Source organism: Poecile atricapillus, chromosome 1 (genome assembly GCF_030490865.1).
Source record: "Poecile atricapillus isolate bPoeAtr1 chromosome 1, bPoeAtr1.hap1, whole genome shotgun sequence".
In the NCBI taxonomy this organism is placed as follows: Eukaryota; Metazoa; Chordata; class Aves; order Passeriformes; family Paridae; genus Poecile; species Poecile atricapillus.
This window is the reverse complement of record NC_081249.1, coordinates 38,827,665-39,287,158: the sequence shown is the minus strand read 5'-3', so window position 1 is coordinate 39,287,158 and position 459,494 is coordinate 38,827,665. Positions and strand designations below refer to the sequence as shown.

The 459,494-nt window shown below is 40.3% G+C and overlaps 5 protein-coding genes across 7 annotated transcripts; 2 read left to right on the top strand and 3 right to left on the bottom strand.

Annotated features, from left to right (window-relative positions):
* Positions 1 to 31,166: 31,166 nt before the first annotated feature.
* On the bottom strand, positions 31,167 to 37,451 carry ZIC5 (Zic family member 5). The gene is made up of 2 exons (XM_058858663.1): positions 36,158 to 37,451; positions 31,167 to 31,621 (listed from the first exon to the last, which is right to left on the bottom strand). The coding sequence occupies exons 1-2, from the start codon at positions 37,449 to 37,451 to the stop codon at positions 31,167 to 31,169; spliced, it is 1,749 nt and encodes a 582-aa protein (XP_058714646.1).
* Positions 37,452 to 46,755: 9,304 nt separating this feature from the next.
* ZIC2 (Zic family member 2) lies at positions 46,756 to 50,374 on the top strand. Its single transcript, XM_058850471.1, is given in 4 exon segments — positions 46,756 to 47,884; positions 49,655 to 49,818; positions 50,015 to 50,190; positions 50,192 to 50,374. Coding segments are annotated over 4 exon segments (1,428 nt in total). The 5' UTR covers positions 46,756 to 46,881; the 3' UTR covers positions 50,277 to 50,374.
* Positions 50,375 to 87,384: 37,010 nt separating this feature from the next.
* Positions 87,385 to 361,646, top strand: PCCA (propionyl-CoA carboxylase subunit alpha). Its single transcript, XM_058833148.1, has 24 exons — positions 87,385 to 87,530; positions 95,289 to 95,366; positions 98,474 to 98,521; positions 98,603 to 98,671; positions 127,197 to 127,310; positions 128,801 to 128,854; positions 163,581 to 163,712; positions 170,334 to 170,370; positions 176,259 to 176,337; positions 183,001 to 183,103; positions 188,027 to 188,121; positions 193,749 to 193,899; positions 203,557 to 203,700; positions 205,393 to 205,467; positions 210,607 to 210,675; positions 211,487 to 211,562; positions 222,127 to 222,237; positions 231,338 to 231,440; positions 254,362 to 254,464; positions 290,786 to 290,884; positions 302,696 to 302,749; positions 345,529 to 345,669; positions 357,912 to 357,989; positions 361,302 to 361,646. Exons 1-24 carry the CDS (start codon positions 87,477 to 87,479, stop codon positions 361,368 to 361,370), a joined length of 2,136 nt encoding a protein of 711 aa, XP_058689131.1. The 5' UTR covers positions 87,385 to 87,476; the 3' UTR covers positions 361,371 to 361,646.
* Positions 361,647 to 361,671: 25 nt separating this feature from the next.
* Positions 361,672 to 389,941, bottom strand: GGACT (gamma-glutamylamine cyclotransferase). 3 transcript variants are annotated; one of them, XM_058833163.1, is made up of 4 exons: positions 389,827 to 389,884; positions 388,002 to 388,154; positions 386,909 to 386,935; positions 361,672 to 364,651 (listed from the first exon to the last, which is right to left on the bottom strand). In XM_058833163.1, the coding sequence occupies exon 4, from the start codon at positions 364,632 to 364,634 to the stop codon at positions 364,161 to 364,163; it is 474 nt and encodes a 157-aa protein (XP_058689146.1). In that variant the 5' UTR covers positions 364,635 to 364,651; positions 386,909 to 386,935; positions 388,002 to 388,154; positions 389,827 to 389,884; the 3' UTR covers positions 361,672 to 364,160. The 3 variants fall into 3 exon arrangements, with proteins under 3 accessions (XP_058689146.1, XP_058689155.1, XP_058689139.1); XM_058833172.1 differs by lacking the exon at positions 388,002 to 388,154 and having other exon boundaries at positions 389,827 to 389,909; XM_058833156.1 differs by lacking the exons at positions 386,909 to 386,935; positions 388,002 to 388,154 and having other exon boundaries at positions 389,827 to 389,941.
* Positions 389,942 to 392,523: 2,582 nt separating this feature from the next.
* Positions 392,524 to 447,527, bottom strand: TMTC4 (transmembrane O-mannosyltransferase targeting cadherins 4). The gene is made up of 18 exons (XM_058829220.1): positions 447,446 to 447,527; positions 444,899 to 445,114; positions 440,265 to 440,380; positions 438,038 to 438,254; positions 433,976 to 434,063; positions 423,182 to 423,279; positions 421,910 to 422,002; positions 418,397 to 418,558; positions 417,423 to 417,625; positions 413,997 to 414,168; positions 413,778 to 413,909; positions 406,308 to 406,387; positions 406,028 to 406,135; positions 405,763 to 405,904; positions 404,890 to 405,004; positions 404,291 to 404,403; positions 397,995 to 398,064; positions 392,524 to 397,476 (listed from the first exon to the last, which is right to left on the bottom strand). The coding sequence occupies exons 2-18, from the start codon at positions 445,058 to 445,060 to the stop codon at positions 397,325 to 397,327; spliced, it is 2,223 nt and encodes a 740-aa protein (XP_058685203.1). The 5' UTR covers positions 445,061 to 445,114; positions 447,446 to 447,527; the 3' UTR covers positions 392,524 to 397,324.
* Between the last annotated feature and the right edge of the window lie 11,967 nt (positions 447,528 to 459,494).

Here is a 459,494-nt window from a genome sequence, read left to right as displayed (position 1 = left end):
AATAAACGGAGTATCGCTCCTCGGGCAGTAATTTCTGATTTTGAATTGGAGGAGGAGGGGGGATCGGGGGAGGGGGGAAATAACTTTGACTGCATTTCATCCATCCCATCCCTCCAACCCTCTTCTCCCACTTTCACCTCCCTCAGGTTCAGAGCATGGCAAAGCCCCGAGGCAGGGTTTGTTTATAACAACTGTTATAAAGATTAAAAGTGGAAGAAGGGAATAAAAGCTCGTGCGGGCAAGCCCATTATCTTCTATTTTTCCCACTGCTGCGGGTTGGGGGAGCCGCCGCACTCTGCGGAGGGGAGCCCTGGGGAGCAGCGCCTGGAGGAGGGGGGAGCACTGCGGGCGGCTTTGGGGTGCTGGCACTTGCACGAGGTGCCCCGCAGATGGGAGGGGTGGTCCTCCCCACCCGGAGCTGAGAAGCTGGCAGCGGTGCCCGGGTGCCAGCAGGAAAGTCCCTGAACACTCCGCACTGCCGAGGGACCGCCGGGCTGCAGCTGTGAGCCCGAGCGGGATGGATAGATGATGGGATGGATGGATGGATGGATGGATGGATGGATGGATGGATGGCAGGCAGCCCCTGGCCCGCAGGGATTGGGACCAGTCCCATGACTTCCACGGCTGCTGCCAGGAGCCCTGGATACAGAGGAGAAAGGGAAAGGGGAAAGGAAAGGGGAAGGAAGGCAGAAAGCAGAAGGAGGAAGAGGTCATTTAATCACATCATTACTCTGCCACAAAAACAGTCTCCTCCAGCCCACAGCATCCCTTCAGTCGGGACCAGGGTGCCCATGGAAAAGGCGACCTGCACACACACACACACACACACACACACACACACACACACACGGCAGCCTGGCGTGCAAGGGGACAGCACAGAAATTAGTTGCTCTCCATTTCATCACAATCTTCCCCTCACCATCCCCACTTGGTCTTGTCCTCATGGTGCTCCTCAAACCTCCCTTTGCCTTCCAGCACTGGGTGTCCCTCAGTGGGAACAGAATGGGGACCTTCCTCCTCACGCTGGGGTATAGGGAATGGGACGCACGATGGAAATGTCCTGTGTGTGCCCACAGTGCAAGCAGGGCAGAGATCAGATAGCCTCACTGTTGTTTAGGGTTGTTGCTTCCCCAATTAATTCGGAAGCTCCCAATATGTTGATATCAAAGCCACCACCGTAAGGTGATGCTCAGAATAATGTCTTCAGAAGTGCAAGAGGCCCTGTTTCTAAAGCTGTTGTATGTGCCCACTGCCTGCTGGCATCATTTGAAACTCATCATCCTGATGAGAATGAGGAGTGATAAATGCCTATGTTACCTTCTTGAGCCTCCGTAATTTAAAGTGTGACTCCATGTAGCTTTGGCTCTTATGTTTAGAATTTTATTCCTACTTCTTTTAGTGCTGCTAATGTTATTAAAGCCATGCTATCAAGCTCAAAGCAGTTAAGAATTTTCTAAACTGAAGCTTGCTGAAGGTAAAAGCCTTGTCTCTGCGTGACACATGCCTGTAATAACCTGGAATTTATGGCAGATGTTCATGCTGCTGGGAAGACCTAGTCTAGGCTTCCAAATACTTGACTTCCTTCCTGGCGTGCTTTTGCAGTAGTCCTTAATATATTAAGTAGTGTTTGTGCTTGTCTGTTACTCCATGGGATGCCACTGGAGATGCTTGATGTTAACTCTCCATGTCCTGCTCTTTCTGAAAATGTAGCTCAGATACAGTCAGCAGTGCATGTATCTCTGCAAATCTGACTGTCACGGACAGCTCTGCCTCCAGATTTGCCACCAAGAGGCCTCTGCTTGTACAATACAGAATTAAATACTTGCAAAATGAGAAGGAAACCAGTGGCAGTGGCCATGAAAGAGCTGTGGTTACATCATTGGTATTGCTGAGTGAGAGCACAGGCCTGTGGAAAAAATCTCTTCCACACTCTTCCATCACCAGCACTTGGGCCACCAGTGAAGAATTTGTGTTTTACTGTAAACTACTGGAAGAAGGTTCCCCAGGTCTGTGGTATTTGGTGGGAGTGCAGGGAAGAGCCGTGGTCTCTGCCCATGAGACGCCTCAAGAGGAGCTCACCCTGCAGAGGCTGCCCATCCCTGCCTGCCCTGGGTGACTTCTGGGGCACCTGTGAATGCTCATTTGAAAGCATTCAGGCACTTTCAACTCCACATTATGACTCTGCTCAGAGACCACTTAAAATATGTAGTAGGGAGAGACATCTGTTGCTTTCTTTCTTATTGCTTTCAAAACTATCAGTTTTGAAAAAAAAACAGTTCCTCCTGAAAAAAATGGACAGTCCTGTGCTAATGGCAAACCCTCTATTGGTACAGTTCTAAGAGTTACAAAATGCAGAGGCCAGCTGGGTTCACTTACTTCACCATATGGACTAGTTGGTGTCTAACATTTAGTTGAATATTAAGAATATGCCATAATTTACAGAAAAAGGCACACAGTAAGTTCAGTAATGAAAGGTAAATATGTCTCTAAATTGTGGCTATATTAGGCAATTCTTTCTTTAATGTTTAACAAGTATTCTTTAAAGTGGGTATGTGAGGGCAATGTGTACAGAACATATTTACATATTCCTAGGAATAATACATACTGACATACATGCTGACAAAGCCTAAGGAAATAAGTGTGTCTTTGTGCCCAGGTTTTCCTAAAGCATGCACGTTCCTGAGTATAGACAGACAGAGACTGGAAGGTTGTCCCATTTCACGTGGAGGGAAGATATAAAGACCGCTTGGTTCCTGGCCTTGCTCCCCCATCACTAACATCAGTTTGTGTCAAGTTTACCAAAAAACCCTGCTGCTGTAACACTCCATTTGAGAGGCAGGGGGGAAAGGATAATAAACTTTTTTTTAATTGCCTCCCTGGCTATAAATTAGCATGCATTGGGCTATTTTTTTTTTCCGTGAACAAAAGCACAATTGACAGCAAGGCTTAGGCAAAAGTAGGAAGGGAGTTCTGAGCCTCAAGGCTCCCTTACATATTGAACCTGAGCAGGGGGAGGTCTTGACTGTGCCCAGAAGTTGAAGAGCACAGAGAACTACGACAAAACAATAGGGATTTTTATGTTTCCCTGACTGTTTTTGCAGCTGCATCTTCCCCCTCCTCCTCTCCCCCATTATTTCATGTGAGAACCAAGTATGAAAATAGAAGCCATGGCTTTCCCTCTGGATACAGTCAGCTTGCATAAAATCGGAGCAGACATCAGCAGAGAGCTAAGGTGAGTTATAACTCAGTGTTATGGGCAAAAGGAGAAATTGGTTTTCGCATTTACAGCATATTTCATGTCTGTTACCAGAGAAGTAAACACAGGGCTGAAGCCCAACTGCATTGTGAGTTCAATGTGCTCCCCTTTGCATCACTGAGGCTCCTGATGGCATTTGAAGAGAAGCTGGCAAAACCCACCGAGTTCTGCCTTTACAGATCCCCTTCCATGCTTGCCTCCCATTCAGTGCTAGAATATCTGGCAAACCATCTTTGCCCATGGCAAAAGCTTATCTGAGGTGATTTTTGTCCAGAGCTGTCTGTGGAAGCCCTTATTCTACTTCTTCTCTGGTGCATCCAGTTAGCAGCCTGAACAAAGATCCAACTCCAAGTAAAAGTAGATGGGCATGTAAAACAACTTGCAAAGCAAATGTTAGCAGAGATGTGGCCAGAGGTAGGGGAATTACTGGTAGAGAGTGGCTGAGAAATGGCTGAGGAATGTAAGTAGAGAGGACAGATGCATACTATTCATTCATGCCCTGCAGTGGAGTCATTCCTTGTTCTCAGCATCCATGAGCATCTTCACTATTTGTAAAACAAGAAAGAATCTAATAGAAGACCTGTTGCACAATGAGATGTGTTGCTAAAGAAAAGGGATGAAGTTTCTCAAGAAAAGGCAGGTGAGGTAAGCGTTTGCCACAGGGCCTTAATAAGGGGGCAGACAAGGTGTCTACCTGAGGTCTTTCCTAGAAATTTTTATACTAGAGCAAATTTTTGATGCTATGAAATGTACAGGGATGGAACAAAAACAAGAGGATAAAGAGGAATCTTAAAAAATTGACAAGAATAGGAAATTTACTTTCTTACCCCTATGTTTTTTCAAGCATCTTAGTTTGCTTCCTATATAGCTACACTAATGAGCAGCTTCTTCTTTTGAAAAATTTGTTTTCTTTTCCCCTCCCCTCCCCTCCCCTCCCCTCCCCTCCCCTCCCCTCCCCTCCCCTCCCCTCCCCTCCCCTCCCCTCCCCTCCCCTTCCCTTCCCTTCCCTTCCCTTCCCTTCCCTTCCCTTCCCTTCCCTTCCCTTCCCTTCCCTTCCCTTCCCTTCCCTTCCCTTCCCTTCCCTTCCCTTCCCTTCCCTTCCCTTCCCTTCCCTTCCCTTCCCTTCCCTTCCCTTCCCTTCCCTTCCCTTCCCTTCCCTTCCCTTCCCTTCCCTTCCCTTCCCTTCCCTTCCCTTCCCTTCCCTTCCCTTCCCTTCCCTTCCCTTCCCTTCCCTTCCCTTCCCTTCCCTCCCCTCCCCTCCCCTCCCCTCCCCTTCCCCTTCCCCTTCCCCTTCCCCTTCCCCTTCCCCCTCCCCCTCCCCTTCCCCTTCCCCTTCCCCTTCCCCTTCCCCTTCCCCTTCCCTCTTCCCTCTTCCCTCTTCCCTCTTCCCTCTTCCCTCTTCCCTTCCACCCAGGGTGGGTTTTCTGTCAGGTACTGACTTAATTTCATGTATCAGTGGCACAGCCATGACTCCAGAGCACCAACTCTTTCAAGTTAAAGCACACTCCCACTGCTGGTCAGCTTCTGCTGATGATTATGTTCTTTAAAACGTGAGGTTTTTTAGCTTGCATCTTACTTTAAAACAAATTTACCCCAGAGGCAAATCATTCTTCTCTTGTTGTAGTATAGAATGGAACATTCTATAACACGGCAAAAGTCATTACAACCCTCATATTTGAATCAATTTCAGACTAATGATCTGTTTTCCAAAGTTGCCGGTTATTTTTTTGGCATTATTTTGGGTGTTTCTAAAACTGGTGTGTTCTTCACTGTTACCATTAGAATTATATAAAGCATATTGTTTACAGAGATGTGAAATGCCTTAAAAGCTGCAGTTGTCCAAATTGAAATTTATTTAATCCGGAACAATGTCCTGGACATCCAGGTGGTAATAAACATTTTTCAACTGCATACAAACTGTGAATTGCATTTGAAATTAAATCTCCACATTAAAATCTGCATTGCTGAACCTCCTGCTGGCAGCCACTGTTCTTCCGAAAAGTGACATGGTCCCTGGCACTGGTGGGGTGGGAGTTCTCGCACAGATGTTGCTGAATGCTTGCTTATCGCTCTTCCCATACTGGGACTTTGTGTCCACATATGCCGAAAAAGTACAAAGGATGCAAGGTGTGTGAGGAATACAGGAGGGGGCCACCTCAGATTAAGTAACTATAGATGTTTTTGTCCTAACACACAAGGGTGGAAACCGCTTTATAAACCCCTATTAAAGCAGCATATTGCTGATGTCACAAATTATGTCATTTTTCAGCAAGCTGTTAGGTAGCAGCAGGATACTTAGAGGTCCCAATCTGAGTGCACAGCTTGAAGCCTCATCATCCATTGACGTCTAGGAAATACTCCAGTCCCCTGGCCCTCTGTTTACAAATAATATATCAAGAATCAGGATGCCCACAAATGAACTTTCAGGCACTGAGCTAAAGGAAATGTGTTTGCGAGTCTATATTTCTAGACACATATACATGCATACTATACATTAGTCTATTTGTGTATGTGCATGTGTGCATTTGTGAGTAAAGTAACTGAAGTCTGCAGTCTGACATTAGATTTCTTTAAACCATCGTTTTTTCTTTATTCCTTGATATATAGAGTGGATTCTTCATGACCAGTTTCACCCACAGAATCTCCACCAAAGTTAGAGATATCCACATCAAAAAAGGGTATACCAAGTACTCCCATTTTTTCACATCTTCAAAACAGCGAGGGTATAAAAGTCCTCTGATTTAACAAAAGCTACATACGAAGAGATTTACCTGTAATGGAGTTGTGCAAAATAAAATCACAGAAATGTAAACACACTTACTCATTAGTACAGCAGAACAGCTTGTTGGAGGCTGTCCTCATCTCCTGAATAAACCATATTTACTCAAAAACATGTTTTCCCCCCCACTAGAGTGGAATCCATCATTGTGTTTTCCCAACAATTCACATGCACTTGGGAGACAACAGCCTACATTAGAAGACATAAAATACATAGTATGTGGCCTGAAGTTGCAAAACAGATGAAGAGAAGGAATTAAATTCAAAGCTAGCTGTGCCAAACTCATCAGTGGGTGCTTTAAACCCCCTCCCCATGTACTAGTGGGAGCCAAAGATGCAGTGTCAAGGCACAGCTTTGAATTGCCTGATTTTTGCCAGCGTGGTAGCATCACTCCCCTGGCAGAATGAGGGTCCTGGCAGGGAGATGGATTAGATGGCCAAACTTGGAATTTTAATCCCCACACCCTCTCTCTCCCTACACCAATTCCAGTATTTTGTTACCTATTTACTGACGTAGTTGGTGGTAACTTCCTCTACTGGAAATATTACAGGGTTGGATTTAGCTTCTCCTCTACAGCGTATCCCTGCTTTAACTACCACTGCAGCTATCCCCCACTATCTGCACCATAAATACTGTTGCTTACAGAAACATGATTACAGGATTAGAGTTATTGGGCCCCCGCCCAGACGAATGCAGTGACACAGCATAGCACTGGCACCTCTGAAAGCTACGCTGACCTCAGGCATCTCTACATCAAAGGCCATGGCCACAATCTGAGCTTCATTAGCTTTCAAGGCTGAAGTTACAGGAGCACTACTTCCTCAGCCGCTAATGGGAAACATTCTCCTCCATTTGCTGTTGAGGTGTTAAAAGTTCCTCTTAACATCAGTTACTGAGCTACAGCTTCACCGGTATCCCAGTAAAATAAAAATGAGTTGTGGAGTGGGAGCTGAGTTCAAATTGAAAAGTTATGTTGGACATCCCTTACTCAAGCAAAGGGCAGTCACTAGCACAGGGATACTTCGTTAGGAAGGACTACAGGGGGAGGTGCACCCCTAATCCCAGACAGGGAGCCATAGGGAAATTCCCACAGCTCCTGAAGGGTTTAATATGGTTGTAACCAACTGTTTAATGACGGAGGTATGTGAAGAAGGATGCTCTGGTTTTCATTTGTAGGATGTGATGCGGGTGATTATGCAGCTAGCTGCAACTCAGAGCGTCATCGGGTCCATATCCACCACGAGAGATCTGTGATCTGTGGTGGTAACTCCTCCAGCCCCCTGGGTTGATCTGAACCTGCAAAGAGCAAACCTGAGAGGCAACATTTAATTCCAGAGAAGAAAGCTACTCCTAGAGAGATCCACAAGGTGATAAAGCACTAAGCTGGACCAAACTGAATTTTTTCTCCTAGCATACATTTCCTATGTGGAAATTTCTCTGAAATTTCAGTATACATCAGTTCCTCTTTACACAGCTGGAACATTAGTGTTTCCTTTGTCTTGTCTATTTAGATGATGCATTCTGGCATACAGGTCACCTCTTACTGTGTTTGCACAGCTCTAGCAAAGTAGTTTGGGGGTTGCAGTCTCTACCCTAATTGAAGAAACCAGATAAATGTCTAGATGATATGAAAGAAACCCCAATGTTTCATGTCTCTCTATCCAGAAGGGGGATGAAGTATTTGTTCCATGAAAATACTTGAGAATGGTAGGACACAGTCCACCACAGTGAGCACAGAAAAGCAGGAACTGGCTTTGTATGAGAATTAAGAGGCTGAAATACATAATTTTCATTAAAAGACCTCAAGAAGAATAATTTTTAAAAAATACTTCTTAAAAAAGAAAAAGAGGAAAGTAGAATAGAGCTAGAGGATTTACACTGAAGGGCTTGCTTTTCCTTTTTCAGTCCAGCTAGCCTTCTCTGGTGCTTCGCCTATTATAATTTCTACTTTTTGAGCTGATGCTGAATAAAGTGACTTGCCCATGAGCCTCCCAGCTGGGCCTGCTGGATAAGGTGGGCTGGTAAGGTGCTGCCAGGGATAAGGCTATGGAATTACAGGCTGGCCTCTGGAGCTAAGCTGTTCCTTCTCCTCAGGAGGTAGGAGACTTCCCCAGGTCTGAGGAGCTCCTTGTGGCTGGAAGATTTAATGGAAGATATTAGCAGGCTCACATGCTGCCTTCAGAGTTTTCTCCAGCTTGTATGTTTGATAAAGCTTAGAAGCTTTCTTCAGCTGGAAAATTTAACTTAATCTCTTGTGTTTGTACTGCCCTAAGCATTCTGCTCATGTTATCAGAGCTCATTTCAGTTTCCCAAGCTTAGGGCTGGGTTAGGAGCTGAGGCATGTTTAGAAACCAGAGTAAGAAGAATTCTGCCGATTTTCAGCTAAGCACATTTTCACCACAGAGATTTACAAAAAGGCATTTATTTCCTAGGAAGTTGTCACTGGATTTCTTCTTAAATTAAATTACTATCATTCAAAGAAATAGGAAATTCCTCATTATGTGTACCTTTTTCCTGAAATACTGATTCTTTCCAGGCTTTCCCTTTGCAGAACAGTGACCCCCAGCTCAAACACTGCAACAGCTCTCTGACTAGTGATGGCATACTTAAGTATGGCAGCAGCAGCCACTGCTGTTACAGCAGAAATCCAAGCCCTTTTTTGCTTTGCAAACCTGATGATGCTAATTAGAAGCACTCACTCCCTTTACTGAGTAAGATCAGAGGGGGTGTGGAGGCATAGGTTGACCCAGGGAAAGTAAAGAGGGCTCTTCTCCCTGTCAGCACCAGGACCTGCAGCCTTTACTCTCATTGCACATGACACACATACAGCTCTGCAGTCATTTTCATTATTTCAATTACTTTCATTCATCATTTTTATAATTTTCATAATTTCTATTATTTTCTCAGTTTGGGACAAGGCAGCATGTGGAGTGTGGTACAGTTAAATGAACACAAAAAGGCTCAACAGTGGTAATGGGGTCCAGGCGAGAGAGTGGCTCTTTAGAGCCAGCACGTTCTTTAGAGGTGATGTATACCAGTTTTTGGTGTGTCACTAATGATTATTGCTGAAATGATTTTAAGGTGCTCAAAGCCCCGTGGAAGGGTCTAATCCAAGGCCTAGAAATGTGGACAGGAATTTTGTATTGAGAGGAGCCAAAAAAATGCGAAGTTTTAAAAATCCAGAAAAAAATTATTTCTAAAACTGTCTTTATATAAGAAAATAAAATGGGGGAAGAAAACAGTTTCTCTCTTCCTCTGGCTTGCCAGCATGCTTTGATGGAAAACAGGGAGGTGATTTCAAGAACACTTGCTCCAGCCTCCTGTTCATAAGTAGCAGGAAGGCCTGTCAAACCTGTCAAACTCCTTGAGCTCCTGGGGTTTACAGACTTCTCTAAGCTACCCCAAGCTAAACCACAATCCCATAAAGAAGCCTTTTCAGTAAAACCTTCTGCCATTTGCCTGAAGCCAACATATCACTCATTAAAAAAAAAAAAATAGTATTTCTCATTTGGAAACATCCCTTCCCCCTGTGCTCGCTCTCTCCTGGTGAAGCCACAAGCAATGGCCTTGCACCATCAGTTCTTTGCAGAAACCTGCCACCACAGGGTATGTCAGAGACCAGAATCTGCAGTCCTTACAGAGACCAAAGCCTTGCTGGTTCAAGGAAAATCTGGTTTGGGTAAGGACTGCAGAAATTACCTGGCTTCAATCAGAGCTCAAGGGCAGTGTCGGATGGCTTGCATTCATTTCAGTGCCTTGCCTCTTGGTGGACTTCTCTGAGGTCCTTGACTCCAGGTAGCTGCCAAGGTGCATGGCCTACACTCTTTGCTAGAGATCTAGAAGAGAGCTCCAGGCAGTCTGGCTTTTGCCCTTCCTTTTGCTCCCTATATTGCCTCATCCTTTCCCTGAAATTTGTTGTGAAAACAAAGGCTCGCAGATAATCGCCGCCGGTACCAGCCTTCGTCTTCATGCTACACCAATGGCTGTGGCTTCCCAAACTCCCCTATGTACCTGCCCTGCCAGCACATGGAAACCTGCAGTGCCACAGATCCAAGACACCAGCTGGCCATGGAACAAGTCTCTGCAATTCTCAGGACCACTGCTGTGTTATAGTGCCTAATCCAGTGATAGAAATAAATAGTAGCCCCAAAAGAAGAGGGCAGACGTGAAGCAGCAGTCACTTTGGAGGCATTTCTGGATTTATTTGAATGGAATTGCAGGGGCACATTCTGCCCTGAGTGACTATGGGTTTGTCAGCTATTTTCAAAAATCATTTTGGGCTTGTCCCAACGGGCATATGTCTTTGGCAATTATCTGACTAGTTTTATGTCAAGTCATATTATTTGATTTATAGGTGGCAGATCAGAGGACAAGACACCATACTTTTCTCATGTTTGAAAAACATGCTGTTTTTCATGTTATTTTTTCATGTTTTTCTACTTGCTGAGAGTAACAGAATCCCACTCAAAGTGCATGGCAGAACCATAGCAACATCATAATGAATGGAAGAGTGATTCCTCAATGGGAACAAAATGTGGAAACTTCAAGATGCAATTTATTCACAATATGTGAGACACTCTCTGGCAAGAGTTAAGCAGTCATCAGAACATGTATCATGAGGGCAGAGGTAGAGCAGAAGTAAATCTGTTGACAACACAGTAAACAATGATACCATAAAAACTAAAGCAAAATTTAAAACATACCCCAAAATACAGGTTTTGAAACCTGGCATTTAGTCTGTGCTATGAGCTGAAATCTTGTTTCATTTTACACCTGCTCCTATTCAGCAAACAGCTAAAAACTCTTCAGCAGAGGCTGAAATGTTCATACTGTATGAAAAAGGAACAGTACATGGACAATATTATAATTGTTGCTGTCCAGAGTGCAAAATATGAAAACAAAGTTAAAAGGAGAGAGGACCAGCCTAACATACTTCCTTAGGACCTAGAGCTACTGACTCCATCATTAAGCCTCCTAATAGACACAACCAGACATATGACAGAAAACATGAATCAATCTCCAGTTCATTGCCCAAGTTCCCATGGACTGAGACTTCTCCATGACAAAGGAACATACACGTATTTCTAGATAATACTCATCCACAACCATGGCATTTATCCAGAAGTGGTGCATAACCCTATATATTAACAAACACATACAACTACTATAGCTGTTTAATTTATAAATGTACTTGCAGGAAAGAACACAAATGTAGCAAGAACCACGGACAGAAAAATTTTAGATGCAAAAAAAACCCTGTTAAGATGACAAAAAAACCCTGCCCTGTCTTGAAGCTCTTTTCCCTTATGTTTCATGCTGTTGTTACTTAAGTATAACCACTGTAGTTCAGGCCAAATAATGGCCAGCAAGCCAGAAATCCTGTCTCCAAGGGTGTGTGCTGGGTTCCCAATGAAAAGGATGAGGGTATGCACAGACACTTCCAGTGCACTTCCACAGTCCACTCACCTCCTCCATCTGTACAGGACAGAGAGATACCCCAGCTCATTGCAGGGTCTCAGACCCTGCACCAACACTGATCTGTTTTGTAAAGGTCAGAGTCCTTACAAAAAGTTCACATAATGAGCAAATAGGACAAACAATACATTTATCTGCGACCTGAGCAGCTAAGATAGCCCAGTCTTGTGCTTTGTGTGTTAGGCCACATTGTTTAGTAATAGCCAAGCTTGAAAAGGTACAGGGAAAAATTGGAAAACGTTTCGTCGTTCTGATAAAAAAGCAGCATCCTCAAAACTGTATTTACAAGAAAAAAAAGTAGCCAGTACTTTGCCTAAGGTTTATGCATGATGTGCTAAAACTGAGGGTTGACACACCAGTGGGCTAGGTGGAAGCAGAACAGATCTCAGGACTGTTCACTTTGTCTGGGAAAGAGTTGACAGGATACACAAAACCAATGCATGCTCGAGGCAGCCATGCTGGCTTCTGCTCCACTGGAAAGAGAAACATTTGCCACATGGAATCAGAAAACGTTGGCAGGAAAATAACTTTAATTTCTGAACCTGAAAAAGAGTGTTGCAAGCATTAAAAAATAGGAAAAAAAAAAAAAAGCAGGGAAGGAGAACATTCACCTGGACTCTCTAATTTCACCTTCAGGCTCTGAGCCTATGATGAGTATGTTTGAACGAAATGAGTTTGTGAAAGAAATCTTAAAGGCAACTTCTGAATGCAAGATGGGGGAAAAGGATGTGTACTCATCCGCTGTGGGCTGGGACAAGGATAAACAATACTTCTTGGAGGAAGGCAAAGCAGCTCTCCCACACCAGTTACCAGCACAGACACGTGGCTGATGTTACAGATGTGTACATGTAGTTATATATACACACATACTGGAAAAGGCAGTGGAAGAAGTCACAGCTGTAACATCGACTCTGCAAACATTCAACCTTCTACATGTCTCCAGATTTCCACCTTGAATCAGCTTAGGACTCAGAAGAAAGACAAAAGGCATATTTGTTTCTAGCCAGCCATATCAGAGAGTGACAAAAACCTTATGAGACATTTTGTCTCATCTACAGCCTTCCATGCCTGTTGTCATTTGCCTCCTGAGCCTAATGGAAACCTGCCCTGGATGGTCTGTTCTTTGTTATTCTTTCAATTTCCTTGTCTTTTATTTATTTCCCTTGCCTCTCAAGAGCCGTTCAGAGGTCCCATTACTTCCTGCTGGCCAGGGAAGGCTGTGAGAACAAATAGTTATATTGGATTAAAATACACACACTACCACAAGAAAAACAGAGAGAAGGGGGCAAGGGACTTGCTTAGCAAAGGGTGGTGGAAGTCATGGGACAGAAAGCGGCCAGAAATATTGAAGCAGGGTTTTATGTCAAGACTTGTTTTAGACGTGATCTCTGCAAGGAACAGGGCATCTGAATTTTTACTGTGTCGATGCTGCCATTTGAACCTGAATATCTTGAATTCATTCAGACGTTCATTCAATATTCAGTGTTTCCTTTGGATTTTAAATGAAAGTGTGTTTGGAATAATGCAAATTCCAGTTCTTGGCAGCATGGATTCTCCTGGTAGCAGAGGAGCCGGTTGCTGCTACATCAGGAAGAGAGTTCAGTGTGCACAGTGTGCTCCCCCTCTGCAGCAAAGGGGCTAGACCCACCATCATCCTGGAGGGACACAACATAATTGCCAGAACCATGGACATCATTAGCCCCCCATCTCTAGGGCAAATGAACCCTGTGGTCCGTGCTTGACCCAGGCAACAGCAGATTGTATCTGCTGCATTTGGAAATTTTCCTTTCTGTCATCTGTTAAAAAAATTATTAGCAGGTGCTGAATATTGCGGCCTCCAACCTGGAGACCAAGAGCCAAAATACCAGAGGGGGAAAAGTCAGTTCTTGACAACCACCTGACTCCAGGGCTGGATGAGCCAGAGAGACAATCTGCTACTATGGGAGATGCCACATCAGAGGAGGGAAGTGGTAGCACCTCCTGCAATTAGTCTTTTTTTTTTTTTTTTTTTTTTTTTAAGCTACAAGTGGCAAGGGCCAATTCCTTGCCTCTGTGAAGTTTTAAACCCAGTGATCCTTTCTGGTGTCATAAAAGAGTTAGACCAGATCACATCTGATCAAAAAAGGTTAGGCTACCTGTGCACCACTCAGAATAACAAACTAGTCATTTAACATTAGCTGTGTAAATGGAACACTGCTATGCATGCACATCCCAGTGAACACAGGAGAATAAATTCTTATGTGCCATGTAATCATACACACACTGGTGTAAAAATGGGTTGATATAAAATAAATATGCATATAGCTATGCCATTGCCTCTTCCAGCCGCCGGGTTATAGCATTGCCAATGTGTTGACATAAAAATGCAGTTTTATGGATCACATCTCAATAGGAATGTGTGAAAAGGGATTTTGTTTTGGCTACAGCTCGGTCTCTTAATATAATTATAATTACTATTTTTACTACTACTGCTACTACCACTACCACAGTGAATTGGGAGCCCCCTTGCTTCTACCTATGGTACAAATAACAAGAACAAGCCTGACTTAAAATACAGGACAGCTGAAAGAGGGACAGACATAACACAATTAATTATCTCCAAGATGGAGTAAAAGGACAGGAGGTGAATGTAGGATTCAGCTCTCTAAAATTCCAGCCCCTGGTGTGGCCTGGGCCCTCTCTGACACAACCCACACATGGCTTTCTCAGGGAAGAAAAGAGGGGGGAAATTATTTTATTGGTGCAGTGGGGGGCGTGGCTTTTGTTACAATTGGTGTAGCCTAGCTAGGCACTCCCGGTGTTTTTGCAGCAGAGATGGAGTTAACTCTTAGTGAGGGTTGTACCACATGCCCAGGGCTGGTGGCTGGTGGCCTTGGCTGCACCTGGACAGTTTCCCCGTGACACTGTGGGCCACCACGGGGGCAGCTGTGCAGCAGAGGTAGCAGCTTGCTCAGGTATAAACAGACTGAAAAATACCTGGAGGCAAGAGCCAAGCAAGCCTTTCTTTCCTCCTTTCTTTTTTCACCTGCTTGCCTTTATTAGGGCCATACTGCGAGTCACTGTGCTTCGTTTCAGCCTGAAAATCAGAAATATCTCTCCTTGACGGTTTGTCAATATAGAAGAATTTTTTTAAAATCTCTCCAAGGACAAAAAAAAACATTTTGAGTGCCATTTTGGCATTTGCCAGATCTCTTGTTGTTTCATGCTGGGTTCTGCTGGGTGCTTTATGAAAAACCCTCTAAAAATGCCACTTTCTTTCTGACAGTGATCTGAACCACGGGCGCACAGCCCTTGCAGCCGGGAAGCATCCCCACCACATTGCTCTGTACCAGCCACCCTTGTTCTGAGGTAGCTGTTTTCTGCCAGCTCTGGGGCTCAAAAAAATTAAATAAAAGAGAATGAGAGCACACTCTCCCCTCCTCCCCTGCTGAAAAGGAACATTTTGAGAGAAAGGGGCAGAAAACGCAACATGAGCCTCTTCAGTAAGCAGCAGCGGGCTCACAAGGAGTAGGAAAGCTGTCTGCCAGGAGGCCAAATGGTTTGCCTGCAGCTCCAGAAAAAGAGACGTTATTTGGTTGAAATCATTTAAAGAAAACAAAGGATGACTGCTACATGCCTGCCCATGATCGTCTGGAGCACTGTGCTGTTGTGGGGTGTTTATGCCAACCAAATGGCAGCAAAATGCCAGTGTGTGGCACAGGGCTGTACACAGGCACGCCTGCGGGACCAGCCCCCGACAGCTCCGCACACGGCAGCCAACACATCCAACCCCAAGGAAGGGACGATATCCTGCTCATTATCTCCATTTTACAGGTGTTGGGAGGGAGGCTGGGGAGATTTGCCACCAAGGGGGTCTGTCAGAGCTGGGATTAGTGGTTGTGTGTCCCAGCTCTCAGCCCTGCGCACAGACCATGTCTCTTGGAGCAGATTCAGGGGGAAGATTTTTATTTCTCTCACACAAGAGAGAAAAGAAACATCTTCCAGCTTCCACTAAGGGAATTATTTCTTCCTGCCAATGCCAAATTGATTTGTCTTAAGGGCACTGTTAGTATTAGCTGAGTTAGAAATCCATATTGTCAATTAAAACTTTACATCATCCCAGAGAGACCCTAAAGAAGATAGGCTTTCAGAAGCAAGAATAACCAAGTTTGCATAATGATCATCAGCAACGAGAACCATCATTTAGGAAAACTTGTGAATGATCCTGCTCTGCTAGCTGTCCATGTAGTCACAAATACCAAATTATTTGCACATATGTCACTAAAAAAACCTACACTACCCCAAAATACTTCCCCCGTTTTGGACTTCCTCTTTCCAGCCATCCAGCATCAATCCTGCTCTGAAACCCTTCAGTGCCAAAAGGAGTGTGAAGATTTCCTACCTCATTACTGCCTTTCAAAGGCAGCCACAACCACAAAAAATAGACCTCAGGGAAGGGGGAGAAAATCTCTGCATGCTCAAACAGAGTCCCACCTGCCAGTTATCCCCTCTCCTTTGTGCTTTGAAGAAGTATCTCACCTCTTACAAGGGAAACAAGTTTGTCATAGAGGGAGATGTGGTTAGTAATTCTGTCTGTGTTTCCCCCGCCTCCTCTGAGCTGACAATTCCATCTCTCTCCTGTGCTACAAAAAGAAAGAGTTAGTCTTGAACCAGACTGACTCCCTGGCACCCCTGGTTCCTTCCAAGTCATGCATTTTCCAAACTGTCCTTTAAAAATGCAGTGCTGGTGGCTGAAGAGATGGTTAGCCAGCAGCAACTGGACCATGACAGAAATGTGAGTTTATAACCTGGCAACACAATTTTGGCTCTGAAATGTAATTGATCCCATTATGATCTCTGCACTCCAAGACCTGAGTTTTAAATAATCTTTCATTGAAAGATAATGTCCTGAGTGTATTTCAGCTTTAGTGAAGTTTAGTTTATGATCTGTTCCTGGCCCTTCTCAGCTATCAGTGATATTTTCCCAGTGCCCCTCTTGCTGCTTTAATGCTGCCTCAGTTAATAATACCTGCTGGAGAGGCAGCAGCATGTCTTGGCAAACTAAATGTGCACAGTCTCAAGAGTCAAAATCTGAATATGTATAGAGCACGTAAGTAATCATTAATGCATAGCACGTCCCCTCTGGTCATTCAAATAAATTATTGACATGAACATCAACAAGAAACAAACCAGGTGCCGCCCCAATGGTTGAGACCCCATAGGTAAGCATAAATTATCAGAGTGCTTCAAAATTTCTAAACCTTCTGAAAATGAAAGAATAATCATGCAGTGCTGATTGTAAAGATATGTGTGTGCACATACATGTCTGTGTTTGTGCTTGAGCATGTATCACACCTTAACATGTGCACGCCATCATGTTGTAGCCTTAATCATTTGTCTTAAATGGCTGGTGAGGGATCCCTATAGCATCTATATGTGCATAGCAAAGATTCACACTTGCCATGCCACTTCTTATTACCACACAGTCTACAAATTGCTTCTGGAAAAGTGTAATCCTGGTTTTACCTCTATATTTTAAAAATAATTTTCCCGTGTATTATCTCTTCACAGCTTTGTACATTTACGCTTTTACTCTCCAAATGCCTTGACTAGAATGCTATATCCCTGAACAGAAATATATTCCCCCCTGCTATTTTTCTGCAGGAGCCTTGTTCATTCAGAAACAAGGAAAAAAATACGAATGATTGTTTTTAAATTCCCCAACGTGCGGAGCTCAGACAAGCCACAGATGCAAATGTGGAAAGCAAATGTAGTGCTGGCATTAGGAAATGGCTGGGTTCACTGTGCTTGTAAGAAAGCACCTTTATTATTTAGGCATGATTGTAAGCTGCCATTTTGATAAAATCCCTGGGTTTCTGGACTGGGTACACAGAAGCTGGCACGACACATCTACTGTAGCCCCATAATACCCAGCCATCAATCAAGGACCTTCTGCCAGCACTGAGCTACACTCATTCCCAGAGCTGGCAGCCACAAACAAGCCTGCACATCCATGTCACCAGCAACTCACGTATTGTCACATTGCTCCCTTTTGTCATTGGGGAGCACCAGGCCCTGTGCTAGCGCAGCAAATGGTACTGCTGCGCTCCATGAGCCAGAAGCCCAGTGCTGCCATGGGGAATCCTGAGCTGAACGTTGTCCTGTTGTGTCAGAGCATGGGCACTGCGCTAGCAGGGGTACAGGTGCCATCCTTCCCCCAGGTGGTGAAGGCTGCCCTCCTCAAAGCAGCAGACAGCAAAATGTGCACAGTCCTCTCCCCTGGGGACCAGCCTGGGCTGGCTGCACATTCATTTCAGCATTACCCTTTCCAGTCCCGTATCTGGGCTGCCCAGCTGCCCAGACAGAGGATGTGGTACGTGTTCCTCCCCACCCCTCTCCCTGCTGGCTTGTCAGACCCTCAGGTTCTCTGAGGAGGGTGGAAGCTGCAAGTGATGCTTCTGGTAGGGCAGCAGGTAAGATGGACTTGACGATGATTTGGCCCCATGTTTTCCAGCAGTCAGAACAATTTTTTTAAATAAAATCCTCAGCCTTGACACTTTTAATTTGCTTTAGATACAATAAATGGGTTTTGTAAAATTCTTAGTTCTTCAACAGATAGACAGCTGAGAAAGGGAGAGAGCAATGCCTTAATCCCTAGGAAAGATGTGACTCTGCTTCTTAAGTGGCAAAGTAATAAAAATTAAGAAAACACTACAAAACAGGCCATTAATATAAGGCCACATCTTCCATTAAATGAGACCTTGCTGTCACTCTGTGCTCCATGCTCTGTACAGTGGTAAGGGGTTGGTAGTGTCCTTGGAGAGCTCAGAGGGGAAGGCAAGTGGATGCCAGCAGCATCATCTTCCTTTCAAGGTTGTTTTTCTTTCCCTTATATTCTGGGAAAATCCCTGTGGAATTTATTCTTCTAATCAACATGATCTGAGGGTATTTGTGTGAGACTGGTGCCTATGTGGAGGGAGGGCTGGGAACCAGGTGTAGGTATGTGCATGTGTAATCTGTGTCTAGAGAGATTTTCGCTGCAATTGCAGACATTGTCTCTTTTTGGGTAAAACACAAAGCAGAACTGGAGCAGCCAAGAGGCAGAGAGATTTATGCTTTATGGTACCTTACAACACACTGAATGTAGCCCCATTTACATAAAGTAAATATGTAAATATGCTATAAAATGTTGCTAAATCCTTATCTTGACAACTCATTACCATCTTAGGAAACTGGGACTATTGACCTCCCTGCTTCTCTACCCCACTGGAAGAGCCCAATGCCCACAGTTCATTTTTGTATTTGGGCCTAAGTTCTTCCCATTTTCTCTGCTTTCAATTTAAGAGCCACCTGGTGCAGAATTGCATGTACCCAGCTCAAAGTTCCCTCTCCAAAGGACTGCCTGACAGGTTCATACCCCTGAAAAGATCCCAGGTGCCAGCTGCAAGCATCAAACCCTATGGGTATGCTCCCAGGTAAATCTCATTCCTGGGTTATATTTCTCTAACCCTGGCAGGATGCACTAAATGGCAAATGCATCTGGCATATGAACATTGCCAGCTAGAGAACAGAAATAGAATAAGTACTGATGAAGTAAATGTTAATAAAATCCTGGGCAGATTGCCCTGGGTCAGGTGATGGCACAAAATAATTCAAGGTTTTCAGGCATTGCATGATGAACACTTTCAAGGGAGGGTTTTGGGGTTTTTTCTGTGCTAGAGAGCAGAGGTAAAAAGAATCCAAAGGCTGTGCCCAACAGTTAGGCACACTCGAGCACTTGGGTACAACTGTTGAAGCCAGCGCCTGGTGCTGCCCTGGCTCGCCACCAGCAAACTTGGAACCTAAAAGTCTGCTCTGGGCCAAGCCTGCTTCCCTGTCTTGCAAGAAATGAGAACAAAAATGTCAGAAGAGGCCCCCCACAATGAGGGTATCTGAGCTGGGATAGAATCAAAGCAGCAGACTCCTGTCTTTGGCCTGCCCTGGCCCTTGGCCCTTGGGATTGAGGCTGTGCCTAACCTTGGTCTGAGCTGGGCTGGTTTGTATTTTGCTATAGTTTCAAAAGCAAAGTCTTATGTCACTGTGGAGAGTCTGCATTTTTGTGGAATTAAAATATTCCTTAATTAGATGTTGTCTTTTAGTAGAATGAAAGAAAGGGTTTTATTTTGCTTTACTTTGCAATTTTAATTTACTCCCATTTGTGTCTAATAACTGGGTAGAACATTAAACAGCTGCTGTAAAATATTTGGTAGCTTGGCCCCAACTTTCAAACATGATCTGCCATCCAGGCTGGTGATGGTGGGTGTCTGGGAAGCTGCTTCCAGCTTTGGGATAGGGGAGAGCTGCCTGGATTTGTCCCGTTGGCCCTTCTCTCCTCAACCATTTCCTACAGGAAGCAGCTTCCCTCCTCCTTAGTACAGATGAAAGGGATGTACCCTGCGAGGGGGTACAGCCCCAAACAAATGTCCATGAGCTCCCTGCCAGCGATGAACAGCACCTAGGGCAGAGACTGAGGGTTGCTAGTCCAGGGGGTGTGGGCTGGGCAGGCAGGGACAGGCAGGAGAAGCAGAACCAAGCAGGACAGACAAGGAGGGTGGCACGGGCGGGCACAAGTGGGACAGGGCAGGCACGAGCAGGAACACTCGTGGCCGGGCAGGACGGGCCATGGGGCAGAAGGGACCGGAGCCAGAGGCCGGGGAGTGCTGAGCCGCCCCGCACAGACAGTGTCCCAGGCTGGGCCTCGGGACGGCACAGCGGCAGCGCCTCCACACCCCCAAACGGGGTTTAGACTATAAAATATACCCGGGCGGGGAACCTGCTCCCAGTTCCACACAACTCACGGACAAGGGCAGGACAGGGCAGGTGTCTCTGCAGCAGGTCGCCTCCGCTCTTTGGAGCCGCGCACAGCGGGAGCGCTGTCCGGCAAATTCAGGCTCCGGGTTGGACGGGGAGGATGGATGGCGTGGGGTCCTTCTTTCTTTCTCCCTCCTCCCACGAACAGCTCGTGTCACCCGCGGCTGACAAGCTGACTCGTCCGGTTACAGCCAGAGCTACCTTCCCCACCTGCAGCCCTCTTGCTCTGCAAAGCCTGGGGTCATCACTCCATTTCCAGCCCCACGCCCTTAAAGTAGCACCCTACAACATGTACCAGCTCCCGCGACTCTGTGGGAGCACTCCCCGTGGGCTAAGATGAGGGATTTGTAGATTCAGGAGGAGAGGGAGAGGATGGTACGGGTATTCTCCCCCACAGGAAACGCTTCCTTCTTTTCAATGTTTCGGGTTTCAGCTGTGTCCCAGGCTCGGTCTCCTGCCCGGCAAGAAGAGAGCCTGCCGTGCTGGGACCGCTGTCGGCCGCTGCTCAACCTCCGCATCCGCGCAGCCTCCCTCGCCACCTCCCCGCTGCCATCGCAGGGGAACTCCCATTTACCCCAACCCCGGCTGTCCCGCTCTGCTTCCCGGACCGTCGTTTTAGGACAGAAAAAATTGCGTATGTTCGACGTTTAAGCGATTTAATATTAAAAATATGTAGCAATCAAAATCACGCCGTGTCCCTATTGCTCCGCGCAAGTACAGCGCCTCTCTCCTCTCCGACTCCCAGATTACATTTACGGGGTTTTCTCCTGCTATTTGCTTGAATTTGGGAACCTCCGGCCCTTACACTAATGCCGAGTTGTGTTTTCGGGGCAGAGGGGAGAAAGGGTTTGTTTCCCCACCCCCTTCGCCCCGGCGTGTTTTATCACCCGTATGCGAACGGCCTCGCAGCCTCCACGGCAGTCCCGCACTGCCACCTCTGCCCTGCTAGCACCACCAGCTCCCCACTTCGGCCCCTGCAGCTGGGGGGCTCCGAGGCTCGCTCCCCCACCGCCCGGCCCGGGGGCGATGGAGACCCACCCCGCCCGACGAGATGCCCGGCGGTGAGGGGCGGCTCTGTCGCGGGTGGCATCTGCACCCTCCCCTGCACTTGTCTTGCCTCGGACCCGGGCTCTCGCCCCGCCGAGGATGGAAATTAGGGATCGCCCCATCCCCTCAGCCGGTAAGAGCCGACTCAGGCACGTACCGGCGGGGCTCTTCGTCCCGTTCACATCTTTCCGTGGGGAAGGACCGGGCCGGCAGCGGGGCGAGCGAGCCCCTCTGCAGGTGAACTGCCGAAATATGGGCAGCAACCTCTGAGTACCAGGGGTTGGAGCGTCGTCAGATCCGAACACGGTACTATTCCCGTACAGGGGGTACATACGGCCCGACCCACCCCCTTTTTCTTTTTCCCTTGGGTCGCTGCCTCGGTGCCCACCCGCGACTGGCTACGCGTGGGATGCATAAGCCCAGGAGCATGCGGATGTGCTGCAGCCTCTAAGGGGACACCAGGCAGACACCCCAAAACAGCCCCCGCTCCCCAAAGCCCTGCCTGCCTGGAGGGCGTCTTTCCGGGAGCCAGCCCAGCCCGAGGAGGGAGGGGGCTGCAAAGCCCTCCTCCCCCGGGCTGCCCGCGGTCCCTGTCCCTCACCGCGCCGGCGGGCCCGGCACAGGACGAACCGCGGGGCGCGGAGACGCGGCAGCCTCTGCGGTGGGAGAAAAGGGCTGGGGCTGTCGCCTGGGGGCAGCCGTGGGGCGGCCCACGCGTGGAGCCGCCTCCCCGTAGCGGGCAGCGATGGCAAGGCGCTAGCGGCGGAGAGAAGCGGAGGAGGCCTGGCTGGTTACGTGGGGGAGTTTATGCTCTTCTCCTCCCGCCCCCAACACAGTCACGTCCACCCCACGTCCGAGGCAGCTTTCCTCGCCCCTACCCGTCCCCCTTCCTGCCCCGAAGCCCCCACACTAAAGCGTCTTTGCTGCCCCCACCCTCAGCGCTGAGCCCCTCTGGTTTCCCTCCAACACGCACACCCACGCCCTGCCCGGCCGCGGGCAGCCGACTCGCAGCTGCAGCCCTTATTTCATGCCCTTCAAGGCACCGAGCCGCTCTCTTTTGTCCTGCCTGCGGATGACCCATTTCCTCCCTTTCCCCCCCCTTCGGCCTCCGTCCCACCCTCCCGTCCCTCCGCCCTCCTCCCCGCCGCACGGACCGGGAGCCGCACCGCGCCCGGCTGCGCGCAGCGGGGCCGGCGGCCCGAGGAGGGGGGGACACGGAGACGAGGAACCGGTGCCTCGTCCGCGCCGTGTTTGTTTTCCTTTCCCCCCTGAACGCTAGATTAAGACGTGAAGATTACACTTTTATTGTGGCGGCCGAATAATACCACGAGTCAACACACACAGCAAACAAAAGTGCTTGTAGTACATGGCCAACCCCGCTGGGAACCGGGCTGCGGGCTGCTGCAAAAATCAAGCTCTTCAGTGCTAATTACAAATAAATGATGATGTGCTCACTAAGTAATTGATTTAATGAAGTTCCTATGAAACTATTAAAACCGGGTAGAGGTCAGGCTGGAGACGCCCCAGAGCGCCCATTGTGGGCTGTTTAACTCCGCCAATCTCTTCGGAAAGACATCGGGGCTAATAGGTGAAGTCACAGCTGGGTCGGGCTGACTTTTGCAGCACCGGCTGCACTGGCCTCCCAAATCTCGCCTAGCGGCCCGCACCGCAAGTTCGGGGAAGCGAGTCCCCCGGCACACCCCCGGCCCGCTATTCCCACCCTCATCCTCCCCTCCCACACCACTCTCCGGGGGACGGCTGCTCGCTTCCTCCCCAGCCAGCGCGGAGCCCCCCGGCGAGGCTCCCCCGGCTTGCCCATGCCCGTCCCGTCGGGGCTGCGTTGGGTACTCACTCGCTCGGCCCGGCCGCCTCGCTTGCGCCTCAACCAGGCGCCTCCGCGGCTCTCCCCAGCCTAATTAAAGAGGGGAGAAGTGGAGCTCTGAACTTGTGTCTACCACTACAGGACGGCTGTAATTCCACCCCCCCTCGGCCCCGAACCCCCCCACTCCCCTCGCATACTCAGACACACACACACTTCTTGAAGAAACTTAAGCTAGGATGCCAGGTAGGGTGCTTGGGAGATTTTGGCAAGGTGCCTAGAAGGGGATGTGTGCCCATTTTTCCTTGAAGGGTTTTCTTGTTTGAAAGGCCATTTGGAGCGCTTTAGACGGACTTGCCGAGTGAAAGGAAGAGGAGGAGGAGGGGGGGAACATAGATATTGAAAAAAATAAAAGTAGAAGACGACGAACAGAATCTGGCTATTGGGTTCCCCAGTCTCACACTTGGCTTTCCCCTCCTCACCACTCGGGCAGGGCAGAGCTGAGGTGAACCATTCTCCCCCCCTCTCAATCCCCCCATCCAATTAAGGGGTCTCCTAACCCGACCTCAGCTCTGAGCGCACTTTGGGGCAGTGGGTCCCTGCTGACCCCGGGGGGGATGGGGACACACAGCCCCCCACACCTGCAAAGGATCCCTCTGCGCCCCCTCGCTTTTAACACCCGGTGCCTTTGGCAGGTTGAAAAGGAGTCGTAGAGAAAAGCAGAGCCGCCCCCCAATTTGCACCCCCGCTGTTGGTATTTGCTGAGCGCGGAGACGATGCCCCCCACGGGCAAAGCCCCTCTCGGCCTCCAGCGCTTTCAGAGAGGGAGGAACGAGGCTCCCCGTCGGGGTTCCAGGAGCCCCCACGACCGGGGAGGGGCGCAGGGATGGGGCCCGGGCAAGGCTTCTCCCCGAAATGCGGGGTGCTTCGGTGCTCGCCGTGGAGGGGAGAGCGGCGAGTCCCTAGATAAGAGAAGATAAATGCAGGGCGAGGCGTCCCGCCGGATGTCCCCAAGACTGTGTCCCCCCTACTCCCGTGGCTCGCCCACCCCGCCGGGGGCTGCCTGACACCGAGCGCCGGCCTCATTTTCGGGGCCCGCCAAGGGCAGCGCCAGCAGCTCCCTGCGTGCGGCCGGGGCACAAGCGGGACGGGGCACAGGCACACGCCGCGGCTCCCCACGCAGCCACGCGTGGGCTCCCGCACGGCACTGCCGCGGGACCTGAGGCAGCTCCTCTTCTTCCCTTGCAGGATTTTGGGGAGGGCTGTTTGACGCGTGGTTTTTGTTGGTTTGGGTTTTTTTTCTTTTTTTTCTTTCTTTCTTTCTTTTTTTCGTGGAAAACGATTAATTTGAAACAAATTAAGCTCGCCGGCCTCGTGTTTGCCAAACAGGCTGTTGGCAATGTGCAAACAGGCTTTCACCCCGGCGCCGTGCCCCCGGCTCCGCTCCCTGCTGCCCTGCTCCAGCCTTGGCCGCGCACCCTCCTCCTCCTGCCCCTGCCCCGCCGCGCCAGCCCCTCCCAACCCTACAACACCGCTTGATTACTATCTCCCTGTTGCCCTTAATGCACGATCCGGGTTTCTCTTCAGCCTCGAAATAAGAAGTGACACATGCACCACTAAACCAACGTGTGGGGAAAGCCCGGGGTTGAGAGGGGCTATTGATGGGAGCGCTGCAAAGAGACAAAGCTGGGGGCTAGTGGAATCAGATGCAGCCCTTAATTAACACCATCTTAAATAGTCCAACAAGCACTGAAGACAAAGTTGAAGAAAGACTTTAAGGCTGAGTGCCCCTCGACAAGTTCTTTTTTTTTCCTCGTGTCATTCAATATTTAATGCACTGTGCTTGTAATGCTACTACTGGTGCTCCTTTCTCAGCAAGTACATTATTTTTTCACGGTGCCCATGGCCAGGGAAAACCCTTTAGGCAAAGAAAATCAAAATGTTTGTTGTTTTGGATGACTTATAACTCTTGTTTAACACAAGCACTTTCAAGAAAGTATAACAGGCGCAGCCTCTAAAGCAAACAACGAAATCCTTGTGACAGAGTCGGACACAAAAAGCACATTGTGTTATGGACTATCCCTTTTCTCTCCTGCTAGATGGGTGCCTGTCTGAGGCTGAACACCACGATGCCATTTTACTTTTGAACTATTGTTTTTGAGTTATGCCATGTGGTCAAAAGGAGAAGAAGGGAGGTTGTTTCCAAGCTCATAAGACAAACGAGTTGCCTTTCATTGAACTACCCCAGAGCTCCTTTAAAACGAGGTTTAAGTGTCACCTCCATGTTTTAAATGGACACAGGGCTTCAGGGGCGACCCTTCAAAGCGCCTTCGTAATAAACGACCCTTATTAAATATGTCTCTGCCTGGGAAAATCACTTGGCAGAGGAGGAAAAAAGGGGGAGCGGGGGTGGGGGAAGGAGAGACACGGTGCTGCCGGAGGAGCTCCGCCGCCCCCCTGCTCCCTCCGGGGCCGGGACGGAGCGGAGGACGGTCCCGCTCCGGGTCCTGCCGCCGGGCGGGGCGGGCCGGGGGGGGCGGGGGCTGGGGGGTGTTGCTACACGGACACACTCGCCTCCCCCCTCGTCCCAAACCTCCTTCTCTCCCTCCGCCCCCCTCCACCCCCCAAAATAAGAGGCTGAGTGAAAGGTTGGGGTGTTTTCCTCCTGACTTCTTTTTGTCCTTAGAAGAGCGGCGTCTGCGAGTCTGAGCTGCGAAGTTACTGATTTGCAGGCTGCATGTTAAGGCAGCCCATGTAAGTAATTTCTGCGGGCATCCCGGCAAAGGAGAACAAATCGTTGACAAAGGCGAGCCCTTTCAATTCAGCAGCGTCGTTAGGGAAACCAAAAAGTATTCTTCCTATAATAAGTTCCACTTCAAAGGATTTCTCATTCAACGGTGACTGCTTCGCACTTTTATTAAGTCCGGGCTTTTTCACTTGGCGGAATCATCTGTTTGGTTATTTTTCATCGTGTTTATTTTTCACCATTCACACAGTACTTGTATTAAATAAACAAAGAACAATCGCTCTGCAAATAAAAGTACTTAGGTGGGGGGGGAAAAAAAGAGGGAGGCAGAAGAGGAGAAGAGCTGGAGACGGAGCTTCTTCCTCACTTATTTGTTTATCTGCTGAAGTTGGGGGGGGGGGTGTCCTAATAAAAAGGGGAGGGGAAGGGTCGTTGGGAGAGAGGCCAAAAAATATGAGACGTTCTGATGAAGTGAAAATTGACTGCGCTAACACGGCATGAAACTAAAGGTCAATGCAACTGTATCTTAATAGAGTGTCTCGAATCGAGGTGGACTATTTTAAATGCAGCTTGCTTTTGCTGCGCTCATTGCCATAGCAATCCTAACGCTCCATGTTGATGTACCATAAAAGCAGTAGTTTGAATTTCAAAGAACCTGCCTTTGAACTTCTCCCTGCCTGATTAGGCACTTGCGTGGTGTGTGTGTGAATGCGGGAGCGTGGTTGTGTGTGCTGACGCTACGCGGGATGCGGGGGGGGGCGCTGGCAGCGCCCCGCCCGCCTTTGGGTGTCCGAGCCAGGGGGGAGCGTGTCCGCGTGTGAGCGTGAGTGTGTATTCCAGCACACTCCATCACTCCCTGATCCCTCCTGACCCGCTCTACCTGAAAATATTTTTCCGGGGTGATGGCGGGGAAGGGGAGGGGGGGGGGGGGGGGGGGGGGGAGGAGGGAGGACGTGTGCGAAAGTCCGTCCTTGCCAGCACCTCACAACTCCCTGGCGACATCTCAAGAAGCACGAAACACGCGGAGAAAACCCCTGAAAATCCTTGGTTCTCCCCGCCACCCATCCTTTGAAAAACAAAGCAGCAGCCTATCCCGGCTGCCCTGCGTCCCACACCCTGCCCGTGGTGGGTGCCTTGGGGGGCGCAGCCCCTCCACTCTCCACCGAGAACTCCCCCTCTTATCCATATCCACAGCCCCCCTCCCCGCAATGCCATTTCCCACACTCCCGAAATTTCTTAGTCCCTTCAAACTTCGCTACCGCCGCTCTCGCCTTTAAAGGGCCGAGCGCCAGCAATAGTGTGTGGCGAGATGTCTCCCAGCCGCGACTACAAAGGTGGATGATTTAAACAGTGTTTGCTAGGACCACGTTTCGCCTAGGAAAAGATGAAGTCTTTGATGATGGCCAACTCGGTGTCAATAAGTGGCTTTCTTTGAGCCATATTCAGATGGGAACGTCTTGCTTGCCAATTGCCATAGAAATCCTAACACACCATGAAGATTGTCCAAGCGCCAAGCCTTCCGTTCTGGGCTAAATTACTTTGAAGTGGGGCAGGACGTGCACTGGTCAATGTTAACTCTATAGGGCGGGCAGGGAACACTAGGAGAGGGAGGCTGGAGGGGGGGGGAAGCAGAAAATAAGAAGGGGAAACTTGTTTTAGACACTCTATACAAGGTTCTGCTCATTGTCAGATATCTTTTATCTTTTATATTTCCCATGAATGATTCATGTCTCGGTGGCTTTGTGTCGCCCTCCTTTTCACAAGAAACTTCATTAGGGAGCTATAAGTTTTCCCATTGATTGGAGCCCTCATTTATGAGTGTTTTTCTGCTTCGTATGTTGGTTATTGTCATTCTGGTTGAAACAACTCTTTGCAACCTGTTTCACCTTTACCACATTTAACAAAACTGACTTAAAAAACACTCTAACCTTTTGGTGAAACTGTTCTTGACATTTTGACCAGTCATTTTCGAGCACTGGTCAATTACGGGGCGGGGGGCGCAATCACTCTAGGCTAGTTTTATTTATTTTATTAAAAAAGAAAATTGAAAGGGGAAATAATCCTGGAGGATGCTGACACACGATTATGTCCGGATTTTTTCACGGATTTTACTCAGTTTTCCTCTATCAAAACAAGAAACCCGTCCTCACTCAGCTTCTGAAAACTTCGGGGTTTTCCTTCTCCTTCATTCCAGTGATTTCCTGGCGTTATTTCTTGTCTGACCTCACTCTGTGTTTCAGAATCATCTTCTGGCACACGGTTTCGCTTCTGCAGCTACTACCGAGCAGTAGTGCTATTTAACTCACGAGTATCCTCAAGAGAATACTGCCAGGAAGATCTGCCCTCTTTAATTTTTTTTTTAATTTTTCTTTTTATTTATTTTTTCTCCCCAACAGAAATAAACATTTTGTTTGATTTGATTTGATATTCCGTTTAGCTGTCCTTGAGAGAGATGAAGAATGTCATGTGCCTAAATGTCTGACCTGTGCCCGTGTCCTCTCTGTGTCTGTCCGTCTCTCCCCCCTGTGCACGGGATGCCAGCAGCACAGCACCCAGCTGCTCCATCATAACCACGCACCCCAAAATCCTCTGCCCGCCCCCTGCCCTTAGCCCGGCTCACGGGCAAACACCCCCAGGAGCAAAGCTGCCTCTGCCCAGAGCATCCCTCCTCTGCCTGGCTGCAAAGCCAAAGGTAAATCCGAAGGAGAACCCTATTTACTCACACGTTTCGCTGGGCAAAGCCGGAATATCTCAGCCGCCCCCAACACCTCACGGTGCTGCTCCTGCCGAGCTGGGAGGCTATGGCTGGATCTGAATCTACCTGCTGACCCTCGGGGAGAAAAAGGGGGTGTTTCGGTCTGTCTCTGCCCCTTGTCTGTTAGTAAGGCACATGCAATACATAGGAATAATATTTTTATTCATTTGCATGATAATTTTTTGTTTTGTTTTTTATGGGGTTTACAGAGATGAAAAGTTTTAAATTAGCATTTTATTATTATTATTTAGGAGGTATCATGTGTCATAAAACTGTTGGGAAAGTGTGTGACTCTACGTGTAGCAAATACATAAAAATAGTGATATATCCCCCCCGAGCCATAGTTTATAAACCCTGCCATGTTGTAATGTATAGTGCAATCTGTTGTTGAAAAAATGCATAAATTAAAAAGTTCGTTTATAAATCAGCACCAATATATCTCTAATAAGATTACATTACATACATTATTTTTTTAAAAAGTTCATACCTTACTTTATTATTTTCTATTTATTCAAATGGGCTTTGAAAAACGAATAAAAAGCAAATCGAATGAACTTTAAAAAATTATTTTCTATTCAAGTTTTCTGTTTGTTTTCAAAGTAACGCCTGCTTCTTTAGATCCAACACAACAATATGAAGACAACGTTTAAAGGCTTCCAGAGTGACAGCACCATGCACTGTACTAATAATATAATATCTCTATGAACTATACATATATTTATATATTATCAGCACCAACACACCGCACGGAGGACATGCAGGAAGAGTCTGTTTCACATTACATCGTTCATTCAAGTAAGCTGAAAAATATAATGATTTTTTTTTTTTTTGTACAAACCACATCATCATAAACAACAATCTATCACCAAAATTAATAAGATAATTCTTTGGTGTGCTCTGTACTGTTCCAGGGGAGTCAAAAAAAAAAAAAAAAAAAAAAAAAAAGGGTGATGTCAGAAAATAAATTAATTTGACTGTACAAAATAATCGCGTTCACATACACGTTATTAACAATGACAAGACGACATCCACCATTCACGGCACACAAAACACATTTCCACAAGCCCTGGGGGAGGGGAGGGAGGCTGCCGCTTCTTCTCTCAGGGTCTCTGAGGAGGAATTAGTGCTCTTTACTTCATTTGTGCCCCGCTTCTGACTCAAGGGCTCTAGGCTGGGGCGTCCCCCGTGCCCCGCAGCCCCTCGGCTGCAGGGCTGGGCTGCTGGCAGGTTTGGGGAGGTTGGCACCCCGACCCCAGCCTGGGTCCCCACCCCTGGCTTCCTTCCCAGCAGCTCTGGTCCCCACCTCCCAGGTGACTCTGCCGGGGCACTTCAGGGGGATAGTGAAAAGCAGGAAGGCATCAGCTCTGTTGGAGAGATGAAATAATATACATAAAAATAGTAATAAAAAGATAATCCCTCTATGCCTGTCCCCTATTCCGGGACTCGTCAGGCCCAGGGGGCTGCTTGCCCTCCCAACCCCCCAGGAAGCTGGAGGGAGCATGAGGCAAAGTCTTCGTCTGAGAGATGAACTTTAAAAAAAAATAATAATCAGAGTAATAATAACACCAGCCCCAAGGAAAGGAAAATTTGCAGAGTTTTCGTGTGGGTTTTTTAGGGAAAAAAAAATCAAAAATGTATCACAGTATCACAGTTGTCAAATAGCAGCGTGTTTCCTTTATTCTCTGGCTACGTTTTAGAAGCCATACAAGTACAAACCGTGGAGGAGTGAAAAAGCAGACCTGCATCTTTTGTCTTTCCTTTCCTAAATCGTTTGCACAATGTTACGGCTAAGGGTGAAAGAAAGGCTGGAGAGAAAATGCCTGGTGCAGGTGGGACCCCCTGACTCGGGAGAGAAACCATCAATTACAAAGGAGCTGAACTGCAAAAGGGGTGGGGAAATGCATTTATTTAATTTTTATTTTAAGGGATGCGTAACCTGTCCTTGACTGGCCAGAGCTTCAGCAGGTGCTGCTTTACATCAGGAGGCTGCTGCTGACCTGGGGCTTTACCCAGGCCAAAGAGGAGGCGCTGAGGTGGCAGCGAAGGTACTTAAGAGCCATTCCAGAGATCGGCTGGGTTCTGCCTGCTCGAAGCCTTCGCCAGCTAATTCTTGTTAAGAGCAATGGGCATGGGCAGAGTGGAAGATGGACATCTCCCTTGGCACCGTCCCTCTGTAAAATTGTGCGGCTCGGGTGACTGGGACGACCCAGCCTGGCGTTATTAATGCTTTTATTTACCCAAAAAAAAAAAAAAAAAAAAAAAAAAAAAAAAAGTCCGAGTCTCTTTAATTAAATTAGTTACCGTACAAACACCATAGGGTTTCGTACACGGAATAAATAGCGCGAGTCAAACCTGATGGCACTTCCACGGCAGCCCCCCGTGCCAGGTGGCTGCCGCTGCGGCCCGGGCCAGTGCGGTGGGGCCGGGGCCACCGGCAGCTTGGCACGGCTCGGCACGGCCCTAGGGAGCAGTTCTGCCTCCCGAGGTCCTGTGGGGCTCGTCCTCCTCGGACGCCGGGGAGGTGTCTCGGCTGGAGGGGGTGCGGGGCCTGCGGGGAGCCCCCCCGGCCTGGCAGACGTACCACTCGCTGAGGTTGGTGACGGGCGGGGAGAGCGCGGCGGAGCGGCCGCGGGGCGGCTCGGCGGCCGGCTCGGCCTCGGGGGGCAGCGGGCCGTCGGGGGGCCCCGCCGCCGCGTAGCCCTGGGAGCCCGGCGGCGGGGAGGGCGGCGGGGACTTGCAGTGGATCTTCATGTGCTTCCGCAGGGAGCTGGGGTGGGTGTAGGATTTGTCGCAGCCGCGGATCTTGCAGTAGTAGGGCTTGTCCGAGGTGTGGACGTGGGAATGCTTCTTGCGGTCGCTGCTGTTGGCGAACTTCCTCTCGCAGCCGTCGAACTCGCACTTGAAGGGCTTCTCCCCTGCGGGGACACAGCAACGGCAGCGTTACCGGCGGGCGGGGCCCCGGCGCTGCCCGCAGCCCGCCCGCCGCACCGCGGCCTCCGGGGGCCGAGGGACGACCTTCCCCTTCCCTCCTTATCCTCCCCTTTCCCTTTTTTACTCCCCCTTCGCGACAGTCGTGGCGTGCCCGAGGTTTCCGACTTTTTCCCCGTGTTTTGCTGCCTGTCACACGTCGCTGGCAGCCCTCAGGCCCGGAGTCCCGGGCTGGCGGCGGCAGGGCCCCCCCGGCCTTGTTTGCCCTCTGCGGCGCTCCCCTCGCACACGAGAAACCTTCATTACCGCTCTAATGACCGAGCCCAAACAAAACCTCTCAATGTCTTTGCCTGCGAGGGCTGGCGTTTGCCGGCAGCCTGGCTCGCCTGGCACATCTCCTGCGTAATCCTTTCCCAATGGGCACTGCGCTGGGGGAATAATTAGTTTGGGGGAAATAAAAGTAACACCTGTTTAAGCATCCCGACACAAAGAGGGAGCACCCCGCAGCCAGAACTGGGAACCTGCAAGCTGGAGGGACCAACCCAGACACCGGAGATGAGGGCAACAGACTGCTGTTAGAGAGTAGCTGGTTGGCCTGGGCAAATTTGGGTCTAAATGTGTGCGGATGATCTACTTTTAAGAGTTTTTACACACTGCTTAACAGTTAAAGGGGTTGTGAAAAGCAGCCCGGGGTGGTTAGCCTGGTGTACCTTTCTCACACACACTCGTCTCCTGTAGCAGACCTTGCAGTACATATGTTCTGGTACCTACAATCGTGTCCTTCCCCATAGTTCCCGAACCGACCCTTCCTCACATCTCCCGAACAGGGCTGGCTGCCTATCGCTGACACACCAGAGGAAAAAGAAAAAACTGCCAGATCCCTGTACCAAAGCTTCTTACAGCAAGTTTTTATCATTCTACCATGCTACACGTGAGTCCAGCACAGACAGACCTGCACTGATAATTTTTGTCATGACTATTGCGACTCTTGAGTCGGTTTAGACATGGCTGATGCGTATTTTCAGATGTGTTTTGCTCTGAGGGCTTAGAAATAACAACCCAGCAGCTCTCTCAGTGGACATTTTCTCCTCACCACCAAGCGATTTTTACTGCTCCTCCCGTTTGTAAGATCGTATCGCGTTTATTATTTATCAAAATAATAACGGAAATAAGAAAACTATTTTTATTTTTAGAAGCAATTTCTTGGCTGTTACTATAGAAACATGCACCTCCACAGCCTATTTATGCATCAGTTTATTCAATTAAAATCGGTTCCCCTACCACCAAAGTGGTAGCACTAAAAAGTGCAAAGTTTATCTTAAAAAAAAAAAAAAAAAAAAAAAAAAAAAAAAAGACAGGGAAAAATTAAAATTAAAATTGTGCCTTGTGGGTTTTTAAGTGCATGAAAATCTCTGCACACCGCCAAGACAACTCTCCAGTCACTTCGTTTGTTCATTAATTACTGTTACTTCTTCTGGGAAAGCAAAGCAAATCTGCTGGAGGTTTTGGGCAGTATCTATCTGTGTTACCCCAAGGATGAAAGCTCATGCTATCTGCTGCTGGCCGTGACCCGCAGAGCCCGAAGCGCAGCCCCCTGAGAAATGCTCCAACCAGCTGGACCAAACCGCGTCCACTCCCTCAGGATTTTAGGGAAGTGTCTTTCCACTTGCGTTCACGCGTGGGCACCCTCGCCAGACTCCAGAACGCGACGATCAAATTCCCGGTAAGTACAGGACTGAGGAAGGTCCCGGTGTGTCCCCGTTACGCTGACGAGGGCATCACGTCAGAGTTTAACCATTTGTAGGTGGTTTCAACCCACGGAAGGGGGCGAGATGCCGGGCGCGGTCCCCTAACTCCTCTGGCAGTAGCAGTGCCGCCGGCGGGGAGGGGCACAGATAGGGCTTGGGGTCACTTTTTTTGGAGGGTCTGGGAATCGCTGGAAGGAAGCCTGACCATCCTGAGCATCGTCTTTGGCGAGGGGACAGCAAAATTGCAGGAAGGACGAGGTCTCCGTTCCCGCTAGGATGCACACGGTGTGGGAAAAGTGATTTGTCCCAAACATGGGGCAGTAGCTGCAGAGCGTGGTATGCAGCCCCCGGGGTGGTGCTTTTGAGGGGAAAAAAAAATAATAAAAAAGAAATGAAGAAAAAAAGTCCCAAACAACAAACGCCTCCTGAATTACTGAAATACTGTTCTTCCTGCAGGATTACCAGAAACATGCAAAATCGCCTAATGATACGATTATAGTGTTATTATTTCCCCCTCCGCCCCCGGACGCCAAGTGCCCATAATAAATGAATAGCTTGTAAATCTCTCCTGTTTCCAGGCTGCACATGACTAAGTTAAAGCTAAGGCGGCAAAACGACAGTAATTAATCCGAACGGGCATAAAGTTTGAAATATCTTGTCCACTCCAGGGCGTGGGGGAAAATTCGTAGGGAAAGACTCCTGTCCCCTTTGCCCTCCCACGGGCCGAGCTGTCATTCGAGGTGGGCTATTGCCCCCCACCCCGAGAGCTGCTTTGGTGCAACGACCCCTTCTGTGTGGACAGAGCCTTTTGCTGTGGGCTCATGCACAGACACCCTCCCGGGGACTACGGGTAGCCCCAAGCTAAAAACTTCTCCAAATTTCCCTTGCAAGGAGCCACGTCCCACGCGCTGCCTCGAGGCAATGCTCGACTTCATCTAAGAGCGGCGAACTGTGCCCGATAGGTATTTGGATTTTGGTGGGGGGCTCTTTTTCCAGCTGAATCTCTCTGCCTCCCCGCAAGCCTCTCCCGGACTCTTTCCCACCTCCCTCCCGCGGCCCCTTGGAGCTGAGATAGGTTAGGAGTTGAGGAGCCAACAAAAGCCCGCGATGAAGTTTTGTTTTTCAAATCAAGGCAGGTGGAGGAGGCTATAGATGACAGAACCGCGGGCCTCCAGCTAACTCATTCCACGGTGTCATTAACACAACAACAACAACAACAAGAAAAAGTGTCAGACCTTACCCCCTCCTCTCCCCCGGAGAAGTCTCCCCCCCTCACAACCTCCCCGGCTCTGGGCGTAGAGCACTGGGCACCCTCAGGGCTCCGCTGCTACATATGGGCTCATGCCTGACATATTCTGGAGATAAAAATCTATAATCCTTTCAGCCATGGGCCATTTGGTTTTACATCGGAACAACACGTTGTACGGTCGCCGCTTTTCTCTTCCCGAGCAGCAAACAATAAATCAAGAAAGCAATTACGGCAACTCCACTTCCTTAAGTATCCTCCAAGGAATAATATTTGTCTGCTACTATAAATCCCGGCTTCGTTCGTTTTCGGCAGAGTTTTACACCCAGATGGAAATGCGTATTTCGGGAGTAGTGAGAAATGAGGAGAAAGCGGGGGGAAAACCCAAACCAAACAAAAAACCTACCGAAACCAAACCCAGAAAAATAAAACACTAAAGGGCTCAAACACACCCCAAGCCCTTCCAGGATCCCCCGCCTGTTCCCCCAGGCATTCTCCGGGGTGCTGCTCCCTCCTCCCGTACCCCGCGGGGAAGCCGGGGCGACTTTGAAGTTTGCTTCTCAGATCCACAAAGGGAGGGAAGCGTCCTCTGGTGAGAGCCTTCCCCCGCCTCGCTCCCTGCTCCCCTACTCCGCGGGTACTGCTGCAGGCGGGAGCAGCCCAGGAAGCACCAGAAACCTCGGGACTTCTACCCAGTCCGGCGGCCCAGCGGCACGGGCAGCCCCGGCAGTGCCCTCGGCATCCCCGGTAGCTCCGCAATATCGGTAGCCCGGGCCGAGGGATACACCCGGCAGCATCGTTGGTCCCGGTAGTACAGGGACGGTCCCGGAACGGGGGTAGCCCCAGGAGCGCTGATCAGAGCGGCAGCCCGGTAGTCCCGGTGGTACCGGCAGACCCGAGCACAGCCACCGCCGCCCGCAGAGCAGGGGAACTGCGCCCCCAAGAGCCCCCGCGGCCCCATTTCCATCGGGCCAAGCGTCACCCGCCCGGCTCCGTGCCCACCGACAGAAGCGGCAGGAAGAGCAGAACCGCCGTCCTTCGGCGTGCCGGGGGGAAGTGGCAAAGCGCAGCGCTTCGCAGAGGCGGGGTGAGCCCCCAGGGTGCCCCGGACAAGGGCGGCGGGAGCAGGGACGGGCGAGCGCTCATCCTCTCCTCGCTCTTCCGCAGGGGCTGCTGCTCATCTTCCCCCGACTCTGCGTTATTTATTAATCGGTGTATTTATCCGGTGGTGCCGGGATGTGGGGAGGTGGGTAGCCGAGGGGGTGGGGGTGGGGAGGGAGCTGCCCAAAGTGAACGGGGGGGGTAAAGGGGGGGGGGGACGGGACACGTGTGTGCAGGGCAGAGGGGCCGGGTGCGTGTACGTAGCTGTGTGTGCGTGGCCCGTGTGCTGCCGAATTACTTATTCATGAAAAAGTCACATGTCCGGCGGTGCGTAGGAGAGGAGGAAAAGAGGAGGAAAGGGGAGGAAAAAAAAAAAAAAGGGAAGGAAACCCTGGAGGGGGGAGGTGGGGGGAGGAAGAACAACCCACCTGTATGAGTCCGCTTGTGGATCTTGAGGTTTTCGGAGCGAGCGAAGACCTTCCCGCAGCCAGGGAAGGGGCAAGGGAAGGGTTTCTCTCCCGTGTGTACTCGGATGTGGTTGATGAGTTTGTATTTCGCTTTGAAGGGCTTGCCTTCGCGGGGACACTCCTCCCAGTAGCACACGTGGCTGCTCTGCTCGGGCCCACCGACGTGCTCCACGGTGACATGGCTCACCAGCTCCTGCATCGTGCTGAAAGTTTTGGAGCAAGGCTTCCTACCGCCCGGTGGCGGCGGCGGAGGTGGAGGAGGCGGCTCCCGGTCGATCCACTTGCAGATCAGCTCTTGCTTGATGGGCTGTCGCATGTATCTCAGGAAGGCCCCAGCCGCCGCCGCCGCCGCGGCCCCGACGTGGCCATGGTGGTGGTGGTGGTGATGGTGGTGGTGATGGGGATGGGGGTGATGCGGGTGCCCGTGGCCGGCCGCCGCCAGGTTGAGGTTGACAGAGCCGTAGCCTTGCAACGCCGAGGAGGAGGAGGAGGCGGCGGCGGCCCCGTAGTTCGCCTCGGCTCGCCCGTAGAGCTCCCCGGCGGCGGCCGCCAGCCCCAGGCGCATCTGCCCGTTGAGCGGCGGGTGGCGGCCGGCGGGCGCGCCCTGCTCGCCGGGCGGCGGCGGCGGGAAGGCGGCGTGCGCCCCGTCGGTCGCGCCGTAGGTGCCGGCGGCCGAGATGAAGACGCCGTGCGGCGGCGGGTGCGGAAGGTGGGGGGAGCCGGCGGGCGGGTGCTGCTCGCCCAGCGCCCCGTGCACGGCAGCGGCGGCGGCGGGCAGCTCCCGCCGCAGGAGGAAGTCCCGGCCCGCCGCCCCCCCCGACGGGTATCCCGGGAGGGCGGCGGCGGGCGGCGCGTAGGCGGCGGCGGTGGTGGCGGCGGCGGCGGTGGCGGCGGCGGCGGCGGCGGTGGTGGTGGCGGCGGGCGCGGCGAAGGCGGCGGCGGTGAGCGCCTCGGGCGTGAGCTTGAGGGCGGCGGGCTGCGCCATGTGCTCGGGTCCGAGCGGCGTGAGGGCGCCGCCGGGGTCGCCGCCCGCGTCCCCGGGGTGGAGGTGGGCCGCGTGGTGGGGGTGGACGTGGTGGTTCCCCAGCCCCGGGAACCCTGTCATGTTCTGGTGAGGATGGGGCTGAGCCGCTGCCAAATCCGCTAATCTCAGTGTCGGGTTCCTCTTGCTCAAAGGGGGCTCCATAACGACACAGCCAAGCCCATCTACGCTCGCTGTTGTTATTTTTTTCCCTTTACCCGCCTTCAAAAACATGTATATATTAAGCGGCTCTTTAACTTCTTTTGTCTGCGCTCCGAGCCCCGCGCATCCCTGGCCCCGCTCTGCCCGCCCGCGATTGGCAGAGCCCTCACCACACTTCGGCGGCGCGCTGGGGAATACGGCTCGGACACCGCGCCGGAGGGATTGGACGGATGGCGATGATTGGCAGCGGCCGGGGCCGCGCGATTGGCTCCCTTTCAGGCCGCCGGCGCAGCGGGGATCCGCCCCCGCCGCCCCCCCGGGCCCCCCCGCGCCGCCCCCCGAAGTTGCACTTGCAAAACTTCGCGCGGGGCCCGACGGGGCGCACCCGGCGCCTCCCCCGCCGCCCCCCGCCGGCAGCACCGGGCAGCAGCTGCCTCTGCTCCCCAGGAGCTGGACGGGGCGCCCCGCTCAGGTGCTCCGCCGTGTTTACGTTTGCGAGGCCGTGGGGTTTCTCTTCTCGCCCGGCGGCAGCCCACGCGAGCCGCTGCTGCCCTGCTCTGCGCTCAGTTTCCTCTCCTTTTTTCTTTTTTTGGAGGGACACGTTCATTCATGGATGAGGCGGAAAAGCGCTCCATCATGTAACAGTGTGCGCAACCCCACACCCACGCGAGGCCCAGGCTGTGCGTACTCATGCCCAAGGCACCACTAGGGGAAGGCGGCCAAAGTTTCCCTAAAAAGAGGACGGCGGGGGTTGGGATTCCTTTCCTTTAGAAAACAAACGAGTAAGCGGGGAGGGGAGGAGGAGGGGGGCAAGTGGCACATGTTAGAGCGAGGTTTTGGAAGCCTGCTCTCTGCCGCTCTGGGGCTTCCTCCTCCCGCAGCAGCTTCCCGGGGCGTCCCGTGGGGAGAGCCACCCCACGCCCCTCGGCGGTCCGCCAGCCGTAGTCCAGGCAGCTGCATCCACTTCAGCCCTAATTCAGCAGCGGCGAAATAGAGATGAAACCCCCGCAGTGATACTGGCCCCGAGCATAAATGCTCCTCTGCTCTTTAGGATGTCGGGACGGGAGGGGGGAGGTAGGCTGGGAAATGGGGGAGTCTGCGGCTGGTGGGTGTCGGCCCTGAGCTGCTACCCTAGACGAAAAGGCAGGAAAAGTGGGAGCTCTCCTAAAAAGGGGCAGAGGTAGAGGACGGGCGGGGACAGCGATGGGACCGCCCCTGGGGTGCGGGGTGTGCTCATCCTCGAAAGTGAAGCTCTTTGTGGTGCGCCGAAACTGGCCCTTCGGCACAAAGGATGCTGCCCTTTGAGGGGGTTGACTAGGCAAGGCCGGGATTTCCCTGCGAGCCAAAAGGGGAAAGGAGCATTATCGTGACTTTTCTGTGGGAGGAGAAGTTGATTTTATTGATATGTCATCAGCTTTCCTTAGGCTGTTGGTCCTCCCAGGGAATGCCATGAGCTCCCGCCCTCCTGGAAAGTGCAGGCAAGCTGGCTGCCTTTCCCTGCCTGGGGGGCAGCCAGGGACTCTTCTCCGCCTCTCCAGGAGAGGAGACGGGACGGGGGACGCCAGTGGACCGACACACACCTCCGGCGCTCCCGGACCACCTAATTCCCTTGATGAAACTACATCTGTGCGTCTTGGCCGCTTCCCTGTGCCCAAGCCACCTTCAAAGGAAGCCCCGTGCTGGTCCGGCATTTCCTGGGCCAGCTCCAGGCTCCCCTTCCTCCCTCTCTCCCGCCGCTACTCGCGGGGGGAAAACTAGCAGGATTTGGCCCACGGCTGCCAAAAGGGGGGTGAGAGACTCTAGGGGGAGCTCAAGGGGGAGCTCCCAAGAAGAGCCGCCGGTTATCTCCCTTCTCTGCCCCCACCGGAGACGAGCCAGTGCTCCCGGCTCGCGTGGCCGCCGTGGGGGTTTCAGCGATGCTGCAAGGCAAGGAATGGGAATAAATGATCCCCGGGTTTTAAAAGCGGCTGCTCGATGGTTTTATTGCACAGTTAAAACTTCACGCAAAGTAGCCATACGCAAAGTCTATACGGGTGTTTATGTACGTGTATTTTCTCTACGTCCAACCAAATAATGCTCTCCCTCCCCCCCAAATTCTGGGTGCGTTGCTGGAGCAAGGTCCAGAGATGGAATGGTTTGATGGGAGACGCTGGGGAGGTGAACAAGTATCACAGCTCTGCAGAACCTTCCCTTGCCTCCTTGTCCCTTTCCTGTTAAACGCAGGTGATGTGCATCTGTCATCGATTTAATATGTCTTAATTCAAATATATACCCCGATCAATTTATTTTTATGAGAGGCTATAAAAAAATGAAAATATTTTATATCTGGCTAATAGGCAGCTGACCTGTGACTGTGGGGAGGGAGGGGTTGATGGAGACTCACGTGGAAATTCGCTCATTTTTAGGACCGGCTACAAACGCCGGAAAGATAAGGTGGCTGTCCTCGCAGGGACAATTTTGGACGCTGACAGCTCCAAAAGAGCCATGAAGAATTTAAAGCCCGTTAACTCACGGACACCAGCTCAGGCCCAGGCTGCCACTGCCCTCTGGGGCTACAGCAGAGGGGAGACGTGCTGTGTTACCCCCACAGCCCCCCCAGAGCCCCGACAGCACCCGTCGGGGGTCGGAACGCGCCTTGTTCCCGCGGCGGAGCCGGCTGCAGAGCTCTCCCGCAGTGCTCCGCTCGCCGGCAAACCTGCCAAGGGACATCGGGGGAGGCTGCAGAGGCGGGGTGAAAGCCTGCAAGCCTTCAAATTTATTTCGTAAAGCTTCCTCTATAAACTGAGCTCGGGCTAGGGGCTTTAGGAGGTGTTCAACTGTAAAACGCTGTGCTGTGAGCTGCATTATGTAAATGTATGCTAATGATCATGAACACCATTTACAAACAATCGTCTTTAATGCACGTCTTATTGATAGTTAGGGAGCGGGGAGCAATATTTTATAACGTGTAAAACATTCTTCTGGGGAACCATTAGAAAAGAAGCGCGACTGCCGCTTTCCTCGGGAAGACCTGCAAGACTCCCCAAATGTGCTAGAAAAGCCTACCCTCCTCCGAGCCATCGCGGGTGGCTTTCTACGCTCGTGGGGCTGCTTTGCGGCTCGGTTCTTCCCGCGAACATCCGCGACCCGATGTGGAGTCCGCCCGTAGCAGGAGGGAGAACCCCGAGTCCCAGCCCCGTGGAGACCCGCACGGGCAGGACGTACCCACGGTACCCTGCTCGCTGTCCCGTCAGAGGGACAGCACCGAGGCACCGGGACCTCGGCCGAGAGCGGGAGGCTGCCCAGGGGCACGAAAGGGAAAGAGAGGAGCGATATGGCAGTGAGACTCCCCACCCCTTCTTTATGGAGGGGCTCAGGGGATGGATAATTTATACCCTTAAAAATTAAACTTATCCCGTGCCAAATGTCGTCGCTCCGTGCATCCGAGCGGGAACCTGAGACTGACACAAGGATTCGACGTCGGAGCTAGGGGCTGTCGGGGCCGGGACCCGCCGCACCTTTGGGACAGGGATTTACGAGCATAAGTTTTGGAGCTGTCGTGTTCAGTGCGCGCCTTCTCAGGGAAAGAGGGGCCATCCCCTTTGGGGATTTCTCAAATAGGAGCAAAATAAGGAAAAAATCTTTATCTATCTATCTATCTATCTATCTATCTATCTATCTATCTATCTATCTATCTATCTATCTATCTATCCATATATAGAAAGAAAGAAAGAGATAAAGAGAGAGGCGGTCTCAGGAAACCCAGGCCAAATTTTGCTCTGCTCTCTCTCTCTCTTTCCCACTTCCCCTCTTTCTGAACGTCACCGTTGGAAGAAGCTGTTGAGATAAATCAAATAGTGACACTTTGACGGCTTTACTTGTATAAGCAATATGGTTACCATATGGCATTGTTATTTATGAATGACAGCATAAATTGTATTACAAAGTCCATCGCGCTTTATTGGGACGCTTCTCCCCTGCCTCTAACGTTTATATGGGCATCTCCAGATGGAAAAAGGTGCATCTAATAAAACTCGGCAGTGCTGCAGCAGACCCCATTTTGGGGGGCGTTGCGGCGGGTCTGTGCTGGCTGCAGAATGAGTGGCGCAGTGGGGCAGGGCGCGCAGAATACGCGGCGCTGCGCGTCCCTCAGCCGCTGCTGGGCAAGGCGGAGGCACCGGCTGCCTTTCTGCCGAGATTCCCGTCCTGGAAAAAAAGTGTTAACGCTGGTCTTGACCCCCGCCGTCTCATGGCATTACCGCTGAGAGCGGGGTTTTATACATATGTAAGTGCAACTGAAGGAACAATAAATATTAATGGCACGAAGGAGAGGTGGTTCTTCCTTCCGTCCCTGCTCTGCCTAGCGGGTTGTTTGGTTTTTTTCTGGTTTTTGTTTGTTTGTTTGTTTGTTTTTGTTTTGGATTTTTTTTTAATTTTAAAGAAGCATTTAAAAGTTACAGCTTTGGCTGAGATTTTCATTATTTCCCCTTTTTCTTTTACATAACTCTGCCGGTAGAGCCTGACAAAGAACTTTTGTCTCGAAGTGTGTGTTTTACAGAGGGAGGCTACAGCACAACACATGTGGTCTTCACGGGTCATAGGTCGAACGGCCTAGAAGTGGCTCGGATCGGCACCATCAAAGGTAACCTGCAACTTAATATCCTGTTGATGAGCTTGTTGAATTTATGAGTGTCTGTGATACAGACAACGGTGCAAGTGATGCAGCTCAACTGGCCTCTTCTCCCCAGGCTACTGGCCGGCCACACTCGCCCTCCTCGCCCCGCACCTCGTCCCCTTACTGCGTTGGAAGGCTGAATTTCGGGGGAAAGACACCCTCTTCCCCCTTTCCCTCTCTCTCTCACACGCACACACACCCGTCTCCAGTGAGTCCTTCCGCCTCTTTTTCCCGACGAGGCCATCGCCAGCCGCATCCTCCCATGGGCAGAGCCCCCGGCCCCACCGCAGCCTGCGCCCCCACTGCGGCACCCATGGCTGCCAGGGAGGGGGCGACGGAGAAAAGGGGCGCGGAGCCTCCCCAGAGGGCGGTGATACCTCTCGGGAAAAGGGTTAGAAGGAGAAGACGATATATACAGTCCAGGGGAGGCAAAAAATTGCTCTCTCCTCGTTCCACCTCTCCCCCTCCACACCCCTCTCCAGCTCCCTTCGCATCACTGACCGGTAAGAAAAAGAGAAGAGCAGTTTTTAAACGAATTTCGGAAAACTTACAAAGACCGGAAAGCTTTCCCGGGGAAGCTGACGTTTGCTGTGTAGGTCTGGCACCTCCAGAAACCTGTTGAAAAACTTCTTTCAATAAAGCAGTTTAGCACCGACTTTGGGTGACCGCTTGCTTTCCTCCCTCGAAAGCTGCCGTGAGCCGCAGGCTGTGTTCGTGGCGGTGGCCCGACGAGAGAGTGCGGGGCTGGCTGCCGGAGCCTCTGCCCCCCTCCCTTCCTCCCTTCCTCCCTCGCTCCCTTCCCTTGTTACCCTGTGACATGGGGGAAAGGGGTTTTGCGGTTCAGAGGCAAATAAAGCACTTCTTAGGAGGGACGGCGACGTGACTTTGAACTTGGATCAGCTCCTCTGTTTCCTGCAGAGAGAGTAGGGCTGGAGCCCTGAAAGAATAGCAGAGAGCGGCCAGCCTGCGGGGGCTCCGGCTGGAATTCACTGCATCCCCCCGAAAGAGCCCCGATGCCGGCACCGCTGAGCAGGCAGAGCCAGGGGCGAGGGAGGGGAGGCAGGAAATGCAGAAAAATAAGGTAAGGAGAAGAAAGAAAAAGGAGACAAAATAATAAAGGAAGAGAAAAATTAATAACAGAGAAAGGAGAAGGAAGGAAGGAAGGAAGGAAGGAAGGAAGGAAGGAAGGAAGGAAGGAAGGAAGGAAGGAAGGAAGGAAGGAAGGAAGGAAGGAAGGAAGGAAGGAAGGAAGGAAGGAAGGAAGGAAGGAAGGAAGGAAGGAAGGAAGGAAGGAAGGAAGGAAGGAAGGAAGGAAGGAAGGAAGGAAGGAAGGAAGGAAGGAAGGAAGGAAGGAAGGAAGGAAGGAAGGAAGGAAGGAAGGAAGGAAGGAAAAGAAAGGGAGAAAGGGAGAAAGAGAGAAAGAGAGAAAGAAAGGGAGAAAGAAAGAAAGAAAGGGAGAAAGGGAGAAAGAGAGAAAGAGAGAAAGAGAGAGAGAAAGAGAGAGAGAGAGAGAGAGAGAGAGAGAGAGAGAGAGAAAGAGAGAGAGAAAGAGAGAAAGAAAGAGAGAAAGAAAGAGAGAAAGAAAGAGAGAAAGAAAGAGAGAAAGAGAGAAAGAGAGAAAGAGAGAAAGAAAGAAAGAAAGAAAGAAAGAAAGAAAGAAAGAAAGAAAGAAAGAAAGAAAGAAAGAAAGAAAGAAAGAAAGAAAGAAAGAAAGAAAGAAAGAAAGAAAGAAAGAAAGAAAGAAAGAAAGAAAGAAAGAAAGAAAGAAAGAAAGAAAGAAAGAAAGAAAGAAAGATGATGGGGGGGGGGATCCAGAAGGTAGTTATTTCTATGATTATTCACCTTTGTTATTTTCTTTCCAAAACTGTTTTGAAACTGCCAATTTTCTTGCACATATTTGTTCTTTTTCTTATCTCAGATGTAGTAAATTCTTTTAAATCGGGGGGGGGGGGGGAGAGAAGTGTATTCAAACGTCTAGTTTTCTGTGTGATTTTTTTTTTTTTTTTTCACTAATCTGGAGGCAGACGATGCAGGAGACCAAGCTTTCCTCTTCAGCTTGGGCTCTCGAAATCCCCAGCAACGGTGGAGGACTTCTCTCAGACCTCCACCTCGAAATCTTTTCAGAGAAGGAAAATAGAATTTGTTCGCGGTCTGTTCCTGGGAGCCTGGGGGGTCAGGACAAGGACAGCATATGCTCCCAAGCTACAGCCTGGAAAGGCAAGATCTGGGGAGCAGACACTCCTGCCTACAAAGGCAGGACCGAATGACAGCGAGCAAAGAGAAAAAGGCTGTTGGCATCAGAGGTGCAGCTCTGCATTTATATTCAGTTTATCTCCTATTGCCCATTTCAGATTAGAAGGAATCCCACTTCTTCCCATTTTAAATCCTCTCCTTGTTCAAAGACTAATGTCCGGTACCGGCACATTTCAAACACTTTCGGACAATCTTGGAAATATTTTAACCATTTAGTGACAATGATGGGAAAGATCTTAGTTGGTAGGCAGTATTACCTTTGCCTGCTTTCCTTCCTGCCTTCCTACTTTCCATCCATCCATCCATCCATCCATCCATCCATCCATCCATCCATCCATCCATCCATCCATCCATCATCTCTCCTTGTAAAACTCGTGCTTGGATGCTGTGGGTTCAGGTTTGAGCCTGCCTGTGTCTGATGTGGGATTTAATATCGTGAGGAGTCATAGGGGGAATGTCGAAGGGAGAATTTCAAAAAGACCCCCCCCAAACCACACAAACCCCTATATTTTGGGTTGCTTCTCTATCAAGCACGGAACTGATGGGTATGGAGGCACAAGGTTTTGTGAAGGGTGGTTAAGATGGCAAATGTTATGCCAGGCTTTGATTTTTTCAAAGCCTTATTTATTGGTGAGCTGCTGGCCCCGAGATGATTATTTTTCAGCCACTACAAAACAAACCGAATCAGGGGCCAGACGTGTATTTACTGGAGGGGGAGGGGAAGGGGACTTGTTTGCTCTGTGTGTGTGCGGGTGCGTGTGTGTGTGTGCCGGCTTTATGCTTTTTTATTCCTGCCATGTAAGAATCCGGTTTCCAAATAACAATGGCAGGGTGGGGTTTTGGGTAGGGGTTTTTTTTCGGGTTTGTTTTTATTTCTTTTTCAAGAAAGGGGAAAGACAAGGAAAAGTCCTAAAGCATCTGCTCTCAGATACACATTCACAACACATGCAGATCGCAGATCGACTTCTCTGCTCCCACATAAGTGGTTTAAAAGCCCAAACAGCCAGGGCGACCGTTCCCTCTTATATTTTAATTTTTTTTTTTATTTTTTTTTTTTTGTCCCAGCCACCCTCGCCCCGTCAACGTGACTTTTATTTGATTCCCCCCTCGCTCCCTTTATCGATCAGGGGCTTCATCTGCTTTAACCGAAATGGGGAAAGGGGCTGCAGGGGTTATATTTTAAGCCCCTCGCTTTGTTTGTTTGCCTCCCGAGGCAGGATCACATGCCAAAGAGTACATCGATATTTTCCGAGATCGGCGCGCCTCTCCCCGCGCCACCCCTTCCCCTCGCCGCGGGGGAGGCGGGCGGGAGGGGGGTGTGTGACTCCCCCAAAAAATCAAGAAGCCACCGGCAGTGCGGGGCTGAAGGCGGCCACCGGGCCGCCGTGCGATGCGGGGCCGGGCGGGGGCCGGGCGGCCGCGGGGCGATCGGCGGTGGCGCGGCGGGGCGCGGGGCGGGCGGGGGGGCGGGCAGGGCTCGGGGCGGCCGCTCCGCCATTAGCCGGTGGCCGGGGACGCCCGGATGGACGGGGCGGCTCGGGCCAATGAGCGGGAGCCGGGAGAGCGGCCGGGCGGCGGGTGAAGGCGGCGTTGGGAGAGGAGCCGCCAGTGCGGGCGGGGAGAAGGAGAGAGGCCGGGGGAGGGAGGGAAGAAAAAGAGGGGGAGGGGGGGGAATAAAAAGCCGCCGCCTCAGCAGCGCCCACCGAAATAAACAGAAGAGCGAAAGGCAGCGAGGGCCCGGGCGGAGCGGGGCTGCAACTCCGCCGCCCCGGCCGCGGCGCTCCGGCACTCCCCGGCCCCTTCCCGCCCCCCGCCTCCCCTCCCCACCCCCACCGCCGCCCTTATTGTTTTTAATCCGCCTCCGGCACCCCCCTCCTCGCCCCCCTCCTCACGCCCCTCCGCCGCGGCGGGCGGGGGCGGCGCGGCGCGGGGCACCCCCCGGGTCCCTTCGCTCCGTGGGAACCCGCGGCTGCAAGTTTTTCTCCGTGAGAGACACCGCTAATGCCCGGCGGAGGATAAAACGAGAAGCGGAGGCCCGGCAGCGGCGGGGGGCTCGGGGCGGCGGGGAGGGCCGCGGCCCACGCGGGGAGCGGCGCGGGGCCGGGCGGGCGGGGGTCGGCGGCGCTGACATCCCGGTGGCGGCGGAGGAAGCGGGGGGGCGGCGGCGGCGTGTGCGCGGGTCTGTGTGTGTGAGTGTGTGTGTGCGTGCGTGTGTGTGTGCCGCAGGGAACGGCGAGGCGAGCCTTGCCCCCCCCCCTCCCCGTCCCCAGCCCCGTCCCTCCCCTGCTCCCCCTCCCCTCCCCTGCCCGCCCCCGCCTCAGCTCCTTTAATACACTTTGGTTCTCCGCTCGCCTTTGGACTCTGCTCTGCCTGGCTCCGGATACGACTCCGCCGGCGGCGGCAGCGGCGGCATCGGGCCGGTGCGGACGCGGGCGGCGGCGGCGGCGGCGGAGGGGGGACGCGGCGGCTGCCGGGGGGAAGCGGAGCGGAGCGGCGGCGGCCCCGCGCCCGGGCGGGCGGGCGGCGGCAGCCCGGAGGCGGTAGCGGGGAGGCGGCAGCGGCGGCAGCGGCTGCGTCCCCGGAGCGGCGAGGACCATGCTGCTGGACGCCGGCCCGCAGTTCCCGGCCCTCGGAGTGGGCACCTTCGCCCGGCACCACCACTCGGCCGCGGCGGAGATGCAGGACCGGGAGCTGAGCCTGGCGGCGCAGAACAGCTTCGTGGACTCGGCGGCGGCGCACATGGGCGCCTTCAAGCTCAACGCCGGCGCCCACGACCTCTCCCCCGGGCAGAGCTCGGCGTTCACCTCGCAGGCGCCCGGTTACCCTGCCGCCGCCCTGGGCCCCCACGCCGCTCATGTCGGCTCCTACTCCGGGGCGCCCTTCAACTCTACCCGGGACTTCTTGTTTCGCAGCCGGGGCTTCGGGGACTCGTCGCCGGCCGGCGGACAGCACGGCATCTTCGGCCCTGCGGCCGGCAGCCTGCACCACCCGCACACGGACGCTCAGAGCCACCTCCTCTTCCCGGGAATCCACGATCAGCATGGCCCCCACGCCTCCCAAAATGTTCTCAACGGGCAGATGCGACTGGGCTTGCCAGGGGAGGTATTCGCCCGGTCGGATCAGTACCGCCAGGTTTCCAGCCCCAGGACTGACCCTTACTCGGCGGCTCAGCTGCACAACCAGTACGGCCCCATGAATATGAATATGGGCATGAACATGGCAGCCCACCACCACCACCACCCAGGTGCCTTTTTCCGCTACATGCGGCAGCAGTGCATCAAGCAAGAGCTCATCTGCAAGTGGATCGATCCCGAACAGCTGAACAACCCCAAAAAAAGTTGCAATAAAACTTTCAGCACCATGCACGAGTTGGTCACCCATGTCTCGGTGGAGCACGTTGGGGGACCCGAGCAGAGCAACCATGTCTGCTACTGGGAGGAGTGTCCCCGCGAAGGCAAACCTTTCAAAGCGAAATACAAACTGGTCAATCATATCCGAGTGCACACGGGAGAGAAACCCTTCCCCTGCCCCTTCCCTGGCTGCGGAAAAGTTTTCGCCAGATCAGAAAATCTCAAAATTCACAAAAGGACGCACACAGGTAATTCGGGTTTCTTTCGGCAGATTTCCTCCCTCTGCCCGTGCCTATGTAAGTGTGTATATATGTATGTGAACTGATAGATACTCAGACAGAGTGATGTTAAATTAGAAGAGTGAGGAGAAGCTTGAAATAAGCTTCCAGTTTATTCTTTTTAACCCTCTCCATCACATGGCTGCGTTTGTTTTGGTTTCTTCCCCAGCAGCATACATCCCCCTCCATTCCAGATTTCGAAAGGATATTTCACTGATTTGTTTTAATTTGTGTGTGAGAGCTGTAGATTCGTACTAAGGGTCAGCGGAGTCTTTCCGCAGAAACGCGGAATACAGTGCGAACCAAATTTTGCCGTCTTGCTAAAATACGGGAAGACATCCGTCCGTCCATCCATTCATCCATCCATCCATCTGAAACGCCTTAGTCATTTGCTCTATGCAACGTATTTGCATACAACTTCAGCGCTTGTGAGCGTGGCTTTTATTTATGGATACCGAGAGAAACTATATAAATACGTGCAAAATCAATCATTAGTCCTAAATCCCGTTAGAAGTGGCAAAAAGTCCCTTTCTGGGAATGCTTTCCATTAAATTTAAATGGTGTGAGCAAGGCAATAAAATTTTCTCATTTAAAAAAAATTGTTTTGAAAGTCTCACTCGATGTGATTTAAGGTGTTTTTGCAGCAGTTTATTAAATTATGTAATAGGTAACAGAGGATTTGAGGTTCGGAAACTTCCACCCAAATCAGGTGGAAGAGGGTCGAGGGAGCCCAGGCTTTCCTGATGGAAAATCGCCTGAGCCGAAGGGTAACAAAAATAAACGCATCCTCCCGCCTCATCTATTATTCATTTACTACTCCTGCCGGCTCAAACCGTGCCAGACTATTTCATAAAAGACGGCCAAATATTTTAGCGACTTCCACTCCAAATATTTACCCGGAGAAAGGCTAAAAATCTCGAGGCCTATTGTTTTCTCAAGTGCTAAGCCCGATGCGAGGTGCGAGACGAGCTTTAACAAGGTTTAAAATTTGAGAAATGTATTTGCATGAGATGCCCGCACTGAAGTCATTGTGTCTGAGCGGATGTCTTTAAGAAACAATTTAGGTGCTAATGGAATCTAATGTTAAATGCTTCCCCCTCCAAAGGCGGGGGAATGTGGAGTTCTCACCTCCAAAGTACTCCCCGGCATTTGGAGTCCTGGCAGCCGGGCGAGAGGAATCCCTATGAAAATTAAATGAAGTATTTTACAGACGTTTAGTTTTCCCAGCGGATGTGCGTTTATCTCGAATATCCATACACGAAACAATATGCCCGGCCTTAAATCTGCCGGTAATGGTTTCCAGTTTAACAGGATAGCGGATTTGGTACCGAGGCGAAACGGCTCGATGATGATTGCTTTTTTTTTTTTTTTTTTTTTTTTTTTTTTTTTTTTTTTCCCCCCTTCAAATTGTCTTTCTTCTTCAATCTCTAACGGGGCTGGCTATGTGTGTTGGCAGCGGTCGAAATAAAGTCAGGCAAGATGCCGGGACGGGGATATCCCCGAGGTTTTGGTAGGAAGACCAGGCGGGGGACGGGGGTTGCCCCGCTTCAGGGCAACGCGTGAGCGCTGCGGCCCTCCGGCGCTGCGGGTACCGGGACGCGGCCGGCCCCTTGCTTTGGGAAACCGCTGGACGAAGGGACTGGGAGAGGAGGACGAGGGCGGGGAAACCAGGCGCGGGGCTGCGCGGGGTTTGCGCGGGGGCGGCCTCGCTCACCCCGCTGCTGCGCCGCTCTCTTGCAGGGGAGAAGCCCTTCCAGTGCGAGTTCGAAGGCTGCGACCGGCGCTTCGCCAACAGCAGCGACCGCAAGAAGCACATGCACGTCCACACCTCGGATAAGCCCTACCTGTGCAAGATGTGCGACAAGTCCTACACCCACCCCAGCTCCCTGCGGAAACACATGAAGGTACCCGGCCCCGCAGCCGGCGGCGGGAGGCGGGAGGGCGGCCGCCCCGCTCCGGGAGCCCCGACGGGGCGGCGGGCGGCGGGCGCTGGGCCCAGGGGCGGCGGAGGGCCGGGCCGGCGGCGGGGGGGGCGCCCGGGGGGCGGCCGCGGCCTCGCCATCCCCCCCTCCACCCGGCCGTGTTGCCTTTGCCCCCCAGGTGCACGAGTCGTCCCCGCAAGGCTCCGAATCCTCCCCGGCCGCCAGCTCCGGCTACGAGTCCTCCACCCCCCCGGGGCTGGTGTCCCCTAGCGCCGAGTCGCAGAGCACCAACAACCTCTCCCCTGCGGCGGCGGCGGCGGCGGCGGCAGCGGCGGCGGCCGTGTCCGCCGTTCACCGGGGGCGGCGGCGGCGGCGGCGGCGGCAGCGGCGGCGGCGGCCACAGCGGCCTTTCCTCCAACTTCAACGAGTGGTACGTGTAGGGCCCCGCCGGACTGCTCTGCACGGCCCCGCCGCGCCCTCCCCGCCCCGGCGGCGGCGGTGGCGGTGGCGGCGGGCAGGAGGGACCGAGCGAGCCCGCCGGAGACGCGCCGGGAGATGCCGCCGCACCCGCCGGCAGCGAAATGACGGCCGAGCAGGATGGGCACCGGGGGCCTTCATCTCCCCACACCCTCCCGCCTTCGCGTCTTTTTTTTTTTATTCTTTTTTTTTTTTCTTTTTTTGTATTTTTTCTTTTTGAGAACATTTTGAACCAGCAAAAAAAAAAAAATCCAAAAACTACGTGCTGAAAAAACATAAGAGAATGAGTAAATCAACGGAGGAACGGAAAGGGGAGAGAGAGAGGGTAATACAATCAACCCCAAGCCCTACCAACACATCACCCAACTAAAGGCTTCCCAAGCCGGCGGAAAGAAACTCTCCCTCCGGAGTCTTCAGACAAAAGATCAGAGACTCAAACTCCTCTGGTCCCCGCACCTCCCCGCCCGGAGCAGCCAGCGCCCTCCCGCCCCACGAACTGTGTATATAGCGGCCCTCTCCTTCCTCCGGCGAGGTGGGGAACGAGGTTTTCCTGGATTCTCGGTGTATAGAAGTTCGTCCCGTTTGTAAACCGCGGATTGGTCCCTTTCTCCTTCTTCTTCTTTTCTTTTTTTTTTTTTTTTTCCCCCTCTTTATTTTTTTCCTCCCTCTTTCTCCCTCCCCGAGAAAGTGATGGACTTGTTTTCTTTTCTCCTGCTCTCCCTCCCCATTTCCTTCTCTTCTCCTTTTTTAGTTCATCCCTTTAAAAAAAAGTAACGTGGAAGAAAAAAAAAATGGTTTCTTTTGTAATTGTGATATCTTGAATATTGTGTTCCTTTTTAAGAAGCAACTTGATTGTAAACTGCATTTCAACTATAGACTGGGGAAGAAATACCGTGCCAAAGTCTCCATTCTGTTACTCACAGACACACACACGAACAACAACGCTTGTGAATGTATTTTTCTGTTAGCTGGGTTTACATGTGATGTTTTAGTGCTTTTGCAAGTTCAATTTGTTAGTTCCTGTTCGGAAGATTGTGAGGAAAAATAAACGTCGTGCCGTTAGCTTTTCCGTAATAACGCCCTTCCTCCTGTAAATACCTGTTACCATATTTATCCATTTGTAATTAAATTATGGTATTAACTTGCTACAGAGGAAACAGTATTTATAAAGAATGTTTCTTAACTATAAATATGTACAATTGTGAGCATAAACTGTTTCAGATTTTTTATTTGAAGGTTTAAGTGGTTTCATCATTTCTTGTGATATGTTTTGAGAGTAATGCATACAGAAATATAATAAAACGTGTTGAAACTGCACGAGCTGCTTCCTTTTTATGACAAAGGCTCTCTAAAACCTGCTATAAGGTATGGGATTAGCTGAGAGGCGACTGCAAAACAAATGCTTTTAAAACGTCCGCTGGTTACTGCAACAGGAGGATTCCTTCCAGCTGGACTCTCCTTTCCAGAAGGGAAAAAAAAAAAAAAAAAAAAAAAGAAAGAAAAAAAAAAAAGCCACAAAAGCCCCTAAAACTTTGTGAAGCCTTTGAGCTGAAGGAAAAGGGTGAGGGAGGGTATGCATATTCTCGAAATTACTTGCAAGCCAAGATCTCCTTTAATAAGATATTTACAGGGCGATAGCACATCTTCCTCCGGCTCCTGCCTTTCTCTCCCGGGTGCGTGGCTGGCTGGGGAGCCCATTGCCCCATAGGCTGAGAAAGCGGGGCGTTTCGGGATGGAGGTGAAGGTGCAATGATGACAAGACTCTGAGCTCGGCTGCTTTGAGCCGTAGATAGTCCTTGCCTCCTGCCTTTTCATCCTTTTCGTAGCCTCCATGCAGCCCGGGAGAGAAAAAAGTTGTGGTGACCGAGAGCTCACATTTCCCCTTCGAGCTTTTTTTCTCTCTCTTCCTCTCTCTCTCTTTTATTTTCTTTCTTTCTTTCTTTATTTTTTTTTCTTTTTCTTTTTCTTTCAATTTTTATTTTTATTTTAGCCCAGAGAGCGGTTTGGGTTGTCAGATGTGTTCGGGGGGGACGGAGAGCCGCCGGGCGATGACATTCCCGGGATGCTGGCCCGGCCTCTGGCTCCACGCGCGCCGTCGGGGCCCGGCCGGCGGAGCCGCCCGTGCAGGGCAGCCGGACAGCAGCTCTCCGGGCACAGCCCGCCGCACCGGGACAGACAAGGAGAGTGTGACAGCGGCCGGGAAATCGTGGAAAAAGTTCGGCCTTGATAAGGCACCGAAATACGCCCTGCGAAGAGGCAGCGCTGTGAGCCGGGCTCCGAGCGCCCTGCGGTGGCTGCGCTGCCTTCATGGGCAGCTTGTGCAGCCCGGGAAAGCCCTGTGCTCCTCACACCCGGCCGAGCCCATCGCTCAAGCTCCCTCACGCCAGTCGTCGCTTTGGGTTTTTCGGGCTTTGTCGCGCGTGTTCAAATATCAGTAGAGCTGTCTGCAGCCGGTGTGAGGGAGTTAGGTGAGGAGAATAGGGCACACGGGGCCCTGCTCACTTCTGGGGTGAGATGAGGGTTACCTACACCCAGGGGAAGGGGAGGAGGGATGGAAAGACACCCCCTCCCCCCCGTCCCGCCGCTGACAAGGAAGTTAAATGGTGAGCGGATCCGGAGCTTCCTCGGCGGCCGCGCTCCTCCCAGAGCGCCCATCCCCGCGCACACGGCAGCTCCCCGTGTAATCAAACGGCTATTAAAACCTAATTTATGTTCGGTAATAATATTACGTAAAAAAAATATTTATTAAAATCATTGGCATATGCCGCCTGCCCCTTGGAGACATCCGTGGGAAATGCAGCTGAGAGGATCTCTCCTTGTCCTGTCGGCCTCCCTGCAGCTGAAAACCATACGGGGGTCCCTCTTCAGAGCCAGTCCCTGCCAGCCACCGCCTGCCCAAATCCCCTCCCGGGCCCAGGGGTGCACGAGCAGCCCTGCCCAAGGGCCACCAACCCGGCTCCGCCGTCCCCCGCCCCGGTGGGCTCAGCTCCGGCCGGAGAGAAGCGCTCGGAAGCTGGGCTTCCCTTCTCCCCCCACCCCCGGAGCCGATCTGGCTTCGGAAGAGCCCAGGGATGATCCTTGAGGGGAGCAAGCGGCCTCCCTCTGGTCAATTCGCAGGTCGTGTGGCAGCAGGGACAGCCCCAGTCCCTCCGGCAGGGATGCCTCTCCTCCGGCAGGCCCAGTGATGCGGCGGCGGCGGCTGTGGCAGTGAGTAAGCTCCCCCCCCTTCCCTGTCCTACCCAGGCTGGCCTTGAACTTGACCCTGGCCTTGGCTCATCCAGCCCGCAGCCCCTCTCCACCCGCCTCCCTCGTGTCCTGACCCCGGCCTGGCCCTGCCACGCTTAAGAGAGAGCGGTAAGTCATCGGGTTCAGGGCTTGGGGGTTTTTTAGGGGGGAGAGCAGCCAAGATCCTCCTCACAGCCTTGTGCAAGGGTGGCCCCCTGACCCCGAATTTCGCTCCTCTTCTTTGTCCACCTTGACACCCTCAACCCCGGACCCCTCCCTCCCCCCACCTTTTTCTCCTACACTGAACCTGAACTTGCCAAATCTTCCTGCCCTGGCCCTGAAGACAACTTGGGAACCAATCTGGAGGGAGGCCTGAGGCTTTCCCAGCAGTCCCGAGCCTGCCCTGGCATCCCACAATCCCCTCATGGCCAGCCACGGGCGGGTGCCCCGGCCGGGTGCCCTCACTCCCCGAGGACTCTGCCATGAGGGCTCCCGGCTGGCCTCGGCCCCACGGTCCCCACGGCCGGTGAGCAGTGGGAGGCCCCGCTGTTGGCATGCCGTGCCCAGCTGTGGCAGCCCCACTCGGGGGACTGTCCTGCAGCGGTGTGCTTTTTCCTTTATATCATGAAAAGCAGCATGGAGGGGTGGGTTTAATTTCTATCGTTAATAATGAAACGCTTTCCTAACTCTTCCTGCCGACCCCCTGAAAAGACGGATTGATTTCCCTGGGAATTACTCTCTCCTCTCAAGCCAAAATATTTGAGGGTCCGTCCATAGAACAGGCTGTGCTTTGCCCCCCCCACCCGCAATTGGAGGGCAGCTCAGGGCTCTGCGTTCACCTGCCCCCGCTCTGCTTCACCTGGCTTGGCTGCTCGAGGGGCTTTGGGTTGCGGCCGGTGGTGGCAGAAAAAAAACCGAGCCCAGACCCAAAGGTAAACCAACCTCCCAACCTCCCAACAAACAAACAAACAGACATGACAACAGCTCAGACCGAAATAGAATAAAATGCAGGAGCTCTCGCCCGAACCCGAGCGTGGAGCTCGGTGCTGAGGCTGCCGGTACCGGTGCCGGGGCTCCGCAGCGGGCAAAGGGCTGCCCCTGCACGGCCAAGCCCCCGCCGCCGGTGCCGGGGGGCAGCAGCCCGGGCTGCAGCCGCTCCGTTTGGCTCTGGCCAGACCTCCCCAAACCCGTATCAGCCTTTTAAGTTTCCCCTTTGTTTTCAGAAACTCGTACACGTTTCCTGCCCGCTATGAAGACATAGCAGACTCCCCCAAACCTCTCCCCAGCCGCAAGTGCACGCTAGGCGTGCTCCCGGGCACAGCGAGGTATGTATATTTTTCTATTTGTCATCTTCACGCATGGTTGTGAGGTTTTTGGTTTTTTTTTGGTGGTGTTTTTTAATTTAGTGTGTAGCTTTTTTCCTTCCTCTCCCCCTTCCTCCTTTTTTTCATTTCTCTTAGGTTTTGGGGTTTTTTCCCCAATTGTTTTTGGTTTTTTCCTCTTTTCCCCGAGACAGACTACCGGGGATAGAGCTGCATATTAGCAGCAGAGCAAGCAAGAACTATTGTCCCACCCTGCAGGGCACGATGCCCCCCTCTGTCCCAAAGTGCAAGTCTTCCCCAGTGCTTGGGGTTCCCTCATTTTTCTCTTTTCTTTTCTTTTCTTTTCTTTTCTTTTCTTTTCTTTTCTTTTCTTTTCTTTTCTTTTCTTTTCTTTTCTTTTCTTTTCTTTTCTTTTCTTTTCTTTTCTTTTCTTTTCTTTTCTTTTCTTTTCTTTTCTTTTCTTTCTTTTCTTTTCTTTTCTTTTCTTTTCTTTTCTTTTCTTTTCTTTTTTCTCTTCTCTTTTCTTTTTTCTCTTCTCTTCTCTTCTCTTCTCTTCTCTTCTCTTCTCTTCTCTTCTCTTCTCTTCTCTTCTCTTCTCTTCTCTTCTCTTCTCTTCTCTTCTCTTCTCTTCTCTTCTCTTCTCTTCTCTTCTCTTCTCTTCTCTTCTCTTCTCTTCTCTTCTCTTCTCTTCTCTTCTCTTCTCTTCTCTTCTCTTCTCTTCTCTTCTCTTTCTTCCTTCCATCCTTCCTTTCTTTATTTTCTTTCCTTTATTAAATTTTTTTCACTTTATTTATTTATTATTTTTTCTTTTTAAAATTTATTTTCTGGACGATTTCTGTTTTTAATACTTTTGGGGGAGAGAAAAGAAGAAAAGAGAAGAAGGAGAAGCACAGGACGACCGGGGGAGGGAAAGGAAGACCTTCGCTCGAGGTTTCATGTCTTTAATAAACACTTCAAAGTGGCTGTCTAACTGCTGTCCCGAGAAAAGGAAGCGCGGCACCAAACGGACCACGGTTCCCACTTCCTCACAGCGCAGGAAACACGAGCAGGTTCCCCCGCGTCCCTCGCCCGTGGTCCCAAGCTCTTTTCGATGAGGAGCTCGGGGAACTGGCAGGGACGAGCGGCGGAGCCCGGAGAGGAGCGAGGACTCCTCCAGCCGCGCCGGGGCCCCACGCGCGGGATCAGCTGTTGCATTCCGGAGGGGGAAGGACGCTCTTTTGGTGTTAAAAAGAAAATAATCGGCAACTAAAGCGGCGGAGGGGGGGGGTGGGGGTGTGGGGGGGAGTAATTCAAGCGCCAGTAAGTGATTGAGCGGGTGTTCTACACGCGCGGCATCGCACCTCGCAGGGGGCTGGGGGCGGCTGTGGGGTCCGCGGGGGGCACCCGGCGTGACCCAGCCCCAGGCGGGCAGGGTTGGTGGCCGCGGGACGGGATCTCCCCGACACCTGTCCGCGGCAGTCCGCCGGGCGCGGATGCTGGGGGCCCCGCACAGCGCCCCGGCCGCCGCACGCCCGTGGGTGGCCGCGGCCGGGCCGTCCCGGGGGCGGCAGGGACGGGGCTCGGGGCGATCCGCTGCCCGGCCCGCGTTCCTGACAGCGGAGCCCCCGCAGGAGACGGGGGCTGTGCGGGTGTGAGCGGGTTCGGGCTGGATCTCGGTGTACAGCAGTTTGCGGTGGGAAAAAAAAAAAAAAAAAAAAAAAAAAAGAGAGAGAGAAAAAAAAAAAAAGAGCAATTTTCATTCCAACTTTTTTCCCCCCTTTTTCTTCCTAGTCTGCTAATTCCTCTGTGTGGGCAAACACCCCTTCTCCTTTGATTCTTAGTCACAGAGCCTAGATTAAATACCGGTTTTAATGAGAGCCGTGGCTGTGGCCGCATTAGGTGATGATAGTTATGAAGACGAGCTGACCTGTTTTGATGAAGACGATCTGACCTGTAGGGAGAGAGGGAAAGGTCAGCCACATGCAGTGGCCAGATTTCTGCTTGTTCCCGGCACATGCTGCTACAATATTGATCCGCGGAGAAAGATAAACATAAAAGATAGATCGTATGTGCTGCATACTAATGAACGTGGTTTCCAGATTTTAATTGTTGTTGACTTCTTATTTCCACCGTAAACATTTCCTGACGCCCGTAGGGCATTTTCCCCAGTTTTGTTTTGTTTTGTTTTGAATTTGCTTTTATCTTATTTTTATCTTATTTTGTTTATTTTAATTTTTTTCCAATCCCTCAATTTGTCTCTTGATGGAAATCTTCCCAGCAAGTTACTTTCCCTATCAGCCGAGGTGCAACCACCGAAAGCCACAGCCAGCATCTCCTTTCCAGCGGAGGAAACTGCTCTTGGAAACGGGGAAAGCTCCTCTGAAAGGCAACATTTCGACTTGGGATGCTCCTTTCGGATTCCTGCTTCATTACTCGCTCCATTCCTTTGCAGCAAAACGCTGCAGATGACACCGGAGTTGAGGGTTATTTTTTTCCCCCCTGCTCTCCCGGATTGAACTGCTGCAGACCCAGAAGTTAAGCTGGAAGAGAGCTCTCCTTTCAAAGCCTCCCCAGTTTCCCAGACTAATACACCTACGTGAGGCAAAGAGAGAGAAACGCCGTGTCTCGGGGAGAGAGGCATGTCAGAGGCGCTCTCCCCTCGGCTGTGCAGAGGGAGGAGGCTCTTCCGAGGGTTTTCGCTGCGATACAAAATTGTTAAGGATCATTCACTGCCCTGACTGCCTCTTTAATTTATTTTTTCTTTTTTCTTCGAGATGTTCAAAATCAGCTGTAAACCGGGCAAAGCTGTCAATGAAACAGCTATCCCCAAACACGAGTTTCAAGTTTCTGTTCCTTTCGCGAACGACCGAGAGTAAGCACCATCGGCTATATAGTGGCAATTAACTATATCAGCCTCACATTTAAGAAAACGAGGGAGATATTAAACTCTTAATTCCAATCATTACAAATAATTTTCATGAAGGGAACTTCTAAAAGATTTTTTCCCCCTCCTTTACACTTTCCAGTCTATTTTTTAACCCCTGAGTGATTTACTACATAAGTAATTTTAGAGGATACAGTTTACAGCTTGAGTTATTAGACTGAACACCTCTGGCTGACACCACAACACCTTTTTTTCTGCCTGCAGCTGTGAGTCACAACCCCATTTTCATACCAAACTGCTGCACATTCCTTTACAATATAGGCTTCCTTTTTGCAAAGATCAAACACTCTGCAGCCAACGTGTTTATTTTAAAATACAGGAAAATTAAAACTAAACATAGACTTAAAAGAAAAAAAAAACAAAAAACAAACAAATTCATAATTTCTTTCCCTGCTGTCTCTCCTACAAAAATAAATTAAAATAAAATTAGGAGGGAACGGTGTAGACTGCTTCAATAAAATAATACAGTGATAGAGCCAAAACAGTTGTTTTCGACAGGAATGGTCCCTTCTGTTCGCTGTTATTTATTTATGTATTATTGTGGCTATGGTTTTAATTATATGTGGGAATATTAGGCCAAGATGCTGTAACTGTAGCCTCCCTTTAACACACTTTTCTTATTTGTTTAATACCAGCGCTACAAGGCAAGAACAGGCACCATAAGGAAAATGTTTTCAATATTCTGTTTAAGAGCTTACAACAGGGAATCCCGGAATTACAGGAAAACCTGCAGGCCTGCTCCGTGGAGGTGCCCGGCAGGACGAGGCAGATTTCGTGCTCCTCGGCAGGTTTCGGGGTGCGCGGAGGGGGAGGAATTGCGGGAGAGGTGCCCGGAGTAATTTTTACCTAGCAAAGCGGCGTTTTGAAAGCCTCCTTGCTGTTCAGCAGCACAGACACTAGGATGCTTCTTAATTTTGAGCATGGTAAAGGTAGACCTAATCTCTGCTCCTTCCGGTAACCTACTGCCTACTTCTCCCCTGGGGCTTGAGAGGGGGGGCTTTGCTGCAAGTCCTTTTTCTTCCATCCCCTATTTATGGGTTTTGTTGCTTGAGTAATTTTTCTTGTTTTGTTTTTTCTTTTGCGTGTTTTGTTTTGTTGTTTTTTTTCTTTTTGTGGAGAAGCATACTCGGTGGTATTTGCATTGCCAATAATTTCCTCCTGTTCCTTCGCGAGTCTCTCCCCACGTCACGGGAGTGATGGGTGAGGTGGGGGGAGCGGGACAAACCTGCCCACATTTATTTATCATTGGTACTCATATCGAAAAAGAGATTAGTTAAAAAAAAGAAAAAGAAAGAAAAAAAAAGAAGAAAGAAAGAAAGGAAAAAAAAAAGAGGAAAAATAAGAAAAAAAAGAAAAAGAAAAGGCAAAGCGAAGGATCATTCGCTTTATGAAACAGATAAAATAACTTTTCTCATCCCTCCAATCCACCCCGATCCAAGTGGCTCCGAAGAGCTCAGCGAAGCAAGCGACGAGCCCGCCCTGCGATCTGGGCTGTCCTTGCGCAGCGAGGTGAAGCAAGGACCAGCCCTTGCCGAGCGGGGCCGCGGCACGTCCCCCGCCACCCCAGGGGCGCTCCCCGGGCCGAGGCTCTCTGACCGCTCGCCGTCGCGGCCCCACGAGCGCCCAACAGCAAAGAGGAGCGGCAGGAGCTTTCCCCGCTGAAAGCCCTCCCGTGCCGCGGGGATGGTTGCTGCCGTTCCTGGGGCCTCGCCGTTCGCCGTCCGCACCTGCCCAAGCGCTCTCCGAGCCGCGCTCCCGCCGCCGCGGCCGCTTTCCTCTCGCTACCTGCGCGCTCGCTGCGCGCACCGCGGGGCCGGCAGCGCCGGGACGGGCAGCAGCGGGGAGCGGAGGCTTTCCCTTCTGGGACAAACGACACCCGCTAAGGCTGATGGCTGTGGCCACCAAGCCTCCTTTCCATCCTTCCACACCCCGCCACAAAAAAAAAAAAAAAAAAAAGAAAGAAAGAAAAGAGAGGCAGGAGCGTTTCTTGTTTCCAGCTCTTAAATGAAGTTCTGGGACTTGGCAAAGACAGCGCAGGTATCCACGGATGGACCGTTCCGCCGGCGGAGGCTGTCGGAGTCTCACGGGGGCGTTTGCCAGCGTGGTTCCCCCCGCGAGGTTTCCCCTCTAGTTCAGAGGGCGATGTCGCCGCGATTCCTGACGGGACGTGCGTCGTAGTTGCTTGGGGCAGGGGCCCACCTGGCCTCCCACACCCCGGCCCCTGTGAGTGCCTCCCCTGCTCTCCCGTCAGGGGTTTGCCCTGCACTCCTCTCCGTGCTTTCAGCACAGCAGCCGCGCGGGCGCCCCGAGTTATTTGGGGTGTCTACAGCAGGTGGACTGTTGGTCCCGGAGAGGGGTCCAGATCCTGCCCCTCGAGCCTTTCCTTTAATGGATTTGTAACAAACTGGCGCAACAGCCCCGGGTCTCTCCCTGTCAAGGTGCTTCGTGCACACAGAGCTGGCAGGGGCGCACTTAGCGACTGCCCCGCCCTGGTCGGACAGTCCGCTGCTCAGCGGCCAACACACGCCGTCTGCCTCCCGAGAAGTAGGAACCTAACCTTTCTTTGGGGTTTTAACAAAAAGGGGCTGTTGCGTTTAATTAAAAGCATCCACTGAGGCCAGGGGAAGCCGGGTTCAGGAGGAGTCCTTGCGGCTGAGGGGGATTAGACTCGCAAGTCCTTCGGGGTGCTCCCGCCCGCTGGAAAGGCGCGTGTTTCCGCGGCATTAGAGGGAATGAACGTAAAAGTCAGAGACACCTTTTGTCCCCAAACCCGATGAACGCAATTTTGCAAAGCGATGAGGAGTTTAATGTGGTTGGTTTTTGGTTTTTGGGTTTTTTTTTGGCCGGTTTGTCCTCTCCGGGGAAGCAATGAAAGCGACTCCCCTCGAAAGAATACAATGGGGATGTGCGTTCTGGCGCTTCCAGGCTTCGATCCCCGAGCCCGGCGACACGCAGTCCCGCAGGCACGGGCACAGCCCCTCTGGAGCGCCCAGGCTCTACAGCGGGACCGCCCGTCCTCTTCCCGCTGCTCCCGCGGCGAGAACAGCAGGATGCCTCCGCCCCTCTGGGGCCCTGCATCCTGATGCTCTGAATTTCACTGCCGGGCAAAACGCTAGACTCCCACCCGCGGGGCCACAGAGTGATGGGTCCCTGAGTACGCTCCGGTGCACCGGAGGGGTTTCAGGTCGCGTTTTCCCGTGCCCGTCATCTTGGCATTCCGGCATTTCGTGGCGACCTTTAGACGTCCGCCGCACTAGGTATGTAAGGTGCTCTCGGGCTTTTGGGGAGGCTGTCCCCGCCTCCGGGGAGACTAGGGCAACGAGGGGGGAAGTCCTCGTGCAATGTCCCAGCGTCAGCTCTCGGGAGGTACACGCGGGGCACACGCACACGCTGCGCCGTCACTTTGTCAAACGCGCCTGCCAGGCTCCGGAGCCTCCGAGTAACCTCCCACAGCTAATCCCGGCCCCTCGCCCCATCCAGCTCTTGCAGCAGGAGGGATGTGAACAAACAGGGCTGCGGCTCTCTCCCGGTTTCTGGCATCCCGCAGGGCCCTCTCCGCAGTGCCCCCGGTGCTGGGAGCTCCTGGGGCGCCTGCTTCTCCCCGCACCGCCGGGCGGGGTTCCGTACGCGCCGTCGGAAGAAGCAGCGGGCAAGAAACCTCAGGGAGGTTCGGGGCGGGCTCTGCGGGGCCGGTGCGGTGTTCCCTGCCTCGGTGCGTGTGTGTGTGTGTGTGTGTGTGTTTGTGTGTGTATGTGTGTTTGTGGGCGGTGTTAATTCTGGAGCACCGGCAGGTTGAGAGGCCGTGCCGGTGCCTGGAGCCCAGTACCAGAAACTAGACCATTGGAAACCAGACCATTGATGGCATGCCTCTGAAGCAGCGGGAGAAGGGAAGAAGCAGTCCTTGCTACACTGTTTCTTATTTTGGTGGGATACATCCACATTCATGAGCCCTTTCACACTGATGCCCTTTATTTTACACTTTATCTTACACTTTCAATGCTTTCGAAGGGCACCCATGCAGGAGCATCCCACACAGCTTCTCCACTGCCAGCTCAGCAGACAGCTGTGGCATCTCAGGCCCCTGGCTTGCTCGCCCTATCTGCCCTCAAACACCCATGGAAACACACAGCTGCTTGGAGACACAAATATGAAGGAAAAAAGGTGCTCCACGACACAAAAGGTAATGTAAAATGTAATGGTAATCGTACTGCAACAGTTACACGGGAAACCCCCCTCATTTCTTTTGTCTATACGGTGGCAATGTTTTCTTTCCAGAAAAGAGAATAACAAGCAGAAGGCACACATGGAGGTGCAAAAAACCAGCTTTGGGGTCAGGTTCTTGCTTCCCAAGCAAACCCAACCAACCACCACTACCAGCCAGAAGAAATCTCATATGTTTTATTTGCCTTCCATGGACTTGTATATTTAGCACATCTTTTATTGCCCCACTGTGCTTCCAGAAAGTTGCTATACCTCAGCCTGAAATCACAGGCTATGGCACAAGCTTTTGACAACTCCCTCCTGCTACAGCTGTGAAAGGAGATTTAGCCTCCAGCAGCATTCATTCATCCCACCACTCACACCAGATATTAAGTGACTAAATCAGCTGTTGGGGTGGTTCATTGTGCAGCCAAAATTATCAGCTCCCATGTGCAGCACACCAGAGATATCACCACCTAAGCCAGAGCGACACTAACATACAAAACTCCCCCAGCCAATGGTCGAGTTTTAGTAAACAATGATTACATCATACGCAGGTCTTACCAGTTTTGCTATTATCAAAGAACAGCAAAGCTATGTGAGAGAATGTAATAGCAAAAGTTCTTGGGTTAGCCCAAGTCAGGGGCTCGAGCACTGAAATTAATGGGTATATTAATCCTTCATCTTAATTTCTGCAGGAGATGAAGCAATAAGAAATCATGTAGGGATTTTTGTCTTTAAAATATGTTCCTTTAATACTCTCAAATAATAATCCCTAAATGCATGACTTCTTACCTTCGCAGGGTTTAAGTGGATTTTAAATAATTCCTAGACCTTGAACAGTCCTTTTATAGATAAATACCTTTTATCCTCTGCATGTATTTTGCTAAGCAAGTATCATGGTGGGGTGTATCAGAAATATCCAGATGGGCAATGCCATCATCTATGGTACTATCAGGAGTTGCTGAAGAGTTAATTGAGGTGTCAAGAGGCTGCAGTGAGGATTGTGTAGCAAGAATTTATGAACTTCAAGAGCAAACAGACCATTTTAATTCAATATTCTAGAATGGGAAAGACAAATAGAAACACCTGAGCAGAACTGTTTTCAAAGAATGTTTTCTATGAAATCTCAATGGTGTTATGGGCATATTCCATTTGCTTGAGAATATTTACTTTTCTGTTGGTTATTTGAGAGTCTTTGATGTTTACTCAGCTGACCCATCCTGATTTCTTGCCCTTTGCTGCCTCTAGGCACCTTTTGTCACTGCATGCCTACATGCTTTATATTCAGTTTCCATACGGATCAGAGTTGTCTCTTGGGCAAGCCAGACAAAATGAAACCTCCAGGTTTATTTCAGCTGATTTGAACTGCTGCCAAGGCAAGGGCCACACTGTCTCAGGGACTGAGTTTTAAAAATCTAGTAAAGAACAGAACACTCAATTACTGTTTATTTCCAGAAGGTATTTCTGCATCTTCTTACAGCTGAATTTTATGAAGACTCACCCCATCAAATTCTAGCCCCAAGCTGTGGTTAGGTTTTACACGTCACTGAGGCAGTTTTCCTTCTACAAAAAAAAAAAAAAAAGGCCCCTGATGGTTTTAAATCTAGCATGATTGAATGTTTGATTGTGATCATTGTGAAAGGGACTTGGAGTTTAATAAATAAGAAGACAATCAACTTTTTTTTTTCTTTTCAGGATAGGTGTTAGTGAAATGGAAATGCTTCTATAAAACAAGGACATTGCTACTCTATAAATCTATATAAAATACTGAATTTTATAAAACTGTGCAAAATTATTCTTTGTGACATAGTCTAATTCCTAGGATGCTAAAGAAAACTGAATTTTAGGCATCTTCATCTACAGAATTACCAGATTAGCAAACAAAAATTCTTCAACCAGTTCTTCCATGTAGATGCCCAAACCACACTGCATGCCCTGAGAAGTGGTCTTGCTTGCTAGTTTTGTGAGCAGTCTTCAGTGAAGTAGCCAGGTACCAGCAGGGGATGAAGAGTGACCATCTTCCTCTCCCCAGGAGGTGATTTCATCAGGTCAGGATTAAGGAAGATAGCAGGGCAGGTTGGAATATCTCACAGGACTGTCAATCTAAAATCTTCCAAGAACAGTACATTCCCACAAAACCATAAATAAGAAAAAATGTGTGCTAACTGCAGCATATGAGCAGAAAACCTATTATGAGCCTCTAGAAAAAGAAATCATCTGTCTGTTTGGGAAAAGTAAAAAGCATATGCTTGAAACTGTTATAATACAATCACATGCCCAGAACATGAGCTTTTCCAGCATACAAATAAATTGACTAGTCACTCAATGTAGTTTCTATATACTGAAATTTAAAGTAATTAGAGGGGTGTTGCTGGCTCCATTCACAAATATTTTATTTTAATAACACTCAGGATATTTTCTGTATTTCCAGAGGTACTAGATTTCAGTTTGCTACAGTTAATGTAATAGAAAATTCTATAGTCATTATTGACTGCAACTGCCAACATACAATTTGAGAATTAAAGTCCAATGTGGAAAACTGGTGATGGATATTGAAAACAGTTTCTGCTCATACTCCACTTTATAACTGACAGTTAGGAGGAGTTGGTTTTGAGCAGGTACAAGGGGATGTGGATGCTGGTTTCAGAGAAAACCTAACAGTTACAGACATAGCACTGTCTGCGATCAGTGGCTTGGTCTGTGAGCTCAGGCTGGTTTGGTTCGACAGGAACAGGTAACTGGAATCTGAAGTTGATGACAATGGATTTGATATTATGTGGTGATATTTGATATATCCCCCTGCATTAGCATGACTGCCCATTTCTCATTAGGGTCAGAATGTTCTCATTAGTAAACTGGCCCGCATGATCCAAAAGTGCTTTCCCTGTGGGCTGAAATGAAGTGCCGCCCTGGGGAGAAGGAGCATGTGGGTTACTAAGCCCCAGCCCTCTCTGCTTTTGGCCCTTCAGCATTGTGCCAAGCACAGGCTGGTGAGATCTGAAGCGCACCTCTGTCCCAGAGCCAGGCAGGTGTTTGGCCCTTCCACACAAAAACCCTTGGTGCTCTCTTTGCAGTTCAACATCCCTGTGATCTGTCTTTCTTTTATTTTCTGTACAACTCAAATTGTAGGGGACTTTAAAGAACTCTTGATGCAGGGGGAACCTGCCTGTTCCCGTCACGGATGGTATCACCTGGTCATGGGGCTTTGAAAGGGACATAAACATCTGTGTTCCCAGTGACACTGCGACTAGATCTTTTTGTCCTTGATTAAATTTTACCTAAAATTGTAATTGGAAAAACATTAAACTTTGTCTTGACAAGAAGGCGGAGGCAGTTTCTGGCTGTGTCCTGCTGGTAGCCAGAGATCAGAACCTTCCCCGTCCACTTCCCAGGGACCCCTTGGGTGACCTGGTTTGGGTGTCCACTGACTAGCAGGACATGATGAGCACTACTCACATATCAACATTTCACTGTTCTGATCCCTACAAATTGCTGTGGTGTGACAGTTGATGGAAAAATTGTGAGGTTTTAGAAACAGAGTCAGGGTTCCCAAGGATGTAGTGCCATGAGCCTGTTTTCCTGTGTGGGGCTTCCCTCTGGAAAATCAAAACCACGTATACTGGAAAGGCGCTCAGTCATCTCTCAGGAGGTGATCAGTCACTTAAAAGATGGAGATCCCCTTTAATGAATTAATACAGCCTTTCTCCTCTGACCTGAGCAGATTATCCCTGTGAAGGCACTGGACCCATGGAGTTGGGTTAAATCTTCCCCTTCCAATGATACAGTTAACTTCAAAGATATAATTTCTTTGGGAATATGTTTGAGCATTTTTTTCTCTCAACATTTCTAAGGATTTGAAGTATTTCCTTCTTGATATCTTAAATTTGACTGTCTTTAAGGTAAACAAAATCTGTTTTAATTTACAGAAATTTATTTTAAAATGAATGAGATGCTACCCTGAACAGAACCACCTACAGCTACACTCAGGGGTATGAGCAGAGAGCAAAAGCAGCAGTCAGGGACATAGATTGCCTTTCTTGCTGTGCTTTAAGGGGTAAGCACTGCAGATAATCCAGATGCCTAGTTCATGCAGAACAACTGTCAAACTTTGATAGAACTGACAAATAATATTTGAAGTATTGCAGTGATATCTTCTCATTCTGCTGCTTTGAGGTTGAATGAGAGACTGTAATATGAAGTCTGGGGCCTCATGGTTGTATGACACTTCCCATAGGATGTGAAATGATGAATAGGAAAGCAGGTTAGCTGCTTTATTGATGAAATAGTTGAGTTTTAAGGCCTGTAGTCTCAATCCTACAGTCTCCATACTCCACACACTTTTGGGACCATTGATGAGAAAACACACTTTTCTGGGAATCATAAGGCAATGAACACATAACCTGGCTCACACCTGAAATTTGACATATTGTATATACTTAGATTGTTCATGTGCAGCTTGTACAGTAAACACATCAGCAAATGATTACTGGTGTCTATTATACTTAAGGTTGCCAAATATTTTCAATTTAATCATCTCCTTTCCTGTTTTCATGTGACCAGTTTTCCTAAAAAATATTCTGTGGCTTTGAATTTCCTCTCTGTGGCTTTTGCCCCTAAATGATTTTCCTAAGTCTTTTTTTTACAGTGTTCTTTCATCCACTATTGAAGTGGTGATGGTTAAAAAAAAAAAAGAAAACAGAAAAAAATGGTTTCCACGTAGACTAAACCTCCCAAACTATGAGAGTCACAGCAAAGTTAATGTGGATATAACCTGCATTGAAGACCAGTGTCCTCCAGTCAGGTTTTGATTAATTTTCCACTAATTTTGACTGTTTTGTAGTAGGAACCTTTCATTTTGGGAAAGAAATTTAAGAGATTTGAGTAGAAAGGCAGATACTTCAACATAGGTTGTCCTCAGTCTGAAGCCTCCAGATATATTATGCTCATTAAGTGTCCCATTCCTCTGTCTGCATTTTTGTTTCTAAGAGGCAGAGCCTGTACCCTCTTTAGGATGAATAACTTGGAAAGAAAGAATTTACAAGCTCCACAAGTTTATTGGTTCCAGATTTCTTTCCTTTCCTTTTTTTCACCCTCCACACATAATTTGAGATGCCTTCTCCTTAAAAGTTTAGATAAATATGTTGAAAACATTAATACATCATAAAGGTCAAAAGATTAAGCATTCAAGAGTCAGCCAACCTCAAGAATAATTTTAGCGAGATTTACATGATCTATATCCATCTCAAAAAACACAGAGTGTAAAGGACAGTTACAAATTTCCTCCAGCATTTCAATCTGTTTTCTGAGCTGCCTGTAAGTTGATATCCTGTTTAATTCTTTGCTGAAACATGAACTAGAGAGAAAAGACATTACCAAAAATTAACATGAAGCTCCTCTGATCTTAGTAGGCAAGATGTACATAACATTGAATAAACATTGTCAATGCAACCCTGGCATTTTTCAGGTATCCTTTCAGTCATCTGGAGACTGAGCTCAGACAAAAAGTCTAACACTTTTTTCAGAGGCATAAATAATTTCAGGAAAATAAATAGACTGCTCTGTATACAGAAAACTAAATGAATTATGGAAAAACAAACAAACAAAACCAAAACTTAACAAACCAATAATGATGTTATTATAATAAAGTGCTGCTTATAACAGTGGCTGCTAGGTATCTCCATCCAGTTAACATTGTCTCTACAGATGAGTTCTGTTAATCTGAAACTCTGCACCAGTTATACAGACCAAGATAAACTAGGAGGGACTTTGCCATCTGTAGGCAAAGGATCCTGGAAGGATGGCTACTCTGCATTCTCCTCCTTTTAGGGACTTCAGGACAGCAATGTTGGGACAGTTGTGAGGAATTAATTAATTTTCCCTATTGCACTGCAACTGAGGAGCTGGGGCTGCAATATTGCTGTTTTAAAGTGCAATAAAGCTCCATTTTCTCTCTAATCATTATTTTCTAAGAAAGTGATGGTCAGTGATGATAAATGCTCAGTATGGCTGTGGGTAAACCTTAAATTTAAACTAAACTTTGTTTTTATGACCGGCATCACCTGGCAGTTGTCATGGTAGCATATGAGAGATAGGTATTGGGATGTGATGGTAAAAACCTTCCTTTCCCTATAAAAAAATTACCTGAACTTCTATTTTACTAGTTAAGGGGAAAGCTATTTACCTTTTCCAAGCACACCATAGAAGTTGGTGTTTCTGAACAAGCTTGTCTCAGATCATTTATAGGCACATTGGCCTAGGAAACTTGCCTTAACCAACTCTGAGTATAAAAAATAGCTTTTTGTCTTCTGTAGCACCTTTTGCTAGAATGCCCTGTTTTGAACAATGTAAAGCCAGTACAGCTTTTCAAGAGTTTTTGTATTCCCCCACTCCACAGCTGCAGTGCTCAGATATTATCCAACAGCAGCTTTTTGTTCTTTCTAATGTCATCATTTGGGTCTTCCAAGAACCATCTAACACTTTTTCCATGCCTATTAGGAAAACAACCACAGATCAGGGAACATTGCAGTATTTAGGTGTATTTTCCTAGACATTCACATTACCTATGAGTCAGGACTGAGAAAGAGGCATCTATCTCTCCCTCAATTCTGCTTATACCTGAATGAAATTACATTTCCTATTTGACTGTATGTTTTATTTCTTAATTACTTTTCCTCCTTCTCAACAATTATGAAAGGGTAAAGCTAAGATGGAACTGTTTATGTGAAGCAAAAGCCATGTAGCCTCTGTAGGAAAAAGACACATCTTTATATATAGCAGGTTTTAAAGAAAAGTTAATTTAATGAAATAATTTACAAAATAAAAAATGAAATATAATGCAGCTTGGACTATATCACTGTTAGAGAGGTCAACTATTCTCCCTCGCAAATTTTATCAACATCTTCATGCTACCTTAAAAGTGTTGAAACCCTTACATTCCACCCAAAAAACCTACTGAAAGATGTAGTGAGGATAACAAAAAAACCCCAAAAACCAACCACCAAAAAAACCAAGAGGTGAATAAAGAAAATCTATCCCTTGGGGGAATTTCTAAGGAGGCAAGAGCTTCTTTCCTGCCAAGAACCAGTGTCTTCAAGGATCATGCAGCACTCAGTGCCAAATGTTTTATGGCACCACACTCAGCTGGCAATGGGTTTTGGACCACAGCTTTGGCAGTGGGAGCAGGGTGAGCTGACTGCTGTGTTTCTGAATGCAGCATGGTTCTGATCTGACAACCCTGGTGTGATCCAGAAAGGCACCTTATTGCTTCCTGAGGAGGTTTCACAAGCAGATTAGTCACATGGAGTGAAATATTTAAAATTAAACACTTATATTCAAAAGACAATCTACCCAGCGCCCAGTATTGGTCAGGGAGCTCCTCAGAGCTGGGTAAGAAATGCTGTGCCTTAATCCTCACCCCTCCTTAGGCTTCAGCAGCCTGACTTGCCCCGGCTTGAGAGTCTGAGTTTGTTTTCAGAGACAGTCTGACTGATCAGGGAGAAGTTTTAAGTGAGGTGGGCTGAGAGTTGTTGGGGGGTCGAGAGGTACAGCATGACTTTCCTGGGGAGCCTGGTAAGTGGAGAGAGGCTGAGTGGGGGCCACATCCTCTACCCCTGGATTGCGGCAGAGACAGGAATGCAAGAGTTATGAGGCCAGGAGGAAGGCAGGCAAGAAGAAACATCAAATAAAAACCTAGGGGGTAGGGCAGCCAGCCAGAAGAGAGAAGACACCTAGCCAAATACATAAATAATCCTGGGAAGCCAGAGTAGAAGTCAGTAATTCCCAGTGCCTGCAAGCCATGCCCTGCAGAAGACTGCCTCCAGCCATCCTGACCGCCTTGCACAGGGATCCAGATGAAGACTAATTTTTTACTGAAATCACATTTTTGTGGCATTTTTACCCCCAGTGCAAGGGCACAGTAAATAATTCCAGTTTGCCTTATTGTGCAGCCTACCTGACAAGCAAAGGCAAACATATTTAAAGAAGCAGAGACAAAATAGTGTATTTAGTCTCCATACTGAGAGTGTCCCAGACTCAGCAAACTTGCTGCCTTTAGTTTAATTTGTTAATTTATTGTGTTAAATACAGAACCCACTCAGATAAGAACCTGGTGCATTAATATCAGAATCACTGTAAACCGTAGGTTGCATAGCTCTCAAAAAAGTCTTTTCATAGACACACCAAAGTTCTTAGTAGGAGGGGTAAGAATTCTGGAAATGAGGGTGAGGTTGATTAGTTCTTTTCTTTAAAGTAATGTGGATAAATGCCAATATTTCATATATAACTCTAGTAAGTGGGTGCACCTAAACAAAATTATTTCCAGAAGGTTTGAAAACTCCATAGCTTCTAACTCCAAAGAGTCAGTGGCTGTGGTCTTCATACCTTAGCCAGATATGTACTGAAAGACAACCAAATGTTTACTTTTGAGATATATTTCCACATATGCCAAGTTTCCTATCTCTTTCTGTGTTGACATTTGGTAAAAAGCCCAGAGAATAGAGGAAAAATAGAAGAAATACCAAAGAATGTCCACCTGAGATAAAAAGCTAAATGGCTGAAGTGGCAATGAACTAATTTATCTGCTGCTTATTACCTGAGAAGGTGATATATGTCTGAATATCTGTCCCAAAAAAGAAGTGGAGGCAAAAACATTAAAATGGCAAGCCAATGCTCTGTCTTTGGCAGGAAACTACTTTGTCACTGACTGTGACAGAGTTTGTAAAACCTATTAAGACATCAGATGTGTAAAGAACTAAGAAAAACACATTGTAAGTGTATTTTATGGAACAAAGCTCTTATTGCCATAATGCCTTTAAAAATTGTAATACTCTGAAAAGAACAAATGTTGTAGATGCATTAACTTAGACCTTTAAGCTTTGAAATTATTCAGACTATGGAAAAATCTGTGAAACAACAGTAATAAAAACAGAAAAGAAAAAAACAAAAAGCAAGCTGTAATTTTCTGCAAGAATACACTGTCTCATGTGGGACACACTCTCTGAAGTTAATGGGAATTAAGGTGGATTAACAGAAGGATGTGGCCTGAATTTGACCTACAGGGGGTCCTACAAGAGGAAAAGGCCATTTGTAAAGGAATCAGGTTTGAGACACACCTGCATAAAGCGCTGCATAGTATGCTTTTAAATTGATGTTTGCTAAACAATAACGTATTACAGCATATAAATCATGATCTAGTCCTGTGAGATGTTACAAAGAGATGTGGCCCTTCACTCATTTTCCAGCTGAGTCACAGAGCTCAGTGTTTCAGAGAAGCTCTCAGGCACACGCCCTGCTGCAGGGCAGGTAGCACAGCACTGCCCCATGGACCTGAGGCCCTCATCAGCGTGGTCCTCAGGAGACACAGCCATTCCCCATGCAGGAGAGATCTCTGGAAACCTGCCCTTTCTCAGTGCAGAGGAACAGCAACAGTTCCCTCTTCTGCACAAGGTACAGTTTTGGTGGGACAATCATATCTCAACCGACATTCTTTGGGTTATTCATAGATACTTTTTAATAAAGAAGTATTCTATCAAATGTTATCCTTTTAACTCCCAGCCCTTTATTGCATAGAACAGGATAAAAAACTGCTTGCAATTTTTGTAAAGAGAAAAAAGAAGAATATTTTGTACAGTCTTGAGACTTGAAGATTTCTGCATTGTCTTGATCAAAAATCCCATAAAATTTCCTTTGAGGAGACTGCAAGAAAGCAGATCTTTGAGAGGAATAGATCAGGAAGATGTATGGAATAAAAGATGGTGATAACATGGGCTACAGCTCAGCTACATCAGCTGTAATAACTTATTATTGACTTTTGGTCTTTGAAAACTTATTTTCTTCTCCACTGCAGGCTAGAAGAGTGGACTACAAACAATGTTTAATCAAAACTGGAGATAAAATACTATTTTTTAAGTAAAGCAAGTAAGTTGAGGAAATAAAATATCCAGGTTTAGAGAAAAGTGTGAACTCAATATTCTTTAAAATATATCCAACTGGTCAGGTGCTCAGACAGAAGTCCTCAAGCCATCAGAATCCATATAAAATTTAAGATTTAGGAACTGAAGCTAGGAGGGATGCAATCCTTTGCCCTTGTTAGGGCTTGATTCTCAGGTTATCGTGGTTTCAGATATAATGCAATGTGTATATCACACCAATATATGAAGTTTGGAGAAGAGAGTGAAAAAAAAAGGTGGAAAAGAAAACAGACATCAAAAGAAACTTCAGTTCCATGTAGTAGAAAACAATTTGGACACACAGAAACTGTATAGCCACATCCGTGAATATAAAAACAACAGTGGAAAGGACAAATTTTCTTTTTTTTTACAACCTCCCGACCAGAAGGTACAGTTTGCATGGGAAACTGCGGTTGTTCTGAGCTTGTTATGTTCAGGTGAGACTGATGGCTGCCATCCCTGCTCCTCATTTTAGGATGTTGCCAAAACCAGGTGTTCTGTGGGGTGCAGCAGGAGTGGGGCTGTCCCATGAGTGGGGTGGAGTGCTGCATGGAGCCCTGGGCTGGCCATGACCCCTGATGGATGTTGTCCTATGGGTGTCAAGAGCCCTTGACTGTTTTGGGAATCAGTGAACCCAGGAAAAAATCTCCCCATGCTGCTGGGCCCAGCCCTGGCCAGAGACAGTGGAGAGATGTGGCTGAGATGGGGCATGGCAGAGCCAAAAGAGAATCCTGTGCTCTGGGTGAAGATGGTGTGCATGGAGGTCACTGGGAAGACTCTCGAGGAGAGTAGGGGTTGAAGGTACTCTCAGGGACCTGCCACAGTAGTCACAAGTCAAACTAAAAACATTAGTCTGCTCAGGAATTTGAAGCATTTAAAGCAATGAATAAAGAGGTAAAACCTTTAACATATATTAACATTAAAAAAATGGTAAAGACAGTTTTATATGAGGTTACTTGAGCAGAAATGTGCTGTCTTCTCCACTCAAGCACTTGCTAGCACAGCCAAGGAGATTATTTTTCATTATTTATTATTTCCCATTATAAGGAAAGCAGGATCTCTTACATCATCTCAAAGTAACAAATGCACCATGGCACTGCTGGAATAATGCAGGCAAATATTTCCTCACCAGCACAGCAATGCAGGCAAGCTCCAGTTTTTTTGCCTGGTTGCTCTGGTTCCCAGTCAGAGGACAGTCCACTGCAGCTGTGCAACCCAACACCCAATTCTGTGTGCAGATTCCCACTTTCCGCTTTTGAAAACTCGGTCCAGATTTCCTTTCACTTGGGCTTCATGAGCTGTGGATGTGTTTTCGAATACCAAACACACTGACTGCATTTTGGAAGGGTCTCACTGTAAACACTCAATGAGTTTTTCCTGAAAACTTCATTGTTATAAAATTACAAATTACATGGAAATGAAAACGGGTCAAACCAAATTACAAACATGCATTTTCTGTTAAGAATCCATTTCTCAATGTATGAACTCATTTTTTGGGAAGTATGCCAAAGCATTGTTTTGAATTTATGTCTATCTCTACCAACATGGGATTAAAAATATGAAAAAGATGCCAGAATTTATTGTAGGCAGCAGAATGCGGAAATAAGGATAAACTTTTGCCTAAGTCTGCTATGCAATATTTTGTATCTGTGTCTATTACTGGTTGCATGGGATACTCTGGACATTTTTAATTCAAATCCCTATGGGGTGTGATAAAATGGCTGGTATTATAATATGCCAACAATCCAAGTAACACACTTCCAACAGGTAAGAAAGATACCCTTTAATGGCACAGTCATTAGCAAGGAGCCTTCACTAGAGACTGGTAATGTCCTGCTCCTTGTAGGCTCACATTCATCCTCTGATTCAGTGTTACACCATATGACTGTGAAGACCAAGGCCTGACTACTTCCTTTGCTTCCTAGATTTAAAGTTTCTGCTGTTCCATCTTCCAAACTGGACACTTAATGTTTCTCAGTGGAGCGGAAGTCCTTCATTGGCTCTGGACTATTTGTGAGTTCTAACTCCTCGTTATATATATACAGTCATTTATTCTGAAATGTCCCTATCCCCTAGAAAATATTTCACCTAAATATTATATGTTACCAGTAAAAGGACTAATATACTAAAAATATCAGTTTTCAGAAGCTGAAAACTACAAAAATACCTGCTGACACATTTTTCCTGGGGCTGCTTTAAGCAACTCAAGAGAAAATATAATTATGGTGTTGTAAAGTGGAATGACTCTATTGATAACGGTTGAGTTCTTGTTTCGGTGTAATTGGCATAAAAACCTTTTTCTGCCTTCCAAAGAATTTTTTGGAAAGTGGAAGTAACATGACTACAAAAACCACCAGAAGAAGTAGAGGAGCAGGTGGAGTAATCAGTCGAGACTATACATTATAAACTCCTGTGGAAGAAGAGGTTAGACTATAAGAGACTATTTGTGCGGTGACATTACTTGCAGAAGGCTGCTGTTGACACCATAACATTAAGCATGGCTGAAGTAGTCTTCCAAGTTTAATGTAGAAAGTGTCATTTCTTTTGAGATCTACTTCTGTAAGGGTGACACTGCAGGATGCCTTGGGGACAATATCATTGTCACAGTATCTCACTAGTATGTCACTAGCACCTTTCTCAGATAAAAAATGCCTGTCCCTGTTGTTCAGAAAACTGATACGAGCAATCAGTAAATCACCAAATAGTAAATTCATTTAAGCAAAGCAACTGCTGCTGTGGTTTGAGATGCAAAAGAGCTGTAAAACACATACCTGCCTCTTCTTACAACTGTAAAAGGGCTCTGTGCTGGACACAAACCTCTCAGAGGGCAATGGACAGATGGATTTGAACCATGCTGCAGCATAAAGGGATGGAGTGGTGGAGGCTGTGGTGGCAGGGTCATCATGACAAAGAGCTGTGTCCACTTCCAGGTGCATACCAAGGAGCTGTGCTGTCACCTGCCTCTGAGCTATTCCTGCAGTTTCCCTGTTGCTCAGGTCTTCAAGGTGTGTGGGATCCATCCTGCAGTCCTCAGCCTCAAGCAAGTCTGGGTGCAGGGCTCATAGGATCACAGCACCTGGTCCTCTAAGAGAGGACATTTTAAGGAGGGAGGTGTCCTCTTGTGTTTGGTGAAATACTATTCTGCAGCATTTATTACACAGCTCCATGCACTATATCAAGCAAAATAATGTAATAACTATTTTATATAATACATAACAAGTAGCAATTTGGTATTTCCTACAGACTTCCTTGTCAAAACCTCTAGCTGACTTGTACATTATGATTGATTTGTATTCCCTTCACAAAATAAAGCCATGGTATTGGCCTGAGCTGTTTCTTTTAAGGATAAAACAGCTAGCATTTATATTATACTTTTAAATGATACGTGGTCTTTTGGTTAATAAGTCATTATCTCTATTATTGAGGGCATGACGAAAACTAGCCAAACCTCTACTGTACAAGAGTATTGCACTGCACACCTGCTCAGCAAGCACCAAATATATTTTATGTACTTCACAAAAAGATAATATTTTTCTTTTTGCAACATTTTTTGCTTTGGCCACAGTGAGTTTTGATTTATTATTCTGATGGTATTTTAATATTCATAAACAAGTCTCAAAACAGTTTTAAAACCTGCTTTAAAGGAGTAGTTCAGCAGTAGAAAACAACAGAGCCTCTGTCTACATATATCTTCTGCAGCATTCAGCCTCTTCCCTGAGGTGTTGGACTTCAGACATGTTTTATTAACATTCTGGAGTTGTACCCTCCTGACTAACCAGCCATTAGCTGGCTCACTGATCCTTAACTGCAGATCACTTTCTCTCTTATATAGGCTGCATTTCCCTTAGGTTCCAAAATAATTAGTCTCCCGGCTATGGATGTGATTTCTGTTTAAAGGAAAGCAGAAGAAGCACCTCAGCCACTGCTGGCAAGCATCTTTATTCATGCTAAGCTCTTTCTCTGGTTTATATTTACAGAGTACGAGATTCTAATTCTACTTAATAATTAGACTAATACCAGACATACTTACATTTGCCTTCCAGAGCAATTTTCGACACAGTAAGCAAGGAGTTGCATGCACAGAGCTCCCATAGCAACATGTTATTGTTAACCAAAGTTGTGTGCACAGCTCCATGTGCTAAAAATTCACCAAGGACCAATTCAGCTGTCAGATACACAGGGGCAGCTCCCATGGGATGTGAGTGGAAGGCTCAGAGGGCAGAACAACCTTATAAAATATAGTACTGCGTTATGATAATAATCACCCAAAGCTCTGCTAGGTCAATACTGTGAGCTGACCTGTTTTGGATCACAGAGATAGATCCCGTGCTCTCTCTTCTGCCAGAGATGAATATAAGGGCATTGTCATTACAAAATATTTGAATACTGTTTGTTAAAATGTGCTCTAGGTGAGGTACCCGTATACTAAGGAAGTGTTGCTGCATCCTGATGAAATATGGGACTGCAAGCACTACTTTGGAGAACTGAAAAGGAAAAAGCCTGCTCTTTATCTCAGACTACTGAAAAAAATACCGCAAATGATGTCAGAAGGAGACAAGATAAGCTCATTGTAAAAATAATAAAAATATTTTCTTGCATTAGTATATACTGACCCCTTCATTTAGGAAAGGGGAAAAAAGGCAATAAAGTGCCTGAGGAGTCACTTTTGCATAGTCACAAAAATTCAGTGGACTTTCCCTAAGCATTTAAGAGTCCCTGTTTGTTTTGATTCACTTTTAATCATTTTATGCTTTTTGATTTGGCCTATTTACTGAATATATCAAAAGCAATCTGAGTTGTAATAGACTAAAGAAATTTTACAAAAAGGATAGATATCCAGTAAGTAACATTTTCTCCTCATAAACTTCATGCATTGCATAATTTTAGCAACTCTAGGAACATGTTTTAACTCAGGTTACTGGACATCATGAACCAACGAGAACAAACACAGTAAGTGGTAGGTCCCCATAGAAAGTACTGAGCGAATTCAGGTCCTCTGCATCCATACACAGAGCTATTAGAGTTACTCCCCTCCTCATGTTTGCATCTTCCTAAAGTAGGCAGGACTAGGCTCTCTCTGTCCCCTTGCCAAGAGTCCTCTGAGTGATGAGGCTCTGTGCTGTTGCAAGTCCAATTACATCTGCCATTTCTACGTGCCTTCTTGTATCACAGTCAATCACAGGGGTAAATGCTGAGATTCAGACACCTTACTTGCAAATACAGCAATGTAATGCATAATAGCAGCCTTACTTTCGCAAAAGTAACCTGGAAAATAACATTTTCTCTCAGAGACAGAATCAGTCCTCTGTCTTTCTCTATACATGTGCATATAATAGGTCTGACATATCTATTTCGTACAAGGATGACTGGTTTTTCAGTCAAGCACATGAAGCCAGGGAAGGAGTCTTCTTAATTCCCTGGGAGGGGAGTATTTGGGCAATCTGCATATTTACTTTCTTTCCCCCCTTATTTTATTGGATTCCATCTTCCTCAATAAGCCATTTTAAAAGGTACATTTCAGGCATTTACTTTGATCTTTTTTCCTGGTAATTAAATTGCCAGTCTTTAAATTGACAATTTAAAATAATCCTAATTAAGACAACTTCCCCAAACTTCAAATGCTGGTTTTGAATTCCAGTGTGAAGAGAATGAATAATGATTCTCTGAGTATTCACTTTAACACTGTGTACTTCTCCCACACAAGGAAATTGATTTTCTCACCTGTCATGTTAACTAAGGGCACAATCCTGCTAATTCTTACTTCTGCAAGTCGGTCTTAGTCAGACAGCAATCCGCTGGAACTAATTACAAGATTTGCTCACGTGAAGAAGGATGGCCTGGATAAGATAATTTGGATAGATATGCAAGTGTGTAAGTGCACTGACTAAGCCTGTGCAATGAGGATTTCATACATACTGATGCTTAAGAAGCTTTCCCTTGCAAAATAGTAACTGCAGCTTACATAGCCAGTGGAAATAAAGATTTTTACAGGTTGAAATAAAAAAAAATTATCATGGACACATAGATATATGCAGTGAATTGCTTTCAATCTGTATCTAAGTAATTTATGATCAGATGATCTGGCTGTAAAATATATAAAAAACCTGCAGGACTTTATTTTAACCAACTACAAACATCATTGTGTATTGTGCTATAATGACACAGAATACTAAGACAGACAAGAGCTTATGAGCAACTGTGACAGTCAGGAGAATATGAAAAATACGTAATCTGAATGCCCAACTGCTAATTGTCTACAGAGGCTGTGAAATAATTATCCATTGCTATGTTTACCTCAGCCTTTTATATTTACATATTGGAATGTATGTTGGAGGGTTTAATTGTGAGGTTGTCAAAAGTAAAAGCACTTTTAGAAAACCAAACCATGCAATATTATAGGGGGAAAAAAGATTCGAAAGTCTTTTGTTCAAATGGAAATACAGAAAACAACATGTTGTTTAAGCAGGATTTTATTTTCCTCTACTCAAGTGATGAAGAGGCTTTTGTAAAGAAAGGCTTTCATCTTACACATGCAGTACTCCATCACAACATAATTACCCTAATTTGTATTCCACTGTAGAAATAGGCTTTTTCAGCTTAAACAAATTAAGCAACAATCACTAAGTATACATGACCGGCATTCTTTCAAGTAACCTGTTATCAGCTCCAGCTCCAGCTTTATCTTGATAAAATGGAAATCCTTTTTTATTTTCCTACTTTCCCAGTCCCCCCAGGTTTATGCCAGTCAGATTGCCTAGAGAGGCACCATGATTTACTGGCTGGAGAAAGGGACGGTGCATCCAGAGATTATTTCCTACATCCTAGTACATTTTCTCACTAAATCATTATGTGATCTGGGTCAAATCCTGACTGCCTTTGGGCCCCTATTTAGGAGAGAGCCTAAGTACACACTTAATTCTGCACATGTGAATAACCCGGCCACACTCAGAAGGTCTTTTAAACAGCTACATGTGCTCCCCGCTGAATAGCAGCTGTTCTGCTGCTCTTTTCCTCTGGCCTTGGTTGATATCATGTGTCCTGAAGGATGACAGGACAAGCTCCATCTGTATTTATATTGCTTGTCCTTTAGCTGTGTAACTATGGATATCCCTGCTGTTTGTACACATTCTTCTAAATATTAATCTCACTCTGATAAGGTGGATCACTTGAGTGAGGTTTTGCCTTCATCACCTTCTCCTCCTCAGCTCGTCCAGGGATGACCAGGGTACCTTCCTCACTGCTGGAGCTGGATGAGATGAAGTCTCACAAGGTGCAGCTGTGGAAATGGCATCTGGCTTCATGTGGGCTTTTAAAGATACTTATATAAAAACCTCCAAAAAACAACATGAAAAAAAGAGAAATAAGGCCATTCCAGAGGTGTGGTAGGAGGATAGAGGTACCTGTCTGTTCATGAGGCAGTAGTTACCAGAATTTGGACATTTCCCCAGGGAATAAAATTATCTTCTTTCAACCCTAAAGGAGGCTGATCCACCACACAGAGATCTTTTCAAAGTAGGTAACTCTCAGCAGGAGTGAGATGAATGGGAAGAAAATGTACCTAGCTCCAAAGAGAGGGAACTATTGCTGCTTCTCCTGAAGTGCTGGAGGAGCAGAACATTTGTTGTGATCTCCTCTGACACAGATGAGATCAGCTGGCAATGGTGGCAGCTGGGTAATGCTATCTTCCCCAGAGTTCTCCCATCTCCCTCTCTTTCCCAGCCATCCCTTGCAGAATTCCCTTTCTCCTACAATCCTGACAGACTGCCAGAAAGGAGCAATCCCAAGGCTGCTTCACGAGGGAAGGTGAGGGGAGGCTGATCATAGCACAGATACAGCAGTACCCTCACTGTTGGGTGAGCAGAGTGACAGTTTTGAAGGCAACAGTTCTCAGCAGCAGTCCAGCAAGCTGAAATGTGGCTCCTGAACATGTGCAGAGGGTGCAGATTCATGAGGCTTCAGGGCAGGAGGCATGAAAAATAGGGTGAGTTTTCAGGGATCATTTAAGCCAGGAGCTGAGGGTGGACACAACTCAAGTGAGGCAGTCACACAGCAGCCCAGTGGGGTCATGACAGCAATAATCCCACTGACAGTCCAACCATCATCAGGCAGAGACAAGGTCATGAGTTGGGTCCAAGGTCAACCCAGAAAATCTGAACAATAATTCAGGAACAGGCAGCTCAGAGCAGGCCTAATGACCCAGACCTGAGCTGAAATGGGGTAATTGAGCTGATAACATGGATGCAGTGAGGCTGACCAGGACAATTAGGGCCCCATCCCAGCCTTGCCCAGTCACCAATCTGAATCATGAATTGAATGGAGAAGAACCCTCCTTTTCTTAGGAAACATAGGGAGCAAGTAGTGGTTGTAGCACTCCTCCCTCAGTGTTTAACATCTTATTTGTGCTCAGGAGTTCCTGACATTAATAACTCAAAATCTGCTCTTTGTTAACTCCACCACCCTTTGAACTACCAAAATCCAGCACTTCCTAGAATCTTATGGTGAATGCATTGTCCTCCCTTGTCATCACTGGATCCAAAGAGGAATATGAAACCATGGGCATTGGGGAATTCATACCAGAGAAAAGCTGTAAAGACTTAGGGGGCTTAAATAGCCTTCACAGGCAAAGTAAGGACCTGCCAGGAGTATCCTCATGCTTGATAGGAGGATTATTACCCATGTGTCATATGTTGCGCCACATAAAGAAGATACTAATCCTTCCAAGGAAAACGGGATGGGAAAATCCACACAGTAGACACCCCTTTGTGTCAGACAGCTGTGACTAAATGAATATGCTCCTTGACACAGAGATTCAGCCTTCTTGAACTCCTTTTTACAAGTTTGAAATTTCCAGTGTGTCCATCAGAAATTAGAAGAAATGGGTAAGAATATATGTCTTTGGTGCAATAGCAAGACAAGTTGTAACCCACTGGAGATTGTTTCAATTGCCAGTTCTGGCTGCCACTATCAGGAACAGAGCTGAACAAATACTTTCTCTCATGCCTGTTCCTTTTTCCTCTCTTGGTGTTTCATTTCCATCTCTGTAATCAGGGGTATGGTTGTACTATAAGAAGAAAGCTTCTTTTCCTTTCGATCAAACTAACCTGCCTCTCTTGCTCCAAGCTTTCATGCCATGGCTGGAATCCAAACAAATTATTTAGCCCTGTTGAATTTATTGCCTCTTTTAAGGAATTCCATCATCTCCTTTAGCCTGCCCATGCCCAGGAGTAGCAAAATCTAAAAGCAATCTTAAATTTAAATGTACCATTCTGTTTACTGAGCAGTGACCCTTCAGGCAATAAATACTACAGCAGGAATTCACCAGGACTCTGTTAGGGCTTGACAGCCCCGACAGCCGTTGCGCAAATCTTTGTTAGTCCTGACAACATGTGGGTTTTTTTCAACCAAATGAATTACAAATTTGTTTTTAATCTTTGGGGTTACTCCTAATGCCTTAGAAAGGATCCAAAGCTGTTTAAAACTGTATTCACATTACAAGCAGGCAGTAAATTTCAGACTACTAGGCAAGCCCATTGTCACTCAATGTGAACAGAGAAGCACAGAGAAGCAACTTGGCAAAACCTTTCTCCATGTACTAGAGTTCTTTAATGCATTTCATACACAAGTGTTCTGGACCTCTCTGGTTTTAAAAGTCACTTCCCTGGTTCCCAGACAGATGACCCACCCATCATACAGAATCCCTAAAGGCATCATGCAGGAGCTAAACACCAATCCTAGCAATCACATGATTGTGTTAACTTTTCCTTGGTCCTACAAGTGTGACAGCTCCAGGAGTTGTTCAGCAAGGTTCCAAGCCTAAGCTGATTTCTGTACAATGGGGTGAATAACACTGTGAGTTCATATTTGCTCAGACTTGTAGAGCCATCATGGTTATCATGGTTCTGTAACCACTAAGGCTCCTGAAGATGAAGACCTTTACACTGGCACAGTCTGAGTTCTCCCCAGACTATGAGTCTCTTTCAGTATTTCATGAAGGTGGCATTTACTTCCAGGCTACACTGGAATACATTTTTTGATTATTTTTGCCTCCTTTCTGTGAATTCCAGATTTTCATCCTCTTCCTCCTTAAAGAAGTCGCTGGATCTCTGCTACTTTGACGCAGTCTTGCAGAACCCTTCAGTCTGTGAAATCAAAGGAAAACCACAATTCCCACAGAGACATCACTTCCTGGTGCCAAAACAGTTGAGGTTCCTGTGCTAATCTCATAAGAAATATCATTAAGTGGTATCACTTCATCACATCCAAGTGCCACGACTTCCTGAAATGGGCCATTTAGTGCTGCACCTCATGAGCTGCTTGGAATTATCTGATAGGTGCTCTGCTTCCCAGGCTTTCCCTACCCTCCCTGCTGCAGGCTCTGTGCAGACTCCAGCCAGGCCTGAAGCAGACGGTGCTTAACTCCTAGTTTTTGCATCCTGCTTCTGTCAATGGGCTTCTAAAATCCTGAGGATGTGAAAAAGTTAAAAGTTGTGTTTGATCCAAATCATCAGAGTGGAGGAAGCCAGACATGGTCCCCAAGACAAAAGGACTCTCACTCTGCTAATGTGCGAGCTCCTTTTTGCATCTTTCCCCATCCAGCCCTGTGTTCCACATCCAGTGAACAACATTGACAGGGTGTTGGGGCACTGAATGTATCAATGGCCTTTAATGTCTCTGACCATCCTCATTTGAGACCTTCACCCACATCCTCTGCCCATATCCTGGGGCAACCATTTAAGCTCAGGCCTGAGCCTTCAGCCTTGCTTCAAGCAATATTGTTGGAAGTGTATTTGTTTCCAGTCTCTGTTCCTGTCTCCTGGCTGAACTTTGCTCTACTGTCACTGCTTTGTGTTCAGCCCTGCCTTTTGCTGCTCCACTTGACAGGAGTTCCAGGATAGACCTCCACCCAAGTCATCACCCTGCCTTCAGCAGTCTGGACCTGTTGATAGACCTCAATACCAGCTCCCAGCTCTGCCCACTCTGTTCAGATCCTACAGGACTGTGTCCTGTAGGTGAAGGCTCCCTGAGTCACCCTTGCATAGGCTTTGCAGCTCCTCTGGGGTGGCTAGGGCTGGTTCATGTTGCTCCCAAAGAGTTGTAGGGAATGGCTGGTGTGAGTGGAATAGATGTGGGGTTGTGTGACCAGCAGCAGGAAACTGGGATGCTGAAGCTGTCAGTGGGGTTGAGCAAGAGTTGGACAATCCAAATTTCCCTCAAGTCTCCTCTTAAACCATGTGGTTGCAGAGCTAAGGCTGTCTGTGGGGGCCAAGGGGATCACAGAACAAGGCAACCTGGTTTGGGGATTCACCATCCTCTAACTGGCTTTGGGACACCACCCGTGGAGCCAGGTAGAGGATGAGGTCAAGCCCCTCTAAGAATGGACTAATGGTGCTTGAGTTGCCTCTGAGACCAAGGAGGTTCAGGAGTTTCCTGAGGAGTCCTGAAGGCTGGGGAAGTTGAATGATGATGGTGGTTCGTGCTCCTGGAGAAAGAGAGACCACATGGCATACAAAGCTTCAAGCTACACCTGAGGCCAGGAGGCCAATTTAAGGATGGGGTCAGCTCTGAAGCATTTGTTTATGTGGTAGGGTCAACCCTGAGGAGCCTTAGAAAGGGAAGGGTATTCCTGCCACCTCCAAACAGCTACACCATACTCCAAAGCCTGGACAGCTGGGCATGGGCTTGAAATTAAGGTACCCCAGATGGGTAGGGAGCTGTCAGCTTGCACTCTCTCCTGACTTCCCAGTGTCTGTGGCTGGGCTATGGGGTTTCTCTGGGGTGCCTGAAAACCCCTCCAGCTCTTGACTCTCTTAGGTGAATCTGGCATGAGGGATCTTTCCTCACAACCAAGGTTTCTCTGTATGTAGGTACATAGCAGAGAGAGGTAGGGAGATATTGACTAGTCTGATTCTAAGGCTGAATTTCTGTCTCTTGCAGAGTGCTGAGCAGAATGCTGATAGAAGAAAAGGCTGTTTACAGAATATATAACAGATACTTCAAAGAGTTTTTCTAGCTTTGAGTTCTTCAGGCACAGGCTTTTGTGCATAAGGCATTTCATGTTCAGTAAACCCTATACAATATATTCCCTATTATATGAAGGATTGCAATTGCTCCAGTTTTCTCCCTGGGTACTCGCTTAAAATTTAGGTGATGATACAACAATTTATGATTTCTTTCTGTATTTGGAGTTATGTTAGAAGATGAAGGTAACTCTCTACTCTAATGAAAGGATCAAAGAAATTCTCAGTACTCAAAGATGCAGTTCTCTAGGACCCCCTCAAAATAATGAGAGAATAAGTTGCACAGTGTTCCAGTGTCTTATAAACCTGCTTAACTTTCTGCATGTTAACAGCTTCACTAACTGAGACAGGAGTGTATATTGAATTACGGCATTACAAATGTGCTTACAGGCATGCAGAACTAAGGTCTTTATTTTTATCCAAATTCATACATCCATTTACATACATATCCCATATTCATTATCCTTTATCTATTCTAGATATTTTAGTTTTGTAATTTAATTTTTGAATATCCACAATTTCTTTAGCAGTGGTGATGTCTGTTGTCTTTTTTCTTGAATATTCAATAGTAATTGTATATGATCTTGATCCATTACATAACTTCCTTTTCATACAGAAACAAAATTTTGTATTTTGTGCGTACTACCCATTTCAAAACAGAATAGGCGAAAAGACTGCTAGTAGAAATCTGTCAGTCAGAATCAAATAATACTGAAAGCAGAAAACTTAATGTGCACAGAGATTAGCTTTTTTTTTTCTTCGTTCCCCCCAGTCCCTTCAAGTGGTGTGGAGCTTTAGCTTCACTTGGAAACAGGCTTGCATTAGGCCATTTCTCATCAAGTTCTTTATGCACCCAGCTGGCGGTGTCTGCGTGTAATCCCAGACAGTTTCCCTTTGCAGCTGTGGGGGGCCTCCTTTGATGCGCCTCTGTAGGTGGCTGCCGATCCCTCAGCTGGGGCTGGCAAAGAGAATCTCCTCTGTAGAAGAAAAGAAAACACCCCGGTGATGCCATGTGACTGTTTGCTTTATGCGTGCAGGGGGAACTGACGTCAGGTGCCTCAGGATATTGTTCTAATGCGGTAACACGGTGTTGTGGTGTGTATCTCTGCGCATCTAATACACCTAACGCAGTGCCTGTGGTGAGTGTGGTCAGCCTACCTCCCTTCTGCATTTGGTCTCTTTTACTTTCAAGGCTCTCCACGTGTACTGAAAAAAAAGAATCTACAGGGTCTGCTTGTGACTATCAATTGAAAATACAGTGACCTCCTGTAGACATACTAAGAACAGTTTTCTTCCATTGTTCCTACCTGTGCGGTTGTAGGCATTGTTAATGCAGCAGAGCAAATGCATGAGCATGCAACAGGGGGGAACCAATGCTGATTTCATTTTTGCTTCTTGCTTGGGAGGAAAGGGAGAGAAGTTATTTCACAAATCTTTGGTATGCAGCCGAGTTCACAGAATGGTTAAGGTTAGAAGGCACCACTGGATGTCTTCTAGTCCAAACTCCTTGCTCAGGCAGGGACCCCTGCTGCATGTTACTCAGGATTGTTTCCAGATGGCTTTTGAGTAACTTCAGGGAAGGACACTCTGCAACCTCTCTGGGGATTCTCATCCAAAGTCCAGGCACCCTCACAGTAAAGAAGATCTTCCTCATGTCCAGGTGGAACTTGTTGTGTTTCAGTTTCTCTTCTTGCCTCTTGTCTTATTGACCAGCACCATGGAGAAGATCCTAGCTCCATCCTCTTGACACTCCCCTTTCAGATACTAACTAGTGGTGTTATATTTTTTTTTGTCACAGCTTTCATATATGTCAGTTTGAATGTAAATACTGATACAGGAGGTTTAAAAAGTGATGTCAAGCAATAAAACTAGGCCAAAATTTTTCAATTTTATGTGTAAATGCAAGTAGGGACTTGAGCTTTGCTAGGGGACCATGCAGCTAGTGTCCTATGCAAATATCCATGTTTGGGTGAACCCAGTGGACCAGGAGCTTCTGCCCTCCTCTGGTGTCTCCCTGCAGCATGGGAATATGCATATATAGTATATATAGCCTGAGAGAATTTACTGAGGACTATGAAAGTATAAAATGTAAGAGCTGTTATGCAATGACGTGTGAATTGAGGCGGCGTGAATTGATGTGATCTGGTAAAACCTGCACTTACATAATCATCTGGCTGTATAAGAAGTACCTTCTTACCTGCACAAGGACCTAGACTGTTCTAAAGTCTGAGGGGTTATTAATAATCTGAATGTGTGTATTGCTCATATACATTTTCCTTACGGATTTTTTTTTAAATTTTTTTTTTATTGTTCTGTCTTCCAACCCTATCAGGAGCTTGTTGTAAAGCATGTCTTGGGTGAACGGCAAGCTATGACCTACTCCTTTTTCTTAACTGAGGATAATTGTCTTTCAGCCTCAGAAAATGTAATCTTGATCTGCTACTGTGGTAAGGTTGAAGAGGAGGCTTGGGTCTACCCTCACTTCCCACATTACCATTGAAGGGGAAAAATGGTAGAAACAATGCTATTTAAAAGAAAAAAACTGTTATTCCTGTGCTTTGTGAGCACTCATTTAGACATCTTGGATTGTGCCTTTTCTATGCTTCAGTGCTGCGGGCAGTTTATGCCTCTTGTATTTTAACAGAGGTTCGAGATGATAACAGTGATACTTCTTATGCACTTTCATCATGGTAAAACCTTTACAGGGTTTCCTGAGATGACACTTTACTTGGGGCTCGGCACTACTCTGTCATGTCCATCATGACAGAGATGCAGCACACCCGCAGCAGAGAACCCGGACCCAGCTGCACACGTCATTTTGGAAGGAGCTTACTCGGGGTTCTCCGCGTGCAAAGAAGCCAATCTGCAAGTACTTGCTGCAGATAATGCGAAGCAGAGGACGATCAGTATCTCTCATGCCGACCGTGCTTGTGTTTCATAGGGCAGGAGCTTGGATCAGGCACAGCTGCGCTTCTCACCTTCTCCCCACGGAAGCCCAGGGGAGGGATGGATCCCCTGCCGGTGCTGCTGTGCCTTCTGGCAGGTGCACAGGAGCAGGCAGCCCCAGATGTTCAGGGTAACAGCACGAAGCTGTGCCAGGGGAGCTTTAGGCTGGATATTAAGAAAAGGTTTTTCACCCAGAGGGTGTTTGGGCCCTGGAACAAGCTCCCCAGGGCAGCGGTCACAGCGCCAGGCTGACAGAGTTCAAGAAGCCTTCGGACAACGCGCTCAGGCACACCCTGTGTCTCGGGGGCCGTCCTGTGCAGGGCCAGCACTTGGCCTTGGATGACCCTTGCGGGTCCCTTCCAGCCGGGGACGTTCCGTGGCTCCGTGCGCGCGCGCAGCCGCCGCAGCCGCGCCCGGAGCGGCACGCGCAAGCGCGGCCCCGAGGGGCACGTGCCGCGCGCGGCGGGCCCCTCGCGCCCCTCCCCGCCCCCGGCGGGCGGGCGCGCGCCGGGATTGGCTGCGCGCGGCCCGGCCCCGGCGGCGCGGGTGAAAGGGCGGCCGGGCAGCGGCGGCCGCGGACATGGCGGTGGTTGCGCTCCTGCGCTGGGGCGGCCGGCGGGCGCGGCTGCCGGGGGTGAGCGTCGCCTTCGGGGCCGACCCGAGAGTGGCGGCAGCCTGGGGGCACCGAGCCGCGGGGGGTGGAGGCTCCCCGTGGATGGGGCCGCCGGGCGGGGGCTGTTCTGTATGCGGGAGGGCGGTGGGTGGGTGGCGTCTCCCCCGAGGAGGTTCCCCGTGTGGCCGGCGGGGACCCCGGAATGGGCGAGAGGCTCCGGGGAGCTCTGTGTGTGCTGGGCCGCGGCCCCGGGTGGGCGCCGGGAGCGGCCGTGCGGCCGGGGGCGGTCGGCGAGTGGCGGCCGGGAGCAGGGGGGCTGTGGAACCTGTGTCCTGTATTCTGTGCCTGCGGGCTCCCAGCATCCGAGAGGCCGTTCCTTGCTGTGTCCCCTCGGTGTGTTGCCAGGGGACCGTGATTTTTTTTTTTTTTTAATTTTTTTTTTTTATTTTTAAAATTAATTTTCTGCTGGTGAGCCGGATTATGTGGTGGTTTAGGATGGCGGAGTCGGGGTCCCCGGCGGTGTTCATTGAAAGACTGGACGTGTCACTTAGTGCCGTGGTCTAGTTGACGTGGTGGTGTTTGGCCATAGGTTTGACTCGATGATCTCAGAGGTCTTTTTTGACCTGATTGATTCAGAGGTTCTGTGATTTCAGTTTCCTTCTCCTCTTTCCCTCTGTTAAACACAAGCTTATGAAAACCGTGGGGTAGAGGGTAGTTTTGTGCTATTTTTAGTTGAAAAATGTTAGCTAACAGAGGAACGAGTTGGCTCTTTCTCCCTATTCCCCTCACCTCCCCCTTTACCCCAGATAATTAGGCTGCTTTCAGCTGTTACTTAAAGCTTTACTGTGGTTTTCTGTTTTCCTTGCTTTTCATGGGAAGGCAATAAATTCATTGCAGAGCCATACTAGTGTTTTTGATGAAGATCTGCAATTATCTAGAAAACCTTATTCTGTAGTCTGTGGAGTAACTTCACTGAGGAGCCTGCTGTGTTTTCATCTGTTACTTCTACAGATTGTATTCAGAGAAAAGAGTATTTTAGATAAGAGCAAACAGAATTTGCACATTGTATTGTGGAACACTTGAATGACACTGCACTTTGTTTCATTATGGGAAAAGTATTGTAACATTGTTCTAATTGTCTGCTGTAGAACGAATTTACTGTTTGTTTGCTTGTTTATTTTTTCCTGAAAAAGAAAATTTGTGTAGCGTTCCAGTTGAGAAGAGTACATTGAATTGCAGAAACTGTTTGGCCCAGTGCACCCCTGAAGGTGTGGGATGGACTTCTCTCTAGAAATGTTGCCTAATAGCAATACTATAAAGAACTCCTCACCTGTTTCAAGGAATCATGTAAAAGAGGTGGTTTCTGTGGGCAGGGAATTTGGAAAAGGGATTAAAGAGGAAAACGGCATGCATTTTACCCAAGTGTTTTTCCTTAGGAAATATACGTGTAGTGAAGGTGTACACAAGAGAAGCTTTTCGAAAACCAAAGTTTTTTAGTTGGAGATGACTTCACATTAACAGAGCCCATCCTGTTTGAAGACTTCGTTTTTGGAAGCCATGAGTATGTGTATGTACATGTGGAAGGCTTCTGCTTATCCTACTAAGTAGTTGTAAGACTGATGTCAGTCCTTTGGAGCCTCCAGAAAGCCTGTGAAAGGCCTACTTTGTTTCCTTCTTTCTGGCATCTCAAGGACATTGTCTGACAGTGCCAGTGCATGCAGTATTGAAAGTGTTGCATTAGTGACACCTCTGTAAAACAAAATATTTTTATAGCTATTTAATAGGACTCATGAGTTATGCCACTGAAGTGATTTCTAGCCCTGAAGGTCACCATCAGGACAGCAGTATATTGGGAAACCTCTAATAAAACAAATCTGCATGGAAATTGCTTTCATAGGTTCTTTTATGTTTTGCTAACATAGACAAATAATAAAATGATGTCTTCAAACTTGACTGTGCTCAAAACTCCTACAATTTTTGCAAGGGCTAGTAGCTACTGAGATGCCCTTAACTTCTTGTGCTGCTTTCATGTGGAAATAAGTAAAGAACCCGAGAAAGGTGCAGAAACAGTGATCTGGGGATTTGACTCTTCACTGTGTTTCTAATGTAGCGCCTGTCACTTCTGTTTAGGTTTTATGCAGAACAGGTTCTGCTTGGAATATAACCAAAATTTCATTCTGAATGCTTTGCAGTTCTGTAGCTGTGAGAAAACCTGATGTTGAAAGAAGGCTGTAATCAGAGAATGAGGGTGAGACACAGCTTTTGGTATTTCAGTCATGAAACTCTTGGGAGAGCTGCTGGACTGTTTAAAATAACGTAGAACAAAGTGATTGATCCTACACATCATGACTTCCAAGAGTAAACTGCTGATACAGATTTTAAGTGTAGATGTTTTCTAATAATTGTATTAAATGCATGGAAAGTTTCTCTGCCATCTGTGCAGACCATGTGTCATGGAAGTTATCTGTACAGTGGAAGCTTCTTGCTCTCTTATGTTATTTTTAGCATGCTCTTAGTCCAGGGAAATATTTTCACCCTTGTTTGTAAGTGCAGAAATATTAGGCTGATGGGATAGCAAGGTTGGATATCATTTGCCACTAGGGAAGGGTGTTCTAATGATTGCCAATCTGTGGAGATGAATGTAGCCATAAAATTCTGGAGTTTAGTGATTGTGTCTAATATGTAAATTACAGATTTTACTACTGACAAGCACTCTTAAAGCATAATTCAGATAGAGATTTCTGGTTCGAGGAGTAACTTTTTGGAATTTGTAGGGAAGGTGTGCTGTGCTATGTACTGTGGGCAAAAAGTGCAAAAAGTTTTGAAAGGGAAAAATTGAGAGTTCATGAAATTCTATATTGGGTAAAGAGAATGTCATTCTTGTTCTGAGACACTCTTTGTTTTAATTTATTTTGTCTTACTTGCATTGGTTGTTACTGTACTGTGATCTATTTCACAGGTGCCAGCCAGCCTTACTGGACCTCTTAAGGCTGTTGCCATTAGAAACTGTTCCAACTTTCTGCAGCTGCTAGGTCTTGATCACAGGCTGCTCCTTTTGAGCTCCTGCCTCCCTGCAACTTTTGCCAGCACTATTGCATGAATGTCTTGGATAAGCTGGACTGAAATCTGGCTGAGAACATGTTTTTCCCACTCCCTGTGAGTAGCTTCTCAGCTGGTTGTATTCCCATGCTTGGTTCACTATACAAGCTTTAGGGCACAGTGGAGAAGCTACCTGGATATGGGAATGACTGAGCTTAAAAAAATAGCCTTAGGTGGATGAGTGTTTCCTTGTTTGCAGTTTGTATACTCTGTTGGCAAATATGAAAGATTTTCTGTTCTTAGAATCATGTGTGTTTGTCAGTCTGGTCAGAGAGAAGTGCAGTGTACATTACAGAACCTTGTACCACAGCTGTGTTTGCAGTTGGCTTCAGGAGAATCTGCTTACAGCTACAAGGGCTTGGCTGTTCAGTGCTCTGAGCATACAAAGGAAGGGAAAGTACTTCCTTAGAGAAAAGAAATATAGAAGCGTTATGTTTCCCTTCCCATTTATGAGCTTTGCACAGTATTGTATTATGAAGCTATGTTTTCAGCCTTATAGATTAAAAGTCTGGCACCTGAAGGTGTCTCCTTCCTATGTGCTTTAAACCTACTCCATCAGTAGAGTTCCACACACAAGAAATTATGTTGACAAATGAGTTGAAGTAAAGATTTGGGAGCAATTGCTGTGTAATCAAAATATGGAAAAAGAAATCATCATTTTAGTCAGTTTTATAGCTACTCAGGAATACTGATGGTTAATACTAGATACACCACAAGGATAAAGGGGTTATTCTCATGTTACCTTACACCCAAAACTCTGAAAGTGTAGGGGCAAAAATTCTGGGAGAGGTAGAATTTGTTTAGTGAAAAGAAATGTGTTAGTCTGGCTGTTACTATTGGGTGTTGCTTACTGTATTTTCTAGTAATGCTAAAATACACATACCTTCCCATACTAGACTTCTTACAGCAAATATTGATATATGATGCTTTTCCTGCCTGAATTCTGGAACTCTGAGTCTCTGTTTTGACACTGAGACCTTTTTCTGCCTGTAAAACTCAGTATCAATGAGTTATTTACAAGCTGACCAGCATGGCAGGGAGGTTTCCTTCCTCCATGAGGGCATGTAAACCTTTAAAAACACACATATAAACCATATCTAAATAACAAGTTAATTTTCTGTTTTGCTGTTGTATGCTATGTCCTTAAGCCACCTCAGGAGGTTTCTTAGGGTTGGGTGCCCAAGGGGAGGCATGCTGTCTATGAGGTGTCAAAAGTAAGTGGCAGTGGGCATACTGTTCTACAAGGGATTCTGTAGTTCGATTATTTTTTAAAATATGAAGTTATAAAGTAACTGTTACAGCTACTTTAATTTAGTTTGGCTATTCTGCAATTAATAATAGACAAAGCAGGATGCTTTTTTAAAGTACACCACTGATATGATCTGTTTTCCAAAAATTTGCTAGACATGGAGAACTCCAAGCTAAATGCAGAAGTCTAGAATTGAGTTTTCATAAATTAATAGCCTGCATTCTTGGGCTTTCAGGAGTCAAAAGCTTTATCAAATGGAAGCAAAAAATAATGAGAAAAATAGGTTGTACCAGATGAGTCTACTGCCCTCTCCTACTTTTACAAGATGCAAAGAAGTCTTCAGGTCAAGCTGAGCTCTCTGGGCTGTTCTGAGGAAATGTCTGTATAATGTATAATAGGGCATGTGTGGTTTGAGGGAGGCACCCAGTTAAGGATGCAGCTTGAGAGTTAGGTTGGCTTTGCTGGGTTGTTGGTTTGAAAGGTCTTTGGAGGTTTGATGTAGCTCTTAAAGAACCTACCTATGGCAAGAGCCTGAGAGCCTAAGGGTTGATGATGATACCTGTGTAGCTGTAGAGTTGGAGATGGCAGTTAAGTAGCGTTTCTTTGTGGCCTTAGATGTGCATTATTTACAAAATGCTTGTTTATTTTTAAGTAATTATTCAATTGCTCATAGTGGCTAGGAGCAGGCCTCTAAAGAGATTTTTCTTGAAGTGGATGCTAGATTAAGCAAACTCTTAAACCTTAGTGTATATTGGTACAGATACATACAGATCTCCTTCTTTTAAAAGCTGTGAACTAGAGTTGGAATTTCACATCTGAGTTGAGCAATATGCTTGATTTGTTCTAGGAAATTACCCAACAAGTACTTGATTCAGGGCTGAACCTGGTTTTCTAAGTGATTTGCCTGTGTGTGTGAAAGGAGGCAGTTAAATTTTTAAACATGGTACATAATTAGATTAGGCTATTACAAGATTTTTATGTGGAATTTGTCCAATTCTGTAGTGTAAAACCAGAGCTGAGTGTGGTATAAAGTTTTTCCAAGTTTTTTTAATTGCTTGGTAATTTTATTCTTTCTGTATAAAAAGCTTTAACAGGGCTTTTCCTTCTTTTTTTTCAAGATTGCTAAGATTCTGCAGCTTAATGCTAGCTAATTTCCCTCCATCATAACCTATGCTTCCAGTCTCCTATGCATAGCTCTTCTGGCTTCCAAAACTGGATGCTTTAGGCATCCAAAACTAGTTTTGTATGAAAGGTATTTACAAGAAAGTTCAGAAGCTTTTCCTTCCTTGCCTGGTTGTTGCCTTTTCCCTGCTTACTGCAAGCATTTAGATTAGCCCCACTGACCTTTAACAAGCACTTTCTCCAATGAATAATATTAACTCGGTGGAGAGTTTTTGTGTGTGTCCTGTATGACCTTCTTTAGACTATTTGTGGTTTCTCAAGCACTTCTGTCAATAGTGTTTTGAGGGGAGGGACTCAATCTGCCTAACTGCATATTCTGGAGCTGGAGAGCATACTCTGCTGCTTTTCTAGGTATCCTTCCTCTGCCCTCTGACAATATCTAGATCACAGTACAGTCACTGAAGGTGTAACAATTGTGCTGTAAACTTGGGATGATGACCAGCTGGCAGGTGTGATTATAGGTTGCAGAATTCTGTCCTTAACTCCATCTCTTTAATGCCTGAAACAGATTGTACTGTCACACCCTCAGATGAAGAATAATATACTTCTGCAAAAAAAACCTAAAAAACCTCTAGCGGATTTAATTCTAGCATGTCAAATGATTTGTGTTTCAGGTTGGTTTGGATTTTATCTTTGGGGAATGAAGTGAAAGAAATAAAAGAAGCAAAAACCCCCACCAAAACAAACAGTCAAAACTGAATGGGAAGCAACTCAGTGAAACAAAAGTGGAATGGTCGCTTTCCACTGACCCTTTTTTAGTTTCCGAAAAATTAAGCATATATGAATTGTTTGGAAGAATTAAGCATAGATGGATTATCTGGGAACAGTGTATGCTATGTCTGCCACTAGTGACTGGCAGCTAAACAGTTTGTGTAACTGTAGTAGCTTTCTGCTCCTGAAGCTTGGTTGTAGCAAGAGATGGTATGGCTCTAAGGCTTCCTTGTGTTGAAATATATTGTTTTTTGTTTATAACATTAAAAGATAAGCTGCATTGCAAATGTCATGGCCTTCTCAATCCTGGGCTGGTTTCTGCTTTCTGTGATGCAACGTGAGAAGTATTTTCAAACTTGATCAGGCTAGAAGGATAGGAACTATAGGGAGTATTCACATTCCAGTGACTGAGAGCCACTGTTATTTCAAAATCAATATGAGCTTACAGTAAACTTGAAATTTTGTCCATTTTTGAACTGTCTTAATTTCTCTACTCTTGTGGAACGTGCAACTGAATTCTCTAATTAAGCTCTTTATGTGTACATATGCTTCTTTATTTTTTTGATTTTTTCCTAATGTAGTCCATATTCATACCTTTTTACACAGTCTTTTCACAGGATGCTTTTACTTTCTACTACTTCCTCAGACTTCTGCAACTTTTGAAAACAGTTCTTTAAGACAGAATTGATGGATTCTGAGTTCTGGCTATTCCAATCACTGCTGTTTCCTACCGGACATATCTATTATTAAGGCTTTTTATAGTCTTTTTGATTCCAAGTGGGTGATTAAGTACGACTTTGCCAGAGCTGTCTGTACTGATGCATCTTTGGTGTGGTATCATTTTCTGTATGATTATCTTTGTTTATGGCTAACTGCCATTATGTTGTTAAATGACTTGCTTAAGTAATACCTATCTGAATCTCCTTTTTGATTCACTTACAAATCCGTGATATCATCTATTGTGTTTTCTTTGAAATAGCGTGTGTATACTGCTTTTTTCCTGTGTTGTGCAAAACTGTTGAACTATAGGAACTGTCTTTGTAGAAGTTGGTTCAGAGCAGAAGTCTAAGAGAAAAAGACCTCTTTTCTTCAGACTGCTGTCAGGAGGCTGTGATAGGGAAGACTGAGAGTTTAGCTAGCATCTAAAGTCTGTTCCACTTCTCCCCGCTGTATGGGCCCAGTCTGCTGCATGCCTAACAGTTCCCTAGCAGTGAAGGCCTCTCCCAATCACCACTGTGTACAGACATATGCATGCATGCTCTTCTGAGAATTTCTTGTAGGTATTTCTTGGAACAAGAAGGAAAGAAGATGGTATAGTAGAGTAATGCTTAAGTTAATGACCTCATATCTAGGGTTTCTGAATTGTTTCTGATTAATGTTTGTGGGTGTTTGCTTGGAGAAGGGCAGCTCTCTATGAGCTTTAATCCACTTGGTGAGGGAGTAAAAGGCTATGGAAGTTTCCTTAAGATGTCAGTGCATGAAATGTTTTTAATTTAATGGTGTACTGTAACAGGCTTAACTCCCTGTTTCTTCTCTAGTGGGAAACACTGTGTTCAAGATGGTGCCTTGTAACTTCACATAAACTCTATTCGTCCGTGTATGATCCAAATGAAAAGGTAAGTAGTATGGTGCATGTTTTGTTTTTGATGCTTTGCTGTAATACTGACATTAGGGTTTTTAAACTGCCCTCTTCTTTGTGCTGCTGTTAGCAATAGTAGTTCTCTTGATATACCCCATGGCTGGTTTAACAGCATGTTTTTCTTCTAAACCAAAAAGAAAGTTGCTTTTGCAGGATATGTGTCAAGCAAGATTGGATGTTACTTTTGAGTGTATACCCAAAGGCTTAGTAAGTGCTTGTGAGCTTGGGAAAGTTATATGGGGAAAGTGGCCTGAACATGTTATAATTATGAAACAACTGTTAATGTTTTTCATGGTGTGGGTGGTAACAGGCCTGTTAAAACATCTGGGAGCTAGACAAGCTAAAAGCTGTTTGTGGAAACAAAGCTATGTAACAGTGGCAGCATGATTGTTAGATCACCTGGCATAGGGGTGAGAACTTCAGACCTCAAAAAAAGATGGGCCTTTAAGGCCTGTGGAGAATAGCAAATCCTCATGTTGGGGCTTGTGCAGTAGTAATCTCAGTTAATGGTTGAGCCAAGAAAAACTCTCCTCATGGAAGATCGTTTTGGCATGGTCTCTGAAGTAAGACATGGGGAAAAATAACGGGACTGAAAGTGCACTAATATTCAAGAGCAAGGATGCCAGCAATTCAGGACTGTTAAGCCTGTCCTTATACACCAGTGTAGAAGCAATTAACTAGAAGTGAAACAGTATTAGGAAGTGGAGAAAACTGATGTGAACCTAGAACTGTGGCTTTACAGGTTCTTTTCAGAAGATAGCTTTTTCTTAAGGTTCTTGCTTAATTAAGGTCCCCTTGCTTTTCTAAATGCATAATTGTATTTAGACCATATAGGTGGGTATTTGGTTTCTCTCATTTAGGAGCTGTGTAAATCAATCAGTGACTACTGCAGACTGTGGAAGGGGCACTGAAAAAAAAACAAACCAGAAAAGAGCTTAAATTGTCTTTGTAATGATAACTTTCATGTGATGCCTTTTCAGCCTGATTAGTGGAACAATCATTAGTAACAAAATGTTACTCCAAAGCAGTAGGTGATTTAATTTCTTTTTATCATGTTGGACTTAAGTCTAGTCTCTGTGTCTTTAGACAGAGACCAGAATTGAAAAATTAAAATGAATGTCAAATATTCTTAAAATCTTGATATTGAAAATTTTGTCTTGTACTGTGACCACAGCTGATTAATAAAACAGCTTTTATATACCAAGAACTAGGTTGATGGTGAACTTGAATCATGACACTTTTCAATACCAGGTATTTGGGAATATTTTTTTTAATTCCTCCTCAAGTCTGTATGCCTAAAAATCTTTAGGTACCTAGAATGCTGAAATTTAGATTCAGGAACAATTTGTATGATTATATTGATAACCTTTTTAGACCAGATCCCTAGTGAAAAAAGCTCTTCCAAAAATTTGCTAGCTCCTGTGGTGTTCTTAAAATATTTGTATCTGATACTTGAACTTGTTTAAAGATGTTTAAGATCCATCTGAGTCAGGTGTGCCTGTGTACTGGGCAGTGGTATTCAGCAGATCTGGCTGATTCTAATGTATAAGCTTGCTGCAGCTCTTATCTGGAAGAGTTTCTTGTCACTTAATTTCCATATGGTGTTATCATGTGGTAGTATTTTTAAACTGGTTGTGTGATGTCAGCTCAGCCCTGACTTTGAAAAAATAAATTTGGTCAAGGGCACCTTGAGTTCCTCTGGAGTCTAGAGCAAATGATGTGTTCTAGTCTGTCAACAGCAGTTCCTGTTGGAGTTTTGCAGTGTTCCTTCCTCTCCTCTGGTGCCTGTCTTCTCCTCCTCAAATTAGCTAATGACTGTGAGACTAGTAAACCGTTGTAGTTGTTGTGGTGGCAATACCTTCTCTTCCCCTAGTCCGTATGAAACAAGCTGCTTGGTGTAGTGGAGGGAGAATAGCTGTCCAATGTCTTTGGGTATTGTCTGATAAACCTGATATGGTATGACTGCAGACTGCCCCTGAAGGAGAGAGTCCTGCTGATTCTCTATCCTGTGTCTTTCATTTGGAGCATGGGAGGCAGAGTAAGACTGTTCAATTACTGTATTAAACTTGTGATGTGTCCTGGAGCTGGGTCCCTGTGGTCTGGGGTGTGGAAAGCAGTGGGGTAAGTGTGTCACCTAGGATGGTTTCTTTCAGTGGCAGTCTGTATTTATAACTGAGTAGATGAAGTAACAAAATGCATCTGTGTGTTTAGTAGCAAGGCCCATGATAGCAATAACCCTTATCCCAGCAGTGGAATTTTCGTGCTGACGAACTGTGCTGTTCCACCCCTCTTTTCTGATTGGGAAGGGGTGTAAGGCTTATTGACTTCCAACAGCTTGTTATCCCCTTCTTACAGGCATGATATAGAAGTGTTGGAGGTACATTTGCAGTGTTAGTGCATTCCAGTGTGAAAGGTGACAGTGAATTTCAGGGGAGTTTTAAGTTTGATTTGCTGTTCTGTTGAATTGTTTGCTACTTAGTGTTGAGAGTGTCTTGATGGCCATGCAGAATTTTGCCAGGTTCTTCAGGTGAAGCTGAGATAGGAGAAGGGGTAAGGCTGGTACAACTCAGCAGGTGTGCCTGTACAGGGTCAAACTGTTGGTCTTTTACCCTCCATGACCTAGGCATGATGGAGCTACTCTTATGATTAGAATATCTTTTAAAGTAGAGATGCTCATAACAGATGAGAATTGTGTTACAGGTCATCTATACTGGTTGGGGGCAGTGACCACTGTACCTGCCAGCATTGTACCAGTATGTACCTGTGCTACTTCCAGGCAGCATAAAATCTACGTGCAACTCTTCCCTGGGCTTGGATGACTTCTAGAGCTGCTGTAGGGTTCTAGTTGGCAAAGAGATCTAAGGAATGCTGGTGTGAATAGTCAAACCCTTTTTCTTCTGAACCTGTGTGTGCTATGTAGATCTAGTATAGCATATGGTTTGTTATATCATCATTTAAGTCAGGAGAACCCTTTTAAAAGTAGGTTTTAGTGGAAGTGGAGGAGAAAAGAATGCATGTTTCTGGAGGGAGAAAGACTTGTGTTCTGTTTGTCTCTCAAGATTCTTATTGTTCTTTTCCCTTTAGACTTTTGAAAAACTCCTTATTGCCAACAGAGGAGAGATTGCATGCCGTGTAAGTATGTAACATTTTAATTTTTTAATTCTAAAGCTATTGGTATTTAAGTATTGGTAATTGTCACTTCTTATGTGGCAGGTCATCAAAACATGTAAGAAGATGGGGATTAAAACAGTTGCCATACACAGTGATGTCGACGCCAATGCTGTGAGTAGTGCTTAATTCAAGCGGTAGATGAGGATTTAGTAATTCAGCAAGATTTGCAGCTGTTATACAGTCTAGTTGATTATTGTTGTAGGCATGTTGGCAATTCTGAAGTCTCTTTGTATGTGTCCTTTTCTATGTGCTTGAAGTGAGTGGAGATACCAAGATGGAGGAAGGACTGGACAAGTATTTAGCATTTTCTGTGAATTCTTCTGTGTTTTCCTTGTGTAAATGCTACCTTCCTCTTTGTGTGGATTAAGCTAGATACATGTGCATATAAGTAGATATGGGCAAGAAGTGTGAAAGTGTCAGTGAAACCTAAATTTTGTTTTGCTAATATGCATAACAAGGCAGTGAAGAGTGGATCCTAGAAGAAGGTATAGAGCTCAGTATAATTTTTTCCTGTGCCTGGTAAATCTTTTTCATTACTTCCTACTTTCCAGAGAAATGTCCCCATCTACCAGGTATGCTAAACAGGTCTAATGGAGCTGTTGCATTTGTTGGGGATGTTGATGTGCCTTCAATATTCAGCAGCTTAGCAGGAAGGTGGTAAAATGGCTTTTTAGACAAGTAAGGTACCTTCTTGGCCATTTTCAGGTTTTGTAGTCTCTTGGTTATCATTCATGGCAGCAATAGCAGGATAATTTCTTGTGTGGTGTAACAGCAAGTGTAGTTATACTTGCATGTTTTTGACTAGAGAGAACAGTGTTATTCCTTGCCTGCAAGAATTGCTACAGGAGAACTGAAGGGGTACCCCCATATCCCAGGAGAGTTTGTTGAAATCTGGAAGGGAGTTAAACCCCTGTATTATGATTTAATAAGAAGTCGCTCAGACAAACTACCAGAAAAAATTGTGTACTTTATGCAGGACAGAACTTGTGAATATAGGTGGTGAGTTACTCAACATTAGAAAAATAGATATGGTCGGTGAAACTGGAAAGTAGTTAGAACTTAGGTGTTTTCAGAGTTAAATGAAAGGTGAGACCTGTTGGGAGTTTTGGATTTTGACACAGCTTTGTCCGAGTCCTTTTGTGGTTCTATTACTACATACCAGCTCAGCTCGTATGAATGGGCTGTAGATTGAGCAAGGGACTGAAGTGGGACTTTCTGAAATGCTCTGCTGATTGATTTTTATGCCAAGTATTTTTTTCTTTGAGGTGAATTGAAGGTACACTTGGTCTAGATTTCAACTGGTAGCCATAACTGGTAATGTAGTAGCTTGTGGGTGCTCAATGGGCTGTGAAATGAATTCTTAATGGGTGGATGTCAGACATCATGATAAATTCTAATTCTTTTGGAAGTCAAGGGTTATGTGAATATGAATACAAACTACTCTGTATGATCTATGATTCCTCTAGTAAAACTGAAGCATGCTGATGAGTACTTGAATTCCATCTTATGTATATAGTATCTGCTGTTAGGATAAATGGTTTCACTGTTTAGCAGCACTGCATAGCCTTGTTCACTGGCATGAATTCATCCTGAAAATGGACTTAAAAAGCTGTTTAAAAAAACTCCACATGTTCTTTCACCAGTCTGTAATAGACTTGAGAAAATGAATCTGTCTTCTCTCCGGTGTGTCTTTTTATTGTGTGGATTCTGCTATGAACTGGAGACTGTGGAAAAAATCTGAAAGCAGTAAGTAAAAACCAAGATTGAAGAACATAATGAGAGTGTAAGAATGGCATGAAAAAGTACAACTCATGACCTTAGGGGGAAGGGTGTACAAATAGTGCATTACAAAAAGAAAATTGAAAATATGTCTATGCTGCTTTGATCTACAGTGCTGTCTTAGCTTTTAAATACAAATAGGGTCTTTAATTTGTAATAGTTCCCAAGAGAAAGAAAATCCAAGCAGGTATTTCAGGAATGCATTAATATACTCATGGCAGTTCATAAAGATGACATTAAGTGTGTTAGAGGGGATGCTGACATTTTGAGTTTATGGATAAGATGTGTAAGGGTGATGTAGTGTCTTCTTAACTGTTTGAAGCCTTACCTAAAGACTGACCAAACTTACCTTTAGCTGGGTGTATTGAAGAAGCTCCAGGTATTTAAAGGAAAATGAGGAAGGCTACTTGAAAAATGATTCTATGCAGTTAAGGTAGTGGTATTAAGTCTATGCTAGTTTTTGGGGTCTAATTATAAATGTTGTTTATGTCTGCCATAAATCATTCAGGCACTACCTTGTGTGCTTGCACCGGGAAATAGTTAATAATGTCTGTTTTAATGACTTGGATACCAAGTTTATTCACTGTGGGAATGACCTGGCCCATTGCAGTGATGTGTGTGATTGCCATTTTGGATGACCTTGATAGATAAGTCCACAAGCCAAATTCTTTGGCTCTGCTGCTTACCATAAAGTAACCAACAATAATTGTCCATAATTCTGTCAATGTTTCATCAACACCATCCTTCTAGGACCAGCCATGTCAAAATCTTAAATGCTCTGAAGTCATACTCGGGAGCTGATGCAACGTGCCAAAGGAACCTCTGTCCTCATGGAGCTAGGAAAAATGTGTTTGCTTAGTGATGGTATGCCACAAGAGAGTTGTTAATATTCTTTTGATTTTGTGCTTGACAGGATATCTTACTCCTTCATGATTTATATTGCAAAAACAATGAGTACGATAGGCAGCTACCCTGATGATGATGGTCACAGAACCAAAGACAGAAATGGATGTAAAGGCATGCGGTTGGACTAGGTGCCGATCCCAGCACTGTTTGTCTTTACTAAAAATAGTGGGACCTGGTTTTAAGTAACTAAGGTAGGGATATCGTACAAAAATATTATTTATTAACATGTTTAGAAGTAACACTAACTACAGGAGATAAATTTTATGCTTAGAACTTGGAGTAGCCTTTGAGATGTAGTAAGAGCCCCTTATTACATTACATCTATATAGCTACTTACTGAAAAATAAGTATACTACAGATCAGGTAGCCTGATCTCTTAATATGAATTAATTGTAACCAGTATAACTGTGAAGGGAGGGCAGTCCAGACCATCTGTTACATCTCTGTGGTTTTGTCATTCTGTTTCAAAACACAGCTGAAACTGAACAGAAGCAAAGTTCTTCCAATGTGCTCACTAAATATTTAAGGTGAGAAAGAAAACAGGTATCACAAGGTATTTAGCAATTCAGGCTCTTCAGTGAGGTTCTAATTTATTCCTTATCTATGATATGGATAAATGTGATACGCATGAATGATTCAAGGCATTCTCACTAATGTTTGTATATGAATTGTACACACAGTCTTAAAATAATGGTCTTTGAATAAAAGGACTGTAAAGACTAGCAAGGGCGTTATCTTGTCCTAGAGCTTTATTTTAGATTTTTGGTTGAATATTAATTTCTCTTTTTTTTAAAAAACAAATTATTTATTTACTTTTTAAAATTTTCAGATTACCGGAATCCTTGTGGAATTTACAGTGCTGAATAGAGGTGGTGGGAATAGACAAAATGCATATAAGCTTCCCATGAAACAGCTTTTTCTTGTTCTTCACACTTATTTTCTGTGGAGCACCATGGCAAATGTCTTGAGTATGCTGTTAGAGCACTATCAATCTTGACATACTTACCATTAATAGACAAAACTAGTAACTAGACTATAAGAGCACAAAGGAATTTTCATTTCAAGGAATTTAAACTTTGCTGTTATGAGGAGGAAGCAGGAGAGAGGACTGTTAAAAACTGGGAACGTGGCAAAAATGGAACAACCTGATGAGAACCAAATAAAGCTTACCTGAAGGAGGAAAGAACAGAAAGCAAAATATACTGTTCTGTGCTAGTAATGTAAAAATTGACCAAAGATCTGAAAGATTTTTATAGGTGAAAATTATGGTGATAGGGAAGAGAACGTTAACAAAACTTAAAAGGAGATTGGTGACTTCTGAGACTTTTGGATGTTTCTGTATTAATGCAAATTTACAGATATCTGGAAATGGTATTAAATGGGATTGAATTGCACTTGGTTTTGTGGAGGTGGGGAGGGTGTGTGAGCTGGTGGGAAAAACAGCTTGACAAAATGGCTGCTGAGACCCCCATAGAGCATTACAGTTGCTCATGTGGTACTGAATAAAATAGGTCATAATAGATGCTTTCAGGTTCTTGAAAATAGTGGTAGTACTCTTTGACTGCATCTGTTATTTTGGAGAAAGCAGAGAAAAAAGTTGTATACTGTTCAAAATGCTGAGTTTTGTTGGTTTTTTTAACTTCAGTGTTCAGCTTTCAAAACACTGATTCTTTACATTTGAATAGGTAAAGTGGGGAAGGACCAGAAAAATTCAGATTTTTTTTTTTAATTAAAACATCTGGTGGAATTATTTTTGATATGAGAAAACAAGCAAAGAAGTTTTGTCTGAACAAGAGTAATCGTATGTACTTTTCCCCCTGAACTGATTGGAATAGAGGGTTAAGATGAAAGAGCCTCCTCAACCATAAATGTAACACTGATGGTGCAAACATTGTCAAGGAAAGCTAGAGAACTATTGTAATGCCTAATGTAATCAGCTAAAAGTATGATAAATGAAGAACAAGCTTTCACTAATTGGATCTGAACAAAAGAAGGTATAGCATAAAGCAGTGAATGAGATATAATTTTACTTGGCATTTTTTAACACAGCAGGGATTCTATAGCCATATGAAGCAATGAACTATAAATGACTGAAAAAATCCCATGGGAAAGTAATGTAAACTAACAAAACTTAACAGAGTAGTGAGCAGTGAGTTATACTTCTTTCATAAAAGGTTTTTCCTATCAGTCACTTAAGACTTCAGGTGTTATTGTATTAAACTGCCTGTTCTAAGTCTTGTTCTGCTGCATAATATAAAATGAAAAATAATGCAAATGCTTTTATTGATGTAAAAGTAATTGCACAGAATTGAGTTGTTCTCCAGAAACTAGTCTTTTGGGTGACAGAAAATTGAAAAAATAAACTAGAAATGGAAGAGCTGTATTCCTTTCCTAACTTTTTTTTTAAGCTTGGAGTTGAGACAGTATTTCAGGAGGAGGCTGGAGAAAAATCTGGTTTAGGGAAACTGCAAAGTTCATTAGGGTTATACGTTTCTATACCATGTCTTTATTGAGCTGAATTAATTTGAGTGAGTGTAAGGTGAGTTTTTTTAGAATTTTGTTGAAGACTTCTCTATAGTTCAATGGGATGCTGTCAGGTTCTTTTGTTCCTAAGAAATCTAGCTGGCAAAAATAAGTATTGGAGGGCAATTTGGCATTTAAGTTGTAATCTAAAAAAGTTAGTTTGAAAAGTGGAAGTTTATCTAAAACTGAGGGGTTTTATTTACTTGTAACTAACTTAGAGGTTTTAACATTTGTCCAAATCTCATTTGCTTTTTTTTTTTTCTGTTTTGTCTTTTAAAATATGCAAAGCTTTCTTCCATCATCTGCTACAAAACTAGAAATTCAGTCATTTTGACAGGTCAGTGTCTCCCAGTGGCATTTCTGGGATTTATACTCAGAAAATTTGGAGAGATCTGTTTTGAGTACCTATGTGAAAATGAAATTAATATTAATGCCTTTTTGAAATATGTGATTCATGGGCTGTTGTCCAGAGTGTGTAGAGTGGACTCTGCTTCCATGGACTCTCTGGAGAAATTCACTCTTCCTTAGTGGTGGTGTTTTCAAAGTGTGCAGAGCATGAGTTGGCCAGATTATACCAAGGAAACTATGGTCAGGTTTGCATTGCCCTTCTGCTCTTCCTTCAGTGTATTTGCCTTTTATTTCAAAAGCAAGACAGCATGTTGATCATCTTTACGAGAGGGGATGGAGATGTTACTATCCTGTCTTCATGTTTTATTGGGTGAACTCCTGGACAGTTTTGTAAAGCATGAGAAATGCACGTGGTGGTAATCCCATGAAGAGAAATACCTCTGTGGAAGGAGTGTGCTTTTGTTTGGAATTGTAGCTTGCTTGCCAAGTAATTTGCCTTTTTTTGTAAGTTTATCATTGCTTTGAAGCTGAGTGGGTTGGTGGAGGAAGTAATTTTTCAGTGGCTGTACTGAAAAATGCAAGCTTGAGCTAAAATTTTAAAAGTTGGGCTCATCAGAGCTCTAGAATCCTAAAGTTTCAGCCTTTTAGTGTGTTTTAATCAGTGACAGGATGATGTGAAATGCATATATGACCTCTGAAATGAATCAGACTCCTGTTGCATTGTTTGATGGTTGAGCTGGAATGTCACTTTTGTTTGATTCTTGTTGAAACTCTACTACTGAGTAGCAGAGGAAAGATGCAGAATAGAATGCCTTAAGCATCACACTGCAGCCCTACTGGGGACACTGCCTTGGAGGTAGAAAGTATATGTCGAAAAGAAGTTGATGCCAGATCTTTTGACCTTTGAAGGGGTGATTATTTAATTACCAGGCAGATTTATTTGAAGGATCAATGCATGGATTAAAAATAATTTCCTGTCTCAAAGCTCATTTAGGGAAAGTGGATGTTGTCAGAAATACTGATCTACCGTTGGAGGAGGAAAATGTGGGAGCCCAGTCAGCAAAGTTAATTGCAGCTTAACAGTGTAGGTCCTCAGTACTGTGGGGAGTCAAGTAGTGGCTCTGTGGTGCTATGGCTGTTTACATCAGTAGGTAGTGGGGAGTACCAAGAGTGTATCTGTGGAGTGAAATGGTTCATGCTGAAGACACGGTGTTCTTTCAGGATCTTTGTGCTTGGTCCTAGTCTGGTGCTGAGGGCTCGGTGTCTGCTTGTGGTGGTTTGCTGTGCCCAGCAGGTTATCTGGTTCTTGTGCTTTGAGACAGCTGAGTGTTAGAGACAAATTTGTTTTAAGTGGGGATGACTGAGAGATTTACTTAAAAATGAGAAAAAGCAGTCCTGATTTGAACTTAAATACTGATGTGTGCTGAAGTCACTCTAATTGCTTGGTTGGGGATGTCCTCCTGGTGCTCTCGCACTTCTCTGATCTTGTGCTGGGTTGTTTCCCTGCTCTGAACACACCTGACTGATTGACCAAGTTAGTTAAAACTTTTTTCTACTGACTTTGTCACACATTTAAATGAAATATTTTAATATAAAAGATGCTGTAGTCATAGAAACATAGTATAGAAACAAACTGAGTTTGGGTAAGTCAGTAAAAAGTGACTTTTGTAGCCTTGGTTGTCTGCAGGGCTCTGATGCTGTACCCAGAGCTGTGGGGTTTGGAGAGAAGTACAGGCATCTCAGTGATCAAGTCTTAAGCTTTAGGCTGAGCAGGGCTGAAGTCATTAGGCTTCACTTGTTCTAGAGATTTGCCTCTCTTGGGCAGCAGTGGCATAGATCAAGGCAGTTTCTTTGAAGCTACAGGTATGTGCTGAGAGCACTGCCATCAGCAGTTCTGGATCAATGTCTCCTGCTGCCATAAACCAAGTTGGTGTATGTCTATTATAGTCTATTTGCTTTGTGCTGATCTCTAGACATTTCCAGAGGTAGTGGAAAGTGCTGTATGTAGTAATTTTAATGCAATTGAACACTGTCAGTGTGACTAAAAAAAGATAGTTTTGCCATCTTCCTCTGTAAGAGGCAGCAGTATGGTTTCCTGCTGCCTCACCTCCTTGGATATAAAACATAAGGTCCCTTGGATTCCTCTTTTGAGGCTTTGAGTGTCCTGTCTTTTTCCTGACTTCGTCCTTCATCCATGTCCTCAGCAGCAATTACTTCATGCAGATTCATTGCTCCTGTGGTTCATACTGTCCCAGTTGTGGTATTTGTTATCAGCTGTGGTTGTGGTTATTCAAGGATGATCTGTTTTCAGGCACTATTAATGAACAATACTATTTGGTAATACTGTCTCTAATTTCTTGTGTCTGTGGGTATAAATACAGGTGAACGGGCCCTGGGCTGAATTTCTTTTTAGTATTTGGATGAGCTCTAGACTGAGAGGGCCCTAAGGAAGGTTTTCTATGAATAATGTTCACAACTACTTAGAACATTACAGCTGATATAAGAGGGTACTGTCTGCTAAGAGTAGTTCTCTTCCTTTCTATCTTTTGTGTACCTGCTACATGTGCAGCCTTTTCTAAAATGGATCCAGGCTGCTTATCTGTATGAGAACAATAGGAGAAAGAAAAGAAAGAAATGTTGATCAGCAAGCTCATGTGGCTCTTTGCATAGGTTAATGAATGCTAGAGCTGATGGTATCAGGACACATGGTTGGGGACAAGGAGAATGAATACCTGATTAACCTTTTGAAAGGCAGTGTAGATTTAGTGTCTTGAGTTAATGCTGTCACATGTCCTAATAGTGGAGAATGTGGGGAAGAGGGATCAGGGAAGGAAATGGGTATCAGAGATATTGCTCACACTATGTGAAGAGCTAGATTGGTGAGCAGAGCCATCTTAAAAGATCCCAGTAAGAAGCATTGTATTTGAAGCAACTTTCCTTGGTTGTTAGTTGTATTGCTCAAGAAACAGCTGCCAGGCAGTTGTGGGGTCTGGGGTTCCACAGATGCCAGTTTTTTAGGGTGGAGTGTTAAACCAGAAACTGAATTGCTTATGAGGTGTCTGGAAGATTGAAGAACTCAAGATGGGAGACAGGAAATGAAGACACAATTTGTGAGGTATAAGGTATAAATGCATATGTCCTTTTATGGGTGTTACGGTTTTAGGTTATATTCTTTTACCTTGTTCACAAAAAGCATCTGTCACTTATTTACTTTCAACAAAGAAACACTATATAAAGGATGCATGTGAGATACTGTTTTACTTATTACTGATGAATTGTCTGTAGGCAGCAACTAGCATCCTTTGATAGCTGTTTGAAACTAACCACCCCCCTAAACCCTTCATCTATCCTGTTTCTTATACAGGAAGAATGGTGATCAGTGTTTGACTAGTTAGTACAAGCTAATAGGTGTACTGTGTGGTGACTTGAATTTATAGAAATGCATGTATTCTGCTTAGAGATCACCTGGTTTCTGCCTCTGTCTTGCTATGCTAATTGGGCAGTACTTCAAGTTTCATTCCTGGACTTTAGCTGGATATATAACATTGCATGACTTTTCACAGTCCCTTTGTAGCTGGCATTTAATGTCATCTCACTTGTTGACCTGTGATGTTACTGGCCTTGTAAAGTAGGCTGCTGACTGTTCTGAAAGTGAAATTGTTTTTAATGTGGGTTTAACTGTTGACAAATTTCTGATGACCTATCATCTCCCTTGTCTGCTTTCTGTAGCAAAGGAGCATTCCTGTCCAGGAAGCATACCTTCTAGACTGATCTCTTGTACTTTTGTTTGGAGGGTATGTCATCCAAACAAAACTGGTATTCTATGCATTTAGGAAGAAGTCAGGGGAGCTAAGAACTTGTTTGTATAATGCAGTTTCTTTCTTAAAACTTTTTAATAGCTATTTGTCTGTTCACAATATTTCTAAAGGATGCTTTGAAAGTAACATTAGTCAAACATTGGGGTTTGTTTTCTTAAAATACTTCCTGCAAAAGTTTTCCCTGCTCTCATTAATTCCTTATTGTACCATGTTACAAGAGTAGAAGAAAAGCATCTTTGAGTAACTGAACGTGTGTTAATCATAAATCTCTCCAGCAGGTGTAAGTTGGTATTAAAAGGTTTGTGGAAGGAGTAGGGCTATGGTCTTTCATGTCTTGGAGTCTAGAAATTGCCTGGTGCTTGACTCTGAGACTGAGAGTAGGAGCCAGGGGCCCTTATAAATGTGAGTTGTGCTCTGGTCCAGACACTGTTGTAGGGGAAGGAGCTGCAGGGAGATGAGCTGACTTGCAGGATCAGGAAGGACAAATAGACTGACAGGCTCTTTGCAGAGAAGCTGCAGAGCTGACAGATTTGCTTGAGTAAGTGGAGGATAGAGAATTTCAGGGGAGGCTGTGACTCCTGCCACTAGGCCAGGTGGTATTGGATGCCATAGACCTGATCATGAATAAGAAATAAAGTCAGCTTTAGAAAACTGGAGGAAATGTCATCATTCCAAGACGCTAGTACATGTGTGGGAGAGTGAAAACAATTCAGGAGTCTTCTTGAATGTGTGGAGAATGATTTCTTGATGCAAGTGATTGAGTTAACTAGGAGGTGCTGTGTGGGGCCTCTTACAAAGAAGGAAGAGGTAATCAGGGATGTGAAGCCTGGGACTACTGTGAAATGGTGAGGTTTAGGTTTCCAAGAGGAGCAAATAAGACAAAGAGCCAAAATTGTAGCCGTGGACTTTGGAAGTGCAATTTTCTTTTTCCCAAGCCAATGTTTGCTTGCCAGGGTGTCATGAAAGGCGGTTTTGGAAGTCAGAGTGGCTCAGGAGAGCTTGTTTATACTCGATATAGTCCTCTTCAAGCAGAGGAACTTGGGCAGGGTTCAAATGTATAGAGCAGATGAAGGCAGGGGTAGGTTTCCTGGAATTGGAGTATGCCAGGGCATAATTAAGGAAACCAGAGCTCTGCTGGTGTTGACTATATATTGAAGGATGTGAAGGGACAGGAGGAAGTTTTGGTGTAGAAGCTGAATTTTTGAGGTAGTCAACTTAGGTAAACTACTATGTGACTGAAGAAACTGATCAGCTCTGAGAGGTCCTGTCCAGCCGTAATTGTTGTTCAGTTTTGTTTGCTTCTTTTCTAAAAAGCTTACACGATGTGAGAAGAACTTGCAAAGCAGAACATATTAAATTTATTTCTGTTCTGTTGACAAATGGGCAAATACATGATTAATCAATAGTCCTTGGTTATGCAATGTGAAAGAAAGATGCTATCTATTTGACCATTTATTGCATCGTATTGATGAGAAAAGGAAGCTTCTTCACAGATAATTTAAAAGGTTATTATGGAAGTATGACCTATGGTGTTTATTTAGTTATTTAATTATTTTTTTTTACTTGAGGGATGTTTTTTTAAATCGCTTGTCACATGTAGCAGATCTATCAGGTTCAGCTTTGGGCAAGCCTTTTTCAGTGAAGATTTTCATGGCCATAATAAAGTTGTCAAAATACTGATGTGATTCTGAGAATGAATAAAAAGCTAATAATAAAAGTACGTATAAGCCTCCACTTGTATATTAATTTTAATAAAATTTGAGTGTAAAATTTCAAGAATAATGTCAAGGGAAGTTTAGTAATAGCTCATGTTTATGACAAACTCTCGTTTATAATTTTGCTGAATTTTTTTTCCAATTTTGTATATGACACTTTAGATGTTTGAAAGCTCTGCAGTTCAACTTTCGGGAGACACTTTCATTCCAACATGCACAGCTATTGTGCCTAACTGTCACTTCTGGATGATGCTGCTGGTTTAAATATTGGAACTGTCAGTCCTCTAGAAATGCTCCTGAACCCAAGAAAAAGTTAATTTGCTGACCCTGATTCAGATTTTTTTTTTTTCCTTAAAGGCCTTTGCTGAATATAACAAAGGTGGTTGTATTGCCTGACTAATGTTTGTGCTCTGTGGAGGTGAGAAACTCTGCTTGAAATATGTTGGAGACTAGCATGGGAAAAAAAAAAAACCCAAACAAACCCCTAGAAAAAAAAGCCTGGGGAGGGAGCAAGCGGCAAAAGGACATAAGCTGTGATAACAAGTTTTAGGTACTGTGACACTTGTGTAGCATTCGGGCTTTGGCAGGTCTGCTGTCTGCTGCAGTGAAGGCTTGGTGCTGGAAGCCTGCCCGGCTTGGCCTGCCTGTTGGCACTCCTAGGTCACTCACGGGTGCTGTGAGAAAGGATCCCTAGCGCCTTTGAGTGTGGATGACTTAGTACTGCTTGCTTGTATGCATTTAGCAGCTGCAAACCTTGTGTATGTGGGAGGGAAAGGACTGTGGTTGAGGGGCTGCCTTTGAGCGCTTTTGCCTGATAAAATCAGATGCTGGGTTTTGTGAACCTTTATTGTTGCAAGAGAGTGAAATGTAGGATGGTTGAGCTTGGGCAGCCTCACTGCCTGCCGCAGTAGAGTGGCTGTGGGGATTTGAAAACCCATTGCTGTTCTTTTGTTTTTCTCTCATGTTTTCAGCAAGATCCTGCTTTGCTTGCTCCTAAATTTTGGGTAGACTAAACTATTTATGTCTTTGCTTGTGTTGTTTAAAGCATAGCAAAATTATTGGGAACTGTGGAAGCCACTGTTACATCTCTTGTACTTTTAGTTTGAGAAGCCATTTTTTTAATGTTGATTGTAATACTTGATAAATTCAGGAATTGGTGGTTCTCTATGCAGTAATTAAGTGATGAATTCAAAACGTTATTTTTACAAGACTAGTGCTAGTAAGGATTTTGCTATTGGATTTTGTAATTTTAATGTTTTTATTTTTTTAGATGCTAGCTTTTATTTGATAAGAGTATGTAGATGGTCTGTAGATACCCTAAATAGATTACTGTTCTCTGTACATACAAAGTTATGACTAATATGCGAGAGATTTTAGATGTATGATTGATACAATATTATCAAAAATGTGTTTTTTGATAATAACCTGAATTTTAATAGTAAATGTAATTTTTACTTTTCTTGTGGTAGTTAAAGTGTAATTTGTATTTGAGTTCTACTTGTTGAATGTTCTGAAGAGTTTTTAGTATCATTCTTGAATATGGGTTGAGCTGAGCCTGAAGTTTCGTTATGTGCTTCTTGTTCAGTATCTGTGGAGCAAAAAATTGGCAGACTGTGAACTCTGCACTATTGACACTTGTTGAAAGCAGTTTCCCATTTGCTGTGTTCTTTTTTCCTTTAGAGGAAGTACTGTAACTGTGCTGCAAGTTAACTTCAATAATTTAAGAGAAAGGTGTAGGGGTTTTTTTATGTCTTAATACATCTAATTCAGTATTCGTCTGATAATAAAGTTTGCTTCTGTGACATTTTTTTTTCGTGCAGAGAATTTTCCAATTTAACCAACAAAAACTCTAATGGGTGTTTTCTGTCAATTAGTTCTGAAAGCTAATTTTTTTAATTAGGATGCTGAGATTCAAGACTGCTGTGTTAAGATTTTTTTTTTTTGGTAAAGCTCTAACATAAAGAAGCCCATCAGCTGAACTAAAGCTTAGAATTATTATTACAATTTCCTGCCTTCAGATTTCTGTGAGTACAGCTAACAAATTAACTTTGGTAAATTAATTTTGCAGGCATGCATGCCTGTGGTATTCTCTCCACCAATATTCTTTCTGCAGAAGAAATTTCTGTTGTATGTCTTCAAATAGTTAAGGCAACAGTAGCCTTCTCACAGCACAAATAGCTCAGGTGTTCTTTAAGAAACAGGAGGCGTGATAAGTTTGGGATGAAGGTGGGTGTTTGCTTTTAAGTTTGCTTCTAATTTTTTTTAATTTCTAATCTTGGTTGGAGTGATACTTAAAATTTTTTGTTCCTATTATATTTGTTCACAGCCCTTCTCTAAAGATAGGAAGGAAAGCAGTGAGGTTGTGTTCAATGGAAAAAGGTTCTGTTTTTGTTCATAATTTTGCACTGCTTCATGTCCTAGAGTGGAGAGGTTATGTTTTATTTTCAGGCTCTCTGGTTCTTTAGGGGAAAATGCTTTCAATTCCATTGTCCAAGCATGCGGTGGTTAATGTTTCTTGGACAAGTTGTTGTAAAATCTGTTGTACTTAGTATGATTGGTAGGGTTGGTAAGGTGTTTTTGATAAGCCAAAGAAGCGAGGGGTGTGGGTCATAGATTTGAGAGTGAGAAATCTGTGTGCATGTGTGGACTAGAAACTGGCTTTTTTCAGGGGGAGTATTTTGACAGGAAGCTTATGAAGAGCTCTTGGGTTTTGAACTTTGGTAGGGATCCACACTTGCTTTGAAAAGTAGACTCTGAATAGTGTATGTCTCAGGTATGTAGTGCATCCATACCTAAATGACTTCATTCAGGGTTTTTATGGAGCTTTGCTTTTCTGTTGTATTTGCATTTACATATATTTTAGAACACTTAGAACATTTGAAGGAGAAACCTCTGAGCTTCTCCTTGAAAAATGTTATGTTAATATTATCTGAACAGGAGCCTGTAAGTTCTGTGTAGCCCCACATGGGGAGAGTACTTTGAAATGGGACAAGGGTTTCATTGTGAGCCTGTGATCATATTTCAAGCAGTCTGGGGCAGCGGAGGTGCAAGGAAGTGTGTGTCAGGGTTCCTGCCAAGTTCAGGCACAGTGGTTTGGGCAGGCAGTCAGTGGATACAGACCCAGCATGCCTGTAGCAGCAGTACCATTCACACCTGCAAGAGAGCGCCCTGCTGCTCTGGTTGCCTTGTGTTTAAATGTCTTCAGCCAGAAGAATGCTGTGGGATGGTAGAATGTGCCTTTGTACTTTCTATCTACTATTTGTTCTTCTGCTGTCTACTCTTTGTTTTTTCTGTAGTATTCCCATTTTTGATCTTTAGTTCTGGCTGGTTTTTTTTCTCCCTGACAATACCTAGCACAAGCAGACATGGTTGTGGAATTTCCTCGTGTTCCCCCCCCCCCCCCCCCCCCATATTCTTTCCGTATTGTTTTCTTCTTTTTTCCTTCATCTGTTGCATAAGTGATGCACCATACATGATCAGCCATTGTGCAAGTTTAGGGATGGTGCATGATGATCTTGGACAAGAAAATGGAGCGTATTACAGACCTAGAAGATGGTGGTGTTTGTAGTTCCCTCTCTAGAACAACTTTTAGATTCTGTGCTAGATAGCAAGCACTGGGCTTTACCATTAGAGATTGCTTTAGTTACATATGTAGTTGGACTGAGAAAGCTGGAAGGGTGATACTATTTTGGGAATAGGGAAAGAAGTAATATTTTCTGAGAAAGCATCTATTACTGAGCTCTTATTTTGCTTCTTGACTGATCACCCCACCCTGCCCCCATTAGCTATTTATTGAAGCAAGAGCATTCTTTTATCTGCTTTCTGTTATGTAAAGTGAACTTTGCAGTTGTCAATGAGTTTCAAAGCTACCATTTCTACTTTCAGACCTCAGAATACATTTATATTTTAGCAGGAAGGATGCTTAAATTGTGAAACTGAACTTTGAAAGTTTAGGTAGGTTGATTAATTCTCTTCTTAAATTAACGAAATTTACCTGGCCTTCTCCTCCCCTCCAAAGAACCCAGATATTTTTTTTCCCCCCTCACTTAAACCCTTGAGATGAATTGCCTTGCTTTCAGCATGTCCTTTTCTGCCAGCCTATATACACATGGTAAAATAGATGAATATTTGACATTTACCGTGTTAAAACAAAAAGCCAACAAAATTCATGAAAATCTCCGAGAGCTGCATCTTATCCAGGTGGCCTGCTGTTTGAAATATGACTCCTGGTGTGTATTGTACTCTTAGCCCTAGGATTCAGTAATGAGATTGAGTGGTATCTTGCGTGAGCACTTCTAGATGATTGACAGTGAGGTGATGTGAATCATCATTTATCAGGATATTATCATGCCTACCCTTGATAATTTCTCCCTGCTGTCTGGGGAGGTGGTGAAGACAGATAGGACTTTCTGATGTCAAAGTAATTAGTGTGTGTTGGTTTCCAGCTGAACAAACTGGAAACTAATGATCAGGTAAATGAAGATGAAGTGCATTAGTGTAAGGATGAAGGTGCAAGGACCTTGGGGAAGAGCTTATCAAAATTTCATGGGGGTTATTTGAATATCTTACAATTTGTGCAGTTGCAAGCAATATTTAACTACTAAAGGATACTTCTGCAACAGTCTATTTACATGTCCTTTGTTGATGTCTCTTCTAGTGAGAGGGTCAGCACTAGGGTTAAGGACATTAGTCTCTCTCCTGTAAGGACTGGGAACTCCTTATAATTTTCATAAAATAAATAATCGATTTCCAGCTAATGGCAGCAATTTTGAATTAAATGTGAAGGAATTTTGGTGTACACTGAAAAGGTTAGATTTTCCAGTGACTCTACCCGTTTTAAAGTGTGGCGATTACCATCATTTCTCTTTTTTAATATTTGACCCATGACTAGATTTGTTATATCTGTTATATTAATAAAACATTGTACTGTTGCTTGGTATCTGTAAATATCTTTAAAAATGTGGATTTCATTACATAATCTGTGCTACTGCAACAGGCTTTTAACAGTCATGGTAGTTTCTTGGTACAAGTTTTGAAAATTTTATGGATGTGTCATTCGTGAAATAGTTTTATAACCTGAATAAACTTTGTGTTGGTGTGTACAGCTATGCCAGTATTTCAGATAATGCTTAATGCGCAAGCCTGGCTGAATGTAATTGCTATACTAGCAGCAAGTGATCTGAGTTAATTTTATCACATGTGATTAGATATTGCTAATTGTAATTAACTGATGGAAAAGCTATCTGTTTTACATGCTTGCTTTTCAATTATTGAAATGGTAATTTACTCATTGTCATTTATCAGTAAACTTGTATTAATATGTCAGTTTCCCAGATACCTCCAAGAATAACATGCTTGTGACAGCAAAGTTTTGTAATTAAAACCTCATGGCAAAATTATTCTTTTGGCTAATTTTTATGTACATAGCTTTTTTCTTTTTATTTCAGTTGCTTCTTTGGTGTGAGTGGGCTAGAATCTCTGGCAGGAATTTGTCCGTATTAATATGGCTCATCAGAGACATTATATTTAATTGGAGAGCCTGTGGTATAGTCGCAGGAGGCTGGAGGGAATTATTTAGCATTAGCAATGGCTCGTCTGGGAGTTGTGCACTAATCAAGGAGCTTGTGTGTTAACTGTAGGGATGATGGGAGTTATGACGATTATGACATGTGAGCACATGTCTGAATGAGAACTGGACAGGCAATGAGTTAATCAAGAAATATATTAAATGGCTCCCATGCTGCTTCATTATTACTCTGTAGAGTGTCTGTCAGATTGTGTACTTTAACAAAAAATAAAATGTTATCCAACAAATTGATATTTTTGCAGGTAAAGTTAATACCCAATTTTTAAACCAAGGTCCTCTTTCCTCTCAGTTTTTGAACTGAATGTGTGCTTTTAAGTGCTGTGTTGACAAAGAGTAAGTGGTTGCTTGGCCTGCAGAATGTATTTAAATACTCCAATCTGCAAGCTTTTGTATTTTGCCAAATGCTTGTTTTCAGTAAATATGAATTATTTCCTACTTTTGACTAGATGTTTTTAGCATCTTTAAGCTTTTATATCATTAATAGCTTGCTAAAATATAAAATTTATTGTTAGCAACTTAGCTCCAAGGAAATAGAAATGCTAGTATTTTTCATTATCAGGATTCTCCAAAACTTGGAAAGTAAAAAAACCAAACACAGCACCCTTCAACTATAATGCATGGACTATTTATATGCCAGGTAGACACATTCTGAGCTCAGCATGGTTAGAGGCATCCATTTCCTATCCATCATGAAATTATCAGTTATGCTGAAAAAAATCATGTTTAAAGGAAATGGAATTAATAAATAGAGTTCACTTTAAAGTTAAACCAACTGAATTGTATCGATAGGCAAATTTATCCCAGAGCTACTAGGCAGGTGAACATGTGCACTTTTCCTGCTATTGTAAGCATTGCCAAATTTAATACAACTTTCTACCAAACTGTAACCTTCATGTATTAGCTTAATTAAAGCAGTATCATGGCTACTACCCAAAGTGTTAACCTGTAGGAGGTTGTTATTGAAATCCATTATCTGCGGAGTCAGTATTAGCGGTCAGCAGCAGCAGAAGTAAAACTGCAAGTAAGACCCTCCCTTGGGTGCTGTGAGCTCAGCAGGTTAAACTGTCAAAGCTTCTTAAAGGATGGATAGTTAAACCCCCTGGAGTTAAAGGTAAACCAATCATTTGCTGTCAGCAGGAAATACGACTTTATTTAGCAGGTTGGAGGGGGAAGAAACCCAAACCTAAATGCTAACAGGAAAGAGGATTTAGAAGGAACCATTCTTTAAGAGTGTGTGTTGCTGTGCTATATGGATTCCATGTAACCTGGAAAGATTTTTTAAAATTCTAGGCTTTTTTTGAAATAGGAATTTGTTTATATAGATGTTTACTCCAATTGCTTATAGAACTATGTGTAAGGTTGGGTTAATTTATTAAACCTATGAATATTATCTCTATGTTGTGAGGAATGCAGAAGTTTCTGCATCTTAAATGGAACCAGTTGTCACCTTGCAGAAATAGGTTTTCTTTCCTTTGGTGTTGTGCAGGTGTTGCCTGTATAGCATGTAATTATCTCTTTTACCATATGAAATATATTTAGCATTGACCAAGTATGCTATATTGAAGATCTAAATATGTGTTAATAGAATTTGCATGTATAGGCTACATGCATATATGATACTGTAATTAGGCTATTCTGATAGCGATACTTCTCATTTTGTCTAGTTTTTACTTAATCTTCAAAGGTGAAGATCTGGAGCATTTGTCTTAGCACTTCTGAAATTCTTGCTCAAGAGAGAATACCAGTTTGTCATAGAAGGGTGGGAACTAGGTGGTGAGGGAGCACTTTGCTATCATTCATTGGAACAAGGTCTGTGCTTGGGTGGTGAGAACTTTCTAGTGTCCTGAAAATAATGCTCTTTTATATATCAATGCCCGTTTCCTCAATACCCACACTGTTTTTAGGCTAAATCTGCTTGATGTGCTGAAATAATACTGTCTAAGATTAATGGGGTGCAATGGAGATTAAGATTCCACTCACTATATTTGAGTTAACATAAGTTGGGAAAGTGTGTATCATAGGAAATAAGTTAGAAGGTGGAAATGTTAGGGAAAATAGTCAATAAAGTATAAACCCCAAGCAAATAAAGAATTTTTCTAGAGTCATGCTAAAATAAAATTTTTACAGTTGGAGTTGTAGCTATGGCAGAACTCTGAGGGCTGTAAGGAAAAAAAATTGCTGAAAATATTTTTTTCAGATGATCTGGAAAAGGATGGGACCACATAAAGTCTGGCATCTGCAACCCTGAATTGTCCAGTGTTGGTAGTAACTGTGTGAAAATTATATTTAGACAGTGCAGGTTTCCTTGTCTATTCCTGTCTATTTGTTAGACCATACACAGTTCTTACAGATTTGGTGAGCTGGCTGCTTGTCTGTGCAGTCATTTTCAGGAGTGCTTGGTGCTTTTTCTCTACTGCGCTGTTTTTATAGATTTCAATTTGAAATCTGTGTCTTGAAATCTCAAAGCTGTCTTGTCTTTCAGAAGAAGACCTTTGAGGGTAGAAACCTTAGGATGGGTTTTATGTAGAGGACTATCTTCTTTGAAGTTGTGCTATAATGAATAGTTATACACTGGCAGAGAAGCAATTTTCTTAGAAAATTAACAATTTGATTTAAGCAAAGAAGAATCTTTAAGAAATCTGAACATTCACATTACTGGGATTTTGAAGGAAAAATACTGTATTTTGTAAATGTCTTGTAATAACATATTAAGTACAACTATTTTGTAAGGCATTTTAAAGTATTTAATTCCTCATAAAAACCTAAGATTATGCTGGCTATGATGGTAATATTGAGATTTTATGATGTAATTTTTGTTAATTTAATATAATAATTTAGTGCTTAGTCTTAGTGGAAAAACCCCTCTCACTGACCCCCTAGAAGTGGTTAAGGGATGTGTGTATGTACATACATACACATGCATATACATCCGTTACATACATTCTGTTGAGCGTGTATGTATTGCATAGACATGAGGAAAGCCTGTGTTTTAGAAAGTCTGCTCTGGAACTTTGTCAGCCTTTAGATATTCTGCGTTTACTCACAAACTGTTTTTTCTGGTATTTTCTTTGGATTATTTGACATTGTAGAACTTGCTTCATATTATGTCTAAATTCCTCTAAGTCTAAACTACTTGTGGAAAGAGTGCTTGGGCTCTCCTGGCCCCTCTCATTCATTCACTTTGTGGGATCTGATGGTCATGTGGCTGGGAGATGGTTTAACTTGCTGATTTGACAGAAGGTTAATTTCCCCTCCCCTTAATTTATTTTCCACTGTGTCTGTTCAGCCCATTGATCTGTCTCAGCAGCACTGTAATTGCTAGAGCTGAGTGTAGAGCAGGGTTTAGGGGTGGGATCATCCTTTGAGTGGCATTTTGTATATGTCTAAAGTGAGGCTCACTGTGAAACTTAGATTAAGTCTCAATATATGGTTCATTTTGGGCCTGAAGTTAGTCTGCTCTGGGAAGGCCATAACTCACTGTAAGTCTGCATCTTGTGTTTGTGACTTTTTAAAAAAAATGTGAATCTTCCAACTACTGATCCATTATATGTTGCATTTAGTTGATGTCGACATTTCCCTTTTCACCTTTCTGTTAAATACTGTTGTGTAGTTGAAATGCCAGGTAGCTGTGAATTCACCTTGTTGTCAGCTGTTCTCTCAACACTAGAACTGGTTTTAGGAATCCTTGATCTTTCATGCTGGAAGTAACTTCTGCAGTCCATCGTCCATCTGTAGACATCTGAATGGCTGTGTACCATGTTGATCCGTCTGAAAGGGGAACTCTGTCCAGATTAGAGCTGAAAATGCGGGATGGGAACATGTAACCAGTGCAGACTATGTGTTGCATTGTACTAGGGCTGAGTTTAATCTACTTCTGAATCCCAAGTGTCTTCTGGAATATCTAGCTTAATTAAGAACTAAACCTCTGTATATGAAATTCTGTAGTTGACTGCCCTTCCTACCATGGGATCCTGTTTCCTAGACCTGCTTAACTACCAGTTTTCCCATCTCCTACATGTCTTAACCCCCTTAGAAAGCAAAACAAAGAAGCATGCATCAAATGCATTCCTTGGTGAGCTTGTTTTTGGGAGAGGCAGGAAGAAGAAACAGCATGAGAAAGCTCTGTCCTATTGCTTTGCTAATGTGCTTAGAAGCTCAGATTCCATTAGGGAAAGGCTGACATGTGGGTGCAGATGTGTTTGAAATGCAGGGAGGCTACTAAGAACACTGTAGGGCATCACTATTTTGTTAACATCACAAAAAACTTAATTCTTTTTCTAAAACACTTAAAGTGCAGAATCACATATACTGCAAAGATGAAACTTGAGCATCCTCACAGAGCATAGTGGACTGCTCTAAATAAATGTGATGAATTGCTCAACTCCTGCAACAGGTGGAGACTGTTTCTTTGGTAAATACACTTATTGTCTTCGCAAATGGTTAGTGTATACTCTGAACTAAAAGTCTCCTGTTTATCCTGGAACTTGCTCTAGATAATGTATTCCAAAGTAAAAATAGTCTGCAGACACGAGAGTGCAGTTGTAAGCTTGCAGACTTTCTTCACAGCATCACAGACATCAGCAAAGGTTGCGTTGAGTGGCTGTGCTGCCTTGAATTTTCACTTGTGCGAAGTAACTTGGTAGCTCTTCCACTAAGGGAAACACCAGGGGAAGGAGGTAGTCTTTCCCTGAACATTGTTAATGTGTTTTGCTGCTGGTGCAATGGCTTGGAGTTAAAGATTGGGACATTCTGTTTTTCCACTCCTGATTGCTCTACCTCTGTTAATGGTTCAGTTCATCCAAAGGTAGATTAGTGACCTACTTTTTCAATTAGTTTACCTAAGAAAGACTGATTGTTACTGGTTGGTGTTGAGTAAAGCATGTTGGAGGTTGTGATACAAATTTGCTACTGAAAATTTAGCAGAGTTAAATAGTTGTGTACTAATTGGAGAGTCCAACACAGTAAGCAGTTGCAGTATAATTCTGATGGAGAAGCTTTCTTTCTCACCATTGTTCTAGGAGGTGCTTCACTGAAGCTATCTGTCAAAGAATAAGCATATAGGAAAAGGCCTTTAGGAGCCAAGGCCATTCTGAAACTCATCTCTAGAGTCTTACCTGTAATGTCTTCAGGACTCAGGAGGCGTTTTCTTGCCCCACAAGCAGAACACAGTTGGAGAGTATTGCTCTAAGACAGCTTTACAATTGTCTAGTTTTCACAGTAAGAGTGATCAGGCCGCTAGGTACAATAGGGTAGTCCTTTCTTCTTCATGATGAGGTAAAATTGCGTCTCTTTTTAGCAGCAAACAACATTCCAGAGCTTCATCCGTGGAAGAGAGAATGGGGATTTACTTTATTTTTTAAGGTTAAAAAAATAAATTCATGTGTATAAGCAAGAATGCAAACAGATGAAAATCTTGATATGTGTTGAAATGTGCTTTCTCTTGGTGTTGGTTAAAAATGCAGTCTTCCTTGCCTGATTCGTGGTGTTTGTCCTTTAGCGATTGTTCAGTTCAGCCTGGATCTATTAATTTTAACTTTAGCTGAAAACTGTGGATTTTTGAGGCCCTTGGTTACTGAGGTTATTTACTGTCTTCATTTTTTGACCAGTTGGCAAACTTGAAGGGCAAGACTGGGAAGTAAAGGAAGGGGTGTTATTTTTTGACATTTATTTTTCTCAGCTGGTGTCCGTGAACCAGGGATCTAATCCTGTGGATGCTAATGGATGGGCTGTTTTGAGGGTCGTTGTAGACTTGGAGGGGAATGCAAGTAAATGCCCTTCACCAAAACACGTTTGAAGACCACTGAAGAATTGTTTTACAGAGTTCTTGTGTAACTATTCATGGGCCATCAAATTTAAATAGTTTAAAATAGTCATGCAGAGAAATCTATTTATGTTGACTCTGCAGGTTGACCTGTTTATTTGCATGAACTTTTATTTAGGTTTTTAGAATGCTGAGTAAAATTAAATGTGGGAAATACAGGAGAGTTATGCTATTTATGAATTTCAGTTTTGTTTTTTGTGTGCTTTAGACATGTCTCCATTATTTTGTTTTAGGATTAAATGCTGTAATGGTGTGGCAGTATTTCTTTGCAGATAGCACTTTAAAGGCTGTATGAATACTGCACACTGCTAATACTCATTGTATTACTGTTATGTGTATTTTAATGTCAAGCTGCTAAAGACAGTTCAGATGAAAGATGTGTTTTTGGCAAAGCAGTGAATTTGAACCTTTTTTGCATCTGTTTGATTTTTTTTTTTTTTTTTAAACTCAAGACTGTTCAGTGTCACAGGGTTTTTGTTCTGTTTTGTCTGTCTCTTTTGGCAATGGTGCTGGCAAGATTTGAGGTGGTTGGGTTTTTTTTAGCTACCTTACAAAGGATTTACTCATTAGCCCTATTTTATGGGTTGAGCTAATTGTGATTTGTCTTGCTGAGCGGTATTATGCAGTTTGGGCCAATTAAGTGAATCCACTTACACCAACGGATGTTGTTCCAATGTGTAATATTGATTTGAGCTATAAAAGGAGAATGACTTGTTTGATTAGATTTCTTTGTCTAAACAATGCTCAATCTTATCTAGTGTACCAAACAAAAGTGTTCACTGAGGTTGTTTTAATTGCTTCTTAGGTTTGATTAGCACTATATATGTAGATATAACAGTTTCCTTATAGTATAAATTTGAAACAGCACAGAAGAATTAGGGGGAAAATGCAGCTTGCATACTCAGTATAACTGTCTCTGCTGTATGAATATCAACTTATGTTGAGACCTGGAGATGTGTAAGTTGACCTACTCTGAAAAACTGAGACACTGGGGAATCCCAGACGTTTACCTCCTCAGAGATGGAGGAAAAAGGGCGTGTGTGTGCGTATGTGTTAATTAGACATTTACACTGAAGTAAATTACATCTGTCACATAATAAGCCTCAGAAACTGATGAAGTATATAAAATCATCTGTAGAAACTATGCAGATGATACTAAGCACTCCATTAGAAAATGCATGTAGATATATTTTTCTTTATTGAGAAAGTCAGCCTTTACTTTTTGGAGTTAGTAAATGAGAATGATTGATTGTGAAACAAATTGGGGAGAAAAGCACTTTTTGTCATGAACCAGATCCATAAGAAGGGAACAAACTTGAACTGCTGAATAATTATAATGCTAGGGATCTGTAAATTTTCTTGGTGTCTTTGATTGTTTTATAGACTGTATGTGCACTGAAAGTTAGTGGTTTAGTTCTTTGCCTTAAAACGATTTTGAATACATTGTATATTCATACTGAGAACTTTCCTATGTTTAAATGTTAAGATATGCATATTTAAATGAAATTTGTTTATAATGTAGATTTCAACTAGTGATCTGCAGCAGCTGAGTGGCCCTGAAGAAGGTTACCTTGATACTGCTGTGTTAAACAGAACACCCCTAGGAGACCTATGTATATTTTAGGTAGCAAGTTATTAATTTTGATTTATTGAAATAATGATTATTTGAGATACAGATTTAATTATGAGGTTAAATCAGTAAATTCAGAGTATGGCTATGCAAGAGAGCATGCTACTGTTAAATGAACATGTATCACTCTCCAAGATAAAGGAGAGCTAACATAATCTAGGTAATTTGGGTATGTACTAGCTCTGACTCAGTGCAGTCCTTCTAAATTGAGATATCTACAAGGCAGATATTGACTATTTTTGTGGTGTTCATATCCAGAACTTTGGGTTATGGACATACTTGTCTTCTGGAGTATGATGCCAGGCCCTGGCACCAAACGTGGTTTATAAATCCTCCTGAAATATAGAAACATAATGTAGAAGCATCTCCAAACCCAATTGCTGCTACTGTTATCACTTCTTGATGCATTCCGCACCCTGAGAGCTGCTGTAGCCTGGCATAGTGCTTGAAACTAGTCCAGGCCAAAAATGACTGGCAAGTCATCCCGAGTGGACTCCTTGCTTTACTTGCCTTTTTACTGGAGAGGTGGTGAAGAAACATGAAGCTGTTCCTGTGTAAAGATCCGGCAGGATTTGCAGATTTAGATGCCTTGCTGTAAAGGTGGCTCCTGAATCTAAACTAGTTTTGTAACCAGTGGCCACTTCTGTGCAGTTTGCTTCTGAAGGAATCAGCTTGTTGGACTTGAGCTAGTTCTTGTGTCTGTTTGTTTTCAGGAAGACTTGTCATAAAATAGTTGTTGTACTTCAGATTATTTCCAACTGACTTTGTATCTTAATCCAAAAACAGTTGCACCATTTAATAGTATTCATTCTAACATTGTTCTGCTAGGACTCCTTGTTAAATCCAAAGTTTTATTATTGTAGCTTATTTCTCATAGATAAGAGTCTGTGATGAGCTGGTTGGCTCTTTGATTGGTTTGATTGGTGATTGGTTTGTATTTCCAAAGGCGACTAAATTTAGTCTCTAGTTTTTGAATTAGGATGAAGTTCTATAAAATGAAGATTCAGTAGGTTTTGATTTTGCTGCTTTTGAAATACGATCAGCCTTCATGAAACAGACTACTTAAAGTATAAAACTTTTACAGAAATCAAATTGCTTTTACACACAAGATGTCATTCTGTGATTTCTTGTTGTTTGTATTCTCTGATATAACAAGCCCATGGTAGATGCTTGAAGCTTCTCTCTTGAGGTTCACGTAGCCCAATATGATTAAAATTTGCAGTATAAACCATTAAGCTCTTAGTTTCAACTGTTTTCCAGCCTTTGTTGTTAGCCATTCATGCTTGAGATTGCAGGGTCAATTCAGATATTTATGAAGGAATCGCATTTTTGCAAGTACCTCCTGGGACTTGCTTCTTTGTTTTTGTTGACACTGGGGTTTTTTTTTGTGAACTAAAACAGAAAAGGGAGAAATCACACCTCTGAGGTTTTAGCTGTTAAGGGACAGGTTTTGAATACATCAGATTGTGATTTATGTCAAGTACTTAAGCAATCCTTGAATTTGAAAATCAATATATTTTAAATTTGTGATTCTTGAGGAAGGGGAGTTGCTGGATTCTCTGGACTGTCTAGAACTACTGCATTGTAAGTTAGATACTGTAGAGGTAAAGGTTTAGTGAATTACTGTGTGAAGTAGGCAGCACTTGGTAGTAAGCTGAAAGTTTCAGTTGCCACGTAGACTCAAACTATGGCTTTTGTTACAATGCTTGCTATTAATTAGATTTGTACTATACTAAAAAAGAATCTATTATGTATTTGTGTTACAATATTTTGGGTGTTCTTCATGAACTACAGGGTATTGTCAAAAAAATCTAAATGCGAAGGGGAATTGTCATTATCAATTACAAAGAAGCAGATTTCCAGTTTATATGTGTGCTGGTTTACTCATAATAAAAGTAGATATGAAGTCATAATAAAAGTGGATATGGGAAGCCCCCTAGATTGAACAGCTTCCACTGGATTCTGAAAATCTAGAGGTTTTGAACTAGTGGAAGTGGAATGGAGACCTATTTTTTTGAGAGATTTGCCTGGTACTCTGATGAGGTGTACTGGTAACATGAATATCATGGTTACTGGTTTGCTGTTGTCATACCTTTATGAGGTGTATTAGGGTGTATTCAAGGCTGAACTGGCACTGAACTAGAGAAGGCACCAGTAACTTGCAGTAGGGTGAACAAGGAGAAACCAATTTACCAGGTTACAGGGTAATGTGGGAAAGGAAAAGTTAAAACTCCAGAGAGTTGAATAGCAATGAAACGTTTCAGAAAGGAGTGAGGGAATATTGAGGAAAAGTGCACAAGACTGTTTGAATGTATAAAATCAATTGTTTTGCAATATGTTCTATGGCTGCTTTTGGTTCTGGTGGGAGTGTATTGGTGTCTTAGTGCAAGAAGTGGGTGGGTGTGGGGTTTTCATCTTGATACATAGAAATAGCTATTGATATTTAGTCCTTTTCTATAAGGAAGCTTTTGGCTTTATAAAACACAGTCTTAATTAAGCTTAAGCTTGAATGACTTTGTTTAGAAATGTAAACCACATTGGGATTCAGAACAAGTTTAAGCATAAAAACTGATCATGAAGATAAAGGAGCACATACTGTTTCTTCAACTTAGTGCTGCAGGAAGGATGGGACAGGCTAATCTTGATAGAATTTGATCAAAATAGATTACTTAGTTGCTAGGGTGTATGTACTAGAAAGCACTAAAACCTGATGCATAATTGTCTGTGCTAGTGCTCTAAGATTTTTTTTTTTTGGTTTTGCTCTGTTAATATTGTGAGACCAATACTATAGTGATAAAACAGTTGTGACTTTATAGAAGCAATAGTTGAAATGTGAAATGTGTGATGATTCCAGGAGGTTATGTGAACTCTCATGTACTTGAGGATATAGCAAATTCAGAAGCTGTTTAAGAGATGACTCCAGAAGGAAACATGGAATTAGATGGCAAATCAATATGCTTCTTGTTGGTAAGATTAACTTTTGCCAAGTCGAGAAAAGGTCAATAAAACTGAAGAAAAAATTAAAATGCTTAGTAGGTGACTTTCTTCCTTGTCATACATGTTTGTTATATTTACCTGCTACTTATTTCTCATTGTATTGTTCAAAATGTTGTCTGACTGCTGCTTGTCAGTGTTTGTAGATGTTTTTTGTTTTTTTCTGGCCTTCTTTCTTCTGAATGAGCCAATAGTGTATTCAGACTACGTAACTTCTAATTTGATATGCTTGACAGCCTTCATACTATTTGCAAATAAAATTCCTTTCCACAAGGAACAAAATTTCCTGTTAATAAACCAAAAATATGATGCAGAATCACAGAATATTCTGAATTGGAAGGGACCCACAAAGATTATAGAGTCCAGCTCTTAAGTGAATGTCCCATAAAGGGATCAAAACCATAAGCTTGGTGTTATTTTCACCATGCTCTGACCAACTGAACTCATCTCAGTGTCTTATATTTCTCAAATGTTGATACTAATTTTCTAAAAGAACACCATTTTTAGACAATATATGCTCAATTTCAAATGCTTAAGTTATCAAATCGTTTTAAAAATTGGTAAGCACTGGAAATGACAAATTGTCATTCTAAAGAAGTCTTACTGACAGCTAACAATCTTAGTTTAAGCAGTGGCATTCCTTCTGGAATACATGTTGAAAGAGAGCTTATAAAAAAGCAGAATGAGGAAAACCTGGTTGTTTGGTTTCATGGTTATATGTGTATCTTCAAAGAAAAGTATTCTGACCTCTGAAAACATATTAAAGACCAATCTAATTAAACTTTTTAAACTTAAAGATAAGCATTCATGTGAGATGTAAGAAGACTTCTAACTTCAAACCTAGCAATTTTAGTATTCTTGTTAAAATGTTGGAGATGTTTGTCAGCTTTTTGTTTGACTGAAAAATATTTTGCAAATGCATATAAATGAGGATACAGTGGATTAGAAATCAAACATGAGCCTGCTTAAATAATTCTCAAGATTTTCTGGTTCACGTGTAGTGATATTGAACTCTTTAGTCATAGGCTTTAATTTGTGCATGGTGCTGACCTGATGCTGTGCAGGGACACTCATTGCATCCCTTCATTCAATTCACTCTAATTATCCCCAACTTCCTGGGGAGTCTGCTTAGAACTGGTCATGAATGTTTGTTATTAAGTATTAAGATATTAGACTACCCTGGTTACAAGTAACAAAGTAGTTTTTAGTCTAAATTTACATATAGATGATCAGTATAGGAAGCTGAAATTGTTTGTCTTGATTTTATTTAATCAAATTCAAAATAATGTATTAGAACAGTAAAAAAATTCAACAGTGACTTAAGCTCAGAGTTAAATGAAATGAGATTTATTGTGGAAGTACTTGTATGCCAGTGTTAGTAATTTCAGTGTGTATTTTAGAGTGGTTATGATATGTAAATGATCTTTGACACAATCAGATTTGTGTGCATGTAACTGGGTGATGTTAATTATTTGTGCTGGGAGCATCTGTTAATGCAGAATATTGCCTTTTCAGGTTCATGTGAAGATGGCGGATGAAGCTGTCTGTGTTGGCCCAGCTCCCACCAGCAAAAGCTACCTCAACATGGATGCCATCATGGAAGTCATTAGGAAAACGGGGGCCCAAGCTGTGAGTCTGAATGTGTCTATCTGCTGCAGCTGTTTCCTATATAGGAAGCAGAAAAGCCAGAGTTTGCATTTTTTTTTTTTAAAGGTGTGTGTGGGGGGGAAGTGATTGAATATGCTACTCCAGTTAGTTCATGTCACATGAGTTAAATGTGTCTGAAATCGCTACTGGAAATCAAAGGCTTTGTAGCATCTGGCAGCACTGGTCGCTGATCCTGCAGGTGGCTGCTGGATTCAGCTTTCACACCAGGGAGCAGCTTCAGTTCATTTCCAAATTTGCTGAGGGAAAAAAAAATCCCAATTAGTTTTGAGTGCTAACCCTTTATATGCCATAATGGCTTTTCTGAACGTTTTACAAAGTCTGTCTAGAAAGGCTTTTGCTTAAAGTTCATTTAAATAACTTTCTATATTGTAGAAATGTTACTTGCAGGAAGGTAAGTGGTGCATCCCATAATTGCTTTTGTTTCAGAATGTTTACAAAATGCACATTATCTTATTTGTGTAAATGTGGGCAAGTCTGCCTTTTTTCCCCTCCAATTTGGCCAGAGATTCAAAGCTTAACAGGAATCAGTAGGAAAAACTAATGTGGTCATGTTCACATTCCTAATGTTCTTTGTTCTGTCACTGAAATAAATGTATTATTCTAAACTACTGTGCACAGATGATTTATTAAAATAAAACGATGTATATATATATCAGCAACACCAACTACTCTTGAACAGTTGGATCAGCACTGTGATTTCTTTCAAAGATGATGTTTTGGTACAGTGTCGTTAGGGGTCAGAAACTTTATTACGAAGAAAACCAGTGTTTTCTTCCCTCTGAGTTTCTGAATATGAAACCCAGTTATTGGCTCTTTAAAAGAGGTGAATAAAATGGCTTATGCTTTGTCTGTCAGTGTATTAGATCAAGAATCTTACGTGACTTGAAAAAAATAAAATGAAAACTTTGTTCCTTGCAAGTAATGAAGCTGAATGTATATTGGGGTGTGAGTAGTAAACAAGGCACACAGGATGCTTGACTTAGACTAATGATGAGAGTATATTGTGCTCTCTAACCAGGGTCACTAGAGGTGGGGTGCTTATGACTGTGGACCTGTGTACCACTGTTGTGGTTAGTGCTGGAAATATTTTGGGATATGGAGTACTTAGTAATGGCTACTGAGGAGAGTGTGGATGAGCATATTTGGGGAAATCTGCAATGGAGCTAAAAAAGAGCAAAAGGCAAATCACCCAAGGGATTGTCCATTTGCTCTGCAAGCAGTCCTGTTCTCCCTAGTTAAATAAGGAGATTGTTTCAGAAATGGTAGCTCAACAGCTTGACTTAGGGACAGAAAAATCAGTGTGTTAAGAGTTTCTTATGCTATTCAACCTATTTAAATGGTTAGTGATCTACTCCACCATTCCCAGTAGCTGAAAACATGCTAGCCCTTTTGGTGTCTGGTTTCTCAGTCAGAACTCAAATCAGCTTGAATTTTTTCTTTTGTCTTCCAAGGTACACCCAGGATATGGATTTCTTTCAGAAAATAAAGAATTTGCTAGACGTTTGGTAAGTTATTTTTATTTGCTTGGCTGTGACTGATGCACTAGGTGGCACATTAATTGTTTCAAGGTGTCTGAGGAATCAAGCTACCAACCCAAGGCAAATCTAAAAGATACTTTAACATAGGGGATTTTGGTATGCTTTGTGTACATGTGGATTTCTTGCATTTTGAGGATGTAATTGCAGCCTGAGTTTTCTTTTGGGAGAAGCCTGTTTGTTAGAACTTTACCCAGGATGTTAAAACCTTTCAGGATTTTCACTTATGTCTGGACTGTTTATGGGGCTGCTCTGAAAAAACTGGGTCACTGAAATGATCTAGGTTAAAAGTATCTGGTTTTAACTGATCCTGTTGGTGATTCGTAGCACAGCTGGTGAACAGCTGTATCAGCAGCCCTGAGAAGGTGCTGAACTGCACTTTGGGATGGGAATAGAAAGCTGTTAAAAAACTGGCTTCTCTGCTGGTGGTGTATCGTGGAGCTGCAGTCTCTGAAAGAACCAAAGAGTCAAGAGGGTGCTGTTTTCACTTTAAAAAAAAATTTACAAAGATTATTGTTCAACACCTCTTTACTTCAGTAAGGTTTTTGTATATTGCAAACTGATACATGGTCTGATTTTATTTTTTTCCAAAAGCTTTCATGCCTCTGCTTATGAGTGTGAGCAGTGCCGGGAGAGGAAGTTACATTCACAGTGTTTGAACAAGTCCTTGGTGGATGCTGTATGTGTAATCACCGCAGATCATGTGTTACTGTCTACTGGTTTTGCTCAGAATAAGGACAAGCATATTCTACATTGAAGTTCAAAGTAAAAAGCCATTGCAGCTACCTACTTTGCTATGGAGTAAATGAACCATGTAGCTGAAGATATACTTTGTTTTACAGGCAGCAAGATAAATTTGTTTCTGCTTTTGAGACTAATTTGCACCTTTTTGATTCAGGATGAAAAACTTAGATGAGGAATGTGATTTTAAAATGAATAGTTCTTTTGTCCTTAGCGTTTGTGGAACAGATATCCCATGTACTTTTCTTGACTATGTTCCTTTAGGCTTGAGTTCTAGTTGTAATACAGACCCTTACTACTTAGTTTATTATATGGTGTTAGAGAATGCCACCCGCTCATTAAGGAGACTATTTTAAATGAAATCTAAAAATTTCATACTTCACAGTTGCTGGGATTTTTTTTTTAAAGCCCCTGGACAAAAACAAATGCAGGTTCTGTAGGATGCTGAGTACACCCTGCTGGGTGCTGGTGATGTTAAAGTTGAAAAGAATTCTAAACACTAGCTGTTTGCCAGGATTTACCAAATCTGGGGTAATCTCTTACATGTTATTTTCATGCAGTTTAGCAGCTTGCTTTTATCACTGTTCTGCTTCGTGTACTGGACGTTCTTTTTACAGGGAAGATTCCTGGCTTAATTTATAACAAACTCTGTTCTCAATGGATTAGACCAGCAGGATAATTGGCTTTAGTTGGCAATTCCTGGTTTTTTAGTAACAGATTTAATGAAATTGAAGTGCTCGCTTAAGCTATTTTGCTTTGTTTTGTGGCTGAACATGAAAATTTGGTAGTTATTACTCTGAACCAGATACATTCTTTAGTGGTGTGGTTGTTATTTACAATAAAATGTTAGTGGTGTGGTAATGTTAGTTACAATATTGGTTATGTGACAGTCTGGAACAATTTTTTGTCAGGATTAAGCATAAATGGAGGAAATACAAGCATTCCTGTAGATCCTCTCCACCCTCGTATTTCTCACCTTTTCACTCAGATCCTCGAAAATTTCTGAACAATTTCCTGAAATAATGTGCTGTTTGAGTTTTTGGTTGGTGCTGCAGTCTCAAAATAGCTTTAATTATGTTTCAGAAACCCGGTGTGTTCAGTTCTCTAAAAATATAATAAAACAAGGTAATGTGATTTTGCTTTCTGAAATGCACTATTTAAAGTCTTAATTAAGACATAATCATGATTCCCTTGATGTCAGTGGCTCTAGAAGATCAAACCCCTAGTGAGAACTGGTGAAATCATCTATCTTTTTATCACTAGGGCTGCTTATATTTTTTACAAGACATTCTGATTAATACAGTTAGGAGGAAAACTTGCCTGCTGTTTCTTTTCTTTATTGCTGTAACTGTTATGTTGTTAAACTGTTATGAAGTTGCTGAAGACGTTTTTCTTCTGCTTTCTTTGTATGTACACTATTTTGTTCTTTTACAAGGAAAGTAGTGATGGAACTTATGAAACTTAGGCTTATTTCCTGGTAGGCATCTGTACTTTTAAAGCAAACTTCTTAAATGGGAAACTGAGAAGGCCACTAAACTTTCTGAACTTGCCAGTCTATCTGTAAGAGCAGTAATGAGCTCAAAGCAGAGTTTTGTCTTCAGTTAACGAAAGGAGGGTCAGTTTCCATGTAATCCCACTGTGTGTGATTTGAACAAAAGCAGGTATTTTTGTTCATTATTGTCTGAATTACTCATGGAGTAGGATACAGCTATAGAGAGTACTTTTGAAGAATTTGATAGATACTTGGAGTATTGAAAATTGCTGGACTGTGTTGTTTTTCTTCTTTAGTAACTTAATTTTGTTCTTTCTTAAAATGGGCAAGGGAGACACAAATAAATGATCCTTCGTTTCCAAAACAAAATTTCCAAAAACAATCAGTGGGTGAATATCTGATATGTTGTTCATTGTGATTCAGTAAACAAATTGGTGCATTTGGTCCTGTCTTTGTGTATCTACTTTGGTTGCTGTTGTTGGCTGACAGAAAAGAGATCCATGGCATTTATACTGAGTGAGTCTGTCAAAGATTTTCTAAATATTAAGGTAAATTTCTTAAAGATTGGTATTTCAACACAGAATCTTTTAATGAATTTATGATAATGCTGATAACATTATGTAGAATATCAAAATATGGGTATATGCAAATGAATGTATTTCCTTAGAATCAGTAAATAAATTGGTACTTTTAGCTTATGCATGCAAATCTATTTTCATGTAAGTAATTTCCCTCCTTCAAGGGATAATTGCATAATATTCAGTATTGTCATAAATATTAAGGTGATGTTAAAAGCTATTGCTGCATTTAAAAAAAATTGCTAGTATCCTTTGCCAGATGCTATGCAGAATTGCAAGATCAGTGTGTTCCTTTCCTTCTTTGGAAGAGTTTGCTAGTGACCCCTGTGTTTAGGTTAGCTTACTTCATGTTTCCCATGTCTTAAAATTAGTGTAGACCTTTTCTGAGAAGCTCTGTCACCTCTGTTACCTAAAGCAGGTCTTTGGGATTTGGGAAGGAGAAAGGCCTGAGACTAAGATGAGCCTTTTGGTTGACCTGTAATTGAAAGATTTACTTTTCTGAAATTGCCATTTTTCTGTCCTTGCTTGCAAAGCTCCAGAGCAGCTGTTCTGGTGAGAGGATGGGAGCATTGAATCAGGTCTCCTAACATGCTGCTGTATACTTTGGGAGGATTGGCCCATGCTCCCAGTGACTCTTTCTTTTTTTTTATATATATGTGTATATATATATATTTTTTTTAATTTATTTTTTTGGTCTTGGTGAGAAAGGAGTGAGAAGAAAGCAAGTGTATGATTGGGTTGTACAATCATTATTCCAGAGTCAGTGTAGCTTCTTATCTAGCTGATGTTAGCAACAAGTAGGAGTCTTACTCTTGCAGCTGATGTTATGTTCCTTTCCTGCTTCCTGGTGATGATTATAAAATTATGAATGGTGACTCTGCATTGCAGTTAGTCATAATGGATCAGTTTTCTTTTGAATTTCAGAAACACAAATGAACTTCCTCCTTACTGATTGACATGAAAATCCCTTGGGATACTACTGTTAAAACAAAAACAAAAATCAGCTGATTTATTATTTTGCAAGCCTAGTATGAAAAAATATCAGTTTGCAAGATTATAGATCTTCAGAGTACTTTGGTGTCTTGTATGTATGTGATAAACTTCATGCTTTCATGAAAGGTTGTGGATTCTGGTATATTTCCTCCAAGAGAACGATTTATTACGTGCATAAAATTGTCTCAGAATGATAGCAGGTAAAGTTACAAATGCAACCTTTATCTGGAGTATTCTTTTCTGAATGCAGCTGTAACAATATTCTGATGCTCTGTTTCTTGATGCAAAAATAGCCAGCCACTACCTCCTGCCAAAATCCACTCCTTGGGATAGCAGCCATAAGCATGGTGAGAAAAAAGCATTCAATTTTGGAATGAGATATGAATCTTTTTTGAGTTCCCAGTGAAAACTGGTTGTATACATCTTTTGTGCCTTTTTAGCAACTACTATTTGACATGACTGAGGGAGAACAAAGCAGCCAGTGCTATTTCTCCTTACCTTTGAAGCTAGATTAACATTCTTGGTGGAATTAAAAATCCCAACAATGTATTGTCTGAAATAAATGGGCAAACAATGTATATGGAAATAGTTGATCACATGTTTGTAAATGGCTGCTGCTAAGTTTGAGAAGGAAAAGGTAAATCAAAGAGCAATTTGTGTCACCTTCTGTAAGGGGACGCATGTCTGATCTGTGAAGAGCTTTGTGCAGATGGATCTATGGACCTGTGCATGGCTATTTATGGGATTCTCACCATTTAAAAATGTAAACTCTTACTGGCAGGAGTGTTTCTTTGCCATTGTTGTGCATGGCTTTGTTACTTGTAAGCAAATTGTGAAGTTCCTCTATTGTGATTCCAGTGCATGTTACATTTTTGAGAAACATTTGGTATGATTCTCATGTTGTTCTCACATGCATTAACTTTTTACCTGGCAACTCTTGTGGCTGACTAGCAGTTGTACTTCTCAAATTATGAAAAGGTGGTCAAGAAAAGGCAGTGGAAGCTGCTTATGGCAGAGATTGTATGCTTCAAGGAGTGGGGAAGACAGAGCTTTTAATATGTGTTTTGTGCACTATGCTTTGCAGGCCAGAATTTAATTGTCTACCAAAGCCAGCAGTGTGTTTGTTATCACTGCCTGTGGTGGCTTAAGGTTCTTTGTTGGAGAATGGAGGTTTTGTCTCTGCAGGGTAATAAAGGTTGGGCAGTGTACTGGCCTAAGTGAACAGGTCACCAGTTTGCTGCCCAGAAGAGCTCTGCTTGTGAATCTATAATTTTGATGCTTGTGTTCAGAGGCAGAGTGCTTTGGAGTGTTACTTGTATTCTTGTATTTAATGCTGAGCAAACTTTTTTTCATCGAAAAAGAACCTAAGTCTTCTGTATCAGGTTGAGTGAAATCCATGGGAGAGGCAAATAGTGTGCATATTAAATGATGGACAGGTGTTTGTCAGACATTACTAGTCCATATTGACTAGAAAAATGTAATTGAGCCATCTGAACTGTCTGCTTAGCATTTACTAGTGTGGAAGTAGGAAGGCTGTATTACTTCTTTACTGTAGAAAACTTCAAATACCTTTGCTAAAAGCCTTTGATGGCTTATGTTATGTCATCAGTGTTCTGTTTATGATTGCTATGCAACAGAACAAATTGATGCCAATTCTACCTTGTTGCACACTTCAAATAACTATCTTGAGAACTGCTGTATATAGCTAGAGCATTTCTTTCAAGAGCAGGTGTATGCTAAACTTAAGTGTCTCAGGATGCATATCAACAGGTCTTGTAGGTATACATGTGTTTAACCTATATGCACATATTTAAAAATGCAGGGTAGTGTTTTGTCAAAGATCCATGTAATTTGACAAAAGTACTCTCCTCCCTTTTTATTCTTTTGCCTAAACTTCATAAGTTTTTTCAATTGATGGTCTTTGTGTTTAGGCAACTTCCTGTGACATGGCAGTCTTGACCTATTTGTATTTTTTTTTTCACTTAGAGTAAGCCTTTATTTTTAACTTGTGTTTTTTAAAGCTGTGTCTTTTCTTCAAGTGGCTTAGCTTTCAAACTAAGCCTTTAACTTGTGCAACTGTCCTTAGGGAAAATGCAAGCACAAAACCTCTTGATTTGTCTAGTAGTGCCTGGTGACGTGAGGCTCGTGATGGATGAAATGTGGACTTGCATGGTTTCTGGAGGAACGGTTTAACACTGTGCATGTGATTGAAGAAGCTGTTAGAGATTTTTGCCTGTATGGGCTATCGTAAGTAATTTTTCTCATGAGATGCCTTTCAACAGCAGTACTTTGACATGCTTATTAGGGTGTGTGGATCTACAGATGAATGGATATATGGGATCCTGATTTGTAAAAATTAATTTTTTCTTCATGTGCAGTGTTGCTGCAATAGTACTTTCAGACTTAAAGGAATCCTTCCTGTTTCTTCATAAATATTTTGTTCTGTCCTCTTTTTTCCCCATTGCTGTGTCTGGTTATGAAAATGAAAATGTACTGCTCTGTTTCCATTATTAATTATTATTAAACATTATTAATATAATTGCAATTATATTAATTGTGTGTACTTGTGTTTTTCCTCATTGCAATAATAGAAGACACGTAAATGTAATTCTGTGTAATTCTCTTCTTACACAGGTAATTTCCTTTCACTTTCTTCCTATTTACTATTGATTTGCAGTTGTGCAGACAATCTAGTCTGTTTATGGTAAATCCTGTCCATACTGATCTATGGTGATTGATTATTTTATCCTATTCTGTATAACTGATGTGAGCTGGTGTGGTGACCTTGCAAATGTTATGTCTTTCCCTGTTTCTAAAATCAGTTTTAAGTGTCCCATTAGTAATAGTGGAGTTGGATTTAACATGCATAATAAAGAGTTTTGTCGTTGAAATAAGAACTTCTTTTGCTCTGTGGATTCTAATTTACTTCTGTGGCAAGGCAAATGAAGCTTCAGCTTAGAATTCAGCGATGTTTCCATAATAATCACTTTTGTTTTGTGCCTGCGTTTTATGAAATGATGTATTTTATAGTGATTGATGATCTGTGTTCAGTAGATCTACATTACAGATTGAGTACTTAAGAGTTCATATATATATTCATAAAATATGCATATCAAGAAAATTAAATCTGGCTTTTAAAGATGAATGTAACTTAGTAAAGGTATTTCTTTGGACACTTTTAATGCTGAAGTTGAACTACATTGAAGCAATAATGTGTGTGGTGAAATCACTTTCCCTATCACAATATGACTATTCTGTTCTCTACTGTAGCTGATAGCTAATTGCAACAGGACCAAATTAATCTACTGCATACATGCTTTATGAGCCAAGATGTATTCTTACAACACGCTGTATTTTTGTACACAAGGGTTTTTCTTATTGGCAGTGGCGTGTTACATGAGGAGGAATATGAATATGCTGTGTCTCTTTCATCCCAAGGCTAGGTGGTGATTACTTTTGAGGGAAGCTTTGAGGAAGTTTTTTTATTTAATTCTTGAAGCCTGTTTAGGTTGGGTTGACCTGCTGAAAAGCAGCTCTGAGAAGGAGAACCTGGAGGTCCTGGTGGACCGCAAGCTGTCTGTGAGCCAGCAGTGCCCTTGTGGCCAAGAAGGTCCATGGTATTCTGGTGTGCAACAGGAAGAGCATCAACAGCAGGTAGAGGGAGGTGATCCTTCTCATCTGCTCGTCCCTGGTGAGGCCACATCTGAAGTGCTGGGTCCAGTTCTGGGTTCCTCAGTACCAGACAGAAATTGCTGGAGTGGGTCCAGTGGAGGGCAACAAAGATGATCGAGGGACTGGAGCATTTCTCTGGGTGCTGGACCTGTTCAGCCTTGGGAAGAGATGGCTGAGAGGGGTCCTCATTGATGTCTGTAAGTATCTGAAGAGAGGATGCCAAGAGGATAGAGCCAGGCTTTTGGTACAAGAAGCAGGAGAAGAGGAAATGGGCAGAAATTGATGGATAGGAAATTTTACATGACTATGAGGAAGATGGTCTTTATGTCAGGGTGATTGAGCACTGGTGTAGGTTGCTGAGAGAAGTAGAGGCTTGTTTCCTGGAGATATTCAAAGACTGGAAGTAATCACGAGTAATGTGCTCTAGGGGTCTCTTCTTGAGCAAGGCGGTTGTGCTAGAAGACCTCCAGTGGTCCCCTTCCTACCTCAGCCTTCTGTGATTGTTGTGATAAGTGATAGAATGTAATCGTGTCTTCTTTTGGTTTAGTGACTTAAAAATGACAACGCCCTGCTGAGTCTTCATTCCCAAGTAACACCCTATGGTTGGCTCTTTCTGATTTCAATTTTAGTGGATTCTGAAATTTGAGTTATTCCTACACAAGCTGTGGAAATGGATGCTAGCTGAAAGGTTTTTGGTTAACATGTTTCTAAAGATGACCTATTATCCTGGACTGGGCAGAATTTTTTCTGGGGGGCTTTGTTTTCATGGCACATGTATTTCCTGAAATAAGATTACAATCAAAATTTTCTTACAAGTAGGGCTTAGCATCATGTTGAATCATTAGAATTTAGTTTTATAAACATAAGAATTTATTTTATACAGCAATGAGACTTAGCCTACTTGTTTTTTTAGTATACTATAGGATTCCCTTGTGGATTCCCTTGTCTCAGTGTTGCTTCCTGGGCAGGAGGCTGTCATGTAACCTCTCTGGGGTGATTGTTCCCTGTGGTATGAGAACTGCTCCAGTTACCTCTGTGTGTTGAGGGAATCACTGCTAATATGCCAGATACAGCTGGTTACTGAAAGTGAATTAAGACACTGTATTCAGGCATGTCAGGGTTAAATAAGGTTTTTCAGTCCTTAACCTGTTTAATGATGCTTTAACTTCTTAGCCATTCAGTTACTATCCTTTAGATTGTTATAATATCTTCCAGCTGGTTGCACATTTTTATTGTATGGTTGTAGAATGCATAATTCAGTTGGACCTGGTTTCTACTTTAGCTATCAAATACAGTCTTTATTTCACAGAATGGTTGAGATTGGAAGGTACCTCTGGGGATCAGCTGATTCAACCCCTCTGCTCAAGTAGGGATACTCAAAGCTGGTTGAAAGGACCACATCTGGTGGGCTTTGACTCTCCAAGGATGGAAACTCCACAGTTTCTCTGGGCAACCTGTGCCAGTGTTTGGCCACCCTCACAGTCAAAAAAAACCATTTCCAGATAGCCAGAGGGAACTACCAGTGTTTTAACTTGTGCTTTTTGCCTCTGATCCTGTCACTGGACACCACTAAGCAGAGCCTGGCTCTGTCCTGTTGGCACTTTCCCTTTAGGCATTTATATACGTCAATGAGCTCCCCTTCAGCCTTCCCTCAGCTTTTCCTCGTAGAAGAGTTACTCAAACAAAAAAGATCTATGAACATACCAACATAAGCACTACTTGATAGTAGCTTATCTGGTTTGTCAGATTTTGTCAATGAAGGCTTTTACTGAATGCAACAGGAGTCATGACCCTCATGTAAAAGTAAGAATTTAATTTAAAGATTGCTTGCAGCCACCTTATTGTGTTTAGTGGTTCATTTGTTAATTTTGCAAATCTTTTAAATAATTCCCTGAAACTCCTTAAAATGTCTTTAAAATTCCTGCTCGTTCTTATGAATGTATCTGCCTTTTCACTTTAATTGTATTTGAAGGTTTGCTTACAAATAAGCTTTGTCTATTTTTGCAGCTTATTTAATTAATTTCTATTTCAGACTGAAAGAAAGTGATCAATAGCATTGGTGGTTTAAAGTACTGCATCTATTGAACTATTCTACATATACTGAATTCCCGCTACAGTTATGGGGAAAGTTGCTAAAATTGCAAAAAGTTGCTAAAAAAGTAGCAGTTGGAATGTTTTCAGCAATGGAGTTTTGAATTAACACAAGTGTAAAAGTGACCCTAAAGTTAAGTGATGCGTTTTCTGTAGAACCTAGCAAGAGCTTCTTGCTCCCTGAAGGCCAAGTCGTGTTCAGCTCCTGAGGATTAGGTTACTAAGCTGTGGTGAGGCTGCTGTGCTGACTGTGACCAAGAGATTGCTGCTCCCAGTGGCTTGTTACTGCCTGTCCCTGTAAGGGGTTATTGCCTTCCTTGGATGTGCTGGGATGACAGTGACACCTAGTCACTTCGTAAACCTGTCCTGTTAAAATTATCTTTGTTTAAACAAATCATATATCCCCTGCTCCTAATTTACCTATTAAAGTCTTCAGGCTGGTACAGGTGATTCTAGTAGAAACAAGTTAACAAGTTTCTGCCTTACTCAGAATGAAGGCAGATTCAAAGGGATGATAGTTCAGGACTGGGGTTAATGGGTGTGAGAAAAAAAAAGGCAACTGTAGTTGATTAAACTTTTAACTTATATACAGCTGAACTAGTATTTGACAGAAACCTTATTGAGAGGGATTTAAGTACTTAATTTAGGCTGATTCAGGTACCTAATTTAGCTTTTGAAAGTCAGTTCTGAGTGCCATCTGTTTATGATGTGTCCTTATCAAAAATGTTATTTAGTAAAGCATTTGAAGAACTTGATTAACCAAATAATCTTTAAATAATTTCTTTCATCCACAAAATATGAAGATCCCCTTTGTATGGGTGAGGTTTTCCACCAAAAATTGTCTTCCCCTTCTCCAGCATATAAGTTTACAGTTAAGTTTCTTACAACACTGATAGTATGAATTTTTAAAAGCTTTAAAACTTGTGATTGATTGGAGTGATTGTACAGTTGGTAGGGCTTTTATTGCAGTATGGAGTGCATCACTGTTAGATGCTGTGGAGGCAAAGGTGTTGTTTTCTGTGACTCTGCAGGCCATTGCTCTTTGGAGAAGATTATTTTCAGGGTCTTTACCTCCCTGTGAGCATAATAGGTACAGAGAAGTTGCTACAAGTTGACTTCCTAGCCTTGGGGCTTATTGGCAGCTAATCCTGTTTTATTTGATCACCTAAGATCTGACACAGCTAATGGTGTAAGCCTGGAAATTTATGTATGTTGTCATGTTTGTGATATTTTTTCTTTTTTTTTTTTACTGATAACTTGAAAAGTTTAATTGAAGATTAAAAATAAGGCTGTTATCAGTGTGCACACATTTGTCCATCATCCTGATTTTTGTATCAGAACTGTGTAGGAAGCATACACCTGCTGAACAGTGTCTCACTGTTTAGAGATGGGTTCTTTAATTGATACTCAATTATGGCTTTCAGTACACACAGGGTTAAGTGAAAAGGTTGCAGTAATATCTAGTGAGCTTTTTTCCTTTAATGTGCTCATTAGCAGTGGCAAATGCAGGTTTTAGCACATGTCAGTAATTTACATTTCATTGCTGAGTGGCTGCCCTTGTTCAAGAGTTGTTTTTAAGCCTGATGAATATACTTGTGTTGGGAATAAACTGAGTAGAAGAATTGAAAGCCAAATACCCTGCCAGGCTTTTCAATTGGTGCTGAAGTTTCTAGTGGGCCATTGATTAGTAATGCATGAAGCAGCAGAAAAATGCAAAGATGATGTCTAGAAAGGTTACTTCAGGTAGATTTACCCTCAAACCCTTCTTCCTTTATAACTATCTTTACATTTTCCTCAAAATTTCTCCTTTAGCAGGCCTTCTCTTAATACAAGAATGTGGTACATTAGATGGACATCCTAACTAGGCTACTTATTTAGAAGTGGTAGAGAAAAGTAATGCTTGTGCAGTGAGTCCTAGAAACAGATGATCTTACAGGCTGTGTGGTGTCCTGCTCTCTGATCATGATGATAGGGATCTTGGTGAATATTTGCTCTTGTACTTTATTCTTTCCTCTGCCTCTACTCCTACTGGCTGTCTTGAAGATGTGTGTGGTTCACTGCAGTAATGGCAAATATATGTGTTGAGATGCAGTAACATCGTGGCTGGCAATTCAGATGCAAAATAAAGGTTGCTTTTGAAGGAAAATTGATGCTTTTATGTAACAACAGGTTAGTTTGGTAATAAAACCGTATGATTAGTTAAATGTGTTCTTGATGGAGTGATATTCTTGCTGTTTTCCAAGTTAGTCTATTTTCAGAGCACTATGTGGAAACTTACACTGTGAAATTATACTCTCCTTTGTAGGGAGGCCTGCATATATTTTCTGTCTGAAAGGATAGATATTGCTGAATTTACATATGTACACGGACAACGAAGCATTTTTATTCCAGATGCCTGTTAGGATCATACTGACATGTTCTTCAGAGCTCTTGCAAAAGAGTACTGCTGCTTACTCTTTCTCACTTTCACTCTTAGGTATTGTGAACACTGTTTATATTCAAGTTACTTATTATACAGTTTGTGGATGGGGAATGCATTAAACATGTAGCATGGGAGGAAAACCAGCAAAAGATATTCCAGAACATTCTTGTGAATAAAACCTGCCAGTTTATTGTGTAAGAATTTGTGAATGCTTTTATTGCCCTATCTGAACATTGGGTGCACATATTTAAATGAGAATGTTTGTAGAAAGTAGAGCCATTTGAATATTTTTCACACACTGAAAATATTTTCATAGTTGCCTTGGTCAGGTTTGGAATTCCTATTGTTAATTTGCAAAATGGCTATTTGGGTTGTCTGGGAAGGCCGAGTCCTTTACCTTTCCTGTGTTAGCATGGAGCTATCTACAGTGGGAATTCAATGATTGAGATTGTGATTAGACAACAAATACTAGCTTGGGTTAACAAGTAGTAAAGTATCTATGGATGTTACTGGAAAAACTTTTTTGGTTGTGAGCCACAATTTTTTTTCATGGCTTGTTATAAAAAAAACTGAAGAAAATTATGCTTTTTTAATGTAAAAAACTTGTGTGAGATATTTTGCCTTGTGGTTAGGACGCTTATATGTTCTTTGCTCTCTAAGAAATCTGGAGATACTTGCGTGGCAGTCATTGAGACTAACAAACAGTTGAGGTTGCCTCAGTAGAGCTTGCACAAAAGTGGACAGAATATTTTATCCTTTAAACTTAGTTTCTTTTTCAGTTGCAACTAAAGTCATAAACTGTTTGCAGATTATGTCTTAGAACTGGAATGTGGTTCTAAATGAATCAAATGGAGAAAAGGCTAGGAGTACTTTCAATGATGATTTCTTCTTGGAGGTTTATGGTAGGACAGGTTTCTGGGCTGGGGGCTCTACTGAATAGATCCTCTAGCTCTCAGCTCCTCCTGCCTGGCTGAATGTGCTTCCTGATGGCTAACAGAGCACATCCTGTGACTGTTGTGGGTGCCACTGCCCCCCCTAGTTACTCAAGTAAAATGAAGTTGTGTCCCTAAGGCATTGTTTATTGTATATGGGTGCAAGGTTGTGCAGTTGTTAAAAAGCAGAGGAACTGTTTGCTTTCTGGATCTTAGGACTTTTTGGAGCATCGATCCACATCTTGATTGAGCATCTTGCACCTTCCTGTATGTGCTCTGCCAGGAGTAGATTATAACTGTGAATGCCGGGGCAAAGCTGTCTGTGCCACAGTTTGCTACACTAAAGGTGGTTCTGAGTTGATGAATGATTCTTTGGTCTTTGGAACAGGATCTGATCTCAAAATGTAGGATGTTCCTACAGGTTAGTAATTCAGCTATTTTTTGGGGAGGGAGTTGTTTGTTCTCTTAGTTAAAATTTAGAATTGGCTTTCTGTGCCAATTCTGGCTTTCTGGAGCAAGAGACAGATTCTGGTCGGTCAAATTGGTATAGCTCATAGCCATATTTGTCTTCAAGGAGATGTTTGGTAGAAGGTATCTAGGGAATTCAACACCCATGCAGCCCATACTGCAATGCTCAAAGGGTAATTTTCAAGGTGCTCAGTTTAAGTAGTTGGTATTTTGACATCTGTGATTCTTCAGGTGTTAGTTGTTGTATCCCAAACTGTGATAAAAAAATTTTAGTCTTTGGGAAGACAATAAATATACATAAGTTAGGAATGAGTTTAGGAAGCCAGAGAATAGTATATATATGGGATATGGCAATCTCCTATTTTCAGTGCATATTTTGATTCTGCTTGCAGGAAGAACATGTTATTTTAAGGTGGTACCAAACTGAAACACTTGAATTTTGTAAGACTGCTACTTTTATTCGTTATATTACATTTGATAATGTAGATAAATAATTCCCATAGCAGCCATATTATAAAGCTGTGACTACTTTTGGTAAATGACTGTAGTGGACTATACAAATACTGTGTGACTGTTTCATATACAAAAGCTGAAAGAACATTGTTTGTATATGGAGAACATGCCTCTTCACACAAAAGGGCTGCTCAGGAATCCCATGTGTAAATTTGCTTTTCAAAAGCAGGCAGCAGGTGTACTGCAGAGTGGTGCTTCTGCTTGTCCCATCATGAGAAGATGTTTAATTTGCTCAGGCTGGAATTCAGGAAGAATAAGTTCCCGGCCTGGACTTTTGGGCAAGGCATCTTGATGGCAAGCTGTACTTAATTTTAAATTCAAAGCCATCATACTAAAATAATACCAGGCTATTTAAGAACAGATTACTCAAAAGGTAAAAAGTGCCTGAATGAGACTTGTGTGTATGTGTAGGCATTGACACAGTTTTGTATTAGATAGTTGCTTGATTGTTTGGGACTCTCACCTTGCTTGGAGGCTGAGTATTTCTTTGTGTTCATTCTTCAGTGTTTGGTTTCAGACAGTATTCAAACCTTTCACTGGGTATGTGTATATTTAATTTATGTGGGAAACTTTGTCCATTTCTATCGTGTTTGTGAATTTATACATGTTCATGTATTTATTCTCAAAATACCTTGTTGCTCTTGAGCTGAGCAGGAGAGGATCCTGTCCTGCTACTTCCTTGCATTTTTTTTGGTCTTTCTGTGTTCAAGAATGTCATGGCTTTTCATCTGGAAGGCACAGGAAGCTCAGGAATTTGCAGTTATTTCCAGCTCCAAGGAGAAATTTCAGGTAGTCTGGACATCTCATGGGGTGGAGTGTGCTCTGATTGTATTGAGTTTTCATAGTACTGGACAGCTAGACTCTCCCTAGAAGGTGGTGCAAATTGTGATATTCTGTGGTTTATGAACTGAAATATGGCTAACTTATTAATGAGAATAGTTGTGGCTTTATTTATTATATATCATGCTTAGTATGGTACCGTGTGGCTTCCATTCTGCTTTCATAGTTGTTAACTGAAGCTTCCCAGCTGCTGTATGAAACTCCTTTTCACTTTATTGTGAGTAACACTTTAAACAGTATTACCACTGTTTTTTCTGAACTCCTCTTATTGAAAGTTCTAGCCTTTTGGAGATACTGAGAGAAATTCTTTTGCAAGAAATCTTAGAAGTGAAAGACTTGAGTCCAGTAAGATTTAGAATTTGACAAATGTATATTCAAGTAAGAGTTTCCAAAGAGTGAATAAAGGGCACTCTTGTATAGACTGTCTCTACCTTTCTACTATACCTTATACCAAAATGTCTGTGTGATAAGAAATTAATGTTTTGTATACCAGATTGTTTCTGATATGTCAGGTTGTGTAGTAGATTATAATTGTATCTTCTGTTTTACCAAAGATTTTGGGGTTTGTTTTTTTTTTTGGTGTTATTTCCAACTGTACAAAACACTTTTCCAGTCATTTCAGTGCTTGATAACTTTAGGCTTCATTGCCTCTGTACATTTTTCAAATTATTAGTTTCCTAATGCTTACAGCTTTAATTTACCCCCTACTGATACCTTTAAATGGATTTTCAGAATTTTGTAAGTGGGCTACTATAGTTGTATTTCAGTATTGGTCCTGACTGACATAGAATTTCTTAAGTAGCCTCCACAATTAAAGGGATGGGAGGTTCAAACAAGTCGTACAGCAAGAAGCCAGAGATTCTCTTAAATAAATTTGTATTTGGTTTCTTAGAATGTTTTTGCTTTGATTATTTCTGGTAATTTGCCTGTTGCTTTTGCAAGTGGTTTTCTCTCTGATGTAACTTAAATATGTTAATTTCAGTATCTGTTCTTCTAATGCAATATACTTAATATTAAAACATTTGCTTTGTTTAAAAAATAGCAGATACAAATCTGTCACACTGCTTGCCTCACAGCACCAAAATATCCATAGAGGATGGCTTAGAGAGTTTAGTACACATACTGTATCCATGGATGAGTATATTAATGCATGCTTGCACATTGTTCTGAATATAATTCAGGCTATTGTTTTAGCTCCAAGTGCCAGAAAAACACAGAACTATTTTTCTTTGAATTTGCAGTTAGAATTTTCCATTACCTAAAATTGAAGATGTAGTGATAAAATATCAGCAGTATGTTCATGCATGGACTGTAGTCTATATAACTTTGAATCATTTAGCATTCTGCCACATTTCTGTGGAAAAAGTATCATTCATAAGGACTTCAGGCATTCTTCTTGCAGTTAAACCCCAATCCCTCTCCCTCTTGCATCTGTTTTTTGGTAGGTTTTCTTTTTTCCAGTTTCTGACTACGGTATGATTTAGGGGAAATGCACAAATATGTTTTAGTATTTTCACAGTACAGGAGACTAGGAAATTTGTGTCAAAATTAAAACTGATTAAAGAGAGCAGAAGAAAAGAGGATGGAAAAACACTAATGTACTAAATGTAGTAAAAACCCTAAAATCTGTGACTCCATGAATGAAATAGATATATTACCATGTATTCTCAGTGTCATGTAATGGCACATAAGTCTTGATAGACAATACTACAAAAGTGCAATCATTGCAACTGCCTTTGAAAAATAGTGAAAGAAAACAAAGCTTTTAGGAACAAGAAAATGTTATTCCCTTTTAAGGACTTTCTAGTGTAGCATGTTTATATCTTGGTCTGGTGGAGTGAAGTAAAATCTGATGATTTGATTCCATTCTAGGAATGACAAATTTTCCTAAAATATTTGACTGAAAAGCTACTGCAGGGATATCTTAGAGGAATTGAAATGGAGATGGAACTTGCCTAATGAAAAGTCTAGGTAATGATTAGGTTTCAGCATGGATAAAAATACTTTGTAGCCCATGTTCCTGTGATAATTAAATGTCAGTGATATGAGTGATGTAAAATAATTATTGCTACTATTAAGAGTTTAAATTTGACTTCTGGTTGCTTACTCTTATTTGAGTGTAAGACTCCTGGTTTGCTCTTGTATTTCCCCATATAAGATATCTGGAGTTTGGCCTTAGTTACTGTCTTGTAACAAAATTATAAACCTGAAGTTTCTCATTCATGTTGGACTGTATTTTGAGGATTGCAGTGAAAGCTACAGATACCACTATAATGTAGTAGCTTATGGTAATTATTCCAAAAGAGACTGGTCAGGTTGGTCAGGATGCTGTACTGTTGCATAGTACAAAAACCAGTCTTAAAATTATCGCAAAGCTCTCACCTTATGACTTTGAGGTTAGCTTTTGAGTGGTAATTTTTTTTTTTTTAGAATAGAAAACAACTGAGATGCTTTGGTGGGTAGGAAGGGAAATGCTATTAGGCATCAAGAAGTTGGTATGTCTTGCTGCTTTTTTGAATTTTGTGCTTGAAAGGAATTTAGCATTCAGCTACATTATCTGCATTGTAATAGCTGGTAATGGAAATACTTCCTTAAAACAAGGATCCAGTGTGATCTTCCAGGGAGTTTTGAAACTGCTCACATGTCATAGTGATTTTTTAAAAAAAACCAAATGTTTATATACTGTAACTTTCCATTACAAAGGCAGCTGGCATTTGGATAATAATGTTTATGTATGATAGTTAAGGGTCTTAATTCTCCATGCCTTTCTAAAAAAGAAACTTGTTATAAGACAATATGTGAGGTGATGTATATATTTTTTTGGATTATAAAAACATATTATAATATGAATAAGTGGTATATGTATTTGGACCAAGAGAAGAATGTTTAGTTTATTGAGAATTGTCAAATTAATTTTTCTTCAGATTAAAATAATGGGGTTCAAATTTGTTGTGGAATTGGAGCTCCATATGAGTGAGTAAAACAGAAGCTTTCCTTTCATTTATGTATTCAGCCTGTTCATTAAAAGATGTGCTAAATGGACCATGAAAGAAGCATTAATAGACAGCAGAAGTGTAAGATACCTTTAAAAATATGTAGGCTTACATAAACTAGTTGAGAGATAATACACTGCAAGAAGACCTTGAGATTATAGTATGAATGTAGTTTTAATTTTGTGAATGTCAAGAATTCTTGTAAGAACTGTTTGTATATCTGCGGTGAAGAGATTTGTTCCTTGCACAAAGGTCATTCTGTGTTTTCTGATCTAATGTTGAAGAATAAATAGCAGTGAAGATATAGTCCTGGAGCTGAAGAAAATTTGCTTGAAAGATCAAAGATAGAAACAACTTGAATCGCATTTTTGACTGTTTAACACTTAAATGAATCTCCATTTTTTAAAGTATAATGATGAATATTGCAAATTATAATAAATGTATTTACCTTACAGTATCACTAATGTCGATGTTGGGGACTTCATCTGTATTACAGCAAAATTCAAAGAACCTAATTATGCTCACCAAATCCCTGTTGTGCTCAATGTCATGTGGACATGTATAGTGAAAAGCTGGTTTATACTTTTTCCCCTTCCTCCAGTTCTGTTAGCATCTGAAGAAAATTAAAAAGGGGTAAGCTAAAAAAAATAATCAGGGAAGAAAAACCTGGGGTTCCAAATGGAAAACCTTAATGCCTGCAACCACAAGAAGGTCTCAATCCTCACTGTTCTTTAAAAAATGGAGACGTGCAAACAGTCCTTGTGGTTGGGTAAAGCAGTATTTAAAGGTATAGGCATTTGTCTCTCCTCTTTCCAATTACCTCCTAAGCTTCTGTAGTGGGAAGAGTCTTGTGCTCTTCACTAACAGCAGTGTTTCAACATAAAACTTATTTAAAATGTGACCAGCACAGGCCAAGAATTTTGATGCAATATGATGCTTGTGATGCAATGTAAGCTTAAGAGTCTACTTAATGTAACTTTTGTTTTGTTTTTTGTAAAGAATAAGCTCTTGATTTTAATTAATAAAAACCTATAGGTTTAGGGGCCTGGTATCTGTTCTGTAGTCCTTAAAATCAGAAGGCATGGTTGCCTGGAAAAGTGACACTGTTGGTTTTGGTTTCTATATTTTTTGGAACTTTCTCCTCCTATACATAATATTTTTGAATTCTTTTGGAATGTATATATATTCAGAGTGGAAAACATTATTTATTCCAGACATGAGTTAATGAGTTCCTTATTTTCACATTTCTTTCCTGTACTGAAAATCTTGTGAGCCAGGATCTTTGTTTGTTTGTTCTTCTAAAAGAAGTCAGTCCCAAGCACCAGCTCTAGTTCATAAGTACTTTTCTGTAGGTGAATATTTTGTCAAGTTACCTCATTTTTTTTTTTTTTTCAGCTGCCTTGTCAGTTCTGATTTAGTTTAGTTTTTTTATTTTTTAATTTCCAATTTGTTGGGGAGATGATGAGCATCAATTTTACACAAAGAGACAAATACATTCTTCAGGTTGTTTTTGTTCAAAAATATACACAGACTGAAACTTGGACATAGAGAAGGATTAAATTTAACTTGTCTCCAAGCAGTTAATGAAATCTTTTATTAAAATAAACATAGTTCATTGTGACATCATATTTAAAATAGTGACTTATTTTGTACTGAAAGTGGTGATTCTTATATTAAAACTTTGCCAAGCTAATCCTTTACATTCATAGTATCATGCTTTGTATCCACTTGAGATTGATTGATTCAGGTAGAGCCTGAAGTATGAGGCTTGGGGAAGGAGTTCAGCTGATGCAGAACTGTTTTTCAGCAATAGCTCTGCAACTTTGTCAAAATTTCTAATTTGAAGCAGGTCTTTCCCATCTTTCAGCTGATTAAAGGCGTACTTGTTTTGGAATTGGGAAAGATAGTTCTTTTTAACAAGTGATTACAGGCAGTGTTCATTTTTCTATAAGTTTCAATGATGGGGCCAGTTACTGTTTAGGAAGATGCTATAGAGCTTGCATGGTAAATTTGTTTCTGTCCTTGCCTTTCTTCCTCCTGAGATTCCAGCGTGAATATTTCAAGTCCTGCTCTAGCTCCTGCTGCCAATGATTCTTGAGTTGCTCCTACAAAGCAAGGAATGGGGCCCATAATACCACTTTACATCTTGTGCACATTTGTGGAAAGATGCAGTTTCATAATCTGTATAAACTAAAGTTTTCCTGCTGTTATAAGAAGGTGTTGGCCGTGGTCACATGTTCCTGCCATCTCCCTTGTTCTGGCACTACTATCCATGTAGTCATCTAGAGCAAACTTAAAAGTAATCTGGAAAGAGAAGTTAACAGAATGCAGTGGCCGAGGTGTGAAAAATGAAAAGCCTGGAGGTCAGGGCCCCACTTCTTTTGTGGCAGAATGGCTTTAAATTCTAACTTTGTTACTATGGTAGAGCACTTCTCACTGTTAATAACTAAATTTCCCCTTGGGCTGAGCCCATCAGAAGAAGCCTCTTGCTGCTGCCTGATGTATTGTTAGCAGGTGACCACAAGGATGATGAAGGAACTTTGAGACTGTAAAATTGGCCCTTCAAGGGCTGAGCATGTTGTGTTATGCTGTGATGCAGTTGTGGTATCTCCTTGTCTCTGCCTCTGTTCTTTGGTGCAGGAGGTAAAATGTAGCCTTCTGTATATACTTACGGATGGTTTTTTCCTGCTTGTGTCTCAGAGTATATTCTACCTTTAAGGATTTTTTTATTTGAGAAATATCAGCATTCAATTTGCAAGTGAAAACCCAGTTTGCTAAGAATTTTGAGGTAATCCTAGCTCAGCAGGTAAATTGGAGGTTGTACTCCTGGAACTTAATGTATTTAATAATTTTTATGTAATTTAGCTGAACTATTAAAGTAGAAAAAATTTCCATGGTACTGTGGTCTTATTTACTTCTGAAACATCAGTTTGCATCAAAGTGAAACATAAAAATTTTGATTTTCTAATCTCTGTTTACTCTAGTTTCACTCCTCTCTTGCCTTTGAAAAGAAATAAATACCAGCTTTTCCAGAAAGATTGCCTTTTAATTTAGCAGGCTGATTCCCTCTACAGGCTAAAATTTTGAAATTTAGGGCCTGTAACTGTTTAAGCATGCTTAATTTCAAGCACATGCTTATTTACAGGATCCAGATTTGTTTGTCTAATTACTTTATAGCCTGAGTGAAGCCAGACTGTCCAACTCTCAGGCCCATCTGTTGGGAAGGAGGAGCTCGACTGTGTCTGTTCCAAAAAGCTGTTTTACCCATAGTCACCAGAAAAAATTTGTTTCAGATTTAGAGTTGGTGGTATTTGGGAATACATGGTAGGTACTTTTGTCACACTATCGTGAGCTCAGAATGGTTGTGGTTCATAGGAGCAGGACCACAAGGCCGTATCATGGATTGCTGCGTTTTAAGGGCCTGTAAATTCTCTGGTGCTACATATTGAAACAATTTATTGACTTGTTTTATTTATGACACTGAGCTAGTGAGAGGTTGTTGTCCTAAAGCTGTAGCATTCGGAATGATGTAATGCCTGTCCATCACATTTTGTTCCACAGGTTTAAATGTGCCAAATTCCACTATTACTCTCTCATACCAGCCAAGAAGTATAACTTATACATACTTTGAAAATAAGTTGAAACTTCTAATAATATTCAGTGGCATTTATTATCACATGTAATTCTTTGCCTTCAGGTAAAAATGAAATTAAATGGCCAAATCTGCACATTTCATTAATGTAAGACTATGCATAAGTAAAAACAGGTCTTAGTGGAAAACTCCAAATTTGTATATATGAGTATACAAGTCACATTACTTAAAAGAAAAATATTATTCCTAATTTTATTATCTTAAAGTTTGACTACGGAAGCACCTGAACCTTTTTTCTTAATTTTATTTGAACATCCACGTGTAAGAGGACAATGTAATCACACACATCTCTCTGCCCATAATATCTAATGTGAACTTCATATAAGTAGAGCAAAAATAGAAGCTGGAGGGAGAGCTATGTACATTGATGGTTAAAACATATAGAAAAAAAAAGAAGAATACTTTCTGAGAATTATTTCCAAGGGGAAAAAAAATCAATGAATTTTTCATTTACTTAAATGTAGTGTATTAAGCCTCTCTTGGTGGGCAGCAGTTCAGAGCTAGTTATCTTGCATTACAGGATAATTAATCCATAGTTTTCTCCAAGGAAATGTGTGTAAGATTTAAAGAAAATCTTCTATTAGTAATACTACTACATCAATCCTTTTGCAAAGAAACAGCAAAGGAGACAAGACAGAGCATGTTTAATGGAATTCCATGGAATGGTATCTTTGCTGTGACCATGGTGCCTGACGTTATCCCGCATGTACACTAGTACTTGCTCAGCTGATGAGAGGGCCTCACAGAAGTGCTCCCCTACCATCCTCTCTCAGATTGTAGCTTCTACTTCCAACTTCTTCCATGCCTGTGCTGGGCTAGGGAGTTCCCTCTTGTCCCTGCTTGCCCCCCAGCTGTGTTTTCCTAGCACTGTGCTGTATCCTATGTTGACCTAAGACAATTGGATAAGCTTGCCTTTCAGAGACGGGGACTTCTGGATTTTCTTTAAACAATTATTTCATTGATCTAATGGTTATCACTTGTCTGCAAAGCTAAAGGAACAGCATACTTTAGTACAGATGTATAAATGAATGGCTAGAGACATCAGTACCACCAGTTATTAGAGAGGAAAGATCAATATGAGAAGGCTTTGCTTTTTCTTAAGGAAATGGATGTAGTGAGATTCAGTAGGAGGATATATATCCCTTTATCTCAAACAAAATATGAGTCTTGTCTATTTTGTGTCAAGGGTTATGCCAGGCTATCTCTACTTTTAGTTGCTGTCCCTGTCCAGAGATTATGATCTTCCTGATATTATTCACTTAGCTCTGTGGAGTAAATGAGTTTGGAAAGGAACTCTGGAGACTGCTCCCTTTCTTGAAGTGGCATCAGCTGGAACAGGTTGCTTAGGTTCATATCCAGTTGAGTTTAGAATATCTCTAAGGATGGAAACTCCACAGCCTCTCTCAGCTACGCATTCCTGTGTTTGATCAACATCTTCCAGTATTCCTTGCCTTTCTAGATTGCAGCTATCTCACATGTGACCTGTCTTATCACCATTGCCATGGCAGTACCTCTGTAACTCCCAGTTTTTCCCTGCTAATGACTGCCACAGGCATCTCTGGTCACAAACATCATTTTCAGTGAGCCTCCCTCTACCTTTCCCTCCATGCTTTCCCCCATGTACCCTGTTAAATGTCTGGTGACAGTGTATTTGTTGACAGCTGTCCCTATTGCCCTTAACCCTTCGGGAGACTGTCCCTCAAAATCCTTTAAGAAGCCCCTTCCCCTTTAGTTATTTTTAGTTCACATGGTTCCCAAACTGCTGCTTGAGGTGTGAAAGTCAGGAGGAATTGGGCCCTGGGGTGGGAGTACTGACTTTTTGGGTCACTACTCTGTGACAGTTACTGTGACCAATGGGACAGCATCCCATCCTTAGGTTCTATAATGATTTTATGCCTGAGCAGCTATTGCCCCAGTCCTATCCTTCCCTTACATGTTTGATGTTTTGTGGTTTTTAGTAATTACACGGTCAATATGTCCTGGCTTTGGTGGAAGACAGTCTGTTGGTTCAGTGAATTAAACCTGGTTTGGTGTGGTGATGATGAACAAACAAAATCACAAACAAACGTGTGCCCATATGCATTTTGTTACTGATATTTACTGCTTCTTTGGTGCTTAGATAATTGTGATTAATGTAACTAACAAAGTGATTTTTATTTTTTCATAAATATGCCTGTTTATCATTTAATGGTTTTTTTTGATTGTCAAAAATTAAATTTAATGCTGTTTAATGGCTCTCTTCTTGTGGGAAAATAACTCCAGTTTACTAACAAAATGTAGATACTTCCAGTTTTTTGATGTGAAATTGATGGTTTGTTCTGCATATTCTAGTGTAGTTTAGGGAGTCTTTATAAATGCTCTGAGGGTCTTCAAAACAATCTTTATCAAATGTTTGATGATGATTATTTCTGTTGACAGTAACACATGTCTAAATATCAGCAATCACAGGTATTTGACAGGAAGTAAATTTGTAACCTTGTGAGGACAGTGGAGCAGATTAAGTCCACTGGCCAGCTGAGAAAAGGACACTGTAGGTCAGAATGACGTTACTCATATTAGAATATGGTTAGGGCAGTGGGCTTTTAACAGTCTTGTTTTTATAAAGAATGTGGCTTATTCAGTGTCTTTGTTACAATGTCTGAGAAATGATGCTTTTTCAATGTAGTTTTTAGAGAAGATGATTACTGGGAAGATAATTCCAGGGTCACTTACCATCCTGGCTGTCAACACCAGGGTTTCTTATGCTTAAATCATCAGTAAATTCAGGGTCGTGTGAGCTTGGACAGTCATCATAAGTTTTCATTTGGTTTCTGGAAGAGCAGTATAAATATAATTATAGTCACCTGACTTTGAAAGCATTGTAGAATGTCTGGAGAAATACCAGACAAATTTTTTTCAACACACAGGCACACAATTAATGCCCTTTAACTGCAAACTCAGTGTAACATCTCAGTAACACAGTGCTAATCATTAATTACTCATTCACTTCTAAATATATTCTCATGTTTTGATTATTAATTTGGCCTCCCCTTTGAAAATTATACCACAAGCTACAGTATTGCAAAGTGCATTTACTGATCGAGCTATATGTTTGTGTTCTCTATTAATTTGCAAAGCTTCACATGCAGCTTTAGAACAGGAGAAATAGTGCGGTTGTATTAAGAGTATGCCTTGTGTCCATGCATTTTCTTTATGTGCTCTAACATTGGAGTTTTTGAACTGTTTGTTATTCTGCTGCTCTTCCCCACTCAACTTTCAGTTTGATACTGAAAATTTTGTATATGCCATAAACTTGAGTCCTTGGTAATGAGAGGTATTGCTTTGGCTAGAATGATGCTCCCCAGTTTTTCCTTCTCATCATTGTCCCGTTTTTTCTCCATAACTGCCTGGTTTTAATTTAGACTAATGTATATTTTTTGTTAAACATCTCATTGAGTATTTTCTGCCAAGCTGAAGGCTTTTTCCAGACTGAAAGCCAAATGGCCTAGAAAATGAAATGCTGCTTTCTCTGCTGAATTCAGTACAGTAATTCTAAGTGCTTTCCCCCCTCCAAACAAATAAAAATATGTAGCTTGAATCCTAATTTTCAAAAAAGTAAAGAGCTAATACACTCCAAGAGTAAATATCACTTGATTGTGTTTTGAAATGAAGTAGGTTTGGAATGAAATAGGTTTGGCTAGTTGTCGCTCAAATGTATTCTTTAATTGATAAGATAGAGTATTTATTGATAAGCAAGGGGTTTTTCTTACCTTGCTAACATACTCAGGCTGGCTTTGTGCAACACAGGCATATTACATTTTAAACTAAGTTTCAATTAATGATTAAACAAATGCTGCTTTTACATTAGGCAAAATCCTGTGTGGTCATGCAACTGATAGAACTATTTTGTGTTGCATGAAAAATGAAATGGTCTTCCTGAGGCTGGATGATCGGGAGGACTAAGATTACACTTGTTTGCCATTTCCTTTGTGCATACCTGATTTCTTCTCTTTATCTTCGTGTAATCAGCAGCTATATCCATTGCCAGGATCTAATTGAACTTAATGAAGAAAGAGGTTCTGCTGTTAAGCTTCTGCATTTTCTGCTCTTTGTGCTGCTCAGGGTGCTAAAAAGAGATGAGTTAACATAAACCTGAGTAGGCTGTTTAACCTTCTTTCTCTTCTGGAAATGTAGATGCAATAACATTTGCAGCTGAAAAGGCTTATTCGCAGTTTCTAATGTTTAAGGATGCAAATGAAGCATTTTGTCTTTTCTGTCGCCTGGAGGTGTTAAGCAAGGAAACAGAAAGAGGTTTCTAGGATTAGTTCCACAGATTTCTTTTATCATGTAAAAATCAAGGGTGGTTTCAATGCCATGAAGTGAAGAAAAGCAATATGGAAACCATCCAGGGAAAATTCTTAAGTTTAGTTTGTTTCTCCCTAAATTTTTTGGGCATTCCCTACTACTGATATAGGTGACTACTCAAAACTCTTTCTAGCATACCAGGGCTAAGTTCCTGTGCCTCGGGTGGTGTCTGTGTAGTGTTTCATATATGGTGAAGTAATTAATCAGTTACAATGGCATGGCATGCAAACTTCTGTATGTTCAAATTTTATAGTTTGTGTTTGAGAAATGCTTCTGAACAGTTAATTCAATATTGCATTTAGGTCCTGGACAAACCTGTAATATATAGACCATCTAAAGCCTTAAATTTGTTTCAAACTGAAATTATCAACTAAGACTTCAGGTTGCTGAACAGATCCAAAGTGAAAACTTGTAAGTATAGAGCCACAGAGGTGGTACTTGTTCTCAGTGTCTTGTGCTTTGAGCCCTTGGAAACAGCTGACTCTGCTTCTTTTTACTTGCAAAGGTATGACTGGGAACTATGTCTTTTACTAATAAATTACAAAATGCATTATGAACTTTTTGGTAAAGGAGAGTTTTTAGTTTCAAAATGCAGAATTTAATCAGTGCAAGCACATTCACCCTTTCTACATATAATTCATGATAATAGTTCACAACTTGTATCTTGTTAAGGACATTGCCTACAGGTCAGTCTGGTTCTTAGTTTTGACTTTGTAAATTTACCACTTCTGTGGAATTAGGAGATGACTTTAAAGTTTATTTAAGAAATTATTTTCCATGCAGCATTAGTGCTTAAGGTGATGCTGACCATTTGGAGTTATTCTGGCCACTCTCGGGTGTTTATGCAGAAGGTTGTGTACCTTTTCTGTGGTGTACACATTTTTGGACACTAGAGTTAAGTTGCTTTAGATTGTTTATACTGGCTTAGCAACTGTGCCTTTGTTTAAGCTGAACTTTAGAGTAGTCTAACAAATTGAGTCCTCTCTTTCCACCTCCAGTATTTGAATATACATATACGACATTTAAAAAAAACCATAATTATACCTATCTTTCTATTTATTATATGTAACTATATGCTGTTTCTACATTCTATTCCTAGCTTGCTTTACAGAAGGCATATTTGGGGCCTGGATAAAACTTGTTTTCATTTGGACCTGCAGAAGTTTGTTTGGCCTTACTAGTAACTGATTAATGGATTTGTATGCCTCTGCATATTTGAGACTATACTTTGGAGACAGGTATTAACAGATTCATACCAGGGTTAAATAAATCAGTTAATATTTCTTAGAATGATGGTCTAAAGGGAGTATATTAACACATCTCCCTCCCCATGGTAAATGTTAAACATGGAACTGGCATCGATTGGCTTATTTTCAAGTAAATGAGTGTATTCTACTTTTCATTTTTTTTGGGTATTGGTGCCCAGCAATTTTCTTCTTTTCTTAAGGTATGGTTGGAAAATGCTTTAGTATTCTTTAAATTAATTTTTAAGAACTGAGGCAAACTTCTTGCAGCTGTATTCAATTTTAGGTAAAGCCTTTTTATTCTGCTAACTTTTTCTTTTCAAAGGAAACACTTCCAATGTATTACTTTCTCTTAAAGTACGTACTCCTGTTTGAGACAGTGAGTACAGATATTTAAAGTGGCACAGTACTGAGTCACAGGTAGTGACATAACTTGTGTGAGGAGTTCTGACTTCTACATTGTAGTGGGTTTTGGAGCCAAGTAACAGTTCTGATTTTGAAGCAGAATTTGGAAGAAGCCATGAGATCTGATAGGCTGGGCAGCACAGTTCTTTATTACCACCTTCCTCTGCAAGTTGCCTCAGGCACTGTTACTTTTCCAAGTGTCAATTTATATTTTGGTTTTGAGGCTAGGTGCTGTCACAGTCTGCCTGCCTTGAGCTTCTGCAGCTCAAGGTGATTGTAGTAATCCATCTCTTTTCAAAGATAAAACAAAAGCCAAACTTCTGCAGAAATAACTGCAGTAGTCAAAGGCAGGTGTAGTCAGAGGGACAGTAGGATGCTCTACAGCCCTTCCCTTCCCTCTCACATTTCTGTGCTTTTGCTTACGTCACATGCAGTCTTCACTCTACCATAAGCCTGTACAGAAGGCTTTAATTTATTTCAGCATGGCTCATTTTGAAAAAATACTTGTTCTAATGAGGCATGCTACTTGTATGTGTTGTCTTTTCTCTCATGTGTGTTTGTGTAAATGTGTGTGCATTGTAAAGATCCTTTGTCTTTAGAAGTTCTGCTTATTTCATCGTAAACAAGATTGGAGGAACTTTTCTTCACTGAACTGATGAAGAGTTACTGCTTGGTGATCCATAACAGGCTTTTTACTGATTCAGGCCCTTCGCAGCTTAAAATTAAACAGCAGAAAATGAAATTTTCTATTTATTGGTACTAAATTTGCAGGTTGATGCCCACACAAATAATTTGCCACTCCTTTGCATGCTCTTAATTTTGAGCCTTCAAGACTGCAGCAACAAGGCACAAGCAGTTGAGCTGATAGGTCGTTTGTGTGCATCTCAGCAGAAAGTTTCAGGATGTTTTTTCATGTCCACCACAATCTATGTAGAGCATTTTACCAATTCAGTATTTCCTAAATTACTGAGTGGATGCTTCTTATTATGTATTCCTATAGTAGATTTCCTTGGGAGATTCCTTCCCAATGTGGAATGGACAGTTCCTGAATTCTGAAGTGTTTTACGTACCTGCCTTTTTCAAATTATGTCAGTGTGCCTCTGGTAGTGGTGGTGTTTGTGGTTTTGGTTTTTTTTTTCCCCCCTGCTAGTACTCCTGAATCTTGTCTGCCTTTGGATGTTTCATCTGAATTTTTCTGTTTTGCTTGGTTTTTTCCTAGGTTGTTTGTACCTCTGTTGGACCTTCCTTTTGCTGCCAGCTCAGCTTTTCAGCCCTGCATTTAGCCCATGTGACTTAGAGACTTTTTAGCCCAACTGTCTATTCCGGTCATCTTTGAGGTGTGCTGCTTATCTGCTCTTCTTTGTATGTGCCTGCAGGCAGCTGCACGTACAGGTTTGTGTCCTTCTGGTGATCTATGAGCTGTACGTGGGGGATTTGATTTGTGGATGATCCCAATTTTTCTGGAACACTGTGATTACCAGACTACTTGTGCCTGTTTCCTTCTCCTGTGGGTCTGCCTCCTTGACTGGTTGTGTGTCAAGAGGGAGTATAATGGTGAAATAATTCATCAGCTGCATGTAATTTCTCCGGTGAAGAAAACTTGAGGGTTAAGACAGAACTCCTTTGAAAACCAGATCTATGATAAAGTTTCTACTGAAGTTCTTATCTGTGGATCTTCCTTCATAATGTTACCAGTAAGTGTGGTAACTTGTGCTGCCCACACTTGCTGATCTTGCTGTTACCTCACTGCCACAGAATCTTGTTTCTGTTTCTCTTCTGCCCCTAAGATGTTGGAGTACTTAATACAACATGTCAGAGTTGTTTTAAGCAGTGGCTTTGATGCTTCTAACTTCAGCCATTCTGTGATTCAAACAGTGCTTCTCAGAGAAGCATCATGTTTGATTTTTAAAACAAAACTTAAAACAGTAATGCAGATTTGACAAGAAGAGCAGGTCATTATGGCAACATACAGCCACCCTCCAGAGCCACCTCAGAGTTTAAGGATGTGCCATCCTCCCAGAGAAGGTTCGTGTTCCCAGTTGAATGCACCAGCAGCTCATGGTCCTTCCTTCAGTGCCCACTAAGCTTCTCTGTTTAGCTCATTTTATCTCATGGAAGTGAAGGAAAACACTTCTTACACAAAAAACTAAGCCATTGTCTGCCATGTTGGTCAGCTAAGTCAGCTGAGGAGTGTTTAAGCCTGCCTTTAGAGAAGGGGGATAGATAGGACTATGGGCAGGCATGTGCAGGAGGGGGAGGAGAGAGAATGAGGGAAGAGGAACTCTGTCAGTCGCCTCAGTCACTTGAGGGCTGTTCCTGTCTTCTGTAGATATCACCCTGAGTTGAAAATATCATATGTAAGTCTGAATTTGAGAACCTATGATTCAGTAGCAGCATGCAACAAATTGTTTGGGTTCTCCTATAAGTTTCATGAACTTGTTTAAAACCAGCTCTGTGTTTACATAGAAAAGCTTCTTTTCAGTAAACCAGAGCAGCTACAAATGCTTCTGAGACATCTCTATCCTCTTAGCCATTTCTTCCTCAGAGATGGGAAATACTTTCTTAAAGTATAATTTCTTAGTCATTTCAGGTACTAGGGAATGAACAAGCACAAAGCCTGCATTATTGTCGCTGCTTCTGTGTGGTAAGATAACTATAGGGGCTCCTGCACCTGGAAGCAGTTGGGCACTTGGAATATGTTTTGCCACATCAGCATGCTGTGAGTGGAAAAATCCCCTCATCACATGATCCCGAAAGAGATTCTTGATAGCAGTGTTTTTGTACATGACGTATCTCCTTGTTGGTTGAAGCTGCTCCTCTTAAGCTGATGTTACATGCAGATTCAAATATCTTGGCTCAAATGAGGACACAAAATAATGTGTTTAATTGTCCATAACTAACATAGTAAAAGACAGAGGATAAGTTTTAGTATCACTTGTTTTGTCTAAAGCTGAGTTGGAACTGTTCAATCATTTCCTGCAGCTCCAGGAGGCCTGGCAGTGAGTTGGCTGCTTTGCCACAGATTCATAAGCCCACAGAAGAGTATACATTGCCAAGTATATGTGTGTAAAAGTTGTTTATGCAGTTTTCCCTCCTTCATGCTTTCTATCTTTAGTTCTGCTTTGGCTGTCACTCAGACTGAATCCACTGCTGACTGTATAATACAGTAAGTGTGAATATCTACATTCATAATTTCCAGGAGGAGATGCAAAGGAAACTCCTCTTCTAGACTTAGTCTCTTCAATTACCTCAGGGTCCACAGGAGTTTGTCCAATGGGCAGGTCCTTTCCAGATGGTGAGAGTGTGACGACTTACACTAACACAGGTCTGTTTGGCCCACTGTGTTCCCAGAGCAGTCAGATGTTTGACAGATGGTGGCTGTGATGTCACATAAACTCAACCATGAACTTCTGAAATGGATTTTCCAAGTCCTGCCTTTGCTTTTTGTACTTTGACACTGTGTTTAGTTTTTGCTATGTTAGGGATTCTGCATTCTCTGAGGCTAGGCTAAGACTTTTGTCTGGCTTAAAGAAAACCACTCACCAAACAAAAAGGAAGGGAGAATAAACTGCTTGCAGTTCTTATGGCATGACTATTAGACCTATTGTTGCTGCTTTCAAAAATAATGGGCTGTTGGGGAAAACTCTTCAATATCTACTACTTAAGACAACTAACAAATAACTTTTTTTGCACAAATTTATTGTTAAGTTGTTCTTTTATAAAATATTCCTTACTATGTGCCTATGCCTTTGATTATGCAAAGGAGGGCAGTGATACACAGATATCACAGGGATGTTTGTAAACAAAATGCTGGTACTTGTTTATGGTGAAACTTGATGTGTTTTCTGCAGCCAGATAATTAGTCTTCAGTGCTGAAATATGCTGCTGAATGTGTGGAGGAGTAACAGAAGTTTTGGAAAAACTTGTTTGATAAGCATTGTGTGAGCTTGTGTATGTACAGCAGAGGTTTTAGTACTTGCTGCCACACTGATGAGTCTGTGTGTGAACAAACTGTTAAATCTTTGTGAGAGCTGAGGGTGCTACCACCACATTCTTTCTTATGGTCTGTTTTTGGCACTTTCAGTATTGGCCTGTAGACTTTTGAATGGATTGTTTAATGCATTGTGTGACTGTGGGCAATGAAGAAGCTGGGGCACTTTTATGGTGATGAGCTGAGAAGCTTTGGTAGAGGGCTTGAGTGAGCATCTTTGAGTGTTGGGGTATTAAATTACTGTAGCAAGACTTGCGAGACTTTGTTTAATAGTGCCTTAAGCTGACAAAGTCTTTCTTTAAATGTGCTTAACTAAAGTTAATTTCAAGTCATGTCAGAGAATGCATACCTTTCCTGTGTAAGAGATGGTTAGACACACTGCCTGGAAATCAGCAGAACCTCTTAGGTTTGTTAACTTATTTTTGGTTTATGGATGTTGCAGAATCAAATTGTTTTAGGTGCTCTGTGTTATCATATTAAGTTAAACTATTTTGTTTGAGATTGTTGATGGGGAAATAACTGGCTGTGGTGACTGCCCCAGCTGACTGATGTTATGAGGGAATAGCTGGTGGTATGATGCTGCTGCTTGTGCACCATTAAAGAGCTGATCTGTGCAAGGTACAGAGGTTTGAAGCAATTAAAGCCAAAAGCTGCGTATGTAGACACACTCAGTTTGTAAATTGTGAGTTATGAAAAGTATACATTAAAAAAGACAAAGATGCAGGTTGCAACAGGTGATATTTGCATTCGAGTAATGTGAATCTGCTGCACATCATCTGGTACTTAATTTTTAGTAAGTATTACGGGCTGTATCCATGTGGAATGTTACAGCTCTACAGGATTAATGTAGTAAATGTTTTGGATGCAGAGATTAATTTCTTGAAATGGCCTGCAGTGTTCCTTCTCAGGTGGTTCATTAATCTCTCCTGAATGGTACTGTTCTCTTCTTATCCAGCTATCTAGACAGGAACAGGGAGTGATCAGGGCACTTTGGAAGTCCATGCCACAAATCAGGGAGATGAGACAGTAGGTCAAGCATGATGTCCCATATGGGCATTTGGCTGGAAAGCTGGATGCTTGCTGATGCCATCAATGTAATTTTTATCTTCCCCTGTGACCTCCAGTTTGAATGGAGATTTTAAATTTTCTGTCAGAACAAAGAGGAGAAAAGAGAAATACGTAAGAGTATGGAAGTATACTGCAAGCCTCAGGTCTGGAATGGCCTTTTATGGCAGCAAAAGTTTTGAACCTGCTATCTTGACCTCTGGAGATCTCATGTTTTTGATAGTAAACTGAGAAGAAAGTGAGGAGAGGGAGCAATACATGGTGAAGTTCGAAGTGGTATTGGTCAGGATGCAAATGCCAGTGTTGTGGCAGAAGCTGTGGAAACAAGGTGTTTCCAGGTTAGAAGTGATACAAGAGGGACAGTGTAAGCTCCACTTGTCAAGCATGTGGATCCTTTTCCACAAGGCTTTTTGAGACTGGAATACAGAATGACAGAAGACTCTGCCCAACCTCTAGGTGTATGCAAGTACCTATTTGTGCCTCTTGTTAAGAGAGGAAGAAGTATGAGTTTTCAGGTTGTTTCTGAAACAGTCAGCTCCAAACTTTGTCACTGTGGTTTCACTCATCAACTCCTTGCTTTGTTTCCCTTCTCCTTTAAAAAGTGAATTTCTTGAAGTGCCAAAGGACCTGAACACTAAATAATTATAGATCTGCACCCTTGTTTTGGTCCTCCTGTCTCTTCCTTCTTATTGCAGTCTTCCCAACTTTCTAAGAGAGCTATTAATCAAGTTGTTAATTCCTGAGTTGCTAAGATAAGAAGCCAATGCAGTAGAGAAGAGGTGGGCAGAGATAAACCCCCAGATGTTTCATTGTGAGTCAAAGTTAACAATCCTTTGATATAGCAGAACTGATGCTCTGCATTTGGTTTGGGTGTCCTTGCACTGAACTTCCTCGTGTGTCTGTCATGCTCGCGTGTTCTTTTCTGGATGATCTCCTGTTAGCTAGTACAGTATGAAATAATCTACACACATCTGCTGCTGTTACACTGGTCCTGCTAAGAAGCTGCTGACAGAGCAAACTCCTGTGTGTGTTGGGATCTCTTGGCTGTTATAAGATCACAAATAGGAGGATGTTTCCCAACTTAAACATATTTTTCCTATGTTCTGGGATTGGATCATGTACTACCATCACATAAATACACCAAACTCCAACAAATGACTTTTTATCATTAGTGACTGTAACTATATGATTTGTGTAGCACACATATGTGTCAGAAAGACAAAATACTAAGGCATAAATTGTGATATGAGAAACTGCTATTTGCCATTTTATTAATATTGGTATTAGGTTAGGTGCCCATTGGCTAGAAACAAGTAGTTTTTAGACATTTTACAGGTGTCTTAGGATTGGGGAGAAGAAAATAATTGTAACTTGGAAAAATTGTGCAAGGCTTGATTTTTAAAAAAAAATTTATATTTTTTTCATCTTTACCCTTTTTTCATCTTCTCCTTCCACCTCCAGTTACCTGAAACACACGTGTGCTCGCTATTGCATCTGTAACTTTCAAGGAGTAGTTCTGATAGAATTGCCTTTAACTTACTGTAGTACTGACTTGAAGAGGTTTGAAAAAATGCCTCTATCTAAATAACCTTGCTTAAGTCTATTGTTGGCATAGGGAAATGGGAGGAAGAAACATGCAGTTCAGTGTTTTTGCCTACGTGTTGATGCTGAAGTATTAAAACACTGTTAACCCCTTTCCACATTATTATTGGAGAAGAGTTTCCTGAAAGAATCAGGAAATGTTATTTTACTTATTGCTATATTTTTAAGGTCTTAAGTATGTTGAGTAAAAGACTGCATTTTTATTGTGATGCTTCATTGAGGTTTGGTTTTAGGAATGCATACTAAATATAATTTTAGACTGCGTTATTTTTTGGCAAGTGCATCTTTGTAAATCACTTTTGGTTATTTCAATGGTGAATTAACAAGCCTGTTTTTTGAAGGGATATTTCTATCTTTCAGGCTGGAGTACTTCCACTTGCAGCTATTTTTCTCTGGCCTGGCTTTTGATTTATACAAATGCTAATTATAGGGCTTTGAATCTGTGTGTATACATAGTTTCACAAGGTCATACACATTTTTAATGAACTGTCTGAAATATTTATATATTGCTTTATTGTTATGTAAAGAGATCACTGTATTGTAAGTCTTGTTGCATTAGTCAGCTCAAAAGGAGAAAAAAGTTAATAGTAATATCTGTGTATAGAAAAACTGATTTTTATTTTTGTCTTCTAAAGTTTTATCTTCATTGTCTTTGCAGGCATCAGAAGGTGTCACCTTCATTGGACCTGACACACACGCTATTCAAGCTATGGGAGACAAGATTGAAAGCAAATTGTTAGCCAAGAATGCAAAGGTCAACACCATCCCTGGCTTTGATGGAGTAGTCAAGGTGAGAAATCATTTAATTACTGTCTGCCCACTGTAGGAACAGTGTCTAAATCAAAGTACACCTATTGAAGGTCTGATACAGAATCTAATTATAATTTCCTCTTCTTTTTCAGTAAAATGTAATTTAAAATGGAGTACAGATTTTTACTAACAAGAGAGCTTTGGAGAAGAGGAGAAAGTCCTTGATAATAAATGATGTATTAGGAGTTCTTCAGTAGAATCTCTAAAAATACTTTGCTTTAAATTTAACATGAAGGCGGGTAGATGTGTTAAATGTCAGGTGTAGATTTGACTTATTTGCACATCTTTACATTTCTCAGGTCTTCTTGTTGGCCAAGATTTTGACAGCTCTGAGTTAAGGGAAGTTTGTTAAACTTGTGTGAAGTTTCCATTTTATGGTCTGTTCTGATGGTGCATATTTTCATGTGTTGCAAAATTCAGGATGAGGATGGGATGGGGGTGACTTTGGTGGCTCTTTATCAGAATCTACAGCTAATGCTCTTTGTGTGGTTTTAGAAGGAATGTCTTCCAACAGTTTTGTAAAAAAAATTTGTTGTTTCTTTATAGTTTGTAGCATTAAATAAAATATATATTTGTTTTTGTTTCTTTTCTGCTATAGTGGTTGTGTTGGGCTCTTACAAGCTTTCCCGTGTGTCTTAATATATTGTCTATGTTACTATAGTTAAGCTTTTCTCTTTAAAAACCTTCATTGTATAAAACTAAAACTTGGCGCATTATAAAATGTTGGGTTCCTGGGTTGAAATTTTCTCTGCTTTACGTGTCAAATCAGATTTTATTTCAAATGAAGTCTGAGTATAACTTCAAGTTGCATGAGAAAGAGTGTAGTAGCTAAGCTGGGTTTTAAAAAACTCTGTTAAGAGACACAATACCCCCCCAAAACCAGACTAAAAGTGAAAGGCAAATACAGTACAACGGGGCTAAGCCTCCACCAAATTACCTAGTCCAGTGAGGCTGCCTGGAGAACTTGACTAGTGAGAGAGAATGATAAAATCACAAAATAGCTGAGGTCAGAATGCCCAAGAGAATTTTTCAGTACTTGTGATGGAAATGCATGATACTTGTATATCTGATAGCAGGATAATGCCATGATACTTGTATATCTGATAGCAGGATAATGCTGCAACAGGTAAAAGTGCAAAGACTTCTTTCTCTTCTGGAGGACTCCTTATGTGTTTTGGTCTGGCATTCTCGCCATGCTGAAGTCTGGGACTGGCAAATTGGCAAATTTCAGGTTTTTGCTGCATGTTTAGCAGTCCCCTGTGTATGTGGTCCTTTAGCACTCGTATGCCTTAACAGCAGTAGAGCTGTTGCGCATAACATTCTCTGTCTGATCTCCTCTACATTCTTCTAGGAATCCTGAAAATAACTTCCAGAAAAGCATCTAGCTAGGAGATAGCTTTGAATTAATCATTTAAACACTACAAAATATTCCCTAATGCAGAATTAAATAGTCAAAATGCTGGTTTTCTCATTGTATCAAGTTAAAACTTATGTAAAGATCTATTACTCTGCTTATAAAAAAACCCACACATGATGAAGTAGGGTAATGGTTAATGAACAGGTAGTCCTATAACCAGTGCAGCTGAGCTGCTTTCTTGTATGCATGCGTTTCACAGACCTTCAGTTCACTGTTTTTGATGATTACTTGAAGTTCCTGACATCAAAACTGAAGTGATGTGGTTGGCAATGGGCTATATGCCACAATACCCTTAAAACCAAATGAACTGGAGTGTAGGACTGAGTTGACAACTCCAGTCCTCTGCTATTGAAAGGAGCTCTGTGGTAGCTGCTTAATCCCAAGGTATCCACATCATACCAGTTTCACATACCTCAGCCCTGCACGAGTTCTGATTATCTGAAGAAGGCTGATGAAAAAGAGTACATATCTTAAAAAAATACCCAAACCTTATTTGGTGCCCACCAAATAAGCAAATGCAAAGTTCACAGATATTGCCAGCATTGTAGTCTCCATCAAGAAGTGGAGTTGCAAATTTTAGGCTAACCAGTGCTTTGATTACCAATTATAGGAAATAAAGCTGCTGATAATTGATAGTGTCATACTTGCTATGGATCTAAATATGTGCCTCTGTTTGTTCTTTGATTTCCTTCCTGTGACAATGTTCTTTGCTCAAATGAATACCCAAATAATTAGGTCATACAGGATGCCTGATCTTTGGTTAGAGCATGATACACTATTTTGCAAATTCAGACTAAGATAGGACGAACAAAGCTGCATGATACCAGCTCTAATCAGAACTATAACACACAAGGAGCTGGACGCTGTTTAGGATTTCTGCCATTTTGTGGGAGACCTATTTTAGTCACAGTTTTGAAGCTTTCAAAGTCTTTGAGGGCTCTTTTTCCTGAGAAATAAAAATTTTGAAAGTCTTAGGAAGGACTTAAATGTCTGCTTGATGCTTAAGGTGATTAGAGGTTGCTTCAGCTTTAAAGTGGAGTTTACTAAAGCTGGAGGAAAACTGCCTTCATGCCTCTGACAATGCTAGATATTAAGGCAGATCTGTTGCATGTATTCTTTGTGGATGAATCGTTGAAGCAAACACAGAGTAACAACTTCTGGTGCTTTATTATTCAACTCAGGACTGCCCTGAAAATCTTTGTTAATAGAAGGGTTGTCTTTATCTTTGTTAAACAGTACTGGGGATACTTAGGTCCTTCATGAATAAAGGAAATTTTTCCTCTGTTATGTTGCTTAGCACTTAGACATAGAAGACACTGTAGTTGCTAAGGTTTTGTAATATCTTGGAGAAGTCGAGTGCAGAAAAATTCCCAGTGAGTCAAAATTAAATTAGAAATTTAAAAGAAGGAAGCCCTTCATCAGTATACTTAAAGCTGGAAGGACTGAAGAAGAGGTGCTTGGCATAACAGACACAGCTAACTGTTCTTGTAGTGGCAAATGCTCTAGCAGATATGAAACTGAGAGTGGAAAGATGTAGAATGGAGAGGGCAGTTTGACAAAGAGTGATTTTCTTCTCATCCCTGGTTCAGTTTCTCAGTTGGTTGGGGCAAGGGTTATCCAGTTTAAGCATGTAAGGAACCGGAGTCTTGTTCTGTCAGCTAGAGAGCTAACAAAAGCATTCAAAGGTAATTAATTTCAAAATGTGTAACTACAATTAGTTTTATAAAATCCGTTTGGGAGAGGTAGTGGTAAATGGTTTTAATCAAAAGAATTAGCATTAGTCCATGTGAGCAGTGGCTATACTAAAGTTAGGGCTGAAATGATGTATTGACTGTAAACAACTAAAGGGCGTAAGAGACTATAAAGTAGAGGCTGAGTAATGAGCATAAGAACATGCTGTGGTGAAAAACTGGCAAAGGAATGGCAAGGGTAGAATGATTTTTGTATTGTTTCACCATATACAGTCAGTTTGGTTTTATGGCTGGTAGAACACAGCTGGATGTAGACACAGAAGAATAATGTCTGTGTCTACGTAGTTTCAGTGATGTCAGTAAACACATTAGAGGTCTTCAGTAAGGCCCTTAATTTACTGTAGTTAAGTTTTGGGTACCTGTTTTAGCTGAATTTTTGCATTGGGATATTGACATTAGGATTGAATGATCATTATTTATAGTTGGAGATGTCATTAAGAGGCTGGATATGAACTGGAGGGTCTCTAAGGCTAACACCCTCAGCCATGAAAACCATTATGCAGTTCTTCATAATTAATACAATGTTTCACAGTTCTTGGAGTCACTTCATCAGCTTTATCCTGTCATTCCCCTACATGGAGGCAGTTTTGTTTTTTTGTCTCCACCTGCTGGTACCAGGTTGAGAGGCATGTGCATGAAAGTAGGAGGTTAGGAATTCTTACGCTAAAGGAGTATTTTATGTCTCTTTAACTTAATGGAATCACCTATTTGTGAAAACACTATGACATAATTTTATAACTCTTAGGATTTTTATTAACCTCTACCATTACTTGAACATTTTTATTTGTACAATAAAAGGTGGTGCTAAAATTATATATTTCTTTATAGTCTCCAGTTTATTTTGGGAAAATAGTAGTGTAGGTAATGTGCTTTTGGAGGAAACAGCAGTAAATCGTTGAGGACTTATGCTTTTAAAAAATAATTTAAAGTGTTTTTAGTACCAGTGTGGTTTTGTATATTTTGTACATATGGACACGTGTGTTAGGCAGTATCATAGCATTTGGTTTCTTGTTCCTCTTGTGCAAATACTGTCATAAGTTTTATGTACCAAAAAGCTAAAATAACTGTCCAAACTTTTTCTGATTACTCAAACTGCTTCTGTATTTATATAATCCGCAAGTGAAATTCATGATATTTTAAGCATACATTCAACATACCTTATGGCAAAAGATCAAAAGACCACAGATTGCAATGCGTCATTTTTTTATTGTTATTAATTTTACTCTTTAAATCACAGCATATTTTTTGTTTTCTGGTTCAGAAATGCTCTTTGAAAGCGAAAATTTGAGTATGCGTGGATTTTAATTTTTTTTCCTTGTATCTTAAAGTTTGGGTTCTAATATGTTAGAACTGTAAAAGAAACAGATGTTGAAACAGTGTAAATTAATAACTATGCTGGGCAGATGACTAGAGTCTTTTCAAAACAGAACTCAGACAATTAGTGCCGCTGATACCAATCTGCTTGTTACTTAAAGTTGTTGTATGCGTGTGTAAAAATACAGTGGCAGTGAAAAGTTCCCCTATAATGATTTGCAGCTTGTCTTCCTGTGGACTACAGTGTATCAGTTAGCCACTTGTTTGCAGGTAACTAAGTGAAAAAAGATTACCCTGTTTGCTTCCCCCCCTTAATTCTATTTTGCAAATATATGGGGGAATTTGCAAGAGAAAAGAAATGTAAAAGTTTCCTTCTCAACTATAATCGTGGCTCTTTATCAGTCATCAGTCTTCCTGCATTTTGTTCAAGAGGCTCTAATTGTCTGCATTTGGCAGGTTTAACACTTCCTGACAGAGAGGCTATTAAGGGGAAGTATTCTCGCATAACTGTCACAGGCAGGAACAAAGAACCTTCAAACTCAATGTGTGGAAACCACTAACATTCTTAAATGACCCTTTTCATGCATTTTATCCCTTTAAGCTAAAATTTGGAGGGTGCAGGGTCATGGAAAGCAGCAAGGTGTAATAAAACAGTAAACTCTTGAGGTTTTTTTTTTTTTCGGGGGGGGGGCGGTGAGGGGCAGTTTTTTGTTTTTTGTTTTTTTTTTTTTTTTTGCTAGATTTATCTCTTGAGTTAAAAACAATTGTTATTTGGAAAAATCTCATTAACAGATGTGACTGGAGTAAAAAGACTTAAAACTGATGTTGCTTTCAGGACTGCTTTGAACTTAACAAGCACCGATTTGTGGAGCAGACTAGCTAATGAAAGGAAATTAAATTTTCTGACAACTTCCCCTGCCAGCCCCCTTATTCTTCATGGGGCTGTTACTAGGTACTGAAGACTTTTAAAGAGGATTTTGTTTTATTATTGGACATAAATGAACCAGGTATGAACATTTCTTATGTATTTTTTTAAAGTTCTGACCTGGGTGCTTTTAAAATGGATTGCCCTGAAAGCTTTAAAAATATCAGGTTTCAGTTTAATGTTCATAAGTCAGCCCCCATAGTTTCAGACACACTTAGCAGCTGGTGATTTCCAGACATTACTGCCTTCTATACAAATTTTTTAATGTATGTCATGGGATAGTATAAATATTATCAAATTTGGATGGAATTTTTAAGCTTAACCCATACCACTGTAATTTAACCCTTTTTCTTTCTGATTTTATATAATGGAAATATACTGTTATCAATTGAAATGACCAGAATGAACTACTGGAGGAGAATTGATTTGGTTATTGAAATGTAACTAATTCAGGTATTCTGGTTTTTATTCTGAGTTTTCCAGGACTTTTTTCTGTACCAGGCTACAGTAGTATGAGACAGCTGAAGCAATAGGTGGCATCAACAAAAGGATTTCTAAAGTTGACTTTCTAAAGTTGCAACTCTTACATGAAAACAATTATGGGAATCTTCTTCTTTCAAATACAGTTTAAATTTTTAAGGTTTATTTTGTCTTCAGAATGAAGAACTTCCAAAACTGAAGTGCTTGTTCTTTCATGAGTAAACAAAACCCATTTGTCTTTGAAGAAGTTCTACAAGGTTTTTTTCCTGAACTTGAATTACTCCCAAACAATAGAGAATCAACTCCCCCTACTGACAGCAACCAGGAAAACACAGTGAATACCTGTGAGGACAGAAACAAGCTGGTAGTGGACAAACTTTAACGATCTGATTTATGGTCCATTATTGATTGTAAACTTCTAAATTCAAGCATTAAATTCTTACAACTGCAGAAAATAATTTTGTGATCCTGGTTGTGTTTCCTGTCAGCTGATTCCTCGTTGCTTTGAGTTTCTCAGTGCACTAATGATGAGGTAGAATTTACATTCCACTTATGGTATTAATTTTGCATTCCTCTGGCTGAAAAGGGTCAGAAGGTTGTAAAATCAAACATTAAATGAATCGGAGGAGACAGTAGTGCAATATATGACTGCCCTCAGGACACAGTGCAATGGCTGATGGGATTAACGTTGGGTCTCATTTCCTGCTTTTACAGGATGCAGATGAAGCTGTCAGAATTGCAAGGGAAATTGGTAAGTTCTTAAATTAGCTATGGTGGGATTTGTGTGCCTCTCAGCAGACATGGTTGACTAAATTGAATGTGTAATAAGTAATCCCTATAGAACAAATAATGTTTTAATAGTTATTAAGTTCCCTGTTGCCCATAGGGCTGGAGGAATCTAGGCATTAATGCCCTGTCTCTTAAATCCTCACATTTGAGCTTTTCAAACTGGACCTTACAGAACAAGTGCAGCCATGATTTGTGGAATGAATGTAATATGCAGTAATGAGTACCTCACTAAAGGAGTTACCTAAAAGTATATCTGCAATTGAACATGATAGTCAGAAGTCAGGCATGGTACACTTCTCTTTATATGACACTGACACCAGTGATGTTATGATCTTCATTCTTCATTACTGTGTGGGCTACAGCTTGCTTGAATATAATCCAGAGCACCAGCATTCTGTGCTTACTGGAATAAAGTCACTATTCATCTTCTGAATATCTTACAGAATGGTGAAAAGAGCAACCAGCAAATGAGTCTGGGACTCATTTTGATGAAGGTTAAGTGTATTATGTTTTTAATGAGTTTTGGCTTTTATTTACTGAAGCTTGATATTAGTGAAAGTGCTAAACCATATGCTTGAAATTACACATGTTTTTAAATGCTTTCTATAAGAAGACTTTAATGCAGTAAAATATCTTATTTTTCTTTAATTTTTCTTTAATTTTCCCCTTGAGACTGCAACCATGAGAAACTATTTAGGTTTATCACAGGTAGATAAACAGCTTTTCACCTGTGACAAGAGCTATCGCTCTGCCTTTATGTGCCAGAAAGAAAGTGAGACTTGCACTGCCACAGGTAACTTCTAAGCAGTGTAAGATCTTTCTGCTTTCAGTTTAAGTTGGGGCTTTTACCCTGCACTGGTTAACTGCCCTGAAACCCCTCCTAGGTTTCCCTGACTTTTAAGGCTGACATAATTGAAGTCAGCGTTTCTGAGTCAGGCTTTGTGTCCTGGTTGTTAAATCCAGTGATAACTGATCACTGTCTTGGGAGCATTACCAAAAGAAAGAGTTTATTAACCAAAAGGGGACATTCAGAAGAGAACGATAAATAAGATTTGGTTTAGTCTTGCATAAAGACACAGTAATGTGACTTTATTTCAGTTCACTTTCTCTTCAATAATCTTTCTCGCTCTTGTGTTTTAAAGATTTCCTGCAAGTATTTTTTGAACAGTTTGATGAGTGTAAGTCAGAAGCCATGCAGTGACTTTCTAGACATGTTTTAAAATACATTCTTTTTTAATTTTCTTCTGAGTTCTTCTGGTGTTCTGTTGACTGGTTCCTGTCTTTGATATCAGTAGCACTTTGGAGGTCATTATATCAAGGCAGTCTTAAATCTGTGATAATAAAGTCAATTACAGACAGCTGGGTGGTGCTTTATTTAGATGGAAAATTCTTAAACTGTTTTGATATAACAAGGATTTGTACTATGATGCCATGTAGTGAAAGAAAAATGTCCCTTCTAGCTTTTTCCCCACCCATGTTTTGACAAGTTGATAAGTTCGGTTAAACTTGTGTCTAATTGTAACCACTGACCAGACAAAAACATAGTGATTTTAATTTCAAAGGATCTAAGGTAGAATGAAATTATTGTCTCCTAACATTATATATATATAATATATAAACACATTTTTAAATATTATATCTATAAACACATTATATATATATTATATGTATATATATAAAATGTGTTTGTCCTTGTATATAAAGCACTGTATATGCAGTGGAATACTTTCAGATTGTTTCTAATTTCACTAATCTAGAGTTTCAGTCTTCTAAGAAAGCGTAAGTAATTCTTAAAAAAATAACCATGGGTCAGCACTTAAAACAGTAAAAATGTGTGTGATGCTCTCTTGCTGCCTGTGTTTTTTTTTCTGTTTCTCCCTGCTGTGTTTTGGCCAAAGATTCAGTTGTAGTAGGCAAGGCAACTCAAGGTTGAGAACACAGCCCTTACGTATTTCAGTGATTATTATCTATGGATACACATTTTCTATAGGTGTGGGAGTGAAATCTTTTTGCCCCTGATTTGAGATGTTTTCCTGCCTTGTATAGAGAGAATGTGACAGGAAAACTAGGCTAAATCGGAAATTGGAAGAAGTTCAGCCACAAATTGCTGTATTGGCTCCTTTCTACTGTCTCTCTATTTGTTGGTGTGGGCTGTTGTGCTCTTCTGAACCTTTCTGTAGTGCTTAATTACATTGGCCCTTTTCCCATGCTGCTTTTAGGTCTGTTTGTAGAATTGTACATTAACAACTGTTGGATTCTTAATTCTGAAGCATCGATGAAACTCCAGAAAGTTTGACTCCTCTAATTGGAAGGATTGAACAGCTATGAAGTGCAGCCAGTTAAAACTAAATGAAAATCTGTACAAAACTGGAGATGAACAAGATGTTTTTTTGTCATGTTTCATTTGACATGGGTTTAGTTAGTGCTAGCATTTAATAATGGATATTGAAAAGAATCTTGTATCGCCACATGCAATATTGCTCAAACTGGTATTGCACAATGTGTACTGTGGTCTACTACCTGCAACTTGATAAAAATAGGTAAATGACAGCTAAAAACCATGGTGGCAAAGGGTGGGAGCTAACAGCTAACAGGGACATCAGAAGTTTGTTTACTCCTTTTATCATTCAGATTCTCAGAATTGTAACTGTCCTGGAAACAAAGCAGTCCGAACTTATGAGTACCTATTTAGCAGCAGAAGCAGGTGCAGTGATCTTCAAGTCCTGCTTTTTGCTTTCTTGCCTCCTAAGATCTTTAGACCCATCCTTAAGAGACATCACAAGAATGGAAAACTATAAAACAAGAGTAGGTTGTAATCTCACATGCAATTTTAATTTCACGTAAATTGGCATCTAATTTGAGGGAAGGATTGAAAACCTAACACCTACTCAAGAATGTGTCTGCTTTGTGAGTCCTTTCATTGCTGTTGTTGTGGGTACTTGCAAATGGTGTTAGAAATTGTTTGCATGCCTCTCCCCACAACTAATCCAACCAATCCATGCGAACATCCTTTAGGAATTCTGGTTGCTGCTGAATAGTACAAAACTGGAGAGTGTTGAATAATGCATTCTGACCCCAGTATCCTATACCCAATATGTATGCAAAACTTAAATTTTACAAGGTCTTCCTTTCAGTCTTTGGTACTGGCTAAAGTGTTGCTCTAAAGCTTAGTTCAGTGCTCCCAAAAGCAAGGGGTGTGTAACCTCATATTTGAGCAAAAGCTCCAGTACCCTGATTTTCAGGGGACTGGCTAATTTACATGCTAACATGTAGAGGTTTGATGTTATTTTTCCTTCTTAACCAGAAAAGCTTTATGTATTTTTTCAAAACAGGCCTTACTTTATTTTCTTAAAAATTACTTTATTTTTACTTATATAGTGGCTCTTGGGAGTCTTCAACCTCTTCGCCTATAAGCGTGGCTGACATATAATCACTGTATATAAAAAAGGCAGATAGGGAGTGGAAGCAAAGTGATTCACTTGATGAATGATACTAGTAACCCATGTATACTTTCTGATAATTTAATATTGTGAGTTGTGATCTATGAAATAAGTTTTGAAGCATACAGAGACTTACCAAGGCTCATTTTCAACATGCCTGTTTTGCTTTGGAAACTGAAGAACAGTAAATTAGGACTAGATTCTGCTTACAGAATTAAAATCAGCAAACCATTCAAGAGGCTGATATTGTTAGACTGAAATTGGTAGCATAATTAATGGTGATTTTTTTCAAGTACATGTAACATTGAATAAAATAGATTAAGTGATAGAAACTGCCTTAGTGCATTTGCCATAATAAGGCTTAAAACAATGCTTGTTTCAAAATTTCTTGCAGCTTTTTGGGTTGGACAGGTTCTCCAAATGTTGATAGTATTGCCAGAGATTTGCTAGTATTATCCAGTAAAATCTCATTTCTCGCATGGAAATTATTACAAGATGTGCTTTTAGCTTACCGTTTTAAGATACCCAGTGACTTGCGTAGGAGCCTGGCAGCTGCCAGGGATCTGGAGATGCAACTACAGTATCAGTAAAGTGTAGGTATTGTATATACTTAATTTCATGAAAATTGGTTGAACTTCACTGTTGCTGCATGTAATCTAGAGTTATTTTGCCTTTACCCTTTAATCTCTGGGATTGTAGAGGCTTGGATCAAACTCATTGTTACTCTGTGGCTTATTTTGCACCCTTCTATGGGCAATATCCGATATTTCATAAGAAAAATCTAAGACTCTAGAAAGGTTATTTGCATGGCTCTGTTTGGTCTTAAACGTAAATGTTGTAACAAGAGACTACTTTAGGCTCCAAGGCACGGAGATTTATAGGCTTTTGGTAATCCATGCCTATAGGAGTTTGGTTTGTGCTGTACATATGCTTAACTGTTACCTCTCTATAGCTTTCAGCCACGTGAATGCTTTACAGCCTGGGGTTTCACAGTGTAATAATGTGTTAAGTTGGAACTATTTTATTGATTTTTTTCTTCCCCTGTTTCTTTGTTAATTTAATGTTCTCTTGTACTGTTGCTGCTTTTCTGCCTTCCAGTCAACACTACTGTTTCTTATGCTTGTCTCATGCCTTTTTTTGGGTATTTCTTTCAGACTTTTTAAGAAAACAAAAATTTTACATATCTTGCTGGTTTTAATTATCTTCTCCTGAACCTCTTTTCAGTTAGATCACTCTGAGGAAGAGGTGGGAATATTGTATTGCTGTCATTTGACAGAGCAAGAGTAGATATACATTCCAGAAAGAAACTGTAAATATCAGTAATACATGACAGTAGACTGGACCACTTCTAGGAACCATATTCAAAAGTCTCTATCTCTCCCTAGATCAAAGCCTTTCATAGAATATATCTTCAGTTCTCAAGGACTGATAGACTCTTCTTGGCAAATGATATAATCTGGTCTCATATTAGCCTAATGTTGTGATTTTCATTAAACATACTGGAGACCAAAGGCATGAAAAATTTTCTGCTATCCTAGAAATGTCAAAAGCATTTTAATCAGATCCTCGATTTTTAGTTTTCTGCATGTTTGTGTAGAGAAAGGTGAAGTTCTCTGGTATGTTGAAATTGTTTCAGAAAGTTGCTTTGAATTGAAATTACTTGTCTTAAAAGAAAAGCAGTCATTACTAAGTCTGCATTTAAACTGTGTACTTTGTTATTGTAATTTTCTAGCTTTCAGGAAACGAAGATCCTGCCTCATATCCATATTACAGTATCTTCTTCTATGAATAAGATATTGCCTGTTGTATGCAATGCTGACAGATTTATACTCCTTGTTTTTTCTTACTACATGTCAGTTTGAGGAGAATACGTTTTTGTTGTAAACAAAAGTAATCTGTTTTCTGATACTATTACATAATATCTAAGCAGCACAACTCTCGAGCTGCTCTGTTACTTAAAATGCGCTGCACTAGAAGTATTGATAGGATGCATATTTGTTTACTCAATCTTTAGACTTAATTTATGAAGACCTACTCATTTTTGCTATTAATTAAAAAAAATATTATTTAAGCAGCAACAAAGGAACAAAAATGGTTCCAAAAGAAATGTGAGCTTAAAAAGGTCAAATGTCTTATTCATAAATCACTTCATTATTTGGGAATAATTCATTCAGTGGTTTTTTTTGGTATAAATGAATTGGAGAAGACAGCCTTTCTTGGCTGTAGAAATTACTGCACTGACAGCTAAGTTTTGAAAAGAAAAATTTCTCTTCTGTTCTCCCTGCAAACAAAGTGTTTTAATAAACGAAGTTATTGTCTACTGGCTTTATTGGACATGTGGTCAGTTGTCATGTTCCTCTGACCAACTGAACAAAGTTTGAACTTCTGTCTAATTGTTCCCCGCTGTTAGGCTACCCTGTCATGATCAAGGCCTCAGCAGGTGGTGGTGGGAAAGGCATGAGAATCGCATGGGATGATGAAGAGACCAGGTGAGATGCTGTCCAAAAGCTTGCCTTGATGAATGCTGCAGTTACTGAAGTCCCATTAAACTGTTGTGAGCTGACAGTTGAGCAGATATGAAATGTAAGACAGAGAAATTGGATATTATTTGGTTTTCTTCCTTTAGCATAGTGAGAAATATACTTTGGAAGTTTGCATGTGCCTACTTCTAATGAATTATCACATAAACCTTAAAAAAATCGTCCATTAATTTGAGTAAAAACCCCAACATTTACAACAGCTGTTAGTCCAATGTTAGATTGTAAACAACATTTTGCTGTATGCCTTTCAGAATGCTGATTTATTAATTCTCTGTGTTAGGTAGAATATTTATTGGCCCTGATTCACAAACACTAATGCGTGCCATTAGTTCTGTTAAAGTTGATGAGACTGATAATTCATACATGGAAACACATACGGCGTTACCAGAATGTGCTCTAATAAATTGCATACTTCTGTGTTTAAAGCATTTGTATCAGCAAACTATTGTACTTTTGCCTGTTTTGAAACAACATGTGTTTCAACACACAGATGTTTCCATGTCTCTTACTGGTTGTCTGAATCTTGAACATTTCATGGTACTTTGTTGTTGACTCGAAATTTTACAATCCATTCTTTCTCTGCTGATCTTCTGGCAGCAAGGAGCCTGATTTCAACTCTGTGTGCTGCTGATCTGACAGAAAATGTATTTTCTGATTTTTCCAAATTTGTAACGAAAAGCCTGTTTGATCCAAAAGAACCTGAATGTTTTCCTTCCTGCACGGAGAGAGCAGCACATGGGCTGAAGTCAAAACAAAGTACAACTGAAATTTTGACTAGTTTAATTTGGTCACCTGCAAGACTTCCCTGTCATTTTTCTGTCCCCTATTAAATTTTTGTTTGTCAAAACCTAAAAGTTGGATGAAAGAACAATGAATGTCTAGCAGTTAAATTCAAGATTTAAAGAAAACATGGTGGGTTTATTTGTACCTTGCTCTGTCTAGTCCATTTGTATCCAAATCAAAATAGGAAAATGCTTTCTTAAAGGGATATTTTGTTTCTATTGCTTTAGAATCCAAAATTACTTCTTTGATTTTGTTCAGGCAGCAGTTCCATCTGTTGGACTTCAAAGAAAGGTGTTCATTTCTTGTTTATTTCAGAAAGGAGCGAAGGAGCTTGATTAAAGTAACTGTTCTAAAGTAAAAGTGGATCTAAAATCATGATTGCAAACTTATTTTGGAGAAGGCCTGTAGTTATGGCTTATAAAGTCTTCTGGTAGAGCTGACTGGTACCAGTATGAGCTAGCTAGGGGAATTCTTTCACATGCATTTGCATATCATTAAATTAATTTAGTACTATTACTTTGACTCAGTCCTATTTTATGATAATTGGAGCTGCTTGCCTTGTTTATGGAAAGCGTTTGAATGGTAGAATATCTGGAATTGGATGGGACCCACAAGAATCATTGAGTCCAGTTCTTAAGTATCATTCATTCATTATTTGGAATGGAGTCGTTACAATAATCATCTTGGTTACTTATGCAAGCCTTGTCTTTATAGTGTAATGTTGAATCTAAAAAGGTGCTGAGAGGAAGAACATCCAGACAGTCACAGGTCAATGCTATTTATTGAAACCTAAATCAAGGAGAAATGCTTATTTTAATGTTTGTGAATAAGCAAAATGAAGTTGACAAAATAGTTGTTGCAGGAAGAGGAAAGTGAGTTCTAAGAGAATTTGAAGCCAAACAGATTTACTTTGCAAGTGAAGTAGAGCATTTGGGTTTCTCTTATAGTCTGTCTTTAAGAATGCCTATGAGGTTGTAAAATATTTGTTCTGTGTTTAACAGTTGTGTAACAGACCTAAAATTGTTCATTTTTGTGTCTAGAGAACACTGGACTTTAGTGTTTTGAAGGTGACTCAGTTGTTATTGACAAAACAATGTATCTGATAGTTTTAATACTGCATAAAACTACTGTATAGTTTTGCTGCATTCAGGACCATGTAATACTAAAAGTAAACAATTTATCAGCTATGGGGGGACTCTGGAAAAACCAGTATCTGAATAGCCTTTTGCATTTTAGGGTTCATAAATGCAAGCTAAGTATGAAGAATGGCTGGTAATATTTTGATCTCTAAACTTGTTTTGGCTTTGTCTCATGGGATTAATTGAAAATACTACTTGAAAACAAAAGTCTTTATATAGAATCATTCCTGATTTGGAAGAGGAAAAGGATCATAGAGTCCAACCCCTAGCCTTGCATAGGACCATTCCCAAGACTCACACCATTTATCTGAGAGCATTATCCAAGTACTTCTTGAGCTCTGTCAGGTTTGGTGATCTGTGACCACTTCTCTGGGGGGTCTGTTCCAGTGTCCAAATGCCCTCTGGGTGAAGAATCTTCTTCTTTGAAACATACTTTTGGATTTTCAGGCTACTTGAAAACCTTTCTTGTTTCTACTGGCTATGTGTACAATAAGGAGGCTTAAATGTAAGCATGGCACGGTGTGGAAATAGCCACTGGAAAAGGAAAAGACCAATCTGAGGAACTTAATAGCTCCTGTTATAGAATTATTCCCTGCGGTAGCTTAGTACTTCATCTTCCATGTCCCTTAAATATGCCAAGTGATGACAATTGTTTTAGATCCTCTGTAATTATTATATTATTCCAGCTATAGCTAAGATTTCTCTTAATTTTTAGTTACTATTTCTATTTTCTGATACAGTTTTGTCAGTGTTACAATTTGTTTTTTGAAATAGGTGTTACGCCCTTCACTGTGGAAGGCTGCAGTGATGATTCCATCTCTGGGTAGGGCTGCTGTTGTGTTCTTCAAGATATGAGTACCTCCCAGTTCTCACTTCTATTGCTTTTTTCCTAATTTTGGTCAAGTTCCAGAGTGGAGTTTTGTGTACAGTTCAAGCCACTGACCCACATCTGAAATTAAAATAGCTGTGTTCAGTCTAATGCAAACCCTAGCTAGTTTACTTAGTTTGGAGAAATATAATTTAGCATGGTTTTTCTTCACCTAACAGTAGATGCCCACTTGAAATTATACTGAAAATGAAGGGCAGATTTCTGAAAAGCAGTTTACCTTAAGTTCAGGTTAGTTGGTTGGTGGGTTTTTTACAGCCTGAAAAAGTTCTGCCATTGGTCTGTATCTAAAAGTGTTTTTAACAATCATTGATCATCCCAACTCTGGTCTTGTATGTGTAGAGCCTCTGTGCTTGCATCCCAGCAAACCTGATCTGAAAGTGCTTTCCAGGTACAGGCAACGTGAAGTTCATTGTGCAGTACAGCAAAACATGACTAGGCCAAGTATCTGACTATCTACACCTCATCTGTATCATTCCTTCTTTGTGGAGAAACTGAAGGCTTGCTTCCAGTATGCTCATAACAATTGTACATCTAACTAAGTTTTTAGGCTTGATATCTCCAAATGGTAGCCTGGCAGCTCTGAAAAGGAATTAGAGTCAGGTCTCCATCTTTTCTAAAGAACAGATTGGAATTTTCTGGCAGAGGTTGGGATGGATCTTTGCATGTCAAGGCACTTACTGGCTTGTAGGTTCAGTATCAGAGGTCATCATACAGGAGCTATTGGCTCATGTTTTAACTCTGTGGATTTGCAGATAGAAATTAGTTTTTTTAACTAGTAGCTTCAGTTGCAAAAATGATAACCTCCAAGTTGGAAATTTGAACTAAATTATTTTAAGAGTTACCTTTGAAAAATTTGGAGCTTTGTGTTAGTAATTCCTCCCTATTGGCTCACCTTCTGTAACTTTTCCTAGGTCTTGAAGTCTTGCGTGCTTAGTGGGTATCTGTTTTGAAGGTTTTTATCAAAGCATCTTCCAGCAAGAGATATTTAGAGAGATGAAAGATTTTGTCTTCTATACTATAATAATAGGAAAACATAAATTGTCATGTTTCTGAAATTCGTTCTTGACGCTTATGCCAATTTTTTGAACAGAAATCAAACATCTACGCTCAGATTCCAAGAACCCCTTATTATTTCTCTTCTGTGGTCTTGTGTTTGGAATGAGCAGTGGTACTGGAAGAAGTTAATGTGGAATAATAAGTAGCAAATCATTCTGAACCCGCCATTCCTAATGCAAAGGATATATGGAATATGCAGTATAAGAGGACAATGCTTTAAAAACTAAACAGCATTACCTATTAGAGGCCTGTGGATTGAGTTTGTCATCTTCCCAAAGCATTGCATTTGGCCTTTAAAAATACTGAATAAAAACGGGAGCGTATGGGCTTGTCATCTTTGGTCTGTCCTGCACAGGTATGTGCTGTTGAGGTAAGGGGAAGGAGTCTATTGGATGAGTAACGAACAGTTTTTCCTAAAACCCTATTTTTAAAAAACCCCACATACTTATGTGCTATCTACATCTGTAAACATATGTAAAATGCTGTGACTAGATAATTTTAGTTGATTCTAATCTATATTGGTTCTGTGTGTGAGGTCAACAACATTTGAGTATCTGTTGCCTATTTGCCATTGTTTTAGAGGGTTTCTACTATACTAATGGCTATCAAACATCTACTTTTTAACTAGATGGCCCTTCTAATGCTGGCCTTGAAAAGAAAAAAAACCTGTTCTTTTACTATTTCCTGATTCTGAAAACTAAAATTTTACATAATGAGTACAGTCTTTTGTTAGTGCCTGACTGCCTCGAAAGAAAATTGTTTTAATTAAAGCAGCACTGCTGATCTCAGAGCTGGAGGCAGAAAGTTGGCATGGCTGTTTCACTTCAGACAACCACAGGAAGGCTTGTGGCAACATCAGTAATGCTTTTGTACAACTTAAACTTCAGTGTGAGTAAACGTACTGTAGGGAGAGAGGGGAACCTTAGAGAGATCCTGTTCTCCCTCTTTACAACTATGCATTTTTGAAGGGATCTAGAGACATCATCTTGTCCAGCTTCATCCTCTGAATAGCATTATCTCTCAGTTTAAATTGATTGCATTGAGCTTTGCCTGATTACATCTTGCATTGAGATTACACAGCTCCAAACTACCGCACTTCCCTAAAAAGCCTGCTCTGCTTCTTCATTCTTTCCAGTAATTTTTTTTCCTCACATCCATTTGGAAGTAATTTTTTTCACTGGACAATTACAACTGCACAGTTTTGTATGATAAAACAAGGTCAGAATATCTGAGATAGTAATTCCTATTATATATAATTTAAACAGATTTACAGATGTATGGAGGAGATGATTAGACACCTGTCTTTTTTTAACAAGTATTGCAGTTTAGATTTCTAATTAGCACACTTCCTTCAGTGAAAGAAAATGTCAATTGTGAATAATTGTGCATAAAACTATGTGACACAAAAATGTTTACAAAACAAAACAGAGCCTTTGATATAGGAGTTAAAATTGCTGTAAATAAGTTTCAGTAAGAAACACTATGTCTGTTTATTACAGCACTTTGTTTTGTTTTTTTTTTTTGACAGATCAGGTAGTGCACAGAATCACTAATTTTGATGTCATTTTTTTCTCTTTACTAGGTAATTAAATATATTGAAGTTAAGTATGACTTTAGGGAAGTTGTACATTAGGTATGATCTCTCAAAGTTCCAATGTGTATTATCTCACAATGCTGAAAAAATATGAAGAAATACTTTTAAACTTACACATTTTTCTGCTGTAAATTTACCTATCTTGTGAATCTATGGTCTGGGTTAACTACATCCAAGAGATGGAAAGCATGAAAACTTCAACAGTTCTGCTGTAATTCTTACTCTGGACACAAATGTCAGGGATGCTGTTTCAGTAGTCAGTCACACAGAAATTTGACCAAGCTTTCCCTACGTATCAACATGAATGGCACTAATATGCCACTTACAAAGCCTGTGGAAAATTTAATTTCATTCATTTGGGTCCTTGCATTATGCTCTGTCTCACCCTGAGAAAGCTGTTCATGAAGTTGTTTGTCAGAGCTTATGACCCAAGGAGTATTATTTCTGCTATTTATAGGAAATGTAAGTTAAAAAATAGTTTTCAATCTTTGTTTTGTTTAACTACATATATATGTAAGAGAAGAAATAGAGGGAAGCATACAGAATGCTTGTGTAATCCTCACTTATGCTTTAAGGCAGGGAGAAATTGCTAGTACAACTGGTGTTTTCTGTGAGGTCAAGTATTGCATCTTTAGGTTGTGTTCAGTGGTGGAATTTGCAATGTGTGTAATTTTACATTTGAAGTTGTTTAATGCACAATTGGCCCTCCTCTGCTGTTCTTGGTTGTTAAGAGGGCTGTGTGCTGTAAGTAATGGTGAGCTTCACCTTTACTTCTGTACAACGAGCACTTGGTAATCACTGGGTCTTAAAATTCTATTACTTCATTAGTTTTGCAGAAGAAAATGCCAGCAAAGAAAATGAATACATAATTGTTGTGAATGTTCCAGCTTTTAAGACATACTGAATTTTTTTGTGCTTTGAGAATGTTTTGGTTTGGTTTGTGGTTGATTGGGATTTTTTTTGTGTTGGTAAGAAAAGTATGAAAAAAGGGACACTCATTACAGAATGAACTGCAAAAGGTATAACTTGGTTTTTGGATGTGTGTGTTGATTAGTGAAGATTGACTGTTTACTGAAATCAGTAGGTGTTCTTTCTTGTGTGCTTCAGGACTTCTTAAATATAGATTATTCTTTTTGTTTCCATTATTTAAGGGAAGGTTTTAGATTTTCATCTCAAGAAGCTGCTTCAAGTTTTGGTGATGATCGCTTACTGATAGAAAAGTTCATTGATAACCCTCGTCACATAGAAATCCAGGTTGGTACTATTATTATTATTGCTACTATTAATTATTGTGTATTTATTTAATGAGGTTTGAACCCATAAATAAATCAAAGTTCAAAATGTTTCAAACACCACTAAAAAAGGCCCAGAGTCTTGTGCTTTCCGGTGTCTTGGGTCATTGCTCAAACTACATGGCTATCATGTACAATACAGCCTTCCTGTTTTTATTCTCTAGCCTTTCTTTAGCAGGAAGACTGTGAACTGTGTTCAGTTTGTTGGGGGAGAAAAAAAATGTTATAAGCATCTGTCCTGAAGGCTGGAGGTTTGAACTCTGGATCCTGTTGGAGTGCTTGAGTGCAGCAGAGGATGTAGGAGTTCAAGAACTGCCATGCTTAACAACTTGTTGCAAGGTCTAGGTGGTTTTGTCAGTATTTTGGAATTCTGTTCTGAAGTATCTACTTGGGAACTCAGGAGGATTTGTGTCACATTTTGGGTAGTTTGTGGTTCAAAATCAGGTATATTCTTTCTAACTTCTGTATTATTTCCTTTTCTGTCATTTATTGAATTTAGAGTTAAGTCAGGTCTGCTCATGCAGAACAAAAGTTGTTTCTTTTAGGCATTTGTTCACAAAATTATGATTTCAAAATTTGTGATGTTTGATCTTGTGAATATTGCTGAATTTTATTGTCAATAGCCTTGAGGTATTTCCTGACAAGAAATCTTTACAAAGCATATTCATGTCCTCAACAGAAATTTCATTTTTACACAGAAATTTCATTTCTTTTTGTGCAAAATCTAAATCCTTTCTGTGTTGTGGCGTATGGTTGTTTTTGTTTTTTGTTTTTTTTTAAATAGGGCCTGAAGTAGCTCAATAACTGAGTGAAACAAGAACAGTAAACTTGATAGTATGAAATGACTTCTATGAGAGAAATATTTAACATTTTTTTACTAGATGTATGTCCACAGCCTGATGTTTTCTATGGGGCTAACTTGCATATCATAGAATCTTAGAATGGTTTGGGTTGGAAGGGACCTTGAAAGGCCGTCTAGTCCAACCCCCTGCAATAAGCAGGGACATCTTCAACTAGATCAGGCTGCTCAGAGCCCTGTCTAACCTGGTTTTGAGTTTTTCTGGGGATGGGGCATCTGCCACCTCTCTGGGCAGCCTATTCTGTTGTTTAACCACTCTCATGATGAAAGATTTCTCCCTTATATCTATTCTAAATCTATCATTTTGTAGTTTAAAGCCATTACCCCTTTTCCTGGTGCTATACGCCTTGCTAAAAAGTTGATCTCCATCTTTACTTATCAGGTCCCCTCTAAGTACTGAAAAGCTGCAATTAGGTCTCCCCAGAGTCTTCTTTTTTCCAGACTGAACTGCCCCAAAATCTCTCAGCCTTTCCTCACAGGAGAGGTGTTCAGTCCCTATGATTATTCTTGTGGCTCCTACTCTGGACTTGTTCCAACAGGTCCATGTCTTTGCTGTGCTGAGGACTCCAGAGCTGGATGTAGTACTCCTGGTATGGTCTCAGCAGAGAGGAGTAGAAGGGGAGGAGGGAAGAAAGAAGAATAAAATGAAGAAACAGTCTGTGAACAGTGAAACAGCAAAATGAATAAACAGTGTAAAAATGAAATTTAAACCCCATGTTATTCTCTATTGAAAAGTCATGGAAAGGTATATAGTGAACTCAGTTTCAGCATTGATCTTAGGGTTCAAAAGAGGTCAGATTGCTACAGCATCTTTCTGTATTCTCTTGCTATGGCTAATAATTTTTGGCTACCTGTGTCCTTTTTTCTTTTTGTCTGTGCAGATCAGTACCCCTCTAAGATCTCTTCTTTCAGTGCTTGCAGATTTGGGAGATTCAGCAGGTTCCTACTGATTCTTCAGTGACACAAAAGTTAGATGAGATCGATTCCTCCGTATTTCCTTGAGTTCAGGGCAGATTTTACATTGTCTTGATTCCTTTGGGTTCAAAAAAGGTTACCCCAAAAAACTAAGTAGTAGTGTATTTAGGAACGGTTGAATAATTCCAACAAAATGTCTTTGCTATTAATAATCTATAGTTTTATTTATAATGAGCATACAGTGAATGTTGTTTTCCTTTTACAAGCACTTTGATGGTACCTTTTAACAATATCATAGCATATCATTTTAACTTCATGTTCTAATCAGCTTTAGGACGTTGACCTTGGTTCATTTTCAAACTGCTGAATATACAAACAATTTGAGACCAGATGCCAAATATTTATTAATTTAGCAGTGACTTTTAAATAGAACTTTTTTTAGCTTTCTTATATTTCTCCAAAGCATTGGTACTTAAAATTGTTAAATAAGAAGTTTCCTGTGTCTAGCTATAAAACAATCACTTTGTAAAACATGAGAAAAGACTAAAACAATTAACAGGAAAATAGAGTCCAAATACACTTTATGCTTGAACTGATTTGAAGTCTTGTTCTCCTGAAGTATCTGATAAAAAGTTTAAAGTAAGAGTACATGGAATGTCTACTACTTGGCCAGACAACAATCCTACAACTGGAAACAGAATTTAGCTGAATCATGTAGGAGGGATTCTGCTACATAATATTTAATTATTTTGGCATGTAGATGCACATAGCATGTACTAATGTCCTAATCATCTAATCCTGCAAAATGGGGCATTTTCTGTTATGAATGTTTAGATAACAGAAACAAAAGCTGTAGCTGGGACATGCATTTTTAATGAGATGTGCACTGGAATTCCACGTCATCTCAGAGATGATGATTTTAGAATGCTGCAAATGTCTTCTGAGATACAATCTTCTGAGAAGCAATTGTTTCTTTTACTGGAAACAGTGGTCACAGAATAAAAATAAAAGCCTAATGCTGGATGTGGTTGGCTTATTCTATTTGTAATTACTTTCTCATAGTAGATGTTCATTCATGTCTCCTTTTCACATTAATTAATAATGGAAAAACATTTCTTTTAAGATCCAGGTTGCTGAAATGCAGTAGGATATGAGAAATGTCCTGAAGTGAAAAAAAAGTTACTGCATGGATCGAAAAAATGTATTATTGTCAGAGAGAGAGGAGAAGCACAATGACCAATTTTTATTGTAACGTTCCAAGATTTTTTTGTTTGTTTTGACAAGACAGAATTCCGTGGAAAGTTGTAGGCTAATAGTGAAGCAGAAGTGCTCACAAGGAATCATTCTGCTTACAGGACAGTGATTTTTCCATCAAGTACCATGCTGTGCTCTAGAGGTATTGCTTTAATACTAAAATAATCCACACAAAAAATTAGTCCAAAAATCCTTGGACCTCCCAAATGATTTCTTATAGGGTCCCATGGATTTGTAGAGCTCCACTCATCTGGATTGGATGGGTGAGCACTTAGGAAGTACCTGTTTTTATTTATTTATTCTTTGCATTGTGTTGAGTCCCTTGCTAGGGAAACTAGCAGTTGGCTGGAGCGTCCTGGTGCTAGTGCTGCTGCTAAACCTCGCCCTGGACAGGGAAAACATTTCTTGGAGATGCTTTAGTTTAGGAAATCCTAAAGTTGTCAAACTTCTAGACCACTTTTTTTTCACTAGAAAGCTCCTTAAATTTGTGGGAGCACAACAGAATTTTTTAGGAGGGAAAACATCTGATCTTACAGGGCACAGAGCACCCTGGATCTGATGCTGCACAGTGCACATGAGTTGTCTTCATGGGTTCACTGCCTCGTTTTCAGTCACATCTACCCAGATTTTTCACGCCTTAGCAACCATTGGTGTCATAGACGCAGGAATTCATCTTGCCTAGTGCCATACTTGCTCTGTGATGCTAAAAGGAATAATAAATAATACAGATGCATTGTCACAAATGTGAGTAGATATGGTTGAGTTCACACAGTTTGAAGAAGATTGTCTCCTTGTTTTATCTTGTTGGTTTTCAGTGTAGAACTGAGCTATTAAAGAATGAAGCATGAATATTGGCATGGGTTCCCGCAGATCAAAGCAGGAAGATAGATGGAAAAAAAATGCATTAGAAGTAAAATTTTATAAGGAAGAAAGGGAGCAGGTGTGGTCTGTGTTAAAAGAAATTGTTCTAAGAATAAGTGTAGCATTATCATCATAAGATGAGAAGAAGTCTACTTGAATCTTGAAATCTAGTATTTGGTATTGGAAATGGCTGCATCATACCATCAATTTCATAAAGGGACAGAGTTCCTTTTCTTACTTTCACCTCTGTTTTGAAGTTGAAGAATCAATTAAGAGTTCTGCTATGCTCAACTTGTGGGCTTTTTTCTAGTGTGTAATTTATGTAGTTGAATCTAGATACTTGATTTTGTTACCTCTTCAATGAACTGAAGCTGCAGCCAAGAACCATAATTACTGATTTTTAAAAAATTTCTTGAAACTACTGCTTTTATTTCCTTTGAAAGTACTGAGGAAGGTACAAATTTTATCCTCCTTAATGAAGGATAACAAAGTTTCTGAAAATTTTTTTTTCTTCATTAAACACAGGGTGCTGTGGTTTGCCTAGTAAGAAAGTTCCATTAGACATTTTTTCTGAAAGCTTTTGTGTGTAATTTAGGAGCAAAATTTGCCATCCTTTGAGATTTTTTTGTTGATGAAATATTTTGCTTTTGTGTAATTTTGTAACACAGTGCAATTTGAAATGCTTGAAAATACAGTTTTAATCTTATTTCAGCCTTTTGTAAGAGGATCTTTAATATTCAGAAACTAAATTTTGAAGTGAGTGGGTGTTTTGATATGTACAGACTCTATGTAGAGTAGAATAGTCCTACTCAGAATTTGAAGAAATGTTCAATTAGTATTTCATATATAATTAATTTTCTACACGAGCTTTTTTCTCCCAAGCTTTATTTTTAGATTGGAAAAAAAATCCCAAACCCTAAATGCTGCATAACAGTATTATGGCAAAAGACGAAATGCTTGCATCCGTTTGTTAATAGCAGTGTGTTATTGTTTCAGGTTTTGGCAGATAAACATGGCAATGCCTTGTGGTTGAATGAAAGAGAATGCTCGATTCAAAGGAGAAACCAGAAGGTTGTGGAGGAAGCACCAAGGTGTGTATACTGAATTCTCGATGCGGCTTCATCATAACTGAAAGCACTTTTGGAAACCTGCTGATTCTATTTATTTTACTAATGCAAGCAAATTTTCTTCTATTAAAAAGCACAAAGAATACAAATGTTTGTTACAGTCATTTGACTGTAATGCAACTTCCATGTTGTTTTTGAAGGTGTTTTGATTTTGCTTTACAATGTCTTTCTGTAAGAAAACTAGAGTTTTGTAGTTAATTTTTTTCATGATCTTGTATAAAATGGATTTGGATCTTACCAATCCCACTCTATGTGGTATGGCTTTGTTTATATATATGAGATTTTTCTTTGATATTCACTTTTGGATATAAAAGTCAAATAAAATATGAAATAGATATGCATTTTACCACAGATACAGGTATTTGACTCTCACAGTATTGATTTAATGGCTACATAATACTGTATATTTCCATTTGATTTGGAATATGAAGTACAAAATACTCTGCAGCACTTTTCCGTTCATGGTAGTAAACTGGAAATCTAGATGTCTAGTAACTCAAAAGTGCAAAATTATTTTAATTTTAGTGATTTAATGTAAAGCTGAAATACCTTACTGCTATGCAAGATATGGCCTTGCTGTGTTTTCTGTTGTACAGCAATCATCAGAGAATACATGTATTAAAAGGGCAGCAAGAAATTCTGATTTCAGAAAGGGAGACATGGGTATATCACTGCCTGTGGGAATTACCAGTATAATATGTTCACCAGCTGGGATGGGTTTGATGTATTTTTTTATAGCGCAGAACTATGTGATGCAACAATTTGGGATGTGAGGAAAAGCACATAACCCAAATGGCATTTCTTTAGAGGTGCCTTATTAGTTAATGTCGAATCATAATTGCAGGACTGCCACTGTATGGCCTCTATTTTTAAAAAAAGAATGAAGTTTAAATCTAAAGATACAAATCCACTTTCAAATGCTTCCTGCTAGTGCTTGTGGATTTCTTGGAAGCCTTACGATGTTTATGCCTAAAGATCTTACTGTGTTATTGTGGAAAGTGAATACTTCAGGTCCTGATACAATGCACATGTGCATGTATGTGTACCTAAGCACTTACACTGCCTCATGAGTATATGTAAGGCAATGCCTGTTACTCCTGCCTGCTCCTTCTCCATGCCTGTGGTCAATTAAAGTGGCATGATATGTCTTTTTCTCACTAGCCAGAGTGTTTTCTTTCATCAGAAATACCAGCCTTTTAACTTTCTTGGGCTTCTCTGTTGAAGTAGCCATTAAGTTTTCTCATCCCCTCCTATACCCCTACAAGAGTGTGGGCAAGTCAGTGGTTTCCAAAATTTAGCATGAAAAACTTCCTTTTTGTTGTTGAATGTTTTAGACTCTGCCAGACTTCTGCTGGCAGCTTTGGAAGTGTTACCTGCCTTACAGCCACTTGCACTTGGTTGCAGAAGCCATTAATTTTCAAAGGGTCACAAGACTTGCAGATAAGCAGGGCACTAACTTCTGTGAGACACAAGAGAGAACCGAAAGCCTCAAGTTAACCCTTCCTGTGAATGTTGTTTCAGTTTCACTGCTTAAGGAATCCTGGACATAGCTCTTCTGCTATGGCTGGATGTAGGAAGCAGGCTGTCCTCTTTTCTCCTGTTGTAAATGGTAGCTGCTATTAAGAACTCTGAGATAGGTCCAACCTTTTTATTTTATTTCATGAAACCTAGGAGGTAGGCATATTATGGGCCAAAACTTTTTTTTTTTTTTCCCCCAAACAATTAAGGGCTTTTGACATTAGCCTCTTCTCATGCCTTTTTTGATTTACTCCATTATGATGGCATTTTCCTAAGTGTCTAATTTAGGAGGCTGAGGGCTTTTTGGCTTGGAGAGTAACTTAGGAGTTTCTTAAAGCTAAATCTGCAGCTGTTGAACTTACCCTTAGGAATCATTTTGTGTTTGTGTCTCCAGTTTTACGAGGGAAGTTTAGTCTTTTGTCAAAAACAAACAACAAACAAAAAATGCTGTCGTTTGCTGAGAGAAATCCCTTCAGTTCACATACTAATAAGGTTACAATATTCAAGGGACCCCTGGCGTTCATGATTGTCAGTCCCCCAGATTCAAATAGGAGACCAAAAACTTTACTCATACCCTTTTCATGTGGTGAGTTAACGTCTTTTGGAAAGTACAGACAATAAGACCCATCCAGTCATCACTAGTTTTTTAGTTTGTGCTCAGCAAAGTTAGTGATGCACAAAGCTTCCAGCGATGTACCATAATTTTATCTGCTTCTACTTTCACACATTTTTGGATACGCTATTGTCTTTTCATTTCACAGAGGCTGACATTTAAAGAGATGAGTGGCATTTAATAGTTCCTTAGTTGAGTTTTTGTTCCTCAACTGCCCAAGCTCTTTGTTCATTTTCACACAGTTGCCATGAGACACTGTACTCCAGCAAGAATAGTTACAAAGGTGTGGTTATGTTTTCCTGTCACTGCAGTAGTTAATAAGAGATTGTTTCCCATGTGGAGAAACAAGTCCTGTAAGTTTATCAGAAAATCCATGGATCCTTTCGGATTAATCAAAATTGAATGCAGAAGAGTATTAACTGACATCTTATTCAATAATTGGAGTAGTAACTCAGAGGAGTGCTTTACTTTGGTGTGCACACATGTCCTATCTAACAATTTCCGAACCTGTTGGAAAGCTGCAAAAACCTGTAAGAAGCTTCTTAAAGCACTTCAGTTTTGCCTCATATCTAGTGTGAAGGAATGATCATCTGTTCAGAGGCACTGACAATTGGAATGAATATATGTAAGCAGGAACTTAGCAGAAAGGTGCATTATTGAATTAGACTCTATCTACAGGTTCTTAGAGTTGTTATGCATGTATGTGTGTCAGACTCTACATTTCTTCTCACTGTCTAGAAATCCTTGAAGGGTTTTGCATTAAGAGAAACGTGAGCCTGTTCTGTTTGTGACTGTGCATGTGATTCATACGTGGACACTATTTAGATGTAGGGGCAGAACTGTGTACTCAAATTCTTTAGCCTATTTATGCCCATGGTCTGGTAGTACATAATGAATATCTCAAAGGATAATGTTTTGTGTAGGTAAGTAAGTTTTTTAAACAAGCAGTGTGCTTGGATGGAGCAGGAAAATTGACCTTGAATTTAGAAAATTGATGTTCACTCCCCCAGTGTGGTGGAATCTTCAGAGGAAGGATAAGTGTTATTGATAATTTATTTTTTGTCCAAACTGAGCAGTAAAATTCCACTGATGGTGTAACTGTGTTTTTCAAAATCTCAACTTTGTCTCTGAGTGAAGATGATAGAGGTATTTTGGGAAGCCTTATCTGATGAACTAAAAGTGGAGAGGTAACATCTTGTCCATGTAGTTCATCTCCCTGGCTGTAGAAACAAAGTGACAAACTGATTGTATTCTTTGGTTAACTTACAGTAAACTTGATGAAGATCTTATGAATGAGGTGTCAGGTCTGATTTAATTTTTCTTTTTGATGCTTTCATTTTGTGAATGCTTTTTTTTATTTTTTATGATAGCATTTGTGCTGCCATAGGCGCTGTTTGGTCTAAAGAAAAACAGACACCTGTTTTTCATGTGTGAGAAAAAGATTTGAGGTCAGTTTTAAAATGCTGTCTTTTAAAGTAATGCAAGAGGTGTCTTAGTTATAAAAGGTGCATAGTTAAAAAATGGAGAAACAATGTATTTGAAAGGTAAAGCAGTAGACGAGAATATGAAAACTTTGGTTAATTAACCTAGCCAATGGTAGGGATGATCCAGTTGTTTCAGAGTGTAAAGCTTAACTGTGTGGAAGAGATCAAGTTTAGCAATATGACACCTGTGTTCCATTCTCTGGCTACAGCAGGAGGTGAACAGTGAGATCTCAGACTTATATTTAACAGGTGTAGGGAAGACACCACTGTAATGAAGGGAAGTAACTGTCTTTCATCTACATGAGAAGTAATAAGGGTTATTCTAGAAATAGTGTGAAGCTGATATTGAGAATGTTTTGTGCTTCATAAGCCATTCATTGATCTTTCATGATCAAAGTGCTACAGAAACTCCACAATGAGTTACAGAATGTTGATTTCATGTAATGTATTATCCTCTTACGAATCAAAATAAGGAATACTATGGAACTATTTTACATTTACCAGCTCCTATTCTTATAGGTATGACACAGTTTTTATGTCTTCTGATCTTCCCATTCATCTGATGTAGGATCTCATACAGCTTTCTTGAATGTGACTTGACTTCCTTTTCCTGTTAATCTCATTGTTTGCCAAGAAAGAAATTTTTTCCTAAATTCTGAAAATGCCTGCATTGCAGTCCATCAATCTACCTGTGTGGGCACTGGAAGGACAGAGGTGTGAAGTAGCACTTTTCTAGTAAAGAAAAGGATTCCACTGTCTCCTTCTTTGCCTAGATATTTGCTCACTTGTGTCATGTTAAATGTGATTTGTTGTGGCAGAAGTCTCTAGCTCTTCTGTGAGTTCAGGTCTCAGTAAAAAACACCACAGTAAGTGCTGAAAGATAAGTCTTGACCCGCCACTAGCTTCAGTCTGAGTGCACTCTGAGGCTCCAGATGGAGCTTCATTGGCTTTGAGGCCACTGTAGATAGGTGAGGGCTCCTGATTGCTCCTTTGCAGAGTTAGACCCCACTGTTGAAACCATCTCGAGAAATATGTAGGACTTGTTTTAATTTTAAAGAGTAACTTAGAGGTAAGGTAGAAGTGACTGTCTATTGCCTTGCAAAAGTACTTTTAAAATGATAGCTGAGTTATATCCCTAATGTAAGTCAAAACAGAAATATAAATAAGTATATTTACAAGCTTAGATAAAATGTATAGTGACATGATCTTTCATTGACAAAAATCAATGTATCAGGTTGAGGGGCAACTGGTTTCAAGGCCTTGGTGGAATACCACAGAAATACATCTGTATGTATCTGTATATGTATGTATCTGTATCTATATGTGTTTGTATCTATATGTATATCTGTCTAATTAATCTGCATAGATTAATCTAAAACTGAATTTATGGTACAGATGAGAGTAACAAGCAAAACGTATTACTTCCAGAAAGACTTCCAGAGTCTTTTGATTCACTGGCCCAGTGGAAGTTGTGGGATGCTCTCCTAGAATGAGGGACCTTGGCATTTGGGCAGTGTTCGCAGTGGCTTTCAAGGTGGTAGCTGAGCTACTCTTTGGGTGCCCTTGAGTGTGTCCAAGATTTATGGAAAAGAATGTATTGCAGTTAATGTGGATAATAAATATGTCTTCTAAGATTGCATTGGTTTCTATGTTTATTTTTTCATTTAATTTGCATTATTTTAGACCTCACTGTTGTAAGGTCTGTTATTGTTGTGTTCACAGCACACTGTTGTTGTGTTCTGTTATTTTATATTTTAGAGAATATAGTGATTTTCCGTACATAGCAGTAATTGTAAAGCATGCAGTATATCTACTAGGGGCAATATAAATGTAAAGACATACATTTGACAGTCTTGACATATTTTTGTAACTTTAATAATGATGCCGTCCTCTTTTGACCATAGTTTAAACAGAAGAGTAAGTGATAGAATAACAATTATTTTTTAACTAAAAAAGTCATTGTTTCTATGTTGTAGCACTTTTCTAGACCCTGAAACTCGAAGAGCAATGGGAGAACAAGCAGTAGCTCTTGCCAAAGCAGTAAAGTATTCCTCTGCTGGAACAGTAGAATTCCTTGTGGACTCCAGTAAGAATTTCTATTTTCTGGAAATGAATACTAGGCTTCAGGTAAGAAAAACAACTCTTCAGGTTCAGAAAAGTGTTATTTAAATAAACATACCATAACCTTCTCCCATATTTGAGGGTCTGCTCCTGCAAAGATTTAAACGTGTCTTGATGCATGTGAGCACTTCCTACTGAAGTTAAAAGATCTACTCACATAAGCCTGCCTATGCAAGACTTTGCAGCAGTGAGCCCTTGTGCAGCACTCACTAATGTAATGTAAAATAAATGTTCAGAGATTTTGCTCTTTGTTACACGTGACCTAAAGACCTTGCAAAAGGTCACTGAGTGCCACTGTGAGTTCACAGTAAGTGGCTAGCCACTGAGCTCTGAGGCTTTCTTGGAGCCTACCAGTCCCTGAAATTTCTTTCTTATTTTTATACTTTGATGATGAGCTTCTCTGTGAGGGTGGTTGAAGCAATACATGTATATGAACAATAAAACACTAGCAATCTGCATAGGATTGAAATTGTGACTCAAATGCAACTGTGTAAGAAGCATGCTGACACAATGTAGGATTTTTGTGACAATTTATGTAGTCAGTAGAAGCTGTTCTAATGTACATTGCAGGTGAACAGGTGAATGGTGTTTTATGTAAAACCCCCTCTACCACTTTTGTGTCTGTTCGATGGATTTCTGGTCATAAGCTAAGGAAAAAAGTAACTTGAGGTCTGGATATCATTCTTGAAGACCAGAAGAATGTTCAACCTGTAAGCAAGTCCATTCTGTTGTCTGTATCCTCATTTTCTCACTTTGTTGAATAACACCAGAAAGACTGAAATGTGGAATCAAGCACCAGTTTGATAAATTTCCCATTGTGTTTTAGCTACATTTCATTAGGGTCATGTCCTGTGTGCTGCTTGTACACATGGACAATGATAGAACATAGACATCATCATAATCTGACATCTTTGCATGACCTTATGTAATAACTCTTATGTAATAACTGAGTAAACTTATGATTTAGGTAAGCTTATGCTTTATGTAAAGAAGTAAAAGAGAATTTTGGGGGGGGGGGTGTGTTACAATCTTCTGTGCCAGGGGAAGACTGCTGATAAATTTTTTCTTGCCTTGCAGGACTGCAGTGGAATTAACCATGACAGTCACTTCACACGCCTTTGCTAGGCACTATCAAGTCCACCTTAGAATCAGTTAGAGGGAGTAGTGCTTAACAGCAATGTATAGTTCATTAAAATGTCATGAATAATTCTCTCACTTGGGTCATATTCTTTCCACTTTCCCCCATCTTGTAGTTTTTGATCCAGTGTTTCTTCAGTGACTCCATGTTCTTGTTTACATAGAAGAAAATTAATTTATGGTTTTCTTAACTTCAAAACCATTTTCTTGCTGCAGTATTATTGACTGAGTTCCTAAATTGAATTGGTGGTGGAGTATACTTGGACTCCTTTTTCTGGGTTGTTTTTAAGACATTATCTTTGCTCTTTTGCAGTGTCTTCCCCCCTGTAATACCCACTGGTACGTGTTTGTTGTCCCAAATGTCTAAGGTCTCCACATAGTCAGGAAGAAATCATTCACAATTCTGTGTTTAAGGACTTAAGACTCCTTTTGAAATACAGCCTAAGCAGTTTGACAATCCCCTGTAATAGCAAACTTATTCTTTCCAACTCTTAAAGAAATTTACTAATCTTAGATTAGTTGTTTAGATATTCTCTACTTCCTCTATCCTGACTGTGTATTGTCTCTAATTAACATTTCAGCTCGAGTCTGAGGTAGTAATATTCTCTGATCTTCCCCCAGTCTTAACCAATTGATCTCTCATTTCTCCTAAATCTCACTTTCTGTTCAGCTATCAATTATGCAACTGATGTATTGTACTTGCTCCCTACTATTAAGAGCCAAACCTAGAGACTCTACTGAAGCTTGTCCACCTTTAACTTCAGGACCAGGATAGTCTCCAGATGTCCCTGTATTGCTTAATATTTTTTTTTTTCCTTTTGTGTCTCCTAACTGTGATCAGTGTCTAACAGATTCACTTGCCTTGTTCTTGCTGAACACTCCATAGCTGGAAGAACTTTCCAAAATGATGGGTGTCTGATCCATAAATGAGCCTCTTAAGGCTTATATTTATTTGTCAGAGTTCATTAGACACAGTTACATGTCAATCAGAACATGTTACATGTCAGTCAGTTACATGTTCATCAGAACATGTCTATGGAATTATGCAGTTTTCTGTCTGTTTTAATATTTCAGCAGTCTCTGATCAGATCACTGTAGCATTTTTATTTTAGATACAGACTTCAGAATATACTTGCTAAATAAACTGTGTCCATTATTTTGCACTGACTGTGGATTTCTCCTCTCCCTCCCTCTTGAATGTATCTCTTGGATGCCTTTCAATCTTTCTGGTTAATTATTTTGCAGTAATCAGACTTGTATTGTTACTTCACTGTTTTTTTGGGGGACTCCTTGGGAATATATCTTTTCTGTTGTATAGCTACGCAAAGGAAGTGTAAATGGCATCTTGAAGGAAGTTCATATTTTATTTAGTTTTTAAGTGTTACTGCAATACTGTACAAGATTGGAAAGCAAAAGGAAATTGGTGAATCAGTTCCATTGTGTCTCTTGTATGCTGCACAAATTTGTTACAGATGTTTTACTGTCTCTAAGTGATTTAGCTGGAATGGCTTATTATTTGCTGATGGCGATGTTCTTTTTGTTGTATCTGCTTTTCTGCCGTCTTTCAGAGACTAGCTGGTAAGTATGGAACATAAGATTGAGGATTGGATAATTGCATAGTAAAGCTAGTTGTTCTTACTTTCCAAAAGAGACCGTAGCAATGTCTGCCCTAGCAGCTACCAGAGGATTTCTGTACAGCACTTTTGCAGTGGTTTTCAGGCAGTTACCACAGTTAAAATTGAGGCAGACCAGATGTTGAATATCTGATTCTTTATAGCTGCTCGTAGTGTGGTGTGTTTTCTGTTACCTAGTTGTTATCAACCTAATCAAGGGCAGTCCTGGTCCAGAACAACTTACCGAGAGCTTTACAAAAATGCAGTTTCCAAGTTATGTCAAAATCTGATATGGTACTTCAGAAGTACTGGCTTTCACCAGGAAAGTTTCTTCTTTTCTTCACTGGAAGAAGAGATGATGTTTCTCTTGGACTTTATATGAAGGAAGTCTGTGGTTTGTACTTTAAAAATATCTGTTAATACATGTGTATGGTGTAGCTAAGCTTCGTACGTGTGAATCAGTGACAGCAAAGGGAAAATATCCCATATTTTAGATGTTTGTAGTACCTTGAAATGAGAAGCATCCTTTGTTGGCTAGAGAAACACTGAGAAATGTACAATGAGTGATCTGAATTGAGCATTTACCCTCAATACAATTGGTATGTTTGTGTCTCAGGCCTGTTCCCAACCTTCTGCCTCCCTCATGAGTTGTGAGATTTAAATGACATGCGAGTGCTCCTTTCATCATCAAAATGTGACTGAATTTGCTTAATGTAATTGAAAAGATAATTTGTGTAGACTGGAGTTGAGAAATGCGCTAATTTCAGTAGCAGTGGGTTTTCTCTTTATGTGTCAGTTTGAGTATTTTTGTCACAACTTTTTAGGAAATAAAAATTAATTTTGTAGAATAATCTGATGTGTTTGTGAGAGAAAAGGGAAGGTAAGTAACCTTCCATCGACCAATAAAGCATTACCCAGTGCTAAGACTTTTGTTTATCACTTTCTGGGTTTTCATCAGATTTTACTGACCTTTGGAAAATTATATATTCCAGAGCTTTGTCTTTGTGTAAAACTGGCTGTGACTAGTGTAACACATGGGAAGAATTTTTGTGTGCAACTTGTCTTTCCTTCTCCTGTTTGTCCACCCATGAAAATAGAAAAAGTGTGGTTGGAAAATGTGTAAAAGTAGGTAGAAATCCTGTTGCAGATGGTTTGGATATTAGTGCTGGAAAATATTGCAGCTGCACTATATGTAACAGTAACAACAAAATACAAAAACAGCAAAGTGATGAGCTGAGTCCAGGTTGCCACCTAAAGCCACAGAGAGGTGTGGTGACTTTGGTATCTATAGCAGAACCATGGGATGGCAAGCGGTGATCTTGCTGTCTTGGCTGTGCGTAGCTGCCTGGAGGATGACTTGTGATAGGTAGGCTGGAGTGTGGGAGCAAAGAAAGGCACTGCCAGGGGTTAGAGGAGTAGATTTCTATGAAGTCAGAATGGTGGGCTTTCAAAGTAAAGTCTAAAGTTACTGTTTCTGTTGTTTGCTGAGACTTCATATATCTTAATACTGCAGTCTTGTTGTGCTGTGACAACACTTTGCTTCAGTCATTTTAAACAGTCTAACAAACAGTGTCAGATGGTAAAGACTTTCAATTGCTGCTAACCTGGGCTGAATTTGAACTACTGACCTAAAGGTGAAAGGTCTCTTATCCCATTACCAATCTGCTAAGCCTACCAGAATCAGTTCTGCACACAGTTTATACCAGCTGTTCATGGCCATTTTTAGAACCGAAAGAAAAGGTGATTTTACTGCCAAACAACACTTCTTCACACAAGAGGGTCAGCCGACAACAGTTAACCAAATTTTTGCCACATTCTTGCCTCCTAATGCAACTTCCATTATGTATCTACTGGTTGTCTGCTTTTCAGGCTTCCCAAAAGAACTACAGAAAAGCATTGCTAATTGTTGTTGACAGAAGAGAACAACATTGTTTGTAAGTCATTGAATCTGAAAGATGCCTTTAATAGTGCTGCCAAGGCATGGAGTGATACCTTAGAGACAACGTTCCCATGTAACTCTGATAAAATACTATGAAAAAAAGTAGTGAAAGAGGAGACTACTTAATAAGTTGAAACAAAAGGTCATTCTTCAAAAAGTACGTTAGTTTCTTTGCTTTGATGAATTTGATGTAAAGCAAACCAAAGAATAGTTGCAGTGTGACCAGAGCCATCTTGAATTAAGTGTTCTGGGAAGGCTTTAATACTGCAGCTAAATACAGTAAAAGTAGGAATTACGTCTTTAGGAAAGAAAGGATTGGTTTTGTGGATGCTAGTTTATTTTCTTACATGGAGTATGTAGTGGAAAGGAAATTGTGTAGAATTACTGAATTTCATGAAATTTTTTTGAAGTGCAAGATGTTAATTGAGAAAGTTATGTTGAAATTGTGAGCTAATTAACTTGTTGACCTAAAGTGTATGCTATGTGTCTAAAACACAGAAAATATACAGAATTCATAGGCCAAGTAAGATGTATCTGTCCCATACAATGTAGAAACAAATCCTTGCAAAAGAAAATTGAGAACTGTGTCAATAATTATTGGAATATAACTTCTTATGAGGCAGTAAATTAAATACTTTAAAAAAGTTATGTGCTACGATTAAAAAATTAGTTTTTACCAAATGTCTGTGCATTAGTTTTTATTTCTGTAGCTTACTTGAGAAACAATAAAAGAAGTCTACCTGAGCATCTTAGCTGGTGGAAATTTTTGTAGCCTGGTTGCCTTCTGTTCTTCAATTGTATATTAATACGTCAGAAAGCAAACAGCAAGGATTGTCATATAGGATTTCTATAGTTAGCCAGTTATGTATTCCTGCTTTCCATTCATTCTGTACATTAATCCAGCCATTGTCTGTTTTTCGGTAGCCTTTATGAAAAGCTGTTTTTTGCCGTATTCTCCCAAACCCCATGTACATGTGAACTATTTTGCAGAAAGATGTGACCCCAGCGTGCTCCTGCTCATAGTAGTCAGGAAGCTTGCATGCCTGAAGAGCAGAACATGTGTGCACCTCTGTTGCTCTTCAGTTCTCTGAAATAGAAACCAGGCTTACAGAAGTACAGGGGGTTGAGAAGCATCTGTAAGTTGGTGCGTTTGGGTCAATTGATACTGGATTTGGCTGCAGCAGCAAAGCCTGTGGGGACTCCAGGTGAATCACATTTCCTGGAAACTGAGGTGTATGTTGAAAGTTAGTTTTGAGATTATTTATCTGAATGTAAAGGGGTATATGACACCAACTAGGGACTTACACTAGTAGGGGTGACATAGGCTGTAGTTTTAAGTCTACTGAAATTTAGATTTTCTTGGCTGATGTGGCATGCTTGAATGTTCCAACTGGTGTGTGAGTAATTTGATGCCTTATACACACAGGGACAAGAGCAGTCTGAGTGTCCAGAAGTGTTTGCTGTTAGATCTGAGTACCTTGATAGTCTTGAGAAAAATCTGTCCCAGAATTATTCCCCTGAATATAAGGGGAGCAGTCATCACTAATTTAACTCTTACCTCTGACTCTCCATAAAAGCTGCGTGACTGTTTTTGTAGCTGTGGATGAACCCCAGTATGGAAAAGCTTTAAAACAGCTGGCAGTCACAGAACAGGAGGAGAATTAGGAGCCTTTCCATACTATTCTGGTGATGGATGCTAACTGGCCTGTGATGGTAGTAGGTTCCCCAACTCTTATATACCCGCTTTACCATCTGTAAACTGGGATGTAATTATTATTTTCTGACAGGCTTTACCACTAGTTTCTGTTGCTGTATAAATGGAAAGGAGTTCGTGAAACAAAAACACTTTCAGTGCTCATGGGAAGCTGTTGCTGTGATATGTCTTAAGAGCAGTAGATCCAGTGTGAAGGGGAAGCACTTTCCCTTTACTCTGTATAGCTATTGCTGGTCATAGAAGGTATAGCTTTGTGGACTTCAAAGCAAGAATATAAGTGGGATTTTACAGAGGCTTAAGACTTTTTAAAGGAGGTATATATTGTTCTTAAGTGCATTGAAATGATGACTTGTTATCAACTGTTTATGAGCAGACTTGGTGTATGTAAAGGAACTGATAGTAAAGATGTTACTTTTGGCAGATTGTAAGAGATTTGGCAGATTGAGCGTTCTTGCTGATCAATTTTTTCTGCCTGTCCTGTTGAGGATAAGGTACAGCTGCCTTGATACAGATATGGTTGCTTGCTGCAGACATGTCTGGTTTTGCCCTTTGTGTTGAAGACAGCAGTAATGTGTGAACATGGCCACTATTGTATAACTATACTAACACTGTCTCTTTAATGGCTGGGGTTCACTGGCAACATCTTGGATCAGCTGACTGCAAAACTGAGTATGGCCTAAAGCTAAAGGAGTTGGATCAATTGAGTGAGATTCAGCTACATTCGTCAGCAAACATGCAATCGTCTCGTCAAAAATTTAGTACTTAACTTAGTCTGTATATACTGGCAAGTAAAGGCTGTGGATGGACAAGAAAGCAAATAGAAGAAAATCCAACAGGCAGGCAGAATAAAGATGGCACCTGAAGTAGAAAGTGGAAAAGAGGGAAGTGGTTGAAGTCTGGCTTTTAAAGATTGATTTTATAACAGCTACAATTACTTTAGTCAATTGGCTGTTATAGTTGTTAAAGAGATTTCAAGATTCAAGTTCGTATTTTGGTCATCTGATGGTCTTAATGAACATGAAAATGCGTTTAAAATGTATTTGGTACCGCAAATTAATGCTATGATTGGAATTGTCTATGTTATGCCTAAATAGTAGTAGTTGAAGCAGAGTCCTAAAATAAAGTAGAACAACTTCTCCCCACCCCAAAAAATCCCCCAACATTTTTTCCTATACATATTTTCTGAATGCTGTTTTGTGTGGAGACACAAAGGGAGTATTTTGAAGAAACAGAAGAAAATATTGACCGAGTCAAAGATCTGTATTGAAGAATGGATTAAATAAATGTTTGTGAGTCGTAAGAACCAAACAACAAAAATATTTTTCTTTTCAGAGACATTCCTTCTTATTTTGATCATCAACAATAAAACTGAAAACAACAATGAAGCTATTGAATCTGGAATGCCAGTTGCTATCCAAGAAAAATGGCAGTATAACTAAATAATGCAAATGTCTTTGGAAAAATAAAAAGTATTTGAATTATCTGGAATGTTAAAATTCCAAACATGTTCTCAGCTCAAAGGTAACCTTTTAAAACTTAAATTCCAAAGTAGAAAAATTAGTTCTGTTGTTCAAGTATGAATGTGTGATAAGTAACTTTCTATTAAAACTTAGGGAGTTTTAATCGAAACTTTAAGTCTTAATAGAAATGGAATTGCCTCAATTTAACACTGCAGGATAGATGAGATGTTTCATAGATTCTCAAAATGGTGTTATTAAACTTGACATGCTGGAGAGTATCATATGTTAGGTAGAATCAAGATTGAATCCCAAAGGTACATCCTTAAACTGTATAATCAGGTTCCCATTTCAATGTCACTTTTGTCCTTCAAAGAATAGGTGCTTGTTTCGGTGATGATTTGTCATTAAAATTATGTCAAAACGTCTTAAAATGTTGTTGAAACTCTGAACAAACTCACAGCACACACAGGGCTAATTATGGATGCCATCTGTTTATTTTTACAAAGCTTTTTTTCTTAAAGACCAAAGCATCTACTTGTTCTGGTAAGCTACAATGTTATAATGACTGAATGTTTTCCTCAATACTATATACTTGAAGCAAGAAAGACAAGTGGTTTGGTCAGTGACCTTTTCCTGTGTCAGAAAAGGTACGCAGTATGACATCTCACGATAAAATACTTGCAAATTGCATTTTCTTAAGGTATTTTTCCACTTGGAGCACAAACATTTTATAGCAAAAATGGCAGTTGTGTCATAATTTCTGTATGGAAGGTGGTACAGCTATTCCAGTGCAAAGAATGTACTTTTAGCATGCTTACCTTTTACCTGATCAATGTGGAGACGATCAGAGGAACCATCTTGGTTGCTTTTTACTGCCCTGTGCCTAGTTGAAGGCTTTATAAAGGTAATCAATGTGCTCGTTTCTCTGCCCATTTGAAGGCAGAGGTGTGTGTGCACGTGCTTACGCGCGCCCATGTGTACATGCTTGTACGCACATCCCGCGTGAGCGTGAGCGACGGCAATTCCCAGGGCAGCGTCTTCCAAAGCCGTTAGCGGCAATTTGCTGAGCGGGCAGAGCCACTCTGCTGGTCCAGCCCAGCTATTGTGCATGCTAAGCACTAAACAGATAAGTCTGGAAGTGGGGAGGGGAGGGGAATTGAAGGATCCATCTGCTCATTTCTGCTACACTGCGCTGATGCAAGATTACGCTAATCTGGTTGCTTGTCAGGACAGGTTAGTGAAAGAAGGTGAATGGGTGAGATATAGGCTACGCCGGTTCCGTGGAAAATTGGTAGCGGTTCCTGTACGTGCCAAGTGTAGCAGAATGGGTTGATTATCAGCTACTTTGAGATTTTCAGTTAAAATGTAGTTCTGGCTACAGTATGAGTGTCTTCAAAACAAAATTGAATGGGAAAAGCTTCCAAACAAAGAAAAATTAACTCATTGTCACCAGATGCATTGAATTTGTAAAATAAGTGAAAAAAAAAAAGCCAACCAAACAATAAACCCCTACAAATCCCCAAATCCTCCCATGTCACCTCTCTAGTTTTCCTTTTGTATGCTGCTCTGTGTTATAGTAATCTGCTAATTTTTTTTTTTTGTGTTTTCCATGCAAAGACAGCAGTTGCTGGAATTTACGTAGATTTTTTTTGTGGAAAAAGACCAAAAGAGAAACATATTCTTTCTTTGTTCTTTGGCAGGTCAAATTTCTTGTTTATCTCTGTTTGTTTACAGAGAGGTGCTTTTTTATTATTTGGTTGCTTTTTGTTACCTACTGACTGACAGTTCTTGACCTTGCAGGTTGAACATCCCGTCACAGAATGCATTACCGGCCTGGACTTAGTCCAAGAAATGATCCGTGTTGCTAAGGGTTACCCTCTCAGGCACAAACAGGCTGATATTCCCATCAACGGCTGGGCGGTTGAATGTCGAGTTTATGCTGAGGTAAATGAGTGGTAATGGGGAGGAGGGGGTAGGTGGTTGAATTGTGGCGTAATAATACCCAGGTGTGGATAGATGCCAAGGTGAAATCAAGGAATATCATATGAAAGTCATGATTTAGAGCATGTAACACGAATGGTTAATGAGGTTTTGTAAAATTGAGTTCTTATTTTTTAATTAAAAATATGGTGTGTGTTTTGACATAGCTTTTTCCTGAAAATTGAAAGTAAAAATGGTAAAAGGAAGAGGTAAGCAAATATCATTAGAAATAAGCCTGCATGTTCAGTTCACATTTAATGGTGCTGGACTTATTTACCAGAGTTAACTACTCTTTCCAGGTTTCTGAAATGTGTAGTTGAAACTTGTTGACTTAAAAACACAGTTGAAATTCAATGTCTTAGAGAATTTTTGTTGTTTTAATAAAACTTTGGAAAAGGTTGTTGAAAAACCAGGTTACACATCTTCTGAAACTACAGTTTATAGGATACACTTTCAAAGCACATTCCAAAATGATAACTATAATTATGGTATGAGTCTCGATCTCACCTTAAAGAAGCTTAAGAATATTTAAGCCACATTTTCAAGCACCTTCAAAACATTTTGAGGTAATGACTTTTTGTTGCCATTTTTGATACATGAAAATTTGTTAAGTAAAAAAAAGTCATTGAATCAGAGTGGTTTGTGTTGGAGGGGACCTTGAGGATCATCTAGTCCCAGCCTTCCTGCCATGGCCAGGGACACCTTGCACTAGACCAGGTTGCTCAGAGCCCCATCCAGTCTGGCCTTGAACATTTTTCAGGGATAGGGACTGGAAAATAATATTATCTTCCTTCCCTTAGTTTCAGAAACATTTTAGGTAGCTCTGCATTTCAAAACTAAGTGAGCACCTTGAAACATTTTTTCCCCTTTCTTAACTGTTGGGAATTTTTTTACCTAGACCATCTTATTTGATGTTGGTTTTTTTTCCCCCTTCATGACGTGCACATGACCTCCAAATTGCTCTACTGATTCCAAGTTGTACAGACTATTTTGATAAAGAATAAATATTTGCCCTGTGACTGGCATGGAAGCTATTCTTAGTTTTAGTAGGCTGTACCCTGGAGTAACTGATGCTTGGGCTTTTTAATTTGTTCATCTTAAATCTTTTCACATTTATAAGTAATGAATCCAACTATTTTGCCATGAATTAGATTATTCTGTAGGCCATATATTTATTTGTTTTTCTATTAGGTTTGTATTGGTGTTGCATTATGTACAATAATGTTGGAGGTTTCCAGTGGCATAAAGATCAGTTTGACTTCTTAAGATAAGTGAAATTCTAGCTGCCCTTTTTATCTTGGAAAATTTTTCCTTATACTTTCTTTTCAAGCCTGACCTCCTGAATGCTTTCTGGTACTTCTTCCAAGTGTAGCTAATGAAAATGTCATCTTTGTATACTTTATTTTGGTACATTGTAACTGGGTTCAGAATACTTATTTCCTTTTTTTTTAACTGCTGCAAGAGATTTTATATACTTCCATTCTTTATTTGGAGTTGTGGGGGCAGATGGATGAAGAAATGTTCTTCGACGCAAATAATTCTGGGCAAGAAAACAGTCATTCCAGTAGCAGTTTCTATTATACTTAAAGCATTCAAAGATTATCTGCTCCACATCTGTAAAAGCTTAATGCTTTCTCACGTTGAATTTTTTTCCAGGACCCCTACAAATCTTTTGGCCTGCCATCCATTGGTAAACTGTCTCAGTATCAGGAACCACTGCATGTGCCAAGTGTAAGTAACTCTGTTCTGATTTTTGTAGGTGCTGAGTGTCTCTTACATAAAGACTATAAATACTCAGCACCTTTGTAAACCAAGCCTTTTTTCCAGCTTTTTGTCAGAGTGGGGACAGGACATTGCAGTACTGATTTGTGCAGCCTGAAAAAGTGCTTAAAAGTGAACAGTTCCAAACTGGGTTAAAAATGTTCAGATTGGGTATAACAGGAAACCAATACATGTTGAAATAGTTTGTTTTATAACTTTCAGCTTAAGTTTTTCAGACAGAGCTTTAGTAAATATACTTGTGGTCATTAGAAATGACAGTGAACTGTTGAGTCAGCTCTTAAAGCATAAAGAACCGGGGACAGTGGTGAAAAACTACCAGTACTTTTTGTTTAGCTTTGTAGACTTTAAAGAGGAATTTCTTTCAGTGGCTGTTACGTGTTTCAGGATACAGCCTAACTATTCAGAATAGGTGTTCCAAAAAACACTGTTTTCTGCTGGGTGTAAAGAGCAAATACACTGCCTTTCTGTAAAATCAAGGCGGTCTTGAATTATAAGTGCATATATACATGAATGACACTGTGTCAGTGCAATGATGAGACTGTACCATCTGTGAATACAATTATTCAGTCTGATTGCTTGCACGGAAAATACTGAGAAATTACAGGCGGGATCTTAAATGTGAAGTTGTTATTGGATATATGATTTACTTCTCTTTTAAAATTGTTTTTGCCCGTGTACTTTCCAAAGGGACCTGACCCTTTCTGGTCTTTAAGGCTTCATGCTGTGTTCAAAGCCTGAAAGCAGAAAAAAATTGTGAAGATCTAAAAGGCATTATGTGCTCTTAAAGAGGAGATGAGGAAAAAAGGTATCACTGGATGTATCTAAACTTCTTTTTAATGAAACAAAGAGTGTATTTAATAAGAATTTATAATGAATACTCTATGGTTGTTGAAGTTTTCACCATGTTGTAATAGCTAACACGATGTCAAACATTTTGCCCTTGCAAGTTTTTGCAATTTGCAATTTTCCAAACGTGAGACCTGTTGAAAGTACAAGTGATAATGGACAAACTATACCCCCTACAGTCTTTGTCCCACCAAATCTTTCTTCAATTAATGCTGCAGCAGGAGTTTTATGTAATAACATTTGCGCTTGTGAGCCATCCATACAAAGAAAAAACAATTAAAATGCCTTAAATGTTCTGCTTACTGCTGTTATTTGCTTGTGTGAATGTTGCATGTCAGCTAAATGGACCACGGAATAGATAAAGTGATTGGGTGTAGGAGAGTGCACACTAAGCTTTGTCTATCATTATTGCTGGGAGCAATCAAATTGATGCCAGCAGGACAGTAGACGCGTTGACAGCTGTAATTATGTATCTCCATGGTGATCACTTTTGGCCTGTCATGGAGGCCCATGAGTCCCCTCCCTAGCAAGCATTTAATCAGATTGGGCTGTCACTTGTCAGGTAGACGGGGTGGGCTGGGAGTTGTGCTTAGGGGGAGAGGTGAATTGAAAATGAAGGGTGGGAGATGCCTGATTGCTTCACCTAGTCCATCGTGGTACCAAAGAAAGAGATTTTAATTACACTGGAGGCTTCAGAGCAATGGTTTGAGGAGCTCATATGGAGTCTCTAGGCTTTCTCTTCCTGTTTACTTCCACTGTCATATTAAAAAATAGAAAAAGTATTTTTATGTAGACACTCACGATTTGGTGTCTTAATACATGGATTTCTTCTACCATGAAACTAATTTCTCTCCTGAGAATGTCATGCTGCTAAGAACAAAATTAATACGGCTAAAAAGGTACAGTGTTACAGGCCCATTGTGCCATGGTGTTCGTTTTCTGCATTTTAGGTTTTAGAATTGTCAACAATTTGGCTTGAGAAAAATTAGCAGAGACTTGTAGTGTGTCACAGCAAGTTCAGCTTATGTGTATTACCAAATGTATTTGCACTTCATTTCTTCTGTGTCTCAAGTTAGCTCTTTTTGCCTACCATGCCTGTGTGTCAGCTGCTCGTGCTGGTGGAGCTGGTGAGCATGGCTGTGTGAGAGCTTTTGCTTAGCCATAGGGAGGAAATAGGATGCCTATTTTTGTGTCAGGTAGTTCGTAATTTCCTTTTAACATGGTGCTCATAAGTACCAAACTTTTTTCGCCTTTGATAATGAAGCTTAAGACAGGTGGCTACAAACCAGCCGCTGATGTGTGATAGTGAGCTTTGATGTTTGGTGGCTCCTACACAACATACTCTGCCATATCTGGAGAGCTCCAGCATTGCTTTCTGTCAGTCTGAGCACCAGTCTGGTATTTTAATGACTCTTAAAAGGAAAAGAAAATTCTTAGACTCAGATATAGCAAAGAAGTGAGAAATACTAGAATCTGTTTGTGTTCCTAAGTGGGATTTGATGCATTAAGAGTTCATTGCAGGACTGAGACACAGATTGTGCTTCACCCCTCCCCCCGCTTTAAACATTTTTCATTCATTTTGCTGTTATCCTAATGCAATAACACACGAGGATAGTACAACAGCAATAAAGTGTCAGGGCTGTAATATGAATGGGCTCTAGGCTACAGCAGGACCTTTGACCCTAGCTTTTCCTAAATATCTTAAATACTGGGTAAAAGAAAGGGAGTATATTAAACAGAAATAAATGCTGCAGTTCTAATAAATATTGCTATTATTTATCAAGTTCAGCACGTTGTAGTGAGTATCTGTTGAATTAGGGTTTCTTGTTCATCCAGTATTCATTAAGTTCTGTCACACCATATAGTTTATAAAATCACCTACTGTTACCAGGCTCTGAAAATGTAAGCACCACAGGGAGAATTGAAGATAGTATAAATGTATTTCTTTTTGCTGTCATTTTTTTCAGTCATCTTGAGTTTATTTTGTGAAAATTAACTTCCATAGAGGACTTCAGATTTTTTTTTTAAAGGAAGTTATGCAGTAGTTCAAGTACTTTATATTCACTATAGCCTTTTCAAGATATTGTAGTTAGGAAAAAAAGTGAATTTTGTAGTGGTCATGTACATGTTTTATATGAACAGAAACATAGAGCCAGGCAGAACATATAGTTGGCAGCCTCAGAAGTCTTAGTTAACTTTAGGACCTGACTAACGTGCTTATGTGGGTCCGAATTATGCACCTCTCATACGTTTTTTCTTTGTCAAAAGATGACATACATGTGTCAATACTTACCTGTGCATATGTAAAGCACCCCTGAATGCTTGTGTGCAATCACTTTATAGGTGCTACTTCAGAGACAAAAGTCACAGTAGAATTCAAGTATCTGTGGAGTATGTATGTCATACCTTGTCTTATGTATGTATTTATTGAGTATTACAAAAAAATATCATGGGCAGGGGTTTTATCTGGAATTGAGTAGGTAAATTAATTCTTTCTGATTTAAATGTGAGAACATGTGCCTTGACTTTACACATAGGCAGCCGTTCTGTGAGAAAGGATGGTTTAGCAGCTGGAAGAAAGGAAGCTGAGAAATACAGTGCATGTTTTTTCTGTAATCATGACATGTCTGAACTACATTCTCATCAGTAGCTAATGTTAATGTACCTGATCTGAGTAGTGGGGAGCCCAGTTAAGCACAGATAAAACACATTCAGATAAGATGCTATTAAAGTGGTACAGAAGCAATACTGCCTTTACATGTGAATAAGTACAGAAACAATAATATGTAAATATAAATATATGAATATAAATATGTGAATAAGAGAATTTCTTAAAATAAATATCATGTCCTAAAAATTGTCAGACACTGTTTCTTACTGAAAAAAGTGAATACACCTGCTAGGGTATCTTTTTATGTCATTTGGCTAATAAAGTCATCATCATGCCCTCATGTGGATTCTCTAGACAAGAGGTTCTACATGTGGTCCCTTGATAATTGCCTAAATTAAAATATTAAAGGCCTAACAGCCGTTGCATTGACCTTTTTCTGCCTTGCTGCAGACAGATGAACTGCTGTTTATTACAAAGGTTCTTTCCCACAGGTGAAGATTTAAGTGAGATTCCAGGACCCTCTTTCCTACCCCCTTTACAATGCGGTGTATCAGAGCCCTGCTGTTTCAACAGCTTTGATTAGAGCCCTCCATCCTTATGATCCCCAGAATGCATTTATCACTTGAGTTATTTTGATTAGTTTTAAAAAAAATATTTCGGATTCCAGCGCTCAAAACCAGCAATTTAATAAATATTTATTCCCCAGAAATTGCTCATTTGAAAAGTTTTACATGGCTAACCTCATTGTTACAGTGACGAAATCAAACTGAGAGATGAAAACAAGAATCAGCAATATACAAACTAACTTGTTGGCTGGTTAACAGCAATCAGCCTCTTCAAAAGAAATTTTTGAACTCGTGTTATTTTTTTCCATGAATATTGCAGAATCAGAGCTTTAATTGGGGCTGTGTCCTTACAAAGCAAAGCCATGGAAAAAGCTGTGTAAACATTAAAGCCTCGGGGGGAGAGCAACAACAGAAAAAAAAAAAAAAGTTTAACAGTTGAGAGGGTGAGACAGAGAAGGAGAGTGTTACAGACATGAAAACCATAGGCTCAGTATTCCTATGGAGCTGATAAGCAGAGCTCCAAAGTTCCTGCTGAATGCTCCCTACTTCTGTTCTTACTGAAGCCATTGGAAGGGTTGTAGCAGAACATGAGGGATGTGATTACATATAGATGCAGAAAGGGTGTGATTATAAGGGTCATCCCTCATGCCAGGTGTCAGCCAGAAAAATAATTACAACTGTCTTTTATTACAGGGATTAAATTAGAATTGAATGTGTTTAAAGTTGAAGCGAGTGTAACACAGCTGAAATTTGTAGATCAGATTTACTGTGTTTATAGTGCATTCTAGAGAACAAAAGAGAATTTTGACCATGAGCTCAAGATTGCAGTCAAGTTTGTCATAAAGAAAAGACTAATTTGCAAGTGTTTTTGCTGGTGAAGAAAAAGTCTTCCTTACCCTCCTCCCAGATTCTCTGAAAATGAACAATTATTCTAGTCTTTCCAGAGGGAAAAATGTGATAAGCTTTGTGGGGGTTATGGTTTAAGGCTGATGAGTAGGTTTGATCCTCATGTTGAAATTTTTTTTTCCAGTAATATATAATTATTTTTACTTCTTATTTTTGAAGGTACGTGTTGACAGCGGTATACAACAAGGAAGTGACATTAGCATTTATTATGATCCCATGATCTCAAAAGTGAGTTGATTATTATTTCTCAGTGTTCTAAAGGTATGAAGTGCTGATTTTATACATAGATCTTTTAAATGAGAGATAGAATAGTAAAGGATTGGTAAATCAATATTTTAAAGGTGCCAGGCATAGGGAATATAAAAGTGCCAGGCTCAAGGGAATACAAAAGAAGTGAAGGAAGATGTGGAGGAGAGGAAATCTAGTGTCACGTCTAAATAAAATTTTTACCTTTTGACACTGTAATTATTTGTCTTGCAGTTTCTAATTAATAAAATTCTAATTTAAACACTAGCCTTTATTGTCTGATTTAGATACTGCCAATCTGTTTTTTTAATATAGTCTAGCCTGGATGTAAATGTCAATGATTCTGGCTTCCAAAAAGAAGCATTGAAAGAAATGCTTGATAGTGTCTGTTAGTATTAGATTTTAATCATCAGGAATATTTTGGTAAAATTAAAAAATTACATTATAGAGTTCAGTCCTCAAAAAAATGGTATCTTAGGAGTATATTAGGCATTAGGAATCTGGTGAGTCAGCTTGGATATTGAACCTCTTGTCTGGATTTCTGAGAGCTTGTTTAGATGCATTAAGTTTTATGAAGGAAAAGTGATTGGCCTTCTTTCATTGAATGGGTTAAGAGATCTTAGCTTTTTACAGATGTTTCAGGGAGCCTTTGTAGCACAAATTCTGTAATAGTCAAGAAATGGCTTTATGACTGCAGAAGTTCTGCAAAGCTGTTTAATTTTTAAATGCAATTCAAATTCTAGAGACAAACATCTAATTTCTAGGAAATGTAAATACTTTTTTTTTTTTTTAGCTGATTACCTATGGCTCTAATAGAGCTGAAGCACTAAAAAGAATGGAAGAGGCTTTGGACAACTACGTAATTCGAGGTAACTAGAGGAATTTGGATTCCTAGTGTGATAGGCTGTCATCTATTTCAAGAAAACAGCTTGAAAATGTAGTAATTAGCAAATTGAGCAAAGTTCCCACTTCTTAAGTGCAAATTGAAACAGGAAAAGCTTGTGTTAATTAAGCTGAGAAGATACATCAACTCTAAAGAGATTTCTTTTTCTCCATTTTCTGCTTGAATATTGTAAGATAAATATTTAAAGAAATTTCTTAAAACTCATAGTTCTCACTGAATGGTGGCATGTAATTGATTTGTTATGTTTTATAGGGGGGAAAAAAGGTCATTGCACATAAGAAATTTGAAGTAATTGCCATTTTTTAGGAGTTTAATACATTGATTGCAATTAAATATTATCACAATGCAGTAGTTGATTGTGTGTATATATATATATTTCTCTTATTTTTAAGGTTATTGTTTAGGTTTGGGCAGATACAGATGTAGGCTGTTGATCAGCATGTGTTTCAGCTCTTGCTCACTGATTGCATAGGAGATGCCGCCATTCTTCCAGGCTTTCCAGGCAGCAGGGGTAAAATCAGCCCTGACTACTTTCACTCTTTTTAAGTTTTGGTGAGGGAAGTCATGTTTTGTGTGGCAGAAATCTTTTTTAGGTCTTCCTCTGTGCCTTATGAAAAATAGGAAGGACAACTCAGGATGAGAGAGGTAAAAATTTTTGTGAAGTTTCTTTAAAACTTGGTTTGGCTTTAATGCTGAGCTGCTAAATGGTACAGTTGCCCTGTCAAACTTGAAAGATTTATCTGTCTAGGGGAAAATGAACATCCCTCTACCACAGTGTAGCTAGATACATGGTAGGATTAGCCATTGTAAGTGAACTGCTAACTCTAACATAGATTTATATTGGTGCAACTTGAGCTGTTAGACTATTGCAGTACAACGTGCTGATGTAAACCCCTGCTGTAAAACAGCTGAGTAAATTTATATGAAAGAGAAATTTATACTGCTCTAGTTAGATTGATGTGAGGTGGATTTGTTGGTGTTTTTAATGGAGACAGGCTCTGGATTCACATTCTGTTGTATTAATAGCAAGTAATGCTAAAAGTATTTTATTTAATGAGAATATGGCAAATGTGTATGGGGCATTGTCTTGTATTGCTATAATTTGGGATGGAGACTGATCATTTGTGCTTAGGTGTTTTACACAGATGTAGCTAATAAGTTCCACAGATTATAAATACTTGTGAAGGATATGAGACCTTACACCTTAAAAGTAATAATTTGTATTCTTGAGATTTTTACAGTCTTTTTATTAGTATGCCTATATACATCACATCTAATATCTGTAGTATTGCTGTCTGAAAAAGCTTTTAGTCCATTAAAAACATTTAAAGAGGTAATTTGTGAACTATAGGGGGATTTTTTTTTCTAAATACTGCAAACCACAAAATTTAATGTGCTACAGGTTTCAAAATGAATGATGAATTTTCAGAACACATTTCTAGTTTCCATTTGAAAACCACTGGGATTTTTGTGTTGTTATACACAGCTGGTAGTTTCTTCTCAGTGCTTATTTAAAATGGAACATTTGTGGATATTAAAGTATCTCTTCTCTTGCCTAGTGTGAATGATTCTTGATAGGGTAGTTAGTAGAAACTGTCCAAGCTGTAATGTTGTAAACTGCATTGACATGTGCAGAATTCCATTTTTGTTCCTCCCCCCCACCAAATGATGGTGCATAGTTTTGCTTCACAATGTTGGGGTTCTATGTAACAAAATATTAAACTACCTTGATCTTTTGTAAAGTGCCACACATGAAGTCTTTTCCAACTTGAGTTTTTGTTAGTAGTAAAAGATACGGGATAATTTTTTACCTGATTTTGAAGTTACTTGGTTTTATGTTTGGGTAGTGAGCTTGTACTTAACTATTTAGAGATTACTAGTCATCCTGAATAGTATGCTCCAGATCCCTGTTTCTCAACACAACCCCCTTGTTCCTCTGATTTCCTGGGAAGCAGCATTTATGTTTGCATGGTGTTTTAGAGACACAGTATTTATCCCTGTAAACCATGAAGTAACTCAGAAGTGTTAAAGAGCATTTTAGATAAGCGATACCAGCTGAAGTCAGTGTCAGTTGTAATAATGATGTGCACTGTTAGAGTTTTAGATTTAAAATCCCAAGGTTTGCAATTTCTGTAAACAAAGATGCTTGTTCACTCACATAGGATGGGAGTGGGGTGTAGGGTGACTGGGTAACAGGTCAAGGACCATCTAATATGTAGCTTAGGGACTGCTAATGGAGGATGGAGTCTTCCCCATCACTTCTGTGTCACTAGTTCAAAGCAGACAAAAGTTGGTAAGGAATTTTAGTCACTACTGTTTTGCTGGTTGCTTGCTGACCTGCGTTAAATCAGTGGTTTTTATCCAGTTCCTAGAAGACAAATGTCTTCTTGGAGCAAATGCCACCGTACAATGTCATTCATGGTGGTCCCGACAGAGAATCCAGGACTGAAGTAGCCCAGTGACCCTTCATGAGGTTACTCATCTAGACTGGGTTTGAGGCATGTTGGCAGTGTGAAGGGCAAGGACTTAGGCTGCTGCTCCTTGTCTATTGGCTGCGTGAGAAAACATTCAGTTTCTACTGCTGTGTCTTTGGGATATTCACAAGTTACCCCATTCCTTTTTAGCTCCATTCCATTGACAGGGAACAAGTCCCCAGACAAGTCTTTATTGACTTGTTTTCTTGGACTGGGTACTACCTGGCCTTGAATTCATGGTTTAGCTGTCCTTTCCAGTTAAATCTGCCTGACGAGATCATGAAGGAAATTAAAATAATTCAATTTTAAAAACAGTCTAATATTTGCAAAGAAAGCAGACAACCAAAATTTGAAGAAGTAATACCTTAAACAACCAGGGCTGCATCATATAGTGCCTGTAATAGCAGTATCTTAATTAAAAATGTTGAATAAAGCAAATTGGAGTGTTTGCAACAATGCTGTGCTCTGAAAATGCAGTTTGGCTGATGACAACAGCCAAAAAGTGAAAAAGGAAATGCTACAGTCTTTTCATTGGTAGATGCTTACAGTATGACTAACTCCAGATTGAGTCAAGATAAAGTCAGTGTGATCATGGGAATGTGATCTCCATCTTTCTTCCTGTGTAACATCTCCATTGCTGTTAATGGGAGCAGATGAAAGTCTAGGATAGTGTTTCTTTGAGTTGTGGATTAGATTAAATGATCTCTTGAGGTTCTTTACAGTCTAAATTATTCTGACAGGAACTGACTCCTCCACTGAGAACTGATCTGAATTCAAAATCTCAGCTGAGACTCTGGAGTGACAAAGGGTCTAATTAGGTAACATTTTTATCTGAGTCTTGCAGTACAGTTCAGGGTTGATTAAAGTTAAGGGTCCAACCCAGATTTGTCTCAAGAAGAGATACTTCTTGTTTTCTGGAGTGGTTACTGGAGAATTTGTGAATAGCGAAAAGTTTAAGATTCCACTCAAGCAGAGACACTGTTGCTCATTGGGATGAGTCATGATTTATTTCCTTTGAGCATGCACAGTTGTTAGTAGTTCATCTCTGTCTCCTATGGTACTTTCTTCTGAAACTTTTTGTTTTGTTTAGTTTTTTGGAGGGTTGTGGGTAATTTGAACAACAGAAATAGGGTATTAAAAGAATGTCTTTCAGTGTATCCCGTGTGTGTAAACCTGGTGTGCTTTCCTTCTCAGCTTCTCTTAAGTTTATATGTTTTTGTCATTTCTGGTGCTGGATAATCTGTTCATTTGAAGACATATAAATCCTAGGATGAAGTTCTGGAAGGTTTGTGTATGAAAGTTATTTTTATATATGTAAATACAAGAAATGGTTATATTTGTGCATAAAGTAGAATACATTATCAATTTACTAGAGGTCTGATTGGTCAGATAGCTCATATCCTTGAGTGCAGATTCCTGTAATCTTTCTTTTGACCTCTGTTTGCTTTTTATCTTCCCTGAGCATTCCAAAGTAAATCAATAACATGAAGTTTAAGTCTTTGTATAAAGTCAGCCGTTCTCTGTTAAGATCCTGCTTTCTCTGTCGAGAGAGCAGTGTATTAGACCATTTGGGAGGAAGAAGAGTGGAAAAAGAAGCCTATGAGGAAAAGAGTAAGCAGCAGATAGAGCAAGAAGGAGTAGAAATGAGGAGGAAATAAGGAGGCCACCAGCTGGGACTGGGGGACTTTGCCAGCATGAGGTGAAGGAGGATACAGAAAGCAGAAAAGTGTTAAATAACTGTGGTGAAAGTTTGAGGGAAAGAGATAGGTAGAGGTTAAGTCTCTGAGTGAAGAGCTGTCAGAATAGTGGCGGCAGAAACTGTGTCTTGAGCTTTTGCAACTATAAACACGCTAATTAGGAGTGTACTTAATGTTGTGAGAAGGCTTTGGCTTTCCAAGAATCACAGAATGAGTAAGATTGGAAGTGATCACAGTAAATCATGTGGTTCAACCTCTCTGCTCAAGCAGGATCATCCTAGAGCACAAGGAAGAACATCCAACTTCAATTTTAGTATTGTATCATATATTTCAAATAAATTAATTTCTAGTACAAAGCTTTTCACTATAAACCTTAATTTAGATCTAAATATCATAAATGACTGAGTAGTTTAGTTTTAACTTAAAAGATACTTCTCAATGGCAGTATACATGTACATTTTAGCCTCTCCTGTATCCTGATCCCCTGGAAATGCTTTCACTGGTATTGTGACCAAAACAGCCTTTATGTGTAAGAAGCCTACTTCCCTGCAAAAGCAGTGTATAGTGTCTGTCCTTAAATGAAATGAACTTTTGTTTTTTTGGTTGTGCTTTTAAAAAATGCTTCAACAGATCATACAACTTTTGCATAGTGGAGGTAACAGACGGGTAGTTCTGCAACAGTATTTGTGTTCTCACTTCTTGCAGATTCCCAAGTATATTGATGTGGAAACCAAAAATGGAGAAGGGAAGGAAACGAACTTAGTTCAAAATTACTAGAAGGGACCGTTTCAGAATGCTTAGTAGCATCAGCTTGCAGCTCAGATACTGCTCCTGTTCTCTCCTTTCCTTAAGCCAGTCACAAGGGAGGGAGTGGAATGTCAATTTCTCAGTGAAATGTTGTGGGATGTAGGGTTATAGATTACCAGTGTCCTTCGGAGAAAAAAGAGGGAAAGGCAGTTGAAGGTACAGGCTAATCATGTAAAAGAGGAAGGCAGTGTTATTGCTGCAGAAGGGGAAATTAAAGTAAGGTACTTTTTTTTTTTTTGACAGGTAAATTTTTTGTTTGTATGGTTTTTTTCTCTCACTTTTATTAAGGAGAAAGAACTGGGGGAGTGAAAAACAAGAAATATAATGTGTCCAGTTGATAAGGCATTGAAAAAACAAGTGCTGTTATTTCCCTAGATATGAAGTTGTCCTAGTGTTGTATTCCCCATCTTTAGAGTAAAAGGATATCTGAGGAGAGGATGATGGTAGAATGTTCATCTATTTTCTTTCACTTTTCTGGGCAAAACCTGCTTAGCTTCTGCTTCTGATTACTCTACTGATTCAAGCATTCATATGTGTTTGCTGACACCATAGATAATGGTCCTCTTACTCTTACTAAGAAGTTCAGAACCATATGCAGTTACAGAATTTAGTTTGAGTTTGGACTTACGGTTTTACAGTACAATATTAACATATATTATCTCCTTTTACCTCCTTTTCTTTCCTCCTTTATCCTGGTGTGTGAGTTAGTGAGCTCCAGGCTTTCATATCTGAAAGACTAGTTTTTTTAGTTGGAATGCATGTTCACTTCTGAGGGTCAGTGGTGTACTGATCCCATGTGAGAATTTTACCTGGATGTTTGTGTATTAAAATTAAAAGCTAAAAACTCCCTTTTTTCTTGCTTTTGGGATGGGATTTTGTATGCAGATAGCCATTTCTGAAGTGAGTTGTAGCAAAACACAAGCTTTGAAAGACAGTTAAACAGTTGAATGCTGAGGGTTTTAGGGAATATTATGAAAACTTTTAGAATTATAAACATGGAGGCTTGCTGGGTGGTAATCACAGACATGAGAAGTTAATGTGTTGGAAGTGGTGTTTTCATTATCTGTGCAAATCTGATAATGTTCTTGTTTTAAATAAAGAGTAGCATAATCAGTGTTTCATAATTCTCAGTGCAGAGCTTAGTTAATATTTTTTATATTTTGCTTAGAGAAATAACTGAGATACCTCCTAAGCTTCATCACGTTTATTCTTATTCGGCATTTAAATTGTTGGGTGATAGTTTAGCTTTGCTGGCTTGTTAAAAAGAGAAAACACTAGTCCTGTACTTCACATGTTGGTTTTGCAGTCACTAAGTGTGCAGATAAAGTTCTTTTAGTGCCATTTGAAATTATCAGCAAGTTAAGTCTATTCAACTGCTTATCTACAGAGGGGCATGTAGGACTCCAATTAAGTTTACATGGATAAATGCAGATTTGTGTTTGCAGGCATCAAGATGACAGAAGCTTAATACTGTAAAAAGGCTAATCAACACTGAATATGTTTAGTGTCAGTAAATATTTATAGTGAAAACAGTGCCTATGATTTTATGCCTTGGCATTCCAAGTTCTGATTTTTAGTGAATAAAAATGTGGTGTGATAGCCTCTTCATAAACCTGTTATAAAATTGTTTTTTATAAAATGTGTTTTGTTGTTGCCTTTGGGTTTTCTTGTGAGGACGGGTTAGGAGTTAGACTATAGTATGTATGTTAATGAAAAGTCTGGCATCCTTAGCAGAGTTTTTAAAGCAGAGAATGAAGAAGGGAAGGAGGCAAGACAGAGACAGGCAGTTTGGGGAGCAATTTCTTCTGATGATAATTTAATTTTTTTTTAACAAGGGCTTCTTCAAACAGAGGGTTGCTAATAAGCTGTGGTGAACAGTGTGATTTAGTGTGTTCCTGTATTCATCAGGAAATAATGACAATTTAACTGGAAAATTAATGGAACCTCAGCAATATATGTTCTATATAAAGCATTTGAATATGTAGTTTTAAAAAATTTCATTAACTGTCCATAATTCAAATGCTAGTCTGCTTTCTTTTACAAATATGTTCTGGAAAATAGTGTGTAAAATTGAAACCCAAGAAGCATATCTTAAACTGAGCTTCCACTGATGTAGTATTGTATGAAAACCATGGCCACGTAAAATGAAAAAATAGAGGTACAAAGAACAGCGATTATTATATTTGATTATATTTTGACTTAGAGAAAAGAAGAGTATAACTGTAACTGCAGTTCTGCATCAGCCTTAACAATGTAAAAATCGTGATGCTGAAGTGAAATTTTGTTTTCTGGAGGAGAAATAAATTGATGTAGTTGAGGATTTTGCTTGTTTGTTGAAAATGTCATGGCTTGTCAGGCTAACAAATGTGATTTTCTTCCTGGCAGTCTCAAAATCTGGTCAAGAAAAAGAAAAAAATCTCTGAAAACCACTGCAACATAAATACAATATACTTCAGTTTAGTGTCTAACTTTGCATGAAATAAGCACTGCCTGTTAGCCTCTGTTTGATCCTGTGAGAGTGTGAGGCTAATGTCTAGCCAGTGTTTTGGAAGCAGCAGGTAGTCAGGAGCAAGCTGCTCTAGGGGTCCATATTTCTGTAGCCTAGTAGTTATTCACACACAGATGGAGACCTTATGAACTTTGACAGAGGTCACACTAAATTGCAAATCTAAAACTTCTAGACTTCTGAAGGATTACACTGGCAATTTTTTTTTAAAGCCATATGATTTGGTACATCACTAAAAGTATCAACTCAGTCTTGGGAAGATCAACCATGCAGTCATTGCTCACATAATGATCACAGGGACTGATAAAGATAGCCTTTCATGATACTTTAAAGGGAAACTTGTTTATTACATTTTTAATTCATGTATGTAAAATGCATTTTATATTGCTTCCCAAACACCTAGGCTTGTCTACTCTCTTGAACTTAGTAAAGGATTTTTGAAGCTTAAAACAGTGCAGAAGCCTCATATTTTTCAGATGCACATGAGGTAGAAATAATTAAGAATACTCATAATATTTTTTTGATTTTAGGTCTTTCGGGGCAGTCAGTTGACACACCAAGCTCTGTCATCAGCCATCACCTCACCAAGGATCTTATAACAGTTTAGAAAAGAAAAATGTGAGATGATCTGGTTACAAATTGTAGCATGTTTAAATCCTGGATTCAAAGTTGGGCAGCACTGAAGAACTCTTCCTTGTCTTGATGCTATGATAGATGAAGTCTCTGGGACGTTTCAACTTGATATTCAGATTGGAGGTTTTGGGGGGATTTTGTAGCAGCCAAAGACAATCATTATTTATTTCCAAGTCATGGCCATTTAGGGTAAGATTTTTAATTCTTTTGTTTAGTGGAGATGCAGTGTGAATTTCCTTCAGTGTTTGAAATCAAGGTCTGTGAATGGTTATTTAGGTCACAGGCAGCAAGGATCTTCCTTTAATCAAATGGACAAATTTCTATCATGTCAGCATTGAACTGCTTGTGTCATTTGCTATTTAATGGTTCATGAATGAGTCTTTAAAGCTGTGACTTCATGATTCAATGAGGCTGAGTCTGACTCGATCCGTTTAAAGTGGTTTCAGTGACGGCCACACAGAGAGCTTGAAAATTCACACCAGCTAGTGTGGGACTAATAGGGGAGGAAAACTTTGGAAGTGTTTGAAGTGGTCTGCATACAAAATAACAAGGATGTTGTTCATGCTTCTAAACTGGAAAAACACAAAAGAAAAAGGAGTGTAAAAGAATCTCCTGTAGCCTCAGCAATTTGCATGCTCTGTAATGCTAGGGTCTTTACTTTGGTGAGATCTCAACAAGGGAAAAAATCTAAATAACCTAATTTACAGCTGAAATACCTGAGTTTGCAATGAATTATTTTTCAATATTATTTTAAACTCGAGCTGTTAGAGAAAAAGTGCAAATAATTGAGTTGTGTTGTCTTTAATTGTGATCATATCATCACAATCATAATAACTTGTGAGTAAACGTATGTGGAGTACAGAATTTTATGCTTTGCAAGAGATACAGATGCACAAATTTTTGTCATAAACTGTTTCGTGATGTGTTCAGCATTTTATACTCAATGGTGTGCAGCTAAAGCCAAAGTTAATGTGATATGGCAATTGCAATGTGATTTGGAATTACCTCTTCTTCTGACAGTGACAAAAGAATGTGATTACTTTGTGTTTCCAGAGGGGTGAGAATGTGCACAGGTGAGGTTGGATAACGTCTTTCTTAAAGGAGCTTCTCATTTATCCATACCTGGAATAAATCAACATGAACTGCATATCCATTCTAGCTTTTCTTAAGAAATATTAACATTTATGAGTCAGTGTTATTATGTGTAGTCATATTAAGATGGAGCTCTTCTGGCTCATCAGAGTTTGTTTGATCTCTTTCTAAAATTCAGAAGAGAATGGAGATAAAGATGGTTTTCTCACCTGTAATCTTAAACTTTCCAGAGATCACCTGTATGCTACTCTCAAAAGAGAGAGTACCTTCTTTTTGAAAATTGTTTGCAGTAGGGCAAAGATAATTTAACTGATCTAGAGAGTTTTTTTCTCAAGGATTTTTTTTATGCACCACCTTTCCTCTCCCACCTCCTATAAGGATTTTCTTGTATTTAATATTTCAATGAAATGACTTCTAGTGACCATCATATTCAGTGCTAAACTGCAAGTACTTCTGGCAAAGTGCAGTTTAGCATTAAGTCACTAACTTAGTTACACAGAAGTTATTAAATTAAAATAAAACCACTTAGGGGATGGAGGAGATGGGCTGAGAAGTGGAATGAGAAAGAGATTAAGAAATTTAGCAAGTTGCACAATATTCAAAGAAATTAAATGATAAAGATGTCTCTAAAGGTTCTGTGATAAGTAATTTTAAAATTAAATAAATATTTTTTGTGGGCTGTATGCCTAACTGGGTCACAGAGTGGTACTAAAGGGGAACCAGGGTATTCAATAAAAGAATTGACCAGGCAGGGTTGGATAAAAGTACATGTGGAGGAAGCAATACATTTCTTTGTTTTTGAAGTTACACAGGAGTCTATTATGCATTACAAATTATAAAAATGTTTTAAAATTATATGTTAAGTGGTAAAAGTCTTTACTGTATTTCATTACTGTTATTGGGTTGTGACATGGTGCATGTCTTCCATTCAGGGGTCAGTGGAATTGAGCTATTTACTGTCATGACTAATTTGTCATTTCAAGGAGATGGCTCTGGTCTTGCCTACATCTTCTAGAACTGAACCAGTAGTCTCTTGGTTGTTTGCTGTCCTTAAGTCAACTAGTTGTTTGAATTAGGTTTGATGAAGGGAAAATTTAGATTGTTTACTTTATAATTAAGCTGAGTGTTTAAAAGGGTTTTGAGGCAGGAGGGAAACAAAACTGGTAGATCTGCATTGATTACATTAGTACTATGGTATCTAAGTTGTGAACGAGTATTTAGTCCAGAAAGATAGGAGTTCATATTTTTATAAGTCCTTTCCTACTGTAATTTGAGATTAATATTACCTGATTTTGTATTGATTTGGTTTTTTGTTTTCAGGTGTGGCTCACAATATTTCTTTACTGCGAGAAGTGATCGTCCATCCACGCTTTGTTCAAGGAGACATCAGCACTAAATTCCTTCCTGAAGTCTATCCTGATGGTTTTAAAGGTTTGTTCCATTTGGAAATGTTTCTTTTCTTGAACGGTGTAGTTTTGATTATTGCTCTTTTATATTTTTAGACTGATATGCTCCCCAGTCTTTACTTTTTCTTCAAATGTATCTGTGCATACACACAGAATTTTAAAATAATGCATTAAGTTAAAATACTTAACATGTTTTATTTTCAAGAAGGAAAAATACATACTTCTAGTGATAAAATAGTATCTATGAAATACATCTAAAGTCAAGAAAAAACATTTCTAGGTGATATGAAATATGTAAAATAAACGTCAGTTAAAGTCTGCAATGCTATCACGCTCACTACAGACAGTACTTCTGCTGTTAACTATAGTCAAATAAGATTTCTTTTTACTCAGTACTGTTGCTTCTTCATTAAGTAGTTTTAGCACCTTTAGAATTGCCTTTTGGCACCCTTTGCTTTCACTGTAGCTTTGTCTGGAGGATCTGACATTTGATCAGAGTATTTCGGTACCCTGGTCTTAGTACTCATTACACGTAGTAATGGGCATAATTTTGAATTTTTTAACTCATAGACTAGGTTAACATAAGCACAAATGCAATTATTTCTTTACAACATCTCAAACTACTCAATTTCAAAAATATTTACCACCAGTTGCTAGAAAAATGTAAGAAAACAGATTGGCTTCCCTTCACAAGGATCAGGTTTTAAAAGGTTGTCTTCTCTCTTAGCCAATCTGCTGTAGATGCTTTCTTAACCTGTGTGGTCAGGGACTCGGTTCTTCCATACAGGTCTCTCACCTCAGCTGGCATTCATCAGGCAGAACATCTTTCTTATTAAAAAAAAAGGCAGTATTTATAGTTCATCATTCATGGGTCCTTTATGAATCCTGTGGAGATTCCTTTTCCCCCATTCATCATTAATCCAATGTGGCAGAATCCTCATCCCACTTTGGAGGCAGCACTGCCAGATTGGCAGTCACTGGACATGACTGGCACCTTGCCAAATTCTAGTCTCATTAAGGAGCAGAACAGATTTTTCTTACCTCAGGACTCAGTGTGTGAGTATGTGGATGACTATTCTTTGCACCAGAACTACTTGATATCGTGATGTAATTGACAACTCTGTGTGTGATGCAGTTCTACATGTGGGATTAATGCATCCTGCTTGTTCCTGGCTCCTGACTGAGCCTACAGGAACAGGTGTTAGCCACCTTGAGTGGCAGTGGGCTTGTGGGCTTCAAGCTGAAAAGTTTCTTTGTTGCTTTTGCTAGGGGGATACTTAGCTAATCTTTGGGTAACTGAGCTGGCTTTCACCCAGCAGAGATTCCAGGGTACTCTGATCATTTGCTCTTGAAGGCTTGGTGCTGCTGCAGTTGTTCTCTCTTCCTTCCCTGACACTTGAATACAGAATCTCTGGGATTATTCAGTCATTTTCCTGAGTAGATACAGATCTCTAAACCACCATGAAAGCTGAAATTTTTTTACTGTTGCTTCTTTCGTTAGGCTAGTTTTTTCTGTAAGTTCCTGGGTTGGCTTGTGAAAGAATCTGGTGAACTTCAGTAGATGTGCAAAATGAGTGGCAGGCTGGGAATGGGGAGAAGGGAGTAGAGGAAAAAGGAAAGGAGGAAAGATGTTAGACTCCCAATACCATATTGTGAGATGTGCCAGGTGCACCTGGCACATAACTGGGAACAATAAAAACATAAACCAAATGGCAGTATTGTGTTAACCAATTCTTACAGATATGCTTTTGCTCTGGACACCAGAAGACAAAAGAACAGACTGGCACACTGAAGATTGGAACACTTCATAATAGAAACTAACGACTGGCACACGTGAAATTCCTAGACTTTGTTCCTGCTGTATGAAAAGTCTTGCTCATCTCCTTCCATGTATAAAACACAAGCACACATTAGCCTTCTTAATTATAAATAAAGAAACATATTGTGGCATTGTACTTCGGATCAAGAATAGTTACTCATGGAGACTGATTAAAAGCTTACCAAAGAAACCAAGAGCCCTTTAAATGATGTAGTTTAGACTGGATCAAATCCTTCATGCTTAAAAATAAAATTGATGACTTGAATTTGAGGACAGTTTTTAAAGCACCCATTGAAAAATATTTCTACAAATCCAAGGACTCATACGGGAGCTGATGGTAGGTAGATGACAGGTAGAAGCTCAGCAAGAGAAGCAAAGACAAAAATTAACTTATATGTAATTTCTTTAATCACTTTAGCTTTTTAATATAAATACCCAGGGTAAACGTTGCTAGGAGGATTTGAAAATTAACTGGCTTCATATATCTAACTGTTGTTTATAGAAGATGAATAGCTGTAAAAAAAGAGCTGTGGCAATCTCAAAAATTAGAGCAATGTATAGCAAACATAGATCTGCAAATATGTAAAAATATGTGCTGTTGTTAACAATAGGAATCCATACCAGAAGTGTCTTAAATTTGGAAAACTTAAGAAATAGAAACATTTCAATAGAGATGTGTGTAATATTAATGCTCAAGCACAATCCATTTATGTTTCTTTTGTAACCTGCACAATTGCCACTACAATTGTAGTGATCTACACTGATAAGTAATGAATCACAGCTGTGTTCTCCCTGTGACTGCATGAAGTACTGGCCCATTTAGTATGTGCATTTTACTTCAGGTATAAATATTGAGTCTTAAAAGTAAAAAAAGAGATGCTTTGTTTTACAATCTCATTTTTATGAGTTCCATTATTATCCTTTATTAGCAAACGTTTAAGTTAAGAAAAAATTAATTATTAGATGTATCTTGGCTACTTTTCCATTAACCTATGTGATGTTCTCTCCAAATTACATGTAGAATGTGCATGTTTAGTAACTTTCATGGTTTAATTTTTTCTTCCCATCTTTAAGTAAACTTTCACTACCAGAGAAGTTTTTTTAGTGCAAGTTATTTTAAAATAATAGCTGTGCTGAAAGTAACCTTGTGCAGAGTTTCATTAGTGTGGGAAAGGAGCTGCTGTTGTGCCCTTTTTTGTCCATGTGATGTGGGATGGCTGGCTGGAATGCTGGCTGGCAGTAGGTGAGCTGGAGTGGGTTGTTACTCTGAGCACCCATGAATGTTTTGGGAGGCGTGTGGATCTGAGGGTGGGTGTAGGAACACTGATTAAGTCAGGTGGCACAAATACACCCATTTTAGAGTGGCCTCCAAGCACTTTGCTTACGGAATAAAAGTCTCTTCAAAGCATGCAGGGGTCAGATGCACTGTTCTTCTACAGCTTCCAAACAACCTGGGAAGCCTCTGTACTTTCTAGTCTGACGAGAAGGAAATTTACTGTGCATTATCCCTATTTTATAGGCACAGAAAAATCTATTTTCGCAAGGATCCAAGAGGAGTCTTGGACAAAAGACAAAGTACTAACTTTAGGTTAGTACCCTGTTCATGGGATTAGTCATTGTGGTTCAGTCTGTTTCTCAATTTGTTTTCCTAGTTTTCTTTTTAAATATTGAGATTTTATTTTTCTTGATATTCCACTCTTCCTGGTTATTAAAGGATGTCTTAAATCATTCGCTCTCTTTGGGAGACACATCTTGTGCCAATGAAAGATGGGGCATTTTCTGAGAGATTATCCCAGAAGTCGTCCCAAAATACATGAGAAAAAAAAAAAAATAAAGGAATTATTTAATCATTTACTTTCCCTCTTCTAGAATGTTTACATCATTTGCATGGAGAGGAAGAACAGATTCTGATGGACAGTCCTTTATATTTCTAATACATAAAGGAATCAAGAGGAAGTACATCTCTTCTGAAATTGCATATTGGCTCCGGAGACTGTCTATGAGATGAAGACTTTTAGATATGTTGTGTTTATCATAGTTATGTGGGTTGGATGAAATGATTATTGTGCTTAACACTTATTAAGCCATCTCTGGAATACTGTGTCCAGTTTTAACCCCCTCATGCATGTAAGAAAGATGGAAATTAATGTGAGTAAATCTAGTGAAGAGCCACAAGGGTAGTGCTGGGGCTGGAACATATGACCTGTAGGGAGAAGCTGGGAGAACCAGTCTTGTTTTGCCTGGAAGCAAGAAAGATTGGGGTGGACCTAAGGACAGCCTTTTAGGACCTTGTTGGGGGTTCCCAAGAATATGAAGCCAGGCTCTTCAGTGAGTTCTATAGCAGCACAACAAGAGTCAGGGGTCATAAATTGGAGATTTTAAAGGTGTCACTGCACAAACATCTAAGCAACATATTCTGAATTTGATGCTGAGATTGCTTGATGGGGAGAGGGGACACACTGAATAAACTAAGGACCTTTCAAGGTCTCTTCAACCTCAATGAAGATGATTCTAAGTGAATGTGCTTTTTAAGGTGAATTGGGACTGCAGATACGACTTTTAAGTTTAAGTCTGAAGGCTTTTGCTATTAGTCAGAGGCAGGAATACAACTTCCCCTGTCTGTCACCTTTGGAAGATGCTTGCTACTAATTTCATAAATTTTCTCTGCATTAGAGTTTAATACTAGTTTTAACTTTATAAAGCTACTGGATTATAAAAGTTGATTTAATAGTTTACTTTCTTGTTTCTGGTAGATGAGGCCAAAAACCCACTTCTTGGTCTGTCCCTGTTTCCTTTGTAATTCAAAACAGTAGAGGCTTCCTTTTTATATACTATAGCATCCATCTTAGAAGTGGCCATGAGTTCTCTGAGACAGACTTCTTCACTAGTCTGAATGGTTTGAGATTGCTTATGCAATGTTTACCTTTTACCATGACTGTATGGATGGAACAAAGCTTCACAAGAAGTTAAACTCCTTAATTTAATTTGAAGTTAGACTCTTTCTGTCTCAGCCTACTTGGTATATGTGCTATCTGTAATGGTTAACTTCAAAATCCACCAGGAAAGACTTGAGTTAAAACAGAACCTAGGAATGTTATAACATTGGTGTAGATCTGAATTATGCATTGCACTTTTTATCTTGCCCATTATGCTTTCAATTTTTATTCTTCCCAATCAGAAAACAGTCACTCTTCTAGTATTAAGTAACCGACTGGGGCACATAACCAAGGCTTGTTTGTTTTGTTTTGTTTTTTTCACTGTAATTGATAGTAGGAAACACGTTTCTAGGACAAAATGCAAATGAGACTATTATGGGAAAAATGACCTTTTATGTAATTTAATTTGAAGTTGGTTATGTAAAGTAATTGCATGAACCTTTTTGACTCAGCTTGGGGGATACTGGGATAATATTGATTTAAGCAATCATAACATCAGGGAAATGAGAGAGAAATACTTTTTTTCTTGTCTTCCTTCCTACCAGGGTTCTGCAATTTAGTAGTAATAGATGTGTGCAGTGTAATTTTAAATAATATGAACAGCACTGCTTCCGCTCCTTTAAGTTGTGACTTAATTTTATAATCATTCTTCCTATTTTGCATTTGCCTTATGTACTTCATTTGATAATTCAGTGATAATGCAGAAGCATATCCCAGGTTAAGCAGAGGGATTTGGGAGCCACCAGCTGCACGTTTTATTGTGGAGATGAAATTTCTGTGTAAGCCAGGAGTCTGCAGTGATGAGAGCAGTGGTGTAACTTCCTATATTGGAAGTTGGGGGACCTTTGCTACTTACTCATGTCACTCCCTTTAAAGGAAGCACTTGGACAACTGCTCCAGAGGTAGCTTTGTTATTCTTCAAATTGATCTGTATGATGAACCTGAAGGGCTGTGTTGTTATATCTTTATTGATGGTGATTATTAACTGATTCCTCAAGATACCCACAGAAATCCTGAGGAGCAGTTTCTGAAGGGAAATAATACTTAACAGGAAACAAAGGTATTACTGTCTGGAACATTTGTGTATTTCCAAATAGAGTAATGTAATTGTAAGTTTGACTTCTAAACTGCTTGGAATTCATCTGAGCATAGCAGCAGAGCAAAAGCAGACAGCAAGAGAAATGGGACTGGAGTTCAGAGAACTAAGGCAGTGTTGACAGCAGTCTGTCCTGTATAATAAAGGTAAATTGCCATCCTTAGGAAGCAGCCTTTAATCAAACTTCTGAGGTATGCCTCCAAAGTTACTCTAAGAACATTCTGTGGTAGAGTTGTATGTTTATTGCCAGACACCAAAACCTAATTTTGGTACGTTCCTGTTAACAGTTTCTATTACCTCCCAGAAATCCTACATTGGATACTACAGTCATAACTGGTTTTCTGTTTTCATGTCTGTAATACAACTGGTGTAAATAGTGACATAATTATCTTTTTTCATGTTGGCTGTAATGAAGCGATTGTGACACTTGATCAGTTGTTAACCTGCTTCAACTTAGACCTTTCGTTGTTATTTGGAGTTTGATTTTTATTGAAGATACAGGAAGAAAATAGTTTTTGTGGCACAGCAAGCACAAAGGCAGTTATTTCATCCAAGATGCAGATCAAGCAATAAAACCTTTGAAATGGGATCTTTCTAGTTTTACCTTGTTCCTGTATTTGAGTTGATTCTAACAGTGTGTGTTGGAGCAGGTGGGAACATACAGTTTTGGTCACAAGGTCTTGTCATGAGTGTTGGGCAGAGGGACTGAAAGGCAAAGGCTTCAGGGCAGATTCCTGATGTGCCTTTAGATGAGGCATGTAAACAAATCGTCAGTTTTAGATTCAGTGTTTTGAAAAGGTGATCTCAGCGTTTCTTTACTGTGTGTAAACAATAGGAAAATTGGCACGTCAGATCCAGATAATTGATGTTATTGCACTGTATAATTCCATAAGGATTACATATATACATATGTATGTCTGTCTGTATGTACAAATAGTACAAAAGTTCAGTGATTTTTGAATTTTGCCTCACAATCAGTTTTTCTAGTAACTAGCAAAGGAAAGATTGAGTTTGTTTCTGAAGCCAGGTTCTCAACCCTTCAGCATTTGTACTTCTGCATGTGTTTGTAGAAGTGAAGACAGTTTCCATTTCAAGGCAGATAAAAAAAATAAACACTGAGCAAAGGAACTTGCAGTAATATTCAGCCAGAATATGCTAACGTGGACTAAATTAAAAAGGGATTGATGCAGATTTTCTGAGTTTTGTTATTTTTAAATTTACATTTTTTGGCCTGCGACAACTTCTTTGTACTGTTAGCTGAACTTCAATGAATGTATTCCCATCACTGTGACATGATTGCATTTCTGAGGCAGACTCTTAACTAGCCTTCTTACTTAAACCTGTGTAATATGCCCAGTGGGACGATGGGTTCTGTGCAGAAGACATCCTGTTTTGAAATTGTGGCTGTAGAGTCTGCTTCAGTCCTTTACAGCAGTCTCCATTCTGGATTTTCTTCAGGATCTCATTAATCTTATTTTATTCTGTTGATAGAAGTTGTCATTGGCTAGTAACCAGTACTGGGGAATGTGAATTTACATTACATAGCACTGAGGTGATGGGAGAGTAGAGATACAGAAGGGATCTGTGTTTGTCTGCTGCAGCCATGGAACCAAATGTCCCCATGGGCAGAGTTCCTCTGGGAGACAGAGCCTTCTGAAGCTCTTCCCCCATTCTTTCATGTGAAATCTGTACTTGTTCTGGATGATGGCATTTACTGTGATATGTGCACCTAAACCACTTTTTGAGAGCTGTGTTATAACTGAGTTCAGCAAAGTCTTTCAGCTCTCAACCTTTATCTTTTGTTAACTTTGTGTAATCCTCCTCTCTTCCTTGTGAAACACTCTTGCTTTGACTTGTGTAAAATCTCTTTCTCAAGGATAAAGTTTGCCTCTTTTCTTCATCACAATTCAGCTTTGCAGTTCCTGTCCTGTTTTATTTCAATTTTAACTTCCTTCCTTGTGGACCAAGTACTTTGTCTTTTTGTTCTCTCTCACAGAATCATAGAGTGGCTTGGGTTTCAAGGGACCTTAAAAATCACCTGGTTCCAGCCCCCCTGCCACGGGCATGGATACCTTCCACTGGACCAGAATGCTCAGAGTTCCATCCATATTGGCCTTAGGACTTCCAGGGATGGGGCCTCCATGCTCAGACAGCCTGTTCCAGTGCCTCATCACCCTTGCAGTAAAGGATTTCTTCCTAATGTCTAATCTAAACTCTTTTAGTTTGAATGTATTTCCCCTTGTCCTTTAACTTCATGTTCTTGTAAATATTCTCTCTCCATTTTTTGGCAGGCACCTTTCAGGTACTGGACAGATGCAGTTAGGTCATCCTGAAGCCTTCTCTCAGGCTGAACAATCCCAGCTCTCTTAGCTGTTCCTCACAGGAGACCTGCTCCATTTCTCTACTCATCTTGGTGGCCCTTCTCTGGAATCTCGCATCATTCTTGGCCACCTATTTGCCATCTTTTCCTACCAAATCTGTGTTGTGTGATTTGTGACCTAAAGATGGGGAGGGCAGAGTTCTGTCACTATGCTCTTTTAGCCTGTTGAATGGACAACTGAATCTCTATTTAGCCTTCACTTTCTGGAACAAGACCAGACTAGGAGAAAACCTGCTTCCTGTCACCTCGGTTCTATCTTTTTGCCAAATGTTTATTAGGTTGCCTGTGTTCAGATTATAGACTGATTTGAGCCACTTTCTGCTTCTGAAGTGTCAAACATGACTTTGACTCCATTATTTGTGAACTAATGATTACAGAAATAACACTAAATGACCCAGGGCTGACAAGTAGTGTTATCCCCATTTTTTTTTTTTTTCTTCTGGGTTTATACTGTTGAGGTGTCCCTTTTGTTTGAAGGATCTGTAGCCTTTGCTTCTGATAAAGTACTGAGTGTGTTCTATATTTTGAGTAAGTTCTAATGTACAGATGGATTCCTTACCAGCATGAGGCACAATATGTCAGCCAGTGACATTTCAGTAACAAAAACAAGATGCTGGAGCATCATTCAGTTTCTTTTCTTTCAGTTGTCAAATTGTTTTTAACAGATATACCAGTGTTAGCAGTTGGGCTGATTTGTATGAAAACATGCAGTTTAAACTCTGAAACTCAGAGCGTCTGCTATGCTACGCCTCATCTTAATGTAGAGGGAATAAAATGTAGCTTTCATGTGTAAAGACTGAGCAGTGTCTTCTTTACTGGTAGTTGTTACTTTTTGTGTCTGTGTTGGTCTGTGGTATCTAATTTTTTTTTTTAAAACTTCTTTCTGAAAACTAGGACACAAGTTGACAGATCTTGAAAGAAGACAGCTACTGGCAACAGCAGTGTCTTTGTATGTGGTTGAACAGCTGAGATCACAGCGATTTCTAGGGACTCCAAGGTAAGTTCATTTCTAGGAACTCAGATGTGCTGATGCATTTTGTTAATGGTATCTTCTCATGCACAAGAATAACTGGTGAGAAGCTGCATGGTTTCTTAATACTGTCTGTTTTTTCTAAATTCAAATGAGCTGTGGCTACATTTCCCTATTCACACTAGTCATACATGATTATTTTTATTCCAAGTATTAGCAAATTAATAGGCACAAAAATGTGTTACAAGCCAGTACAGTAATTAATGCACATCAGGAGTTTCATTAATGCAAAATGTTGCTGCATTAGTAACTAACCACAAATTGAGCATCACGAATTTCCCATGTGCCCATTTGAAGCAATCTAAGCACTTTGGCATAATATGAATATTCAGCTACTGAGCTTTAAAATATTGTAGATTTGTGAGTAATTTGCTACCTTGATGAGGAACCTTAATAGTTTAGTGTCTTAATTCTGAAAACACTTTCAGACTGTAAAGATGGAAAGTAATTGGTGGAAGAGTCAACATCTTGCTTTAAGTATGTTTTTTTGGGTGCTTTAATTCCCCCACTCCCCCATTTTTTTTGAATTGTAACTGCTAGTAACCTAGGCAGTAGTTTTAATTAGTCAGCCATTGCAGTAGCCCATGTCAAAATGCTAATTGATTTCTTTGGCTTTTTTGAACAGTATGCTTCTTTCCTGTAGGATGTCTAGCTTTTCTTGTCTTCTGGCCCATCCCTGTCAGTGCCTTGAGACCTTCTGTTAGAATTAACTGAATTTGTGAAGTGTAGTTAGTGTTAGCAATGATTGTATACAGGGAATCCTGACTTCAGCATAACTTGCCACATGTTTTGTACTATAGTTGCATATACATTTGTATGTGAGGGAAGTCATAGTGCAGGGTAGACATTATTCACATTCCATGCCAGTGGTTTGACAGTGTATTCTATTACTGATTTTACAGTGGCCAGGGATAAATCATATGTGGTTTCAAGAAGTCTTTATTTTTATTTGTACCCACAAAGATAATTAGTACCATATGGTATTTAAAAAAAAAGAAAATAAAAAGAAAGAGACACTTAGGGCAAGCATAACAGCTTTGTAATGCATAGCATATGCAGGGCTGGGTCATTGCTTACCTTATGCATCTATAGGGGAAAGTAAAGCACCTTTTGATTTCCTTCCACAAGTTACATCCTCCATAGTGAATGACATAAGGAGAAGAACAGACACTCAAAGGCCACTGTTACTTAAAAAAAGACGAATCAGGGAAAATGAGGAGGTGCCTTGACAGTAGTTTTTACTGGCCAGCTTAGGAAGTTAAGTATTCTAGTACTGCTACAGAGAAGCAATGGATTACTTCGTCCTTAGAATAAGGATAGGAATTGTTAATTTAAGCAGTGATGATAAAACTGCTGTTTCATTCTCTGCTCTGATTTGTGGTTTCGTTTTTTCCTCTTCCCTGTAAAATTCTCTAATGAGCTAAAAAGAAAACAAAGAAATCCAATTTTTGAACAGTCTTCTAATGTTTTGTTCTTTTGCAAGTACTTTTTTTAGTACTAGGTGTCTGTGTATAATAGAAAAGACATATGACTATTTTAACTGAGATAACAGATATGTAAATGAAGCGCATAGCATTGAGCAATCAGACATAGTCATCCATCTCTTTTTGTGCTGTGTTAGGGAAACAAACATGCTCCTGCTTTGAAAAAAAAGTTAGCTCATTTTTGTGAGCTGTCACAGGTATTCTTCCACCATGGGCAGAGATGGCAGCAGAGTCTGGTCACATGAAAAGAACACACATCTGTAAAACTAGATTAAGGTATGATTTTTCAGGTTTTAAATGGTGAAGCTAAGAAAACTTTTCAGTACAGGGAAGATCACTTTCTCTTGCCATGATGGGGTATACTTATGAATCCTTCAGAAGTCAAACCTTAGAAGTTTCTCCAAGTGGTGGCTGAGTGTGGTTCTTACTGAATGTGTCATGGTTTCAATACATACATACTGTTAAATCTACTTGCTTTAATGATAGCAAAGCTGCCTGTTTGAGGCCAAGCAAGGACAAGCTAATGCAAAAATGCTTACTGGTAAGTAAATTCTGGAAGAAACCAAACCTGATAATGATACCCTTTCCCCAAAATCATACAGCTTGTTCTAAGGGGAAAGGAAAGAAGCAAAGGCAGAATGAGGTTGGAGGATTGTGCAGTGTCTTGGAGAGTGTTCTCCATTCTTTAGAGCAGTTAGTGGACTCCCTCTAGAGGGGATTGAGCACTGTGGAGCACATGAATTACTTTAGTCCCATCAAGGATTCTTCACCATGTCCTTAACTTACTCAAACTGCATCTGACTCGTTTCTGAAGGTGTTCCGTATTGTGGGTATTTATTAATGAGCAGAGCACAATTATTTGTGGCCAGAGAAAAAGCACATCTTTATTTGTAAGACTGCACTCTGTTTGAAAAATACTCGTAAACAAAAAGTTCAGAATAGGAACCTGTGCTGTAAAAAATCAGAAAGGCCAGTTTTACTCTTGGGTACAATCTTCACTATGGCAGAATTTGGCACTCAGAGTCTTTGTGAGTTTTAAATCTGTGTTGGAGGATGTGAGGAGACTAGACAGACTGCATGCTCCAAAGTTGATCCATAACATCCTCCTAATAGTTTGGACAACCATTGATCATTTGAACTGTTGATCATCACCTACAGTATTTCAGCTCTCTGGCACTATTTATGTTGACAGTATTTTTTTTCATCTGCACTGAAAGCAATTGAGTGACTCTTGTGTGAAAAACTACTGAAGAATAGTATTTTGAAATCATACATTATTTCTTCTAAACTTGTCACAGCTGTCAAACAGACAGTTTTCTGCTAAACTTGAGTTATATGCTTATCTTTTAATTTGTTTTTTTTTCCCTTTTGGGAGCCGTATTTATAATATGCATTCTTTTCACAACTGCAGGGATATTTTGGATTCCCTTTTTTCTCTGTGATTTATTTAGCCCATGATCAGGATTGTTATTCTGGTCAGTTAGACAGAAAATACCATGCTTGAAACTCTTCGCAGAAGCTCCGGCTTTCACTGTCAGGGTTACTGGGACTGTAATCGGATGAAGTGCAGCTGAGCCAGATTAAGGAATCTTGTTGCAGGCTGCTCCTCCCTTTCTCTCTTTTCTTCTCCTTCCCAGGTATGCAGGTGTGATTTTGTGTGTAGTTGCATTCTACTCTGGTTCTGCAAAAATAACCTATGTTAGCATATCAACTATCTAATAATAGGTCACTTTAGATCATTTTGTCAAAAACAGGTTACTTCTGACAAGTGAAATTATTTTGGAAGAGCTGCAAGAGTGGGAATGCAAGGAGGAAGATGTGAACTTGTAAAAAGGATTCAGAGGTGGACACCAGCTGTGTGCCATAGGTCAAACTAGTAGCAGCCTCATGAGGGGGATTTCTCTATAACTGCTGATATTTTCTGGGGTGTGACTGGAAAATACGTACTTTGCAGTCCCCCAACTGACTGAATAAATCAGCTGTAAGGTTCTTGCTGGAACATGTTCTGATGACCAGCAAGCTGTTTCCACCTTTGGCACCCAACTTCCTTCAGCAAGTTTCAGCCAGCTTGACCTGTGTAGTGGCAGTCTTCACTGCAGTAGGTTGTCTGGTGCTGAGGTTAATACAGGCCCAAGGCTGGTTTGCTTTTCCTATGTTCGAATAAATGGTGTTATGATTTGGGTGGAGCACCCACAGGTGAGTTTCCACTGTCTTTATTGTTATGTAGTGCCCCTGGGCTCACCAACAATCTCCTAGAACTGACTTGTCAGGCTTTAGCTAGGATAGCTGTTGGAGATCCGTGCATGCTCAGAGTTACAGGAATACAGGCATTTACTTTTGAGATGCAATCAAGTATTTAGAGCATTTTCTGTGTGGGTTTTTTTGTTTGTTTTTTTTTTTTTTTAATTTAAGTGTTTTTTATTTAACCCATTTTCTTGGGAAAAATTTGATGTGGGATGGTTTGGGTTTTTGGGATTCTTCCTGGTTGCGGAGTTTTTCCAAGTATTTTTGAAAGATGATCTGCTAATGAAAGTGTTTGGTATTTTGTGAGCCACATACTAATGTGATTATTTCACTGTGATATCCAGATAATAGGAGCACATATTTCCTACAGGAAAGAGCCATGGATGATTAATGATTGTTTCATTGTTCAGCTTTTAGTTATTTTACCTAGGACTTTTCCTACATACTCCATAGTCCACTTTATTGTGAAACTGGTGCCACCCACAGCTGCTGAACAGATTTACAGCATCTAGTAAAACCCCAAGGTCTTCTAGACAGAACGTGATCTTGTTTCAAGTGGAAACATATTTTGGCTGAAGTGAATCCAGCTTATTTTATGTCTGTTTGATGTAGCTAGCCTTTGAGACCAGAAATGATGTTGTACAGTTGAATCTTCGCATTTTGGCTTCAGACTTGTTTTCATTAGTGGGTTGGGAAGGGAATAGGAGAGTGTCTCTCCAGGTGTGGCTACATCATGCTATCTCATGGGTCTACTAATGTGATGTTTATACTTCTAAACCCAATTGCCTACAGCACTTCCTATGTGTTGCTTGTGTTGGCTGCTAAGTGTATTTTCCTAATTTTTCTATGGGTTTTACCCTTTCATCATTTATGACTTGGAAAAAAAACAGTGAGGCTGCATGCCCATATTACCTGATACTACACACAAAAAGATGGTAACACATTGGAAAATGTTTTAAATTGCTAGCAAGAAAAAAAAACACTAAAGTTTTTTCTTGCTTGTGTGTTTAATATAGAAGACTGGATTGGGAGTCTTAAGAAACTGTTCTTGTGGGACCTTAGAGAAGTCAGTTGAATTTGGCCTCAGTTTACAAAAAGACAAAGTGGCCTTAATACTTTACTGCACTGTTGAGGTTTTGTAAATATCTGTTTATCAACATTTATGAAGTATTTTGAGATCTAAAATGGATTAGGCTTTCTAAGCATCAGATATTTTCCTAGGAAGGAAAGTGTATAGTGAAAAGTTAAAATACAAATAAGTTTTTGTCAGGTTCTGAAATAGCTGGGCTAAATTTTTGTTTTAAAATTCTGGAATCCAGGGGTCCAGTGCAGTGAACATAAAATGGCTGGTGAAGTGCAAGAATAGAAGTTAATGTATTTAGCTTTGTGTTTAATGAATTCTTCTGGGTTCCTGTCTGGGTTGATTCAGTACAGCTATATTGATGTTTGCCTTGCCATTGCTTGATTATAGGGCAGCAAGGGAACTGCTCAGAGAGCAGTAGAGCCCCACACCTCTTAGGCATTCTTGCTCTCACAGAGACTACACCTATTACTCTGCTGGAGTCTGGGACAAAGCCAGCTCTTTGCCAGCCTAGGGCTTCCCCATATGGAAAGATGGTCAGCTGCCCAATAGGAGAGCTTTCTGGTTCTCCTGCACTGCTGGAGCAGCACAAAATAAGGTTATGTTACATTCATTTTAAAAAGAAGGAAGATGATATCAAGAAAATTCACTGGAGTAATCTGAACCGGCCTCTTGGAAAGGGAAAGAGTTCTTAATTTCAGCACAGGTACTGCTGAACTATATCAATTGTATTATGTGAATTTAATTTTTATTTCTTCCCTAGAACTGCAGTATTAACATGAACAGTTGCTGCAAGTGCAACTAAACATGTATATTTCACTCTATCTGACAGATACCCTCTATATAGAGATAAACTGCCTTGTTTTCACGGGTACGGTTGATCAAGTCCAGCCTACTTGTAGTTTTCTTCGTTCCCCCACTTTGGAGTTATGCAGTCATCCTTAGCTCATGAAAACAACACTGTCTTATCCTTACTGTTCTGGTCCCCTGCTCAACAAGTCGAGCATTCTTCCCATGTTTTACTGTTAGGCCTTTGAAAGTCTTCGGGATGTTTGTGTAACTACTGCAGCTTCACACCATTATTCACTATGTGGTCTTTTCTTTTGCCACAGACTCAGAAAGTACTAAGACCCTGTTCTCCTCTTTTTCATGTGAAATCCTTGTTTATAATGAGCTTTTCTGGTTGTGGTAACTCTCTGTCTCTCTAGCTGTTATGTAATGTTGTTCTTTTGACCTCTCATAAGTCATTACTGTTTGGTTGGTTTTTTTTTGTAATCTTGCTTAATAACTACAAAACCAGATGCCCTGTATAATATTCTACATGTCTTTAAAATCTGGTATTATTTACCCTTCTTGGTTGTTCAGTTGCTTTTGCCAGAAAGAGGATTATATGTGTTAGAAACAAACAAGTAGCTGCAAATATATGAAATATGCATTTTTTTGCCAGTTGGGAATGAACTTCTGTGGAAAATATAGAAGTTGAAATGGGACATTAAGGTAACATTTATGACTCTACAGAATGTATGTATGGTATTTTTTTCTTTGATTTGATTAAATTAATGCAATCAGATTGTCAAAACAAGTAATATAAGGTATTTCTATAGGTGTTTGAAAGCAGAGCCATTGTTCCATGTGATTCCTAAACATCTATTCCAGGAACAGACCAGTCTGAAATTTTCATAGCTTGTCATCCCTGTCATTTGTAGGGAAAAATGTATTCTGGGCACTCAGGAATCCACACTTGCTCGATCTTTAGAGTTGTTAACCATTATGAAATCATTATGAAGATAATTACTTAAAGTTTGAATCTCAATGAACATCTCTTGGGAAGACCTCCACATCTTGTTGAGGTGATTGCTGGTGCAAAAGGCATTCACTAAAGTAAATGGACCTGGCTAAGTCCCTATGTTTATTTTTTATTTTCACCACGTCTTCTGGGAAAACAGCATCTGCTGTAAGAGCTTTATAGCTTCTGTAGCTACTGTTCACTTAATGCTGAAACTTGAATTTGCATAATATAGACATGTGAATGTTTTCTATTGTGCTGCCAAATTCCTGTCCCTTTTTTAGTTGTTAATCTGGCCTTTTTCTCATCTGTGCTTTGCTTATGACCTCTTCTGCAAGATCTCTCTTTACAAGACCTCTCTCTATTTAATTTACTTTGATCCCCTCTATAAGCCCAACAATTATTTCCTCTCATGCAGGTTTGCACCTCCTAAACCCATTCTTTAATATTTGTCCATGTGTAAAATGTGTATGCATGAAACTGTATAACTGACAAGGTGTGTGCTAATTGCCATGTGCTCCCTGGTCATTTTACAGGTATTTTTAGGATATATTTTTGTCTTCCTCTGTGTGTTTTACTTGGATTTTCCAAGGGCAGAAATGAAGTTGTGTAGGATAATTTCACAGAAGGGTAACATTTTTCTTGACTTCTGGGGTCTCTAAGCTCAGAAAATACATCTGTAATTGCATTCACATGAGAAGTTTTGCTGATGTTTCTTTCCAAGGATTGTTAAAGATAAGCATGACCATCAGCACCTGATCTTGTAGTTCCTTGAGGCACTGGTTGTGTTCTGCTGTTTGTTTGTGTAGGGTATAGCTTATTCTGGATGCTGTTGCTGTAGAAATGTTGTCAACAAAATATACGGGAAGCAAATCTCTCATTCAATACTGTCTGCATACTTTCACATGTATGTGTGTCGGTTTGTCCACTTTTTAGCATGCTTGCTTCATTCACATTCACAGAGGCTGTAATTAAATACAAGATACTGATTGAAGGGATAGGTAATTCATTTATACCTTTGTTGTTGAGTATTACAATTTTCAACCGTTTCTTTTCCCTTTGATTCAACTGCAAAAGTGGGATGGGACACAGAATGGCCTCATTATTGTGGGAGTATTTCTCTGTTCCCTGCAATGATTCCAAAAGCTCTTGCACACTTCATCAGTATTATTGTAATTCTTTGGCTGCAGGATATTTGGCAGCTGTTGCACCCCACCGGCAAATCCTATTCAGACTTCACTTCCATTCACCATTGCCATTGGAGAATTGATTTCTCTCTCCTCTGCTCTAACCTTTCCCAATTCATTTTGGATTGTTCAATGTGAAACATTTTAATTTCATATCATACAGCCATTCAGCTCACAATCCTTTTTTAACCTGTCACCAGGGTAACAGCATAGCATGCTTGCTTTAGGCAATCAAGTTTTTATTTCACATGCTTAATGTTGCATTAAATGTTTGCATTTTGTTTAACCCTCTTAAATACTTTAAAATGTGGATATATTTTGCAGGGTAATGAAGTCTCTGATTTCAGTGTCAAGTCTTCACAGAAATTGTCTTTCATAAAATAAAAAATAAGAAATCAGAAGAGGAATACAGTAATGAGAAGATTATTAATAAAATCCCAAATGGCTGAATGAGACAAACATACATAGAATGGTAAAAAATATTTTTCCTCTGGTAAAACCTTCCAGAGGCTTATTATTATAATCTTTAGACCTATACTTTGGGATTATTTTTACCTGTAAGTGCTTGTATCAAATTAATGCAAATATAGGATTAACCATGCAATAACATGACTTTAAGAAGTGAAATGTCTGGCCTATACGTGTCAACCTACTTCACGCTGCTTGCCAGATGTGTGTGGAACTGTAAGATGAATAATCAGTGTTTTTTTTATACATCAAAATTTGAATTTACCGGAAGGATGCAGTTGATTAAACAAATACGGAATTTTTAGGTGTCTAAAATGACACCTAAAAATGCCAACCATCATGGTGTGAAGAACAGGCTTTAACCATTTTATTGGAAATAAGATTAATAATGAATTAGTGTTATCATATATGGTCACAAAAATAAAATAAAACTGATATTTTCATATCTGAAAAAAACATTGATTTCCTATAATTGATGCTACAGAGCATGTCCTTCCTGTCTTGGTAAAGGAATAGGACCAACCAGGTTTGCCCTCACTTTTTTTGTTGGTATTAAAAAAATGTCTGCAAAAGGTGTTCTTAAAATACCCAGTCTATAACTGTAATTAGAGGTGTAGTGTTAAAGGCTTTTTGACTGTCACTGTCTAGTCTCAATTACATAGGTAAAAAAGATATGGGGAGAAGGGGTGGGAAGTATTTAATTTTAGGATAAGTAAAATATAAGAACATTGCATTGTGAATAAGCCCAGACCTTCTTATTTATAATGAAGTAAACCCATAATGAAAACACTGATAATACTCATGTTAACACCTCAGAATACTAACTTCCTGTTTTCAAAATAGGTCATATGTATCTATTGTTGCTTTAAAAAACCAAATGCAGAATATTTGATAACTGTACTAGCCAGTGTGTGAGTTCCTTGGGAAGACAACTGTTTGCTATAGATCAGACCCATGAAGTTGACTTTGTTAGAATTTTTCTTCCAACAGCATGTAGCTAATTACAGGAGGATAGAAATGAAGTTTCTACTATTATTTTCCAAACTTACTGTCCAGTTTTCTATTTTCCCAAGTTGTGCTATAAGCTACCAAATACTATTACCCGTCTAAAAAGGTTTGGCTGTATTTTGTTTCTGAGTTTTGCCAAAAGGAGCCAAGCATATGGAAACAGTTAATTTATTGGTTCTTCTAACCTCCAGGGAACTCTTTACAGAGAGCATATTACCTTTTTATCTAACATATTTTAAATAAAAGAGCTGTTGACTTGAAATTTGATATGCCAGTGTAGAAGCTAAACCTTCAGTGCTGTTATGCTCAATTCAGTCTTGTTTAAGCACAAGACTAAAAGTGTTAACATACAAGATTGAGCTATGACTTCTTTCTTTTCAACTTTCAGAGAGGCGGGGCTTTTCTATATCATTTGTGTGTGTGTGTGTTTAAATAAAAATACTGAAGAGACATTTTCATGAGAAAAATAAGCCCTACCTTTGTCTCAGAAGTCTTGGGATCTCTCTTTCCTCACTTTTGTTTTAAGATATTCCTGGTATGTGCATTACCATGGAATCATAAAAGAAAGGAATATTTTTCATTTCTTTGTGTGTAAGACCACAGGCCTATTTGTTGGTTTGTGACAATGTAGCTTTGTATCATTCTAATAGGAGAATTATTTGAGAGGTACCATTGTTAATAGTGTTGCTATGCACTGTCTTGGAGTTGACTCTCATCCCTGATATTTGGACAACTCAAAATCAGTCATCTACTACCTGCATTAGAGGTAGCCTTCTTTGTTCCACTTTTAAGTACTGTATATTTTTGGTTTTGTAACCAGGAAGTATTGTGAATCTTAAAGGGAAAGCTGCATGGATATGCCATTGTATTTTCAATGGGACACTTGGAATAGATGATGCCTTAAGTAAAAAATACTTAATATTGATTTTGGTTGTTTCTTCTTAAGTATTCAAAGACCTGGATATTTTTTTACTGGATCTGTGTTGAGACTGCTCAGATGATTTTGTCTTTTATGATTATGGATGATTCTTTAATATCTTTCAGAGACCATTCTTTAGTAGTTTACTTTTCGGTGTAATTAGATGTGGTGCTTGGAGTTTGTTTTGGCTGTGGCTTCCCTTTAACGTATATCTTCAAAGCCTGTAGTGTGAGAAAGACTGGGCAGGAAAGAACAGCACAGGACCTCGTTCTTTTGAAAGCAGGGATGTTTACCCGTGCATTTAGAAAGGAGATAACAGGTCTTTATCCTGTCTTTCTGTGGTGCTTAGTAAAATTAGTCTTTCTGCAGTTAGTAGTGAGATGATACAAATAAATTATTTGCATATTAATTTCAGGTTTTGAGAAAGTGCTTCTAAAAAATATGGGTTCATAGGCTTTAAGCTGTGTGTTCTCACGTGTTTCTGAACCTCCACTCTCTGGCATGGTGGTGGCAGAGATGGTGATGTACCTTAGTGATTTTTTTCTAGGCCCTGCTGCCCAGTTTTTTAGAAGACACTGAAATTTAAAGCAGGTCCTCATATGGCTCTATGTAGCTGTTAATGTCCTTAGACAACTTTACCCTGTTTGTTTCCTTGAACTAGTGAGAGCACTTTCCTTTAAATTCTTTGTTGCCCGCCCTGCTCCCTCCCCTGCAGCAGAGCCTTTATTCTTGTTACTTGTATCCTCAAATCACAATTATTTTAAGATGCTTACTAATATTAAGTAAAACTTATTCCTCTATTTGCTGTGGGTTTTTTTTTTCTATTCTTTGATCTCAGACATTGCATGTCTGCCTCTCCTGCAGGCTGCCTTTTCCCAAGTCTTAACACTTGTATTTAAGTGAACCTTTTTGAGTAAATAGTCTGCAACTCTTTTTCAGTGATTTCCAAATTCTGCTAGTCTGACAGCCATTTAAGTTTGTTTCCTTATGCTGGGTGGTGTAGCACATTTCCACAGCCCACTTCTCTTCAGCTTCTTTTGGCTTTCTCATTCATGTGTGTCTTTCCAGAAGCAAGGGGTAGTGAGAGCTGATAGCATTTTGCTGTTTCACAGTTTAAAAGAAGTTGGACTGCAATGGGAAATTGTTGTGTTCAAGGCCTGTAAAGGGTGGAGCATAAATCTTTAAAGATAGGACTTTTGTGAATTAACCCCAGTCATCAGCTATGAAGAAAATTACCTCTACCCTAGCCAAAATCATCACACAAGGCTAGTTTGTCTCACCTAGGAAGGTCCAGAGGGGCTGCAGTAATTTTCATTTTAGAAAAATCGCATTGGATATATGCAAAGAAACTTTGGGGTGAGAAGAACAGGGATGTTGTATATGGATTCACTCAGCAGGTGAGTGCACAGGAATGATTGGGGCTGAAGGCAAAGTTGTGAGAACCAGTTCTGAACATCTTTAGGTATCCTCTTTCAGCTGCCGTACGCTACGGCTGAAAGTGTATTTCAGAAATACTTTGGATCTTCCTCATGTTTGTGCAACAGTTTTACTTCATATTTTAGTATTTCTGTTCAAAATGAGTCTGGTTTTTTGAGTCAGAAAAATCTTAATGTTCTTTCTAGCATCCCTTTTATCCCATGTGATTTGTTCATGCTTATTTATAGAATAGAAACATTCACAGAAAAACATACGTGTATTGGATTAATGAGAGAGGAACAGTATCATCTGAGTGTAATTATATTTGTTAAATAATAATAGGATGTGTAAAAGGTAATGTTTAAAGAAAAATGTTTTTTCCATAGCATTTTAAAATGTACTTATATAATACATTTTAATATATTATGTTATTTATATTTTTTAGATTTAGGACATACACTCTTTGCCTTGTGAATTACTGAACTGCATTGATTAGTGCTAATTGTCTGGGCAAAAAGAAAAGGAAGGAGACAGAACTTACAGTTAAGTACATTGTAGAAGTGTAGCTATATTCTTATACTCTTCTTAGACCTTACTTAACTTTCTACTGTTTATCATTGAATATTGGACCAGATGGATATTTAGGCAAGTCAGTACAGCCATTTTTATGTCCCCATCCTGTATTGATTGTGATTATGCTAAAATAACCATCATCAATAAGATTCATCCCACCTACACAGCCTGGCTTCTCTAATTCTGACCTTAGTCAGCAGAAAGCATAGTGGGAAAAAGTTTTTGTTAGTACTGAGAATGAGGCTGTTACAAATCTTTTGTCCTTCACATTCAACCCTAATTTAATATTTCTCAAATTCTTTCATTCAGATCTGATATTTATAACTTTAGCAAAGCTGAAAGTCTATGCACATTTTTTATTCTTGTCGTCTTTCTTCTCTTTACTTGTGAGACCTTAAAATGAACAGTGGCAGATGTGTTATTAAAAGGATGAAAATACATAGAGGGCAATAGATACTTATCATATTTCCAGTATGTATCACTCTTAAATAATTAGATGCCTGTGTTTCTGTGGCCCAGAGATGTAGTGCCTAAGTAATGTAAAAAATAAAGGTAAGCATTACCTAGAGGTAGTTGAGCCAGTTTCATGTGTAACTCATTGTGAGAGGTACCTTTCTCTTTCCATTAGTTAGGAAGGGAAAGGATGGTTGATATTAGGTGGTGAAAGTTCAGTGGTGTGAGTGCTGGGTGTAAGCTGAAAGTGTAGGGCATGATATATGGAAGGTAATGAGAGTCACTGAGCTCTGCTGTGTGCTGTAAGTGCCTAGACAGGACGTAAGAGTGCTTGTTGGAGATACACGTTTTATGTTATCTAATATAATTTTTAATGAACTTTTGGGGGTTTTCTCATCTGCTATGTTTTTTTCTCTTTAAGTGAACAGAATTGGTAGCATTAATCTGTTTCATAGGAATTGAGTGCAGAAGAAACAAAGAACAAAGCTTTAGAATCTGTGAAATATGCCGCATTTGTTACACGTAGCGGGGAGGAAGTAGCTGTCACATTGCCTGTTGGAAACTGGCTTGAGTACTTCTACCCAAATGCTGTGATCACATTTACCTGTGGTTTGGTAGATACATTGTTGGTACCTGTGTTGTCACCCAGCACTAGTTCTTGTGCATGTAGTTTGAAAAGCCAGGCACTGGCTTTTTAAAGGAAAACAGGATTCCAAATGAATCATGGGTCTTGGCCAGCTTCTCTTACACTATGGCATGTAGGATGGCTAGCAAGGAAAAGCTGGTCATCCTCCTGCAGGACTGTGGGTTGTGCTGAGTGTGTATTCTATGTGTTGCCTGAATTAAGTCTCTTATAGAGGAGAAAGCACAACAGAAAAATGTGATCAATACAGCTCTATTCCAGAGCTGATTTCATTGGCATGAGATCGTTGGATGGACTTCTGGTTCTGCTGAAACAAGTTGGTGGGAGGTGATAAGCTCTGTGTGATGGCTGAGCTCTTACAATACTCTGGACCTCTACTGAAATCTGGTGCAAGCATTGTGTTTTCCAAGATGCACAAAAAAATGAGTGTAATTCCATTTTAAACAATGACCTTTGGGATATTGCATATGTGACAGGCTTTAGAGAGACCGGGTCAAATCATGAGTCCTAGAAATTGTGGCAGAAATTCCATATTTCTGGCAATACGATCTGGTTAGTTCCAAGGGGACTGACAGATCAAAAGGGTGAAAGACCTAAATGAAACTGTAAACCACAGGAAAGACAGCATTCAATACACAGCTCTTAACAAAAACTCTAAAAGGTTTTTGGAGGTGGTGTTCTCTAAAAAGGTGTTTTCAGTTTGGCCTAAGACAGGGTTTTATTTTGGTTAGCTAGTATAATTTAAAATTTTTTCCTTAGTTTGCACACTGTGTTCCTTGTGGGCCTTAAAGAAGGCCAGTGTTCTTGCTCTCTATGCTGTTGCCAGATTTCCTCAGAGATGGCTTTATTCTAAAGTCTTTCCTTTTCCCTTGACTGTAGTAGTTGTCTCTTACTCCTGATAGTGTGCCTCCTTTAGTAAGTTCAGCAGGTACTGAAAAGTTTCACTGTATTGGGTCTTAAAAACTTTGTTCTTTAAGGAAACACTGTATTTCAGTTTGTTATTAGTGCCTGTGGGTCAGATCTGTGTCTTTGAGAAGGCATAGGTTAAAGTGGGTTTTTTGATTAAGTTTGTAGATTAGTGATAGCTAAAGAAATGGCAATCTGTTCAAGAAGGTATTATCTAACAAGATAGAGGCAGCTCAGGCCATGATTTTTTCAAAATGGAATTTTAAATTTTGATTCTAAAGTACGGATTTTCTCCTCCAAAATGGCAGAACAATTTTTCAAATATGCTGCACTTTACAGTACTTTGCTTTTAGCTGGCAGGAGCTGTTAGGTATTAAATGCTTCTTAACATAACTTTTACTGGGGCAACTAAGTAAGAGGGGTTGAGCTTGAATTTAAATGTCAGAGTTTTTCTGTTGTTCTTTTTTCCCCTGAATATCTAGACTAAATACCAAATTTAGGATTTTGAGGGAATGGGATTGCAGAAATTGTCATTAAGGTCAAAATCTCTTCATCTGAATAAAGGATTCTTCAAGAATTAATCTAGCTGTCATTAGAAAGTGTACCAGGACAAGTGTACCATCTTGTTTGTGTTGAGCTCATACTCTCACTCTATGTATTTGACTTTTGATTAGATTCAGTCCAGTCCTGTGAACTGAATGCCCATTTGTGACAGGAGTGTGCTGGGTGCAGTTCTGGAACCTGGTTTCTGCCTTTCTTCATCAGAAAGGGACCTGGTTTGCACGTCCCAAGACTGTTCTGCAGTGTGACCCAGAGCAATCTTGGTGCAGATGGCTGGGATAATTTGCTTTGAGAAGTACTCCTGATCTGAGGTTCAACACTGATATTCTCACAGCCTCTGTATATTGTCCTGTTACCTCTGAGTTATCATACTCTCTTCTGTTTTCAAAAGGGGGTGAATAACTGAAATTCTGACAGAAGGGATGACAGTTTAAAGCACTAAATGTGTTTTGATTCAGGTTTACATTTGTTAGTGGCAACTGAGCTCAAGATTAGTAGGCAGATTTCACTATTGAGATGGGTACAGCAAACCTAGCACAAAGTTTTCCTGGATGTTTCAAAAAAAGAGAGTATGGAAAGTAGTCTTACATGTAGAAGTAAAATCGGATTATTTCCTTATCAAACTTAGAGGTAATTTTTAATCACTTCCCTTCATTTTCATATTAATAGATTTAGCATTTCCTTCTGCCTGTTTTTCATGGGGACAAAAAACCTGTCCCATAGTTTTCTGAACTTAATACAAAGTGAAAAATAACACATTATTACTGGGAACAGCCCTTCTTTGAATGGAGGTGTAGGAAGCAGAGCGCCCAACATGTAACTACATCCCAATACCATCATGTTATATGAAAGTATGTAACAGCTGCTGGATGATGTTAATAGAAGAGCTTTAGTCCTCCCTATTGCATCACAGTGGTTTGTACTGAAGCTCTTTGCACATAAAAAGAAAGGGAGATAATTATTGTAGGACTATTCTTCAGTATCTGCACAATAAGTTTCTTTGTTTAAAGAAATAAGGGAAAAATTGTATAGGAAAAGGCATTTGCTGTTTTCCTTTTATGGAGTAAATTATTATTATTAGTTTTGCCAACTGCCCAAAGTTATCTCTTAATAAAAATTAAAAAAAAAAAAAAAAGTTTTTGAAAAGAAAATAGTTCTGAAATTAAATACTTAAATTGGAAGAGAAAGAGCCGCAACTTTTTTTGGTGACAGATTTTTACACTTTTCCATCTATAACAGTTGTTAGCACGCACAAGTCAATATTGTTGACTGATCTGATTAAAAACACCTGCTTGCAAATGGTTCCTCTATTGGTAAATAAAAGATGGTTAAAAAGTCAGATTAGAAACAGACTTGTAAATTATACGAAAAATAAATGTATTTTCTCTGTACTTGTGAACACTTGATTTGAGCATACCTTGCTTCTTATTTCACAAATGCTTGCAGTGACACAAAGAATGACATCTCTTACCTGGCATTAATGCTCTTGATTTTTGTTTTTTCCAACAGAACCCAAATACTAAAGTAGGCCCTAACATGTCATAGGAGAGGAAGTCAGTTTCATATATGTTTTACATGTATTTATTTGAAATTTTCAAGGTATGCTGTCGCCTGAAGGACTGGGCAGTCTGACTCTTTTCTGAAACTGAGAGATCTTGGGCTCTACTTGCAGCTGCCAGGGTGGTTACTGTGTTTCATCCAGTTTTTATTAATGCAAAGTGCACAGAAATTTCCTGGCATTAGGATCAAGTGCCAAAACTTTTTATCCCAAAGAACGTATCGTCAGGCTGCAAACCTGAGTCTCCATGAATTCTCCAAGCCTTCATGAATCTCTCATTCCTTCCTACCATCCCCGGTGCTTATCTGGGCCCTGGCTCTTTCTCTTGAGAGATGGGAGGTGGATGTGAACCCCCACAGGCTGAGGAAGATGGATAGCATGGATCTTTGATTCTTTGCACATAAGCTCTGCAAACATGACTTTGCTATATCAAGACAGGCAATAACAGCAGTCCTACTTCATTTACCCAATAGATATAAAGCTGAAAGAGCCATGAAAGATCTTTCAAGAAGCTTAGAATTCTTGTTTTGCCTGCATGTTTGGAGGATAATTTCTTGTTAAGACTGTGGAGACAGCTTTGGCAGAGGAGCCCCTAGTTCCTTGCCCCTGCCAGGCTGCTGAGGATGCTGGCTGTAAAACATTGGGGTTAGGATGTCTCTCCTTGCAGGACCCAAGCCCTGCTTGTTTAGAGACCTCCACAGTGGAAGGAGGTTAGCCAGGGTGAGCTCAGGTTCTTTGCAAGGTTAGTTCTCAGTTTAATGAAGATGAAAGGCGTTGAGCCATGCTTTTAGGTCTGGGCAGCTAAATTCACCCTAGATTTAAAAGAACTAGATTAACTGTTTCTTTAGCTCTTGTCTGGGTTTCACTACTGAAGACACTGGAGGTTTTTGTTGGTCACTGGATTGCAGGCTTTTATGTCAATGCAAATTGCTCTAAAAGCTTCTGTTAAAGGGAAAGGGAATATCCAGATGTATGCTGTTCTGAATCAAAGCACGGTGCACTCCACAGCATCTTTTAAAAGCATTGCTTTTTATTTTATAGTTTGCCTTCCATGTAATTTCATTTTTTCCTGTGGTCACTATTCAAATAGAGTATAGGCTATAAATATGCATGTTTGTTATTGATCTCAATGTGATATGTAAGAAAATGTAAAACCTTTTTGATATAACTATTGAGTAATTCTTCCAGCCTTTGTCTGATCAGTTGGCACACAGGCTAGTAGAGGTTATTATTTTGTATGACATATGAAGAACTATAATTTAGTCTAATGATGGTATATTTTCATATTCACAGTGAAAGGGGTGCATGTATATGTATGCACATATAAAGCAGGAAGAAGGAAAACCTATTTTTATGTAAAAAGGCACATGATATGTATAGATGGACCATATGAATGATCCATATATTCAAATGATCCATATATGGTCTGAATATATGTAGAAAATGTGTGTGAATAGATACAGAAAATACTTCAAATTGCTGAATAAAATATTCCCAGATTCTTAGGTCCCTTGCACATAATTTTTAGTTCTTAAAATAATCCTGTGAAAGTGCTGCTTTTATCTTTTCTGTGTGATCATGAACTTTTATGTTGGAAAGTGTTGAAAGTACTCAGATACTAAAGCTTGGATTTGTGTTTTGTTTGGCAGTACACTTCTGTTTAGAATTCTTTTAATCTATCCATTCCCTGCTTTTATATTCATCTGATAGTTGAAGGTTCTGTGAAGGATATTTCTTTGCATATGAACTTATTAAACCAATAATGCTCAAAATATTTGCTTCCCTTTTTTTGTTTTTGGTTTTTTGGTTTTTTTTTTGGTGGTTTGTGGTTTTGTTTTTTTGTTTTCATCACAAGATAGGCTCTTGTTTCAAATTTCTATTTGCCTTTCTTGATTTTTTTTTTTTTTTTTTTTTTACTTTATTTTTTTGGAGGGGTAGGGGGAGGGCAGGGAAAATAAGAAACAATTTATATGGTAGATCTAAAGTTTCATTAAAATTGCTTATGCCCTGTCCCAGGCATTTTAAGTGGGCCATCTGTCTAAACATCTCTGCATTTTTTTCTGATCATTTCCTCGACTTATTCATGAGCCATGGGAGGGCTCCTTTGTAGTCTCCATGTAGCTGGTTCAGCCTACCCCCACTGAATACATCTATGTGCTTGCATAACATATCTTTTCACAGTGCTGGAAATTCTCTGAACTTGGTTCAGATGAATGGCCCACTTTCTGAAGGTCTTTTTTTCTCCCTTTGCAAGATTTGTATGCAGAAACTGACCTTGGTGGCTACAGAATCCAGCACATTATTCTTGATCATTTTACAGGCCACCTGCTGTGAAAGTTATGATGAAGGATTTCTTAATGATTCTTTGACCATTAACATTGTTTTAAGTCAATATTTCACTTTTATTTAACTGCTGAATAGGTAATTGCACAATTGAAAAACAGCTTTATGGAGCGCCATATAATGTGGTTTTCAAACGCTTGTAATCTTTCAAACGGGAGGATTTGTTATGATAGTTTGGGATTTCTCTGTTTACATAAAGTATTATGCAGCAAAAATATCAGAAGCGAAGAGGAATTTGTGTTTTCTCCCTCAGCATTAGAACACATACTTTGAATTGGAAGTAAAAAAATCTATACTCAATTTTCTGATCCTTTAGGAGCTGGTGACATCCTCATTTACATCATCAGTGGTAATTAGGAGAGGGAAGTTTATTTGCTACAAACTGCAGAAAATTGTAGTTTTTATTGAGTTCCTTCTATCTGATTGTTTGGTGCCAATCAAAATGGCCAGGGCAGAGTTATTACTTGATTTGCTTTTGTGAGTGTCTGTTTTCTTTCATTACTTGCTTTTTTACTTGAATAGATAATAGTTTAATTAATGTTTTCCATGAGCACAGAAAGTATGTGTTGACCTAAAATTTTTAACAGTTGTCTGCTTTCCTCACTTGCTAAGAAAGCAGGAGCTTTGTTTGCGATGTTATTCTCAAGTGTCTCCCTCTCCCACATATAGCATTTGGGGGAAAAAGGGACATAATACATTCTACACAAATATCATCTCTAGTTGAACAAACAGCAGTAGGGCTTGAAAATAAAAAACTAAGCAGGCAAACGGTGCTGTTTTTCTTGTTGCATTGCTTACGTATTTTTGTAATTGGTGCTCTGAAGTAAAGCCTTTATGACTTAAAGCCAGGCCATCACTCTTCAGCTGTGTTCCTTGTGATGCTTGTGATGCTTTGCAGTTTGGAGTAGAGAGATTCAGACTTGCCCTTTTTTGTGTGGAAGTTCAGAACTTCCCTTCTCCACCCATCCCGTGTTGTGGCTGTGGTGCTGCCTTTGCTCTCTGTCCCTTTGTGTGTAGTGCTCCTGGCAAGGATCAGTAGCACACAGTTCTCCATGCCCTGCTCCCCATCCACCTGGCACTCATCTTGTGTTTCTTCCTGCACCACTGATCTTTTTACACAAATGAAGTAATTTTATTGGATGATATGTCATTTGCCAAAACTGAGAGAAAAAAAGGTGGGCATGTTGAATCCTAGGAAAGACATACTGTATGGACTCTGAATCTAGGTTTGGAGGGGAAGTGCCTTATGTTTTCTTCGTGTCTTTTATGATGGCAAAAAATACACTATTTTTGTTTTCAGTGGGGTTTTTTTCTTTTCTGTGAATACAGTGTGTTGGATTTCAGCCCATTATGTAGAATTTTAAAAGTTCTACGTTTTGAGAGTAGCCAGAAGTTTGGGAAGTTTTCTGTGAACTAGTGTGAAATATATTCGGAGTTCAAATGCTTTCTTTGGGAGGACTTAAAAATCTTCTTAGCTAAGGAAGCAACCTTGGCCAAGAATAAAGATAATTTCCCATGCACTGGGACTTCTCAGATACTAAAAGAAACCCCGAACACCACAAAACAGCAGAAAACCCCACCACAAATCTCCTTTCTTAGCCTGGTAGAAATTTCTGCATTTCTAAAGTATTCATGGATGTGAGCAACTTCTTTTCATATTCAACAAACTTAGGCTTTGATCTTTACTTTTGGACTTTGTAATCCTTATTTATATGAATGTTCCCTACCCGCAAATCCTATCAAAATGGAGTCTACTACAAGATAATTTCTTTGAAAGGAATTTGATTTAATGAAGAAGTAGGATTGTCATGAGCTAATGTAAGTATCTGTCCTAGCCAGTGTCAGTTATAGATACAGAACCACATGCAATGCTGATTACCAAAGTGAAAAATGTTCCTGTGCAAATGGATCTAGAAATTCCAGGAGGGAAGTACAGCTTGGTGTATACTTGGTGTTAGATGCAGCTCTGGACCTTGCCCTCCTGGCCACTGGTGTTACAGAGAGAGGAATTATGTTTGAAACCCAGGCAAAGCAGTGATCGTAGTCATGCCTTTGGAGAGGCATGCATCCTGTTTGGAGATACACTTGACAAAGCTCAGCAAGACAGGACTGAACAAAAATAATCCCTGCTGGAGAACAAGACTGTCTTTCCTTTGATGGCCAGCAGCCAGATTCATGAGGTCACTTCCAGTCAAATGCAATGTGAAGCAGGGCTGTGCCAGCAAGGCTGTAAGGAATCTCATGACACCAGTGAAGCAAATCTACTAAGCTGAGTTTGCAATGAGGTCCTAGTTCTAATATAAGCAATATGAAGTTGCTGTAAACCACTAAATCCTGTGTGTTGTTGCAGTGGAGTGTCATGGAGAACTTCACCAGGTGCTCCCTGTATTCCTCCTTACTGGTGCTCTGATACCAGGAAGTGCAATGAAAACATCTCTCAGCTTGCTGTGTGCTACCTGTGCAGGAAATTCCTCTTCCTCTTCTTCAGGAACTCCTGTGTCTGTCACATTTCCTATCTTCCAGTCTAAATGTTTGGTGACATACAGGAATTCCAATAGGAGTTGCTGAGAGATGATATTGCACCCAATAAACCATAGATAATTCCTCAGATTTATTTTGACAGTTGTCGCTATATTAAATGTAAAAGGTGATGCTTGGCATCGTTAGCACAGGAACAGGTTATTTTCAATATCTGTCTTGTGAACTTTTAGTGATAGAGGTGAGCTAAGGTGTTCAGTGAAATTTGATGTAGGCCTTACTTGGCTTGCATCCAGAAATAACTAAGGATAAGTATGCATCTATTTGTATCTGATATATTTAGAATTTCCATTTCCCTTTTTCAGGCACATGGCAAGGCACAATTTTTGGAATCTCCTTGCCTCATTAAGTACTTGAACTTGTACTTTCCTAAGTTTCAGGTGTATAAAAACCCAATGTTATTAAAATAATTATTGAAATCCTTAGCAAGTCAGTGTGTTATCCTTGGCTTGGGCAGATAATTTCTCCTCCTGTGGCCTCTGGAGGCCTCGCAGGTGCTGCTCCCTGTTGATTCCACAGGAAACCCGAGCACTCTTTGGGAAGATGTGGTTCACTGGTCACCTGAATCCTCTGGAGAATGCATGTGGCATAATGTATTTACAGGTTTCAAGACTCTGAAGTCTGCAATAAAAGGTGTAGTAAGCGCTGTAATGTGCAATAGATTAATGTTATAGCAGAAATGATCCTTAGAGGAGACGTGAAGGTGATAAAATTATTATCCTTACAGTTTTCTTACAAAAAAATCTAAATGTGTAAGAGTCAGTGTGGAAGAAAAGCTATACCAAAATGTGTTTTTGTTTTAATGGAGTTTAAATCAGACCTTCCTATCTTCCCTTTAGGCCATGTGGTGAATGCTCATGATAATATATGGTGACCACTCATTAGAGAAGTTGTAGTATACTTCTGGGCACCAGTTGTTACGGAGAAGTGGAAGAGACTTGAGAAGTTAGAATGAGGAAATTGAAAGTGAATATACATTTAAATAAAATAGCTGAAAATTGCATGTTTCACTCTGAATTTTGAAGAATGGAGGCTCAGTTCTCATTCCTTTGCTGCCAGGTGTGTGCTTTTTTAAGCTGAAAAGATTCAGGTTTCCTGTATTACTTGCTAAATGGTGCAGCCACAGAATGCTGCAGGAATCAGTATAATCCTGCATGTGGGCTGTGATGATACATCATTATTTTTTCAGTATGCTTGAAGGGCTCTGTGGATGAGATACTTAAAAATGTGTATTAGTTATAAAATTACTTGTATTACTTGTTTGGCTGAATCTTTTGTCTGTAATTGGCTTTTAATTAAGGTTTACTGAGAATGAGATTAAAGAAATAATGATTATATTTTGCCCTTGAAAAGACTGCTCCAGTTATCACTGTTGCTATTCTCTTGCCAACCCACTTTCTCATCTGCTTTTCATCCTGTTTGAGCTAATTCTGCAGCAAGTGCTGGCTGCATTCAAGGGCCTCCTATAACTTTATCAGCATACCCAGCATGTCAAGGCAAATCTAGAAAGAAAGTAAGAGTGTATTTTCTCCTTATATGCTGTTTGACAGAAAAATGCATTTAGTATATATTTTTTTCAAGTATGCTCTCCAACTGTGTCTATAGATTAATGATATTTTATATCCTTTATGACCATCCCATGAGGCAAGTGCTTCTGGTTAACTTGGGAGAAGCATGAAATCTCTGTTAAAATTTTTTCTTCTGTCTGTTTCTTTTTTAGAATTCCTATTGCTAAATCAAAGAGGAGTAGCTGGGAGCTCTCTGTGCATCTAGGAGATGGAATTTACCCAGTTGCAGTTTCAAAGGATGGCTCATCATTTTCTGTAAGTTCTGCTCATTTTCTAAGAAGTTCAGTGCATTGAGTCAATATATATATATTATCATCCTGGACACCTGCTAAAATTCTCCATCTTTTTGTTGGCTAAGGATAGATGTGTGGTTTGTCTTTAGTAGGCATTGCTGTTAATTACCAAACAAGCTTCTGACAGTTAAATAGTGTAAGTGCACTGAGATTTTTCTCAGGGCTCATACCTGTGGAACATTTTTGTATATAACCATTTATTACAATAGTTTCTAAATTACTCTGTTTAGCGTCTTGTTTAGAAGTAGCATCTTATACTCCATTGTAGATGTATGAGAGCAGGAAAATAAATGCAGTGTTGACAAAAATTGCATTACCTTAAGCTGGTGTTTAGAAAAACATCTCAAGGATCCAAGCAAATTGAATAAGCAGTCATACTGGTATGGCATGAGAGGCAGCACTCTGTGGTAGAACTGGATGTTGTCACGGTAAAATGCCAGTGTTTCAGGAAGTGCTTACTCACTTCAGATGAATGTGTATAAACTATTGTTTTTTACAAATATTGTAAGGTAATTACTTAAGCACTTAATGTTGTCAGCATGAATGGCAGAAGGACAGACCATGAGAGTAAAAGAACAGTAATGCTGCTGTTCTAATGCTACCAATGTGTTTGGTAATTCAGCCATTCAGCAGAATAAAGCCAAGACACAAGCTGGTTGAAGTATGAAGAAGATAAATTTATAGGGAGAACTACTTTTTATGTCTGTTATGGTTATTTGACAACCAAAATGAGATTTCAATTTTTTTAAAATAGGCAGTTCACTTGTATAGTATTTGTTGACTCTTAGGCAAAAGGTTTCAAACGGGCCTTAATAAGGTGGATTTTGTTAGAATGGAAATGACACACCCTACTTGCTGAATTGTTCCAGAAGCAAAGGCCAAGTCTGCATGCAGTTTTTAAAATCTAGTTTTTAAAATATTTCTAACAGGCATCTTGTGAACTTGGATACATCCCACTCAAACAACAGATCGCCTCTGTCAGATTTCAGCCCAGTTTCGAGCTGGGCTGGTGGTGGCTTGTGTGACAGAGATAGCCCTTCCCAGGAGCAGTCATTGCCCTCAGCCTTTCCACCTTTTTGTTGCAGCACTGCAGCACAAGAGCTGCCTGCTGCTGTGGGGATGAGCCTGCTGGTTGCTGTGAGGGTTGCATAGGGTCTGGCTGCTGTGAGCTCAGCAATCTAATTCCCGTAGTTAGACTTCTCCAAACCAGAGGGCTGTTTAGCACAGCCAATTACACAAGCACACATCTCCATACGTGCACACATTTTTGAGAGGTTTGCTCGAATCCAAACCTGTCTCTCACTTGAAATGGAACCGCTAACAGTTGTGATGTCTTGCAATAGTATGAGAATTACAGCTAGTATAAACCAGTTTGACAAGGTATATGAAAGCCTGGGCCAGAGGGATTTGTGACATCTGCTTTTGCATTTTATTTCTACCCTAACCATGCCTGTATACTTGGGGGAGATAGAATTCCTTATTTATTTTTATCTGGAAAATAGCCAGTGAAATAAATCGCATCAGGTGGATTTCAGGAGATGTCTGTTTCACTTAAAACACATACCTATAAAAATACAGTGTATTCAAAATTGGATCTGAGATTGGGTATGTAAAAAGCAGATAACTCTTTTTTAATAGCAGGGTTGTTTAGAGTTAAACTTATTTTTATTGTTACTGGATAAATAGTAGAGGACATGTTATTCTTCATCAATAACTTTCTTTTTCCTGGTGTTCTCCTGTGATTGTGCTGCAGACAAGACTATATAGTAAGTACAGCACCACCAAAAATCTGAATTGTTATTCAAAACTTTACAGTGGAAAACCAACTGTATTAAAACTTCAAAGAAGAGAAGTCAAGACTAGGAATGAGAAATCTTGTTTCTGATCAGGAGGTACAACGTGCTGTCAAGAAAATTAGGGGAAATTCGACGCTTGCTTTATTAACTTTGCTGTCAGAAACACAAGCCTCACTTTTTGAACTTCTGCATTTACTTTTTGCTACTAAGCTGCTGTGACACAGGCTCCTACCTTTGTGGGTTGTGTCCCCTCGTGGCTTGTGACAAAGATAGCTGAATCTGTGGTGCAGTTAGATAGCCCAGTGGGAGGGCCACCTTCACATTCCCCTTCAGAAGTTTACTCGCACTGCAAACTGTGCTTTGCAGCAGCAGCATTCGCATCCTGATTTACTTTGTTTACCACAGGGACTCTTCCAGCAGTGACTCCTTTCTTTTTTTTGCTGTAACTCTGCTACTCTCCCCGGCTGAAAGCTCCCCAGCTCGCAGTGTGCAGTGCTTTGCGCTCGGCGCAGGGAGTGTGAGCAGCAGGCTTCTCCATGGTTCCCGCTGTTCCGAGCGGATCGCTCGTCAGCATTTTGGGCTGTGGGTCATCTGTGGTTTTCTTCGTTTATCATGAGATTCTTAATGAATTGTGCAGTGTTAACTGCTCTTCACTGCTCTTTATTTTTCAGAATTTTGGGTTTTGAAACCATCTGTTTTTAACTACTTTGTTTGTAACAGAGTCCTTGATGGGGGCTGGCTTTAGGCCACTTTAGCAGCCTTGCTTCCCAAAACTGAAGGATTTAAAGGATAAGTGGTCAAGTGTGAGCAATGCTCTCTGCCTGAAGCACTGCAAACAAAAATATTAATTTTTGTGGTTCCAGTAGAGGTTAAAAACTTCTGTGAATCCTAGTTTGATATATTTTCTTTTAAAAGAGAAGTAACTTGGTTTTTATTCTGAAGCCAGCAACATATATGCCAGTACTCAAGTTTATATCACATTATTGTACTAGAATTTTCAGTACCAGACAGTTGTTTCTGGTGGTATCCTATCAACATAGCAAATGCTTTTGCAATTAAAATATTCCAGTGACATGACTTGAGAATTAAAATTAGCAGCTTTTGTGGGACCTGCTTGCTTGTGTACAAAGAACTTGCCAACTAAATTGATGTAAATGTCATTTATTCTTTTTTTTCTTTGTTCTATATATTAATTGCTAGACGAATTTTTAAACTAACTGCTTGTCATATATGCCACTCAATTTTTTAGAGGACAGATGGTCAGATTCTTAGCTTTGATTAGTGTTCTTATCCTTAAAATTTTTTTCTCTTGTCAATTGAATTAAAGATCTTACAATCAAGATTACTGCTAAAATAGAATTTGAAGGAAGAATACCTTCCTTTACATGAGACTAATGCAAAACAGCAATAAGCAGCCCAGAGGCATCCCACCACCAGACTCTGAAATTTTTTGTTTACTTTAGTTACAAAGAAGAGTCTTTCCCACCTTACCATTTTAAATTGCTGATCTGGCTATCAAATGGGTTTATTTTATAGTTCCATTGACTGAGTTTCACTGTTGAAGGTTGGAGTCTCTTCTTCCTTTACAAAACTCAGCTGCAGGGTACTGACAGGTGGGAGAGACAAAATCAAATGGGAACCTTCATATACTGAGGAAACCTGGTTATCTGTGTGGTTTCCCTGCAGCATATGAATATGACCCTTCAAAACCAGATGTCAGCCACCAAGGATGGTCAAGTTCCTTGTGATGGCAGCACTGTTTATTCATAGGATGGTTTGAGTTGGAAGGGACCTTAAAGGTCATTTAGTTCTAACCCTCCTTCCAACCTAATTTTAGTTCAATGAGGAATTTGTAACTTTATTCTGTGTAATAAACTTAATTCGTGAAAACCTTCTTGCTGTTATCTGTTTCCTGATTATTTGCTGCAGTGTAGGAATACTCTGTCTTGAGAATTCTTTATTGATGATTTGCATGTTTTCTCTGCAAGTGGTTGTTACTCTCCTTTTTCATGTTTGAAATCAGTCCTTTCTTTCAGGGTTCTTCATCTCTGTAGTAAATGCATACCTTCCCAGACTGCTTAGCCTCATCTTCTCATCAGTTTAGTTGTCAAAGAATTTCCAGATGTTTTCAGTTATAAAGTAGCTTCTTATCATTGAAGTTGTTTACTTTTTTTTTTTTTTTTTAAAGCATAAGGTGTCATAGTTCAGAAGTTACTTTGGGCGAATGGAAATTTGATACATTTCCAGAGGGACCTGTATAGGTCAAATGCTGAATAAAAGGAATAGAGAAAGCTAAATTCCTTAATTTAGGTTGTTACTAGAATGGGCTACCATTTTCACAAAACATTGGATCATTGCCTAAATCCAAAGTTAAGAACAGATAAATGTAGTACAGATATGAAATCTCTAAAAAAAAATTTTGAAGCTTGCTCAGTTCAGTTGGAAATGAATGCTTTAAATAATTTTTAGGAAAAAACCCCACTATTTTTCCCTTATCTTTTTCTTGAGAAGTAAAGAATTTATTAGATACCTGTGTGGGTGGAAAATCAGCCTGTGTACCTCTTAACATTTCCAAGAGAAAACCTATTATATAGTACAAAATGCCAGTATAAAAATAAAATCTAAAGCATTACTGTCATCATTATTTGAATGCATCCTGTATGATCAGTATAGAGTAGGTGCATACTTATGTGAATGCTTTAGTTTAGTTAGTGAACTATCGCTTATCTAATTTTGGTTAATCTTTGACTTCAGATTTAAATATAATAAACTTTGGTGTGTTCATTTGTTGTAAATTTCATGACTGATGGGTAAGTTGATTTGGAAACTACTTCAGGAAATATTTTCATTGTGTTGTAAATTCTCTTTTGGGGGGAGGAAAAAATACCACCCAAAAATCAAACGGAAGTATGCAAAGCATCAAGTGGAACAAGGAATAGTATAATGGAAAATCAGAGCAATGATACAGAAAGTTGCTGTAAGCAAGCTTAGTTGACATATAATTCCTTAAACACAAATTTGAATGGAATAGTAATTCAGTGCATATTAAGTTCTGTCTTTCCAGTAGTCTGTGTAGAAGAATAACATTGCCCACCTATCACTGTAAAATTAATAACCTTGTTAAGAGAATCAGTAAAATACCAAAATTTTTATTACTAGTATTTTACATTTCTGGTATGCTTCAGACACGTAATAACTAATTTGGCATATGAAAGAAATATGAGTGCGGTATTAATAGGGATGAAAAGCAAATACCTGTAGGAATTAAAACAATAAGAGGGGTAGCCAGTTATAATAAAAATTAACATACATCCCTAGAAGCAGTAGATGAAGACTTTCTGCTTAGACTAGTTCTAAGTATCTATTGTTACATGTTATATATTTGACAGAAAATGTGGTGTTGTTCCCACGTCCAATATTAGTTTGAATGAAAGGGAAGTGCATGTGTAGAGGCACTAGTGGGTGGGGCAAATCTGTTAGATAATCCGTACAGCTGTTAGCAGAAAACTTTTCCTACCTTTTTCCACATGGTTTGCATTTTACTTGCAGCATAGCACACAAACTCTTCATTGCAGTACATGTACAGTTGTGCCAACAGAACTCTGTTACAGAGTTCTATGGGTTGTATACGTACAGAAACTATGGTTGTAAAGGTTGTATACCTTCTTTCAATCTCTTGGTTCGGGTTCAAATCTGGAGCATTTTCTGTTTGTAAGACCTGTGAATTGTGTATAATGTCACTTCAGTGCAGTATGCATAATCTAGTGCTGTGGTGAGAGCAAACCCCCTAATTTCCACCCTTGTAAAGCACTGGCTATAGCAGTCGTGCTTCTGCTTGTTGATGGACTCGGTGGCTTTACGGATCCTGCAGTCCTTTTTCTGTGCTGACAGATTTACTGGAAGGGTAGAGGTTGCCCCATCCTATGCTGATGGGGTGGGGACAGGTGCTCCTGGGAGGCAAGCACTCTGCACTTGAATCTTTCAATCTGAGGAGAGCACAGATCCCTGAGTTTTGACTCTGTGGCAACTGCTTTAATTGCTACATTTTTGTGACTGCTGACATTGTGGTTTTTTAATGAAAGTGGCCTTGGCCTCAGTATCTTGTTGTGAACTCACTGTTTCTGGTATGCATTTCCACTCTGTCTCATTGAATGTCTCAGAAAGTTTAAGTGCTGGGGTCCCTTACATGAACTAGAAGTAAATATTGAGTGTAGTCATATAATATTTGTATGTACTTAGGTGTGATTTTGTAGTAAGCTAGAGGAAAAGCAGTGTCTGGATTGTACAGTTTTTTAAAATACCATTCCAGTTTAGCGGTAAGTATGTGATGGTATGTATTTGCTTTTTAAAGAGAGATTGTTGGTGTGAGTTTGTATGCCTCATATTAGTTTGTTCACACAGTACTCCGTAAGCATATGGAGAAAATACATACAAGGTTGAGCATTAATAATGACTTGAGTGATGTATTCACTGTGTGGCTTTAAATATGCTCTTCCCTCTGTGTCAGGGCAGTGTAATAGCTTGGTTATAGTAGTTTTTGGAGATTTGTATTCTGCTACAAAACTCACAGTAACATGGTCTGGCATTGGTATGTAGCCTACAAAACATTTCTAAAAAGAAAATGCAAGGAGAGGTCTGAAGTGCTAAAATGTGCAATATTGTAAAAGCAGGCAGGGTCAATTTGGATGTATCTTTTCCTTGTGTTAGAATCAGACTTAACTGCTTCAAAATATATTCCTTAGTAGGCAGAGGAGGAATTAGGTTTTTACAATGATTAAGTCTAAATTATCAGATGAAGAGTTTTACCCACACAGGTGGCTAACATGCATTCCTATGATATGAAAATAGAGAAAGTGTTCTGCCATGGGTAATGATCCAATGGCTCTAGGAATTCCAGTGAACAGTAAACTGAAATATAAATTAAAGCTCTGTAACAGTACAGAACAATAACCATTTTCCTTCTCCAGAAAGTCGTGTTTCTGGCATACAGCATTTGATGTCTCCTGTCATCCTTCAGTCTTCTGTGGTCTTTTGGTGTAAGACTGAAAACACCTTGAGGCGTGGGTGTTGCTTCAATTCATTCGTTTGCCATGTGCACTTGACATCCTGCACCGCAATATTCATATAATGATTTTATAATTTCTAAAAGCAGTGCTTACATGAACATTACTTGGATGCTTTTCTTTCCACTGATTTCTCATCCAGCAAAACTGGAAAGAAAATACCCAACTAACTCCTTCCTGTGCCCAGAAACGCCTCCAACATCCCAACCCCTCTTCCCAAATTTCTAGAATGAATAGATTAAAAAATGTTGTGAGCTCCTCCTGCTGGTTCAGCAGAAGCAAAAGTTGCATTTAAAAGAATGCTAGTTCAGTGTTAAGAGCCTGGATTATTACCACAAAGCCATAGTTAACTCTGCAACTCCTGGATGCTGCTTCATCTTTAATTCTGTTCTCTGAGCAAATTTTAGCACATTTAATATTCAGTATAAGACTCTTTTTTGGGATCTCTTGATGTTTTGGTATAAGGAGGAACTATAAGGTCATTGCTGTTTTGAGTTCCTTTTTTAGCTCTAAATTTCTTTGCTGCTTTCTCCCCCCCCCCTTTAATTTTTAAGTAAACCAGACTATTAAAATTACTTAAATGTAGCTTTTATGGCTTATGAAAAATAGTGCTCCTGTCGTGGATAGATGTGCGTCAGCTGTGACTAAATGTTTTGATGTACTCTTCTCAAAAGATAGACTAGAAGAGCTTTCCTTTGAAATATGTGAAGCAGTTTTAGACACAGCTTCTCAGATGGATCTAATTAGTCTTTCATACAGACTGGATGTCCGTTTGTTGCAGCTGAATTCTCATTTCATTCACCCATAACTAGAAACACCTCGCTTCAAACGTGTTTCTTCAAAGAAAGAAGGGTTTAGGGTTCCGTGTTTTACTGCTTTTTGATGTTGGTTTCCCTTTAACTGAGAAGACCTTATGTTTATACAACTGTTATTATTAAGAAAACATAGCTTTGTTCATGAGAGTTCATTTGGTATCCATGTTGGCTATTGGTGGCAGTCAGAGATCTGTGGAATAGATCTTGCTATACAAGACCAGTGGGACAGCTGTATGGCTGGCTATTAAGCTTGTTGTGACAAAGATTTGAATGCAAGCAGGATATTCTAATAAGACTAGGAAACCTGGTTTGTGGGAAGATGAAAATTAAGATTAGAGTACAAATTATCAGGCCCATCGATGGATAACAGTCCTATTTGTTATTTATATGCTGTATAACGTCACCCAAGAGATGCTGTGCTCTGTTCCCCATTTTGGATATGTTTTCATGGTGCAGTTTAGTGCAGCACAAAGGAGCCTGTGCTGACTCACCTAGTTTGGGCAGTGCTGCATTAATGCTGCTGTAGTGCTCCTAGTTGGAATAACTTGTTAAGAGCTGGCATGTACAACTCCGTGTAACAGTGCGTTGTGCCGTGTTGTGACACTTCTACAATAAAGGATATCATTAAAACTGTAGTGGGAAGTGTCTGATCAATGTTAAATAATCAGAGTGTGATGCTTGGATACAGCTGTGGTTGATCTTTAAGGAAAATGAGTGGAAGGAAGTCAGGATGACAAGATACTCTGCCTGTGTCTATCCCCCACTGGCTGCTTTGTGGTCACGATGTCATTTGGACTAAGTTTGCAGGAACAGGCTGGTGATGGTGGCTTTGCTTCTCTACTTTCCAGAAGTGTAGCTGAGCTGGTTTTGCCACGGAACATTGCTGTTGGCCTCTTACCTTCCCTGTGAAAGGAAGAGCACTCCAGCCCTGCTGCCTCAGATGGTGGCACCTAGGACACGTGGATAAGAGACGGAGTGGGCTGTGAGCAGTCTCACATCAGTGGAACTGGCTGGTCTGCAGGGCTGTCTCTTGGGTCCCTGTTGCTTGTGCGCATCAGTAACTCCAGCACACTTTTGTGTTTGCTGGGAACCACTGTCATACCTCTTCCTGCCCTGTGCCTCACCCAGTCATTTCCTCCATTTGCCTCTCACCATGTCACCCTCCTTCTTTTCAATCTTCTGTCCAGCAAGGCTACACATTCCCCATTTGTCCTGCCAGAAAGCAGGACTGGGTCTGCTGTGTATTCACTCACAGGTTGGCCAGTCCACCTGTTGGGTGACAGTCAAATTGCCCTTGTCTGTCCAAGAGCTGGAAGCTCTCATTTTGTCCACTGTGCAGCTTTTCATTTTCGTAAAACTTAAGGAGATTTTAACATGTCTGGTTAATACTGACCAGTCTCAGTGGGTTCAGAAGTTGAGTGTGTGCTGGGAATTTAGAGGAGGGACATGCAAATAAACCATGCAGAAAAACACCAAAAAACAACCTCTTTTTCCTTTTGAGATCAGGCTAAAGGTAATGTTACTGAAAGGGTTAAGAAAGAGAACAAGGCTGTTCAGAATGCAGGAAGAGGGAAATTATTTTAAATTATTAACAATGGGTTGCATCTCTGTCTGTGGCTTATCAAGAACAAAAAAAGGAATCAGATTTAAGTAGTTATAATCTATTGCCAATATTTCACGTTCCAGAGAAAATCTACATCTCTCAAGGACATAAAATAAATTGAAATCAAATGGAAACCAAAATACGTTTTTAGCTCCATAACTCGAGAATTATTTCAGGTCATGTTTGCATCAGTATGGTGGATTGACCTTGGCTGAACACCAGAAATTCACCAAGCTGCCCTATCACTTACCGCCTTCAGCTGGACAGGGCAGAGAGAATAAGATGGAAAACAACTCATAGGTTGATACAAGGCAGTTAAGTAAACAAAAGTGCAGAGCTGCACACACACACAAAGGAAAAGACAAAAGTGTTACTCTCTGCTTTCCATCAACAAGTGAAATCTGGCTGCTTCCTGGGAAGAATCCATTCCTAAAAGGTGATGATGCATTCAAAAGCTGTACCTTCTGCCTGTTAACATCTTTTTCCTCACTGCTATTAATATGTCATTTTTCAAGTCCTGCCTCTTTTGAATTTGTCCTGGTTTCAGTCTTCCGATTAGTCCTAGTTTCCATTCCTCAGTTGTCTTGCCTGGTTCATGCTTATTGTCTGGCTAATCTGAGACTCCCCTTTGGACTTCCACATCAATTAGCATTAGCCTTAGTTCTCTTCTACAGAACCTTCTCCAGCGTAGCTGTGCCCTGCTCTACAGGCCTACAGGCTTTTATCCATGTATTGGTCCTTCTTTTCCAGGGTCTCAGAGTTGGTTTTGCTTATCCTATTTCTTCTAACATGCAGTCTGTTTGGTAGTTCTGTGTCTAATATCACACTCTCACTCTTTAGGTAGTTCTCTCTTTACCTTATCCTGTACTTCTAGCTCCTTCTTCTTGATCAGCGCATACTTCCCTTGCTTCCTTTCTCTGAGATAGGTTTCAGGTGTTTCTGTTACCACTTCCATTTCTTTCCTTCATTTTCAGTCTTCCTGCTCAGTGAGTTCCCCCCTCCCTCCTTACTTCTTGCTCCAAATTTTCCTCTCCATCATTTTTGCACCTCCCTCCCAGCTATATCTGATCTTTTTCCCAGCCTGTTTTTCTCCAGTTATGGGGCCCTCAGTGTTTAGTTAGTTTTGTGCATGGGTTATGCGACTGCTTCTTCCTTTGCTGCTCAGCCCTAGCAGGAATAAGCACTGAAACTCCAAAGCATATTAGTTTTATGCTTGACCTGGTATTCCACAATCTAAAGTCACAATTTCAGTGGAAACCTGTGTTCCTCCCTGAGCTAGTATATGTTAAATGCAAGGAAGAATCTTCTAGAACTGTAGCTGTGAAGTGTGGTGACCTACAGATACAGATAGGATGTACCTTTTGAAGTGCATAGAACTTGCCCAAAGTTATGCAGGTTGTAGGAGATTGGTAGAGGTGCATTCCAACTGTTTCACTTCCCAGGAAGATTTTCAAGACTCTGTTCTAAGTCATAAAGGAGATGTTTCATAGAAACATAGAAAAGTCAATAAAATTTAGTAATCAGGCCAAAAATGTACTCTTGTTCTGCATCAGAAATAGCTGCTTATTTCTCTCTGAAATTTCTCCTGTCTAAAATCACTCCCGAAAGACTGTTCAGCCTAAATAGAGTCCGTCTGAGTTAAAAGAAACTGAAAATGCAGTGTGATAGTGGACAACTTTGGTACTAAGGCTCTTCCCTTCCCCTCATTCTATAGCTGTGTCCCAGCCCCATGCCTTTTGGCAGGCTCTTCCTCTGCTTCTCCCATGCTCCTGTCTTCATTCCAACCTTGTCTTTCTGTTGTAGATGCCCTCTTGTTTCCACCACCCAACCTCTATCAGCTGTTTCCTTTATTGCTGTAATTGCTGTGTATTTTCACACAGTCACCTCTTTGTCCCTGTTGGAGCAGCCCAGCTGTTTGATGGCAACAGACTAGTTTGCATGCATAGTTTATCCTGTTTTAATTTAATATTTTCTCCTAGCTGATAGAGGAGGCAGGAGATAACCATACACCCTTTATATGAAGCCAAACTGCCATCTTGATTTTGATGATGGTGAGGTTTGCCTACTGTTAATTTATAAAAAACCATAATTTTGAATAACTTTGCTTGTTTTGTATTAGTTTTATCAACTAAACTGTCAGAGGAAAGCTACATAGGTGGCAAGTCATCGTAATAAAAACACAGAGTGGTTTGGGTTGGAAAGGGCCTTTAAAGATCTAGGTACACACCGACTCACCCCTGCCATGGGCAAGGACATCTTCCACTAGATCAGGTTGCTCAAAGCCCTGTCCATACTGGCTTTGAACATTTAATATGCAGTAAGCAAGAATGAAGACTGATTTTGTTGTTTAAAGATAAACAGCAGTAGATGAAGAGAAGGGTAGAGGTAGACAGATAATATATCCAAATCTCAGAAAACTAGAAACCTCAGCTTCCTTTGTTTAACAGTTAAACACACCAAGAGCAAAACCAGCTGGAATAAGATAGCAGGAACTTTCAAGATAAAAAAGAAATAGATCCTCTCCTTTACACAGCTACTGGATTTTTCCTCTCCTTGGCAAAGAAAAACTTGCAGAAATAGGTGAGTTAATAGAAGCAGAGGGGAAAGGGCCAAGGGATGGTCACTGTCAGTCACAACGAATCTATCAGTCTATGCAGCCAAAGTCTGGTGAGATCGAGTTGTATTGGCCTCTTCCGTGGATCTGCAATCCAAAGTGAACCATTGGTGATGTAGAATTGCTCAGGCTGACTGTGCAGAGTACAAATCTTCATTGCTTCTTTTATTGTAGTTTATATAGTAAATCCTAATTCACAAGATGTGGTTTTGCTTTGTAAAAATGTGCTTGAAAAAAATCAAGTGCCATATGGCTGTAAGAATGAACGCTTTTAGAAGCATTACAGAGTGGGATCTTTTGAACCTGTTGAACAATTCACATTCCTGACAGAAGCTGGTTCAATAGACATGGGTGTGTCCCAGAAAATTCGACATTAGTAATGCTTTCCAGAATAGGTGGGAAATTGTGTTGAAAATGGCAGTGGGAAATATGTTAAATATTGCACAAAACTCTGTTATTTTTCAGTCATTTGGGACTATTAATCTGCTTTCCTAGATCTGCCTGGTTCTTTCTGTGGATATTCTTCAGATGGAATTTTTTAATGGTCTCCATTAGTTTATCATTTTAACAAGTGTACAGATAGCTGGAGTGATTAGCAGATGAAATGACTTCAGAGTATAAATTCTCATTTGGTCTTTGAGGTTATATTTCATCTCTGTTGTAAGCCTTCCTAATTACAAGCATATTTCAATACTTAAAGTTATAATTTTAAAGATGTATTATTCAACTTCTCCAGATCTGAATTAAAAACAACATGGGCTGACATGTATTATTTCTTCAAAATCTGACAATGTACTTTCTTTCTCATTTAAGCTTAATTATATTTAAAAAATATTAAAGCAAGAACTGTTTTAAGCCATATAGCAAAGTTCAGTGTATTTTTCAATTAAACTATTGTTGGTTGGATTGTTTTGGTTTGGTTTTTTTCCTTTTCTTGTTAAAACAACATGGTCCTGTGTTGTATTTTCAGTGGAACATAGTAGTTCATCTCTGAACCTGCATCAGTGTGTCCTGTCATTGGTGGCAGCACAGAAGAAAGCTCAGTGCAAATTTTTGCAATTTTGTCTTGTCCTCAAGAAATGTCTGAAGACTAAATAAAAAGTACAGGTAACAGCTGGAACAATATGATTTAGATACAGCTTTGTGACTTCATATAATCTCAGAGTATATCTTAACTGTATAGGATTTTTTCATTGTGAAGTAGTGGCATTAAAACCCAGTCTGTGCAAAGCACGTAGAAGATTAATTAACATTGGGAAGAAAAGAGATGTCTGAGCCTTTCACCTGTAAGGTACCCTTTATCTCCAGCTGGGTTTGCCAGCCTTTAATGCTATTTGTCACCTTCCCCAACAGGTATCTTGGTATTTTTTTCCACAGTGCCTTTTATACTTTGAATGACTCCTATAATGCCAATACCATGTATTAGATATTATCCGTTCACACTGAAGGATTTAAATATTTTTTTGGCTTACAAAAAAAGACACATTTATTTAACTGGTGTATATTCCCTTTTAGAAAAAATATAATTTAAGAGAGCATTAAGAAAGATAAAATGTCTATTCCTAGTTTAAGGATGTTGTACATACAGATTTAAGGCCTGTTAAATGATTTTTACATAACTGTTTTTTACAAGTAGGGTGTTCATTATTTTCTGCTAAATCAAACACACACAAAGAGAGTTCTGCATACAGCTTTGCTGTGGTGTTATGGTGCACACTCATGGGTGGTCTTCACCTATACAAGGAACCTTCTTGGCTTCTGCTGTTGCATTGTAAGGAATGAAATGGGTTATGCAGACAAGGACTCCTTTCATGTATAATGTCCTTATGTGGTGGTCATTAGGGCAGGATGGACCTGTCTGGCTGCTTCTAAATGTGAAGTAATTTAATTTTTTGTTAATGGTAAAGCTGTTATTGGATTTTCAATAAAGGAATGCTGGGATCATTCTCTTTGTGCTTATATTTTACATTGATGCTTCTTTTGTGATATTTACATGGATATTTACACTTTTATCTTCATGTTTTTGGTATATGGGTTTAAGTGCATACTTCTATAATTGTATGCATCATATTTATTGATATTTTAGCACATTATTGAAAAAGCATAGCATTATTGAGATATTTTTTCATAGTATCTTAAATCTCTCAAATCAGGGAGAACTGATTTTTTGATATGCTTTTTTTTTCTTTTTTCCCTGGTTGCACTTTTTGGCCTTCCTTAAGGAAATATATTTTGTCTGGGCAATCTCTTGGGTTTTCGATAACCTTGAGCTTCAGTGATTGTGGGAATCCTGCCCTGAGCTGAATGCTATCCTTTAACTTCTATGGAAACCTTATTGTAAGCACAGTCTGCTTCTCCTTGTTCCAGAGTAAGGCATCTGTATTTAAAATAGTAGGGATAATCTCCATTTTGATTGCATGCGTCCAAGGCTAAAACAGTTGTGGTTCCAGTATATCTTACTTTTAAAAAGTGATTTTTGCAAGTCTCAGCATGGGATAAGACATAACAATTCGTATTTTTCTGAGATTGAGGTTTTTGTAAATTAATAATTAATTGTAAATAATAATTTATTGTAAAAAATAATTAATTTTAATTAATTCTGTAAATTGAATGGTAATATGGTTTTATTAGATCATTCTGCATTATGTTGCATGACAGAGGAAATGGGGTTTTTACAGAGGTGAGCTATTGGCAGTTTAGGTATCAGATCTAACACAATGGCTTATTAGGATCATGGAAAGCTCGAAAATTCTTGTATTGTCACTGAATCTTCATGGTACATGCAACTTTATAATGTTGGCAGTTTTAATGGAAATAGGTGATCAGTGGTTTTAATTGTGTGAGAAATTATTTAAATCTTCTTTTAATTGGTTGTTAGTTACTCATAGATAGAAGGAGTCTAATGATACCAAAGTGTCTCTTCACTGAGGAACTGCTGGTTTTCTGGCACTGGTTACTTCATGGATCAGAAGCATGTTTTTCTACCAGGAGGAACCTGCCTAAAATTTCTCTCCTCAGAAATTGACTGTTCTTTTTTCCCTACAAAGTGCATGTTCTTGTAGGAACTGTGCAATTCCATATGGAAAAGTACATACAGTGTCTACTTCAGTTACAGTATACCCGAGTTACCATTTTTTTCAGTTCTGCTCGCATTCTTAGGTGACAATGGAAAAGTCAATTATGAGATTTTAAATTCCTTGTAGTGGGTGTACTCTGCTGTCTCAGTGCCAAGGATGAGAAACATCCTTATGACTGAAGGAGCTTGTCTGGTCGCTGCCTGTCCACCAGATGCAGTGTCAGCATCCACAAGTCTCTGTGTGTATTTAAGCAAAAACCCCACTGAGTGTAAAGAGCACATCCCACTCAACACCCCATACTCTGGTCTGGCCTGAGTCCAGTGAGAAGGAAGAAACAGGCTCTGTCAGAGTAAGTGTAACTTGGAAACTTCTACTTTTTCTCTTCTACCTTTCTTAGTAGTGAGTTTATTGCAGTTTCTTTTCGTCGCTGCCAGCTTTTTATGTTAGGGAGGCAGGCAGTCCTATGAAGAGAACATGGTTTAAGCTGGTTCAGAAAGGCAGCTTTATCTTGTTTGGGTTGAAGGATACTACACTGTCATTATCAAGCCTCAGAAACTCTTTTTGTGGAAAAGTAGGCTCTTAACATGATCAACAACACAGCAGCAGCAAGCAGTACCTATGTAAATGGCACAGTCATAATTTCAAGAAAAGGCAAGGGGTACTTTTTCATGGAGAGGAATCTGACCATGAACTATTTACACCAGAATCTGGCAAATGGATTTTGCACTGAGAAACTGAATTAAGGGGACAGCAACAGTGTTGTGGCCTCATTTAGGCAAATCTTAAGCCTATGGAAGCTTAACAAGAGAGAAAGTATTTTAAAGTTTTGAGGGGCCAGGAGGACTGGCAGATTCCACCACTGCAAATGGTCATGTAACTGTCAAAATTACTCTTGAAACATTGACTGCCAAAATAAAAGTGTATTTTTAGGAAATCTGGGAGTAAAGATACAGTCTGAATAGGAGCACTGTCTTTTACTATCCCTGTAATTGTTGCAATTCTGTCAAGAGCTTGTAAGACCTTAAAATATTTTCTCCTGAAACCACCACTATTTTTTTGTGATTGCCTAAAATTAAGGGCAAACTAACTTATCATACCTTATGTCCCATTAGGCACATAATGTTGTTCCAAGTCTCAATTCAAGCATGTTTGGCTGCACTGGTCCTACAATGAATAAAATGTAGATTTCAATTTTAGGGCTATTACGAAGAAGGAATCACTGTGGGGAAAAAGAAAAGGCATCAATAAATACCATGGAATTACACCTATTTGGAATCACATTAGAGGATTAATTCCATAAAGGCCACATCTCCTTACATGTCAAAGTCACAGCAATGGATAAAGTAGAACAGTTAAACCAGGGTTCCTATTGATATTGACTCCATCTTCACATTCCCCTAATCCATGACTAGGTTAACTAGGTGAGCAAGGTACTTCCACCCTCTCTTTTCTGTCTAGTTGAGCTGCTTTATTCAGTATTTCTCTACTTCTGAAGGTGTAAGGTTCCTTTCTATATAACATAATGGTAAGGAGAATTTTGCAATTTTGAGCTTTATTAACTGAATTAATGCCTTCAGCAAGAGTACAGATACAGAATGTGTGCCTTTACTGAAAGTGTATTTAATTTTTATCACTTTTATGACAGTTCTGCTGTCTTTTGTCTGGAAGCAAAATGGGTGAAGATGAAAAAAATGGCACATAGTTGATATGAAATGTAATGCTAATGTATCTGTATTGTGATTTTTTTTCTTCTAAGTAGCAAGTAGTGTAATGGCTTGATACCTTGAAAGAATTGGAGAATTTGAAAAGGTAGATCCCTCCTTTGTTTTACATTATCTGGCTGTGCTGAGGAAAAATGTATGAAAAGTTTTCACAGTGAGGTGGGTGAAATTCTTTCTATCTGAAAATATCAATGCCCAGGACCTCACTCCTAATGGTATAAAAGCTAATTCAACCTGAACAATCCAGAGTCTATGGGTAGGAAGATAGTAGGTTTCTGTAAAAAGTTATGCAAAGCTACAAAATAATCAGATGTTGCAGTTACTAGCAAAGAGAAGACCTGAAAACTCAATGTAATAACTGGCATTTTCTTGGACAGAAAGTTCACCAAGGTCCAGGTATTTTGAGTGATTCTTTTTGCTAGTTCTGAATATTAATTTCTTCTTAGTCCTACTTGCCATTACTATCATTAGGCATCACCTTTGTTGTGGTTATAACAAGGAAACTCCCCACAGTGAAGATCAATGCAGAGTCAGGTAATTAAGAGTTTATATCTATGTTAACAAGCTTTGATTATTTTGTAGTCAGCTGGTGCTGTAATGCAACATAGAAATCTTACACAACTTTAAAAAAATCTTGTATTTGAAGCTTTTTTTGGTAGAAAATATAGAGATCATTCATTGTATGGAACAGGAGTTAGCAGTAAACCCAAATGATGGGTGCTCCAGCTCATGGAATCTGTTGTTGCAGAATGAACTTGTCTGAATTATATTTTCCTAGAATGAATATTCAGGAATGCAACAAAAATTTTTGGGAATGCTGAGAAAATAAATACAGAAAACATACCTGATTTTTCTTATTATGTCATCTTTATGTAGTTATAAAAATTCAGTGTTAGAATTCTGGCATTTCATTATGCATTTAGGGCTTTGACAGCTGGTCTTGTTGTTTGTTCTAGGTATTTTGACCTTTCCTAGACACTTCACCTGTGAACTGTCAGAGGTGTCTGTGTGTGTCAGAATTCATAGCTGGCAGTCATGAGTACAGTTGCTTTGAAAATTGGTATAGATAAGTAGGCAGGTTTTGTTTCCTGGATCATTTTAAGAGCAAAAATCAGGCTTTTTTTGTCAACCTCAGTTGCCTGTGCTGAAGGATTTTTACTGTTAAGTTATTGTTTCCAAAGTATCCCTGAGCTTACTGATTAAGTTGTCCACTCTACCATCTACTGTCTAGAAAGAAAACAGACATTGTTCAGGTTTACCCATTAAAGTTACTATTTCCCCAGTCCTTCACCAAAGCTTTCCTGTTAGGATGTCTGCAAAACACTGAACCAGAGGTTAAGCAACAGCCATGCTGTGGCAAATTTTATCTTAACAAATGGTGCCATTGCCAATGGTGCAGACATGAAGTGTTCATTTTACGGGGAATGGTGATGTGTATGGCTAAGGGAAAAGGCTCTGTTTGCATGAAAATAACCCTTGGAGGGAAAAGAGAAGGAAGGAGACCTAAACCCTGTGTTTTGGATATTTTTCCTTTCTAGAAGTATTCTTCAGTTTTCCTTAAAGAAGGAGTGTTTAACCTAGCCTACTTTCCCTAGCCAGTAGCTGGGGCAGAAGGGGGATTGTGTAGCTTAGTTCTCTAAATTTGTCCAGTATTGCCTTTATCTTGGCTGACAGTGTGATGATGAACACGACAAATGATTCACTGTGCAAACCAAAGAACCAGAGTAGTTCTTCTGTAGAAGAAATCAGTTGTTCCAACAACAAAAGTTCTTCATACATCTCTGTTGTATGCAGATGGTATGTTGGTCTTTCATTCCCGAGGGGTCTTCATCAAAATCCAAGATTAACCTCAGTCTGTCTGAGTTTCCAGTATCATAACTGGGCTGAAGTGCTGGAGTCCCTCTCCCACCTATTGTTTTAGACAAACAATGGCTTGGCTGTTCCTGCACAAGCCTCCTTTACACTAACAAACATTACTAGAGTTGAGATCAGCACAAGAGCCAGCAGCCACTCACCCATCTGCCAGTTTTGTGTAGTGGGAAGTGATTAAAGCTTTTCTTTTGTTGAAGCTTTACTGGTGCAGTGAGGAATACCAGATTCTTGAGGCCAGAGTCCGAATGCCTGAGGAGGAACATGTTGCAGGCTGGCCATGGAGCTGTGAGGCTGGAAGATAGGGAGCCTTGGCCTGGCTTATACTTCTGGGACTGCTCAGAGATTTTGCCCAGTGACTGATTTTGATACAACTGAGTAAACACAAAATTTAGTTTAGGTTTTGTGGTCTTGAAATAACTACAGTGTGCTAAGTAAAATAATTTTTGAGTGGTTTATATACTTGGGTATTGTTATTAATCTATGAACATGAAACACTAGTTCAGCATTAAGTTTCAAGAGTCGCCTGAACTAAATGCCATTTTTCCCCTTAAAAATGGAATATAGCATCTATTTAAAATATAACTTACGGTTCATATCAGCTAAAATCAGCTGTTCTACTTCCTGAAGTCTTTCCAGTTCTAAAAAGACCATCCTTTCTGTAGGGGAATGAATAATGCAGGTTAGCTTGTTTCTGTGGGTATTTATTACAACCATGCAGAACAGTTCCTGGAGAGGTTTTCTATTTCTTATTTAGCAGCAGTGAAAATCGCAATTATTCTATTTACTTGGCTTGCCACTATGGCAAAGAGTAACTCTTTGGACTGTGAGGAGGAAATGTTTATTTCCTCTGGCTGCTCCTTGCATATGCTGCTCCAATCATAATTAAATATGAATATTTACTGATAAAATGGGGCATTTCTCAAGTTTGGTTAAATTGATTTTTTAAATCCAAGATATAGGCGAAGGCAACTCATCTTGTGTTTTGTGTAATGCTATTCATTATACAGAACTAATAGACAGTGTAGCGAATCAATAAAATATAACCATACATGTCAGATGAACATTAGGGCTGTAAATTCTTCATCAGGAAGAATCTGTAGGGGAAAAAAGGAAACAAAAAGCTAGATCAAAGCGATGTGGGGAATTAATGTGGAGAAGATGAAAGGGAAGGAAACGAACAATAGCGTTGATGTAAGTGGAGGATTAGGTAAAGCAGAAGCAATCATTTTTTATGGAACAGATGAAAATAAATTGAGAATAATTGTTATGGGAGGTGCAAGTGGTGGTAAGTTGAAAATGACATGTATTTAATGGCCTGATGAAAACTAGGGATTGTTCATGAATTGTGCCTATGATTCATTTCCAAGCTTTCTAATACTTGTAGTATTGAGTGTTCTATCTGTGGCATTCACACAAGCTTATTAGATTCTTTCAAAAGTTAAAATACTGTGCTAGCATCATTCAGTGTTTTTTAGCTTCAGATAACAATTTGTTTTAAATTATTTGAAGTCAAGCAACCCTTTCATTCATTCACGTCTGCTGACTCTGTATACACACTAGGTTAACTGGCTTGCTTAAAGGAGTGTTTACAGACACAATTCATTACTTGGTTCTGCAGCTTAACTCTGAAAGTTCCTAGAGTATAGGATAAACTGAAATTATTATTGGGGCAAAACTTTATCTCTTTGTAAGCACACTCAATAATGTTAATAATGTCTTAGGAATAAGGAAAGCCTATTTTCCAGAACTGTGGATTAGTCTGATGTACAGTTCTGTTATGAAGAGTACTTTGAGAATAATCAGGACCTGGTGTTACTGTGTTCTCTGGCTGTCCTCTGTTGTATCCCACTCCTTGCAGAAGGTAAAGGAGCCAGATCCCTGGCTCTCAGATCTCACGGTCATCATCTCATTCTCTCACAGAGCTGTAGTAGTTCTGTAAACTATCAGTGGCCTTGTGCTCGGGAAAGACCACTGAGAAAAATCTGAAGGGGCAATGCTACCTTCTTTCTTGAGTCTTTTCCTCACTGCTAGTAGGGAAGTCCTGAGTAGGGGGTGGAGGAGGCATTTGTTCTTGAGGGAAATTTGTTGTTCATTGGCTTAGAAGATTCTTCCTGGAGACTCCTAATTTTTTCCCCATAATTCTGCTGTACTACTCACATCAGTCAAGAGCTATGATGACTAAACCTGTAGGAGATTTTGGAACTAGTCATTCTTGACTGTCCTTTGTTTGCCAAAGTTCATCTATAAGTCAAAGCACTGGACATGGTAATGCCGGAGGGAAGCAAGTGTGATGTTGTGATATTATGTAGTTCTGTCACTAAGAATTTGGAGGCTGTCTCTTTCAATGTTTTGCTGTTTTTCATAGCAGTATATTCAAACTCACTTCAGTCCTTGTTCTGTCTCTCCTGTTCTCAATTCCTCGCCACCTTTTGAATAATGAGGCCTTGAATTATAGACACATGATGGTACCAAGCTCTTTATAGCCCTCTCCCTACCACTTATGATCTGTTTGATTTTTCTCATGTGTGAAGTTAGCTTTGTTAAGATGATTTTCTCAGTCGGGCCTCTGTATAGACAGGGACTATGATTTCCCTGCTCTGAAATTGTGTCCCTTACCTTTTTGACCTTATTATACAGTAGTTATTTTATTGAATCCAAAATTAATTTTTCATTTGCTGTTGTTTTCTTTTAATGATACTGAGGCTTTTTCCCTAAAGTTTGCAACCTGCTTTTGGATTTTTTAAAAAAAATGTTATTCAGCTTTTAAACAATTTTTGTCTTCTACTTAATTTTTTGATTTTGCCTGCTATTTGCACTATATTGTATTTCCTGCTGATATACGTGCATATAACCTTTCAAGCTATTAAGAAACATTAGGAAGGTCTTTTTACTTGATTTCATTGACCATTTCCTAAATTTTCAGTTTCTAGCTACATGGATTCTCTGGATTTTAGGTGCAGCCTTCTGAAGGCTTGGATATTAAAGAATTCCTTGTGCAGTTAAATTTTCTATTATTTTCTGGGTGAAAGCTTGTATGGAGCAAAATCTTTAATGGGGTCTGTTCAGCCTCTGTAATGCTTCCAGCTATTTGCTGTTAAAATGTGAAAGTTAAGCCTTGTTTCTTAGTGAGAACGAGTTTCACACTTCTTGAAATAAATTGAGATCAGCTGATTGCTCTCCCATGTCCTGTAATAAGGTGGGAGATAAATTGCAATTGCTTCTGCGCTGTACGGATTCCTGTCCTTGTGTAGTAGGAGGTGTGTGATTTGGACTGACTTGTCCCCTTAAAAGCAGAGATGCCCCTGGCAAAGTTTAGTGTGAAAAAGGGAGCAAAATTAGTTCAGAATCACTGCATTCCCTGCATTGAGTTCTTCTCCATTCTCCTAAGAGAAGGAGAAATTTATCTTACGGAGATTTTGTTGATTCTTTCATCCCTGAATGGAGCATCTCTGTGTTCTCGTGCGAGGACTGCTTTAAATGACCGTGACAGTGGAGCCTATACAAATGTACAAGGGTCCCCATCTCTTACACAGGATGTTTTCTGCAATGTGTGTTGGAGCCCAGACAGATTTACTGGGCTCAGGAATTGGGCCTTCATTTAAAAGTGCTAGGAGAAAGTGGGAAAGTGTTGTGGCTCCTAGGACTTTAAATATGAAAGCGTGAGGATCCACAGATAATACCTCCCACATTTTCCCATCTCACTGATGTTTTACAGCTACACTGGAAAATATGAAATGATGGCTGCTAGAATAAAAGATTCTGTCTTGTCTTCTAAGTTTTCAGAAAAACTTGATATAAAATCAGGTTAAGAAATATTAATAGAGTTTCTGAAAGGTCCCAAAATGTTTTTAGAGATAGCACCATAGTACAATTCTATGAAACATAACCCTTTGTGTGACAAAACCTAAAAAAAGAGAAATCTATACATTTCCTGTGGTATTTAAACCAGCAAAGGCAAATGTAGTGTCAGGATGCCCCTTCTGTTGCTGCCTGAGAAGCAGTCACGATTGCTGGCTATTTCTGTGCATTTTCTTCCAATCTGATGTATAATTCATATCTAAATCATATCTCTATAATATCAGTGTTGTAGTAAATATGCAGCTTAATGTGTGGTGATTGAATGTTTTATTTTGGACAGTGTAAAGCTTACTCTGTTCTTTTTGGCAGCTGTTTAAAAGACGTGTATTTTTTATTTGTCCAAAGTCTGAATATTTATAGGTGATTAAAATAAAGAGGTTGTTTAGCAGGTGCTGACTGCAATTTTGTAGCTGCGGTATCATAATCACTTCATGAGGTTTCTCTGTTAAGGAAATTGTCTTTGTTTAATACTAAAGGATGTAGGTAATCTGTCTCTAATGCCAAATTATTTCAGGGTGTGCACTTCATTTTTTCCCCTACATTTACGTAGGTCGGAAAACTGAATGTTCCAAACAACTTGTGGAACAGTTTCCATATCAACTTTTATGTACTGAAAATGTAATTAAAATTGTTCAACCTAAAACATAAAAAAGAACTCAAATTTAATTTACATGGCTTTTAAAAGAAAATATTGTTTCTTATTTAACTGGTTTTGTTAGCATGGTGGATTTGAATTTATCCCGGTAAAAGTCAGTGGCAAGCCACTGTCGCCTATTTAAACGTAAGTAGCTGGAACCATGAGGAAATACTGAATTTGAAGAGGTATCTATTCAAACACTGCTTTTATGCCTTTTGAATGAATTCATGGTACTCAGTTTGTTAACATAAACAATGCAATCCCGTTAAGTTCTAAGGTAAATAGCATTAGATGCAAACATCTTTTTTACATTGCTACATGACTTGATTTGTTCTGCATATGGAAACACTTTAAAACTTTTTTGCATTTCCTCTTTTGTGTAAGTGGCTTATGACTCTTGTGATATCTCATCTTTTACCTGCTGTGTCAGCTTTGCATCCTTATCCCCTGTGCACTGGCCTGTGTTCTTCCCTTTTCTATTTATCACTGGCACATCTGGAGTGGTGACATTCCCTGTTCTGCATTTATTTTAATGCTAGAGGACGGGTTTCTAAAGAGGGAATGTGCTTGCTACGGCTACTACTAATTCTTTACAGTTCTTTCTTTTCCCTGCAAGATGGCTGATGTGTTTTGATAAAAATTAGCTTTTTTGTCTTGATATTGGTCAAATATGCCCAAGAGAGATGATTCAAGTATGTGGTTGGGGAGCAAGAAATGATGGAATGGATTTGGTAAAGATTGCATGATGCTATTACTTCTCAACAGCTTCTGAAAAGTTATCCGAGAAAAACACTTGCTTTTGTTTTAAAGTCATTAAGCCTCCAAAGTAGCCAAACAATAGGAATAGATTTATAGGGTTTTTTATTGCATCTAGACTCTTCTTCCTCAATGCTTATTTTTATTTCTAAAATAAAAGTCTGCTTATATCTCCTGGCTCAAAGACAAGAACTCCTATAAAAACTACTTCTTATACATGAGAAACATTGGAGCTAGTCTAGCTGTTACAGTTTTATTGTTTACCTTAATCCAATTGCTTGGTAGAGCATACAGAAGTGATCTTTTTTTTGGCTATTTGATCAATGGACATTGCAGATGAGATCAAAAGAGATTTGCCTTTTGAAAGAATCAGGTTTGATTCTATGATATACTTACTGTTCTGAACCATCTGGGGCAGTTTGGGGAAGATGTTCAACAGCAAATATTTTACATGTGAAGCTTTTAGTTGAAGTGGTGAATAACCTTGGACTGGGTATATCCAAAGGGCTGGTGTTGACCTATATCCTGTTGTGACAGCTGAGAGCAGCAGGTTGGAACTGCTGGATGAAATCCATACCCAGTTGCCCACTGTACTTTCTTCTTGTCACTACACAATGTCAAATCAAAGACATTTTTTTCATTCATTTTTTTTTTTTTTAACTGTTGCTTATTCTAGCTGTTTACTAATTCAAAGAGAATATAGACTTGCTGCCATGGTAGTGCAATGGGAAAAGCAATTTAAATCAGTGGCAGCCTGTCTGAGCATCCACTGTACATAACTAGGCCGAGGTAGAATACAACTTCCAAATATAATAAAGTGGTGCTTTTCTTTCTCATTAGCTGTTTTGGTGCCTGCTGATTTTGTTGGATCTCTGTATCAAGTTGTAAATGTTGTAAATGGTGTGTGAAATAAAACACTTCTCAGTTGATGGATATGATCCTTGTGATTACAAATGCTCTTCAGATTGCCGCGGTATGTTTTGTTTAGATCAGACATGGAAGTCTACCTAATGCATAATGTTCAGTTTAGAAAGGAGATAGAAAGAAGACCAGTAGGAACTGGTTTTTGATATTTTGATCTGGGTAGTAGTACTGTGAGTTCCTCACTGGCCAGTATTAATTCCCACCCCTCTCCAATTATGAAAACAAAAATTAGAGGCTTGAGACTTACACATGACTTGTCAGCTGCACAGTGGCAATCAATGCAGTAATTCACTAATCCTTGACTCTAAGCTTGAGATCCAGCTTCTGATGATACAGTGTATTTTTTTTTAAAAAAAATCCGTCTTAGCTTGCATATCCTTATTACATAGCTTTCACTGAATCAAATGAATATTCACTAAATGAATATATGTATTAGGTGAATACCTAAAAAGAAAGAAATGTGCTCCAAAATGTGGTTTTTCTGAAAGGGTAGTATGAATTTTAGTCTGTCATGTTTTGTAGTGGAACTCTGGTATAATAATGTCATTCTACTCTTCGAGAATTTATACGGTCAAGTGGAACAGGGCTTGGGATCTCTGTGTGCCTCTGAAGTGAAAGAATGGAAACTCGGCAGCTCAAAGTAATTTTGGAATCAGGCTTGCTTAATGATCTCAGTATATAGACAGGAATCATGACTCAATATCTACTAAACCAACTCTGTCTACTTTATCACGTATTAATAGATGTGTTTTTAGCTCCCAGCATAATGTTCCTAGTCACCCAGATCTTGTCATTGGTCCCTGTGATATGCCTATGCTATGTTTTCAAGATAGAAAACTGTAACTTCTCTCTCCTTGCCTCTTTTGGGTTGAATTTTCTGTGGATATAACTTTTTTTAGTCTCTCAGCCTCTTTTGGGCTGAATTTTCTTGGGATCCTCCCTCGTGGGGAGTCCCACTTATCTCAGTTCTTATGATTCGAAGAAAACTCCTGGGCTCATTAGATTCTGGTTTCTCGTGTTTATTGAAGGATCTTTACAAAACGTGGCAGGTCTATCTAGACTAGCTGCACAAGCTTAAATCACTACAGCTTGGCTCATCTCGTACTAATGATACAAAATGGCCTCGAATCACGCGGTCTTTTCACCTTTATACTAATTTTTATCCTATTAACTACAGACACGTGTATTGTTATTATATCTCAACAAATAAGTCTTCTATATCTACTCACGTAATTAAAAGTGCGACTAACTCTAAACCAATCATATTTTGTGCTTCTATAAACTGCAGAAGCATGGAGAAGAAGGAAGAAGGATTAAAAACTACACCCTTTTCCCTCCATCTTTATGTGTGAAACTCTCTTAAAATCTGTATTTTCACTTCTGTGTTAAAAGAAACATTTTTTTACTTTCTATTTAATTTCTTGCAAACTCTGGCTTGTTCAGGGATATTTGGAAGTTTTTCTGTCAATATTATACATGATTGATGTATTTTTTAAAGAATTGTATAGACAGAGAAATGTCTTTGCATTTCTAGACTCATACAAAAACAAGAATATATTCCACAGATTATCTTATCAAACAGGGAAAGCTAAGTGCAGTGCAGCTTTCAAAGTGCCCAGTCTGCACATGGTAGCAATACTGAACCACCTGCACAATTTTCCAGCCATCTAGAAGCAATATCTGTAGACAGGTTGGAGTGTATTTAGCTGGGCAGAGCCAAGGCATTTGTCTCTGTAGAGCAAAGTGAAAAGGAAAGCAAGTAATGTTCTATCTTCTTTTCCACACTGATCCAATAATAATAGACGCCCATATTCCCCAAACCAACTGTACTTTTTGTGTCTGAAGCTGTTGCCAGCAGATATCAATTATTTTAAATCACTGTTTCATTTTATTGATGTATTTTTAACTTCTGCCCCCCACCCCTTTTTGTAGCCATAGTGGGCTCAGGCAGATTAGAAGTAAGAGATGTCATTTTAATAATGACTCTGCAATGAAAACTGAAGGAGTAAAACAAAGCATTTACTGCAGTGAAGTGTTTTTGTTGCGTACAGCCTCTCTACTAGATTTTGCAGAGAGGATCACTTCCCTGGTGAATGCTTGAAGAAAGCCCTTGCTGATTAGAGGTGATGAAGGCCATCACTTCTCCCTCTCCTTTTGTTTTGATTCTGTTGTTGCTAAGCTGAGGAGCTGATGCCTGTTGTGTGCTCTTTTCCTTGGTCTCTATGCTGGCATGCTCCCATTTCTAAAGTGAGATCTACCAAAGCAGCTAATGGTAATTTGCATCTATAAGTGCTACTTTAAAGAAAAGAGAGATAATTTCAATGTGTGCACATGTGTTTGATTTATTCTAGTGGTTATGTGCTATTTGCTGCTCTTGTGATTGAGGACTGCCCATTCTGTGAATGTGCTTAATACTTTGAAAACTTGAAAGTTATGATGGCACCCCACACAATGTCAAAATGTGCATTTGAAGTAAAAGCCCAGCAATTCAGCTCATCTGGTCTTGTTCATAGCAGGTAAAAGGCTGCCTTGATGACACTTAGAGCAAATGAATTTCTCTCCTGCAGTCATGCACTGAATAAATTGCTTGATCTAGTTCGGTACAAAAGGACGTGATCTATAAATAGTTAACAGAGCTTTCTTCAGGACAAGTGATCTATAGACTGGAACTCTCTCTTGGGGTCTTTTAAAAAAGTAAGTGCTGATATGAACAAAAGGAAAGTTTGTTTAAAAAAAAGGGCCTTTTTAATGAGATTGAAACTAGCATACTTTAACTTCCTTTTGAAAGCATCTGGCCAACCACTTCAAAAGTCCAAAAGGCTAACCTTACAGTCACTTGAAGAAAAGAAAAAAGGTCAGTCTGTTAATCTGATGTGAATATATTGTCAATAACTGAAAATATGAGATAAAACAGCTGGTTAATTTGAATCAAAGAAATTGCTGTCATATAAGCATCAGTGAATTCAATTTTTACAGTTTTAGGCTTAAAGGAACTTCTTTTTATGACATTTTTATACATTTGTCGATATACCACAATGTTGGCCACAGGGTCTCTCTCTGTCCTATATGCTCTTTCATGCACTTTTTTTGGCAATGAATATTGCAGGTTTTTAGACCATTGGTATTTGTGATAAGCAAAACTTCTAAGACGTTTAAGTGTGCTAAAGGAAGCATCCATCTACTGAATTTCATCATGTGGCATTTTAAGGAGGAAGAAAAATTCTATAAAATCATAGACTCATTAAGATTGAAAAATATCTCCAGGATCAATGAGTCCAACCTTTAATCGAACACACCTTGTCAGCTAGACCATAGCACAAAACCAGTCTTTCCAGGGGCATGTTGTGGAAAACAGCACCAAAGGCTTTACTGAACTCCAGGTAGGCAATATCCACAGTCTTTCCCTCATCCACCCGGTCATAAAAGGAGACCAAATTGGTGAAGCAGGACCTGCCTTTCTTTAACCCATGCTGGCTGGGCCTGATGCTCTGGCTGTGCTGTGCCTGCCAAGTGATCATATTCCAGGTGATCTGTTCCATAACCTTCCCAGGCACTGAGGTCACACTGATTGGCCTGTAGTTCCCCAGATCCTCCTTCCAACCTTTTTTTATCCAGGTATCACATTGGCCAACCTCCTGTCACCTGGGGCCGCCTCAGTGAACCAGGACTGATGATAAATGGTTGAGAGTGGCTTGGTGAGCTCCTCCACCAGCTCCCTCAGTGCCCCAGGATGGGTCCCACCAGCCCCGTGGAGCTGTGGGTGTCTCAGTGGCACAGCAGGTCACAAACTGCTTCCTCCTGGACTGCAGGGGCTCTGCTCTGCTCCCTGTCCCTGACTGCCAGCTCAAGGGCTGCTTGGCCTGAGGAAAACCAGTCCTTCTGTTAAAGACTGAGGCAAGGAAGCTATTAAGTACCTCAGCCTTGGTTACAGTGTTCCCCTCAGCATCCAATAAAGGATGGAGATTTTCCTTGGCCTTCCTTTTTGTTGTTAATGTATTTATAAAAACACTTTTTATTATATTTCACAGCAGTGGCCAGATTGAGTTCTAGCTGAGCTTTCGCCTTTCTAATTTTCTCTCTACATGATTCTTGTACTCTTTCTGAGTTTGCTGCCCCTTCTTCCAAAGGTCATAAACTCTCATTTTTTCCCCCTGAGTTCCAGCAAAAGTTCCCTGTTCAGCCAGGCTGTTCTTCTTCCCTGACAGGTTCTCTTTCGGTACATAGTGATGGCCTGCTCTTGCACCTTTAAGATTTCAATCTTAAAAGTATGTCCAGCCTTTCTGGACCCTTTGTTAATAAGGGTGGTTTCGCAAGGGACTCTTAAGTCATTAGGTTATTTTTCACTGAGTTGAGAGCAGTCATCTTGAAAGTGCACTCAGTATGGATTTCCCTGCCTGTATGACCTGGGCATGTAAAGTTGGGATTTAGTGGCAGTATGCATGTGGGCCAGGATGATGATGGTGACAAAGGGGCATGTATGTGTTGCTGGTGTGGATGTCAATCCTGCCAGTGCCTCCAGGACCCTGCTAGCACCAGGACTGGCATTGGCAAGTGCAGTGTGTGCACATATGACTGGGCAGAGCTTAAGAGGCAGAGTGAGTGCTTGGAGGCCAGAAGGATTCTTAACTAGAGAGAAGAGACAACCATCTATTTAGGAATTTACCATTGTTTTGGGGAGAGCAAATCATTCTGTGCCTACAGAGAAACTAAAAGCTAAGTGTCCAGACTAAGAAATCACTTGAGCAGGTGAATGTCACTGGCTTGATCAATTTAAAAAAAATTAAAATAGCGTAGTAGAGTCCCCTGATCTAGATGAGGAAGTAGTCTAAGATTTCTCTAAACAACTGAAGGAAATCTCTGTCACAGGATGTGCTGCTCACAAGGGACCTTGACGTCTTCTGGAAGGACAACATGCGTGATGAATGCTGGAAGGTTTCTGAAGGATGTTTGGGATAGCTATTTGATACTGGTACTGGATGGGTGAACTGGTGTTGACACACTCAGATCTGCGACTCGCTTCTGAGGAAGAACTGGTTGAAGAGGTGATACCAAAGATAGTCTTGGCTGTAACAGCCATGAAATAAATGGATGTTGTTTAGGATCCTGAAGGAAATGAAAAAAAAGACTGGCAGGGTACAGGTCCTGGACACCAGACTAGTGGATGTTTGATGTATTCTTTATTTATGCAAGGTGCTGCACTTGTGCTGGGACAGCTTCAGGTATCAGTAGAGGCTGGGGGGATAAATGGATGGAAAGCAGCCATACTGAGAAGCATTTGGAGGAGACGCAGGATGAGAGGCAGTAGTATCACGGACTGCATCAAAAACAGCATGGCCAGCAGGTCAAGGAAAGTGATGCTGTCTCTCTGCTCTGGTGAGATCCCATCTGAAGTGGCATCAACCTGACAGACTTCTATAAAAAATTGTCAGGATTTGTGGTCTAGGAGAGAACAATTAATGTAATTTACCTTGACTTTAACAAGTCTTTTGGCATGATCTCACCCAGCAAGACAAAAAGCCAGTTGAGTGGTCAGACTCAGTGGGCCATGGTTAATGGGTTGTACTCTGCTCAGAGGTCACCAAGGGACTGGAAGGGTCTGTATTGTGATCATTTGGGTTCCACAACCGTATCAATACCTGGAGGGAGCAGTGGGAGTGTGCAGTCCTAAGATCTACAGAAGACAGAATTAGGGAAAGTGCTCAATGCAGTCAAGGGCAATGCTGCCACCCAGTGGGACCTAGGCAGGCAAGAGGAATGGGCTAATAAGAACTTTGTAAGACTAACCAAAGTCAATGTCTGTCTTGTAGTGTATTTGATGTGGTCTGAGTTTTGAGTAGAAGGATCTAATGACCTCCCTCTATCTGCAGACTACACCTCTGTTAATACAGCACAGGATGCTGACAGCAACTTTTGGTGCCAGTCACTGCTGACTCAGTCATGTCCTGCTAACATGTCTGCCCACATCTTCAAGTCCTCCACAGAGCTGCTCCCTCTGAGCCAGTCAGGTCACAACGTATCTTTGCTATGGGTTCATCCTCCTCACATGTTGGACTTAAAAATTAGTCTTGAATTTCACAAAGTTTTCATTAGCCCCTTCCTCTTGCCTGTCCAGGCCTCCTGGATTTCAAGAGGGCTTTCAAATGTTTAACCCAGTTTTGTACCATCTGTAATCTTGACAAGAGTATACTGTCACCTCTTCCAGGACATGGTCCTGGAAAATGTCAAACTCTTTGAGAGTAATCAGATCCTGGGTCACTAGCAAATACAGTCCAAAGAACAGCAGATAAAGCATATACAAGAAGGAGCTTAACTAGTAAGAACTGCCCACATGGGAAATCTTACTGGGTTTCTTTGCATTTATGCATCATTCATTTAAATTTATGAATGACAAAATGTGAAGTACTATTTGGTTACTGCTATATCCTAATGTGGCAAGTATGAGTCTGATTTTGTTCAAGGTTCTTAAAGACAATGTGGGGAAGTTAGAGCAAGTTGTATAAGAAGACCCAATGGTTTCCAAGAGAACTCTTCAAATTACCACATGTTCTTAGAGGCTCCAGTTAGCCAGTAATTTTCATGATAAGGAAGTGTGTTGTGGTTATTTGCTACAGGAGTATATAGATGCAATATAGTGTTTGAACTCTTCTGCTGACTGTGAAATATTTTTTTACATTAAAAACTAGCAAAATATTTAACAGTGTGCCTGGGGTTTCATGCATCATGCTTCTAAAGGAAGTCTTGGGCTCATCAGCCCCATAAAGACTTTCCTCACATTCTTAAGGTTGCATGGGACTGCAAAGAGTAAGGGACAATAGCTTTGAAAGAGAACAATTTCCACTTGCCTTTTTTTTTCCATTCCCATGTGTTTCTCCATTGGCTGGACAGTAGATTAGATGAGAATTTCATGCACTTTGTGAAAACTGGGAACCAAAAGCTGCTTTATCCAGCTCAGTTTGGCTTAGTCTGAGGTCACTACAGACTGTTACTGAATATTACTGCCTATGGCTGGACCTTCTGTTGCCACATTGTGCTACAAGTTCTCTGGTCACCCCCTCCTCTGCACAAGCAGCAATACCTATGCTTTACCTGATTCGTAAAAATGCATAGATTCTCCTTGCTGTTTTGGCATGGATTGTGTGGTTACCAGTGTTGGAGGCAAGCAGTCTTCTGCTTTAGACAGTTACTTTTTCCACAGAAGAGGTGAGTTTTATGTAGGTTTGAACAAAGTCCTCAAACATATAAGCTACTTTACATTTACAAGAGTTATGCTTGCTGTTAGTGTTTCTTGCAGGAATGATTTTTTAAGGTTCACTTTGTAGAGCCCTTGCTGTCCACTGGATGTGCCTTAGATTAATGCCAGTTGAAGGGAGTGGAGGCTATGACAGTGAATATTCATATATATCCTGTGAAGAGTAATGTCTGCTTTCCTGAAAAGTACATCTTCATATGCAGCTGTCTTGATCAGAGAAAGACTTCAGCAAGGCAGGTCTGCAGAGGGTAGTTTTTCATTTTGTAGATCTGATTGATTAGAGAATGCCATCACTTTGTTTATAGCAAGAGGCAGAATTAAGAGCTGTAAGTACTATGACTAAGGATGGCATAGCCAAGTAGTTAGGGCCAGGACTCTTGAGTTAAACACCATGCTGAGAGGCAGAATTGAAACCATGGGATTAAATCAGCAGACTTAAGTTAGTCAGACTCAAGGCTGGCATGAAGAACTTCAGACATAATGTTTTGAAGCATCAGGCAGGAAACAAATGCTTCAGCTGCCCTCTAGTCTCCTGGAAAACCACCTTCATTTCCAGGAGAAAAGAAGTGACATGTGCCAGATGTACGCGAGACTTTGCATTAGTAAATTAACAGGGCTATAACACTCAGGCTTGTGCTGCCTTCTTTAATTGCCTGACATGCACACAGAATGCCAAATTATGTTCACTAAAGGAAATTGAATGCAGATTATGCTTTGCAGCTCTTTGCACTATTGGCTAGCTGGTACCTATCATGCTGAACATCAGGAACTCACTCCACAAGAGGTGAAGGGGCTGCTACTTGTGTAGTTCAGGTGCATGCCAGCGAAAGTCTGCAAAGTTGTGACAGTGGGGTAAGCTGTTGACCTTTTTCTAGCATTGTGTCTTGGACTTGTCACTCTTCTTTCTGAGACCTCATTTATGGTAGATTTTGAATTGGAAATAATTGTAAAGGACTGTGGCTGGCTTTATCTTTTATGTCCTCACACAGGGACAAACGAACCTTTTAAAAAAGGAATAATTCACCACCACTATGTCATGTGGATGTAGTGCAGCAATGCAGTCAGTTACTGTAGATACACGTACACATATGTGTATACTTGGAACTGAGTAGTTAAGTATAAATCTAGACTGTATAGGTGTGGTGTAAAGCACAATGTAACCCACTGCAGGAGTAAATTGACTAAGATCTTCTTCCTGCCATTCAAGTGTTAGCATCCATTGAATGGTGATTTGTTCTTGGCTGTTGTGTTGTAGGAGCACAGAAACAAAGTAAGATGGGAAGTAGTCAATGTAATGTCATTAGATAATCCCCATGTCCCCCCCCCATTACACCCTGAACCCCCAACCCCACAAGCCTAAAGCAAAAGGTCCTGGGTTTATTGCAGTATATATTAGGTTCAGTTATGATATCCATTGCTAGAGGAAGAATGAAGGCAAATGCAAACTTCTGACAAGTTCTTCAACTGTCTTCTTTCTTCCTTTGTTTCTACCTGCTGTTGAGCTGCAGAAAGAAGGTTTGCTCTGTTAGATAAAGTATTAGTTTGATTTCAATCCCCATCTGGTTTTTGGCACACCATGTCCTGCCTTCCCCTCCACTCCTGCCTTTTCCCTCATTTGTAGTAAAAGTAACATGATCACTACATGGTAAATATCTTATCCTCTGTCCTTGTTCATTTGCTCTGATATCTTGATGTCCTGTCTTTGTCATCCTACCTATCAGAGCATAGATAGCCAAATTTTCTTGGGATTCTCTTGGCTTTGCATCATCAGTTATTACACACATGTGTACTAATAATGAAAAGGTGGTGGGGTCGATCCCTGTACAGACCAGACCATTAACTTTAAGAGTTGAACTCAATGATCCTTGTGGATCCCTTCCAGTTGGGAATATTCTGTGATTTCTGTGATCTTCCCCAGTTGCACATACCATGGTGAGCTGCAGGTGAAGGCAGCTAAGACCCTGTAGCTCCATTTTGTGAGAAGACTGCAGTTTATGGGGATAAGCATTAGTTCATATAACCCTTTCCCTGACCCTTTATTCTTTCTTGAATAGAGAAACCACAATAGTGGCAATGTATTATCTGCTGGTTTCTGTATTGCACATAAGCAGCCTAGAGTGCCACAGTTTGTTTAGACTTAGCATCTGCTTGCTCTCTCCTTTCAGGGTGGTTTCCACCAGGAATGTTTTGATACTAATGTCATCTGGAATCAAGAACAGTGAGACTTGTGTAGGCCCTTTTGAAGGATTTTGGACAGGTTATTTACCACTGTGACACACTTGGTTTACTTCTCTTTTGCTCATCTGTACAGTAACAAAAGAGCTAAGGATTAAATTGAGATTGTTGTGGAGGTATTGACTTGTGTCCTGCCCCTGGAACAGCCTTTGCTAGAACTGTAGATAGCAGCTATAGATTTTCTCTGAGGCTGCATGTAAATCCTACACTGCCACAAGCAGTATGGTATGTACTTGAAGGTTTTTTTGATGACCAGTAACCTGGTCTGCTTTGATGCTGTCTCACCTCTACCCCTGGAGACACATGGTAAATGATGTTTTCAGACCCAGACTTCAGTGCAGCCTTTCTCTGGTTTTAGCAATAGTGACAGAACTTTTTAAATAATTGCCTTACCAAAGTTCAGCTGGTAATCAAAGAGGGTTGAGACAGAGCGCTGGATTTGCTTTTCTCCATTTGGAAAGTCTTTTTCAGATGTTTCTCCTGTTCTCAATAAAGAGAACAGTATTTGCTGATGCGCATTTGCTGAGAGTGAGCTGGGTTCACCAGAGTGTTCCAGCTGCTCTGCAGTGCTCTGGAAATGCAAACCAGCTGCAGGTCTGGCTTAACTCAAGCCAGGTTTGTGGATGGTTTGCATCACTGAAGCAGTGTAAAGTACCTGAAGCATGCCAGCTAATCTGGCCTATTGGTGAACCATTATAAATGACTTGTTTTTCTTCTTGTTCTTTCCATGTAACTTTATTTATAGTCAAAGCCCATGGAAATAGTGTAGATTGTATCATTAAGGCAAACTTTGTGTTCTAAACTGATGCCTGTAAAATTAGAGTGTTTTTTTAAGCCAGAACTTTTTCTTCTTAACTGAAATAAATTTATCAAATTACACACCACTCTTCTTTACTTCTCTGTTATAGATTTCTTTTAAGATGCTGCTTCTTATTATTATTAGATCAAATAATTGTAAGTCTGAGACGTAAAAGAGTAGGCTTTATAAGTTTCATTTTGCAAAAGGTGTGCTCAGCTTTTATTCTAAATGCATTGAACTTTTTTCTAGTTTATTGAGATTGTATGCAATAGTTGTATCATTATCACTATTGTCTGAAATTTACTGGTTAGAAAATACTTCGGAGATTTTGAGACAGGAAGGAAATTGGCCAACCATGATATTTCTTCTGTTTTTAGTAAATTATAGAACTGAAATAATAGTTATCTACCTTCAATAGTATGAGGAGTGTTCAAAACATGTCATAAATATTAATCGCCAATTATATTATTCCATATGTAATAATTTTTTATAACCATCTTTTTCTGAGGCTATTATAGTGTTGAATGTGTGATGTGTGTTCTTAAAACAGTATAATACAACAGAAGAATGATGGAAGTGTCATTACAGCTATGCTGATCTACACTTTTTTCAGAATCCAGAATTATTTCTTTTCACCTATAAATTTTTTGTATAATGAATATGATATGATTAAAAAAAAAACACTTTCTGGATAAGCATCTTGGCATTCAAGTCAGAAATTGTATTTCTCTGATCAGCTGTATATTGAAAGAAAACATGTCAGAATTGGCAAAGTTTTTCTAGACTTTGAGGCAAAGTGCTGAAGAATTAATTACTGCCTCATATTAATTAAGATAACAATGCAAAGCCCTTCATTAGAAGCATAGGAAAAGTTCTTCCTTGGTCCTTGGAGAGAATATTATATGCAAGCCCTGTTGTGTGGGTTGCAAGGTGTCACTGGAATTTATATGCATTACTTGTCTAATTGCAGTAAATGTAGCATGTCCAGATAGGTTTAAAAGTTGGATGGCTGTTTGTTACTTGCTGGAAATCACTTGAAACCTTGCTACTCAGAGGCAGCTGTTCACAGGTCCTTCACCTCTCCCCAGAGATAGCTGGAAGACTCTGTTGTTGGACCCTGTCTTTTATGGCAGAAGCAGTAAACATGACAGGTTGTTTGGGAGCCATCTGTTTTAAAATGGTTGCTGCTTTGTATGCAGTAATGAACTTGAGATCAGTTTTCTGTCTGTCTTCGTAGTAACAGCCTTGTTTGGTGTCACAACAGGTGGAAGTTGATGGGATGAAACTAAATGTGACCAGCGAGTGGAACCTGGCTTCACCCTTGTTGTCTGTCACCATTGATGGCACTCAGAGGACTATACAGGTAATCTAACCAAAGGCTTTTTGGGCATACAAATAATACTGAAACATGGGGACTAAACTTGCTGCATCATAAAAATTATGTGATGTTGTACAAACAGCAGAATGTTTCTACTTTGACACAAATTCACTCCACTAAAGCTCTGGATGCACTCAAAGTTACTTATCTAGAATTTTGAATATCTTGCCTTTAAAGAGAAGTTCCTTATTTAGAAAGAAGTTTACCCCAGCTTATAGGCTGTCTTTGTTTAGTGGCTTGTGAGGAGACATGATTTCTTAATCATGTAAAAAATAAGAAATGTGTTACTGCAAAAAACAAACCAAAAAAACTCATCAACCGAAACAAAACCAAAAAAACTCCTTCCTAACCTAACCCACAACAAAACCCCATATGGAAACCTACACTAAAATTTTGAATGGTGTGAGTGATACACTTTTGGGCCTTTGCAGTTTGAAAGTCACAGGGCAGCACATCTCCCATGTAGCTCAGTTTTTTTATACTTACAAGAAATATGATTTGTTCCATGACTTGAGAAGATAAACATAGAAAACATCCCAAACTTAGTTGGCTCTAAGAAAAGAGGACTGAAAAGCTTAAAATGGTTGTATTTTCTTTCCTTCTGAACTCCACACACCAGAGAATGCTTTTCTAAATGTAACCTCAGTCAGGACTTATACATGTGTTGACAAATCATTTATTTAGAAATATCTATTGATCCTGGCAATAATGAAAAACAAATCAAAACATACTGAAAGTATTTTTCTACATACAATGGTATCTATTTTCTGTACATTTATCAGTGATACAGTGGTCAGATTTCTCATAATTTAGAATGAAATATGTGAATTTAGTTTTTTCATTTATACTCCTGGTAAAATTACCCTTACCAACTGGAAATACTATATTTGTTTTGATTGAATTTAAAAGACTGCAACTTGAAAATAAAAAATTATTATAACTTTCAAGGTTAGTATTGCCTGAGAGTGAAATTTTCATTATGTTCCCAAGTAAATTCTGGATTTAAGTTCTGCAGATTTCTTGAGAGGTTTTTGCCAGCTTCAAGGAGTGAGTATATCGAAATAATTTTCTATTTTTAAGTGTGTCTTTCTTTTTTACTATTTTAATACTGGCCCATTTTTGTGCCATTTTACAAAGTACATTCCTAATTTTGAACAAGAAAAAATACCAATGTATGAGTCTATAAAACCTGCCTAGGTGAAAAGCATTACATTTAGAATGGATAACTGTTCACAAGACCTCATTGCTAACTATATTACTATATGAGTCGATATATAAGTAACAGTAGTAACACCATTTAGCTAAAAATAGTTGAATTGGCACATAAAATTAGTTTCAAAATTAATGATCATATGATCTGAAGAAGCTTTCTTCTAGGAGCTGAGCCAGTAGTAGTGTTACTTGCGCTCCCAGAGTATGACAAAGCCCTATGAAGTACTGCAGATCTAGCCACAGCAACATTCAATGAGCTGACTGCATGGTATCTAGCCAACAGAATGTGGAATAAGCACATATGTTGTTTCCTTCTCAGATTTTATCCGCCTTTGCTTTTAGCAAGGAAACTCAGTAGCTTGAGAAGTTATTAATCTTTTAGTGTATATATGTAAATTTATGGGAACCTTAAACTTGACCTCTGATAGTCGCTCACTGGAATCAAAATTGGTTTTTTGGTTATATATTTCTGCAGACTTGCCCCACTGCAAGAACCAAATTAGACATGTGTGTTCCTCTAGGTCAATTTGTCTCCAAAAGCAATTGACCCCTGAGTCTTGAAGCATCTTCTTTCTGCAAAACTTAGCCCTAGAGCCATTTAAGCAACAAATATGGATGAATTGAATAATTCCAGCTGTGCTGTATTAATTTTCAGCCAATCTAATTTTTCTTCATACTTGGTTTAATTCTTCTAAATTTGCTCAACCAAATACAATCTTTGTGTATGTTTTATTTCTTTGAAGGTTTGATTTATGCACCTTTGGCTCAATCCTGCAGTCTGGCCACATTCTAGCAAAGCACTTAAGCATAGAAACAGGGAATAAATAATTTTAAAATGTTTTGGTTTGAAATATATTTATGTAAATTATAGTCTAGGCATTCAAATTTTTGCATATCTGTTTTATGTTTAAGTTATTAAGCACACTTCTTTATTTTCACTCCTCTGCTAAAGGCTCAATGAGAATCAGAGCAAAGCAGAACACCAACTCTGCTGCAGAGTTATGAAGGGCCTTTGAGTTTAAAACCCACATTTTCTAAAGTATGGGACCTAAGTGCCTGAAGAAGTATATGCCCTGGTCACAGTCTGTCTAGGGCATACCAGGGCACAGCAAGGATGTGTGGCAGCCCCCCTCCTCCTGCTTTTGTTTCCTGTGTGAGGAAGCCCATCTGTGTGCAGCAGATGGGAGCTGCAGAGTGCCTGGCCAGGTCCCCAGATGAGAGGGGACCAGAACCCTGGGGTACACTGCAGGTCCTGTGGCTGCAGCATAAGGGCTCTGAAATCATTGTGCTGCTTTGGGTTCCTGTGAAATCCATAGGATGTTATACAAAGCGATGAAGGCATGAAAACTTGAGATCATTTGAGCAGGAGATTTCTGAGATACAGTCTCCAGGGAATGGGGAGTGTGGGCAGACCCCATGGCATTTCTTGTAGCACTCAGATTTTGTCATGGGAGATTTTTTGTGGCTGTTTTTAGTAGTTCCTCAGTTAATCCCAGTTTCTCAGCATTTTCTCTACTTACGACTAAACTCTACCTCTGATTTGGTGAGGCTGACTTTTAACACATCCTGGTGTAGGATTTTGTTCACCAAGCAAATGACATTTTTTTGGTACAGAAATACTTCACCAAAATGGCTTCTCATACTTGTTCCAAAAATATTAGTGACTTAGAATTTGGCTTACACCTAGCTATGTTATGAATTTGGACTTTGCCTTTGCTGAAAATCAAAGAACTATAGGAATATAGTTCCAATACACCTTCCTCAGATTTGAATGGATTGGGTTTTATTAATTGCAAATGCATGTTTAAAATACTCATATATATAAAATAGGATTTGAATATGTTATGACCTTTTAGGAAATATTTAGAATAAAAAGTAATAATGATTCCTGTGAAGAGTAAGTGGAAAAGTGGAGGTTGATTTGAATTGGGGAAAGGAAAAATAAGAATTCTAGTGGAAACTGGGAGGGAGAATGGTGGCTCAGTATGGTATCCTGGAAAGCAATGACAGTTGAAAGAAAGACAACAGGCATATTTTGGGATGATTAGGGCATTTTTACTTCTGTTTCTCCTCCCATATACAAGTGAACTAGATTTCATTGAGCCCTGTGCCTGCAGAAGTTGTCTAGGACCTGTTCTGTCTCCCAGTGTGAACAGGGGAACAGGTGGAAGAAAGGAATAAACTTTTTCCATAGAGTTTGAACATCTTTTATTCCTCATGGGAACTAGAATCTAAGGAGACCTCAAGATAAATCAAGGAGTCCATGCAGTCTATCAAATGGGCTTCAACCTAACTGCAGCTCTGTCCTTACTAGTCAGGTTGCAAGTGTGTGCCTTCTGCTGGGACACTGCACAGGAAGACCAGGTATCCACAGGGTGAGCAGGTTGCTAAAGGAAAAAGTGCATCTAGGAGGAGATCCTCAAAGCAACAGCTACTTGTGTTTGGGCAAATTCTCAAAAACCACCCCTCCAACCTATCAGATTTTGAGGCTGCTCTATGGCAATGCTACATGGACAAATTTTACAACTGCTTAGTGCTGCTGATTCCTGTGCCTTCATTGATCCCACCATCAAATACTCACCTCATCCTTAAATACCTTTTACTTGCAGATAGTTCCCTGTAGCAAAAACATGCTGATCCAGAACCACAGAATGGTTTAGTTTGACTTATTTGTCACCGTCTTTGCCAATGCTTTTCTACCCCTTAGTTCCATCATATGCACCCGGACTTTTCACTGCCAAGGTGTTGGACCCACAACTCTTCTCTCTTGCTGTTATGAAACCTTCTACCCTCTAAAGGTAGTGTAGGCATTCTGCCTGGACCCTAGAAGACTTTTTGTAGCTTTTGGCACCTTCAGCAAAGCAATTTTACAGTAGCACTGGTGATACTTCCTTTTTTGTATTTCCTGGCTTCCAGAGAATTAGTCTCTGATGAACTGAAGCTCTGTAGGATGTAGAGAGAGCTCAACTGGACAAGGTCCTGGGCAGTTCAGTACCACTTTGACATTAGCCTTGCTTTGAACAGGGAACATGACTACCTGATTTCCAGCAGTCCCTTCCAGCATAACTGTTCTGTGTCTGTTGGGCATCCCAAACTCTACAGTGAAGAGGTCTTTATCAGTCACAGCAAGGTGTAATTAAGAATGTAATGGAGTTTCTAAACAAGAACATGATCCTGCAAAGCGGAAATCATCAGTCTCAAGCTTCAAGTGCTTTTGTGAATGAAATAGATGAAGATGTATCGGGGGAGAATTCTCTACTTAGTGTTAAAGGGATTTTGGTGATGGCATCACTTATTTTTTCATTTAATTTATTTATTGCATCAACAATTGCAGCAGGAATAGTATATTCTGCATCCTGGGGTATGACAAATATAAGTGCTTCTCTGATACAATGTTTCTTTAGATTATTATTTTGGTCTATAATAACAGAAAAAATGAGAATGCTGTAGGTTATGAAGTCTTTGTTCCAGGGAAATGTCTGACAGGAGAACAAAGCCTTTGCCCAAGTATTCATTTCCTACAACTCTTTAGAGACTTTTTTCATATGTGTAATTTTTTTACTTTTATAAGAAAAATTACCTTTTTGTCATGTTGCTGTTTTGAGATCTCAGATGTAATCTGTGATAATGATAGGATACATTATATAGGTTTTCAATCTAAAGTACCATTACCTCAGAACACTTATTTTCTTAACTCCTGGAAATTATTTTGGGAAGGTTTAGTGAGCAGTGTTCATGACTGCTTGACAGTCCATTTTTTAGTGCTGTGCAATTACTGCACATATTCTGCTGTTGTCCTTTAACCATGATTTCAAAATTACTCTTGCCTAGGTTGTCTCCAGAAGAAGGACTCAAAATGATGTGCAGACATTTGGTTATCCTATACCCATATACTGTACTTCTGGGTTAGAGAAAATCCAGTGTGAGCCCCAGCACGGAATTCCTGATGGCCAGCACTGATTAACCTGTAGCTCACTGCCTGGTTTTTTTTTCAGCCTGTTCCATTTATTGGTAACCTAGCCAAATCTGGTACAGACTTCTTCCCCATGGTTCAAGTGCAGAATGTCTGAATGGAAGGGAAAAATTAAAGGGAATAAAAGCTACAGCTTGAAGAACTACCTTTATCAATTCTTTAATGAAAATGATTATACTTCCTTTTTCTCATTCATAAAGGAAAGGAGTGATCAACTGATATGTTTCATCAATCCCTCTGAAATGGGATTAGTTTTATCCTGTCTTACTTGAGATGTTAATCAAGTAACATTAGTTGTCATGGTATCTTATGCCCTTTTTATTTCCTCTTGGAGCTATACATTTTCAAGACAAACAATATTCAGGATGAATAACTATGAGGATTCTGTATGTGTCCAAGGACCAAAGCATTCAGTTGCTGACAAACATTATAGTTTTATGATCTCTTAACCCTGAAAGATGAGAAATTGTTCTCTTGAACATGGTAACATATTCAGAGAGCAAAGAGGAAGGAAGATGTGGGACATAAGAGTGAGAAAGGACTATGGATCCTGTCAGGAATTTTTCTCAGGTCAGTCACAGACATTATCAGATCTTGAATCACATGGCAGCATTTTGACTGCATAATTCCCCCCTTATAGAAGCAAGATGTATCATGGCATGCCAAAACAAGGGTAAACCTTCCAGAAGTTCTAGTCATGTTGTGATTTAATGTTGTAACAGCAAAAATTTAGAAGTTCACAGAGAAGACTAAATACCTAATTACTGTATTGTTGTAAATATTGGGCTGAAGTAAATGTCCTTTAGATTAATTTTTTACCAACACCAAATAAACAGTATTTTCTGTGGAGTTTTTGTTTTTTGAGGGTTTTTTTTGGTTGTTGTTATTGGGGAGGATGGGATTGTGTGGTTTTTTGTTTGTTTATCTTGTTTTGATTTTTTCTTTTTTGTTAGTTTTAAGACCTGTCATCTACTTCTTTGTAACACCTACCCATCTCAGAGGATTAAAGAAACACATGAACATACTTAGAAGGCTCTCTCTGTATAGGTAATAGCATACCTGCAGTGGTTTTAATAGAAAAAAAAAAAAACTTTGCAAAAAAGAAGTAACAAGTAACAGTCACATTGGATGACATAAAGAATCACATAAAGAAATATTGGCAAGGATCTGTGTTTCTATTTTTCTGTTTATGGGAGGAGAGAAATTCCCAATCATCTACTGCAATTGAATCCCAGGCATTAAGAGAACTCCTAAAAAGTAGTGATACAGTGCCTCAGCCTCTTAGAAACTGCACCTGCACAATTATCTGTGTGGATTGATGCCCTGTAAGCCACTCACCCTGTCTTTAACATCTATATTTGTACTGTTTGGGAACAGATTCCATTTAGTCCCTGGAAAGGGACTGAGGTAGCTTGCACCAGGTGCCAGGGGAGGCCAGTATTTCAGCGTTCTGGCAGGATTCCTTCTAATGGGAAAGACTACTTCATCACAGTGCCACTAACATCACTCTTAGGTATCTTTCACAAGTCAAAACGCTTCACATAAAGCACTTGATTATCCCTTTCCCCACTGGATGATTGCTGCCCTTGTAAGAACCTGGGAAATGTGGACATGCCCTAAGGAAGAACAACTCACTGAGCCTTCATTTACTATAAAGTGTGAACTGAAGCTGGTAATGGCTAAGGGTAGAGCAGTGCATAAAATCACGATAACTTCCCATCTGTAAGGGGAGGACTAACTTCCGTGCTCTAAGGGGAGAAAATGATGGCACCACCAGTGCAGAATGTTAAATTGTGAAAAAGTAGGGTCATTCCTGAAGAGGAAAGGCTTGTGAGGGTGAGCAGGTCTGAGCAGGTCTGAGCATGCAGTGCAATATAGACAGATTCCAGCATAATACAAATCTTGGTCACATTTCTGGTCTGGGATTACATCCCTCAGCTGGGATTTTGCATGGTGGAAAGGCAGTGCTGAAATGAAGTTCTGCTTTCTAGAAGGAGAGAGAAAAGGAGACTGATAAGATTAAATTAATCACCCCTTTTTATTAAGAGGATGACTTAAAGGTTTCACAGCTATGTCTGCAGCCTTTTCCTCCCTTCTGACCTAACTGTGGGACTCCAAAGGTAGGAGTGACATGGTTGGAAGATGGAGCTTTGCAGATGCCCAAGCACCCTCATGTACAGAAAATCTCATAGATTTAGTACTAGCAAAGTAATCTGTTAGAACTTTACAAGGTGAAATAATGTGGGTTTTTTGTCCCTGACTTCCCTATTGTGGGAGTAACTTATTTTTTAATTAAACCTATCTGGGGATGATTCTGGCCTGTGTTTTGTTAGGTGGAATTTTGAAGAATTTATAAATATTCACCAAAAAGTGGATAGCATCCTCCATTTGAAATTCCTGGCGTAAGATGTTCAGAATTTTTGTTACTGAGCAGTTGAAATGAAGCAATAGGGGCTGGGCTGCAAGAAATTCTGCATTCTGAAAAACAGCACCATGCTGAGAAACTACCAATGTTTTGCTCAAAATTTTATCTGTAGCCTAGCCATAAATTTTCTGGGCTTGTAATTTTGGTTTTGGTTTGGTACATGTTATCCAACTGGGAGTAGTCATACCATAGCTTGAAAATATTGCAAAAAACATTGACTGAGTGACAATCTGTGTTTTCTGTCTCCAGAAATAAAGAAATGGTCTCCATTTTTTACTTTTATCAAATTAAGCCAATATATAGCAGTTCAAGATAATTGTGTTTGAGAAGGTTGTGTATGTATTTATCTGATTCCCTTTGCCAGTCCAAATTAATTCTGACTTTGGGTCAGTCTTTGCTTACTTCTTCATTTGTAAAAAAAAAAATTTGCTTTTGGTCTGTTGGAATTTCTTTGTTTTTGTATCATTCCTTCTCTGTAGCTGCTCCATTCTAGTAACTTGGACAGTCTTAGAGACCAGAAGATTTGTGGAAAATATTCTAAGATCTTGTTGTTGTCTAATAATGTCAATTAGGAATGTCTTTCAGTACTATATATTTTATGTTTTCTTGAGCTGCTTTATCTTTCTTCATGTAAAGGTTGTTACCATTTTTATCTGCTAGTGCTCATCCATTACAGGCTTAATGCAAAGCTGGTTTTAACCCTACTGCATCTTACAATGAATACATCATTGATACCCAACTAAGTGGAAATAATTTTCTATGGCAAAGCAGAAGAATTTAAAGTCATATCACACTAACATCTTCTAATTTACTGGGATTTACAGATTAAAATGATTATTTGTGAAATGACTGTGGTATAGAATACACAAGCTAGAGGAGGAGACTCAAACATTTTGTATGATTGTATACACTTCTCTATTTTTACATGTGTGCATAAGCATTTTGTTTGTATATACATAGCATATGCAGTATAACATACTGTAACCTGTGTGTGTAGAAATACATATAATATTTATGTAACACTCACACCCATTTGACAGCTTTGAGACTGCAGATGGATTTTTTGAAGTTGTGATTTTTTTTCAGATTTGAGTTAGCTTATTACTTTCTCATAAGGAAAGAAAAATACACTTTTAACTCACGTGATACTAATTAAGTTAGTCTGAAGCTCTGTGCTCTGAATCAACCAGAAAAGAAATCGGTTATATTTAAGATCGTATAATTTATGTCAACTATGTAATTTTACTGTATTGGCAGGTAAGCACATAAGGATGCTTTGTTTTTGAACAAATGATAAATTTCCCTTGCCTTTTTGGTGTAAACCTCCTAGCAAATAATTTGCAATTTGTTAGGAGAGCAATGACAATGCCTATAATTGGCTATTCTTTATTTTTACCTCTATTTGATTACTTTCCTGCTATCACATGCAATATGAAACCATCTATTATGAGGTATAGAACATGTAAATATCTAACTTTACAAGAGAAACTGGAGACTGGTCCTTTTTCTAAAGAGGTGGGAAATAAAAGAATAATTGTTAACCATGTCCTTTCATTTTCTTGAAAACATCAATTACATTTACAAATCCCAGAAACACAAGCCTGCCAGTGGAACAGAAATAACTCTTTTCAGAAAAATCTAATCACATCTAATAGCTGAAATTTATTTACTGTAATTTGAAACATTAATTATGATAATGTTCTGACTTCTTTTGTAGCACTGTTCTCAAAAGCCTGGCAGTTTTCTTTTTGGTCTTGCTGTAATGTATGTTTTGTGACTTGGAGAATTTCTCTACCTTTCTTTCTTCTTTTTGGTCTTTACATACACCCGTGAGGGAAATTTCTTTTTCCCCTCTGTTTCTTAACTATTTTCTTCACCTTCCCCATTATTCCTCCCCCACTGCCCCCCAGATGTTATTTTAAGAGATAGATTTTAGTGCTTCCACTGACTTCAAATGTAATCGACACTGAATGCAATGCTTTGTGTTTTGGACGCAGCAAACAGTAGCAGTGAGGAACTGCTATAGTGTGATGCCAGTGTGCTCCAACAGTGTCAGGGCAGGAAAAATGCTGCTGATATCTTTGTCTTCTCTTGAGGCTGAGGCTTTAGAAAGTGCCTTCTTTATATATATATTTATTTGGCTTTATTAAAGTTATTAAATTATTTTTGAAAGGGCTTGGTTTTTGCTATGCTAGCTTATTTGGCTGCAAATAAAGAAAATATGTGTGAAGAAATACTTTAATGATTTTATTTTCAGTTGTGAAAAGTAAGTCAAGTTGTCAAGATACCTGGAATTGCTCTGAAAGCCTTTAAAGAAAATGACAAAAGGCTCTATTTTTCGTTTTGTTTTGTTTTTTAAGTTGTGTTTTTCTGTGTGACAGGGAGATTAGCCAAAAAAATGGAATTTTTATTAGGACATGAAAAGGTCTCTAATGACCCTTGAAAGCGGACAAAAGGGTAGCACAATAAGTGACAGAACTCTAACGAGGGTGGAGGGCATTCCAGGAAAAAAAGAAATTAAATCCTTTAATTTTTTTCGGCTTGCCATTTTCTGACAGCTTATCAAGTGGTTGGGACTTGTTTGTTTTGGCATGCGGTTCATTCATTGTAGGCAGCCGGTACTTTGTTCTTCTTTGTGGTTTCCAAAACCTGATTGTGTTTATCCTAGACTGTGGGAAAAGTGTATATTCCTGTTTCCTTTATAAAAGTAAACGTCAGGTTTTGTATGAAATTTTATTTCCCATATTTTCCATTCCATTAATCATTATTGTTGAAGTATGTCAGGCTCTGGCACATCACCCTTTGTTTTCATATGATTGTACAGATTGCAATGTCAGTATGTGACCTGTTAAGTCAAAAAATAAGCATGTTTGGGCTGTAGTAATTATTACTTCATAAAGTGTAGCTGAGGAACATGCACCATTAGTGAAAAGGGTCCAGGATTTAATTTATTGCTATTAAAATTGTTTTGGGGGATATCTGGCTATTGTTTTGTAGCACTTTCTCATTTGATCTACACAAGACAAGACTTAGGGGAGCCATGATCACGGCTCTTCATATACCTGGAGGCAGTTGTAGAAAGGAAGGGAATAATCTGTGTTTCCTGTGTGTAATGAAAAAGATGAGAATTAATATGAGGGTTATTTTTAATCAAATATTAAGAAAAAACTTCCTTATGATAAAGATGCAGAACACTGGATAAATTGCTTAGGGAGACTGAAATTTTTGCAATTGAAATCTTTTGAAAATGAGTCAGAAACACGTCACTTGGGAGTTACACTGGTGTTTTTGATTCTGCTGGGAGCATTAGGCTAGAAGATCTCTCAGGATTATTTGCAGCCCTGTTATTATGATTTTTTTTCTTTAAGGTGTGGAGATTTCTATGCAGTTCTTTGCAATGATGCTCATCTTCTCAAATCTGTGCTTTACTACTTTTATGTACACTTGGCATTGTTTAAAATAAGGGCTGTGTTCCTTGAGTTGGGACCTATGTGGGCCATAGCTTAAGTATTAGGAGTGAAATGTGAGAAAAAACTTTGGATGCTGAAGGAGAAAACGATTCACAGGAAGAAAGAATTCTTTATATGTTTTGCATATTTAAATTATGTTTAATACTGTGTGAAACCAGTAATATATTTTCTCTTGCATTGTCTTGCTGCTTACTGACAATGTAATATTTGAAGACTCTTTAATAACTTCAATCAACTCCTGAACCACAGTAGGTGACCAGACATTTCATAAGGTCATTTTTTTTTTTCTGTTTTCAAAGTAGCATCATTGGAGGTTTGCATTTTAAAAAGAGATTAAAATGTCTCTCATTAGGAGAGAATGAAGATAATACTAAATGTGAGTAACAGGAATACAGAATCACAGAGATGACAGAAGCCTCATTATTCATGACATTCAAGCACAAGGTTGCTCTGTGTTGCACTTGGCCATATTTGCCTTCATTGTCCTTCAAAAATAAATTTTATTGAGTCGACTGAACTAAAACCAAAGTCTGAGATGAAGTATGATTTAGACTTCAAGTACTTCTGTTGAAGGAAATTATTTTATCTATTTTATGTATAGATTTATGTATTCAGTTATTTTTGATTACTTTACAGTGATGTGACAAAGAAAATGGAATGGTTACAAATTTTGAGTTTAATCAATTTTAATCAATTCTTACATTTGTGTTTTTCAGCGGATTTCTCGGAATGCCTCTGGAGAGACAAGCATTCAGTTTCTAGGCACAGTGGTAAGCATGTAATAACTGTAATGAAAAGAGTTAAGTTGGTAGAAGAACATAATGTAAGCAGAAAGTAGCTAAATTACCCTTCTAGTACATTTACACTTGTAGTTATGGGGGTCAGTATTATGTGTAAATATTCTGAGTTTAGCAGGTGAATGTAGGCCGAATGAAGCTAACTTCCAAGGCACATTTTCTGTGTCCTACCTTTTTATTGATTCAAGTCTGCATCTCTTTCATTTAGAGGGGATCTAAAAGTAGCTGATTGTAGATTTGTAAGGTTATTGCAATATACTGAGGTTTGGTGCACATCAGGATCAATCCCAGTCTTCCTCACCACATCAACTTTCTGATCTCTATTGCTTCACTGTATCACACACCCCTAGATTCCAGAGTGGATATCCCAGTAACTGTCTTAGGAAAAACTGTTTAGTAATGCAAAGAGTGCTGTTGTTTTCTCACTCTAACCAGATTTGGTACTCTGTAGTTCTCTCAGTTTTTGTTTGCTGGATAGGAGGGTGCCTAAAATTCTAATCAGATTTTTATCATTAGACAGAATTTAATCTATAAAATTGTTCTGTGGGATAGTCATGTATAATACACAAGTTTTTTGTTAGGTCATGGATGCTTATAAACATACATATGATTGAAGCAACTTCTAGTTCTGTGATTTGCATGGTTGAAATGCAGCCACTGAATTTTTCCAAGTTCCATATGCATCTAAAAATAGTTCTGAAAATGAAAAAAAATTGAAGTATCCTCTAAAGTGAGTTTACCTGCTTGCTGCCAATAGATTTCACTGTAGTGATAATAGCAGTGAAAAGCCTAGGAATGGAACATTCCATTTAGAATTTAGTCCTAACATCTTTGTGCACTATTTGTTTTGGACGTAAGTGGATTAGGATTGCATATGATCATGCTTTCATTCTACTTGTGATTAGTTTTTCTCTAAGTTCTATGAAGCCATTGTTGGTAAGGTGTAACATGGTAAAAGTAACAAGAATACCTTGCATTTATGTTTTTACCTTACACGTTTGTTTTTATAAATGAAAAGTGCCCCATATATTTATTACTCCTATAAATACATCTCTGTCTATGCATACTTATTTGCTTGTCTTAATAACAAGCAGAGTAGCAGTAGCATAAAGACATAAAAATGAAGTTTTGTTCTGCACTGTTGTATTTATGATGATGCTTCAGCTCTGGAGTTGCAACCTGTGTATGTGAGAGTGCTGCTAGGTGGCTGATCAGACAGTCTTTGTGTGAGAGGAAAATAATTACTCCAAGTAGATAAGATACAAACACAAATGCAGCTTGATAATACTGACTAGATTTTAATTGATTTCTCTCTAAGTGGGTGCTGTAGCAGGGAAAATTCTGATTGTGTATTTAGTGACATTAAATATTAAAACTGTTCAAATTAGATATGAAAATATTTTGTATTCTTTTGTTAGAAGTGCCTTGAACTTGGTCTTACACACCAGAACTCATGTTCTGGGCCTTGTGCAACAGGAAAAGATTATAAAAGAGGGACTAGAATTGATGTGCTTTTAGCTTTAAAAAAAAAGATGATGAAACAGCTAATGGATTGTAATACATGTTAGATCTTACTGACTAGCTCATGTGTGTTTATTGAATCCTAGTTATTTGGGGAAATGAAGTATGTGATTACAACTAAAATTCTCAGGAGGACTAAACAGAAAAGCCTTGAGTACTCTGAGATTATTTTATTTAATATAAATTATGCATGTCTTGCTGATCAAACCCAGAGAGACAACTTCAGCAATCAGGGTAGAGAAACAGTAATGAAGTCTACTTCCCAGGGTTTGTTCCAATACCAATAGAATCCATAGTTTTCCCATAGAATCCAGTCTGTGCTTGTGCTTCTCTCAGTTCTTCTAGCCCACTGTCCTCCTTTCCCCTAAGTCCTGATTTTTCATTTGTCCTTCACTTGTTTAACATCCTTGTACTGTTCTGATTTACACATAATATACTCAGTTTAGGTAATGGGAGGGAAGTTACAATGATATCCACTACAAATCGTTGCACACACAGATGCAGAGTCTGTGTATGTATACATGTGCACATACACAAATGTAAATGTTCAAACAAAGAAAATGTTACCTTAATGAAGTCCCTAGAAATACATTTTGAGTTCACCATTTATTTCTTATCAAGGCCTTGCTAAGTGCAGTTGACTTAGGAAGTGTTTGAAAGGAAAATTTAGCAGCAAAAGACTCTTGATTGCCTATTACAGTTTTTATAATATATTGTTTTCATAATAATAAACTGCTTGCAAAGTTACTTCTCTACTTTTTTTTTTTTTTTTTTAGTAGCAAACATAAAGGATAACTGAGCATTCTGTGTTCCTTTTGAGCAGGGCAAATGTTGATGGCATTCCAGTGGTAGCAGGCAGCATGGTGCTATAGAGTGCACAGACCACTGACCTGTCCAGCAGAATGTATTTTTAGAACCATCTTGTAAGGAGCACAGCTTGCTTGGCTTGTCAGGAAGGCATCAGCTTCAATAAATGGCTTCACTTGATTTTTTGACATTGGGCTGTAGAAACAACTCTGCTGCTGAATTTTGACAAAACACAAGCCCTGCTTTAGGAAGGCAGCTGACACTCTGAGGGGAAGTGAAATCTGTGCTTCTCTATTAGAAATATCCTGGCAGTTCCAGTTAGTTAGGTGGAGGACATAGAAGGCTGCGTTGCAGATGAAAGACAACAGTATAATATGAATTTTGCTGCATAGCATATGGTAAACATCTGGACAGTAAGATGAATGTTTCTGTTGGTGTAGCGGCATATTTCCGTTATTTTAGAGGAGAACAGGAAAAATCATGTTGCTTTCTCCAGTGATATCATAGCTTTGAGTGCATACTGTTAGCATCACTTGGGGGTCTACATGGATTTGTAATAATATTTTTTTTTTGGTTCTGATCATGTGTAGAAATTCATTGCTACTTGAGCGTTTCTTTTCTCTCCAATCTGTAGTGGCATTAGATAGCTTATTTTCTCCAAATTGTTTTTTGATAGAGGGTTTTGAGTCTCTGATATGATATGGACTTGCGCCTTTGGAAGATGTACGAGGATGTTTCTGCCTGAGGAGCAAGCAACTTTGTAGCTGTAAGAAATAGTTGTTGAATGGGAAATTCCACTGGTTTGGTTTAATTTTCTTGTGAGGATAGCATTTTGAATCCTCACTGACTTATTGCAGAGGAGATCCTGGATTATTGCTGTAATTGAGATTTTACATGAGTTTTTGCTCATTTGTCCCCTCTGATGAATGTCACTAGATGTGGTGTGCTGATGGAGTCCTGCTATTTTGCCACTTCATGCTAGATTTATTCAGATAGTGTATTTATTAATAGCACATACCATATTACACATACCACATATTACCATAACAGCAAGTAATCTGGTTGTGCTATATATTGTACAAAGAAGAAGGAAGCAAGATAGTACATGATTCAGATTAATGTCCAAAACTGTGCCCAAAAGCAAGAGTGCAGGAATAAGGAAGCAGTCCTTTATGAGGTGTCTCCTGTATGTAGGCAGCTCACAGAAGTAGGTTTGTCAAAAACATAAAATCACTGAATTGTTTAGATTGTAAAAAGATCTCCGGGATGATCAGTTCCAACCATTAACCCAACACTGTCAAATCCACCGCTAAACCATGTCCACAAGTGCTATGTCTACATGTCTATTAAATACCTTCAGAGACAGTGACTGCACCACTTTCCTGGGCAGCCTGTTCAATGTTTGACAACCCTTTTTGCGAAGAAATTTTTCTAAATATTTCATCTAAACATCCCCTGGTGCAGCTTGAGGCAGTTTTCTCTCATCGCTTGTTACCTGAGAGAAGAGACCAGTCCCCACTTGGCTACAACCTCCTTTCAGGCATTTGTAGAGTGTGAAAGTCCCCCTTGAGCCTCCTTTTGTCCAGGCTAAACAACCCCATCTCCTTCAGCCGCTCCTCACAGGACTTGTTCTCTAGATGTAAAGATCATATAAAACACATACATAAAATCTGTAGAAAAACACTAAGATCCGTACACTGAGTTTCTGCTTCATCCTCTTCAATACAAAAAAACTGGGTGTTTGGGTACTCAGAAGACCAAAGTCCAACCTTCCTTCCTGTCTTTCTAATTACCCTCCGTTTTCTGTTGTGTCTTTTGTCTTTTCATTCCACCTTCTGTTCTCTTACGTGAGAGGAATGTTTCTGGCTGGCCCACTGCTGGCCCCAGTCATTTGTTGGTTATTCAGGCCTCTCAGCTGGACTTCAGCAATGAAATACGTCTGGGCAGGCAGCCTTTAACACTAAGAAAGCTGTGAGTATATAGAGAACTGCAGATTATTGTGCAAGCATTAAACGCATTCTAGACTGTGTGTGGAATTAGAAATAAAGAAGCTGTGTATGTTCAGATAATGAGCAGCCTGGCTCCATCGTGTCTGTAATGCCATTGTCAGCTTTGGGCTGAAGGCCATGCTTGACAGTGATGCTCTGCTGACCCAATGGATCACTTTCCTCAAAAGAGATGGTCCCTATCCTCTGCACATCATTTATCCTGTTTCTTTGATACTCTCTAACATCACAGCAGAAATATAAACTGTTACATTTTTTCTTCCGAGGAGTGATGAAAGAACACATACATGACATACTGCTCAGTATATTACATAACAATATAGGGGAACACAACGTAGGAAACCACATGGAACAGATTGGAATTGCTCTGGCTTAAGAGTCAAGCCATCTTTAGGTGCTTTCTGAGTTTCCTAGCACTTTTTTCTTGATTGATTCATCTCAGTGGAGGTTTTTACATTGCTGATCACCAATGGAGTGCTTTTTGCCACCTTTGATTTACATAATATTTGAAGTTTTGCTGTGGTAGTTTATGCTCACTTATGATTACTATTAGGCTGTTGATACTACATGTCCTTTTCTTCAGCCTTTTTGCAAACCCATTTAAAATATTCCTGACGCCCATCACTGCAACCAGTTCTGCAAATTCCAGCTCGAGAATACTGGATTTAGGAAAAGTAGTCTCTGTCAAGCCCTGGCTGTACTTTTTAGCATGGCTGGCATATATTCTAGTGCAGCAGTAATCACAGTTAGTACTAATGAGTTTTGGGTTTTAGCTACTTTGAGATAGATTGGCAAGGGGAAATTCCATATGCATTCAGGGTTGTTAGTTCTATATCCTGTTCATGGCAGTCAGAAATGGAGAGCTTTACATAAAGGCAGTCCTCAAAATCTTCACCTTTGCTCCTGTCTTACTGTATTTTCTTCTTTTAGTTATGTATCTAAGGTAATCTTAGGAGTTACAGGCCAGTATACTAACTTTTCTCACTGCTGATTCTCCCTTCTGCTCCCTCTTGCCATGGCTTAGCTGCTTTTGCTTCAACAGCAAACTTCCAACTTTTTGTCCCATTACTGAGGCTTGCAAATTGTCATGAAACCCTGCAATCTGTGTATAATCTCATCAGCAGACAGCTTCCTCCTCCTTTTTTCCTTCTCCCTGCATTTAAAGCTTTGGCTGTATGAGTGATTCAGCTCACAATGACAAATGTTTAACAACCTGCTTCTTTCACCCTTAGAAATCACTGCAGTTCTTAACAAGTTCTTTTCTTTCTTTATGCTTTTCTTTCTATATATGCTGTTTCTGAAATTAGATACTGAAGATTTATGCAGACTTTCAAACATTGGTTGAAGACCTGAAGAGGTTACACAGGTGGTATTTATTGGAATATATAGAGTACTAACCGCAAGAAAATAAATATAGGCCAGTAGGTGATTATTTTGCAAGTTAATGTCTTTTTTAAAATGGTTTCTTTGCTCTTCCTATTCACAAGCCTTAAGATTAGGGTCCCTGCTGATCTAAAGGGAATTGTATTGTTGTACAGGTTTTATTTTCTTTTCATCCATTTTCAGAGGCACTGTGAACCACAGTGCTTCTAGTAGTAGAACTATCATCAGTGGCATTTCAGTAGTGCAAAAGGTGACAACAGAAAAAACATGCAGTTGTGTCTGGAAACAATAACTTCCTTTTGAACCTGGATGATGAGAATCCTGAGACTGGCAGCAAGGTGTGCTGCACTATCCTGTAGAAAGGGGGTAACTCACACAACAAGGATTTCACTTGTGAAAGTAATGACCATCATTAGGACTTAGCAGTGAGAATTTTTCCATTCCATGAGGTGTGAATGATCAGGTACAGTCACACAGCTACATATGCTGTTCACATCTCAATTCTCTTATTTATTACTTGCATGGTTTAAAGCAGAATGTATACTGAATATATTGAAACTGTCCACTGAGGGTAAACTCAGAAACACCTGAGTGATTTAGAAGTACCAGTGTTATAAAAAGCCATGTCCCTAAAGTCAAAATAATCAGAATATTTTGGAAATCTTGCTCAACGTTCCTTTGGAAAGAGAAATAAGAAGGTGCTTGGAGTTCTTTCTAAATTTTCTTTCTGTGACTTAAACCGGAAGTGCTGCAAGTTCCCCCAGAACAACATTACAAGTCTTGTAATTTTTGCCTGAGATCTCCTTGAACAAGAGGTGGTGGTGCTAAGGTGAAGATGAGGATGCATAGGTGCTTGTTGGATACCTAATTGGCTGCTGTCAAATTTCCCTCAGCTGGACTATGGATTTTGGTCTTGTTTCTGTAACAGAGCCAGTGCTCTTCAGAAGAGTTGTGAAAACATAGCTATGGTACTTGTAGGTAGATGGACTTAGCTTTTCTTTGAATCAATTTTGCTGAAATTGATCAGCAGTTTAAATAGTGTTTGGGGGTGCAAATTGGATAAGGAGTTGGGAATGGGGATTGAGAGGCAGAAATCTGCTTTGCAAGCATTGTGTTCTTACAAAACCAGGCTGGAAGTAGGCTATTGCATTTAAATTCTAATGTTTTGCTTTCTATTCATTCGTTTTTTATCTTGGTATTTTATCTGTTGTCAATTGGAGTTTTAATTTGCAGGGAAAAGATATGTGATGACATCACAAGCAGGTCAGGATTTCCATGAACAGTCCTTAATGTTGGTGGGTTCTGTAGTGTGTGTGCTATCTGTAGTATAGTGGTCTTTGTTTATAATAAATAAGGCCCCTCATCCCTCAGAAATAAACAGTGGAAAAATTAGGATTTTTGATTTTCCATACTTCATTTGACAAGTTTCTTACTGAGCTCAGTAACACATTAAGGACAAGGAGACTGAACTTGGTTGGTTAGCCTGTTACTTCTTGGAAGACAAGTGGACAGCTTACCCAAAGGTGTAACTCAGGTGATTTACTTTGGTAGACTATGATTTACCACTGAAATAATTATTAATTGCACAATTTGGCCAAAGAAGTGTTGGTGGGTTTTTTTTTTAACTATATCAAGACTGTTACCTCATAGTGAGGATAAGCATTTTCTTATGAAGGTATTTACTAAACATACAGGTAGCCCATGTTTTTGAACAGCCTTTTGGTGTCTGCAACTTTGGCATATACCCAAGAACTGTTTAGGAGGTATTAATTTATATGATTTCGAAGCTTAATCAGGAATCTTAATGAAGCAAAGGCATGATGAAGTTAGTAAAGCTAATTTAAGTCTCTGAATGTAAATTTTAAATGAAGTTTTTATTGTTAATAAATATACTTTGTTTCTCATTAGTCTTCTATCTAGGCTTCAGTGGTAATATCAGTAAAATAAACATGTTTTACAAAGATTTAACATTAAAAATGCTATTAATATGACCCTTGGTACACCAGCACAATTAGATTTCAAAGTGAGCATTTAGGATGTAACAGCGATTAATGACAACCATCGAAAACAATTTTGAACTCCATCAGTTTAACTCAGGAGGGTAAACTTAATATGATAATTTATCTAGTTGAATTGTATCAGCTTAGCAGGAAAGTATGCAAATATGTGACCCTTACCTAGAATCTAAATGGATGCTGTGCTGATAGATTTATCAGTTCCATTAAAGAACTTTAGGGAACTTTGGAATTTCAGCAATTGTTCCCTTGGAGGTTGAAAACCAAACCTGATCTCATACTGGGACCATTCTGGTCTGCATATTTCCATAATTTGCCTTTGCTACTAATATGACAGCAAGGCGCAAATAACTGTTTCTAATAATATCAAATGGAGTTGTGGAGGACAGCATTTTAATGTAGTAAAAGACCTCCCCGTGGGGTTGTTATTGCCACTATAGAACAGCAGTTACACAGTTGCAACAATAGTCTCTTAATTGATTCGTTTAATTAGCAAGAGATGAAGCTTGTGCTGCATCTTGTCATCTGTTATCGTGGGGGCGGCTACAGAGAGAATCTCTGCATTTGTCACTCTATACAGTCAGGTTTAAACAGAGTAAAAGGCATTGCACCTATAGAGGTGAGCATTGGTGAGACTGTTTTGTGAGTGTGCTTTCACTCAGGTTTTCAGTGTGTTGACATGTCTGCTTTAAGAATCTGCCTGGTCTCTGGGGGAGAATTGATGACAAAGCATTGTTTTACTGGGGGAAAATCTTAATCTAGCCATGCCAGGCATTTCTAACCTAAATATGCAAATCTAAGTATTATAGGAATGGTGGATTATTTGGGGCATCACTGTTGTAGACTAGATTTACTTGGAAGAAATAGGGTCAGATTAGTGAAACCAGCCATCTGCCTTGTGATTGCTTTTTCATGGCATTTTTATCTCCAGACTAGATAAACAATGAGTTACATGAGCACATGGTCCATGGTAAGGGAGCATGTGTAAAAGAGGGAGATTTTTTGTGGTTGGCTTTCCCCAGAGTAGTTATGAATACAGATACAGTGCTTTGCTTGTTTCTGGGAGATGAAGGAATTTTTTACTGAGATCTATTTTATTTACATTTTAAGGGTATGTAAATAAATATATTTAAAACACATGTAAATATATTTGGAGCTTCAGTTTCATTTTTCTCTTTTCCTTGGCTTAGATTTGTCTTCTGTTCAAGGTTATTCTTCCTTATGGAAGGAAATATTTCCAGAAGAGGACAAGCTTCTTGTTAAATGCTAATTAAGAAAATGAAGGTTAAGTTGGCATACTTCCATTGTCATAACACTGACCTAAAATAACGGATCTCTTACTAATCTGAAATAAATTAGAGGGGGAAGCAAGTAATTCTGTGCACGTGAAACACTTGAGATGTCTTCTCGTGGTCTGTTTTTTAAATGACTGTGCTTTGGGGGGGTTTTTTGTTTGTTTTTGACTTTCCACTTGTGTGCTGTAGTGCTGGACATACCATCTAATTTTGGAATACAATGGTCCTGTCACTCTGTAGCAATATGCTGTCAGAGAAGGCATGATTTTTAGGACAATTTTAGTGAAGATTTAGCCCACTTATCATTAAAGATCCCATGGTAATTTCCACAAGGTTCTGAGATTGCTTCATATTCTGAGAGTCTTGGCCAAAGTCCACTTTGTGTAATTACCTTCTGTCTGCACAAATCCCTATTGCAATTTTAGATGTGTTTGGTATTTTTCACTTCCTGTCCTAAATAGTGAAAATATTGCTACATACTGCTCATAATTACTGTAGGTTATAGCCTACGTTCAAATAAAGAGATTACTTAAGTGAATTTTGTGTTCCCCATTGTTAAAACAACAGAATATGTAACAAAAGATGAGTAAACAGTAGGATATAAATTAAATCCACGAACTGATGGAATAACTCTAATTTTTTGACTGTTTGACTGCATTTTGGCTATCTCTGAGCTAAAGTATCTGTGCTGCCAGGACTATCATTGAGGGAAAGACCAGCTCTCAGACCATGTCAGAGGTCAAACTTAACAGACTGCATGGATCTTTGAAGCAGGTCAGAAATCAGTGTGGGGCTCCAAGTGCTGTTGTCATGCGCTCAGTTGACTTTTACGTGGATTTCATACGTTTTTGTTCCCACAGCTGAAACCCTTGATTGTGTTAAGATTTGTCTCTTAACTAAAACTGGTTTCAGTTCCTCTTTCTGCATGCTTTCATGAACTTCAGAATGTTACCTTCAACCATGCTGTCTTTAAAATGGTCCACTTCTGTGTTGGCTCGTTTGATAGAATTTATTTCCTTCTACTTGAAGTTAGTGCTTTCATCACTAAAGCTTTATATTACTTTGTTGTATGTCATGTCAAAGCTTTTTACTGATATTTCATTTCCTCTTTCTAGTAATCCTTTCTTTGTTTCTTCTGCCATATTTATTTTCTCCATCTTTTCTCAGATTGCTTCTCTTGTGTATTTCCTGTGTCAGATTCTTTTAGACATATTTGTATTTTGGGGTTTTTTCTTGGTTTTGTTTTTGGCTTTTTTTCCCCTGTAGAAAGATACATGGATTGAGAAGAGAGATAATCGTATGAATCTGACGTTAATTTTCATGTCTTTCTCTAGGTAACATTTAGGAGAAGAGTAAACTTTACAAAAATTGCTGTGCATCAGCAAGTCGTGTAGCTACTGGAGTTAACATATAAGTATTAGAGAGGGGGGAAATACCAGGGGCTCTTGTAACACAAAAGTTGTTCCTTTGTTTATTAGTTTTCTTCATAGCATGTAAAGTCTATATTTTGAAGCACTTAAAATTTTTCCCAGTATTCATTTAAATCTCTGTGCAGATAACAGGGGAAATTATCATGCAGCAACACACAGTTTATTTCACTTTTTTATGCAACTAAAGTTTCACATAAATTCTCTTCTTTTTCTACATTGAAAATTATGTGAACGATGTTTTAAAAAAGACTCTGTGCATCCCTGCCCATCTGAAGGACAGCAAACCATGCTGCTGCAAGCACTCACCTGGTACACGCAGGCAGTCTCCATCTTCGTTTCATTCATGCCACTTGATATTTATAGTCCTTGCCCACGGCAGGGCAAAGGAAGGTGAAGGACAGAGCAGTGGTAGTAGGAAGTATCATGCTTTGTGTGACCATCTCCCAAACACCAGTCTTATGTCTTGGAGAGGTGCCATGTTGGCAGGGTGCACAGGAAGTATTCACATAGCAAATTGTGTTATGAGCAGGAGAACCACAACAAGGTTCTTCCTGCGTCTAATGGTGTTTGATCAGGGGGAGGGAGAGAGAAAAGGGAGGTCAGGGCAGCGTGGATGCAAGCCCACACTATTGTAAGGACAGTGGAAACAAACTGCCCCTGTGCCAAAGACCTTCAGTGTATGTGACAGAGCAGTGCTGAGTGGGCCACAGAAATGTTCAATCAAGGCCATAAAGCCCCATGGGTAGGAAAGCTGTTGTAATGTCCTGTGTTTCCACTATAACTCCTTCTCCTCCCTGCCTTAGAGAACTTCTCTTGACATGCCCTCAGAAGCAATTCTCACTTGCTGCTTTCTTTGACATCAGCTTATGTGGAAAAACAAAGATGTTTGAGTTTTAAAATACTTACATTAGCGTTCTGTTACAAGTCTTTGGGCGTTCCTTGTTTTTTTGTGAGGGTTTTCTGTTGTTTTGGTTTTTTTTTTTCTCCCTGGGTTTGTCTTTTAGTTATAAAGGAGCTGCAGGGAAGCCCTCCCTTAGCCTTGCAAGTTCCAAGCCCACTGTTAACATTTAACAAATACTCAGCAAGCAGCACAACCCTATGTACTTGCTGTACCTAAGCCAGATCTGGACACTGCATCAAGATCCCAGCTACATTCTGACAAGCATTTGTTCCATAGCCTGATTTTGACACACTGAGAACAAGAATACACAATAATGGAAACAGCCTTGTTTATGGTATCAAATGGTGGCTTTTAGCGAGGCACAAACTGTACTCAGGTGTCCTGTAAAGTAGAATATAACTTCTGCCAAGTTACGAAGTGTCCCAAGATGCTAGAGAGGCAGTGAATTTTTCCACCCTTAAAATCATGCTGCAAGCAAGATGAAAACACAGAACATTAATGTTTCCTAACGTATCTTCAGTAGCCAAATAGAATTGCAGTGTTACATGTGCAGTAACTTTACAAACATGCTTACACTCAGAGAGGCCAGAGACGGCTCCTGTAGTCATAGAATGTTTGAGGTTGAAGCGAACCCCCCACTCCTTCAAAGCAGGGTCGATGAGAGCAGACTCATCAGGGCTGTGTCCAATTGGCTTTTGAATATCTCTATGAACTCTGTATCCTGACAATATGTTCAGTAATTTGCAAATTCTTGGCTGTTCCCAGGGCACTGGGCAGTGACACAGAAGTGGTGTAGATGAAGAAGAAATCAGGACAAGCAATTCCAGATCTGTGGTAATGCTGAGTGTAAAAGAGAATAATCATTCTTTGCCAGAGCTTGTGTGACTGCACTGAGATGTGTCCAGTTGAGGAGAGGTCAGAAGCTCCACTTCTAATCTGAAAAAGACTGAACACTTGTCGTGGAGATGTAGGTATATAGCAGAGTGCAGTAGTGGTATTGTATTCAGGAGTTTTCAAAAGCCCATCGCTGAATGATCCACCTTCAGTGGTTCATCTGCTGAGACCCTGTATTAGCAGTGGTGAATTTTGAGTCCAAGACTGATCCATTTGTATTCTTTTCAGGTGTCTGTCAGCGCTGCAGAAGCTCCTCCACCTTTGCATCATTTCTTGAAGCATTTTTCAAATCCTTGTGGTGTTTGTGGTATTTCAGTTTTGGTCATGTGGCAGTTTGCACTAATTGGTTCCAAGACCATTTTCAGCATCATGAGACTGCTGGGAGGCCCCTCCAGCTGTAGAGAAAACAAACTGCTATTTTGCTTCTGATTTTCTTCTTGCTAGCTTGGTTTGTGGTTCACAAAGTTCACTCTCATTCTGCTAGAATTGTATTTGAACTGGCATCAGTAATGTGAGAGATGTAACAATGTACCTGAAACACCTCATCTGGAAAAGGATTATGCTCATTGACAGATGATCTTGTGTTGTTTGTGCAGCTGATGTGCCTATGCTGGGTTGAGCAGTTAGCCTCAAATTACTGACAGCTCTGTTGAAACTGGGCACTGGCTGGCTGCCAAAGAATTTGGATGTGCTAGGGTTCGGAATAAGCACCCCAATAGCTACTTGTTGAGTGGATTAGGGGGGTCTGAGACTAGCTGACTTCCTTGGGCTTAAAGGAAGCAGGGTGGACTCCTGTCACCATACATTCCCTGCGGTGTCCTGGGTAGTGAGGGAGGGAGGGACTGTGAGAAGACATATTGAGGCAACTACTTGAGGTTGTAGTGGAGATACCAGGTTGTTGGAACTCATTTTCCATCTGTAAATTTTGATAAGCAGAGTGAAAAACCATCTGAGACGGAAGTCAGGCTGAAGGCTGTGATTTCCACCAATTTTCATGTATGGCAGTGTGAGATGTCTAGCATGAGCGAGTCAGATGCTTGGTTTTATGCACACACTGCAAACTGATGGCATATATTAGTTTTTGGCTTCACTACAGACTGTAATACTCTCCAGGCCATTGTGGCTTCTCAACAGCAGGAGACAGCAGCAGAGAAGTTCCCCTGCAGAAAAACTTTGTACAAATGCAGCGGCTTCCTAGGAAACTCACTGCCACAGGCATGCTCAGCATAGGCCTAAAGACTTTGCAGTTATTGGAGTGTACATTGCTTTCTTGTGTCCAAACTAGAGCCACCTCTCAGTGCCTAAAGGATTTGTCTGTGCCTGATAGCTCAGAACTAGACCTCCAGGGCAGAGTAAGCCAGTGCTGTGCAGCCCTGCAGAGCTCAGCCTGGAAGTGCTCATGTTTTGGTTTCGATCCATTTTTCATTTTGTCTCAGAATTTCCTCATGTAATATACAGCTAAAAGTGATTTTCAAGTACTTTGGCTTGATTGTGTTTTTGTTCCCTGCCCCCACGCTTTTATGTTTGAAGGCTCCATTAGTGTCCGTAACAAAGAGAGAGTAACACAGATGGTAAACATTTTTACCACAGAACACCAGCAGTGAACACCATATCACTGATTTAGGAGTCTCTGCACTGTGCTTGCTCAGCTGTACATAATCACTCTCATTTCCTTCCCTTGGGTTTCTGGCCAGCTTAGGGAGACTTTCCTGACGCACTCAGTGAAGTCTCCCTGGCATTGCTCAGTTCTCATCCATGCCTCTTTGTGGAGCAAGAAGCCCCACACTGGAGCTGGTGTGAGCTTTTTGCTGGCATGTTCTCTGATTTTCAGAAATGTATTTTCACCAAATGTACAAGGCTAAAATTAAAATTCTTTTGGGTGAGGACAATATCTGCCTTAGCTGCCAGGCAGCCTTACTGCATTTGAATGCCTCCCTGATATGAAAGATAATAAACCTTTGGGAACTGTGATTAGCCCTGCTAGGGTTTTGTGGGATAGTTGCCATGGTAGAAGCTAGTGAACATTTGCTACAAAGCAATAACATTCTTAAAGTTTCAATTTTCATTCTGGGAATGCTGATAGAAGGATGAATGCTATGAATAAGGGTTGTTGATTCTCTGTAGTAGTTCAAATAAAACTGTAAAAAAGTAATTTGGTTTGGTGCAGCATTTTACCAAGCCAACTAGCTGTGAGGTTCTTATGTTCTCTTCCTTTTCACTTTTCTTTGTACAAACAAAATAGCAAATGTAGGCTCTGTCTATCAAAAATGCATGTAGCTTTTCTTTTGTACTTAGATGAGAGAGATAAAATCAAACTAAAATTTCGCATTAACATTCTGCTTGTAAAATAAAACAGTGTCCTTTGGGCCAGAGGAGTTTTTTTTCAAAACAAGCATGCACTACAGTCTGTGTAGTGGTGGCCCGGTTTGGTCATTTGTTTACTGGTGTGCCTTTCATATCCAAATTCTTGGCTACACACAAAGCATTCAAACACTTTTTGTCAGAAAAAGAAGATGAGAATTGTCTGAAATTGGAGCCAAGTTCATATTCTCTGGAGTACTGTTTCAGCCTTTGGGAAGACCATCTAGTGCAGAGTAACTGAAAACTCGAGCTAGGTTTGTTTGAACAAGCTAAACTTAAAGAAGAGACAGCAAAACAAATACTTTTTAATTCTTGTGCTTTTTTATATTTACACTGGCAGTGGTGTCTTCCTCAGATAAAACGTTTTGATATTAAGCAGTTCCTCTAATTTTACTGGGCTCTGTTTCTTTTTATGGTAACACACACTGTGCAGGAAGGTCATTATATGGGAGAAAAAAGCTGTCAGCATAAAAGAGAAAGTTAACATTGCACATGTCTTTGTTTATGGGGTTCTTGGAATGTGCTGTGACTTGAGCCAAATAATGGTTTAAACTGTTCTTTTTAATATGCTGGACTGCCCCTCCCTATGTTCTGCCAGTAACAGGTACTCCACCTTGCAAGTACAAATTGTAAAATTATCTGTAAACTCATCTGAAATGTTTCCTTTGTATGTTGCTGGTACTTGCTTTAGAGACCATTTAAATTTTTCGTGAAGGTTGGTGGAACATGGTCGTGGTTGCATTCAATTAACCCAACTGTGTGTGATGGGAACATTGACATAAATAATTGAAAGTATTGGTGTATTGGTTGCATATGCAAAATCAATTTAGGTTTGTGCCAGTCTGTGTTGCTTGATGACTGTACATCACAGGGAGCCTTGTGAACTTCATTGGTGATTTTTGTCTGATTTAGAATTGCATTAACATCTGTGGCACAAATGGCCATTTATCACATGGTAGTTTTGTTTGAGTTCCAGAAGAAAGATGAAAGAAAATGCAGCTACTCTACATTTGTTTTACTTCCATCCCCCAACAAGTTTCATGACTAAGGTTAAATGAGGGCAAAGGGGTAAAAACACTGAATAACTTTCAGGTTACACAAGCAGCAATAAATTCTTCAATTTTGTACCTTAATAAAAGAAGAGTAAAACTTTGTCTTTTGTAAGCCAAAACTACTGCCTTTGGTTTCATCTTGAAATGAGATTTCCTCATAAAATGGCATGAGGCTGATCAGATGTTAGCCATTCTAGGGATTCCTGTTGAACCAGTCCTGCACAGGAGTGAGGAAGGAGCCCTGATGACTGGAACATGAGAGATTAAATCAACAATTAAAGGGTAATAGTGAACTGGGAAGGAAAGGGAAGATGACTAGCCAGGAAGGATTAGCACGAGTTGGGAACAAATTTCCTGAAATTATTCAAGCAGGTGCTTGAAGGGAGGTGGGTTATTCTCTTAAGGAGTGATTTTTCAAGAGTGTGTGAGCCCCCTACAAGCACGTCTGAGAGGCCATTGAGGAAAAAACTCCATTGGGGAAGAGAAGGATACTGCCTCACAGGGTCAGAGAGAAAGCAGTGTACTCCTGAAAGATAATAAGATTTCTGCTCTACCCTGTGAGAGGCAATGTGCATTGTTCTATGAAGAAGGTTAATGTGCTAGCCTACTGACCTTTTCCACTGGGGGAAAAAGGAGTGAGCTAATATACATATTTTCAGTGTGATTTCTTTGGATAATATAAGTAGATAGTGAAAGCAAGACTTACTGAAAGGGAAACAACTGGTGTAAACTGTGGCAAGTTTCTCAGGGAAAACCAGCATCATTTATTAGACCAGCCAATGAGGTTGTGAGGAAAAAAGGCAGCACCTAAATTCATAGTCTGTTCCTTGCTGCAGCTTCAGTGGGGAAGGGAGATAAGGATTTGTCTGAGATGTTTTCACTGGCTCCATCCCTGTACTTTGATGTTGGGAAGCTGGAACCAGAGAGAGGGACAAATCAAACATGGGCACTGGTGAGGTGAGGACTTTCAGTTTCCGCTCTGAACTGTTGGTGTACCAACCATCAGTGCACTATGAGCATTGTTTCATGAAATGGCCAGGCATTAACAGATGTTACAGCTACCTGTGTTTAGATATTACAGCTACCTGTGTTTCTTTTTATTAAAATATTCTCAGATCAATTTTGTGCGCTCAACTGTATGCATGCCGGCCTAGTGAATAAAAATGAGGATTTGGTTTTCTCATTTTCGATGTGTTTCATTACACTGGATTCCTTTACAAGCCAATCTGGTATTTGTCTGGCTGAATTCATCTTGGAGTTGTATGGGAATGGATCCCTCGAATGCTAATATCTGATTTTTAAACACACTATAACATCTGCACTAGTTTTTGTGGGGATTAGGATTCTATGGGCAGTGGTTTTGTTCAGGAGCAATTACGTTAGTGTTCAGAGATTGTATATTTTACTATTTATAAAAAAATTGTCAAAGGATTATCCATTAAATACTTCTTCCACTTTAAGGAAGAAAACAGAGTTTATTTGGATGTCAGAGGTTTCACCAGACTGCTATCTTCTGGCCTCAGTCTAAAGAAAAGGAGGGAGACCTGCAAATACCAAGCATCTAAAATTCCAGTGTATTTTATTGGACAAGGAAACTTTATGTTAAAAAAACATGTACTTTGAATGATTTCCAAAATATATTGTTGGATTCAAAGTTGTGAAAGGTAATTGCTTTTACATCCTGACAGAGCCGCAGGATCTGGAGTGGCTTAAGAATAGTGAAGACCGAAGGCCTTAGATTTTCAGAGGCAGCTTAGTCCCACTAAAAGTAATGCATGTTAGGCACCTAAATGCCTTTGAAATCTGACTCTGAGCCCGTAGTTTTTGTTGCTGTTAATACTTCGGACATTTCTTCATGCCAGCCCGTCGGTTCAACTCAAGGAGCAGGAGAGGGATTTCCTGTGTTGGTCAGCAACGTGCTGTTTAGCACTGGAGCTAACCCCAAGCATAGGGCTGGGCAGTGCTGCTCTGGGACTCACTCTACATTAATATTACTCTAGTAGAAGTCAAAGTTTAATTGCTGATGCGACATTTGACTCCATTCTACAAATAAGTTCTGAAGTAAGGAGGATGTCAAAGAACAATTTCCCCTTCCCTCCCCCCTACTTTTTCTCCTGGGTTTCAGTATTCCTCCCAAGACTTATTTTGAGAGAGTAATATATATCCTAGCAACATGGACATCACTGTTCTGAGCTCGTTGTGTAGTCATAGTTTTATGGGTAATAATACTATGCTGTCTTTAAAGGAAGGAACAGCCTTAGAGAGTCAGGCTGGAAAATAGCTAAAAAGTATAATTTTTTCCCCATCAAATTATAAACCTGTACTGTGCTTGCTAAAAGCACATAATGAGTAGAAAGTGAGCACTAATCTATTTGGCTCTGTCTGAACCTTCATATTTCTATTTATCTCAGTGGGAGTTTTTAATATTCTACTGATGTTATTTTATGTTTTGCTGACTTTCAGGTTGAGATATTGTCACTTAGAATCATGTTCACTGCCTGAATGCAAAATCAGACTTTGTGAGAATTAATAAAATCATGCCATGGAGATGTCACTAGCTGATATGAATAGTCTCCAAAAATGATGTAACGAGCTGGTTTTACTTTTATTTTAAAGTTCTTTTCATATACTTGAAAGGGTTTTGCAAAGGTATATGCTTATTAAGGATCAGATTCTGCTTATATTACTGGGAGAGTATCTCTAATTGATCTAAGCAACAGTCCTAAATGCATGAATGAAACTTCTTTCCAGTTGCTACTTCATTAATTGCAAATTACTTTTTCCGGGTCCCCAATTTGCCCTCTGATTTTCCCTGGATGCCTGCCCTCTCCCTACCACATTTCCAGGCTGTGGTTATTGAACATGCAGTGGCTTTGCAGCTGATTCAGTGAGGGCTGCGAAAGTGGTAAAGATGAGCAAAAATTAATGTAGAGTTTTGACTCATGAGGACACATATCACTGATTGTGGTGTTGAAGTGTAGAATGGGCAGTGGTGAGGAGTACAATATGTGAGCTAAGTAAACTGCAGCTCTTACTGGCAGTTCCATGCATGGCTGGAAAATGCTTTTTAAAGTAACAGTAAAAAATGTTTATAACAAAACTGGAAACACAAAAAAGGTAAAAATTAATTCAGTATTGTAAATTAAAAATATTTTAAATTCTGCTATATAAATACAACATTTTGTTATTTTGTAGTGAAACTTAATTGAATGATCTTGGAGACGTAATGGAAACCTTTTATATGGATAAGATGAATACCTTCATCTTATCCATCAAGTTTCTTATTCACTTTGTGCCTTTGCTGCTCAGATTTAAACACTTGGTATAAATGAGGCATATTATGAGGGAACTCTTGAATGAGATTCAGTTTTGCTTGGAGGTGTGAAGACATACAATGGAAAGACTTTCAGATAGGAAGAATCCTGGGGAAACAAGAGCCTACAACCACCTCCTTCTCCATTTGATTCAGTCTTAGTGAATTTTGAAGTGAAGCAATTTCAGGGGAACTGCAGAGTTTTAATCTTATGTCTGAGATGACTCAAACTAAATCTGCAATTTCTCCAAATAACTTAGGAGGTTTTTAATAAGATTTAGGAATGGAAACACTGAAGTTGTCCATTCTGAAGAGTGACTCCAAACTATCAACTTCACCTTAGAGCTGGTAGAGAGGTTGCTGACACATTTAAGGCCCTTAGGAAAGTGCTATAGTGTATGATTCATCATGGCCTTATCCTTGAAAGCACTTAAAATACTGACATGCTTTTATGAACTGAGATCTGTAGAGACATTTTTACCTTGGTTCATCGTTACATTGTATTCATTATTGCTTTTTTGCCTACTCAAAGCCTCTTTGAATGAGCTCTTGTAAAGAAAAAGGGGACAAACCCTCCAGTTCACGTACTGCTTTTCCCATTAGTTTCCATGTGACTAAGGATTCATAAGTAATAGAATTATGAATGCCCAAGGAATCTTTCTTCATTTGTAACAGTTTATATTCAGACCTCTTCATTCCATAGAAAGTCTGTAAAATCTCCAGCAAATTATGAGCTTACACTCTGGTTTGCTTACCAGAGTGAATCCTTCTCTCTGAAAGTTCTTCAGTACTTCAGTGGTTGCCACAGGCACAAATTTTACAAGTGAGTGTCATTTGTCCGTCTTATTGCTGCTGTGTCCTTGTGGTAGAGGCAGTAACTTGGCTAAAGGCAAGTTGATGTCTTCCAATAGTAAGAAAAATGAATAAAGAATGGATTCTCTATTCTTCAAAAGTTGGGACTGTGGCATTGAATAAGTCCACCAAATTTCAGCTTAGGCTGGCAGGGATACAAAATATTTATATGCAGCACAGATAAATTAAGGGTGGTTGGTGGTGGCAGACTTCAGGTGGAAGGCATCTAGACCACTTCCAGAGACAAGAAGGCATATCATTGGAGGCTAAAAAAAAACCAAAAACACTGAAAGTTCTTATATGTGCTTTAAAAATTCTTTATAGGTACTTCTAGAAGGTCAAGTTGCTTAAAGCATGGTGCTCATAACACCAAGGTCGTGGGTTCAATCACCATGTGATCAGGGTTGGACTTAATGATCCTTGTGAGCCCCTTCCAGAATATTCTGTGCCTCTGTGAAATACAAAAATATGATATGTAATAGAAATATATTGTCAGATGGACAAATGTCTAAGAGATGGAGAAGAAGATTATTCAAAATTCTTAGTGCTTGGACATCACTTGCACGTGTGCCAGGTTGTGCTTGAAATCACAAGGCAGAACAAATTGAGAAAATGTGCTTACTCAAAGAAAAGTGGATTGTTTTGCATGAAAAAAGGCTGGGTCTGCTCCTTAGGTAAGAAATTAGTCAGGAGTCATGTGTTGTATTTTTGTGATTACATTTTCAGATGTGATAGATCCCTCTTGCATGCATGCAAATCAATGGAAATTGCAAATCCTTCCATCTTTCAGGGATCAGGATATTGACAGTTTCCAGTGTCTCTTAGTTGGAGTAAATTACTTCTCTCCATAGAGAACTGTTAAAACCTTTTCTAATATGATTTTGTCTGCAGCTTGCCAGTGACATCTTTACTATGCAGGCATGCATGGTGGCCCAGTGGGACTTTCAGTTCACTTCCGATTATTTCCTAGGCTTTGGCCAGGGAATTTCTCAGGCTCAGACAATTCTGAGCAGTTGTTTCAGGGCAATCTCCTTCTTCACTGCACATCGTTGCCAGATTTTCAAAGATACCAATACAGCATAGTGTATGACAGTTCTGACTCTGCAGCCCAAATACATATATTTGAAAGGGCAATTCTCTATGTCTGGTTTTGAAATTTCCAGTGATGCTGTAGAGAAAAATTAGTTCTTTCAGCAACAGAGAGGGAGAAAGATGAATGTTTTAATCAAAGGAACAAAGGAAAAACACATGTATTCATCAGTAACAGGGTTAATGGGGAGAATTTACTTTTTTAATTAAAAAGTGAAAAATTAAGTCTTACTGTTGGCTTGTTTCTTTTTTAAATGATCTGTTTGCATCATTACTTATTAATCAATACTATTTTTCTGTGCACAAGGAACTTATTTATTGTATTTATATAGCATTGCCTGATGAACAGGGTGGCTGCTTACAGTGCACTGATATTGAAGTAGTTTGAGTTGTAAATATTTTTAATGATCCTCTTGTTGATGGATGGATTACTCCTGTTGGCAAAGGCGAAGGCTTGCCCAAGTAGCTTAAGAGAACAATTTGAGTGTCAGTTTCACAAGTGAAAAAAATCCAAAAAGGAAAAGGAAGCAATTCATTCACAACGGGACATGGTGCAGAGGAGGATAACCTGCCTTCAAAGATTTTTGTTTCGAGTATTATAATGTTTAATAAATAGTTTACTTCAAAGAGCTTTGCTGGAGAAAAAAAAATAAAATAAGCAGCTTTCCTGCTATTCTTGTTCACTGGTCCAGTGTTGCTATAAGTAGCTCATATCCTGTCCTCTGTGGTCTCAGGTGGTTAGCTTTTGTTTGGGAAACTGAAGCTTCGACTGAAAGAGCTGTGCCTACCAGTTAAATTATTAGGTAGTTGACAATATGTCTTGAAAATCAATGGAACTCATTGTGGAACTTGGCGGGGTGACTTTGGCAGGGGAGGAGGGGTCTTGGTATTATTTTGGGTGATGAGCAAAGGCAGCAGATCAGATCATGTAAAAATAGAAGTTGCTAAGAAAGGCATCCAAAGTAGGTTCTTCACTTTCATCTGCCCCCACCACACACGTGTTTTTAAAGCATTGTTAAACTTTCGTAGAGTACAAGATATATTGGGAGGTCATTTGATCTGTTCTCAGTGTCATGATTAGCTATAACAAAACCCATTCTTATTTGAAGTTTTTTTGACATGTTTTGTATCCATTTCAGTATTTCTGTATTGTTTTATTTCTGCTAAATGTTGTACTTTGTGTTTTTGTTCCATCAAGTAAAGAAATGACTCAAGGTTTAAAGGAAAAGGCTTGGGTGTTTCCTAAATAATAATAATAATAATCTTAGGCTTTCTAGTTCTGGGCATATGAACGAAGCTGCTGTTTTCTTCCATTGTTTTTAATTCTGAGTTGTTTTAAATCATCTGAGGGAGTAGTAGTATGTTGCTATCATCATTCTAAAGCCTCATGGGGATAAGGAGCTTTCCTGGGGATGTTTCAGAGACACATTCTCTGGACCAGATTTCAATGTCTTCCCTATGAAATATCCTGTATTTCCAGCCTTGACAACTTGAAGCCAATGAAACAAGAAATACACTCCTCATGTGATTTTTGTGAGGAAGATGTTTTTGTCACTAAGGATTGAATGAGTAAGGAGGAGAAGTCTCCTTAGCAGAAGGACAAACAAGTTCTCCAGAAACAAGATACCATAATTACCTGTAAGGAGAGCTTCAGACTCAGGGCAAAACACAGCCCTTTTCCAAGACCAAGTATGTGAGGTGTAACACTGAGCTGTCTCAAAGTCTGTTTTTCTATTCAGTAACACATGACCTACAGTAACATCCTTAGTTACTCTGGCTGGAGGAAAGTTGGTTTTACCAAAAAATCCACACACAGAAAGTAGAAGTGATTCTGAGGATATTTTAGAATTTCACCCTTGATTCTTTTGGGTCTTTATTATTGATCGTGTATTTTGTCTGTCATCATCTGATGACTGTGAAATAATTAGTCCTCAGAACATGTTGAGTAAGTGTAATTGCTTCAAATCACCCCTTGTTCAACTTACAGCTAATGAATAACTATTACAGACTAATCAGTGCTATAGTAGTAATTAGTAAAGTGGGTAAAATAACTGGAAATGAAAATGACTAAACTTGCCTGTTTGGTATTTCAATGTTGAGCAGTGAGTAAATGATGAATCAGAAATCATATAGGGTTCACATGTGTATTTATGCCACTTGGACAAATCCTCTACACTTCAGACAGTAGTTTGTCACTGTGGTGGTGACCAGGGCTGACAGAAAGTTCAAGAACTGTGTCTTGTATCACCAAGGGACCCTTTCAGCCCTGTCTCCTTCACCACCTGTGCACATGCTTGCATTCTGCCAAGTTCCTGTCCCACTCCTACAGGCTTTTCCTTACTCAAAAGCAATGTTGAAGTTTTTGGTGTATGCCTTGTGGATGAGCCCTTACCTGCCGCCTCCACCATCCTGGGTCCTTTCCACATCTCCAGGTCCAGTAATGGCTTCATCTGTTTAAACTGCCTGTAGAAAATTAAGAAGCTATTTGTCTTAAGGAGACTCAACTGCCATGGAGGGAAGATGAAACTCCTTCCCAGCCATCCACCAGCAAATTTATGACACAGTGATTTGCCTCATTTTTATTTTTTTTTTTTATGGAAGGGCCTTTTGTGAATGTTTTTCCCATTATCCCACTATGAAAAAAACTATATACCTGGGCTTTCTTTTCAAGTAGAGTGTAGTTCTGTTTTTCTGTCCTGTGATCTTTTGCTACTGTTTCCTGACTAAGGGACAGCATTTTTCAGAACTGAAAAAAATAACAGTTTGAGTTTGACCTGTCCTAATGGAAAGACCAAATATTAGACATTGCGACTGGAGATTGATCACTGGAGAGAATCAAGTACTTGCAGGAATGATTCACTTCCGTGTGCTTCTCTGTTTGATCTGGAAGGGGCCGGAAGTTTTCTTGTTCAAACTTTGATACCTAATTTTCATATGTGTAATGTGTCCCAGAGACCTATAGAAATCCGACAGCCCTAACACAGCACCTACAGGTGCCCTGTGGTTTTCTAGAGTAACATGCAGAAGCCAGATGGAACACCTTAAAGCATCCCAAATGGCAATGGCACTTGGACTTCGCCCCTAAGGCTGAGATGTTACAGAAAGTTTCACTTCAAGTCTGGAATTTACTGGGAGCATTACCAGCAGAATTTCTTTTTACTGTGTGATGTACTAATACCTTAACTGAATAACAAAACTTCCTTTAGAATGCCTTTCAAATGTATGAGAACAAGAGAAAGCCTTGTTTTGTTCCATGTTTCATGTTGCTGACCATAATAAACTCCCTTCCACTTAACCCCTCCTGCTCAATACATTCTTTCCTGTGCAAGAGGTAGACTCACACCTGTAAAAGGTTTTATAACCTTTTACAACCTCAAAACAAATAAATTCTTACATGTATATCTACTTATGTAAATGTATAAATATAATTTGTACATACACACTGTGGATTTCTATGCCTATGTTATAAATAATGTTGTTTATACAGATTGAATTTAGGTAAGGAAATGAAACTGTTTAATATAGCTATGAATGAATTAGATTTTTTTTGCACTTTGTGTGTTCAGGTAGTTCATGGTTCTACATGTGATAAAGAAGCTTAGTTCACCTGCTTAGTTACCCATATGTAACTTTGTTGACATGAATGTTAAATGAATTAGTGAAATTATGAAGCCAATTAATAGCTGGTATTTCAAATTTAAAAATCAAACATTGGGAAGATGAAGCTGGGAGGAATAGGAACAAAAAGAAAAACCAGCAAAGATGAAATATTCTTTGGTGGTGGTTGTTGACTCCTACACAAAATTGCCTAAGTAAAACCTTCAGTTCAGTGGGCTCCAGCAGTTGCAATAGCTGTCTGCTCTTTACATACACTGTATTGAGTATTCGTCATCATGGGCACCTGAAAGTGAATTATGGAAGTTTTGGTTCTGCCTGTGGTTTAATATTACACAGGAAATAATATAAAGTATAGATTGTTAATTGCAGTTGAGTTTTATATTTGTTCTGTGAAGCTAGATATAGCATTTGTTCTGTTTTTGTGAGAGTTGTGGGAGATTATGGTTGTCACAAGAATGTTTTTATGAAACTCAGGTAAAGGGAGGAAATATGGATGACAGATACTGATTTGCTGTATTTTTTGCAAGCAAATAGCAAAACAATGATAGATATAATAAATGAGCAGATTTTCTTTTAATGAAAAGTGCTACTCTAGATTTTTCAGGAATTCACAGTTTTTTTCAAGGAAGGCAACTTAAGTCTTAAAACATATGTATAAAAAAAGCTGTGAAGTTGTAGTTGATTTCTGAAAGATGTGAGCTGTTAAGATTGTTTATATTTAAATCACTATTCTCTCTCTCTCTCTCTCTCTCTCTCCCCATAAATGTGTATAAATGTTCCAGTGTTATTCTAAAGCATTCTGTTTTTGTTTTCCTGAGTCTTATGCAAAGAATATCTGAATATTAAATCAGTAGTAAAGCGTGTGCTCAAGTGTGCTATGCAAGTAAGCTTTTCTTTCAGTGTACTTCCTAGAATTTTCTATAAGTAAAAGCAGGATTGCTCAATATGTATAAAGATTGAGAAAGTGGCTAGAAAGAAATGACATCTTGGTAGCTGGGAAAATGACTGCTGCATCATGACTTCAGAGTGGTGCAAGCTAGGCTGAGTTACTCTAGGAAAAATAGGGAGTGCCTTAAAAGGATTAAAAGCTGAAGGATTGTGGGGTTTCAAAGATACGGTCTGTAAGGGAAAAGGAGCAACCATCTCCCACTGAAAGGGAGTGGCCACAGACACCCTTATTTCTAATGTCTTCTAAAATCTTCTTTTCTCACATTTTGCTTTAAGTATCTGTAAGTAAAATGACTTTGCCAAAGTCTCTATTTTTAGTTGATTTTGAAATTAACAGAGTTATTTTGTCAATCTCGTTGACATTACCTTTGTTTTTAAATGCATGTAATATAATTTAAAATTAATGTTAGCTTTTATTAAGATATTACATTCGTACTTACTTTTCTAAATTAAAAATGCTGTCTTTGGATGTCCTCCCTAGAACTAAACATTTCTGTCTTACTCTGAGCAAAACAAATTGAAATTTATGCAATGTGTCCTTCAAAATACAGAGTTGTCTTTCACGTGATACTCTTATGATGCTCAAGAGCTCAAACATATGTATTTTTCAAGAAATGCTGGATATTTTTAACATTTCTTTCTTGAGGTTTCCTTTTTTTTCTGTTGGGTCCCTCACGTGACATAACTTTGTCAGAGGTTCAGTGATGTTGAGTGTGCAGTGGTGTTGCCTGGTAATTTTTCAGATTATTACTGTACTGCCTATTAAAATCAAATTCTCCTTACATGAAACCTAAAAGAAGAAGTAAAAAGACAAAACTCAGCTTTCACTTCAATTGCAATTCACTCACACACCAGAAAACTCACATTTCTGGGTATTGATTGTGTTCATTTACCACAGCAAAGTGCATTCATTGATAACTACCTGCTGGTATTGAATCAATTCTATGTGAAACATGGGGCATTATTGTCAGGTAGGGTAAATAATATTGATTCTATTTTAAAATGAATACAGCATAGGAGAAATTAATTTGATTCTATGAAGTCATTAAGTTATGTTCTATCAACTATATAAACAGTGAAGGTCATGTAATGTGATATCATGAGGCAAGCTGCAAGTTTTATCAAGGTTTCCCCTCCATAACTACAGCAGAGACATTTTAGATTTGTTTGGTATTAAAGGGGAAAGAGAAATCCAGTTCCTGCGATCGATCTTAAGGTAGGATCCCAACTGGTACCAAGTCCTCTGACACTCCATAAGTGGAGGTGCAGTCTTAACTGACTGCAGAAAACCAGGCCTTTGGTCATGCTGTAGGTCAGCAGACTTTAAAGCTTCAAATATTGTTGTGACTATGGACTCTGCAGTCAAAAGTCCTTATCTTCCAAAATTAGCAAATCATCAGAAATAGGAGAAGGGAGTTGATTGAACATCTTTGAAGCCATTGGCTCCAAGAAAGAATAGCAAAGAAGGACAAGTGCAATAAGCTCAACTGCCACAAACATGAGTCAACCGTGGCTTTGGATTGCTCTTGCATCTATTCCCTTATAATGACAATGAACTGTCTTAGAGAAAATGTGAACAGCACAGCTAAAGCACTGAAACTGGAACATAGAACCCTCTTTTGGATTACAGGTGACCATACAACTAAGACTTAGTCACTTATCATATACCTCAAACAATGTCTTCATAATCTGCACGCTGATCTTGAAGTCTTCATATATGAGCAAATAAGTTACCGATTATCACATACCATATGAAGAGAGCAGGAGACAGAATTCTGCCACTGCTCTGTGACCCTTGTCTCATTCCAAATATTTAGTAACAAATAGCGTGCAACCAAGCTGTAGCTGGTTGAACAGGTATTTAGAATTCCATGTTTGGAAACAGTAGTAAGTCAAAAGAGCTGGAGGAATTTAAAGAGTTGTCCGTATATGTAAAAGGGGTGGAGCATGTGAGCCATTTGACTGTAATTGGTGGATATAATTTCATCATGAGTGAAATTTGTCTGTAGAAAGTAATCCATAGACAAATGAAAGTAGATGAATAATTGTCACTAATCAGTGTTACAGAAATCAACAAAAATATCTGTGTGATACACTTGCTTGACAACAGTATCTGAGTATCATGTATACAGATGTCTTTAAGTATCAGGCTTAAAGGTTCAGAGCAGTTCAAGTGCCTGTTTTGGCACCTACAGCAAGATTCAAGTACAGTTTATGTGTCTGAGTCCAAGAAAGTGATCCAGGAGGTTTAGGATCCAATAACCTTCTGAGTGTTCTCAGGACACCTAAAATAGGTTTCACAGCTGTCTAACTAAAGGTACCTGTGTCTTCTCAGCAACCCTGCTTTGCAGAACTGGATATCAAATCACTTATCCTCCCTGTGCTGCTGAGACAAACCACTTGTGTGCAGCTCAAGTCTCCTGAGAGAATAGTCTTTGGAAAACATCTAGCATGGATGGGCAGAATTGAGTTCAACCCAAAGCCTAGCAGCTGTGGCCACACTGATGAAAATTCATAGCAGCAAAAGGCAGAGGTGGTCACTTTTTGCATCTCCCGTTGCTGCTGAGAGCACTTGTCTACAAGACTGGGGGTGGGAATTCTGTACTAAGTTCCACATGACAGAATTAAAATTTGCTCCATCTTGCAGTATGATGTAATTGCCAAGTTTTAGAGAGACAGAGGGGAAAAAACCCATGCTTGAGACATTTTATGGGGAGAGCAATCCCCATGAAAGAATTCTCATTCATCCCTGTTTTCAGAACCTTTTCCCCATGTCAGACCAGGTAGCTGGGCAGAAATTGGGCAGTTTTCTCTTCCCAGCTGAGTTCCTTAGCCTTTGAGCCACATAATTAGTTTTGTTCTTCTCTTGTCCTGTTTTTCCACTCATGAATGCATAACTGCCAGCCTTACACAGAAGCAGTGGTCTTCTTTGAGTACCTTGTAGTCAAATCTGTAAATATTTTAATTATTGAGTCCATTTTGAAGTATAGACTGCTGAGCTGTATCTTGACTGCCTTTTCACCACTCTTCTTGGTGTGTTGCAGTTTTCATCTGCTGATGAAAGAACCCCTTTATTAGCCAGACCTGGATTGCATTGTCAGCCAAATTTCAGCCATGTTGGATATAGTTAAAATTTAAAGAAAAGAACTTTTTTTGCAATGTGTCTCACTTTAAAAATTTATTAGCGAATAATGTTAGAAGAGTGATCTGTTAAACTTTGATCCTATCCCACTGTGAAATGTCCTCAGTTCTCTTTCTTTGCAGATTTGACAGACAAACTGGGGAACTTTAAAACACCCATATAACCTGCATGTTTCTTCCTAACATTATACTGAGTAGTGAGAGTATCGTGATGGATAAAATCAGTGCTAATTATTTCTAGTATTAAAACCCTTTCCTTCTCTTCATCCTCATGTTACTCTACACAGCAATGTACACTCAGGAATTTGCCTTTCTCAGCAGCATTCTTTGCTGTTCTGAGTTCCCTTTCCTGTTCCCAGACTAGGTTTATATAATTATTGATATGCAGACTCACTCCTGTTGCTATTTGTGCCAAGTGTGATGAACTGGTATGTTGAAAATAGATATCTAGCTATGGATGTGTTACCCTAATACATTATTGCCACTAAAATTCTTTCCAGTTGACTGGTTTTTACCTTGTGGGTAGTGGATCATTCCTAGTCTTCTCCCAGAGTAGAGAAATTCACGGACTAACAACAGACTTAAGAAGGAGATAGAATATCTTGTTAATAGTGCTTTTGGGTTTTTTTTTTTTTGAAGCAAAGAACTGCAGTTAAAAAAGTGCAACAAAGTTTTCTAGTGACTGAAATAAGTGCACTGCAAGTTGCATTTCGTCTTATAAACCAGTAGAGATATTAGCCTGGTGACCCTGGAAAACAACTTTTGGATCTAAACCAGTGGTAGCTCCAAGTGTAATACTGCAGATCTATTGCAGGTTGTCTGAGCAATTATTCTGTTGGATTACGCTCAGAAAAATGCTGGTAAGAGGACTAAACATAGTTTAGATACGTAAGATAGAACAGAATGTGTAAAATCTGGGTACCCTGGTCTGGTGGGAGGAATCTCTGCCCATGGTAGGGAGCTGGACCAAGATGATCTTTAAGGTCCCTTTTAAACTAAACCATTCTGTGATTCTATGAAAATGCATCTCTAAAAGAAATCCTATAATGGCAATTGCAAATATATTTCCCATGGCATTAAAAAAAATGGATTGTTCAGTGAAGTGGAGAACTGATAAAATATTTATTCAAAGTCCGTTATCTTTGAGTTTGATTTGCATTTAAAGAAATATTCCTAGCTTTCTTTCTGCACTGTTTTCATTAGGACAGTCTGGGACTTTCACATGATCCTTTAATTGTTGTGTAAAGAATTGAGTCAGTAACAGAGATGAAATATGGAGATCAGTACACTCAGTGAATGCTTCACAAAGACTCAGTTTAATTAAAAAATTAAACACTAAATCACTTTAACCAAGAACTTCAAAATATTGCTGTGAGGACGGAGGTTAAATCAACTATGAAGTAATGGCCAGCAGTCACACACAAATAACTTTGGTGGGAGTGCCTATGAGTTGTTACTTGAGGTGCTCTAGTCTTATGGGAGTTTGGATGATTGTCTTTTACTGCCCTATCAAATGTATTTCACAGGATCACAGAATCCTTAGGTTTGGATGAGACCTCTGGAGATCATTTGATCCAACCCCCCTGCCAAGTCAGAGTCACCCCGAGCAGGTGACACAGGAACGTGTCCAGGTGGGTTTTGAATGTCTCCAGAGAGGGAGACTCCACGCCCTCCCTGGGCAGCCTGTCCCAGTGCTCTGCCACTCTCAGTGGAAGGTTCTTCATGTTGAGGTATTGCATACAGTAACATTCATCACTTCTTCTCCAGTCCCAAGTTCACTGGATAATGTTACTGCTCGCTAATAAATGAGTCCCAGGACTCACTTCTTACAGGAGTGTTAAGAGTTTGGCCTAAGGCAGCTCAGTCATAAGTTGTTTAATCATACAATCATATAGTAGTCTGGGTTCAAAGGAACCTTAAACATAATCTCATTCCAACCCTCCTGTTGTGGGTAGGGACACTTTCCACTAGACCATGTTGCTCAGTGTCCTGTCTAACCTGGCCTTGAACACTGCCAGGGATGGGGCATCTGCAGCCTTTCCGAGCAGCCTGCTCCAGTGTCCCACCAACCTCACAGTAAATAATTTCTTCCTAATATCTTATTTAAATTTACCCTCTTTCAGTTTAAGGCCATCACCCTTTCTCATGTCGCTAGAGGCTCTTGTAAAAAGTCCCTCTCCAACTCTCTCGGAGATCCCTTTATGTAGTGGAAAGCTGCTAGAAGGTAGAAGTGGCCCCTAGAGCAGAACTGGAACCTGTTCTCCTGACTTCCGTGTCACATTTGGACTTGAAGAAGGAGGTATCTGTATTATGTGGTACTGAGGAGGCACAGCAGCAAAGCTCCAAGTGTGTGTTTTGAACCAGGAAGGAAGATAGAAACCTTCAGTGCTAAGTGACAGATGATTGGGGATTTGTATTTCCAGTTTGGATTTAGGTGCTTCAATTTTGCTCAAGTGTCCTACTTTAGGTATGTAAGTCTTTTTGAACCTAGCCCTTAGATAGGAGCAAATGTTGTCTTGGAGGGTTTGAATTATAAAAGCACTAGTCTGTGACATAAAAGAGAATTTTAAGTCCTACTTGAATAGTTCTGCTGGTAATCATGGATGCAATAGAACGTATTTCTAAATTACAAAGAGAATGTGCATCTATTGCTAATGTATATATCCTTCCTAATGCCATGAAACAATCATTGGAAATTTAATGGTAAGAAACAGGTATCACACCAGTGTTCTGCTATGGCTGAGGCTTTCATGATGATTTAGTATCCAGAATAATTAAAAAACCATAACTAAACTCCATTTTATTACATATAATGAAATATATAGATTTTGTGTGGATATTCATAGTTTTACTGTCAGTCTTTTATTGCATCTGAAATAAAAATGATTTTTTTTTAAACTGTGGAATGAAAAAGTAGAGCACAATTAAGTGGTTTTTCAACAGCCCCCTCCTGAAGAAAACAGTAAGAATGAGGGATTCATTTTTCAAACTATTTTTTTTCCAGGCACATATGTCCTTATTTATGTGCAATGTAGTAATTCACTTAGTTCTTACTGAATTCAAAGTTATAACTAAAGTATTTTGGGTGATACCGTGAACTGAGTGAAATTAGTGGGACTACTGACAAAAACAAATCCAGAACAAGATCACACCCAGGATTTAAAGCCTCTCTCTCTCTAACTTGGCCAGTAATGCAACTAAACCCTCTAAATCAGTAGTCAGGCTGTGTAATTGCCATGGTGTGAGAACAGAGTGTCTGTCAGGAAGACATATGGAAGAGATTATCACACCATTTATGTAAAATTGTACCATCTTGGATGATTTGAGCTCTCACACATGTACTCCTTTCTCACAGCTTTCCCTCATGACCATCTAGATTCCTGCTCAGAATTTTGAGTTTGCAACAGCCTTACAAATGTATCTGGACTTCCCAGGTTGAAGGGGCTTCATATTTAAACTTTCCTAAATCTGTATTTCAGTCCAGAGAGGATTAAAATATACTGAATCAAATGTCTGTAAAAAGGCCTTGACCTCCTACACACATTTTTCTCAAGTTGTAGATGTCATTGTGCTACCTGCTGTAGAAAACAAAGCAGAAAAAATGCTGTGGCTTACCAAGTAGTATTTGGAAGTGTTCCAAGGCAAATTAACAGACCAAGCTCTAACCAGTGCTTGCCCAACCATTAGAAAACTTAGTAAGCTGTGAAAACATGCAGTTTGCTCTGCAGTTTTCTCCCTATGAAGTGTACAGACTAAAACCATTTTGCAGTCAGTGGGAATTAAGGTCTATCTAAATGTTCTTTGTGGTATCCTCACAGTGAATGAAAGACCTCTCTCTGCTCTGCTTTTTTCCTCCAGTTAAGCGAGTGCCAAAAGTAGCACTGAGCTTGAAGAGGAGTCAAACATTTCTTATATCCTGGCCACCCAGAGGGGGAAAAACATTGGTGTCTACAAATGAAGCAGCATTAGCTTGACCTTTCTGTAAATGAAGTTTACTCAATGGGTTATCTTTTTCCCCACAGTGAGGGTATGTTTTGCCCCAAATCAGACAGTACTTTTCAAAAAGTACTTCCATACTAAACTTACTGAACAGCTTACAAATTTGTAGTTAACCAAAAGGAATCAGCATGAAAAGTAGTAAATATCCTACAGGTTTTGGGTTCCTATGTAATTGGTACTTTGACTTTACACGTCTTCGACTTTTCCCTTTTTATAAGTAATTACCTTGGTCTCTAGTCAAACCAGATGCTGCAGGTTGCTTTTGTGAGTCTTGTGCCATTTATTATCAATGGGCTTGCTTTTTTTTTATTGTGGGAATCCCTTACTCTAACAAGTTACTGTGTCAAGACATACAACTGAGTTGGTAGTCACCTGTGGGCAGCGCAGCTCATGGCAGCCTTTGTCAGTTGGGGATATCTGCGTGACTCCTCAGCCAGTGAACTCCAGGACAGCTGAACCAAACTTCTCTCTGAAAGATTTAAAGAGGTAGTTGTAGGTGATGATATTACCTCTGCTTCTACAGCTGCTTTCCAGGGGTAAGAACAGGAGCAGGGCAAGTGGCTACTTATGAGGCAGCACAGTTTTATTTTCAGAATACTGAGCCTTTCTAGCCATGCTGTCTGTGGTACAGCTGAAATCTCACAGCAAGTAGGTATTATACTTACTAGGTATGGTTACATGGAGGTTCAGAGAATCAGCACTCTTAATCTTGCCTGCTGGGTCTGCTCCTCACCATTTCCTGCATGCATCCTGTAACAGTGGTCACTTAAGTGGTTTGCTTGGTTGGTTGTTTGTTTGTTTGTTTTCTTTTTTTTCTTTGTTTGTTTGCTGGGTTTTTTTAGGGGGTGTGTATTTTTTTTGAAAAACAAAACCAAAACCCCATCCCATTTTGCAGCCATCTGGGTGTTCTGTGCTGCACAATGCAGAACCAATTCCATGGTTTTTATCAGTGGTTACATTTTTATTGTTATATAAAATAACAATGAAGGTCAAATGTTCTTGTCCATTTTAAATAGTTGTAGAAATAAAATTTATTTAAAAATTAATACATGTTAAAAACCCCAGTGTTACGTAATAGGGTTAGACATGTTTAACCACACTGTCTGTACATAGCTACAAGATATATTTTTTCCTACTCTAGATCATATTCCAAGTTTAGGGGGTATGATTTTGTAAACACTTAAGCATGTGATTTGCCTTACACTAAAAAGAAGTCCTGATGGCTGCTCTTGGCCTGTTACATGTGAAAAGTTAGACAAAAGCCTGCAGGACTGGGACGCATTTCAGAAAACAAGTAGTTGTTTTTTCTTGTGCAGATGTTTTCATGCTCTTTTTCAACAGATTTTATCAGAGAAATTATTGCAGTAGAAACTTCCAGTGTTTTGAGACAAAAAACAAGTCACTAATAATGTAACCAAGACATTTTCACAAAGGTGTGAGTACTGTGGCAGAAACTAATTTCTAACCAAACTGCAGATGAGTTGAAGCAGTGGTGTGTGTTTTACCTGTGTTCCACATGTGGTACTCAGGGCAGTTCTCCCCGGCTTTGCCATTAAATAGCACATTTAAAGTAAATGTTTGAAGTATAAGTTGACCGTATTTGAAGCATAAGGGTGATGAAAGTGATGCATTATGTCACTGTAACATATTGACATTATCAATTATGTGTTATTAAACAGCTTAGCTAACTGAATGATTTACCTTGTGTTTAACTGCCTCTTTCAATTAAAAGTAGCAAATGCTGTAGAACTGGGGCACAGTCATAGAAACCATATATTTTCTCCTGTTAACACCAGCACTGCTGACATGCAAGTGATGGGAGTGTTGGCATTTTGCTGCAGGCTCTAATGGGCTAGTTTAAATGGCCTAAAATAAGTGATTAATGATTAGGAACAGGACTGTTATACAGCTTCACAGCTCTTTTCCTCAATGCATTTCCATTTACATCAACCAGCTGCACACTTGGGAGGTGTTATTTCAAAGTAGTCAACACAGGGGCATTTTCTACTACCATTTCTTTCTATTTCTTAAGTCCTTTCAGTTGTCCAGATATAGCTAGTGTTTCCTTAAAGTTGTAAGCTTTACTGATAATGGAGGATATCCTCAGACTAGTACGTCTGGTGACCAAAATCTAAAATTGTAGAACCCTATTGTCGCTTCAAAATATCTTTACCATCACACTGCTTGCTCCTGTTTGGTTTATTGTGTTGGAAATAATGTCAAGGTTCCTCTCAGAGTAACTGAAGCACTTCATCAACCAATACATGATTCTCCTCTGCTATTCACTTGATTTTTGCGGCAAGCAGTAATTTGTACATTAGTCCTGCTTGTTTGTAATGGGTAACTGTCCACCCCTAAGCCCTCCCTTTATATACATGGATACACATCTACATATATATTTGTTATGTGTATTTCTTTGGGGACTGAGATCAATAGACGCTGCTGCGGCACTCCCACCCCAAGTAATAATTAACACTTTAACCCCCCTCGCCCCAAGTAATAATTAAGTGCCATGAGTAGGAAAAACAAGTAGCTCCAAAAGAAAATTAAAAACAAGGTTGGAAAATCTAGCATCTCATTCTTTTTAATGAACCTTAGGAGAGTGAGGTGCCTAGCAGACATAATGCATTCTCTTTGCTCTTTTAAGCTAAGGCAGTATCAAACACAGGAGTAGAGGGGATTGAACACTCAAGGGGAAGATGCCTCGTACTTTTTGGAAGTTTTTTTTTGCTGTACTGACATCTTAGAGCTTGTGGCTGAAAGTCAGCACTTGCTCTCAGGTATCATGTTGCAAGAGAAGGAAATACATTTTCTTAGAACAGGACATTTGTGTTAGTTGCTAGCATTTTTTAGTGATCAAAGTTTGAAGCTAAGTCTTAGCTGTGTACAAGTTCAACCAAGTTTTCTGAACAAGAAACTTAAAAAGTTCATACAGTAATTTGGAGGGCAGAGGGGAAAGGGGGGATTTAGGTTTAGAGGACAGTGGCGTTGACTCCAGCAGGTATACTAGAGCCACTCTGTTGCAGAATAAAAATTATGCCAAACGGATTTGCAGTGTCTGTGGGGGACAAGCATGGCTCAAGGTTGAGCACATCACCAAGTTGGCTTGTCCTTGAATATGGTGTTCAAGGTGGTATTGTAGCTCATCTTCCTTTTTTAATGCTATTTTTAGGAAACTAAGGCTGAGGCAGGCATCCTGAAGGCTCCATGTGTGTGTTTGTTCTCTGGCTTTGCAGTACCTTTGACTCAGCTGATGGACTTCAGCCAAGCATATCAGAGAAGGAAAAATCCCAAAAGCATTATGGTCCAGCCTGTCTCTTAAATAAAATGTGTCCAGTCAGAGGAGGAAGCTGCAACTCTGTGGTAGGGAGTGTGGTCGAAGGGTTTGGTTAAACTCAAGTTTTTTAAGATGAGAGAATGCAGACTGGGGAGTGCAGCTGGGAATTACCCCCAGGGCTGTAAAGATGTTTTACATGACAAACTAAAAACCCCATCTGAGAAAAAACATGCCTTGATAGTCCTGGTGCTGACACAGCTCCTTGTTACTTCTGAGAGATTCTCCTCTTGTTTGTGCAGTACATGGAGGGGGATTTGTACTGAGTTTTCTTGTGTGCATATGCACGGGCCAGAATATGAATAATTTTTACTACAGATGTGTAAAGCTGCTTCCTTATTAGGACATTTAGCTTATCAGTAGCCACTTGAATGTCTTGGTTGGTTTTTCTATTTATTTATTTTTAATTTATTTTATTTTATTTTTGCACAGACATTTTCTGTTTGCAGAGCCTGCATTTCTAGTCCTCAGTTGGGTCAGGGGAACATCTGCTTTGCATAGTTTGCAAGTGTTACTTATTAACTTAGGCCCCCCAAATCCGGGTAGTGCGGTGCCTGTTCCCAGGCCAGGCTCAGCCTGCTACTTGTCTTTTGGAAGCATGTGTTGAAGTTCATTGCACACATTCATTCTTCAGTTTTCTGCTTGGCTTGGATTCGCTTCTGAGATTCTGTTCTGAAACTTTGATGGAAACTATACAATAATAAAAAAACCCATATTTTCCCTTACGCATCCGTGCAGCACTTTTCACCCTGTAGTTCATAGTAGTACTGCTTGTGGGCAGGTTTCAAAGGAATCTCATCTCCATATGGTTTTACCCGATAATCCTTTATCCACCATCTTCAGCTCCCGTTCCGTTGCTTTCTTGCCTGTGGCTACGTTTCTATCTCTGCACAATTAGCACAGTGATTTATACAACAAGCAAGCAGTTTAGAGGTAATGGTACACAATTAACATCTCATTCCACCATAAAGGGTATGCTAAATACCCCAGTCACTGCTTTCTCTGCCTGGAATTGAAATAAGTGTTTGTCCTAATTCATATGCTATCTGATGTGAAGTGGGCCTGCTTTGTACGGCACTACACCATTAATCTAATTATAGATAGCTGCAAATGAAGTGCTGTCTGAGCACAGAGACTGAAGAAAATAGCGCTTTTGTCATTTAGCATGACTCTGTGAAGCAAGATCGCACTTTACACGGCAGCGTGGCAAAATGGGAATCCGAATAATATTGCTGCCTGTTGCATCTTTTCTAATTACAACAGCATTGTAAACACAACTGGGCGCTGATATAAATAGAGCTGTAGATACGCTGTCATGTGGGTTGTAGGAGAAAATCCTTAGTGTGCTGTTGTATTAAATGATGCATCCTGATTGACAGCTACCTTGAGACTGCGCTGATGGAGTTGTCAGAGCGCTGTGCGAGCGCGCTGCTCCGGCGGCGGCAGCTGCGGCTGTGCCCGCTCCGGGCTCCCCGCTCCCCTCTCCCCGCTCCCCTCTCCCCGCTCCGGGCTCCCCGCTCCCCTCTCCGGGCTCCCCGCTCCCCTCTCCGGGCTCCCCTCTCCCCGCTCCGGGCTCCCCTCTCCCTGGTCCGGGCTCCTCTCTCCCCGCGCCCCTCTCCCCGCTCCGGGCTCCTCTCTACCCTCTCCCCGCGCCCCGGCCCGGAGCGCATCGCCCGCTCCGTCTGTCCGCCCTCGGCTCCGCCCGCTCGGCCTCCGTCTGAGGCGGAGGGAACCTGCTTTTAGCGTGGCTTTAACCCTTGGTAGGTTTCTCTAGAGTGTTAATTACGTATCACACAAGGAATGGAAAGTGGGAAATGTGGCTGAATTACAAGTCTAATTAAGTTTCTGCTGTTGGAGTGTGTGCTACGTGGTGGTGAGGCTTCTCTCCGTTTCCTTTCCCTTTTGCTGCTGCTAGAGGCTCATGCTTTTTGTGACTGTTTTGAGATTTTTCTTACTGTTATTTTTTTCATCAGCTGTCTCTGTAGCAGTTTTGAGTGTTTGCTCCTCCACCAGACTAAAAGTGCTGTTACTTTGTGCAGGTGTTAACACCAATCCTCACCACCACCCTGTGGAAACAAATTAGCTCTAGCGAAAAAGCCTCTGTGATTTGCTAAATGTCATTTATCTCCTTGTTCAGTAAGGAATCCTTAACTGAAAGAAGGTGGTGTCCAACACTGCAGAGTAATATGGAATAAATACATCATTTTCCTGCTTAGATGTTGTGGTGGAAATCTAAGCAACGATATGGTCGTGATGTTGACATGTATAATGGTTAATGAAAAGGCAGCGTGCTCATTGTGTTTGGAACTGGAACTATGCTTGGTATTGCTTCCACTGAATACAGAATAAATTACTCTGTGTGAATTGATGACGTCAAACCACAGGTGACAAGTGAAGTGACTTGAGGCAGGGTGTGGATTAGGAATACTGAAGGGAAATTATGCGACCACAGTTCATACATTTCACTGGTTCTGAACCTGAGACTGTGAGGCTAGTGAAAATAATGAAGACACACAGCAGATAATTTCTCTACTGAAATCTGAGCTACGTAAGATTTTCACCCTTCTGACCACAGGAATGACAGACATTTGAAAAACATGGTTGAACATTTAGGTAAAGCATACTGAAAATCCACATCTGGTCAGCAGTCCAGACACTAACGTAAGTAACGTATGGGTAGTGATTACTCTATAAAACCTCCAATGGAGTTTGAACATTTACAGCTTCTGGGGACATGAGTTTCAAGTGTACAGGGAAGATCATATTTAATAAACAAATGTGAGGTGTAACAGAGTGCCATTTTGAGCATTTTAGTGAATTTTTGCAATTGTTCTGATGTATATGGTAAGGGAACCATATCTGTGCAAACTACAGAACTTGTCTTTAAGCACAGATGGGGTGAGATATGCCCTGGCCATCTCTTTTGTAGCAATCAGTCTGCTTGTTTACTGACATGGGGAATCAGTAGGGAATGTACTCACAAAAAAAAATTCCACAAAACCCAAGGTATAATTTTCACTGTATTTGCTTTCTTCTTCCCCACCCTGAATTGCTATTACTGCGCCTTTTTGTATTCTTATTTTTGTCATGGAGATTTGGTTGTAAGAGGTAGTTTTGCATTACAACTCATTTAGTGGGAGAGGTAGGACAGGATGCTGTTACCCTTAGAAAACTAGTAAGTAACATCACTTTTCCCTACTATAATTTTTGTCAACTGACTGTGGACTCCAGTGGTCTCGTGGAAGAGAAACACCTGTTTTGTGCCATCCAAAGCTGTATGGCTCCTTTTGGAACTGCTTTATTGACTTTACTTTGGCTGGCAGAATTGGGCTTTGAAACCCAGTGGAGTGGAGCAGTGGCTGGTGACAGCTACTCATCAGCACAGATCTCATGGCTAGCAGATTTTCCTGCTCTCAGAGTCCACCTGCAATCTATTTATGACTCCCAACAAATGTTTCTTCTGGTTTAGGCCAGTGGAAACCTCCTGGTCTCTATTTATAACCTAGCCTTCCCAATTTATGCCCTCTTCTTTCTCCCATCTCCTCCTTCTGAGCATAAAGGAAGAAAATCAGAATCTCATCCGCACTCGGTCAGCAGCATATCAAAACTTCTGCTTCCTATGTTCAGCATTGTTCTCGCTAAATCAAAGGCATAGCAGCAGCGTTTGTCATGTAATGAAAATATGTGGTATTTTCTTAATTGTCTTTGTTGTGGCAGCACTGGTGGGCGTTGTTTGACTTGGTCTTCCAGAGAGTCCTGTGGCTCTCACCAAGCTGCAGGCGGCACCTGGGTTGGGTGAACAGCACCCTCCACCCCACTCCACAACTCATCTCCAGGGATAAGTAGCAGCATCACAAAGAGATATTTATGCAGGTATTTAGTGGGGTCCAGCCAGCAGCAGAAATACATCAAAGGTAATCTTAGAGAAGGAACCTTTCTTTTCGGCTTTGTCTTTTTATATTCTGAAAGGTCATTTGTGAACCAACTGTGCCAAAATAGGCCTTTCCCCAGAAGTTTACTGTTGTTATTTTTTACTTTTTGATTACAGTAACTTGCTTATCCCCCAAACAGACTAAAGAACAATAAACAAATACAAAAGGAAAAGGAACAGCTCATCAATAACAAAGACCTGCGTTTTAAAGCTTTGAGAGTACTGACTCTTACATCTCACTCCAAGCAAAGCAGGAGTCCTGCAGAGAAAGGAATCTAAAAGATATGAAAATTATAAAGATAGTAAAAACAATGTTTGGTAGGGATATTTTAGCTTGGTGTGGAGAACTGAGCTTTAAAGTGCAGCATACTGAGGAATGTGTTTTTCCCCCACTGTTGAATGTTGTGAAGTGCATAGGGAATTCTGTATTTCAACCCCTGTGAAATGCTTGTAACCTAGATGAATGCAGAAGGTCTGGCTTTCTCTTCAAGTTTAAATTTTGAAATTGAGCAGCTTAGGAGTGTTAATGTGGCTTAAAAAACTAAATGGCATCTAAACGTAATCCTTTGAAATCATATCAAAATAGTCTTTTGCAAGAGGCAACAATACAGTCCACAAATACAACTTATTTCTACATTCTTCCTTTTTTCTTTCTTTTTTTTTTTTTTTTTAAATTTATTTTCAAACTCTGAGTACAAAGAAGACACCAACCATGGATACTGAAACTGTGCAATTTGTTGTAATTATATTCCCCCCCATAGATTTAATGAAGGACTTTTAAGTACAATTTATCTTTGATAAATAGTCCCTCTACACAGAATGTTTATTAGATTGACAGCAGAATACACTCTGCAAGCTTTTTTTCCTCGCCACTTATGACTCAGATGAATTTTAATAGGAGTAAAAAGCTTTTATTTGCACAGTAATTTCACTTAAGGATCATATCCTTCAGAAACTGGCAGACACTTGTATGTCTTGATTGCAAAACAGACACTCAAGAGTAAAGAAACACGCATAAGATGTTATTATTTGACTTGTCACACTGCTGCAATTCTATTTGCGGCTTATGTCACCGCTTCTCCTATAGGCACGGCCTGCCCTGTCCCCGCAGGCGGGAGCGTGTCCGTGTGTGCTCGCACACGTGTGCCTCGCTCCTGGAGGCGCAGCATCCCTGAGCCAGCGGCTGGAGCCGGGACGGGCTTTTGGGATGGAAACCGGCGGCGCCACGGTCCGAATTGCCGCGATGGTGCCTGCGGGAGGCTCGGAGTTCAAGCTGCTTTCTGCGTACAAAATGGTGCTGCTCTCCCCCGGCAATTGTGGCGAGGCACACGGCTGGGAACGGGCCCCCAAATCTTTGGGTGCCACTCACAGCTTCAGGGAACACTGCTGTGGCAAGGTTTTGTGACACTTACCGGGCGTGGGGGCAGGATCGGTTCTTGGAACTATTTGCCTCTATTTCTGTTCAGGAGCGAGTATTTCTGAGCGAATGGCTGCGCTCTTCATCTCACAAAATATTGTGTGTCCACGCACCGTTTCTGAAGGATGATAATCCTCTGTTATATTGTTTTAATTCGGCTTTGAAAGCTGCATTTTAAAAATGTCACCGCAGAGTTAATCACCTTTTGCGTGTATTTCTGAATACCTTGTTCTGCTTCCTACAGAAGCAGAAGGTAGATTCCCCCTTTACCTTCACCATAAGGATATCGGATTTTTTCTGTCCATGTAAAAATGAAAAGTAAAGACATTTTATTGTTAATAAAACAATAGCTAATTGTTTTGGAGGAAAACATACTGTTCCAAGCAAGGTGTTGAACTTTACATCAGCAAAATACGGATTTGAATTGTAAATGCCGTCCGTCGGATGCTTATTATGAAAAACCTTTGTTTAAATTATTGATGAAGCGCGGTGCTGGCCCTCGCTCGCTGTGCCCTGGCGAGGCGGGAGTGTCACACAGAGACCTGCTGCCATCTACTGGCTCCGTGCGCTCCCTCCCGGCTGATGGCCGGCCGTCTGTCCTTCTGTCCATACGTCTCAGGGCAGGCAGCTCGCCAAGTGATGGCGAATTTAAAAAAAAAACTAAAAGCCCTGGGCCCCCCAATCACTTTAGGCAACATTTATGTGCCTTCCGAAAGGTTTCGCTCAAAGGGATGCTCTGAGGGTCGTCATATTCCCCTCTGTTTTTAATTGCTACAAAGCATACTAGAGAAAACAATACTTTCTCCAGATAGGTAGTGGCTGCTGAATAGGTTTTATTGCAGATAAAGCATATTCAATACAGCAACCTTTGATTGTTCTGGTTATGCATGAAAAATCAGAATTGAAATTGAATTAATAGGTTTTAATTGCAAAGTCTGAGCAAATTACTAACTTCAAACATTAAATAAATGGTAAAAAGAAATGTTTGAAAGGTAAACATAACGTTTAAAATCAGTCATGTCATTGAAAGTCTGGCAGACTTTCCAAAAAGGTCAATTTCCAATTCATCAATGCACTGGAAAAGAATCTCTCAATATTCCTTATCCACCAAAGATAATGTGCAGCAAGCATAAGGGCATTTTTGTTTTTAAATTTGCATCTTCCCTCTCTACCCCCAATTTTAAAATGAGTCTGACATCTCTTTTACTGTACTTGATTCTTTGGTTTTACATGCACTTCGCTGCAGACTGGGGTTGCATATTTTTTCTTTCTACATCCTGAAAATGAAACTCTGAATAAAGATTTCAGACTGTGTTTTTTAGACACTCCTGTGAAGAACAGCTAACAGATATATTACATAAAAACATGCCATGAAATAATGCAGGTTATTGACTGGAATTCACCAAGGTACAGTTTTCTAAACCAGTCCTCTTCCTATTCTTTAGTACAAATTGCAAATACTGACGAAGGTTGCTGCGGAGCTGAGCAAGTACATGCCAGAGAAAGCAGCAGAGGACACCTCCAGCATTTTGAGATCTCCCATGCCTGGAACAGTGGTGGCAGTTTCTGTCAAGCCTGGGGACATGGTAAGAAATGTGATCTATATATCTGCCTTTTCATTATATATCCCACAGAAATTTTGCCTTGGTGCAACTGAAACTACAGGTCACACTGTCTGGTGTGGGGTTTTTTTGTTGTTTCGGGTTGTTTATTTTTGTTTTGCTTTTTTTAATCACCTGTAGAGTAAAGTGTGCTGAAAGATGTGTGCTGTTTTTAGTTTGAATTATAAAAACTAATAAGGAAAACCAATTCAAATTAAACTGTCTTTAAAAGGAAAATATTCAGCCTGGTACAAGCCCACAGCAGAAAGTCAAAGAGATAGCTTGGTTTTGTATCCCAAATACTTTGAGGGGCAGGACAGGTACCAGGGAGAAAACTGTGAGCAAATGCACATAAGAGTGTGTGTGTGTGTGTGTGTGTGTGTGTGTCTGTCTGTCTGTCTGTCTGTCTGTCTGTCTGTCTGTCTATCTATCTAAGCTGTTAGTGCTAGCAGGAAGAAATTGTTGGTTTTCTGCCCTGAAGTAATGAAAATATTACTAGGAAAAAACTAGGACAGATATTTGACTTTACCCTTTTTTTTTCTTTTTCTTTTTCTTTTTTTTTTTTTTTTTTTAAGAAGCCCTGTATTATCATTTTGCAAGGCACATGAGTTGGGAATTCTGTGCTGGGAATTTCCAAGCTCATGTGGTAGTCTTCTTGTCTTGCAGAAGGAATAAACCTGCCATACAGAAGGGCAAGGGATTATACTGTTGCTGGTCTGGGGATTTCCAGTGCTCCATACCTCACATTGAGTTGGAAACTAATTTTTGCTTAAAGTTGTGTTATAAACACTGACTTGAACTCAGCTTTATATGAAATTCTACCAAATTGTATCGTATGTTATTTCTAAGGTCAAGGCCCTTATCTCTCGTAACCATTGAAAACAAGGGAGTGATTACAGACACGGGAATGTTTGAATCAGATTGTGCATATTCATTTTAAAGTACTGTTGTTAGTTATAAAGGATGCCATAAACATGTATATAGCATTTTGATGCAGACAGAAGCTTCAGTCACAGGGTTCATAATTTATATCAATGAAAAATTTGCTTATATTTTGCTATGATACCACCTTTGGTTTTAAAATATAGGTTGTTTCTGTCTGTATACAGTGAAAACCGGGTCATCATGTTAATATAAAAGATCTGTAGGAGCCAATGTTTGTAGTAATGAAATAAAGACATTTCAGAGGAAACAGATATAAATTAAGCTGGTAAGAAATTAGAAATTCTTTTAACTTCTATACTCAGCTTTCTTGTGATCTATACATACACATACACAGTTTAGATACTTTAAAACAAAAGAACAGTATTCAATTAAAATTATTCTTTATGTCATGACATGGACAGAGGAATCTGCTTTCTTTGTCTAGGGCAATACAAGTGGCTGAATGAGGGAGATCATAAGCAAATACTTTTCTTTTTGTGAAGAATTAAGGGAAACATTTTTAAGTCAAGGATTATGAGACTTTAAAGTTTTGTTTAATATTTATTTTTGAGAAGTTAATTCTGAATGTTACCAGACTTCTTGCCCTGAAGAATAGTTCTTGTTGTCTTGAAGGAATACAATCAGTGGAGAAGGAGGCCAGAGCCTAAGGGATTTTAAGTAAATAAATAAATGAACCTCCCTCCACAAATCTACAAGTGGTGCTGTGCATCAGAGCACAAGTTGTTAAATAATGTGTGTGAGGTTTTTTTTTCTTTCCTCCTCTCCTGCAGCTTTTTGCTGGAGGCACTGAGTGGCAGAGCATTTGAACAGCATAAGCTATGTTCTGCTGACCTGAGCTTGTCATTGCTAATTGTGTGGCTTTAATTGCAAAAAACACATTTGTGTTATTGAAAAGGGTTTAACTTAAATCCTTCCTTTTCAGGACTAGTGTCAAAACGTTAAAAAAAAAGCGAGCCAGTGAGTGAGGGTAACATCAGCTATCGGCACTGAATAAGCAGTGGGATGGTGGGATTCAGATTACGCGTCTTGGCTGTCTGTCAGAAACCAGCTCACCCACTACAGCTGCTGAAGGCATGATGGGCAGGAACTGTAGCTCCTTGATAAATACAGCTCTTTTTGTTGCACTGCTTGGGAAGAGTCTTAATTTCTTTAGTGCACTGAAGAAATGGGAATTTAAGTAGCTCCTATTCTGTGTGCTTGCCACTGGGTTTGGCAGCTCAGATTTGTGCGGTGCGTGAAAACAGCACAGCTGAAAAACGGGAGAATGTGAGGGAGTTGTCCGTCCTTCCTCTCAGGTGTTGCTGCTGCTAGCAATAAAGCTGTCAGGTTATAGCTACTCTGAGACTGTTTGCCCTAAGCTGTGAGCTGTGCACCACAGCGTTAGTGCAGCACAGTCCCTGTGCTCACAGAGACACTCTCAGAGCGGTCAGCAGCGCGGGGAGCTGAGCTGTCATCCCCCTCCTTCAGGTGTAACTTTACAAATGGTGAAAAAGCGCCTAGAGAGGGTCACCTCATCTTTGTCTGACTGGCCGCGCTTGCAAACTCATGTTTATTGCCTACGGTTCAGCTCCAGGGCATTGCGCCTGGTCAGGTAAAGCATATAGCGTTTGTTAGTCCCTCTCCATGTTTCCCTAGCCAAACGAGAGGGCTGTGCTGATCTCTGGGTTGGTTTTCCCCACTCGATGTGTCATTGTTTTTACTTGAAGCGTAGTGTTCTCTTTCGGCTGCTGTTGCTGAGAAATATTCTGATCTGATGAATCCTGATAGAAGATTGCAAGAGCATCCTCTATCCAGCTGGCCTGATAAGCAGTTTTCAATTCATTTTTTGCCAAAAGATATTGCATATGCAAGGAATTTATTTTCTTTTGTCTGTAAGATGATCTGTAGATTTTAGTAACACAGTGGGGAAGTGCTGTTTGTCATTTAGAGAGAAGCAGAACTTGTGATGCTGCCAATTTCTTTAGGTTTTTAGTTACTTTCTACTTTCTTTATTTTCCTTCATGTGATCAGAAGACTGTAATTAGTTGTCACTCAGTTATTCCTGGAAGCACAATGAAGGCACTCAGAAGCAGAAAGCAACATAAACAATGAAACAGAAATCTGGCTGACTAGAAAGAAGGTTAATATTATTTAGGGAAAGAAGATTTAAATTTAGATTACATTCCTCATGATAACACAGTCCCATTAATACAGGAAATATATCCCTTATTGGGGAATGAGTGTGTTTGTGTATTTGTTTTCTAAGTAGCTGTTAATGATCATGTTCATTAGGATGAAATTTGGTTTTGGGAGAATTACTTTTTGGTCCCTCGTGGTGCCATCGGGCCAGAGAAACCACTGGACTTCAAGAGTCCAGGCAAGTAATTCACTCTGTTTTTGCTGACCCTGGTAGCGCACAGCAGGATTTTTATGCCAGAGTGCAGAGATGGCACTGCACATGGTTCTAATATGACTGCATCTGCCACAAAGACAGCACCATGAAAACTACTAAAGCTGCACAAATTCCTTTATTTACTCAGAGGGCAGGATACAGGCGGGCACTTGACAATAATTCTTCTTTGTGTTGAGTTGTTTGGCATGGTTTTTGTGCATGTAGGATTCTGTGCACTGAAAGTGCAGGAGTGGGGGAACATCTAGGTCCTAATGGTTGCACAGGTAAAGCAATGTTGTTGTTCCTAAAGAAAACAATCCAAAGTGTTCACACTACTGATTCCAAATTTGTCCACAGAAACAAAGATCTTAGCTGTCCTAACTGCCTTGCAGCCTTTGCTATATTTCCACCTATGAACATAGTTTTTGCTTTTTCAGTTTTCTGTGTCTCAGGACTGCAAAGGTGTTTTTTTTTTAGCTGTATGTTTCTGTTGGTTGTTTCCTCTTTTTAGTAACGTTAGCCAGGACAGGTGTGTTACTAAGCTAAGCATTCGTCAGTAAGCTAATGCCTAATAGCTGGCAGTCTAGATCACTTCAGTGATTCCCCCTACCCTTGAATATGGAAAAGGAAAGCACCTCTGGGCAAACACCCCAGTATTACTGAGTCTTTGAGGACTACAGCTAAAGAAAGAGGACAATTAATTATTTTCACCAAAGTTTCTAAATTTCCTCTCTTTCCAGTAGATTAAGATTACTCCAGGTTTTGGAAATTATCACCATTCAAGCAATTTTTTAAATGTACTTTTCTCATATAAAAATTACTTATGATTTCAGAATGATGCTACTGTAGCCATGAACATTAATACTGCATGGGATGAACTTTCTTCTACCAAAATGTCCGCTATTAAATCTAGATGCTAATTGTCTCAGTAATTTCAAAATTGGTAACTTGAAGGCTGCTTTTTTAGCTGTATAACTTACAAAAGACATTACTATGTTTCTACCTTTTAAAAGTAATTAAAGAAAAAAGTTTTAAACTTCATTCCTCTTTCAGTTCAGCTGCATGCATTTTATTTTCAATTTCTCTTGTTATTCTTTAGAAGAATAGTTTTTAAAAAGACCTTTATTCATGATTTTCCATCTCACAAGCCTGGGAAGTTTTTGCTATGGGAAAAAATGTTTTGTTTGACCTCTACTGCTGAAATGCTCACTACTAAAAAACAAAACAAAAGAGCTTTCTAAATTCTGTTTGTCACTACTTCATTCATTTTTGTGAAAACAAAGGTGAAGTTTTAACATTACCTGTTGCCATCCGTTGTTGCAGTTGTGTGTTGTTTAAAGTCGTATTTGCCATTCAGACAAGAAAACCTTTTATTTTTTTTTTAAAATCTCTTTTTTAATCTTATACTAACTGGAATTCATAGCAGAGGAAAAACATCCAGGCTAAAACAGTAAAAACGTGTTTGCTTAAGTTGCACATTCTGTTTGGATAAATTTGGTATCAATAATTAGTAAGATATTATTTAATTCAAATACTACTTTTTCTAGTGTATGAACATTTTTTTCCTTTTGTTGTTTTTCCTTATCCTTTCCCTCCTTTCCTCACTCTTGTTCTTCAGAGCAAATATAAACTCCACTTGTTAGTTGAAGGGAATTTTCAAACTTGACAAAATATGATAACAAACCTTACATAGCTTTTATGATTCTGTGTATTTGACAATTTTCTTGGGGTTTATCTTTTAGGGGGGAAAAATGTGTTGGTAAACAGGAAGCGAAAACTTTTTCACAGTTGTATAATTTCCAGAATAAAACTATTCAAATATTTTTCCATTCTTATTGCACATAGTAACACAAGTAATAGTTGTGGTTACACTGAAAAAAAAAATTAACTATAATAATAGTTCATAATGTATTAATGTATTTTTTAATATTTGACTTGAACAAAGATTTTATTATGTATTTTCTGCAATTGCACAGGCTGAGATTTGTGTTCGAATATGGTGTAATTAAGAAGGAAATCCTATTATGAGTTAGAAATAGTCAATATTTTTAGACTTCCTCCTGGGGGAAAAATGCCACTAATCCTTTGAGTTGAATTCATACAATTTTTTTAATTATTTCTGTGTGCTTTGCCTTTTAAAGTAACAAACAACTTTTTAGCTGTTACTAAAAATGTTGATTGATACAGATTGGGCTGAGTTAGCAGAATAGCCCCAGAAGTGCTCTGCCTGCATATCACTTCCCCAGCACCCTGGGATGGCAGAGACAGTTGGGGCAGTGTGTTTTGGATAAGTGGGAGTGCAATGACCAGTGCTGATTGCTGTCAGGGGGACATCAGTGCCCTTTAGTCAGAGGTCAGAAGATGTGGGATGTGCTATGTTCAGATTCATTCGTTAGAGGAGTGTGGCAAAAAAAGTTTAGTAATGATTTGTCAAATACTATTAATTGCTGCTAATTATATTTGCAGTTCTGTAGCTCTGGTTTCAAAGTTAATTTGGAAAGAAGAGAAAACTTGCACTAATTATTTTACATGGTAATGGACAATGCCAAGGAATTGCAATTGTTGCTCATCCAATTCCTCTTGATTTGTTTTCTTGTTGGATGCTGGCTGCCAGATTGCCAACAAGTCAGAGAGAAAAAAAAAATCTGGGAAGGGAATGATAATAACATGGACTAAGTTTGAAAAACAAACAAACAAAATTCCCAGTATCTTCATAAATAGTGAATGCATACTTAATTCACTGTTCAGTGATTTTGCAGAAGCATAAACAAGATGCATGTTTGCAATTATTTTGCAGAAGGCTACAAGAAAGGATAACTCTCTTTCCTATGACACTAACTCGCATTGTCCCTTTTCACTTAAAACGTTCAACAGGGACTTAAGCTGCAGTATGGTGGAAATTGTGAGTGATGTTTACTGGTGTCTTCCCAAAGATGAGGAAGGAGATATCAGTAAAATACAACTCTCACTTCACTTTTAACCAAATCTAAGCTCCTATTTGCTTAGGGCTGTCATTGTTTTTTTTCCCACTTCAGCTTCAAGAGCCTTAAAAATGTTACGCATCAGAGCACCTGTGTTCTAAATATAATGGTCTTAAAAATGTAATTGAGGGATTTTCACTTTTGTAGGCAAATCAGCAGGGTTGATATTGATCCGTCTTTTTAGGGAGCCACAGTGCACCAGAAGGTGATACTGTAGAGGGCCCCGTAAACCCTCGGAGCCTTCTGTCTAATTTGGCAGAAAAACACAGAATGTCGGACAACAAAAGAACGATCCGATTCCGTAAGAAATCTTCATCCCTCCCACCTCCTTTTCACAAGATAAAAAAAAGAGACTTAATTTTTTCAGCTGCACACAATGATTTGGTGCTCACTCTTGCATTGAAACAGTTGCTGTCAAAACAGGCAGGAAACAGTTTTCTTTTAATTGCTGAAATCATTCGGAAGTGCTTCATGCACGGCTTCTATACAGCAGATGCTGTGCATTAATTGGCCTGTGTAGGGCTGACCCAGGGTTCCTTGCAGCGGGCCCAATTTTAGGCAGAGGGTTTAAATAGCTTATTTCTTATTTTGTATAACCTGGCGTACATTATGAGCGCGCCTGCACGTGGGGTATTTCATGGTCTGCAGTTTCTAATGTCATGTGGGTTTCAAAACCTGTGCTTCTCTGGTAATGTACTAGCAGCAGGTAAGCTCTAAATACCATCCATCAGGAGCTAATTTTTTATCCAGATACTCCAATGACTGATGAACCTGTCTTTTGTATGAATGTTCAGCACAGGAGAAAGCCATATGCCCCTGGCACTGGTTCCTATGCATTCTTTACAGTTTGTAGGGAGGAGATTAAGGAAGAAAACAAATTACATTTACATATCTTTCATTTATTTAGCAGTTAGCACTTTCTAAAATAGCTCTGGTTTTTTTTTGCTTTTCGTTTTTTTTTTAAACAGTGAAAGGAGATTTAGGTCTTTTAAAGCGATCTGACTACCACTACTCGTTTTCTTTATCAGGAATATTACTGCACACTCTTAATAGGGAACCTTGTTTTGCTACTCCCCGTCTGTTCAAAACAGACCTTAGCCCATTAGAAGGTCCTCCCTTGTGTGGGAAGACCACAGCTGTTACTGTAAATCTCATCCAGTAACTGTATCACCCCCATTTTGTGGCTCTGAAGGATGAAATTGAGAAATGGAATACTGTGCAGTCATCCTTTACGTCTCCAATTTTAGGCCTTTGCACATCATTTTCATGCTTTTATTCCAAATCAAACAACATTAGTGAGCAACACCACTCTGTGCTAAATGTCTGGTGTCTAAGCAGCACCTATGATCTTTGTTTTTGGGGGGTTTAGGATTGGGAGGCAAGTTGGGGTTTTGTTGATAAGGGGTTTTTAGATATATTTTTTTTATTATTATTAGTCACTCTTTTTTCTCCATTCTCCCCCACCAAATCTTTCCCAGTCCCCAGAGTTTGTCAGAAGAGGAAATCCAGATGGTAGTGAGGTGCCTAAGATGGAGGATGCTCTGTTACGCCTCCACAGAGGAAGTGGGAGCTCAGCACAGCTTACAAACACAACTTTAAAAAGGCTTCTGTTTCTTTAAATCCTTCTGAATAAAGTGGATCTAACTTCTTGTGAAGGATATTGGGGGCTTTAATCAGAAATAAGAAGTGGTTTAAATCATTAGCACAACAAAGCAAACTATAAGCTTGAAGATAAAAGTCTCAGGGGAAAGAGTCCTCTGAAAATAAATGGGACTTGATAGATTTCCATATCATTTATAACTTCCCTTAATTACACTTGGAAGACTTGCCAGTAAAACTGGAAAATTGGCAGCCTATATCCATTATAGTAATTTTGCCGACCATGGCAAGCAGCTGGCTTTACTGGATTTTATTTCCCATCACTCACAATTAATCATCAGCTGGAGATGTCTGAAACTCCTCAAAACGTAGCAATACTGTGTGACATTCAGGCCTCCTTAAAATGCTGAAATCTGCTGAGTAAATGGGCCGAGTTCCCCTTCCAGCGAACTCATTTTGGTGCGAGGCAGGCTGCCGGTTAATGAGTGCCACTTCGATAATCGGATGCGAATGTGAACCCTGACCTCATGTCAAAGGAGAGGACGCAGCAAGCTGGATAAAAGATCGGTGATTCAGATCTGCAAACTTTACACCAATTAGACAGAGAGCGGGGAAATACATCAGCGCCCATTGGGTTTATCAGAAAGACTTGTGGGGCTTGTGACCATTTTGTAAGCCTAACATGGGAGACGTCCTGTCACAATCATTAAGTCTTTATCTGATGACGCACAAAAGTCTGCAGAAAGTGTACCATATTCACAAAGATCCCGTGGTAGCAATGCCCTCGGGTGTGCGCCGTCTTTTCGTGCTTCTGAGCTTTAAAGAGCCCTATCTCTGAGTGGGGATAGTCTTTGTGGTCCTCACGTAGGTGCAATGAGAGCAGGTCGGCGTTGCTGCTTCTCACATTCTGCTTCCACCCCGTGGCGTGAGTTGCTTGGTTGGGAAATGACCGGAGACAGTTCCCTGTCCTCTCTGTAACCTTTTGGCCAGCAGAGAGAACAACCACCGTGCAGTCCCTGAGTTACTCAAACCGCACCATTGACTGTTCCCAAATTCACATGACAATTGTTAGCAGCATCGAGATGTTAAGTACCCTCCTCCTCGAGAGTATTTTTTTTTTTTCCCTTTCTCTTTTCTGTTTCTTTTTCCTTTTCACTCTGTGGAGAACAAAACTGAACAGCTACTTTGAACTGCACCGTGCGGAAATAAACTGCTAAAATACAGACTGCAGGTCTAGCAGTTAATCACTCGTTTATTTTGATGTACTGAGCAACGTAAAGGTCGATTTGTCTTAGTGTAACCCTGTGAAAAAGATACCTGAGATTAATTTATTTTAAGAAAAGGAGCCCTTTTACTTTACTTGGCTCAAATACATGAGCTTTTTTGTTTGATTTTAGTTGCCTGTTTTGACAGATTTGGGTCATCACTGAGACCTCTCTAAATGGAAATGTAAAGATGGTGGTTTTCACTGGTTTAGCATCCACTGAAAGCAATAAATTATATGATGAAAAATGGTCCAGATAAATCCTTAAATAAGTTAGACAGCAAGAACTTGTACACATCTCCGTGGTTTTCATTTGGAGGCTAAATAACAGGCAAAAGGATATGTGCAATTATAGAGTGAAAGAAATTGGACAATGCCCAAAAGACTGAAAAAGAGGAAAGAGAGATACAAGTGCCTCATTTTAGGATTTGTCGCTTTTCAACACAATGAGTGGAGCTGTAAAGGTTTAACATAAGAACAGTAATTAAACTTCTGTGCTTAAGTGACACTTGCACCAATTTTCAACAAATTGCACATCATCAGAAGTACTGACATGGCATTTTCACACGTGGTACCTGCTGAAAGCGTCTCCTTCCTTTCAAATTAGTAAGACTAGATGTTAACTGGATACTTGGACTATAAATTTTGTGGGTTGAGGGGGTTATTTCCTTCCCAGACACTGTGTCCTTTGTCATCAACTCAGCAGGCATTATATAAAATACAAAAACTTTATTTTTGAGAAAGAGGGGAAACTGAGAAGAAATTCAGATTAAGGGATATTTCCATCCCACAAACACTAACACTTCCTGCCATTTTAGCACCATACTTTAGATCTACTGGGACAATTCTGTACTTTTCCCATAGATGTGTTTCCAGAACTCTGTTTAGTTAATTGCTGACCGGTTCATTTGCACACCATCCTCCTGATGAAGCCCTGTTACAGTTAAATGTAACTGCTCAAGGAGAGTTTCTTGTGGCCTTGTAATTAGGCCACTGAATTCAGATCTGTTGTCCTTAGCATCTCAGTCTTCAGCAACCTCTAGAGGCCTGTGCTTTTAGCTCTCTGATAGCTGAGCTTAACCAGAGGGTGGCAAAGTTGTTTCTGAAATGCATATTTTAATAATAGCATTATTTAAAAAAAACCCTCTTCCAACAAACTTTCTTGCCTGATTTTTTTTCCTTCTCTTTGAATCCAAAATTGATATTCATTGCTTCCTCATAATCTCAGAAATGTTTGGAAAGTTCAGAGCAGATGGAAGAAAAGTAATGAGGTAGGGAAAAGGAGTGGAGAAGAAGAAAGGAAAGGAAGAGTGAGCTGCTGGGACTAGGCTATGGGCAGAGCAGCAGGTGTGGAAGGAAGGAGACAAAAGACAGGGAAAGGGAATAGAGGGGACATAACTGGGGACAAAGAACAAGTCTTTGATACTATTCACCAAATTGGACACCTGCTAACGACTTAAGTGCTTGCCTGAAGCTTAGGATGAAATTTCTGCAGCATAAGTGTTGGGTTTTGGTTATTCTCTGTATCCAGTCAATACAGCATATTCCCAGAGTAAATATTTTCTATTTACCCTCCAAAATCCTCTCATACTGTTGTTGCCAATCTGTCGGAGAAAGGGTGTGTAAACATCTTTTAATGTAATGGTTTTTGCTTTGTTTTGCTCAGAATCCATAGGCAGATATCAGTGCTTTTCAGTCAGTTAAGTGAAAAAAATAGCTTTACTTAAATTTTTGGAATGTTCTTCATGCAATGTACATTTGATCTCTGACTTCACATCTGTCTGTTAGTATATTCCTCCAAAGTGGTACACACTTGTCCTTAAATATGTATTATTAGTTTTACATATAATTAGAGAAATATATCTATGTGTATATATGTGTGTATATAAACAAACATTTTGTTGGCACTGGCACATTTAACAGTGCATAAACCAGATTTCTGCAGGCTTCAGATTACCCTGTTTAATGAAACTTGGACGTCAGAGTGAAAGCATCCCAAACTTGCTGGGGTAATGAGGGAATAGCAGACTCCACCTGCAAAAGAGCCCAGTGAAAAGACTTGAAGTGGGCACTTGGAACCAGGCATCCCATAGGAGGGTACAGGTCCTAAATCCTGGCATGTAGGTCCTGGCACCCTTCCTCTCTGGCATGCATCGTCTTTGTGGAATGACCAGCTGATGGCTGGGTTCCACTGGGTAAATTCCAAATCCCGTTTTGCCTCTCGTGTTTAGGCAGCCTCCACAACCACTGCCAAGCCCTGAGTGGCAGTTTCCTCTGTGCAAGGTGGTCCAAGACATTGGAGGGAGGACCTGTCTGGGAGGCACAGGGAGCCCAGCAGAGTAGCCCAGTGGCTTCGTGGTGACCTTGAGCTTGCCCATGCCTATTAGGAGGACACAAACAAACAAGAAGAGGAAACCTCAGTGTTGCCTTTTAAGAGCTCTGAGCTATGGTGAAAGTAATGCATTTGTCTCCATGGTGCCTCCCCTGTGGATGAGAGCTGGTGGCTCCTCACTGATGTGCTCCTTTCTGTCAGTCCAAAGTCATCAGCCCCCATCAAAGGCTGCCATGTGCAGAGGTGTGACATTCTCCTCAGCATCAGCCCACTGGGTATTTAGTGCTGGACCTTCCAGCCCAAGCTCCCCCAAACAGCTGCCAAGGAACCTTTGGCTTCTGAATCAGTATGAGTGTCTGTGGGCCCTTTGCCAGGGAAGCAAAGCAGAAGTTCCCCGGCCAAAAATACACAAATTAAATTTTGCTCTGCATTTAATTGATGTGGAAGTGTGGTGGTGTGAACTGTAGAATGTGGATGGATGGGATGGAAGTGAAGTCTTTCAAGTTTGCTTGGGGTGATAGTTTTAAGCAGGTGATTTTTTTTTTCCCCCCCTATTTTGCTGCCAGTTTTGTGATTGTCATTTCTGTTGTGACTGTGTAACTGGCTGACTTGACTTGTGTCGTGGAAGTCTTTATAGCATTTAATGAAATAATCCTTTTATTTTCCATAAGAATCATCACACTTAGAGCATTTCAAATCCTCTGTCCTCATTTTGTACTGCTTGAATTTCACCAGGTTTCAGAAGGTCAAGAGATTTGTGTAATTGAAGCAATGAAAATGCAGAACAGTATGATTGCTGCTAAAACAGGCAAGGTAAGCCACCTTAGGTCACTTAAAACCATATGCAACTTGTCAAACAGGATAGAATTTAAAAAGGAAAAAAGGAGGATTCTGGTTGTTAAGGAATTAAGTCTGATTGTTGTAAGTCTTTCAAAGTGAGGTGTCTTTAATTTTGTAACATTTGCATCTGCTGTGAATGCTGTTAAGTAGTTCCCAGCCTTAGACAGCACAGCAGGAAATAGTTTTACTGGCTTCAGAAATTCATGTAACTCTCTTTCTCCTAAGTGATTTGTTTTCTGTGATGTTACAATGCCAGATTGAATTGAAAGGTGTTGCAGACCATTTCTCCAAATTTCATCTTTCCAGAGAGCAACTGAAGAAGAGAGCTCTCTTTGGCAGTTAATTATTTAATAGCAAATAATTTGACATTTAAAAAACCCACCCAGAACAAGGCATAGAAAGTGCTTTTGCAGGAGAGAGAAAACAGCAGTTTTTTATTATTGTAACTGTTAAATATCAAGCCTAGATCTGCACATTTGTTAAGCTTTGCAAGGCTGTGCATTAGGCTGTCCTGCTTCTGAGGAATCAACGTTGCAGCCCTGGAGCTGGGACTTGGCTACAGTGTAGGATGTGCCAAAACCAGCACTCTGGGCAGGGAACTGGTTCAGCTTATGTGACAAGGGCATGCCCTAAACCCCAGTTGGTCTGAGGACTGTCAGACCTCAAGTTGGGACTTCAGAGCATCCCTGTGTCAGATTATAATTCATAGCCTGAAACCATCACCTAGACATGGGGCCCAGATCCATCCTTTCCAATAGGAGAGCATAGTCTGGATCTGGATTATATATTCTCCTCTGTTGCGTATTTCCTAACCTGCCCTAGCCCACCTCTGCCTGGGCCCCAGCCCCTCTGCTCTCTCTGAGGCACAAACGCCAGGGCAGGAGCCCTCACCCTCATGGAGGCAGCAGGGAGCCTGAGCCTGCGGGCAGGGACGGGGTTTGCCACTGGCAAGGTTCGCGGAGACCTCAGGATGGCTCTCAATGCCAAGGACTGTTTGTGTGTTTACAAGAAAGGCTTTTTTGGCACAGCTCTAAAATTGTCACCGAGGCTGGGTCCCAGGACTTGCCTCTTCCAGTGCACCCAGTGCAAAATTGGGTCTCAAGAGAAAAAACGACTGAGAGGACTATGTTCCTTTTGCTTTTGCTCTAACATTACCACTTCATTATTCTATTTCATGCATTAATTTCTATATAATTTATTTTCTCACTTGATTAATATTTCCAAGCCTTTAGTTTTTAATCTGCTGTTATTTAACCCCTTATTGCCGCTCTTTGCATCCACTGGTTTTAAGTCATATTTGTAATTAAAATGCCATTCCCTCTCCCACCTACCCCATCTATTTTTCACTTTATCCTTCCCTTTCCCACGAAGGTGTTCTGCAATCCATGGGTCTGTCATTACAATCCTGCTTGTACTTCTCCTAACAATAAATATTTCCCACTTTCTCAGTACAGATGCCACAAAACTTGTGTTTGGTCCATTAATCCTCCAAGGTAGGATGTAAAAGGTGCACAGGCCATTCAGGGGACCTCATGTGTGCATTGCAATGTCCCCTTGGCGTGCCCATTTTAATAGCAAGCACATTATTTGACCTTTAGAATGTTAAGAATTCGAATAAGTACAAAAGTTTTGGGCTGTGTAGAAATGAAGCTGCTAAACAGAATTCAGCCTGTTCTGCAGTGCAAAGTCATGGCTCTGAGTGCTAAAATAACTTGGCCTCTCCACAGGAATGGGATGTTTGGCACAGGCTGTTAGTCCATGTTTTGGTGCTTTGAAACTGTGTTTTGAAACTCAGTTCATTTGTCTTCAGCTGGAAGACATTCCCATTTTCATTCCTGACTTGAATTCCTTTTCAGTATCAAACCCCATCTTCCTGTTTGTAACTGTGAGAAAAGTGGCTTGTTTTTATCTACTTCAAGTTTACTCCAGCTGCAGGTGGTTTAAAAATGAGAGAAAGCTGGAGAGGAACTGGTGAGCCTCCTGTCTTCTACAGGACAGCTGTGCCTGGGTCAGGACAAGGAGCCGGCCCCGCTGCACGGCAGAAATCGCTGGGGAGTTTGAAACACCGGTTAGCTCTGATGTTTGCTGAACCTTGGCTTTGTAGGAAAAGAAAATCAAGGGGTAGAATGTTTTTCACACCGCTTTCATCTCCTAGAAGATTGAGGCTCAGAGATTGGTACACTGCCCAGCTACTCATTTAGAAATAAAGCCCTTGTTTGTACGTATCACGCTGTCTTTGCCCGTGCTCAGCATCATTTCTGGAGCAGTGCTGTGAGTGTGCCTGTACTACAGAGGCAGAGATCTGCTTACAGCTCACGTGGCTTTAGACTGTCAAACATGGATGTGGGCAATAGCGTGTCCATCACAGCCTGGTACTTGGGGTATGCTGTGCATTTCCTTCAGGAGCCCAGCATAGTGTTTGGATGATTAAAATGAGCTATCTGCTGAACAAGGATTTGGGCATGTCAGTGTGAGCTCTGAATTAATACTGGAAGCAAACTATACAGCTTCAAATATGTTCTATTGCTTCACGTGCTGAAAGGGAATTCAGACATGTTGCAGCCTTTTATAGAGGAAATGAGGGACTAGTGTAAGATGTTAGTGTTTTAAAACTCAGGAATCTGCATGGGAGTATGTAATTCATCTACAGATACAGTTGCACTTATTTGACAGTGGTAGCCCATTGTCAAATTCAGTTATGTTAAAGGAACCCAATTCAGATTTGAATCATCTATCCCAGCTCTCTGGTGATTGAGAGAAACCCACTTCAATGGCTGCAGTTCCAAGATTCTGCTATGTTTGAAAACTGTAATTAAAGAAATGGTGGAATATTTCATTGCAACGTCCCAGTATGAGTATTGAGGAATCAGCCTGTCCTCTGTGTAAAACAAATAAACAGCAGTGCAACCAGCTGAAAAAAGGTGCTTTTCAATTTTAAGAAGTGGCATCTCCATCTGACGTTCAGGTCCTCAAGCATCTCTGTTGCAAGCAAACCAGCTGATGGTAGGTGCCTGAATACCCTGATGGGGTTGGACACCATTTGTCAAGCACTGGTACACAGAGCTCAGCTGGGCTCTGAGCACTGGAGGTCAAGTGCCCAACTGCTCTGGAGGCCCTTGCAGCACAGGTGGCTCTGTGTCCCTGCAGTGTCCTCAGGCTGCCCAGTGGCCGTCACCCCGTGTGTGCAGACGCAACGCTCTGTGCAATACAAGCCACGTCAGCCAAGCCATTTATTTCACCAGGCTATCGAGGAAGGGTTTAAATTCTGCTCTTTCTGTACCCTAGGTGAAAGCTGTGCACTGCAAAGCTGGTGACACTGTTGGAGAAGAAGATCTGCTGGTGGAACTGGAATGAAAGCTTGCTTCCACACTGTTGAATTAACTAAGCCTTTATTATTTTTATCTGTAAAGTAACATTAAGACAATTCAGCACAGAAAACGGACAGTACTACACATGAGATTTTATACAGGCATATTTACTGTATCAGTGGTTAAGACAGCAAACACAGATGTTCAATCTTGGCAACAGATCCCAGATTTTTACTTCCAGAAATACTTGTACATAACCTTTGTAATGCTTTGATTTTTCAGGATCAAATAAAATCAATAAAATACCATTTCTGCTTTGAAACAGGAAAAGCCTCTTTTTAAAAAAAAAAAAAAGAAAACATAACAAAAGCCAAAAATCTGATTTGTCTTCTCCACAGCAATGTCCCTGGTTTGAGGCCCCAGCCAGGCTGTACAGAATGGCTGGCAAGAATGAAAAACTAACCAGTGAGCAAACGGAGCAGTTCTCCTTTACTCTGTATAAGTGCTGCACAAGTACCACCAATGGCTTAAATTCTGATCAGATTTATTTCAAATTAGGATATGCTTTTATTTAATTATTATTTATTAACAAATAATAAATTATTATACAATTATTTATTATGTATTATAAATACTTATATATTATTGTATTCTAATGCTTTGTATAGATTAGTTTTAAATTACAGATTTGAGGCTATATTTTGCTAGTGCAGATATTTCTCATGTGTTTTTGTTTAAAGTTCTAAGGGAATTGTCTTCTTTTTTTTGAACTCCATACTCAATTTCCCCAGCCTTATCTTCTTGATACTGATTACTGCATGTCTTTACAGAAAGATCTGGCACTGTTTTCAGAGCTCTTTAGCTGCCCCAAGGTACTGCTAAGAGCAAATAGCAGGACTTCTCCTGAATGCTTACAGGAAAGGGAGACAAAGGGACCTTGACCACTGCCCCGGAGTGGAGCGGGCGTGCTCTCATTTTCTTGCCTAGGGTGTGCAGAGTCCTGCTGCTTCCCAGAGAGAAACCCTGTGGCCAGAGGTTCCTGGGCTCTTCACTGGAAGGTGAAGGATGAAAACAGTCAATTACAGGGCGGGTAACTCATGTTAAACCAGGAAAGTTTGATTCTGCTTGAAATTTATGACTGAAGAGGCATTCTTCGTGTTCTTGAGACCCTGCTAATTAACTACATCACATGCCCAAGGGGAAGAATGTAGTCCAGGGATCTGCTTAGGGAATTAGTTTATAAAACTCATCAAGGTGAGTAAGGAGAGTGTTTGGATAGTACCTGCCTTCCAGGAAAATTAATGCTTTTGCAGTTGGAAAAACTGAGGCAGAGACCTTGCAGATCTCCTTACTGCCATCTTACCCGTTCCCAAGGGAGCACAGTTCAGTCTCTGCGGGTTGTCCTAAACAGATAAGTATTGTAAAGAGACACACGTATTCTACTATCAAGTTACTTGTTTTGCTTATTGCAGCAACATAAAAGCTTTTCTAAATGAGATGCTGCAGTGCCTACTACTGCTGAAGTTTAGGCTGATTCCCTACCCTGGATCTCCTCTGGCCATCACAGGGCTACTGGCAGTAGTAAAGAAGCAAAAGTACAGTATTGTTTTTAATTGTATTCTTGCTGCATTTGATGGCTCACTGCATGGCATACAATGCCTGCTCCCATCCCTTTGGCAGCTTTGGCTACTGTACAATCTATCTGTACCAAACACTGCAGCTGAAGGAAAATATAAGGCACAGGAGTGTAACAACAGAAAGCCACAATTTTCCCAGATTGTACAGAAACCGGCACAGTTGGTTGGGTCAGGGGCACAACAGTCTTCTTTATGTATTTTTTCCCCAATTTAAATGTTGCAATAATCACAATACAGGTCCTTTGGATATTTTTATAATGTATATAATTTATTTTCCCCCATTAGGAAACTCAGTTTGCATATGGTTGCAAGACATGCATTAAAATGCTTGGCAAAAAGTCACCTTGACAGTAAGTGCTCACAACAGCTCCAGCGTACATTTGCTTTTCCTGGTCCCCAACAGCCCCCACATCCCCCAAAACAGACACACACACACAGACACACAGGCCCCCAAATCCTACAGTCACACAGTGAATGGAAGTGGAACCCCAAGTGCTTAGAATGTAAAATCAAAAATACAATTTTAAATGTAACTCTCTTATATTTTCTCAGTGTTTCTTGACAGTGCCTTTTAAAACTAAACATGGTTTAAAAATACACCTTTCCAGTTCAGAAAAAAACCCACTGCAATGCAGAGTAAGAATGACCTTTACATTTTCTCCAGCAATTTCCTATTTGTCTAGAAGCACCAAGTTATCTGATCAGCTTTTCCTGTTTACATGCAGTAGCCTACTAAACCCATTACAAGTCAATATTCAATAGGAGTTGTGCTTTACTTTGCAAACATTTAAATCAGTTTCAGATATTAGTGCAAGAAAATTTGTCAATTCAGGGAAAAAGAAAAATTAATCTGTTCCTCTGCCTTTCATTGACTTCCATTATTATGCACCAAGGCAAAGGGGGAAGTTGAGGGAATAATTAGACCCCAGACCTGGTGTGCACATACAGTTATTTTATACCTGGTGCAAACCCAGTTACCTGCAGCAGGCCGGGGGGTTCAGGAAGACACTGACTGCCTGGGGAGGAGTCTGCAGCTCTGGGCCTACGGGACTTCAACACTAGCGCCAAGGCTCCTGGGTTGGGAGGGTTACAAGAGCTCCTGCATTTTAATAACAAGGTATTACAGCTTTCCTGGAAAGGTTACCGAGCAACACCTGCTTAGCACTATGTCTTCGGCCAGGCTGCGTCACCTCCCGTTTCTATTCCCGGCTTTCCCGTAGGACGTAGGAGAGGCCGTGCTTCCCCGAGGAGTCGTAACTGTCATAGTAGGGGAGCCCGACCCACTCGGGCGGGTACGTGGCCGTGCTGTACACGAAGCACTCCAGGACGCCGTCGGCTGCTGCCCGCGCCTCTCCCGTGCCGCCCTTCCCTTCCCACTCCACCACTTGGATTCTCATCAGGGTGCGCTGGTACATGTCTGGGCAGCATTCAAACTCATCCAGGAACTGCAGCATCTGCTCGTCGACAGAGTAAATCTCCCCAGCAATGTGGTGGCCTGTCCCCGGGATGTTCAGCATGTAAGGAATATTGTATTTCCCTGCAATCACCAGCGGGTACTTCTCCACTGTGCGGCCCCTTCCTTGGAATTTTGCTAGGCCTTTGGCCGTGTTGATCATGTGCTTGTAATTGGGCTGACCCTTCTTGAGCGTGCCATAGACAAAGACACGGGCCATCGTACTTGCAAAAGCCGCTGAAAGACAAAGAAGTACATTACCCATGGGGCCACTGCCCTGCCAAGGCACCTCCAACACAAAAAGTTGTTTGGGCACGTGCAAAAGTGGTCTCTTAGTCCTATACCACATTTAAGTATCATGCTCAATTCAAGTATCTTGAAACTTTTCAGACAACTGCATCAATGAAAAACAGAGACTAGAAAAAAGTCAGCCTTTTGCAGTTCTTTGCTGTAACCAAATTAACATTCTCTAAGGAATCCCAAGCATCAGCCAACATATCCCTGACCCCCAGGAAAAGCTCTAAATCTTTCTTAATTTTTCTCTCTCTCACTATTATGGGAGCAAGTGTGTGGTGTCGTGCTCAGTGACTCCCAAAAGCAAGTGTAACCTGGTGTGGATTCATCTCATGGATGTGCTGGTGGATTTGCAATAATGCCAGTGCTGAGGTCCTGCCTGCTGAGTGACAGATAAATGCTGAACAGCAAGCTGTGGGGCCAGGGGAGAAACTGGAAGACTGCTGGCAGAGAGACCAGGTAAGGCCATGTTCCTCCTCTCTTCCCCAGACAGACACCCCAAAGTGTTAAATCACCTCAAGTAGCTGGTCTGCACATGTGTGAGCTCCCTCTTGAAAACAGACCCTAAATGACCATTTGTTTTATCTGTGAGCATGAAACACTCAAAATTGGTTAAAATGGGATAAAATACTGGCTTTACTGAAATGTAATGGGGGAGAAGGTACCTTCATAGTTCCTGTATTATTTTTTCACACTGTGCCATTTGTCCTCCATCATTTCTGTAGGGGTAGAAGCAGTTCTTGCGCTGTGATGTTTTCCCACATTTTACCTGTGGTCACTGACTGGGCAGAGCCTGTCTCATCCACAGTCATCTGGCTGGGACAGACACCCAATATCAGAGAAGCCCATGTAGTTCCTCTCAGAAAGGGTGTCATTAAATAATGTATTTCAAGTTCAAGAAATATTTAAAACCAGACTAGAAGTAGAAATTTAATCTATTTTCTGCAATTTACCCTTATTTTAGTAAACTGTTAGGTTAGGTCAGTTATCCAAAAGGGTGTGTTGCTGGCCGAGAACGGTGTCATTTAAAAATCCTCAGTAGCCAAGCAATTTCCCCTTTGGTGAAGCAAACAGTTTTTCTCTGTATCAAAATACAGCTTTCCAAGCAAAAACAGTGTGTGCCTTCATTTACTGGCAAACTGCTTTCACTTAGGGGAATAAGAACACACTGATTTTTTCCCTCTATTTTATCAGATATACTTCAGAGTAATTTATCCTTCATGACATAAACGAGGTTTTTTCTTGGATGCAGCTCATTCCCTCACAATAAAAAGAGCATTAATATTCAGTCGGCCCGAGTCTCTTTTATAAGAAAAATCATTACCTTTCAGATTGTGTTTTGAATAACAAACACGGATCCTTCAGGAAGAAACTTGTCCCAGTGGGGATTGAGAAAGGATCAGAGTTAAGCATTGAAACATGCAATTAATTCCCATTAGGGGATTAGGGCACTCGTGTTCACTTTGAATCAGAAAAATGAATTGTGAATTAAATTGTTCACAACCAAGAGGTTACTTGTCAGAGTTAATAAGTTAAAAAATAAAAAGGGAAACCTAAAACGCACATAAAAAGCTCTGTAGTGAGTGGTGCATCTGTAAGAAAAAGATACGCTTCATTTCCATTAAACAAAAGCTCTGTCCCTACTGTACAGCTGGAGATAAGCTTCCAAAAAGTTCACAAGAGAACAGTGTCACCATTTCCAGAAACTGGTGAAAACAACTTCCCTGTTTCTGATGGCAGCTGGCTGTTGAGAAACATCACCCATTTAAAGAAAGGCACCCATCATCCTAGTGCAGGGTCCACAGAATTCAAGAGCAACAAAGGAACTTGCTAACCCAGGTTTGGACAAGTGTTTCTGATTTAGCCTTTGAGCAGATTGATTCAGCAGGCAGTACAGACAGAGATGGAGTAGGAATCTGAAGTTTCAGCCACAGCTCCCAGTGGCACTTCTGAGCCCCACAGAGGCCCTGTCGCTCAAGCTGGATGGGCTGAGCACAATTACTTCTCCTTCTATTAAAAAAAAAACAACAACAAAGCAAGGCCCAGCCCTCCAGCCAAGGAGGGATTGAAATAAACTTGGCAATAATATTTCCTGATCACTGCTCCATATAAATAAGACATACACAATTTTCTGCGCAATAAATCTGGTCTCCAGTGTGCCGTGTGTTGCACTGCAGAAAGGCTGTAGATGTATTAGCATCACTCAAAGCACTCGGAAATCCTGGGCTTTTAAAAGAGTTTTAGCCACCTTGTGGCAGGAGAGCACAGAGCAGAATTGTATTTGAGGGTCATTTCACAGGCTTCCACCACGCAGCTGAAAAGAGTTATAGATGGCACCCCCTTGCTGAATCACCAACAAGAAGTTGCCTTTTCTCACTTAATCCAGTTTGACACTTCTTACCTTCACTAAACCACCTGAGAGGAAAAGAAAACCCACCAAAAACCAAACAAAACCCACCCAGACGTATACTGAATATTAGCTGCCAGGACTAAACAAACCCATTCAGAAAGTACTTTCATGAAAAATTCATACCAGAATCATTAAAATTTAATGGCATGGGGAAACACGAGTGAAATTTGTACATCATCTCTGCAAAGTATTTCTTTTAGCTATGAAAGATGACCTGCCAGATTGCTTGTGGGATCTGTAACTAGTTGCTTCATCAGGCAAGATGCAAAGATCAGAAAATAGAGGGACTATTTCAGCATCACACAGGTAGGTGAAAAGTGGCTCACAACTGCTGCCAGCTAGGAGCTGGGGTTGCCACTTGGTATTAGTGCTGGTAGGGCAGTAGCACTGTATCCACATCCACCCTCACCCACCAATGGAGTTCTGGGTCAGGGCTTCAGTTTTCCCTCTCAAGGCCCAACAGCTCCAGCAGGGTGAGAGAAGGGTGGGTGACCATGGGGACAGTTGCTGGCTCACTCACTATGCATTCACAGATGAAGCTGCAACCAGGCTCTTTGCTCCCAGGTTGTGCCCAAAGCAAGACCTTGCTTCCCAAGTGGCAGCAGCAGCTTTGGCAAAAACCACCTTTTTTTTTTTTTTTTTTTTTTTTATTTTTAAAGCACAATTCAGACTATTACAGGATCCTATCAGCTCCTTTTTTAAAAAAAAAAAAAAATAAGCATGGCCCCAGAGCTGTGCATTACACTGGCTCCAGGGCTGTTTGCAATCATGCTCACAGTGGGTTTAGGAGAAAAAGTTTCAACAAAATAAAACCTAACTCAGAAAGTATCCAATTCTCTCGCTCCATACAGTAACATTATTTTCCCTTGAGAAAAATTCTCTGCATTGGCTCTGTGACCAGATATAGTTACACATTAATTCTTCAGAAGTTTCTTAAAAACTGTAGGAAACAGGTGAAAAAACAAAATGCCTTGAACTTTAAACTTGAGCCCAGTCTGTTTGAATGAAGGGAGTTTTAAGGTCACTCTTCACTCAATGCTAACTTTCAAGAAGGACTAACATGCCAGAGAGGACTCCTGGGACCGCATCCTGTTGGTCCTTTGATGCTTTCATTTTGTTGCTTGCTATTTTCTTTATAGCATAGACAAGGGCTTCCTGCCTCGGCCGACCCCTTCCCAACCTTGCTGAATACCTCGGAAAAAGTTTATGGCAAGACACCTTTCTTACATTAACCACAGAGGCACCAGTGAAACGATGGCTCCTTTGAAATCAAGAGGTTATGGTCTCCTCGCAGCGGTCACCCACTCCAAAGCTGTGAGGTGCTGGTTTGTGAAAACAAACAAGAGTATTGGAGTAACCAGGGCCATGCTGGATGCTACTGGGCACTACCTCAAACTCCACTTAACCTTCTCTGCAGATTCTTTTCATTTCTTCCTTGGATAACTCATATCCCCAAACCAATAAATACTCCTGTGCTTAAGCTGGAGCATCTTGTAAGTCTCTGCCAGGAGGCAGAGTAAGGATGCCCTTTCACTGGACAGGCATCAATCATAGCACTGCTCATGTGCTTTGTACCCCTCTGTCACCACAGCAAACATTTGCCTTTTGTCTGTTTGAAAACATTCCAAATAATTTCCAACTGTACTGCATTGAGAAAATGCATTAGATTATTTATTACTAACCAAAAGAGTAATTCCCAAAGTGACTTTAAGGAGGTCTCAAAGTGGCAAACAGATAAAACTACCACATGCAAAAAAATGCTGGGGATGGAATGCAGAACACATGCTGGACACATTAGACTGATCAACAGGCTAAATTTCTAGAGAGTGCAGAGACTGGAGGGGATTGGCAGCGCATCAGGACAAGGAAAGGCAGATGAAAAAAACAGAAGTTGATGTGGACAAACTGATTTGAGAGGAAAGAGGGAGAAAGCTGCCACATCCAGAGAAAATTATATTAGTAAGTACTGACTGTTTTGTCCTAATATTAAGTCATGTTGTACAAGTTTCACTAAAGTCTTGGACCTCAATTCAGAAACCTGTGGACTGAAATATTTAGAAAGAGCTCAGGGCAGAGCACTGACTCCAGAGCTGTTTAACTCGGACCAAAAATGAACCAGCAGGAGCTTAAATGGGAGCTGATGAGATGGGTCATAATCTCCTACAAATATGGGTAAAGGTTTTAAGAAGAGACAGTTGATTCTCTTCATACATGAACACAAGGCCTGCCAAAATTTTTTGCACAGAATCATTAACATGGATAGGCACAGCTTTCTAATTTTAAGAACAGAGAGGCATAAGGACAACTGTAACAAATGACCCCAAAAAAGCTTCAGAGTCCAGTGCCCTCTGTCTTAGGGTGGTCAACAACAGATACCTCATCATCACAGCACAACAGGGCAAGGCAACATTGACGCATTTCCAGACTTGGGTCCAGACCCTCCCCAGGTCAAAGTGATGAACGCTGTGCTGTGTAAAGGCCTTTTCTTCCTGTGAGCTCTCATGCCTGTTTTTGTGTCAGCAATGACAGCAGCAGCAGCACAGAAGGCAGCCCCAGGCTACGACTGCCTGTGTGTGCATGAGGCCAGATTACTGTGGTGTCTTTCCCTGATGTCTGCTTGCTTCATCTTCCTGAGTCAGGGGGCTCGGTGCACCTCCTCTGTGACACCAGATACTTTCCTAGTGCTCACTATCTTGATGGCTGACAAGTCCACGTATATTTAACAAACCAACCCAGTAAAGAAGCACTCTGTACTGATTCTCCTATGGTTTTCTGACACAGAGAAACTAGAACTGAAATATTTAAGGATAAACCATGAGTATATACATGGAGAGAAACCATGTCTCCTCCTTTGCTCCCACTCCATTCTCCCAATGCCTTTTTGAGTGTTATTGAGCAACACACTGATGTTTCAGAAGAGCACAGCAATACCTCAAGCATCTTAGTCTTGAGTGCCAACTGAAGTGTGTTTACTGAACATCAATAAACAGTGTGGAAGCCTTGAAAACTGGAACTCTTGAAAAGTTGCGCAAACTATCATGGATGCTACAGTTATTCTTGTCTTAGAGAAAGGCAAGAGACTAGGTAGTTTCTCAAAATCCCACTCAAGCATGGTGGGTCCTTACAATGCAGTTTTAAGTACACTACAATTAGTTTAAATTATATACACAAAATTATCTCATCTTTACACTTTTAGCATAGGTGCTTACACTGTTGTATCTACACAAAAGGAAGAAAAAAACAACCCACAAGAATGGAGCATAAGCTTTAAATGCCAGACTGCTGTTACAGGAAAAAAGTAGAAAAACAACTTTTGATAGGGCAGCCCTGCTATGCCACGGTGAATTTGAAATGGTTTCCATCATTGAGATGCAGAACAGAGCCCAGAGTTTCAAACTGCCGACATCCTGAAACTGGGGACAGAGCCTGCAGCTTGGATGGGTTCCCTGCAAGGTCAGCACATTAATTTACATGCCAATACCCAGAGCGGTCAGTTCGCTGTTTTGGACCGAGAAGATCATCCCAGCCTGTGGAACACGGCAAACACTCTGAGTACCTAAGCATGGGAATGTATTTTCTACGCTGAAAGGATGGTGAGAGAGAGAACGGGAAGAGAGAAAAGATGGGGTCTTGTGTGGGATCGTGAGGTGCCTTTCCACAAAGGAAATGAGGGAACAGCTGCACAATGATCCTCTGTGAGGAGGGGAGAGGTGCCCAGGTCATGGCCCAGCACCGTCCCTTGGGAGTGTGACTGAGTCTGGAAGGGATATGTTTATAAAGCCCCATTGGTGAGCAAGAGCATCCTCCCACTGGCAGGGGCCTGCGGCTCGGGAAGCCATCTTACGCCTTTTCTGCTGCTCGGTGGAGGTGCCATGGCAGGGGCTGCAGGCAGAATGAGCTCTGCCCAGGAGAGACCCAGTGGTGCTTCTCAGGCCTCGCTCTGTGGCTGGCTGGAAGGCCAGTAGCTGGACTTCCTGACAGAATAGAGGCCACTCCAGCCAGCAGCTCCATAGGCAGTAGCAGGATGCCTCCCTGGGATGAGTCAAGGTGCCTGAGCCCTGCAGCACACCATGTGGAGGGGTCACTGCAACACAATGCTCCTCAAACCTTGCTAAAAACCTAATGAGAGCAGGGATTCCCCAGATGCTCAGCGAATAAAATGTGTTCTGCTAAGTGAGCCAAACAGAAAAATCCAGGTATAATTCTAGGAACAGTGTCACACTGTAGTATTTTTCCTCCAGAAATGGCTACCTATGCCAGTCCAGCATGGACTAGCTACTGAAACACAAACCTTTGACCGATGTGGCAGAAATTAAACATCAGAAAAACCCAACAGACTGGGTTTTTTTTTCAACATGTGATTCCTGGGAAAGTATGGGCTGCTTAAAAGGGTCAAAGAAAGATCATTCATATACATTTGCTGCAACCACACATACACACACAAGGATTTTTTACACAGAGCCATGCTTTGCTTGTGAAGTGTTAGTGGCCACCAGAAAAGGAGAGAGGAAGGTTAAAAGCTGTACTGGAGGAGACACCAGATCTAAATGCAAACACAATTTTAAATATTCCACTGGAAAGGGTACAGATAGCGTGGGATAATGGCCAAGGACATTTGCTCTGAAGCAGGGTCATACAAATTTTGTGAGGTTCAGAAGGAGTAGTGGACAATAAAGTATATCTATACACACAGAAGTTACACTAAGAGTAATGCTTTTTTATTTGTATGTATGCTGCTAGGTAGCGATGGAAGGAGGACAGGCCCTCCTTGACATTTAGTGGACCAGAGCTGAGGTTACTAAAAGTGGATAGAAGCAAAAGTGGAACTTTTTTTTAAGAAGGAAGTCTTACACCATCCTTTCAGTCTATGAAGCCAATTTGTGGAGAAGCATAATATTTAACATGGGTCATACTGGCAACAAAATAAATCAGCTCAACCAGGGAACCCAGGGAACTGGTGGAGTCACCATCCCTGAGGGTATTTAAAAGATGTGTAGATGTGGTGCTAAGGGACATAGTTTAGTGATGGATAAGCAGTTGGACTCAAAAGCTTTTTTTCCAAACTAAATTATTTTGTGACTCTATTCTAATTCACTACAGTTATTTTATTTGTCTTATTAATGAAATGTATATGCAAGTCTTATATTGGTAAGCTATCTGGGCAGTTTTATTTAACAAAAAGATTTTTAAAGTGAATTTCAGCTTGCAACTTAATACAAGTCAGAAATAAAAACCCTATCTGTATCTCAGCAACAGATCTCTTCCACCATTTCCTAATATAATAAAAGGCTAGAAAATACAAACCACAACAGGACATCAAATCAATACTACAAAGAACCATGGACAGATGTATAATTAACTTCAATCCCACCGAGTCATATCACTTCTCTTTAGAAATTAGTAACAAGTTTACTACAGAACAAGTCACAGATCATCATGAAAAGAGAATTAATGAGTTGTTTCAACCGTCCTGGTCTTGATTTTTGCTCTCTAAGAATGACTTGCAAATTCCTGCAATGAAGTCTGAAACATACCTCACATCCTTCTTCAGCAACAGGGAATGAATCCTTTTCCCAGAATAAATACATTTACTAACCTCCTATCTTCTACATAGAAGAAACAAATACATGTTCTGGGGACATCCAAACAAGACTAAAATTACACTTAGCAAGGCACTGGAGTATTTGCTTTCAAATCATAAAATGTACCGACCAAACTCTCAAATATCCTCCTGCCTGGTAGAGTCAAAGCAAGACAAGAAATCTCCAATTTGTATGTGTCCTATAAAGTATGTGTCAAATTAAATGTTTATTTTCTGGTAAAGACTGGTTTGGTCTCTGATGCAGAAACATACTGCTGCAGAAACAATCTAATGCAAAATTTAACATACGTCTGTAAGATCTGTATTTACTGAAAAATGAGGAAAACAAGCTACGCAACCCGTTAAATCTTCCCATGCAGCCACAAGTGTCTCACAAGAATTACTAATGGAAATAATTCCCTATCTCTACATATACATTTGCAATTGCAGATAAAAGCTACTTTGATTTTATGATGACACACAGAATTTACTCTAATTTTCCTTGCGAGTTCTTCCAGAATGCTTGGAAGGAAGATTTAATGAAGGGCATCTTACAGCAGGGGTAACTGTAAGACTGTAACAGGATTACATAATATTCATCTTAATTTATATGAGCCAATTATTTACAAATAAAATATTTACATAAATTAATATGGCTTTATACATACATGCTTTTCAGCCTCTCTTCAGTGGCCTTTGAAAAAGAATTTCTGATAGTAACTTGATTAAGAAAGAGGAACAGAATTAAGTACTGGAAGTACATGAGAAGGGGAATAATATTCAGTGTGGTTCTGAATGCAAAAAAGCCAGGCCAGGGTCACTAAACAACCGACTCTGACAAGGATAACACAGTGAACTTGGAGTTCATTACTTAATAATCAGTGAAAACATCTCCAGACCAAGTCATAAGGAAGAACTGTCTACGAACAAGGAGTAAGTTAAGGGAAGATTATAATGGAATATATTAAAATAAGAAGTAATAAGCATAGACAAAAGTTACCAGTCATATTATGCAGAAATCAATGCTGTTTTATTTCTTAGTGATCTCACAACAGTAGTTAGCTGTGTACCTACCACATCTGTGTGTGATGCATCATTTCATGCTACAGCCACATGAGATGGCCTAAGAACTGTGTTGTTGAAGTACGATGGCTTTTAATGACACAAAGGGCAAGAACATATGCTTGAGGACCACAGACAAGAGCTTTGGGGGCACTCATCATTTGAAGGCAATAAAGGAATCAGAATCTCTCAAGCTGGAAGGGACACATAAAAATCATGGAGTCCAACCCCCTGCTCCTCACAGGACTGCCTAAAGCTAACCCATGTGACAAAGAGCATTGCCCAGACTCTCCTCAATCTCTGACAGGCCTGGAGCCATGACCACTTCCCTGGGGAGCCTGTTCCAGTGCCAGTCACCCTTGCAGTGAAGAATCTTTTCCTAATGTCCAGCCTGGACTTCCCCTGCTTCATCCCATTTCCTTGTCTCCTGTCACTGGTCAGCAGAGAGAGGATCAGCACCTGCTCTCCACTACCCCACTTGAGGAAGCTGTTGGCTGTGATGAGGTCTCCCCTCAGCCTTCTCCTCCAAGCTGAACAAGCCAGGTGACCTCAGCCACTCCTTATGAGTCAGCCTTGAGGCCTTTCACCACCCTAGTCACCCTGCTCTGCACACACTCTAAGGGCTTTTGTGAAGGATTTTACTTCTACAAACCAGGTTGTTTCCATCTGTGACACACTTCTCCATCATGACAGCATATAGAGCAGCTGAAAAGAACCTTTTAAATTTTTAAAAAATAAAATTAGCATTCTAGAGTTAAGTAAGTCTTCCAAGATAGTTTGTGTGCACATCAGAAGAAATTCACATACCTTAAGGCACTGAAATACCTAGGAGAGTGTCCAGCTACACCTATCCATCAATCTACAGTTTGTGCTGAGAAAACTGGCATGACTTAAGCAATTACAATATAAAATGTTCTGAATGCCTCAAGGTACATCTTAAGATGTAGCCAATTTAGGACTGGAGCAGGTCCCAAGCAAAGGTGATTAAGCATCCATTATAAATTAGCATATGTTCAGCTTTAGTATCTCCCCACAACAGCCTCCTTGCACACCCCAAATATGGGCCAAAATTATGAGAAAAGAGGATAGCTAAACTGGCTCCATTAGCTGTCAACAGATCAGACTGAGGGGATGCACAGAACTCAGCACTGAAAAGGACCCTATCCATACTGTGGCACATGAGGGAGAATGGATCATTGACAATGGACCACTCTATTCCTGCTTTCTCAGGGTATGCTATAGAAATAAGAAAACAACTCATACATGCTGCTATTTTGTTGGAATCCCACCTTTCCAAATAGGTCCCAAATATGCAGTAGTATGTAGAGTATCTTCCAATTCACTTCCTCATGCTTTTTCAAATTTCAGTGTAAGGGAACAGGGTAAGTAGGACAGGAACAGCAAGTCCCAAAACTTCTCTATCCTTCTAAGTGAAAAGTTTCCTCTTGCACTGGGACCAGCAGACATTTTCAACACACACCTCTCATCACAAACTGATTCACAATATAAAACCAACTGCTCTTCCTGTTAGCAACTTTGCTCCTACTAAAATAAATTTACAAGCACCACTTATATTTTATTTTTATGCAACAAATAAAGAGAACAATCTCCAGTAAATACAATCAACACCACACTTTAAAATCAGACTGCTTGCACTGAAAGGTCTTGGCTTATAGCAAATACAGCCTGGGAGTTTCAAAAAGTAGTTCTGTATGAACACTGTTACACCCTCACACCAAATGCATTTGACAATGAAAAATTGGAGTAAGAATGGATGATTTTACAGATTAACCAAAAACTGTATTTTTGCAGTTAAAATTATGCTACCTGAAAAATATTAAAGATAAACATTATTCACACAGTATTGAAAACAGACAAAACATTATTAAATAATTTCTCAGTCTAACTTGGCCATAGGAAGTTACATTTCATCTCTTGAACAAATCAGTCACTGCTTTCCCAGTGCCACTCTCCCCACCCAAATACTGGGCAGTACAGCAGACTCGGGCAACTCCCAATTCCCACACACAGGAATAATGTTATTATTCTGAACAGCATTTCTCCCAGACTTGACAGTATCTAGGGACATCTGGAAATCTCAGTAATTTCACTTCTGCATTCCTTAAGCAAACACTCACTTATTGATGCTAATTAACTGAGGAAAAATTAAATAATGTAATTAGAGAGCCAGATGTAAATCAAGAAACAGTATATTACTTAAAACACAGAAAGAAGAGAAATCGTACAACATTCTGTCTTTTTGATACGACTTAAAAAGACAGGTAATGATCAAATAACTTCTGACTTTCAGGATGTGAACATTTCTCTCAAAATAGATAAATTACTGGCAAATTACAAACCCTCACTAGCTCACCATTTACCCCACAATAACTATCAATTAGTAAAGGCATGCTTCTGAATACATAATGCATTACATTTTTTACTTTCAACACCTGGTGTCACCAGAATAACACCATATATTTCTAAAACGCTCTGCAGTGGTGTGCTGTGTGCTTTGATTTTAGGGCAGCAATACTTCAAAGGAAGTGGAATTGTAGAAAATTATGGCAAGTCATGCACACAGATTATTTTTTTTGTTAATTGATACATTATCAGTTAACTGACCATGGCAGGTCATTTTAAAAATGAGGCTCAAGGTGTCTAAAAGCCGTCATCCCTTAGACAAGGTCAAAAAAGGCCTGAACAAAGTGAAAATTTTGCCATATTTCAGTATTTCAAGCAAGCTAAATCCTAAGCCTTTTTTTGCACAAGACACTTTAACTGATGTTTTCTGTTACACCAGAATTTTGCTAATTGCAATCAATTTTTGTAGGGGCTAATAATGACCTTTCTCTCCAGTCTAGGGCTGTATTAATTGGTTATTATTACAGTTCCCCTGAGAATAGAAAGAGGGGAGCGATTTTGATTGATTATTGCTTGGAGCTCCTTGGATCGCCAAGACACTAAATAAAAAGTTAAATATCAAAGAAGATTTAATTAAATTCAGTCTCTCCTTCTTTCTACTCTATCAGCAAAATAGAGCCGATAAAAAATTGACAAATTAAAGGGAAATGAAAAGAGTCAGAACTGGTGACCCCATATTTTTTTAATGAGAAAGTACATGCATTTATTTGCTCTAATCTTTAGATAATGGGCATAAGAAAATGAAAACTTTCTCAGCTTTTGATGCTTATTCCAAAGCCCAAATGGAGTTATGGCTGGCAGTTAGATTAACTAGTCTAAGATTTGTGTTACATTTTTCTTTTAATATAGCATTTCAAATAAATCAGTAAAAGAATCCTGAACTCTTGGGAAAAAAAGTTGTAAGCTTGTTATACAAAAAAGGTAGAAAATACTGTATTATAACATACATATGCAGTATTTCAGAATCAAAAGGTTTAAGAGTCTCTATTTTGGCAGAAAATTCTGCATCAGAAAACAAAGGAAGATGTGATCAAGATATTTATAATTAATTTTGTAAAAACTTACTCAGACTGACACTTCCACTAATTATGCATGGGTTTCCTGCAGCAGACTTTCCAGAAATCATATTGTCTTTCAAAACCTTTTCAGTTAAGACAGAAACACTTCCATAGGTACAAGTTTTCAGGTTTTAGTGCAATCACTGTGGATTTTAAAGCCAGAACAGAAAAGCTAACCCTGATATAGGAATTATTTTCAGGTGAGTGCATTTCTAGGCTCCACAGACAATGTTTGGAGGTGATCCCTATGTGCCTGCAAGGCGTTTACTACCTCTAAGCTGATCTGTGGGGCCAGCTTTTTGATGACAGGCTTCTAAATCTCGTAAAAGGAAGATAAGAGAGCAATACAACTTTGAATAATGGTATCAAATAACATCAACCCTTATAAAGATTAAAACAGTCATGGAAAGCAGGAAAAAAGCTTAAGCCTGGGAAAAGGGATCCAAGTGATTAAGAAAAAGCAGCTCTTCTCCTCAATGCTTGATTTAAACAGATGTTAACATAAATTAGTAATTTTTAAAACAGACAGCCTAAGTCTGGTGGGTTAACCAAGTTAGACAGGTTTTATAGGCAGGTTTTGTTTATTGTAACACCACCACTTGTTCACTTCAGCATTTCAGAACAAAAACCCCCCAAACAAAAAAAAAAACAAAAACAAACCAACAAACCCAAACCCAAAAAATCCTCCCCAAACCAAACACCAGTAGTTTTCTGTAAAACAAGGTGTTAATTATTTTATGACTCCGTATCCCTTTTTAGAAGGGAAAACCAATAATAATAAAAAATACTTTAGAGGACCCTTTTCTCCCAAAAAAATGCATGTATTCAGTGGTCACTGACTCAGAATGTGCTTGTATGCACAGGAGCAGAAGGACAACTGGTAAAGTAATACGCAGGTCACTAAGGTTTATCTGGAGCTGCTCAGCAGAGCGGCCTGATGTGTCCTCCACTGCAAAAGACTGCCCAGGCAGACCTAGGGGACACCACCTGGATGGAGATACACATTATTTCCCATGTCAGCTCCTATGGAAGAAAGAAGGGATGCAGAGCTTTTAGTAATAAAACCTAATAGAATAAACACAGAGGCAGTTTCCCATCTCTACCACTGGTAAGATGTGCAGATGCAGAAAAGAAATGATCTGTCTTGATCCATACTAGTTACTTTGTCTTGACCTTTGTAGAACTTTTGACACTGATAATGCTCATGATATTCTCAGAAGCAAGCTAAAAAACATGATTTAACAAGAACTGTTGCTATTAGTCAGAAAATATTAAGAACTCCAAAACTGTTCAGAAAGCCCAGTTAATATTTATCAGAGGTATGATGGTTTGGCATTAATCTCAAACTGGACATATTCTCAGGATTTGTTATGTTCATTCCAGTAGCAGGGAAGCACCAGTAATGAAAATTCTGAATGATGTGCACAAGGCTAATGAGGCAGCCACAGGCCCCTGCACAACTGCTGCTCTGCAGCAGCTGTTCAGCTAAGGCCAGAACAAAGTTCTAAGATTAAACCAGGAATAATCAACAATCAATAAACAAAATCTGGGGAAAGGTTGCTGTAATAGCATTTCCGTAGAAAGAAATTTGATGGTTACAATGATCATGAACTCGACATGAGTCAACAATGTGGTAGGGCTGGAAAAAATACCCTGCTCTAATCCAGCCACAAATTGAATAGTACGCCCAGCTTTGAGCGCTACATGTAAAGAACCACAATCAGCTGGACAGAGAGAACAATCACAGGTCAGGAAACCAAAACTTATAGAAGAATAAAACAAAAATAAAGACCGTGTACTGTAATCACTTCTTTTAGAGAAAAGAGCATCTTGCTTTTAAGAGTATGAAAGCATACTGGAAGAGAAAGAGGCTGTAAGCTTCTTTCCACGTCTGCTTTGACGGAAGATCCAGTAAGATCCATTCTTAGACATCAGAACATTAGACATTGGACATTAGAAAGACTACCCACCTCCTGATAAGCAGGGTGCCTAGGAAGAGCATAAATAACTAGAAAAGTTAGGAATCCTTCACTACTGTCTATCCTCAACAGCAAAACAATGAACCTCTATCAGAAATAACACCGCCGCTGCCAAACTTGCCCTTTGCCAAGGAACTGGATGAAAATCTCTTAGCCCTCCTTTAAAAGTAAACATAAAAGACAGTTTGAATCATATGCTATACATGGAAAGGAACAGTGGACTCATGGAGACTGCAAGAGACCAATACTGAGGTCTAGTCAGTAGATTCCTGTTACCTCAAAGAGAGGTTTCTATTATAGATCCCACTCCCTGCCTCTTTATAGATGGTACATTATGCAATTATTTGATATTTTTTTAGATTTACCTTCCCAAATAGGAATAACCCTGAAAAGCAACTGAAATGTTGGATTCCCACCCATTCTTAGTCCATGCTGCGCCTCCTAAATACACTCAGAGATACAATCCTGAGGTGCTACATGAAGTGCTTTCTGACCCGATGAATCTTGCATTGCTTTCTGCACTGTGATCTAACTTCAAAAGGCCAAACAAGACCCAATGGAACATGGGTTAGAGACCTTGGGACAAAGGGCATGAATCTAACTTTTCTACCTCCTGGGAGACCATAGAATCATAGAATATGCTGAGTTGGAAGGGGCTGATCAGGATCCTCAAGTAGAACTCCTGGCCCCGCACAGGACACCCCAAGAATCACACCATGTGCCTGAGAGCTTTGCCCAAATGCTTCTTGAACTCAGACAGGCCAAAGACTGTTGTTAGTCCTGCAGCTGGCTTTGGCTGGATCTGGCACACACAGGGTATGTCTGGCTCAAAGGCAGAGCAGTGCCAGCCCAGCCATACATCTTTGGCTGATAAAAACTGATAAAAAGAAGGCAAAGTGCAAGAACAACCAAAGCCTCTGACACCACAGCCTCAAGCACAGGTGCACAGCTCACCCAGACCATTCCCACTCTGAAACTTCTGCTCCCCAGGTAGAAAGCTATACACACTTGTGCCTTGAGGCTTCCAGGACAGCCATCCTGGTTTACATATTATACATAAAGACGACTATAAATCTGAGCCCACAAAATAACCCTTCTCCTGGTTGTGACCATTTTTCATCTCAAAAACTGTTTTTAGATCACAGATATGAAACATTTTAACCCCAAGTAGTTCTGATACAACTGATATTTAATAAAGATATTAAAAAAATTATATTTTTTATAGGCATATAGGTTTTATTTGTTCTATTGATAGCATTCTGGTGAGATACATCACTTTGATATGGAACAATTAAAAATCTATACCCTCACATAGTCTTCCTCTAAGCTGCTAATGTGGCAACTGTAGAGAAGAGACACTGCTATTTATCTAGACATACAGTAAACAATCTTACACACACATTTGCTTACCCACTGCATACGTGATTCATAGGTAAACTGCTGCACATGCGAGTGTAATACACAGCAGTGTCACAAATTTTATCAAAAAGAACAATGCAAACTAGAACACATTTCTTAGACAGCTACGTGATTGTACTGTGGTAGCTCAGAAAACATGCTACAAAAGCTGCATCTGCAGCAGCTTTGTCCACAAGACAGAAATAATGAGTTGGGAGCAGAGCTAAGTAAACACTAAAGTTGTGCATGCTGTTTGTACTGCAGTGTTTACAGATCACAAAAGTAGAAGATTACTGGGGAGTTTATTCCATTAAAAGATAAAAATCATCAAGCTTGACTATTCCACTGTCACTGAAAATACTTCCTAACACTCTTCCCTAATTAAACTCCCAAATCATCACTTCTACCTGAAGTAAAAACTCAGCTGATAATGTAGTTGGGCTGATGGTTTAGTGGGCTGGCACAGAGAAACAGAAGGATGGGGCAGACATCAAAGAAATAATCCATCCAATATATAATCTCAAAAATTAGCCCACTAGATTAAGTTTTGACCTATCTAATGTCAAACGAAATTACCTGATGTGGCAGCACGGTCATGAAACAAATTATCCTAAAAAGCAATGTCATCTGTTCCTTCCTTCCTACCAGGTCTGGTGTCTGTTGCATCACTCTCCAAACCCTGCTTAAAATCTGGTTGCAACAACACTGATGGTCAATCTCAAAATCTCCCCAAAAGTGTGCCCCAAAACCAATCAAAGTATTTGACACACCTAGAACTTATAGGTCAATCATGGACTTGATAATTTTCTCAGTCTGTCATAAGACTGAGAGCACAAAGTTATTATATCAAAAGAATAACTGCACAACAAAATTCAAAACTGAACTGGATAGCCAAGTCAATGAATGAACACTTTCTGGGTTCACAATAAGACTGCAATGATAATAATGTGCTAAAGACAGCTAAAATACAGAGCCTGATTTCAGTTTCCACCCACACCAGTACTGAAACAGAAGTTACAGATAAAACATATAGACTACAACACAACAAATTAGAGAGATTAAATCATTGTTTTGTTATATAGAAATTAGGAAGAAAATTTTGAAGTTCACCCTGTACAAAATTAAAGATACTTGATGCCCTCCATTAATACAGTAAACTGTCAGTAAGCATACTTAATTAAAAGATATGATAAATACTAGCAGTAAAAGAACAGATTAGACGAACAGATGGATCCAAATATATTTTGACCTAAATTTCTTGATATTTTGACAAGATAAATAAAGGTAAATATAAACAAGAAGAGGAGAGAGAGGAATAACCAGCCAGTCAGTAGATCTCAGTAAGGAGTCTCATACTAGAAAGATGAAAAATACATTATCAAATCCTTTTCTTTCCCTGCTCATCTGGTTGTCTTCTCAAAGATGTTTTGTTTCTGTTAAGCAGGTTTCCTGAAGCTTCCCATAACCACTTACATATTCACCTTACTGAGATATTAATTATGGACATTAATTATGGAACTCAAATAATGAAATAAGGCCCACCACCTTAGGACAGTTTAATCAAAAGAAATAAAAAAAATTAACTAGTAATATATTTTAAATCTCTTAAAGGTTGATTTTCTTTTATGCTCACTCTCTCTTGAATTTGACCCCTTCTAGAGATAACAGTTAAGAGAACAGTTTCTATCTACAGAGTCCATAGAAGGCAGAGATTCTTCTTTGTAAGCCCTTCATATCACCTTCCCTTTGGGCACTCTCTCCAACCAGACAGTTCCTAAGTACGTAACTTTGTGTTACTTATCATGTTTGAAATGAGCTTCAGAAAGCTTCAGTAAGATTTGGCCTGTGGCTGGATTCATATCCTGAAAGTTTTCATAGCAGGTATATTTGAACTACATCACAGCAAAGACTGCAGCCTTGGAGCTGGTTAGAGGTTTGATGTGTGAAATGTGTATGTGCATGGTAAGCATCCTGCTGGGATTTATTCCCTACATAATTTTCAGCTAAGGCAAAATCAAGCCTGGGGCTCCACTCCACTCCAAACTCTGTTGAAACATTCCTCTCCATTCATACAGTTTCTCAGTTATTTATACATTTTAGTAATAGAGCGCAGGCTCAGTGCAATCTCATCTAAATTTAATTTAGTTGTTCTCCTATATCCACACCCCATCCTAATACTTACCAAGCATGAACTCCACACCTCACAAGCAGCACCTGACTTTTGAAGCACTGCTTCACAGTACATGAAGCCACACTCCATACATGTGCTGTGTTCCATCTCCTCTCAGTGAAAACATTCTGGAACACTGAGCTCAGATTCCTACTTACTCATTCCACAGAAAATCTAAGTTTTGATGGCTCCACTAAAAACTGCCTCAAAGAAGATCAACAGCAATTGATATAGGCTCAAACATAACTGAAAGACGACATTTATTCCGAGATTATGTTTTCTACATGGCAATTTATAGTAAGCTTTCCCCGTTACCTTCCTAGCTTCTGAAGGCTTGTCCCATCCTGTTCAGAGCTCTTATTTTGCCAGAAATAAGTTTGGGCCTAAGATGTTCTTCAAACCACAGTTTCCACTGAGCACCTGTGTAGCTATGCAATCAGGGGAATAAACAAGTCTAATACCTATTATCCTCCTATTTCTGTCAATAATAAAAAGACCATCACATCTCAGCTGACAATCATGGCAAGCGTATTTTTTTTCATCCCTCATCTGATTATCTGCACCAAACTACTATTGCTGAAAACTCTTCAGCTGTCTTCAGTTCTTCTACCCACATATTCTGGTGAGTTTCTCTCACAACTAGTCCTGTCTTCTGATCTCTGAGATAAAAAAATCTGAATTTAGTAATTTTCTCTTAAATTTGTTACTATGGGCGCTTATGTTATTAAGACCCTTCTCTAAACTCGTAACATTTCCCCTTTTTTCCCATAAAGGAATTCCCATTTTTCCTCAAGTTAAAACACTAACAAGAACCTGCTGCCTCATTGTAGAATAATGTCCTCTCAGTCCAGGTGAGCTGGGTTGGCTAAGTCCCCACAATGAGTGTGTATTCCAGTACTCATTCTACATATTGCTGTCATACGGTTTTTGTTATCACTTGAGCAGAGGAAAATACATAAAACCAGAGGCCAGAAGAACATCATCACAAAAGGGAGGCAAGAGTTACACAGGAAGACATCACTAGGTCTACCTGCCATTGAAAACCATTGCAAACACCATTCCTTCAATTGAAAACCAGAACAAGACCCTTATTTCTCACTCACTATTTACAGTCTCACTTCCAAGATTATTTTTCTCAGCAATGTTTTGAATAAAATTGGTTTGTTTGTATCCTTCTTCAAGCTTTCAGTACTACTGTACATGTGGACTGGGCCTCTCCTGATGGAAAATAATCTAACTTGTTACCTTTGATTTCTAGAGAAATGAACACATTCTGAGATCCAACCAAGAACAAAACTGTTGTTTACAGAACTTGCAGTGGACAGAATCCATAGGCAATTAAAATGACGTACTGATTTTAATGGCAAAATTCAGTGTCCATACCCTAGCCGAGTTTAATGTGCAAAGTAAACAAGAAAGACTTGGGTTCAATTAAAATAATTCAGAAAGAAAACTATTAATAGTCCCTGATGAACCAGAGGGTAGAATTCACCTTGCTTTAATTTTCTCCAGTTCAGAATTTAGGCTGGTCACTCATGCTTCACCATTTGGTGTAAAGAGATGTCAGGTGCACCTCTTGTTAGCAACTACAAATGAAACTCACATTTCAAGCTCAAGTCTGTCATCTTGGGAAGTAGACTAAAGAAGGGGGCAATGCTGAAGTACAAAACACTTGATTCTGTTTTGTTCTTGTCTGTCTACTTGACACATGATTCTTATCAGTACCATGTGTCAGTAGAAACAATAAAACCTTAGTTATTGAAAGTCCTGCACACAAACCGGCCTGCTTGCCAGAAGGCAAAATGTATTAACTTGACAAATTTCACAAGATGTGTAGACAACATTTAGTACCTGAGATGCAAAGGTGGCAGCAGAGGTTCAGGATGAAACCCATGCTGTCACAGAATGGGTCAAGTTGGAAGGGACCACAGTGGGTTACAGATCTCACCTCCCTGATCAAGCAGGCTTATCCTAGGGCACATTTTACACGACTGCAACCAGATGGTTTTCAAGTATCCCCAGTGAGGGAGACTCCACAACCTCTCTGATCAATCTGTTCCAGTGCTTGGTCACCTGCACATTAACAAAACTCATCCTTATGTTTAGGTGGAACTTCCTGTGCATCAGTCTCTGCCCATTTCCTTTCATCCTATTGCTCAGCACCACCAGGAAGAACCTGGCTCCAACCTTTGGTCCCTTCAATACTCACAGACACTAATGAGGTCCTCTCTTAGATCTCTCTTCTCCAGGCTAAACAGCCCCAGATATGGAGAGATACAAGAGATAAACTATAGAAGATTTGAGTCCAGATCAGCTGTAAAAAAATATTTTGGAGAAGAGAGAAGTCTTTTATACTAACATTCCAAAACACTACTGAAACTGCATGATATTTTTACCAGAAACTAACATAATGCCAACAAACATTCCTAACACTTCTGGAATACTAAGTAAACAGGAAGATTTCTACACACCTGATGAGAAATGGCTATCTGCATCTGCTTCCTCACTAAAAGGAGAGCTACTGACTGCTGTTGGAGCCAAGACTCAGCCAGAAGTGCAATACAGCAGTCAAGATGACACTGTTTGGGATTCATGCTTCCCCTGACATCTCAATGATTTACCTTATACATCCTTACCTTAGAACTCATGAATACACCTGGCTGAACAAAGCAAGCAAGCTGAGGCAGCAAGCACTCTGCACTGTATTAACGGGAACACAAACAGCAGATTACAGGGAGTGACAATCTTCCTTTACTTGATATTTACTAGACCACAGCTACAATACTGCACCCACTCTGGGGCCCAAAACAAGAAAAAATATGGACAAATGGCAGTGCATTCAGACAGTCATGGGGCAAGAGTAGTTGCCTTGTGAAAAGCAGCTCAGGAAGCAGCCTTTTCAACTTGAGAAGAGGTGGCTTTTGATTGACCTAATTAATAGCAGTCTTCCTAAACCCGTGGTTATCCAAGAAACACAGCCAGGATCTTCACAGCAGTGCATGTCAGAGTTGAAAAGGAATAGGTATAAACCAAAATAAGAGAGGCCCCAATTTGATTCAAGGAAAAGGGTTCTCATGATACAGGCAAAAATTGAAGCAAGATGCCCAGAGGCGTTGTGTAGTCTCTATCCCTATAAGTTTTCAAGACAACATTGGATAAAACATTGAACAACCTTGTCTGGCCACATAAACAACCTTGCCTTGAGTAAGGAGGCTGGATGAGTGACTCCCTACATCCCTTCCAACCTGAATTTTGCTGTGATAAAAGTTGTGGGCTGCATCAGGCTAAACAAAATGAGGGGAGAGAAAGAAGCTAAAGGGACTTGCAAGTACTCTGGTATTTTTTTATAGCACATATTTTTCAAATTGCAGCATTGTTCTAGTACAGCTACTCTTACACAGCTGAAGCCTGGTGCAGGTGAGGTGATCTCCCTTTCATTTAACAGCAACCCAGAGCACTGGAAAAAAAGCAATTCTTGAGAGAAAGGATGAGAAAAAGCAATTCTATGTGACCAAGAACTTCTGTCAGAATGTCAGCAATACAATGGTAATTCTGGCTGTTAGTAAAGGTCATGAGCAATTACAGACAAAACACTGCAGAGAAAGGTGATTATGTAGGTAATTCCAAAGAAAAAGAGGTGTCTTGTAACACAGAGAAATCAGGAGTGACAGAGATACTGAATATGTTTTCTCAAGATGTTAAGAGCGAATAGCTGACACACTTAAAGAAATCACAGTGGCCAAGAATCTTAATGTAAAGGCCATTCTTCAACAAAACCGTAATGGGAAATCAATAGGACATGATATTATCCTGGTACAGTCTGTCCTTCTTTAACATTAATTGGAAGTGGGGAAAAGAGAGCTGTATCTGACATGGTCCATAAAATGTAATTAAACCTTTGCAGTGAAAAAGAGCAGAAAATTCTAGATAGCTACAGATTCTGGGTTAAGACTAGTGATTTACTACTGCCTGAATAGTTCAATTTCTAAAGAAAAAAGGTATTAAACATCCTCTTTAAAGAGACAGAATGAAAAGGGTATTACATTTGCTAACTCAATGACATGACTGGGTCCATCCATTTCCCCTGTCTCTTACTCAATTATCTATGTAATACTTACCCCTTCTGTCAGAATACTGCAAAATATCTATGAAAGATGAGAAAACAAAAGGTAGCATTAGTTCATATAGAAAATGTGTTCTCTTACAGCACATGCTCTCTGCTTAAGCAGTTCATGCCACTTAAAACATCATTCAAGTTTCACATTCAATTCTATTTAAATCAAAAGGCTTATTAAAATTATTTAACCAGGTTCAAGTTCCAAGAACTTTTTGGAGTGTGAGAAACATACAAGACTTGAATAGGAATAGAAAACTGCATTGCTCCAAAAAATGAAGTGACAAAAACCACAGTGAAATGTAGTGTCTTCTACCAACAGTAACTATTAATAGCACTCATGATTACACAGACAAATAATTTGGCTAATCCATTTACAGAGTGAAAGTGTACCAGAGCTAGAAGCAGAAGGCAAATGCCACAAGGTCTCTTATTTCACTCCATGACACTCCCATGACTGTAACTTTGTGCCTGTACCTACACTTGCACATTCACAATATAGATCAGGCAGTCATAGAACCTCATTTCCCTGAAGTTCTCCAAGAACAAACACAACTCTGTAAACAAGAGAAGCAGAAATGGGCAAAACCTGTGGTTAACATGAGCAGTCAGATGAAAGTACTTTTTAAGAGGAAACTTCCTTTAAAATAGTTGTGTTACTATTGGGAGTTATGAGTGTACAAAAAGACTTAGAGGAATGTTGGTAGGATGGGACCTTTGAAGGTCACTTAGCCCAGCCTCCCACTCAGAGCAGGGCTAAAGCCAATGCTAGATGACACTTTCCAAGGGAAGAGGCTGTGCTCAGCAGAACAGTGGGTGGCAGAGACAGCAGGACATCTGGTGCAAACCAGGCCTTGCTTGTGCCCTCTACTCTCTGGAGGCACCTACATTTCATGTCAAACATCAGCCAAGGAAAGCATGAACTGACATGGTAAGCCTTTCTAAAGGATAAAAAGGAGACAGTAAACAACTGCAGTAAATAACACACTCCAGCATTTCTACACTAAATGATAGGAGAAAATGAGCAACAGAAAACTCTAATCACATATATGAAGTCACCAAGAAAAGGTATAAGGAGTAGATGACATGACACATACCAACAACATGACACACTTTCTTCTGTGATGGAGCGAAGCTGTGTAAAGTATGCCAGTGGTCTCAAAACAAACTCATGAACAAGCTCAAAGAAACTTGCTTGCAAAGCTGATGGCAGAAAACCACGCTAATTTGGAAAGCGAGGAGCAAACAGGCTGCAAGAACCCAAGGAAAATGAAGTGTGACGCACATATCAAGTAGTTAATATTTGTCAGCAGTCAGGTGCAAATTTAAAAACATTAGCGATGCATGGAACGGCCATTTTTTGTTTTGCTTAACATGTAACCTCTTTGAAAACTCAGGTTTTGAGACAGACAGTAAAAGAGACATCTGTTCTGTTTAGCATTTATTTAACCATGGCAGGAGAAAGCTGTTCTACACTTAGAACAGAAAACATGACACAAGACATTAACAAGACATGTTAGTGTTCACATGACTTTGACAGCTATGATTGAGCGAGGGCAGGAGATGAGTGCCAGTGAAAGATAAATATACTGTAGAGACGGTCTAAGTTTTTAAGACTTCTCCAAAGAGGAGCGAAGAAGAATGATGAAAAATCACCCACGTTTTGTTCAGAGATGTGAAATTTAATGCCTCTCTTAATGACTTCTGTCACACAATGAACAACTTTAATTGTCAAGAAATTGCTTTTCCAGGTTGACTGCCCGTTTAAGCTAGAGAGTATATAAAACAAGGCCACTCCTCACAGAGTTTTACATGAAGCAACTTGGTCATGGAGATATTTACAGTTGTGCCACTGTATGTTCAACTTTACAGAAGCTGCTACTGTGATATTTTCAAAGCAGCAAATTAAAAAATACCTGAAGCAAAAAATGAGGAAGTTAATTGCCTGGAATTAATACAGATATAACTAAATGAACCTTAACCCAAACCCAAAGGACTTGCTATAATGGAAAAGAAAACAGAACAGCTGGGGGACAAAAGTATAGCAAAATGAAAAGCCAAGGTGGATTTAAAAAAAAAAGACCCCCCCACAAACATTCCGGTCCAAGCAATGCAAGCAAGAAGTTAAGTGCTCTGAAGTGCTGTAAGGATATACAGCCATGGAATTGTTTGGGTTGGAAGGGGCCTTAAATCATGTTTTCAAGCCCTGCTATTGGCAGGGGCACCTTGTGCTATACTCTGCATCTACGATACCCGAACTCTTTCTTCTTTTCCCTCTAGTTTGGGTATTGGCTCTTCAAATACACATCATTAACCCATTACAAGGGCCAAGGTATGTTACTAAAAGGAACATTTGGATCACAATGAACACTTCTGTTGGGAGGATGCGCGTGAGCACCTGGAGAACGCAAGGTGATCACCCCCTTGGCCGGTCCAGCGCCAGGGACAGCTCTCCCTACACTCAGCTGTATCACGGACGGGCTGCCCCTCGCACACTGAGGCGCTGCTGTGCCCTTGTCCCACGGCCACCCGTGTCCCGGCCGGGGCCCCGAGCTGCCCGCCGGCTCCCCCGCCGCCCGGGCCGGCTCCCACGTGGTGTTGGGAGCGCGGCCCAGGCCGCAGGGTGCTGCCGGCAGGGCGATCCCCGCAGGGCCGCAGGGTGCTGCCGGCAGGGCGATCCCCGCAGGGCCACAGGGTGCTCCCGGCAGGGCGATCCCCACAGAGCAGCACGGTGCTCCCCGCAGTGCCGCACCGCCGGCAGAGCCCCTGGCCGCCGCCGGCCCTCCCGCAGCCCGTGCCGGCACCTCCGCCTCCCCTCAGCGCTTCCCCGCAGCATCACGTGTGGTGAGGGCGGACCGGCCCCGGCCCAGCCGCCCCGCCCCGCTCCGCTCCGCTCTGCCCGGCGCTCTTCGGGGCACTCACTCGCCAGCGCTGCCACTGCCTCCGCTCCTGCCTGCGGCCTCCGCCTTCTGCCCGTCCCGGGTCGCCTCTCCGGGGAATAGGCGGCGGGGCGGAGCGGGGCATGGGGCGGTGCCTGGCCGCGCTCCCTCCCCTGCGGCCGGGGCAGCGCGGGGAGCCCGGGCGCGGGGCCGGGGCTGAGCGGGGTTGCTGGCCGGAGCCGCCCGGCTGCCAGCAGGACGGATCGTGCTTGGCGGGAGCGCGGACAGGGCGTCCAGCCGGGCGCAGCGCCGGGAGAGCCGCACAGCCCGTGCCCGCTGCCAATGCAGGAGCGGCGCCCGGAGCTCCCGGGAAGGGCCGCTCCCGAAAGCCGCGCCGGGGCCTCGCCTCCCGGAGGCCGCAATAAACGTGCGTCAAGCAGTGCAACATTTGGCAGCCAATCTAGCCTTCAGAGAACCTTTATAAAAACCCTTATTATTTTATTAACGCTGTTGACTACTCTGTAGGAAGGGATTTTGGCTGCAGGCGCAGATTGGTGTTGAGCCTGTTGAAGCGGGAGTTTTTAACTTTGAGGGTGTTAAGTGCCTTTCTGTTCACCACCTTTGCAGGCAGCTTCTAGTTACCAGCCAGACTCCCTCAAGCTGGCTCCATAGGGATCAGTCTGCTCTTCAGCAAAGCATGTGAGGGGTCCACACAGTAAATCACTTTAAAGTGAACGCATTGACAGGAGAAATAAGAGTGAGTGGTGCTGTAGAAAGGGTCCTGATCAATGCCAAGCTGAACCGGAGTCAACAGTGCCCTGGCAGCCAGGAGGGCCAAGGGTGTCCTGGGTGCATCAGGCACAGCAGCACCAGTGGGATTGTCCTGCTCTGCACTGGGGTGGTCTCCCCTTGAATATTGTGGGCAGTTTTGGGAGCCACAATATAAGGAAAATACTTAACTAATACAGAGCATCCAACAGAGGACTTTGAACATGGTGAGCAGTCTGAAGGAGAAGCCATATGAAGAGCAGTCTGTTCAGCCTGGAGGAGACTGCAGTCCCCATTACAGTCCACAATTTTCTCATGAGGGGAAGGAGAGGGGCAGACACTGATCTCTTTTCTTGGGTGACCAGTGATGGAACCCAAGGGAATGGCCTGAAGCTACGAAGTTGTGTCAAGGAAGGTTTAAGTTTGGTATCAAAAAAACGGTTTCTCAGCCAAAGGATGGCTGAGCCCTAGAACAGGCTCCCCAGGGAAGTGTCACAGCATCAGCCTGACAAAGTTCAAGTACTTTGGACAACACTCTTGGGTACATGTTGTGACTTTTGGGGATGGCCCTGTGCAGGGCCAGGAGTTGGATGATCCCTATGGGCCCCTTCCAACTCAGGATATTCTTTGATTATCTCTGGAGCATACCGGTATCATTCTGTATCTTGGTTATTGGGACAGCAGGTGATATTTTGGTGTCATTCCCTCCTCCTTGACTAGTTACTAAGTGGAAGGTTGTATCTCTTATAGACTATTCACTTTCTTACCCAATTACCATTCAATAATTCCATTCCACCTATAACACTAGGCAGGATTGTTGCAATAATACCTATAATCATGTTATGTAAGTATATGTAAAATTTTTCTTAAGAAAGGATGTTCTTTGATGTTTGCTCTTTGTATGCTTTTAAGCCTCATCAACAAGGAATATTCAATCTGTGAAACAGATAACAGGTAACATGCAAGATCTAAGTGATGTTCAGGTGTTAGAAAAACAAATTACTTTGTAGAATTGCCTTGTTAGGGTTTAGGGCTTGAAATGCTTCAGTGATCTCAGACCTAGGGGAAGGTTAACAAAGCTTGGGAAGAAGGATGTACCACTGATAGTGGACACAAAGAATGTGGAATTCATGGGACACAAAGACATCTGGCAGAACTCCCAAGATAAAGCAGAAACTAATAAACCCAACTCAGCAATTATGCTGAAATCAGCTCTGACTGGGTAAAGTGATAATTCCAACAGGAGGAGATTGTGACCACCAGCTCACCAACCACCGACCCAAGAAACCCACCGACCCCAAAGAAGAGAAAGACTGAGCATGGGACTAATTAGCTTGAGAAGCAGGAGAATCATTAACCAATAGAAGAATACCAATTAATAAAGAGAACTGTGTAACCTGTAGCAAATGAACACTAATTCCTTTGTTTGCTAAATTCTATAAATAGTAAAAAGTTCTGATAATTAGCGTGTGCAATTTGTGCAATATCACTGAACAGATCAGGATTGTGCAACTCTGAAATAAATAATCCATGTCTCTCTCAACTGTGTCATTATTGGCTTGTTGCATACTGGGTAAAAAACCCAATTTTGGCAGAGAAGGTTGCTCAGCATTTGCAGCAGTAGCTCCTGCTTCCTATATGTTATCATTTTAGAGACTGAATTAATTAGTTAAGTATTCCGTTACTTTCTTCAGGTGCTACTTTTTGTTTGTTTGTTTAAGCACACACATTCAACATGAATACACTCATGCTGAATCAAGATTTTCAACTGTTACTCTAAAAGGAAGAATGTCTTCCTGCATGTCCCAGTCCTAGTCTGCCAGGCCCATTAGGTCTTCCTCCGAGCTTGTAGCAGAACCCCGAATCAAAAACTTACTACAGAAATAACCACTGTTGTCACAATTAAAATCTAGGCAAACAAAACAAAACAAAACAAAACAAAAAAAAAAAAAAAGATAGTAAAATGCAGATTTATTTCATGGCTTCATTACAAATGTATTTACTTCCTGATCAGCTGAAAATAAATTGGAACATACCACTGGCAATTTAAGTGATTAACACTACATAAAAAAAGTTCAGCTCAGAAATCACAAGCTACCAGTATCAGTACCTGTAGGGATTTTTCCTTAAAAAAAAATACTTATTTTAAAAAGCCCTGAACCACTTGACATATTTCATCACTGGCACACACTGAACACCCATGCCACAACACGGCAGTGCAACTTTCTAACACAATATAATCAGTCCTCCAATGCTCAATAGTCCATGCAGCTGTGCACATCCTCTTGGAAATACACACAGTACTTTTTCTTTAGAGTACAGGGCTCAGTTTGCTGTGTTCATAACATTACACCTATGTACAACCACTTCACGTTATTGTGGAGCCCAGCAGAGTCTGAAGTGCCCTTTACCAGAGGCACCTGCTGCTTATGGTGTTCCATGACACAAATTTGGCTCCCTCAGCTTTTATGTCACAGAAATCCAGCCATGTGTTCTCACTTCTGCTCCTACCAAAATTTAGTCTTTTAGAGTTAAATGTGACCTCATTAACACACATTTGGTAGAGACACCAAGAGCTGTGGAAGGGAGCAGTATTCAGTGAAAGGGCCAAGTCGAGGAGCACATGGGAATCTACATGTAATGATAGGTATGTGAATGTACCAATACTCATATGAAATATGAGGCACAGGCAGAAACCAGCAAATAAATATCAAAAGATATCGAAACAAAAAACTTCACCACACTGAAACACACAGTGCTATCACATTTAACATTCTAACAGCTACAGCTTGAAATAGCAACTGTAACTTAAGGAAAAAGATATAAATCTCACTGTTGCAAATTTACAGTTTCTTTAGATTTACTTTTTAAAATAGGAGTGAAGTACACCAAAATTCAGTTCAATAAGGAGTTGTTACTGTTCATTGCAGAAACATAAACAAGCTAGCAATGAATTGAACTGGACATGAATGTTCTGTTTCCATACACAGGGATTTCATGCTTCATCAGTCATATAAATTTATCAAAGTTAATTTGTTTTCTCCTCTCCCTCTTCCAGCTACTCTCTCACTCTCAAGGCAAGTACCTGCCAGTTTGTTTCAATGCCAGTCTTTTAACATTCTTGTACCAATAAGGTTTGAGAATGATAGAGGGTCAGATTACTTCATGTATGGGACAAGAACACTTCAACTGAAAGCAGCAGTGAGATTTTTGCTCATGTATGAGCTGATCACCTTAGTTACCCCTTGATGTTAGTGAATATCTCTTTCGAGTATGACTTCTCACATCCTAAAGATGGGGATTTTCCCCCAGTGACTATACAGAGAAACTAGGATGAATAGCTCAGATACAGGTATCTGAAATATGAAGGAAAATGTTCCCAGTGAATAGGCCCAATATTTTGAACAAATCATTCAAAAGTATTATAGATTTTTATTTCTTAGTGCCCATAAACACACACACAACCCACATCTCTAAAGTTTAAATACTATGAAATTAAATAACAGAAAACTTCATGTACATAGCATTGGTCCAGACACAATAGTGACATACAATTAGGGAACTTCGCTGGAGGTTTTTGGTGAAAAGAGACTAATATCCATAGCAGTCATTGTGACTATATTCCTGACTCCATTCTGTGCATTAAATCATTCTGTATTTCTTTTCTCAGAACTGTATTGGAACAAGTAATCTTTCTCAAAAAGAAAAAAAAAAAAAAAAAAAAAAAAAAGGCTTCTTAATTTCCCTAGAGAATCAAACAGGCCAACTGATAAGGAAAATTTAATCTTTTGGAATTAGCTATGGGAAAAAAAAAATCCAGCATGCTGGAAAGATAGACAATATTTGTAACTACAGTTATGTAGAAGTCCACTTTTTCTTCACTGTTTTCTCTTTGAAATTGAGTGTTCTGCACTGTTCCAGGAGTCAGTTATGAGGTATGAAAAACCAATAAAAAGGTTAACGTTATAACCATTTTAATAAAAGCTACTGCACTGTTTGCAGTTCCAAATATTTCTCAAAATAAAGTAAAAAAATACTTTGTATTCTTAAAAGTCTTAAGGAAATTTTTATTACAAAAGCAGTCATCTTCGTGGCTTCTTTTGAACACAATTCTGCCTCAACATTAAACTCAAGACATATGAGTATGCTTCATATTACTGTCATACAAATAATCACATTGAATATCTATACAGTAAATATTACATAAAACAAATAAACCCTCACAAAAGTATATACAGGTAGCCAGAAAGCTAATCAAGAAGAAATGATGTTGTCTGCAGTGAAAAGTAAATACCATTTTAAAATACTAACAAAACATCCAATTTGTTTGTCTGTCTCTTCTGTCTTAAGACTTGAATAGAAGGACTTCCACAGAGGAATTTCTACAACTTTGGTTTATAATGACCTAGAAAGAATTCATCCTTCATACATTGATCGAGTGGATGTCTTTAAAGCTGATATGGAAAGCAACAGGGAAAACTACACATGTGGACTTTATGATGAGAATAATAATTTAAACTCAGGATGTTATATTCCAAATATACAGAAAAGACCTGATTATAGTAAACATATTTATCTTTTACTATAAATTAGCTCATCCAGCCATATCCCAACTCTTTAATTCCTCATGTCTGAAGACGCTGTGTGTTCTATCTGATTAATAGTAGGCTATGCATGGAAAGCCTTAAGAACCTGCTGTTTGTACTGAAGGGTGTATCTGTTTCAGCACCTTTCAGATACAAAAGTTGGTACTAAGCTGTGCTGGCTATTGGAAGATGATTATCCATACTGATGCAGTGTTCTGCTTACCAGATACTTAACGAAGAGCATGCTTGGATCATATTCAGAAACAAATTTCTGAAAATTTTGTCCAGAAACCAGAAGAAATGGAAACAATTGCCATGGCTTTGTACCCTATGTGAACTAATTAGTCCCAGTGAGAAACAGGCTATATTTATAGGAGAGAAGCACACATACGTGCCCCTTGCACCTTGACTAAAACCAGTATGTAGCCATGTTAGTTCATTCAAAGCTAAATTTGTGGACAGCACCACACTGCCACAGCCTTGCCAGCTAGATCTACAGTCAGTGTGGCAAAAATAGTACACTAAAGTACCTGCATGACTTGTAGCTCCCGAGCTAGCTTAGTCAGAGGATGCTTTGGTAGTCCTGCAATATTGCAGTATGCTCTGTAGATACACCCAGTTCTTAAAACAACTGTCATTTCCAAGCAAATTTATAATGTAAAAGCAGTCTCTGGGAGGTTCAAAACGTGGTAGAGATGTAAAATGGTTCTGTGGTGGTCAGATAAGAAGGTCATACAGCATCCCATCCTATGGCAGGAATTTCCCTGACACTTTAAGTGGTTCCACTTAAATATATATTTAACACTGCAAATACTGCGTTGATCAATTTCTCCCAGGGGACATGGATGGCAAGAATAAAGGAATATGAAAAGATAGGTAAAGTTCCCCAGCTGTCATATCCAATAGCAAACTTCCACTCTTAAACAAACAAAACCAAACATCTCAAAAAAACCCCAAAGAAACTGGAAAAACCAACCACCAGCAAATAAAAAACTACTTCTTGAAGCAGGAATGTAAATATTAATACATGACAAATAACTCTGGACAGACAGAGTTCAAATGTGTATTAAAGCATAGCCTCTTTTGAGAGGCAACATGGTATCAACATAAACCTCCTCTGAATCATCCCACATCGATGTGCTCAGTTTATGCATTAACATCTATGCTTACTTATCTGCCCCTTCAGCAAACACAGGAGCCATGGCAGACAAAGATGAAGCCAAGTTCTTTCAGGTAACAGATCAACAGCCAAGGTCAGGTCTTTTGCACAGTTACTGTTCCACAGAAATTATCTCTTTATTCCCCAGCAATATAGGAGCTGAAAGGTGTAATGTCCTTAACCAGAAAGCACTGAATTGCCTGAGAACACAGCAATTAGCTCCTACAGATACTAAACTGTATTTAAACACTGACCTGCCACAGGAGCTAAAGCAGTTCTGACTTCTTGTCCATGTTGTCTGTTGCAGATGAGGCTGCCTGCCAGAACAGAAACTCTACCTGACTGCTCTGTTGCCTCACCTTCTTTTCATTAGCTGCTTACTAAAATCTCCATCTAAGAGTATTTTCTACACTCAAGCGTACCTGAGCAGCACACTGGCTTACAGGCATTTATGGTCAAATCCTTGCCCTTTTTTACTCTTGCAAAAATCTGACACTTCACAGGCTGGAGACAGAAATGAGCATAAGGGCTTAACTCAAATTATATGAGTAGATTGATGTGCTAGAGAGAATTCATTCTTCCACTGGCTCTGCAGGACTGGCACTGGAAGGCAGTAATAAAACTGAAGTGGACAGATATTTTTCATACTTGAAAAGATCAGGATTTAAACAGGAAATTGCACTTTTAAGTATCACTTTCAGAAATAAAACTGCCTCCTGCTATTCATCCCGCTACCAAAAAGTCAGATGAAGATATCAAATTACAAGTGTATGCTGTGAAATTCCATCTGCATTGCTTTCATATACCTATAAAAATGTTCTAATGGAGTTTAAAAGCAGTTCAAGTAAAAATAAAATGATCCCTCAAGCTGAAATGTTAGGATCTGCAGGAGGGAAAAACTGGACATTCAAGTGTGCGGTGCTGGTGGTGTTGTTTTTGAGAAATGATGACTGAATCCTGTACATGGTCAAAAGTACCCATGTAACAGTAGTCGTAAACAGCATGCACGGGCAACCTGAAAAGGAACATCAGGCACCGCCTTTCTTTTGCAACTGCTCCAGTTTTCTTCTTAAGAGGTTGTAGTTTTCCTTGGTTCCCGGTGCCATGGGATCAAGCTTCAGAGAGACTTCATAGTGCTTCTTCGCTAAGTCAAGGTTTCCCCAGCGATGATAAAGCACAGCTGGAACATCAATGGGAATTTCATTAGCAATATTGTTGAATAACGTACAATCTTGCCAATCACTTGGAGAACAACATTGAAGTATTTGTTTCCAGCGAGGGTCTGTCACTGGCTGGTGGCACAGTAGCTGCTTGTTCTGTTGCCAAATGCAGGAGCAAAGCCTGGGAGCAGAACTGGCATGGGAATGATGAAGGAATGAATTACAATGGAGCCATAAATGGCAGCTCTTATCTGGTGAGCTCATTGCGGGTTACAAGCATAGCATAAATGAACCAATTTGCAGACACTAAAGTGCAGCTACCTCTGGGCTGGATTGTGCAGCCCTCTTGATCTGTCATATCGTGTGACAGCTTTTCTGGCTTTAGTGCCCTGTTCTTCTGGCTGGCAGTTCTTCTAGAAAGTAAAATAGAAATCTGCCCAACCGGAAGAAGGCTCTAAAGATTGCTTTTTCTTTTTTAAACACAATGAATATGAAGCAAATAAAGAATATAGCTGATAAGAGTTAAAAAGGCTCTTACCCAAATTACCGTGATAACTGGCAGCATTGGGATTGGCTTTAATTGCCTTGAGGAACAAAGCTTCAGATTCCTGAATAATTTAAAATAACAAGTCATCAGGAAAGTAAATTCTCATATATATATAAAAAAATGCTAAATTTACCCACCACTGTAATTACAAACCCTCCAAAGCGATGCCATATCTATATATACAACCACCATATAAATATCATGAGCCTGCCTGATCCTCTAGCTCAGGTAACTACAGCCCCCTGAAAACAGTAATAATGCTACAAATAAGTGTCATGTTTTCATAGGCTGCTATTATTTTAGCAGAAATTTATTAAGCACTAGTGAAGTTTGCTCTTTACCTGAAGTACCTTTTTTAAGTGCTAGTATTTTCAAACATTATCTGCTGAAGTCTTCCCTACTTATGCAATCAAATTAAGGAAATATACTTTGGTATCTAAGCAAACTGCTTATAGACACTTTTCCTTTTACAATAGTTTTAGCATTAAAAATAGGGGCATTCCAGTAAATCCCTTTCAAACAGATGTTTCAGTGTGGTTCCCCATGAAGAGCAGCTTTTACTTAAAAAATCATGCCAAATCATATCAAGCCATGCAACATCCTTCACACTTTCCTCACCAGTTATCTTCTCTATATTACTGCTTGCAATGTGCGCTCTTAAGAATCTTGATATCTGAGTACTTTTAAAAAAACCTCTGCGCCGTCACCTAATATCCAGTGAATAATTTACTGCTAAATTTATTCTCTAATTAAAACCATTCTATTTTTCCAAACTTATATTAATACTTTTGATTTTTCCTGCTAATATTGATACTTTTTTCTCTGAGCATATTTCCTGCAGAAGTTGAAAAAGTCACACCCCCCCAATCTGAATGGAGCATATTTACTCACTGACATGCAAGTTTAGATACTTGAGAGCAAATTTTACATAGATTTCTATGCTGTGCTGTGCATTAGGGAAAGTTATTCATTCAGTTGCAATGCAAATGACCTGAAGATAAAATTACCTCAATGTGGTAGGCTTCCATCTGAATGCACATGCTGTCTGAGTTATGTGAGAACAGTAACATGGAGAAAAGTCCTTTCCTTTGTGCTAAGCTTTCACTGCTTAAAACATAACACAGGCTCTACTGAAAAAGAAAACCTGTCAGCCAGATTTTTGGTTCCACCATCTTCTCATGTCAAGCATGAAATAACTCTCTGTAAGGGTCCCTTCAGGGGAAAAGAATTTTCTGATGTCAAGATTGAGTCACTCAGCTCTGAGTGACTTAAGAGCCTCCCCATATGTCCAAATTCAAACCCAAACTAAAAGCATTGCTGAGCACAGCTGAGGCTGCCATTCTCAAGCCAGGAGAGACTCATGCAGAAAGTGCCTTCATCTCCACTGGTTAAGGAAATTACAAACCCCAGGGTTCTCGGAGCTAGTCCAGTGGAGGGCTATGAATATGATGAGGGGACTGGAGCATCTTTTATGAGGAAAGGCAGAAGGAGCTGGGCCTGTTCAGCCTCAAGAAGAGATGACTGAGAGGGGACCTCATTCATGTCTAAGTATCTGAAGGGAGGGTGCCAAAGGGATGGATCCAGACTCTTCTCATTCATGTCATGCAACAGCACAAGACAGTACGAGAGAAACTGATGTGCAGAGAGTTCCACCTGAACGTGAGGAAAAACTTCACTGTGCAGGTGACAGAGCACTGGAACAGATTCACCAGAGAGGTTGTGGAGTGTCCTTCCTCGGAGATATTTGGAACCTGTTTGGACATGAATCTGTGCAACCTGCTCCAGGTGAACTTGCTCTAGCAGTGGACTGGATGAGACAATCTCCAGAGGTCCCTTCCAACCCAAATAATTCTGAGATTCTGATTTTGTTTCAGAAGGAATACTTCCCCTGACAGGAGTTAACAAGGGAAGCAGATGTCTGCAAATTTAGAGTGTATGACTCCATAGTACAAATTTTAGCATTGCTTTCCTATAGCATGAGCAGTTGCTCCAGCATTCTCATACCCAGACTGTTAAAGTTCCTGGATGCATTGGTCTCTTTGAAACCCATACTGTTTAGTGACTTCATTCATATTTTGGATGATGGGACTGAATGCAGTTTCAAAACTTTACAGATAGCACCTAAGAGGAGGGAGTGAGAAATACACTGGAAGGGAGAATACCTATTTTGAGGGACCTGGGCAGGACAGAGAAACAGACTAGAAGGAATCACAGAGTGGTTGAGGCTGGAATGGACCTCAGGTGGCCATGTGATTTTAATAAGCACTTCTGAGACCACAGCTGGAGTATGTGTCCAGGCTGGGGGTCTCCATTACAAGAAAGACACAGACATGCTCCAGTGAGTACAGAGGGCCACAAAGATGGTACAGGGCTGGAGCACAAGAACAAGTGCAAGGGACAACTGAGAAAACTGGATCTCTTCAGCCTCCAGGAGAGAAGATGAAGGTGCTGCCTGTAACTACCTGATGAGATAAATACAGAGAATATGGAAACACTCTTCTCAGAGCTCTGTGAGATGGGATGAGACATAATGGATGCAAGCTGGCATACAAGAAATTCCAATTAAAGGAGACATCAAAATTTTTTTAATCATAAAGTTGAACAAACATTGAAAGATGCTGTCCAGAGAGGTTTTAGAATCTCTATCCAGAAAGATATTCAGGATTCTACTGGAACAGGCCATGGTTTGGGTTAGGGATGACCTCTAGATGTCATTTCCAGGCAAAATTATTCCATTATTTCCATGTTTCTCAGTCACCTGAAAAACATACTGAGACTAAAAAATTTGGGAAGTGGTGCAAGATAACCTCTTTCAATACAACTCTCCAATCCTAAAAATAAACAGTGAATTGGTACTTGAAAGCATGTAGTAATTTCAAGTCCCACAAAGTAGTGTTTTCTCCCACTGCAAACTTTAATATTTTCACTTAGTAAATCTCTTTTTTCCTCACTAGACAGGTTAACAGCAATCAGAATGAAAGACAGGCTAACCATTTAATTCATCAGCCTTACACTTAAAAGTTGCCACCTACGCAGTGAAGATACACCTAATGTATAGACTTGCATCCTTTCTCTGCTGAAGCACAGTGGGACAACACATGCAATGCACTTCCAGATAATTTAATGAAATAGATATTCAGGAGCTAGCTGCCATTACCATATATCTTCAACTCCATGCTGAGAATATTTTTATCACACTACTTTGCTCAGCAGCTAATAGAAGCATTGTGGTTGATTAAAGGCTATTTAAGGTGCATCATATTCATATTACTGTGGCTATATGGAATAAATATACATTCCAGTACATCAGTGATATTTCAAATTTCTGCATCTTGCCAAATCTTTAAGTGTTGCCAAGAAGCTTGCAGCTTGCATATAGCAAAAGCTTGGGGTAAGCACTGCCTTCAATCTGCTGCCAAGGCCAAAAAAATGTAGTCTGGCTTTATTTCAAATACAAAAAATGCTGAATTGTTTCAATTTATTGTACTTTGTACAGAAAAAGCATAGATGTATATGTAGCAAAAATACAGCACACATCTTTTTCAAAGAACTAAAGATAGCTTGGTTTTTATCAATTGAGATAAGAACAAGCATTTAAACGAGAATCTAACTTAGTATAACAGATGTTAATTAAAAAACCCAAACAAAGCCACAGAAACAACTCATCCTTTATGTGCTTTTCTCTCTGGAACAATACATCATTCATTACTAAATACAAGCAAAAAATAAAGGGCTATTTTTTAATTTTTTGTGACGTAGAAAACCTATCTTCTGCTGAAAATTGAAGTGCATTTGAAACTGAAAGAGAATGTTGTGTGCTTATTGGAAGGAAATCTCTCACAACATAATAAAACCTTTTTGACTCAATGTCTTTTAAAGTAAGAGACAACAAAAAACCCCAGAACAAATATTCCTTTGCGGCAACAGAGCCAACACAGTAGCAACTTTTATACAGACACATAATAAGTAACCTAATAAATTAAATGCCTGAGGTTATACAACACATCAGACACAGTCAGGCAACACTGAAAATTACCTCTATCACCTTGACAGTCTCCATCCCCTATTCCTCCCGTCCAGTACCATTCAATAAAAATCCTTAAAGAGCCATCCACTCCTCTGCTTTTACATGATGAGGGGGTGGACAAGAAATCTGAATTTTTCATGCTTTTTTTCTGTCAGTAAGCATTCTCCCATTACAAACAAACCTGTATCTCCTCTTTCCAGGCAATGCCAAATACCGCTGCTGAGATCATAACCTTTGTAAGTGGGCCCACTTTCCAATTCCCTTAATTTGTTTTCCCTGTTATAACCCATCAGTTTTAAGTGACTAGGAAGCTTTGCACACACCTTCTACTCCATATTGAACTATTAAAACACTCACTGGCATTCTGCTATTTTTCCTGGGCTCCACTATTCCTATTTTTTTTTCAGATGTGGACTTAAAAGCTGCACTTTCCCCTACTCTTACTTCTGCCTTGTCTCCAACATGTTCTCCTGCAGTTTAATAACCATTCAGGGCTGGCAATCAAAACCCCCATCTTCTTTTTTATTTTTTAAATCCACTAAGACAGACTTGTCTCTCCTACACCTGGAAAAGTTTTCTAGCTTGTTTTCAACTTATTTTTTCAACCTTATTTCATTATAAATGTTCTTTATTCTGTCATGCCACATATTCTTCCTGATGAATGTCTATAAAATCCTCTATTCTTCCACAGGCCTGACTCACCAAAATAATTCTAGCAATTACCTCCTCCATAATCTCATACCTTATATGTTCTGGATGTTAATTTGTATCCTTCTGGAACTTTGTTAAACTAACCTAAAATATATATTTTATAACACTGTCAGGTAGAGAGAGAAAAGAATTAGAGTGTCCAGGAAAAAACCCCAGCCAGTCTAGAAAAACAGTAACAGGGTGTTTAACAGCATCACTAATGCAAACAAAAACCAGTGCTGGGTTGTCATAGGCCCTGGCCTGTGGACAGGTCAAGACTCCACAGCTGAATAATACTGTAGAAATATAAGTGGTCTCAGTAACTACTGGAAAAATATATCTATTTTGAGAATATTAAAGTTGGAAAAGATCTTTAAGATCATGAGGTCCAACTGTAAACCCTGCACCACTAGCATGTTCACCATTAAACCATATCCTCAAAAGCCCTATCCATACATTTTTTTAATACTTCCAGGGATGGTGACTCCACCACTTACCTGGGCAATCTGGTCCAATGTTTCACAACCTTTTTTGTGGAAAAAAAAACTAAAAAAAAAAATTAAAAAAAAATTCCTAATATCTAAACCTTTCTGGGTGCAACTTAAGCCATTTCCTCTTGTCAAGTTTCATATCACAGAATCTTCTTACTTTGTATATAAATGAGGATGTTCTTGCAGTGCTGTTAACATTATCACTAGCAAAAAGACATCAAACCCCTTAAAAGCCTAAAAGAAACTTAAAAAAGGTTCAGGAAATGATGTTTTTCTAAGGAACACCATGAACTGGATTATTAATTTGTCCCTATCACATACATAAATAACTGATTATAGAGTCAGTTTAAACAACTAACTATATGAAACATGTATCATTTATTCTCTGTCATTTTATACAATTCCCTTTGGAAAACAAGTCATTCTCATCAGTTTCATTACATTTACTACTTGCAAATAAAGGTAGCTAATGCTGAGGTACCACGCACAGGCTGGTCCACTGCATCCAAGAGAAAGTTCAATGTATGCACCTTCTCTCACAGCATTCTGAGATCCCCTAGGTCCTAGATCCTCAATCTGGGATTAACAAATTCATATTACTATATTTTAGGTCATGTCTGAGGCAAAAAGGCTAGAATTCTTATCTGTATATGTATATATTCACAGAACATGTAGCAAGAGCACAGGGACTAGCCTGTCCCATCTAATTTGAGCTCCTGAAACAAGGTCTCTAATTCAGTGCAGGCTCTTTCTCTCGGCAGTGAAACAACACAAGACCCTAGCTGCCCTCTAGTGTGCTTAAGAGCCTATTTCTCTCCACTGACCACTGATATAGTGCAGGGCAGCAACATCTGTAACCCAGGCATCTAAAATAAGGAGGGATAAGCTCAAGACAGAATCACACATCAATACTGTGATAGAAAAGGACACCAAAACGTTTTAAACAGATTATCTAAATTGTAGTCCACAATGATCTCCTCAAATGGTTTCTACAAAAAATGTAGATGGAGTTTAATTAAGGGAAAAAACCCAACTAAACCAACCCAAAGCCCTAAAGTCAAAAACCTCTAGTTACCTACCTTATATTTCTGTGATTTCCCCAGTACATTAGCCAAGGAAAACATAAGGGAATGATCATTAGGTATTAATTCCAGGGCTTCTCTTCCAACTGCTTCTGCTTGAGCTAGATTGCCTAGAAGCCCAGGTAGTGGAAAAAGAGAAGGCATGTTTTAACACAGCCTTATTAGTTACTTTTCATGCTGCAAGCACACGTATTTTACAAATAGCTGAATGCATAATTTTTTAGAGAAAACCAGGTATCACACACACACACACAAGAGTAAAATTCTGCAGACTAAGGCAACAGATTATCTTCGTTTTCAACAGATAACACATTCAGAGAAACAAAGAAGCAGAGATCAAAAAGTTCTGGAATTTAATCTATAATACAAACATGCTTGCACAATGATGGCATTTCAAGTAAGTATCAGAAATTCAATTTATGGGCTGGATTTCAAATGAAGCTTTAAAATCACTGAGTCAGAAGGCATTCTTATATTATTAAAGAGCATCTGGGTAGCCAAAGAAGAGGTACAGATACTTTAAGATAAAGGCAGATAAAGGTTTAAGTTTTTCTAGACACTGAATTATTCATTAAAACATTCAAATAGACCTTTACCTGTGTTATCAAGCAATATTATCATATTGTTCCAAGCCAAACTGTGCTCTGGTTTCAGGACTGTAGCATTCCTCCATGCATTCAATGCATCTATATGGCGGTTCAAATCTGCATACTAAAACAAAAGAAAAATCCAGTAATTTTGCTATTACTTGCTTTACTTTCCTATCATTCACTAAAAACACTAAAGAGTTGCTAATGTCTCACTCCTTTCTAGTAGGATTTCTTTTTATAGGCAAAAATGAATGTAAAAGGAATACCCTTGTAATATGGAAGACAAGAACTCTATATACTAATTTTCTTTTTCTTTTCTCTGGAAGTAAGGCTTTCTTCAAATAGGCATGTACCAATAGAATCAGGAGAAGAAACAGCATACAATTTAGAAATCTACACAAGAGAATTAGTAAATATTTAGTATTTACTAATAATAAATTACTAATTTAATATTAATATTTAGTAAATATTTTATGTACATATTTCTAAAAATATTATTTGAATTTTCCAGCATTCTACTAGCTAACAATTGTATATTGTTTGTATACATCACCATGCAAATGATTGCAGAACAATCTAATATTGGGAAATGATTAAGAATACCTTTTGGAAAAAAAATAATTTAAAAATCTCTACTTTTGTTCATACTTCTTTATATGATAAAGTAGGATTATCAAAGGTTGTATGGAAAGAAGTATACCAGGAAAGCAATAGGAAAAGCTACCAAAAGTATGAAATCACCCTAAAGTACAATATAAGCAAACTGGGATAACTATCAGCTTCTAACAGTACAGGAGAATTATATAAATCTATCTATATATACACACAGAAAGACACACAGATTCCAGTCATAGCTATCATTTATTCAAAAGCACTTACCAACCGCCCTAAATTGTAGTAACAATCTGGATATTTTTTTCTGTGTTTAATTGCTGTCCAGTAGCTTTGCTCTGCCTCTTCAAACCTTCTTAAACTGTTCTGCACTATTCCTAGATTCATCCATGCAGCAGCAAAATCAGGTCTGGGCAAATTGGGAAAAAAACACCAAGGGAGAGGACAATTAAGCATTTGAAACACAAGATCCTATTGTATCATTTTGGCTCAGCTGGTGCAAAACACTGCTTTAGCATTGGTTTAAACATACTGTATTTGTACAGCTAAGGACAGCAACTCCTCTGCTTCATGAAGCTCATTTCTTTCTTTCAGAATATTTCCAAGGTTGTTCATGGCATGCACGTATTTTGGATTCAACCTAAAATTTAAAATTTAAGAGATTATTATTATGTATGGACATGTATTAATATATGCAGATTGCTAGCTCTGCAATGCTGCAGAACATGAAAATGAATACCTAAGCATTTTCTTCATGTTAAACATGAAAGCAATTTCAGGACAGATCATTAAAGCAGTAAAATTTCTAATACCTTACAGCTTCTCTGTAGTATTTGATTGCAGCACTTTGATTTCCTTTGTCAGCCAGGTTTTTGCCAACATTGTAGTGCACCTGAAAACATAGATGGATATTCCACCAGATGCCACACAGTCAGATATTTTGTGGAACCAAGTAGCTAAAAATTCTTACTCAAAAATGAAACAGTCAGCACTTGTGTCATTCGCTGCTGGCTTTTGGTGTAGGTTGATACTTAAGATTGGATAATTCATACAATGAAGACAGTAAGACAAAATCTGAGGTATAGATTAGCTAACCTATTCCAGCTATTTAAAAGACATTAATCACTTCCTAGTTTTATAAATAAGGTCACCAAACCTTTCACAAGGCACTTTGTATGGAGACTTCCTGCCTTAATTTTGTTTATTTGCTAGGTAAGAGAAAATTTGACTCAAATCAAACGTATTATAGCAGAAGAAACACTACAGCAATGTGTGAAACTTTGTTTTCATTATAGCATAAACTAGAAGAAACTCAAAAATTCACAAAAAAACCCAAACAAAAGGTAACAGACAGGCACAATTATTGTCTTAGGATAAAAATGCATCAAAGAGCATCTCTGAAATAATATGCATAGCAACATGTTGAAGACTTTGCCTGTTAAAAACCAAAGAATGAAGGAAAGATCTAGAGCTTTTAGTCTACAGGGAGAAGATGTATCATCCTAATTTATGGCAAGAGTAAATAGGAATAAATATATTTCAGGACAAATCTGAGTTGGAAGACATCTCAAATCCCACTTTAAGACAAATCTCAGAAGACTATGTTACCTGGTTGAAAAGTACTGTGAGTACTGACTCTTGAAAAGAGATTTCTCAGCGCCCAGATCAGGACTCATTGTTTAGATTACTTTACTATTTGAAATCAAATTGTATATAGTTCATCTAAAACAAACACATACAGTAATTTTCCCCAAACTTCAAAAATCTAATTTCAAAACACTATACAGGAAAAAACAACAGATTGAAGTCAAAAAAGATAGGTTTGGAATGCACTTAGATAAGTCTAATTCACCTTCTACATTAAAAAAAGGATTTTATCTGACGTGTCCATTAACTGAAAAATCCTAATTGCAGTTGGCACAGAATCTGGGACCTATTGATCCAGCGCACATGATTGCTGGAGCCTAGTTGTTATGGTATTTAATTGTTGAATTTCATCTCTATTTGATTGTAACTATGCAGTAACATACCATCAACAAATGAAGTTAAGGACATTTTCCATGCTTTCTCAAAAGGGAGAAAAAGTATTTCCACTGGCTTTAAGGAGAGCAGAGATGCTATAAAGCTTACTAAGCATGCACAGAAGCAGCTCCTCACACTGTATGATATAAACTAGCACACAAATTCAGCGTCCCATAAAAGCAGTTCTAGTACAGCTTCCACAAAGAAAAAAATCCTGGCCCTGTACTGTACATTTTTATGAATGTGACAAGGCCCATGGCAAAGGAGCAACAGAATGGTACATTTACATCAGGAAATAACCAAAGATCTATTGACAGTGTCAAAAGATACAAAAAGATAGAGCAGCATTTTCCCAGGAGTCATTAAAGTAAAATGAAGTACCCTGAAAGATGTTTCTTAGGACTGAATTCTATTTATATATCTCTTCCAGAAATTTTTCAGAACACTAACATTCTTACCAAATTGGATTGCTCTGATTATATATGTTGAAGTTCACACATTCAAAATTTACCCAGATAAAAGATAAATTGTGGCAACACAGAAGAAATATTTAAAGACTTCACTGAGTACTGGATGTTAGCCCTTGAAGTACATAACTTTACACTTCAGTATCAGCAAACAAAATTATATTTAACTTGATTCAATTTCATTCTTTATGAAGCTTTACAAAATGGAATTTGACTAAAGACCAGGACAGAACAGATGAGAAAAATCTTGGTGTACACACTCAGCTTTTCACGTGTCAGCTATCTTGTGTTAGGAAACAGCACTTCACTTTCTATTTTTCACAGTTTTTTTTAAACATGTAGTATCTTCACATCCATTTTTTCTCCAAAAGTACCAGCAGCAAGAATATTTTTCTCATGTAAACAGAATTGTACAGTATGAAGAAAACTGAGAGATATCAATTCTTTCAAGTCAAAACATCAAATGAAGTATTAAGTGCACACATACATTTTGTGAACTGAACTAAAAAGATGTAGTATATTAAAACTGATAGCACAGATATTTAAATAAACTATTAGCATTTTCAATGGTGCATTTCTTTTGTCCTCAGCTATAGCTCCTTTGTGAAAGGAAATTATCTTTCTATACAATACCCCCCAAAAATTACCTTGCTGTAGGTAAGTTTGCTAATTTCCCTTCAAGTGAAATTGTAGCTTTAGTTCCTCTCAATATGGTAGTGACAAAGAAGGGAAAAGGAAAAAAGCCAGAAACCAAACATACCAGAAGAAGTGCCCAGCCTCCAAGAAATAAATAAATATCCAGTGACAAATCACCAGCTCTGAAATGGGTTATAAGATGCAGTAACATCCTGCTCTTAAGAACAGGACCAGCAAAGGGTTTCCAGGCACATACAGTCATCTGAGAGGTGCAGGTTACCTCTGCCATCCAGCTGTGTCTCTCACTTCAGTGGCCACGGCAGAGAGATGCCAAGGTCAGCCTTGAGCTCACTCAAAGCAGGCCTGCAGTAGCCACCTGCAGGCTGCTGAGCACCAGACTGGGACTCTCCTGCACAACACTGGGACACATGTGCTGCCTGCCTTCTATGTACCAATGTGGGAAGAATATAATCTTTAACAATGAGGGGCCAGTGAGTTGTTTAAAATTTCATCTCTAGAGGTGTGGTTCTTCTGTTTTTGACAGATATTGTGCATGCTAGCCTGGGAGGGAAGATTATCCTTTCCTGGTTAAACATTTAGGAGCCCTTCGTTATTAAATGATTAAATATTAACTGGAAATGACGTATTACATTATACTCAGATGATTCTTTATCAGTCTTAAATAGGCAATTACTTTACAGTAATTGCTCTAAAAGGAGCATTTATCAGGGATGCATAACAACAGAATATTCTCCAAAATCTAAGAGATCAGGTAAAAATACCCTAGGGTAGAACCCACCCTCTCTCAACAGGTATGTTGAGTTAACATAAGTTAACACAGCCATGGCACCAGAGCCTAGCCAAGGAATAGGCTCTATGTATTTGTCTGTTCAATACCTCAATTGGCCTAAGAAACCAGGATAAAAAAGAAAAAGCACTGTATATTATTCTGTGCCAGATATACATTATACTTGAACTCTTATTTAAATGTTAAATTCAAACAAGAAGAGAAAAAAAATATATTTTCCTATGCAAAAATGAAACTATTGCAAGACTGATTTTTTGCCTTTGCTTTTCCTCAGAGCAGAACAAGAAGAAATTGAAATGTAATATCTTCTAGGAGGTACATCCCCTCAGTTGGAGCACTACTGTTATCACCAATTTTACTCTCTCTTCCTAGCTGCTTATAATCTCTTTTTCAGCGAATATGAACATTTGCTAAAAAGGATGAAAGCAAAGCACAGATGTCAAAATTTCTCCAGGAACATGCAGATGCCTCCATTCAATGCCAGCTCCTGTCATCAGTCTTCTCTTTCTTCTACTACTAAAACTCTGTTTTCTAAATTATAATAAAACAAAGCTTTTTTGATATTCACGTCTTGTTTGTGTATCTAATGTTGTCTAAAGCTTCTTCGGCATGACTGTGCCTGTACACACAAAAAATTGACATCTAAAATGGTGGCAAAGCACTGCAAATAGCCCATATAAACACAGCCCGCATCACTTAAGTTAAATTCCTTAGAAGATAATCCCCTTTTAATATATAGTGTAAAGAAAAAAAATCTCAATATCTAAAGGAAATGCCCTCTAGATCAGCTTCCTTAAGGATCAAAGATCATATCCTCAGGCAGCTTTAAATGTTGTTCTGTAACAAAGAGGTTTTACAGGACCTTTTAAGAAAGTGTAGAAACCAATCTCACAGCCTTATTGTACCTTTTCAGTACAAGCATTGCTCATCTCTGACAAATTTGTATCTATAATGACTGCAGTTTGCATAAAGCATAAATTTTCAAGTTACTTACTCTGGTATGTCAAGGCAGACAGAAACATTATGTTGGGAGTGTTTTAACTTCCTTGCTTATTATTGCAGAAAAGTTGCTACTGAAATGGCTTTTCAAAACTTATGTCTAATAATTCTGACCCTTTAAAAAAACCAGTAGCAAGGAGAATGTAGAGATTACATACAAAATAACAACAATTTACAATCATTTAGATTCAGTTATTTCAAATCTAGGAAAAGAAAAATGCTGGCTATTTCCCACATAGGTAACAATGTAACTGCAATTATTTATTCAGCTAATCAATGAGAGGAAGTCATCCAGGAATAAAGACCATCTCTGAATTCTTAACTACTATGGCTTTTCTAAAAGCTGAGAAAAAAGAACTCATCTCCTCCAACAGTGCAAACATTTCCAACAGCAAAAAAAAAGGCAGCAAGATGAGCGTTTTTCGGAATAATCTTTAAAATTAAAAGAAACAATGTATAATGACTTCAGAAGGTGAGGAGCAATCCAGCTATGCCTAGAAATAGTGAACAGCAGTAGGACAGGGCCAAAATCTCAATCTTATGTATTCACATCTACTCAGGTTGTCAGAACTTCTTTTATCATCAGTGGAGAGAAAGACAGAAATCTAGGATACAGTCCTTCTGACTTATGTCTCTCATTTAGTCCAAGGTGAGGAACCACATGCTAAAAGAAACAGCTTCTTCTCGCCAGGAGAAGAATCCAATCCATACAGTATGAAAAAATGTGGTAGGAAAAATGGAATCAATACACAGGCACCTCCTGTTCAGCTAAGGAAAATACTGCCAAATGTATTAAAAATGTGTACTGTTTCAGTCTAATGATCTTTGAGACCAACCTGAGTGGAGGGCCACACAAGTTCAGATGTGTGACATGCTCCTGGACATGTTTAACCAAGATCTGTAACATACTTGTTTCTCCCTCTTAAAAAACCCTACCCACCCAACCAATATGTATAATTTATATAAATATATATATACACACATACATGCGTACATATATACACATACATTTTAAAAATATTTTAAATAAATTTAAAAATATTTAAAACATTTTAAAATCTGTATTTGGAATGTTTTCAGAGGTCAAAATATTTGTAGCTTCATTATGATACCTGATTATTTCCAATAAATTTTAAAGTCACCGGGCAACATTTATTAAAGTTGATCTTAAATGTCATCCTCTTGAACCAGATGTGTCACCACTCAAGACACCAGATTCACTACTGTGCCAGACAATCTCATTTAATGCAGTTTCCTCATTTTTATCTAAAGACATGTTTAAAGAAATGAGTCTTGAAATTATACAAGGAAGTGCAGTTAGCTCTTGTTATTTAGAATTAGGGTAAGTTTACTCTGTACTTCCCACACAGACAATTTGGAATTGAAAAGAGCTGTATGACAAAACATGAACAGCTTTTTCTGCTACTGAGGATTTGAGACTTTGAGATCCTGCTACATAATGGAAGTAAAGCATGACCACATTACACATATTTAATATGTTCCAAGAACAACAAGAAAAAGCTATTATCTATGTGCCATTCTTTGGTCTGCATCAGCCTCCCACTGAAAATAAACAGGTCACTGACAGAAAGTCCTGTGGAGTCATTTTTAAAGGCAGCCTGCAATTTCAGGACAACTGAAGATCAGAACAAAACCTGGTTCAAATTTTTACATTTACCTTTGTCAAAATTAAATAAATATAGATGCGTTCATAAGGAAAACAAGAGATAGGCTCTCATACATGGACTCCCTAACGCTCCTACTTAGAAAAGTTCCCTACTAATGTGATTTCAAAGTTACATCCCAAAGCAAAATTGAAATGTGAGCCTACAATCTTTTGTCTGTTCATATCTCCATGCTTTCCATTTGCACAAGCTGTCACCAGCAGAAATACAGCTCAGGCATATCTACAGTGCCCAGTGTTGACAAACACAAGCTCATTTTGCCTTTACATTCATTGGCTTTAAACCAGCTGCATTAGTTCAGTAGCTTGTGCACAGCTTATCGGCTCAAGCGCAGTACTGTGGGAGCACAGCTACACAGCTTCCCAGCCAGGCATGGCTGGAGTCCAAGGAGCTCAGAGCACAGGCAAAGAGTGTGGATCTGTCTGAAGCACTCTTACCATGGCAGATGGATGGAGTTACACACAAAGAAAACAGATTGCATTTGCTCCATTTATAGTATCTGCTTGTCATCCAGAAGACAAGATACACTGAGGTCATCATTAAGAAGAAGATGGTCGCCTACCACTGCCACACAATAAAATGCAGCAGCTCTTTCCTATGTATTAAAATCTCAGACTACTGAAAGATGCCACCATGTTGTAAATATTTGCCATAAATGTTTTTTACAGCTCACTGTTGCGTATTTGTATTCCAGTAAATGCTAAGTTTATCATTCTCTTTGTGAAGTTGAGCATTCAAAAGTTCATTTTTAAACCCTGTGTCTTGATTGGTATTTTCTACATACCATTCTAGATTGCAGGAATCTAATATTTTAAACATCAATGTATTTTTATTGACAAGCTGCATATTCCCACTCCCAGGCTCTTCAAAGAGTCCCTTTACTAAGATTCAGACAACATCAGTGGTATGCTCCAACAGGTCACACTCTTGGCTGGCAAAGGACTGCTGTCACTGTTACAGCAGGTAACCTCTGCTGGAGGCTGGAGTTAGTCTCCAATGCTGAACACTGCTGCTCAGCTCAGTGAAACATCCTATCCAGTCCCACCATCTTACTTGTTCCCTCACTAAGCCTGCAGGGAAAATTGCAGTTCTCCTCAGTGCCCATGGCTGAAGAGTCTAGCCCGCTCAGCTGCTGTAAAAAAGCAGAAGTGGGAGCAAAATTTTACTCCCACATCCCGCAATTGCACTGATGATATGCTGCTTTGTCCCTCAGCTGTGCTGGCTTTATTTCCACTGGAAGGCACACAGAAAGGATTCTAAAAACAGCATAGACATTTTTCAGTTGAATACATTGCTACAGCTTACTAACCTTGTTTTGATATTTTTGTTGCAATAACTTGCAATTATATACACAATTCTTCTAGATTTTATTAGCAGTACATCCAATTTGACTTGATGCCTTTCTTGAAGTGCATTCTCCCCTCTCCCTCACCTCCCCACTCCCAAGTTCTGAATTACAATATTGTAATTTGCACTTTCTGGTATTTTGACTATGCTACCACTGTAATTTAGATGTCTGACATGTCAATGTCATCTCTGAACCGAGCAAGACTGTGAATAACACTGTAGCACAATATATTAACTATGCATAACACCTCCTTGACCCCAAATTTCAAAACACTTACAGAAAAAAGAAGAAAGATTAGAAGTCCATGAGTGACTTACTTTTGCATTCAGAGGGCACACAGACAATGCACTCCTAAAAAGCTGTTCTTCTGACCTCCACTGGCTGCTGCGGAGCGCACAGCGCGTAACGTTTATCAACAAGATTCCAAGTACTGCCACTGCAAGAATTTTCTTAAGGAAAGAGAGCCAGATTAAGAAACAAATCATGCAATTGAACAGCTTCATCATGAACAAGTTTACTGATTATTTTGATGGTACCTTTTTCTTGGCTTGCTTACTCAAGAGACTAAACCCATATGTAAAGAGAATACAATATCCAATACTGGGGAGGTAGATGACTCTCTCTGCAACAACAAATCCTACTCGGAAGAAGAGATTACTTGCAGGAAGAAAAGGGATAATAAGAAATCCAAGTCCCAGTGTAAGGATTCTGCAAACAAGAAATAGATTCTTAGATTAACTACAAATCTTAACAAAAGTATCTTTTCCACTTAACATATAAACTTTATTTAAACATTGTAGAAGGATGTGCATACAGAACAGGGCATTTAAACACAGCCTTTGAGAGCCAGTAAGATCAAATTTCAGTGAGGCATTTTAAAAATCATTGCTATAATTTCCAGAAAAGCAATATTCATGCTTCCAGGCCAGAAAATAGCCCCATTACATATTAATAACATAACTCCTATTTAAAATACACAGGCAGGAAAAGTAATAGTAAAAGCTACATGTCTATTTTTGGACCTAGTAAGACAGTAATGGGGTCAAAAAACACAAGTCACTGTTAAAGAAGAAACTTAGGTGCACATTCAACCGAGAGGGTGGTTTTTCTCCTAACAAACAAATCAATAGTAGAATCCATTGTGGTTAACCACTTGGAAGTTAGTAATCTACTCTCTTTCTACAGACAGACACACACTTTTTGAGAGCAGTTTGCCTTCCTTTTTTTAGGCACCAATGCTAGCATCCTCAGCAGGTAGCTGTTTATGGACTATACAGAGCTCAGACAAAAGAGTCTAGGTACGTCACTTTTACAGAGCTGACACAAGGGAATAAGAAGCTCAGGTCCGTGTCAGGTATTTCTTACAAAGGCCATGGGCATGGTAATTTTCTATTCTAATTTATTACAAATTAACCTCTATGCTGTAAGGTAGATGCATCCTCCTGGTCTTTTCTCATCCCCAGAAAGTCCTAGGCCTTCATTACACTTTTTGTCTTCACTTTTTACTGAAAAACTGTTTAGCAATAAAGGCTTAGCAAGTGAATTTTTACTAGAAAGTATGACATGACTTCCAGCAAGAGTTCCACCCCCTCTCCAAAATTATTTATCTGTACAAATAAGTATGGGAACAGCAGAAAGGCAGGTGGGTGCACTGCTAACATTTGAAGGGATGAGAAGAAAAGAATTAGAAAAGATTTTGCACTCAGAACAATAGAATTACTTGTGCTGGTGATAAAAGGAAGACTGCAGAAAATGTGGGCCCTCTCTGGAAGCAAATGGGAAGCCTGGCTACCCAGGACATGGAGAATGCTGAGGTATTCAATAACTGTCTTGTCTCAGACTTCACCAGCAAGTGCTCCAACCACACTGCTCAAGTCACATAAGGCAGAGACTGGGAGAATGAAGAACTGCCTGCTGTAGGAAAAGGTCAGGTTCAAGAACATCTAAGGCCCACAGCTCCCTGGGACCTGATAAGGTGCACTTGCAGATCCCAAGGGAACTGATGGATGAAGTAGCTAAGACAGTGCTGAGATCCCACCCATCATACTTAAGAAGTCATGACAGTCTGATGAAGTTCACACGGACTAGAAAAGGGGAGACATAACCTTCATGTTTTGAATAGGGAAAAAGGCAGACTCAGGAAACTAGGTCAGTAGGTCACCTCTGTGCCTGGCAAGATCATGGAGCAGATTCTCCTTGAAAATATGCTAAGGCATCTGGAAAATAAGGAGATGATTGGTGAAAGCCAATCTGGCTTCACTAAGGCAAAAATGTGCCTGACAAATTTTATAGCCCTCTACAATGGAGTTACAGCATTGCTGGATAAAGGAAGAGCAAGTGATACCATCTACCTGGACCTGTGCAAAGCATTTAACACTGTCTGGCATGACATCATCTCTAAACTGGAGACATGGATGTGACAGCTGGACCTCTTGGTGCTAAGGAAGTGGATGGATGGTTGCACACAGAGTTGCAGTCAATGGCTCAGTGTCCAGAGTCCAGTGACAGGTGGTGTTCCCCAAGGGCTGGCGTTGGGTCAGGCACTGTTTAACATCTCTGTCGGTGACATGGACAGTGGGACTGAGCGTGCCCTCAGCAGCTTTGCCCACAACACCCAGCTGTGCACTGCAGTCAACACAGGAGGGAAGGGATGCCATCCAGGGGCACCTGGATAGGATAGGTGGGCTGATGCAAACCTCATGAAATCCAAGTGCAAGGTCTGGTACTTGGGTCAGGGCAATCCCAAGAACAAAGACAGGCTGGACAGAAAATGGCATGAGAGCAGTTCTGAGAAGAAGGACTAGGGGGTGTTCAGTGATGAGAAGCTGAACATGACCCAGCAACGTGCACCTGCAGTGCAGAAAGCCAACCATATCTCGGCTTGCATTACAATAGCATGGCCAGCAGGGCGAGGGAGGTGATCCTGCCCCTCTGCTCTGGTGAGATCCCAGCTGGAGTGCTGCATCCAGCTCTGGGGCCCCCAAGATAGAGAGGACATGGACCTGTTGCAATGAGCCCAGAGATGCACCACAAAGATGAGGAGAGGTCTGGAGCACATCTCCTGTGAGAGACCTGAGAGAGTTGGAGTTGTGTATCCTGGAGAAGAGAAGGCTCCAGGGAGACCTTCTAGCAATCTTCCAGTACCTAAAGGGGGCGACAAGAGAGCTGGAGATGGGCTTCTCAAAAGGACACATAGTGATAGTGTCCCATTCCTGGAAATGTTCAAGGCCAGGATAAACAGGGCTTTGAGAAACCTGGTCTCATGAAAGGTGTCCCTGCCTGTGGCATGGGGACTGGAATCACCTGACCTTTAAGATCTCTTCCAACTCAAACCACTCTGTGATTGAGCCGTTGAAAAACTTTAAGGAACTGAGAAATTAAATCTACATAAAATCCATGGGAACAGAACCTGCAAAGTTTAGCAGAAGCCCTTACTGGGAAAGAACAGTTTACAATAAATTTTTTAAGTTCTTTTTCTTAAAGTACAAACTGTTTTCTGAATACATACTAGGGACCAAGCATTTTACTTTTTAACTTTATGACCATGGGCAGTATTCCTACCTGCTTTCAAAGCACATCTTGTGTCTTTCATTATTAGGAGAAAATTAAAGGAAATGATGATTTGTAAGAAGTAAGGGCAACAACAAATATAATTTCCTGCTGTGTTCTGAGCACACATTACTTTTTACCACCTACAGTGTTAAGGACCTCAGAATACCATTTAAGAAGAAAAAATAAAGCAGCCATCCATGCCTCCTCCTCCAACTCTGTTTCCTACTAGATGGTGTACAGTGATGGGCCCAAATTGGGATAAAACTGTAATGACAGCTATAAATATTTATTTGAACTGCATTTGCTAGACACTGGTTCCACTGAATTGTTAAAATTATCAGTAGTGGATTTAACAAAATAACACTGTACTCAAGTTGGCCAGGCATTTAAAATTCATCACTGTCTCTTACCTTCTCTTATGGCTGTCTTCCGAGCATAGAGCTTGGCATATCAGACCAATTAGGCAGAACCAAAGTGCTGCTAGTGCAATTATCCTCCAGTCGCTGACGGATTTAATGAGGGGTATGCAGCCCATTGACCAATCAAAACACAGCCACCAGGGACACAACAGCAACCATGCATTCAGTGAATAGTAGTAATTATAGTTTATAGCCTGTCAGTCAAAGAGAAAACAAACATTTATTTGATACTAAACTTGGGGGGGGGGGGAGAGGCAACTTTAGTCCTTCTCTCCTCCCTCATTTCCCTCATAACACAATAAAGAGGCCATGAGTACTGTTAGAATACAACTATTTACATGTCCATTACTATTACAGCTGTGAAATTAATTTTTAAGTTTCTTTTAAACATAGCTAGGTGGCTCTCTAGTTCAGAGGAGGAAAATGCAATTCTGTGCTGTCCAACCAATATTCATACATAAAAAGAACAATCTCGTACAACAGGAGGAAACATCAAAAGACATCACCCACTGCCTTCACCTTTCTTCCTCCATCTCCAGAAAGATCCTTAATGACACCAGAGGTATGTGGCCAAGACATACTCCAAATACACCAGACTAGAACTTTGTGCTATTTTCTTTAGTTGTGAAAGAAGATGAAAAGTCAAGCACAGTATGTGGAAAAGGGATGAAAATCAGAAAAAGCTAATTTCTTGCATGCATGGAAAAAATACTGAGTAAATGGAAAAGTACTTCAATATGTACAGTCCATGCTAAATCGAATGCAAGGAATATACACTGTATACTGTTCAAAAAAATAAAATTGCAGAGAGTCATCACAGCAGCACAAGTGAAGGCAACTCATTACACATATCTAGAAACTTAAAAACTGACCACTTTATTGTTTCCTAGAAACACAGGAAACTCAATTTTATGACAAAGACAAATGTTCTGAGCTGGCCAGAAAAAAGCAACTTTATTACTTACTCTTACAAACAGACTGTCAGCAAATGAAGCTGGGTTGTCTACTTCGGTGAAAGCTGGTGGCCCTGTGCCCATAATCCTCCAGCGGATATAAAGTATAGCGGCCCCTCCACACATCAAAAGAGTTATCCTGAAAAGCAGCCCCTTCCTTAACAGCCCAGCATTCTATGGGAAAGAAAGAAAAAAAAAACCCACCTCATATAGAAACAGTATTTGTTCTGTTACCCAACACATTCACATCCTTCTCACCTCTGTCTCAGAAAGGAAAAGCTATTCCCGTGCATTTTTGCTATTGGAGCTGACATTTTAATTGGAAAATAGTTTTTGCAAACATTTTATTTTCCTTCTCAATCAGTAAACAAAACTTGTTAGTTCAAGAAGACTCTCTTCTACAAATCCTCTGTAATTCTATAGCTGATGCAGTTTTACATGGCAATCAATTTCTGACAGGGAATTTGAGCAGAACACAGCCTTTAGTATACAGCCTATAAAATTAATTTATCTTTTCTTTCGAAAATGGAAGATGATTACTTTGGGGACTTTGTTTTAAATAGCAATTTCCAGCTGTCTGCTTGTCATGGAAAATTTTTGTCCACTTTAGAGGTAAATTGCAGGTATATAGCAAGAAAATGGCACAGTTAGGAACTGGGAGGAATTAGAAACCAAATTAAAATTTTCACACCCAAAAACATGATTAAAAAGCTAATGACAGGCAGGCACCCAAATCACTTACTTCAGGGTAAATTACTCAAGATCAGAAAAAGTGTAAAATTGTGTTTGATCTACATTAACTCAGTTGGTTTACATCATGAATTTTATAATATACATTTCCGGGTGCAAAGGAGCAAATTCACATAAAACATAAAGAAGTGATGGTGTAGACAGTAAGTCTGACAGACTTTTATATCTTTTTCTCCATAATGTACAGCACTTTCTGCGCACATCATTTTCATAAATTAAAAAATAAAAACCAAACCCAAACCAAAAAACAAACCAGTGTACCAAATCTGTAGAGATTCTTCAAGCTTCACCAGTGGAGACTGGAACAGAAGCATCAGTAAGTATAACAATACACCAATCAAAATTTTAATATGGCACAATAAGTATTGTTACCTCTTAGTGGAATATGCTCTCAGCAAGGACTAGCATAGTTGTTTAGGGTATTAATGTCAGCTATGTCTGAAGTTTAAAAAAAAAAAAGTAGGCTTTCTGAACAAAGACAGACATCAGTGCACTGGCTGAAGATACTTTTTTTCTAAAAGGAACGAAAACTTAAATTAAAAAAGAGTTTTCAGATAGTTTTTTAGTATTTGTAATTGACAACGGAGTCATGATATAATATTTAGTTGAATACCTAAGGGTAAAGCAATCTGTAATTTTGATTTTACATAAGCTAGCCTTTGTGCTCAACTGCTTCAAACCTGGACATCTCAGTAAGCAAAGTTACTACAAGGCAGATTTAAGAATGGTTTTCCTACAAAATAGATTTTGGAGAAAACTGTCCTATGAAAAAGCCACATATAGTGAAAACTTACAACTGCTTTATGAAACATTAATAATAAAATCTCTTATCCCAGGCCTTCATTTCATTTAATGAAGTGCATGCAGTTTCTTAAAGGCCAGATTTCACAATTGCCACAAAATCTCTCAGTAGGCAGAACGTGAAAGTGGACAAGTGTTATTGTATCCTCTCTGTTTTAGAACTAACTGAAATCTGGCATGAAAATGAAACTTGTCTCAATCAAGAAGAAGAAAAAATGTTCTTACTTGAAGAGTTTTTGGGATCTGCCTTTCAACAAAGCAAAACAATCTTAGATATGCTTCCTTGAAAAGAGCAGAACAGATTTTTGCAGGTAGCAGGAGCTAAAATTAATTACTTCTACCAAAAGAATAAAAGTGAAAAGGCACATCTGATGTTTTCTGCACTGATACAGAACCATTTAAAAGTTCTTCTAAACAGAAGCATCACGCTCTGAGCTCTTCATGCTTAAAGAATAATCCTCCAAAAAGGTTTGACTCTGACATTTCCTGGAATCATAGAATCGTTTGAGCTGAGAGGGATGCCAAAGGGATACCTTTTGCTAGATCAGTCTGCTCAAAGCCCTGTCAAGTCTGGCCCAGAACTCTTCCAGGGGTGGGGTATCCACAACTTGTCTGGGTAACCTGTTCCAGTGCCTCACCACCCTCATTGTAAAGAATTTATTACTGGTCAAACACTGGAACAGGCTTCCTAGAGAGGTGGTCTCTCTGGAGCCTTCTCTTTTTCCCTCCAGAAGGCATTAGACTAGTCAGGCACAATCTGCCCTTGGTGAAGCTGTGTTGGCTGTTTCCAGTCACCTCCCTGTCATTCATATGTTTTGACATAACTTCCAGGACGATCTGTTCCATGATCTTACCAGGCACTGATGTGAGGCTGACTGGACACCTGTTCCTGAGGTTCTACTTATTACTGTTTGTTTCCAGCACTTAATTCGGCACTTAGCTCTGCTTTAGATGCCTATAGCTCTAGATGCTTCCCTTGTCACATTCTAGTTAACATTAGTCTCTTTATACAGCAAAACTCCCCAGCATTCCTGTTTGCTGCTTGAAATACTCCTGTAGTCCTCATTTAGTCCTCCTTGGTCAAATCTATTACTTCAGTTCTAGAGAACCTGCTTCCCCTGATTTTCCCTGCAGCTCCTCATTTCACTCCTTGCAAAGGAATTTGAAAGTCCCACAGGACTTGTGCCACTCAGGAATATTAGTGAGACTCCTCTGTAGTGAAAACACCGACTGAGGCAAAGTACAAGGAATATTCTTTTGCCGTGTTAAATGTTGATGAAAATCTTAGCTGCTCAACAGCAGTGATGCTCTAGTAGGCTGCAGGTCTATTTGGCTGTTATCCATCATTGATCTGAGGTCGATTGTTTCTGTTATTTGCTTGCCAGTGCTAATACTAGGTGCCAGACTCCACTTGAGACAATACCAGATAAAGTCACATCAATGAAAGTCAAAAGAATCAATCCTTAGCAACTATCAGTGCTTACATAAATTTTTCTTTTAAACTCCAAAGCTACTAGGATGCTTTAACATAATATATTTTTAATGTACTTGTCTAACTATGTCACTGAGAATCTGAATAAATCTGTCCCTCTCTTTATTCTGACCAAACCAAGTACCAATACATTTCAGGTGTATAGTTACTGACCCTGGAGAACTTGTTGCATCAAGCAGTCAACTGTTCCATACAACATTTTTAACATACTGTTGAGAAAATTGTGGGAGGGATTTCCCTATCCAATGCAATTCTAACAATACCCCATTACTACTCATGTTGCTGCAGAGCAGTCACAGCACATTACCTTACTAGACTGACTACCAACACCTTTTTTGAATGGTCGGTTTGGAGTTTTTTCCCCTAATTCTCAACAACAACAAAACTGTCAGAAGCTGAATCTTTGTCTCTTAGGACATAACTGTCTGAATAGCCAGAATGAAGATAATCTGTAAGAATGAACAAAACATCCAGGGACTCACCTCCAATGACTTATCCTTATACAGTAACTTTCGAATGAGCTCCAAAAGATTTATCTTGTTAATCACCAGTGCATCAAACACTGCATTCAAACCCTAAGGAATCAAGAGAAAAATAACAGCATAAGATGAAGGAGCTAACCACAAATACTTGCTTTTAAATGCATCTTGAATTGTACTTCTACAATGACTTACTGTACATCTTAATTCTGATTCCAAACAAGTAGAGAGATACATTGGTAGTAATGATGGCAAAATGGTAAATAGAGCTCAGATGAGTAGAAAAACATTTTACTGTAATGGGAATTCAGCTACATGGAATAACCCTTCAGGGAATACCATGTACCAGCAAGCTAGATAACATATGCATGGTCACAACAGAATTCTGCTCTCCATCCTCTTCCCCAAATGCTTTGCAGTGTAAATGCAGCTGTCAAAAGTCAAGTCTTCTATCAGTAAGATGGAATTTCTTTAAAACTTCTACTTAGTTTTTGTTCTATGGTATCTTTGGACTTCCAGGTTTCAGAAATACTGTTTTTAAAGGGTACAGACAAAGGCTTAGAAAGATTTAACAGAGGTATCAGGTTTGCTTTTCTTGCAATTACAGCAATAAACACAGTGCAAGTTGCTGGGTGGGGAAAAAAAAAAAAAAAAAAATTCTCTATGACATCAGCCACTACACATAAAACTAGAACATACTCAGTGCTTTGCAGGACTACACTTACACATAACTACCTCCAAGCAGGCAAACAAAATATATAAATGCGTCCAGGGGTAATTCTATTGAGATTACCAGCAAAATAAAGCCTTAGTATTTCCACTTCAAAGTTTTAGCATATGACCACGATAATTCTTGAGTATTTATTCTATATTCTAATAATTTCAGAAATTACCCACTGTTCTAAAGACTAAATAGAAAAAAACCCCAGTAAGACTAGTTCCAGGTGAAGCAAAGAGCTGATTTCTCAAGAATTACATTCAAAAACAAGAGCAACAAAAGTGAAACTAATGCTCGTGAAAGTGAAACCTTTAAACTTTGCAAAACTATATGCAACCTGCTTACAAAAGTTAAAGTGAAAACCTCTAACAGATTGGCAAAGATACAGTTAAGACAGATCTACTAGAATACTGCTTTCTGTCAGCATTAACTAGTTTTCTGAACAGAATAAGAAGTTGTGCACGTCATTTGCTGTGGAGAAGACTAATTTCTGTAGACTCTACAACTACCTCCGACAGATGTTGAGGTCAAAATTCACTTAATAAGAAAATTCTTACCAGTATTGTAATTCCTTGTTCTTTGCACAGCATGGCTATTGCACCTAGGACAACACTCACCAGCACCCAGAATACAGAAAATGTATGTCCTTCCTTATCTGTCAAAATAAAGGATGTCATATCTTTAGGCATTTTATACATTTAAAGGTAAATTAAACTATGAATTTAAAAAATAAACAGCATTTATTATTGCAGTCTTTTCTAACAGTCAAGATCCAGATACAAAGATTTAAAAAGCACAGAGCACCTCCTGCAATATGCTGGCATTTGTCCCTTTATTGCGGTAATTTTCTGTTTTTGGAGACATTAGAAATCTCCCTATTTGCTCAATGTTTTAGCCAGATTAATTAGAATGGCAGAAGCTCCGCATAATTTTCACAATTTGTCATCTTCAAAGGTTAATTCCCAATATTTAGAGGTATTTATCATCCTTATCTAGAGCCCTATCATTACTGGCCCCTCTCTTCCAAGCCATCATAAGAACAAGAAATTCTTTATAATAGTTACTCATGAAGTGTCACACACACAAGCTGTTTTAACTGCAGCCTAGTCTACAAAGGCACAATGAGCTGCTTCTCCAGAGCTGCTGCATTCAGTAAGTACCTCATGTCATTTTATTATCACTGCAATAGAATGCTATGGAGCTCAAAAATGTCAGCAGCTGAGCAGAAGCAGTTAGTCCTTGCACTCAGGAAGCAGTTTTACAGCAGGGTGAGGAACTCTGGGGTTAAGAGATCAAGAGCAACTACAGCTTCTACTCAAAGAAAAAGTCTTTAAAGACTGTACCATGTAGCTGATTTTGGGTACTACAAGCAGGCATATCTGAGATTAATACAACAATAAACCCTACTTCAGCTAAGGTACTATCACACAGAATACACGGGTACTTCACATGAAAACATATCTGTCACAACCTCTACTCCATAGCTGCAAGCAACAGAGGGAAGCACTCTGCTCATTCAGAGGCAGTTGCTTGATTCAAGTAACAGGGGCTCTACAGGCATCACAAGAATCAATCTTTGACTTGGCATGTGAAAAAACAAAGTTGAACTCTGCATTCATTGACTGAATCCCTTTCCCACTTCCCTTGATCTCTAGAACAGTTCTCCTCTACTGCTAATGCAGGTTTGACCCTCACTGCTTGAAGAGAACTGCAATAATGGTCTATGGAAAGGGGAAATGGCAAGATTAAGATTAATTCCACCAGAAATAGGCACCTACACCTAAGCTACTACACTAGGCTTTCTTTATAACTAGCCATGAGAAGAGGACACCTTTAGGGATTAAGTTATCTAATTAAATGCAGCTGAACACCCTTCAGAGAAGTAACTCTGCCCTAATGATACAGGGAAACCAGTACATTACTTGAAAAGTTGTTGGGGTCAGATACAAATCATAACCATACGTGTGAAAAGGATCTGCTGACATTGGCCTCTTCTTTAATTTTGAACCAGGCTACTTCTTTTGTAGCAGAGAGCTCCAAACTTTTAATACAAATATGTCAAAGAACAGGTTTTGAGCTTACTTCTAACATTCCTTTCTTACCTAAGACTTCTAAAGCTTCAGCAGAGTGAATACTAAGATGTTTGAGATTCATTCTTGCAATACACAGAGGACATTTGATCCTTCTCCCTCCACTCCAAATTATGTCTCCAGAGGTGAGGTAAGACTTAGCATTAGAGGTGCAAATGTTATAAAGATAAAAGAGAACCTTCTTTTAGGAAAGAAGTCATACACATCTGAATAATGCCAAAACAAAGAAAAAAAATACAAAATACATGACTAAAGAGATATTGGAAGTAGAAATATTAAAATGCAAAAGGGAAACTCCAGCCCACATCAATTATACAGAAGAAGAGCTGAGGGTTGCAACTCATGGAGGAAAGAACTTCACCATTTTTTCTATGAGTACTGCTAAGACAGAAAGAGTTCTGTCTAAATACAGTCCCTTCAAGGAGCTCTTCAACTTTTCAGACTTTGCAGTACAACAAACTAGTTGTTCAGCTAGTTCTTGAAAACCAGTTTGGTTTTCATTAGTTTGATTTTGTTTTTGTTTTTATCGTTTAACGTAGAAATCAACTAGCACAGAGAATCCAAGGATAGAAGGCAAAGAAATAGACTGTGTTCACAAAATGACCATCAACCATCCTTAGTAAGTGTAAAAGGGAAAATAGTGAAGACAGCCAATGGACTTTACTGTGTTTATGGAAGTAGACTTTCTTCCATTGAGAGATTTCTTCTTCTCAGAATCTAATTCTAGTGGAAAGGAGTTAGGACAACTAAGCACTTCTCAGAGAAGCAGTATTCAGTACACAAATACAAATTATCTTAACACAGAAGATAGTGGGAAGTATATATAGTAAGAGACCAGCTGGCAATTCACAAATGCTTTGATGATTCAAAATGTAAGAGTAATAGTAAAAAGGGCACTAGGTGAAATCATCAAGTACAAGTGTAATAGCAGCACATTCATACAGAAAAACAAACACAGAAAGGTCACATCACAAAATGAGAAAATGTAAATTTTGTATGTTTGTAAATGTAAAGAACAAAACCCCACAATTCCATAGATGTATTAGTAAGAAGAATAGTGAGGAAGCAGTTATTCCAATATTCATTGAGAAATAAAATGGACAATGCCAAGAGAACAGAAGTGTTCTGTGCTCTTTTCCTTATTTTTTTTCCAAAAAGGTCAGATGCAATCAGATGGCAAGTACAGCATCAGCAGAAAGGGAGGAAGAACAAAAGCAAAAATAGTGAACTACAAGACATGGAATTCATAGAGAAGTTCACGATTGGTTACATTCACCTCAACAAGTCCTGTACAAGCCAAAGTAACCTCAACTGTTACTTCTGAGAAATCATGAAGAATACATGAGAATCCAGGAGTTTGAAATAAAATAAAACAATGCCTACATGTCTACTTTTGAAAAGGAACAAAAATATAAAAGGATAGACTACAGACACAAACCTAAGCTGACTGCTCAAAAATCACTATACCTACATAAAATATTTTCTAGATGACACTTTAAACATAAAAAAATATGATCAATTTTTTGTTAAGTATTTTAGTCATTTATATAGAACTAAATATATCTTTTGACTTGGACCGGAAAAAAAAAATATCTTCCTGATAAAAGGAAATCTGTAAACATCCTAAGGCATATTGGCATATTGGAAAGGCATAAGATTATCACTGGAAGCAGTGTGAAATATGCCACAAAAAAATATGGGCAGCATGAAGTTGTTATAGAATGGGTACAAATAACAGCTGGAAAACTACAGTAAGATACTAGCTTGCTGTGAAATAAAGATAATATTCTGTACTGGATTCTTCCTTTGTCTTTACGCCATTTGGATGATGGAATAAGAAATATGCTCATTAAGACCAGAAGTGCTGCCAGGCTGCAATGGCCAGGAAGCATACAAAGGAGAAGTCAGAATTCCATTGACAAACTGAAAAAACCATGGAATCATATAATAGTTTGGTTTGGAAGGGACCTTATGGGTCATCTGATTCCAAACCCCCTGCCATGGGCAGGGACACCTTCCACTAGACCAGGTTGTTCAGAGCCCCATCCAATCTGGCCTGGAGAAATGGTCTAGCTGAATAAAAGAAAACTGAAGCCATTCAACAGGCACATGCTCAAAGTTGTGCATAAACAAGTTTGTCTTCTTGTGAATGTCCCAAGTCTCAGATGCAAGAAATGTCTCAGCTTGCCCAGCAAAGTCAAGCTTAAGCATGGACTTGCAAAGATGATAAAAGCACACAGCAAAAGAGAAATAATGAAGGTCTCAAAAACTGAGCATCAAAGACCTGGGCTTCAGTAAGGCCTCATAACAGTCTCCCATCAGAGAAGGTGTTGCTGAACAGGCTGGATGAGGAGACAGTGAGGTGAGGCGGACTGAAAACTATCTGAACAACTTGTCCAGATAGTGGTGGTCAGTTGCACAAAGTCTAATTGAAGGCCAGTGCACTTAGGGGTCAATACTGGGTCCAGTCCTATTCAACATCTTCATTAATGACTTGAATGATGGGGAAGAGGGCACCCTCAGCACATTTGTTGAGAGCACCAAGTAGGGAGAAGTGACCAATACACCAGTGGGTTGTGCTGCCACACAGAAGGACCTTGTCAGGCTGGAAAAATGATCTGCCAGGAACCCCACATGGTTTAATGAGGGGAGCTGCAACATCCTGCAGTAAAGCCTCCTGGACAGTTGGTTCTAGGTGACCCTGTGTGGGTAGATCAGCTCAGGTGACCTCAAGGCCACTCCAACCACTCCATGATTCTGTAAACTAGATCTCCTCCTGAAACGCACAATTTCTGTTCCTTTGTTTTCTTTTGCAAGCTCAAAAAATCAACAGTTATACAGAGAATTGTAATATTATCAAAATTCACCAGTGATTAAACTTCAAAGAGAAAGAATCTGAATTATGAAACATTTTATTTCATGCTTGTTCCTGGGTCAATATGCACAACACCCTTCCATCCCCACCATCCCCTGCCTCAACAGCAGAAATCTCAGTAAACTAGGCTGGCAAAATAGTGACTAAAAAGACCATCATTCAGCAATGCCTTCAATTTTATCTTTTTTTTTTTTTTTTTTTAACATTGATTTGAAATTGTAAAGCACTGCACAAGTGCTTATTATGAAATATACATGTGCCAACAGAAGTACTCAGTCTAACAAAGCATATTCCCCTAATATGGCGCTGTTTCCCACCAGAAAAATCCTGTGTCAGAAAACGAAACCGATCTTTCATTGGCACCTGTGCCTGGTTGAAACTGGTACGCCATATTGCGAGTGGGCATTTTGCCACTAACAGATGGACAAAACTGTAAGCATGCCAAAGAAATAGAGTACTTGCTTATTTTTTTTTTAAGCTGGAAGAATATAGTGTTTCTACACAAACCCAAAAAGCGTTGCTCAGATGGTCCCTCTTTAGGAGTACATGAAGTTTCCTTTCCAAAGTTGAGGGGATTCAATAAAATACCAAGGTAAACCATAAACAAGCCATGAGAGCTCCTCCATTTAGACAGCTAGACTTGAGCAGAAGCATTTCTAGGGCAAGGATGCATACACAAAGTGTTTTATAGTGCAGAATTGACTGATCCTAAACTTACGAGCAACACATTGACAGTGCACTTAAACACTAATCCTATTTCAAGAGACCTTATTTTCTGGTGTCCTAAATCCACAGGTCAATGAAAAAAAAAACTCCTTTGGAGTGAAGGATATGAAGAAAATGCTACATTTAAACTACAAAGCTTAGTTTTATTGTAAAGCCAAACTAACAATATCCAAAGCAATTACTACGAATTTAGACAATTAGGCATTCAGCATTTCCTTCTTCAAACCCAGCTGAGCGACTTAAGAGTCAGCCAGGTGACAGCTTGGAGCAGTTTAAGGAGTCAACCATCTTCACGTGAAACACAGCAACTGATTCTGTGACAGCACCTACTCCTCTGAAGGTTGAAGCAAAGTAAGTCACATTGAGCTCCTGCAGGAAGTTTTATTTTTTTAACAGAAATAGATCACAAACACTCATATATTCCATTAATGTGCCTTGTCTGTGGGGATGGCGTCTTTCAACTAAACTGCTACAAATACTTTTCTTACCAAGCTCTAAGATTTCCCTGCTCGTGAATTGTTAAGCAAAGAGGGAAGAATTAGCTAGTCTTAAAAGATCACATAAGAATCCACTGTCAGAATTAAGTTAAGCCCAAGATCTCCTTGTCTGTCTCCAAATGTACATACCACTGCAGCTCAGCTCAGTGTTTCACTTAATAATGATATTACAGTCAGAGATGCCATTCCTAAACATATCCAGCAATCTCAAACTCATTACCTAGAGACCACACTGAAGGAAGCATCTATTCCCTGAATTACAACATCTTGGACAAGTGAAAGTTAGTATTAATTCTACCAGAAAAAAGGTCATTGTGTTTCCTCAGCCAACTAAAAACAAAAAATTATTAGGTTTTTCACTTGCAACTATTCCCTCCCAATGTGTTCAAGTATGAACAATAGGGCACACAGTTGGAAAATCAGGGCCCACATGTTTAACAACAGTAAATACCTCTTGATCAATTGCACAATAGCTAATGAATTCCCCATAGTGTAACAATGATCTCTTTCACACAGGAGACTTAAATGTTTCCAATCTGTAGGAAAACTTCCACAATATAAACCTGCAACATTCATAAAACTCATTGCTACTTTGCATGCTTTATCAAATTAGCAGTGAACTAGTAGATGATTAATTGACATCTACACAGAACAAAGCAGAAACACACAACCAGAACAAAGTAATTTTTAGATGCCATAGCATATGAGCAAAGAGTTGATGTCGTATTTGATATCTACACCAGTATTATTCACATGGATCAAGTCATGAACTCCTCATTTTATGTTACTCAGAGATCGCCAGTGCAGATGGCAAATACATGCAACTGGATCACTGTCAAAACTGAAGACAAAGGAAGGCAAAAATGAACACTACAGCAGTTTTAAATTGCCTTATGAATTCCCAGAGAAGCTGCATTAAAATTCAACAAAGTTAATAACCCACAATTCCCTTCAGAACATACCTAAACAGTTGTCAGCTCTTGCTGTCTCCAAAGCCTATGCAGTGGATTTGTCCCCACAGTTGTGTTTAAAATAGCAGGACAGAATGAGAACAACAGATTAGTTCCTTGCAATTATAAATGTTATCCTTTCAAAGATGCTAACTTCAAAAATGGTATACTGGGAAAAGTAACAGAATTGTAGAACTTCAGTAAGATATAATTATAGCCCACAAAATTAAATGCCTATACTTAAAAAAAAAAAAAAAAAGCTTCAGATTCTGGATAAAAGAAACTGTCTACCCAAAAATCCACTGAAACCACAAATAAATAAGGTAAACAAGCTGCAGTATATCTTGAGCTTTACAAAAACAATTATTTTCCATTGGATGTGTTCCAGCCTGACACTGATATTTTTCTGATCTCCTGACTGTTTTCACTATTACATTTACTTTCCCCATAGTGCTTCCAAAACTTCCTCAGACATTTTATTAGTTTCTACTCCCATGCAAAAAAAATTATAAATATTTATATTAATTTTCTCAAGTGAAAGTAAGTCTCTCACACATGACTTTTGACCCCTTTTCTTTAAGGAATGACAATTCATTATCTGTGTCTAAACTATTGAAACATTAACAGATTTTTTTAATTCAGTCATACACAAATTTCACGTCACCTTGTTGCAAGAATAGTCAGGTTCTTTATTAAAAACTTAGATAATCTGATAAACAGCACTGGGATGACCTGGTAGCCAAACAATATATGTTACTGACCCAACCATATCAGTAGCATCACATTAGGCTTTTCAGTGTTTGTTTTACTCTGATGCTCACTTTAAAGTTCATGAAATAAAAACAAACTGCCATCAAACATGTTTTGGTAACCATATTCAAAAGACAATACAAATGCAGTCCACAAATCTCGATGGTCTTAAGAGTTGTACACTCTTTTAAGTGCTCCAAAAGAGTCACACCACAGTGCATCTATTTGTAACAATTAAACAACAACAACAAAAAAATCAACCTTTGATAAGTCCTCCCCTACTCTTTATAAAAATGTGGTGAGCTAAGCTCTATATAAATGTGACAGCCAAATCCAGGAACAAAGATATGCAGTTGACCTATAGTTTAGGGCCATGCTTGTCTTTAATATACAAAAAGTCCAGCAGACAAAAGAAAAAAGGATGTCAGAACAATCTGGTACAATCCACTTTTGTGTAGGATCACCAAAAAGCATCTCTATTTGATTAGGAACATAAACCTATACAGAAGAGTTTCTGGTTGTTTTCTCCTCTTTCTCACAAACGAAGACTATTTCACAAAGATAAATTACCCTCTTGTCGTGACCTAGAAAATGATGTAATAACAGCTCTTAACTTGCTCTAGAACTAGCAACATGCATTGGCAGTTTCACAGACATTTTGGATCTTGAGGATCTGACATCAGAAGGACAACCTTCTAAGAGAAGAAAAAGTACTTTTTCTTTGCTGCTTAGGAGATGTGGTCTAAGTCTGCTTTTTAAATTATATGTGCATATTTTTAAAATGCATATTCTTATATTCACAGTAAGATCAGCTTACATTTGGGATTGACTCCCTCAATCTATGCAGAATCAAATTCAGCTAAAGTCAGATTAAAGTTCTTTACTCCTTATTTAACCTATTCTTTGAGAGTACCTAGAAGAACTGTTCACAAAAGAAGGAAATTCATACCAAGGGTAAAACTTTCTATTTACTCTGCAAACCCACTGAAGAGTCACATTCTACCACAGCCACTTCCTCATATTTGGTTACCTTTCCATAAAACCTTTCATACAAAGAACCACAGGAAGAGCTCAGTTTGGAAGGGGCCTCCAGAGATCACTGGGTCCAGTCTTTGTGGGAAAGGGAGCCTAGATGAGATCACCTAGAACCCTGCCCAAATGCATCTTGAAAATCTCATTTGGGGACTCTGCCACAGCTCTGGGTAGACTGTTCAGTGATTGATTGTTCTTGCTGTAAAAATATTCTTCCCTACATCAAGGTGAAGCCTTTCCCAGTGCAACTGCACTCATTGCCCCTTGTCTTTCTCATGTAGCTCCTCATGATGAGAGAGCCTCCATTCTCTTTGTAGCTGTCCTTTGCAAAACAGTCATGACCCATTCCTACACAGAGCACTCATGCTCAAACAGCTGCAGGTCAGACCAACCTCCCCTCCACAAAGGAAAAAAAAATTACAATAAGGGCAGCAAGTAAAACTGCTTGTGGTCTTTGGTGGGGTTCAGCTAGAGGATAGATAGATACAATGGTGAACAGGACTGTTGCTTGAAGGGCCTATAACAAGCTGGGGGAATGGGCCTCATGGAAATCAAACACAACACCATGCAACAATTAAGGCCTGGGCAGCAGCTCTGCAGAAAAAGGTCTGGAGTGCCTGGCTGATAAGGTCCTGGCTGATGAGTCAGAAGTGTGTTTTTGCAGCGATCAAGGAGAAAGACTCAAGTATGTAACATGGATACAAATTCTTGTGTACAGAGAAAGTCTAAACTTCAAGAAGTTGCTGAAGGAAAACCAGGCAGTGAAAATGACAGTAAACATTGAAAACTGACCTGAAAAACAATGCTGGCAGACCGTAATTTTCCTTGGCAAAACTGTTTAAAAGACACATCTGCTCTCCTATTATGAGGTAATGCCCAATAAAAATCAGCAAGGGCTGCTTAGTATCTTGTCTTTGCAACGTTTTCCTTCTTCTGCATCAGTGATACAAATTTCAGTCCAAGAATATTATTACATTGACACTGATTTCTAAAAGCTATTTAACTGGCCTTCACAAGTTGAAGAGCATCCTTAACCAGAATACACATCCTTAATCCTGAGATGTCCCCTATAACAAAATAATTAGAGAGTCCTATATAATTGTCTCCAGCAGTCATCCTAAGAATTTGGCTCTTGAGTTCTTCAAACAAAGATTATTACCCCTGCCATATAAGCCTACCTGTCTACCCAAGACACTGGAAAACAGATAAGGCAATATTTTGATTTGTCTGTCTTAATCTACCACTAATAAAAGAAACATCATAAGCACAATCGTATCCAATAAAATAGGTCAGAAAAGAATAAACAAACAAGCAAGAAACCAATTTTCATCAAGAAATCATTAGCTCAGTTGAAAGAAATTAAACCTACTCAAAGGGAAGAAAAATATATCTGAAGAAAACAGGAATCATCCTAAGTAACATTTGAAAAGGCAAGATAAACCTATTATATCAGCAATAGAAATATGCACAATAGTTCCGAACAATCTAAACTGAACCAGCAGGAGCTGTTCACAGCATCTCACAGCTCACTGTGGACTAACCCACACCGAGGTCCCTGTGATGCCATAACTATGCTGTTAAGCCAGATCAGCTCAGGCACCTCTGGAATACTGAGCCAGCTCTGGTTAATCATTACAGGCCATGCCTACTGAATGACAGACAAGCTCTTCACAACACAGCTCCTTGTGGGCTCACTCAATGAGTCCCCTATTTCCTGTGGTGGAGCACATTCAGATACCAGACTGCATGTCCTGCATAGCTTTTCAAGTCATGAACTCGTGCTCTCTTGTGTGCTTATTTAACAGAGCCCCCAAGATAATTTCTCCACAACCGTATTTGAACTGCCAACCTGCATTCGGATCAAATAATACCAGAGATCTGAGAGCTCACTTGAAAAAACATCTGCCAAGTAATTGTTCGTGTTAAACACAGCTGTCTTACAAAAACTCTATGAATAACACTATATCCAGCACTTGCATATTGCAGGAATTTAGAAGGCTTAGTCACAGGAATAAATCTTTGCAATTCATTAAAAATACAAGTAATGTTCCGAAAAGCTGACTCCCATTTAAGACATCTCAACATAATGGCATAAAGAGTAGTAAAATATTTAAGCATATACATTTGTAGGTTTGATTTATTTCTAAAATACTTATCATTAAACTTCTAAACTATAAAACATTTAGCAAATAAGCCTATCATAAAGTGGACTTTTCTTAAATTAAATTCAGTATTTAACAAGAATTAGGGACAGCAACCTTTCCAAAATTTATAACAATAAATAGCTGCTAAAGCAGTTTTTTCTTAAAAAAATATATTTTATGAAGGTAAACAAATCAATCTGGCATTTTAAATTTTGCTATGCTCCACTGAAATGTACAAATGCTGAAAATACATGCAATAGGATAAAAGGGGCAAACAGAATGCTTACTTTCTCTAAATGCTTTACAGTAGCCAAGGAATGACAACAAGAAGAAAAGGGCACACAGTAGGTCAGCTCTGCCAACAATCCCAGCAACCTTAAAAAAAAAATGAAAAAAATATCAGATTTTTATTCTTAAAAAAACTAAAGTAAAGGAATACATAAAGAGTGAAATATATAATAGAATATAACTATCACTTTTTTTTTTCTTTAACTTGGTTTACTGGATTAGTTCTATCCCTTTTTTAAGATGCATCCTATTTTTTATTTGGTATTGCTTAGTATCAACTACGTAAATGGTTCGGCTTTGGGTTATGAAAATTTTAGTTTATGGAATCTTTTTTAAGAAATGAAGGAGGACTTCACTGAATAAAATTTAGACTCTACACAATTCCATCTGTTTTTTGGATCAAATTGCATTTCACCAGAACACTTAGAGAACATGAAAATATAAACCAGTTTGGGTTGGAAGCAACTTTAAATACCATCCCCTTCCAACCTCCCCCAGCCTTTCACTAGACCGGGTTTCTCAGAGCTGCATCCAACCTGGCCTTCAACACTTCCAGGGATGGGGCATCTCTAACTTTTCTGGGCAACCTGTGCCAGTGCCTCACCACCCTCACACTGAAGAATTTCCTCCTAATATCTAATCTAAATCTACTCTCTTTCAAATTGGAGCCATTACATGGCTTGGAAACCAAACATCCTGAAACACAGTTAAATTGGCAGCTCTGCTGAAACACAAATCAAAACTGTTCACTTTTGGAAGACAAGCCAGCCTTCAAATTACAGTCTGAACACTCAGAATGGACAAATAGCTTCCAGCTTGCAGATTCAGGGGAAGAAAAAAAAAAAGTCATCCCCCTCTGGCAGTCTTTTGTGTTATATTAACTGACTGCATGAGAGCTACCATCAACTGCATCTTGAAACAGAGGTTGTACTAATGCAAAAGAAAATGAGAAGCACATCCTGGGACCTCTGTACTCAAGATCTGTGCCAATCTATTTAAATCAAGTGCAATCTCAGAGCTATGTGTAAGCTTTGGTTAAAGCCCCTAAACTGTATTTACAATAACTTGCTGAGACAGAGCAAGACACTTTTGGATCTTCAATTCTTAATTACACAAGTGTCAGGATAACACCATCAATTTTTTGTGAAAATCATGACATGGAGCTGGTATGGGACTGTACAGGCCCTGATGTTGGAAACTCACTAGAACATACACCCAGAGCAAGGATCATGGAAATGCCCCTTATTTTTCAGTCTAGCTCTGCTTCCTGGAGTGCTGAGTTCCATGTTTTTGAGAGATGTACAGAAACAGGGCAGAACTGCTACAGGTTTTCTTTTTAAATTCACTTTTTGTGATCATATTTCAGGGACAAAAGCAGAAACTTCAGTTCTTGCATAATATACCAGTTGTCCCATTTTGTGTGTGGAACAGAAAAAGGAAAGTAAAAAAGAAAAGGGCAGTTTTTGTGTCAGGGTAGCATGATGGAGCAACTATTTCTAAATAACATCAGAGAAAGAAAAGTGTATAAGCATGAGAGTATGACTGATTCCACTGCAGAGACTCTCTCCCACTTTTACCCTCAGCTTCACTTGAGCACTGTTAAAGAAGAAACTGTTGGACTCCTAAATTCAGTTCAGAAGAACTTCTTGATTTATCTACAGCTGTGCACCTGACTTCTCTGCTGCTTCCTCTTCTATCATACAAAGGAATTATGAGAATTAACTCAATAGCTGTGGAGTGCTTTGAAAGGTGAAAAAAATGAAGTGTCATTCTGCTTCAGGAGCTGCTCTTCCTAATGAGATAAAAGTTAAGGTGAGCTGACACAATTTCGAAAATAAATGTCCACTTGTTACAGCAAAGAGATTAAGGGGCTAATAATGAACATGGCCTCAGATGACTCCAACAGCAAAATGTTAACCTAAAATGCAAGATAAGGCATATAGATTCTTGTAAGAAAGCAAACAAAGGAAAAAAAACAAACCAGTTTTAAATTAGTATCAGATATATTCTTATGTCCATGATTCATTTAGCATTTCGACACTGAAGTGTTACAAAGAACAGGCCTTTTTTTAGAGTAGAGAGCTATAGCACAAGACGATTCATTTGTAGGTAGAAAAACTTAGTGTTTTCCTTACATAGGTACTGAAAGCATTACACCTTTCAATATCTGTTTTATATGACAGTTTGCTTCACTGTATAAACCAAAACCCAAAGCAGCAAACAGACGGATTCTTCACAATTTTATGTCAAAATATGTCATCTCATTTCAAAACCAGGATGTTGGATACTTAAAACTAACAGGTTTAAAATCATAAGGAACGCTTTTTAAGAGATGCTGCCAGACACACACTCATCCTAGAACTGTAGCAGTATAATGACTTCTTCACTGGAGCAAGATTTATTATTCACCATGCAAATGATTAGAGGCTTTTTTTCATTCCTGGATTTTAGAAGAGGCCTGAAATATAAGTGTGCTGCTTTTCCCCCCTCTTCTTATACTGTTTGCCTGAAACATTAGCAAGTCTTCAAATATGCAAGCGGACCACATCACTTGTAATTTATTTGACATGACAAAGGGCTTATTAATATTCTCATGCTGATTTAAATATATTCTTAGAGTCAAATGGAATGAAGAATAAATTTATGGATATTGATAAAGGGGTCACTAGTAGGTCTACTACAAAGTTAAGACTCAAGTGAGATTTCTCTTTACATGTCAGAACATCAAAAGCACTGAAGACTTGTTTTACTTTCTCTGACATCTAAAACTGGTTTTAGAGAGCAAATATGAGGGGCCCTTCTGACACGGTGCACTCTCACAAAGAAGTTATTGTGCAGGCAAGTGAACACCAGAGAATGATTGTCAAGATGTTTTAGCCACACTGCCAGAAAAGGTGTCAAATCACTAATGCATAACTTTGCACCATCTCTAGGTCTTCAACAGATGCAAGGTCTTCATCAGCTGAGAGCACAGCTTTCAAAAACTTTTTCCTCACCAATTGTGTGCAGAGCAAATGCAAGAAGCCAAAACCATGGCATATTGTGAATAAATGAAAAATCAGTGCCACGTATGTAGAATGTGCACTGTAGGATTCACTGTTCATTGCTAGGACAAAATCAAAATTAAAGGTAGTAATTTTTCTGCAGCTCAGACCTTCCAAATTCTAATAAAACAACAAAAAAAATTTCCCTAATTGTGATAATTTTATATCTCATTTATTCATTATCACAAGATCAAGAAATCAGTAATGACATTCAGCAAGCCCACTAGCATAAGGCCATAAGATTTCCTTAACTATGAGCACAAGAGCTTTTTAAGAACACCATCTTCTCTTCACAGAATTCCCACCCAAGGACTTTGTGTTTTGGTCAGATATTTTAACTGGCTGCTATACATGTGCCATGCTTCTATTCTGCATCTTCACATCTTTGCTTTTGCCTGCACTATTAAAGGACCTATTACTGTCAAATCTGTGTTCCCCATGTAAATAATTACAGATTGTGATTAAAAAAAAATCCTTTAATCTTCTCCTTCATATTAAAAATATAAACCCAGTTTGATCTCTCATGAAATAGGATGATTTCCAGCCCTTTAATCATGTTCATGGCTCTTCTGAGCACTCTCCATTTTTTCCAGTGTTTGTCCTTGCAGCTTAGATGAAAAACTGAATGCAGCATTCTAACAGTTACATACGAAGTTCATAGAGTGCCCCTACTCCAATTTTAAAACTCTTTGCTTTTTTTAATCAATGCAAATGGAAATGAAAAGTAATTAGGGAAGTCCAGGAGGTAGGGAAACTCTGTAGTGCAGTGCTATCCTCCTTTAGTTATTGTATACTTGAATGATTTATCTTCCTTAATAAGGTCTAGCTCGGTGGAATTACAAGCCTTGGAGATACTAACCATAATATTTGATTGTTCTATTAAGACATGTGCCAAGAGAAGTGTTAAGAATATATAAAAGCAATCTGTAGAGTATAAGGCTATGCCAGAATTAATTAGTCAAGACGGTCAAGAACTTCTAAAATAAAAATCTCTGGAGATAATTATTCAATACTTACACACTCGGTGTGCACTGGATGTACAGCAAAGAGCAAAGCAGCAAGAAGAGAGGACTTGGGAGCCAGGTTTAGCCGTCTTCCTTTACTACTGAATTGCAATCCACCCAGTAATATGGAGAACACATCAACCATCAACACTGAGATAATGCAATGCAGTATTATATTGATGACATGGAAACCAACTGGGTAGAAGCCTCCAGCAAAAAGGTAATTAATTCTATACAGAAACAAAAATATTAAGGCTAGGAATTACAACAATGCTTAGAAAATACAAATAGAAAAACTAAACAACCCCATAGCAGACATTTGCACACAAAAATAAAACAGACATCTCAGTACACTTGGTGTTGTAATTTAGTCACAAAAAGAAGATAGGAACAATATCCCAGTCTTTAGGCCAAGGTATTCATAGGGAATGTCACATGGATACAGTATCTATCCTCTCCAAACACACATCTACCTACCATTATATTAATCATTCCTATAGTTACTGAGACTTTCCTATAGTTACTGGCTCTTGGTCAACAATGTAATTTCATTGTTGCAACACAGGAGTATCCTGAGAATAAATAACCCAGCCCACTGAGGGATACACTTGGGTTTAAGGGCAGCCAACTTGATGAAATTATGTTAAATGCACACAAACCAATGGAAACTAATATGCACTGGGACTATGATTTCCACTGATGTACTCTCTGAAAGAGGTCCTAGCATGTGGGTACAATCAGTATCTACCCAGAAAGTAGTCAGCACATCTTGGTAACTGATTTGAGACTGATTAGAGAAACACTTCATACAAGTATTAGAATCAGAAGGAAGAGTAAGTGAAAATTCAGTCTAAATCCCTATTCAAGACAGGAACTCTGCAGTAAAATGGAGGCTGAGAAGAAGAGGGGGAAACTGCTATTATCCATATGCTTTTTAGGTAGGTAAGGTACACAGAAATCCAGTTTGAATAGGGAATATTACACAGTTATTTTGGTTAATCTGCATTTGGCATAAATAAAACCTATTTAAAAACTTAACCTATTATAAATATGATACACATAAAGGTTGGAGCTTAGGGAAATTAAGGAAACCCATTTCTTACTTGCAAAAATACCATTTTATGGACCATCTCCACAGGCTCATCTATACTTTCAGATATAGTAATGATTGTATCCCAGTTCACTCTTTAAACAAACCAGAATGTTATTAGAGATGGAATGTACCACAGAGACAAGAAGAGAAAAATAAAAAAAAAGGAAAGCAAGTTCTGTATAAAGCACTGAAAGATTTTACAGGTTTAGGAAGCTGACATATTCTATTCAGTTGCTTATTTCTCTTGATGAAAATGTGAAGAAAGCCCAATAGACAGTGAAACCCACAGTACTAGGTACCTAAAACACTGACATTCCCCTAAAGGGTCAAAGTTTTTGCTTGAATATGAGGACTAAGAGTGGGAACACTTCTTCTGCACTTACTTAGTCCCTGGTTTGGAATGGGCAACAGCAGAAGGAGCACCAAGCCTCACTGACACCATTGAGTCACAGGGGGAAAATAAAGAAATTAAGGCTTCCTCAAATATTCTCTGCATTACTGTACCAGGTTTCTACAAGGTCTACTGTTTGCTCAAATCTTTGTGCAAAAAACATGAGCTAAGCATCTATAAAAGTAATCCTCTTAAACCTTTAGTTATTTGACAGAACCAGCAAGTTATATATTGGCAGACATTTCACTAGATTCTCAGACCCCTGAGTTAGAATATTGGAGTGAAGAGGTGGGAAGACTATAGAGTGATCTGACAGAAAAAGGCCACAGTACCTTGATGCTATTTATAAAATACACCATTTGATAGGTCAGCAGGAAAGCAGAGAACAAAAACTACAATAGCAGCCTAAGTGGCAGCATGGCAAAGTGAAGGGAACATACACCTCCTAGTTCCTTGATGGTGTGACATACTAAACCACACCACCCCCAGGTACAGAAGTCCATTAAGACAAAATCTATAGAAAGTAGATAGAAATACAGAATGTCAAAATAACTCATATTTTTGGAAAGAAACCATTGGAAAATTAAAACATCATTTGAGATTAAGGTAGTGAACTCAAAAATCGTATTCTGGAAAGGTATCCAACTACCCTCCAGCTACTTTGTTCTTGCCTTTTCTGTTGCCTTCCTCCTAAATTCAACTGAGACAATATAGGTTAAAAAATATTCAGACCTCGAGCAAAAATACAAGTCTCACCTGAAAGTCAGGACAGTTAGCGGTCGATATGACTTGTGGCTGGTATTGCTGCTGAGTTTGCTACCCCAAAAGTCATGATACCACAGGTCACCAAGTGGGGTTTCTGCCCTGAGGTCCTAAAAGAAAAGAGATTACCAGATTCTTAAAATTTTTCCTTTGTTCAAAGCAGCTAAACCACAAACAAGTTCTGACTAATACAAGCTCACACTAGGATGGACATAGCAGGAGTTTTGTTGGCTCACTACCGACATTTGCCCCATGGTACCTAAGTTTGCAATGAAGGTCACATCTTGAATGGCTGTTATTGTAAAGGCCACGATCCTAGATTCTGTAAGTAGGCATAACTACATGAAATTTAGAGCTATATTCACATCAGTTTATAATCTGGTCAATAGTAGATATATGAAACAGATAAACTTCCTTACCTTATAAATTTGTAAAAAGCCTTTGATTTTAGGTGTAGGTTAACTTGCAAAGAAGGTCAACTACAAACTGCTGCAAAATAGCTATTTTTTACCAGTGCAGTAGCATAACCACTAATGAAAACATGAAATCAAGGAGACTTAAGGTAGGAAACGACAATTAGTTATTTTTTGAAGCCTTGCCTTGCACAGAACTATTCAAATAGTAGAGGTTGTTTTAATACATGAAATCAAGAATCAACATCTCTACATACTGCTCTAAAAGATTAAAAGACAGAAAGGTAATGAATTCTTTTAATTCGGGGTGCAATAGGGGCCTATAAAAAAACAATGCAAAGAAAAGGTCTTGCTTTCTTGCTCTTCCCTTTTATCTCAAAGCCATTCTGATAATGAAAAATCCAAATAATGTAGGCTATTAAATAGAAAGCATGCACTTTGGAGGAAAAATGAAGGAGCTTGCTAGCATCTGCCTCAGTTTTCTATGAGGACAAGCTTGGAAGATCAAACTAACATATCCTTGCCCTTCTGCTTCCCCAGTGCAATTAAATGCCAATTTATGCTACGGCATGGTACATGCAGGTTAAAGACACTTGAGACAGAACCTAAGAACAAAGTACTACTCCTGCAATCAACAAGTTACTCTACCCCCACCTCCTGTCTTAAAATTATTTGAGACCAGTGAACTACAGCTGGTAAACAAGACACTGCAAGCACAAGTAGACAAACAGGCTGGCTAACCCCACGAAAGGTCTTACAAACCCTGGTGGCCCTGTCTTATTATTCCTACAACTCCACCTATTTAAGATTCTCACATTGCAATTCCCTCGGTTTATTAATTCTCACTTGCTTCTATAGCATCTTGAGCACTTCTGTGGTCTCCAGAACCTTCCATCACATCCTTAGCTAGTATTTTTGGCTTGCACATACTCCCAAATTACAGCCAAATTGCTGGATCCTGATGACTGGCAGCTGCTAAACTAAACTTAAAATAACTAATTTTTTTTTCTTGCTTCTTTAACAAGAATAGTCTTAACATATTCTTTTATCCATCCAAAAATACAAATTAAAAGGCAATGCAAGAAGAGATTCATTTCTATCACTTGATCAAATTTGGCTAGTATTAGACAGCTGATTGAAAAAAAAATTAGGAAGGAAATAGGCTAAAGTTCTTAGCACACAGTCAAATGAACTGAAGTATTCTCTAGCAGGTTACTAATCAATACACAGAAAAGAGAGCAGGACTAAAACTGCAGTCTGAAAAAAACCTAGACTGCAGCTGTCAATTAAGGCACTCTCAGGGAATTTCTTAAGAAATCAAGACTCACAGGGGATCCTACTTGGGCTTAAAAATTACCAAGGTGAAAAATTTCTTCACGCTCTCACAGATGTTTCTACTGCCAAGTAATAGCTAGAAATTTCTCTTTTCTCCCAGGACTGCTTTTTTAGCCTTAGGCACCTAAATTCCTGTTCCATTCCTCGTTGGTATGCACAAACCCTAAAGGTCATAATTTGACTCTCAGAGCAGGAACACACTCAACCAGCAGCTCACTAAATCAATACAGCCAGCTTTTCCAGGGGCAAGCTGGGACAGGGATGGACACCAGCATCTACTGAAGTCTTTGTACTCTGCAGGGGACACTTGTCAGAGGGTGGTGTGGCCCTCAGACTGCTTTTCCAACCAGCAGCACTGCCCCTTATGTACATAAGGTCTTTCTTCTCACATGAAAGACATACTTTAATAAATGTTAGTACTGAAAAAAGTACATCTTCCACGTCACACAGATGGTCTTCAATAACTTGAGAAGGGAAATATACAAGGCTTGATTTCTGGTTCCACTATAATCAGCCTTCTTTTGTCTTCCATCGGAAGAATGCAGGAAAAGCTGAATGCATGGAATTACTTAGTGATTAGATTATACTTCCATACGACCTAAAAATCTTCAATCATGTATCTTGCCCTTGTATCCAAGTTCTGTAAGAAAGTTTCTTACATTAATTTTCCTACTTCGTGAACTTACCCTAAAATAGGAAGAGTTTGCTCCAAGAGACACAGCTGTTTAAAAGCTACATATGATTTTCTCTTTAAAAACCAAAAGTAGCTATCAAATAATCTCTAAATATTTGATTAGTAGCAACTTACAGACAGCAGAGTTCAAGATTTGAAGAAAGGTCAGTTTTTCTATATAAAGGCTTATGGAAATGACATAATGTGTCTGAAGCTCTACTTAATCCAACTGTTTGTCTTGCCAAGCTAATAAATAAATAAAGACAAAAGCCACTGTTGTTTACCAATTAAAAATGCTTAAAATGCTGCTTAAAATTATAAGAAAGCATCTGAAGAACAGCCTTTATCTCCAATAAAATCTAATAATGGAATGTTCCATGATACGATAGGCATGGGGTCATGTGTATCTTTTCCCAAAAAAAAATAAAAGAAATGAAAGATTGGGATGATGACAGCTAGTAAATTAAGAGAAAGGGTACTGTGAGGTACCCAAGAAAATGCTACAGTAGCAATGCTTAGTAAATCTAAAATTACTTCAACTGCTGTCTTTCCTATTAAATAGGAATAAAGTATGCTATGCTTTGTTTAATAAACTGTGCCACTGCTAGATAATCTCTCTCCCCATTAAACTGGTAAACTCATTGTCTCTGCATTTTTCTTGTGGATTTGGAATTTCAATATATCCATATGACCCCTGTGTTAAAATATTGTCACAAAATCCTCATTTCATTTCTAGGGAAGAATAGAGGATTTTGATGTGAAAAATAGAATCAGCCTCCCAGTTTTTCAAACATACAGACTACATATGGATTAATTTATTTAAGCAGTTGGTTGAATTTCTCAGCATTGCCAACAGCTAGAATCCTGGTGCTAATTGTTGGGCTGCATAGATAAATTGAAACATTTTTAGAGTAAAGACTGAAAGAAATAGAGAGAGATTACAATGGTGGAAATTGCATATTAACAAAACAACCTGCCTTGTTTCAACATCAGTCTTTTGTTCATTCTTTCACAAAATTAAAATATTATAAACAGGTTGCAAATAAAACTTTGCAGAATGAAACATTGCCAGGAGCTGTGCAATCTAAAATACAATACTACTTTAAAAAAACCCAAAACAACAATGCTGTAAGTTCTTAATTTGTCTACAGTATTCTCTTGAAAGCTTTGAGATTTATTTCCATGTTGACAGATGTATTTTTCCCCCCATACATTTATAACTGAAGGTATGATGACTTGCACACACATAATAGAAATTTGTCTAAGGGAACAGTAATTCTGCATGATTCTAAAAGGCACATTGTGATAAGTTGCCTCTATATCTTGTGCAAAGAAAAAAAAAAAGTGAATTGTGTTCTTCTTGCAGTATGAGTCTCTTTGTAACCCCATGGCTTCAGGACGACTGAACCAACAGATGAATGTGATTATTTTTATCCTGTGATTTTTCTTTCTAAACGTTTAACAAGTACCTTCCAGAACAGCATAAAAGCTGTAACACCAATACCCATCCATGGGCACAGCCTCACTCACTGCTGCATGTGATCCTGTGAAGTGTCCCAGAAACTGAAGACACTCCACTGCTCAAAGTCAAAAGAATCTCAGCTACAGGTTTGTTTCAATCACGTGTTAATTTCTAAGCATTTCAAGGTCTGTTCATTGCATGTATGGTCAGCTTTAAAATGGAACACAAGAATACTCTACCTCAATCTTAAAAAAATATTGTTGTCACAAGAACTTTAAGGGGGGAGGAGGGAAAAAAGGAGTTTTGCTTGCTCCTGTAACATTTTTACAGTATAAACTACACCTGAAACCCCCTGCACCCTACAATACCTTAATGATGCCTTATGTACCTGCAACCAGACTAAGTTTAATCACTGGTCTTATTCTGTGACCCTGAGAAGATAATGAACAAAATCTCCCATTAACATCCATGGGTATCAAAAAAGTTTATTGTACAGTCTCACTGACTTAGGAATGAGCATAAAATTGACTACTGGCAGTCTTGATGTACAGATACCCTTAAATCAGGCTTACCTTTAAAAAATACTAAAAACTAGAAAAATTAAGTTAAAAAAAAAAAAATTAATACCCAGAGGAAGCTCTTTACTAGGCTGAAACTTTTAGGCCTATTTGGATCAACTGTTGCATTATTTCTTTTTCTATGACCATTTATGCCACAGGGTGTAAGGAAAAGAAGAGAGACAAACCTTATTATTGATGATGGCTTCAGAATCATCAAAGACAAAATCTCCATCATAGCTGTTAGCAAAGCAGAGGAAGGAAATTAATGCCACAACCATTTTAGCCCAGTACGATGGAAGGAGGAACCATGATACGTCATGGTCAAGATTAGGTTCCATTTGTGCCATTCTGTGAAATGCTTGTTCCCAGTTGGAAGCTTCAGCATTATGTTGGTTGAAAATCTGAAAGAAACACATATAAGTGAATGGTTACAGCTCTAATTCACTAAAAAAGATTTCTAAAGGAAAGCTGGCTTGGGAGAGGAGATTAAGTTTTATATAACCTTACATTTATTTTTTTCTCAGTGCCTCTCATAGTTACTGGAACATACCTAAACATAATTTTGTACTTCAAAACAGGAAGTAAAGGCAGAATTTCTCATGGTTGGAGCACAGAGATAAATACAAGAAATTCTTGGATGCTAAGGTAAAACTTTGGCACAGACAAATTCTAAATTTCAGCAATCACGGCTTTCTGTTTCTCATTGTTCTTTTCAACCAATACAAACAGATGCATCAGTGGGGAGGGTGAAGTATTTATAAACTTCTGTAGAAAATGATAAACATTATAATTTCCTTCTGCGTTTGACAAGCAAACACTGTCAATTGCCAAAAGAGCCCAACTCCCTTCAGTTAATCAAATTGAAGGACCTAGTCTTACACATTCCGCCATGCAAGGAATTCATACAAACACCACAGATAGACACATGGAGATAGCAGTTAACAGACTAGGCCCTAAATCTCAACAATTCAAGCAATGAGACAACAAAACCCATAGAACTGAGACGGGACCAGTGTTCAGGAGGTCACATAGCACACCTCAAGTGCAGCTGAAATTCCACTGCTGTATTCATGGGCTCATGAGGTTGTTGAGGCAGATGAAAAAGACCCTGCAATCCAAGCACACTGAGTGATATATCAGTGTACTTGGATCAGTGGAGGTACTAAGGCTGGAGGTTTTCACCCATTAGACACCTTTAATTGGATGGGTCTCTCTGGATGCTCCAGAGCCAGCCTTCTGTCTGGACTACTACTCTGCCTTCGCTTCTCAGACACTACTGTGAGTGGTTTTATTATCAATTGCTGGTATAAACAGCATGCAAAGGAGGTTATGAATGGAAAACTGCAGTAAAAGACAGGCAGAATATGATTTTTTTTATTTTGTAAGCCCAAAGAATGATAAGCTACTATATGTACCCATCTTCAGTCTCCTCTTATTTATTTGCTTGTTAAATCAACTGTTGCACTCCTGAAAATGTTGCACTTAACACTTTCATACAGAGAAACAGAAAATCTAGAAAAACAGCTCCAGTGCACCCCTGCAAACATTGCAGACCGTCTTTGCACGGTCTAGGAAAACCGCTCCAACCATTTGGCTTCTGGAACAGAGCTGACCATTAGAGCTGCTACAAAAATTGCTCTGTAGCTTTCTCTTTTTGCAATACAACATTCCGGTCCCCGCAGATTCCCAATTCCTGTATACACACACGTGCACAGGGACAGGCAATGCACCCTGCCACACCAGTGCCCCTCCTCGCTTTGGAGACCATATGGCGCTGCTCCCAAATTCAGATAGTCAGTAACCTGGAGCTGTGCAACCTGAGAGGCTGGAGCTCCCTGGCTGATCAAGGCAGCTGCTTTAAGAGCAAAACCTTTTCTCGGAGTAGTTCACCCGTGTGCTCGTAGTTTGACTGGAACAAAGAGAGAAAGCGTGGCTATTAACTGAGGGAAGTGCACGGCGTCGCTCCCAACAGCATGGATACAGCATCAACACGCACCACGCAATTAAAATATTTAATCCACTCAAAATCCATTTCGTCCCGAAAGTTTCTCCCATTACGCCTGCTCTATTTATCGGGCGCACAGCTGCTGCCAGCCCTCCTCCCCGCGGTGCAGGAGGCCGGTCCATGGGGGGGCTCCCTTCCCCGGGCAGCGCGGTGGCGGTGCGGGCACCCACGAGGGACAGCCACCGCCCCGGGGCGGCGCGCACGCCGCTACCCGGCGGCAGGGGACAGGGAGGGGACAGGGAGGGGACAGGGAGGGCGCCTCCCCGCCGCCCTCTCCAGGGAAAGGCGAGCCCGAGGCGACCCGGAGAGCACCCGCCGCACACCGCGGGCAGCCCCGCGGCGGGGCGGGCTCGGTGCGTCCCGCCGGAGAGCGCCGGCGCCGCGGGGGTGGCTCGCACTCAGGCTGGTGCTGGCCGTGCGCGGAGCCCCGAAAACTTGGGGGCGTCCCGGGCACCCGGCGGGCGGTCCCGGGGAAGGAGCCAGCCCGGGAAGGCGGCGGCGGCGACGGCGGGATAAGTGTCGAGGCTGGGGAGGGCTGGGTGGGGAGGGCAGGAGAGCCCCACCGGGAGTTCGGCGGTGGCCCTGCCCCGCTCGCCGCTCCCCTTTTGTCCTGGCGGCGACGTCTCCGCCGTAGGGGTGGCCCGTCCCGTCTGGCCCTCGCCCCCCGGGCCGGTCCCGCCAGCGGACGAGGCACTGGCGAGACCCCCGCTCCCCCGCGCGGCGTTACCTGCGAGGACACGGAGCCCGCGCGGCATCTCCCACCCGGGAGCGAAACTCTCCCGCCCGGCGAGCCCCGAGCCGGAGCGGCCGGCGGGGGAGGGGCCGCGGCGGCTGCGCCTCCGGGAACATCCCCGCAGCCCATTGGCTGCCGCGCCGCCCCGCCCCTCTATGGCCCCGCCCCCCGCGGCAGACCCGCGCGTTCATTGGCTGCGGCCGCGGTGACGCGGGGCGGGCGGGCCCGGGAGGGCGGAGCCGGGTGTTCGTTCGCGGAGGCAGCGGGGCCGGCGCGGGTCGCTCCCCCTTCATCCCAAACTCCGCACCCCGTGAGCAGGCGGGGCCGGGCGGGCTCCTGGCAGCGCCCGCCGTCACCTGCGCCGCGTTCCCGGTGCGCGCCCGCCCCGCCCTGTCCCGGCGGTGGTCCCGGTCCCGCGCATCTGGCTGGCCGCGGCGTGGGGGGCGGCTCGGGTGAGCCGGGGAGAGCGGGGACCGCCCGGCACGGGGGCGGGAGAACCGCGAGCACCGAGTGCCCCCTCCTCTCGCAAAGGCGAGGTTCCTGCGGCGGTGGGCGTGCGCGGAGCGAGGATCCCCCCGGGAAGCTGACACAGAGCCAGCGGGGCGGTGTCGGGGTCTCGCCGCCTGGGACGGGTAGTGGGTGAGCTGGCAGAGCGCTCCAGCCTTGCTGTAAGAGGCTCTCGTCCTACTGGCGTTGTTGTAGGTGCTCTCCGCAGGACAGGTACTGTAAGGAGACAGCAAAAATGCTGTATCAGGTGTAGTTAATTCGCACGTTTAAACATCACCGCGATTTCCTTGTAAGAAAGTGTGATTAAACATTGAACTGGTAGCACCAATTGTTCGGCAGAAGCTTCTTTAAAAAAAAACCCATTAAAATCTTAATATGCTGAAATTGGATGAGAACTCCTGGATCTGTGCCAGGGAGTGACATACAATTTGGAGTGGGATTTTTAAAGATGTTTGCATTATCAAGCGTCAAATTAACAAGGTTATTTCATGGCTCCTTTGAGGCTTTAACTCTCGAGTGGAAACACTGCTTTGGGAGGGCTTTGGTGGCTGTCACCCATAACTGTCTGCTGACACCTGCTCTGGAACATCTGCTCTGCAACACGGGCAGCTCAGCTTCGTGTGAGGCAGCAGCTGAGCCAGCACAATTGCCAGGCTCGTATATTATTCAGCTGTATATGTGGAGCGCCTGCTTTTAAGATGGAAGTCTGTAACTTGTGCCTGTTAAACAGCTACCATAAAGCGTCTGAGGTGCTTCTTGGTTGTGAAGCGCTGGAAAGCCGTCGGCCTGCTGTCATCAAGCGCTCCCAGCTCTGTGAACTGATTGCAGACTTCTGGTGCCTGTGGTACAAGAGCTAAAATAGATACGTAAAGACCTGCAAAGCAATAAATTGAGCCTCCTGCTTTAAAATGATCTTGTCTGTTCGGGCTTTGTCCCTGATTTAGTGGTCTGAGTGGGCACGATGAGGAAGCCTTGTGTTTCACAATTTGCCATCATGAAGTGGTAAAAGTGAAAGATGTCTTTATGACTTTTAGGTCATTTTGCCTTGTAAATACAAGGTAAAGCATGAGATAATTAACAAAAGCATGTTTCTAGGTTTTCTACAATCCAAAGCATTGGATTTATATCACTTCCTGAAAACCTAAAAATAGCTGATTTGCCATATTATTTCATGATTAGGAAGTGCTGGTCGATGTTTCCTGACATTTCCTTTCTGTTTCAACTTCCACCCTCCAAATACCACACATATGTATTATCAAGTTAAATTCTTGTCAACAAGAATTCTCAAATTCAACAATCTTCCTGAGATTACAATACTTAATAGAATTTTTAATTGGGAAGGGCCCTGACTCAGAAGAGAGGGGCCCAATTTAGAAATTCCTTAGTTAGAAAAGGCAGTATATAATGAATTCAGTCTTTTCTTCTATAACTCCTAATGAAGTAAATGAAATTTCAGTTCATGCTTAAGTTTGCCCATATGTAAGAGTTTATTTTAATTTTAAGCATATGTAAATATATGTAAGGTTCTGTGAATCAAGGTTGAGATTTTATTCACCAGACTCACTGTTACAATTGCCAGACAATTAGACTATTTGACTCACTTTAACATTTCTGTGTTTTGTTCCCATAGCTAGTTTGACTTTATCACATTTGCTGATGTATTTATTTCTACTAATGGCCTATTCAAATCAAATACTCTTCTTCATAACTCCTTTGCTCACATTTCTTGGACATCTGCACATCCTTGAACTGTACTGTATAACTGGAATTTCATTTGTTTGGTGTGTCTGCTGGTATTATCAGTTCTGGTCAAGTATATACGTATTTCCACATAGCCAGATGCACAGATGGTATAAATCACCTCATCACCACTTATGTCAATACAACAATAGTGATTAACGTTTCTATATGAACTTGTTAACACATGCAGAAGGCTCTGTTTCCCATTATTTTCCATTTCGAAATAACCGTTTTTTTTAGGGCTTTATTATTTTGCTTTTTATAAAGAGCAGCTTTTATGATGACCTTCTGTTCTGCTTTAATTAACATGAAGAACTGCAGAGCAAATACCTGTTCTGGAGAGCTCCCTAGTTCCCTCAAAATCTGATTCAAATCAGCTACAGTTGCATAATTTATCTTCAGTCTGCTTCTTTGGAGGGTTATTATAGCATTTCAGTTTGAAGCGGTTCCTAAATACAACGCTTTTTTTTTTTTTTTTTTAATCTGCAGTTTCTGGGAGGGTTGTGTGTATGAAGTATCTCCTCGCTCTGTAGTTTTCTCAGCGTGCTAAATTGATCTGCCTAAGTGGCTATTGCATCCTTATTTTTAGCAGCCTGCCATTGCAGATTTGCACAAAGGCCAGCCTTGCTCTTGTAAGAAAGGAGTGTGCAAACCCCGTTGTATTTCAAGGGATCAGCACTTGACAGTATCACAGTGACTGCAGACAAGAGAATAAAATGTCAGGGGCTGTGGTAATGCAGGATTGAACCAAAATGGTTCAGAAGCTAAGGTTGTTTTTGGAACAGCTGTGTCTTCTCCATGGCCTGGATTTTGCTGTCATAAATGTGGCTGTGGCCACTGAGAGCCACTGCTCGTGCCTGCAGATAACCAGCTGCTCCCTACCTGTTCCATGGCTGGGGCATGCACAGGCATTTTATATGAAAATATTTTCATAAAGGATAGGCATGTTTTCCCTACTGTTGTTAATAATATTTTGATGGTCTCTTCCTCTAGACAGCTGGTGTCCCAATTAATTACACTGAATGAGCCATTTTAAGTAGCGGGTCTTAGGCAGCTTGTTTTGTGTGTCATGTATTGTACAAGTGTGTGTGTGTCTATAGGTACACATATGTATGTAGAGACAGGCAAACTCATATGCCTGCTGCAGTTGCAATGTTGATCAACTGTAAGTCATAAAAACAAAACAGAAATGAAACAGAAGTTAAATGAGATCGTTGCAAGAGGAGTGCAATGAATGGAGCCTTGTTTCCTGTTTTTTCTGTTTCATCTTCCTACACCTTGTTTTACTAACTGTAGTTCCCCTCATGGCCCATTGTAAGTCATCCTCATTAAGATCCCTCTGTATTCCTGACTTTGCTTTTTGGCTTGCCACCTGTTTCATGTTCACTTTATTCTATGAGTGACCAGAGCTATGAGTGCGTTTCCTGGTGAGCAGCCTGCCCAGACTTCCAGGCCAGGCAGTCAGCACGCAGAATTGCTGACAGCTGGATCTCTCTGTGAAAGTGTCCATCAAGTTGCTGCCATTTACACAGCAAATATGGGCTTTTTTTATGAAACATGCAGGAACTGAACATGCTTGAGGCTCCTGTACTTTGATAACTCTGGATTGAAGGGAACAGAAGTTATTGGAAGAGGATTGACAGAGAGAACCTACAACTCTAATTTTCTTTCGAATTGAGGCTTCCAGTGAAGTACTGAATCCTTTAGCCCTGCTACTGTAGACATGTCCCTGCTCGTTGGTTGGGAATGAGCAGGGAATTGAAGACTTGCTGCTACTATGTTTTGCTGCACTAAAATGTTTAGGGTAGAGTTGAAGGATTATGGCTCACAGTCTTAAATTGTGTTAAAAGTATATGCTTAATCATACATTCTCCTTCCCTTAAAAAAGTAGATAAGAAATGTATTTTAAAAACAGTTAATTCTGAATATGAGAATTATGCTCTGTGGAATGTGTTCATTTTAATAAAAAATGAAAATGTAATAGGTCAGAGACTTGTGGATAACAAAGATTCCACTATTCTGTTGTTCTCTGGACCATAAGAATACTCATCACTACTTCTCATTGTAGTACTTTAGACATAGTACAAGCTATACTTCAGCTTTTAAGGGAAAAATAAAAAACTGTCTATCACTAATCAACCTAAACCTTTCAAGGAAAGTACCAATGTAGTTATGCCAGCTTCAACAAAGTCACCATTAATACTGAACTACTTCACTCTGTGCATCTGCCAGCTTTTTGTTAGAGAAAATACACCTCTTTTTGCCAGACAATGAAATTAAAATTACTATCTGTTCTTGACACAAAGAAGCAGAAGATAAAAAATTTAAATGGAAAGTGAAGCTCCTAAATAATTTTCAAAGGTTCTCAAATTCCCTTCCTAAAATTATTTCAAGCTGTATGAGGAAAAGATTGGAGACACAGTCTGAATGATTGCATGTGCTAACATTATGATTTAAGAATATTTCCAAGTTTTACATTTTAAAATTGTATTGTCCTAATCGAGAGGCTGTACTAGCATCTCTGCTGTCAGAATCAATTTGTAATTCATTACTTTTGTCCTCCAGTTTAATAGTGTTTAAACTACAGACACATACACAAATATAAATAAAAATAGGCACTTCTAAACACTGCTGTATCTACCTTAAGGTTAAGTTGATTAGAACTTTAATGCACACTTTATAAAATTGAATTGGGCGGTATATTAGAAGATTAGGAAAATTATAATTACTGCAAAAACTTTCCAGCATCTAAAGATGCATTGACAAACATTCAAAACCCTGGTCAGAGCACCAGAAAAATTATTTGCCTTTCCTTGTATTACCTAATGTTAGCAAATTGGACCTTCATTTTGCACTCACATAGTAATTTGCCTATATAAAATATAGTGCTGAATGTGGTAAATCAGTCAGATGCTGTCATTTTGTACTGTGTAGTATGAAATTATGATGTGAAGTAGAGGAAAGAATGAACTGGGGCCTCTACCTTTTCCTGCTATTTTTAACTTTTCAACCATGAGCCTAACTTTGTCTTTTATTTCATTTCCGCACACCAGATTACCTAACAATGGGTTCCATGAGATCCTGAAAGTTCATCTGCATGAAAAGAACTCCATGACCAAGGCCTATATTTAAAAAGTAGGAGGGAAAAAGGGATTTTTGATCTCTAAAAGTGAGAACTCTAGGGAAATATGTACGATGAAATACTACAACACAATGAAAAAAAGAGAGGTTAATAGTCCATGATTCATATGATCCCAGTTTATAACTCCTAAGTCGAAATCTTTATTGAAAGATCTTAAAACTGTGTCTGTGTTTGAGGTATAGCTGAAGAGCAGCATGATCCAACAGGCAACCATTAGACACCATCAGACAGCAGACGAGGATATCAAAGAGTAACACTGACATAAACCACAGAAATTATTTTAAACTTTTCTTGTTTTTATTTGGGAAATTAAATTGTTATTCTTACTAAAATAATTTTATTTCATCTAATTGTGGCTATGAGCATGGGATCATACAGTTATGCTTGTATTTTTACTGTCTACCCAAGAAAGCACTGACATATTTAAAACCTATGAGTTACTGTAGAGTGTAGTTAGAGTGGCTGCTTTTAGATAATTTCCAGCTGTGATTTGTAAATAATATTTTTCTTTCTTTCCCTTCTTGCTCAGTGGTAATTATGGCTATATAACAAATTTAAGAAGGAATACTTAATCTATTTCTATACAATATATTATTTTCATCTAGAGTGCTTGGCAAAAGAAAGCATCTTGCTTTAGAGGTGGAAAACCTGAAGAACAATGAGATAAAGTTGCTTATCTATGATTGACAGTAATTCAGTGGCAAGAACGAGAAACAGAACCCAACAGAGCTGGTTATAACATTGTGTTTTCTTTCTAGTGAGGAATTCTGAGGCTTCACAAAAACTAGCTGAGCAAGAAGGACATTAAAACCCTAGCAGTTTCATAGGACACAAACTGCACTCTTCTTCTTCTGCCCGTACGAGAGAGCTCCATCTCAGGAGAAATGGGACTGAGTTTTTCAACTAACCAATTATCTTCTAGAAGACTTCTTGTTGATGGAAAGTGGATTTGATAGGACACCCCTGGGCAGGCTGCCATGCACTGAATTCTGCACTTCTCTCTCTGACCCTCTAAGAGGGGAGAAAAAGGATAGTTCTTTTCTCTCTCCCCACCCTGACTTCAGTTTTGTGCCTCCCAGTCTTGAGTAGTTTTGGCCATTATTTTGACAGTTTCCTGTGAGGAAGTTACTCAGAAAGATTACACAACCAGGTTTTTAAGTCTGTGTATGTAGCTTGTAAAAAAGACCCCTTTTCATAAGTTGGCCTGAACAACACGTTGCCTGTTGAGCACCTGGCTTTCTACAGAGCCTGCAACATTTTTTCTTGTTCTTCTGATGCCTACTGAAATGCAATTATTCTTTTTCCCCCCCAGTTAATTAAGGCCTGTGGGTGAGATTCCAATAGTGATAGATACTACCAAAAAACATAGGAAAGACAGAATTCCCACCCCAAAGAGATAACTTGTGCCCCAGAGTTTTGCAACATTTAGATGGGTAGAGCAGAATTTATCTAATAACATTTAATAGATCTAGTAAGGAGTAAGGCAGGACTATCCTTCTATTGCTGGTGCTCTTTTGCATGGACAGAGGGAAACTATTTGTGTGCTCTTCTGTTCTGATACTGCTACAGAGCTCATTAAATCTCCTTTTTGCAAGGAAGGCCTGAGGGCTATTAATTACTCTGATTTTCCATATATAAAATGGGAAGAATGCTACTAATATGTTGACAAGTCTGCATGAAGCTGTCCAACTGTGAAATAATGTTGAAAATTTCATTTTCTCAGAGATACTGTCGTCTCCTTGTGGTTTTTTTTTTTTCCTAAATGAGTTAGTAAAGCACTTCTCATTACCATGGAGACTAATATTTTATTGCAAAAATTGTAATTGCAAGCAAGTTTCAAGGTTGCAAGCAGATTTTCCAGAAATCAGGTCAATTGATGAAGTACCTGCACTCAGTGTTGGCTGCTGCAGTGCACATCACTTTCATTCTGAGTCTTATTTACATTCCAAGCCTCAGGGCTCGGCTGCCAGCAGATCAATCGTGGAATTGTTGGGGTGTGATAGATTCTGCAATAGGATAATAAAGGAAAAATAACTTCACTGAAGGGCAAACTTGCTTGCATCTACCCCGGAGTACATCGGAGTAGCAATGTGTACATGCAGGCAGGGACTGCAAAAGAGTTGATGCCCCACAAGAACATATATGGGTTGGCTTACCCATAGCAGGTTGTTCTTGTAACCACAGGAAAAGATAGATGGCTCAGTGCATGGCAAAGCAAGGCCTGCCTATGAATAAACATCTCTTGCAATTAGCTGGATTTACGAAGAAAGAAAAAGAAAGGAAAACTTTACTGCCTATTTTGTCATTATTTTTTAACACATAAAAAAAAAAAAAAAGAGTGATTAAATAAATGAAAAAAAAAAAGTCGAAAAGAAGAAGAAATGGCTCCAGTCTTCAAACCAGAAGCAAAAATATCAACCATGCATTTCACTCCCACCCCTTGAGGGAAATATATGGAGAGATTTCAGCAAGTCTGTCTCTTTGAACTTTGTGTAGAAATCTTCAGGCAGAATCCAAAGACATAAGAGATTTCTTGACCGCATCTTGATGAAAGAACATTTCTACTCATGTTGCTTACTCTTGTATTTATTCCTTTCCAAGCGAGTCAGAAGCATTAAGAAATTGTTCCACAGATGCAGTAGCTGGTGGAACATGATCAAACACAGGCCAGGCATTAGTTATTTTTATGAAACATATCTAGCTTTAAAGAGCCCTTGGCAACCCTCATGCATTTGCAGCACTTACAGTTTTTATCAGTATCTTCTTGAGGACCCAGTTCTGAAAAGTGCCAAATGCTCCTAACATGTGTGTGTTGACTTCAGTGGCAGTAGTTGTATGAAAGCATCAACACTTGGGTGGGGAAGACTGGAGCCAGGCAGAACTATAGCCCTAGCTGTTATGTACAGATATTCCACATTTGCTTTTATGTCTTCCTTTTCCAATCACATTTAGTTTGAAAACCATTTTGCAAGATATCAGCTGCCTCTGAGCAAGTTTGCTGTGCTCAGGATCAAGCCCTGGTGATGCTGTGTCCCTGACCTCAAATGCCAACACTCTGGTGTGCTGCAAAATTTTGTCTTGTACTGTCCTGTAGTCTTGCCTAAATTTCCCTTGATACAACACTACAGGGAGCTGTCAGGAAATTCAGTTGTGTGACTTTAACAAACAAACATTTACGAAGGACCAAATTAAACCAAAAAGAGAAATCTTCTGTTCCTACAAGGCTATTATGGTACTCACTAACTGCAGAACTAAATGAAAAGTCTAATACAAGACCACTAACCCCATTAGATGCAAAATAGTAAGAGCAGGGTTTAAGTGTCTTACTACTCTTAAATTCTGGATATCATGAGAACTAATACTGGAACTCCATATTCTGAAAATGTATTATAAAATACTTAATTTGTGTCTTTTTTTAGGATATCACATTGTCTGAAACACTGGGCAGTACTCAACAAATGTTACACTGATACATGAAGAGGAATTGTATCTCCTGTATTTAGTGGAATGAGAGAGAAGGGAAAAATAGAAGAAGGAGAAAAATATTAAGACCCAAGGCAATAATTATAGCAGGCAATAATTCCAATTATGTTGTCCCAGAAAGTTCTATAACATGAATTTTTAAACATTTGCTTTCATGCTTTTGTGTTTCCTTAAATATGTGGCAAAAGATTAATATCTCTTGACTACAATAATAACAAAATTTTTTTTTGCAGTTGACTTGTGCTCATGTTGTTGATTTTATTATTCCCTCAGGAACCATTATTTTGTGTTTAGTCTCATTCTGAAATGGTGCACCATGATCTGTATCACATCCTTTAAGTAGTATGGTAGAGCTGGTTCATAGATTTTAGGATTTATTTTAAGTACCTATCCATTTTAGAAATAAAAAAACCACCCAAAACATAAAATTTTGAGAAAGACTTTCTAGAATGTTTTCTTAGAGACTGCAGTCCTCTTTGGAATGGTATAAAAAATATATATTTACTAAGATTGCATAGGGTCCAAACATAGTGATATACTCATCTCAGTGGCTTCCCATGCTGTTGTACACTCAATAGTTTTAGAAAAGGGATTTCAGCTTCTTGAGTAGTGAAGCTTCTGGTCCCATTCATGTGCACTTCCTTCATGCATCACTGCTTCCACCTTAAAGCTGAGAGACAAGCAATAATGACACCAATTTTAGCTTGATTTTTATCAGTTCAGGACTAGCCTTTCCCAATTAAGATCTTGATTGTCCAACGAGGAAATGAAAAGGAACATGTGGGGAAGAGAGGAGGTTTTTTTCTAATGGCTAAATTTCCTCTTGCTCTAAAGTCCTTCTCCACTGGTTACCAGTAGAGATTAGTAAGACTAACCTTATTAAGCTACTGTAAATTCCTGCCACAAACTGAAAACTAATTTTCTGAATTCCATGCAAACAACATACCTCTAGGCCATCCACTTTATTTTCACCTCTGTTTCTTCTATTTTGCTATTGAAGGTATATTGAAATCTCACATTAAGCCATCTGTCAAATTCAAAAGGTGTTTCTCGTAAGAAAGGGTATTTTCTGTGTGTCACATCTAATTAATATTTTTTATCTTTTGGCTTAAGTTATTTAACCACCTAAATAAACCAGCTACCACATAAAGTGTTCTTGAATATGTCTTGTACTTCTTTCTCTCATAAGCAGCAAAGAAAACAAACACATATGATTATTGTTAAGAGCATTATTATAACTCTTTAAAGACAGAAGCAGCACCAACAGTTTGTTAGAAAAACAGCTACTTGAGGACCTGCTTTCCACAGGTAAATCTAGATCTTGTAGGCAGACCTATGGTCCTTTTAGGCATTCTAGGCTCTTCCCACTGCTGTCACTTCATACCAGTTTTGGTTCAGAGGACATCTAGTACATCAAAAACACAAACTGTGTGCTGGGCTGCATGAAGAAGATTTTGACCAGTAGGTCGAGGAAGGTAATTCCCTTTTCCACTCTCATAAGACCCCATCTGGAGTACTGTCCAGATCTGAGGCCCCCAAGATAAGGAGGACATGGACCATGGAGTCCAGGGGAGAGCCATGAGGATGAGGAGGGGGATGGAGCACCTTTCCTATGAAGGCAGGCTGAGAGAGTTTGGGTTACTCTGCTGGAAAAAAGGCTCCAGGAAGACCTTAGAACAGCCTTCCAGTACCTACAGGGGTCTGACAAGAGAGCTGGAGAAGGACTTCTTGTGAGAGCATGTGGTGAGAGGACAAGGGGCAATGGCTTAAAACTGAAAGAGGATAGGTTTAAATTGGATATTAGGAAGAATTTATTCAGTATGAGAGTGGTGAGGCACCAGAGCAGGTTGCACAGAGGACCTCTGTCTGTCCCGTTCCTGGAAGTCTTCTAGATCAGGTTGGATGGGGCTTTAACCTGGTCTTGTGGAAGGTGCAACCTGGTCTTGTGAAAGGTGTTTTTCACCCCCCTATGGCAGGGGGGTTGAAACTAGATAGTCTTTAAGGTGTCTTCCAACTCAAACCATTCTATGATTCTATGATTTTATGATTCCATGAAAATGGCCTGCTTTAGATGTGTACACTAGCTTCATTTTAGCTGTTGACATCTCTCAAGTTTTGGAAGAAGGGAACCTTGTTTTCCTGTTGAATTGTAGCAAGTCATGAATTACTGCTTTTTAAACATGGGAAAGTGTACTCATTGTAAATTCATTCAGTGTTGTTTTACCAGTAATAATTAAGTCATATATAAGCAAGAAAAGAGTTCTCATAGCAGGTCCCAAAGTGCTATTCAAGCTGGTGATGGTGTCTACTCACTGGAGAAACACTATGAAGGTCCACTGGACCTTCAGAAAATTTCAGAAAATTCTTATCACTGTGAATAATGGATAAGGAATCATCAGGAAGTCACAACAGGTGAAGTGCAGGAAAATATATGTATGTGTGTAGACATATGTATACATAGACATGTACATCTATCTATCTATCTATCTGTCTATCTATCCATCCATCCATCCATCCATCCATCCATCCATCCATCCATCCATCCATGTGAGTAGCTGCAATGACTGCTGAAAATAGCTCTGGAAACATGCTTGGAAGGGAACAAGAGCAGCTTTTTACCTCTCTCTTAAAAACTTCATTGTTACTTTGGAGCATTCGTCATACCATTGTTCTTTTTTTCTTGTACACTGCAGCTTTTTTACCTTTGGCAGTAGAGGTTTTAAGCTTCTTCATTGCAACAAGAGTGGAAGTTTTGTGACTCCCAAAACTCAATGTCTATTACACAACTGACTGTGAGTTCAGAGGATTGAATTAGTATTGATAGTTCCAGCTGAAAAGTGCTTGTTAGTGTAATAGAAGGTTGAGACTGTGACTGGACAACAGAGCAAAACACTTTCTTGAAAAGTAAGTGCATTCTTAATACTCCATCTGTATCTCCTCTGCCTTGTTAAGCTTTCAGTTTAGTGGGAGTCAGAAGGGCTGCAGGGGAACTTACACATAAGTGTATGTATGAAAAGCCAGATAATGATTTTAAGTGACTGAGGTCAGAAGTAGACTTCAGTAAGTCATCTTGACTTGGTTTCTCCTTGTATATACACATTTGGTCCATATGCAATATGTTCTGTTATAAAAGGCAAAGTTGAAGCAAGTAGTGGCTCCATCTGAAAACCG

What these genes read in the sequence shown, in the direction of transcription:
- ZIC5 (XM_058858663.1), bottom strand. Translation starts at nt 37,451, where the DNA reads ATGTTTTTGAAGGCGGGTAAAGGGAAAAAAATAACAACAGCGAGCGTA. An exon ending in CCACAAGCGGACTCATACAG is followed by an intron (nt 31,622 to 36,157) that starts GTGGGTTGTTCT and finishes GTGTCCCCGCAG; the next exon opens with GGGAGAAGCCCTTCAAGTGC.
- PCCA (XM_058833148.1), top strand. Translation starts at nt 87,477, where the DNA reads ATGGCGGTGGTTGCGCTCCTGCGCTGGGGCGGCCGGCGGGCGCGGCTG. An exon ending in GGCGGGCGCGGCTGCCGGGG is followed by an intron (nt 87,531 to 95,288) that starts GTGAGCGTCGCC and finishes TTTCTTCTCTAG; the next exon opens with TGGGAAACACTGTGTTCAAG. An exon ending in GTTGTGGAGGAAGCACCAAG is followed by an intron (nt 188,122 to 193,748) that starts GTGTGTATACTG and finishes TCTATGTTGTAG; the next exon opens with CACTTTTCTAGACCCTGAAA.
- GGACT (XM_058833156.1), bottom strand. Translation starts at nt 364,634, where the DNA reads ATGGCCCGTGTCTTTGTCTATGGCACGCTCAAGAAGGGTCAGCCCAAT.
- TMTC4 (XM_058829220.1), bottom strand. Translation starts at nt 445,060, where the DNA reads ATGGCACAAATGGAACCTAATCTTGACCATGACGTATCATGGTTCCTC. An exon ending in TGTGCCCTCTGAATGCAAAA is followed by an intron (nt 406,388 to 413,777) that starts GTAAGTCACTCA and finishes CTATGTTTTCAG; the next exon opens with GTGCACTACAATGTTGGCAA. An exon ending in CAGTTATCACGGTAATTTGG is followed by an intron (nt 397,477 to 397,994) that starts GTAAGAGCCTTT and finishes TTGATGTTCCAG; the next exon opens with CTGTGCTTTATCATCGCTGG.